Source organism: Dermochelys coriacea, chromosome 4, assembly GCF_009764565.3.
Source record: "Dermochelys coriacea isolate rDerCor1 chromosome 4, rDerCor1.pri.v4, whole genome shotgun sequence".
NCBI classification, from domain to species: Eukaryota; Metazoa; Chordata; order Testudines; family Dermochelyidae; genus Dermochelys; species Dermochelys coriacea.
Window position 1 is genome coordinate 94,822,567 of NC_050071.1, and position 439,717 is coordinate 95,262,283.

The 439,717-nt window shown below is 41.9% G+C and overlaps 2 protein-coding genes and 1 non-coding gene across 8 annotated transcripts; 2 read left to right on the plus strand and 1 right to left on the minus strand.

The window, feature by feature from the left end:
• The first annotated feature begins 5,779 nt into the window (after window positions 1-5,779).
• CORIN (corin, serine peptidase) lies at window positions 5,780-330,220 on the plus strand. The gene is made up of 22 exons (XM_038400915.2): window positions 5,780-6,009; window positions 46,903-47,044; window positions 64,494-64,949; window positions 106,492-106,702; window positions 145,319-145,500; window positions 196,672-196,785; window positions 210,843-210,950; window positions 221,168-221,278; window positions 225,998-226,120; window positions 235,146-235,253; window positions 250,401-250,632; window positions 256,332-256,477; window positions 262,567-262,674; window positions 268,694-268,807; window positions 277,456-277,566; window positions 279,332-279,461; window positions 295,570-295,692; window positions 313,368-313,417; window positions 315,704-315,878; window positions 324,562-324,833; window positions 326,795-326,928; window positions 328,132-330,220. Exons 1-22 carry the CDS (start codon window positions 5,935-5,937, stop codon window positions 328,312-328,314), a joined length of 3,408 nt encoding a protein of 1,135 aa, XP_038256843.1. The 5' UTR covers window positions 5,780-5,934; the 3' UTR covers window positions 328,315-330,220.
• LOC119855321 lies at window positions 223,424-223,587 on the plus strand. Its single transcript, XR_005292828.1, has one exon. It is a non-coding gene; the product is annotated as a U1 spliceosomal RNA (small nuclear RNA).
• A 2,756-nt stretch (window positions 330,221-332,976) lies between the features above and the next one.
• Window positions 332,977-429,413, minus strand: ATP10D (ATPase phospholipid transporting 10D (putative)). 6 transcript variants are annotated; one of them, XM_043513901.1, is made up of 24 exons: window positions 416,586-416,849; window positions 387,966-388,274; window positions 383,350-383,544; window positions 379,622-379,826; window positions 374,858-374,943; window positions 373,077-373,183; window positions 372,158-372,289; window positions 370,000-370,127; window positions 369,558-369,810; window positions 363,835-364,070; window positions 360,993-361,181; window positions 357,302-357,920; window positions 355,970-356,076; window positions 355,187-355,313; window positions 348,109-348,293; window positions 345,949-346,258; window positions 345,182-345,258; window positions 344,519-344,644; window positions 343,773-343,973; window positions 338,898-338,978; window positions 338,530-338,634; window positions 336,904-337,091; window positions 335,374-335,502; window positions 332,977-333,013 (listed from the first exon to the last, which is right to left on the minus strand). In XM_043513901.1, exons 2-24 carry the CDS (start codon window positions 388,232-388,234, stop codon window positions 332,992-332,994), a joined length of 4,077 nt encoding a protein of 1,358 aa, XP_043369836.1. In that variant the 5' UTR covers window positions 388,235-388,274; window positions 416,586-416,849; the 3' UTR covers window positions 332,977-332,991. The 6 variants fall into 6 exon arrangements, with proteins under 6 accessions (XP_043369836.1, XP_043369833.1, XP_043369832.1 ...); XM_043513898.1 differs by lacking the exons at window positions 332,977-333,013; window positions 416,586-416,849 and adding exons at window positions 425,487-425,580; window positions 428,258-429,413 and having other exon boundaries at window positions 334,399-335,502; XM_043513897.1 differs by lacking the exon at window positions 332,977-333,013 and adding an exon at window positions 409,892-409,945 and having other exon boundaries at window positions 334,399-335,502; window positions 416,586-416,751.
• Between the last annotated feature and the right edge of the window lie 10,304 nt (window positions 429,414-439,717).

The window sequence follows — 439,717 nt, forward strand, 5'->3', positions numbered from 1 at the left end:
TTGTATAGGGAAAATATTGAAGCTTATTTGCAATCATTTAAATAGTATGTTTCTACTACATTACAACATAATGAACAAACATTCAACTATTAAGAATTTTATTTCACAAAGAAAGTAAGAATGGAGAAGTCTATATCAGCCACATAAGTACTAGAAGGGAAGTGCCTGATTGGCATACGTACTTGTCCGTCTTCAAATACAGTATATTTCGCTATATATTTAAGTACAAAGCATTTTCCAAATCTGAATAACTCCTGCAAGGTGCTAAGCAACCTCATCTCCCACTAGTATTAATGGGAGTAAAAGGTGCTCCCTTACCTTTCAGGGGTCACTCAGCATTTTGGAGGATTGGGCCCTTAGATTATAAGCCCCTTGGTAGCACGAGACCTGTCATTTATCTGTAAAGTATCATGCATACCTTTGGCACTGTATACCTTGCAGCCATCTGTTAAAAACCCAGCCAGACAACAAACGTGGAATAAAATCTAGATCATGCGTTTGTTCTCAAGTAGTAATATGATAAAGGAGCGCATAGTACTTAAACAGTAAACTTTGATATGGATCAAAATGGAAAAACTGTTAATTTCCTACTTGTCATATCCCCCTTTTTGATGGCTACTTCCCTGATTTTCTCTTTGCCCCTCCTGAAGATTCATTTCAGTCACTGAGCTATAAATAGGAGGAAGGAGATTAAAATTTATTCTAGGAAAAATTAACTGAGATCTATTAAACTGTGGAATTACTCTTTCAAGTGAAGGGGTGGTAGCTCCATTGCTTGTCATTTAAAATTATATTCTCCAGGACTTTATCCAGTCTACTGTAGATGAGAGAACAATGCTGAACTACTGCAAAGTTAGAGAAGGCGACCTCATAGGTCTCTTCTGTCTCAAACCTTTATACTACCCAATTGCTGTCAATAAAGTTAATTTGATGGTTATGCTTAAACAATAACTAAAAGGATGAAAAGGGGAGAAATGGGGAGTGAGGAGAGAATGGAGATAGAGCAACAAAGGCAACTTTAATATTGCAATTATTTATTCATATTTATTCATTTTAATGCACTGGCAAAAGTGAGACCTGAAAGAGGGGGAGTCCACTCAAGTAGATCGTGTGGGAGGGAATTAATGGTCTTCAGCTCTTTGACCAACATGTTGGTCAATCAGCACTGTTATCCCTATCCATGCACTTTATTCAAATATACATCCAACTTAAATACAAACAGTTTCATGGTAACTGCACCTGTATCTGCTCCTGTAGTCCATTCCAGGAGCAACCAGTCAGGTGTGAGGACTCCAGCCATTACCTATCTCTGGGGTGGGACCTTTCTCGCACTTCCTTTTGACAAGGGGTTTTAAGGCTGCACAGCTCCCTGCCTTACATGGTGGTATCTCTAGCAAGCCAGTCTGCCTCATGGCCAGGACCTATGCATTGCTCTGTCTCCAAGGGCTATGAACAATGTATTAGAAACGTTCCAGTTGCCACTGAGCTCTAAGCAAGCATATTCATTAAAAAAGCATTACAGAAAAAAACCTAAAAGAGAAAGTTCCTATATACGTGCTAAAAGCTTATCAGTGTTATGGGGCCCTAGTAGGCCAAAATTTTCCCGACCCTTCCACAAGGATTGGGGGCTTCCCTTGGACAGAAGGTCCATATGCTGAATCAGAGAGAAGGCCCTGAGTCAGTTTAAACCCAACCTTTTTATACCAAATGCCTTTTCTGTGTCTGAAAATCCACTTTATGCAACCCTCCCTGGGAGGGTGATACTTCTGTGGTGGTGTTTGCATCATGAGTGAGTCACGTTAATCACTGACCCACTGTGTTTAGCGCCTTTCGGAGCTGTGATAACCCTCCTTCTTGGAGTTGCACACAGTTCCTGGCCCACAGTGATACATAAGCCATTCATAACCTTAATAAAATATGGTCTCAAAGATATTGCATGGGATTGCAATATCTGTCACACAGACATCCCATCATTCCTCTGCATTAAACAGTCATGGTTAAAATCTCACTATGTAGACACACCGAAACTAAAACTATTTGTACAAAGTTTGTGGGCTCAATTGAAGCTTTAAAATGCTGCTCCATATTGGATAATATACAAACATGGACTGTCCCAGTAGGGGCGCCAACAGCCATGCTTCAGCCACGATGCCTGGTGGGGTGCAGCTCATAAACCACTCTTTTAGATTTTGTGTGTGTGTGCGTGCGCTCCTCTCTGATTCCAGCTGTATCTGGCTGCTAGGGTGCGGGACGAAGACGAGGACAGAGAGCTAATTCCTACCACTTGTAGGATGGCTAATACTCTTAGCCAGAAGTAGTTCTTGTGCCATAGAGCCTAAGAACTACACTTCTTGTATGGCTGCTGTTCTGTGATGCACCGGTTGGGAGAAGGCTGCGTACCCCGGCAAAGGTCAGGCATAGTGTAGTCCCATTTTTCCTCTTAAATATTGTTTACTCCACTCTCTTCCTCTTAAATTATTTTTCATGCTCTGGCCATTTTAGACATTTCTCCCTCTAGCTGCATTGAAATGCAAGTATATATTTTAGTCTTTATCTTTTGGCTCCAACCAAACTAACCAGTTGCTTTCAATAAATATAAATTTAACAAAATTATTCTGCACTCTGCCAGGCAGTGGAAGCCAAGGCATATGGTTGAGAACAATAAAATCAAAGAGAAATTATCTACATTAGTAAATCAAATTTGTTAGGAGACAATAATATGTATTCCCTTGTTTCACTATCCTCAGTAACAGTTTTTTTAAAATGTGCACTGTACTATAAATGTATACAAATCATTCCACTGGAAAACAAGTTCTGCTTTCCGCTGATAGACTAATGTCACCAACTGTGTGTGGGTATCTAGTTAGTGTGAAGACAGACTAAATGGCAAGATATGTTCCTGATCTGGAAACCACTAATAAGCGAAGCATTTTAAAATAACAGAACACTTTGTTAATATATTAATGTCTGGAATGTAGTGGTCTCAGTAAAATAGCTGCTAGAAACAGAACTTCACTTAGGTTTGCCCTGGCTTCCATACCTTACAATAAAAATGTGGATAGTTTCCACAGAGGCTTCAGCAACTGGAGTGGCAGCATAGAATGTGGGTGGAGTGAGGTGTTCCAGGTGTTCTAATTCCAGCTGCACGCCTGACTTGTGTGGGCTTTGAGCAATACACTTCACCTCTGGGCTTTGGTTTCCCTATCTGTAAAATGGGGTTAATGCCACTATTCACCCTCTTCATAACTTAGGCGTTTGAGAGGAATATTTATCATACTTTACAAAATATTAACCAAGAAAATCACTGTGTAAAGGCTAATTCCGTGTCTGTCTACTGTTAAACAGTCAGCCGTCGCAAAGTCTTTTAAACCATTTGCTTCTCTGTTTCTTATTTTACACATTGGCTGTTATTTGTGGAGTAGCAGCAACTTGTTCTACTCTTAATTTTCTACCAGGGGATTTTGCCCAAGTGAAAAATGCAAGATTGGACCGTAGCATTTGGATTGGAAGCATTTAAGTTTGGTGTGCATGGCATTTGAGAAACAAAATGGCCAGTCCCTGCCCTAGGAGCTTGCAGGTAGATTAGGCATGGCATAAAGCAAGGGATGGTGACACAGGAGGGCTGGGGAAGAGTATGGGTTGGCAGAAGATTGTGAGATGTACTTATTTAAGTATCTTGGTGGTCAATCTTTTACACTAAAATATGGTGTAGTGTCTGGAATGAGAGCCAGGATGGAGATCAGTGATGGAAGTTGGGTTCAAGTCTAGGGGTTTTTTTAGTTGGAGCTAGATTCTCCCTTTTTTTCTTATGATTACTACAATGACATTGCACTAGCGCTAAAAAACATTCTTAAAGTACAATAGTAGAAGCTTATTTGTTTTAGTAAGTAGAGCTGAAGCATATTCTCATAATCTACTTACACAAGATGGTGTCCTTTCTAAGTGAAGGGTGACTGCAGCTCCTGGAAAAGTACTGAATCCTTTTATATTCTGGTAGCATCCACAATGTAGTAGGCATTGTCCGCAAACACAGGTACTCCCTGCCTTGATCTTTGGCTGAAGTCCTGCAAACAGATGCATGGATGTGGGCCCTGGAAACTCTGCAGAGACGCACTGATTTCAGTGAGGCTCCACCTGGCTATAAGGGTCCTTCTGTATGGATCCAGTTGCAGGATTGGGGCATGAGCCAACAAGCAATGTACAAGGAGAAGGGGAACCAATCAAAATATGTGCAAATTTTGTATGTATTGTAATCACTGTTCAGTGTGTGAGAGGGTTTCTCCCTGTGCCTAACCCACAGCGATACCAATCTGGCACAGCTCTGAGCTTGAGCGCCTGGCTCTGTGGCTCAAGCTGTGGAGACTCTCACTTTCAGCTTTTGAGGTCCCGGGGACGGTAGCTGTCACACTATTTTTAAATTTGTTTTACATATTTCTTAGGCCTTGGAGTTTAGACTATGGGCTGGGAAGGCTGTATATGAAATCATCCATCTGTGATTTGCTCTCCCCCCCCTTCCGGGATTTTGAGTCCTTCAGCAACATGCCACTTTTACCCCCTAGGAAATAAAGTGAAGAGAGGGATCTTGCTCAGGTACCTAAACGAATTGGGATTGGAGGCCCCTGGTAGGGTGAAGGGAGCTCATTGGCCCTGTTTCAAGCTCTCGGGACTCTATTCCTCCAGCTTTCTTCTCTCCCTGTCCAAGCTGGGCTCTCCTTTTATACTGGCAACGTCTAACCCATTTCTCTGTAGAATTCTAGCCTCAGTTTCACCTAGTCCATGGGCTCAGAGGACAATCATTAATTTTAAATGTGCCCAGATAACTTCCCCCACCTGCCATCTTCGGTGGGGAATGTGAATGGTGTCTTAATCAGCACTTCCCCGGGGGCTTAATTCCCATTCTTCTCTAGTCCCTCAGGAGGCTGCAGAGCGGGCAACGAGTACTTTGTCCAAGAGCCTGTAGAAATAGAGCACAGCATTCTGTCTAATCAAATATGATCATCAATTATCTCCCCACCTTTCATGTTTCCTTGCACAGAGTAAAAGCCCTTGCTGTGAGAAGAGCTTTGCAACCCCTGCTGCATCACACTGTCAGCGACAGGACCATTAAAACAAAATAAACCCAGAAGCCAAATATTCTTTGCAGCCAGTAGTGGCATCCTATTCAAGATTGCCTGAGTAAAATAAACCTGGGTTAGGGGAGGGATAGATTCCACCCTTCCCTTTACTTTGTGATCAGTCGGGGAAGGAATGGAGGCTAGCTCCTCTGGGCGAGCTGTGCACCTGGCTCACCCCGGAAAGGCTACCTGCCAGCCGGCCGAACTTGGTAGGACGATAGGATCGTTTTATTGGCAGGGAACCAAAGGGTGGCAGGGCAAGGCAGTGCTGCCACTTTTCTCCAGGAGAGCCCCTGTAGCCCGGATAAGGCGAGGACAGGTCAGAGTGACAGAAATTCATCTACACAAGTGGGGTGAGGTACGTGACCAGCCCCTGGCCCTTAGCTCTAGCGCGTTGTTAGTGGTGGCCGGGCATAGCCTAGATCCCTTTGCGCGTCATCTGCCATGGGGGTAAAAGCTGGGGCTGATCAGCCTGACTCTTAGTCTCCCTGCCTTAATTTCCTGGCCCCGGTTACCTCTCCTCCCAGTAAGATGAGTTCGGGGAGAAATTAACAAACAAGTTGTCTCCCAGCCTGTTCCCAGGGAATCGAGTCCTTGCGAACAAAGGGGGGGGGGATGGTGGCTTGCGCGTTGAGGTTTATTATTATTGGGTGGGAGAGGGTGGCGGGGGGAGCAGACAAAATGCGGAGCCCCCTCCCTCCCCCGAGCCCAGCCTGTGTGTTTGGGAGGGAGGGAGGCAGTCGTGGCACGTCCGTGTGAGATGTAGAAAGGAGAAGGGGTGGGGGGAGGAAGGTGCAGAAGACTAAGCAGCAGCCAGAGCATGTTCTCGATGCAACCGTTCCCTGCCCTGCCGCCGGAAGAAGAGCGTTACCGCCAGGTCCTCTCCACTGACCGGGTAAGGCAAGCGCAGCTCCCCGGCCACCCTACGCAGCTACCGCATGGGTCTGTTCCCTTGGCACCAGCGGTGGCCACAGGGTCCTGGCGTGCCCGGGGCTGGGTTCGTAGCCCATCGGGTACCTATGTAGTCACCTCCATCTCCCGGATGAGTAAGTAAGCCCCAGAGCGGCTGCCAGCCGGGGGTCTCGGGCTGTGGCAGCCGGGGGGGTCCCGCGGACCGCGCCCAGAGGCGCGCAAGATGCGCTGCAGATGGGGGAGGAGAACCCCGCGGTTCCAGCAGCGCTCTGCCGCGTAGCGATCTGGGCAGCGCCTAGCGCTCTCCTCGCCGAGTCGCCCGCAGACGGGGGCGAAGGGCAGCAGGGTAGGAATCCACATGGTTCCGGTTAGGGGACCCCACGGTCCCAAGGAAACCAGCTCACGCCGATTTAGCTTTGCAGAAACGATCCCATTTAAAGGGGCCATAATTCCTTGGGGGCAGAAACCGGAGGGTCTCATTCCGGTCCGACGTGTGTGCTCGAGAAACGCGCTGGGGGGGGAGGAGAAACTTCTTGAGCAGGTCCAGCCTGGTGGCCGAGGCGCTGCACCTTGCACAGCACGCGTAGCCGCCCTCTGCCTTTCCACCGCCCGCTTTATAGTGTGTAAAGGGGCAATTAACTTTAGCTTACTTAAGACACTGGAGAAAGTTCAGGTTTCAGAGCAGCAGCCGTGTTAGCCTGTATTCGCAAAAAGAAAAGGAGGACTTGGGGCCCCTTCGAGACTAACACATGTATTAGAGCATAAGCTTTCGTGAGCTACAGCTCACTTCATCGGACGCACCGGAGAAAGTTCAGCCCGTCACCGTCGAGACACCACAATGACACACCAGCTTACAGCGGCGAATCATTGGCAAGGAGAAACCGCCCTGCTGCCCTTTAATGTAACCAGGGAACGTTTCGTTTCCTTTCATTGTCAAGGGAGGACGGTGTGTAATCAACAAATGCCGCCAGTAGCTCTGTCCCCAGCCTCGCTTAGCAATCAGGGAAGTGATCGGAATGAACGTGTTCCAACAGCCATGCCCTTTAGGGCTGAAATAAAATACCGCCGCCTCTAGCTCGCCCCAGGCAGGACGGGCGCCCTGGAGACAGGCGAGGGCTGAGCCCAGGGTAAGACTTGCCATACAGATGCTAAATCCGCAGCCACCTTCCTGTGCCCAGCCCCGCCGCCTCCTGTGAGCGACACGGGCCCAAGGAGAACAGCGAAGGGGGGTTAATTGGTTTTTACCCCGGATCCGTTCGCGGCCGGCGACTGGCGGGGGGGGGGGGGTGTGAGAAAAGTTATGCAGAGCGCGGCGGGTGGCGAGCTCGCGCAGCGCCTCTGCCCCCCCCGGTGCGCGGGGCAAGTGCGCGCCCCGCGTTTGTATTGCGGTTGTCCATGCGATCATTGCCCGCCCTCGAGGACTAGGCGGGGGAGAGGCAGAACCGGGCAGCAGCAGGGCCAGGGGTAGCGCCGCGCATGTGCTTGTCCGCCCAGGGGCAGCGCGCGGAGCCCGTCTCCTGCGGGCTCGCCGAAGACGCGGCAGTGAACCGTGAGGCGCAAACGGGCCGTCAATGGCGCTCGGAGGGACAGCGCGGCTGTGGTGACTCCCGACGGGGAGATGGGCAGAGTTCGGCTGCTCCCAGGCCGCCAGGCCCATTCGCTGGGCCATGGCTGCGCTAGGAAGAAGAGAGACCAGGGGACCGCGATGCCGTGTTAACTAACACGTTGTAAACGCCTACTGTAGACGGGGCAAAATCGTAGTGTTAACCCGACGTCGCTCGCCCAGGTGCGCCGGGGAGGCCGGACTAGGGGAGCGGGCGCGTCTCGGAGCTGTGCTCTCCCGCACCAGCCCCAGACTCGGGGTACTCTGGGAAGGAAGGGTCGCCAAGTCGGGGGCTGCTGGGCAGACTAAGGGGAAAGTCGTGAATATAAACGTTTGAGCTTCCTAAAGAGCAGCCAGGGGAGATGTATAAAGGATTCCCGACTTGGCACAGAGCTAAGATGTAATAATATACCGCCGCTGGGGCAATTGCTTGAACAGTGCGCGTGTGATGGCCAGAGCCTGGCTCCCCACGGGGTGTTATAATGTCCTGCTGTAATGAGAGGACCAGAAATCCCAGCGAAGGAATGAGCCCGGGGGGGGGGGGGCAACATTTCAAAACTCACTTCTAGCTAAGTAGCTAATGGCTTCTTACACAATGTCTAGGAAGGAAGCGCAAAACACCGACTTTACATTTTGGCGCTGTACAGCAATAGCGTTTAGTACACTTTGAAAACATTTTATACGCTGCATACACTGAACAATTAACACAGCCCATTATCTGAAACGTTGGTAAATATTGTCGTATATTATGTCGTCCCCGTTCTCCACTTGATTTAAAATCCAGGTCCTTCAGTCACAGCTCAGGGCAGAGCAGCCATAGATTCCAAGGCCAGAAGAGACCACTGTGATCATCTACTCCCGTGGTTCTTAACCAGGGCCACATGTACCCCTGGGGGTAAGCAGAGGTCTTCCAGTGGGCACATCAACCCATCTAGAGAGTTGCCTAGTTTTACAACAGGCTACATAAAAAGCACTAGTGAAGTCAGTACAAACTACAATTTCATACGACCTGGTTTATACTGCTCTGTATACTATACGGGGGTGGCCAAACTGCAGCTCATGAGCAACATGTGGCTCTTTTACAGTTAAAATGCAGCTTCTGGAGCCCACCATGCCCCTCTTTCTCTGCCAATAGACTGGCAGGGAAGGGAGCTTGGGGCTTCTGGCCTCTGACAGGGCTCAGGGCTTCAGCCCGGTTGGCTGCGCCTGCTGGGGCCCTGAGCCTTGGCATGTGCCCGCTATAAAGCAGAAGCCTCAAACCATAGCACCCTGCTGCAGGGCAGAAGCCCCAGGCCCCGGCAGGTGAGCCCCACAGGACTGAAGCCCTGAGCCCCAGCAGGCATGCCCAACTCTCAAGGTTATGAAAATTATCGTATGCAGCTCAGAGGGTCAATAAGTTTGGCCACCCCTGTACCACACACTGAAATGTATAATATTTATATTCCAATTGATTTATTTTATAATTATACGGTAAAAAATGAGAAAGTAAGCAATTTTTCAGTAATAGTGTGCGGAGACACTTTTTGCATTTTTATGTCTGATGTCCTTGTAAGCAAGTAGTTTTTAAGTGAGGTGAAACTTGGGGGTATGCAAGACAAATCAGACTCCTGAAAGGGGTACAGTAGCCTGGAAAGGTTGAGAGCCACTGATCTAGTCTAATGACAGGTTTCAGAGTAGCAGCCGTGTTAGTCTGTATTTGCAAAAAGAAAAGAAGTACTTGTGGCACCTTACAGACTAACAAATTAATTTGAGCTTAAGCTTTCGTGAGCTACAGCTCACTTCATCGGATGCATTCAGTGGAAAATACAGTGGGGAGATTTATATACATAGAGAACATGAAACAATGGGTGTTACCATACACACTGTAGGAGAGTGATCACTTAAGGTGAGCTATTACCAGCAGGAGAGTGGGGGGTGGGGTGGAAACTTTTGTAGTGATAATCAAAGTGGGCCATTTCCAGCAGTTGACAAGAATGTCTGAGGAACGGTGGAGAGTGGAATAAACATGGGGAAATAATTTTACTTTGTGTAATGACCCATCCACTCCCAGTCTCTATTCAAGCCTAAGTTAATTGTATCCAGTTTGCAAATTAATTCCAATCCTGCAGGTAATATCTCACCTTAAGTGATCACTCTCGTGACAGTGTGTATGGTAACACCCATTGTTTCACGTTCTCTATTTATATAAATCTCCACTGTATTTTCCACGGCATGCATCCGATGAAGTGAGCCGTAGCTCACGAAAGCTTATGCTCAAATAAATTTGTTAGTCTCTAAGGTGCCACAAGTACTCCTTTTATTTTTGATCTAGTCTGACATTCTGTATAACACAGGCCATAGAATTTCCCAGAGCATATCTTTTAGAAAACACATCCAATCTTGATTTAAAAATTGCCAGTGAGGGTGAATCCACCAGGATCTGTGGTAAGTTATTCCAATGGTTAATTACTCTCACTGATAAACGTGTGTGCAGTTATTTCCAGTCTGATTTTGTCTAGCTTCATCTTCCGCCACTGGATTGTGTTATACCTTTCTCTGCTAGACTGAACAGCCTATTATTAAATATCTGTTTCCCATACAGGTACTTATAGACTGAAATCAAGTTATCGCTTAACCTTCTCTTTGTTAAGCTACATAAATTGAACTCCTGGGTTCTATCACTATATTGCATGTTTTCCTTTTTTTTCTTTTTAAAACTATTCATTATTTGGGAGGTTTTCACAAGTTTATAAAGCCTTACCATATAAATATCAGAATCATAACAAACATTACAACAGTTAGCTTTTGTTTAAGAGACATTATACAGGAATACATCATCAGATCTTTCTATTTAACAGGGTGTTACTATATTACAGATTGAGCATCATTACAACACCTATAATATGTAATTTCTAGTGATTTTATTAAGTGACATTTCAATATAAACATATTTAACAGATCAGGCACATCTATCAAATATTAATATTAAAAAATTGGAGAGGTGTGCTGGGGCATTTTTGCAGGTGAGTGTACTTTGTGTGAGTAATGAATAAAAGGTCTAAATATAAATATCTAAATATCAATCTGTCCTCTATTTTGGTGGGTACATAATTGGTGTCCTAATTTTTCCATAAGCAAAACCTCTCATAATATTGAACCATTCCTTTATGGTGGGACTATTTTTTTTTTTCCCCAGAGAGAGGCTACCAATAGTCAAGCAGCTACTAGTATATGAGAGATTAATTCTTCATTTCCTCTTGTGTGACCGTTTCCACTAGGAAGCCCCAGAAGGATTACCAAGGGATCATTTGGTAATACATTTCCATCAATTTGGGATATACTGTTATGAATTGCATCCCAGTACTTTCTAATGTCCAGGCATATCCACCATACATGCATAATATCTCTTATTTCACCACAATTTCTCTGACTTCAATCTATGTATGTTTTTTACCCTGACTGATGTGAGGTACCATTGAAACAATATCTTAAAGACATTTTCATTTATTATTCTACAGATTGAGGTTGCTGGTCCTCTTTTCCAGGTCAAACCCTATTTCTCTGTGGTAATTTATCTATCCACATCCTTGTTCCAGTGTGTCATATATGGAGACTTTTTTTGTTAGAAAAGCTGTCTGAAAAGACTGATATAAATTAATTAAATAATTTAATTAATACATTATTTTGTTTTCAAATTGACCAGACACTATCACTTCTACAGAAAGTTGAGAAACATAACTTTTGACCTGAAAGTACTGGTACCAGGGTAGAGTGGGCCAATTAAAGTTAGTTTTGATCTCTAAATAAATTAGAAAATTGTCTTTACTGAATACCTGGCCAACCATGTGTATTCCATAACTCTTCCAATGTTTGCAGCTTTCTGGTTCACAATTTGGGTTAAGATCTGGATTATTTGCAATGAGTGTCATTGGTGAGGGGAAAGAATTTATCTTAGCTCTAGTTCTGTCCCAAACCCATAGATCGGCCTTTGCTAAAGGATGTGTGTAAATTTCTGGAGGGCACAATATTTTATTAGTCCATGGTAGCCTAGCGATGTTTACACTGTTACAATTTTCTTGTCTAATAAAGATCCAGTATTTGACTGGGTTAGAGCACCCCAACTCCACTACCGCTTTGAGCTGGCTGGCTTGATAGCACCACAGAATATTTGGAACAGCCAGTCTACCCTGTTTAATGGGTCTGTACAAAATAGCTGCACTCACGCTTGGTCTTTTCTTGTTCCATATAAATTCTAACAACACCCTCTGTATTCTTGCTAGGGTTTTATTGGGGATAATCACAGAAGGATTTTGAAACAAAAAATATTGGCAGAATATTCCTTTTGATTTTGGCTCTTTCCCAACCAAGAAATTGCATACTTCTCCCAGCATTCAGATCTTGGTTCGTTTGCTGAAGTAATAGTTTGATATTTAAATCATAGAGATCATCTAGATTGTTTGAGATTTGAATTCCGAGGTATTGTAGTTGCTGCCTATTTGTACCCAAATGTTTTCTGGAGGAGTGACTTTTCAGAACCTGACAAATTTATAACTAGCATTTCAGGTTTAGCATAGTTTACCTTAAAACCAGATGCTTTCCCAAAGTCCTGGATTTCTTTAGCAACTAATTTTAGGGAAATATTTGGTGTAAATAGAAATAATATTATATCATCTGCATATAACATCATTTTCTGATGTATTCTGTAAGCTTTATTCCTGTGATGGATTCATTGTTCCTTATCCTCTGTGCAAAAGGATTCATGGCCAGTGGGAAAAATAAAGGGGACAATTCAAATAGGAGAGGTTTGACCCTGTTAACTCACACAGCTGCTTTTGGGCTCCCGTAAAGAGCAGTTATCCATTTCAGGAACTGGGGGTCTAAATCCATATGGAACAGGCCTTGAAATGAACAGTTCCATTCTATTCTATCAAAGGCTTTCTCTGCATCTAGTGATAATATAAGACATTGATCTTACTTTGATCTGGCATTACGGGTGATTCCAAGTACTCTCCAAATATTGTCTGACATTTGTCTATCCTTAATTAATCCACTTCGATCTGGATTTATAAAAGCTGAGAGCAAAGACTATAATCAGCTAGCTAGTATTTTTGCTAAAATGTTCATGTCATGATTTAAAAGTGTTATGGGCCTATAGAAGCTGCCTAAGGTAAGGCCTTTTTCCATCTTTAGGGAGGACAACCACAGCAGCTTCTTTCATTGGTTGTGGAAGTGCCTCCAGAACATGTTCCTAACAGAATAGTATTGAAGGTATCTCTCAAAGGAGACACACTAATACTTCCTTAAATACCTTATCAAATTTAGCTGGAAAGACAGCAAGTCCTGGAGTTTTGCCACTTTTCATACGTGCTATTGTCTCTAGAATTTCTTCTGTTATTTCTTTATCTAAAGTCTCTTTATCAATTTTGCTTATCTTTGGCAAGTCTTCTACTTCCAGATATTTTTGAATAACTTCAGAGCTTGCAGTATATGAGGTGTAGAGATTTTTATAATAAGCAGCAAAAGTTGCACGTATTGCATCAGGGTGTGTAACTATCTTTTGATGATTGGTTTTTATGAGTGGAATAATACATTGCTTTAGAATCCCTTTAAGTTTTTGAGCCAATACTCTATCACTTTTATTTTCACTTTCATAAAACTTCTGCTTTGTATATCCAAGGGCTTTTTCAGTGGCATCTCTCCTGCAACATATTCATCTTCCCTCTAATATTAGTTAATTGTTGGTATTTTTTTTAATTTATGTTTTTGTGAATATCTTATAACTTTTTATCTCCTGTTCTAATTCTATTTTTACTTGAGCACTTTCTTTTTTTTTAATTGAGAGGCATTGCTTGTCAAGTGGCCCCTAAATACTGATTTACCTAAATCCCAGAAAAGACTTTTTTTTATATTGTCTGTATTATTTATTTGAAAGTTTCGAACAACGTCATCTTTAATGGCTGGAACCCGATGATTGTTATGGAGAAGCAAGCAGTTCATTTTCCCCAAAAAATTATCTTTAGAACCCAACCAATATTACTTCCATGGGTGCATGATCTGACCATGTAATGTTGCCAATTTCCACAGATCTTTTCTGCTTCATTAAAGATTTAGATATTAATATTAGATCTATTCTAGTGTATAACTGATGAGGGTGTGAATAAAATGTGTAATCTTTTTCTCTTGGGTACAATTCTCTTCAGCAATCTGAGAGATCAAACTGTTGTCAAGAGAAGTCCATGCTTCATCTGCTTCCATATCCCCCTTTTCTTTTTTTATCAGATTTGTGCCAGTCCAACTGAAGTCTCCTCCAAATATAATTTCCCCTTCACCAAAGTGTTGCAGTGTTTTAAAGATGTCCTTAATATTTATTATTTATTTATTCTTATTTACTTAGCTTTTGGTTGGGAACATACACTGAGCCCAGTGTTGTTATTAACCTAGCAATTGTGCTCTTCAACATTATAAATCGTCTCCTCCTTAAATTGATCCTTAATTTGAAAAGGCACATGTGTAGCAAGTGTAATGCCCACTCCCCTTTTCTTTTTGCTGAAGCAAAAAAATGTGTGCTGAAACCAATTACTTTTCATGCCCATAATTTGTTCTTCCTGAAAATGGGTTTCTTGGAGTTGAATAATCTGAAAGTTTTTTAAAAATAAATTATACCTACATTCCTCCCCCCCCGTTTAATGACATTTAGCCTTTTGACAAAGATGTCACTTTAAAAGGAATAACCATTGAAAGTAACTATTTAGCTTATTGAAAAACTTGAAATTGTTGAGATTCTCTAGCTGCCTGATGACATGAACCCTTGTGTTGTCAATGTCTCTCTTGTTTTTAATTGTTGCATTCATGACTGTGTGTCTGAATATAACTTGGTTTCTATTTGTAACCCCCTCCTCATCTCCCCAGTTCCCTCCCTTCTCTTGTGTTCCTCTTACTCTAACAGCAAATCAATACTTAAAATGCTGCATTGGTGCAGCTGCACCAATGCATCTGTGCTGCTGTAGCTCTTTAATGAAGACTCTCTACATCGACGGGAGAGCTCTCTCACGCTAGCCTACCACCTCCCCAAGAGGCGGTAGATATGTCAGTGGGAGAAGCATGGGGATGAGGGAAAATTATATCAGTATAGCTGTGTTGCTCAGGGGTGTGGATTTTTCACACCTCTCAGTGGCGTAGTTATACCGATATAAGTTTGTAGTGTAGACTAGACCTAAATACAACCACAAATAAATTACCAACATAATATGTGAAATGTAACCCAAATGATTGTGTTTTGTGAACCCTAAACTCTCCCTAAGGACACTTGGCCTGCTTCTCTTGCAATCCAAATGAGGTGCAATCTCTACCTATGGGACCTTGCCCTTAGGGATGGATTACTGTCTGGTCATTTTACAGAGAAGAATTTACAGAGAATCCCTAAAGGCTCCTCGCCATTCCCTCTCTGTTTTTTCCAGTCTCCTCCATCCTCTCCGCTTCCTCTGTTATTGTCCTTTATTTCCTCTACATTTTAAAATACAGAACACAGCTATTATTGATCACTGCAATTAAAGCAAATTTTATACTATTTTCTTTATAACAGTAACATAGTTACTGTTTATCTGTTCATTCCTGGTGACTCCCAGAAAGTCACTTCTGCTTGGTCTTTAGATTACTCATTGGGTATCCAAATTCTTTCGTTCAGCTTTACTTCTGCCATTGCCAATACAGTTGCTAGAGTCTTTTGTCTGTTCCTATCTTCTTTTTCCTGTATTTCACCATTTGCCAAGAGTTTTTCAGAAACTTATCTGGAGTTCTCCCTCTGGACAGTTGTTTTGTACATCAGCGGTTTGGATTTCTGTTCCAAGCCACTGGAGTATGTTTTTTTCCTTGCTTAAAGTCTCTTAGTGTATAATACTGATTTTGGAAGCTGACTGAGAGTTTAAATGGGAATACCAATCTGTAGCAGATATCTGCCCACCTGAGTGCTGCTGTAATTTCTCCCAGCTCTCTTCTCCTTTGTAAAGTTAGGACAAAGTGTTCATGGAAAAAAATGCAGCTTGTGGCCTTTGAGTATGAGCTCAGAGTGCTCTCTGGCTTTTTCATAATTAAATTTTTCTGATGATAATTATAAAGTTTCACAATTAGATCTCTGGGTTTTTATTACTGTATTATTATGAGGCCAAGGCAAGGGGAGCAGCACCCTATGGGCTCTCTCTATTTTTAATTCTTCCAGGGAGTTCGGATGTAACAGCTCCACAATTAAAGATTTTACAAACCAGATTGGGTTTTCTCCTTCAGCATTTCCAGGCAACCGCTTAATTCTGATGATGTGTCTTCTGAATCTGTTTTCTGTATAGTTCACTTTAAGATGCAGCTCTTTCTCCCTCTCTCTGCTCCATCAGTGTCGTGCAGTACTGTGAGAAATTTGGTTGTCAGATCATCTCTCACGGCCTTAAGCATCCGATGAAGTGAGCTGTAGCTCACGAAAGCTTATGCTCAAATAAATTTGTTAGTCTCTAAGGTGCCAGAAGTACTCCTTTTCTTTTTGGCCTTAAGCTGAGCTATCATCTACAGAATGTTTGCTTTGTTAGCCATTTGATTTTCCTCAGCCCTGGCACTTCTGCCTGATTTGGTGGCCACGTGTTCACATAAAGTGTGAAAGGTCTCTCCATGCTGTGAGCCAGAAACAGTCATCTTGGTGAAGTACCTTTTTAAATGTTCAGATATTCTTGGAGAATCCATCCTCTGTAATTCTGTGCTCTTGTTTTTGGCTATTTTTTTGGGAGGAGTACTTTAATAGGTTTTGGAAGTCAATGGAGGCAGATTGCTTCAGGCACTCATGTTATTCCAGACCCTGCTAGTCTGCCATTAGGCATGTTTTCTAATCCTTTAATCACTCTTGTGGCTCTTATCTGAACCCTGTCCAGTTTATCAACATCCTTCTTGAATTGTAGACACCAGAACTGAACACAGTGTTTCAGAAGTGGTTGCACAAGTGCCAAATAGAGAGGTAAAATAATATCTCTACTCCTACTTGAGATTCCTGTTTATGCTTCCAAGGATTGCAGTAACTCTTTTGTCCACAACATCGCACATGTTCTGCTGATTATCCACCACAACTCCCAATTTTTTTTTGAGTCACTGCATCCCAGGATAGATTCGCCCATCCTGTAAGTATAGCCTTTATTCTCTGTTGCTAAATATATAACATTTACATTTAGCCATATTAAAATGCACAGTGTTTGTTTGTCCCATCTTACCAAGTGATACAGATTGCTCTGTATTGGTGACTTGTCCTCTTCATTATTTACCTCTCCCAATTTTGTGTCAGTGGTGAACTTCCCCAGGGTTCAATCTGGAACTGGGGTACTGCTGAGCCCTCTGTCTCCCCAGCCTGGGCTCCCTCTCCCACTGTGATGCTGTGACAAGCTGCAGACCCCTCCAGGTCCTGCACTCACACAGCCTTATACAAACAGGGACACACCCAGCTGCAGTTATCTGAATGCTTCTCCTAGCCACTCATGAACTAACAACAGAGAGGCTCCAGCCAACTTCCCCCAGCACCCCAGCCTAGGACTTCAGATCTGTACTGTCCTACTCTGATCAGAAGCCTGACCAGTGTAAGTTATTACCCAGTCCGCTCCTTCCTCAACGTGGAGAGGACAATACATCAGCCCCTGTTCCTGAGCAGATTTCTTTTATACTTCAAACAACACACAGTTTTTAGGTAAAAAATGTAAAATGGGTTTATTAACTATAGAAAGATATATTTTAAGCGATTATAAGTAATAGCACACAGTTCAAAGTTGATTACCATAAGAAATAAAATGTAAGTTCTATACTCTAGACAGGATTTGAATCAAGAAGTGTCTCACTCTGATGGTATAAACAGTCCATCAATCTTCCGTACACAGGCTGGGATTACTTCTTTTCCACCTGGGACTAAATCACCAGTTCAGTCTTTGTTCCTAAGGTGTTTCCAGGTGTTTAGTGGTGTGGGGAGTGAGGCCCAGTGATGATGTCACTTCCCCCTTTTATAGCTTCTTCCAGCTTGCTGGAAAGATCTTTTGCTGTGACATGATTCAAGCAGTCTCCTTTGTGTATGTTTACAAACCTCTAAGAGGTTTCCATTGTACACGGTTCTTGGGGAAATCCTTGTGAGTATGTGTATTTCCCTCAATGGGCTATCAATGCTGTTTGGCCTTTTTGTTGTTGTACCTGAAAGGCTGGTTTTGGATGTTTTTAACCTCACAACGTATTTCATAGCAAAACTTCATAACACCAGATACAACAGCAAAAACAATCCAACAGGATATGAATATACAACAGACTAAGACTTGTAAAATGATACCACACAAAAGCATACTTTATACAAAATATATATCACCATGGTACATATTGGGGTGCCAGGGTGTTGCTTTGGGGTACAGAATGTCACAATGTCATCTGCAAACTTTAACAGTGATGAATTTGTGTTTTCTTTCAGGTAATTAATAAAAATGCTAAATAGTGTAGGGCCCACAACCAATCCCCATGGGACTCCACTGGACACACACACACTCATTCAATGATGATTCCCCATTTACAACTACATTTTGAGACCTATCAGTTAGCCATCTATTAATCCATTTAATGTGTGTCATGTTAATTATATATTGTTCTGTTTTTTGTCATGCATTCCCAAGACAAATGCCTTCAAGAAGTCTATTACATCAACACTATTTACCTTTATTAACCAAATTTGTAATCTCATCTCAGTGATATAAAGTTAGTTTGGCAGTATATATTTTCCATAAACCCATGTTGATTAACATTAATTATTTTACCCTCCTTTAATTCTTTATTAATTGAGTCCTGTATCAGCCTCTCCATTATCTTGGCCAGGATTGGTGTCAGACCTACAGGCCTATAATTACCCAGGGGATCTCATTTACCCTCTTTACATATTGGCACAACATCAGCTTTTTTCCAGTCTTCTGGAACATGTCTGGTGTTGCAAGACTTATTGAAAAATCAGCATTATTGAGTGTTATACTAAGGGTTTTCTCCCCTCCAGCTCAGCTTCTCTTTCTGAAGGAAAGTGATAGAGCCCAGCCCTGCAGGCTTTGCTACATTTCTCAGATGATTAGTTCCATTGACTTCAGTGAAGCTACTCATGAAAAAGGTTGCAGGATAGGGAATGAAGTGGCCAAATTCACTTTTCCAGACTAGAAAAATCTGTGTTCATGTTACTACATTAATATCTGATAGAGCCATTTTCTGGGAATTTGCCAGTCTGTTTTTCATCCATCTGTTGGACACTGGAGGTATGACAGATTCTTGATTTATGTTATATGATCTATATACATAAAATCTCATGACACTTTTAGCAATAATATGGGTATTAAATCCAGTGTTCCAATTTGTTTTCCAGTAGGATATCGATTTTCACTCCAATGCCCTTTGTAGCTTCAGTGGAATAAAGTATTGTTCATTTCCTCTCCTAAAAACTGCATTGGCACTGAGTGGCTTGTGTATTCTACCCCACAGGTAATTCCGTATCTATGGCATATAACTATGTGTGTAGGGAATCAAAAGAATAAGGCACTTTGTAATTCTTCAGGATGTGAGGTGCTATATAAATACAAGATTTATAGTACAATTTAACAAATATCTATATTACTGTTTGATAATATCCCAACATACGAATGGAAAGTCAAGCCTATGGTGAGATTCAGCAATTTTTAAAAAAAAATGCTGCCTTATTATCAATATAGCAGGATGCATTTTACTGGTAAAAAGGATATACAACAATGGTTTTAGCCCTTAGCACTTTGTTCCTCCTCTGGATGTTACTGTTGCCCTAAATCCACATTTTGCAATGCACATAATCTGATCATTGCTTACATGGCATAAACTGAGAGATACAAATGGGCTGGTGGACCAAGGCAGAGAGAAACCTCACGATTGTAATTAACATTATAAAAGCAATCAACCAACTTCACTCTTCATTACTTTGTCTGTGGTTTAGTGAAAATATCAACAAGCTGTGGCAGCTAGCAGAATCCAGGGGTACTGAGAACTGGGTCATCCTCCAATTAGGATTAGGAGACTTAATCAATAGCAGCATAAGGATCTTGGGTAGGAGCACTTTTGGTGTTGAAGGGGATCCACTCAGGGATTTGAAAGAACGGATCAGGTCCCAGCAAAGTACAAATTCTGCATTACCAAATGAGTCCTGTATTTCCAGCACACCACTGGGTGGCCATTCACCCAATCATTGAACTTCAAGTTTTAATGTAAATTCTGCCTGGTGTTTTGAAAAAATTTAAGGTTATCGTCTTTAGGCATAAGACTATTTATGTGACTAAACTTTGGTTTCCTAGAAAACGCCTTATCACAGATTCATTATCAGCTGAGAGTAGCAGCCGTCTTAGTCTGTATCTGCAAAAAGAACAGGAGTACTTGTGGCACCTTAGAGACTAACACATTTATTTGAGCATAAACTAAGTGGGCTGTAGCCCACGAAAGCTTATGCTCAAATAAATGTGTTAGTCTCTAAGGTGCCACAAGTCCTCCTGTTCTTGTTACCAGTTCACTGCATGCTCATCCAGGAGGGCTCAGACTTTAAGGCCAGAAGGGACCATCATGATCTAGTCTGACCTCCTACACATTGCAGGCCACAGAACCTCACTCACCCACTCTTGTAATAGACTCACAACTGCTAGCTGAGTTACTGAAGTCCTCAAATCATGACTTCAAGATTTTAAGTTACAGATAATTCACCATTTACACTAGTTTAAACTTGCCAGTGATCCATGCTGCAGAGGAAGGCAAAAAAACCTCAGTGAGCAAGCCCCTCCCCCAAGACAGAAATGACTCTGGTAATGAGCAGGTATTAGGAGCACAACTATGAAACGCTGGTGACAGGCAAGTGGATGACATCACCTTGTACCATTTGGCAGTTTCCCCCCTAGGGCCATGCCTTTAAAGTTCAAATCATCTGCACCCATCTTCTTACTAGCTGTCAGCTAACCTCAAAAAGGCCATTTCAGACAAGCCCCCCCCCCCCAGCTCTTTAGGGGGTATCCAGACAGTTGTAGCCTCCTCTATAAGCGTCCCAAGGCTTGGCCCTCCCAGCCCGTGACCCTGCCACCTTCCAAGAGCTTTGTGAGGGGCTGTGCTAGTAGGGGCGCGATAGGAAGTCTCTAGGCTGCCCTGGGGTCGCCGGTCAGCATTTCGCAGAGCCTGCCAGGAGGAAGAGCGGAGAACTGGGGCGCCCTTTCCTGGAGCGGGGCAGAGGTGGAGGGGGAGCTGCCCTGTTGCACCGCGCGCCTGAAACCCCACGCTCCGGGCGCCCGTGAGCGGCTCCCGCGCTGGGGCTGCCTCTCCTCCAGCGCGTGGCGGGAACGGCAGCGCGGCGAGCCAAGGCCATGGAGCCGCGCGCGCGGCGTTCCACGGGGATTCCCCGGCCGCCGCAGCCGCTTGGCCCAGCCGCGCTGAGGGCAGGAGCCGCCGCCAAGGGCCCCCGCGGGCGGGGCGCGGTTCGCTGCCGTCTCGGGTTCCCACAGCCGGCCAGGAGCTTTGCAGAGTCCGCAGCCCCCCCGCTATAAATAGCTCCGGCCCGGCTGAGCTGTCAGAGTCCCCGGAGCCGGGCCGCCGGCGCTGGAAAGTCTGACTGCCGATGGAAAATGCCGCGGTAAAAATAAAGTAGACGGGCGGCGCCGCGGCCGGTCCTAGCGCCGGCGGGCGGGCGGGAGCCGCTGCCCTGGCGAGACCCCGGAGCGCGCCCCCAGTCCTCCCTCCAGTTTAGCGCCGAGCCGCGGCGCCAAGGGGCCGGAGTCCCAGGGGCTTGTCCGCAGGGAGCTTGTCGCAGGACCTGGTCAGATTTTCTACGTGGGCCCTCGGGCCGCTGCGGCGAGCGAGCCGGGCGGCGCGGGAGGGGGGAGGGGGGTGGGACAAGCGTGCGGCTGCCTCCCGCGTCTCTTCCCTCAGTGCCCCGCTTGGGCAGGTGCAGCGCCATTGGCTCCGCTGGCGTTACGGGGAGTCTCCTGTGCGTGCCTTGGGGGAGCGAAGTAAGTGCCCAGCGCTTGGGACGCCTGTTAGCTCCGCACAGCGGAGGGAGAGGGAGCTGGCTGCCACCCTGTGCGTTAGCACCGGGCGGCTGGGTAAGGGCCCATCGCAGAACATTTAATACTGCGGGACGGTGCAGGAGCCAGAGCTCGTTTTCGGTTCCCAGCTTGAGGGTGCAGAGCTGGAGCCGGAGCCGGAGCCGGAGCCGGAGGTTAGGAAGGAAACCTCCTTTTTACTTGTGAACTGAACGGGTTTGAGTATGGAGCCGTTGTCGGGTAAAGAAAACATATCAGAGAGACAAGGTGGGTGAGCTAATACCTTTTATTGGACCAACTTGGTGAGAGAGACGAGCTTTCCAGACACACCCAGCTCTTAGTATACTAGTGGCGAACCCATAATTCCTGTCCAAGTGTGATTGTTTTTCATTTAGATTGCTGATATACAAACATGAAAGAAACAAAAAGAAAAGGAGGACTTGTGGCACCTTAGAGACTAACAAATTTATTAGAGCATAAGCTTTCGTGAGCTACAGCTCACTTCATCGGAGCTTTGGCATCCGATGAAGTGAGCTGTAGCTCAGGAAAGCTTATGCTCTAATAAATTTGTTAGTCTCTAAGTGCCACAAGTCCTCCTTTTCTTTTTGCGAATACAGACTAACACGGCTGCTACTCTGAAACATGAAAGAAACAGACACCCAAGCTCCAGGGTTTGCTCTTCCTCCAAAAGTAGCACTCTTGTACTACTGAACCAGGAAGGGCATCTAAGCTTTTGTCCACCCAATATTCAGAGGAAAGGGGTAGGAAAGATGACCACTCTCAAGGTGATGGCACAAACACAGTCTTCTCACACTTAACAGTTGCTTGATTCTTCAAGGGTGTTTATTCATCTTTCCTTTTGTTTGGGATATTCCACCCTCTTGGGACCTCAGTGTCACGTTATCAGGTTTCATGGGGCCCCCTTTGAACTTTTAGTAGCCTGTTCTCTATACCAGTAGTTCTCAGCTGGGGTCTAGGGCCCCCTGGGAGGCCATGAGCAGGTTTCAGGTGGTCCTCCAAGCACGGCTGGTGTGAGACTTGCTAGGGCCCAGGGCAGCAAGCCAAAGCCCCCCTGTACAGGACTATAGCTGGGGCCCTGAGCTCCACCAACTCAGGCCAAAGCTGAAGCCTGAGCAACTTAGCTTCGTGGGGCTCCTGGGGTGTAAGGCCCCAGGCAATTGCCCTGCTTGCTACCCCCCCAATGCTGGCCCTGGCTTTTACATGCAGAAAACCAGTAGTTGTGGCACAGCTGGGCTGTGGAGTTTTTATAGCATGTTGGGAGGAGGGCCTCAGAAAGAAAAAGGTTGAGAACCTCTGCTCTATACCACCTATTTGAAGACTGCCTTTTAGTGGGTCTACCTCTAGTTTTATGAATAGGAGAGAGCCAAATCTTCATTGTGGGTCCACCTTATGTCGTATTCCATCTGCACAAGGTTCTGCAAACAGTATGTCTTCACTGCACAATTAACCTGGGTGACTGGCACCCAGGTCTGAGATCCTGAGCCTCACCTGGGTGTGAGTGTTCAGACAGCAAAGCCCAAGCCTGCGTTACAGTGTCCTCACAATTTCTACAATCATCTGTGTGTGTGTGTGTGTGTGTGTGTGTGTGTGTGTGTGTGTTTGGGGGCATATCTCATGGTTCTTTGTGTTGAGATGCTCTAGGAGTCTTTCCCTCGCAGTTGCAGGAGAACTAGTCTGTTCTTTGGAGGGAATTGTGGGAAAGGCATAGGAGAACTATCAGCATCAAAGTGATTTTGGCTACATCCTCACTGAAAAGTGGGTGAGTTCCAGCCCGAGTTAAATTAGAGCTCAGGTTCTAATCTGTACCCTGAGCAAGTAAGCTAGTCTGGGTTTAAACTACTTGCTAACTCCATTCTGGAAGAACTACTTACTGTAGAGTAAGGAACCATTCTTTTTCTTTGCTATTTGAGTTTCAATGATTATGTGTCACTGTAACCATGCCTCAGTGGGTCACAACTGAGGATGCCAAATTCAGGATGATCTGCTGAGAAATAGGGCAGATACACCCCAAAACTGGTGGCTAATCCCCCATAGGATATACCAAGCCAGCAACAAAAAGTAAACTTCTGTTTCACCACACTGGCTAACAAGAGAACATAAAGGCAGTTTCCTCAGCCATTCCAGTTCTTATATCACCACCAAAAATATTGGATTCGGAGATGAGTGGTTCTTTATAACCAGTCTCATCAAATAATAGGTTCTTCTGATCGCAAAGGACCAGCCACATGCCCAGGTCAATATAAAACTTGGATCTTACCCAAAAATCATGATGATGCCAATCCTTTATGTAAAATCTAAAGGTTTATTCATAAGAAAAAGAAAGGTGAGAGTTAAAATTGGTTAAAGGAATCAATTACGTACAGTAACAGCAAAGTTCTTGGTTCAGGCTTGTAGTAGTGATGGAATAAACTGCTGTCTTAAGTCAAGTCTCTGGAGTACATCCACAGCTTGGATGGGTCATTCAGTCCTTTGTTCAGAGCTTCAGTTTGCAGCAAAGTTCCTCCAGAGGTAAGAAGCAGGATTGAAGACAAAATGGAGGTGTTTCCAGGGCCTTTTATAGCTTTTGCTACGTGGAGGGCATCGCATCGTTCTTACTGTGGAAAATTACAGCAACAAGATGGTGTTTGGAGTCACATGGGCAAGTCACATGTTCATGCCCAATTTCGCTCCCTCATTGCAGGAAGCCATATTTACATGACAGTCCACTCAGTGTAGATGGGTGTCTCCCATGGTCCATTGTCAACCAAGTGTTCTTGATTAACCACTTAATTTGAATAATCCCTCCAAGACATGCTGGCTATATACTTTGTGGGTGGTACCCCAGGAGCAACACTTGAAATCCAGGTATAGCCAATACTTATAACTTCAAATACAAAAATGATACATGCATACAGATAGCATAATCATAACCAGAAAATCATAACATTTTCATAGACACCTTACTTGACAACCTTTGTACAAGATTTCCTGCAAATATATAACAGTGGTTGCAACAATGATCTAGATGGTCATATTTTAATCAGATAACGTCACGGATCCACAGGATCTGTACTATGCCCAGATGGGTTTCTTTTGCTTCCTCCTCATCATATGGTAGGGGTTTTATGTGGGCTGTTTGTAGATCCCACAGAAAGTGTGAAAGGGAAGAAAAAATATTTTCTACAGATAGTTTTTTACTTCCTGACTCAAGCCATAACAGCAGTAAGAGCTTTCTTTATTGAGAGACTGATTTGTTGAATTTTTCTGGGAACTTGTATTGATGGGCTTGTAAGCCTTGTAATGTCATTTAGGTGACTTTGGACAGATGTTTTTTTCTCCTGCGGATCCTGTACCAACATTAAGACTTCAATATAATATTAAAGTGTCAATTAAAAAAAATTACAAGAATATAAGTGCATTATTAACCCATTTAACCTTGAGCTTCGTTTAGCAGCTCATTATTACCTGACTCATGAAACAGAAAATAGATTTGCTTGCTAGTCATCTCTCTTAATTACTTCTGTCAAGGTATCCTTATAGTTTAAAAATCTTCCTTTCCTTTCTTTCTTCCCCTTCCATTGAAGCAAAATGATCAAGGTCTAAATACTTCTGAATGGAGGATCATGGAATCCTAATGAAAAGTGAATTATTCACCTATCTCAGTTTTACAGTTAATGAGTTAGCAACATATGAGTCATTGTATGCTTCCATGTTCTTCTCTGGGAAGAGGTCTAAGTATAATAGGGATTCTACTACCCTGAGCTAGTAAAATTATCACGTTGACTCTAAATAAGAGCCTTCCTTTTAGACAGCAGTGGTTGCTACTGCCCACCCTATCCCCATAGAACAATGTCTCATAATTCCCTCTAAAGAAAAATCAGTAGTGCAAAGCTAATGTATCAAGTCAGAAAAGTCATAGTTGAATCCTAAATTTTAATTTTGCATTAAGAAAATTTTATGGCAGGGGGAGTAGTACTTACATATTTTTTTCTTATTTCTTCTTCTTAAAAAAACCCACAAAGCATTAAGGGACAAATGCCCCAAAGATGATTTCTTCCTGTTAGTACAGTCTTGCACCTACCTTTCCTGACAAATGTTCAACCCATCTCTCCTTTGAGATGTTGGATTTCCCTTAAATTTAAATATGATAAATTATTGTATTCCTATAGCTAGCCGGTGTCTAATATGTTTAAAGCTGTAATCCTAAGGGCAGAAGGCAACTTGCTGTCTCTTCTTCCCCTTCAAATCGTCCTAGCTGCACAAAGTGGAGGAGGGTCTCTGCTAATCTGTCTCTTGCCTGCCTCAAGTGCGGAGTGTTAAGAAATCTCTGCTACTTTTTTTTACCTGCAGCCTCTGTTTTCTTGTGTTAATAGCTCTACCACCTGCTTCTGCTCATCAAATTCCCAAGGAGCAGAAGCAGAAAAGTGACACGAATCTTGATAGTTTCACTGCTGTCTACATAAATTTGAGCGGTACTGTATTAGTGAAGCTGACTAAAGTCTTGTTAATATTACTCTGCATCTACGAGGCAAAAGTATGGGCAACAGGCAAGGAACTGGAGCTATCTCACGAGATTCAGGAAGACATGGCACTAGTTTACAATCAGTTCTCATTTGAAAGTTTATCTTTGCAACCATAAGGCATAGGTAGTTTTTTTTTAAATGGCATAACTTCCACTTTAATTGATGGCTTAGACTCCCACATTCATCAGGGAAACCTTTACACTCTGCTAGTGATGAGGTGAGTGGATTTTTCAAGCCCTACTAATAAGAAATATTGGAAGAGGTTCAAAGAGATAAAATAATAGCTATAATTAGTGCATAAAAAATTTCTACAGGCTCCTCTTTTCTTTTTTTCCATGGAGGTCTTCCATCTATATATTTATCTAGCCAAATCTTTCTTATCCCTCAGTATTACATCATGGAGATTTTTTTTCCTTTTTAACCTTCAGAACATACAAGATCTTTAAGCATAAAAAGGGGAAAACTACTGTCTAAAATATATTCCCTTGAGTCACCAATAAATCCTGATCACAAATGGACTCCAAAGATTTGGATAGTCAGGAATTTTGTTAAACCTCTGCAGAATTCCAGCATTTTAGGTGCTCACATTCTCCTTTGACTTGTCTTAAAATTCACACAGTGCTTAAGAGCACTGTTTTCTGGAAGTCACTGATCGTGTTGTGTTGCATGCCTAATGTGTTCTTGAGCTGCTCTTTCATAGGGATGATCTTTGTTCTAGTTTTCCACAGCCATTCCACTTCATAGCAGCATTCTTCATACTTAACTATCTTTTCTTCTTGTTGCTTTTTGATGTTTCTGTCTGCTGGTATGGCAATATCAATTAACATGGTCTTGTTTGTCTTCGTTTCTACAACAACTATGTCCGGCCCATTTGCCTGCACTGTTCAGTCTGTGACAGTTAGAACCATAAAACTGGAAGGGACCTCAAGAAGTCATCTAGTCCAGTCCCCTGCACTCAAGTCAGGACTAAGAATTATCTAGACCATCCCTGACATGTGTTTGTCCAACCTGCTCTTAAAAATCTCTAATGATGAAGATTCTACCACCTCCCTAGGCAATTTATTCCAGTGCTTAACCACTCTGACAGTTAGGAATTTTTTCCTAATGTCCAACCTAAACTGCCCTTGCTGCAATTTAAGCCCATTGCTTCATGTCCTAACCTCTGAGGTTAAGAAGAACAATTTTTCTCCCTCCTCCTTGTAACAACCTTGTATGTACTTGAAAACTGTTATTCCCCTCTCAGTGTTCTCTTCTCCAGACTTAACAAACCCAGTTTTTTCAATCTTCCCTCACAGGTCATATTTTCTAGCAGGGTGGATTTGATTTAAATCACCAGTCAGGAAGACTCGATTTAATCATGGATTTCTACATAAAAGTGCATTCTTGTTGGTTGTTATAACCTTAATATATAATCTTCACAGCTCAGAGATAGATGTATGTTTGATTTTTAGAAGGTATACACAATGCATTTTTAAAGTGACTTATTTTGAAAACTTTTCAGATTAGTTTTACAGCTATATCAGAAAATGAATGATTATTTCATTTTCCAAAGGTAACTGAAGCAGATATTTATGAAATCATTGGGAGGTGAAGTATCTCCAATTCAACAGGTTAATCATAAATTCTGATTGGAGGATTTTCTTGCCATGCTGTATTAGGAGGAGAACATCAACAGACAGACATTTAAATTGTTTTATTTAACTAAAACAACAATGTTATGTATTCTGGATTTTTTTCTTCAACAGCAAACATATATATTATTTTAACAAAACAAGCATATGAATTTTTGAATTAAAAAATTCACGTTTTTTAAAATCAGGTTTGTTTTTGTTAAGGGTTTTAGTAAAATAGTTAAATGAAATATTAAAAGAATAAGACAAAAACCCAACAAAAATTAAATCGACTGTCAGCCAAGTCAACATGAGAAACTTAAAATAATGTCTTCTGCAGCTAACTCAGTTGTGTTCACCTTAATTTTCCTGTTCGTAATCTGGAAAAGAAAAACAAACTTTCCTGCCTTTTCAGGTTCCAAACAATTTTTCAGTTTGGAATGAATTAGTCCAAAGGAAGAAAATATTCTTTCTGCACTGGCAGAAGAAGCTACTGCTGTTAAAAGTGAGATTATCACTTCAACAGTCTCTGAAGCCAAGTGCTTAAGTGACTTCCACCCATTCAGTGGTGTGCCTTGCTTTAAAACATAATCAGCAAACATACGTTTCTTGAATGGTTCATCCTTAGCTCTGAAGTTTATTATAGTTGGCGTTATGGAGGGATGATTGCTGGATGTCCATGTCATAGCCAGCTCCTCTTCTTCAGCAGTTAAGAGAATATTTGCAAAACAATGAGCTGGAGATAGTGCTGGTCCCATTCATTTTTTTTAATGCTTGTAATTTAATTCTGTCATTGCATATTTCTCTTTTTAAGATCTCTCTGTTCCTTCCAAATTTCAACAGTGTCAGCAATAAAACAGCTATTTCCCTGCATTTTGTTCAAGGCTACAGAAATAGGCTTCAGGGTACTCAGCATGTGTTCAACATTTCTCTTAAGCCCAATGTTGAGAACTTTGGCTGTGACAGTGCCATCTATTTTTTTACAGTTTTGTTCACAAACTGTCATCAGATGAGGCCAGTTCTTGATCTAGTGGTCAAAACAGTCCACTACTGAGTTCCATCGCATGTCTTGTGGGAGAGTTAGGTTGGTTCCTCCCACTTTATTCAGAGCAGCTGCTGCAAAGTGGTTATTACGGAAGTATTTTGCAATTTCAACATTAGCCTTTATTTCTGGAACACTGAAGTCTTTGGCTAGGAGGTGCATCAAATGAGCATTGCAGCCGCATGTTATTAGCTTGGGACTCTCTTCTATATAATTTCTTCTCATCTTGGATAGATTTGCAGCATTGTCTGTGACCAAGCTGCGTACTAGACATTTTAATTTTTTTCACAGTTTGTTATAGCTTTTACTGCTATCTCTTGTAAGTATTCTGCTGTGTGTGCATTTCCTGATGTATCAGTTGTTTCTGTAAGGAAGATATTCCCTTCTTCTGTTGTCACACAAGCACATACAACAGGATCATTGTGGACATTGCTCCACCCATCAAGACTCAGGTTAACAATTTCACCCTCTAGACCTTTTGCACACTGCTCATTTTCTCTTTCATACACTTTATCCAGCAATTTGTCTGCGACATCTGCTCTGTTGGGTGGACTGTATCCTGGTCTTATTGACTGAACCATGTTAATGAAATGTGGATTCTCAAACAATCCAGGCAATTTTTTCATCAATTACCTCTTTTTGTAATCTGCTGGTTCTTATCACAAAGTTATCTGTGGTTGTTTCGGGATGATGGAGATTTTTTTTTTCTTTTTGCTACCGGTGATATACTGTGGGTATGTGACATACTTGATGTTACTGAAACACTATCATTGGCAGATAACTCTGAAACTATAGAAAATGATGGTGATCTTGAAGGTCGGTAGTTTTCAGAATCCTGTATGTTGAGGATGGATTCTCCTAAACAAAATAAGTCAATGTTCATTTAGTATTATTCATTGCATTCACTGACACTCAGTTCTACTTTAAAGGTGAAATTGTAAAAGGAAGATCTGCCTGTGACGTTGCACTCTATATGTTTTATGGAAATATGCTTTTGAGTGTGACTATGATGTAACTGGGAAATGCTTTATGGAAAAGGTCTCTTGTAACATAAGTTATGTAATCATAACAAAGGTTATAAACTACTGAATATATTCCTCCTATTTGTATGCACGTATCATTCTTGTATCAGAAGCTAGAAATATGAAGTATAACTCTGAGGTCCTATTGTAATTATGCAAAGTATGGGCCGTTAATGGTGGTTTAGAATCTTGATGGGTCCGGTCCCGTTGACTAGGACAATTGGTTGCAAATGGTTATTTACCTGCAAGCCTTCCTGTGTATGTGTGGGCCGACCCAGGAAGAATGGAGACTAGGTGACATGTGACCATGTCGCATGATACAGGAATCCATCTTAATCCTTGTACTTTTTCATTGATGCAGTGGGGGTGGGGACAAGCACAGACAAAAGATTCCTGCCTTTTGCCAAAGCTATAAAAAAGGGTGGAGTAGGACAAAAAGGGCTGTCAGTCATGAGAGAACCCCTCCTTACCAACTGAGATGTCTGCTAGAACTAACAAGGACTGTACCAGAGGAAGGGATTGAGCCCAGACTAGGAAGGAGTCTAGTCTGTGAAAGAAGCTTATTGGAACAACTCTGAGGGTGAGATATTACCTGTAATCAGTTTCTTAATGTATTAGGCTTAGACTTTTGTGTTTTTGCTTTATTTTGCCTGGTGACTTACTTTGTTCTGTCTGTTATTACTTGAAACCACTTAAATCCTACTTTTTGTACTTAATAAAATCACTTTTGTTTATTAATAAACCCAGAGTAAGTTATTAATGCCTGGGGGAGCAAACAGCTGTGCATATCTCTCTATCAGTGCTATAGAGGGTGGACAATTTATGAATTTACATTGTATAAGCTTTATACAGAGTAAAACAGATTTATTTGGGGTTTGGATCCCATTGATAACTGGGTGTCTGGAGACAGGTGACCTGGTGAGCTGTTTTCAGTTAAGGCTGCTGCTTTGGGGGCGTGGACCAGACCATGGGTCTATGTTGCAGCAGGCTAGCGGATCTGGCTCAACAAGACAGGGTTCTGGAAGTCCTAAGCTGGCAGGGAAAACAGGCTCAGAGGTAATTTCAGCACATCAGATGACAGTCCCAAGGGGGTCTCTGTGACTGACCCTGTCACACTGCCTATTTCAGCTATTTATTTTTTAATCACAACTGCATCTAAAATGATAGTACCATAGAGTAACAACTATATTTTTTGCTCAAACATGAGAATTCAAGAATAGTCCAGAAGGAAGACGGGCAGCTCTTAAGAAAGAAGTATGAAATAAAAAAGTTCCTTCATGTTCAGACATGTTCCTTTTATCATCTTCAACACAGCTTCCTCCTGAGAAGGAACACTTCTCATGATGTTGTTTCATTTGGGAAGCCAGGTCTTGCATTTCTTTGTTGCACTGTTTGCATTTTGCACACATGCCTGTCTTACTCATAGGTAGAGGAACTTCACTAGTATATTCCCAAACTAGGTCTCTTTTACAGCCTCCTGCCATTATAGGTTTTCCCCTCTAGTGAGAGAAAGGTAGGGTAGATCTCAAATCAATGAAGGCTACACTCAAAGACCTCAAGAGTTCTGGAATATGCTTCTCAAACAGTTTCACTTTTGTTTCTACTGCCTGTCCCTCCCTTCTTACATTCCTCTCCAGACTTCTTCTCCTTGTCCAGTTCTATTCCACCCCCAACAATCTTCTATTCATTGAACTTTTTGAAACTTTGCACTTTTAGAGAGAAATAAGGGATTGACTCTGTGTACACAGATTTGCAGAGGGACAATAGGGTTGAAGTCTGTTATTTCTCATCTCTCTTATTTAAAAACATTTTTGCTGTTAACAAGCATGTTAACTTTGAAGACACAAATCAACAGTTTGAGAACTGCAAAACTAAGAATCTCTGACGGTATCTTCTAGACTGAGCACTGAGTCCCATTGGGTAGATAGAAAGATTAATCTAAATAATCTATACAGAAGCCCCTGGAACCCCATAAAATTGGGTCCTTAATCCATGAACTATTAGAACTCATTTACAAAACTTTTCTTAAACGTTATATGAATATATTGTCTCATACTATAGAATTAGAATTTATAATCCCTATTCCATGATGAGATATCTTTGAGCTATAATGTATCTTAATTAAAAAGCCTATCTTTAGAAAGGTTTTTTCCTCAAAAAGCATTTTATCAAAAAAATCCAATTTAAAAAAAAATTTTTTTTTTTAATTTTTATCCACTCTGATTTCTAGACCTTTAATCATTTTTGTTGCTCTTCTCATGACTTTCTCCAATTTGTCCACATCTTTCCTGAAATGTGTCCTCTAGAACTGGACACAATACTCCAGTTGAGGCCTAATCAGCGAGTAGAAGAGCGGAAGAATTACTTCTCATGTCTTGCTTACAACACTCCTGCTGATACATCCCAGAATGATGTTTGCTTTTTTTGCAACAGTGTTACACTGTTGACTCATATTTAGCTTGTTATCCACTATGATCCCCAGATTCCTTTCCACAGTACTCCTTCCTAGGCAGTCATTTCCCATTTTGTATGTGTGCAACTGATTGTTCCTTCCTAGGTGTAGTACTTTGCATTTGTTCTTATTGAATTTCATCCTGTTTACTTCAGACCATTTCTCCAGTTTGTCCAGATCATTTTGAATTTTAATCCTATACTCCAAAGCGCTTGCAACCCCTCCCAGCTTGGTATCGCCTGCAAACTTTTATAAGTGTACTTTCTATGCCATTATCTAAATCATTGATGAATATATTGAACAGAACTGGACCCAGAACTGATCCCTGCGGGACCCCACTTGTTATGCCCTTCCAGTATGACTGTGAACCACTGATAACTACTCTCTGGGAATGACTTTTCTAACCATTTATGCACCCACCTGATAGTAGCTCCATCTAGGTTGTATTTCCATAGTTTGTTTATGAGAAGGTCGTGCCGTATCAAAAGCCTTACTAAAGTCAAGATAGGTTTCAGAGTAGCAGCCGTGTTAGTCTGTATTCGCAAAAAGAAAAGGAGTACTTGTGGCACCTTAGAGACTAACAAATTTATTAGAGCATAAGCTTTCGTGAGCTACAGCTCACTTCATCGGATGCATCCGATGAAGTGAGCTGTAGCTCACGAAAGCTTATGCTCTAATAAATTTGTTAGTCTCTAAGGTGCCACAAGTACTCCTTTTTTTTTTTTTTTTAAAGTCAAGATATAACACATCTACCGGTTCCCCCCCATCCACAAGGCTTGTTACCCAAAGAAAGCTATCAGGTTGGTTTGACGCAATTTGTTCTTGACAAATCCATGCTGACTATTTGTCACCTTATTATCTTCTAGGTGTTTATAAATTGTTTTCTTAATTATTTGCTCCATTATCTTTCTGGGTACAAAAGTTAAGCTGACTGGTCTGTAATCCCCCAGGTTGTCTTTATTTCCCTTTTTGGAGATGGGCACTATATTTGCCCTTTTCCAGTCTTCCATGACTTTTCAAAGATAATTGCTAATGGCTCAGATATCTCTTCAGTAAGCTCCTTCGATATTCTAGGATGGATTTCATCAGGCCCAGGTGATTTGAAGATCTCATAAAATCTTAGCCTCTTCATTCTCTATAGCACTTTCAGTTCTGAGGTCATAATACTGTATGGTTTGTTTAAATCCATACTTCCCACAGAGGCTCCGGTTCAGACTCTTGGTGCCCTCATTGTGTCTGTCTGTTCATATATTTTCTCTCAGCCAAGCTTCTGTAGGCACTCAACACATGCTCCGTCATCTCTTCCTTTTCAGAACACATTCTGCAGTTTGGGGAACGGTTCTGTTGGTCAATTGTGTTTCAAAAGTAGTTAAGCCTGAAGAACTGCTCTTATGCACTCATAATGAGGCTCTCTGTCTCTCTCTTTTTTTGAGGTATCTTTCTACAAGCCCTGAGTTTGTTACTCTTCAATCATGAATGCATTTGATCTCTCTCCACCACTGTCTGTGCACTGATTTCTGCGTAAGTCTTTCAAGTCTTTCTTTGGTGATTTGCTTTCTCCTTTCTTGGACTGGGATGTATGCTCGACCATTGCTTGTTACTGCAACCAGATGATCTTTTACTCTGGTTGACTCCTCATATATTTTGATATTATATTCTTCATTGTCAGTTGCTTCCTCCACAGATAGCAGACCTTTTCAGATTGTCAAATGCACCTCTTGTCCACGTCTTGATTAATATTCATTATTTTATAGGTAACATACAGAGAGGAGAGGTAAGTAAACTTACTTACCAGTTCTGTGCTACAGAACTCCTCTATCTGACTTAAAGTATTTTCACAGATCATGAATTCATATTTTTGTAAGAGACTGGATTTTCTATGGGAAGCCTCTAAATACTAAGTGGAAATTATAATAGGATTCACTTTCTTTCCCTTCTTATGAATCCAGTACCAGTCTTTTTATTATAAGACAGTTATGCACGCGCACACACACACACATTTAGTAGTTTCAAAATTTCTTTTTACGGAATAACTCTCCAAAGATAAAGTGTTACAGCACAGCAGTTTCAATGTACCCTAGTTAGATTAACATCACTAACTACAAATGTGTTATTTTCCTTTAAAATGAAGAATATAACCTGTGGCCTAAGCCCTAATAGATATTAATACCTTCAAAAATAAATACAAGGATTGGGACTTCTAACAATCAAAGATCTTCTGGTTTCACATAAGATCACCCTGGATATTTTGACGATTAAATAAAGCATTTAGTTGTATTACATAACCAATTGTTTCAGCATCCACACAATTGAGCACAGACACAACTTTAAGAAAAACTGTAAATTACTGTAGTTGTTAGGCTCGCACACTGTCTTTGGTTCAAAGATGTAATACACCTCATGAAGACATTTGGCCTCCAGTGTAAAAGTCTTCCTTCATGGTGTTTTCTTAGTCTCAATCTCACTGACTCCTGTAAAGAAACTGTATTGTGATCCAACCCACAGATTCAATTTGGGTTACCCTGTAAGCTCTGTCTTCTCCTTGCAGAGCTGGGCTGGATCTGACTGGTGCTCAAAATGGCTGCCAGTTTTGTACCATATGCATCACCAGGAGCTTTCTTGTTTGGATGTCAATTTTTTTCTTTCCTCTTGATCAATCCAGCAGTCTGCCGTACAACTAGTTACTGCCCACATATTAATGGCTTTGATCAAATTCTTCAAGTTGTTTTGTCCTTAGAGTGGTTTTTATTAACCTGTAATAATCTTTCTTTGACTTTATGTTGAACTCAAACAGTTCCCTGATTCCAAGGTACTTGTAGGGGCCATGCTGAGAGATCTTGGAGAGTATCTTCATTAACTTGTATGTTATCTGATTGTACAAGTTTGCCCCTCTTCTGATGCACATTTAGTCAAGCCAACTAGTAGCTTTATATCTTCACTAAACTTTTCTACATGTCATCAATCTCTGTATCTCCTTTTGTGGCTGTCCATATAGTTTCAGATCATCCACGTACAACAACTGGTTAACTGGTTATTGCTCTTTGCTGATCTGCAATTTATATCCTTGAACATCCATGTCAGCAGCAGCATTGCTATCCTGAAAAGCATTGGCGATGAGTAATCCTCTTGAAAGATTTCTTTTTTAATTTGGATCTCATCAGAGTCCATTCCAGATAGAGTCAAGTAGGAAGGTGGGAAACTACAGCATGAGTCCATCCAATTTAGGCTTAGTCCATTTTCTCCTTTATTTATACATTTTCAGACTGAATTGTTGTCACTTATATTTTCTGATTATAAACATATGACATACAATAATCCAGATAAGATGGAACAGCTAGGGGCCCAAATTACCAAGTTCTGGGGTACTGGGAAGCTCTCCATGATGGTTGTCTCAGTCTCTGGACTGGGTCCTACAACTTGGGCCTTTGTTCACTTGTCCTTTTTATACATTTAATTTATCCTTCTATATCATCTAACATTTCATGTACCCAGTTGTACATTTACTCAGTCTTTCATAATTTATGTTGTTAAGTCGTTAACGTTACATCAACTATCCTTTTACCATTTAACATACATTGTCATAAACCATTAACATTAAACTAACAAAATGTAACACTTCTTTTCTACCATTCAGCTGTTTTCTTCATATTTTAATATCTTAGTTCAGTATACATAACCTTTATTTTTCTTATTTGAATAGGAAAGTTATGCAGAACAACATGTCCTAACATCAGCATATTCTTAACTTTTTCAAGGGACTTTTTGCTCTATGTTGAGCACCATGTTTGTAAATCGCATACAAGCCTTGTTAGCAATTTTGCCTGTTGCATTTTGAGGAGCTTTATTCACTTTAGGGCCTAGATGTTTATTTTTTCCCCAACAGAATGTTCCTGTTGTTAACCATAGATCGCTGCAGAAAGGAAACGATCTTTGGATGAATCTTGTGCATTTTCAGTGTCTTGATGATCCACGAATTTCATATGCTTTTTGGTAGTTTATCCACACCATCTCTAAATTTTTCATTTTTGTTTTATATCTTCTGTGATTCTCCTGTAAAGCCTAATGTGATCTCTTGTCCCTTGAATGTTTACCTTTTTGCTCAGGAAGCAGCATTCCATTGTGAGCTAGCACTATCTGGATCTCCTTTGCCAAAATTGCTGTTAGAAGTTTACACATAGTTGGTAAACACATGATTGGCCTCTAATTCATAGGATCACTGTGTCCTTCTTTCTGTTTTTGCATGAGGATGATTCTCCCTGTCACTATCCATCCTGGGAATCTGTTCTTCAAACATTTATTAAGTTATTCAAATAAACAATCATGGAGAGTTGTTAGGTGTTTCAGCCAGAATCCATGCACCCCAGCTGTCTGGGTGCTTTCCAATTTTTCATTCCTCTCAGTACCTCATCTATTTCTTTCTTTGATATTCCTGCATCATCTTCTATTGTGTGGTTTTTTAATTTCTCACATTTTTAATCCATCTCTCTGTCTGATCATGTTGTAACTTCTCATACCAGATTTCCTTCCAGTAGTGCTAATACGCTTCCACATGACTTAATGGCTTTCTTTTTTTTCCGTTTTTCCTATTCCGCTTTTAATGCCCATCAGATCAAAGAATCTCTTAGGGTCTCTCATGAAGAGTCTGTTTTCTGTCTGATACTGAGAGCTTTGTGCTGAATATCTTTCAAGTCTATGACTAAGTGTGATCCCTTTCTGTTTACATTGTTCCTTCACAACACTCGCATCCCTTTCATTCAGCTGATATTTCATCTCCAGGGTTGTTCGCTTCTGTCTTCTCTTCAAATGATTTTTCTTAAGTTCACCCAACAGGCTGATATCTTGATGTTTAAAGCTTAATCTTATCATCAATCATCATCATCATCTTCTTACTATTAGTGTGACTGTAGTGCCTAAGACCCCCAATCATGGTCGAGGACATCATTGTGCTAGGTTTGGTGTAAATGTACAACAAGGTCACACACCTTTACCTTTCAGAGGGGTAGCCGTGTTAGTCTGTATCTGCAAAAACGACGACGAGACTTTGTGGCGCCTTAGAGACTAACAAATTTATTTGGGCATAAGCTTTTGTGGTATATAACCCACTTCATTAGATGCATAGAGTGGAAAATACAGTAAGCAGGTATAAATATACAGCACATGAAAAGATGGGAGTTGCCTTACCAAGTGGGGAGTCAGTGCTAACGAGGCCAATTCAGTTAGGGTGAATGTAGCCCATTTCCCAACAGTTGACAAGAAGGGGTGAATATCAACAGAGGGAAAATTACTTTTTGTAGCACTAACGAGGCCTCTCTAAGGTGCCACAAGGACTCCTCATTGTTTTTACACCTTTACCTGCAGCTATTACAGACAAGGAAAGAGCCTAGAATTTGAGTTAGTTTGTCACCAATTCAAGTATTTTGTAGGCCAAAATTGTGTTGAAAATTCAGCAAGATCAGGTTGTAAGACTTTTGAAGCATCCCTGGCTATCTGTCTAACTGCAGGTTACTCTGACTCCTATAATTTATTGATTCCATGACACACATGCATAGTACAGTGTTGAGGAAATAATACTTAACAAATAATTGCACTTTGTGATAAATGGTGTTCAGCAATGCTCCCCTTGAGAGGAAAACCAGTTCCCAAGTTCTCTGATAAATGTCCTCTTTCTTCCTTCTCCATTATAAATTTTGGAAAGGGCTGAGTAATTGGATTTTATGGAAATTAGGAGCTATGCCTGGCTCACAGTATAAAACGTATGGAGATCATTATAGTCACCAGTACAACCTGGCGCTATTTATCATGGAGACTGCCACACTGAGATATAAAACTAGGTATAGTGATTCTAATTCTAGCCTACACTATGGAATTATAAACCAGTTAGCCTAACCTTGATACCTGGAAAGATACTGAAACAAATTATTAAACAATCAGTTTGTAAGCACCTAGAATATAATAAGGCAATAAGTAAAAGTCAACATGGATTTGTCAAGAACAAATCATGCCAAATCAACCTAATTTGCTTCTTTGACAGGGTTACTGGCCTAGTGGATAGATGGGGGGAAGGAGGAGGGAAGAAGAGTAGTAGATGGGATATATCCTCATTTTAGTAAGGCTTTTGACACAGTCCCACATGAGATTCTGACAAGCAAACTAAAGAAATGTAGATGAACTAAGGTGAGTGCATAACTAATTGAAAGACTGTTAAATGGTTCACTGTCAAACTGGGAGGTTGTGTCTAGTGGGGTCCCACAGAGGTCTGTCTTGGGTCCAGTGCTTTTCAACATATTCATTCATGATTTGCATAATGGAGTGGAAAGTATGCTTATAAAATGTGTGGATGACACCAAGCTGGGAGGAATTGCAAGCACTTTGGAGGACAGATTAGGATTCGAAATGACATTGATAAATTGGAGAATTGGCCTGAAGTAAACAAGATGAAATTCAATAAAGACAAGTGCAAAGCTCTGCACTTAGGAAGGAAAAATCAAATGCACTATTACAAAATGGGGAAAACCTGGCTAGGCAGTAGTACTGCAGAAAAAAGATCTGGGATTAGAGTGGATAACAAATTGAATATGAGCCAAACAATTTGATGCAGTTGCAAAAAGTTAATATAATTCTGGGGTGTATTAACAGGAGTGTTGTATGTCAGACATGGGAGGTAATTGTTCTATCCAGCACTAGTGAGGCCTCAGATGTAGTATTGTATCCTCTTTTGGGCTGCACACTTTAAGAAAGATGTGGACAAATTGGAGAAAATCCAGAGGAAAGCAACAAAAATGATAAAAGGTTTAGAAAAGGTGATCTATGAGGAAAGGGTAAAAAAACTGGGTATTTTTAGTCTCTAAAAGAAGGCTGAGGAGGGGCCTGATCAAAGAGGACAGTGAGCAGTTGTTCTCTATGTCCATTGAAGTAGGACAAGAAGGAATCAGCTTAATCTGCAGCAAAGGAGATTTAGGTTAGATATCAGTAAAAACTGCCAAATTATGAGGATAGTTAACCTCCTTTGGAAGTCTATTCCAATGTTTATGGAATCCCTATCATTGGAGCTTTTGAGGAAGAAGTTGGATAAATACCTGTAAGGGATGGTCTAGGTTTACTTGGTCCTGCCTTAGCACAGGGGGCTGGATTAGTCCTCTCAAGGTCCCTTCCAGCCATACATTTCTGTGATTCTGTCTTACACTATGGCTACACTATGCCACTAACTCGTTGTTGAAAAGGAGCAGTTAAAATAGTGGAACCAGTGCAGAGATATTACTCCTGGAAAAGGGGGTTTCCCAGGGGGCAGGGAATTGGCAGAACAGTTCTATGCCATCCACCCTCACAGCTCTCAGTGTAGAGCAATGATAGGGGGAGAGGTGCTGCATTCCTCAGGAGGGCTGCTCTACTTTATAATTAACTGCAGCAGCCTTCCTGAGGAATGTAGTACCTCTCCCCTACCACCTCTCTACACTGAGAGCTGTAAGGGTGCGTGGCATAAAGCTGTTCTGGCTTTATCTACATTGGAGACCAGACTAAACCAGTGCTCTGCTGGATACCCAGAAACCAAGGAAACTAAAAAGAGGGCAAATAGCCATCTTCCTCCCAGCCCTTTGCCCTATTTCACCCTGAGCTGTGCTGAGTTTAGCTTAGCTTCAGGTCAGATTTGAGGCCAGTAGTTTGAATTTTAATAACTTTCTGATTTCTAAACCAAGCCTTGGAATACATGCAGTATATTTGGTTTTTTTTTAGATTTTTGTAAACATAAAATAGGCACTTACCTAAAGCTCTAAGAAGGCACTTACCATATATTAAACATACAGAAATACAGTAGCTTCTCCCCAAACCAGAAGCTAATGAAAAGAAACAGAGTATAGCCACAGACTCCAGCCTCAGTGAGCACTTCCCAGCTGTCAGCTCACCTCTTCCTCAATAACAACCTGGGAAAAGCGATGGACCTACACTGTTCCCTGACCAAAGTGTGGGGTGGAGTGCAGTTGGAGTTAATTCCAAAGTCTAAGGCCCCACAAAGAATAGTATACCAGCAGCTACCTCCCTTTTAAAAGGAGGGAGCTCCAGTTTGATTGCCTCTTCCCACAACAGGTGTAGCAGTATGGCATGAGGAGAGGGCCTGTCCCTTAAACAGGAAGATCCCAAGCCAGTTAGGACTTTATAGGTCAATATTAACACTCTAAGCTCAATTTGGTGATCCACTGGCTGCCTGTGCAGATCACAGAGCACTCTTGTTACATGCTGCTGGTGGGAAACTACTTAACAAGCAAGCTACTGCCTTCTGAACTATTTTAAATTTCTGAGTTGGTTAAAGGTGTAGCCCTGTGTAGTGTACATTGCAGTTATGCAGACAAAGGCATGGAAAATTGATGGCTAAGTCAAACATATGTTCTAACCCATGGAGAGGCCCCCAATCTTGCTCCCTGGCTGGAGCGCCGGAGTGGGGCAAGCCCCAGATCCCGCTCCCCAGTGGGAGCTCAAGGGCCAGATTAAAATGGCTGGTGGGTTGGATTTGGCCAGCGGGCCGTAGTTTGCCAACCCCTGCTCTAACACATAGTGAACACTGTATCACTCAAATGCCCCTCATCATAGTCCCAAAGTTACCTCTGTGACAAACACATTTGTTGAAAATTGTTAACCTTCTTTATTTCTGATGTAACGGGAAAAATATTTCAACTGAAGGAATGACTCACACAGCATTTTGATTTTTTTGATGTCCCCCATTCTGTATCTTTCTTGTGCATTGTCCCCCACATTTGGTTCATAGTGGGCTGAGACCAGAATCAGGCAAAGTAACAGAATGGGACAGAATGAGCCTTTCCCACTTGACAGAGCCAGCTGCGCTGTGGACAATGGGGATTAAAGGAGTGTTTTGGCTATCATCAAATTAGGTTTTTCTTGTAGACTGAATTAAAATTGGCTCATGCTTATTGCAAGTTTTATTTTCTTTATAGCAATCAATACAGGAAGAATGAAGCTTAGTTAAGTAGCAGTTAATAGCAGTTCAGTAGGAGAGAATGTTTTAGCCTGCAGTTTGATGTTTTAAGCATGTTGTATATTCACAGCTGACACCTGTATTAATATGGAAACTGATTATGTTAAAGAAAAATGATTTTTATAACCGCACAAAATGAAGGTTAAGTTTTCAGACTACCAGTGAGCCCATAACTTAATTGAAAGAAACCCTCATTGAATCAACTTTTTATGACTCTTTGGTATTGTCATTATGAGTCTATATCTGTCTTATTTATACAGGGAAGTTTATGTACTTTCATGCTACAGGAGGCATTTACAGTACTATTTCTTGCTACAAGACCCTGTCCACCAGGTCAGCAATAGTTAAACAACATAACTTTGATTAGGACATGCAGGAGAAATAAATGCAGACATAGTGATGAATTTTAAAGTGGAAGGCTGCAACTTTATTAGCTGTGGTGTGGGGAGAGACACCAAAACAAACACCAGGCATTTATTTGGGTCCAGCGCAGCGTTAAGTGGTCTCCCTGTCAAATAACCAATATTCAGGGTCAGCCCCCTTCATCCTCACCGCTAGGATTCAGCCCATCCCCCAGTCTTCTCACCCTTTTCTCAGAAAGGGGAATGAGGGTACACATGAAGAGTAGCTTAGTCTATGAAGAGTTAACATCTTTCTACAGGCAAGCAGGTTCCAACAATTTTCTCTTGGCTCTCTTACTAATGTTTATCTTTGAGCCTCTTGATACTCAGTGGACACTTGCCACAAATTGCAAAGAAATTACGAATGCATTTATAAATGTACAGCTTTTAAATCCCTGTCTTTACTCCTTATTAATCTAAAGCCAGGTCTCCAGGATGGTGCAAGGAAAGTGTGTGTGTGTGTGGGGGGGGGGAAACTGGATACCTTGTCAATTTTTCCCTGAAGGAAACATTCCATCTTGATTCTCAGAAACTATTGATCAGATCCACCGCAACCTAGAAACAAAGCTCAAATCATACATGCATTATAGGGCAGGAAGGGTGGGATAACAGGTAGTAATGGCAGCAGAATGGCTTCTGTATGCCCTGAAGGCGTCACATACAGAAATAAAGGGAGGATGATACGTAAGACCATCAACTCTTTCCCTCCCCCAACCTGGATCTCCACATGTATTCTGAGTGGGAAGGCCCTGAGCAGTCAAGCTTGCCCCTCCCTTGACCCCTTCTCTCAGGACTCCAGGGTTTGTCTTTCCCCTATTGGTTCTATTGAAAAATATACCCCTTGTTGTGATGGGGGTGGTATTTATTCCTGAGGGTCAAGTAGTCAAAAGTATTACTTTTAGGACAAATTTTGGTGCATGAATTGACTAGATTGCCTAGGTAGGTTGTGGAAGCTCCTTTGCTGGAGGTTTTCAAAAGGAGGCTGGATAGCTATCTGTCTTGGATGGCTCAGACACAACAAATCATGCATATTGGCAGGGGGTTAGACTAGATGACCCTTGTAGTCCCTTCTGACCTTATGATTCTAATTTCTGGCCCATCCCAAAGTTTGGGTGGTGGCAGGGAAGAGAATGGCATCAGGGATTCTATAATATAGCAAGTGGAATGCTTTTATAATTAACTCTATTGGACATAAGGACATAAAAATAGCCATACTGGGTCAGACCAATCCTCCATCTAGTCCAGTATTCTGTCTTCCGACAGTGGCCAATGCCAGGTGCTTCAGATGGAATGAAGAGAACATGCAATTATTGTGTGATCCATCCCGTCATCCACTCCCAGCTTTTGGAAGTCAGAGGTTAGGGATACCCAGAACATGGGGTTGCATCCTTGGCCATCTTGGCTAATAACCATTGATGGACCTATCCTATCCAAATTTATATCTAATAATTCCGTAATATCACATTAACATCTGTGAAAGTAGATTGTCAGTGAAATCGTTAGAATTTACTTTGGTTGCCTTTAGCAACTGAATTGTAATAAAGAAAATATCTTAAAATATGTATTGGCTATAGATAGATACAAAAACTATTAAATTAACATTTAAGATCTTTATAACCATTTTGACCATTACTGGTCATGTTTTTAAATATTTCTGATTCCTGTGATACATCTCTAGTACACAGATTCTTTCATACAATGGCTCACATAGATGTCAGTAGCACTCTGGAAATGTCTCTCACAGAGACTGAGGAACACATGGTGAAGGGCTTTTAGAAGTTCATGTCTGCACTGGCATGACAAGTATGTCATAACATGTTTTAGGTCTCGCCTTACATGACTCTTCAGGCAACTGTACTATGGTGGCTGCAACTCTATTCTCATATTTTCACTTATATGCCACACAGCACAGAATAAAGAATTAAGATCTCATGTAGGACCAATGTTAAATCTCCTTTTCCCCACATGGAAGAAAATTGAAAATTAATTAAGTAAATTGATGGTCCTACACTGCTGGCTGTTTTCTCAGTTCTGTACGTGACAACAAAACTTTATTATGATGTCTCATATTATATCTCCATTATTCTTAAGCTCAGCATTTGATACTGCCATGGGTCAGCATTTACACTGACTGCCAGTTACTTTTAGCAATTGGGCAATAGTTCCCAACATTGTCAGCTATACATGAAAGGTCCTTTATCTCCTGGAATAGCCTGCAGTGAAGGACTTTATTACTATTGGAATACTATTCCCTCTTTGCCAGGGGATGATGATGTGAAGTCCAAAACTATAACAGCATTAAAAAAAGAACTAAATACATGTTCATGGAGAATTAGGTGTCCGTCAATGGTTATTAGCCAGGATGATTTCAATAGGCTTTGCCTGGGACCTAAAAACTGAAATGATTAGTTTTTTGAAGTGCACTTGCTGAACATTAGACTGCAAGTTCTGCTCACGGACTCTCATTGGTGAAGAATCTTGTGCATACTGTGCAGTAGATACAACCTAAAGAGTGCATTGCAGTAATTTAGCTGAGAGGTCACAAAAGCCTAGATTCTGGTCTTAGTCCAGAAAAAAGATTGCAACTTCTGAATATTTTGGGGGTTAAAAAAGTACTCCTGGCAACTGATGAGACATTGGTTTCCATATTCAGTTTGTTAAAAGAACAGGAGGCCTTGTGGCACCTTAGAGACTAACAAATTCATTTGAGCATAAGCTTTCGTGAGCTACAGCTCACTTCATCGGATGTTAGTCTCTAAGGTGCCACAAGTACTCCTTTTCTTTTTGCGAATACAGACTAACACGGCTGCTACTCTGAAACATATTCAGTTTGTTGTGGCCTCTAAGTTGGGAGTCCTGTCAACTCACTCGGGAAAACCATATAAAAAGCTACCAGTACCCTGGCCCCAAAGTGACCGGCTTCAAATGCTCTCCTTGTCATGAAAGCAATATCTCTATCATCTGTAGCTTGACCTGCAACCTGAGCCAGACAATGCAACTGTGCTGAGACTGAATAACTGTGATAAGAAGAGGTAGCAATGCTTATTTGGGTATCATGAGTTACTGCTAATAGCTCAGGCTATGCTGCTGCCATATCAGTTTTCAATGTTACTTTGAACAGCAATGGTGACACAAGAAATCTGTGTGGAATTCCATACTGGAGGGTTCTCAGTGCAGATGAGTAACATTACCCAGTGATGTTCAAAAGAAATAAATGGAATCATAGTCATGAAATCCTGGTCATTTCCTCCTGTCCATACAATTGGATCAACCGCAACTCATAATAAATCATATCAAAAACAGATGATAGCTCCTATGTTATCTGGATGGAGAGTTGTCTCGCATCCATCTTGCACACCAGTATTGTTTGTGCCATTCTAGCACTGGATGGATTGGATGATGTCAAAGAATCCTATTCTAGATACTTGTCGTCTGCAATCTTCTCAGCCACCTCCATAAAAGGGAGGGCTAAGCCTAGGACATAAATAAGACCTCTGTGTTAAGAAACAGTTTCTTAAGCAGCAGTCAAACTTTGGTTTATGTCAGACAATCTGGTATCCTGTTCTCCACAAAAAGGCATTTATAACAGAAACTACCAGTGGGAGAACACTTAAGAATTGGCATTTATATGGTGGGCAAAGATCCCAGCCATAGGTTATGGATTTCAGCTTCCCAGAGTCCCTTTCTATGTGTTTGGGTAAGATACTGTCATGGTAACGGATGCATTTGTACTCTTGTGTCCTGTCACTGTCTCCCTCTATCGAGTGCAAAAGGGACAAACTTCAGTATGACAGGTTTCAGAGTAGAAGCCGTGTTCGTCTGTAGCTGCAAAAAGAACATGAGTACTTGTGGCACCTTAGAGACTAACAAATTTATTAGAGCATAAGCTTTCGTGGGCTACAGCCCACTTCATCGGCTGCATAGCATGGAACATATAGTAAGACGATGTATAGATATAGATACAGATAAGTTGGAAGTTGCCATACAAACGGTGAGAGGCTAATTAGTTAAGATGAGCTATTATCATCAGGAGAAAAAAACTTTTGTAGTGATAATCAAGATGGCCCATTTAGACAGTTGACAAGAAGTTGTGAGGATACTTAACTTAGATTTTCCTGACAAAGAACTTAGATGATTGCTCATATCACTCAATTGATGAGTCAGCTTTAGGGGAGACGCAGTCTGAAATTAATAACTTTACCATCCTATGACCTTATCAAATGCATGTTGTTCACCCTAGCAACAAAAAAAAATGTAGAATTTTAAATTTTTTTAAAACCAGGATTGTGTATGTACTTTTACAAAAATTGAATGACAACAAATCCACTCTTCCCATTAACCGTGTTAATAATTTGTTTTGTCTCGTTTAAAAGGGACAGTATTTTTCTAGTAAACTGAAGCATAGGCCTGAATACAGTTCTGGCATATAAGGGCTTTTTTCTGGGTACATCAAGCATTCTAAAACTTGATCCTTCAAAGACTTTTGCACATGTTTAACTTTATGCACATTGAGTAGTTCCACTGAATTCAGAAAATTCAACTTAAGATCCCTAGTCCTTCATGTCCCCATTTGTAAAGTGGAAATAATATTTATCAGCTTCAGAGTGTGCAGTGAGGAATAATAAGTTATAGTTTGTAAAGTGTGTTTGAAGATATAAAAGCATCATGGTGCTTAAGAGCTGAGTATTATTATTTAAAACAGGATTTATAACAGACTGACAGATTCCTTAATAATATATCCTTTGAAAAGATGGAGTCAGTTATGCAGCCATTTAATAACTGTTTTTTGTAATGGACTACTTTCTGCACATCTGGGTAAGGTGGGCAGAATTTAGCCTCTATTGTTTAAAATTTTGTATGTATTTTATGTCTCTCAAAATGCAATGACGTTCACTCAGCCTAGCCATTTAAAAAGTTCAGCAAACAAGTTTCTGAAATGCTGGTGGTGGAGCTATACTTTCTGACACATTGAAGAATGAGTTAAATATGCAACTTATATGTACTGCTTATTTGTTGACAGGGCAGTTCAAATTTTTATATTACCTTTCGTTTATGACCTAAATATATTTACGGCATATATTTCTGCAGTACTGCTGTTTATGTGTATCAGATAATACTAGTCTTAAAATATATCATTAGAGTTTCCGAGTGACATCGGAATGATAAAACTGAACTCTTCTGTGTTTCAGGTCTTAGGAACAGATGAAGATAATATGGATGGTTGCTCTCAGAAGCTGGCTTCTGCCAAATACCTTCGACTTTTGCTACTAATACTGATTCCATGCATCTGTGCTCTCATCCTCCTATTGGTGATCCTGCTCACCTTTGTAGGTGAGTACTAGTCTTAACTAAAGAGAAGGAAGCTGAAATATAGTTTGTATTTTAACAAGATGATACAAATAAGCACTGTAAACTCAGTGTAGTCTACTTGTAGAATGTAAACAAATGTCTTAGAACATCCACATAAAACTATAAGTAAATTATGCTTTTTTTCGGGTCTGCTATGCTGCTTCAGTTGCAGAGAATACCTGATTTTGACTGTTTATGTTTAAAAATCATTAAAAAGTAATTGGGGGAAACAATTTTTGAGTCTGAAAATTAATTTTTGATATACTTGCTGCCTTGGACATACATTATATTGATTGTTTTCAATAGTAACTCTTACAAGCACTTTTTGATAAGTTTTAAAATATATATATTTTATATATATATGTGTGTATGAAATAAATATATTTAAATATCTCTAAGTGGCACAACATATTGCTCCTTTATCATTACACATACCAATTTATAAACATAATTATCTATTTTCAGGAGAAAGTTAATGTACAAATTGCAATAAAACTTTCTGAACAGGCTACAAGATCTCCTCCTCTCCTTCACCAATAAAATACAAGTGTTTTGTTATTAACTTTAAATACACATGATTTCAGAACCACAATCATATTTCATTGAAGATAGATTTGCAGATGTACTTAATTTCTTAGTTACTCAATCCATTAATTAATTGGAAGTTTGATATGGAATTAACAAATTAATGATTTATTAGAGAGCAACAATTTAAAAAAAGCCAGTTCTTTGTTACCTTCACAGCAAAGTTGACGTGCCTGCAATTAAATCATACCTGTGATGACAGAGAAAGAAGGTAGCACATTATATAACTTTTTGCTTTTAGTTGTGTACAGTACCGTAGGGTTGTAGTTGCTTGTGTACTTTTGGGGGTTTTTTTGCTCGTAAAGAATTTTTTTTTTTAATTGAAATGCATTCAGTGGTTTAGCAGCATAGCTGTCTCTTATTTCAGTGCTGGATGATACTGCCTGCCTTTTTCATTTGAAGTATATATCCATGAAACAGCGTTTTACTTCTCTTGGGGAGACTAAGGAATGGGCATTTTTTGCCAGTTCCAGAAAGATGGTAAAATATACAAAATTATCAGCTCTTTCCCTATTAAAAAATCAATCAGTCTAAAGAAATACCATACAATTGAAGCAGTTAGGATGTCTGGAAATAAAACTGAATCTGTATCCAGGTAACAGCTCTGCCTCTGCCAAATTCAAGTCGCATTGAATCTCTATATTCATTTCAGTCTGTGGAGGATGATTTGCAACAAGACCCATAATGTCTGGTCTTCTCATTGTGCTTAGGATGGGTGGCCAGAATAAAAAACTAATGAATGTGGTGATTGATAACTAAGTCTTGGGATCTATCTTTAAACTGAGAACAGGCTGAAGTGGATTAAGATCATACAAGTCTGACAATTAGGAAATGTGATACCCCCCCCCCCCCACACACATCCCCAGTTCATTTCCTGGTATTTAGCATTCCATCTGAATCCTTTATATCCTTTGCCCTAGATTTTCACTATTAAATGAGAAAGTAGATGGAAAAAAGGTAGGTGTGTTTTTCTGTCATACTCAATCTCTTCCTTAGAAGAAAGTGTCTACATAATACACACTGAAATTGTACTGCAAAATGCCCAGGCAAAAGGGGCCTGATTCTGATCTTACTTAACCAGCATAAGCAACTAAAATCAATGAAATTACACTAGTGTAAAACTAGTATATGTGTGAGGAGACTCAGACCCAATGTTATTGGTTAGGTCTAATGTATGGGACACCCATAAATCAGCAAAACTGTCTCCAGCATCCTTTCAGATTATTCTGATTATTATTTATTATTCTTTTTTCCTAGAGCAATTAGAACAGCTTTAGTTTAAAGCACACTGATGACACAAGTAGACCTCTTTTCCAGGCTGTCTAGAAATAAATGGATAAAAGGGCATCCTTAAAGTGTGTGTGATGTCAGAATAATGTAATAGGCTACATCCAGGTCATTAATTCAAATTCAGATCAGATCAGTTTCCAGTGCTGTAAATCTGATATCTTTCACTAAGTCTAGATTTGTGTTTTTTAAGGAATGAAAAAAAGCCTTTTTGTAATGGAAAGGACAAAATCTTTTTAAGCTTCATTAGTCTGTGCTCACATACTACACCTTGGTGCCCTAGAAAGAATAATAGATGCTTGAAGGATGAATGGAGAATTCCAACGTGTTATTTGGAACTTTACATTCTATTGCTGAAATTAACTTTCTCTGCTTAACTTTGGTTACCACGTCCATTAGAAAATTGGGAACATTTTGGCTCCAGTTTGCAGGCAAAGTGTTTCATTTCTTATTGAAAACTTTTAGGAAAATGTTCTATTACTGCTGCTATTTTCAATTATTTTCATAAGATAAGGCAGGTACACACACATATGTCCACACATAGTATTCAGCTGATATAAAATATTTCCATTCACCCTGCTAAATATACATGTATCAACCTTCTGACTTTCTCCTTATCCTAATGCAGACTTCTGGATAGGCTGCTCTCATCTTCCTAGTTTTGATGTAAAATAAATCTGGAATCCAGTATGAGGCAACTGGGGTAGTACAGCTCTATATTCTAGTGATTTGAGGTATCCTACTTGAGACGCTTTAAAAAGCTGATTTTCAGAAAATGCTAAGCACTCATTCCCTGAAAATCAGGCCCCTCTAAGGTGTCTAAAGTAAGGTACCCCAAATCACTAGTCATCCTTGAAAAATTGGGGCATGAAATTTTATTAATCTGTATGCAGAGAAGAAAAGGCAATGTAAAATAATGAACAAGGAGGTGCAAATTAATATGACTATCTGGCAAAATTATGTTAAAGTAGATATAACAAGGGGCTTTTAAACTCCATACGCAAGTCACACTTAGTCACACTTAAAATCTCACTGCAGAAATAAGGAATATATTTCTCTGAAAGCTTTTGCATTCTTTTATATGCCTATGCTTCTTGATTCTGGTTATTCTTCTATCCTTACTTGCCAGAAAATATGGCACATTTGTGAACCTATCAGGAGGATGCTTTGTTCTTCTCATATGAAGTGGAAGTAGTGATCTCAGCTGCTGTTGAGGAAATTTGGCTTTCAGAACAAACCTGACACTCCTACTTTACTAAGTGGCTGGCTCATATCACAGAGGGGGGGGGGGAGAGAGAGAGAGAGAGTGGGGATTGGGAATCCTCCTTCTTTAAGGGCCATAGGCTGGTTTGTGGACTGCCTAAATAATTAAACTTTGAAGGAAACAAAGGGATGGATTTTACAAGGTTCTAATCTCTTACAACTCCCCTTGATATTGATGGGCATTGAGAATAATCAGCACCTGATGAGATTGGACCCTAATTTCTTGCTCTCCTGACGGAAGCATAGTTGTGAGCTAGTTGTTAGAGGAACTGTGGCAGTTCATAAAATGATCCATTAAGGCCACTTCATACAGTTTAAATTTGTCTGGAGTTACAAGCTACAGAGAAATCATATTATGGTGCATCATAACCTACATAGTGTGCTGATATGTGATTGGGGAAAAGAGGCAGAAAGGGAAGACATTCTGAAAATTTCGGATGTCATAAAAATGAGAAATGAAATGGATGGGCTCAATTGAGAACAGCTCTCTGATTTCTGTGTGGCAGAGGGCAATCTCTAAACTAACTCTTGTTTAATAGTTACAAAAGGTACATCCCCTTTTTTATTTTATTTTTTAAAATTTTTTGTTAGATATTACAGTTTTTGCTTACAAATGTGCTTACATTTTAAAATATGGTACGTGTTAAACTTACAGGGTTGTCTTCCTTTTAAAGAAAAGGAGCAGTTGATAGAAATACAATAAGTTAAAATAGATTTCATTTGGCTTATTTAAAAAAACAAACAAACAATAACTGATGCCATGGTTTGAATAGCTCCTTAGAAGAGGTTAAATATACAGCAAGAAGACCATCTTGAACATGAGCTTGCATTTATAATCTATGGGCCATGTTCTACAATCATTACTCAGATTGAGTGGTACCTTGCTTCTTGAGTAATCAAGCAAATATTACTGGCTTTAAAAATAAACCTTTTCCTACAAAGACTAGAAAACATCGGTCACTGCTGTTTTTGGCTTGAGAAGTTAATTATCCTTCATCTTTTGAATAATTTTTAAAACAATATTGAGTCACTTCTGAATTAAATAAAAAAAAAATTTTCAATGGGTCACAGCTGCTTAGCAATAGCAAACCCTTGTAGGGAAAACAAAACTATTTGATATTCATTGGAACATAATTGAAAGTCAGTCAGTTATTAAAAAAGAACAAGAAATAGGATCTGGGGAATCTTGTGTAGATACAGCATTTCACTTCTTATATAAAAAAGAAAAGGAGTACTTGTGGCACCTTAGAGACTAACAAATTTGTTAGACAGCTGCAGCAGCACAGGAGCTAGCAAACAGAGCTGTAAACAGGGGAGTTTGAGTGGGAGTTCTGTTGGAGGAGGTAGTTGTACTTGGTTTTGTATTTTTAGTATGTGTGTGTGTGTGTGTGTGTGTGTAGGGGTTTTGTGCTGGGAGAGCAGCTGAGCCTGATTAGGGGGTGGGGCTTCTGACTAGGGGCCCTATAAAGGTAGCCAGCCAGTCAGGCAGCAGCACAGACAGCTGTAGCGGCACAGGAGCTAGCAAACAGAGCTGTAAACAGGGGAGTTTGAATTGTGGTGCTTGTTTGGGGTTTGCTTTTGCTGGGGGGGGTGGTCTTTTTGGTGTGACTTCTGTTTCCCAGATTAACAGGACTTAGGTGGGAAGGCTATGACAGATACGGAGGCAGCTGTGGGAGTGACTCTTTTAGTGAAAGACACATTGAGGATGACTGGATGTGGAAGCTGTGGTATGTACATGATCCTGGAGGGGGGACCTGGTAAGAGTTTTTTCTGAATGAAATGCCGTCTGTTAGAGCTGATGGAGGAAAAGATCTGAGGTTTGGAGATGCAGGTGGAAAGTCTCGTTGAGTTTAGGAAGGGGTTTGAGCAGATGATGGAGCAAAGACATGAGGTATCTGAAGGGAAAAGCTCAGACTCACAGATGGAAGCAGGGCTGGGGAATTTTGAGGGGAGACTGGGTGAGGAAAGTGGTCAGTGGAAGCATGTGACTAAAAGACCCAGGCTGAGGAAAAGACGGGCTAGTGAAGGAGAAATAGAGCTTAGGAACAGGTTTGCAGAGTTGGAAAATGAAGAAGGGACCTAGCAGGTACTTGTTGAAGGTGAAGGGTAAGGAAGAAGAGAAGAGAGGCTAGTCCTATAGGAAAAGCAGAAGAGTCAAGGGAGACTACACCAAATATGAGCCCCAGGAGGATACAGGATGGGTTGAAGAGGATTATAAGGGAAAATAGGAATGGAAAGAACTTGCAGCCAGAGGGAACAGGGGAGAGACTGGAGAATAGCACCATCACCAGGAAAAGGCAGGTCTATGTGATCGGGGACTCTTTATTGAGAAGAATAGACAGGCCTGTAACTAGAGCTGATCCAGAGAATAGAAGGGTGTGCTGTCTTCCAGGTGCTAAGATTTGGGATGTAGACCTGAGGTAGAAAAGGATCCTAAAGGGAGCGGGAAAGAATCCCCTAATTATCCTTCATGTGGGAACAAATGATACGGCTAGATTCTCGCTGGAAAGTATTAAGGGAGACTATGCTAGGCTGGGGAAGACGCTTAAGGAAATGGAGGCTCAGGTGATCTTTAGTGGGATCCTTCCTGTTCCTAGAGAAGGGCAACAAAGGTGTGACAAGATTATGACTGTCAACAGATGGCTTAGGCAGTGGTGCTATAAGGAGGGCTTTGGGATGTATGGCCACTGGGAGACATTTACGGACAGAGGACAGTTCTCTCGGGATGGACTTCATCTGAGTAGGGAAGGAAATAGACTTCTAGGATGGAGGCTGGCACAACTGATAAAGAGAGCTTTAAACTAGGAACTGGGGGGAGATGGATGGGAGATGTCCAGAAAATCTCCACGCCAGATTTTAGCATTGAGAGGGAAGAAGATGAAGTAAGAAAGGATACAGCCGTGGGTAGGAGAATGTATATAAGGAGCGAGGGCGGTGTGGATACTAGTCTAATAGGTTATACTGGCTGTAGAATGACTGTGCCTAATAGGGTACAAAATGTGAGCGAGTCCAAACAGCAAAAATTAAGATGTTTGTACACCAATGCGAGGAGTCTAGGTAACAAAATGGAGGAACTAGAGCTACTGGTGCAGGAAGTGAAACCAGATATAGGGATAACAGAAACATGGTGGAATAGTAGTCATGACTGGACTACAGGTATTGAAGGGTATGTGCTGTTTAGGAAAGACAGAAACAAAGGTAAAGGTGGTGGAGTAGCATTGTATATCAATGATGAGGTAGAATGTAAAGAAATAAGAAGCGATGCAATGGATAAGACCGAGTCCGTCTGGGCAAAAATTACATTGGGGAAGAAAACTAGTAAAGCCTCTCCTACGATAGTGCTTGGGGTGTGCTATAGACCTCCGGGATCTAATTTGGATATGGATAGAGCCCTTTTTAATGTCTTTAATAAAGTAAATACTAATGGAAACTGCGTGATCATGGGAGACTTTAACTTCCCAGATATAGACTGGAGGACCAGTGCTAGTAATAATAATAGGGCTCAGATTTTCCTAGATGCGATAGCTGATGGATTCCTTCATCAAGTAGTTGCTGAACTGACTAGAGGGGATGCCATTTTAGATTTAATTTTGGTGAGTAGCGAGGACCTCATAGAAGAAATGGTTGTAGGGGACAATCTTGGCTCAAGTGATCATGAGCTAATTCAGTTCAAACTAAATGGAAGGATTAACAAAAATAAATCTGCAACTAGGGTTTTTGATTTCAAAAGGGCTGACTTTCAAAAATTAAGGAAATTAGTTAGGGAAGTGGATTGGACTGAAGAACTTATGGTAGAGGAGGCCTGGGATTACTTTAAATCAAAACTGCAGAAGCTATCAGAAGCCTGTATCCCAAGAAAGGGGAAAAAATTCATAGGAAGGAGCTGTAGACCAAGCTGGATGAGGAAGCATCTTAGAGAGGTGATTAAGAAGAAGCAGAAAGCATACAGGGAGTGGAAGATGGGAGGGATCAGCAAGGAAAGCTACCTAATTGAGGTCAGAACATGTAGGGATAAAGTGAGACAGGCTAAAAGTCGAGTAGAGTTGGACCTTGCAAAGGGAATTAAAACCAATAGTAAAAGGTTCTATAGCCATATAAATAAGAAGAAAACTAAGAAGGAAGAAGTGGGGCCGCTTAACTCTGTGGATGGAGTGGAGGTTAAAGATAATCTAGGCATGGCCCAATATCTAAACAAATATTTTGCCTCAGTCTTTAATAAGGCTAAAGAGGATCTTGGGGATAATGGTAGCATGACAAATGGGAAGGAGGATATAGAGGTAGATATTACCATATCGGAGGTAGAAGCAAAACTGAAACAGCTTAATGGGACTAAATCGGGGGGCCCAGATAATCTTCATCCAAGAATATTAAAGGAATTGGCACCTGAAATTGCAAGCCCATTAGCAAGAATTTTTAATGAATCTGTAAACTCAGGAGTAGTACCGAATGATTGGAGAATTGCTAATATAGTTCCTATTTTTAAGAAAGGGGAAAAAAGTGATCCGGGTAACTACAGGCCAGTTAGTTTGACATCTGTAGTATGCAAGGTCCTGGAAAAAATTTTGAAGGAGAAATTAGTTAAGGACATTGAAGTCAATGGTAAATGGGACAAAATACAACATGGTTTTACAAAAGGTAGATCGTGCCAAACCAACCTGATCTCCTTTTTTGAAAAAGTAACAGATCTTTTAGATAAAGGAAATACAGTGGATCTAATTTACCTAGATTTCAGTAAGGCATTTGATACCGTGCCACATGGGGAATTATTAGTTAAATTGGAGAAGATGGGGATCAATATGAACATCAAAAGGTGGATAAGGACTTGGTTAAAGGGGAGACTGCAACGGGTCCTACTGAAAGGCGAACTGTCAGGTTGGAGGGAGGTTACCAGTGGAGTTCCTCAGGGATCGGTTTTGGGACCAATCTTATTTAATCTTTTTATTACTGACCTTGGCACAAAAAGTGGGAGTGTGCTAATAAAGTTTGCAGATGATACAAAGCTGGGAGGTATTGCCAATTCGGAGAAGGATCGGGCTATTATACAGGAGGATCTGGATGACCTTGTAAACTGGAGTAATAGTAATAGGATGAAATTTAATAGTGAGAAGTGTAAGGTTATGCATTTAGGAATTAAAAACAAGAATTTTAGTTATAAGTTGGGGACCCATCAATTATAAGTAACGGAAGAGGAGAAGGACCTTGGAGTATTGGTTGATCATAGGATGACTATGAGCTGCCAATGTGATATGGCTGTGAAAAAAGCTAATGCGGTTTTGGGATGCATCAGGAGAGGCATTTCCAGTAGGGATAAGGAGGTTTTAGTACCGTTATACAAGGCACTGGTGAGACCTCACCTAGAATACTGTGTGCAGTTCTGGTCTCCCATGTATAAAAAGGATGAATTCAAACTGGAGCAGGTACAGAGAAGGGCTACTAGGATGATCTGAGGAATGGAAAACTTGTCTTATGAAAGGAGACTTAAGGAGCTTGGCTTGTTTAGCCTAAGTAAAAGAAGGTTGAGGGGAGATATGATTGCTCTCTATAAATATATCAGAGGGATAAATACCGGAGAGGGAGAGGAATTATTTAAGCTCAGCACCAATGTGGACATAAGAACAAATGGGTATAAACTGGCCACCAGGAAGTTTAGACTTGAAATTAGATGAAGGTTTTTAACCATCAGAGGAGTGAAGTTTTGGAATAACCTTCCAAGGGAAGCAGTGGGGGCAAAAGATCTATCTGGTTTTAAGATTCTGCTTGATAAGTTTATGGAGGAAATGGTATGATGGGATAATGGGATTTTGGTAAGTAATTGATCTTTAAATATTCAGGGTAAATAGGCCAAATCCCCTGAGATGGGATATTAGATGAATGGGATCTGAGTTACTATAGAAAATTCTTTCCTGGGTATCTGGCTGGTGAATCTTGCCCATATGCTCAGGGTTTAGCTGATTGCCATATTTAGGGTCGGGAAGGAATTTTCCTCCAGGGAAGTTTGGAGAGGCCCTGGAGGTTTTTCGCCTTCCTCTGTAGCATGGGGCATGGTTGACTTGAGGGAGGCTTCTCTGCTCCTTGAAGTTTTTGAACCATGATTTAAGGACTTCAATAGCTCAGACATGGGTGAGGTTTTTCATAGGAGTGGGTGGGTGAGATTCTGTGGCCTGCGCGGTGCAGGAGGTCGGACTAGATGATCAGAATGGTCCCTTCTGACCTTAGTATCTATGAATCTATGTACTAATTCCCTTTAAAGAACTCCCCATCACTGAATTCCCTGGAAGCTTGGAACAATACATGTAGCTCTGAGCCCAGTTCCCAATCAAATTGCCAGAACATGACACCATTGTATCTAATGCAGAATGGTTTCTCCATCTTAAAGTGACTTCTGCCACCCAAAAAATAAATGTGGCAAGCTGGAGTGCATGAACACATGGTGTGATAGCTGAGACATAGATACAGCGAAAGTGTATTTGTTGCTGGGGAGCCAATCAAGCAACATTCAGTGGCCAGTGCAAAGGATTGATTAACATTGTTACAGACTTTCGGACTGATTTCTGAGATGCAGTGTTTGCTTTAGGTCAGTGTTATATTCATTTAGGTTTATAAGAGCCCCAATAGGTACCTATGCTATGTTGTCTTGGGCAATGCAGGCAGAAAGACAAGACACCAGAAATGTGGTTTAGCAAGGCCACAGTTTTATTAAACAATACATCTGAGAACTACTGGGCAATAACTCATTCATTGCAGGTCATCCCTCCTATTGCAATCTGAATGGTTGCCATCATCCTCCCCACTCCAATAAATTGGTCCCAGCACCATTTCAGGCTCCCTGTCACTCTCCCCTTGTATAAGGGATGAGAGGGTGGAGAAGATGGGGTTGTCTCTTCATTGTATCAGACATTAGGAGCTCTGCTGCACCTTCTTTAGGGGATACCTTCTCCTAATCCAATTCCAGTTGATCAGGGAATCAGACCCCTTACTGAACAATCTGAACTGGGTACCTGCCAAGTTGTGCCAGTTGTGACAAAATGAATTTTACAAGTAAACCTACCCCACTGAGTCCCTGCACTCCTGAGAGGAAGGTAACAAACCCAACCCTCCCAGGCCAGTTTGGCAGTGAGGGCAAAATTCCTTCCTAGCCCCATAAAGGTGATTAGCATAATACCCACAGCAAGGCTGCCACACTGGATCCTACTCTAATTTCAAGAGAGGAAGGAGGGGGAAGTTTTCTTCCTAGCACAGAATGGCACCCTTGAGCAGGCAGAAGGGCTTATAACACCTCCCCACTGAGTATGTGGGAGTGAATAGGCTTATGTTGCACTCTGTCCTACCAATCAGCAACAGAGTGCCATCCTCCTCCTCTCTTCAAGCCCATGAGGAAGGGAGGGGATGCAGCAATCCTTAAAGGGGCAAAGGCTTTTTCTTTCCCAGACAAAGCCCCCCACCTCTGAGGCTGCAGAGGGGCACTCTGGGCTCTATTTACATACAGTAAAATATACAACTATCTAGGGCTTTACAGGCTTACAAGAAAACACCTTGAATTCACCCTAGAAGCCTGTTTGCAGAGAGTGCAGGTCTTGGACAATTGTAATGTGCTCCTGATAAGAAACTCCTGCGTAATAAACCAGCCACTGCATTCTGCGATTGCTTTAGTTTATAAGTGATCTCAGTGTATATCCCAAATTAAGCACTAAGCATATTACTGTTATCTACTCATTTCAAAGGGCCCAGTGCTGGGTCAGCTCCTGGTTGAGATAAGGACTAGAATGAGCTGTGATATCCAGTGGTTTGCCTATCCTGGCAGGATTGACCAACACCTACTCTCCCACCACAAATTGTCAAAACATCAAAGTCCTGTATTCAAATTGCCTTCCAATTCTATACGTTTCAGTATCTGCAATAGGACTAGCCTTGGGCTGAGCCTGCTGAGGAGGTACAGTAGATACTTGCTAACTAATTACAGAAATATTTTTAACCAATCATAAACCAATATTTTGTTCTCTCTCTAACTGTTTGATCTGTTACATACTCTTCATTAGCAATTTGCTTTGTTTGATCACATTTTTAGACTAGCCTGACCTTTCCTGCTATAGGAATGGCCTAGAAGTCACCCTCACTACACGCAGCCAAAATTGCCATTTGATCTTTGTTTGGCTTCTAGCTTAGAGTATGTGAATCTTTTTTTAGATCTCATCACTGTCTGTTGCACATATTTAAATAAAATATTAATTTTCCACTAGCGCATAACAACTGGAAAATGATCAGTAAAATTGTTGGCATGGTATTGCTCTGAACTGAATGAGTTTAGCGCATATCTCTCATATTTTTTTTTATACTGAACATACTGATTGCCAGTGTGCTGTATGCTTCCATCATCTGGTCATCTCCAAATGTAGTTTGAGACACAAATCCAAAGCAGATACGTTTATTAACTTTGATATTGGCCACAGTTGTGATTTACTATATATATCTATATATGCAGACGTGTCTGCAGAGTATTTTGATACAACACACGTATGTAAATGAATGAAATCCATAGTGTATCTTTTTTTATATAATGCATGTTGTAGTGTATTGTTTAAGACCTTGCAGAGACCCAGCTTTAAGTACCTTGGAGAGATATAAAATATTGTTTTAAAGCCCCATGGCGGAGCTCCTCAAGGAATTTCTAATCAGTGGGAGTTAGGTGCCTAAATACTTTTGAGGATCTGGGATTGTGCTCTTTTCTTATGAGCCTTGAAATTAACTGGTTCCACTAGACTTTCTGGAATGTTGTTCCCAGACAAAAAAACATTTCTGTTAAAATTAGGTTAAAGTTTGAGGGTATGTAGCTGTAATTTAGGGATTAAAATTCTTACAAGAACAGTGGAGTTATACAAAACCAAAAACAAACAACTGCTAGAAACCTATGAAATTCAAATTTAAGGTCAAATTTAGCATATGCCCAAAGGTTTGAAAGTATGGTAATATCCCAAAAGCCAGAGCTCCGCCTCCACAATGACACCAGCCTCTTAGCTTCCCTTCTTTGCCACCTTTCTACCCTCTTTGAAAGATTTATTTTAGTCTAAGGACTTTTAAAGGGCTTTAAGAAGTCTGCAGCAATTGACCGAGGACATAATAGATTTGGAAAAGCCATTGTGCTGGGGATGAATGTAGGGATATAATGTGTGCAGCCACTAGGAGGATGGGAGGCTAGAGGGTGGGAGTTACTCTCACTAGGGAAGGGAAAAACTAAAACTTTTGATGTAGGAAAGAGAAAGGATTGGCTAAATGTGCAAGTGTTAGGTGAAATCAACAAAAGATTTTAAAAATGAAGCAACCAGAGATGATAGGAAATCTGTATAATTCTGGTTTATAACCAAGAGTGAAATAAACTGTATGGGAATATAATAGGGACACTTGAGTAAGAGTTTTTAAAAAAAATCTTATCTTTTTCAAACATTGTTGCAGTATGTTGTTTAGACTAAAATCTCTTTGGGATATGGACTTGTCTGGCAATATATCTATAATGTGCCTAGCATTTTCAGTGTTATATAAATAATTAATAATGTATGCCCTAATTTTCTTGTATTCACAGCTCTTTCAAACTTTCAACTTTTGGGCTGAAATTTTGCATTCTGGGTATTCCATGTTGAGGATGGGGAACATGAGGGAAGGGGCAGGGGAGGTTGAAGCTGTGGGAGAAAGAGGAGGCAGAGTTAGAACAAAACCCTCTTACTATTGTTTGCCTTATAGGAGATTGAAAACAAAAATTACACTTTTCCAATGGAAGAAAAAAGAACCCATTTTTAAAGGGTAGAACAAAAAGTGGCATAAATTTGAAACTTGAAACATGGAAGGGTCATAGCCATTGAGAGTTGGTGCTTTTGCTTGGTTTTGGGAAACAATATTCAAATAAAGCTACAAATGCTTGAAAGTAATTTTTGAGCATGCCCAGTACCATCGCTAAGATTTTTATTAGTATTAGTATTGTTGCTGTTTGTGACATCAGTGCACATTCATTCTTCTGTCTAGCCTGACCAGAAGGCTCAAGCAAGGGGTTACTGCTGCTGAGAAGATCTACATTTGGGAGATTTTAAGTGTCCCAGTGAAACACATACAGCAAATTTCTCCAAACCACAACTCCCTTAAAATCAGGGACAGGAGAAAGTTGCAAGAAAGAATAGAACTTTGATACTGCAATTTTAGATGGCTTTTTTTACCCTTGCATTCTAAAATATTACATACATTCAGGGTAAGATTCTGTGCTGTGTCTCTGTGGTGTGCAACAGAACTCGTAGCTGAGAGAGTGGTGTGGAGAGAGTTGTATTAATTTAGATGTAATATATTGGCTAAAGGTATTAACGTAACTTTGTTGCTGTCTAAAATTAAATTGTATTAAATAAGGTCTCTGAGGTTTGGTATATGGAGATGTTAGCGTGCCTAGTACTATTTAGCAAATACACTATTAAAACCCCTTTTAACTTCTTCTTAAAGATAAAGAAAAGAAGGAAATACAGTTTAAAACATTTGAAATTTAAAGCATTAAATTAGGCTTTTATTTTAACAATATTTTTTTCCTTTTAGTTGGACAGAATTTTAGAACATATACCCCATGTTTGACAGTCTTTTTTTAGATGGCATTGAAGATGGTAATAACTGTCTTTTTGGGTAAAAGAGAAGAAATTAGTTGAGATGAGCTGGAGCTGTTCTTAAAGTCTGATCCCATGTCATCTCGGGTTGTTTGGGATTCAACTGGAGGCAGCAGAGCTGACAGTGTCAACTGGGTGCCATTTTGTGGCCTGGTCTGGTCAGGACACCTCAGGATTAGGCTGACAAAGGCCCAGAGTCCCAGGAGACAGTGGTGGTGGCAGTCATAAGGCTGACGCTTGTCTTAGTAGCCTCCATGCTGTTTTCTGTGTTTTCCCCTCAAGGTTAGGGTGACCAGATGTTCCGTTTTGGCTTGGACAGTCCCTTTCTTAAGCCTTGTCCTAGCCGTCCTGCCTTTTTTGGCAAAAATGGGCATTTGTCCCATTTTCTCTTGACAACTTGATCAGGGGTGTGTGCCCTCAGGTGAGCAGCTCAGGCCAGCTCTGCACAGGCCTGGCGGGGGGGACGGACAGCTTGGGCCAGCCCAGTGCAGTGTCCCATTTTTCCTTAGGGAAATATGGTCATCCTACCCAAGGTCTTTCTATTTAAGGACTCAGAAAGAAAGGGATGGGTGGAATAGCCCATTCCCTCATTATTTAGTTTACTAACTAGGCTTAATATTTGACACTCTAATTTTGGTTTATTATTGTTGGACTTATTTTCTTGTTTGCTAAACAAGATTTTAACAGTCTTTGAGTTATATTAGTAGGCTTTTGTGTGGCCTAATTCAGCTTTTATGGGTGAGTTGTACCCCTTTTATTAACATTTAGTATAATAGGTTATTGTGATATTTATGAACATTTATATACTTTTTACAGTTGACTCAGAGTTAGGGTCAACTTATGCCTACAGTGGTTTTAATCCATCTTTGTGCTCTCTGCAGATTGTGGGTTGTTTCTTCTTTCCATCTTAACCTGGCTGAAGCGAGCCACACTTTTGCTTTAGATGTTGATTAAGAACAGTGGTGGTGTATTTATGTTTATTCCCTAAAGGGAAAGTCATTCTTTGCATTTACTTTTCTGTTTATATAATAATGCATACCAGAAAGTGTTTAAACTCATGATGGGGTAGAATCCTGTCAAGTTCCAATAGCCTTAAACATAGCTATTACATGCTCGCTTTTCTTTATTGAGGTAGAAACATTTTGAACTTGGGAACTTCAAAGCAAGAAAGAGTGTTGTTCTGTGTTCAGAAAGGCAGTGCAATTGTAGCATACCTGGACAATAAAAGCAACTGTATTCAATTAAGACTTCAGCTTCACATTTGCTTTTGGGTGGTCTCACATTTCAGCATTTGGTGAAAAGTCGATAGGGTTGGCTATTAATAATACTAATCTCTACTCGTGGGGTATTTAAGAACAGCTGATGAAATGGTTTATGTGCTGAGGAACTCCCTTTTAATTATTTGTAATGGAATATATCTATCTGTCTAGCTGTTACAAGTAAATTTATGTCATTATATTCCCTTAAATGATTAACTAGAAGCAAAAATAATTCCTATTTACCATATAGTTCATATACTACAGTACAGAATAGTGCTTTTTATCCACTGTGTAAATAGCCCTTAAATATAATTCCTGATCAAATAACGAAGCTATTAGATAAATGTGCCCATACCCATTTTTAAATGTAATAATTTTCAGCAAGTTAATTATTCCTGTACGTAATTCATAGGTCTTCATCATGTTCTACAACAAATTAAATACCTTTATAAACAGCCTTTATAAGGTTAACAGACTACTTTATCATTTGGGTTGAATTTTCTGAAGCATATAGAACTGTCATCTTCTGAGTTATCACAAAGTTAAGCTAGAAAGCAGCTGTATATCTATTTTGATTTATGATCTAGTAATTTGTAAGTGTCAATAAGCATACAGATAAACACAAAATAATTTTGTTTTACTCTAAACCAATAAAATACAGTAAATCAATTGTCTAGAAATCTAGATATAAATATATTTAAAAAAAATCTTTTAAGCACCAGAGTAGGAAGCCAAATAATTCTTGAATCTATTTTTTAGCATTTAACTTTAAATTGCATCATGTTATACATAGAAAACAATGTCTACTTTCCATTTTAAATGTTACTATGTTTAAAATATACTTCTAGTCTTGTTAATAAAATGATGCCCTAGAACAACTATACATCACATCTGCTCCCATTCTAATCCACAGTTATATTAAAAAAAAAAAAAAAAAAAAAAAAAGTAAAAGCCCATTGACTTCATTCTGGATAAGGCCAAAATGTTTTTAGTTTGTGTTTTGTGAGGACTGCTTATTTGTGTTGGGTGATGAATTAATATGTTTATTGTGGCTTTTATTTGGCTGTGGCTTTATTTTACTTGGTGGCCCTTTTGAAAATTCTGGTTTTAGTTCTATTCTATCTGACCAATGAAACTTTTAAAAAGTGAAAATACATTTCTGACGGGTGCCACCTGGAACTGGGGTACCACTGAGCCCCCTGACCCACCAGCCTGGGCTCCCTCTCACACCATACTGCTGTGACAAGCTGCAAAGCCCTCCAACCTGCACTTTCGCCAGCATACATACAGGTAGGGACACACTCAGCTGCAGTTACATGCAGGCTCTCTGACCAGTCCCTGCATAGGAAGGCCACAGCTAAGGCAACTACCAACTTCTTAGGCACGCACCTCCTCTGGAGTATAAACCCAAAATTTTGCCGTCTTGTGCTGCACAGGGAACTGTACAGCGTAAGCTCTGTCCCTCAAGGTGGAGAGGAATATGCAACAACCTTTGCCCCTGAGTTATGATTCCCACACACTTCACTCCAATGCACTGGTTTAGATAAAGCAAAAACAAGTTTATTAACTACAAAAGATTTTAAGTGATTATAGGTGATAGATCAAAGCAGATTACTTGGCAAATAAACAAAAAATGCAAACTAAGCTTGATATACTAAATAGATTGGATATGAATATCACCTTAAGAGACGATACAAGCAGATTGCAGATTCTTAAGGGGCAAGCTGCACTTGCTTAACAGTTTGGAATCCGCAGGTGTTTCATTCACAGGCTAAAAATCCCTTTACCCTGGGTCCAGCACTTCCCCCAGTTCAGTCTTTGTTCCTCAGGTGTTTTCAGGAGTCGTCTTGTTTGAGGAGTGAAGAACACAGACCAGATGATGTCTCTCCCTGTCTTCTATAGCTTTTGCAAAGCTTTGTTTCCTGACAAGTCTGTGGAAAAATACTGGCATCCCAAGATGGAGTCCAGAGACATGTAGTCTCATCACATGTCCTTGTAGGGTCATAGCAGCCGTTACTCGGAGGCTGCCTGTAGCGTTCTCAGGAAGGCACCCAAGATGGGAGATAAGCTTCTCCTAAGGCCTATTTTTTTCCCTAATAGCCCATTGCCATGAATAGGCCCTTCCCCACCCACTATCTAATCATATTCAGCAAATCATAACTTTTCCAATGACACCTCACATGACTGATCTTGCATAAAATACATTATAATTTTGTCACAATCATATCATCATAATATTACTGTGAAGGATATGGGGTGCAGTGTCACAACATTATTTTAACAATTATTGTGTTAGAAGTAGTATTAGCCTTCAAAAACTATTGGGTCAAAATTCTGTCCTTCCTAATAATCCTGGTGAGTGTGTTTGATTATAAGTGTTGAACTTTTTTTTTTTTTTTTCTCTTCCAGGTATATTAGAAAAAACATGTTTTTATTCAAATGGAAGTGATCTTCTAGCTGCTGATGGCAACATTCGAACATCGGACATTGCTTTTCCAAATATTGTTGAAAATGGTTCGGATGTGGTTCCCACGGTGGATCTCAAAATGCTGCCATCATCCTGGACCCAAAGCCCTTTATCCCATGTTGATCAAATGCACGAAAACTTAAGTATGTTCAGGCAGGGCTTGCAGGAAGATTCCTTGGCTCCTATTATTACACCAGCCCCTCCACTTAACCCCACGACTACAGATGTTGGTATTTTGACAAGAGCCCCCGAAGACAATACATGGCCATTTTCCAGTACAGAGGAGAAAACTCTTTGGTCCACAGACACATCCATCAAGATCACAGACAGGATATCCTCTCTACCTACGTTAAGTTCTGTCCATCCAGTTGCTGTACAAGAAATGAATCTGAAAAAAAGTAAGGTATTTTATTTGACTCTATAACTAATTATGACAAAAAAAGTATAAAAAAATATACAGTTGGTATTGTGATTGGAATACTTTCCAAACCCATGAATTCTCAGGAATAGAAGTCAGTTCTAGATAGTTTTCAACATGCAGGTTCCGTATCTTAAGGAATCAATTTTTCAGAATACATAGTCAGCCCTGATGAGGAAGAGACATGAACCTCCTTTATGGTTAAGTAACTCTTACTTAGACTGCTGTTTGTTTGGTTACATATTGCATATTTCAGACTAGCAGCCGTGTTAGTCTGTATTCGCAAAAAGAAAAGGAGTACTTGTGGCACCTTAGAGACTAACAAATTTATTAGAGCATAAGCTTTCGTGAGCTACAGCTCACTTCATCGGATGCATTTGGTGGAAAAAAAAACAACACATTTTTTCATCGGATGCATTTGGTGGAAAAATGCATCCGATGAAGTGAGCTGTAGCTCACGAAAGCTTATGCTCTAATAAATTTGTTAGTCTCTAAGGTGCCACAAGTACTCCTTTTCATATTGCATATTGTGACAGCTATGCATGTTTATCTTAGCTGAAAGTAAGTTATTGCAGATTTTAACCCTGTGTTTTAGACTGAGTTCTTTCATATTTCAGTGATTTTTAAAAGTCAGTTTAGGCCCCAATTCAGTAAGATGGTTTAAACACATGTTTAACTTTAAGTACATGAGTAGTTGCACTGAAGTCAATGGGCCTACTCACATGCTTAAAATTAGGCACTGAGCAGAATGTGGGCCCTAATGTTAAGGTTACATTTTTTCGTATCTTATTGGATAGATACCTGCCCAATTTGAAGCTAATAGAATATGTATTTGTAAAGAACCTATCACATTTGTGGGGACTCTAAAGAAATAAACAACAACAAAAAATAATATTGAAGATAATGGTGGTCAGGTTTTACCATTATGACAGCAGCAGCTACTGGTGCAATACCGTAACACTATGGTAATTTTATTAGCAGAGTTTGGCGGGATAGGGGAGGGACTCCAAGGTATCGTTTCTGCATAGTTTTCTAAAACACAATGGTACAGTATTAAACTAACATTGAATGCTTCCTTTTACTTTGATACCCCTGTCTTGCTATTGATCACCTGATACCACAAAGGTATCTTCACATAACTGGAATAAATCAGCTATCATATTTCATCAGAGATGAAATGGTAACCAGAATGATGTGAGAATGGCAGTCTATTAGTAATACCATGGTATTTTTGAGAACTTCTGTAGTGGGAATAGAGAGACAGTGTCTCATAGTTGTAACTGCTTCTGAAAGATTTATACTACTGGTTATTTTGAGGAGAATGATGTGTACCATACTCTGCTGCCAGGCATTGTGGCTCGTTAACCAGTAACATCCAATACTGATTTATCTGAAATTTTTAATTGTTGTTGTATTCAAGCTGAGCTGATGTGATTTTAGAATGTCACATCAGAAAACCTTTAGTGTAAAATTTTCATGCGAGATACAATTTATATCTTCAGCACTGAGGGCTCCTTTATCTGCTTTTCTCTTCTTCAGCACAACAGAGGATAAACCCTTGCTAAATCCAAAGAGACATTTTCAAATCCTATTTCCTTTTTCCTCCTACAAAGACATAAAAACAGGGAAAGCTTCTGAAAAAGATGGTTGTAGTAACCTCTCCCATGGAAAGTGGTGGATGGCTGGGAGCCACAAAGATATTACTAAGCCCAGGCATTTAGGCACAGTCAGCTAACAGGGTTAAATAAAGGTATGAAGGAAAAGCAAGGGGGAAAAAATCTGTAGGCATCTGTCACAGGATATGGGCCTCTCTTATTGCAGAGGGCCCTGGGAGTATCACAATTCACTTCAGAGTTCAGCACAAGTATCAGTCTTTTTTCTCTTTGTTAGTTCTGTGAGGGCAGAGGCTCTACTGGCTGTTAGCCCGTTCTTCAGGGCTGGAGAAACTCAACAGCCTGTTCCCTCCCCAGGGTTGCCCCCATCAGAGTGGATTTCCCTCATTTTAACTCCTTCTACAATACTGGCATGATTTGCAGGTGCAGAGGGGCAGGGCCACTTCAGCCCAAAGCAACTCCTTAGCCCCTTCTGTGCAAGTGTGGGGTTTCTGTAACTTGTGACAGGTTGTTTCACAGGTAATCTGAAGGACACAGAGCTTCTATAACATACTGTCTGAGACCCTGATTACTTACTGGATGTAGTATGTTCTCCAATTGCTAGTCTTCTCTTCCCAGATTTGAAAACACACATGTGCATGCCCACACTTGCATCCTGTTGGCCATTTTACTGATTTACTTAATTTGCTACTATGTCTCTGCACTGATCAAAAGCATAGAAATATACTGGGCCATTACAGATTTGGAATGAGATATTTTTTACAAATGCCATTATTGCCAGTTTAGCAACAAAACAAACAAACCAAAAACAAACTTCAAACAAAGCAGCTTCTAATTTAACATAGAGCAAAATCATAGTTTAATATGCTCTTCCTCGTCCTTGAACATTACCTTTTAAAGATGTATTACAGGAGCTGATTATTTCTTTTCTGGGTCATGATGTCTTCATGATTAATTTTCATTGATTGGATAGATACAGTATATATCATATTGCACAAGACAGTGTGTAAATGTATTGAAATGCCTGGGCTCAGTAATATCTTTGTGGCCTAATCGTCAAGTTTGGGATGCCTGAATTTACTGGAAATATGGAGTCTGGCTAATCTATATAGTAAGATTCCAGGATTTGTCACTCTGTGTGTCACTCTGAAGCCTAGAATGTCTGTTGAATCAGTGTGAAGTGATGGAAACAGCTACAAGTATGGTCGAGAGCTCTTTTTAGTTAGAATATCATCAAGTTCAGTCATCACAGGGGTTTGTGATTTGTTACCATCCAATTTTTAAAGTCTCAGCCATTTTGACTTTACAAATTATACTCATGTGACAGGAAGGCATCTATCTATGCCATGGCAAGAGTCCTAGATCACTATGATATCAAAGGTAACTCAACCAATCATCAACCTTACTATACGGCTAATTTGCATTTCATTGGTTATATGAGGGAGACAGATGATGGATTACATGGCCCAACTGCTACACCTGTGTGGTGACATGGACTGTCAGTTACTACTGTAAAGTAAAGCATTTTAAATTTTTGTGGTAATGAGATGAACCTGTATATAAATGGATAAGGGTGTTTTTCTTTCAAAGTGTGGGATTTTTTTCCCCCTTCAGGGCATTAATGGCTTGTTTAGCCTAACCAAAAGAAGGCTGAGAGCAGATATGTTGCTTTCTCTAAATATATCAGAGGGATAAATACCACGGAGAGAGAAGAATTATTTAAGCTCAGTACCAGTGTGGACACAAGAACAAATGGATATAAACTGGCCATCAGGAAGTTTAGACTTGAAATTAGACAAAGGTTTCTAACAATCAGAGGAGTGAAGTTCTGTAACGGCCTTCCAAGGGAAGCAGTGGGGGCAAAAGACATATCTGGCTTCAAAACTAAGCTTGATAAATTTATGGAAGGGATTATATGATGGAATAGACTAATTTTGGCAATTTATTGATCTTGAACTATTAGCAGTAGATATGCCCAATGGCCTGTGATGGGAACTTAGATGGGGTGGGATCTGAGTAACTACAGAGAATTCTTTCCTGGGTGTCTGGCTGGTGAGTCTTGCCCACATGCTCAGGGTTTAGTTGATCGCCATATTTGGGGTCGGGAAGGAAATTTCCTCCAGGGCAGATTGGCAGAGGCCCTGGGGTTTTTTTGCCTTCCTCTGCAGCGAGGGTCATGCGTCATTTGCTGGAGGATTCTCTGCACCTTGAAGTCTTTAAACCATGATTTGAGGACTTCAATAGCTCAGACATAGGTTAGGGGTTTGTTACAGGAGTGGGTGGGTGAGATTTTGTGGCTTGCGTTGTGCAGGAGGTCAGACTAGATGGTCATAATGGTCCCTTCTGACCTTAAAATCTATGATTCTATGATTAATGCAGGAGCAGGACTAAAATTGGTTTGGGCAGTCTGAACTGTGTATTCCTATATTTTCAGATCTTTGAGTTTCTGTAATGTATAGGAATAGAATAGTACCCCTTTAAATAGTTTGTGAGCCCCCTCGTGGTGTTCAGTGTTCTATGTTTTAGAAGCTGAAATAAACCAGGTAGAGCAGCAATATGAATTTAGGTAGGCCTGGCATGTTTGTGTATATTTAGTAAACTGGTTATTTGGGATGCAACTGTGATAGTGTGGTTTCTTCATGCTTTTGTTGTGTAAAGAGAAAACAACATACACTTTTTTAAACCTTAAATCTGAATTTCCTGAGTTTCAAATGGTGGGCTTTCTGTTGATAATTGCAACTTATTTGTAAGGGTTCCCCCCACCCCGACCTTGTAAATTACTGATATGTTACCTCTCAACCTTAATTCTAGCTTACTGGCGGGGGAGGGAGTGAAAGGGAACAGAAGGAGAGTTGGTTTGGGAATTACCTTAGTTTCCCCTTTAAAATAAATGTTTGCCATATATTGGCAGGCAGGAGAGTTTGGCTGCAAGATAACTTGTGAAATCCCAATACTCTCCTGGGCACTAATAACAAGGAAGCAGAGGATCCTGGTCCTCTAAGGTGCCACAAGTACTCCTTTTCTTTTAGTCTTACATGATGGATTCCATGGATTCTTTAATGGAGCAGCAGGATATTCTCTTCATCTTTGCTCCCACTGGGATGAAAGAAGTGTCCTCACCATGGGGGAAGATGATGCATGTGTGCTTTTGAGAGTTCTGGTGAAAATTGGTTTTGATTTAAGTGACTTATGACAACTTTGTGCTGTGCATATGTAACACCGATAGACCCTCCCCCCTGGTTGTTGGCGGTCAGGATCGAACCAGGGACCTCTGGAGCTTAGTGCATGAGCCTCTACCGCATGAGCTAAAAGCCAACTGGTTATTAGCTAAGGTTGTAGAGCACTCATTTTATCTCTCTCTCTAAGTGGTCTCGGTGCCACTAGATGGGACAGAACACCACACCCCGGAGGTGTGTGGGTTATACATCCATACCACATTTTGCATGTGTTTATAGCTAAGCTTCAAAGTTTGTAGTTAAGGAAGGCTGCACTGTGCATGAATGTGTGCCGCATAGCGAAAAGTGTACTGAAGACACAGTGTGGGCTGAAGTTTGCTTTGTAATGTGCACAAGGGCTGACACAAAGGCCCTGCAACAATACTTGGCGTGGAGCCCAGGCCTTGTCTCTTATGAATCTCTAAAAGGTACAAATAGGTTAATTCAGGTTACAAAATTAACAGCAAGGTGTGCAGGCGAGAGCACTGCTACCACTAGTGGACTGCTTGATGCAAACAAGGGTATCAGATTCTGGCCATTAGATTGCATAGTCTATTCTGTGTATATCAGACAAAATCCATGAAAGTCATTTATGTGAAAAGTACTCAATAAATTGTACAAAATATTATATGTCAACTATTCAACATAGACTGATGGAGCAGTTTTGCAGGCATGAACCTAAATATGCAGCTAAATCAGCTAAAATTAAGTGCATTAGCCTGTGAAATTTGTCTAAGGAAGCCTATGCTGCTAGTTGAAAAAAAAATACATAAGTCCTAACAAAATGATTAAAATAAATAACGCAGAGAGAAGAGCAGTTATCTTTGAGCATACTTTTTATATGATATACTTGACCATTAGTAAAATGCAATTAAATAAAGAAGAATGAAAAATATACTATAGTAAGGTTCACACTGTATTACAAGAGGTTACATATCTTTGCTGGTCTCCTGCTACAGTCTTAGCTCCTTCCCATGCCATTTTGATAGCTTTCAATTCTGTGTCTATTGCGTGTTTCTTGTTATCCTTGGTCTACCTCATCACTTGTCCTGAGGGTTCCCATCTAATCCCATCTTATTATGTTGTTCTAGTCTTTCCTCTGTGTATATCCTAGCTGTCTCCATTTTCATTCTGTAATTTCCTATTCTATCAGTTTCTGTTTCACTCTCCTCCAGAGTTCTTCATTTCTGATTTTTTTTTTTTTTTTTCTGGCCATGTAATACTAAGGATTTGTCTAAAAGGCAGTTGTTTATGAAAATTTGGAATTTCAACAGTAAGGTTTTAATAAGGCTCCAAGTTTCAGCGCCATATAGTAAGACCAACTTTACAATGGTGTTAAATATTTAAAGTTTAGTTTGGAGGGCAAGCTTGTTGTTACTCCAATTCAGCTTTAGAATTACAAAGGTATGTCTGACTTTCACTATTCTGGCTTTATGTCTTTGTCTATTCCATCTGTTGTACTTACAGTGCTGCCAAGCTATGGGAAATATTGGACCTCTTCTTTGTAAGTCTCAAAATTTTATTGGTGTTTCTTGTGTTGATTCTCATGGTTTTAGTTTTCTCAATGTTGATTTTCAACCCTACTAATTGTGCATAAGCCTAGAGATAATTTTAGCTTGCATGTCTCTCTGCGTATGGGATAGTAAGTTGATGATGTCTGCAAAGTCAAGGTCCTCTTACTTTTGTGTGAAAGTCCATTGTATGCCCCTTGGTTCTGTGGTCTTTTTCATTACCGAATCGACTCTCAGTAAAAAAGATATGGGTGACAAAAGACATCTTTGCCTGATGCCAATAGTAACCTTGAATGGTTTAGTCAGTTTGCTGTTATGTGTAACATGGCATGTCATATTTTCATAAAAGCTCTTGATGTTCAAAAATTTCTGAGATATTCCATTGTGGTAAAACAACTTCCATAAAACTGTTCCATCCACTGTGTCAAAGGCTCTCTGGAAATCTATACAATTCAAATAAGGTAGTGATTGCAATTCAATCCAAGTTCTATGATGATACATAAGATTATCATTTGACCTATATGTAATTCCTCCTTCTGAACCCTTGATCGACCACTCTCTTTATTTTGTATAGAATAATGCATGTAAATACCTTACTTGGAATAGACAGCATATGAATGCCCCTCCAGCTTTTACACTGACTGAGTTCTCCTTTCTTTGGCAGTTTCACTGTATGACACGTTTCGATTTGTTTGGTGTTTTTACTTCTTCCTATATCTTTTGTAAGAGGCCTATAAAAAATGACTAGAAGACCACAGTAGACTACCTTAAGAACCACTGTCGGAATGTTGTCCAGACCCAGTGCCTTTTCCATTTTTAACCGCTTGATGGCCATTTTTACATCTACGTTGGTGATTGGCCTTCATCTGACATACAGATTGTCTCCGTCCTCTATTTCGGGGGATTGGCCACAGCCTCACTATTCAGTAGTTGACTAAATATTGCCTCCATATATTTAATGGTTCTGATGTCCTTGCTGTAACCTTTGTAACCTCAGTGTTCTCTTAACATTGCTTTTTTTGTATGGAACTTCCTAAGTTTACTCCTTAGGTTGATTCATATCACTGGCCTATGTTTGTACTAAACATTCCTTAGTTGTCGCCATAGCAATAAACCAAGTACAGTAAAATTGTTACTATTATTGTAATTCTTGTTATAACATAGTGGAAGATAGGTCACATAAAAGTATCATCAAGTTTTAACTTTTATCCCATAGGTCGGAGGTTTTGAAACAAAAGATAATTTTCACAGAGAGGTTTTGGTTTCTTCTCTGTTAAATAAGAGGTGACTGAAAATTTATTTTAAATAAAAGAAATTAAATTCCTTTAAAGCACTTTAGTAAAGGAATACTCTGAGTTACATCTGTGTTGGAAGGAAAGGGGAGAAATGTGTTTTCCAGTCAAGAAGTTTGAGTTAATGTGGCTGCATTTCTGGTTTGTTGTTTTGGAAACAGAGTGTGCTCTATAGATTTAAGTCACTGGCATAGGTCAAGCATAGTCCATGTGAGTGTTTTCTAAGAACAAAAATAGCAATAGGGAAAATTGTAAAGAATCCAGAGGTCCAATAAAGTATGTTCATTTAATTTAGAAACCTTCTGTGTGGTATTCTGTTAAACCACTAATTGACAGTAAATAGAAAAAAAAAAAAGAATACTTTTACATATGTTGGTTTATCTTAAAGGACAGGGAGTGTTTCTTCAAGATAAAAATCAAAATGATTTTTACCTCAAACTATTTTGACTTTTTGTTGAAACACATATATGTTGCAGCTGTGTTATAAGGAGGCAGAAGAGGAGAGCTCTTAAGTGCATCAGGTTTTGTGGGATGTTCTGTAGTTCAGCTGAAGCAGGCTCCCTGATCTGAAGCACTGTTGAATCAGAGAGAGAGAAAGGAAGAGTCTTCTGAATCAAAGTACCCTTTAGCGTAAGTAAAGATACACAGGGGTGGGAGCCAGGAGACTATAGGGCTTGTCTACACTGGTAATTTACAGCGCTGCAACTTTCTGGCTCTGGGGTGTGAAAAAACACATCCCTGAGCGCAGCATGTTTCAGAGCAGGAAAGCGCCAGTTAGACAGTGCACCAGTGCTGGGAGCTGTGCCCCTCATGGAGGTGATTTTTTTTTTTTTTTTTTTTTTTTTTTTTTAAGAGCACTGGGAGAGCTCTCTCCCAGCGCTGGACCGAGACCACACAAGGCACGTTAAAGCACTGCTGCAGCAGCTCTTTAGCGTTGCCAGTATAGACAAGCCCTATGAGGTCACATTTCACCTCTTCTACTCACTGATGCTTATAATATTTCTTATTGAGTAAGGTCTTGTACTTCTACTTTAGGAGGCAGTCAAGTATCAGCCCTCCATTTTACAAATAAGTTAACTTCACAGAGAGTTTTTGGAATAATAATACAACATTCTCTTTCATTTCAGTTTGTGTTTAAGAGGAAAAAGACTTACTAACCTTTCACTTTTTCCTCTCGTAGGCAATTAGAAGTATACAAAATAAATAAATATTCAACGTTCAGGGCACAAATTTTAGTAAGTTTATCAGTCCCATCATATATTGTCCCTCCAGCTAAGCTTGTGACTTTAATTCACTACAATTATTGTGCTAACTCATGGCTCCTTATTGTGCTTATTTAGTTTCTAGACGATCACCTACCTAAATACATAGTGAAACAATCCTCAGAATAATATATTTAACAGACTCAGATCTACATTGGAATGAATACTATATGTAGTATTGTGAATACATATTTTCATACACCCCCTCACAATAACATTTTTACTTGCTCATGTGTCTTGCTCTTCAGCTTTTTGGCAGTGTGCTGTGCTGCTGATTGGGAGACTTTCTAGTTAGAACAAAGCTGGTTTTGTACCTGTTGTTTTCCCTGCCTTTATATGATATCTGTGTGCATTTAGAATTATAGACGTAGCACCTTAACTCCAATTTTTATGTAAAGAACAGAAGTCCTTTTCAGCCTTGAGCCAGTCAATGTTCCTCCTTGTGCATATGTTGTACATTTTTACATTTTGTGGCTTATAGTTTAAACAGATGCTCATTAACAAAATATTAAACTATCAACTGGCCAAGAAGTAATATGCCAACGGTGGCACAATACTCCCTGGAATGGCAGGACTGAATGCTAGTGGTACTGTAAATTAATTGACTGAGAATGGTATTATTTCCTTTTCAAACTTGCCACATTCTTTCTTTCTCTCTCAAATACACAGGTAAAATGAATTGCCTGGTTATTTCAGTAAAGCGTATTTGTGGCTATTGCGCTAGAGTATCAGGTAGATTAGGGTTGTCCTGTTGTATGGTTATTTTTTTGGCCTTTATACCGGTTTACTAGATGTATGCCTTGGCTTTATTAGCTAGTGCCTGCTTCTGGCAATTGGATGTTGTGACTTACAATAAGACTTGGTCTACTTCATGCTTTTGCATGATCCATTGTAGATTATAGCACATCCAGTAAAGTAGGATGTGGACATAGACTCATCATTAATGTACCAAGCAGTGGCGGATTAAAGATTTTGCCTCCCTTAGGCCCTGAAATAATTGCTGCCCCCCCCACTCACCTCCGCTCCGCCTCCTCCCCTGAGCGCGCCACTGGGTCCTGCTTCTCTCCGCTCCTGCCAGTGCTTGTGCGTGAAACAGCTTCGTGAAGGAGGGGGAAGAGGGGGGAATGCGGCTCACACAGTAGAGGAGGTGAGGCCGGGGATTTGGGGAAGGGGACCAATAGGAGCAGGGAGGGGGTGGGGAATGGGTGGAGTTGGGGTGGGGTGGAGGGCATGAACCGGCGCCGGGGGAAGCAGCCTCTGGCTGTTGTTATAAATTTGCCACCCTAGGCCTAGGCCTTGTCGGCCTAGGCATTAATACGCCACTGGTACCAAGGTAGAATCTAGAATATCGGTCACAAAACCTGAAGTCTGACCCAGTGTGGCCATTCTTATGTATAAATTAAATAATTAAATTGTATTAATATAACCCAGTCCTCATTTTAATTTATTGGAAACATATTTGTAAGGCATTGCATTTGAGTGTCTGTGTCTCTTCTTCAGCAAACATATTTGTAATTAAAAAGTTTAATTTCTCATGCAACAGCTTTCAAAATACCTTCAACACTCAATCCAGCCTTCTGTGATGCTGGAAATAGACCCCCAGCTCCTTCAGAAGAACACAGAATGAAATGAATCTTATCATTTGTTTCTTGGAAATGTATCTCCATATATGGCACACTAAAGACTCGTAAAATCAGACTGTGGCTAGATGAAATACAAGGTATGGAACAAATTACAGCGCAAATCAGTCAATCTCAGGATTGGTTTGAGGAAAGATGAGATTTAACAGATCATCTGCTCACAACATATAAAAGAACAAAAAAAACATTAGGCATAAACCCTCAGCCCTGAACTAAAATATTAATACAAAATAATTCTAATCTTCAAGGAATATACCCATACCAAGTATCTGAAGGGCTTACTCACATATAACGATACTGCACCAACTCTGCACATAAAAACTGAGTCATCTGAATGTCTGCCTTTGTGATGTGCTCCCCAAATTTTAACAAGGTACTGCTTCGCAACTTTTCTCCAAGCAAGATATGTGACATTCCCTAATGCAAAATTCTCGTTTCCCTACGCGCTTCAAAAAAAAATTTGCCAAGTCAATTGTTACCCTCCCTGCCACAAAAGAGCCAACAATGCCTCATCCCACTCTTCTCAACCTATCATATTTCCTCCTCATCCTAACGTGGGAATTCCTGTTTTCCACAGATCTGAAGGAAGCTTATCTTCACATTCCAGTTTCCCATCCCTATAGACCAGAGGTCCCCAAGTGTGGGGCGCATGCCCCTAGGGGGCATGGAGGAATGTCCGGGAGGACATGGTGGGGCCTGGGATAGGCCCCAGGGGTGCAGGGAGGGAGTGCCACGCAGCCTTTCTCTGCCCCCATTCTGCTCCAGTCCTGGTCCCGCTCCCAGCCGCATCCCTGGCTCCCGGCCTTGTGCCTGTCCCTGTCCCCAGCCTTAGCACCTCTCCCAACCCTGCACCAGCCCCCAGTGTCAGCCACTGGACATGGCTCCGTTCCTGGCCTGGGGCCGAGGCTGGGAGGAAGGCAAGAAGCGGAGCTGCACCGGCTGTGGGCCCGACTGACAGCCTACACTGCATCCTGGCTACGGCTCCACTCCCGCACCCAGCCTTGGCCCCTGGTCCCGGCCCCGCTCCCAGCCCCCTTACCGCTGTCCACATCCCCCCTCACGAGCTGTGGCCCCACTCCTGGTTTCAGGGGTGTTGGTGGCTTGGACAGAGGTAACTGTTGCCATAGACAGTCTCTCTTTACTTTGCTTATGACTGGCAACACTTTTACAGTACCAATCTTTCCTATTTGGACTATCCAGAGAGCCAGAGTCTTTACCAGAGTTCTAGTGGTCACTGTACCCTTTTTAGACAATCAGCTGATCATGGTCCTGTTGAGGCAACATGGAAATGAACATCCTGAGGTCAATAAAGGTTTTTGGAGAATTACAGATTTATAATAATTGGAGTATAAAGTTAAATATTCACTGTGAACTCTACCTTCACCACCAGATAAATAATAGATACCATCAGGCATAAGGTATTCATCTCCATGGAACATCAGTGGAATTTGGATAGTATAAGGGACATAAGAGGGAAACAGAAGTGACAATTCAATCTCAAATTAATTTTAGGGATGCCAGTTTTGTGTGTATGTGCACGCTACAGTAGTTCTGATCACATTCAAGGCTTACCCATATCTCAACGATCAATGAGCATAGAGATCCCACAGGCTGTATCTAGCTCTCTGAAATAGTGTCCTGAAAAGAACAGATTAATAATGTGGTACTCAATCAGCAAAGCTAGACTAAATGGTCTTTGCAATATATGCCAGTCTGGGAGGATGGTGAACACAGTTGACCCTGCTCCAGTAAACATGGTCCCAAAAGAGAGATTATAATACAGCATCTACTTGTTGGAGCTCAGAGCAGTCTGATATGGCCTAAGAACACTCACTCATTCTGTGCGCAATGAGTCTTACTAGACAATGTTTCTGTCGTAGCCCATAAAAGGAAACAAGATGGAATGTGGTCTGCAGCACGTTTAAAACAAGCTCCTCTCTTATTGACTTGAGTGGCACAAAACCTTCTGTCATTTGCACCCTTCATGTCAAAGTCTCTGACGAGGAGCAGGGATACTACCATAAATCAAACTGTGATGGGGTGTGCATACCCCACACTGGACAAGAGAGAGTTCACTCCACATTATGGGTGGCAGAAGTCCCACCCCTCAGACTGGGTTGGCCATGCTTCAACTGCTGCCTCAGTTTAAAAGAGCCCAGCTCATTCTAGGCTGACCACCATGGGGAGAACATGCTTGCGGGAGGCTCCAGACCAGAAGCTGCTACAGCCACAGACTGCGGGAAACCAGAAAACCTGGGGACCAGGCTGGTGAACTGCTATCTCTGGTGGACACTGGGAGTCGGACTCTCCCAGGGATTTACCCCCGCAAGGGAATCTGGAGACCCTGATGCTGTATGGACTGCTATCTCAGGAGATGTGGTAGGAAGTGGTCCAGAAAGTTGGAGGGAGTGGTATCTATCACTCAAACAAGGTAAGTGTGTTGTGATAGGAGTCACCGCTGACTGGACGACGACCAATCCTGTTGCCAACAGGGCCCCGGGCTGGGATCTGGTGGAGAGGGAAGGCCCAGGTCCCCCTAGCCAGCCGCCACCCACTCGTAGGTGGTGGCCCACTTCCCTGACTCTGGGCACTAAGCCACGCCAGCCCTGACTCCAAGGGCAGCTGCATAGACTCTGGTCACTAGGCTGCGCAGCCCTGACCCAGAGGGCAATTGGATAGACTTTGGGCACTAGGCCATGCAGCCCTGTACTTGAAGGCTGCCATGTTGACTCCGGCCTCTGGGCTGTGCTTCTCTCAGCCTAACGACAGTTTGATAGACTGTAACCAAGGTGGCATCACTGCCCCTACCCAATCCTAAAGAGGCTGGGGTGTGTATACCATATGACACGAACAAATGTAGGATTTGCCTTACTGGATCTGACTTGTGATTCATAATCCAGTATCCTGTCTCCGACAGTGACCAACACCCAGTGATTCACAGGAAGCTGTGAGGAAGCCAGGAGCAGACGGGGTGGGATAATCTGCCTCTCCTGAAATCTCATCCTAATCTCTAATAGTTAGAGATAGGTTTAAAATCTGAAGCAATAGGTTTTATATCCTTTGCAAAAAGAATAGTGGTACTATCATAACTCTAATGCTTTTGTGGTTTAATGCAGCCTTTTGCCAATTATTTGCCAGTGGAAGATCTGTTACCTTTTTGCATCACTGAAAGCTGCAGATCTTTTGGATTCTCTAGTAAATTACTGAAGCATGACAGCAAAAGATATACTATCACAAGACTGGTATCCCTAAGCATGTTGTTTTCACTGTGAAAGGCATTAGGGCAGTGTAAATATATTGTAACTACTTCCCGTTACAGGGCTACCACCTATCTCAATTTTTCCAGGTAGTAACAGTTTTGAAAGGACAGCTCTGTGTTGCTTGCAGAACCATTAGAGTATCCCAAAAAATATTTTGGGCAACATCATCACAATTTATTCTGAGTGAGCATGAGCTGATATTTTAGGGGAGATTGAAGTGAATGCTGGAAAATCCTTATTAATGTATGAAGTATTTATACATTGCTGTAACTATACTGAGTAATTGAGAACAGTTCTAAGGTGAGATGGTTCTTGTTTTTGTTTTTCTTTGTAAATCAGGAATTCCAAAGCAATGGTACATAGACTATTAGAAGTCCACTCAGTATTTGGTGATGTTTTATGGAGAGCTGGTTGGTCACATGGCACTAACTCATTGTTGTTAGCAGTATTACTATATTACACCTAGAGGCCCCAGGCAAGATTTGACCTCTTCTCTGCTCAGTCACAAAGTCTCCTCTCAGAAAAGATTCCAATCTAAATAAACAGGCAGAAGGGGAAGAGATTTTTTCAAAGTCACATTATAGGTCCATTGCAGAGTGGAGAATAGAATCCAGGTCTCCTCTCAGTTCATCATCATACCCTTTAGACCACAGTGCCTCCCTGTTTCTAGCTGCTTAATCACATTAAGGGAAGTGAAACATACATTCAGTACTTTTCCACCATTACTTTTCCATGTAAGCAATTGCGAGTGGGAGGGGATGTGGTCTGCAGAATAACAAATGGGAGACAAGAACATCTATATGACAATCTAGTGAGATATGGTCCATACTGTGAAAATATTTGTGAGCCTCTCTTCTAAGGGAGAGTTTCCCATTAAGTATATTCTTATTTCCTTGTTGTGGTATTTGTATGCCTAAACTGCTGTAGAGCAGGAAGAGGAGAATTGTTTGAATTGATTGTGAGGATTTTGCAAAAACTCTGCCTTTTCCTGTGCCCATTTGTTGTTCAGTCATCATGCATAGGCGTTTATCTAAAGTGTTCGCAAAAAGAAAAGGAGTACTTGTGGCACCTTAGAGACTAACAAATTTATTAGAGCATAAGCTTTCGTGAGCTACAGCTCACTTCATCGGATGCATAAAGTGTTATATTTCTTTATCATCTTCCACATTATTTAGTCATTCCTACAACCTCACAGAATTTGGAACCTGCTTGGAATGCCCTCCCTTCTTCAGCTGTAGTCACCTCTTCCATGAACCTCTTTATTCTTCTAAATGTTGACTAATATTGTACGTTGGTAAACACATTAAATTTCAAGATACCTGCAAATAACATAGACCAAGATTTTCAAACTTCGCTGCCTATCATGTAAGGTGACTGTTCAGGAAAACACTTGTGCGTGGACTAAAGCGATCCCTACTCAAAACAGCACTTAAGCACATCTAAAGTGCTGTCCTGGGTAGGGATACTTTCTTGAACTGGGGCCAAGCATATCCCAGTTACAACACATATTCAATACATCATTTAAATAAGTAAAAATCCATCTGCAGTGTTTGTATTCTACATGTTCCAGCATTATGCTTGAGAACTGAAAATGAAATTAGGTAGAAACTGACCATAAATATAAGTGAAACTGTTTAGGTTATTTTCATGGTCTAAGATGAGAAGAATGCAAAAAGTAAATAAGCAGCATAAAGAGGAAATTGTACATTTGATTATTTTAAGTGATGTGTGTTTGAATAATCTAATATGTGTAAGTAAGACAATTTTTAAACTGTAATTTGAAACATTACTGTGTCCCTTTTAACTGCAGGAAACGTTGAGTGAAATCTGAATTGAATAAATTAAAAAAGGAATGTGATGGAAGTGAAAAATATTGAAATATAAATTACATGCCCATGTATTATGAGTACCAGTCACTTTATTCAAGGGGGGGGAAATGTATGAACAAGGATATGTAAACTGTAAAGGAAAATAAGAGACCTATTCAAGATACAAGAGGACTGTAAAAAATTAGAATGAAGTTGACATAAAAAAGGAAATGATAAAGAAAAGGTAGAAATGGAGAATGAAAAGAAATATATTTACATAAGAAGATAAGTTATAAAGAGAAAAATTCCCACCACTTAGAGAACAAAAAGAAGCCTGGGGAGGAGACAGCAGGGGTCTCTAACAGATGGCAAAAATAATTTAAACACCAAAGCACTTGACATTGCTGAAGAAATTAAATGTATTCTTTTTCTCATTATTTTACGATGGCAAATGCAGGACAGATGTCAGAAAGACACATTTTCTAGAGTCTGAACTGGAAATACTAGAGGAAACCCAAACAGCTAATCAAGAAATTACAGTACCCTTTCAGTGACTGACAAAACCAGACAGATGGGCTCCAGGGAGGAGTATAAAATTATTGCTCGGGCATGCAGAAGTGAAATCAGGAAGGCCAAATCACACCTGGAGGTGCAGCTAGCAAGAGATGTTAAGAGTAACAAGAAGGGTTTCTTCAGGTATGATAGCAACAAGAAGAAAGCCAAGGAAAGTGTGGGCTCCTTACTGAATGAGGGAGGCAACCTAGTGACAGAGGATGTGGAAAAAGCTAACGTACTCAATGCTTTTTTTGCCTCTGTCTTCACGAACAAGGTCAGCATCCAGACTGCTGCACTGGGCAGCACAGCATGGGGAGGAGGTGACCAGCCCTCTGTGGAGAAAGAAGTGGTTCTGGACTATTTAGAAAAGCTGGATGAGCACAAGTCCATGGGGCTGGATGCGCTGCATCCGAAAGTGCTAAAGGAGTTGGCGGATGTGATTGCAAAACCGTTGCTCATTATCTTTAAAAACTCATGGCGATCAGGGGAGGTCCCAGAAGACTGGAAAAAGACTAATGGAATGCCCGTCTTTTAAAAAGGGAAGGAGGAGGATCCTGGGGAACTACAGGCCAGCCAGCCTCATCTCAGTCCCTGGAACAATCACGGAGCAGGTCCTCAAGGAATCAATTCTGAAGCACTTGGAGGAGAGGAAAGTGATCAGGTACAGTCAGCATGGATTCACCAACAGCAAGTCATGCCTGACTAACCGATTGCCTTCTATGATGAGATAACTGGCTCTGTGGATGAGGGGAAAGCAGTAGATGTGTTATTCCTTGACTTTAGCAAAGCTTTTGTTACTGTCTCCCACAGTATTCTTGCCAGCAAGTTAAAGAAGTATGGGCTGCATGAATGGACTATAAGGTGGATAGAAAACTGGCTAGATTGTCAGGCTCAACGCGTAGTGATCAATGGCTCTATGTCTAGTTGGCAGCCGCTATCAAGCGGAGTGCCCCAAGGGTCGGTCCTGGGGCCGATTTTGTTCAATATCTTCATTAATGATCTGGAGGATGTGTGGACTGCACCCTCAGCAAATTTGCAGATGACACTAAACTGGGAGGAGTGGTAAATATGCTGGAGGGTAGGGATCGGATACAGAGAGACCTAGACAATTTAGAGGATTGGGCCAAAAGAAATCTGATGAGGTTCAACAACAACAAGTGCAGTGTCCTGCACTTAGGACGGAAGAATCCCATACATTGCTACAGACTAGGGACCGAATGGCCAGGCAGCAGTTCTGCAGAAAAGGATCTTGGGGTTACAGTGGACGATAAGCTGGATATGAGTCAACAGTGTGCCCTTGTTGCCAAGAGGGCTAATGGCATTTTGGGCTCTATAAGTAGGGGCATTGCCAGCAGATCGAGGTACGTGATCATTCCCCTCTATTGGACATTGGTGAGGCCTCATCTGGAGTACTGTGTCCAGTTTTGGGCCCCACGCTACAAGAAGGATGTGGAAAAACTGGAAAGAGTCCAGCGGAGGGCAACAAAAATGGTTAGGGGACTGGAGCACAGGAGAAAGAGGGAACTGGGATTGTTAAGTCTGCAGAAGAGAAGAATGAGGGGGGGATTTGATAGCTGCTTTCAACTACTGGAAGAGGGGGTTCCAAAAAGGATGGATCTAGACTGTTCTCAGTGGTGGCAGGTGACAGAACAAGGAGTAGTGGTCTCAAGTTGCAGTGGGGGAGGTTTAGGTTGGATATTAGGAAAAACTTTTTCACTAGGAGGGTGGTGAAGCACTGGAATGGGTTACCTAGGGAGGTGGTGGAATCTCCTTCCTTAGGGGTTTTCAAGGTCAGGCTTGACAAAGCCATGGCTGGGATGATTTAGTTGGTGATTGGTCCAACTTTGATCAGGGGGTTGGACTAGATGGCCTCCCGAGGTCCCTTCCAACCCTGATATTCTATGATTCTATCTCCAAATTATGGAGGAAGTGAAAAATTATCTTCATAGGAACATTTTGAGCAGATATAGTTAAAACTTCTTTGAGGGTTCCTCTCAGGTGTTGGACTGTCTATGGTGCTCATGTCTTCTTTATTTCTGTGCAGGGCTACTATAATGCACAGTATCTAGGATATGAGTCCAGTGGCAAAGAAAACTGATGAAAACACATCACAGTAGTACTGCTCACTCTGCACTGTCTCTTGGTCAACTTGTGGTTCAATTTAAGTGCTTGGCTGCAGTAAACACCAGAAATCACTAGGATAATTGCAATCAAATGGGACACTGATGCAGGATGGAAGTGTTGAGGCTGGAGAACAGTCATTCTTAGCAATAAGCCATTGGCTATGGTGTTCCTTACCAAATGAGGGCAGGTTTCTAACACCTTTAGTGTGCAATGTAAGATGCCAGTCTTGGTACAAGTCTTCCGTGATCATGACAACTGCTGCATAGCCCAGCAGAGTGCTTCCTGGAGACGAGTTAGAACATGTCATGAAGAAATCAGTACAAATGATGGAGAGGTGAAAATTAAACTTGCAAGGAATTGAAGATTTTCAATTTGTGACTCCTAGATATCACAGTGACAGGCACATTAAAAATACCAGGACAAACACAAAGAAAGAAAGAAAGATGTACCAGTTTATCTAGACATTAGAAAAAAGGTCCACTAGAATCTATGGATGAATTTAAATTTCGTCTGCTTTACAGAAGTATCTCATATCATTTTTTTAACTATTTTTTTGTGCATTTGAATTTGTGTGCGTGTGTTTCAGGTTTCTTAAAATCTGCTCCTCCTAAATTAAAATGTTTGTACAACAATTCCATAATTTACCTTTCAGAGAGAGTAAAAAGAATGAAAAAAGCATTATCTCTTACTTAATTATACGAACATTGGCAATTTTTCCCTAAAAGGCTGCATGTGTTTTGCCATTTCCCCCTTAACATTGTAGTGGGATTGTATGCTACTTTTTAAGATGGCTTGGTGTTTCTGCTATGGTGTTATATGCATCTTAAAAGGGAATGAGTGCACAGATTTGTTGGGATTCTGAAATAAACACAGGAAAACATCTGAAAATGTATTCAGAGTTTAATATCAATCGTACATTCTGCCCAGCAACCAACTTCTTTCTTTTGTTAAGAAAGTGAGGCTACAGTTTCTGAGAATTCTGAAATGTGAAACTCTCATCTTACTTTGAACTCAAAGCCCATATGAAAAAAATTGTACAGAGTACACTTTCATTGAATATAGTTGATCTAAACACTGCTATTTTAATTAAGGAAAAAACAGTTTGCAGATTCCCCTGATGGTAGTGTAATAAATTTTAATCTCAGACAAGTGGCATACATTTTGGCGCATCACAAGAAAATCACACGGCAGGGGCTTTTCTTGAGTTATGCAGCAGGCATCTGAAACGAGAATCTGGTCCAAAATGGACTGCACCAGGGGAAATTCCAGACTGGAAATAGGCCAGGAGGGCTGTCTGTCTTTTATTTTGACAGATATGAAAAATGTACAAGATATCACAGAGATCCAAATGAAGTACTATAATTTGGGAAGAAGAGAATGAATTTTGGAAAGTAGTTTTTTCTGTTCAAAGACCAGACCCTAGCTAATATGTCATACTCCTAGTTGATTTGGGCACCAAAGGTAAAATCCCTGCAAGCTGCATGGAAATTTTTTAAAGACACCATAATAGAGACTCCACTTAAATGTATATCCCAAATTAAAAAACATGGTAAGAGAACCAAAAAAGAGCCACCATGGCTAAACAGCAAAGTAAAAGAAGCAGTGAGAGGCAAAAAGGCATCGTTTAAAAAGTGGAAGTTGAATCCTAGTGAGGAAAATAGAAAGGAGCATAAACTCTGGTAAATGAAGTGTAAAAATATAATTCGGAAGGCCAAAAAAGAATTTGAAGAACAGCTAGCCAAAGACTCAAAAGTAATATCAAAATATTTTTAAGTACATCAGAAGCAGGAAGCCTGCTAAACAACCAGTGACGCCACTGGATGATCGAGATGCTAAAGAAGCACTCAAGGACAATAAGGCCATTGCGGAGAAACTAAATGAATTCTTTGCATTGGTCTTCATGGTTGAGGATGTGAGGGATATTCCCAAACCTGAGCCATTCTTTTTAGGTTACAAATCTGAGGAACTGTCCAAGATTGAGGTGTCATTGGAGGAGATTTTGGAACAAATTGATAAACTAAACAGGAATAAGTCATGAGGACCAGATGGTATTCACCCAAGAGTTCTGAAGGAACTCAAATGTGAAATTGCAGGACTACTAACTGTAGTCTGTAACCTATCATTTAAATCAGCTTCTGTACCAAATGAATGCAAAGTAAGCAGTCATGGGATAAGAGGGAAGGTTCTCTTGTGGATTGGTAACTGGTTAAAAGATAGGAAACAGGCTAGGAATAAATGGGCAGTTTTCACAATGGAGAGAGGGGTCTGTACTAGACCAGTTTATTTAACATATTCATAAATGATCTGGAAAAAGGGTTAAACAGTGAGGTGGTAAAATTTGCAGATGATACAAAACTACTCAAGATGGTTAAGTCCCAGGCAGACTGCGAAGAGCTACACAATGATCTCTCAAACCTGGGTGACTGGGCAACAAAATGGCAGATGAAATTCAATGTTGATAAATGCAAAGTAATGCACATTGGAAAACATAATCCCAACTATACATATAAAATGATGGGGTCTAAATTAGCTGTTACCACTCAAGAAAGAGAACTTGAAGTCATTGTGGATAGTTCTCTGAAAACATCCACTCAATGCAGCAGTCTAAAAAGCTAACAGAATGTTGGGAATCCATTAAGAAAGGAGTAGATAATAAGACAGGAAATATCATATTGCCTCTATATAAATCCATGGTACGCCCATATTTTGAATACTGCATGCAGCTGTGGTCATCCAATCTCAAAAAAGATATTAGAATTGGAAAAGTTTCAGAAAAGGGCAACAAAAATTATTAGGGGTATGGAATGGCTGCCGTATAAGGAGAGATTAATAAGACTGGGACTTTTCAGCTTGGAAAAGAGACGATTAACAGGGGATAAGATAGAGGTCTATAAAATCATGACTGGTGCGGAGAAAGTAAATAAGGAAGTGTTATTTACTCTCTCTCAAACACAGGAACTAGGGGCCACCATATGAAATTAATAGGCAGCAGGTTTAAAACAAACAAAAGCAAGTATTATTTCACCCAACGCACAGTCAACCTGTGGAATTTCTTGCCAGAGGATGTTGTGAAGGCCAAGACTGTAACGGTTCAAAAAAGAACTAGATAAATTCATGGAGGATAGGTCCAAAAATGGCTCTTAGCCAGGATGGGCAAGGATTGTGTGTTAGAGGGCTTATTCCTTCATCCGCTTCCCTGGTCCTTCTCACATGAACAGAGAGCAACAATACCTGAAGTCTAAAGGTGCAAACAATTCAATGTTTATTGGGGTGAACTTCCAGCAAGCATGATTCCAGTTTCCTTCCTTAGTGTCCCCCTTCCCAGCTCTGACACCACAGAGCCTTACCTGTGTCCCCGTTCCCATTCCCCCTGCTTAGCAAAACATGATTCCAATTCCCCCACCCCGTTCCCATTCCCCCCTTTTCTTCCTGATTGACTGCAGACTATACAGTAAAACTTGAGTTCTGCTTAGCTATACCTTAACCCAGTGGTTCCCAAACTTGTTCTGCAGCTTGTGCAGGGAAAGTCCCTGGCGGGCTGAGCCAGTTTGTTTGCCTGCCGCATCTGCAGGTTCAGCCGATCGCGGCTCCTAGTGGCTGTGGTTCGCTGCTCCAGGCCAATGAGAGCTGCTGGAAGCAGTGCGGGCCGAGGGACGTACTTGCCACTGCTTTCATCAGCTCCCATTGGCCTGGAGCAGCGAACCGCGGCCACTGGGAGCCGCGATCGGCTGAACTTGCGGACGCGGCAGGTAAACAAACTGGCCCGGCCCACCAGGGGCTTTCCCCGCACAAGCGGCAGAACAAGTTTGGGAACCACTGCCTTAACCAATCATTTTACTGAAATTTAACTAACCAATCCTAATGTATTGTAATGTGATTATTTAACCACTTATATCGCACCACCTTAATTAGTTTACACCCAGCAAAATTAATTATACTGCAGACAGAAACAATCACAGAACCAGACAGAGACTATGCAAATAAACAATAGCAAAATGGGAACTATAATGACTAAACAATACAGAAATGAGGATTTCACAACTACATCTATAAAGACATAAGGGTTTCCCAGCTGTGTCTATTAATAAGTGAGTTCTTACCGAACACAAAACTATCAAACTAAACTTCTTTTTACATCCTCTAGGCTCTTCCCTTTCTCTTGAGGTGATAGATCCGATCACCTTTCTAACAGCCCCAGATTGCCTTATTTCAATGTGATTAGTTTGGAATGTGAGGATGTGATCATACACTTCCTAGCTTATGGCTGCCTCTGCTGTTTAGCCAAAGATCTTAGCCTAAGAACAGGCTATCAGACTGTCACTGTAAGAGAAGGCCCGTAAACAGGCAGAATGTAATTTTGATTCTTTCTTTTATACCTCTATAACTAGCTAAGTGATAAGAATACACCTAAAATCTTAAAGTATAGGCCTTTGCAAACAGGCCTGAATATCTATATCCTAACATGTCCCTAGTCTCTGTTTGCCAGAAGCTGGGAATGGGCAATGGGATGGATCACTTGATGTTACCTGTTCTGTTCATTCCATCCGGAGCACCTGGCATCAGCCACTGTCAGAAGGATACAGGGCTAGATGGACCTTCGGTCTGACCCAGTATGGCCATTCTTATGTTCTTATCTTAAGCAAAAGAAACTCAGAGTCTTAGGCATGTAATTGTAACAGAACTGAAAATAATGGGTTTATATAGCTGCTTTCATATTGTAGATCCTTCAAAGCTATAAGGGCCAGATTTTTAAAATGAAAGTATGAGGGGTTTTCAAGTTACTTTAAAGATTCAGATTGAGAAACCTGTCTCCATGGTGGTGGTAGAGCTTCATTTTATGGAGCACACCCTCTTCTCTATTTGGGGTTCAGCAGATATGTTCCTCTGAGGTTCCAGAGATACTAGTGGATTTATGGGCTGCCGCTCATGAGTTACACTCAAGTGGTGAAGTCCAGTGAGGAAGTGCTGGGGCCACTACTGGAGCTGGATGTCCTTCCCATTCATTAGGGAGAGCTCTGCTCAGGCTGCAGACCCATTTCTCTTCCAAAGATTGGGGCTGAAATCTTGGCCCTATTGAAGTCAGTGGGAGTTTCTCTCTTGATTTCAATGGGGTCAGGATTTCAACCAGGGACAATTTTTTTCTTTAAGTATAGTTCTATAATGAAATGTTACTAAATAAAATAGCATTGTGCGGTTCCATGTTTGCCTCTTAATGACTCCGTGTAAAATTTGCTCAGTTTACAAATAAAAATATGATTTTTCTGACACCCCCACAAACTACACCTGTGATTTGAAAATGAAGCTAAGTCCTTTCATTTTCAAGCATCATTACAAGTAATAAAAATCCTTCATGCCAAATTATGTGTACTCTTACAACTCTCTATTCTATTACAATTGTGTACCTAAGACTGATGTGTTTGTTTGCTGCTGATCAACTTGGAGCATAATACTACAATTAGGATCTAGGCCTCTGAACACAACGGCACACACCAATAGCTTTAATGGGTTTCTACAGATGTAAATGAGGGCATAATCTGGCCTGCAGAATCTTTATTACTGATAAAGATAAATGAGGAGGAAAGAGCCGAGTTTCACTTTAAGATCTTAGATTATGTTTGCAGGATGGCAATTGGAAAACTCATAATTTTACTTGTGAATTGAGGACATTGATACACAGTCAGTCAGATGCAATAGACACAGAATCACACCAACTGTACACATTCAATTTTTAGAGTAAAATTGCTCTTTTAATGACTCATCTGAAGGACAGCAGCTCTAACAGTGCAATTCAGCTGTCCTAACCCTGCTTCACTGCAATGTGTAGTGTCTGTAATGATAGTAGGAACTTTGGAGGAGAAACCAAAGTTACCCATAATGTTGTATGGGGGAAAATCATTATGTAGTGAGTCTTATCAGCAGAAGCACATTGCATTTGCTACATGACTTGGAGCCAGGCAGGCAAGCTAGGAATACTTGTTTCTACAGTTCTCAACAATAACTTAAGTGTTTACCGTTATTTAAAGTCCCCGGTATCTTTTTTTTATGGTATAACAGCTGCGTGGCAACAGCTATTACATGGTGTCAGAACAAAGCTAAAAGTAAGAAAAGAGTAGAAAACGTCTGAAAAATGGACTGACTTAAAGCCTCCAGGAAAGTTAGTATTTGAAGGAAATGCAGCAGAAAACTGAGAAAGTGGAAGCAAGTATTTGAGCTGTTCAGCAATGTGAGTGGTGCAGACAAAAAAGATGAACAGCTGCAAACAACATTATTTCATCTTGTGGCAGGTGAAGAAGTAAGAAAGGTATTTAACACTTTTCAATTTGACAATTCAACAGATAAAGAAAAAACACAAGTCTGAAAGAATAAGGAGGCCCATGAAGAGAGGCACAAATTTTTCACTAGAAGTCAGTCAGAAGAGGAAAGCATAGATCAATATGGGACTGATTTAAAACTGGCAGCGCAATCCTGTGAATTTAGAGAACTGTGTGACTCGCTCATTAAAGACTGCATTGTGTGTGGTAATCAGACTCGGTGCAGGTTATTGATGGAGACAATTTAACCCTTGAATGTTCATGGACATATGTCATGCAGATGAAATGACTGTAAAATTGTCGAATGAGCTCGGTGAACCTGAAAAATGTGTACATGTTGCAGCGTAAGCCCACCTTTTAGTAAGCACCCAGATATGTGGTCATGGACTGGAAGGCATCCTGCTGCTAATAAAAGCCTGCAATCAAGTGACGTGAAAAAAGAGCAGTCAGAAGTAACTAAGGGTTGTTATATATACAGCTATAGCCATGCCATAAGGAACTGTCCTGTGTATTTGCAAGAATGCTGAAAATGTGGCAAACCCAATCATTTTGCCAAAATGTGCAACTCTGGAAAGGTAACGTCCCAGTGCAAACAGATGTTTCCCTTCACAGAAACAGACGAGCACTTGCAGGATCTGTTTCTCGATATGCTGAGTACTGAGCCTCCCAAGAATGAGTGAAATGTGAATTTGCTCATTAACGATCACAAAACTGTGAGTTTTAAAATCGATAATGTGGCATAGGTCAGTGTCAAGTTATACAGCACTTTAAGGACCAAACCCTTTGCAGCTCAGTGATCCAGCAGATAACCTGCTCAAGGGACAAACTACAAGTATGTGGTAAATGCAGCTTATATTGTGAGTATAGGAATAAAAAAGCTTTGCTGGAATTTCAGGTGATGGAATTGATTCACAAGTCATACTGGACTTACGGGTTGTGGCAAGTTTAAACTTCATGCAAAGAGTCAATATTGGTAAAAAAAGAGCCATAAGGTAACTGAGATACATTTAAAGACTACAAGAATGTATTTGAAAGTGTAGGAAGCTATCCAGGTATGCAAATCGTAAAGATGAACTCACTAGTACTATCGGTAATTCATGCACCTTGTAAAGTTCCAGTGGCTTTAAGAAACAAAGTAGAAAAATAATTGCACCATATAGAACAGCTGGAAGTAATAACGAAAGTGCAAGAACCTACAAAATGGTTTAATTCTAGAGTAATTGTAGACAAACCAGGTTGAGATTAAATAAGAATATGCTTGGATCCAAGAGATATGAATAAAGTGATATAAAGGGAACATTTCCAATTGCCTACAGTAGAAGAAATCACCAACAAGTTAACAGAAGCTACAGTTTTCACTCTCTTAGATGCCAGTAGTGGATTTTGTCAAATATAGCTGGATGACAAAGCTCTAGACTCTCTACGTTTTAACCCACCATTTGGCAGGTACCGATTCATCAGATTTCCTTTTGGCAGCTATTCAGCTCCTCAAGTGTACCAACTGACATTTTACTCCTGGGGGAATTCTGTGCCACTGCACAATGCAGAATTTTGCAGAAATTAACATGCATGCAGAATTTTCTTTCCCACACAGAAATGGCTGCGATGTTGCTAGCTGCCACCAGGGACCATTGGACCTGGCAGAGACCATCTTGCACATTGAAGACAAGGAAGGGGAAGGGAACTGGAAGGTTCCCAGCAGCTGCAGTTCCCAGCACATCCTGAAGGAAGGAGGCGACTGCGCCTAGGAAACCCAAGGGGCCCATGGCTGGGCTATGGGTGGGAAGGGGGTGTGGGTATCTGGGCCAGGTGGGCCTCACAGCTGGGCTCTGGGGGGGAGAGGTGTGGGTATCTAGGTAAGGGGGGGCCCTGTACCTGGCCTCTGGGGGGAGGGAGTGCAGGTATCTGGGCTGGGGGGGCCCTGCAACTCAGGGGCGGGAAGGGTTGTGGGTGTCTGGCTCCCCAGCTGGGCTTGGGGTAGGGGGTGGGGAAAGGCGCAGAGAAACAGGAACTGGGTTGTCAGAGGAGTTTCTTTAACTCTCTACTCCTGGGGGAATTTGTGTGTGTCTGTCTGTATTGTTACAGACATACTTGCTGATAAGTATTTTGAAATAAATTACCAAAATAATTGAAACTGGCGTGATTATGTAGTGTTGTTTTGACAAATAAAAGTTGCAGAATTTTAAAATATTGTGCGCATAATTTTTAATTTTTGGCGCAGAATGCCCCCAGGAGTAACATTTGAAGGTCTCAAAGGTATTGAATGAAAGGCTCAAGAGAGTTCTAGATAGGTGTCATGAAAGGAGCCTGTGACTGAACAAAACTAAATGCAAATTGGCTCTGACAGATGCAATATTTGGGGCATCACTTGACAAAAGAACATCTGACAACTCAAAAATTGCTGCTATAACTGAAATGGCTGCACCAACTTGCAAAGATGAATTGCAAAGATTTCTTGAAAAGGTTACTTCCCTTGAGAAATATATCCCAAACATGGCAACAGTAGCAACTCCCTTTAAGACAAATATTGGGAAAAGATGTTGAGTTTGCCTGGATGCCAGTACATTAAGTGGCATATAAACACTTGAAAAAATTATATATGGTACACTTGTGCTGAAGTACTTTAATGTCAAAGAATCAATTACTTTGTCAGTGGATGCAAATTCTACCAGATTAGGAGCTATGTTGATACAAAACAGGGCTCCTGTTGCTTTTGCCTCAAAAGCTCTGACCGCTGCACAACAGAACTATGTCGAAATAGAAAAAGAAATGCTGGCCATAGTATTTGGTTGTACTTGGTTTCATCAGTTTTTCTATGGGGAAAAATTAGCTGTGGAAACGGACCACAAACCTCTGGAGGCCCTTCAGAAAACCTCTTGTACAGTTCTCCACCAAAGATTCAAAGATGATTGCTAACACTCCAGATTTATCAACTGGAAGTTGGATACAGACAAGGGAAAGAGCTAGCAATTGCTGATGGTTTTTCCAGAGCATACATGTTGCATGGCGAAGGAGTACATTTGTAGGAAGATGATGATGCAGTAAATCTCATGATATCTTATTTGCCTATTTGAGAATAGAAATTGAAAGAATTTCTTGATGCTACTGCAAATGATATTGTCCTGCAAGCAGTAAGACAAACTATTTTGCAAGAATGGCCAAACAAGAGAAGTAAAATACCAGAGGATATCTGTGCTTATTGCTCATATAGAGAGGAACTAAGTGTGCAAGATGGACTTGACTTTAAAAGTGACACTCATAGTATTCAGAGTAGGAGCCGCGTTAGTCTGTATTCGCAAAAAGAAAAGGAGTACTTGTGGCACCTTAGAGACTAACAAATTTATTTGAGCATAAGCTTTCGTGAGCTACAGCTCACTTCATCGGATGCATTTGGTGGAAAATACAGAGGGGAGATTTATATACACACACAGAACATGAAACAATGGGTTTTATCATACACGCTGTAAGGAGAGTGATCACTTAAGATGAGCCATCCCGAGCAGCGGGGGGGGGGGGGGGGGGGGGGAGGAAAACCTTTCATGGTGACAAGCAAGGTAGGCTATTTCCAGCAGTTAACAAGAACATCTGAGGAACAGTGGGGGGTGGGGTGGGGTGGGGGGAGAAATAACATGGGGAAATAATTTTACTTTGTGTAATGACTCATCCATTCCCAGTCTCTATTCAAGCCTAAGTTAATTGTATCCAGTTTGCAAATTAATTCCAATTCAGCAGTCTCTCGTTGGAGTCTGTTTTTGAAGCTTTTTTGTTGAAGGATAGCCACCCTCAGGTCTGTAATCAAGTGACCGGAGAGATTGAAGTGTTCTCCGACTGGTTTTTGAATGTTATAATTCTTGACATCTGATTTGTGTCCATTTATTCTTTTATGTAGAGACTGTCCAGTTTGACCAATGTACATGGCAGAGGGGCATTGCTGGCACATGATGGCATATATCACATTGGTAGATGCTCAGGTGAATGAGCCTCTGATAGTGTGGCTGATGTGATTAGGCCCTATGATGGTATCCCCTGAATAGATATGTGGGCAGAGTTGGCAACAGGCTTTGTTGCAAGGATAGGTTCCTGGGTTATTGGTTGTAGATCCTTGATGATGCGTTGGAGAGGTTTTAGTTGGGGGCTGAAGGTGATAGCTAGTGGCGTTCTGTTATTTTCTTTGTTGGGCCTGTCCTGTAGTAGTTGACTTCTGGGTACTCTTCTGGCTCTGTCAATCTGTTTCTTCACTTCAGCAGGTGGGTATTGTAGTTGTGAGAATGCATGATAGAGATCTTGTAGGTGTTTGTCTCTGTCTGAGGGGTTGGAGCAAATGTGGTTATATCGTAGAGCTTGGCTGTAGACAATGGATCGTGTGGTATGATCTGGATGAAAGTTAGAGGCATGTAGGTAGGAATAGCGGTCAGTAGGTTTCTGATACAGGGTGGTGTTGATGTGATCATCGCGTATTAGCACCGTAGTGTCCAGGAAGTGGATCTCTTGTGTGGACTGGTCCAGGCTGAGGTTGATGGTGGGATGGAAATTGTTGAAATCCTGGTGGAATTCCTCAAGGGCTTCTTTTCCATGGGTCCAGATGATGAAGATGTCATCAATGTAACGCAAGTAGAGTAGGGCATTAGGAGACGAGAGCTGAGGAAGCGTTGTTCTAAGTCAGCCATAAAAATGTTGGCATACTGTGGGGCCATGCGGGTACCCATCGCAGTGCCGCTGATTTGAAGGTATACATTGTCCCCAAATGTGAAATAGTTATGGGTGAGGACAAAGTCACAAAGTTCAGCCACCAGGTTAGCCATGACATTATCGGGGATACTGTTCCTGACAGCTTGTAGTCCATTTTTGTATGGAATGTTGGTGTAGAGGGCTTCTATATCCATAGTGGCTAGGATGGTGTTTTTAGGAAGATCACCAATGGATTGTAGTTTCCTCAGGAAGTCAGTGGTGTCTTGAAGATAGCTGGGAGTGCTGTAACTGAGACTCATAGTATCAGCAGATCTCAGAAAAGAGATCTTGGCTGTTATCCATGAGAATCATCTGGGAGCAGAGCTATGTAAAAGAAGAGTTTTAGATGCTGTCTGTTAGTCAGGCAGATTTGTGAAATTGAGGACAATGTACAATCTTGCAACACAGTTTGAACTTCAGAAACAAAAATCAAAAGGAACCAGTGCTACCACATGAGGTCCCAAATAGACCTTGGTAGAAACTTGGCACTGACCTGAGTTTCAAGATGCAGATTATTTTATTCTAGTTGATTATTATTAGGGTTGTCGATTAATCACAATTAACTCACATGATTAACTCAAAAAATAAACTGTGATTAATAGCAGTTTTAATTGCACTGTTAAACAATAGAATACCAATTAAAATTTATTAAATATTTTTGGATGTTTTTCTATATTTTCAAATATATCTATTTTAATTACAAGACAATATACAAAGTAAACAGTGCTCACTTTATATTGTTATTTATTACAAATATTTGCACTGTAAAAATGGCAAACAAAAATAGTATTTTTCAGTTCACTTCATACAAGTACTGTAGTGCAATCTCTTTATGGTGAAAGTGCAACTTACAAATGTAGATTTTCTTTGAGTTACATAACTCCCCTCAAAAACAAAACAATGTAAAACTTTGGAGCCTACAAGTCCACTTAGTCCTACTTCTTGTTCAGCCAATCGCTAAGACAAATACATTTGTTTACATTTACAGGAGATAATGCTGACCACTTCTTGTTTACAGTGTCACCAGAAAGTGAGAATGGGCATTTGCGTGGCACTTTTGTAGCTGGCATTGCAAGGTATTTACGTGCCAGATAAGCTAAACATTTGTATTCTCCTTCATCCTTCAGCCACCATTCCAGAGGACATGCTTCCACGCTCATGATGATTGTTTTTTTTTTAAAAAAAAGTGTTAATTAAATTTGTGACTGAACTCCTTGGGGGAGATTTGTATGTCTCCTACTCTGTTTTACCCTGTTTTACCTGCATTCTGCCATATATTTCATGTTATAGTAGTCTCAGATGATGACCCACACATGTTGTTTGTTTTAAGAACAATTTCACTGCTATCAGTGCTTTCCAGAATCTGAGAGGGTGATATGGAGCATGCTTTCAGAAGTCTTAAAAGAGCAACACTACAATGCGGAAACTACAGAACTTGAACCACGAAAAAAGAAAATCAACCTTCTGCTGATGGCATCTGATTCAGATTTTGAAAATGAACATGCGTTGGTCTGTACTGCTTTGGATGGCTATTGAGCAGAAGCCATTATCAGCATGGATGCATGTCCTCTGGAATGATGGCTGAAGCATGAAGGGACATATGAATCTTCACTGCATCTGGCACATAAATATCTTGCAATGCCAGCTACCACAGAGCCATGCGAATGGCTGTTCTCACTTTCAGGTGATATTGTAAACAAGAAACAGGCAACATTATCTCCTGCAAATGTAAACTAACTTGATTGGCTGAACAAGAAGTAGGACTGAGTGGACTTGTAGGTTCTAAAGTTGTAAATTGTTTTATTTTTGAATGCAGTTATTTTTTGTAAGTTCAACTTTCACAATAAAGAGATTGCACTATAGTAGTTGTATAAGGTGAATTGAAAAATACAATTTCTTTTGTTTACGGTGCAAATATTTGTAATAAAAAATAAATATAAAGTGAGCACTTTACACTTTGTATTCTTTGTTGTAACTGAAATCAATATATTTGAAAATATAGAAAATATCCATAACTATTTAAATAAATGGTATTCTATTATTGTTTGTTAGTGTGATTAATCGTGTGATTAATCATGATTAATTTTTTTTAATCATTTGACAGCCCTAACTAGTATTCAAAATATGTAGACATCTGCTTGACTCAGGATGCTGTGTCATCAGATGCAGCAAGTCTATATTTGCAAGGTATGGCATCCTGAAAAACTTATTAGTGATAATGGACTACAGTCTTTCTCCAGAGACTTTTGCAAAGCAATGGGGTTTTAGTCACTAAACTTCAAATTCATTGTTCCCACAGTTGAACAGAATGGCTGAGAGAGCAACTCAAATGGAAAAAGAATTCTTAAAAAAATCTAGGTTGGATAATACAGATCCCTATTTTAGCTTGGTGTACTATCAGAATACACCTCTGAGAGGATGAGGATTACATACTCAACTCGTCATGGAAAGATGACTAAGGACCAGGTTACAAACTTCATCACAGTTGTTACAACCCAGGCTGATACCAGGAGTCCTACAAAGTAGCCTAAAATTGAGACAAGCAAAACAGAAATATTTCTTTGACAAAGGTGCAAAATCTTTTTCATCACTGGAAAATGGAGAAACTTTTTGTATTTGTCAAAAAGGAACATGGAAACCAACACACTGCTCCAACTGCTTATCTTGTTAAGACCGAGGAAGGAGATGTCTATAGAAGAAACAGGATTTGATAAGCATAAAAAGAATTGTGCAGGATTATGAAAATATGGAACAAACAGAAACTGCGTCAACATAGAACTCAGAAATGCAAGCAATACCAGACCAGTCTACTGAATCTACTGAGTCTCAAGTTATCAATTCAAATATGGGTGAAGGACTCTGATGCTCCTGTTACTACCTCTAAAGGGAAAGGAGTACTTGTGGCACCTTAGCGACTAACAAATTTATTTGAGCATAAGCTTTCGTGAGCTACAGCTCACTTCATTTCCACCAAATGCATCCGATGAAGTGAGCTGTAGCTCACGAAAGCTTATGCTCAAATAAATTTTAGTCTCTAAGGTGCCACAAGTACTCCTTTTCTTTTTGCGAATACAGACTAACACGGCTGCTACTCTGAAACCTACCTCTAAAGGCAGAGTGATAAGAAAGCTGGCTAGAGAAACAGACTAATTGTTCTAGATTTTTAAGGATTCAAATGAGATTTGAGTGCTGAATTAAGGTGATATGGTTAAGTAAAAAAGTTGAAATTCAGTTACACTGTATGTATTTAATTTAAGAATAAAACAGAGATGTGATGATGGTAGGAATTCTGGAGTAAAAACCAAAGTTATTACCTATGGTCTTGTATGGAGGGGATTATTATGTAGTCTTATTGGCAAAAGCACACTGCATTTGCTACAGCACTTATAGTCAGGCAGGCAAGCCTGGAATGTCTATCTGTATGGTTCTCAGTAATAAATGTACCATTTACTGTTATATAAAGTCCCCAGCATCTTTTTTTATGTTATAATAGCTAGTTGGCAACAGCTATTACAATGTCAGTACTACACATGAGCTCAAGTCCTCTAAGACTAGACCTCCTGATTATCTGGCTTAGATCATATATGTTAGAGATCGAAAAAAATCACCAGCTCAGTAAATTCATTCTCCACCAGCCAGTGAAACATACAGAGTAACACTAATTTATCTCAAAAAGAAGAATGAGCCATATTGGTACAAAACATAGAGACCTGATTATACACTTTCCCCCATTTTATCATCCTCACATCCACTGCCCAGTCTTCTATGTATAACTGAGATTATTTTATGTTTCTTGTGTTTCCTATAATTAAAGGATCTTTAGTGGAGAGAGGAAGCAACTGGGATTGCTGGAACAGCTGCCGTATGAGGGGATATTAATAAGACGACTAAAGGGAGATATGATAGAGGTCTATAAAATCATGACTGGTGTGGAGAAAGTAAATAAGGAAGTGTTATTTACTCCTTCTCATAACACATGAACTAGGGGTCACCAAATGAAATTAACAGGCAACAGGTTTAAAACAAAGAAAAGGAAGTATTTTTCATACAACGCACAGTCAATCTGTGGAACTCCTTGCCAGAGGATGTTGTGAAGGCCAAGACTATAACAGGGTTCAAAAAAGAACTAAATTTCATGGAGGATAGGTCCATAAATGGCTATTAGCCAGGATGGGCAGGGATGGTGTCACTAGCCTCTGTTTGCCAGAAGCAGGAAATGGACGATGAGATGGATCACTTGATGATCCCACAGTATTCTTGCCAGTAAGTTAAAGTAGTATGGATTGGATGAATGAACTATAAGGTAGATAGAAAGCTGTCTAGCTTGTCAGGCTCAACGGGTAGTGATCAATAGCTCAATGTCTAGTTGGCAGCCGGTATCAAGCGGAGTGTCCCAAGTGTTGTTCCTGGGGCTGGTTTTTTTCAACATCTTTATTAATTATCAGGATGATGGGATTAATTGCATCCTCAGCAAGTTTGCAGATGGTGCTAAGCTGTGTGGAGAGAGAGATATGCTGGAGAGTAGGGATAGGGTCCAGAGTGACCTAGACAAATTGGAGGAGTGGACCAAAAAAATAGGATAAGGTTCAACAAGGACAAGTGCAGAGTCCTGTACGTAGGAAGGAAGGATCCCATGCATTGCTACAGGCTGGGGACTGATTGGCAAGCAGCAGTTCTGCAGAAAAGAACCTGGGGATTACAGTGGACAAGAAGCTGGATATGCGTCAGCAGCGTGCCTTTATTGCCAAGAAGGCCAACGGCATATTGGGCTGTATTAGTAGGAGCATTGCCAGCAGATTGAGGGAAGTGATTATTCCCCTCTATTCAGCACTGGTGAGGCCACACCTGGAGTACTGCATCCAGTTTTGGTCCCCCCACTACAGAAGGGATGTGAACAAATTGGAGAGAGTCCAGCGGAGGGCAACGAAAACGATTAGGGGGCTGGGGCACATGACTTATGAGGAGAGGCTGAGGGAACTGGGGTTGTTTAGTCTGCAGAAGAGAAGGGTGAGGGGGGATTTGATAGCAGCCTTCAACTACGTGAAGGAGGTTCCAAAGAGGATGGAGCTAGGCTGTTCTCAGTGGTGGCAGATGAGGGAACAAGAAGCAATGGTCTCAAGCTGCAGTGGCAGAGGTCTAGTTTGGATATTAGGAAACACAATTTCACTAGGAGGGTGGTAAAAGCACTGGAATGGTTTACCTAGGGCCGTGGTGGAATCTGCATCCTTAAAGGTTTTTTAAGGCCTGGCTTGATAAAGCCCTGGCTGGGATGATTTAGTGCGTGTTGGTCTTGCTTTGAGCAGGGGATTGGACTAGATGATCTTCTGAGGTCTCTTCCAACCCTAATATTCTATTCTATTCTATTCTATTCTATTCAAATAAACAAAAACATAACGATTAAAGGTCTAGAAAACATGATCTACGAAGGAAGATTGGAAAAATTCGGCTTGTTTAGTCTGGAAAAATGAAGACTGAGGGGGGACATAACAGTTTTCAAGTATATAAAAGGTTGCTACAAGAAGGAGGGAGAAAAAGTTGTTGTTCTTAATCTCGGACGATAGGATAAAAAGCAATGGTCTTAAATTGGAGCAAGGGAGGTTTACGCTGGACATCAGGAAAAACTTCTTCACTGTCAGGGTGGTTGAGCGCCGAAATAAATTGCCTAGGGAGGTGGTAGAATCTCCATCATTGGAGATTTTTAAGAGCAGGTTAGAAACATTTCTGTCAGGTATGGTCTAGATAATACTTAGTCCTGCCATGAGTATGGATGACTAGACTAGATGAGCTCCTGAGGTCCCTTCCAGTCCTATGATTCCATGATTACCTGTTCTGTTCATTCCCTCTGGGGCACCTGACATTGTCCGCTGTCAGAAGACAGGATTCTGGGCTAGAGGGACCTTTGATCTGACCCAATATGGCTGTTCTTATGCTTTTATTGGATTGAGTCTTCTGCTATACCCATACCTGACTTTTTCCCATCTCTGGTTCATTCTACAGTTTATTTGTAGTGTGTTTGGTATTAGTATGTTGTAGTGTTAGTAAGATTCACCTGGTATTATGTTGAAAGTTTGAGTTTGTAAGGTGGATTTAGGCTTTATATGTGATATCATGTTTTGTCATTTGTTGTTGTGGCAACTCGGTGGATTTATTAATTTTGGGGTTTACTATGTTCTTATTTAATTTGGTGTCTATTTGTTGGCAGGAAGTTTTGATTTAATTACTTTGAATTACCCCTTTAGTTTTAAAATTATTGCCTATTACGAACGGGTTTTTCCAAACAAAAAAAATATAATGCTTTTGATTGAAGTACCAATTCCTGATAAAATAAATGTTTTCTCTTGTGAGTTTTTAAGTGGTTTTCCTGCTACTTGACATTCGTTACAAAACTGTGGTCTAAAGTAATTCCTTAGAAAAAGCACTGGAGTAGCTTCAAAGAAGAGAGCAATACACATAGACATTAGAGATAGGGAAGACTCATTGAGTCCATCCTGCTGCCAGTCCAGCATAGATTCCTATAGAACATTCTCTTGTTCTTTGAGAAGCTGAGGAACCCTATGCAATCTGATGATGCTTTTTCTGAATCAGAATCGTTACAAAATCTGTATCTGATGGAGGTGTACATTGTATTTCTTATTGGTGTTTGAAGGCAAAATTTGGATCTTAGGGGAAAAATTATTTCAAGCGGCTTCAGGACAATAGATTTACAGTGTTCTTTTTCTCTCTCCTGCCACCACCTCATTGTCTGCCTCTGTTTGAGAACAGGTTTCAGAGTAGCAGCCGTGTTAGTCTGTATTCGCAAAAAGAAAAGGAGTACTTGTGGCACCTTAGAGACTAACAAATTTATTAGAGCATAAGTTTTCGTGAGCTACAGCTCACTTCATCGGATGCATTTGGTGGAAAAAACAGAGGAGAGATTTATATACACACACACACAGAGAACATGAAACAATGGGTTTATCATACACGCTGTAAGGAGAGTGATCACTTAAGATAAGCCATCACCAACAGCAGGGGGGGAAAGGAGGAAAACCTTTCATGGTGACAAGCAGGTAGGCTAATTCCAGCAGTTAACAAGAATATCAGAGGAACAGTGAGGGGTGGGGTGGGAGGGAGAAATACCATGGGGAAATAGTTTTACTTTGTGTAATGACTCATCCATTCCCAGTCTCTATTCAAGCCTAAGTTAATTGTATCCAGTTTGCAAATTAATTCCAATTCAGCAGTCTCTCGTTGGAGTCTGTTTTTGAAGCTTTTTTGTTGAAGGATAGCCACTCTTAGGTCTGTGATCGAGTGACCAGAGAGATTGAAGTGTTCTCCAACTGGTTTTTGAATGTTATAATTCTTGACGTCTGATTTGTGTCCATTCATTCTTTTACGTAGAGACTGTCCAGTTTGGCCAATGTACATGGCAGAGGGGCATTGCTGGCACATGATGGCATATATCACATTGGTAGATGCGCAGGTGAAGGAGCCTCTGATAGTGTGGCTGATGTGATTAGGCCCTATGATGGTATCCCCTGAATAGATATGTGGACAGAGTTGGCAACGGGCTTTGTTGCAAGGATAGGTTCCTGGGTTAGTGGTTCTGTTGTGTGGTGTGTGGTTGCTGGTGAGTATTTGCTTCAGATTGGGGGGCTGTCTGTAAGCAAGGACTGGTCTGTCTCCCAAGATCTGAGAGAGCGATGGCTCGTCCTTCAGGATAGGTTGTAGATCCTTGATGATGCGTTGGAGAGGTTTTAGTTGGGGGCTGAAGGTGATGGCTAGTGGTGTTCTGTTGTTTTTTTTTTTTGTTGGGCCTGTCCTGTAGTAGGTGACTTCTGGGTACTCTTCTGGCTCTGTCAATCTGTTTCTTCACTTCAGCAGGTGGGTATTGTAGTTGTAGGAATGCATGATAGAGATCTTGTAGGTGTTTGTCTCTGTCTGAGGGGTTGGAGCAAATGCGGTTATATCGTAACGCTTGGCTGTAGACAATGGATCGAGTGGTATGAACTTTGTGACTTTGTCCTGACCCACATTTGGTGACAATGTATACCTTCAAATCAGCGGCACTGCGATGCGTACTAGCATGGCCCCACAGTATGCCAACATTTTTATGGCTGACTTAGAACAACGCTTCCTCAGCTCTCGTCCCCTAATGCCCCTACTCTACTTGCGCTACATTGATGACATCTTCATCATCTGGACCCATGGAAAAGAAGCTCTTGAGGAATTCCACCATGATTTCAACAATTTCCATCCCACCATCATCCTCAGCCTGGACCAGTCCACACAAGAGATCCACTTCCTGGACACTATGGTGCTAATAAGCGATGGTCACATAAACACCACCCTATATCGGAAACCTACTGACCGCTATTCCTACCTACATGCCTCTAGCTTTCATCCAGATCATACCACTCGATCCATTGTCTACAGCCAAGCGCTACGATATAACCGCATTTGCTCCAACCCCTCAGACAGAGACAAACACCTACAAGATCTCTATCATGCATTCCTACAACTACAATACCCACCTGCTGAAGTGAAGAAACAGATTGACAGAGCCAGAAGAGTACCCAGAAGTCACCTACTACAGGACAGGCCCAACAAAAAAAACAACAGAACGCCACTAGCCATCACCTTCAGCCCCCAACTAAAACCTCTCCAACGCATCATCAAGGATCTACAACCTATCCTGAAGGACGAGCCATCGCTCTCTCAGATCTTGGGAGACAGACCAGTCCTTGCTTACAGACAGCCCCCCAATCTGAAGCAAATACTCACCAGCAACCACACACCACACAACAGAACCACTAACCCAGGAACCTATCCTTGCAACAAAGCCCGTTGCCAACTCTGTCCACATATCTATTCAGGGGATACCATCATAGGGCCTAATCACATCAGCCACACTATCAGAGGCTCCTTCACCTGCGCATCTACCAATGTGATATATGCCATCATGTGCCAGCAATGCCCCTCTGCCATGTACATTGGCCAAACTGGACAGTCTCTACGTAAAAGAATGAATGGACACAAATCAGACATCAAGAATTATAACATTCAAAAACCAGTTGGAGAACACTTCACTTCAATCTCTCTGGTCACTCGATCACAGACCTAAGAGTGGCTATACTTCAACAAAAAAGCTTCAAAAACAGACTCCAACAAGAGACTGCTGAATTGGAATTAATTTGCAAACTGGATACAATTAACTTAGGCTTGAATAGAGACTGGGAATGGATGAGTCATTACACAAAGTAAAACTATTTCCCCATGGTATTTCTCCCTCCCACCCCACCCCCCACTGTTCCTCTGATATTCTTGTTAACTGCTGGAATTAGCCTACCTGCTTGTCACCATGTAAGGTTTTCCTCCTTTCCCCCCCCTGCTGTTGGTGATGGCTTATCTTAAGTGATCACTCTCCTTACAGTGTGTATGATAAACCCATTGTTTCATGTTCTCTGTGTGTGTGTGTGTGTGTGTGTGTGTGTGTGTGTATATAAATCTCTCCTCTGTTTTTTCCACCAAATGCATCCGATGAAGTGAGCTGTAGCTCACGAAAGCTTATGCTCTAATAAATTTGTTAGTCTCTAAGGTGCCACAAGTACTCCTTTTCTGTTTGAGAACAGAAGTCATTTTTCCTTTAAGTTCTTCGGAGCAGGGACCATGTTCTTAGGAGCAGGGACCATACTTTTCTATTGGTACAGCACCTTGAAAAATAGGTCTTCAGTCCTGATAGACACCTTTGGGCACTATTATAATATCAGTAATAATAACTCAGGGCTAGTCTACACTGGCAATGCTAAAGCGCTGCCATGGCACCGCTTTAACGTGCCTTGTGTGGTCACAGTGCAGCGCTGGGAGGGAGCTCTAAAAAACCCCACCTTCACGAGGGGTGCAGCTCCCAGCGCTGGTGCATTGTCTACACTGGCGCTTTACAGCACTGAAACTTGCTGCGTTCAGGGGGATGTTTTTTCACACCCCTGAGCGAGAAAGTTGCAGCGCTGTAAATTGCCAATGTAGACAAGCCCTTTGTCAGTAGTGGTAGCAGATGTGGAGAGACTTAACTCTGTTTGGCCAGCACTACGCAACTGTGGCATGCCACGTGAAATAATGAATCATAATGGTTGTGGGAAAGCTTATTTGAAAACCTCAACCAGTAAAAATGTGGAGATTCCAAATGTTTTGAAAATTGAAAAATATGATTCCCTGCCCACCCCAACTTGACTGCCTTAAATTCTATCAAACTAGATATGATATAAACAGAGTATGGCTATGGACACTGATTATCCAAAGTCAAATTCTTTCCAGCCATTTGGGCCTTTTGGGTGATATCACTGCTGTGCGCTGACTACCATCTGTGCAGCTGGAATATTTCATTACCAAAAGAAAAAGTAAAATCTCTTTGCCCCTTATATTTAATGGCAAGTGCTCCTCCTGGTGGCAATTTAAAGCACAACTGCTGTTTCCACTCAGAGCCTGGCCTCAGAGAACTCTGCAGTTTTCCAGAGGTAGCCAGACTTCTTTGAACTGCACATTGCTTTAAAAAACTGATTTAGGAGCAGGTTTAAGGAGCTGCTTTCCTCAGATGAGCTCAGCATCATTGAATATAGTTTAGCACCAGTCCATGGCCCGTCACCTGATTTTAATTCACTTGGCGCTGTTTACCCCATATCATTTTTTGCAATAGAAACTGAGTTGAAAGAGGCTGTTGGCCCCTACACCGCTGCTGAGAAGTGTAACTGGGCTCATTGAGAAAAGGATCTGATGAATACAGGAACTGAAGTATATACAAAAAGATAATATAAGGACAAACATATTCAAAATAATAGAGAAGACGTTTATAAGCTTTTCCCTAATATTTTCATTAGTCCTCTACTAGAAACTATTTTTCTTAGTGGAAAGATAGGCTCAATAAATTCTTCTCTAAAATAAGATTAAAAATTTTTTTTTTAAAGAAATGTAAAATTAAGGAGCCAGATTCTAATAGCAATTAGTCATGCCAAGCTAAGATTAATAGGCTATTGGGGCACTTCTCAGGATGTCCAAAATACTTTTACACATGTTCAGTAAAATACGTTAAACTGTCCGGTATGGTGGCCCTGACCACCAAGCTAGATGTTTGACTGATTACATCATATCCATATTTGAGAGACTGTTATGATGTTTTTAAAAAAATTCCATGCACTTGCAAGCATTTAACTTTTGGGCCCAAAATAGGCACCAAAATAAGTAGCCAGATTTTCAGAAGAGCTAAATATATTGAATATAGAGATGTTTTGAAAATCTGTCCATAGGAGTCTCAATGGGAGCAACTGGGTGCTGATCATCTTTGAAAATATGGATTTTATTTATGTGCTCTTCTGAAAAATTGCCTTTATTTAAGGGCACCGAGCACTTGAAAATATGACCCTAAATTCTTCTGAAGAATTTGGCTCTGTGTGCATAGACTTGGCACTCTATATGCTAAAAGGTGCTCAGCATGGGACTAACAGGAAATTGAAGATCAAGAATGGCGTGCATTCCTGTGCAGTGGTATGGGAAGGCTTGTGTAATGCTCACTTGTACTATGCCTCCCTCAAGTCAGTGTTTTACTCTTATTTTCATTAGCAGTATGCAGAGGAGAGGAAATCTTAAACACCATTGGATGAAATTGTGGCCCAAATAAGTCAATGGGAGTTTTGCCTTTGACCTCAATGGGTCCAAGATTTTATCCCTTGATTTTTACTGGGTCTTCTGTGGGCCTCTGAGAACCTTCAATATATTGCAGAAAAATTAGGGATGGAGAACCAATTTGGATAAAATAAAAAGAGGACAGGAGAAGCTTGTGGAAGGCCCAACTAGCCTTAATTGATCTCTTCTGCTTCCTTCCCTCTTTCAGCCAGAACAATTTATATAAAAATACCACAAGAGGGTATTCTCATGGTCTGTCTATCCTAACTTTAATGTAAAACTCGTGAGGTAGCCTGTTATGTATAGTTTCCAATCCAGTTTTGAAGAACCAAGAGGTTCAGATAAATGTGAAAACCAAACTTTTGGCTGCGTATCCAAACTAAACCCCAAACTTCTCCAGGTTCTTCAAGCACTAAAAAAATGCTCCTCTTTCATGGTGTGAAGTGATAGTGTTTAATGTTAACTATTCAATTAGCAGATACTTACTGTCACCATATAAGATTTTAATTGGTTCATATGTTCTAAATTTAACTGTTTTAATTTCACAGGTGCCTGCATAAATATCACCTACAGCCAGTGCCAAATGCTGCCATATAACCACACCACTCTAACATCAGTTCTTTCCATTGTCAAAAGCATTGAAATGGAAAAGTTCCTCAAGTTCTTCAGTTATCTCAACCGCCTCAGCTGCTATCAACACATCATGCTGTTCGGCTGTAGCCTTGCTCTTCCTGAGTGCATCAGTGATGGTGATGACAGGTATTTGGGAACTAAAATCAGTCTGTGATTAGAGCCAATTGTAGCATAATACTGCATATCTAATCAGAACAAAACAGTCCTGAGCTAAGCCTATGGCCTTTTCATTGCAAAAATTCTGCTCATCAAAGCTATCCCCCTAGCATTTCTGCCTTACTAAACTGTCTTCAAGCTCTTCTGTTAGAACAAGCTTAGTATTTTTGCTGGGAAGAAATTAATTAGTGTCATTATAATAGTTTGAATAATTTATGCCACAAGTTAGAACAGAACTGTAATGCAGTCAGGGGTTGCTTTCTTAGCACAATCAATGAAAAAGATATAGTAAGGGAAACCTGTCTAGTGGTCATGTGCCCAAATGGAGTGATATATGAATATATTTTAAAAACATAAGTATTACATATATGTAATTAAATGCATAAAATGTTATAAATAATCAAAGTAAAATTTAATAAACAAGTCAGGGTAAACAAAATTTACAGTTTCTAGTGCAACAGTAACTCAGCCATGTACTACGTTTGTAGTGTTTTCGATTCTACCAATTTAAGAAAAATAAGGTAAATATATTTTTGTCTTGTGTATTTTATAGTGTACATTTAGCAGCATGTATGGAAAGGGGCTGAGTTAATATTATTTTAGGAACTTCAACAATAGCATGTCCTGATTTTTATAATTAATTATGCAACTTTAATATCCCATTCATGTAATTTTGCACTGACTTTCCTTTTTTAAAGGAAAATAATGAGATCATACATGTTTAATAATGTTGAAAATTAAAAGTGACATAAAGGAGGAAATAGGCTGGTGTCTTTTTTTGTTTTTGATAAATACAGAAGGTCTGCAAAGTTGTTTTAGTTTTCCTTTTTAAACTAAAAAACAAACAAACCAAAACCATGTTTCTTACTCCTGGTTTTTTCCATTTAAAATTCAGGTCTTTGTACCAAGAGTCTGAAAGCCCAACAGTTGAGAAGGGATAGGATGTTTTGTCAGAGAGTTTAAAACTCTTTGGTTTTTGTTAACACCTATTTAACGTAATTGTCTAATGAATGCTTGAGTGAAAGGACGTCTGAGGGCTTGTCTACACTGGCAATTTACAGGGCTGCAACTTTCTTGCTCAGGGGTGTGAAAAAAAACTGTAAAGTGCCAGTGTAGACAGTGTACTAGCACTGGGAGCTATGCCCCTCATGAAGGTGTTTTTTTTTTTTAAGAGTGCTGGGAGAGCTCTCTTCCAGTGCTCTGCCGTGACCACACAAGCCACGTTAAAGCGCTGCCAGTGTAGACTAGCACTTGGTTAAAGATTCCGCATTCCTGTTCCTCCACTTAAGGAGTGGGAGTTCAGAGGATACACCTCTGACACTCCTTCCCCCACAAAAAATCATCCAGCAATACCAGGGAAGGCTATGTTTAACTTTCCTGATAACGTTTAACAAGTAGAAAAAAGATCCTTTTTATAATGTTATAAAGAAGTGAAAAAGGGCACAAACCCAACTAAAACAACATGTTTGCAGGTCACTTTTAAATGTTCCATTTAGGATTTGAAGTTCACACCCCTTTCTGAGAGTGAATGGGATGGGAGAGGGGTGCTAAGTTCGTAACTCAATGAGGTGGATGGAGTGGAGGGAGAATAAATTCACACGTTATTCTTTGTCTGAAGACAGCTTTCTGTAAGATTGGGAGCTTTTCTACATGGGTGGTTTAGCCTGCACTAACTTAAAGGCATGTCTACGATGGCAGAGTTACAGCGCTGGGAGTTACAGCGCTGCTCAGAGAGTGCTGAAGGGAAACTGCTGTTATGCGTTCACACTGTCAGCTGCCTGCACAATAGCATGTTCACACTTGCAGCAGTATTCGGAGCTTTGCACTCTGGGCAGCTATCCCACAGAGCACCTCTTTCTCTTCTGCTGCTAAGAGTTGTGGGAAGGCAGAAGGGGTCATGGGGCATCCTGGGTCCTGTTCCAGTACCCTGTGATGCATTGTTTTCCATCCCAGCAATCCCTGTGCTTCTGTCTGCGTTTGACGCCATCTTTCAATGGTTTGTGTATTGCTCACCCTGCCTCTTCGGGCTGCAGGAATGCATCCCGAACTGTTGACCAGTATGCTGCTCGCTCTGACCAACACGTCACGAATGGCAGTGGAGTTATTCCTTAAACTACAAAGGCAAGAGCAGTGTGACATTGATCTCACCACACATAGTAGCTACAACACGAGATTGTTTGTGGCATTCACGGAGGTTCTGACCAAAGTGGAACGCCGCTTTTGGGCTCAGGAAACAAGCACTGAGTGGTGAATCTTGATGCACGTCTGGGATGATGAGCAGTGGCTGTAGAACTTTTGGATGAGGAAAGTCACATTCATGAGACTGTGTGATGAGCTCGCCCCAGCCCTCTGGCGCAAGGACACTGAGAACTGCCCTGCCATTGGAGAAGCGCATGGAGATTGCAATGTGGAAGCTGGCTACTCCAGACTGCTGCCGATCACTTGCTAACCAATTTGGAGTGGGAAAATCAACCGTTGGACTCATGTTGATGGAAGTCTGCAGGGCCATCAATTGCATCCTGCTCCGAAAGACGGTGACTCTGGGCAACGTGCGTAACATTGTGGATGGCTTTGCACAAATGGGCTACTTGAACTGCGGAGGGGTGATAGATGGCACACACATTCCAATTCTGGCACCAGACCTCCTAGCCACCAAGTACATTAATCAGAAGGGGTATTTCCCAATGGTTCTCCAGGTGCTTGTGGATCACTGTGGGCATTTCATGGACATTAACGCAGGCTGGTCTGGAAAGGTGCATGATGCTGTCATAAATATAAACGGAAGGGTAACAACCTTCCTGTATCCAGTACTATAAAATCCCTCCTGGCCAGAGTCACAAAATCCTTTTACCTGTAAAGGGCTAAGAAGCTCAGGTAACCTGGCTGGCACCTGTCCAAAAGGACCAATAAGGGGACAAGATACTTTCAAATCTGCGGGGGAGAAGGCGAGAAAGGTTTTGCTCTGTCTATTCTGTGTGCTTGCTGGACACAGATCAAGGAAGCACGCAATCCAACTCCATTAGAATTAGTAAGTACGAGTAAGGGAATGCGTTAGCTTATTTTTGTTTTGGCTTGTGATTTTTTTTTTTCTGTCCTGAGAGGAAGGTGTATTCCTGGTTTTCTTTTGTAACTTTAAAGTTTGGCCCAGAGGGAAATCGTCTGTGTTTTTTAATCTGATTGCCCTGTAAGATTATCTTCCATTCTAATTTTATAGAGGTGCTTCTTTTACCTTTTTTCTTTATAATAAAGTTCTGTTTCTTTTAGAATCTGATTGGGTTTTTTTTTAGTGTCCTAAAAAAACCAAGGTTGGTCTGTGCTCATCTTGTTTATTCTCAAACCTCCCCAGGAAAGGGGGTGTGGGGGCTTGGGAGGATATTAGGGGAGAGTAGGAACTCCAAGTGGTCCTTTCCCTGAGTTTGTCTAAATCACTTGGTGGTGGCAGCAGCATTACCTAATTCAAGGTACATGGGAGAATTTGTGCCTTGGAGAATTTTTAACCTAAGCTGGTAGAAATAAGCTTAGGGGGTCTCTCATGCAGGTCCCCACATCTGTACCCTAGAATTCAGAGTAGGGAGGGAACCCTGACAGGAACACTGGCCTGTTCAGGAAGCTGCAAGCGGGGACTTTCCTCCCGGACCAGAAGATCACCATAGGGCATGTTGAAATGCCCATTGTGATCCTGGGAGACCCCGCCTACCCCCTTATGAAACTATACATGGGGCAACTTGACAGCAGCAAGGAGTGGTTCAACAACAGGCTGAGCAAGTGCAGAATGACTGTTGAGTGTGCTTTTGGCCATTTAAAAGCCCGCTGGCACTGCCTCTGTGGGAAGCTGGACCTCGCCAATGACAATATTCCTATGCTTATAGCCATGTGCTGTATGCTCTAATATTTGTGAAGGGAAGGGTGAAAGCTTCACTCAAGACTGGACAGCAGAAGCTCAGCACCTGGAGGCTGAGTTTGAACAGCCAGAAACCAGGGCTATTAGAGGGGCGCAGCGCAGGGCCATAAGGATCAGGGATGCCTTGAGGCAGCAATTTGAAGCTGAAAGCCACTAATATTTGTTGCTATGCTCCGGAGTGCAGTGCTTGTAATACTAGGAGGTGATTGGTGCAGATGATGTAATATGTGGGTTTAACATAATGGTCTGTTGCTTTGCAGGACTCTTTTTGCTTTCAATTAATAGAATAAAGCTTGCTTTCAAACCAACTCAATTCTTTTATTAAAAAACAACAACCGGAGGAGAGAATCAAACAAAAAACCCATCAGCAGTGAGGGGGATGGGGGAAGGGAAGGTCCCAGGAGGAGGAGGGGTCCCAGGACGGCTAAAGGTTTGTGTATGTCCAGGGATCATATCCAACCTTCTCCTCTGGAGTCCAGTGCAGCGGGTACTGTGCCTCAGCAGGGCCAAACTGCAGAGGGATGGTGTTGAGTGCAGAGGGTAATGGGAGTCCGCAGTGCTGGACTGTGAGGGGGGAGGAGTGGAATGCCACGGGTATAGACTGAAGCTAGGAGGTTGATAAGAACTGGCAGCGTCTGGGGGGAGCATGAGAGAGACTTTTGTGACAGCAGCTGCAGGCAAGGGCGGGCATGGAGTTGCTCGGTTTGAAGAGCTAGTATCGCCTGGAGCGTGTCTGCTTGGCGCTCCATAACCTTTAAGAGCCACTCCGTGGCTTCATTCTGGTGTGCCGCGTTCTCCTTTCGGTACCTCTTCTCGCTGTCCCGCCATTCCTTCAATTCCTGTTTCTCGGCAGCAGGGTGCATCATAACATCATGCAGAAAGTCCTCCTTAGTTCTTCTTTGCTGCTTTCTAATTCTGCGCAGCCGTTTAGCTGCTGATAACAAAGAGGGAGTCTGGGCTCCCCAGGTCATCTCTGTGAAGTTTAAACACAACATTTTACAGCAGCAGTATTGTTTGCAACACAGAGAACACTGATTCAGTGATTTAATACATAGCCAGTACTCTCACACCTGTCGCTAATTGGCTGACCCCAGGCAAGCACACATGAATAGCCGGAGGGGCAGGGTAAATCACTCTTCCCGGACTCTGCTGTACACTGGGCATGTGGCTCTTGCGGAGAGCCAGCACTGTAGAGGGGGGCCTGATAATCATTCCTGTCCCCACCCTTTCCACAGGATGTGACCATTATGAAAGATATCTTGCTGCTGAGGGTCAGCAGGGAATCAAGGGAGGGTCTTCTCCAAGACTGCGGCTTCTGCCCTGACCCCTATGCGGTTCATCTGTGTACAGCAATGGTTTCTCCCCCCCTCCCCCGGATGGTGGCACGGGAAAGTTACCATTAATGGGACAAGAAATCAAGCAGCTCCGCCAAAGAACCTGTGGCAGTGGATTGCCCAGTATCTTCATGAGAATTTCCTGGAGATCTCTGATGCAGATTCCTGTGAAGTGAGGGAGTCTATCAACAGCCTGTTCCGCTGCTCAGTCTAGGCATGCAGTGGGAGACAAGCCAGCTTTCTGCAACCCTCCTTCACCCAACAACTTGCTTCAGCGATTCCAAAAATCAAATCCACTTACCAGGGGCCTCCTCCCCTGTTTGCGCTTTGCCAACATCTGACAGCTGTGACTGGCTAGCTTCCTCCAGAGTAGAAAAGAGCTCCTGGCTGCATGCATCTCTGACCTCCGAGTAATCCTCTGCATCTGGGTCCCCCTCCACATCCTCGTCCAAGATTTTCTCCTCCTGATTCGGTCCACTTTCGACTGGCACGCGGGCCACCAAAGTATCCACAGTGGTCTTCACAGTGGAGTTGGGGTTGCTGCTGAGTATTGTGTCCAGCTCTTTGTAGAACCCACAGCTCATTTGCCTCCCGTGCCTTGTGGTAGGCGTTCCACAGCTCCTTCACTTTGACCCTGTACTGCAGTGTTTCCCGGTCGTGGCCCCTTTCTGTCATGCATTGTAAAATCTTTCTGTAGGTATTGTAATTCCTATGGCTGGAGTGCAGATGGGACTGCACAGCCTCCTTCTCCCCAAATACTGATGAGGTCCAGCAACTCAGCATTGCTCCAAGCGGGGGATTGCCTGGTGCATGGAGCAGGCATGGCCACCTGGAAAGATGCACTGAGACCACTGCACGGGGGACCTTCAACATTTGCAAAGGAATGCATGGGGTGGGGATGACGGTTGGTCACCTGAGGGCAGGGCAGTAGAGTTCAAACTGATGTCAGAGAGGTGAGAACAGGCATTGTGGGACACCTCCTGGAGGCCAATCGCAGCACTGTAATCGACCAGGGTGTTTACACTGGCACTGCGGCACTATAGCCCCGGTGCAGAAAACTGTACGCCTCTCGTTGGAGTGGTTTTTTTACAGTGCTACAACTGTGCAGTTTCTACGCATTAAGTGGCTTGGCCGTGTATACACCTTGGGAGTTACAGCACAGAAAGCTGCTTTACTGTGCAGAAACTTGCCAGTATAGACAGGGCCTAAGTTAGAGGAGGAACATGAGCAGGGCAGTGAAGAGCTCTCCCTGGAAAGCCAAGATCTCTTCAGGACTCAGGACCCCAAGGGTGGCCATGTAGGAAGCCAGCCTGATTCCCAGTCAGAAACCCAGCCTGAGACTGAGGAGGCAGATCCTGGCAAGGGAACAACAGCATGTAAGTTTCTCTCTTTACAATTTATTATTATACTATACTGCTGTGCTAGCTTCTGTTTAGCAGATGTGAGCTAGGAGCCTTTACAAATCTGCAGCCCCTGCCTTCCTCCCTCAGCCTGTTCTGTCCCCATTCATTTGTTTGGCCCCCATGTACATGTTTTCAAAATGGCGGGTGGATTGGCCAGGCAGTCTGCTTCTGTCTCCTGCTAAAAGCCCAACCATCAACTGTTTCCAAGCCTATGGCATGGAAGGCACATACCAATCTATCTAGTTTCCTTTTCTCTCCCTGCATCTGTCCTGCTCAGTGAATGTGTAAGCGGGGGAATAGTCCCACTCTTATGGGGAACTTTCCTGGCTTCTACACTATCCCGGTGAAGTGGGCTAGCGAAAGGATCTGAGTCCTCGCTCCCACTTCCTTTACCCAGTGGCCTTCCTGCCCTTGAGGACTCCCCTTCCAGTCTCTTGTCTGGCAGAGTCCTCGTAACCCCAACAAGGCTGGGCCCAGGATTCCTGGTGGGCTCGACCCCCAACCCTGCTAGGACAGGGGCTAGGGTGTCCCCACTCCGGGGTACTCTCTCTGTACTGGGCACTTCTCTGACCCACTGACCATTACATACAAGTTAAAGCAAATGCAAGTTATTTCATCAACAATTAATTTTAAAAAGAATAAGGAAAAATGGGAAAGGTTAAAGGAAACACATCAACCCACTCTGTGGCAGGGAACATCACAAACAGTGTCTCTGGAATGTCCGGACAGTTCACAGTCTGTTCCTTGGAAGTCCCAGGCCTTCTTCTCAGGCCCTGGCTGTGCTGCAGGGATGCTGTGGGTTGGACACTTGCTCTGGTGGTGGCCACATGCTCTCAGGCTCTAAGTGGTAGGACCCTTCTTCCCAGTATCATCCCCGCTCTGTCAGGGTTATGATCCAAGCCTGGCCTGCAGAGCCTCTTGGCTGAGGCATCTCCCTGTGCTGGGCCTGCTGCCCAGGGTCCCCCTCGCGCTCCCCAGCTGCTCACTGCACCCAGCTCCAGACTTCTCCAGCCCCAGCTGCACCACTCTGTCTCTGCACTGCTGCTGCTGCTCTGCCTCCAGCTCACTGGGCTGCTTCTTTGGCCCCTCTGGCTCTGGTTGCTGCAGCTCTGCTCCCAGGACAGGTCTGCTCTGCAGGCTGCTTCTGTGACTCTGCTCCCAGCACTGACCTGCTCTGTGGGCTGCTTTTCTGGCCCCTCTGGCTCTGGTTGCTGCAGCTCTGCTCCCAGGACAGGGTCTGCTCTCTCTGGATCTGGCCCAGCTCTTGCACCCCAGCTCAACTCAGGCCCCTGTTTTCTCCTTAGCTTGGCCCGCTCTGTCTGACCCAGGCAATTCCAGCTCACACGGAGGATGGGACCTCCCTGGTCTCCTGACTCCCTGATTAGCCGGCCTGCCCTGTCATTCAGGCCGACCTGGAGCATTGGCCTCTCCCCATTGTTCCTGGGGACTGTCAGTCTCAGAGTCCTGATTTCCCATAGACCCTTCCCCTTTTAGTACTGGGAGCTAGCCAACCAAAACACCCCTACTGACTGTTAGTAAGGGGACAACAGTCCCCATACAAATGCATGCCCCTCACCCCCCAACCCTCAAACAAAATAAAGCTGCCTGCTCAAAATAATAGCCAGCAGCATGGCAGAGCTGCAACCTCTGCCCCATCATTCTTTTCCTCCCCTCATGCAGCATACCCAAATAATGAAAACATTCAGTTGTGCATAAAATTCAACAGCTTATGGAGACAGTGGTTACAGGGAAAAAAAGTTTAGTTAGTGTTTTCAGTTTACATGAAGTAGACATTGGCATTGCATGCCCATAAAGGTACAAAGACTACAGCTCCCTGCTGAGGTATATATGTTCTGTAAGATGCATTCATATAGGATAAGAAGTTTACCTCAGGGATAGCATAGTCATGCAGCTCTTAATGGCTTTTCATAGGCTCACATAGAAAAAGAATGGGAGCAGTTAAGGTTCTGCACTGATTGTCTGAAGTCTTATTTGTTTCTCTGTGCACTTTCAGCATGTCTGCAGGGAAGATAAAGCAGAATCTAATACTAAGAAATAGTACAGGTTTGGTCCAAACGTTCTGTGGAATAGCTGCACTCATTGCTTCTGGCACAGCACACAGCTCCCTTCTACTCCTGAAGCACTTTTGAGGGGACCATCTTGGTGAATAACTTCACAGCATATCTCACTGGTCTGCCTTCTGCCTTTTGGAATAACACCATTCTCTGTCTCCTTGTCACCTGCCTCAGTGTAACATTATTGAGAGCCAGGGCAGCCTAAAGGGGATATAGAGGGGATTACTTTCCCGCTTTCTCCCAGATGGCCCTTATTAGTCCCTCTGATACCATAAAATCACCTCGAAGGCACCGCCTAAACTGCAAAGCCAAACTGGGAATATAATTCCTAACCCTCTGTATCTTGTAAGGCACAACTGCAAATCCACACAGCATATATGCACACCCATAAATTCCCAGTTGAGCCCGCATGCATGTACCACTGATCATCTCTGAGGTCCCTTTAAGTCTGGAAAGAATCTCAGGGAGGGGAAATGAGAAATACATGTTTAAAAATGTTATTCTAGCCTCTTTGGAATATGAACAATAACTGCTTGTTTTTTCCTCCTACTCTCCTATTCCATGGCACCTGCAGCAGCCAGACCCTTAAGGACAGGGTCTTCATCAACAGTTGAGTGGCTGGCTAACTTGAAGAGGAAGAAAAGGAGAAGTCAAGATGAAATGTTTGCAGACCACATTGCTGATGCCCCCCCCCACCCGCCCAAATTGAAAACATCAGAGAGAGCTGGAGGTTGTATTTGGGGTCGCAGAGGAAAAAAGACAGGAAGCTCTCCAGAGAGGATGTTGAAGTGGCCAGAGACAGCATTGCCATGGCAAAAAACACTGTAGAGAAAGACAGGGACATGTAAAAGCAGCCCCTGGAGGCAATACAGATGCAGAATGATTTGCTGCAGACAATGTAGTGCCCCAGACACTACAGGGTACTGGGAACACCCACATGTGTTCCCCTCGGTACCCCTGTAGCCTTGCTCCCAGATGCCAGTCCACTCCCTGGCCCAAGCTCAGGCTAGCGAGAAAAATTGCACCTGCAAGCCCAGCTCTTTCAAGACCCAACACTCTACGCCAGGAGAGAGAAGAACAAGAAGATGCAGAGGCAAGGCATAAACTCACCTATGAACTGGAGACCTCCCCCCATCCACAGTCTTTTGTTGTGCCCTCCGCTGCAGCGTTTCATTGTTTTAATTAAAGGTTTATTTGTGTTATATAAAATTGTTGTTTAATAACCAAACCATTAAATTCATTCATAAAGAATCTGCAATCATAAATAAATGAATAAATTTTGCATAAGTTATAGGATTTTACAATCACAAAATAAAATAAGGAATGCCACAATGTGCCAGTTCTGCCACCCCATAAAAGACACTGCAATGCTCTTAATCCATTTGCCAACCCTCTTCCCTGGGATAATGTGGATGTATAGCGGCATATTTTGAGGCCTGAGATTCAAAGATGGCCAAATACATGCTCCATTGTCATTCTGCAACTATTGAGGCCACTGACTTAAACAGTTCCTTTCTTCTGTTCAAGTGCCCTGTGAATTGCTTAATTAGCTAGAGAAGCAAATTATAAGATGAGTGTTTCAGGATAACTAGTGTACTCTACTCTCCACACCATTAATGTCCATAGTAATCATGGGGGTAAAGTCTCATAAGAATGGCCATACTGGGTCAGACCAAAGGTCCATCCAGCCCAGTATCCTGTGTACCGTCAGTGGCCAATGCCAGGTGCCCCAGAGGGAGTGAACCTAACAGGTAATGATCTAGTGATGTCTCTCCTGCCATCCATCTCCACCCCTGACAAATGGAGGCTAGGGACACCATTCCTTACCCATCCTGGCTAACAGGATGGGTAACAGCCATTAATGGACTTAATCTCCATGAATTTATCCAGTTCTCTTTTAAACCCTGTTATAGTCCTAGCCTTCACAACCTCCTCAGGCAAGGAATTCCCACATGTTGACTGTGCGCTGAGTGAAGAAGAACTTCCTTTTATTTGTTTGAAATCTGCTACCCATTAATTTCATTTGTTGGCCCCTAGTTCTTATATTATGGGAACAAGTAAATAACTTTTCTTTATTCACTTTCTCCACACCACTCGTGATTTTATATACCTCTTTCATATCCCCCCTTAGTCTCCTCTTTTCCAAGATGAAAAGTCCTAGCCTCTTTATTCTCTCCTGATATGGGACCCATTCCAAACTCCTAATCATTTAGTTGCCCTTTTCTGAACCTTTTCTAATGCCAGTATATCTTTTTTGAGATGGGGGGACCACATCTGTACACAATATTCAAGATGTGGGAGTACCTGGATTTATATAAGGGCAATAAGATATTCTCAGTCTTACTCTCTATCCTTTTTTAATGATTCCTGATATCCCGTTTGCTTTTTTGACGGCCGCTGCACACTGCGTGGCTGTCTTCAGAGAACTATCCATGAAGACTCCAAGATTTCTCCTGATTAGTTATAGCTAAATTAGCCCCCATCATATTGTATGTATAGTTGGGGTTATTTTTTTCCAATGTGCATTACTTTACATTTATCCACATTAAATTTAATTTGCCATTTTGTTGCCCAATCACTTAGTTTTGTGAGATCTTTTTGAAGTTCGTCACAGTCTGCTTTGGTCTTAACTATCCTGAGCAGTTAGTATCATCTGCAAACTTTGCCACCTCACTGTTTATCTCCAGATCATTTATGAATAGGTTGAATAGGATTGGTCCTAGGACTGACTCTTGGGGAACACCACTAATTACCCCTCTCCATTCTGAAAATTTACCATTTATTCCTACCCTTTGTTCCCTGTCTTTTAACCAGTTCTCAATCCATGAAAGGATCTTCCTTCTTATCCCATGACAACTAAATTATTCATTAAGGTACGCAGAGCTGAGTTCTGAAAGATGCTAGCATCATTGATTCTCCACACCACCCTGCATTTATGATTGTGAATCTATCATGGCAATCAACCAGGCCTTGGAACACCATGGAGAAAGACCCCTCTCTGTTTGTAAACTCCGAATCCTGCTGTTGGGGGCAAGCAATAGACAGATGGATCCTGTCAGTTTCCCCAATACAGTTTGGGAACCCCATGCTTACAAAGCCATCAGCAATCTCCTGAACATTAACAAGGTTTATAACCAGGTGCAACAGTACCTTATGTATGTCATCACACCCCTGTATGGCAATAGCCTCAACAATTGATGCCAAATTGTTTGGTTCTGGACTGTTAACATTCGGGGGTGGCCAGCTTCCAGATGCTAATGGCAACCCATTTGTCCTCAAATACAGAGCACCTCATGATGATACACTACCCCTGCAGCTCCAGAGCTAGTTCAGCACAGATCTCAAAAAAAGTTGCCTTCCCCGTTCTGAAATTCTCCCGCCAGTGCTGGTCGTCCCAGTTCTGCAGAATGACTCTTTCCCAGCAATTGACATTGGTTTCCTGAGCCCAGAAACATTGTTTTCCCAGACTTCCACTGGCTTCTGCTATGCATCCCACAATGCACAGCAGGAAAAATTGCAGACCACACACTGCTCAGCAGCAAAGCAGAGATCATGGGATACCCTCCCAGAATGCCATGCACATAGTATGTACCAAGACCTTCCCATGCGTACACAGTGATGAAAATTGAAAGAGGCCACAGTCATCCAGTGTGTATGCTGCTGGTACAGCTTACATATGGCACACCAATTAGTATGCATCAACTGTATGAGAACTAAACCTCCCAGGTAGATGAGGCATGGGATAACATGGCAGTAGCTAATCTATTTACACTATATCAGTTATGTCTTGGCAATTAAAATATAAAAATTAGGAAAAAACTTGAGTATTTTCAGGTTATTGCCACATTTGAATAGAGACCAAAAACTTGAAAGATAAGTAATTTTTCTGTGGCCACAATTTTCTCCTGTTCCTGCTGTCAATGTAGTGCAGCGGGTTTGATTTTCATTTTACTGATATATATTTGGAGGGATGTACTACATGTTCCCATTAGTCTGGGGAGGCAGAATGTGCATAAATCATAAAGGGCTACATAAGATTCTGCTTAAAAAAGAGAAACCTTAGCAGGTATTTACTTCTCATGGCAGCGGTGTCAACAGAAATGGATGCTGACAGATTGTGGAGTAGCAGGGAGGAATTGAAATGATGGCCTGTCAAAAAATATTGCTGGTTTGCCAAACCTAAATGTGTCACCTAAATCCAACTCCTAATTCTCAGTAATCCTTCTTTGGGGGTAATTTTTGCTTGCTTTATATGAATTAACCTTTTAAATGGGTATCAGGTAGATAATTTATCTTGCAGATCCTCTGCTTACTTGCAGGTAGAGAGATATCTTTTAGATCTGATCTATCAGAAGCCATTTAGGATGTAAAACTTTCTGAGACTATATTTCTTATAAGATTTAGTTTTTAAAATATGACTGCATTAAATTTCCCATTAATTAATAATACATCATTCAAATGGTTCATTGGATGCATAACCTGAACCCCCCCCCAAATATCTTGGTATTTATATTTGTGTTTACTTCATATATTTTAATGCCATAGGTAGCTATATGTGAGGTGAAAATAACAAGAGATTTAGTCTTCTTGCAGTATTTCAAGCATGTAAGAAATAAACCATAGTAAAATCAGATTTTAGATTATTTGAGCCCCTTAAGGACTTCCTGAGACATTAAAAAGCCTGTGAAAAATGTAAACAAATACTTGAAATAATTATACTAGACAATGTGCAACTTCCTACTACATAAAAGTGATGATATCAAATAAGTTCTAGAAGGAGTTTAAAGAGCATGGAAGAAAATGTGTTGATAAAATTTTCATTGTTTCGTGACTTGGTATCGCACGACATTTTGATTTAAAAAACGAACAATATAAAATGAGCATGGCACACATTAAATGGATTAAAAACTGGCTAACTGATAGGTCTCAAAATGCAACTGTGAATGGGAAATCATCATCGAATGGGTGTGTTTGCACTAGGGTCCCACAGGGATTGGTTCTTACCCTATGTTTTTTAACATTTTTATCAGTGACAAGGAAGAAAACATAAAATCATCACTGATTAAGTTTGCAAATGAGACAAAAATTGGGGGAGTAGTAGATAATGAAGAGGACAGGTCACTGATTCAGAGTGATCTGGATCGCTTTGTAAACTGGGCGCAAGCAAACAAAATGTCTTTTAATACGGCCAAATGTAAATGTATGCATCTAGGAACAAAGAATGTAGGCTAAATTTCCAGGAGGGGGGACTCTATTCTGGGAAGCAGTGAGTCTGAAAAACTCATAAATTCATAAATTGTCAGCCCTCTATAACACTGATAGAGAGATATGCACAGCTGTTTGCTCCCCCAGGTAGTAATCACTTACTCTGAGTTTTTCAATAAACAAAAATGATTTTATTAAGTATAAAAGGTAGGATTTAAGTGGTTTCATGTAATAACAGCCAGAACAAAGTAAGTCACCAAGCAAAATAAAGCAAAAAAACATTGGCTGGCTCAATGTTCACCAAAACTGAGAGCCATGGGATTGGTGTTGAGTTAAGAGAGTCACTAAGAATCCTGAGCATGGCACTGATTTCAGTGTCAGCAAGACTGGTGTGGGAGCTTTGTCACCAAACTGGTGCATAACACTTTGCGGTTGGCAAGACCAGGACTTGTACTGACATTCAAAACATGCATTTATCACATGTTAGCAAGCTTCTGGATTATGTTAATCCTTGTTTTTATCTTCTTTTTGGTGTTGTCAACATGTTGTTGATAGCTCAGCGTCTGATCAAGCGTAACACCAAGGTACAGTAGATTACACTCATGCAATTGTGTCATCTCCACCTTTTATCTGGAGACTTTCAAAAAAGGGGTGTATTTGCCCCTGTTACCCAGTGGTGCTACCTAGCAGGGTGTAAAACCTTGGATAAAATAATGCTTCCAAATCTGAAATACATGATTATTCATTTCCACCAATCTCAGCTACTTCTTCTGCCATTGGTCAAAGGTTAGAAAGCAATAAAAACCTATGGATTGTTCGTTATTCTTCATCCAGTAATATCTACAAACTTTTCTGGTGTCAAAGTAACATGCTTTTTTAAAAAAACTTGATTATAAGTTTAAAAGACTATTTAAATTTAGTATCATAAGAGTCCAAAAAATCAGAATGACTTAGAATAAATGGATTATATTTTTCATAAAAAGAATACAGTCTCGGCAACTGTGCAAGATAGACAGCTAAAATATATGATTAGATACTTGAAAAACAAAACTAAACACTTCTACTCAGTCAATCGGGTGAAATGTTATGCCTAAGAAATACAAAACTGAAACCTATCAGTGTTTCTGGAGTGGCAGGGAAGGGCCATTTCTAATATGTTGATATGAAAAGCTCTCCGAGCAATATGGGAACGTCATTCTGGAGGTGTTGAAAGAACAATGGGAAGAAGGTAGAGGCTGAGTTGGGAAAGGAAATTGAATAGAGGAATTTGAGGAAGGTGAGAAACACGTAAGAGGTCTGAAGAAGCAGAAGAATCACTGAGGAATTGATTTTTTTTAAATGATAGTGTTTTTAGCTAATTGTAAAGTTGCCTAGAGCTGAAAGCATGCTTTAAAAAATGCTCTTTACACAATTGAAAGAAATAAAAGAAATACATAAAACGATCACAATTACTGTTGTTTATTCTTATACGTATTTTATAGAGTTTCTGGTGACAGTTTAAACCATGACGGTAAAGTTCTGGCAGATTGTACATTTCATGAAAACCAGCCAGAATGAAATGTGCAGCCATTAATCGCTGGCATCCAATGCGTCATTATTACATACACCAGATCCTCGCTAGAACGCGCGTCTATATAGTGCGAATTTGCATATAACGCAGTCGTGGCCATGGATCCCAAATTTAATTATTTTAATTGCAATTCATTTTAACGTGGTCCCCATGTTAACGCGGTACCGTGCCTGGATCCCAAATCCCGCGTTCTATCAAGGGTCCGGTGTAGTTTTAATTTACTTTCTGCCTATGTTTACTTCCTAGTTACATGTTCTATAATTTTTTCTTGTGTTTGTAAAATAGTCTTTATTTATTAATACTTTGAGGCAGGGGTAATCTTTTAGATGTGTGTTTGTACAGCACCTGGCACAATGTGTTCCAGGTCCAGGCCTGGGACTCCTGTAGACTACCACAATACTGTTACTTCTAATAATAAATATGAACAATAAAATTGTCCTGATATATCTGTATACAGTTTAAAACATACAGCAGCAAGATCAAATGAAGTTTAAAAATTTTATTCAATTACCAGCAAGTGAGCATACAATCAACCTATACTGCTAGTGTAAAGTAGAAAGATCCATAGAATCATATCACAGTGTGACATTGGTAAGGCAAAGCCTTTTTTAATGCTTGTTTTTCTATAATGGAAAAATAGAAAAGTCTAAATTGGTGGGGAGGGGAAGGAAAGTTAGAATTCAGACAGACCTGTCAATGAAGACTGTGACTGTCATTTTAGGTGAGTTCATAAAGTATTTTTAAATTATCTCTCTTTTGTGATTCAGAGTTTGGCTGGATGTGTTTCAGTAAGATTTTTGAATCTTACTTCACAGTTTGTTTTTAAATCTAGCTATTTCAAATTGTCACAGTTGAACAACCCTGGAAAGAATGAATGTGAGAGTCAGTGGGGAAAAGTAACACCAAGGTTACAAGGCTATAACAATGTAAATATTAGTTAAAGCCAGTTTACCTGCGTAAGTTTTAATTTTATTTTAAACATTCAGAGATCAAAGATCAACATAGACCTTGGTAGCTAGCATTAGTTTGTGACATCATACTGTAAAACACAAGGCTGTAATTTATAAGATTGTATCATATACTGTACTATAGTAAGAAGGAAGAGCTGTTGGTCAGGACTGATTTGTAACTAAATCATAGGTTTTTACATCAATTCACAAGATCACAAGAAATACCAAAATAAAATGCATAATTTATGTAGATTTGTAAGCAAAAGTCTATCTTGAAATCTTAGGTGCTTAAATATAATTTAAAAGATACAAAACTAATAAGAATTAAAGTAGTCCAACATGGATCAATCCCTACCTTCATAATACAAACCAGCCAGTCAGCTGGTCAAAATAAAAACCAAAACCCTTCTCTCTGTAAAGACTCCTGCCGCTAAGGCCTCTCACCCTCACTAAAAAACAAAGTAAAGTAGAATGGTCTTGCAGCATGCCCTAAATTCACGGATTATTTCTAATTTCAGGTGCAGGGAGTGAATTGCAAAGTCAAGGACCCCATATGTAATATACGCTGTCATGGTCCTGCTCTGTTCTTCTAAGCCAGGAACTGATAGCTCAAGTGTCTCCACTGATCTCCTCTGTGGAAGTAGCTCCCAGGGAGAGAGGCAGTCTCTTACGTAGGTAGGTCCCAAATTGTTTCGGCCTTAGGAGGTCAAACTCAACAACTTCAATTCTACCTAGAAACTAATAGGTAGGCAGAGCAAATTATTAAGCATAGCCATAATGTGCTCTCAGTGTGAAATACTTAATATAGCTGTTCATCCATGTATGTAATATAGTCCACATGCTATAGCTGTTTGTATATCAACTGTATTTGCAAATAATCTTGTTAAATTACTATTATTTATATTATACGTGTGCCTAAAGGCCCCAGTTGAGACCATGGCGGTTGTGCTAGGCACTATACAAATACTTAACAATCCTAATAGACAATCCCTGCCCTAAAGAGTTTACAATCTAAATAGACAATATAGACAGAGGATGGAACAGAGGAAGTAGTAATATCCTCTTTTAGAGATGGAAAACTGAGATACAGTGCAATATGACTTGGTCATACAGGAAGTCTGTTGCAGAACTAGGAGTTAAACCTAGATCTCCTAAATTCAGAGTCTTAACTACTAGATTATCCTTCCTCTTGAATAAAACCTTCGTATTCACTTTGCTGGTGATCTGCTTTACTCACTTAGGGCCTATTCAATGCCCACTGAAGGAACAGAAACATGTATCCCCACCAAGTTTGTCTTTTTAATTCGAAAAAGATTATTTCCCCTTACGATGATAAAGAAGCTGAATTAACATGGTTTCTTTTGTTCATCAGCTACTTCCACAAAGCATTTTTGTATGCAGTGTTGTAGCTGTGTTGTTCCCAGGATATTAGTGAGATTAGGCAGGTGAGGTAATATATTTTATTGAACCAACTTCTGTTGGTGAGAGAGAGAAGCTTCTGAGCTCACCGGAGCTCTTCTTCAAGTCTGGGAAATGAACTCAGAGGGTCATAGCTAAATACATGGTGGAACAGATTGTTTACCATAAGTAGTTAACATACATTTCAAGAGACCTTTCAAGGTGAAGTGGCCTGTTAACATCTCTCCAGTCATAGAGGAGAAAGGAAAAATAACATTGGAGGGCGACTAAGTGGGTTATAGATTGTTGTAATATGCCATAAATCCAGTGTCTCTATTTAGTTCATGATTTTTAGTATCGAACAAAGTAAAATATTTATGCTCCCAAGCTCATCTTTTGAAGGTGTTGTGCTGGCTTCCTTTGAGGACAAGGACTGAGAGGTCAGAGGTAGAGTGATTGCAGTGAAAAGTGTTCACCCACAGGTAATATGGTGTTTTTGTCTTTTATCATTTTCCTGTGTGAGTTCATTTGAGAGTGTAGTGATTGTTTTGTTTTACCCATGTAGTTGTTGTTATTGGGGCATGTAGTGCACTGGATGAGGTAGACTACATGTTGTGATAGGCATCTGTAGGACCCAGTCTTGAAAGGTGTGTTGTGTGGGGTGTTAGTCAATGTAGCAGTAGAGATATGTCTGCAAGTTTTGCATTTGTTCTTCCAGGGTCTGGTGCTGCTGTGAGTTGGTGTGTCCTGGTCTGTGGGGAGCTTGCTTCTGATGATGAGATTGAAGAGGCTGGGGGGTTGTTTGAAGGCCAGAAGAGAGAGTTCAGGAAAGATTTCTTTCAGGATGTGGTCCCCATTGAGTATGAGTTATAGTTATTTGATGATATCCCATATGGGTTCCAGTTTGGGGTGGCAGGTGACAATTAGAGGTGTGTGGTCAGAGAGAGTTTTATTTCTGTGTTAAAGCAGGTGTTCTCAGGGTGTTTGGGTAGCCCATCCCATGATGCAATCTACTTCTATGATGGAGTGTCCTTGTTTGGTGAAGTTGGTTTTAAGTGTTTTAAGGTGTATATCCTGGACTTTCTCCTCAGAGAACATTCTGTGGTATCTGAGCTGCTGGCTGTAGATAACAGATTTCTTGGTGTGTTTGGAGTGATTATTGAATCTGTGATCCAGGTTTGGTGATCTGTGGGTTTCCTGTATAGAGATGTCTGTAGGGTTCCATTGTTGAAACTGACTGTGGTGTCCAGGAAGCTGATGCTAGTGTGGGAGTGTTCTAGAGAGAGTTTAATGGATGGATGATGGTTGTTGAGGTTATGGTGAAAATCTATGAGGGGTTAGGTCAGCTCTCCAAAGGATGAAAATATCATTGATACTCAGGTATGTCATTGGTTTTGTGGTGCACTTATCCAGAAATTCTTCTTTAAGGTGACCCATGAAGAAGTTGGCATATTGGGGAGTGATCCTAGTACCCATGGCTTTGACAAAGAGTTTGTTGTTGAATGTAAAATTGTTATGGATGAGGATGAAATAGATGAGTTTGGTGATGTGTTTGAAATGGATATCGGAGTGTTGTCCATTATCTTGTAAATATTTGAGGCAGGCAGGGATGCTGTCATTGTGAGGGTGAAAAGAAAAGGAGTACCGGTGGCACCTTAGAGACTAACAAATTTATTAGAGCATAAGCTTTCGTGAGCTACAGCTCACTTCATCGGATGCATTTGGTGGAAAAAACAGAGGAGAGATTTATATACACACACACAGAGAAACATGAAACAATGGGTTTATCATACACACTGTAAGGAGAGTGATCACTTAAGATAAGCCATCACCAGCAGCAGGGGGGGGGAAAGGACCCCTTTCATGGTGACAAGCAAGGTAGGCTAATTCCAGCAGTTAACAAGAATATCAGAGGAACAGTGGGGGGTGGGGTGGGAGGGAGAAATACCATGGGGAAATAGTTTTACTTTGTGTAATGACTCATCCATTCCCAGTCTCTATTCAAGCCTAAGTTAATTGTATCCAGTTTGCAAATTAATTCCAATTCAGCAGTCTCTCGTTGGAGTCTGTTTTTGAAGCTTTTTTGTTGAAGTATAGCCACTCTAAGATCTGTGATCGAGTGACCAGAGAGATTGAAGTGTTCTCCAACTGGTTTTTGAATGTTATAATTCTTGACGTCTGATGTATGTCCATTCATTCTTTTACGTAGAGACTGTCCAGTTTGGCCAATGTACATGGCAGAGGGGCATTGCTGGCACATGATGGCATATATCACATTGGTAGATGCGCAGGTGAACGAGCCTCTGATAGTGTGGCTGATGTGATTAGGCCCTATGATGGTATCCCCTGAATAGATATGTGGACAGAGTTGGCAACGGGCTTTGTTGCAAGGATAGGTTCCTGGGTTAGTGGTTCTGTTGTGTGGTGTGTGGTTGCTGGTGAGTATTTGCTTCAGATTGGGGGGCTGTCTGTAAGCAAGGACTGGTCTGTCTCCCAAGATCTGTGAGAGTGATGGCTCGTCCTTCAGGATAGGTTGTAGATCCTTGATGATGCGTTGGAGAGGTTTTAGTTGGGGGCTGAAGGTGATGGCTAGTGGCGTTCTGTTGTTTTCTTTGTTGGGCCTGTCGTGTAGTAGGTGACTTCTGGGTACTCTTCTGGCTCTGTCAATCTGTTTCTTCACTTCAGCAGGTGGGTATTGTAGTTGTAGGAATGCATGATAGAGATCTTGTAGGTGTTTATCTCTGTCTGAGGGGTTGGAGCAAATGCGGTTGTATCGTAGCGCTTGGCTGTAGACAATGGATCGAGTGGTATGATCTGGATGAAAGCTAGAGGCATGTAGGTAGGAATAGTGGTCAGTAGGTTTCCGATATAGGGTGGTGGTTATGTGACCATCGCTTATTAGCACCGTAGTGTCCAGGAAGTGGATCTCTTGTGTGGACTGGTCCAGGCTGAGGTTGATGGTGGGATGGAAATTGTTGAAATCATGGTGGAATTCCTCAAGAGCTTCTTTTCCATGGGTCCAGATGATGAAGATGTCATCAATGTAGCGCAAGTAGAGTAGGGGCATTAGGGGACGAGAGCTGAGGAAGCGTTGTTCTAAGTCAGCCATAAAAATGTTGGCATACTGTGGGGCCATGCGGGTACCCATCGCAGTGCCGCTGATTTGAAGGTATACATACTCTGAAAATTGTGAGGGTGGTGATATCCATTGTGGTAAGGATGGTGTTCTGAGGGAGGCTGTTAATGTTGCAGAGTTTCTGGAGGAAGTTGGTTGTGCTCTGGAGGAAGCCGGCCCTTTGTGTGGTTAGTTGGTTGAGGATGGTTTCTATGAGAGTCTTGATATTCCTTCAGTGAGAGTGCTGGGGCCAGATATGATGGGTCTGCCTGGGTTCCCTTGTTTTTGTATCTTGGGAAGTCTCTGGGGTGGGTTCATAGGGGATGAGGTTGTAGAGTTTCTCTTGAAGTTATTTGGGGAAGGATTTGATGATATTCTGAAATTTCTGCATAAATTGTGGTGTGGGATGTTCTTTGAGTTCTTTATAATAGGAGGTGTCAGAGAGTTGTCGGTTAATATATAATCACATGTGAGGACTACGATGGCACCCTCTTTGTCTGCTGGTTTGATCACTACGTGGTGGCTGGATTTCAGGGACTGTCCTCTCAGCTGATCTCTCAGTGGTGGAGAGATTGTGATGTTTAAGTATTTCACAATCAGTTGTGAAATCAATGTAATGATCAAGAGTGTGGTTTCGTCTGCTGTGGGGTGTTCAGTCAGATGATTTGTTTTTCATATGACTGTCTGGGGATGTGGTAAATGTCAGTGTGTCTTCACTATGAAAGAATTCTTTGAGGTGGAGTTGATAGAAGAATTCTTCTAGTTCTCCACATGTTAGTATGCTAATATGATCAGGTTCCGTGGTGAGGCAGAAGTTCAGTCTTTTGGGAGAGTACAGATACTTCAACTCTGGTTGAGGACAGTCTTGAAAAATTGATGATGTTTGGATGCTGTATAGTGTCCATGTGATCGGTCCTGGTGCCATGGTTTCTCCTGGAGGAGGTGTTCTGTGGTTTGTGGAGTTGTTGTAGTTGGTTCCACTTTTTCTTGTTGTGTTGGATGTCTGTCATCAGTCCACTTTGTATTTAGCTGTGACACTACCATGACCTTTCCTGAAGAAGTGCTCTGTGTAAACTCGAAAGCTTGTCTCTCTCACCAATAGAAGTTGGTCCAACAAAAGATATTACCTCACCCATCTTGGCTCTCTACAATTTTGTCGTGTCGAACTGTCTAAAAGCTTGTCCACGTGGAAACTTAGTGTGTGGCAAAGTGGGACATGAATTTACTGTGGACCCTGCTACTGTACAATAAATGTTCCATACCAGTGCACTATCAAACTTTTAGTATGTGGTAGCAGGGTCCACACAGAGACTTAGCACGCAGAAGACTAGTGTGCGATAGGTTTATACCCTGGATGGCCATGCAGTAAATCTCATGTGGATGAGCCTTTAATTTAAGTACTAGTATTTATGAAATAATGTGCACTGTAGAAACAGCTGTGATTAGTTAAAAACTCTTGGAAAGCTAGCAGAAGGGGATCCAAATGATGTATTTTTGGGGTGCTATGAAATTAAGGATAATTCAGTTTTACTAGAAGAGAATGGTTGTTTTAATTCTTAGTCATCTTGTATAGATCTGACATTAATTTAGCAGAATTTTTAGAGTTGCTCTATCATGACTGTGAGAAATGTACTTTTGTTTTTTTCACATTTTTCTGGTTCTTGGATTTCATCTATCTTCTGTCATTTGTAAAAGCAAAAAAAAATTAATTTCTGTTTTTGGTTTGTAAGTGTTTAAAAATGTTTTAAAATGTCCTGTGCTGGAGTAGTAGACTTCAAAAACAAACAACAACAATAACCAACCTAAAGCAGATAATAACCAAATGTAAATTAAAATCTTTTCAATGTCCCTTTTTAAAATATGAAAAACAACCCATATTGAATTAGATGGCACCATCTATTTACAGAAGGTCTTATTTTACAAGACATGCTCAAGTTCATTGACTTGGTCATTCTCTGCAAGTTAGAATTACATAGTGCTTACAACCTAGTGAATTTTGTTTGGATTTTTTAATAAGACAGTTAGTGAGAAATCCTACTTAAAACTAATCATGGCTAATAGAAACTTTAGAGAATTGCTTTCTTTGCATCACTTTCACTGTATTGCCCAGGTCAGGGTCTAAGATCATTTTTATTTTAAGACTGTTATCTACTTATGTATACAGAGCATAAATGTTCAGTATTGGTCAGCAAAGCATTTAAGCACTTGCCTAAGTCCAGCCCTATTGAGCAAATATATAAGCACATGTTTAATTTTAATCATATGCTTGAGGCCCTTTTGAGTAAATGAGACTTCAGGACTTTGCTGAATAAGGATGGTTTGCTCAATAGAGGCCAAACTGTGCTTGGTACTTTACAGACAAATAAAAGGCACAGTAATGCTTACCCTAAGGACCTTGTAATCTAAAGCACTGATCCTGCAAATACTTACACATATCCTTAGATCTACCTATGTACCAGTTCTTGCAATTTTATTGAGTTTTGTGATATTTGGTGTTTTTCTTAGAGCATCATCTCTTGGAGTCAAGTGGTTACATGAAAATCTCAGATTTTTTTTTAAAGACAAGTTTCTAGCCCTTATGGTTGCAGAGAAAATGTGACTTGAGTGAGCTCAAAAGACTCAAAACCCAGAAGGCAAATAAAAATACGTCAAAATTAAGGTGGTTTTGCTTTCATGTCCTGGCCCAAATCCTGACTGAGCCAGGTCTAGAAAGTTAGTTTCAGTTAGATGAACTTGTAATTGGTCTTTCTGCTAGCTTCTGTATGAGCTTGCTCTGAAATGGGAGGTTTGATATGGGGTAGTTGGCTAGGCCAAAATATCTAGGGTAGGTTTCTTCAGTATTGGTCATACTATTATGTGTCTGAAGGAGAAAGAGAAGATTCCTTCTCTAAAGGAGGCATTGGCTGTTTCAGTTAGGAATGGCACCTGTTGTTCATTACTTTCTTTCACAAGAAGGAAGGGACCGGGTCTGATTCCCAAGACTTGGGTCGAGACTCCTTTAGGGTATCCAGGACTTCTGATAAGTGAATATTGTGAGTTTTGGGAATGCCGGTGTGCTATCTGTACCATCCCCAAAGCTTGATGCTCCAGTTAGCTGCAAAAACATCTTGAGCAATAGTCATTCCATGGTCTGGTTCCATAGTGGGATGAAGTCTACTGCAGTGAGGGAGATTGTTAAAGTGGTTGTGAAAAGGTTTGTGGATGATTCCCTAAGCCTGATTCTGCACTCACATTGATTTATATCTCATGTAAATGTGAGCAGAACTCATCCCTCTGCCTCAAAGATTGCTAAACTTGGGGTCATCATGGGACTTGTGGCTAAGAAACTAGATAGGTAAGATGTGGTCCAACCCATCTTGTAGAAAACCTATATAGACTGCAATAATGTGTATTTGTGTAATAAACAATGTAAGGAATAACAATGTATAATATGTAAGGTACATATTAGTGTATGTTTATTGAAATGGAAGGATATAGACTTCAGGTGGCCAAAACACCCATCCATGGATCTAACAATTTCTGATCCTGTGAATATTGTGCTTGTGACATTCAGTGATGATACTTTAGAACAACATGCCGAGAACATGATAAAGCACTCAATGACCTGAAATTCTTGAAAACATACCACTTAACATTAAACAAGAACAGATTTTATATTTTAAAACAACAGCTTAAATTGTTCTGACATACATTTCCAGACAGCTGTGGCCAGACGTTAAAGAATTAATAGACGTTAAAGAATTTAGAAGATTGCTCAAGACAGCAACATTGCAGATATTTAGTAATTTATTGGCATGGTCCATTTATGGCATCTTAAATTTTGCCCTTTCTTCACTTTGAGCACTTGCAAAACATGACAGGCTGTTTATGTTGAAGAAAATATCTTAAGGCATCAAAGTCATATAATCTATCTTTGAATACATAACCATGTCATAATTCCTCTCTGAGTTTTCACACGTGCTTGTGGTTCGCGAAAGCTCATCTAGCTGATAAATAACACGTCATAGCCCTTTCAAATTGAATCCTGACAGATGCTGAAAGCAAAAATTCTGAGACAAGGGGAATCTTTAGGGTGAGGTTGTGAACACTTTCATCTATACTAGGGGTGGGCAAACTTTTTGGCATGAGAGCCACACCTGGGTATGGAAATTGTGTGGCAGCCATGAATGCTCACAAAATTGGGGGTTGGGGTGCAGGAAGGGGTGAGGGCTCTGGAGAGGGCCAGAAATGAGGAGTTCATGGTGTGGGAGGGGGCTCTGGACTGGGGCAGGGGATTTGGGTTCAGGTGGGGGTGAGGGCTCCAGCTGGGGGTGCGGCCTCTGGGGTGGGTTTATGGCTGGGGATGAGGGGTTGGGGGTGCAGGAGGGTGCTCTGGGCTGGGACCGAGGAGCTCAGAGGGCAGGAGGGGGATCAGGGCTGGGTAGGGGATTGGGGTGCAGGAGGGGGTTGGGGGGCAGGCTCTGGTTGGCGCTTTCCTCAAGCAGCTCCTGGAAGCAGCGGCATGTCCCTCCTCTGGCTCCTATGTGGAGGTGCAGCCAGGTGGCTCTGTACACTTTCCCATCTGCAGTCACCACCCTTGCAGCTCCCATTGGCTGTGGTTCCTGGCCAACGGGAGCTGCAGAGCTGGTGCTTGGGGCAGGGGCAGCATACAGAGCCCCCTGGCTGCCCCTACGCATAGGAGCTGGAGGGGGGACATGCCGTTGCTTCTGGGAGCCACGCAGAGCGGGGCAAGCTCTGGATCTTGCTTTCCAGTGGGAACTCGAGGGCCGGATTAAAACGTCTGAAGGGATGGAGTTAGCCCACCCCTGATCTATATGTATAGGTGCCCTACTCACTAGTGTTACTAATCACCAAACACTATTAGCTCGGTTTGGCTATTGTAAAGTCAAAGAGCTATCCAGAATTGAATGGTGAGGTCTACAACTTGAAGCTTACTATTTTAATATAGAGCCTAGCAGATTGCAACTTCACTCATTTCATAACCACCAAAACGACTTAATCATTAGAGGATCAGTATGTCAATCACATTTGGTATCAATGCAACTGCAAAATCTTTAATGATTAGGGAAGTTGTAGACACAGTTAAGAGACCTGTATTGACTGCTGTAAACTGCTGACAAAATAATGATGATTTTATTCAGAAACCAAAGAACAGTAATGATAATACCTAGCTCTTATATAGTGCTTTTTCTTGAGTAGATTTCAAAGCACTTTGGAAGTATCATTATCCCCTTTTTACAGTTGGGAAACTGAGAGGAGGGAGGGAGGTAAAGTCACTCAACCAAGGTCACCCAGCAAGCTAGTGGCAAGCCGAGAATACAACCCAGGCCTCCTGAGATCCAGTCTAATGATTTAGCCACTAGGCCACACTGCCTCCCAGCAGTTTATTCCCAGTAATTATAACTACATGAGGATTCTTTTGTTTTAAAAGTGAGCTCTCAGGGAGAGGGGCATTACTGATAAATACTCAAGATACTGTCTGCTAGAATAAGTAAAATCAGATGCAGACAGAGCTATACTGCCTGTGCTAGACAAAATATTCACCATCATTGCCAGTCCCAACAATGTCAAAACTGACCGTGTGCTATTTCAAGATCAGGACTTCTAGCAGGGGTGCTGTTGTGTTTCTAAAGTACCTAGCACAATGGGACCCCAATCCTAATTAGGCATTTGTATATTACCGTAATATAAATACAACACCAGCATACAACCTATGTATGGCAACAGAAAGATAGAATGGTTGAGAGGCTTAATGCACTTTTTAAACAAAGAGATTAAAAACAAGCAAAAATTTCTGACCAAGATAGCTGTTAAATAGTACTAAACCAATTATTGTGACCAGTTGTTATGGAACTACTTTACGTATTCTGACACGTGCCATACAAACTGCCAGAGTAAAATGGTGTTGTGAAAATGACATTGCCTGAATCATCAATCTAAACGAACAGAGGACAAATAAATATAAAAATTTCAGGCAAACTGAAAATGATAGAAGCAAAACTGGTGGCCCACTATAATGAACAAAGGAAAGCTATCCTATGTGATCTTGGGGAAGGAGCAGAGTATTTGTATAGTAGCCATTTACTAGCAAACTACCATGTTTGATACAGGACTTTTTATCAAGAAAGGAAATCTTGTTTCTGCTGACACTGATTATATAATCACCTAGAAAGCATGAGAGAATGCTCTTGAAAAACAAAACTAGCAAACAAAAAACACAGACTAGAGTCTATGTATATCTATATTCATAAATACAGGATTGCTTGGGAGAAAAATGGAAGAACTATTGCTGAAAATAATTTAAACTAGATTGAAGGAGCCTCTGGAATACATATTATAGGGGAAAAACATCAGTGGCTGTGGGTGCTGTTGGGGGGGCATTAAATAATCTTGTAGGTCTAGTGTGTGAGGAAACTGACATTTATTAAAGCAGTAGGCAACAAACTGTGTATCCAGTTGTCTTATTTTTCCCTTTTCAGGGAGTAGGGCACTACTCCATTATGATCTTCAAAGATTTTCTCAATCTGTTTGTTATCATCCATGAAGGCTTTTCCACATCACAGAAGCACTTCCTTCCATAGTGGAGAGTGTATGTGTATGTGTTGGGATGTCTTGTGGGAGAGGATGGAGATGTATTGTTATTGAGCAGGGGAAGAAATTTATTATACAATTTGGACATGGGAACATCCCTTTGAAAACATTTCATAACATTGCCCCCACGAGTTAGGGGAGGGAGGCATAAATGGAAATCAGAAAGACTGGTTATTTTATGAACTTGCACTTGGTTGGTTGGTTGGTTGGTTGCTTCCAGCCCCCAAATGTTGTATAATATTTACTGCTGAGTGTGCACAGTACATATACTTTATTATGTGTAGTTTCTGGTCTACAAATTGGTATGTTAACTAGGGATCATAGCCATCTGCTCCCTCTAATGCCTATGATTTTTATATAACTTAGAACAGCATCAAGCCATCTATAATAAATAACGGTAGTTCTAAGTAATTAAAACCATTATTCACATTATATCAGAAAAGGAACATAATAACCCGCTGTTAAAATTGGTCAAAAGATTTGTTTAAATATTTGAATTTGTAGTTTAGATAAACAAACCATTGTTCTTAAAACAAGGGAGGGAAATAGATTTATTTTGTGTAATGAGTTGGAACACACACTGCACCTGAGCTCTGAATACCTCCCTAGATTTTCACAGGCAGTAGGACAGAACGAGTGCAGAATTAGCACTGGATTATTTAACGTGTCAGACTTGTGCCAATCAAACTCAACAATTGAAGAGACATAGTTGGACGAATATATTTTATTATATAGCAAAACTTTAATAGTAATTGTACATATTTTCTCTTTTTGCAGGTTGTAATAAAAAAAGAATGGTTTCAAGTCATACAGTAGCTAGGTTAAAATGATTTTTGGAGAGTTCCCACACTTATTAGCTGACGTTCCAGAATGTACTTAGTTTCTTCTAACACCTTCTTTATCACTAGTAACCTTTTAAACCATGTATAGTTCCAAAGTAGTGAGCTGAGTCATTTAGTGAGATAGATATGAACATTCCATAAGCTGATCCTTTTCACACCTGCAACAGTTTGGTGACTGTTAAAACTTGGGTCCTTTCCTGTGGTGTTATATACAAAGTTTTGTATATTCTATCACTTTAGAAGAAATTAAAGAAACAAAATAATTACAATTTGTAATTACTCACTTACATCATTACTCACACACACATTCCAAAACTTTGTGGGCCATGGGATAGGTGTTCTATAGGGTTACATTAAATAGTGTATGGAAGTCTAACTAGAACAATCCATTTGATACTTTGTTTTATAGCCATAAATAATGTTTCCTGTGTTTATTTTTTTCCAGTTCTGGGGTTTATTCTCATTTAACATAAACTTAATATAATATAAAAACAATGTTTTTGGATTGTTTTAAAAATGGCCATCAAAAAGGTCATTACCAGTCAGTTTCATTAACGGTCTTGATTATTTTTAAAGAAATACTTAAATATATTAGATGATGATTTTTTAAAATGGTTTTAAAAGTCAAACATAGTGTCACACAGCTGCATAAAAATGCTAGTGTTATCATAAAAATTATACAATACCTTATTGGAGTCCTTAGGCATCCTAACTCTTTTTCTTAGATATGGACATCATAATTTCAGAAAAGGATTGCATGGTATTGGTACTTGGTACAGAAAAAGCTAAGCTTTTCTGAACATAATCTGCCATTTTTTGCCATTATTTTATCTTGCCTTTCCAGTAGCAATGAAATTGCAGTTCAATACTGTTAGGAGAAGGCTCATTACGATATTTATAGAAATCTGAGGACAACCCATTAGACACATTAAAATGATATAGGAGAAAAGTATAATATCTGAACTTTCCTTTCCGAAAGGTGTATTATAGAGATGAGCAAAGTGCCACAAGAAGACTTTGTTGACATCAAAAGAAATGGTGTATTTCTTTGCACCACTGCTTGCCATTTAAAAAGATGCCTATCAGAAGCCATTGCTTCTTCACTGGCAAGCAGACCATTGAAAGCTCACATTGCTGAATTAAACCCATGCAAACTGTCCTCAAGTTTCCTCTCTAACTGTAGTCTAGTGTTCACCCTAATAATATTAATTGGTGGAAAATCCTGGCTCCACTCAAGTCAATGGCAAAACTCTCATTGACTTCGCTGGAGGTAGGATTTCACCTTTGGTACAAAGGTCTTCTGATTATAGCTGCTTTATAATATGAACAAAAATACAGTCAAGGATTATGTTTTTAGAATACAATAAATGATGTGGGTGCTGCCCCCACTTCACAGATGAGCAAGTGCTGTGAGGGCTAGCCCTGCCCCCAGAGCCCTGATCAGCTGGGGACTGGAGAAGTTGCACTCTCCACCTGTACCCCCTCACTCCATGATCCCCAATGGCTAGACAGCTGGCTGGAAATCTGGCCCCTGGTTCCTGCTGCCAGCCCTCTTCTGATTGGAGAATGGGATTATTATGATCCAGAGGGCACAGAGATACAGGGATCACCTGCGTTCACTAAAAGAATGTCACGTAGGGTCTCCAGTGAAAGCAAGTGTCACACTGGTCAACATAATAATTGTAAGATATATACATGGAAAATAGATCCAGAGTTATGTATATGTACTAAAAATTATGTTCTCTGGGCCTGTGAGTTAAGACAGGTCACCAAAAGGTAATCCACATACACCTGGCATGCTTATCTCACTCTGGCTGATCACATGCAAATTCAGTATTGTATCATTCACAATGAATGTCCTGTCTGAGCAAAATGCTAATCAATAGATTATGGGGGATGGAAGAAAAAACAAAAACAGCAGGAGTTATCCTGCTTAGGAGTAAAACAAAATGACCTTCTGAAACTCTATCTAGGGTACAGCGGAAACACTAGATATTCCTTCAGTCTGTGAGGACGAGTTGCCTGTGGGCTTGGTTTTCTGAGAAGGGGTCTCAACCAAACTGGTTGAAAAGGCTGGGGAAAAACTTGTGGTAAACTATCTTGTCAGAGGTATGGGAATGCCTTTTTAGGTAAGTTTAGTCTCTAGAAAGCATGTTATGATTTTGTTTTGTTTATATGTGACCATTAGTTTAGAATATTCTTATCACTGTCACTTCTTTGATGATAAACTTATTCTTGTTTTCACTATATATATAAAATTAAGTGCTGTGTACTAAGCAAAGTGGTGATCCTGAATTGAATCTTACAAGCTGGTATGTACTGTTGCTTTGGGAACAGCAGATGTAAGAGTTCTGGGAGAGTTCAGTAGAACGGGCTGAATGCTCCAGAGGGACATCTGAAGGCCTCGGGGGTTGGTATGTGCTTATACAAAACTATACAGCGAAAGTGAGGCCTGTTTGTGTTGCCAGAGGCAGATGGTTTCAGGGAGCTGATCACAGACAAGGCTCTCTCACTGGGCTGGTGATTGGGCTGGGCTGGTGGTGGTGAGGTGCCTCATAACCCTTAGTACTCCTGGGAAGTGTGACATTACCGTTTAAGAAGGGACTAGGTGGCCTGCAGGAGAGGGAATATGCTGCTGCTGCAGAGACACACAGACAGAGTCTGAGCTCAGGGCAGGGGGATGGGACCATGTAGCTGCCTGAGTGTTTGGTTCCTATGAGCCAGCGCTGCACATGAGAATTGGACACAGACCAAAGGGAAGGAAGTACCTTAATCTGGGACAAAGGAGTGGAGGCTGGAGGGGCCCTGGAGACTGTTTGTGATTGATGGAGGTAGAATTCCTTTTAGGCATCTTGTATTTATGTTGTACTTCCACGAAGTGACTGTGCTTTACAATGGCACTGGGGTTCTGTACATGCTAATAAAGTGGATAGGGTAGATCAGTGTGTTGGAACAGCTCTGGAGTGAATTCTTCCCTTTCCAAAGGTCATAAGTGTTTGGAACAAACTAACAAAGAGTGGAGTCCCCACCATGTCTTTTGCTGGGTGCACATAGTACATTCATAGTACATCTGAGCTCATGTACGTACTTGGGCTTAGATTTTGACTCAGGTAAGGAAGCAAGGGCTTGTCTATCTGGTGATTTAGTGTGTGGCATGCCGGGATGTAAATCTATAGTGCTCTACCGTGACATGCACTAAATGGTCATATGAACCCTGCTGCTGTGTATTAAAAGTTCCATAGTGTGCTCTGAGGCACTTCTGAAACAGCAGTATGTCACAAAAGAATAGCACAGGCATGTAGGGACAAAATCAGAAAGGCTAAGGCACAAAATGAATTATACCTAGCAAGGGACATAAAAGGCAATAGGAAGAGGTTCTGTAAAACGCACTAGGAACAAGAGAAAGTTGAAGGAAAGTGTAGGTTCACTACTCAATGGGGAAGGAAAACTGACACGAAGAAACCTGAGGTGTTTAATACTAATTTTCCTTGTGTAACTTAAAAATGTTAATTGTGACCAGATGCTTAACACAATTAATAAGAAGTGTTAATTATGACTGTTAATTAATGTGTAAAGCTAACATTTGCCACTGTGGATACTAAAGTGATGGGTACTATAGAAACACCTTAGATAGAACACCTTAGTGCTAGGATTAACCAGAATGCACACATAGTCCTCTAATTACTACTGAATTTGTGGTGTCCTCCAAACCCCCAACCTATTTGGACAATTGTTGCCTCAACATAAAATAAAGTTACCAAAATTTGCAGCAGAAGGCTGATGGTTGCCCAAAGGTCTTGTCCCTAGTTTGTGTATCAAATAAGTCTGTTAACGTTTGGGGTGTCTGAAATAATAATTCCATTGGCTCTTCTAAAGTCCATAGGCCAGTGAGCATGCACATAGTGGTGTGACCACAATGGAGAGGAGGTATAGCACATCGAAACTCTTTTTAAAGGTCCATCCAAAAATGGAAAGGCTACCTATTACTTCAGTAAGTCCTAAGCAATCATCCTTTGGGCAGAAGGTCAAAGTATTGGCCCAAAGTGAATCAGTCAAGTATTTGATCAAGAAAAGTACTTGAAATTTCAGCATAAAATATGTAGTTGGGAAAACCTGAATTACGCCTTTCCCAGTTTGTATAAAATAAGTCCTGTTTGCACATGCCACATTATAAATCCATAGAATTCGAAAAATTTAAATAATTATAAGGAAATGCAACAGTATTCTTTTTCTTAGAAGTTATCATAACATCTCTTGCAGAAACAAAAAAAGTTAATGTGAATTTCTGTTCACCTGGATAATAAGCCCTTATCCTGCCGTTGCCACACAATTCACAATGGAGAGGCAATTACAAGGGGTTCATAAAGAAATAACTCGGATATGAATTTCAAGGTTGGGGAAGACAAACCACAAAGTTAGAACTGGCACATGATAATTTAATTACCTTCACCTATCTTCAATGGGAATTTTTTTGTAGACCAGTGGGAGCAGAATTGGGCCCTAAAACTGTGTAATCTTATTCTGTATCCTGTGTTGGTGCCAAATAAATTGTGAAAAGATTCTAACAACACTGCCTGTTTATTTTAAAAAGCCTGGTCTTCATGTAGTCATAAATAAAGAGTAATCAAGATGGGAATGCTTAATCATCCTTTCATCCTTCAGGAGGTAAAGCAAATATTTCCATGCTAAACTTGATCACTGTCCAAAAATATTTATTTTTATGGAGCACAAATGACTGAGTATTGTAACTGGGCCAAATATTACAGTAATTGTTGGATAATCCTACCATTTCCTAGTTTGTCGAGGTATCTCTAGAGACCATACATTCTGCTGGTTTATTTAATCACCATGCCATTTTCCTTTAAAAGCCTAGTAATTTTTAAATTATTATCAAGATATCTATATTACCTGTACATCCATACTGCATTGTAACATTTAGACTTAGAATTGCATGACCAAATGAAGCTGAACTTTTCCCATATGCATGGTTTAGAAGATATAAGTCCATTTATTTGTAAATGAGTTTCCTGAAAAAATTACCCAGCCATGAAACTTCTAATGTATCTTGTGTGCATAAATCCCACCATTCTTTGCACCTGTGATGAATTTGGACCAATATGTTGTAGTTATATTTGCAAAGATTAGGATAGCCGCATCACTATCTAACAGAGTTAATGTCACATTCTTCACTTCACTTAGAAGAAAAAAATGGCAGAATTGCCAGAGTGAGATGACCAAACGAAGCTGAACTTTTCCCATGTGCATGGTTTAGAAGATATAAGTCCATTTATTTGTAGATGAGTTTCCTGAAAAAATTACCCAGCCATGAAACTTCTAATGTATCTTGTGTGCATAAATCCCACCATTCTTATGCACCTGTGATGAATTTGGACCAATATGTTGTAGCTAAAAATGCAAAGATTAGGATAGCCGCATCACTATTTAACAGGGTTAATGTCACATTCTTCACATCACTTAGAAGAAAAAAATGGCAGAACTGCAAGAGTGCTGCAACATAGCAATTTGTAAATTATTTTGAGGACTGTAGATTTAGATAGTGAGTGCTAAGACCAAATAGGGACACGATGCATTTCAGTAATGCCTTTCATATCAGATTCTCAGAGTACTTTATTTTTAAAATTATTTTTAAAAATGTGTCCCTCTCATTTGTCACTGTGTGTTTGTGCAAATCTTAAAACCATACAAAATTAGTTAGCCAGTGTTAACTAAAAATAGATAGACCAAAACCACAGAAGTGTTAAACATAACAAATAACCCTGTCATTACCCCGCCAGGCAAAGGTTAAAAGAATAGATGGACTTTTAACTGTGCCTTGAGTCCAACAGAGGGGCTCTATCAGACTAATAGGAGAGGCTCATAGTTAATGAATTAGTCAATAGTCTCATTAATTATGCCCCTTACATCTTTCCAGTCAAATGTAGTTGTGCATTGTAATTTACACATTTTCTTAAATTTGAATGAACAGTTGGGACTTTAAAAGATCAGCCTATATAGATTGTGGCTAAATTCAGTAAATTAATCTCTAGTTCTGTTTTAGATATATGGCATCTCATTTATTGCTGAGATATTGGTATCGTTCAGCCTTGCTTAACTTCACCACCATTTTTAAACATCTATGAAACGATTTCTTCTAGAATTTTCTGTATACATGCACACACATTATGGACTTAATTGTTCAACCCTTACTCATGCAAGTCAATGAGACTACACATGTGAGTAACTTTGCCCAGACATGATCATGCATATATAGCCTTTTCATAAGCACAAAGTAACTTTGATCATGCATATATAGCCTTTTCATAAGCACTAAGTAACTTTGATCATGCATATATAGCCTTTCATAAGCATAAGTAACTTTGCCCAGACATATATAGCCTTTTATGATCATGCATATATAACCTTTCATAAGCACATACTTTCTGTTGGTTTATTTAATCACCCTGCAATTGTCCTTTAATAGCCTAGTAATTTCTAAATTATTATCAAGCTATTTGTATTACCCATACACGCACTTTGGGATACAAAAATTAAAGTTCCTGAAAGAAAATTGTTAATTAATGTTGTGCCATATTCCCAGAAGCGAGACAGGGACTGTGTTAGGCTTGTTCTGCAGATAAACATTGACAGGCACTGAAAGGCCCCATACACACATGCTTCCTCTCATATTTTCACTCTCTCTGTCCCTCCAAAAATAGGCTCCATAAAAAACAGGAAAAGTGTTTTTTGAATGACTTTATCTGAAGTGGTTTTACTGGTTCTGATAGCGAGTCTTTAATTGCCAGAACAGTGTGCTGGCAACATCAAGAGAATATTAATAACCAGCATCTCTTACTGTCAACAGGAGAATCCAGAAGCCATTTGTTTTTATTCCGCACACAGCCAAACCTTTTACATACTATCTGCCTTTACGAAACTATCTGCCTTCAGTATGACATAAAGTCATGGTGAAAGGTACTATTTTAGAATGTAAGTGCTTATTTCCAAGCAACAAACAAACTGCCAACAACAGATAATCACTCAGGGAGCCACAAGAGACAAGTTTAGAGATACAGATCTTTATCTCAGATATGAGATAATTCCCGCACTTCAATGTATAAAGTGCATTTAGCATTGTATGAAAGTCCTTAGCGTGACTAGGAACATATCTCTAAAGACAGTTCCATATCCAGAACATATCTCTAAACACCAATTCCAGCTCCACAGTCAATCAGGATGCCCTGTAAACATGATAAGGGTACTGGTTGTACATTCACCTCATTAGTGTTTAATGCAGAGAAATGCCATCAGACTAATTTCAGAAACACTAGTCAACACAATAGGTCAAGAGGAAAAACTGAAATCTCCTCAGGCTCCAGTGATTTTGATATAATACAAGTTTTATATTTATTATATAGAAGGCTCATTCTCATAAACATGTGAGCTGATTCATCTTTCTTCCCTTCACCACTGGTAATCTGACAGCTACTGTAGCTTTTTGATCCCCAGCATAGTATCACTTTGTTATTATTGACCAGTTCACTTTTACACTCAAACAGGAAAACACAGTGAAATCAGCAGGAGCTGCTGAGTGCTCAGCACCTCTGAAAATCAGGCCACTTATTTAGGAGCCTAAATATGGACATGAAAATCTTGGCCTATATAGACCCCAAATTGTATTCACTTAGGGCTGAACCCTTCTTGCAGTGCTCACTCTGAGTAGTCAGACTGGGTTGTGAGTAGATGAGCAAGAGGGAAGAATCCTCTCTCACAGGCCTGGAGCATATGCAGAGCCCCTTCATGGGGGCTCTGCTGAATTAGACCTCCATGCTCCTTACACATCCCTTCTGTGGGGTGGAGGACCTGCATGGTGGCAGATCCTCTGGCCTGGCCCTTTCCTTCCCCACATCCTGCACTCTGCCATGCAGATAGCTCCTAATGAGTATGGGTTCCCAAATGAGGCACCCAGCCTTGCACCGAGAAACTGCACTTCCTTCGCTTCCAGGGGACCCTCCACAGCTTTAGGGGAAAGGACAGGACTTGTCCCTTAGTGATAAATAACCACTTCCAATCACATACATTATAAATCGCTGTGAGGTTATTTCTACTAGAATGGTTGGTGTGGGGAAGTATAAGGGTTTTACTAGCATGAGTTTAGCTCACTCATGACAGATATGCAAGAGTAATGCTGGTCATCCCAAACCATTCAGATATGTCCTACTAAACCATCTCCCCAGAACTTACTCTAATATTCCAAACTCTGGAGTGGCTTTGAGCAGAAGCTGGTTTTATTTGAATCGGCCTGTCAAAGAACTTTTTCCTTGTTCCCACAAGCTTGGAATTTCTCCTGTAAAAATTACTCCCTTCCTGGGGACTGAGGATGAGCAAGACTCAGTTCTGGGCTGATACCAGCTATTGCATAAGCTTTAGTTTCTGACATCTTACGGTACTAGACTTTATAGAAATGTGAACTTTATACTGTTGAAGATTCCCAGCTGTCAACCAGGATACACAGCACTTGCTTTTAACCCTGGAAAGGTCTGAGATCCTACTCTAAAGCCAAGATATTTCATAGGTTCCTAGAAATTACCATATTGGATCAGACCAGTGGTGCAGCTAGTCCAGTTTCTTGTCTTTGACATTGGCCAGTACCAGCTGCTTCAGAGGAAGGTGCAAGAAACCTTGAAGAAATGAGTTATGGAATAACCTGCCCACAAGAAAAGTTTCTTCCTAATCTCCATTAGTTAGAAGCTGATTTATTTCCTCAAGCAAAAGAGTTGATATCCCTTCAAAACTCTGGGCTATTTTTAATCCTTACTATAATAATTTGGGATATTCTTCTAATCCATATAAATAATCCTTTTCTGAATCCTGTTAAACCATTGCCCTCAATGGTATCTTGCAATGAGTTCCACAAGCTAGTTGTGTTGTATGAAAAAGCATTTCTTTTATCAGTTTTAAAGTTGCCAACTTTTAATTTAATTGAATCTCCTTGTTCGGGAATTATAATGAAGGGTGAATAGAATTCCTGATTTACCTTCTCTTTATCATTTACTATTTTGTATATATTCATCATTTCCTTTCTTGTTTGTATCCTTTGTAAGATAAATAGTTCCAGTTTTTTCAATCATTTATCATATCAGAGTTTTTCTCATCACCTGTCTCTAAACCTAATCTATTGTTGCTGATATGCCTTTTTTGAGATAGGACAAAGTATTCCAGATGAGGGTATACCATTGGTTTATAAAATGGTGTTATCATATTTTCAGTGGTATTCTCCATCCCATTCCTCATACATTTTGTTTGTTTGACCACTGTTGCACACTGAGCAGAGTTTCATTGAGCTGGCCACAATGATAGCCACTTCTTCCTGAGCTGCTAATTTAGAATCTAGTAAGGTGTACGAACACTTCATATTATTTCTTCCCATATGTATTATTTTTGTATTTGTCAGCACTGATTTTCATTTGCCATCATGTTGCCCTTTCACGTAGCTTGGTTAGATCCCTCTGATGCTTATCACAGTTTACTCAACTCTTGACTAACCTTACAAATTTTGTGTCATCTGCAAATTTTGCTACCTCACTGATCACTTCCATTTCCAGATCATTCATGAATGTATTAATATATAGAAATAATAGAAAAAATAGAAAAATCTAATTAGGTCATTATTGGAGGTGTTTCACATTGAGTTGTAATTTTTCTCTCATTCTGATTTTATATATATGTGTGTGTGGGTGTGTATGTATATATGTATGTGTATGAATAGGGAAGACCAAAGGGAAGCAGGTGTATACATACATATATGTCAGAGTGAGAAAATAAAACAGACAAGTACAATTTCTTTAAACCTGTTGCACTGTTTTTTTCAATCAAGTTCAAATCATGTTTAATCCTCATTGCCAGTCTGGTTTGTAGGCTGTTTTGGCTGCTCAGCTTGGACGGGATTGACCTGAGTAAGAAATTGGTTTGAATTTAACTTGGATTTAAATTTATTTTAAATCACAGTGTAGATGGGACCTTTGATAAATAATGAAGACTTAGTTCCAGATCATTTTATCCACTTTCATATCACTCTGCATAGTTTTGTTGAACATGCAATTACTCAAAAACGTTGATTTTTTTAAATAAAAAAAATAGAGAAAAAAGTAGAAATAATTTCATGAGCCAATAGATTATTTCTTTTTCTTCTTTCTTTCCTCCAGTCGAGGACTCCTGCCCTGTAGATCATTTTGTGAGGCAGCAAAAGAAGGTTGTGAACCAGTTCTGGGAATGGTGAATTCTTCATGGCCTGAGTTCCTCAAATGCTCCCAGTTCCAAAACAGAACTGAAAATGACAACACCACGAGGGTCTGCTTCTCGCCATGGCAAGAGAGAGGAAAACAATGTACGTTACTTAGTTTTAATAATCAAATTATATTTATTAGGTTTTGCTTAATAACGCATCTTTGGGTAAATTTAGCCTACAAAAGCAAAGCTTCAGAGGATGAAATTGTGAGTACAAGATGAGGTTGGTAGTGTGGCCTATTATTAAGGTTGCCCAACACTTCCCATTATAAGAACCTGATATGAATTGTTGTTTTGACAAACGTTAACCATTTGGGCTGAAATTTTCCTTGCTGCGTGCATGCTGGAGGCTGATATTTTGAGGGGGAAATTTCAGCCAAAACGGTACAGTTGGTTCCAAGAACAAGGCTAGGAAAAAGTAATAAAATAATAAAATATGGTGACCTTTTCTCTGAAAAGCTCTAGCACCCCCATGCTTTGGAGCAAGATCTTGAAATTTGGCAGAGGGGTAGCCTTTGTGTCAGGAATATGCCTTTTGCTGTTCCTGTGAAAATCCTCCCAAATTTGGCCAGATTTGTAAGCCTTTTAGGAATTGCAGACTGCACATGCTCAATACAGACTCAGACTTTAGGAGCTAAAACCTCCAAAGATTCTGTGTGCACCGAGTATGCACCATTGTAGTACTGACAGGACTGTGTGTACACCATCCCTACAGAGTGACTAAATAAGTTCCATTCCCAGCGGGAGCCAGACACTGGAATTGAAGGCAGGGAGTCTGTCTCCCTTTTGTTCTTAATCATACCCCTCCCTCCCGCTTGCACCAAGGAAGCATGGAGAAGGAAGGTGCCGGACTCAGATGCAGGGAGGACAAGGACAAGGGGGATTGGGACTGGAAGCCAGTGGAGAACAGGAAATTGTGGTAGATGGGGACAGGAGGCTGGGGGATGGGGAAGAGACAGATTAGATGAGGAACTGGGAAGGGGAAACTAGCACTGGCTGGGCCAGGAGATTAGGACTAGGAGCATGAGATGGGAGATGCTTGGAAAGGGAAATACTAGGATTTGGACAGGGAACCCAGAAGGGGAGACTTGCACTAGCTGGGCAAGATGACTGGGATGAGAAGCCTGAGGATAGAAGACTGGGACTGGTTAGGCAAGGTGAATGGACCTTGGATGAGAAGCCAGGTGGGAGGAAGAGAGAAGATGGAGCTGTGCAAACTGCAGTGATCTTGGTTTATTATTTGCAGTTCTGACATGCTACCAATTAAAGCAAAAGGTAATTTAAATTGTGTTTTTGCTTGGACATGCACAAATAATGAGTGTGTGCTTATGTGTATATGAAGAAATTCCATGTAGAATGTGTGATGGAAACTACAGAATACTGAATATTTTTCATTTTTAAGAGCATTTCTATTTTCACTCTATCTTCTGACAGATGGTGTCTGACTCTTGTGTGTTTTCTACATATTTTAATACTTAGAAACTATGGTCCTCAATGTTTTGCTCTTAAGGCTCATTTGGATCTTTTGGATTCTAAGGCGGGGTTGTCCATAGACCTGAATTTATTTCCATTCGGTTTGCCAGGACCACAAACACTTATCACAATGGCCAATTACCAGGCTCCCTGATTTTCGTCTGCCAGGCAGAATGAGGGGTGCCTAGCAGACAAAAATATCCATGTAAAGAGGTATTTTATCTGTCTCCCAGCTCCATTTCCCCACTACAGGTAAGAATGGAGCTCACATCCAGAAAAGTAGGGGAAAGGGCAGAGATATCACTCTCAGTTGCCAGGAGGTAGGGAGAAAGAGAGAAGAGTGCCAGCAGCTGAGGAGATGAGGTTGAAAAAGAATGCTAAATGTATCTCTCTGTAGCATTTAGACTTCTCTGTCTTAAAGACACAGTGTCAAATATAGATGCCACTGTGACCAAAACAACACAATGCAAGGATATCACAATGCAATAATTTCATGGTTCTCTACAACTTTAGTCAAAGGACAAAATGGCTTCTCAGCTGTTAAATGCTACCGATAAAATACAGGAGGGTTTTAAATCAAAATGGTATTTTTTTAGTTGCAAGTGTCACAAGAGAACCTGGCTTTTTGAAAAATGTTAGCAACTTCTGAGGCTGGTATTCTGTAGGTCTTGTGTGGAAATGAACGCATCACTGAAGACAAGGCCACTTAGCACTCTTTCACTGCCTGGCAAACATCTCATTATGCAGCCTATTTTCTTTTCTATTTTCCATTATTATGCAGAATGTGCCCACTAAAGACTGAAAGAGAAATTGGCTGGTACAAAAATACAGAGCTCTGGGAATTCAGCTGCAGAGGTTTTAAAAAATATTTGCATTAGTTTCCACAGATGAGTTGTGAGTAAGTAAGGGAGTGAAGGTCAAGTTTTGTCAGTCTTTCCTCCCACTTGATCCCTCTAACCTATCCACCACCTTGTCTGCGTACTTGGAAAAAATAATATTTAAATAGCATTCCTGTGGGTCTGAAATGCACCTCCCTAACCAGTTAGGAAATACTTCAGTTATTTTCCTTTCTTTTAGCTCTCTCTCCACCTCCCTGGTATCTTTATTTGCTTTGAGTAGTCAAAGCTGATGATAGTGTACTTGAGAGAATAAATAGTATGTGGTAATTTAAGTAAGAAGTAAAATGAATGCAAGGAGCTGGCTTCTATAAGCTTGAAGCCTATCAGGGAGCCCTGGAATTGTGTCTTAAGTAAATAATCTAGATTGTAAAATGTTTTTAGAACCAACAGTGAATATAGATGCTACTGTACTTCATACAGTGTGTGAAACGTATACAAGATACAACCCGACTAGGCAGCAGCTGGCAAGATAGCAACCACAAACACCTGCAAATCACATAGTTGAACATGTGCCGCTGGGTTCCAACTTCCCCATGCCTGGAGGACTCCTGTAGCCCTGTGAAGATCCTAAATTCCCCAGATCCCCCTTGTACCTCTAGTTCAGAGGGCCCAAAGAGATCTTGTTCTGTGCCACTTTTTCCCTGGTCCTGGTATGTTTTACAGCCCTCCTGGCTTCTCAAAGTCATCCTCCCACTAATGCCCTGACTCCGCTGCTCTTGCAGGTTCCACACCTAGATTCCTGCTTCTCTTCCCATATTTGCCTCCCTGTGGACACGTTAAAATCTGCACTAGTTGTCGTGGCCCTCACTAGAATGCACTTCTGGTCCACTCCTCCTGCTGACTTCTGTTTGCAACTCATCCTGTGGCCTTTAGAAGGTCTGCAGGGAAGCCAACCTGAATGTGGGAGCAGGAATCAAAGTTTAGTGTCTCTAGGGCTAATAGGAGCTGACTCATGGAAGCTGAGAAGCATGCAGCATGATTGCTACAAGAGTTACCTGCTCTCTTCTTTCCCCCTCATCTCCAGTGATCTGCAGAGTCCTCTCCTGTTGTCCTTCCCAGTTCCAAAGCTCAGGAGTACCACAGGGTATCAGGCTTCCCTTTTCCCAATGCAAGTAATGAACGTTCAAAATTTTAAAAATAACCCAGACTAAAAAAGACAGTTTCCAGACAAAAATTTCATTTAGCTGGAACTCAGACTGAGAGTGCTCCACTTTCAAACGTTTAGGTTTCTTTTCTGTTAAACTTTGAGTTTCCTAGGTTGCTAATCGTTGGTGTTTTTGATAACTACATCTGCTTTTTTTAAATTTTACTCTTATGTTATTGCTATGTACTGTCAGCTTTAACCTCAGGTTAATAATGTTTTTGTCTGGGATGCTGGTTATTGTTGACATCCTGCAATTTATTTTGACTGTCAAACAATAACAATGAATTTTAGAATAATGATTGTTATTAAGCATTGAACATTATTGCAAATACAGCAATGTGGAGCACACCATGGTGGGGTGAATGCCAGATGGTCTTAGACTGTCTTTGTTTTTCCCATTTACGCAGCCTGCTTGCTCTTTGCCCCCTAGTGGCCACTCTAAACAGTCACAATTAAGACCACCGGGAGGATCCCGACCGGTCTTCTTAAAGGCCTTCTTCACCATCACTCCATTTCAAATGACAAAAGATGAATATAATGCTGTTAGTATTCCTACAATCAGTATCATTTTCAGGATGTGAGCATAAACATTTCTAGCAAGGTGCCAAACAATATATCTTGGTTTGCGAAGTGGTGCTGCCTGCTCCTTTGGTTATGGCCAGGAGAAACCTTGTTCGTTTGTTTGTTTAAATGAAAAGAAGTGAATGGATTTCCTAGTGTCTCTCCAGTACTCCAGAGCACATGGACCCATCATATTGGGTTTAACAAAGGCTAAGCGGGAAAATGTTTGTGGAAGCCCCTTGTTAAAATACTGGTTTCAGAGTAGCAGCCGTGTTAGTCTGTATTCGCAAAAAGAAAAGGAGTACTTGTGGCACCTTAGAGACTAGTCTCTAAGGTGCCACAAGTACTCCTTTTCTTTTTGTTAAAATACTGGTTACACATGTCTGCTTGGACCACTTCTGGGGGGCTTTAGTCCTATTCTGTTAACCACGTAGAAGTTGTATAGAGAAATTTTAATAATTTATTTACTTCTGCTTTACAAACTTTTGCAAGAGAGATTAACTGGGATCAAGGCCCTTGATAACTGAGACATCCATTAATGGATCTTAGCAGGTAAGCTGGCAAAACAAGACTGATTATCTACATGGAATATAGTACATTAGACATCTTTTCATTGCATAAATTTGTGTGAAGTTAATTGATTTTTAATTACCAGATATTTGAGGGGAAAAATTTCATTTGCTGTGCAGAACACAGACTGTGTAGCACATTTGCTCATTAGACATCTAAGTGACAACCCTCCCTTTATTCCAGTAGGGCCATTATTTCAATGAGGGACAACTATAGAGAACTGTCCTATTACTGGGTAGCCTACAGAGCACAAGGGCTTAAGAAGTGTAATAGTATAACCGGTCTGATTGTTACTAAATGAGTGAATGCAGCAAGAGCTAGTACAGCAGGGAAGACATTTGATACGTGATGAACTGGTCTATAGCCTTCTGTTGGTGCTGCTGTACTCTTCATGATACTGTGGTTTTCCTTTTGCATGCTTTTAGTAATGTTCTTCATTAATGCTAACAATCAGTCATAAGTTTCTCTGTCATTAATATCCTTTTGTAATGGGCTACCAAGTTTGTCTGAGGACTCACTCAGTAGCTTCAAGGTTGTGGCTGCTGCTAAGTCATCTCTTTCATGGTGTCTAGCTGACAGCTGTATTTCTGCATCATCACCATTGTACATTTTAGTTAGACTGTCATCTCTTCAGGGTAGGATTGTGTTTGCACAGTGCCTAGCACAATGGAGCCACAGGCCCAAAGGCATTACTGCAACAGAAATAAGATTACAATATGAATTATAGAGTCACAGCTTGCTTTCAAGATTATGTGTGTGTGCTGCTTTCTGTGGCCTCAAACACAATTTTTTTTTGACAGAGTGCTGACCAGACCTTGTGGTCAATGTAGACCAGGAATAATCATGTTCAGCATGGCATAGTTGTATTCAAACACTAACATTTTGTAATGTACACAAGCCCTCAGTGTATCTTGTATATCCTTCCTTGATACCAGTCTTTGATTGCTGCCTAGTAATTAGCACTTTTCTTCTTTACCTCTTACTCTTCTCCGGCTCTTTCTGCTCACAATACAACATGCTTTAGTCTCTTCCATTTTAACACACCCCACCGCCCCCACGCACTCTTCTTGCCTCTCCAACTACAGCCACATCTCCCTTTACTATTTCACCTCTAAGCTCATTGAGCAAACTGTCTACAACCACTGTCTGGAGTTCCTCTCCTCAATTCCATCCCAAACCCTCCACAGTCCTGCTGCTGTCTCTTGCACTCAACTGAAATTTCCCTTGCCAAAATCTCTAATGACCTCTTCTGAGCCAGATCTCAGAACCAGTACTCCATCCTCATTCTCCTTGACCTATCAGCACGATCAACCATACTCTTTATGAAATCTTGTCCTCCCTTAGCTTCTGTGCTGTTGACTCTCCAGGTTGTCGCCTACTTCTCTAACTATTCCTTCAGCATGTTCTTCAGAGGATCCTCCTTAATCCTTCTCTAGCTTTCTGTGGGGCCTCCACAGGGTTCTCTCTTTGGTCTCCTCCTCTTCTCCCCCTAGACTTTATCTTTGGTAATCTCATTTGAAGACACAAATTCACCTATGGTCTCTACGCAGACGACTCACAGATCTACCTCCCTATTCCATACCTGTCCTCTTCTGTCTAAACTAAAATCTCAGCATGTCTCTCTGACATATCCTCATAGATGTTTAGCCATCAGCTCAAGATCAATCTCCCTCTAAGCTCTCACTGCTACCTCCTTTCTCAAGGACTGTGGACCACCTGACCATCCTTCCACTCAGGCCCATAATCTGGGCATCATCTTTGATTCTGACCTCAGTCTAGGTCTTTACATCCCTACATTTAAGTCTTTCAAATTCTTTTAGAATGACATCTCTAAGTTGTGGCCTTTCTTATCCATCCACATGGCTAAAATTCTCATCCAAGCTCTCAACTTCTCATTTCTTGATTACTGCAACATCCTTTTCTCTGATCTTGATTGGCAAAATGCCACCTTGTCCCATTCCTCTTAAGGATCTTTTTTCTAGCTTGTCATTTTGACCATATTACTTCTCCTTTATTGCGTCAAACATACATTATTTATCTTCACGTTCAAGGCCCTTCATGGCCTATGCCCACCCTACCAATCCTCTCTCCTTTGTGTTCGAGCTGTCAACTCCTGCCTCTTTTTGCTTTCTCTCATGCTGCCCCTCATGCTTGCTTGGAGTTTCTTTTAATGTACACACTTCATTATTTTCCTTCAGATCCTTAAATCTCTTCAGAACTCCCCTGTGCTGTAATGCCTAAAAAAAATATAAAAAAAAATTGACAACAGTTAGGCTGCCTGTGTGCTAAGACTTCTGCCTGCCATGCTGACAGATATTATGTCATTGTTTCTCTGTATTCCCCTGTCTATATCCATCTGTTGTCCCTTTTCTTATACTTAGATTGTAAGTTGTTTGGAGTCTTTTTGTTCTGTGTCTATACAGTGTCTAGCACAATGGGGTGCTGCTCCATGGCTATGGCTCCTAGGTGCTACAATAATACAAATAATAAATAAAAAATAAACACAGCTTTTGAGGCTATACACCATCTGGCTGGTTGGATAACATAACTTGGGATGTGACAAGACTACTTCTGCTTCTGCTTTCCTGTCCTGTCAGCTTAGGACTTCAGTGCCCTGCCTGGTTTGAGCCAGACCCACTAGCCTGCTGGAAACCCAGACCCAGGTCTGAATCACGTCCCCTAACAGCTGTAGGCTTAACTGAAAGCAACTTAGGAAGTGGTCCTGTCCTTGACACTCAGATGCCCAACTCCCAGTGGGGTCCAAAGCCTAAATAAATCCGTTTTACCCTGTATAAAGCTTATACAGGGTAAACTTATAAATTGTTCGCCCTCTATAAAACTGATAAAAAGAAAAGGAGTACTTGTGGCACCTTAGAGACTAACAAATTTATTAGAGCATAAGCTTTCGTGAGCTACAGCTCACTTCATCGGATGCATCCGATGAAGTGAGCTGTAGCTCACGAAAGCTTATGCTCTAATAAATTTGTTAGTCTCTAAGGTGCCACAAGTACTCCTTTTCTTTTTGCGAATACAGACTAACACGGCTGCTACTCTGAAACCTATAAAACTGATAGAGAGATATGTATAGCTGTTACCCCCCCATGAGGTATTAATACATACTCTGGGTTAATTAATAAGTAAAAAGTGATTTTATTAAATACAGAAAGTAGGATTTAAGTGTTTCCAAGTAGTAACAGACAGAAAAGTGAATTACCAAGCAAAATGAAATAAAACACGCAAGTCTATGTCTAATCAAACTGAATACAGATAAAAAACCTCAGTAGTTCCAGTAAGCTTTCTTTTACAGACTAATCTCCTTCTAGTCTGGGTCCAGCACTCACTCACATCCCCTGTAGTTACTGTCCTTTGTTCCAGTTTCTTTCAGGTGTTTTTGGAGGTGGAGAGGCTCTCTCTTTAGCCAGCTGAAGACAAAATGGAGGGGTCTCTCAGAGGTTTAAATAGACTCTCTCTTGTGGGTGGAGACCTCCTCCTTTCTCCTATGCAAAATGCAGCTACAAAATGGAGTTTTGGAGTCACCTGGGCAAGTCACATGTCCATGCATGACTGAGTTCCTTACCAGCCAAGCCACATTCCTGGGAAAACCCAGATGTGGACTGGCATCTCCAAGTTCATTGTTGGTTTAAGGGCTTCTTGACTGGGCACTTACTGAGAATAGTCTTTTCTAAGGAAGCTGACTAACTGCTTCACTAAAACCTACTCAGAATCAAACAAGTATGCAGCCAATATTCATAACTTCAAATACAAAAATGAGACATTCATATAAATAGGATTAATAGATTCAGTAGATCATAACCTTTACAGAGATGTGTTACATGGCATATGTAGCATAAAACACATTCTAGTTATGTCATAGATTGTGCAAGAGGTCAGACTAGATGATCATAATGGTCCCTTCTGACCTTAATATCTATGAATCTATGAATAAGCATATTTCCATAAAGCCTTATGGGGGGCACCGTCACACACCACTCTTGCTTTTTACTCATACTTCTTGCTACGTTGAGTCTAGATGTAGAGGTATCTTCACGTAGTTGGCTCATTTCTGCATTGTCTCTTCTAAACACCATTCTCTGGAAAGGTAAATCCCAAGAATAAATTACCCTTTGGTCACACGTTCTTGCCAGTAGCTAGAAAATCATTTGTAAAATTGCATTATAATTGCACAGACAAAATTTCTAAATATAAATTGTGTGACATTAAAAGAGGCTAGCTCACATGCTTGAGGGTGGCTTTCGGGCTGATCAGTGCAACAGATGAGATGCAGATCAGAAACACTGATAGTTCTATTGCTACCCTAACACACAAAGCTTTGAATTTTTTTTTAAACTTTGAAAGCACAATAAATGCATTTTAATTCTGAGGTTATTCCAGAGCAGCGGTTGGTATTGTTGTTTTGTTTTAAGTTCTCTTCCCTAAATGCCCTACAGGAAAACAAAAATAAAGTTGACTCACCTCAAAGGGAGAGTACTGTATATTCATTTTGCTGCACAGCAGAGGCTCTATGTTTAATGTTGTTGTACTATTAAAAACTGACGCACAAGTGGCTCATATGACAGGATGTGGGCAAGATTAACATTTCAGAATTATATGCCATTTCTTGCATGAGAAAACACTTGTTCATTTTTGGACTTTTAAAATTTTACTTTGTAATTATAAAAGATTCTATATTCCATTAGAATATTATTTATTTATATTTTAGTAGTGTCTAGTGGTCTTCTGCTGAAATGGTACAGGAAGATCAGATAAATCCTGTTTATTGCTATAGTAAAATAATTTGTTTGTAATTAGCAGTAAGACTGTGTCACGTTGTTAGCAACATTTTTTCTGGACACTTCTGTAATTTTGTCTCAGGTGATTTTACTTCCCCCAGGTTGGATTTTTGTGATATTTCAAGAAGTGTAGGTTTTGGATTAAAACACTCTCTTCCTGCTCCCATGGTTTATTGCAAATCTTCTTACAATCATAATTTCACTTCTGTTAGAGTGAAAGCTGTAGGCTAAAATCATGGCTCATAACCCAGTGCAGAAACTACCCTGCTGTTTTTTTCCCCTCCGTAATTTTTCTGTTTCTCTCCATTCTCCTGACCCTGATTTCTCACCCCTACTCCTTCTAGCCCCAACCTCAGTAACCCTCATCTCATCCCCCACTTCAGTCCATCCAAAATATTACCACAAAAATGATCTCCCTAGCCCATTGCTCTGACCATGTCCAACCCTCTTAAGGTCCCTTTGCTCGCTTCCCCTCACACACCAGATACAATTAAGTTCCACGTCCTCATTTTTAAGACACTGCACAATGTGGCTATCACCTACCTTTGTTCTTATATCCTCCTTTTCCCCCTCATTGCCCCATTTACTTTCCCCAGTCTGCCTGACTCACCACCCCCTCTGTGTTACATTTTGACTTCTGCACCTGTGCCCCTTCCATTTGTACTTCCCAGGAATCCCTTCCTGATCTTGTTTGATATGCCTCCATTTTCTTCCTCCTTAGGTCTCTCCTTAAAACACACCTCTTCTTACAAGTCCTAGTCTTCTCCTCAGGTGCTCATCAGATGTTAGTGCATCAAGAATTTATGAACAAAATTACATATGCACAATTGAAGCCTGGATCTGAAAATCAGCCTGCCTGACACATCACTAGGGTGACCAGATGTCCTGATTTTATAGGGACAGCCCCGATACTTGGGGCTTTGTCTTATATAGGTGCCAATTACCCCCGACCCCCATCCCGATTTTTCACCTTTGCTATCTGGTCACCCTACACATCACTGGTTACCCTACACATATCTCATACCCAGTAGGGTGACTGACTCCTTAGCTCAGTCGATGGACAGAAGATTCTTCTTTGTTTAGACCATTCTGAGGACGCTGTCTGCTGTAACACTTTCTGGAGATTCTAATCCTTAACATTTCCAGTTAGCACCTAGCCTTCCTTGTGGTTATGCTGTTGTTCTTAGAGACAGATGACCAAACATGATACTGTCCGGCAACCTGACAGCCATCACATTGTGATGATTTCGTTGACTGAAATGCTATAGAAAGTAGAATACGTATGTTTGTAAATCTGTGCAGACTTACTTTTAATAACAGATGTTTGCAGACAGATCAGTTCGGTCCTAAGAGCAGTGGGTGATTTATGGGTAAATACCGTGAAACTTGTGTAATTAAAAGTAACTTGGAGACTTTAACCGTTCTGTAGAGGAGATTTATTTTGTGAACTTTTCACTGCATGCTTATCTGGATGCAGTATTTTAATTAGATTTTTTTCTGGTCAGGAGTGTTATAGTAGTTCTCCAGCAAGAAAACCACTGCAGATAGCCTAGATAAGCTCCCTTCTGGGAAAAACATAATATTAATTATTGTGCAAATACGGACTCTCAGCAATGTTTAGGGGACTGAAAGGGCTACAGATCTGAATAATTGGAGTGAGCTCTTCAGTTGGTTTGTAGATGACAGCACAAGAGTCCTTAATACGTGTTAATCTGGATAAGGAGTTTTTAATAGAAACTCCACATTAAGAAGTTTAGCAAAGGGTACATACATTTATACTATTCAAAAGTCCTACAAAAAACAAAAAGCTGTTACATACTTTAATGCCATTTTAAGGGTCATCAGTAGTGAAATAAGAAAAGGAGTACTTGTGGCACCTTAGAGACTAACAAATTTATTAGAGCATAAGCTTTTGTGAGCTACAGCTCACTTCATCGGATGCTCTAATAAATTTGTTAGTCTCTAAGGTGCCACAAGTACTCCTTTTCTTTATGCGAATACAGACTAACACGGCTGCTACTCTGAAAGTAGTGAAATAGGAGAGCCGCGCCTGGAGCATCCGCTTGTGGCACAACAAATGCAGCTGCCAGAGTTTCCCTCCTTCAGAGATCCCAGAAATAGTCATTAAGGCTTTCCATGTGTATGTGTTATTGTATCTATCTATCTAAAATCCATTGCAGAGTTAATTTATTACAAGAATCCCATGCACAAATCATAATAAAAGTTCCATAATCATAGTCTGGAATTCCCCAGCATAGTCCAAACAATACATATAACACACCCAGTACAGCAATAGCATCTCTCACCATTCCTTGCACCACACTGGCCTTTGCTGGCTTGCCCTCCTCAGGCTTCCTAGCCCTCTGGCCTTTCCAGCCTCTCAGTACTGGCCCAGGAAACTCAGCAGATTAGCCCTTCCACTGGTTTACTGACATTCCTCTCTCATCCAGGGCGGGGCTGCAGAGAGCTTTCTGATCTGTGCAGCTTTCCCCAAAGACACACCAATCACCTGACTGACCCCATCTCTTATCAGGGTCTCCCATCTATATGGCCCAAGATCCCTCTCTTAAAACCCAATTAGGAGGCAGCTGACAAGTCACAGGTGCACTGGACCCACTCCCTCTTAAAGATGACACTCATTCTGTGCCATAGCACTTGTTTTCCCAATACAATAAAAAACTTTGTCTTAGACTGGGGGCTGCTTTGAGCTTTCTTTTCCTGTTTGAACTATTCCATCAAGTTTCCTCTTGATAGCAGATAGCATTGTACATTATTTTGTCATGCACAAGGCATTGCACCGCAGACAATACTAAAATCACTTTTAGTCCAAAGTATTTTCAAACAGAAAAAATCCAAGATGTGCTAGATAATGTCAGTTGCATAAAGCTGTAGAAACAAGTTACTTTCCAGGTCAAATACATATTGAACTAGTTCAAGTTTTTATTGTCTCTGACATCCAATCTGTCTTCCTGCCACTGGGCCCATATAAATGTAAAATATAAGCAGTGATGAGCTGCAAAAATCTTAACAACCGGTTCCCTCCTCACCCCATGAGGGGGATCTGGGCAAGAGGGTCTCGTGGGCTACCGTAGTGGGTGCCCACCCCGCCCTGTCCCTAAGAGTCGGAGGAACCTGCTGTGGGGCGAGGTGGGGAGTCCCAGCGGTGCATACCTGGGGCGGCTCCCAGGAAGCATCCAGCAGGTCCCTCTGGCTCCTAGGGGCAGGGTAGTGTAGCTAGGGGAGGAGCAGGGAGAGCGGCTGCTCCCCCCCACTGATCACATCAAAAATGGCGCCTAAGGCGCTGACTCCGTGGGTGCTCCGGGGCTGGAGCCCCCATGGGGAGAATTTGGTGGGTGCAGAGCACCCACCGGCGGCTCCCCGCCCTGCGCCCAGCCACAGCTCATGTCCCCTCCACCTCCGCCTCCTCCCCTGAATGCATCGCCCTGTTGTGCTTCTCCGCCCTGCCCCCCGGCTTCCTGCAAATCAGCTGTTCGCGCGGGAAGCCGGGGAGGGCTGAGAAGCAAGCGGCGGCTTCGTGCTCAGGCCCAGGGAGGCGGACGTGAGCTGGGGCGGGGAGCGGTTTCCCTGCGCCCCCCCCCCCTGGTTACCTGCTACAGTGCGGGCAGCCCTTCTCGCGCTCCCCCACCCCAGCTCACCTCCGCTCCGCCTCCGCGGGCCTGAGTGTGAAGCTGCCACTTGCTTCTCAGCCCTCTTAGGCTTCCTGCACGAACAGCTGATTCATGGGAAGCCGGGGGGGGGGAGCAGAGTAGCCGAGTGGGGCGGCATGTTGAGACGGAGGTGGAGTGGAGGTGAGCTGGGGCCGGGTATGGGGTGGGGAGAAATTTTCCCTGTGGGTGTTCCAGCCCCGGAGCACCTCGGAGTCAGCGCCTAAGGTGCCACTTTTGGCCAGTTAAATTTAGAAGCCCTTATAGAACCTGTTGTCCCTCAACAACAACCAGTTCTAAAGGGGCTTCTAAATTTAACAACCGGTTCCAGCGAACCGGTGCGAACTGACTCCAGCTCACCACTGAGTATTAGTATAAATTTAGGGAATTAACTGGTTTCAGACCAAGAGTGACTGGCAGTAGTTGGCTGTGGGCAGGTATTTCTTATTCAAAATTGTGACTTTGTTTTGTATATCCAACAATAAAAACTGTCTGATAAACATTGTCTAAAATCAGGAAAACATTATCTTTCCTTTTCATCTTTGCATTAACTTTATACAGAGAGAGTCAGAGAGCGGGAGAGAGATATGGTGTGTGTATCTGTAATATTGCTGTTTTCTGGCTGGAAGAATGATATAGTAAAATGCTGCCTTGAGGGAAATAAAGTAGTTCCTGAGATTGTGGTCTGTCATGTGAAGCTGAGGGCAATATTCACAAACAAAGAATTCCCAAAGAGCAATTCTCTCCATCAATTACTCATACTTGATTATGTCCCTTGATTTCTTTCTCTCCCCATGTATGCCACCCCAGCCGTTTGTCTCTCTCCCTTCTCCTGCTTTCCTACTCCTTGTCTCTTTTTGTTTCCATTCTGTGCCTCCCTAGTCCCTCATGTCTCTTTGATTTTTAGGCCACCATCATCCTAATACTCTGCCCAAATGGAAGGGAGAGATCCACTGTGCCCCTCTCCTATAATAACTTTGTAGATTGAGGAGAGGGCAAATGGAGGAGTGCACAGCAGTTTGAGAGCCGGATTAAATTGGCTGGTGGGCTGGATGTGACCCACCGCGGGCTGTAGTTTGCCCACCCCTGCTGTAGGATCTGTAGGGGGTTTTGCCCCAGGACACTGAAAGATAGAGATAAGCGCCTGAAGATCCTAATGGAAGTGGCACTCCGGCCCCAGTCCGACCCTGGATTGGAGGATCCGGTGCCGAATACCTCTTCCTCGGTACGCAGTGCCCTGGCACCATTGGCACGGGGAATCAGTGCCGAGTAAAGACAAGGACTCTCGGCACCATCATGGCTCCACTCGTAGCTCACATGCCGCAGACAGGCACTGGTGTCAATCACCGTGCTGCATAAGAAGAGGAGGCTGGAGACAAGTCATTCCCCTCTGGCTAAACCCAAGGAGCCGGCTGTTGTGAGACCTGAGTTGGGCCACACTACTTCAGCCTCACTGCCAAAGACGGTCACGTGAACTCCTGCTCCCATGGAAGGGCGGTTGAGTCCGGACCCTTCTCGCTCACTGAGGCCGAGCCGACAACTTCACCTCGCATTGACTCCAGAGGTATTTGAGGCAGCACGGGACCTGCTCCAGCTCACGGCACCGTTCTCATCACCTACATAGGAGAGGTCCCGTCACTGGTTGTTCCCCCGGCACCTTCAAAGGAAAAGCCCGCAATGATGGCCTGGTGGTCTCTATCCCCAGTGCACTGCTCCCCGGTGCCAGAACAGGGTCAGCAGCCTTGTTGGTCCCCAAGCCCTCGGCGCAGACCCTCGGCGCCTCGAAGTGCCGCTCCTCCATGGTCCTCCTTTTCAGAGGCCTCAGAGTCGGACTCCTATCATTCTCGTAGGAGCAGAAATAGACAGTCTGGGTCATCATGAGACCAGCACACCTACCCGGCACCGTGGCCTGCGCAGTGGCAGCCCCTGGCACAGTGGCCCTTTTGGATCCCCTGGGCCTTTCACCAAGGGCCTTTCAGCCACTTTTGTACTGCCTCTGGCATCGGCAGGATTGGGGGTAGCTCCATCGCTCTCTGACGCCACCATCCCAACCCATGCAGCATCGGCGTTAACTATGCCGCTCCAGCGATATCAGTGCTGACAGCCTCAGCACTGACAGCCCCAACACCATCGGTTTCAACTTCAGCACCGGTGGCCTCAGCACCAACGTATACAGCTCCAGCACTTAGAGCTATGGTACCATTCACGTTGGCTCCCGCCCAGAATCCCCAAGTGCCGCGGGACCCCTTGGGCATGGAGGGAAGAGAGCAACCACTCCTTGAGGGGGTCTCTTCCTCCTCCCTTCCAGACAAAGCACTGGTGGGCACTTCAGCCCTGGCCCTGGAGGACAACAGGATCCTACAGCAATTGCTGAGGAGAATTGCCCAGGGCCTGGGCATTCAGGCAGAGGAGGTAGTGGAGGACACAGATCCAATGGTGAGTATCCTTGCCCCCTCTGGACTTGTATGTATTGCCCTACCCCTCATAAAGACCATTGTCAACACCACAAAAACCTTGTGGCAGACACCTGCTTTGTTGCCCCGTAGGGCCAGGTGCAATGAAAAATGCTATTTTGTGCCGTCCAGAGCCTACGAGCACTTGTATACCCATCTTCCACCAGATTCCTTGGTCATGGATGCTGCTAACCAAAGCAAGCGCCAGGGCTACCAAGGCCTCTACCCAAAGAATCAGGAAGCGAAATGACTACCTTTTTGGTAGAAAGGTCTACTTCACTGGTGGTTTGTAGCACTGCATTTCTAATCAGGAGGCCATTATCAGCTGGTACTGCTACAATACATGTGAGACAATGGCAAAGTTTACAGAGCTGCTGCTGCAGGACTCTCATGCTGAATTCTCGGCTCTGGTGGAGGAGGGCAAGCTCATTTCCTGAGCTTTGTTTCAGGCCACTCTGGATGGGGCTGATCTGGCCACTTGGGTGATGTCTACCAGGATTGCCATGAGAAGAGGCTCTTGGCCTGGTGACATTATTTGAAGTCTCAGGCAATTTCCCACCACCACAGCAAGGAATTGCCTGAAGCTTATAGGACACAGGGCCTCTTGTACCTATGTGGTGCAACATGCCAGGCTCAGACTCTCCAGTCATGGCTAGCCTCAGTGTACTGGTGGGCTCAGGACAGTTTGGACAGGGTCATGTCTCTGTCTCGCCCAGTCCTTGACTCCTTCCAGTGGTGGCTTGACCCACAGGTAATGTGTGCAGGGGTCCCCTGCACCGGTCCTCAGCCATCCCTCTTGCTAGTGATGGACATGTCAGCCTTGGGCTGGGGAGTATATCTGGGAGAACTCAGGACACAAGGCCTCTGGTCTCAGGCGGAACTTTCTCTCCACATCAGTGTCAGAGAGCTGAGAGCTGCATGTCTGGCATGCCAGACTTTCCAAGCCCGCTTGACAGTGAGGTGTGTATCAGTCCATGACAGACAACACCACAGCGATGTTCTATACCAAAAACAGGGGGGTGAACTCTCCTCTCCCCTGTGCCAGGAAGCCATCATGCTGTGGGACTTTTGTGTAGCTCATTCGATACACCTGCAAGCATTGTACCTCCTGGGAGTACAGAATGAGTTGGTGGACCATCTCAGCAGGTCCTTTCATGGCCATGGCCCAGATATCGCAAACTCCATCTTCCAACAGTGTGGCTTTCCCCAGATGGACTTATTCATCATGCAACGCAACAGGAAGTGCCAACAGTTTTGCTCCTTCCTGAACCACAGCCCGGGCTCCATCACGGACATGTTCCTCATCCCTTGAAGAGGCTGTCTTCTCTACACATTCCTGCCCCTCCCTCTCATTCACAAGGTGCTCCTCAGAATATGGAGTGAAGAGGCTTCAGTGATATTGATAGCTCCAACCTGGCCTCACCAGCATTGGTACACATCTCTCCTGGAAATGTCTGTGAAAGCCCCAGTTACCTTGCCACTCCTCCTGGACTTAATAACGCAGGATCACGGCCACCTCCAGCACCCAAAGCTTGAGTCATTGTACCTCATGGCATGGAAGCTCCATGGCTGAACCTCCTTGGAGCTTTCCTGCTCGGTCCCGGTTAGACAAGTCCTTCTTGGCAGTAGGAAACCCTCCACCAAGGCTACCTACCTTGCCAAGTGGAAGAAATTCTCATTCTGGTTGGTGCAGGATCACTCGTCCCAGAGGCTTGCCTCTATACCACTCATACCGGACTACCTTCCCCATCTCAAGCAGCAGGGACTGTCCATGTTGTCAATAAGGGTTTACTTGGCCGCCATCTCTGCCTCCCATCCTGGCTCAGAGGACTGACCAGTGTTTGCCAACCCTATGGTCAGCCGTTTCCTGAAAGGTCTCGACAGGCTATATCTGCACGTCCAGCAACCGACCCCAACCTGGGACCTCAATCTGGTCCTTTCCAAATTGATGTGTCTGCCCTTTGAACCACCACCAACGTGTTCCCTGCTCTACCTGTCAGACAAGGTGGCATTTCTGGTAGGAATAACCTCAGCAAGGAGGATGTCTGAGCTCAAGGTCCTAACGTCAGAGCCCCCTTATATCGTGTTCTAGAAGGACAAGGTTCAGCTCAGGCTACATCCAGCTTTTCTCCAAAAGGTTGTCTCCCAGTTTCACATCAACCAGGACATATTCCTCCCAGTATTCTATCCTAAGCCTCACTCAAGCAGCAGAGAGCAGAGGCTTCACTCGTTGGATGTCTGCAGAGTGCTAGCCTTTTACATTGAAAGAATGAAACTGTTTAGGAAGTCCATTCAACTGTTTGTGGCCATGGCAGACAGGATGAAGAGTCTTCCAGTCTCTTCCCAATGAATTTCCTCATGGATCATGTCTTGCATTGTGAATGCTATAACCTGGCAGAGGTGCCTGCCCCTCCACTCATAGTGCACTCCACTAGGGTACAAGCTTCTTCAGTAGTGTTCCTGGCGCAAGTCCCGACCCAGAAAATATGCAGAGCGATGACGTGGTCCTCCATACATATTTTCACTGTGCATTATGCGATTACCTAGCAGGCCAGAGATGATGAGGCCTTTGGTAGAGCAGTGCCCCAGTCAGTGGACAGCTCTGACCCTGCCTCCTGAATTGAGGCTTGGGAGTCACCTGATTGGAATTGACATGAACAAGCACCGAAAGAAGAAAAAACCATTACTCACCTTCTCGTAACTGTTCTTCAAGATGTGTTGTTCATGTCCATTCCAATGCCCACCCTCCTACCCTCCAGCAAGAAGGAACGGAGGGGGCGGCGGGTCAGTAAAGCCGTATATAGAGCGCCTTGAAGGCGCCACTCCAGGTGGTACCAAACTGACCCGACGGAAACTGCTAGGGGAAAAATCTTCTGGTTGCCATGCAGGCATGCACGCATACACCTGATTGGAATGGACATGAACAAGACATCTTGAAGAACAACAGTTACGATAAGGTGAGTAACCGTTTTTTTCTCATTCTCCACTGTAGTGGCTGGTGCATCCTCATAGGCAGTAAGAGTCTGCTATTTCTACCTGTTACTTTCTTAGCTCAAATGGTAGAGGTCTGTATTCTGGATATAAAAGTCCCAAGCCTGATGAGGACCCATATAGGGGTCAGTATGGTTCCATATAATGGAATTTATTTTTCTGTTTTATAAAAAAGTTAGGAAGTTACACAAAAACCTATTTTAAAATCATGTGAAGAGCGTAGTGATTATCTGGTTTCACCAACCCACCTGCATTTTATCCCAACAACAACTATGTGTCTGAAATCAGACAGTCACTATGTTCTCAAATGAACTCACACAGGAAAATGATAAGAGACAAAAATATTACGTCTGTGAGTGAACACTTTTCACAAAACAGTCACTCTGTATTTGACCTCTCAGTCCTGGTCCTCAAATGAAACTTGCAAACACTTCCAAAAGACATGCCTGGGAGCTTAAATTTATAACTTTGCTAGACACTAAAAATCATGGATTTATGGCTTATTACAACAATCTGTAACCCACTAACTCCTCTTTTTTTGTCCTATGATTGTGAGCATGTTAACAGGACACTTTTACTTCGAATGGTCTCTTACGATATGTGCTAACTAATGCTAAACAATCTTCTCCACCTTGTATTTAGCTGTGACACTATGAGTATCTTTCCCAGACATGAAAAAGAGCTCTGTGTAGCTTAAAAGCTTGTCTCTTTCACCAACAGAAGTTGGTCCAATAAAATATATTAGCTCACCCACCTCATCTCTTTCTGATCACATACTGTTATTTTAAAAGGATTCTTCTCTCATTCAGTGCATAGCATAGACAGTGCTCTGGGAATGAATCAGGGTTACGGAGTGAAGGAGACTGTTGTCTGAATGACCTTTGCCTTATTTGTTGCAGAAGTAGGAAGGTGTGTATGAGACGGGATAGCAGGAAGAAAGGATGGTGTCATCATTAAGGAAGTTAAACATCAGCTGGAGAATTAGAGCCTATCCCTGCCTGTGCAGAGATTTCCTCTGTGGTGTTTGGCAAGTCATTTAAATCACATTTTTCACACATGGCCATTATTGTTGTGTTTTTCACTTTCTGGGTGTCTGTAAAGGGGTGGGCCAAACTCTGCACCCGCTTCTGGCTGGGTGTGACACTGTAGGTGAGCCCCACCTTACTTTCCCCCACTGTGTGTCAATAAATCCACATGCACAGATTAGGGCAGGGGTAATTAATAGATGGATTGTGGGCCAAATCCACCAGATGCTTTTGAACAGACCCAAAAAATCTTTTTATTTACTTATTGCTATCATCAGTTTATTTTTTAATTTTCTCTGGAGTCTGGACCTTGAATATACCTTGACCAAAAAATTTGGACCTTGATAAAAATAATTGAGTACCCCTCGATTAGGAAAATGAGAAGCTAAATACATCAATGAAAAGAAGATATGTCTGCTTTAATGAAGCTCATGGAAACTCAAAGGTCCTTGTCTCAGGACCCAAGTCCAGAGATCCTAAACCTAAGGTCCAAAACAAAGACTTTGTGCCTGGACAGGCTACCCTTCTGGAGCTGGAGGGAGATCACTATTGTAATTGTAAATGGGGAATCATCACTGAACAGGTGTGTTTCTAGTGGGGTCCACCAGGGATCATTAAGGCATTACACTATTAACGACCTGGAAGAAAACATAAGATCATCACTGATTAAGTTTGCAAGTCGCACAAAGGAGTGGAGGGAGTGCAAAACAATGAAGAGGACAGTTCATTGTTACAAAGTGATCTGGAAAAATGACGAGGAGTCCTTGTGACACCTCAGAGACTAACACATTTATTTGGGCATAAGCTTTCGTGGGCTAAAACCCACTTCATCATTTTAGCCCAGGAAAACCTATGTCTTTCAGGCAACAGGCAAAGTAGAAAAAATGATGCTTAAGAACTTTTTAGTTTGATTTAAGGAATTTACTTAGTATATTTTGACATGTGATATTGACAGTGTGTTTAAATGATTATAAAATTTTAATTTTTTCAATTTCAATGTCTAGAGTAATTAAATAATTACAGCCTGATGCCCCCATTGTCTGACCTCCCTGTAATTTCCCTCAACCAAAAATTGAAAAAATGTTTAAACATCAGTATTATCTATCAAAATTATATCTATATATAAAAAAACAAATTCTGCCAAGCCTACAAATAAAAAAACCTGATTGCTCTGAAAAATAAGGGCCTTGGAGACTCATATTGGGCACCCAAAATTAGTGGGCACTTTGACCACTTGGCCATAATCTCTCTGTGCCTCAGTTCCCCATCTGTAAAATGGGGCTAATGCCAGCTAATGTTACAGGAGTACTTTGAAAATAAAAGTATGAAGCGCAGTGATGGGGGATGGTGTAAAGAGCTACCCTGCTGCTTGTAGAGGCCTTTGGAGAGTGCTGGGGGTCTTCCATCCCTTCCTACTACTTTGGGATGCATGGGGCCTAAAAAGGGCAGTGATATGGTAGAACTATAGCTCCAAACTCTTCCACATGCACCAGCTAGCAAACTTGGCTGGCCACGCAGGGAGTAAAAAGGTGTGCCTTCACAGGAGAGTATAGGAGTGCACTGACTAGTATGGATGTTCAGAGGCACATTGCTGTGTTCCCCAGTGGCACTGGCTCTTACTAATGTTTGTGTTAAAATGGCACAGTATAGTCCAAACCCCGTGTTTTAACATCTTTTGTATTCTGGTCACCTTGCTGCCACCGAGCTTGGAGCTATAGACATTCATTAAGACAGATGTCATATTATATTAAATGTCTCTTATTGTAGTATCTGTGACCCCATTACATAATTTTGATACAATGTTCTGCCCCTCAATAGGGAGTGCAGTGACTAGTGTGTAGGGTGGCGGGTATATGACTGTATGGGAAGTGCACCTGGGAATGTGTAGGAGATTTTTGAATTATTCAGATACATTTTATCATAAACACATGTTTCTATACAAGTTTGTAGGTTGATTTACTAACTCTAAGACTGATTTGTTTCTTGTGGAGGATGTAATATTCAGAATTGTGTAAGTAGGCTTTATAAGTAATTTCTTGCTGTCAACAACTAGCTCTAGACAAGTGGAAGTACTGTAGAAGATCTTTTTTGATACTGGAGTAGTGCAGTACGATGAGCAACTGTGTGCCAGGGCTGCAAGACAGTGGAAACCTAGGGCTTAATTTTCAGAGGTCTTGAGCCCTGTAATTCCAGTTGAAGTCTATGCTAACTGTAGATGGCTGGCACCTTTGAAAATCACAATCTGCCTTGTGTGGGTGGTCCAGCACTCGACAGTTTATCAGATCCATCCATTGTTTTGCCAGCTGATCAAAATAATTGTGGAGAATAGATATCATGCATTCCTATATGGCAACGCCGGTCCTTGACAGAAATCCAGTTTTTCTTTCTTAAGCAGATTAAAGGCTCCTTATCCTGTACAAGACAGGATTACCCGCTGTACTGATCTCTTAAGGCTGCCCATTGAAGTCTTTCAAAATATATTATTCATATTGGGCATATTTAATTGTTTTGTTCGATCACAAAAGTTATATTGTTTCCATTAAGATTTATCTTATAGCTTTTCTCTTTGTTTGTACAGTTGTTGTAGCCCTGTTGCTCCCAGGATTTTAGAGAGACAAGGTGGGTGAGATAATATCTATTATTGGATCAACTTCTGTTAGTGAGAGAGACGTGCTTTTAAGCTACATATTGTTCTCCTCCAGGTCACCTTGCGCACCTTGTCCCTCAGCTTTTCTCTTAACTATCATTGAATTAGGTATCTTCTATTGTGAGCTGTCCTCATGTTTCCTGATCAGACATATATTTCTCAGTTCCCAGGGGAAACCTTCAGTTTAATTTTTTTCATCAGAATGAAAATAACTTTATAGACTTTCCAATGTTGCCCACCATTGTAGTACCCCAATACACTGACAGCTTTTATCCTCAGAACACCTTTGTAAGGCAGGGAAGTATTATTATCAGGGTTTAAATTCAGCCAGAGCGGTCCAGAGCAGAGCTCTGGTAAATATTTTAAACCTGCAGGAGCCCCAGCACCTCTCATGCGGCAGAAGCCCAAGCCTCGGCACACCCGTGAGCGAGCCCCAGCACCTCCCGTGGGGCTGAAGCCGCGTGGCTTTGGGAACTATTCGGTGACTATTTAAGCCCTGAGTATTATCCTCATTGTACAGAAGGAGAACAGAGGCCCTGAAGGATTAAGTGACTCCTCCAGAGAGTTCACACAGAGAGTGCGTGCAGAGCAGAGAACCGAACTACAGTGCCTTAACCATAAAATCCTCCTGCCTCTCCTAGATTTCCCTAGTTTTTCTTATGTAGTGTTGTCTGCTGATCTCTAATGTGTAAGGTCACTTTACAGTTATTTTTTCTGAATATTCACCATCGAATCATAGAAGATTATGGTTGGAAGAGATCTCAGGAGGTCATCTAGTCCAACCCCTTGCTCAAAGCAGGACCAATCCCAACTAAATCATCCCAGTCAGGGCTTTGTCAAGCCTGACCTTAAAAACCTCTAAGGATGGAGTTTCTACCACCTCCCTAGGTAACCCATTCCAGTGCTTCACCACCCTCCTAGTGAAATAGTTTTTCCTAATATCCAACCTAGACCTCCCTCACTGCAACTTGAGACCATTGCTCCATGTTCTGTCATCTGCCACCACTTTGAAAAGTCTAGGTCCATCCTCTTTGGAACCCTCCTTCAGGTAGTTGAAGGCTGCTAACAGATCCCCCCTCACTCTTCTCTTCTGCAGAATAGTTCCCTCAGCCTCTCCTCATAAATCATGTGCTCCAGCCCCCTAATCATTTTCGTTGCCCTCCACTGGACTTTCTCCAATTTGTCCACATCCTTTCTGTGGTGGGGGGCCCAAAACTGGACACAGTACTCCAGATGTGGCCTCACCAGTGCTGAGAAAAGGGGAATAATCACTTCCCTCGATCTGCTGGCAAATGCTCCTACTAATGCAGTCCAATATGCCGTTAGCCTTCTTGCAACAAGGGCACACTGTTAATTCATATCCAGCTTCTTGTCCACTGTAATCCCAGGTCCTTTTCTGCAGAACTGCCACTTAGCCAGTCGGTCCCCAGCCTGTTGTGGTGCATGGGATTTTTCCATCCTAAGTGCAAGACTCTACACTTGTCCTTGTTGAACCTCATCAGATTTCTTTTGGCCCAATCCTCCAATTTGTCTAGGTCACTCTCGACCCTATCTCTACCCTCCGGCATATCTACCTCTCCCCACAATTTAGTGTCATCCACGAACTTGCTGAAGGTGTAATCCATCCCATCATCCAGATGATTAAAGAAGATGTTGAGCAAAATCGGCCCCAGGTCACACCCCTTGGACACTCTGCTTCATATCAGCTGCCAACTAGACATCGAGCTGTTGATCACTAGCCGTTCAGCCCGATGATCTCGGCAACTTTCTATCCGCCCAGGGGTGGCAGGTTTGTAGAAATTTTGGTGGTGCCCCGAACCCGCCCCCACCCAAACTCTGTCTCCCACCTGCCTAAGGAGATGGAGATAGGGTGTGGGGAGGAGGTCTGGGGTGCAGGCCCTGGGCTGGGGCAGGGAATTGGGGTGCAGGAGGGGTGCAGGCTCTGGGAGGGAGTTTGGGTGCAAAAGGGGTGAGAGGTTGGGCTCTGGGAGGGAGTTTGGGTGGGGGAGGGTGTCTGGGGTGCAGGCTCTGGGATGGAGTTTGGGTGCTGGGTGCAGGCTCCAGGCTGGGGCAGGGGGTGGGAGTGCAGGGGGGTGTGAGGAGTGCAGACTCTGGGACAGAGTTTGGGTGCAGACTCTTGGCTGGGGGTGTAGGAGGTGGTTAGGGGTGCAGGCTGTGGGAGGGAGTTTGGGATGGAGGGGGTGCAGGGATGAGGGGTTTTGGGTGTGGCTGGGGATGAGGGGTTTGGTGTGGGAGAGGGCTCAGGGCTAGGGCGGAGAGTTGGGGTGAGGGCTGGGGGGTTCATGATGCAGGAGGGGGCTCAGGGCTGGGGCAGAGGATTAGGGTGCGGGGGGGATGAAGGCTCTGGCTGGGGCCAGGGATGAGGGGTTTGAGGTGTGGGAGGGGTTCAGGACTAGGGCAGAGGGTATGGGTTAGAGGGGTGAGGGCTCTGTCTGGGGGTGCGGGCTCTGGGTGGGGCAGGGCTGGGGATGCATTTGGGGTGCAGGCAGGCTGTCTTGGGGCTGGGGCCAGAGAGCAGGACTCCCCCCCAGCCCTCTTCCCACCAGCAGCAGTGAGCTCTGGGGGAGGGGCGCTCCCCCACCTGGCAGCACATTCACCTCGCACCACTGTCACTACGTGTGCTCCTAGGCCCCTCTTAGGTCCAGGAAGCCTCCTCGTGGTGGGTGCTGGGGTGGAGTTTCCATCACATGTGCCCCTCCTCCCCTGCTGCTGTCCCTCATTGTAGCCTCTCTAGGGGGTGGGGGATGAGGCTGCCCCTTGCCCAGCGTGGGGCAGGAGCAGTGACTGCAGGCAGGGGGGCCTCCTGTGCTGGTGTAGGGTCCCGCTGGAAAAGGGAAGGGTCCTAGCCGGAAGGACCCTGTGGCGGCAGTTGATGCTGGGAGCCAGCAGAGCGGAGGCAGCGTGGAGCTGCAGGGGAGAGGCAGTGATGCTCCGGGATCGGGGGAGGTGCATGGGGGCAGCAAGTGGAGTCCTGGGGACACTTGGGGGGGTGGCAGGTCCCAAACATTGGTGGAGCTGGCCCCTGGACCTTGAATATTGCTTGAGTCTGGGCACCACGGGCCCGGGCACCACAGGCACCATGGGCCCACAACTCGCCATCCCTGGATCCACCTTATAGTCCATTCATCCAATCCATACTTCTTTAACTTGCTGGCAAGAATACTGTGGGAGACCATATCAAAAGCTTTGCTAAAGTCAAGATATATCATGTCCACTGCTTTCCCAATATCCTCAGAGCCATCATAAAAGGCAATCAGGTTGGTCAGGAATGTCTTGCCCTTGATGAATCCATGTTGACTGTTTTTGATCACCTTCCTCTCCTCCAAGTGCTTCGGAATGGATTCCTTGAGGACCTGCTCCATGATTTTTCCAGGGACTGAGGTGAGGCTGGCCGGTCAGTAGTTCCCTGGATTCTCCTTCCCTTTTTTAAAGATGGGCACTACATTTGCCTTTTTCCAGTTGTCCGGGACCTCCCCTGATCACCACGAGTTTTCAAAGATAATGGCCAATGGCTCTGCAATTACATCATCCAACTCCCTCAGCACCCTCAGATGCATTAGATCAGGACCCATGGACTTGTGCATGTCCAGCTTTTCTAAATAGTCCTTAACCTGTTCTTTTACCACTGAGGGCTGCTCGCCTCCTCCCCAAACTGTGCTGCCCAATGGACCTTTTTAACCTTTAAACAAAGGTTTATAGTATAAAAGGACATAAGGTGTAATTTAATGTTACCAGATAAAATACATGATTATTTTAATTGTATTTTTTCTAACTATCCCTGAACCATAACTATAAAAATAATTTAAAAAAATATTTTATAAAGAAGCAAATGTAAAAGGAAAAAATGTGCTGTTTTTCAGTCAAAATGGCAAGATGTTCATGTTTTCTTCTTTTGATATTCTAGTAATTAGTGTGTATGGTTGCCTTCATTTTAAAAGACAATACTAATTGTGATGGGTTTTTTTTTATTAGTCACTGGGTTTTTAGCAGGAATGCTAGCATTTCTTGAATAGCATGAAAGAGTTTGATTGCCATGAAATTTGATTGGGTGTTAAATATTTATTCTAAGAAGCGACTATTTTTTCTTATAGTTTTGGAGCTGTCAGCCTATCGCTTCATTACCTAACGTGCTGTGTTCCAACCCTGACCCAACTGTGATATAAATAGATGTAACATAGGTCATTATGCTAAAATATAGTTTATGAAAAACTTAGCAAGCATGGTAAGGTCATATTTGTTTGTACTATCTGTTGTATGTGTTGAATAAGACATTATTGCATTGTTTAGACTGAGTCAAATCACCAGATGTTGGAAGAGATTTGGAGCTTAGCAGCAACTCTCACTCGAAAAAGTTAGAATTTCAAGTTTTACAGTTTTTTGCAAATTTCTGGGGCATAAATCTCCCCATAGAGGAGATGAACCATTTCCACAGAAGTCAATGTGGCTCACTTGAAACCCCACGGCAAAACTCAGACTCTCTGGCATTAATCCATTGGCGTTCTCAAGACTGCAACTATAATAAAGACAATGCCTGTGGCAAAAATACTGTGCCAAAAGGAAAAAAAAATTAAACTTCCATTTGGACACTATAATAGAAGGTATTTGTGATTTCAAAAAACCAAACGCCAGATTTATTTTCATTTCCTGCCTCACCTGTCTTTCCCTATTTTGTATCACTCCTTTTCCTTTATCCATTTTGTCACTGCAAATGGAAAAAGGAAAGAGTGGGGGGAAAAAGGAAAAGTAGAGGGAAAAACGGGAGAGTCAGAAAAAAAACCATGAAAAATGAATACCCAAGGTCAACAATGTTTTTGTTTTTGTAATGGGCTGGGACTCACCACCACGATGCCTCCTGCTGGCCATCCTGGGAATTAGCTCTCGGCCCTTCCAGTCCTACTTCAGCTAGTGATGTCACACCTGCTGTCGCCACTCTTTGGACCCGCATCTCTCCCCAGACATCAGCGTCCTCTTCCGGACACAGCCCTCTGGCTGTGACTCCACTCTGTTTTCTCCCCCATTCCTGGGAGACCAACAGTCCTTAATCCCACCACTTGCCTCAGTGGCCAACTGCAGTCCAACATGCAGCCCCTCGCCTTGAGGGCAAACTGCAGTCTGGATACTGGCCACTCTCCTCATTGGCAAGTGAGGTGAAAGTGGAGGCAGGTCCGCCCGCTACTCTGGGTCCCAACCCAGGGACCCTATAACTGGCAGCCACCTATTGCTCTCCTCCACCCTGCTGCCTATTTTCCCTGGGCCACTTCCCCCATAGCCCTAGCACCCTCTCAGCCCTTGTAACAAGGGCCCAGCCTGGCAGTGGTCAGCCAGCAGCTCACCCGCACCCTCACCCTCACCCGCACCCGCACCCGCACCCGCACCCGCACCCGCACCCGCACCCTCTGCTGCCCCTGCCCAGCACTGCTCTAGTTATGGTGCTTCTTCAGGCAGCTAGTCCTCTGCCCTTGCCCTCCAGGGAGAGACTCTCCTCTGCGCTGCTGAGCAGCCCTTTATATATGGCCCTTGCTGGCCCTGATTGGTTGCTCCAGGAAGCCTTCCCCCTATTGGTGGGCTCAATAAGCCCTTTCCTCATTTGTGGGTTCTGCGCAACCTCCCTGGTGCTGCTTTTAAGCCCCTTTTTCTCCCTGTGTGGGGCAGCTGCCACACCACAGTTTTCAAAAACTAAACATATTGGGAGGGTTTTTGCCATCAAAAAGCTGAAAACTTCTTTGGAAAAATTTGAAAAAAAATGAGTTGCTGCTTTCAAAGTATTTTTGCGGAAAATGCTTATTATTTTTTGGCCAGCTCTTCTTAAAGCACATTGACATTTTATTATAAAGTGCCAGAGTATAAATTTACAGGAAGTTTTTTTCTTCAATACATTGCAGAACGAGTAGATGTGTTATTAAAAGGTTTGGTGTGATGTTTTTTCCCCAGAAACTAAAAGTGCATCAAATATTTATCACAACAATTACCAGTTATGTGGTACTTTTCAACAAATGAATAAATGGTACAAATAATTAATGATTTGCTTACGTGGATATTAATACTGAATCTATGACACTATTTAAGCAGAATGTTTAACTTTAGAGTATATTTTTTTCCAAGATTCTTACCATTTTAACTGTTTTTTGTTTTTAACTTTAATTCTGAGCAACATAATGCTTAGGCTCGGAAGGATTCAACTTTTATCAGTAAATATTGGTCAAGTCGAATTCTCTGTACACACACACACACACACACACACACAAATTGATGAAAAATATTTTCATTGATAATCAAAATTTACAGATAGGCAAAGTAGGAAAAATATTGCTTGAGAACTTAGAGTTTGATTTAAGGATATTTACTTTGTACATTTTAAATATGTGACGTTGACAGTTTGTGTTTTAACGGTTATCCTTTTGAATTTCAATGTCTGTCATTAAATAATTATTGCTTGATGCCCCCATTAATTCCCTCAAATTAAGTTTAAAAGACCTTTAAAACCCATACTTTTGTACAACTGTGAAAATGTAAATGGATAAAAATTTTAAAAGATGCTTAAAATAATCAATATTATCTGTTGAAATTATAAAAAAATGGAATTCTGCCAAGCCTATTTATGCTAGAGCACCTTCAGCACCTGATCTAGCTGTCCTGACTCAGTCATCTCTCCCATTGTAGCCAATGGCAATTTTGCCTATGGGTGAAATCATCCCATTGCAAGACATCCTTGAAGTGAAGGGGACTTGTACAAAAATGGGCACCACTTCCCATCATGGTAACTGGGTTTGTTTACCTGCAGCTCTCAGCTCTCTGTGATTAGCTATATTGTATGGGCCTTTTCAGGCCACATCCCCTTCTGACACTCTATGACAATGAAGATGAAGGGAAAGCAGTATGATGTGTAGGAAAGTACACAAGTTAAAACTCATTAACTTTTCTAGCCCTAATACAGGATTTTATTGTGTAGGACATGATTTGTTTCAGAGTAAAGAGGCCAGTATTAGGCCCTTAATATGATTTAATGTTGAGTTTGGAAGTTCTGAGGAACCATTAATTTTAATTTCTGTTTTTTAGCATGCAAGAAGCTGCTGCTTATTTTAAATTATTTCCATGTTCTCTGAATTATTCTGGGTAGCACTTATGCATGCCTACTGGTAAAAAATGATAGCTATAAATTAATTCTTGCTGATTTTTCCAATCTGTGCGTAGGGCAAAAAGTATTTAGAGTAAGTGTTTTCATTTCATAATATGTATTTTGGAGGTCTAGTGAGATTAGTGTTATGTAAGATAAAATATTGCTTTTTTGTTCATGGACATCAGTTTGTAAATCTTCACATAATGGCTTGCTTGCAAAACTTCACCTAATAGACAGCAAACTTTAAACAACTGCTTTAAATTAACAAGACATTATTCCATCAATTAAAATATGCCTGAAGAACTTTCAGAACCATTTTTCACTGGCCGAGGCATACTGTTATATAAATATGTCATAAAATACCTAGTTGTTCTTTGAAAATTGTGTTTGATATTCTAGATGTTAAACCCATCATTCATAAGCCTGTAAATGTTTAGAGACTTCTGTTATCACACATTGCAGCCAGTTATCTGGATACCAGATGGCTCAGTATAAAATTAATTTGATCTTTTGACATGTGGCTTCACCACAGTAACATCCAAAGCAGAAATTGACAATCCTGTTTCATTCATATGAATGGGAGCCCTTTGCTTTATTAAATGGGGTGATTTTTGACAAGCTTATGACAATATATGATACAGTGCAGTATTCAGTGTGTTTCATTTTAGGATAATAAAAAAACATATGAAAGCTATCCTATATTAATTTTACTGAAAATTAATATTGGGGGGAGAAGGGTTAGGAGAAAGTCTAATTGTCCTTTATATATTACCATATGTTGCTGGTAAAGATCACGATAGTGCATTATTGTCTTGTACTATTATATTTTAGAAGTTTGTTCCAGAAGGTGGTTTCTGGTTTAAGACGACTTGGATGAGCCACTTACCGCTATCGTCAGGAGCCATTTTAGAATTGAAAAGTAGTGGGGCAATGTGAATCTTGGCAAGGGGAGGATAAGTAGAGTTATGAATATGGTGATAAGAAGCAGAAATTTGTTGCACTGGTGGATTGGGAACAAGTGGAGTGACTCAGAGGGGAATGACATGATCAGATTGATAGGCAAAGTAGATGACTTTGGTAATTACATTTTGTATGGATTGAAGGAAGGCACTGTGTATGTGTTTGGAGGCCAGAGGGAAGAATGTTATGGTAGATGAGACGGCACTTCTGCTGACAAAACACTTCCAGCCCCGTGAGCAGCGTTAGCTTTGTCGTCAGGAGAGCACTCCTGCCGACAAAGCCACATTCACACTGCTGCTTGTGTTGGCAAAACTTTTGTCTTTTGCGGGGGGGATGGGGGGGCTTTTTAAAGTACCCGTGAAAGACAAAAGTTTTGTCGACAACTTTGCAGTATAGACATGACCATGATATCTGCATACTTTGGGTCAGTGTGTATACTGTAGAAAGCAACATGAAAGGCAGAAACAAAAATGCTCAGTCTGTGGCAATAGTGAAAGGGGTGGAAACAGAACCACTTTCTGTCCTGATTCCACAGCTAGCTCAGGAAGAACATAGTGGTTTTCTAGGCTGTGATGGAGAACATACAGACTTCCAGTAAAGAGGAGGAAGTCTGCAGTGTGATTTTAGTAGACACAAAGACTCTCAATGTACATGCATTGCAGGAGAAGGCTGCCAGCCATTCAGTTGCCACACTGTAACTATGCTATTAAATCTATGACTAGTTTGATTCAAAATGGATTGTGGAGCCAGCGGTAAAAAATCCCAGTGACACTGACAAGCAGCAATATAATAAGACTGGAGAAATGTGACTGAGTGCTGGTGATGTACAATAAAACCATTCTGAGGTGACTGGGCTAATGCAGACTGTTGATAAGAAGCCCATGAAACAACAGATATTATTGCTTGGCGTTCATAGTAGTTGACACACAGGAGTACAACCCATTGCTGGGCAACAGGCCATTGCAAGCCCTGGATTTCCTCACAATAAAAGACCAGAATATCCTCAACATGAAAGAAGAGGGAGAACTGTCACCATGGGCTCTGTCTAGTATTCTAACAGAATATAAGGACATTTTTCAAGGAGATGGCCACCTAGAGAGGCAGCTGAAGTTAAAAATAGACCCCTGTAAGCAGCTCATGAGACTATTGAAACACAGAGTTTCATGTGCTCTGGTGGAGCCATTGAAGAAAGAACTGGCAACCCTGTAACGAAGAGGCATCATTCTACCCACTGAAAGTAGCACAGAGTAGATCAGCTACCTAGTAGCAGTGAGAACACTTTCCGGTAAACTGAGGATCTGCACTGACCCGAAACCACTGAACAGATCATTGAAAAGAAGTCACGCCCACCCATTACCAATGACTGGGGACGTACTGCTAAATTTATCCAGGGCAGAAACGTTCATTTTTTGTGATGTCAAGAATGGGTTCTCGCATATTGAGCCATCCAGCTGCTTGACACCTTTTGCCATACCTTTTGGCAGATAGCTCTGGATACAGATGCCTAAGTGCATCAGCCTGGCCCCAGTGTAAACTGAAGTAGGCACAGGAGGTACTCCCCTGCATCAAGGTTATAGCTGATGACCTTCTTATTGGAGGAGGAGGAGATGACAAGGGAGACAATCGAGGAACATGATACCAAACTGTGACCACCCCTAAATAAGTGCTGGGAGTAGACTATTAGGCTGAATGCAGATGAGTTGGACCCCAAGAAAACTGAGCTTCCCTTCATCAGATACCTACTGACTTCTGAGGGACTCCAGATGAATCCTGAGACACAGAACCATTAAGGAAATATGAAGCCCAAAGGATGTGAAAGGAGTCCAGCGATTTATAAGGATGACCACCTGTCTTTCCGGATTCTGTGCACACAGAAACTTATGAACCCTTGAGACCGTTAACACACAATGAGCAGTCAGACTCCAAAACAGGCATTTTAAAGAAAAAATAAAATCATAAGTAAGGCACCAGTACTACAGCACTGCGTAGCAGCTAGATGCCCCAGAAGGAGGCCTAGGAGCAGCACTGATACAAAGCCAGCTGAAAGAAAAGGAGTACTTGTGGCACCTTAGAGACTAACAAAGCCAGCTGACTATAGCATTTGCTAGTTGAGCTGTGACAGACACAGAAAGGGGATATGCTCAGATAGAAAAGGGGCTACTGTCTGGGCTCTTTGGAATGGAACAATTCCATCAGTTCACCTTTGGGCACAAGGTGGACATGCAGTCAACTCACAAGCCATCAGAAAGCATCAAAAAGAAGTCACTGCTGAGTGTATCCAAGTGGCTACAATGCATGTTATTGAGACTCCAGCACTATGATTTGAGGATAAAGGTACACAGGAAGTCACTACTGGTGGCAATTACACTGAGCAGGGCAGACCTACTACAGTACAACACAGATGGCTCTTTGGAACAGGAAAAGTCTGTCAACATGCTACCATCCCTCTGATGGGAGGCTCCTGGCAATTCAACAAAGTACTGAACTGTTTGGGATACTACAAGCAAAACAACCGTTCATATTCTAGAGTTGTCCAGATTGCAAGCAGCTGTGCCCCAGAAGATTGACCATATGAGGGATGAACTTTGTATGCAAGACAGTATTTTGTTTAAAGGTGATCGAGCAGTAATCCCAATAGATTTAAGAGCTGGCATTAGACGATAGAAACATGCTTCACATCTGAAGACAGAGACATGCCTGAGATGAGCCAGGGATGGTATTTGCTGGGCAGGCATGGATGCCGAATTGACAGCATGTATGGTGTGTAAAAAGTATAGTGATGGATAACAGAAGGAGACTCTATAGCCTCATGAAATCCCAGCCTGACCCTTAGAAAAGGTCAGAACAGACTTGTTTACTTCTAATGGCAGAAACTACATGGTCACAGTAGATTACTATTCTGATTTCTAGGATGTGGACTATCTGGAGGACACCTAGGTAAGAAATGTGATCAGGAAACAGAAAGTGCATTTTGCAAGGTATGGCTTAGCTGACATGGTATGCTCAGACAATGGAACACAGTACACTGAAGCAGAATTCAAGTGATTCAACACCAAATGGAAATTTGAGTACAAGATGTCTTTTTCTGAGTATTCATAAAGCAATGGGAAGGCAGAGCTGGCAGTAAAGACAGCCAAGAAACTCATGGCAAAGGCATAATAGACAGGAAGGGATCTCTACCTGGTAATGTCAGACTATCACAATACACCCTCCCAAGAACTAGATAGTAGCCCAGCACTCCTGGGTGAGAGGATCAAACCTCTGCAGTCCACAAGGGGTACTCTGTTGCAGCGGAGGAACAACAGACAGTAAACAGAAGCAGTTAAGGGAATGCCAGGCTAAGCGGGCAGCCCACTATAACAAAGGAGCCAAGGACCTGAAGATGCTACACACAGGTGAGCTGATCTGGGTACAGTCCTCATATAGCCATACAAAGCACACAGGCTGTATGAGGTAGCTACAGATTCAAGATAGTAGTGGAGACAAAACCAAAGGCAGCTGTGGAGCAATAGAAGACAGCTGGCACACCTGGACCAATGGGGCCCAGCCAGGAGCAGGAGAACATTGAAAGAGCCTTAGCCATTTGCTGGCCTGACATAGGAGAATCAGAAGAAACAAGGTATGTGAGCAATACAGGGAGCCAACAGAATACCACTCCACAGAATGAAGGCAGCAACAGGGGTTGAAACAGGTCCCCACTAGTGGTAATAACAGACAAGAAGTGGGAGGCTGGTTTGAACAGCATGTCAACCATCTCTTGCATAAAAGACAGAACAAAAATTGTTAAAAGGAAAGATGTAGTCACCTGCATAGAAATTGGATGGAGGAACATAGATTGCAGGAGAGAATTGTGTGGAGGCTGTGCCAGGAGGTCAGTCTGTATGCCATGGTTAGAATGCTATCTGCAGTTGCAACATCTCTGCAAATAGTTCTCTTAATAAAAGACCAGTTTAGCTTTAAAAGCATGGAGTCTTTTCATATTTTTCACATGCCATATGCTTGATAATGAGTGGTGATAAAAAGAAAATTGATTAAATCCAGTTCTTTTAAGTATTTGGATGCTGTGAATGCAACTACACCTGGGATATAATTCTCATTTTTGAGCACCACAGTACCAGAAAGATTGAAAACCTGGAAAGAATTCTGAGGTGAGTGACAAAGATGATTAGGAGGCTAGAGAGAAAGACTTATAAGAAAAGTCTAATCAAGATGAAATAGTTATAGATTCATAGATACTAAGGTCAGAAGGGACCATTCTGATCATCTAGTTCGACCTCCTGCATAGTGCAGGCCACAGAATCTCACCCACCCATTCCTACGGAAAACCTCACCTATGTCTGAGCTATTGAAGTCCTTAAATCATGGTTTAAAGACTTCAAGGAGCAGAGAAGCCTCCCTCAAGTCAACCATGCCCCATGCTACAGAGGAAGGTGAAAAACCTCCAGGGCCTCTCCAATCTGCCCTGGAGGAAAATTCCTTCCCAACCCCAAATATGGCGATCAGCTAAACCCTGAGCATATGGGCAAGATTCACCAGCCAGATACTACAGAAAATTCTTTCCTGGGTAACTCAGATCCCATCCATCTAATATCCCATCTCAGGGGATTAGTCCTATTTACCCTGAATATTTAAAGATCAATTACTTACCAAAATCCCATTATCCCATCATACCATCTCCTCCATAAACTTATCGAGTGGAATCTTAAAACCAGATAGATCTTTTGCCCCCACTGCTTCCCTTGGAAGGCTATTCCAAAACTTTACTCCTCTGATGGTTAGAAACCTTTGTCTAATTTCAAGTCTAAACTTCCTGGTGGCCAGTTTATACCCATTTGTTCTTGTGTCCACATTGGTGCTGAGCTGAAATAATTCCTCTCCCTCTCCGGTATTTATCCCTCTGATATATTTATAGAGAGCAATCATATCTCCCCTCAATCTTCTTTTAGTCAGGCTAAAGAAACCAAGCTCCTTAAGTCTCCTTTCATAAGACAAGTTTTCCATTCCTCGGATCATCCTAGTAACCCTTCTCTGTACCTGCTCCAGTTTGAATTCATCCTTTTTAAACATGGGAGACCAGAACTGCAGACAGTATTCCAGGTGAGGTCTCACCAGTGCCTTGTATAATGGTACTAAAACCTCCTTATCCCTACTGGAAATGCCTCTCCTGATGCATCCCAAAACCGCATTAGCTTTTTTCACAGCCATATCACATTGACAGCTCATAGTCATCCTATGATCAACCAATACTCCAAGGTCCTTCTCCTCTTCCATTACTTCTAATTGATGCGTCCCCAACTTATAACTAAAATTCTTGTTATTAATCCCTAAATGCATAACCTTACACTTCTCACTATTAAATTTCATCCTATTACTATTACTCCAGTTTACAAGGTCATCCAGATCCTCCTGTATAATATCCCGATCCTTCTCTGAATTGGCAATACCTCCCAGCTTTGTATCATCTGCAAACTTTATTAGCACACTGCCACTTTTTGTGCCAAGGTCAGTAATAAAAAGATTAAATAAGATTGGTCCCAAAACCGATCCCTGAGGAACTCCACTGGTAACCTCCCTCCAACTTGAAAGTTTGCCTTTCAGTAGGACCCGTTGCAGTCTCCCCTTTAACCAATTCCTTATCCACCTTTTGATGTTCATATTGATCCCCATCTTCTCCAATTTAACTAATAATTCCCCATGTGGCACGGTATCAAATACCTTACTGAAATCTAGGTAAATTAGATCCACTGCATTTCCTTTATCTAAAAAATCTGTTACTTTTTCAAAAAAGGAGATTAGGTTGGTTTGGCACGATCTACCTTTTGTAAAACCATGTTGTATTTTGTCCCATTTACCATTGACTTCAATGTCCTTAACTAATTTCTCCTTCAAAATTTTTTCCAGGACCTTGCATACTACAGATGTCAAACTAACTGGCCTGTAGTTAGCCGGATCACTTTTTTTCCTTTCTTAAAAATAGGAACTGTATTAGCAATTCTCCAATCATTCGGTACTATTCCTGACTTTACAGATTCATTAAAAATTCTTGCTAATGGGCTTGCAATTTCAGGTGCCAATTCCTTTAATATTCTTGGATGAAGATTATCTGGGCCCCCCGATTTAGTCCCATTAAGCAGTTTGAGTTTCGCTTCTACCTCACATATGGTAATATCTACCTCCATATCCTCATTCCCATTTGTCATGCTACCATTATCCCTAAGATCCTCTTTAGCCTTATTAAAGACTGAGGCAAAGTATTTGTTTAGATATTGGGCCATGCCTAGATTATCTTTAACCTCCACTCCATCCTCAGTGTTTAGCGGCCCCACTTCTTCTTTCTTAGTTTTCTTCTTATTTATATGGCTATAGAACCTTTTACTATTGGTTTTAATTCCCTTTGCAAGGTCCAACTCGACTCGACTTTTAGCCTGTCTCACTTTATCCCTACATGTTCTGACCTCAATTAGGTAGCTTTCCTTGCTGATCCCTCCCATCTTCCACTCCCTGTATGCTTTCTGCTTCTTCTTAATCACCTCTCTAAGATGCTTCCTCATCCAGCTTGGTCTACAGCTCCTTCCTATGAATTTTTTCCCCTTTCTTGGGATACAGGCTTCCGATAGCTTCTGCAGCTTTGATTTAAAGTAATCCCAGGCCTTCTCTACCTTTAGATCCATAAGTTGTTCAGTCCAATCCACTTCCCTAACTAACTTCCTTAATTTTTGAAAGTCAGCCCTTTTGAAATCAAAAACTCTAGTTGCAGATTTATTTTTGTTAATCCTTCCATTTAGTTTGAACTGAATTAGCTCATGATCACTTGAGCCAAGATTGTCCCCTACAACCATTTCTTCTATGAGGTCCTCGCTACTCACCAAAATTAAATCTAAAATGGCATCCCCTCTAGTCGGTTCAGCAACTACTTGATGAAGGAATCCATCAGCTATAGCATCTAGGAAAATCTGAGCCCTATTATTATTACTAGCACTGGTCCTCCAGTCTATATCTGGGAAGTTAAAGTCTCCCATGATCACACAGTTTCCATTGGTATTTACTTTATTAAAAACATTAAAAAGGGCTATCCATATCCAAATTAGATCCTGGCGGTCTATAGCACACCCCAAGCACTATCGTAGGAGAGGCTTTACTAGTTATCTTCCCCAATGTAATTTTTGCCCAGACAGACTCTGTCTTATCCATTGCATCGCTTCTTATTTCTTTACATTCTACCTCATCATTGATATACAATGCTACTCCACCACCTTTACCTTTGTTTCTGTCTTTCCTAAACAGCACATACCCTTCAATACCTGTAGTCCAGTCATGACTACTATTCCACCATGTTTCTGTTATCTCTATAATATCTGGTTTCACTTCCTGCACCAGTAGCTCTAGTTCCTCCATTTTGTTACCTAGGCTCCTCTCATTGGTGTACAAACATCTTAATTTTTGCTGTTTGGCCTCGCTCACATTTTGTACCCTATTAGGCACAGTCATTCTACAGCCAGTATAACCTATTAGACTAGTATCCACACCGCCCTTGCTCCTTATATACATTCTCCTACCCACGGCTGTATCCTTTCTTACTTCGTCTTCTTCCCTCTCAATGCTAAAATCTGGCGTCGAGATTTCCTGGACATCTCCCAACCGTCTCCCCCTAATTCCTAGTTTAAAGCTCTCTTTATCAGTTGTGCCAGCCTCGATCCTAGAAGTCTATTTCCCCCTACTCAGATGAAGTCCATCCCGAGAGAACTGTCCTCTGTCCATGAATGCCTCCCAGTGGCCATACATCCCAAAGCCCTCCTTATAGCACCACTGCCTAAGCCATCTGTTGACAGTCATAATCTTGTCACACCTTTGTTGCCCTTCTCTAGGAACAGGAAGGATCCCACTAAAGATCACCTGAGCCTCAATTTCCTTAAGCGTCTTCCCCAGCCTAGCATAGTCTCCCTTAATACTTTCCAGCGAGAATCTAGCCGTATCATTTGTTCCCACATGAAGGATAATTAGGGGATTCTTTCCCGCTCCCTTTAGGATCCTTTTCAACCTCAGGTCTACATCCCGAATCTTAGCACCTGGAAGACAGCACGCCCTTCTATTCTCTGGATGAGCTCTAGTTACAGGCCTGTCTATTCTTCTCAATAAAGAGTCCCCGATCACATAGACCTGCCTTTTCCTGGTGATGGTGCTATTCTCCAGTCTCTCCCCTGTTCCCTCTGGCTGCAAGTTCTTGCCATTCCTATTTTCCCTTATAATCCTCTTCAACCCATCCTGTATCCTCCTGGGGCTCATATTTGGTGTAGTCTCCCTTGACTCTTCTGCTTTTCCTATAGGACTAGCCTCTCTTCTCTTCTTCCTTACCCTTCCACCTTCAACAAGTACCTGCTAGGCCCCTTCTTCATTTTCCAACTCTGCAAACCTGTTCCTAAGCTCTATTTCTCCTTCACTAGCCCGTCTTTTCCTCTGCCTGGTTCTTTTAGTCACATGCTTCCACTGACCACTTTCCTCACCCAGTCTCCCCTCAAAATTCCCCAGCCCTGCTTCCATCTGTGAGTCTGAGCTTTTCCCTTCAGATACCTCATGTCTTTGCTCCATCATCTGCTCAAACCCCTTCCTAAACTCAACGAGACTTTCCACCTGCATCTCCAAACCTCGGATCTTTTCCTCCATCAGCTCTAACAGACGGCATTTCATTCAGAAAAAACTCTTACCAGGTCCCCCCTCCAGGATCATGTACATACCACAGCTTCCACATCCAGTCATCCTCAATGTGTCTTTCACTACAGGAGTCACTCCCACAGCTGCCTCCGTATCTGTCATAGCCTTCCCACCTAAGTCCTGTTAATCTGGGAAACAGAAGTCACACCAAAAAGACCACCCCCCCAGCAAAAGCAAACCCCAAACAAGCACCACAATACAAACTCCCACTCAAACTCCCCTGTTTACAGCTCTGTTTGCTAGCTTCTGTGCCACTGCCTGACTGGCTGGCTGGCTACCTTTATAGGACCTCTAGTCAGAAGCCCCACCCCCTAATCAGGGCTCAGCTTCTCTCCCAGCACAAAGCCCCTACACACACACACACACACACACACACAAATACTAAAAATACAAAACCAAGTACAACTATCTTCTCCTCCAACAGAACTCCCACTCAAACTCCCCTGTTTACAGCTCTGCTTGCTAGCTCCTGTGCCGCTGCAGATGTCTGTTATAGCTTGACTAAGATGTAAAAAAGAGGATAAGAAACAGAAGAAAATCTATGAGGGGTCAGACCAATGGTTCATCTAACCCAGTATCCTGTCTTCCGACAGTGGCTAATGCCAGATACTTCAAAGGGAATGAACAGAACAGGCAGTCATCGAGTGATCCATCTCCAGTTGTCCTGTCCCAGTTTCTGGCAGGGAAGCATGGATCAGCATTCACATTGCACTCCCTGTCGGTACCCAGCCCGGGCCAGGGAAGCAAATGATCCAACCAGCGGACCAAATTCGATGATGAATCCTTGTCACATGCCACCTTAGGCATGTTGCACATACACTAAGATGAAGTTTCTGACAGTCAGAGGCTCGGGACACCCAGACCATGAGGTCGCATCCCTCACCATCTTGGCTAATAGCCATTGATGAACCTATCCTCCATGAACTTATCTAATTTATTTTTGAGCCTTGTTATATTTTTGGCCTTCACAACATCCCCTGGCAACAAGTTCCACAGGTTGACTGTGTGTTGTGTGAAGAAGTACTTCCTTGTGTTTGTTTTAAACCTGCTGCTTATTAATTTCATTGGGTGACTCCTGGTTCTCATGTTATGTGAAGGAGTAAATAACTCTTCCTTATTCATTTTCTCCACACCATTTCTGATTTTATAGACACCTATCATATCCTCCCACCCTGTAGTTGTCTCTTTTCTAAGCTAAAAAGTTCCAGTCTTTTTAATCTTTCCTCATATGGAAGCTGTTCCATACCCTTAAATCATTTTTGTTTCCCTTCTCTGTACCTTTTCCAGTTCTAATACATCTTTTTTGAGCTGGGATGACCAGAACTGCATGCAGTATTCAAGGTGTGGGCATACCATGGATTTATGCAGTAGCATTATGATATTTTCTGTCTTATTATCTGTCCCTTTCCTAATGGTTCCTAACAGTCTGTTAGCTTTTTGCTGTTAGCGGCACACTGAGCGGACATTTTCAGAGAATTATCCACAGTGACTTCAAGATCTCTTTCTTGAGTGATAACAGGAAATTGAGATCCCATCATTGTATATGTATATTTGGGATATGATAACAGTTTACATATATTTGAAGCATGAAGGAGTGAGAGAAATTATGTATTTAGTGTGACACATTGGGTTATAATGAAGAGTAATAGGTTGATGTTAAGAAAGAGAAAACTTAGATTAAATATCAGGGAAATCATCCTGACAGTGAGATAATGTATAAAACTATGGAATAGTATCTCAAAGTAGTGGAACCTCCATCATTTGAGACATTTAAAGTTAATCTGGATAAAACATTAGAAGTATAGTGCAAGGAACAAAAACCTCCCTCCACTCCAACTTTCATACAAGTATGTGTTTGCAGCAAGAAGAATGAGAGACTGGGGAATCCATTCTTTTTTTTTTTAAATTAGATTTTTCTCAAACAAAACCAAGGGAGGATGCAGAATTTAGCAAACATTTATAAAGTTGTACTTTCCTGAAAAAGTTTATACGTGGATCCCAAAAAATATACTGATGAGTTTATCATTAGGATAACAGTGTGTTCAGTTTATGTAATTTGAAGGGTCGGGTCTGAAGACTCCTTAAGGGTGTCTGGACTTTTCAAGGGGGTCTACGAGTATTTCCCAAGAAAAAATTAAAAAATATTTGCAGTTCTGTGCAATATGGTTTTCCAAAAGCAAAATTGTCTGCTCTTCAGAGGCATTTTCATAAGCTCTTGCAATAGATCCTATCTGACAGCAATGCTGAAGAAGGATTGAATGAGCAGGTGAACTCCATCAGAAGCAGGGAAATTGACAAAACCTTTCCTTCAGTTTGGGGGTAAAATTTTACCAAGGGACTTCCATGAACCCCCTTTACACTGCCACTGATTCCTTATGTGACCATGGGTAAGTCATTTTACCTCTTTGTGCCTTAGTTTCCCCATATGTAAAATAACACTATCCTTTTGTAAAGGCAGTTTGAGATGTTTAAGTGAAAAATGTGTAAAAAGAAAAGGAGTACTTGTGGCACCTTAGAGACTAACAAATTTATTAGAGCATAAGCTTTCATGAGCTACAGCTCACTTCATCGGTTGCTTATCGATGCTTTCATCGAAAGCTTATGCTCTAATAAATTTGTTAGTCTCTAAGGTGCCACAAGTACTCCTTTTCTTTTTGCGAATACAGACTAACACGGCTGCTACTCTGAAACCTGAAAAATGTGCGTTACCTTTATATGAGAGTTGATTTTGTTTAATTGCCAAATGTTGTTCTAAAATTTCCTTATGGTTGGGACAATAACAAATTGTTTTATAATTGTTTGTATGTGCTAAGCATCTCCAACACATGAACGTTTCTGCAGAAACCAAATTAATCCTCTGTTGGCGATTCCAAGAAATCTCTCCCTACTTTAGCAAATTCAAGTTATGTTTAGTGTCTCTGATTGCAAGATAGATATCTGCCACACAATTTTTAGATCAAGTTTATGTATGCTTAAGTTTTAAATGTGATTTTGTTGTTGTTTAACAGGAAACTGTAAATAATGAAAGCAAGAAGTGCTTTGTTCTTCAGTGAATTTAAGAACTCTTCTGACAGGAGACTAATTGGGGTATCGTAAATCATTTCCTTGGGTTTAGTGCATACGTTAGAGTCTTTCAGTTCTGGCATAAAGTTTTTGAAAACTATTTTTTCCACAACTAATTTTGAGAAGCTTATCAAGTTTCATCAAATATTCTAGATTTATGATTCCCATTAATAGCCATTTCTCCTAATAAATCATTCATTTTTATTGATTAATTACTTTCAAATGGAGTGGATGCCTTTAAAATGTAAACAAATACTCTAATGTGGTATTGACTTTACCCAAAATACTTCCTGAATGTAGACTATGACACTACTGTGAAGTATTTATACTATACCAAGATAAATGTTGACTTCTTAATAGGGTGACCGGATAGCAAGTCTGAAATAATGGGACATTTTTTTTCGGATGGAGGATGGTGGTAGTGGGAGGGCATAGTTGCATATATAAGACACAGCCCCTAATATTGGGACAGTCCCTATAATATCAGGGCATCTGGTCACCCTACTTCTTAATGACATCAAATATACAGAAGATGCCATTTAAAGAGGCATCATTTACTAAAATCAATCATATCTCAGAATCTGAGATAGCACTGTCTTTCCTTATAGATAAAAATAACTTAGAATAGGAAGTGACTAGTGTATCTCACACATCTTGGTATGGAAACAGTTGGTTAATGCTGACTTTCTAATAATGACCTCTGCAAATCCTCTTTAGTGTTTCCATGGATTTACTTATAATTTTGAAAGGCTATATTCTAAATCTTCCACGTATCACAGGTTTTGTGTGAATTGCAGGTGTTTCCTAAGTTTCAAATATAAATGTGTCAGTGAGACTCTATTGTATGAGGACAGAGCAAGTTAAAGACTAATTAATATTTCTTCAAGTTAGTTAATCAAAGTCCACTATTTTAAAGGTGCAATATGCTGTAGTTTTAACAAATTTCAGTTTATGCTTTTGATTTTTTAAAAAAAATATGGAAATGAAATCACTTTTAGAAACTATAAATCAGTATAGTTTGAGAGTTAACATGTCTGAGAATAGTTGGAAGAAAAAATTAGCAGAGACCCTAATTTTGGTTGTTATGACTCACAACCCATGGAAGTTGGCTTGGAACTATCTTTATTCATGATTTATGTTTATCTGGTATTCTTCTGTCATTCTGAAAGTGAAACTTTTCTTTTGTTTGTATGCATCTTACATATATACTCCAGCATTGTTTCTGGATAGACAACATTGCTTGCCAATCAGTATGTTACTGCAGACCAAATTTCAGTTTCAACAGTTTTCTGTTGATTTCACGGGAAGGACGCTGCATTTTAATATAGTGGGACAACATAACCTGTACTGACTTTGATATAATCAGCATTAATGGAATGCTCTGGTGTCAGCCTTCATCAGGAAACCTTTGAAGGACATAAAATCCACACCGAGTAGAGGTCAAGCATAGGAGTTTATTATGTACTGCACTACGGAGTGCCACCTCGCTTACTAGGATCAGAGACACTTTCAATCAATTGATTACAATGGAATATATGGATTTTCCATGGGCGGGAGAAAGTGACGGGGTAGGCAGTCCACACCCCCAGATAGGTCTAGCAGCAAGACATGAAAGCACAGTAGCCAATGGTCAAAGATTACATGTTTCCGCCCATAGTCTCAAGTTAACAAATTAACATTTAACATTTAATTAGTACTTTAATAAATGTATTAGTATAAAATATATGTTGAATTTTGATTTGGAGTCCATAGGAATGAAGTAGCTCCTTTGATTATCCAACAGATACATATCTAGGGGTACTTGTGGCACCTTAGAGACTAACAAATTTATTAGAGCATAAGCTTTCGTGAGCTACAGCTCACTTCATCGGATGCATTGAGCTGTAGCTCACGAAAGCTTATGCTCTAATAAATTTGTTAGTCTCTAAGGTGCCACAAGTACTCCTTTTCTTTTTGCGAATACAGACTAACACGGCTGCTACTCTGAAACATATCTAGGGGTAAAAGCAAAGAAACAGTGAAAGGATATGGCAATAAAGATTGTCTTTCAAGTTGCTTATTTGTGTTTTAAGGCAGGCATTGGTTCCTGGAAAAGGGAGGTGGGAGGAGGCCATATCTTATACTGACATGTTCCAACCTTTTCATAAACTCAAGGTTGGATGTGTGGGAAGAACATCTCCCTACAGAAGAAACTAACACAACAGAAACGGGGCTTCTTTGTTCTATTTGCAACTTTGAATAAGACACAATTATTGCCCCCAACATCTGGCGTTTTGCTGACCAGCATATCTTAACAAAAGCAAGTTTATCTTTGGTTATTCTGCTTTTTCTTAGCTAATCACTATTTGCTAGGCCTCTGACCTCTTGACCAAACTCTGGACTTTGGGCCTGTACACAAATCCATATACCAGGTTATTACATCAGCAATGGATTTTAACCCTTCACCTTCATCAGACCACCAGTCTATGGATGGGGTTCTGGGTGTAAACTTTTTTGGGATATGGTTTTCAATTACGGGATGATCAGAAATATCATATTTTGATAACCTGGAACTCCTCATATATGAGGAAAACCCTACCAAGTTTGCCAGTTTCAGAACAGCCTCAGCATAGTATGCAAGAACACGTGGCTGGCTTTGGACAACAAAATTGCCACCAAAGACAGTGCTGCAGCTCCTTCTTCTAATTATATTGCTACTACTTCTGCTTTCCAAAGAATGGTTGGTATCTTAGCATTCTTTGCTATTGATGCTACCACACAAATGGGGAAATAAATCAAGAATGCCCATTAGATCTGATTTAATCCATAATAGACACATCTGTTGCTGTAGGAGGGCATTTGATAGTGGTAGTGATTTTAGAAAATTGAACCTGAAAGGAAACCCTATTTTAAAAGAATGAGTTATGAGGGCAGAGCCAGCCATTTCCATCCGTGATCTGGAATACACTTGAGAAATAGTTATGCTCAATGTGCTGAGGCTATCACAACTTCTTGGTATTTGGAGAAGGAAACTAAGTCAATGCATGTTACGTTTGGAGTATTCAGGTCAAAAAAGGGATATATCCCCAATAAACAGTCAGTATTACTAAAACTGGGTTAGTTGTTCATCTATTAGAGCCACCTATTGTATAAGGTATAAATGTCTGTTTAAAAACATATTTAATTTAAAAATATATTTGAGATTAACATTTATGTAACAGTGATATTTGTGACTGTATACCCATTATTCTTTATTTACATTATTTTAGTTGGGATTCAAATAAGTGATTGGAGAAAAAAAGCATAAACCAAAAAAGAGATGCTCTTTCACTTGTTCTTATTTCATCAAACCCCATATGACTATATTACCCATTTGGATACCAAATCCTGAAATTACCACTTCATGGGCAGACTCCCTACATCCTTACAGAGTCCTGTTGAAGTTAATGGGGGCATTGCATAGATATAGACATCTGCTCATGCACAGGAAGTTGTAAGATCAGGGCCTTGTATTATAAATGCTTTGGACAGGGATGCTTTCCTCAGATTTGTCTGTAAAATGTATAGCACATGTTTGGCACTTCATAAACTTTTTATTACCTTAAAAGGACAGAGTGGTTTGGTTAAGAAGAGCACCCAGAACTTCAGATCTGAACTACCGAACAGCAAAAGTGGGCTGTAATTATTCATGAGGACATGGAAACAACCAGACACAGACACAATAGTAGGGTTAAATGCAGAGACTGCAATTTTATTTAAAACTATTAACGACCCCAAACTGCCTGCCAGGGTTATTCCAGTGCAGACCTTAACAGGCACCTAAGCCTGAGCCCAGGTATAAAGCATGAAACAATGGGTGTTACCATACACACTGTAACAAGAGTGATCAGGTAAGATGAGCTATTACCAGCAGGAGAGCTGCTGGTAGATATGCAGGTGAACAAGCCTCAAGCAAATATTCACCAGCAACCACATACCACAACACAAAACCACTAACCCAGGAATCTATCCTTGCAACACAGCCAGTTGCCAATAAATGATTGGTTCTTTTTATTTGCTCTCTAATTTTTGAATCTTTAAGTTACAGTATGGCCAAATTTTCAAGCAACCATAGGGCTAGAAGATTTGTTTTATTTTAAGTGAAAGTTGAGATTCTCACATAATCACTTGACTCAAACAGTTGAGGTTATAAGAAAAGCCTCAAATATTATGAGACTCATGAAAAAATTGCCAGGGTTGTTGGCACTGCTTAGGGCTTAAATCTTCTCCCATTATTTATATCATTTTAATCTGATCATCTTTTTATTTACCTTCCTCATTTTCTGTTTTTTTTTCCTGTACATAACCCTCCAGAATCCCCCCCCCATTCACATTCTCCTTCTCTCAAACTCTCACATTAAAAAAAATAGTTAAGGACGTGCACTCTTCAGTCCTCATGCTCCATTGAGAAGGCACATAAGGGCGAGATGCGCCTGCCATTATTCAGTTCCTCTCACTGCTTCCCAGTTTAGGGACAGAGTCTGACTGTCCAACAGACTGTCAGCCTTTCATCTCATAGCTAATCGTTTTTTTACAGTTCAATTTAGTTTATTGTTTTAGTAATTTATTCATCTGGTTGCCTGTTGCAACCTTTAGTTGTTAGCGGGTTTACTTGTCACGGGTATGGTGTCATCCAGTTCTCCCGAGTTCAAATGCCGCCACTCCTGCAAGGGAACTATTTCAACTTCATGCGGACAGTCAAAATGTCTCTATTACTCTGGGAGAACTGCACATTCCTAGTAAATGTGCCATTTGTAATTTCTTCAGCTCCTGGGCTAGGAAAGACAGGGAGGCCCATCTTCAGGTCTTCCTAATGACTAAATCCATGAGACTCATTTCTGAACTGGGCTCATTGAACTCCCGTTTACAGGGACCTTCACAATAAGAACATGAGCACAAGCTCACTGCTTTCAAGGGCCCCGGATCAAACGATGATGAGAGCATTGTCCTCAGACAGACCACAAGCATCTAGAAGTTACAAAGGTAGATCAACTATCAGGGCTTCCTCTAAGAGGAAAACCACCCCATAGTAGTGAACATCATGTGAGACTTCACAGCCCAGCCCAGTCTCACCACCAAATCTCAGTCCCAGACCAATTCTGACTATATGGCACCAAAACACCTGGCACTGAAATCTGGGACTTCAGGAAATAGTTTGGCATTGACCCCAGCACCGTCTGCCTCAGTGGCCCTGGCATTGACTCTCTCAGCACCTGAACCAGGTTGATTGCGGTAGTGCACCATCATCATGGCAAAGACTGTGGTACTACCCTGAGAAAACTTGGTTACAGCTCACCTGTACAACCCCACACAGCATTCTTCAGGTGATTCATACCGATGGACCCGCACAGATGGCACATCTGGAGCCACAATCCCCTTTTCTGTCAACTTCAACACTACAGTCAGCACTGACTGTATCCACTAGGATGGCATCATCAGCCCGAAGGCAACAGCACTGCCCGGATCTGGGTTATACATTCTTTTCAGCTTTATCTTCAGACTCAGGGGGGGAGGAAGATTCATACCAGCAGCATCTTTACTCACCCAGATTCTCACCACAGCCCTCAACATCTTATGAGAGTCCAGACATTTCTCACAAGAGAGATACTGGGACCCATAGAACCTGAGCTCGTGAGTCCCTACACCCTGGCCATTAGACTCTTATCCACCAGTTTCCATGTGGCCCTACTGGGGACTCTAGTTGGCTCAGAGCAGTCTTGGTGTGAGTGAACAACTGTACAACCAGAAGACTATCTGTTCCATGGCACTGCACACACAGAGATCCCAGCAGTGTCCTTCCCCTGGGTTCCAGTATAGCCATAAGCAGAAGAGGAAGAAATGGAAAAGCAGGCACCTTCCAGCACTGGTAATCCTTTTCTCTTTGTCCCCGATGAGGCTGCTGTAGTGCCATGATTGGCTTCAGAAATGCATGACTACAAGGCTATCCAAAACCTATTAAAAAGGATGGCTTAGGGCCTCTAAATCCCTGTTGAGGAAGTAAAGGAGTTGATGGATATACATGTAACTTGGTGGATATACTCTGCAGGAAAGTAAGCCCTCCCTGTCAAAGAGCACCATGCCGGAACCCTGGGGCAGATGACTGCTTTGGCACTGCCTATATCTCACAATGCGAGTGCCTCCTACAGGTGCAGAATTCTTTTACATGCACCCCTTCCTGCTGTGTGGTCACAATGGTGAATGAAAAGACAATTCTGGTTCACAGGTCCATTGACCTGTCAGTATCCCATCCCAAGACTTACCTCTGCTCCCAGACCAGCTGTCTCAGAACCAGAGACCGATCCCACATCCAAATCTACTGTCCCTGCACTTCACAGCATGATGACTAGATGGATGTCATCAATGCAGCAGTCTTGCTCTTCCCCAGTTAGGGGAGTTCCAATAAGTAGAAGACAAAACAAACTCACCTGGCAAAATGGATGTGATTCTCCCACTAGTGTCACCAAAACTCATTGATTCCACATTACTCTTCGATCCTGCAGATTCTTTACTCGTTACTTGAGCTAAAAAGAAAGAATTTGTCCCTCAGCTCTATCAAGGTTCACTTGGCAACCATCTCAGCTTATGACCTGCTGGCAGAGAATCACACAGTCTTCTCACTTGACAGTGATTAGGTTTCTAAAAGACCTAATTATAGTGTTCCTGCTTGTCGGGGACTTAAACCTAGTAGTTGCAGGTAGTAATAGCTGGCAGAGTAGCAATAGGTGGGAACATTTGCTCCACTTTTCTAAACATGTAGGAAGAGCTGCTGCTCACTATTCTCCCAATGTCCTCTGGATGCATAATGCACTGCTTCCACTTTTCCAGGCAGATCTGCATCTAGGTATGCCAAGAACATTGGCCCCTGACTGGGGCCTTTACACATTACTGCAAAGTAAATAATAATTGTCACAGTTTTGGGATAACTGCACCTGTGGCCCCCTCTTCTGTGGTATGCTTAAGGAATGCCCTTTCAGGTCTGAGGCCTCTAGCTGTCACCTCTCTTTGAGCTGGGACCTGCATCCTTCTCACCAGGAGTTAGGCTGTAGCTCCCCGGCAATTTGTGGAGTTTATCCTGGCAGGTGTGACTAATATCCAGCACCTGTGCTTTGCCTTCTCTCCAAGGGTTCTGATCAATATATGCGAGTTGTTATCAGTAACCAACCAGCTCTCTCAAAGCAGAGTATATATATTGAAGGACAGAAACCTTACAGAGAAAATATATAAAATAATAACAGGTCTAAATGCATCCTAAACATACAGCAGGGTTTGGCTCCTGCCTTGGTCAAAGGGTCATGTTTGTTCATTGGATTAAAATGAAGCCCTTTCTGTCAATTCAATCTGGCTCTTGTTCCCCCAAGTTCTTTCTTTATCTCCTGTGGCTTTTGAAACTGACCTGAACCAGTATATGCCCATCACTCCAGGGGGTTGTACTTCTCTGGAGCTGTTTTCAGTCCCAGGACAGCAATAATTTCCCCGGAGTGGTTTTTGTTCAGTAAACCATCTGTTGCTGTAGGAGGGCATTTGATACTGGTAGTGATTTTAGAAAATTGAACCTGAAAGGAAACCCTATTTTAAAAGAATGAGTTATGAGGGCAGAGCCAGCCATTTCCATCCATGATCTGGAATACATTTGAGAAATAGTTATGCTCAATGCGCTGAGGCTATCACAACTTCTTGGTATTTGGAGAAGGAAACTAAGTCAATGCATGTTACGTTTGGAGTATTCAGGTCAAAAAAGGGATATATCCCCAATAAACAGTCAGTATTACTAAAACTGGGTTAGTTGTTCATCTATTAGAGCCACCTATTGTGAGCAGTGATAACCCTCTCCCATGGAGCAGAATACAATCCCTAGCCTACAGTAACACATATGATATTCATAAAGTTAATACAATAGTCCCCAAAGACACTGCATGTGGTTGGCATACCTATGAGTAATATGATCAATTATAAACATAATTTGGCTCTAAACCTAATTTGCTTTGTACTTTGGGATACAACAGAAGTACAGCTTTTGGAAATGCTTTACCCAAGCATACAAAATGTGATTTAGTTAACTTTTTCTTCTAAAATCTCTATGGCTCCTTTACGTGACCATAAACTTTGGTCACGTGTCATATTAAGCTTCAGACTCTATTATATGGCCAGCTGCATTTCTAATACAGTGCAAAACTGACCTGGCTAAAAATGGTTAAATTCCACTATGTGAACAGAATTTTGAATTTTAATGAAGTTGCCTGATGGAAATTTCCCATTTTCACAGTTAAATTTAATGACTTTCTAGCTGCAAAGTGACAGTTTTCTGCTCCTGGAAACTCTCTCTCATTTTCATTTTTATAACTATATTTTACTGTTGCTGAGAATTGCCATTTTGCTTAAGTTTATTGAGTACAACTATAGTTTTAAAAAAGAACAAAACACACAATGCAGGTCCACCCCCTGTACCTGACAGTCTTTAGTACCCCTGTATAATACTACTTACCGACCTCACAAATTTTGTCAGTGTAGGTGTGCAAGGCCTTTGGGTAAAGCATGGATGTGGGCATGTGGATTGTATTCCTGGCTTTGTCAGGGATCTTGTACATGTCAATTAAGTTAAGATTTTTTTGAACGACTGGTGATTTTCAATGCCTCCATTTTTGAATGCCCAGCTTGAGACACCGTAAAGGGGCTGGGTTGTCAGAACATTCTGAGTACCCACCCTCTAAAAAATCAGGCCCTCTTTAAGGTATCTCAAGAGGGGCATCCAAAACCACGAGTCATGATTTGTGTGTCTCAGTTCCCAATCTGTCTAATGGGGAGAATACTTCCCTAGTACACCGGGGTATTATGAGATAAATTCATGAATGTTTGAGGGGCACCCACACTATGGTGAAGTGGGGCATATAAATTCATAGAAAGAAAATCTCACTTCGGCACTACTGAGCTGGAACCTTAACCCTTATTGTCTTGCTCCTGAGCGCCCAGTTGCTGGCCCTAAATTTGGTGTGCATTTGAACTCCATTTTCCCAGCCCATCTCTAATTAAGACTGATTAATCGTGAGTTTGTTATTTAAATACACTTATAATGGATGACACACGTTCAAAACAGATATTGCTTATGATGTTATTTTTTAAAATCTGAAAAGCTTATCCTGTGTTTTTTCCTTTCCCTTCCTCTCCCAGTGCTGTGCGGAGGAGATGAGAGCTTCTTATGTGCCAGTGGAATCTGCATCCCTGGGAAACTACAATGTAATGGCTACAATGACTGTGATGACTGGAGCGATGAGGCACATTGCAGTATGTTACTTTATATCCTTATAGTGTTTGTCTAGACGGAACACTGAGTCCAGGGGAGCCTAGAAACAAAAGTCAACTATTGTAACAGGAGAAGAGCTTTGTGTAGCTTTTGTGTATATTCACTTCTGGCCTCTCTTTCAGGTGCCTATGAATATGTTTGCCTTTGCCCAGCCTGACCACAGAATGTCTTTGTAGACCTTTTAAAGTTTATGTTTAAAAGCTTGATTTTATTGGCAGTTGAACAGCTAAGATTTCTTCAAGGACCTATGGCGGTTAAAAGTATTATTGGACAGGTCTGTGGTTTTTTTAATCAATAAGTAACTTGCCATAAAGACCATTTTTGTAAAGAGATAACCAGGTTACAAGTTTTGAGTGTATACTCTTCTGGTACTTGGCTTTGATTCTACAGCAGATGCAAAATCATCTGCTTAGAAAGTTGTTTCTTCTCCAGCCCTGAATGTGTCTTTTATAAACAAATTTTACTATGAGGTGCCATGGAAAAGGAAAATATGTATGCCCATTAGGTTTCCTCATTTATCATTTCCCTTCTCCAGTGTAGTATATATTTCAAAGCTCATACACATGATCATCTGTTTAGTCGACTAAATTCTAAAACTAACCCCTGTGTTCAGAGACTCTGAAAAAATGAACAGTAGACAAAACAGTGAAAAGGGTAAAATAGGAAGAAAGAGGGACGGTTTGTGGGATAAGTAAATGGATAGGGAAAATTATCAGAGAGTCAAATCAAAACTCTGGATCCAAATACTCCCAAACTTTGAAAAAAATCAGATCTGGATTAGGATCTGAACTATGTAACTTGGGCTCACTTCTGAAAATCACTTGCCTCTTATGGATTCCCAGAGGGAAACTATGTGTAACATGCATAAAATGCCTTAGTGAGTTAGGATTCTGAGTCGCATTGGAAGTCCATAAATTAATGGGACTTAAATTCACAAATAATTTAGCTGCTTTGGTAAATTTTTACACACAGTTTTTATCTGGGAATCTATTAGAAGCAAGTGATGGCTGCCATCTCCTGTAAGTCTCAATAGGAGTAAGGCTACAGGTTGCCACACCTGTTGTGTTTTTACCCTCAGTGTTAAGTCCAGTTTAATTTAGAATAACATTTTCAAAAGTGCCTACATGATGTAGGATCCTATATCCTATTGAAAGTCAATAGAAAGGTTGAGGGCATAGAAATAATTTAACAGTAAAGCATAACAGGGATGTTGTAATTATTAAAAAACAAGCATTACAAACTCAGAAAATTCAGAATTAAGATTAAATTGAAAAGAAATCCAAACATGTGAAGGTATGGAAATGCACAGTTAACATTGACTTGCATAACACTGTTCAATCAATATACAAATATGATTAGTGCATCAGTATTTGTAATCCTAGATTAAATTAATTTGAATTTTAAAGACACAGATTTTTTCTATTTTCTCCCCTCATAGTGGCACACAAGGGAGAGGTAAGTTATTTGGTTGCCTTAACTGTGAATTGTCCCCTATTCTGACAGGGAGTACCACCTTCCCTTGAAGGTAGCTTCGCTTTTACTCTTATTGGAATAAGTAGCTACGGGCAGGCTGTAGCCTCACTCTGATGGACAGCAATAACAGAGTGGCAGCCAGTTTGAAATGGAAGAACATTATATGTCAGCCCCTGCTGAATAAGAAACTTTCAATTATGAAGAATAATAGCAAAAATTACTATTAATTCTAAAACAAATCTTCAAATATAGCTAATGTGTGGGATTTGAATGAGTTTTAGCTATGTGGGTAGGTTGAAGAGTCTGCATTGTTCAGATGCTGATAGCAAAAATATGGTCAGACACAGGGTGCTGTGGGATAGAAAGAGGTTGGGCACCAGCTAATTTTCAAAATAAAATTACCTAAAGAAAACAAACAATTATTAGACTTGATAATTGGCAGAACCAACAATCAGTTACATAGAATTACTAATTAATTGCTTCTCATATGACAAGTTCAGGATAACCAAATCAAAAGATGTAATTTTTGATTATGATTATTAATGAGACTGCACTCAAGGATTAACCATTTACATTTTACAAAGAATTCTTTTCCCTATACACTAAAGGATGTCCCCAAATAAACAATTGAATGTGACTTTGAAACATTTATTTAAACATCAAAATAAAAAAAGAAACTAATAATTAAATCAACAGGGATAATGCAAATGGGATACACCGGATAAAAACAGGTAAATAAAAGAAGTGATACAATGTAGCAATATTTAAAGCAATATGAAATTCTAAAATATAAAGTACATTGAAACAAAGTTGGTTAACTTCAGTGAATGAACTAGTATTAAAAAATTGAGTATAAAATTTGAAAACTATGAGCATCAATCACTATGGTAAAAAGAAAAGGAGTACTTGTGGCACCCGGATGCATCCGATGAAGTGAGCAGTAGCTCACGAAAGCTTATGCTCAAATAAATTTGTTAGTCTCTAAAGTGCCACAAGTACTCCTTTTCTTTTTGCAAATACAGACTAACACAGCTGCTACTCTGAAACCAACCACTATGGTAGTCACTTAATTACTTAGAATACTAACAGTATCAATAGGTTGTTTACCCTAATTAAGACTAACTAGTAGCTAAAAAATATTAACATAATTCAACAGCTAAAGTTTAAAAAAAAGATATAAGAACATATGAATAGCCATGCTGTGTCAGACCAATGATCCATCTAGCCCAGTATCCTGTCTCCTACAGTGGCTAGTACCAGGGCTTCAGGGGAACTGTACTGAACAGGGCAGTTGCAGTGAACCGCTTTGTCTTGCATTCCCAGCTTCTGGCAGTCAGAGGTTTAGGGTTACCCTGAGCATGGAATTACGTGCCTGACCATTTTGGCAAATAGCCATTGATAGACCTATCCTCTGTGAACCTATGTAGTTCTTTTTTGAACTCAGTTATACTTTTGGCCAGCACAACATCCAATGGCAATGAGTTCCACAGGTTAATTATGTGTGTGCATTGTGGATTTATATAGTAGCATTATGACATTTTTAGTCTTATTTTCTATCCCTTTCCTAATAATTCCTAGCATTCTGTTGGCCTTTTTGACCGCTGCTGTGTATTGAGCTAAAGTGCTCTTGAGACATAATAAAGTTTTTCAATCCCTGCTTTAAGTGTAAGACAGTAACTGGAACCAAGACCAGTGCTTTCATAATAATGAAATGTGCTAGTTACCCCAAATATTTTGATGTGTTGTTGATAGTTGAATTATTACATGATTGATGATCTGTCTAAGAAGATAACGGAGAGGAAAAGAAAATGTGCTTTTCTCTAACTTTCTGTGCTTTAAACTAGTTTGCATAAACTAACAGTGCTGATGCTGATATGTGGCATTCCTGTATCTAACAGGATCCAGAACAACACCTGGGAAACTTTTTACACTGGTGTAATTTAACAAAGTCCAAACTTTATTTGATCTTAGATAAGTTTGATCTGGAGTGAAGTTTGTTTTAATGCTCCAGCTGTAAACTTGTGGAGAGAAAAAAGGGGGTTTATGGAACAGCAGATGCAAACTTAACTACAGAATCAGTGATAAGGTTTTGGCTATGTTAAGTAATTTGACCAGTTGTAAAACATCTGGCTCAACTCTGATCTCGTTTACACTGGTGTAACTTCACTTCTATGGAACTGTTCTCTGAAGATCAGTAGATGGAAGCAAAGGCTCCTAGTAATGTAGATGGAGAAACAAATTTGGATCCTGATCCTGCAAACAATTAAGCACTTGTGTAACTTTGCTGACATGAGTAATCCTGTTGAAGACAATGAGATCACTCATGTGAGCAAAGTTACTGACATGTTTAAAGGTTTGCAGTATCAGAGTCTTGGTAGTCTTTTCTAGACCTGTTCATTTATTCCTGGCCCAGGGGAGGATTGTTTGTCCAGTGTGTTTTCTCTGGAGTGAACATAATGAGGCTGTGGTGACAGTGATGAATAATTTGCTGTGGAAGTAGCTTTCTCTTGGTTGTACACTGTGTTGATGTTTAGCCGTTCAGTTAAATTGATTTGATGTATTGTAATTAAGTCAGTCCTCAGTGTGTCTAGACAGTGACATACATAACTTCATAAAACTAAAAAAAGATTTTATTTCTTTGAAATGATGTAAAAGGCTTTCTGTAAACTAATTAACCAACAAACTCTATCTGGTTTCAGAGTAGCAGCCGTGTTAGTCTGTATTCGCAAAAAGAAAAGGAGTACCCGTGGCACCTTAGAGACTAACAAATTTATTAGAGCATAAGCTTTCGTGAGCTAGTGAGCTGTAGCTCACGAAAGCTTATGCTCTAATAAATTTGTTAGTCTCTAAGGTGCCACGGGTACTCCTTTTCTTTTTGCAAACTCTATCTGGTTTCAGATCAGTAGACTTTAAAATGTAGTTAATTGTATCTTTTAAGGGACACTGGACTGAATTAGGGTACATCTATATTTGAGCTGGGATGTGTGATTCCCAGCTCGCATAAACATACCCATGCTAGCTTTGCTTGAGCTAGCTCCTAAAAATAATGTGTCTGTTGTGGCAGCTCAGGCTAGCTGCCCCAAGTACAGTCCTGCCTGGGACAATCCTACTGCCTGAGCGCACACTCAGTGTGCCGCTGTGGACACACTGCTACTTGTAGGTGCTATCCCAAACACCGCTAACATGGGTATGTCTATGCAAACTGAGAATCGCACCTCCTAGTGCAAATGTAGCTTTACCCTTAGGTTCAAAGGGCCAAATTCTGCTGTTGTAAACTGGCACAGCTGTATGGAAGTAAAAATATGGGATTATGTAAAAACACAATGGTTATTAAATTAAAGATGAAAAGAAATACTTTCATGAATATGTTTTGTGATTTAAACAAAAACATTTTTGTTAGTTTGTTTTAGATTTAAGCATAAGAGCATTATGATTTCTCCAGCACGTGACAGATGAGGAGGTCAAATTGTTGGCAGACAAGTACAGCAAAATACTTATTTTTAAACAATTATGTAATCACTTCATCTAGGGTTGCTGTTTTTTTAAAATGTTCAAAACAATCATTATTTTCTACTAATGTTTTGTTAAATTAAATAATAATTCCAAATGGCTGAAGAAATAGGGAGCTACCCATCTTGCTTGTCTGCTAACTTGTGGCTACACCTGGATTTTCTCAGGTGGACTCCTGCAACTGCATACAGCCCCATTGTTCTGCATGGGTGTAAGTGTCTGCTCAGGTGGACCCAGTTGCAGGATCTGGCCCTCTAGGGAGACAAATTCTGCTTACCTTCCTTGCATGAAAAGTGTCACTGACTTCAAGAGGACTACTCATGTGAAGAAGATGAGTGAGATTTAGCCCATAGTCTGCAACTAAGAAAGGGCTTCTCAGCATTTGAATGCATGGGGAAGGCTAGTGATTTTCACAGTTAAGGTCTATTATTTATTAGAACTCTTTATTAGTTCAAAGAATGTTTATACATTTTCCATGCAAACTTTTCTAGTACATAATAAAAGTTACCTTAAAACAACTTGGGAGCTCTTCAGCCTCTCCTGAATTAATCTACTGGTTAATACTTCTATTATTGTGGATATGTCGGAATACAGAATGTTTTTCTCGGAAATACATTAGTAGTAAAATCACACTCTCTTTGAGATATCTGTTGTTATTTGTATTGCAGTAACATCCAAAGGCCCCAATCAAGATACTTTTATTTTTGAAAATAATTTATATTGCAAGTGCAGGCTCATGAAATAGAGGTTATAAAAAGAATTACTGATACTAAAGAGATGAATCCCAGAGCGTTTTAAGTGGCCTGTATCAATAAATTATCAGTATTATATTGCACAGTGAATTATCTTCCTTTCCTCTCCTTGTCTCCTTCTGATACACACTCTTCCTATCTCACCTTTGATACACCAAATACATTTTTTAGGTAACATTTAGAGTCTAGATAATTGCAGAATCCAATGAGCTGTTTGCAATGATCATTTCATGTTTTATGTGAGATACTGTAGTTTCTTTATTTTCAGGCAGATACTATACACACACACACACACACGAGATTAACAGCAATTTTAATCATGAAATGTAAGAGATTGACTTTGAAGTTATTACGTTTACAAGAACAAGGGCAATTTCTGCACTGACTTACACACTGTGCAACTCTATTGACTTGGATGGGTGTAACTGAAGGCAGAATTTGTCATACTGCATATAAGATTCCTTATATCCAATTTTACTAAACAAATCCAGTGAAATTATGCAAACATATTTTAAAACAAATGACACAGAAGTTGCTGGAACTTAAAATTATCTTTAAGGGGTGGGATGGGGAACTGACAGAAGAAGAGTGTGTATTGCAATAGTAAAATTGAAAGGGCAAGTATGTTAATAGAGGTCAAAGGGCTGGTAAATCTGAAAGGTTGACAAGCCTTAACCAAACTGATATGAAACTTAAAAAAGATTTGGGTTTAATAGAGATTAGGAACAGGAATGAAGTTCAACTAATTTTTATTTTATGAAAACTGGCTTTGGCTCATCCCTAATGAAAATTAAATTCTACCAGTTACAAGTGATGGTTATGAAGTGGGATTTGTGTAATGATGAGAATAAGTAGCTGTCTAATATAATATTGCCAATATCTTAATGAATACGTTAAGATATTTAGACTTTCAAATTCACTTATTTCAGCCCTTGCAAAGACATCTATGTGCCTTTGTTTAAATTACACTGTGTGAGTTTCAGAGTGTTGTTGTCAAGCTGTGACATGCTCTAAATGTCATTTTTGTAGCTATGAAAGGATGAGTGTAAATATGTATTAAGGCATGAATGCAGATCAAACAGTTAACTTAGTCAGAAGAGGGACCATGGGGAAAGACAGCTTTGTTTTGTTTACAATGGGGAATAATAAGAAATAGATACAGTCAGAGTTACATACCAATGGGAAAAGATAGAGGCTTGCCAGGATAGTTCATGCTGATACAGATTCAAGACAAATAATGTTTTGAATTTTAAACCCAGCGGGGTGCTGTTCTGCTCATATGAAATATACACAGAACTTACATATTTTCATTTAGTTTTATGGTTTTGGAATTTGCCATTCTATTCCTTTTCTTTTTTTTTTATACACTGGTCTGAAAAATTCAAGACAGTGAGATTATTTTATTACATTCTCTTACACACAGTGCTTGGCTTTAAGTCATAAGTTCAGATGTGAACTTCTGAAATAATACAAAATTAGTAGAGAGAACTAATCTTTTTGTGGGTATAGGAAGTGATTAATATCCATAGTCCAAAATTAAGGTTGTTAAACCTGGGGAAGCTCTACAAATTTACCAAGCTCTCCCAAATTTGAGACCACTCCCTATTAACAGAAGTGCTAATACTAAAGCAGTCAGGCCAAGCCTGAAGACTGTCAAGCCCCATGTCTAAGGTTGGGAAGAGGAGACCTGCACCCTCTGTGTGGCTGGTTACTGCTTAAAGGTTTAGGAGCGCATGTTAATGAACTCCCTACCCTTTCTTCTCCCCCAAACAGTGCCATGAGCATTTCCAACCCCTTCTCTCCATGCAAAGAAGTGCAAAAGGGCTACAGTGATCTTCATGTGGCTCCTGTGTGCAAAGACAGAGGGTTTGAGGATGGGTATTCATCTTCTAAAAAGAGTAATAAAAGATGTTACCATGTAGCAATATGTGTGGGAGTGTAGTGGCTGCTGGACTTCTGGCCATTTTCCTTCCCTGATTACCAGGAATCATAGTTTCTTTATCTTGGTGAACTTTCTCCTCTTCCCTTGGTTGGTTGATTTACTTTGGAGCTCTCTGCCAGGAAGATCAGAAGTACATCAGAAGCAGGAAGCCTGCCAATCAGTGGGGCTACTGGATCATTAAGGTGCTAAATGAGCTAATGCTGTTTTGGAGACGCTAAATGAATTCTTTGCATCGGTCTTCACTGCAGAGGATGTGAGGCAGATCCCACACCTGAGCCATTCTTTTTTGGTGACTGAGCTGAGGAACTGTCCCAGATTGAGGTGTCCGTAGAGGAAGTTTTGGAACAAATTGATAAATTAAACAGTAATAAATCAGCAGGACCAGATGGTATTCACCCAAGAGTTCTGAAGGAACTCAAATATGAAATTGCAGAACTATTACTGTGGTATGTAACCTATCACTTAAATCAGCCTCTGAACCAGATGACTGGCGCATAGCTAATGTAATGTCAATTTTTTTAAAAGGCTCCAGGGGGAATCCTAGCAAATACAGGGCAGTAAACCTAACTTCAGTACCAGGCAAATTGGTTAAACCATAGTAAAGAACAGAAATATCAGACATATTGATGACCACAATTATGTTGGAAAAACTTCAACATGGCTTTTGTAAAGGGAAATCATGCCTCACTAATTTATTAAAATTCTTTGACGGGGTCGACAAACTTGTGGACAAGGGTGGTACAGTGGACTTTCAGAAAGCCTTTGACAAGGTCCCTCACCAAAGGCTCTTAAGCAAAGTAAGCTGTCATGGGTTAAGAGGGAAGGTTCTCTCATGGATCAGTAACTGGTTAAAAGACAGGAAACAAAGGGTAGGAATAAATGGTCAGTTTTCACAGTGGAGAAAGGTAAATAGTGGGGTCCCCCACTGATCTGTACTGGGACTAGTGCTGTTCAACATATTCATAAATGATCTGGAAAAAGGGGTAGACAGTTATGTGGCAACATTTTCTGACTATGCATAATTATTCAAGATAGTTAAGTCCAAAGCTGATTGTGAAGAGTTACAAAGGAATCTCACAAAACTGGGTGCCTGAGCAACAAAATGGTAGATGAACTTCATTGTTGATAAATGCAAAGTAATGCACACTGGAAAATATCCAATTATACATACCAAATGATGGTGTCTAAATTACTGTTACCACTCAAGAAAGAGATCTTGGAGTCATTGTGGATAGTTCTCTGAAAATAACTCCTCAATGTGCAGTGGCAGTCAAAGAAGCTAACAGAATATTAGGAACCATTAGGAAAAGGGTACATAATAAAACAGAAAATATCCTAATGACGCTATCTAAATTCAGGGTATGCCCACACCCAAATGATGGTGTCTAAATTACTGTTACCACTCAAGAAAGAGATCTTGGAGTCATTGTGGATAGTTCTCTGAAAATAACTCCTCAATGTGCAGTGGCAGTCAAAGAAGCTAACAGAATATTAGGAACCATTAGGAAAAGGGTACATAATAAAACAGAAAATATCATAATGACGCTATCTAAATTCAGGGTATGCCCACACCTTGAATACTGCATGCAGTTCTGATCCTCCCACCTCAAAAAAGTTATGTTAGAATTGGAAGAAGTACAGAGAAGGACAACAAAAATGATTTGGGGTATAGAACAGTTTCCATACCAGGAGATTTTAAAAAGGCTGGAACTGTTCAGAGTAGAAAAAAGACGACTAAGGGGGGATATGATAGAGCTCTATAAAATCATGAATGGCATAGAGAAAGTGAATAAAGAAGTATTATTTACCCCTTCACATAACACAAAAACCCGGGGTCACCCAATTAAATGAATAGGCAGTACATTTAAAACAAACATAAGGAGGTACTTCTTCACACAATGCACAGTCAATCTATGGAACTCATTGCTAGGGGATGTTCTGAAGGCCAAAAGTATAATGAGGCTCAAAAAAGAATGAGATAAATTCATGTAGGATAGGTCCATCAATTACTATTAGCCAAGATGGGGAGGGATGAACCCCCCTGCTCTGAGTATCCGTAGTTTCTGACTGCCAGTAACTGGGACTGGACGACAGAGCATGGATGACTTGATGATTGCCTGTTCTGTTCATTCCCTCTGAAGCATCTGGCATTGGCCACTGTCAGAAGACAGGATACTGGGTTAGATGGACCATTGATCTGACCCAGTATGGCCGTTCTTACATTTCTTATCTCCCTTTTTATATTGTCTCTCTCTGGCTGGCATTAAATAAGCTTAGAGAAATCCTGTCTTCTCTCTTGCTGGTATGTTGGTGCTGTCTCTCAGATTACTGGGAGCTCCTTGAATTAAAGCTCTGAGTCTCAATATGGAGGTGCACATCTCTCATGTTTACTGGACATATCTATATTGCATGAGAGTCTACGTATTATACTGACTAATCTCATTGTGTCTTAGCCCAGCATGCTTTGGGGGAAGTGTGAAAATGGAAGGATTTTATGGGGTAGGTTGAGAATTCTTGGGTTGTTCTTAAGTCTAGGTCAAGAATCAGGGAGAGATCTTTCTTGTGTGTGTAATTGTTACAGCTGCTCTGTGCTGTGGTACACCAAACCCCTAAGTAGAGCCCTACCAAATTCACGGCCATGAAAAACATGGCACGGACCATGAAATCTGGTCTCTCCTATGGAATCTGGTCTCCCCTGTGAAATCTGGCTATTGTAGCGGGGTTGTGGTATTGCCGCCCTTATTTCTGCACTGCCTTCAGAGGTGGGTGGCCAGAGAACAGCATAACCTTATCCTTTCTATCAATGAATCAATCTCTTATCTCTAAATTACAATTTGGCAGGTACTAGCATCAATTTACTATTGCAATCAGATATGACAAAACAAAACAATGTACCTGCTACGGTGTTGTTAATTATGCTACCCCAAAAAATTAATTGTGAATAATTTTCTGTACTTTAGTGTCTCACACTATAACAATGTGGAACAACACTGAATTAAGAGGATAGTCAGTGTTTTACACTGAACACAAGAGTATTTACTGGCAGCGTTCCCTTAATTTTTCCCACCTATATGCGGAATGAATTTTGTTATGTGCACTAATATGGAGGTGATGTGTGACACTTCACCTTCATATTGGTGCACATAGGAAAATTAATATGGTGGGGTTGGGGCTGAGGGGTTTGGAGTGTCAGAGGGGGCTGGGATGCAGGGGTGTGAGGGCTCCGGCTGGGGATGCGGGCTCTGGGCTCGGGCAGAGGGTTGGGTGCAGGGGGTGAGGGCTCCTGCTGAGGGTGCAGGCTCTGGGGTGAGGTCAGGGATGAGGGGTTTGGGATGCAGGAGGGTGTTCTGGAGCTATGCCAGGGAGAGAGGATTCCATCTCTCTCTCCCCACAGTAATACCTAGGCTGTGGGGAAGAGGTGCCTCTTCACAACGTGGCAGCTCTGGGGTTGGGGCCGCAGGATAGGCACCCCTCCCCTGGCAGGTCTGGGCTGGGGCTGGGTTTGGGCCAGGGGAGGGGCACTGTGGCAAGTCCGTGATGGGGCTGAGTTTGGCCCATGGGAGGGCCGCCCTGGCCACAGCTGGGTCCTGGCCAGGCGCAGCTGGGTTTGGGCCTGGCCAGGGCGCCCCAGCTGCGGCTGAGTCTGAGTCTGCGGCTGAGTCTGGTAGGGGTGCCTTGGCTGCAGGTGGGTTTGAGCCAGGGTAGGGGCACCCCAGCTGATCCAGGCACCCTGGCCGTGGCAGACTTGGGGCCAGGGGAAGGGTACCCCACACTGGTCTGGGCTGCCCCAGCTGCAGCAGGTTGGGGGCTGGGCTAGTTTGGGGCTGGGGGAGAGCCTACATTCCCCCGGCAAGTCCCTGGACGGGTTCTCTGAGTGGCGCTAGGAAGGCTGCTGCGCGGCTGCGCAGCTTACAGGGAACTTAGCGTACTGGGTCCTTTGTCCCATCTGCCACACAATTGACAGTCATGGAAAGAAAGAATAAACCCACTTGGGGATGTCTGTATTAGTAGATCATTTGGAGAGAAAATAGTGGACCAAATTCTGTGCTCACACTAGTGTAAACCAAGAGTTATGCCTTTGATGTCATTCTAGTAAGATCAGAGTTAGGCCCACAAGTTCTTACAGTAAAAGATTTTGGGTCAGATTTTCAAAACAGCTTACTCTTTGTTTAGCTGTGGCCCTTGAAAATCAAGAATGATCATGGGTGGTCTAGAAGTGAGGATGGGAGTAAGGATGAGAAGTCACAATTGATATAGTTTCTGAGCTCCAGAGAATAATTCATGAGAACAATATTGGACAGTTCCATATTTTAAAATCATTGGATACAATGAGAAATTGATTTTCATGTGCTGTTTCACAATAGGTTAAAATGATTTTCATAATGTAGCCCTAGCTCCCTCTGCTTTGGGTCTATAACACAAAGTCAGGCCAGACGGCTGCAAGAGGGTCTTGGTAGGCCGATATGTTAGCCCCAGAATATTAAAGGCTCTTTTTATTACAAACTGAGAAGTGGTTACCTCAGGTCAATTAGGGATACCTGATTCCAATTAAGGCCTGACTGAGGCCTTTAAAAAACCCTTCTCTGGGCAGAGAAGAGGGGAAGACAGACACAGACAAAGACAAGCTGTTGCCAGGCTAGTGGCAGCAGAGAAATAAGCCGCTCCAGAGTGAGAGGCTGTGCTCCTTCCTTTAAGGAAAACAGCCAAACCTGAGCGCCTGCTGGGGGAGGACTAACACCTCAAGACAATCAACAGGATGACACCCTGCACCAGTGAGGGGGCAGTGAAAGTTACCCCCATGGGGATTTTTTTGTTTATGAGACTGATTCCTTTTTGTTTGGTGGAGGATCACCTCATAGGCCGATCCTCAGGCCTACCCTGAAAATAGGACTAAGGGAGCACAGAAGGTAAAGGCAAACCCTGCCCTGAGAGGGGATGATTATGTCAGCTCCACCATCGCCAGAGGGGGAAACGCTAAGTCTGGCAAGAGAAAGGAGGTGCCTAGCCACACAAAGCACTGTATCATGCCTTGGAAAATGTTAAAATTTGCTCATCTATGTCTTGATAACATTATTACAATGACAGATGTGATGTGTAAGATTTATGAATGCTTGATCCAGCCCATCAAATCAACAAAATCTTTCCATTTGCAGATTTCCAGTGCTTATACTTATCTCTAACTTTCAGGAGAGGTGTGTTGTATCTGAAAAATGATACAACCGGCCCAGACCCTTGTCTTCAGCGAAGGAACATGCAGAACAAATCAGGCCTAATTCTGGGGTCATGGTATGAAGGGCTGGTCTCTGGGCATACAGTAGGACAGCTTGAGGCTTCCACTAATTTACTGCTGTTACCAATTTCACAAGGGGTAGAAACCATAGCCAGGTTTTGAAGCAACCGGTGAGTTTCCCAGCCATACACACTTTCCTCCAGTCACTGGCAGAGAATGTAGGGTAAGCCATCTTTATGTAGGCTTTTCATCACCAGAGAATCTCCCTATACTGGACATCCTTCTTGGGTTAGATATGCTGGCTCAATGACCAGGTTATGTGTGCAGTATAGTTCAAAGGGACTTCATTGTTTCAGAGGATTTGGCCAACGCATTTCCTGAGGATGGTAGGAAGAACTGAGAATTAACCTTATCACCATTTTCAGGGCAAAGACACATATTTTCTGAGTGCTAAATACAGTGGCTTTTGGCTTTAATAGCAATCTGTATACTAATGCCTTTCATTTAATGGCAACATTTTGCTGGGAACCGATCCTGTTCCATTGACTTTAATATTAATTGGATTCGGATATTGGCAAGAGGCATGCCGCTTACAACGTTTTTCTAGGAAGAAAGTCCCTGACCACAGGCAGGTCTGTGGGGCTGTAACCAGGGAAGTGCTGGGGCTGCACACTATCTTTCCATGTGCTTTCTGGTCTGCATCCTGCCCTGGCATGGCAGTGCTGGTTTGTGCCGAGCCCTGGCCTCAGGCAGATTTGTGGGCTGGGGAAGGCATGTCCCAACACTTCCTTCCAGGCTGCAGCCAGAAAGGTCCACAAAGTAATAAATTTGTTAGTCTCTAAGGTACCACAAGTACTCCTTATCTTTTTTGCGAATACAGACTAACATGGCTGCTACTCTGAAAAGTGTCTTTGATCCTTCTTCTTATATTCAGTATCCATATTGGATTCTAATGAACTTATGTGCTTATCAAATATAGTTGTTGGCTTATATGTGTGTTTACTACTATAATATAGCTACTGTGTGTAGCTATTAATGTAATCTAACTTGCTCTATCACTGCTGTGGTGCTATAAAAATAGAACACAATGTAGTGTTTTGCTGATGTACTTTACAAATATTTGTTTTGCAGACTGCAGTGATGATGTGTTCAGATGTACTACCGGGAAATGCCTCAATTACACCTTTGTTTGTGATGGATATGATGATTGTGGAGACCTGAGTGATGAACAAAACTGTGGTAATTGGGAGTGTTACATTTTTTGAAAAGCTTTAATATAATAGCATTGTCTAAACTGACAGAATCTTTTCCCTTAGACTTACCAGAAACAGTAATATACCCATGTGTTCCACTTTATTTAGCAAGGAAGTGAACACAGATTAAAGTTTGTGGCTCTTTGTAACTAATTTAAGAGATTTGGAGAATTTTATCATTCAATGCTTTTTCAGCAAATGGTATTTTTACACAATTTTTATGTTTTATACAAATCAGGTGCATATTTTATTGAAGAAATGTTGACTTTGTTATTTATTGTAGACTTGTTCAAGATGTGTTGTCAATTTTCCAGCTAATTCAGCAGCTCATATGAGACAAAATAGAACCTAAAAATGCTGCATATCATTGGTGCCAGCAGAGCATTATGACTAAATTCTTCCTGTATCAGCATCTGGACAGACTTGTCCTCCTTGACCATCAGCCATTCACTGCTCTTAAATCCTGTTCTCCATTGAATTTCAAGGCTCTTTCCACTAATAATTATCCTCCTACCTTTCTGATCACTTCTTCAATGTCTTGTTTGGCAGATCCTCTTCCTCTCACAATTCACATTACATGTATGGCTCGCTTGAAAATAGGAATTTTTCCCGTAGAAATTTTCATAGGGAAAAAGTCCCCATTTGGAATTTTGCCACCAGGAAATAATGGTTTCCTGAGGCAAAATTAAAAAAGTTAGTGTGGAAAAACCTTATTTTTCCAATTTTTGCCAGAGAAAAAAAGTTAAACAAAGTGAAAGTGCTACTTTCTCTTGAAAGAGCTGCCTTTAAGCATGTAAAATAATATTTTGTTAAAATAAAAAAACTGTTCCTTTTTAGCTTTTACTTTCCTCCCACTTTTCTGGGAGGTGAGAAAAAATTAGAGAAGGTGTCCATTTTTTAACAATTTCAAAACAAAAATTTTCAAAAATACTGAATAGATGTTTTTTTCTAAAAAAATTATTCTATATATTTAAATGAAAAATTTAATCAAAAATGAGATTTAATTGCAAAAAATTGTTTACAAAAGCTTTTTTTATTAAGTACCTTTTCATTGAAAAAAATTTCCATCCAGCTTTGATCACATCTTGTCTTCCTAATATTACTTTATCCTATATAAAGTCCATAAGATTCAACCTTTTCTCTCTGTATAGACTACCTATGGCTTGTTCAAGTGTTTATTGTCTTGTGCCTTGGTTATTGTAATCTCCTCCTTTCTGGCCTGGATACTTCCAGTCTTGCCCACTACAAGTCTGTTGCTCTTAGGCCGGTTTTGAGTAGTAGGCAATAATAGCTGCATTGATGGACAACAGGCATTCGTAATCTGCAATAACAAAAACTCTCCACAACTGTCCCACTCATTTTTTCTTTTAATTTTTTCCCCATTGAATCTGATCACATTTACAGTGAATAGGCCCCAATCCTGCAAGCACTTAATCTTGTGGAGAGCTTTCTTCATGTGAGTAGTCTTCATATGACTTATGAATTTACTATTTTGAAGACTTCAGTGGGATTTCTTATGTTAGCAAAGTTATGCACGAGTTTAAGGACTTGTCTACTCTAAAAAGCTGTATTGCTTCAACTATACAAGTATAGTTAACCTCCCTAGTGCAGATGCAGTTGCTTTACAAGGGTGTAGCTATTCCTGTATGGAAAGGGAAATAACTATTCAGGTAAAAGTCACCCTTCTACTGATATAACTATTTTGGGAGAAAAAAATCACACCCCTAACCAAAAGATTATTCCAAAAAATTTTAAGTATAGACCAGACCTTAGGGTGTGCCTGCACTTAAACCACTGCAGCTGCACTGCTGTAGCACTTCAGAGTAGACGCTTCCTATGCTGACAGAAGGGGTTCTCTCATTGGCATAGGTAATCCACATCCATTAGAGGCAGTAGCTAGGTTGATGGAAGAATTTTTCCTTCAACCTAGCATGGTTTACACTGTGGGTTAGGTTGGCATAGCTACATCTCTTGGGTATGGATTTTTCCTTATTCCTCAAGTACTTCCATTGGAATCTATCAAAGGGACTATTTGTGCTTTAAGGTATTACTCCTTGTGAGCTAGGTTGGCAAAATCAGGCCCTTACAGTGAACTCCTGGCCCCATTAAAGTGCTCAGTTGTGTAGCATGGTTGGTAATAATTTTTGAGAACAATGGAAACAAGTTAAACTTCCTAACTTAATAGCCTACAGAAAAGAGTGACATAAAAACAGTGTTTGACAGTGATTACTCCCAGATTTGTTGTGTCCCATTCTCTCTTCCTCATCGTTAACATACTCTCAAGTACTTTTTATACCAAGTGTATTCCATATATTCAACTTTTCCTAAGGGTTTATTGAAGAAAGTTTCATTACTTTGATGAAAGGGCAAAATAAGGCTAAGATTTCTGTCTCTTTTTGGAGCTTTCTTATGGAAAATTCTTGGCCTCTTCCAAAGATTAGCAGGCTAGTGGGATCATTATGTGTCCCATAATGCAATGCAGATCTTTCTTTTTTTTACTTCTAAACAATTTTATGGTGGGAATGACGAAAGATTTTTCCTCTACCTTAGCCAAGAAGGCTGGCAAAATAAATAGCTGTGTCTATAATAGATATGACCGCAAGAGCTTTAGCCTTATGAAGAATGCTTTGTTTATCTGGGAATCTTAGTTATTTCCATCTGGGAACCCGTGTTTGGTGTGTTCATTCCAACTCTCAACTGATGTCTCCATCTGGGTATGTAATAGGAAGAAGTAGTATTTCCACAAACACAGTATCATTGCCTCCTGCTGTGCCTTATGGCAGCCTAAAATTTTTACATCATTACTTCTGTGTCTCTGTTCATAATCCTTTATCTTATCTTTCACTAGGGACAGATCTCTTTGAAAATCTTTTACCTCACCCACTTTTTGTTGGTGCAGCTTCTTTGGCCATCAAAATTCTTTTTTCAGCATGAACTGTTTTCTGTGCAATATTGGCCACAGAGTCTTCCAAATCCTTGTTGGAGATCACTAGTGATTCCAGCAATTGGTTCACTTGTTGGAGTTTCCTCCAAGACTCTTTTAAAATAGGTGGCATCCAAGGTGGTGTCTCTTCAGTCCTCTAAGCCAGACTATAGTCTATTCCTTATATACTATTTGAGTCTTCAGTTCCATCTTTTACCTCAGAAATATTTTATTTCTTCCAGTCATATTAATTATTAGAAATTGAGTGTAATGTCAAAAACAAAACAAAATTACCAAACCAGTGGGTTTTAGTAATTCTGTGGGACCTCAGCACAGCTACTCAGTCTACTCACATCCCATGGCATTGGACACATCATTTCTCGACAGGTATTGATACGCTAAGAGAGATACAGTTCTGCAGACAATTTGAGAGTGCTCTGTGAACTTCAGTTTGGGAACAAATACTCTATCATACAGACATCCCTATGTAGGAATTGCAAATTAAATGGATGTACTTGACCTTAAATTTCATATTCAGAACTGTCTATGAAATAATATGCTAAAATATATGGATAAAGCACAAAATTACAAGTAGTAGCTGCTTAGTTTCTCTATCCAGGATATTTCCCATTTGTTAATATAAAACTAAATTACTTAAATAGGAAAAAAGATATTGGTCTATATTATGGTAGTCACCATTGGAAACTTGGCAATTGCCTTAGATAACATTGTGACAGGTCACAGCTGCTGTACCCCCACCTCTTTCACCAACACAGATCACTCTAAGACCTTCCTGCTTGTGAACACCAGTGTGTACTTTATTTACAGTGTCTCAGTACTTCCATCAGTACATATCAGTCGGGGCTAAACTGGGAGGAGTGGTAGATACGCTGGAGGGGAGGGATAGGATACAGAAGGACCTAGACAAATTGGAGGATTGGGCCAAAAGAAATCTAATGAGGTTCAATAAGGATAAATGCAGGGTCCTGCACTTAGGATGGAAGAATCCAATGCACCGCTACAGACTAGGGACCGAATGGCTCGGCAGCAGTTCTGCGGAAAAGGACCTAGGGGTGACAGTGGACGAGAAGCTGGATATGAGTCAGCAGTGTGCCCTTGTTGCCAAGAAGGCCAATGGCATTTTGGGTTGTATAAGTAGGGGCATAGCGAGCAGATCGAGGGACGTGATCGTTCCCCTCTATTCGACACTGGTGAGGCCTCATCTGGAGTACTGTGTCCAGTTTTGGGCCCCACACTACAGGAAGGATGTGGATAAATTGGAAAGAGTACAACGAAGGGCAACGAAAATGATTAGGGGTCTAGAGCACATGACTTATGAGGAGAGGCTGAGGGAGCTGGGATTGTTTAGTCTGCAGAAGAGAAGAATGAGGGGGATTTGATAGCTGCTTTCAACTACCTGAAAGGGGGTTTCAAAGAGGATGGCTCTAGACTGTTCTCAATGGTAGCAGATGACAGAACGAGGAGTAATGGTCTCAAGTTGCAATGGGGGAGGTTTAGATTGGATATTAGGAAAAACTTTTTCACTAAGAGGGTGGTGAAACACTGGAATGCGTTACCTAGGGAGGTGGTAGAATCTCCTTCCTTAGAGGTTTTTAAGGTCAGGCTTGACAAAGCCCTAGGGATGATTTAACTGGGACTTGGTCCTGCTTTGAGCAGGGGGTTGGACTAGATGACCTTCTGGGGTCCCTTCCAACCCTGATATTCTATGATTCTATGATTCTATGATTCTATGGGCCGGTACTGCATACTGGTAAAAAATGGCCGCCGGTACCGGCCCTTATGCAGCCGACATGAAAGTGCTGCTGCGACAAAGGACCCTGCTTAAAGTGCTTCCGCAGCAGTGCTTTAACATCGTTGTCCCTTTTGTGCCCCCGGGCCACCGATAGGGAGGGGAGCAAAAGGAGCAGCTGCCCCAGGGCTGGTGATTTAAAAGGGCTGGAGGGCAGCAACAGCTGGAGCCCCGGGACCTTTAAATCGCTGCCAGAGCTCCGGGCGGCATGGGCCAGGGCCAGAGCTCCAGGCAGCATGGATAAGCTGGCTGGGGGAGGCTGACCCACCCAAAGCCCCACCCCTCCGCCTGCGGTCCTGCCCCTTCCAGGGGTCCAGAGCCAGGTTCCCATACCAGTAAGTGTATAATGTTACTTTCACCCTTGATATCAGTGCAACCACACCATGGCACTGTTTTCCAACTTTCTGGCCCTTTCTTCCAGGGGTGAGTGGCTGAGACGTCTCTACTCCAAGAGCTGCCTTGTCAGGCTATCGGCTATCCCTCCCCTGCACCCTTCCTCCTCAAGCACTTCCTTCCTGTGCTCCTTTTTAACCACTTGCCTGCTAATGGGTTAATTAGCTCATTAACATTGTTAACCCCTGACTTAAGCTTATGACCTATGGTCCTCTCTCACGTCTTGTGGGTGATTTTATGCTTGCTAGAGGTAAAATGACATTATAGAAGTGACGGGGGTGTATTGCTTAGCTTCGAACTTGCGTGGGGGGCAAATAGGTGAACATAGGTAAATGGCTAGTTAAGGTTGCTAGAGTTAAGGGTCTGTTATATTAGGTGAAAGCTTTGTGCAGGAGTGTGATGGAGTGCCTGCTCCACACTGAGATCTAAGCAGTTAATAGAGCCCTTGGGAGGCTGCGCGGGAGGCCGCCAATCAGAGGGACTGTGATGAGCAGCCAATCAGGGCCTGGTTGGCCCATCTAAGAAGGGCTGCAGCACAGAGCAGCTTCAGTCACTCCCTGAAGTTTGAGGAGTGAGGTGGACTGGCTGCCTTGCAAGCTGAAGGCAGCAAGCACCCTGGACAGTGCTTTAGGCAGAGACCCAGGGAGCTAAAGGCAGCTCCTGGTGGGCTGCTGCAATCTGCAGATTGTGGCTCTGAGGCAAGGGCAAAGAGGGTGCTGGGGCTGCGGGGAAATGGCCATACACAGGGTGCCTGATCTGGGACCCATAGTAGTGGGTACACCTGAGTCCCTCTCCCCCCACTTACCACTGAGGAAGTGGCAGGACTAAGGGACTGCAACATTCCCCCAGAAGTGGGGAGCACAGAGTGCAGCACAGCCCGAGGGCTGTGTCACTGAAAAGGACACCACAATCCTGGGAGTGATGTGGGTCCCAGAGCAGAAGTGATTGTGGCAAGTCACCACCAGAAGAAGGCACACTGGTGAGAAGACCTAATTCCCATGACAACTGGCAGGAAGCCCCAGAGTGGTGAGTTGCACCACGTCACATGTGTTGGAGAATGCAGGTATTCAGTCACCTCTGAGGGAAGGGGACTAAGTGAAGGATTCAGAGATAGTTTGACCACTGCCCCTGGTACAAGGGGAGTTTGAAAGACTATTTAAGGGACACTTGGGGGTTAGGGACTATGGGGCTGCCATGTTTGGAGGCCTTTTTGGTAGAAGGCAGGTTTACCTTCCCAGGCTGGACTACAGAGTTGCTGCTTCCACTGAAGGGGGTTGAAGAGCAAACAAGAGGGATTCAGGCTCTGGTGGGGTAAATCCTGGAGAGCCAGAGGCAACAATGGGAGGCACAGAAATACCTACACAAATGCCTGAGTCAGTTAGTGGAAAAGAAGCGTTATTTGCTCAAGACTCTCCAGAGGTGATCAGGGGCCTGAGAGCAAGAAGCAAGGTCCCAGGGTCAGCCAGAAGCACAAGCAAGACAGTGTTAGGCCTGTGGGCGGAGGGGACACTTCAAGAGAGGGTGCCCCATCAGGAAGAGAAGAAGTCTAGCCCCAAGGGAATGAGAGCAGGGAAACCTCAAGGTTCCTGACCTGGGAAGAGAACAGGAAGGGGGGATTCTTGTTTTGCCTCTGGGGAACCGGGGCATGTGAAGAGGCAGTGCCCTGACAGGCAGAACAGGAGCCCAGGGAAGGGCAGCATCCTGATTGGGGATGAGAAAGGGGACCCAAGCCAGGAGAAGGGCAAGGGAGCCAGAAAGGAACAGAAAGAGGTGCCAGATACCCAGAGGGGCTGCACCAAGATGGTAGAGAAGGCCAAAGGGGCTGGACTGGAGAGACGGGAGGGAAAGAAGAGTCCCTTAGACATCCAGCTGAAGGATGTGGGCATTTATAAAGAGACCAATTGAAGGGAGCTGGGAACTCCGACCCTAGGAAAAGGGATAGTGGCAGAATCAGCAGAGCAAGGACCAAGGCTATGGGAGAGGCTGAAAGCCACCGAGCTGGCCTTGCAAATAGCACAAGATGGGACAGACAGGGGAAATAAGGAATACCAGGGAAGAGAATGATAACTTGCTCCTCCTAGAGGAGAATTTGAGGTGGGAGAGGGACACCCTGTGACCACAGCTACGGGGGAAGCAGGGGAAGTAACCTGCCCCCACCCCAGTGCAGTCGGTCTAAAGGAGGAGGGTGTGTGTGTCTGAAGGGTTAACAGAGCCTTGGGAGGCTGTGCAGGAGGCAGCCAGTCAGAGAGGGGCTGAAAGGAGCAGTCAATCAGGTCCGGGCTGGCCCATATAAGAAGGCTTCAGAACAGAGCAGCTTCAGTCGCTCCCTGGAGCTTGAGGAGTGAGGTGGACTGGCTGCCTTTCAGGCTGAAGACAGCAAGCACCCTAGACAGTAGTGCTGCAGGCAGAGACCCAGGGAGGTAAAGGCAGTTTTTGGTGGGGTGCAGGGATCTGCAGGTAGTGGCCCTGAGGCAAGGGCAAAGAGGGTGCTGGGGCTGCAGGGAAGTGGCCCAGGGAAATCTACAGAGGAGTCAGAGGGGTGCTGCAAGCAGCAGCAATCCCTGGGTTTCCCCCATCCCACTCGGCACTGAAGAAGTGGCTGGACTAAGGGATGGCAATATTCCCCCGGAAAGGGGGAGCACAGAGTGCAGCACAACCAGAGGGCTGTGTCACTGAAGAGCACGCTGCAGTTCTGGGAGTGACATGGGTCCCAGAGTAGAAGTGACAGTGGCAAGGCACCACCAGAAGAGGGTGCACTGGCAAGAAAAGCTAATTCCCATGACAGCCAGCAGGAGGCACCAGAGTGGTGAGTCGCACCCCATCACAAGGAATTATACTACAGACTGAAGTGTAGCTGAAATGTGAAAGACCTAAGACAATAACCCCAGGTCGGAAACTTTGCACACTCATTCTGGGAGACAAACAAGTAATCACAAATGGGTACAGTACACCACAGAGATCTGCAAGAAGGGTGTGTGACACTCTGTACCCTGGAACCTCCTTATTCACCACTGTCATATTATGATAAGTTTGTACAAAGTATATCTAGTGAGGTATCATTTAAAAAGTCTTGATTTGTTGAACATTAATAAAATTAGTAAAATTCCTGTTGATTTGTATGTACTATCATTATATGTGAAGTTATGAAGTATTGCTACATGTGCTATTGAAATATGTTGTAAGGTTTGGAGACACCCACAACTAGCCTTTCAGTTGCAACAAAGTAGTGCCAGATAGGTGTAGATGGCCCATCAAAAAGAATTCGCTCTCCCAGAGGCTCCTTAGAGCCTCCATGTATCCAATGGAGACTGCTTGACCAATGGGGACTGCCTGACCCCCATGTCACAGCAGGGATCTTTCTAGCAGCTGGAAGAAGGTATAAAAAGAGAGAGAGTGACAGCACTTGGTCTCTCCCCCACCTCCCATCTCAACATCCAGAAGATCATCTGAAAGACAAAGACTTGGAATTAGGGGAATTGGTCCCATGCTGGATCGGAGTCCAATCTGTGTATTGAGGAACTGTAAGCTGTGTGTAACATCTGTGGGGTGAGAAACTGTTTGATTCAAATCTTGCTTAGTCTGTTAAAGTTAGAATTTAGACAATTTCTATTTTTAGTTCTTAGGTAACCATTTTTATCTCTATGCCTATTACATAGATTTTAAGTGATTATATTTTTCTATAATTAATACATCTGTTTTATATTTTACCTAAAACAGTGTGTTTTTGGTTGAAGTGATAGGAGAATCTCAGCTTGGGTTACAAAGGCTGGTGCATGTCCACTTTCCTATGAAGAAGTGGTGAATTAAGTAATGATCTTACACTGGCCAGGCTCTGACCAGTGCAAGACAGCACAGTTCTGGAATTGGGGCGGAAGTGGCTCCCAATTGATGGTTCATGAGTGGCTGGGAGTTCATTCATGTAACTCAGTTGGGTGTGTCCCTGCCTGTGGCTGGCTGTGTAAATGCAGTGCCTGTCAGAGGCTTATAGCCTGACATTAACATGACCATGTGAAAAGCAGCCCAGGCTGGTAAGTTTGGAGGGCTCAGTGGTCCCATAGTCCAGCTTTCACCCTGGGGATCCCATCACAGGGGGCTTTGGCAATTAGGTTGCTATGGAGTATGTAAGCAGTTAGACCACATTTATATATAGGAATTATTAAGAAATAAGTATATAAATCATGAATATTAATGTCTGATGCTTAATTATGGACACCCCAAACCCATGTGGATGGGGCAGCTATTGACCTTATAATTATTAGGGTAAAGGATCAAACATGGTATATATCCATACTATTACCATAATTAATGGTATAAAATGTTACACCCAGTTCCCGTTTCTTTGGGTTTGTTGGGTCCCTGCGATGGTGTAAACTGAATCAGGACCTCCATTCTGATGGGCTCCACTTACTTTCCCTTCTATATGGTTATCAATGGTCTCCATAAATTGTGAGTATGCACCATGCAAGATTATAAGTATGAATAGTACAGGAAACCACTTTACCACACTTATCTTGTCCTTATATTTATGTATATTGATCTTTTCCTACTACGTCAGTTATACTTGTCTGTATTAAATAAAGTTTCTGTGTGTGTTTCACCAAATAACCATCTTCTCAATTAACTCTAATTTTCCATCTAGGAAAAGAACCAGTTATCTGTAACAAGTGCCTGTTGCACCCCAATACATAATCTTATAAGTGTAATAATTCTTCAGGTTACAACTTCCTAACCCCTGTCTTGTAATTAGGCCCATCTCTGACCAATTAGGCCTTCTCTAGGAACCTAAGTAGTGCTAATAGTGACGAGAGAGCTGGTGCAAGCTCCATCTCTCTCAGCATTCTGACCTCATTTTACATCAGTTTTTCCTTTGTTCAGGGCATTTACTAAAAGTATAAAATAGTTTAAGTAATACTGCAGTATGGTAACCTAGTGTACTGTAGTTAATCTAACACTAAATTGCCAAATTTGTAATGATAATGACCTTTTCAGAGCATAGAATTGTCAAGCAGAAATAGGAATTTCACAATTGGAATTAATTTTTTTCTTTCCTTTTTTTTCCCTCCTAATTTTTCATCAGATTGCAATCCACTGAAGCAACATCGATGTGGAGATGGAAGATGTATAACGGTAGACTGGGTATGTGATGGTGACCATGATTGTATAGACAAGTCAGATGAAGTCAATTGCTGTAAGTTACCTGGTTTCTTAAGTCTCCATATCAGTACTGTTTTAACAAAATGTTAAGGATGGAATATTGCTAGAAATACAAGAATGTAAGGTAATTTGATTTCATAAAGCTTAGTAAGTGGTAAATGTCCTTGCAGGTAACATACTGTGGCAAACATAGTTACCCTAAGGTTAGCTAATGTGATTCCAATTTTTAAAAATGGGCTCCAGAGGTGATCCTGGCAATTACAGGCCAGTATGCCTAACTTCAGTACCAGACAAATTGATTAAAACTATAGTAAAGAATAGAATTATCAGACACATAGATGAACTTGATTTGTTGGGGGAAGAGTCAACATAATTTTTGTAAAGGGAAATCATGCCTCACCAGTCTACTAAAATTCTTTGAGGGGGGTTTGTGGAAAAGGGTGATCCAGTGGATGTAGTGTACTTAGATTTTTCAGAAAGCCTTTGACAAGGTCCTTCACCAGAAGCTCTTAAGCAAAGTAAGCTGTCATGGGATAAGAGGGAAGGGCCTCTCTTGGATCAGTAACTGGTTAAAAGATAGGAGAAAGAGGGTAGGAATAAATGGTCAGTTTTCAGAAAGGAGAGAGGTAAATAGTGGTGTCCCCCAGGGGGTTGTACAGGGACCAGTACTGTTCAACATATTCATAAATGATCTAGACAAAGGGGTAAACAGTGAGGTGGCAAAATTTGCAGATGATACAAAATTACTCAAGATAGTGAAGTCCAAAGCAGACTGTGAAGAGTTACAAAGTGTGACAAAATGTCTCTTCTACCTTGGTGGGTCTTGCGCTTATTGGCGGATTTGCTTGCCTTGGAGATTCACGGCAGCCCTCAGTTTGGCCCGAGAGGTCTTCCACGAGACCTCTCTGGGCTGTCGGTCTTCTACCAGGTCCTCCTCTGGACCTGGAAACTGTTCATGGAGACCAGGTCCATGGTGGCCTCCATGGGGGAAGATCTCCTCGCGGAGCCCCTGCTACACAACCCCCAGCTCTGTGTGCAGGTGGTGGAGTCCCCCTCGGTGCGCCTGAGGTTGGTCCTGGCAGAAGTCACCAGAGTCGGAGACCTCCTGGACTACGACCGGGGAGACTGGCTGGATCCACTGACACTCACTCAACGCATGGGGCTCTCCAGACCTTGTACTCCCCTGCGCGTACTTCAGGAGGTGAGGGCCGCTTTGCCACCCGTTGCTCAGGTTTATCTCAACCGGGTCCTAAGGGAAGGCGTGCCCCGTCTACCCTCCACTCCAGGCCCTCCAGACCTTTTCATCGGGCCCCTGCCCCATGGACCTGACCGACCCCCCCCACCCCTTCACCCCACCCCTTCACCGTGAGCCAGCTACACAAGCTGCAACTGGTCCGTTTCCAGACCGCGCCAAGGAAACACCTATAAACGCTTGTGCTCCACGCCCTTCACATCCTCACCCTCGTGTCCTGCCACCTCTAGAGGGTGGGGAGCCCCGGTGGGCTGGCCTATATTTCATCCTGGTCCCAAGGCCCACTGGAGATATCATTTGGCGGCTCCTTTACGGGGCTGTGAGCACGGGCGTGTACTTGGCGTGGTTCACCCCAATCCCGGACACCTGTCCCTTTTGCAGCGTGTGGGAAACCCTGGCGCACGTCTACCTGGAGTGTGCCAGGCTGCAGCCCCTATTCCGGCTCCTCACGAATATTTTATTAAGATTTTGGTTGCACTTATCCCCTCACCTCCTTATCTATGCATTCCCTGTCCATGGCCCCACTAAGTCATGGGACCTCCTGGCCAACTTCCTCCTGGCCCTGGCTAAAGTGGCCATCTATAAAACCAGAGTGAGGAGGTTGGCCGCTGGAGTCTCCTGTGACTGTGGGGCCTATTTCTAATCCTCCGTCCGTTTACGCCTCCGGGCAGAGTTCCTCTGGGCGGCGTCCACTGACTCCCTTGACGCCTTCGAGGAGCAGTGGGCACTGTCCGGGCTTCTCTGCTCAGTGTCCCCGTCCAGTTCCCTTCATTTGACCCTTTGACTGCACTCCTGTCCCTGTTGTTCATTAGTTGTCCCCCGTAATTATTTGGTTTTCCAGGTCCTGTGGACCCCCCCTTAGGCTGGGGGGGGGGATCCTTTAGCAGTGGGTGGGCTTCACCCATCCACTTTCTGGATTCCAATAAGATACTTACCTGGCAGGGGAGATACCATGATCACGAGGGTGGTTTTCCCAGGGTGAGGCTCATCCATTGCACTTCGGATGTGCTGACCCCTGTGATTTCTCCAAATGTGGGAAACTCGACTGCATAATTTGTGGTAGTGGGGGACTGCGTTCGCGGTCTCCCCTGGGGAAAAAAGAAAAAAAAATCGCTCTCTTATAACCATCTGGCCCGACCCTGTCACAAAAGGGATCTCACAAAACTGGGTGACTGGACAATAAAATGGCAAATGAAATTCAATGTTGATAAGTGCAAAGTACTGCACACTGGAAAACATAATCCCAACTATACATAGAAAATGATGGGGTCTAAATTAGCTGTTACCCCTCAAGAAAGTGATCTTGGAGTCTATATGGCACTGCTGAGGCCATATCTGGAGTATTCCATCAAGTTTTGGGCCCTCCACTACAGAAAGGATGTGGCAAATTGGGGAGAGTCCAGCGGAGGGCAACGAGAATGATTAGGAGGTTGGAGCACATGACTTATGAGGAGAGGCTGTGGGAACTGGGCTTATTTAATCTGCAGAAGAGAAGAGTGAGGGGGGATTTGATAGCAGCCTTCAGCTACGTGAAGGGGGGTTCCAAAGAGGATGGAGCTAGGCTGTTCTCAGTAGTGGCAGATGACAGAACAAGAAGCAATGATCTCAAGTTGCAGTGTGGGAGGTCTAGGTTGGCTATTAGGAAAAACTATTTCACTAGGAGGGTAGTGAAGCACTGGAATGTGTTACCTAGGGAGGTGATGGAATCTCCATCCTTACAGGTTTTTAAGGCCTGGCTTGACAAAGCCCTAGCTGGGATGATTTAGCTGGTATTGGTTTTTGCTTTGAGCAAGGGGTTGGACTAGATGACCTCCTGAGATCTCTTCCAACCCTAATCTTCTATGATTCTATGATTGTGCATAGTTCTCTGAAAACCTCCACTTAGTGTGTAGTGGCAGTCAAAAAAGTTAAAACCATGTTGGGAATCATTAGAAAAGTGATAGATAATAAGACAGAAAATATCATATTGCCTCTATATGGTATCCCCACATCTTGAATACTGTGTGCAGATCTTAACACCCCATGTCAAAAAAGATACATTGGAATTGGAAAAGATACAGGGAAGGACCGCAAAAATGATTAGGGGTATAGAATAGCTTCCATATGAGGAGAGATTAATAAGACTGGGACTTTTCATCTTGGAAAAAAGACGACTAAGGGAGCATATGATAGAGGTCTATGAAATCATAACTGGTGTGGAGAAAGTAAATAAGGAAGTGTTATTTATTCCTTCTCATAATACAAGAACTAAGGATAACCACATTAAATTAATAGGCAGCATGTTTAAAACAAACAAAAGGAAGTATTTCTTCACACAACACACAATCAACCTGTGGAACTCTTTGCCAGAGGATGTGATAAAGGCCAAGACTATAACCGGGTTAAAAAAAGAACTAGATAAGTTCATGGAGGATAGGTACATCAATGCCTATTAGTCAGGATTGGCAGGGATGCAAAACCATGCTCTGAATTGTCCCTAGCCTTTGTTTGCCAAAAGCTGGGAATGGGTGTCGGGGATGAATCATTTGATGATTACGTGTTCTGTTCAATCTTTCTGAAGCACCTGGCATTGGCCACTGTTAGAAGACAGGATACTGGGCTAGGTGGACCATTGGTCTGATACAGTATGGTTGTTCTTATGTTCTTAACCTTTCCTTCTGGTTGTCAAAATGTATTGTAGTTTCCTTCTGGTTCATTATCATTTCAATTGGAATGCTGTAACTGTCCTTCTTAAATTGTAAGCATTTTGGAGTAGGGACTTCTACATAGTAATTTTTCAGCTCAGAGCCTGAGTCCTGTGAGCCCAAGTCAGCTGACCTTGGCCAGCTGTGGTTTTTTTATCCCTGTGTAGCCATATCCATTTAGAGCACAAGAGAGAGAGGCTCTCAGTTCAGCTACCCAGACTGGACCAGGCAGAGCTGTCATCATCCCCAGCTGATACTACATGGAAAGTCCTGCTCAGGAACAAACTGGAGCATGCTCAGAGCAGACAGTCTTCCAAAAATGTATCTGCAAAAATCTACTGATCATGTGTAAGCTGTTCTCTTCCCCCTCCCCCCCCAAAGTCTTATCATTTGGCAAATTTGGATGTTTTTGTGCAGAGACAGCAAAAACCAAAAAAAACCCCAAAAATCAAATTTCAAGTCCCTGCTCCAAAGAATGCAGACACTGGAGATTTTTGAAACATTTTTTAACATGGGTAAAACAACTTATTTTTCCTTACCCTCATTCTTAGAAAAAGCCAAATCATTTGGCTGAAATTTTCTAGAAGAATTTAGCCTGATGGGAGATACCTGATAAGGAAAATTTCAGCCCAAATGTTTAAAATTTGAGAAAGTTTATAAGCAGCTAAAAACAGGGTCTTTATAATGGTAACAGTTGGGCTACCTTTCTAAGTGTTGCTGCCAGCCCCTCCAATAATAATTTTTTCAAAAATTATCTTTAAAAGAAATGAGGCCTGTAGACATGTAGGATGATTGGAATGTGTTATTGTTTCCCCAGCATGTTACAGTCAGGGTCTGATGGAGTGCAGAAATGGACAGTGCATTCCCAGTGCTTTCCAGTGTGATGGGGATAATGACTGTAAAGATGGAAGTGATGAAGATAATTGCAGTGAAAATAAGGGTATGCTGTGTTTCATTCTCTTTGCAGTAAGTCAACCAATCCCCAATTACCCTCTGTACTGGAACTTCCTTGTGGGAAATAAGGACATAAGGACATAAAATGCATCCGATGAAGTGAGCTGTAGCTCACGAAAGCTTATGCTCTAATAAATTTGTTAGTCTCTAAGGTGCCACAAGTACTCCTTTTCTTTTTGCGAATACAGACTAACACGGCTGCTACTCTGAAAAAAGGACATAAGGATGTCTGTCCCCCAACTGGCACACAAGAAGTGCCCCCCACTCCTCCACATTACAGTCAGCACTTTTTCTTAACCACTCCTGAAGAATCTACTCTGAGGCTAAGCAAAGAGATGGAAATGCTATCCTAGCATTTGGTTTCATAACTAATCCGTTTTTTAAAAAATACTAGTATTCTCTGTATTTCAATAAACCCAACTGTTAAGAGTTTCCCTGCGGTTAGGATGGCTCAGTGGCATTTACATATCATTAGTGGTTATTGCCACTTGGCAAGGAACCTCCGGGGAAAGACTTTCCTGATTGAAAACAGAGAATTAGAGGAAGAAAGTGTTCTCATTGTTGAACTACTGGTTAAATGTAGGAAGCTCAGTAAGGGGAAAAACAGGTATGTTGTAAATGCTCACAACTGGCAATAATTGCAGAACACAGAACTGACACACTTTGGGGAAAAAAAGAAAATCCTTTCATACAAGTCCACTCTCCTCTGGTACCTTTTTCATCTCTGGCCCTTCCCATTGCTATTTTAGGTCATCTGGTCTAAAGAATAACTGAAGAAATAAAGCAGAGAAATTCAACTCATTCTCCTCCACCAAGATTGTTAAATCTTACAACTTGCATTGGTGAAAACTACAGCAGGATAGTTTTTACATTTCTGTCATATGAAGATATAAAACCCAGAGCCAAGTATTGCCCTCAGTTATATCTGTGCAACCCTAATCAAGGCTCAATTTCCTCTCCTCCATATTTCCCCTTCTCCAGTGTCTCTTTTTGTTATCATTCTCTGCATCCCCAGCCTTATACTGTACTTTCCAGGTCCCTCTGCTTCTTCTGTTGGAGGTTGCAAGATACAGGGGAAAGGAGGGGAGTTGAGAAAGGAGAGTGGAATATGCTAGAAACTGTACTACTGTTTCTAGAAGCCTCTGAAAGATGCCTTTCTGAAATAACCTTGTCACATCCACCTTACTTTCTGTCTCCTAAATTATTCATCGCTAATACAAGATGACTTAGCTGACACATTGGTGCATGAGACACAATAGAATCCAGGTGCATGTCTGTCTCTCTTGCTCTCTCTCACTCATTGCTTTTCTTGCCACTGTGGGACTAAGAGTAATAAAATTTTGTTTCTGTCAGTAAAGTGACCAGATATGACTCAAAGATACAAGGAGCAGATAAAGAGTGAGAAGGGGCCTTTATTATACAGTCAATGTTCTGACTATATGCTTACAGCTTAAAGTGTTCCCATCTAAACACTTTAGCTGCAATGCCTTTAAATTATACGAAAATTTCCTCTTCTGTTCATTATCCCTAAACATTTAGTAAAATGCTGTTAAACACTTTTAGCAATCTGCCAAAGAGCAGGGACCTTCATTTAGACAACCTTGTCAAGTTTTCCCACTGGGAAAGCATCTCTCTAAATTTATTTAGGACTGAAGTTCTGCCTGGTTCTTATCAGGGTGCATACTGTGGAGATTTCTACTCTGCCCGTTGCACAGTCCCCATAAGGGCCAGGCAGAATTCCAGTCCTTACATTTGGGAGTTCAGGGACCACACCTTCCCTACTGCCCTAGGGCATTCAGAACAGGTTGGGCCATGCCTCAGCTCCACCATACCCCAGGCACTGGCTGTTGTACCAAGAGAAATAAGTTGCACTTTGTAAAGAGAGAGGACCTTCCTGTGCTTTTCCTAAGGGTGCAGCTCAGACCTAGTCAGACTGTGTGCTTTACACATTCTGCTGTCTCTGCCATCCAAGCTTGTAAGTTCATTTGTTATAATGTCACTTTACATAACTTAGAAGCTTTGCTATCAAAGCCAGGAGAACTTGTAGATTCTTTGATCCCTTCTTTGAACTAGCTTCACATAGGGGAACTGTGTGTATCTGTTTTGTATGCTCAGTAAACAGTTTTCAAGGAGTCAGAGTTTTGCCAAAACAATCCCTGCAATTACTTTTGTCCTCACTTAGGACCATACCCAGCTTTTGCTTTCTAACTTCAGTCTTTTCTGCTGTAGCTCTGTCTGAAGAAATATGACTGAAATTCTAAAGCATGAGAACAGTGTTTTACATCCTCACCAGACTCAAACTGGATGAAGGGATTTTCTCAAATTTTCCTCAAGCTCAATTCCAGGCAGAGTCCAAACATGAAAACTCTCCCCACAATGCTAATTTTTTTAAATAGTGAGAAAATGGCCTTATAATTGAAATTTCTCTATAACCCGTGTAATACTGGGCACTACCAAATATGTGCTTAAGAAACTCCCAAATTGTACAGATTCTTGTGTCACACACACATGTGCAGAATCAGTTTACAGTGAAGGCAAATATTATGTTAGTGGGGGCTGGAGGCGACGCACTGAAAGTCTCTCTAAGACAATTGAAAGAGTAAATTCCTTACTTTTAATGTTAATGAGAGCATTCAATTCAGGAAGTAATCAAGCCTGCAGGAAGACATGACATGACCACGTGTTAGTTGACCATCTGATCTTTTAAAATAAAAATATAGTCTCCATGTACCCCATTTCAGAATGGTAATGGAAGAACCTCAGAGGATTTATAGACATGGGCCTATTCAGCTAAGCTTTCACACATTCAAATACTTATCTACATCTTGTTTAAATTTTTGGTACCCCCACACCAGTCTGCCTCTGGAAAGCTTTCAGTAGCTCATGCTAGTCCTATAATTTTGTCTCCCTCTACTGACCCAGACAGACCACACTGCCTCAGTCTGTACTTTGTATTTTGAAGGGTCTCTGGATCCAGCAAAGTATCTGTGGCACACCTGGTCTTACTCCCCCCAACCTCGAAGCGGGTGGAAAAACACTACTAGGTCCCACCTAAAGACTTCTAGCATTTTTATGCCCATTTGATACTGGGGTTGCTCATTATCTTTGTAGTGTAGGAGAAGACCAGATCCACCAAGGGCATCAAGTCAAGGACACCAAAGAGCTGGATATTTTTGTCCAGAAATTCTATTCTTAGGTAGCCCTTCAATTGTCAAGCACTGTTCATGCAAACAGCTTTTTGATGTGAGAAAGGATGACCCATTTCTGTCTTGAAAAAAATAAAAGACACAGTCAAGGAGGGGTAGATGGTAACCAAGTCTGTGCTACAAACGGCAATGGATGAATCCTGTACAAATGTCCGTTCCATGGCTATGACAATCACAATGTGCTGGGCATCTGGAATACCAAAGATGGTCCAGGTGACAGTTGAGGACTTTCCTTTTGATGGCATAGATTTATTTAGTGCACAAAAAGATGAGGCACTTCATTCCCTCAAGGATTCCAGAGCAACATTCAGATCCTTGGGCGTTTATACCCCAGAATTGTACTGTAAGCTCTTCCAGTACCAGCCACTTCAGGGAAGGAGACAGTCATCTTTTTCACATCGTCATCAGTCTGAGTATCCACTCAGAAAGAGACCCTGCTCTTTACTGAGGTGCCTATCGTCATCCTCTCTCACACATCAGCCTCCCTCCGAGAAGCAGCAGGTTTGGTGAGATGTTTGAGAGCCATTCCAAAACAAACCCAAAGCCCATTTCAGAAATTGCCTCACTCCCTTTCATCAGGCATGGATGGACATTACAGATGACAAATTGGTATTGGACACTGTTGCCCACAGCTACACTATTCAATTCACTTCCATGCCTCTCTTCCCTGTCTCTCTTTAGAGAATCTTTTTGACAAAAAGAAGTGCTTTTGTTACTTCATCTAGGAGCTGTAGAAGAGATTCTTCAGGATTACAGGGAAGAGGTTTGCATTCCTGATATTTCCTTATACTGAATGAAAAAGGGAGTCTTCATTCTATGCTAGACCTGAGGAGACTCAATAAATACATACTCAGATAGAGGATGATAATGCTTGCCTCCTTTATTCCATCCCTCCAAGCTCAGCAATGGTTCATGGCTCTTGATCTACAGGACATGTACTACCACATTGGCATCTTCCCAGCCCACAAGAAGTAGTATTTGAGATTTATAATGGGGCCAAGCCACTATCAGTACAACATACTGCTCATTGGAGTCTCCACAGCATTGACAGTCTTTATGAAGTGCCTACCTGTAGTGCCAATGCATGTAAAGAAGAAGGACATCCACATACATCTGTATCTGAACCACTGGCTGATCAGAGGCATATCACATCTGGAAGCTCTGACAAGTCTCAACTATACTCTCTCCCTCTTCATCCAGCCAGGCTTCGTGTGATCTATAATAAGTCATCTCTTACTCTGTCCCAGATGATGGAGTTCATAGGAGACAAAATATATTCCATCATAGCAAGGGCTTAATTAACTCAAGGCAAATTCCTTGCTCTCCAGTCATTACTGTATATGGTGATTTCACACATGGTGATGATGGTACAAATCCAGCTTACATTATTAGCCATATGTCCACAGGTACATACATGACACACTTTGCCAGCCTTCACCTGGGATCCCTACAGTTCTGGCTCAACTCAATGTATTCTCCTGCAGTGCATCAGATGAGCAAGTCATTTGTGGTTCCATTCCACATATTTATGAAATTGACCTGATGATTGCTTCCTGACACCATTCTGAAAGGGGGCGCCATTGTGACTCTTTCACCGTTCAGAGCAATAGTCATGGACCCATCTGGTAAGGGTTGGGAAGTCCACAAGGATAATCTGCAGATACAAGGGGTTTGGTTCTTGGAAGAAATGAAACTATGATAAACATCTTAGAGCTCAGAACCATCAGGCTGGCATGTCTTGCATTCCTCCTGGTCCTGTGACACTGAATAGTGCAGATACTGACAGACAATACATCCACAATATACTATCTAAACAAACAAGGGGGTGCCTGCTCCGTGTCTCCCTGCTCCCCCAGCCCCCACGAATTAGCGATCATGTTATCAAACTGGTGCTCCCCATGCAGCATAAATCCAACATAGCTGCACCTTCTGGGAGACAACAGGGACCTGGCAGACCACCTCATCAAGCAATCTGTTACCAACCATGCGTGGTCACTGCTGAATCCATCATCAGCTCAATATTCCACCAGTGGGGAAACTGGTGTTTGCCACTAAGTACCTAAACTTCTGTTCCAGAGGAGGCATGAACCAGGGATTTTTGCCGGCTGCCTTCTTCTGCAATGAAATCAAGGCCTTCTTTATACCTTCCCACTGATCACACTAATCCCCAGGGTGATTGCCAAAGCCAGATGAGACGAGGCAAGATTCACCCCATTCCCTATGGCTGAGACTGTTCTGTCTGATGAATTTGATGCAGATGTCTGCACAACCCCTAATCATATTCCTGGACTGGCCAGACTATTGTCTCAAGATCAGGGTCCAATAGTCCATCAAGACCCAAAGTTTGGCAACTGATGGCCTGGATGTTGACTGGATGAGCATCATGGAAAGGGACTACTCCTCATATGTTCAGGGGATACTGGCATGGAGTAGGACACTATGCACAAGGAAAATTTACTCCTCTAAACGGAAAAGATTCTCTGGATGGCCAACATGATTTAGACCTGGTGCAGGATCTGATACCAAAGATTCTGAACTACTTGTTGGAAATAAAACACTCTGGACTTTCATTCAGTTGAGTTAAGGTCCATTTCGCTGCAATATTAGCATATCATCCACTGATAGTCACTTTTGATCTTCTCCCATCTGATGGCATCCAAATTTCTTAATGGCCTTATGTATGCCTACCCACTGGTTAGAGACTTTGCTCCAGTGTGGGAGTTCAGTGCTGTCCTTCAAACTTATGGAGCTTCCCTTCGAGTCCCTCTCGGAGTGCTCCATCTACCATCTTCCTCTCAAAATGGTATTCCTGATTGCCAACACCTCAGCCACCTCAGCCACCTGAGTGAGCTCCAGGTGCTCATGGCAGAACCTACATGCACCTCATTTCAGAGCAATAAGGTGGTCCTGAAACCTTATACAAAATTCCTCCCCAAGATGGTTTCAGAATTCCATCAACTTACCTGTGTTTTTCCCAAAGCCACATTACATCACAGGGAAGAAGCAGCTCCACACCTTGGATGTATCCAAAGCACTCCAATACTATGCTGATAAGACCAAATCATTCAGACAATCCTTACATCAGTTTGTGGCTATGGCTGGCCGCTCCAAAGGGGTAAGCCATTTCAGCCTAAAGACTTTCAAAATGGATAACACAGTGTATCTCACTGTGCTGCCAACTGGCTGATGCCCTTCTGACAGTTAGGGCTCATTTTACCAGAGCTCAAGCGACATCCTCAGCATGTTTCTGCAACATGCCAGTATCCAGACTCTGCAAGGCTGCTCGTGAAATAAACTGCTCACATTTGTCAAGCATTATGCACTGGACTTGGCTGCTAGAGCAGATGATACGTTTGGGAGACTGTACTCCAATCTTTATTTGACTGATGCAGTTGATACTTCTCATGTTCATCTACCTGAAGAAGATACTGCTTGCCAGTCACCTACAGTGGAATCCACAATGACACATACTCAAAGAAAGAACGATTATTTACACTACAGTAACTCTGGTTCTTCAAGATGTAGTCAGTGTGGATCACATGACTTCCTGCCCATAGGCACTGACTTTTGCTTTTCTCCAGGGGTGCACTACCTCCACTCCCTGACAGACATTACTATTCAAAATATTCTGAGCTTGCACACGTGAGGTACATGTGCACTTAGAATGGGATCCATACTGACTACAGCATCTCGAAGAACCACAGTTACTGAAGGGTAAATAACCATTCTTTCATCTTTTCACAGGAGTATGGATGCATCTAAGAGAGGCAGAGAAGTTCTTAAATGATTTTAGGATGTTGGTTTGGCTTCAAAAAACAGTTGAGTAATAGTAGCACATTTGTGATATCATCAGAATAGGTATGAGAGGGAGAACAGCCAGTAACTTGCTACTTCATCCATATAATCTACAAATGAATATTGGCTTACCATATTATTGAATGAGAAAACGTACCTTCCTTACATACCTTAAGGAAATGTAATTACGACCTTAATGCTGTCTCATTCTGTGAAAATAGAAATCCAATATGGAAGTAATCAAAACTAAGTCTATGATGCTTTCTAAAGACATGGCAGACTGTGTTTATATGAATTCAATGTGGACTGTATTATGATTAGAAAGAACCTGTACTGTACCCACAGATGGTAGCATACCAAGGACTTGAGAAAGGACCTCCCTTTGGGAGATGGGTAGGAGGTAGCTGAGGTGTGATGGTGGCGAGACTTTAAAAATATGTTTTAATGCCCAGATTTATGACAATTTTGGAAGTCTGTAAAGATTTTCCTATCCTATGAGTTTCATTTTAGGATCAAGTGCTCTTGTAAAATAAAAAGACCAAAAATCTATTAGTTCCTGTATGTGCATACCATATTGTACTGTAGCAAATGTGGTAAAGATGTAAAACATACATCCTCTGCCATACCTCAGATGAAGTGAAGCCGCCGAAGGAATGAAAAGATACTCTTGATACACCTAGCTCAGGGTTAAGCTACATAAATTAGATTGTGAGCTCTTTGGGGACGGGTCTTGTCTCTTTATTGTGTGTCTGCACAGTATCTGGTGGTTGGTGCCCATGGACACTACTTCAATACAAATTACAATTGTAATAATATGATTTTAAACTTGATGGAGTGATAACATTATACACTGAGTCTCTGTGTTCAAGAGCAGTTAATTGAGGTAACTTTACAAAACAGCCAAAGCCACATAAAGGAGGTGACTTTCAATGCCAGCCCCGGCTGTACCCTTAGCAAAGATATTAGTTGGGTGGGGAGGACTCAGAGTCATACAGCACATAGATAGTAATAGAGCAATAGAGATAGTATTCTGTGAGAGGAAGTGCGGATGGGCCAAAGTTTCAAACATGGAAGCTCTCTGGTGAGGCGTAAACTTTGCTGCATTTGGCTGTTGGATATCCCTCTATAGCAGTGGTTCCCAACCTATTTACGATTGTGGACTGCATATGCAGCTCTCTGTGTGTTATATGGGCCACATCTATACAATATATATACTACCTGCCCTGAGGATGTCACAAAGGCAACAGCTGTGAGCTGATTGGGCCACAAATGTTGAGAACCATTGCTCTATAGGCTGGTGGGCAGCTTCACCAGCCAAGGAAGGAAAACAAAGCTTTAGGTATTAGTCTTTTAAGTCCCTTTGTTTTTATTGTCTACAAAACAAAAAGCAAATAAGTTGAAAAATACAGAGGAATAATTCCCACAGGCTTTCCCTGCTTTAACCAGCCAGGAGGCGAGAGGACATACCATTCCCCTTTGACCCAGCTTCTTATTCCTCTTATACTCTTCCCCAAATACCTATGTGACAGGCTGAAAGTACTCCTCATGCACAGCCCAGAATCTGGGCTATAAACTTTCTCACATTTAATTTAATTTAAACCTGGGGATAAGAAGAGCGAAAGGAGAAATCTTGTTAAATACCAATAAGTTTTTTTCCACCTTAGAAATGTTTTAAGCACTGGTGTCCCAGATGTACTAGTGGAAATGCTGGGGGCTCTATGCTCACCACAGAAAATACCTTGAAAATGACAAGTACTCTGGTGGTCTAACAGCAGTCTGTGCTTGTTAATCTGTAACTGTGTCTTCTGACCACTACACTGTCACTTTTATTCCTCTACTAAACCATTATAGTAACTAGGGTGACCAGACAGCAAGTGTGAAAAATCAGGACGGGGGGTGGGGAGTAATAGTAGCCTATATAAGAAAAAGACACAAAAATCGGGACTGTCCCTTTAAATCGGAACATCTAGTCACCCTAATAGTAACAAGCTTTTATTGTTTTTTCTTCAGGTCAGCCACCATGTCAGGAAGGGGACCAGAGATGTATTGATACTTCCTGCCCTGATTCTTGTGGCACTTCTTCTCTCTGTGATGTGTCCAATAGCCGGACAAACTGTAGTAAGTAGAGCATGTATTTCCTGACATTGTTGTCTCAAGGCACATTTCCAGAGCTTTCACTGTAATTGAATTTATGAAGATGTGCTGCAGAATACAAAAAGAAAGTCTTTTCATTTCACCTTAATTTGATGACTAATGGTTGCAAGTCTGGCATTTAAGTTGTTGAAATGGTCTTGGTTAGGCCAAACCAAAAACAAATCAATCTTGAATCATGACTAAAATACCATGCACTTTTTAACATCTTTTTGACATTAGACCCTCATTTTTTCCCTCAGCATATTTTTTGTTTTGTTCTGCTGTGTGGGTGTTCATTGTTGCAATTTGTTTAAATAAAGTTAAAGAACACTAAAATGTACACAAAGGAAACAAAGTATAGAGCATGACTCATGAATCCACATATGTCTCCCTAGACAAAATACAGTCTAGTATATAGCAAGTATGTACCTTAACAGGTGACCAAACATTAGGATATTAATGGATATTAATTACGGTATTAAGATTGACTCTCGACAGATGTTAAAATAGGCCAAGTGAGGCATGCATATAGAAGAGTTCAATTGGGTACTATGGTTTAAAGAGGAGTTTTAAAGAAAGATGAAAAGAAAGGGAGAAAAGTGTGAAGATCGTGCCCTCTAGGAATGGATTGTTCAAAGGAGGTTTTGATTTATCGTCACAAGCGATTGTTTACTGGGAGCATGCAAAATCATTTTGAGGAGTAAGTTGAAAAGGTATGAAAGAAAATTTGGAATTTAGCTCATACATTCAGGTTGGAATTATTTCAGTTGTAAATGAGCTATTGAATGGCTACCAGTTTGGCTTTGCTTGGGAACCAGTCTCATGGGGAAAGTGGTAATGATTTCCATATCATCTTGGTATCAGACCTTAGATTTAGTGCAGTTAACTGTAGTCCCTTCCACTCCCTCACCTAATCTACTTTGTGTAGTCTATGCAGTCTGATTATTCAAGATATTGAGTGCCCTTAACTTAATTGAAGACAATGAGAGTTAAGGGTGTTCAGCACTTCACGGAATTAGCCCTTAAGTGAGTATATTGACTTTGGCAGATCATGTAGGACAAAGCCTGGGGGATTTGGGAATGTCATTCCCAAGGATCTTATTAATTATTGTAGAATTGCTCGGCGCATACTGCAATGTTAGCCAGCTATGACTTTGTAGCACATGGCATGATTGATAAGTTGTCTTAGTTTTATGTTTAATGGTGTATGGGGTATCACAAGGGCTGTCTCACAGCAGCATTGTTGCAATAGCTATCCCAGCTCTCTCCATCTGCTGCTAATAGCTACAGTGCCAGTGTTCCACGACTTTGAGGGATGACTCCATCTCTCCAATCAAAGGTCCTCCTGCAAAGGGTCTGTTTACTTGGGCTGTGCTGAATTTGGCTATAGAGATATAGTTTTCCTAAGAACAGGCACATTATTAGTTTGAGCCATTGTTTCCCAGCTGTTCTTTGATCATAAGAAGTGTGTTATAGCTTTCATATGCTATCGCTGAAATAGTTTCAGGCTTTAGATTTAGACCCTGGGTTATGAGTTTATTAGTCTGACAATTTCAAATTTAATCAGATTGAAACATATTATACAGGTAGCTGGCCTCAATGAGACATTTTTGGGATATGCACATTGGTTTATTTTTAGAGGGGACAAAAATGGTTTTGATCAAGTATTTTTCTTTATTTCTAACCAGTTTTACAGTAAAAAGAAAAAGGAGTACTTATGGCACCTTAGAGACTACTTTACAGTAAAGAAATTTATTTTTAAAGAATAACCTGTTGCAGGCATCATCCCCATGTAAAACATGACTGATGTCTGGGCGGTAACTTTGGAAAACAGTAAGAGTAGGGGCTATATTTCAAAGCATTCAGGATGGACTGAATGCCCTCCGGTCATCATAATTTCCAATCCATTTAGGCTGACATCGTAATGTAGTTGTGGCATCTTTTTAATGACAGTACAGATGTCTTAGACACTTCTTTTGAGAGTGTATCGAAGGAAGCTGATGGATATGTTACTGTCATATCAGACATCCTCATATCTAATATAATTAATGCTTTTATTCAGATCTGGGCCTAATATTTTGTAAGTGGATAAGGCCCAGGCAAATTATTTTTTATTGTATATTTTAAAAATATTTTTAAAGTTATTCTGGTCCCTCCTCAGTGCTGGAGGCTGGACTAGATGACCTCTCAAGGTCCCTCCCAGCCCTGCGTTTCTGATATTTCTATAGGATTTTGGCTTAAGATGACAAATGCAAGGGATTTTATTACTTTGTCCCTTGCTCATTAGGTTGTACTTAGAAATAATACTACAAATAAGGATTTATTTCCTATTAAACTATAGAGTATATTTCAAAAGGAAGCAATATGGTTCTATTACTACCTGGGTAAATAAAAATCAATGATTTTAAAAAATCTAATTTTTTAATTTAATTTAAATTAAAACCAGGTTTATTTTTTTCAAAATAAACCTATTTAAAATTAAATTTGAAATTAACATCCTATTTTGAGGCCTAAATTTATAATCTATTAAAATCTTTTCAATAAATAAATAAATAAAACAAATAATAACAACAGTACATATTTGCTGCCAAGTTTTAAAGAAAGTCAAGCCACTGAACTGCTGGAAGTCTCTGGGTAAGCACCTCGATCCAGAGTTTACAGAAATGCTACATCAACTTTTGACAGCAGTAGCGTCTTCTGCAGGTGCAGAGAGAATATTTTCTTCAATTCAGTGTATTCAATTAGTTCAGTTCAATGTCTAGTTCATTCAAAGCTAAGAAACCAACTGGGAGTTGAAAGAACAGGAAAGTTTTCTTTTTCTAATCTATGATTAAAAGCTAGGTGTAAGAGGAAGAGATCTACTAGTTCTAAAATCCTGAAGGACATAGTTACCAGAAATATTCAGGTCAGTTCCCTAACTATATATAATACTTCCTTTGTTTAATAAACTTGTTAGTTTTAAATGCAAAACTTGTTTTGATTTTTTTTCTTGTGTATCCAGAATATTTAAGGTTGTTTTATTTAATTAATATAAAATGCTCCTTTTGAGCATTTGTCATTGAATTTAAATTTCCATCCAAAGAGCGTGACGCAAATCACAAGCAAAATTTTAATCATTTAGTAAATGAGAAATGCATTATTTATTATTTTTTCACACGGCAGTTCTCAAACTGTGGGTCGGGACCCCAAAGTAGGTTGCAACCCTATTTTAATGGGCTCACCAGGTCTAGCTTAGACTTGCAGGGGCCCAGGGCCAAAGCCCAAGGGGTGAAGCCCTAGCTTCGGCTTTTGGGCCCCTGACCTGGGGCAGTGGGGTTTTGACCTCCCACCTCCAGGGTAGCGGGGCTTGGGGGGGGCTCAGACTTTGGTCCCCTTCCTGTGGTGCTGTAGTAATTTTTGTTGTCAGAAGGGGGTCACGGTGCAATGAAGTTTGAGAACTCCTGTTCTAACATAATAAAAAAAATGTAGAAATTAAGACTCATAATAAATATAAATTAAATTATGTAATTATTGAAATAAATGTGTATAGATAGTATATTTCCTGTTTGACGAAAAGAAGTACCAAATGTAGTATAAAGGCTATATTTAGTTGCAAGTCATCATGTTTTAATGGTTACCAACCAATAAGAATCAACTGTTCTTTAGGAAAATAACTAGGGCAGTCAATCGATTAAAAAAATGAATTGCGATTAATCGCATGGTTAAACAATAATGGAATACCATTTATTTAAATATTTTTGGATGTTTTCTACATTTTCAAATATATTGATTTCAATTACAACACAGAATACAAAGTGTATAGTGTTCCCTTTATATTTATTTTTATTACAAATATTTGCACTGTAAAAAACAAAAGAAATAGTATTTTTCAATTCACCTCATACAAGTACTGTACTGCAATCTCTTTATCATGAAAGTTGAACTTACAAATGTAGAATTATGTACAAAAACATAACTCCATTGAAAAATAAAACAATGTAAAACTTTAGAGCCTACAAGTCCACTCAGTCCTACTTCAGCCAATCGCTCTTACAAACAAACTTGTTTACAATTTGCAAGGGATAACGCTGCCTGCTTCTTGTTTACCATGTCACCTGAAAGTGAGAACATGTGTGTGCATGGCACTGTTGTAGCTGGAGTTGCAAGATATTTATGTGCCAGATGCGCTAAAGATTCATATGTCCCTTCGTGTTTCAACCACCATTCCATAGGACATGCGTCCATGCTGATGATGGGTTCTGCTCCGTAACGATCTAGAGCAGAGCGGACCGATGCATGTTCATTTTCATCTTCTGAATCAGATGCCACCAGCAGAAGGTTGATTTTTTTTTTTTGGTGGTTCAGGTTCTGTAGTTTCCGCATCTGAGTGTTGCTATTTTAACAGGTTTCAGAGTAGCACACAAAAGCTTATGCTCAAATAAATTTGTTAGTCTCCAAGGTACCACAAGTACTCCTTTCCTTTTTGTTATTTTAAGACTTCTGAAAGCATGCTCCACACCTTGTCCCTCTCAGAGTTTGGAAGGCATTTCTGATTCTTAAACCTTGAGTTGAGTGCTGTAGCTATTTTGAGAAATCTCACGTTGGTATCGTCTTTGTGTTTTATCAAATCTGCAGTGAAAATGTTCTTAAAACAAACATGTGCTGGATCATCATCCGAGACTGCTATAACATGAAATATATGGCAGAATGCAGGTAAAACAGAGCTGAAGACATACAGTTCTCCCCCAAGGAGTTCAGTCACAAATTTAATTAACGCATTATTTTTTAATGAGCATCATCAGCATGGAAGCATGTCCTCTGGAATGGTGACCAAAGCTTGAAGGGGCATACAAATATTCAGCATATCTGGCACACCTTGCAACGCCGGCTATAAAAGTGCCATGCGAACGTGTGTTCTCACTTTCAGGTGACATTGTATTCTATTGTTTAACAGTGTGATTAATCGCGATTAATTTTTTTAATAGTGATTAATTTTTTGAATTAATTGTGTGAGTTAACTGCGATTCATTGACAGCCCTAAAAATAACTAAATAACTAAAAGGCACAAATGCAAAACAAAATTTAAATTTCAGGTTTCAGAGTAGCAGCCGTGTTAGTCTGTATTCGCAAAAAGAAAAGGAATACTTGTGGCACCTTAGAGACTAACAAATTTATTAGAGCATAAGCTTTCGTGAGCTACAGCTCACTTCATCGGATGCATTTGGTGGAAAAAACAGAGGAGAGATTTATATACACACACACAGAGAACATGAAACAATGGGTTTATCATACACACTGTAAGGAGAGTGATCACTTAAGATAAGCCATCACCACAGCAGGGGGGGAAGGAGGAAAACCTTTCATGGTGACAAGCAGGTAGGCTAATTCCAGCAGTTAACAAGAATATCAGAGGAACAGTGGGGGGTGGGGTGGGAGGGAGAAATACCATGGGGAAATAGTTTTACTTTGTGTAATGACTCATCCATTCCCAGTCTCTATTCAAGCCTAAGTTAATTGTATCCAGTTTGCAAATTAATTCCAATTCAGCAGTCTCTCGTTGGAGTCTGTTTTTGAAGCTTTTTTGTTGAAGTATAGCCACTCTTAGGTCTGTGATCGAGTGACCAGAGAGATTGAAGTGTTCTCCAACTGGTTTTTGAATGTTATAATTCTTGACGTCTGATTTGTGTCCATTCATTCTTTTACGTAGAGACTGTCCAGTTTGGCCAATGTACATGGCAGAGGGGCATTGCTGGCACATGATGGCATATATCACATTGGTAGATGCGCAGGTGAACGAGCCTCTGATAGTGTGGCTGATGTGATTAGGCCCTATGATGGTATCCCCTGAATAGATATGTGGACAGAGTTGGCAACGGGCTTTGTTGCAAGGATAGGTTCCTGGGTTAGTGGTTCTGTTGTGTGGTGTGTGGTTGCTGGTGAGTATTTGCTTCAGATTGGGGGGCTGTCTGTAAGCAAGGACTGGTCTGTCTCCCAAGATCTGAGAGAGCGATGGCTCGTCCTTCAGGATAGGTTGTAGATCCTTGATGATGCGTTGGAGGGGTTTTAGTTGGGGGCTGAAGGTGATGGCTAGTGGCGTTCTGTTGTTTTCTTGTTGGGCCTGTCCTGTAGTAGGTGACTTCTGGGTACTCTTCTGGCTCTGTCAATCTGTTTCTTCACTTCAGCAGGTGGGTACTGTAGTTGTAGGAATGCATGATAGAGATCTTGTAGGTGTTTGTCTCTGTCTGAGGGGTTGGAGCAAATGCGGTTATATCGTAGCGCTTGGCTGTAGACAATGGATCGAGTGGTATGATCTGGATGAAAGCTAGAGGCATGTAGGTAGGAATAGCGGTCAGTAGGTTTCCGATATAGGGTGGTGTTTATGTGACCATCGCTTATTAGCACCGTAGTGTCCAGGAAGTGGATCTCTTGTGTGGACTGGTCCAGGCTGAGGTTGATGGTGGGATGGAAATTGTTGAAATCATGGTGGAATTCCTCAAGAGCTTCTTTTCCATGGGTCCAGATGATGAAGATGTCATCAATGTAGCGCAAGTAGAGTAGGGGCATTAGGGGACGAGAGCTGAGGAAGCGTTGTTCTAAGTCAGCCATAAAAATGTTGGCATACTGTGGGGCCATGCGGGTACCCATCGCAGTGCCGCTGATTTGAAGGTATACATTGTCACCAAATGTGAAATAGTTATGGGTCAGGACAAAGTCACAAAGTTCTGCCACCAGGTTAGCCGTGACAGTATCGGGGATACTGTTCCTGACGGCTTGTAGTCCATCTTTGTGTGGAATGTTGGTGTAGAGGGCTTCTACATCCATAGTGGCTAGGATGGTGTTTTTAGGAAGATCACCAATGGACTGTAGTTTCCTCAGGAAATCGGTGGTGTCTCGAAGATAGCTGGGAGTGCTGGTAACGAAGGGCCTGAGGAGGGAGTCTACATAGCCAGACAATCCTGCTGTCAGGGTGCCAATGCCTGAGATGATGGGGCGTCCAGGATTTCCAGGTTTATGGATCTTGGGTAGTAGATAGAATACCCCAGGTCCTGGCTCCAGGGGTGTGTCTGTGCGGATTTGTTCTTGTGCTTTTTCAGGGAGTTTCTTGAGCAAATGCTGTAGTTTCTTTTGGTAACTCTCAGTGGGATCAGAGGGTAATGGCTTGTAGAAAGTGGTGTTGGAGAGCTGCCTAGTAGCCTCTTGTTCATACTCTGACCTATTCATGATGACGACAGCACCTCCTTTGTCAGCCTTTTTGATTATGATGTCAGAGTTGTTTCTGAGGCTGTGGATGGCACTGTGTTCTGCATGGCTGAGGTTATGGGGTAAGCGATGCTGCTTTTCCACAATTTCAGCTCGTGCACGTCGGCGGAAGCAGTCTATGTAGAAATCCAGGCTGCTGTTTCGACCTTCAGGAGGAGTCCACCTAGAATCCTTCTTTTTGTAGTGTTGGCAGGAAGGTCTCTGTGGGTTAATATGTTGGTCAGAGGTGTGTTGGAAATATTCCTTGAGTCTGAGACGTCGAAAATAGGATTCTAGGTCACCACAGAACTGTATCATGTTCGTGGGGGTGGAGGGGCAAAAGGAGAGGCCCCGAGTTAGGACAGATTCTTCCGCTGGGCTAAGAGTATCGCCAGGATTGAGCCAATGCCTGAGATGATGGGGCGTCCAGGATTTCCAGGTTTCACACCTCTGACCAACATATTAACCCACAGAGACCTTCCTGCCAACACTACAAAAAGAAGGATTCTAGGTGGACTCCTCCTGAAGGTCGAAACAGCAGCCTGGATTTCTACATAGACTGCTTCCGCCGACGTGCACGAGCTGAAATTGTGGAAAAGCAGCATCGCTTACCCCATAACCTCAGCCATGCAGAACACAGTGCCATCCACAGCCTCAGAAACAACTCTGACATCATAATCAAAAAGGCTGACAAAGGAGGTGCTGTCGTCATCATGAATAGGTCAGAGTATGAACAAGAGGCTACTAGGCAGCTCTCCAACACCACTTTCTACAAGCCATTACCCTCTGATCCCACTGAGAGTTACCAAAAGAAACTACAGCATTTGCTCAAGAAACTCCCTGAAAAAGCACAAGAACAAATCCGCACAGACACACCCCTGGAGCCAGGACCTGGGGTATTCTATCTGCTACCCAAGATCCATAAACCTGGAAATCCTGGACGCCCCATCATCTCAGGCATTGGCACCCTGACAGCAGGATTGTCTGGCTATGTAGACTCCCTCCTCAGGCCCTTCGTTACCAGCACTCCCAGCTATCTTCGAGACACCACCGATTTCCTGAGGAAACTACAGTCCATTGGTGATCTTCCTAAAAACACCATCCTAGCCACTATGGATGTAGAAGCCCTCTACACCAACATTCCACACAAAGATGGACTACAAGCCGTCAGGAACAGTATCCCCGATACTGTCACGGCTAACCTGGTGGCAGAACTTTGTGACTTTGTCCTGACCCATAACTATTTCACATTTGGTGACAATGTATACCTTCAAATCAGCGGCACTGCGATGGGTACCCGCATGGCCCCACAGTATGCCAACATTTTTATGGCTGACTTAGAACAACGCTTCCTCAGCTCTCGTCCCCTAATGCCCCTACTCTACTTGCGCTACATTGATGACATCTTCATCATCTGGACCCATGGAAAAGAAGCTCTTGAGGAATTCCACCATGATTTCAACAATTTCCATCCCACCATCAACCTCAGCCTGGACCAGTCCACACAAGAGATCCACTTCCTGGACACTACGGTGCTAATAAGCGATGGTCACATAAACACCACCCTATATCGGAAACCTACTGACCGCTATTCCTACCTACATGCCTCTAGCTTTCATCCAGATCATACCACTCGATCCATTGTCTACAGCCAAGCGCTACGATATAACCGCATTTGCTCCAACCCCTCAGACAGAGACAAACACCTACAAGATCTCTATCATGCATTCCTACAACTACAGTACCCACCTGCTGAAGTGAAGAAACAGATTGACAGAGCCAGAAGAGTACCCAGAAGTCACCTACTACAGGACAGGCCCAACAAAGAAAACAACAGAACGCCACTAGCCATCACCTTCAGCCCCCAACTAAAACCCCTCCAACGCATCATCAAGGATCTACAACCTATCCTGAAGGACGAGCCATCGCTCTCTCAGATCTTGGGAGACAGACCAGTCCTTGCTTACAGACAGCCCCCCAATCTGAAGCAAATACTCACCAGCAACCACACACCACACAACAGAACCACTAACCCAGGAACCTATCCTTGCAACAAAGCCCGTTGCCAACTCTGTCCACATATCTATTCAGGGGATACCATCATAGGGCCTAATCACATCAGCCACACTATCAGAGGCTCATTCACCTGCGCATCTACCAATGTGATATATGCCATCATGTGCCAGCAATGCCCCTCTGCCATGTACATTGGCCAAACTGGACAGTCTCTACGTAAAAGAATGAATGGACACAAATCAGACGTCAAGAATTATAACATTCAAAAACCAGTTGGAGAACACTTCAATCTCTCTGGTCACTCGATCACAGACCTAAGAGTGGCTATACTTCAACAAAAAAGCTTCAAAAACAGACTCCAACGAGAGACTGCTGAATTGGAATTAATTTGCAAACTGGATACAATTAACTTAGGCTTGAATAGAGACTGGGAATGGATGAGTCATTACACAAAGTAAAACTATTTCCCCATGGTATTTCTCCCTCCCACCCCACCCCCCACTGTTCCTCTGATATTCTTGTTAACTGCTGGAATTAGCCTACCTGCTTGTCACCATGAAAGGTTTTCCTCCTTCCCCCCCCTGCTGTTGGTGATGGCTTATCTTAAGTGATCACTCTCCTTACAGTGTGTATGATAAACCCATTGTTTCATGTTCTCTGTGTGTGTGTATATAAATCTCTCCTCTGTTTTTTCCACCAAATGCATCCGATGAAGTGAGCTGTAGCTCACGAAAGCTTATGCTCTAATAAATTTGTTAGTCTCTAAGGTGCCACAAGTACTCCTTTTCTTTTTGCGAAAATTTAAATTGATGATTTAAATCAAGGTTTCCAGCTCGCTGATTTAAACTTTGATTAAAATTGGTGATTTAAATTGCTGTGATTTAAATCAGTCCACCATGATTATTAGAGTCCTGTGAAACTGAACTGAAGAGCTGGGTGATGGACTGCATGGGTGATAAACTAATAGATAGATAATTCAGTGGTTCTCCAACTTTAGCAACCCAAGGACCCCCATTTTGATTTAAAATTTTTGGCAGACCCCAAGCCCTTCTTGCTCAGCCCGAGGCCCTGACCCCACTCCACACCTTCCCCCAGGCCCACCCCGTCCCATCCCCACTCCTCCCTCTCCCTACTCCTCCCCCTCCCTTCCAGCTGTTCCCCGGCATGCAGGAGGCACTGGGAGAGAGGGGGAAGAGTTGAGGGAAGGGGAGGAGTTGATCACTGGGATCCACTCAGTTTGAGAAACACTGATCTAATTGATCTTTTCCAGTTTTAATTTCTATTTCTTCCAAAAATGAATAGAAATCCTATTAATATTAATGGTAACTACACATGCATGTCAAGAAGACAATCAGTCTCTCCTTCAGCCTAGATTAAATTTATATTATATAAACCCTTAGAAAGCTTAGATGTACTTGCATTTGCAATCTATATTAGTGTATCTGACTTTCAGAATGAAGAATCACAAATTCACACCAAATCTCAATGCATAAAAGCTAGCAACTACACACCACACCACAGAAACACTAACCCAGGAACCAATCCCTGTAACAAACCCTGTTGTCTACTCTGTCCCCATATCCAGTGATGAGCTACCAAAATCTTAACAACGAGTTCGCTCCTCACCCCATGAGGGGGTTGTTGCCCACCCCCACCCCTGGGACTCCTGCCCCATCCAACCCCCCCGCGTTCCTTGACGCACCCCCCCAGAACCCCTGTCCCATCCACCCCCCTCTCCTGTCCCCTGACTGCCCCCAGAACCGGGCAGGAGGGACTCGTGGGCCCCGTAGTGGGTGCCCACCCCACCCCTCAGAGCCATAGGCACCTGCTGGGGGGCGAGTTGGGGAGTCCCAGTGGTGCTTACCTGGGGCAGCTCCCAGGAAGCATCCGGCAGGTCCTTCTGGCTCCTAGGGGCAGGGGAGCATAGCTAGGGGGGGAGCAGCTGTTCCCTCACTGATCACATCAAAAGTGGTGCCTTAGGTGCCGACTCCCTGGGTGCTCCAGGGCTGGAGCACCCGCTGGGAAAATTTGGTGGGTGCAGAGCACCCACCAGCAGCTCCCGGCCCCAGCTCACCTCTGCTCCGCCTCCGCCCCTGAACGCTCTGCCCTGCTCTGCTTCTCTGCCCCCTGCCCCGGCTTCCCGCAAATCAGTTGTTTGGTGGGAAGCTGGAGAGGGCTGAGAAGCAGGCGGCGGCTTCACACTCAGGCCAAGGGAGGCGGAGGTGAGCTGGGGTGGGGAGCAGTTCCCCTGTGCCCCCCCGGGTTACCTGCTGTGGCGCAGGTGGCCCTCCTCACGGCTCCCCCCCGCCTGAGCTCACCTCCGCTCCGCCTCCCTGGCCCTGAGCGGGAAGCCGCGGCCTGCTTCTCAACCTGCCCCAGCTTCCCACGTGAATAGCTGATTCGCAGGAAGCCTGGGGGCGGGGTGGAGAAGCAAGGCAGGGTGGCGATGGAGGCGGAGCGGAGGTGAGCTGGGGCTGGGGTGGGGTGGGGAGCTGCTCTGCACCCACCAAATTTTCCCTTTGGGTGCTCCAGGGCTGGAGCACCCATGGAGTCAGCGCCTAAGGCACCACTTTTGGCCAGTTAAATTTAGAATCCCTTTTAGAACTGGTTGTCCCTCCCACGAGGGACAACCGGTTCTAAAAGGGCTTCTAAATTTAACAACCGGTTCTAGCGAACTGGTACGAACCGGCTCCAGCTCACCACTGCACACATCTACTCTAGCAACACCATCAGAGGAGCCAACCACATGAGCACACCATTAGGGGCTTATTCGCCTGCACATCTACTAATGTGATATGTGCCAGCAATGCCCCTCTGCCACGTACATTGGCCAGACAGGATAGTCTCTACGTAAAAGAATAAATGGACACAAATCGGACATCAGGAATGGTAACATACAAAAGCCAGTAGGAGAATACTTCAATCTCCCTGGACATTCAATAACAGATTTAAAAGTAGCCATCCAATAAAAAAACTTCAAAAACAGACTTCAAAGAGAAATTGCAAAGCTACAATTCATTTGCAAATTTAATAGCATTAATTTTGGGCTTGAACAGGGACTTGGAGTGGCTTGTTCACTACAAAAGCAATTTTCCCTCTCTTGATATTGACACCTCCTCATCAACTATTGGGAGTGGACCACATCCACCTTGATTGAATTGGGCTTGTTAACACTGGTTCTCCCATCTCTTCATGTGTCAATATATTTATACCTACATCTGTAATTTTCACTCAATGTATCTGAAGAAGTGGGGGTTTTTACCCACGAAAGCTTATGCCCAAATAAATCTATTAGTCTTTAAGGTGCCACCGGACTCCTTGTTGTTTCAGTGCATAAAAATGAGGCCAATACCTAACACATTTCAACAATATGAAGAAATTCGATTGTGTATTCAGGGTATGTACGTGTGTGAGAAGAATTCACTGTAAAAAGAGAAGTGGCAGAGACAGTGACAGAAAGTGATGAATCAGGTTTCTCAGAGAGTCAGGAGATGGAGGTACCAGGAGGTGAAGACATAGATGGAGAGGGTATACAGAAGCAACAGTAAGAGAGCAAGGAAGGGAACCGGGTGGATGTTGCTGGAGACAAAGAAGAATGGCAGAGGATTGTGTGTGTGTGTGTGGTGGTGGGTGTATGTGAACTGATTATATGTGTGAATGTGAGAAATGAAAGAGGTTATGGGGATGAGAAAGGAGGTGGACAGAGCAACAGGTGAGAGGTGACTGGTCATAAGTAATTATCAGCTATTCCATGAGTCAATCAGTTATGCGGTTGATCAATAGTGCAAAGAATCAGTTAAGCTGTGTAGCAGTTATACGGTGAATGGATGATAGTAAGCAGTAAATATGCAAAGACTCCACAGTAAGATGAATGAGCTGTTCAGAGCCCAAGAAAAATACTTTTATGCAATCAAGAATTTGTTGTCTAGGTGCACAAAGCAAATCAATTTCAGTGCTTTTTATCTGTCTCTACTCCACGAAATAATTTCATCCCAGACCACTCACTATTAAGAGGATTTGGAATTGAATTTGACCTCCCCGACCCTTTCTTAGTATTCTTGCCATACATGCTATAAATATTCACATTTTCAGGCAGTATTGTCAAATTAACATCATATGACCTAATGTGGCTTGAGAGGTTTCTATGATGGTTTTATGCCCTAATTACTGTCAATTCTAAGTCTGAGCTGTGTTTTAATTTCCAAACATAAAACTTGTTTTACTTGCAGTTGAGGATGAGAAAAAAACCACTAAATCTGCTACCTGATATATACAAAATAGAGAATTCCCTGTTAAGATTCCTATGGATTCCGTGTCCACATGGGAGCCAACAACTTTTTGCCACTGATTTCCATCTAGACTCAGCTAGAAAACAACATAACTTCAAGAGCAACAAGTATGGGTTCAGTTGTATGCATTTATGAATTTAGAAATACTACTGACTTGTGTTAGTGCACAACCAAGTCAGGATATAATGGGCAACCTGGCATGCTCCAAAAGTAGATCTGCCTAGACTACATTGTATGGCACAACATACACAGTTGAATGAAGGCACTGTGTCAAGGTCCGGCAGAGACCAAAACTAGATCGCAGGAATTCCTATTGTCATCTGAGTCTTTCTTATATTAGAGAGGTGACTGCTAAAGGAGGTTGCACTAGGGACTGTCAGGCCAGGCAAGATTGTCAGATACTACTGAATCTTCTTTCAAATCTCTCATCAAGACTCACCTATATAATGATACTTGCAGTAAACTGTGAACTGATAATGGCTAGGCAGGTGGCCAGCAGAAATTACTAAAGTCATTAACATATCTTGTTTGTTTACAGAGCTGATCAAAACTTTTTTCCAATGAAATATGGGGTATTAAATTATACAAAATTCTTCCTGAAAAAATTTCATAGTAAAAAAAATCATTTAAATGAAACAAAATGTTAATTTTGATTCAATTCTAGATGAAAACTTAAATCTCACATTGAATTTAAATGAATTTTTTGTTTTAATTTTTTAAATATTTTTCCTTAATATTTTGAATAAAATGAAAATTTCTTGATTTTTTTTAAGGTCCAAATTTTGCATTTCTTTAACAGTTTTTCCTGGAAAATACTTATAATTCTCTGACCAGCCCTATTTATGTTATAAAACCCCTCAAAACCTGCTAATTAAACATAGCTAGCTGGTATAACCGTGCATACTTCTTGTTACCCTTGTTTTCCCCCTGTGTATCTTCCTGTTTTGTTAATTACATTCACTTGCCTTAAACTATAAACTCGTGGGGGCAGTGGCTGCCTCTTACTATGTGTTTGTAAAGTGCCTAGTCCAATGAGGCTCCATCCTGATCGGGGCTTTGGGGTATAGTGTAATTAAAATAATATTCTTTATTCTGTTAAACACTCTTGTTAATTTGGGAGTGGGGGGAATGTTGACAAAAGCTTTCCAATCTGCTGTATTTTGATAGTTCTGTATAAAAGCTCTTGATGTTTAAAGAGTTATTAGTTGAAAAGAATTAGCTCATGTAATAGTTTATTTGTACCTTTTTATAAATGAGCATTCAAAAGTTCTGATACAGAAAGAGTAAGTATAAATATGAAGATTGTGATTAACTGAATAGCTACATAAGGATCAGTCTCCTTCCCTTTCTGACATGACTAGTCTCATATGGACCACTGCACTCAAGGACCTGTAGTTTTTATAGTTTTATAAACTACATCTTTGTATTAAAGATTAGAGAGGCTACTGGCCACGTGGTAAAACTCCACAAGCCACCTTGGGCTATGGAAAACAAGACTTACTTTAGGAGGCCAGAGAGAGTATTATCGGTTTAAATGATCAGAATCTTGTAATTATTTATTTCGGGTTTCATCTGGTTTTACACAATGTATGTTCTTTTCTTTCAAAAGGTCAGTGTGAACCAATTACTCTGGAACTCTGCATGAACCTGCCTTACAACTATACTAACTATCCAAACTACTTGGGTCATAGGACTCAGAAGGAAGCCTCCATCAGCTGGGAGTCTTCCCTTTTTCCAGCCTTGGTTCAGACTAACTGCTACAAGTATCTTATGTTTTTTGCCTGTACAATCTTGGTGCCAAAATGTGACCCTCAAACAAATCAGCGTATCCCACCCTGCAGGTAATGTGATTGCTTCCTAACTGGATTCTTGACTAGTTTCATTCAGCACCATATGAATCTTTCTTAAAGGGTAACTCCGCTTCCATTGAAATCAGGAGAAGTTTTGCTTTTGACTTCAGTAGGATCAGGATTGGATATTTTGCAAAGTGAAAGGGGTGTACTTCTTTATATACGTGTGATTATTTTTTGAAGTTTTTGAAATATTTAATGACATAGGTAAAAGAATAGCAATTCGGTTAAGTTTTCTATTTTAAACTATGTTTATACAACCTTATAAATATTCTATTGCTCTAATCCTTTGTTAGATATTAGATAAGAATTGCACCAATAGAAGGGGTATAAAAATACACAGCAAATGAAGAGTGTAGCTAGAAATACAAGTATTCATAATAGTGCTTAGCTCATATGGAAAGCTTCATATATTCAAAGCACTGTACCAAATATTAACTAATGAAAGACGAGATTTGAATGTGATGGTCACTTTTCCAAAATTGGAGAGCAAGTACTGTAAAAATATAGTCCAGTTTTGCCCCATTGTTTTTTATGTACAAACTAAAATGCTTCTTAGTCTATCAGTGCAAGGACTTTTCTGTTTCCTTAGGGGTCAGCATTGGGATCTGTAATGTTAAGTGTTGCCATTAAAATATTGACTAAGTAGTACATTGTTATATTTGATTGATTCACAGATTATACTGATTTAGGAAGAACTTTAGACACTGTAATAGATAGAAATAGAAAAATTATTTGGAAGCTATAAAGAAATGGATTCATCCTAGTGGACTGTGATTTAACTTGGGTAAATGCAAGAGACAGAAATATAAAATATTTATTTTTAAATATTTAATTGCTGTCTGAAGCTCTTAAAAAGCAGACTATTTACTTTCCCTTGGAAAATTCTAAGACTATTTTCCTAGAAACTGCTCAAGCCTTTACAAATTAAGCACACCCTTGTTCAATTATAGCAGTGATTAATTGGTTTGAACAGTGCGTACACGTTGTATATGATCTGTCTCTTTCTGTAAACATTAAACAAAATTCAACTAATGTAATTTTCCCTGTGATAAACTTTCCAAGTCCAAGTGCAATTTACAACCCTGGATTTCAAATTCACATTGTAATCATACATCTGTTATAACATATACCCATCTGATGAATATAAGATTTATTGATATTGTGGATATTTTGTTTTCTAGGTATTTAACATATGTCCCTGCTTTATGAAGAGCACCTAATTTATCATCTTTTTATTATTATTTTGATCATTATGCTTTATTTTTAGTGTAGAAGACTTTGAAGAAGGTCATGTACAGCAAGGGGAACATGTTGAACCAGTTTTTGAAAATTAAGATGGCTATTATTGAGGCAATTTACTGATCTGTCATATATTATTTCAAATTCTGTGCAATGTGGTTCACCTTTAATAAGGCATTTGTGGTATCAGCCCTGGGCCTGTTAACTGAATAGTACATAGCACTTCTGCAGTGACAAAGAGCATGATCCTTTAAGCCCTCCACATTCAGAGCTGTCCTTCCAAAATTTTGAGATTACATTATTTTTATTTGCAAGTAGTTTCTAGAGACTTTGGTTGTTTGATCAATCAGGTCTGTGGCATAAAGAATGTGCTGGCAGCACAGATTTCTGGGGAGACTAAATTTCCTCACAACTGATGTAATTTAGGTGTTCGCATCATTTTGTGCAGTATCACCCTGTATTTGAATCAGTGGCATTTTGCAGAGATCAAGGAAATATTTTGTAGTGGCATAGCTACAGTGGTGCAAGTGGTGCAGTCAGACCAAGGTCCATGAAATTATGGAGGCCAAACCAGATGGAGCAATGCTCTGACACTTCATCTGGCAAATGGGGTCACAATGCCACTCATTCAAATTTAGCTCCTATGTCATGGGGTGAGTAGGGAGTGTTGGAGCTCAGTGGGTGAGGTGTTGGGGGTGGAATCGGGAAGGGGGTCCCTTACTTATTTTTGCAAGAGGCTCTCTGGGGCCTTGTTACACCACTTTAATTTCAGTTTACTTTTAAATAAGTTTAATATTCATGGAAGGTGCTAGATTGAAAATCCTGCAGACTAAAGTTCCTGATTTAATACAAAATAGAGAGAGCTTCCTCGCTGCTTTGCCAGTGACCATTATCCTTGTTCTCTGCTACGCATTTCTTCCTTGGACTTTCTGTTGGCTCTGCCAAACTAGTGTGGTAGTCTGTCTCCATTTTGTTGTGATTGCCTATTAACTAAGAATAAGATTCAGACCACCAGTTCATTTAACACAGACTGCCGAATAGCCAACAAATGTCAACTTTGGTCAATACAACCAAGACCAGATTTGAATGAGTGACCTAGAAGTAAAAAAGCTCCATATTTTGTTACCAAGCCCCTAATCCATTCAGTACCCCAGAAGGGAGACATTTTATTGGAACAGCAAAAGGCAACATTGTTCCTCTAAATTGTGTGCTGTTTTTTCTTGCTATATTGCAAAGACCTAACATCTGCACTGTTATTGGCTTCAGACATCTATTTGACATGTTAACTGCATTTTAATTATTTCCCCAAAATTAAAACTGAATGTCTTGCAGCAGTTATTGGAAACTGTCTCCTCTGAGAGACGGTTGGTTTTTTGAAGCGGTGATGTTGAAGGAGCAGGGACATGTTGAAGGCACAAATTACTCATATGTTTCAGTAAACTAGAACAAAACTTTTAAAATCTACTTTATTGTTTTCACTGCTCGGGCTGTGATCAGAAAATAAGCAGAGCAGAAAACTCTGGAATTCAGAAGGTTGAGGCCAAACTACAAAACAATGTAGGGCAACTGTTCAAATGTGATTTGAATCAACACAGAGTAGTAAGCTTGTTTGGAGGCAGGGCTGACTCTAGGATTTTTGCCGCTCCAAGCAAAAAAATTTTTGGCTGCTCCCACTTTTTTTTGTGCCACCCCGCCCCGGCTCCGCCCCAACTCTGCCCCTTCCCAACCCCTTCCTCAAATCCACAGCCGTGCCTCCTCCCCCAGGTGTGCTGCATTTCCTCCCTCACATTACTTCCTGCAGCTCCCCCCCCAACCCCCAGCCCTAGCTCACCTCCGTTCCACCTGCTCCCCTGAACACACCGCTGCTCCGCGTCTCCCCCTTCCCTCTCAGGCGAGGGAGAGGCAGCACATTCAGGGGAGCAGGCGGAGTGGAGGTGACTGAGGGTGTGGGCGGGGGGAAGCACAGGAAGTAACGGGGGGGTAGAGGAACCGCTCCCCACCCCAGCTCACCTCCGCTCTACCACCACCGCCTCCCCCGAGCGCGCCGCCACTCGGCTTCTCCTCCCTCCCTCTCAGGCTTGCCGCGCCAAACAGCTGTTTCGCGTGCTGCAAGCCTGGGAGGGAGAGGGGAGAAGTGGAGCAGAGGTGAGCTGGGGCGGCGGGGGCACATTTCTAGGGGTGGCATGGCCGGCACCGAAATACCTCCCCTAGAAATGTGCCGCCCCAAGCACCTGCTTGTTTTGCTGATGCCTAGAGCTGGCCCTGTTTGGAGGAGAGGCAAATCTAAAAGGAAACGGATTACTGCTGAGCTGTAACAAAGCAAGTTGATTTAAGACCATTCTTATAAAATGAATCTCTTTATAGTACACTGTGCCTCATTTCAATTGGGCAAAAAAATAGAGTTCAGTCTCTTCTCATTCTAAGTGAATCTTGTTACAGTCACAAGTAAAATAACTGAATGGTTTTATGTGGCTAACTGAAAAGAATATGCAGATACCTTTGGCAAAGGCAAAGGGCAACTGCCATTATTCACTCTAGTTTCCAGCACTTGCCACACAGGCAACTGATTTTTCAACTTTTCTCTGCAGAATGCACTGTACACACACACACCTCTAAAATACATACACACTCCATTCTTACTATTTAAATGAAGGGTTGATCATTCAGGCACAGAAACAAAAATGAACCTTATTTTTTTAACCTCCCCCCCTACAAAACCAAATCAAATTTTAGAATAATACTGAAAATATTATGATGTCATTGTATGCATTGTTGGTACAGTATGTATGACCTTGGTTTAAACAGCATGTTAAGTTTAGGTCACTCCTTTTGAAAAGTGACAGAGCAGAAGGAGAAGAGGTCCAGAGAAGGACCATGAAAATGATTAGTAGCATGGAATGACTTCCATATATGAGCCAAAATTAAAAAGATCAGCGCTGCTTAGTATCGAGAAGAGGCAAATTAAAGGTGACGTGACAGAAGCACACAAAATATCGAGAAGATAAATTGGACCCTTCTGTTCAAAACCTTTCTCATAATATAAGTACTAAGGGTACATTCACTGAAATTGCAAGGCAACATTTACAACTGATAAACAAAACGCTTTTTACACAATACACAATTAACCGGTGGAACTCACTGAAAAAAAATATAGTTGGAACAAAGACCTTTGTAAGATTCAAAAAAGAACTGGATCATTCCATGAATATAAGAATATCATCTGCAGTTACGTGGATAGAATAAAAAATTATAGGCATATCAGCCCATGATACAGGACATAAGCCAATCAATAATTGCCTGTAGTTAGGAGGAAGCTTCGCCCATAGACAAGTTATTACAAAATTTCCAATTATGGGTTTTCTTTCCATGCAATTGAAGTATTTGGTACTGGCCATTCTGAGAGACAGGATGCTAGTCTAGATGGACTATTGATCTGATCTGCTATGCAATTCCTATGTTTCTATGATGGAAAATAAATATTCAAAATCAACACAATTTTTTGCCTCTATAAGCCTGATACAAATGTTGATGGTTAAAGTGACTACACCCTCAAAACTAGGTCATGTGGTCTCAAACCATCTTAATTTTACGAAATTCACTGAAGTCTTTTGCTCTTTTGTTTTCCAGGTTTGAAATCCCTAGACTGCCTGGAATCACAGGTTCAAATACATGCAGGGTTGACTCAGCCCTGCAACCATCTGTACAATAGATAGTGTACTACACCCTGTGAGTGGGTCTCTGAGAAGAGACCTCAAAAATCCAGAACCTGCCTGTTCTCTATGAACATTAAAAGTTCCTGTGGCACTTCTTTGTTAGATAAGGCATATGATCCAGTGTCCCCGGCCAAAATTTTCTTTTCCCTGCTAGTTGTTATGCAGTGTGGTATGGCTGCTGCCCTCCACATCATAAGAGACAGTATTTCATTGGTGCAGTATGTATGCTTTTTGTGAAGTGCTTTGGCATCCTTCAGGAGGCTGGTTTTAGTGTAGCTGTGAAACATTAGTATTGTTATACTGATTTATTTAAGAATTTCTTCTAGAATAATATCTTTCCCTGATCTCTCTGCATAGAATGGAGTTTAGTATCTTTTGCTTTAAGACTGTCTCCTCTGTCATTTCCATCTGAGCAAAGGGTGTTTGTAAGAAACTTTACAATTGGTATTGTGGCTTTTATGGTATGACTCAGGCAATAGTTTGCTTACCATAATTTTCTTAACAAAAATCTCAGCAGTGATAAAACATTTTAATATATTTTTCTTTAGTCTAAGGAAAGTTAAATGCATGAAAAAAAACAACTTTCTTTCATATAAGGAAGATTAACAGCTTATTTTTTTTTCCATCTTCAAATCCTCAGCTAGGAGTGCTAGTTTACAGCAATAGTTGGTAACCTGTCATGACCTGTTTTTCCACCCTGTGTCTTTACTCACCCTCTCCAATTCATCCCTCCAGGGTGCTGTGTGAGCATTCCAAAGAACGCTGTGAATCTGTGCTCGGAATTGTGGGCCTGCAGTGGCCAGAAGACACAGACTGCACTCAGTTCCCAGAAGAAAACTCAGACAACCAAACCTGCCTAACACCTGATGAGGATGTGGAAGGTTACTAGTTAGAATATTTATAACTGGATATTGAATATAAATTTGTAGCTTGCTGTAAGTTAGTGATCCCATTTCATACTTTAATACACCCTTTTTAAATTATATTTTGCAAAGTAGGTGAATTAAACTCTCAGTATGGCTAATATACTGTACAAATGATTCAAAATCAGATTTGGGAGAATTCCTGTTTCTTCCAACTACATATTATCTATTTACATCTAGGAGAAAGTTTTGTTAAGAAATTGAAGAGCTTTCATTCTAGGGAAGGACAAAATTACCCTCATTCTGATTACCCACACATCTCAAGTGTGGGTAAACAAAACACCTCCCACTTGCCTGTATTTGCACATGAGCCCAGTTACTTCATACCTGCCAACCTGCTGCTGTGAAGCATTACTGTTTATCTAAGGGAGAGCCAAGATCTTGGCAATACTAAACAAACAAGCTGTGATCCAGTCTTTCCTTAAGAAACCAACTCTACAGATGTTAGTGTCCTTGCTAACTACTGTCTGCTCTCTTTCTCCTTTTGGGGGAAGGTCTGAAAGGAGTATCAGGCCAACTTCAACAACATCTGACAACCTCAGATTTCTTGAACCCATCCATACTATTGCTCACCAAATACTGTTGATGCAGATCAGGGGTCTGGAACTCATGAATGGAATTGCCTTTAAATGATTCTGTTTATTCCTTATAAAGAGAGGGAAGCTGGTGTTGTACAGTTGCTCCTCCTAACTAAAGGGCCTCAGCTGTGGAGTGGGACAACTCCATCCTGCCTTTCATTTTTTATCAAAGTCTTTACTCATTACTGTGATAGTGAGATGACATGAGCTAGAGTATCAGCAATATGCTTATGACCCTCAACTCTGTAATCTCCCTTTCATTTGACTAAGATGTAGATGTCTCCACAGTCTCCTGGTGTCTGACTGAGATTGGATCACAAATGAAAGCCAGTTGTTTTACAATCCAACTAGATAAGAAAGATATGATGCTGACTTGTATAGGGAAGCATCTGAGGGTTCAGCAAAGGGTATAGCTGCATCCAAGGTGTTTACCTGCAGATCACCACATTGGTTCACAATTGGGAGACCTTACAAAAGCCTTTGTTGCTTCCTGGGTTCTGAGATTGCATTAGTGAGCAAATCCATCTTTTTTTTATACCTTCACAGTGCTGACCAAACTCCATTTGTATATACCTTTGTTATCTCTAGGCTAGGCTAATGCAACATGCCCTACCTGGATTGGCCTGGTTAGTGCAGAATATGACTGTCCTGGTCCACTCAGAGGACTGTCAGTAAGAACATATTACTTCCTGTGCTCCACACTCTGCACCAATGTCTGTGTGCCCAAATCACCATGAAAGATATGCATAAATCATGTAATAACAATAAAAAATAGTTTATACTGAGAAGCTAGAAGACATAGGAGTAAATTCAGCCTTAAGCTATGCCCTGCAGCAATCTGGTGGGGGAAAATAATCACCCATTAAGAGAAGGTACTATATAGGGGAAATAAAATCAAACTTCTGGTGCAAGGGATCCTAGTGAAAATCCCAAATTGTAGGAAAAATAATATGGTGTTAATCTGCAGTGTATAAATTAACTTCCATCCCTCCTCTGTGTGGAGTAAAAACTTTGGTTTTGAGTGGTAGGATGTAATTGGATACATTTTTAAATTAATTTTTAAAAACAGTTGTGAAATGTTTACAGTTAAATTGGGTGCACACATTTTATTCAGCATCTCCTTTAAAGTCCCTTTCAGGAACATCTCAGTTAAATTAGTAAAATAGAATGTGGCTACTGTGCTGACTACCTGGGCTGTCCATTTATTATTTTGTCACTAACAGTATGAATTAGACACCTTTGTAGAACAAATGAAAAGAGAAATTTATACTGTTAGTTAATCCTTTATAAATAGCCTAATTGCTTAGTAAAGCAATGCTATCAAAGTTGTCCTTAGGCTGACTCACTGCTAGTATTTCACATTTGTTTAATGAAAGATTTGCACCAGCTGCCAGTGTTAGTTAGAAAAACAAGCCTTCTTAGAAAGTTTAAAATACTATAATAAATATTTTGGAAGGACAGTACAGCAAAAGAAGTTAGACTTTGGTCTATTTTTAGTAATTAGTCATGGACAGGTTACGGGTTACGGTAAACAAAAATTCACAGCCTGTGACCTGTCCATGACTTATACTATAAATACCCCTGACTAAATCTTGGGGAAGCCACTCGGGGGTGGGGGGGGCACCGCTTCTCTGGCCACCCCGGGGACCACTATCGAGGGCCAGCAACAACTGGTACAGCTGGCTGCAGGGCTGCATGAGCGGCTGGCTGCAGAGCTGCTCCAGCAACAGTTGGTGTGGCTGTCTCCAGGGCCATCTGAGCAGCTAGTCCCTGAGCCAGCTGCTTGGGCATCGCTGCGGTCAGCCACACTGGCCGCTGCGGAAGTCACAAAGGTCGCGGAAAGTCATGCAATCCATAACTTCTGCAACCTCCATGACAGACATAGAGCCCTGTGAGTGATTACAAAATATAGGTGATTTGTCCACTTAAATTATAGCTGTCAAAAACATTACAGTATTGAATCATTTAAGCCCCCCAAAACCTTACAGTATGTGATGAATCCAAGAATAAACTGCTCCAAGATGGTGTGCCCAGTGAACTCAAATGAATTTACTCATAACAGACTTTATCCCCACGCGGTGATAGTAAACACAATTCTTTTTGTTTAAAAGAAAGTGGAAAACATTGCTATTTTCTTAAGGTCGTGAATTTTATTTGCAACTTTTTCTCATATAGCACCTTAAAAGTTAAATATAAAAAGTACTTAAAAAACTGTATTGTATTAAATACCCCAGAGAACTTGCAGAAGAAGAAAGTAGAAAATGGAGGGATTGGATGTCATTGATAGGGAGTTGGTAGGAGTCAAATTTCCCAGCTGTTAAATGGGCATAAATGGGTGGATTTTCAAAAACACCTAAGGGTTAGGGCCCAGATCCACAAAGGGATTTCGAAATTCCTTTGAAGGTCTGGGACTTAGTCATTGCAATGTCTAACTTGTACATACCTAACCACCCAATGGAATCCACATCCCCAGGCTAGATAGTTAGGCCCCTTATACAATGCCTGGGAGAGTTAGATACCTAAGAATGCAATCCACAAAACATGGCATGCTGAGCGGGTAGCTGCATAATCTAGCCAATGGAAAATGCTGAGGACAGTGATATGGCCTAAATCCCTCCCCTCTTGAGATGTTAGGCATCTGTATCTGGGCTGGAAAGAGGCACTTACCTCTGCTTGGGATTCTCACACATTCTCTACAGAGTTATTCTCAGTCTCTCTGACCCAATGTATATTTATTTACAAACAATGGAACAACTTCCACAAAAGGCCCTGAGAGAGCCCTACACCGAAATATCCCATGGTCCAGTGGTAACAGCACTCACCAGAGAGGTAGGAAACTCAAATTCAAATCCCATGAGGCAGAGGAGGGAATGTAACTAGTCACATCCTGGGCAAGTACCTTAACCAATGGGCTAAAGGGTATAACGCAGGCCACTGGCTTTCCAGGCTTTGTATGTGTTTTGACGGGGCAAGGCCAGATGGCTATGGAAGAGTAGTCTTAATGGGATCCGGGAAGTGGGCGGGTGAAGCCCGTCCACCGCTAAAGGATCCCCCCCAGCCTAAAAGGGGGATCCACAGGACCTATATACCAAAAAATTCTGGGGGACAACTAATGAAATAACAGGGACGGGAGTGTGCTCAAAGAGTCAAACGAAGGGAACTGGACGGGGACACCGAGAAGAGAACCCCGGACAGCACCCACTGCTCCTCAAAGGCGTCAAGGGAGACAGAGGACTCTGCCCGGATACGTGAACGGACCAAGGATCGGAAATAGACCCCACAGTCACAGGAAACTCCATTGGCCAACCTCCTCACTCTGGTTTTATAGATGGCCATTTTAGCTAGGGCCAAGAGGAGGTTGACCAGGAGATCCTGTGACTTTGTGGGGCTATGGATAGGGAGTGCATAGATAAGAAGGTGAGGGGAAAAGTGCAACCAAAAGAGTAATAAAATATTGGTGAGGAGCCGGAATAGGGGCTGCAGCCTGGCACACTCCAGGTATATATGTGCCAGGGTTTCCCTCACGCTGCAAAAGGGGCAGGTGTCTGGGATTGAGGTGAACTGTGCCAAGTACACGCCTGTGCTCACGGCTCCGTGAAGGAGCTGCCAACTGACATCCCCGGCGGGTCTCGGGACTAAGGTGAAATATAGGCTGGCCCACCGGGGCTCCTCACCCTCCAAAAGTGGCAGGAGGTCCCGCCATTTTGTATCGGGGCAGGACATGAGAGTGAGGGCATGAAGGGTATGGAGCACAAGCGGGTATAGATGTTTTCTTGGCGCGGTTTGAAAGCAGACCCGCTTCATCTCATGCAGCCGGCTTACAGTGAAGGGGTGAGGGGGTCGGTTGGGTCCACGGGGCGGGGATCCAATTAAAAGGTCCGGCCTATGGAAGAGTAGTGGGAGATAGATATATTAGCTCCAGGCTAAACAAATCCTTGGTACCAGGATAAGTGAAATGGCAGCTGCTCCAGGTCAAATTAAGACACCTGGGGCCAATTAAGAACTTTCCAGAAGGCAGGGAGAAGGCTAGGTTGATTGGGACACCTGAAGCCAATCAGGGGCTGGCTGAAACTAGTTAAAAGCTTCCCAGTCAGCCAGGTGGGTGTGTATGTCAGGAGCTGTGGGAAGAAGTTGTGCTGTTGGAGAGGCTGAGTAGTACACACCATATCAGGTATAAGGAAGGAGGCCCTGAGCTAAGGGTGAAGCAGAGCTTGAGGAAGTGAGGGCTGCTGTGGGGGAAGTAGCCCAGGGAATTGTACATGTCATGTTTCTAAAAGGTCAGCTACCATAGCTGATACTATTAGGGTCCCTGCGCTGGAGCCCGGAGTAGAGGGTGGGCCCGGGCTCTTCCTCCCTCCCGCACCTTTGGTCCTGATTAATCACTGAGACTGGGAGACAACAGAGACTGTGCAAGGAAGGATAACTTCTCCTCACCTCCCTTGCTGGCTTATGATGAAAATGGCTCAGTAGACTGTGACCCTTGTCTCTAGAGAAAGAAGGGTTATGTGGAGGGTCACAGTGAGCCACTGAGGCTAGCGAAATCTGCCAGGAAAACACGGGACCCACGGAGGCAAGGACAGAGCTTTGTCACAGTGTATAAGTATGCTCTGAGAAGTTCTACTGGATTGGGTTCACAGAAAGATAGGCAGAGGGAGCCCTTGTTTGAGGATCCCACTGGGACTTAGGCAAGAGACAGGAGCCCAGCTGCCTAGACTGAGGCAATTGTGCGCATACTCACTGGTGGAAACCTAGGTGCCTTGGGAGTTAAATGATGGAAATTCAGCTGCCTAGGGACTTTAGGTGGCTCCAGGGTTAGGCAGCAGCTGAGCAGGGGTTTTAAGGATCTCAATTGCACCTAATGTTGGACTTAGTACCTAAAGTGGCAGTTAGGAACCTAAATCCTTTTGTGAATCTAGCCCTAAGTGACTTAGGAGCAAAAGTCAAAATTGACTTTCAAAGGGACTTTTTTCCCCTAAGTCACTTCTGAAAATCCTTTCTGGCCATTGTGATGTGAGGATTAGTTGGTGAATACTTATTAAGGACTCTGAATTTTTAAAAAAAGCCATGTAATTGCTAAATATTGTTATCTGTTTATAAAATCAGCACAGTGAATGGTTTATCTCTATCTGTTCAACACAACATCAGTGGACATCTAATATAATTAGAAAAGCAGAGCCTTCAACCTAAACAATATCTGCCAATAATGTTGTGAGGCTTTGAAAGTTGAGATGTGGCAGTCTGTGGGAAAGTAGTGATGTGTACTCAAACCCACTCCATCCTCTGTATATTTGTCAAGGATAGTTTCTGTTTCTGCATAGTTCCAACTTAGTATCTCATAGAGTTTGTGTTCCTGTCTTCTACCCTTTTTACTCAGTCACAGTGATTAATAATCATAATAAATAAAGAGTACTGTGTGATAATTAATGCTTTCCAGTTTGCTGAAAGAGTTATGTTTTCTGACATTGACAGAGTGCTCACCCAGTCACTTCAAGTGCCGTTCTGGGAGGTGTGTCTTGGCCTCCAGAAGATGTGATGGCCAGGCTGACTGTGAAGATGATAGTGACGAGGACAACTGTGGTAAATAAACGAAATGAGTCAGTTGATTGAATGGAAAGCTGCTGGACTATCAGAGTACATAACAGTTGTTCTCCATCATTTTGTTCAGCCCATCGTCTGAAAGTTCAAAAGATAAGCCCCTTTTCCTCAAGAAAAAGCTGTGAAATCTATTTGAAAATTGAGTTTTTAATGATTGGTTGTAAAATTAGTGCAGGCCTCATCCTGCTTGCTGAATATCAACATCATTTATGACACTGAAAGTGTGGGAGCCCTGGTAAGCCAACTTCCAGACTGTTTGAATATTAGTTTATCATTTAGGAGGAAATCTTTAATTGTGCAGGCTCAACTGATGGAGTTATACTGGGATAAAAAAGGAATGAGTGCCGAAAATCAGGCCGTGAATATTCAAATACAATTTTAGATGTTTATATGTCAACATTCTTTTTATGATGTGTTGAACACAGGCTGGAGACCTTATTGTAGTCTGGTTTCCCTTACTGCAGTGGGCTCCAACACTGGAAGTGTCAGGAATGATGTCAGTTTTCAGCTGTGAGCCTCCAGCAGTAGGCTCAAGAATATCACTTGTAAATACAAACTTTATTTGCAGTTTCATTCCAGAGTTATTTCATGGTGAAAAGCCACTCTTACCACTTAAATGTAGAGAAAGTGCTTTGGCTGAGCAACAATGAGCAAATCCCCTGGAAAACAATTCTAGTTAATAAACAATTGTTTTGGTTGCCCTTCCTTAAAAATGATTGTCATTGACACTTGCTTTTAACTCCCAAGAACACTAATAGCTAACTATCTTTTAGACTCATTTTAGACTCCTTGATTTTAAGGTCTGAAATTTTGCTTTGATACATAAAACAAATTTCTTAAGTAGATCTCTTTTCTTAGTCTAGACAAAATGTCGCTAGCAATCAACGGAATTCTTATCAGCTTCTATAAATATGGAAGGTTGCATCTGCTAGAAGATTACAGCTGTCAGAGTGACATTACATTGACCATGGGCAATGTTGTTACTGAAGAACAGCCAGTGCTTTTAGAGCTCTAGAAGTTGCTGTCTCTAGCTCATTCATATTCTTTGTGCGTAGGACAAACTCAGAGACCATTGAACTTTCCCTGTGTAAATGGCTAGCTCAGAATATATTGGATTTATTTTTTTAAGAAAAGAACACACTGATTTTTGCACCATTAGTTCACCAAGCTGTATTTAAAGAATGTATATTTTAGATGCCATAAACAATAGGCATAGCAGTGGATACTGTGTTAGGACAACTAGACTGACTATGTCCATTGATGTCCTGTAACAAGATCTGCACATCACAGGATGAAGGGGGCCATTTACAGTTCCCTCATTCTCAAGCTGCCCTGGCTCGAGTGTAAGTTAGAACAGCCCTTAGGCTATCTGCAAATTTAAAATTGGCAGAACAGAGCTGTGCTCAGTGCCAGCTGTGCCCTCTCCCTTTGTGCCCTTCCCTGCTCTGACATGCCTTCTGTGGTTGGATGGGTTGCTTAGTTGTCTTAGGATCCAGCTCTGTCAGCTTTTGCTCTAGCTCTGAGAGTTTCCTTACTCAACTAGGGGTAGCAAGTAGATAGCAGAAAGGTGGCAAACAGGAGTATCGTGGATGTGAAGGAGCATAACCTTCAAAATCAGCATTTTGTATTCTACAGTTTGCTGCAGCTCTAGTTCTCACTGTAGTATTTTAGCTGGGATCAAAAAGTCCAGGCATTTAATTTTAAGGACTCGAATAATAAGAATTGCACAATGAATGTACCAATGACAATGAGTTAACACGTAACTTTAAGGAGAACAAAGGTGAGATAGTGCATGAATTCCCTTCTCCCATCAAAAGCAGGATTTGAGATGGGAATTGTATAAATACAGACATGTTTTCCATAAACATTAAGAAATTCATGTTATAATAAAATCCTTATTCTACAGACGCTCATCAGAAATGACACATTTGGCATGCAGAATAGAACTCACAATCTTCTGCTGCAAAAATAGTTTGTATGTCCATGGCTGGAGTCATTGAAATATACACACTGAACTTCTGTTATAAGGGGTGCCTCTGTTCCATTCAAAGATAAACAATGTTAATGCATTTATGCAGTGTCCTCAGGAGTCATAGGACACTTGACAGTAAAACATTGTAAACATTTTAAAAGTAATCAAGGGCAACAATGAACAAATATTTAGTTAGTGGTAAATGCTTAGTCAGACTTATGAATAACTTTGGGCCTGTCTAACAGTAAGTGCATGAGAAGTTGGGGTGTAAACTTACAGAGCACTAGTGGGTTGTATATTAGCTGTCCATGTGGACCCTGCTACGCTGCACTAAAAGTTCCTTAATGTGCATAGACTTACTCCCATTTCAAGGTGGAGTAGATCAAAGTGCTCTATGGAATTTTTATTGTGCAGCAGCAGGGTCCCAGACAGACAGTTACCACACAGCACTCTAGTGCACGGTAGGTTTACGGCCCAGCTTGCCATGCACTAACTGTTTGTCCAAACTTGCCCTTGGCTAAAGTTCTTAGGCTAAAGTCACCTATTCTGTTCTATTCAGGTTCTTAGATCTCCCCTCACCATCATACTTTCTGAGTGCCTTCCAAAAGTACATTAAGCAATGTGATTAACATTCACCTCCCTTTTCCCCCTCAGTGGGAAAATTAGCATTCAATGTATGTCTGCTATGCTATATGTATTTATTAGGAAGGCATGGTCAAATAGCTGCACCTTGTATTTGGAATGGAAAGTGGTGATATTTGAGATGGTTATTAGAACCTGTGAGAGTTCATTTCGCAGCCTTGCACTGGCATCCAAGAAAGCTCTAGTCTCTGCACAGATGAGCTTTATCCTTGCAGTGGATAACTCTATTGTCCCAAGGAGCAGGGCAGGGACAGGAGAGATCACAGATGTGGGTGTGTGCGTTGAGTAGCCACATACCAACCATAGGCCCAATCCTGGAGTTTCAGGCAATCTTTTAGGTCTCCTGCGCCTAGACCATTAAGTGCCTTTAAAATGAAGACAAAGACTCTGAATTTGACCTTGAACATATTCCTAAGATACAAAAGCCCTGTATGGGACAGGGATGCATAAGCTATCCCTCCTCTGGTACAGGGAAGTGTAACTCACACACATGTGTCCTAACCTGGACTTCTGTAACTTAGGAGGGAATTCAACCAGAGGAAGGGCATGTAGGAATCTCACAAAATCGACTTCTGAGATATTGGCACCTTCAACCCAAATGTTAGCTCTGATTTTTGGGATAGAATCTGTAACCTAAACTGAGAAAAACACAGAGCATGATAACCTGGCTCTCACCATTGCCTCCTTGGCCCATCTGGAATCATTACAACAATTGATAACTGTCAGCACCCAGGTGTTTAAATATGAGAAAATGAAGATAAATTAATAATGCCTCATTCTTGTTGTCATGAACTGGGACATGGGTGGTCAGGTCTAGTGGTTGGAGTCTGAGTCAGAGTCAGGAACCAAGCAGGGCTGGTAAGGACTGGGCAGGACAGGAGCAAGGCTGGGAACAAGGTAGGAGCAAGGCTGGAGTGAGACTAGGAGCAGGGCAGGCACAGAAAAGATAGCAGATGTGAATGCGTGCATTGAGGAGCCAGTGATCATTTGTTGCTGTGGGACTTAAAAGTAGACTTGCTGACTTCCTCAGCCAGTCAGGCAAAGTGGCCTATCAGGTGGACCTGCTGTTGCTCACCTGTGCTCATAGGCTGCCTGGAGACTGGGCAGATACAGCTGCAAGTTCTCATTCCTGAAACTTGTTCATCGTAATATTGCTTATTCTCTCCCAGTAATGCGTGACCTCTCAAGAAGGCCAATTATTCCTCTGTGTACAACTCATAACAGTTCTAATGTGGCTTATTAAATAAGATGTAAATGAAGTGGAGTACTACGTGCATTCAATATACTACATTACAATTACTGATGGAGGAACCCAAACATTATTTCTATAGTCATGTGAGCTGACTTTTCTCACACTCACAGTCATAAATGTGTTCACCTTGGAGATAGACCCTGTGTAAGCTACATTTCTTTTTGCTAATTTAGTAACAGCTATCCTTTGCTGAACTAGTGCACTACATGAGCTCCAGCCCCAGGAAAAGTTTAATAGTACTATACTGTCCAAGCCACTCGTACCGTAGCGAACTCACAGAACAGAGGTTTGTTTATTTTTTGTTTTGATCACATGGGCCAGTCACCTGAATCTGACCTTGGATTAAGTTTGAAGTATGAAAGCCAATCTGATCAGCTATAGAATGGACTAAACAAGGCAGCCACAACTCCATCTATTTTAAATAAATATTAGTAGAGTAAAGTCAAGGGAATACTATTTATCATGTATTATTATGGCCTCCTGTGTTACTATTGTGTCAGTGATGCATGAGGACATTTCTTCATCAAAGTGAACTGTTTCCAAACTCTGATGTTACAGTGAGATGCTTTAATAATTATTTACAGAAAATTGTAAAGGTAAAATTGGAAAGCTAGATGTTTTATGAACCTACATTATGCCATTCTTAATTTCCTCCATTTGACAAACTAGGAACCTACTATCAAAATACTCTGACCCAGTTTTACAAGAGTTCATCTTGATTTTTTTATGAAGCCAGTGCAACTGATTAATGTCACTTGGAGGAGACAATGGCTGTGTTAGCTGCATAATAATGAATTTTCAGGTAGATGCATATAGTTGGCAAGGGTGAATCTGTGTAACCATTCAATGCAGTAGTAAAATATTAGATTACTGCAAACAAGGAAACATTGTACTTATGCCCAATATTGCTAGCTCCTCTCCACTCTCACTCTGTTCTCTGCCTCTTTTTACATCAATATTGCAAGAAAAAATATTCCATGGTATTTAATAGAGATTACCAAAAGAAACAAGTTCACAGTATTTCCATTTTTGAAGACGAGTATGCTAAATGTTGATATTTTGAACATAGCCCCTTTACTTTTAAATTAAGTTGTGCAGCATCCAGGATGAGAACTATTCACTTATCCTTAGTAAAGTATATCAGAAATTGTTTTGTATGGATGTTTTCCTGAATTAGGACCTAAATTGATGGATATAGTGTAAGCAAAGGATAAGGCAAGTGTAATTGGTCAGAAAGAACAATGGAATATTGTATATTTCATGCCCATTTGAATAAGTGTTTATTTTGACAATCTTGCTTCTATTCCCTCATCAGTAATTATTTTGATACTTTTTAAAATATATATTGAAAATTGAACATACCTTGAATTTTTCAGAAACATTAAGGAAAAAAACACCTTTTTGAAATCTGATATTGCAAGTAGATCTGCGGCAACATTCAAAACTTCATGAATTCATGTAGATTTCAGCAGGGGTTTTTGGTTAATGTGAAAAAAGAAAAATGTTTGGAAATGTCAAAGTGATTTGTTTTGACATCAAAATGGAACATTTAGATTTTTGGGGTCTAGATGCAGAAGGAGATTCAGGCACCATTCACAAAACAGGAGGAGGAGGTGGTCTCCTTATATCTTTTAGCTCAGTGGTTACAGCACTCATCTGGGAAACCCAAGTTTGAATTACTACTCTGGAGAAGGGACCTGAACCCTGGTCTCCTGGGAGTGCCCATACTACCAGCTAATGGTATTCTGGAGTAACTCTCTCTCTCAGTTTATCCTGTTGAGTCTGTTCTACTTTGTATAAAATCCTTGAGGAATCATTGGAGCAGGGTCCGGAACCCAAGTGTTCCCCCTCCCAGTTGAGTGCCCTAACCACTGGGTTACAGAGTCATTCTCACTTGCTTTCTCTTTTTGACCCAATGACAATTCAAGTTTCAGTTTAGTTTCACCTGAAACCATTTTTCCCAACTTTTTAATTCACCTAAAATTTCAAAAAATTTGTTTCAATTTGACCTGAACCAGTTTTTTTTCCTGTTTCTCAGAATTACAAGCTAACTGAAAAATCAGCCATTCACACAGCTCTAATTGCAAGTAAATGTTAAAATGGAATATCTCAAAGCTCTTGTTCTCTGTGTCCAGGTTGTAGAGAAAGGGGTCTTTGGGAATGTCCATCGAACAAGCTGTGTATCCAGCATGCCATGATCTGTGACGGCTTTCCGGATTGTCCTGACAAAGTGGATGAAAAGAACTGCTGTAAGTTCTTTGAGTGAATCATTCGCCTTGTTGCTCCAAGTTCTCCCTCTCCATCCTATAACCTCTCTCCTTGGTTCCACTTCTCACTGCTGTGGCTCCATATCTCCACCTCATCCTGTCTTTCCTTGCCTGTCTCTTTCCGCTTGTGTCCACTTGGCTGCTATTTTTTATTTGTAGCTCCTTGGCTCCTGTCTCTTCCTCTAAACTCCTTGACTCCCTTTCATATAACCTATGGCTGCTTGGATCTTCTTTAGAGATGGCAATGAGTGCCAGAGGAATACAAGTGTATCCCATGCAGTGCCAACAAGAGTGTAGGGATACCCCAACGATCCCCACTGGGACTTGGGTAATGGTTCTATACCTGCAACCACTAAGAAATTCCTCCTTTCTTTGGCTGATAGCAAGGAACAGACACGAGTTCCTTTTCACCGTACACAGTTTATCAGTGGGATGGAAAGAGGAGGAGGAGGAGCCACTGAGTGGCAGCTATTGTACGAGCTTCCATCTTGTTGCTTATACTTTCAATGTGTATGTGAAGTCAGAAGTGGAGGTTGGGAAATGCTTTTGGCTGCAATTTAATGTATATATTGATGATTCTCTGTTTCATCTGCTTTTAATCAAACCCAGTTCTGTGGTCTCATCTTCTGCCATCTGATCTGCCAAAGAGAGGAATGGTATCTGTTAGAGCTGATTGAAAATCTGAATGTCTGTCCCCCAGGAAATTCAGATATTTCAGCATTTGTTTTCACCCTGATCGTGAAAACCACATTTTCCGTTGAAAAAACATGTTGACGTATAATTCCTGACCAGCTCTGATGCTTGTTGGAAGGGGCAGAGGCTTAGAGAGGCAGCGTCTGCACCATCTGTGTAGAGTAAATGCATTCGTTTTTCCATACAGAATGCAGCTGCTCTTCTCTAGAAGAGCACATAGCATCAGTGCTCAAATCTCTTTTTGGCTTCCTGCATGCTTCCAGGTGCAAGTATTGTCTGATTTATTGATGGTGGATTAATTATATTGATTACTTAAGAATTCCCAATTAACAATTTAACACACTGATGTTTGATAGGCTCTTGTCCAAAGATCAGATCCAGTATTATGAGGATTATTGTTCAGTTGGGAACCCTGACATGCACGGTTGGAAAAGATCTTTTGCTCTTTTAAGATTTGTATTACTAAAGTTAGTTAACACACAAATGTTCCAGTCCAGATGACGTTATTGCATTATTCATACTAATTTGACATCCAGTATCATCTCATACACATACTCACAACTATTCTTCTGGAGACTTAGAAGTACTGAGACAGGACTCCTGTGGACCACCAGCTGTCTTCTCTCTGATTTGCATAATGATTAAGACTACGTTTTAGTCACTGATATTTTTAGTAAAAGTCATGGACAGGTCACGGGCCATAAAGAAAAATTCATGGGCCCGTGACCTGTCCAGAATTTTACTAAAAATACCTGCCCTGTCTAAAACTTGGGTGGGGGGCTGTGGGTGCTCTGTGGGGGGAGGTCTGGGGGTGCCACTGGTGCAGCTGCTGAAGAAATCACAGAGGTCATGAAAAGTCATGGAATCCGTGATTTTCGTGACCTCCGTGACAGACTCGCAGCCTTAATAATGATTGCTGGATTGAGGTTTTGTCAGCCTACTTCATGGTCAGGCCTATTGTAAGTTTGATGACTGTCATGAATATTCATAAGAGTGTTCAGTCAGTTTGCCCATAACTAACTGTTTTACCTTAATAATGTTGGGGTGTCCTTGTTCTAATCTATGGACTAGTATATTAATTATATCAAACTCATTAGCATATATGTCAAGTGGTTACTATAACAGTTCTGTGGTTAATCATCTGCTGATGTGCCTGTCACAAAATACTCCATACTGGCATCAACTGACTTTTTGCAGTTTCTCATCAGCATTCTGCAAAATTTCAACAAAATTATTTATTGCAAAATTATGTTTTATGCCATTTGATGACCTAGCGTCACTGCTAATTTATGGTAAGCTAAACAATTTACTTATGCCAAAGTTCATATCCTTATGTTAACTGCTTAAGTTACTATTTTACAGGTTTAGGCCTGTAGGCTTCTTGCATTTCTCCCTTATATCTTATCTTAACGCATATAAGCTAGTTTTGAACTCAGCGTAACCCATAAGCTAATGCACAGATTACACAAGTCAAGATGTCTCTAAAGCTCTGAATGTTTTGAGATGTGAATAACTGAGAGCAACTCACATTTACACAATAAACTGCAGCTTTTCAGATCAGCTGGGGTACTGTACTTATGCTATTTATATGGTTCCCATAACTGTAGAATGATGTCTCACAATCTTTAACGTACTTTTCCTCAAAATGCCCCTGTGAGATAGGGAGGTACTATTATCCTCATTTTACAGACAGGAACTGAGAAACAGAGAGACTAAGTGACTTGCCAAAGGTCACATAAGAAGTCTGTGACCTCAAGAAACTGAATCTGGGTCTCCTGAGTCCCAGGCTAGCACACTAACCATTGCACCATCCTTCCTCTCTACTCTTGCTGTCAGTCCTGGGGATGAATTATTCAGGAATGGCAGTAGAGCTTTTCAGCTGAGGGCTCTCTATCTCTGGAATTTGCTCCCCCTTCTCAGCTGGGGGCCCTCTACCTCTGGAAATTTTCTCCCCCTTCTCAGCTGAGGGTTCTCTACCTCTGGAATTCGTTCCCCTTGGAGGCCTTCCAGAGCCAGAGTTAGGGAGCTTCAGAGCATGATGTGAGGCATGGTTGTTTGGTTTAGCTTTTTCTTGATTTTGTACATGCATGTGTGTGCATGTGTGTGTTCTTGTTTTTCTGGGTTTACATCCTTTGTTCCTGGCCTGAAGACGCATGACTGTTAATGTCACAGCAGACAGTATCAGTTTACATCGTTTTATGGTTTTCATTGTGGATTGTTTGATGTATGATAAGATGGGTCTTTTAGTGTTGTAAATAAATGCCTGACTTGTACAGTAATACACTCTATAAACTAATAAGACATATAAAAAAATTAATGAGAACTAAGGGCCAGAGTCACTAAAGCTACTGCATGACAATGCTAATTATACTTCCTTGTGTCAGCCTGCGCTGGTGCCCCAGGGGGAAAGCCTGATAAAGTGGGGCTGGTAATGTTGCATGACTGCCCTTCCTGGGGATTTTGCGATGGCAGAGGGTAGCTATAAAATCCTGTGGGGACTGTACATGAGCACAAACTGACATCAGATGATCTTGTGGATATTGGACTGGGATGCAGGAGTACTGAGTTTAGGTCCTGGCTCTTTCACAAGCTACTTATGTGACCCTGAGCTAGCCACTCCATGCTTCAGTTTCCCGCCTCTGAAATGACGATGACAGTACTTCTGAATTTTAGGTATCTCAGGCCTTGTTTACACTTAGAAATTAGGTCGAATTTATAGCAGTCGGTTTTGTAGAAAGCGTTTTTATACAGTCGATTGTGTGTCCCCACACAAATGCTCTAAGTGCATGTAGTCGGCAGAGTGTGTCCACAATAACGAGGCAACCGTCAACTTCCGGAGCATTGCACTGTAGGTAGCTATCCCACAGTTCCTGCAGTCTCCGCCACCCATTTGAATTCTGGGTAGAAATCCCAGTGCCTGATGGGGCTAAAACATTGACGCGGATGGTTCTGGGTACATATCGTCAGGCTCCCCTTCCCTCCCTCCCTCCGTGAAAGCAAGGGCAGACAATCGTTTTGTGCCTTTTTTCTTGAATTACCTGTGCAGATGCTATACCACAGCAAGCATGGAGCCCGCTCAGCTAACCGTCACCGTATGTCTCCTGGATGCTGGCAGACGCGGTACTGCATTGCTACACAGCAACAGTTTATTACCTTTTGGCAGAAGACAGTGCAGTATGACTGGAAGCCGTCGTCGACATAGTCCTGGGTACTCTTTTAACCGACTTCGATGAGGTCAGTGGCACCTGGGCAAACGTGGGAGTGACTCAGACAGGTCATTTCCCTTTTAAGCTTCGTCTCATGGTGATTCAGTGCTACCGGCAGTGCACTGTCTTTTAATCTGCAGCCAGCAGAAGACGATGGCCAGCAGTCATACTGCACAATCTGCTGCCAGCAAGATGTATAAAGATAGATGAAGTGGATCAAAACAAGAAATAGACCAGATTTATTTTGTATTCATTTTCTCCTCCTTCCCTCCGTGAAATCAACGGCCTGTTAAACCCAGTTTTGAGTTCTATTCTTCAGGTTTTGAGTTCTGTCCTTGAGGGGGCCATTCTGTTTCTCGCAAAGCCACCCCCTTTGTTGATTTTAATTCCCTGGAAGCCAACCTTGTAAGCCATGTTGTCAGTTGCCCCTTCCTCCGCCAGAGCAACAGCAATCAATCGTTTTGCGCCCTTTTCCCTGGATTGCCCAAGCAGGAGCAGATACCATAGCACAGCAAGTATGGAGCCCTTTCAGCTCACCACAGCAGTTATGATCAATGTAAACACCTCACACATTATCATGCCGTGTATGCAGAACCAGCACCTGAAAAACCAGGTGAGGAGTCGATGGCAGCGCGGTGATGAGGACATGAACACACTTTTCTCTAAAACCGCGTTTCCCCACAATTTGGAGATCATGGTGTTAAAGGGGCAGGCTCATGCCATGGAACACCGATTCTGGGCTCGGGAAACAAGCACAGACTGGTGGGACCGCATAGTGTTGCAGTCTGGGATGATTCCCAGTGGCTGCAAAACTTTCGCATGCATAATGGCACTTTCATGGAACTTTGTGACTTGCTTTCCCCTGCCCTGAAGCGCAAGAATACCAAGATGAGAGCAGCCCTCACAGTTGAGAAGCGAGTGGCAATAGCCCTCTGGAAGCTTGCAACGCCAGACAACTACCAGTCAGTCGGGAATCAATTTGGAGTGGGCAAATCTACTGTGGGGGTTGCTGTGATGCAAGTAGCCAACGCAATCACTGAGCTGCTGCTATCAAAGGTAGTGACTCTGGGAAATGTGCAGGTCATAGTGGATGGCTTTGCAGCAATGGGATTCCCTAACTGTGGTGGGGCTATAGACGGAACGCATATCCTTATCTTGGGACCGGACCACCAGGGCACCCAGTACATAAATCACAAGAGGTAATTTTGAATGGTGCTGCAAGCATGGGTGGATCACAAGGAACGTTTCACCAACATCAACGTGGGATGGCTGGGAAAGGTTCATGACGCTCACGTCTTCAGGAACTCTGGTCTGTTTAAATGGCTGCAGGAAGGGATTTACTTCCCAGACCAGAAAATAACTGTTGGGGATGTTGAAATGCCAATAGTTATCCTTGGGGACCCAGCCTAACCCTTAATGCCCTGGCTCATGAAGCTGTACACAGGCACCCTGGACAGTAGTCAGGAGCCGTTCAACTATAGGCTGAGCAAGTGCAGAATGGTGGTAGAATGTGCATTTGGACGTTTAAAGGGTCACTGGTGCAGTTTACTGACTCGCTCAGACCTCAGCACAACCAATATTCCCATTGTTATTGCTGCTTGTTGTGTGCTCCACAATCTCTGTGAGAGTAAGGGGGAGATGTTTATGGTGGGGTGGGAGGTTGATGCAAATTGCCTGGCCGCTGAATACGCGCAGCCAGACACCAGGGTGGTTAGAAGAACACAGGAGGGTGCGGTGCGCATCAGAGAAGCTTTGAAAACCAGTTTCATGACTGGCCAGGATATTGTGGGACTCTTCTGTTTGTTTCTCCTTGATGAAAACCCACCCCCTTGCTTGCCTCTAAATTCCCTGTAAGCTCCTGCCCTCCCGCCTTCGATCACAGCTTGCTTGCAAAGGAAATAAAGTCACTATCATTTAAAAAACATGTGTTCTTTATTAATTGATTATAAAAATAGGGAGATAACTCACAAGGTAGCCCAGGTGGGATGTGGGAGGAGGATAGGAGGGAAGGAAAAAGCCACTTTAAAATTTGTTGAATGCCAGCCTTCTGTTGCTTGGGCTGTCCACTGGGGTGGACTGGTTGGGTTCCCGGAGCCTCCCACCCTGCGTTCTTGGGTGTCTGCATGAGGAGGCTATTGAACTTGGGGAGGAGGGAGGGTGGTTAAGCAGGGGCTGCAGCAGCAGTCTGTGATCCTGTTGCCATTCATGAACCTCCACCAGAGGCCGGAGCATGTCCATTTGATCCTGCAGTATCCCCAGCGTTTCCTCATGCCTCCTCTGATCTTCCTGCCATCACCTCTACTCACGTTCATCGGCCACTGTCCTGTACTCTGCTATTGTGTCTCTCTACACAGCTCTGTCAGTACCAGATGACTGCATGAGCTCAGAGAACATCTCATCACACGTGCGTTTTTTTCGCTGCCTTATGTGAGATAGCCTCTGGGATGGAGGAGGGAGGCTTGAAATATTTGCAGCTGCTGAAGGAAAAAAAGGAAGTGAAGTATTTAAAAAGATACATTTTACAGAACAATGGCTATACTCTTTCACAATGAACAACACTATTCACATTACAATAGCACATTTGATTTTGGTACAAGGTCGCATTTTGCATCTTATATTGAATGCCTGCGGCTTTGGTGTTAGAGATCACACACGCAGGGCCGGGCAACAGAATTCGGCTTGCAGGCGGCCATGGTAAGCCATAGTCTTTTGGCTTCTGCAACCTTCATAACAGCAGCCCCCAGCTTTCCCATACCAAGCAAAGCCTGTTGAGTTAGCCATTTACTGCTGCAGTTTTCCTGTTAACGTGCAGCAGCAGAAACCAAACTAACCCCCTCCCCCCATCCAGTTCTTTGGGATGATCACTTTTCCCCTCCGCCTGGCTGGTATCAGGGAAGATCCCTGCTAGCCAAATGCAAACAGCTCAGTGTCAATATCCCCCACTCCCACCGCGTGGCTAACTGCGGGGAGGATTTATTTTCAGCCACAGGCAAACAGCCCAGTAGGAACGCCACTTCTGAATGTCCCCTTAATCAAATTCCCCTATTTCAACCATTTCAGGTTACCATGAACGATATCACTCTTCTGAGGAAACACAGAATGATAAAGAACAGATGTTGCTAGAATGCCAGCAAACACCGGGACCATACGCTGCCAGGCTTTGTCATGCAATGATACCAGATTACTCGCATGGCGTGGTAAAGTGTCCTACCATGGAGGATGGAATAAGGCTGCTCTCCCCAGAAACCTTCTGCAAAGGCTTTTAGAGTACCACCAGGAGAGCTTCATGGAGATGTCCCTGGAAGATTTCTGCTCCATCCCCAGACACGTTAAGAGACTTTTCCAATAGCAGTACTGGCCACAAATGCATCCCAAGTCCTCAGGGCTACTTAATCATTAAAAAACGCTTGCTTTTATAACATGTATTATATTAAAAAAGGTACACTCACCAGAAGTCTCTTGTCTGGCTTCGTTGGATTGGGAGGGTATTTCAGTCAGGGTGATAAAAAGATCCTGGCTGTCGGGGAAAACGGTGTGCTGTGTGCTCTCCCCAAGCTCGTCCTCCTCATCTTCCCCATCTGCAAAATCCTCAGCCATGGCGGAGAGTATCCCGTCCACGGACAGGGGTGGGGTAGTGGTGGCAGCCCCCCCTACAATTGCATGCAGCTCAGTATAGAAGCGGCTTGTCGGGGGCTCTGTCCTGGAGCGTCTGTTTGATTCTTTGGTTTTCTGGTACGCTTGTCTGAGCTCCTTACGTTTCACGTGGCACTGTGTTGTGTCCCTGATGTAGCCTCTGTCCCTCATGGTCTCTGAGATTTTTTGAAATGTTTTGGCATTTCATCTTTTGGAACGTAGTTCTGATAGCACAGATTCCTCTCCCTATACAGTGATCAGATCCAGTACCTCCCGTTCGGTCCATGCTGGAGCTCTTTTTCGATTCTGGGACTGCATGGTCACCTGTGCTGTTGAGCTCGCCTGGCCAAACAGGAAATGAGATTCCAAAGTTCCCGGGGCTTTTCCTGTACACCTGGCCAGTGCATCCTTGTTCAGAGTGCTGTCCAGAGTGGTCACAATGGTGCACTGTGGGATAGCTCCCGGAGGCCAATACCTTTGAATTGTGCCCACACTAACCCTAATTCGAAATGGCGATGTCAATTTCAGCGCTAATCCCCTTATTGGGGAGGAGTACAGAAATAGGTTTTAAGAGCCCTTTATGTCGAAAAAATGGCTTTGTTGTGTGGATGTGTTCAGGGTTAATTCGGATTTAATGCTGCTAAATCCAACATAAACTCGTAGTGTAGACCAGGCCTTAGGGTAAAGGATGAATGTCTAATCAACACAGAATAACTATCTGGGTTAGGATTAGTGCAGTCCAGCAAAAAGTGAGAAACAAAAAGTTTCCATCTAAAGTCTGTGAGGGACTCCAATGCTATAGTGATAGGACCATAGTTGAAACTCGGTAGGTAGGATGTACTGAATCATGTACCCTGGCCAAGCTATTTCCAGATGCTACTTCCCACTTTTGAGATTTTGCTGGCCTCCCACGGATCCCCTCCAGCTGAGTCCTCCTCCCCACCCCGAACAGATTTTCTGCCTGCTGACTCTATCCCCCTGCTCCATAAACCTGCTCTGAATTTGTCCCTATGCCTTTACCCAGTCAGATCCTATTGTGCATTTTTATGATAGCCATTTTAAAAATCATCATCTTAATATTTGTGTTTGTCTTGGCAGCATTTTGCAAGGCAGATGAGCTTGAATGTGCCAGTCATGATTGTGTGCCACGTGAGCTGTGGTGCGATGGGCAGCTAGACTGCATGGACAACTCAGACGAATGGAACTGTGGTAAGTCTCATCTGTGCCACTGGCTGGAAGTAATGTGGTGGATGGTAAATGTCATGAAATAGTTGGGAAGAATTTGGACTAGGAGCCTGTTCCAGGAAAGCATGAAAAAAGTCAGTACAAACTGTACAGTGGGCAAAGGAGAAAGAGGGAGGGTTAGATGACAAGTATATGGATACTGCAAGGTGCAGGAGGAGATAAGATGAGAGAAGTGATGTTGACTGAATGGAAATGGAATGGAGAGCTTCTGAAGTGAGGAGTAGAGTCTTGAGACTGCTGTAAAAGAAGGCAGAGAGGCAATGAGGAAACTGAAGTATAGAAGTGACCTTGGCAGAATGACTAGGGCTCTGATCCTGTACTCATTGAACTCTGTGTCAGAATTCCCATTGACTTCAATGGTGCTGAGAGGAAAATAAGCCTGGCAGCTCCATTTTGAATGTACTGGAAGTGAGAAAGGGGACAGTCAGCAGAGAAACCTGGCTATTACCCACCTGCAGTACCAGCATCCATAAAAAGGCCTCATGCTGTTATGTATTATTAAAATAAGAGTTCTCAAAGCATGGCTGTTTGAGTAAGAATTATGTAAGTCCCACATAAGCAATAGCAATATTTGAAGGAAGCAGGAAGTGTGTGTGTGTTGTGGTGTCCTGGCCCATATACCCGAACTCCACCAGACAGCAATTGGCTGCACTGTATATGTGATGCTACTGAAGCTAATCTGTTTCTCTGTATGAAGGTAATACAGTACCAATAAGAAATCGGATGTTTTATGACAATTTTAGTGTAAAACAGAAAGATATCCTGTTGTTTAGAGAAACAAATATTCTTTATTCATACTGCTGAGAAAATACATTGTGCATAGATCCATCAAAATTACTTAGGCAGTGGAGACAAAATGTCCTATAAACACGAGTTAGAAGTATCGAGAAGGAGGAATCAAAGATTAATATATAATTTTCTTATAGAGAGGTAAAGGCCATGTAGTATGAATGAAAAATGCTTAATAACTAAGTGAGTTCGGATGAAATCCAAGAATAAGTGAGAAGTACAAAGTTTAAATAAGAACAATATGTATTTGGGGAAAAATGCACACAAAAAACCTTCTTTCAAGAATTCCTGTCACAAACTGTAGTACTATTGGGGCACGTAAATTTACCTCAATGCATTTTTGGCCATTTGGAAGCTTTCTTGTGCACGATCAAAACAAAGGCAGACATTAAGCCAATAAACAGGTCGGGGAAAGAGATGATGATAATGGCAGAGGATGGTCTTTTTTGTGGTCAATAGCTATTGATAGTTTTTCATTTCTATAAACACACCTGATATAGTCATAATAGGAGCAATATTAATTTATCAAGGGCCAGATTCTGATACTGTTCTTATATTGAATAGCACCTTATCCCACAAGTGGTCTCATAGATTTCGGTTGGACTACTCGTAGAGTAAGGTACTACTCAACATGAGTTAGGCTGTCAATCTGGCCCCATATAAACAAATGATGAATTGAAGTGGTTTGGTTTGATCTAAACTTCAGGATGTCTCTCTTGTTTGTTATCTTACGTACTGTCTTGTCTAGGACTACCTAGAGTCTGATGGCTACTGCTGCCTCCTTCTTGAATTAAATCTTCATAAAGTATAGAGGAGATAAAAAATAACTGGATCTTGCATTACTCAGAAACTTTTGAAAGTATTCTTAAATTTACAATGTAACAAACAGAATACCAACTAGCTGAAGAAATACTTAAGTTACTTTTCTTTTTCTTTGCAGTGACCCTGTCTAAAAACACAAGCTCTTTGGCATTCCTGACTATTCACAGGTCAGCTATTGACTACCATGTTTGTGCTGATGAGTGGCAAGAAAAGTTAAGCCAACTGGCCTGCAATCAAATGGGTTTAGGGTAAGGTCAGTAGTTTGTAGCACTGATGAATTTCCCAGGCTGATGGGGGCAGCAGTTAGTTGAGTCTATAGTGGCTATTGTTAGTGTGACCTGCGTGAGATTAAATTTAGTACAAAAAGGGTTAGTAAAGGAAAGGGGTAATGGAATTCTATGAACTCTTGAAAGCAAACTCTCATTAAAATTCTGACACTTTATAAACACTACACAACTGTATTTAAAGGAGGTTGTTAAAAAGATAACCTTTCAGCCATGTATTGGAAAGTAAATTGAATTTATAATTATTTTTGAAACTTATTATAGCTTTGAAATTTGATATTGTATTTGTTCCTAGCAACTAAAAAACAAAGTTTGCTTTATGAAACAGAAAGGAAAACCTGTGGTAATTTCAGTTTGTTCATTGGAGTTCTGTAATTAGAATGTATCCATGAGAATTTTAAAAAGGGTTGTATCTGACACTCACCTCCCCAGTCAGAGCCCCTGTCATTTTCATAAAAAAGAAGGATGGATCCTTAAGGCTGTGCATGGACTACTGTGCCCTAAATAAAATTACCATGCAAAAATTACTACCCTTGATCCCAGAGCTCATAGACCAAGTAAGAATGGCCTGGTTAGTCACCAAGCTGGATGTGAGGAGCGCCTGTAATCTAGTCAGGGTCTGTCCAGGGGACTAACAGAAAACTGCATTTTGAATATGATAGGTGTTAGGGCCCATAATGAGAGCTCTCTGACCTACTGGTGAGAATCAGGACTAGGGTCAGGTCATGGTCACACCAAAGGTCAAAGGGGGAGTCGGAAGTCATGCCAAAGGTCACAGCTTGAATCAGCAATGGGGAACAAGATGTGGTAATAGGAATAGGGACAAATATGTGGAAAAGGAACAAGGCAGGGAGGTGGGGACTTGGTCTCAGCAGTCTGGGCAGCAACAAGCCTAGCAACTAGTTGCTCAGACAAGGGATGGGACAGGAATAGGAAGCTTTATGATCAGTAGTGTCCAATTAGCCATCTGCTGTTAGTCATCTGACCCCACTGAATCAGCAGGTGTAGCTTCTGGAGTGTGAGTGGGGGATATTAGCAGCAGTTCCCACATCAGTTCTTGCAACATGATGGTATACAGAGTAAGGCTCCTGCTTGGCAGCTGCCCAGGCCTGGGATCAAGACCGGTGGTGCCTGATGCCACCCCATTTCCTAGGGTAATCCATGGGGTCAGACTTCTCTGCATGATTCCTGTGGAAGGTCCATGCTTTTGCAGGGGTGTGCACATGATGAGCTGGCTCCCAAGAGAATTCTTCAGGTCCATAACCTTCCCAATCAATCAGATAGTACAGGGGCCTTATATGCATTTGGGGGTCCAGGCTGTCATGGATGAGATATGTCTCATGGTCTTGAACTTGAACCAGGGGTAGAGGTGGTTCCTGCTGGGGTTTCCCATGGGTCTTCCCTTGGGATTTTCCCACTTTTACCCAACCAGGGAACCTCTTTTATACTGTTATTCTGACCAGGCTTAACACCCTGTGCATATGCATGAGAGTTTCAACCCTCTTTTCCTTATCTGTACTTCCACACCCCATGAATATTTGGGTGCCCCGTTTTTCATAGGTTATCTTAGTTCCTCTTATTCTCATTAGCATCTACATACAACATGTGTCCATGGTAACCTGCAATCAGAACAGGACATTCCATGATGTTACAATCAGGCGTCTTATGGTCTTGGACAGTACATTGCGATTTATTTTTCCATAACATCACCTGGCTCATCTTTTACAGTAATCTTCTAACCTACCTGGCATATGGTTATTTCTAGGTTACCCACTCATGTCAAAAAGAACAGAAGTACTTGTGGCACCTTAGAGACTAACAAATTTATTAGAGCATAAACTTTCATGGGCTACAAACTATTGCTGCTACTCTGAAACCACTTACGTCAAGCTTTCTTAAGCCTACGACCTAATATGGCTAAACTAAAATCTTAAAGGCCTCAGCTTGCAGGCTTTGTATTCTAGCCATACTTTACTTATATATCTAATACACAGTCATCACTCCTACCTACTTGTCAATCTATTGTTCAAACACCTGGTTGACTTTTTCTGATTGGCCATCCATATGAGGGTGATGTGTGGTTGATGCATGATCTGGACATCTTAGAGGGAAAACTCATCCTCCCAGAACCTGGATATGACTTGGAAGCCACAGTCTGTGGTAAGATGTTTTGGGAGGCCATGGAGGTGGAAGATATGTGTAACTAGAAGGCATGCAGTAGTTTCCACATGTGTATGGTACAAAATTGGCCATTTTGGTGAGTTGGTCCATGACAATTAGTATGGTGTTAGGCCTTCAGATTCGGATTGTTCCACTATAAAAATCAAGGGTAATATGTGACCAGGGCCAGGAAAGGGTCCGAAGTTGGCATCAGGAGGCCAAAAGTCCTGCTCTAGAGGAGTTTTGTGCAAGCACAGATGTTGCAGTACTTGTAGGACCAAATGTCACCCTGCATTTGTGGCCACCAGAACGAGTGGGTTACAACTCACAGAGTCTTGGATTGCCCAAAGTCACCTGCCTATGGGGTATCATGATATATGCACAGCACTTCCAGTCTTGGAAAACCCTTGGGGACGTATAGGAAGCCATTGACATAGAGGAGGTTATTGACCCAGGGATAGTGGTGTTGGATCATTAGGGAGAGCTGCTCAAAGCATGATAAGGAAGTTCGAGGCTACAGACCCACAAATTAAATGGTGTGGTTTTAATGTGTAAGGTGGCAGTTCTTTGGGTTCTCTGTAGTATTCCCCTTTTCGTCAGAGGGCATCAGCCTAGCCATTCATGTTGACTGGATTATACACAATTATGACATCGAATCTTGAAAAGAATAGGGCCCAACACAACTGATGCTGATTCAGTGCTTTGGCAGATCGTAGATATTATAGATTCTTATGGTCAGTTAAAACTAGGCCTGCCTTTGTCTGTTGCCCACCAGAGCCAGAACGAAAAACTAGGGTGGTTCACCTCTGCCAGCTCCCTAAACTGTTTGCTGGGTGCCTAACTCCTACCTGTGTTCTAGACTGTTTGTTTGGTACCCTGCCCTGGCTGAGGCCTGGCCCCCCCAAACCACTTGCAGCTACCCTGCCTAAGGGTTAAAGCCATAGACTGTGTGGTGGCCCGCCCTGGCTGAGGGTCTGGGCCCCTGAACTATTTGCGGCACTATCCTGCCTAAGGGTTGGAGCTGGAGACCACTAACTTCCCCCTTTACTTAGACTGCGGTTTCAGAGCATGTCAGCAAAGCGGCATGGCCTCCCTCAGAGACTGACAGCGAGGGAGAGTTATACCCACCTACACACTTACAGATATTAATGGGCCACTCTACCTTGAATGATCCCTTACAGTATGTGCTAACTATTTATGTTCAACAATCTGTTACACCAGGGGTCAGCAACCTTTCAGAAGCGGTGTGCCAAGTCTTCATTTATTCACGCTAATTTAAGGTTTTGCATGCCAGTAATACATTTTAATGTCTTTAGAAGGTCTCTTTCTATAAGTCTTTAATATATAACTAAACTATTGTTGTATGTAAAGTAAATAAGGTTTTTAAAATGTTTAAGAACTTCATTTAAAATTAAATTAAAACGCAGAGCCCCCCGGACTGGTGGCCAGGACCCAGGCAGTGTGAGTGCCACTGAAAATCAGCTCGCGTGCCGCCTTTGGCACATGTGCCGTAGGTTGTCTACCCCTGTGTTACACCTTGCATTTTGCTGGGAGTTCCTTTTCCCAGGCCTGAAGAAGAGCTCTGTGTTGCTCAAAAGCTTGACTCTCTCACCAATAGAAGTTGGTCCACTAAAAAATATTATCCCACCCACCTTGTCTCTCTAATATCCGGGGACTGACACGACTACAACTACACTGCACACATCAAACCACACAGGTACTCTCATTTACACATGTCTAAATGATTAAACAAACTGCTAAGCCGTGGAAATTCAGGCCTACCCTCTGTATTTTTACTCTCTTGAGAAGGTAGTTGAGGGTTTTCATATGCATTGGAATTAGGTTGTTGCTGTATACATGCTGGTCTTTTATCATTTAGTTACTCTTTGTTTTTATGTCAGTATATGCTTAGTGCGTATTTTTTCATAAACATCAACATTTTCATTGTGTGGTTCAAATCCCTTAAAGATTTATACACATGCTTAATTTACTGCAGTGTGAGTAGTCACACTGAAGTCAATGGGACTATTCAGAGTGCATAAAGTTTTTTCAAGATCAGGGTTTCCAGCTATAAGAAAATATAAAACACAAGTTGTGATATGACTAAACTTGAAATGATAAAACAAAGAAGGCATAGGAGTGGCAAGAGGAAACCAGGCACGAAAAGATAAACATGGGAAAGTTCAGAGCAGATGTACATAAATCAGAAAGTTCAAAAATAATATTAAGTATAGTAAAGCTCATAAGTAATATGTGCACTTTGTGAAAGTCCATCTTTGTTCCATTTCTTAAAGTAGCTACTTTTTCAAATTTATAAACTATCTGTGAATGAAATAAATGAAGTATTTTCCTAATTATATTAGGTGGATTAGCAGTTATCATGCAATATTTTCAGAATACTAAATTGCGTATTAATATTTGAATCACAAAGATCCGTTTAAAATTACACTAGCCTAGATTAAAGCATATGTTTTGTGAATATTTTCCCAAATCAAAATGTCAAATCTACTTTGGCTGTGTTTATGCCCCTTTTGTGTTCACTTTTTGCAAACATTATAGTGAATGAGTTTACTGTCAGATATATACACAAAATAATGAATTTGAAGAAAATATTAGAAAATATTCATGAAAGCAAATTTTGAACTCTGAGACACGGGTGTTTGTATCTGATGGGAACAGAAAGAATGTGACCTAATTATCTGAAGCCCTTTCACTGATGGAGCACCACATGTGGCAAGAATTGTTAACCTAAGTTACAGCTAAATGTTTGCAATCAGACCGCTTGCATAGGGCTCCATATATTTCTAAACTGTATCAAACTTTTGAGGAAAACTACTTTTCAGTGGTTAAAAATGCTGTGATAAATGAAGGGTGCGGGAGTAGTTCCCTTTGATGGACACCCAGCCAGCCAGTTAGCTGTAAGATCCCTCTTGGTCTGTTAAAAAAGGTAAATTTTATTAAAAACAGAGGGGCAACCAGGGGGCTCCATACACTGCCCCCGCAGCTCCCATTGGCTGGCAACCATGGCCAATGGAAGCTGCAGGGGCGGCACCCTGCAGACAGGGCAGCACGCAGAGCTGTCTGGTCGGGCCTCCGTGTAGGAACCAGAGGCGGGACATGCCGCTGCTTCCAGGAGCTGCTTGAGATAAGCACTGCCCGGATCCTGCACCTCTGACCCCCTCCCATGCCCCAACCCCCCACCCCAGTCCTGATCCCTGTCCCACCCTCCAAACCCCGCAGTCCCAGCCCAGAGCACCCTCCTGCACTCCAAAACCCACAACCCCAGCCGGAGCCTGCACCCCAACCCCCTGCCAGAGCCCTCTCCCACACCCTGAACTCCTCATTTCTGGCCCCACTCCAGAGCCTGCACCCACAGCTGGATCCCTCACCCTCTCCTGCACCCCAACCCCCAATTTCATGAGCATTCATGGTCCACCATACAATTTGCATACCCAGATGTGGCCCTTGGACCAAAACGTTTGCCAACCCCTGTTTTAACTGCTTATGGATCTTTGTTTGTTTGTTTATTTATTTTAAGTATTGAGAATTTATTAACCGCAAACAAATGAATAGAATTTAATGACAATGAAATGTGTTCTGTTAGATGAATTTAGCAAATGGTTCCAAATACACATGAATAACGTTTCTAAATGACAGATTCTAAAACATCAGTCAGTTTGAAAATGTAGATATTATAAACTTGACCTCTGGTAGCTGGAGGAACATAAAAAATAACCCAGTTTCTGCCTATTTTACTAAACTCAGGCTATTTGCCTGACTGACAGTCAATACTAATTCCATACAGATTGTATTTTTTCCACAGTTTGTTACAGTGCAACATAGTGATGAGATATGATCCCTGGCTCTGAAAAGGGCAGAGCACCCTGTTATAGTAGATCTGTATCTTGAATTTAGTAAATTCTGTTGAAGTGCAAATTCAGATAGCCTCCAGATTACTCTCTCTTAGCTGTATTGTCTCTGTATTTCTAACAAGAGTAAAGAGCCATTACAAACTTATTTTTGTTTGTAAAGTATGCAGCTATGAGACTGAATTCAAAAAAGAAGCAATTTTAAGTAATAATCTGTCACTTTTCTGACAATAATTGTACTTTAACTCCTTTTTGTTGGGTAAGTATGTAATATCATCCAAATTGCTATATCCTACATAATAGAACACGCACTTCACAGTCAGTGCTAGATTCAGAAGTATAGGGCTTGTCTACATGGAGACTTAATGCATGGCAAACCAGGATACGAATGTACAGCGAACTAGCTTTCCATGCACTAACTGGCCATGTGGACCTTACTACCATGCTCTGAAAGTTCCATAGTACTCTTTGATGTACTGCTATTTAAGTAAAAAGAAAAGGAGTACCCGTGGCACCTTAGAGACTAACAAATTTATTAGAGCATGCAGATTTCCACTCTATACGGCTAAATTCAGTGCCTTGCATAATGACAGGTTTCAGAGTAGCAGCCGTGTTAGTCTGTATTCGCAAAAAGAAAAGGAGTACCCGTGGCACCTTAGAGACTAACAAATTTATTGGTGCCACGGGTACTCCTTTTCTTTTTGCGAATACAGACTAACACGGCTGCTACTCTGAAACCTGTCATTATGCAAGGCACTGAATTTAGCCGTATAGAGTGGAAATCTGTCAACTTCATATGCTCTAATAAATTTCTTAGTCTCTAAGGTGCCACGGGTACTCCTTTTCTTTTTGCGAATACAGACTAACACGGCTGCTACTCTGAAACCTGCTATTTAAGTGTAACCTTAACATAGAATTTCTTGGCTTTCTGGTGTTATAGATGCCTAGTTTCAACTTTAACTCCAACATAATTATTTTGCTGAGAATTTTCTTAGATTTTAAAAATCAGCTCTGTTACAATACCATGTTACCTCTGATGTCCATTGTAATTTTCTAAAAGAGATGTATTGATCTAGACATCTGTGCAGTTTTGATATGGGTGAAATTTTCAAATGCATCGAAGTCCCATTTTAAAAAAGTAACTGAGGCTCAGATCTTCAAAGTATTTAGTCACCTAAATTCCATTGACATACCTTTGAGGATCTGGGTGTTAGGAGCCTAAATCCCATTTCATTTTGAAAATGGGCCTTAGGCCTCTAAGACACTTAGGTGCTTTTGAAAATCCATAGGCCTTGCCTTCACTATATAGCTAACTCAAGTAATAATTTAGTATTACCATCAGAGCACCATGGAGTCACTGAGTAAAACAGAACAGCATTATAAAACTTTATTATCTGCAGTTCTGGACATAATAAATTTTACATGCTATGGGGGTTTTGTGGGTTAAGAAACCCATAAGTTGAGGCTTCAACTAGCTGCCATGCTGACTGGTCTGGAGCTCAGAAATTCTACCATCGTTCATTCAAGCTATATGTATCTATGCAGATCTTCTAATACCCACAGGACTATTCAGGAAACTATGGAAAAATAACCTCATAATGCATTTCAGTAGTTCCATACAGGTACTATCATGGGGTATTAAAATGGCACATTGATTCTGCAGAGCTGCTCAGCTCTTCATGGACTATGTTGGAGAATCTGATCTTAGTAATCACCATATTTTAATGTTTTAATACATTTTAATGTAAATGGATACATCTAGGAACAAAGAATGTAGAGCATACTTATAGGATGGGGGACTTTATCCTGGGAAGCAGTGACTCTGAAAAAGATTTGGGGGGTCATTGTGGATAATTAACTGAACATGAGCTTCCACAATGTGATGCAATGGTCAAAGGAGCTATTGCGATCCTGGAATGCATTAACGGGAATCTTGAGTAGGAGTAGAGAGGTTATTATTTTACCTCTCTATTTGGCATTAGTGCAACCACTACGGGAATATTGTGTCCAGTTCTGGTGCCCACAATTCAAGAAGGATGTTGGTAAATTGGAGAGGATTCAGAGAAGAGACACAAGAATAATTAAGGTTTCAGAGTAGCAGCCGTGTTAGTCTGTATCTGCAAAAAGAAAAGGAGTACTTGTGGCATCTGAGAGACTAACAAATTTATTTGAGCATAAGCTTTCGTAGCTCATGAAAGCTTATGCTCAAATAAATTTATTAGTCTCTCAGGTGCCACAAGTACTCCTTTTCTTTTTAAGAATAATTAAAAGACTAGAATCTGATGCATCCGATGAAGTGAGCTGTAGCTCACGAAAGCTTATGCTCAAATAAATTTGTTAGTCTCTAAGGTGCCACAAGTACTCTTTTTCTTTAATCAGATGTTAGGAAACCTTACAAGAAGTGCAAGCTCTTCTTCTTTATGAACTGTGCATATCTCCAAAATACTTTATTATTAAACAGGTTTAGTATGGTAATGCCTAAGATCCAAGAGTGCGGTCCCATTCTGCTAGGCACTGTACAAACGACAGTAGATGGTTCCCTGCCCTGAACAGCTTACAATGTAAGTAGACAAGACATCCATAGAATGGGGAAAGGGGTAAAACATACAAGATTCTTATAAACAGAGTGAATACTGTGATGGCAAGTATAGTGTGAGTTCCACAATATTTTTTGTGGAGGGGCATGGGAGATGGAATTTATTTAGCAAGGAATCAGTCAATAGAAAGAAAAGAAAAGGGAAAGGGGTGTGGGGGAAAGGCCAGGGGAGTAGATGATGTGTAGTGATGCTTAAGTGAAGAGACTGTGAGGGAGGGGAAAGGGAAAGGTTGGTGCAAATAGCCAATCAGCACAGGGCAGAGAAAGTCCAGTCAAAACTGTAGGAAGTTCTCCAAAAGTGTGTCTTTAAAAAACAAACAAATAACAAAAAACACACTTGAAAATCACACTGTTGATCAAAATCCTTGTACCTTCTAGAGTTAAAAATAAAACCTCAGATGACTAACCCTGAGAGAAGTTAGGGAAGAAACAAATTTCTTCCTTTGTCCAGGTTGTATTCCATGGGTGAAATTCTGTGCCATATCTGTAAGAGGTGTACTATGGATTTTGCAGCCAGGAGATGGGAGTGGCTTAAGTGGCCATCTTTGCACCCTCACAAGCTTGAGGGCTCTCTTGTTAGCAAAGAGTGAAGCTGAATAGAGCAGGTTAAGCTGAAGAAGTGGAACATTATTAAATCTTGTGCACTGCTTTGTCCATGTGGTTGAGTTGCTTCCAGCCTAACTCCACTCATTCCCTGTTCCCTTGTTGTCGTGTCAATAACAGCCCCTGCAGGGAACATGGGCACTCTGACTCCATTTCCATTGATCATGATACAGGGGCCTCTGTAAGTATTATGGCTGCCTCTGGGCTGCAGAGCTGCCCAGAAACTCCACCACAGGCCCCACCTGAGTCATGCCATGCTACTCCCGCTCCAAACTGTGTCCCTGGCCCTGTCCACTATGCCTAGGTTTGTGGAATGGGGAAGAGGGGGCCTCAGGAACTAGATTTAATAGTTAGTCACTTTCAGAGCATTCAAATGGATGGTGTCCTTTTAATGGTGGTGAATGGATATATTATTATAGAATATAATCCGGAATGACTTCTTTTTTTAAATACAAAGCATAGGTTAGCTACAGTCTGTTTGTTTTACCTTATTAAGATCACACAATATTTGGGATAATACAGAGATTTACAAACTTCATTGCACTGTGACCCCCTTCTGACAACAAAAATTACTACACAACCCCAGCACGGGGGACTGAAGCCTGAGCCCACCCAAGCCCCACCGCCCTAGGGGATGGGAGAGCCAAAGCCAGTGGGCTTCAGCCCCGCCACCCAGGGCTGAAGCTGAAGCCCAAACCTTGCTGCCCAGAGTCGGGGGCTCAGGCTTAGGCTTCAACCCTGGGCCCCAGCAAGTCTAACACCAGCCCTGACGACCCCATTAAAATGGAGTCCCAACCCACAGTTTGAGAACCGCTAGGCTAATATAAGCTTGCATCCATCAACTGGCATGATGATGTTCATGGTTTAAAAATACATTTTTCTGAATTATATATTTTATAAATTACATATTTGGTGAAAGCCACACAATGGATAAAACACCATTCTACAAAATTATGAAGTAATGGAGAAGTTGCTCATGGCAGATTCTTCATACAAAGAATACAGGTCAAAAATGTTAAACAAAATGGTTTTGTGAACATTGTTGGAGGAGATGGAACGGGAAATGAGAAAATACTGGAAATTAATAGAAGGAGACAGCTGTGTCTGTTTACCATAAGCAGACACAGGAGGTAGAAGCTCTCTGCTGCAGAAGAGCCTTCATTTGATGAGATGAGAACTGCTTTAAAAGTACTTACTAGCAACCACTGCTGGCTAGTAGATCATGGAGTGATAATTGCTTAATATGCCCAGAGGAGATTAGGAGAAGGAAACCATACAATGGACAGAATCCAAGGACAGGACCTAGATTCATAGACACTAAGGTCAGAAGGGATCATTCTGATCATCTAGTCTGACCTCCTGCACAGCGCAGGCCACAGAATGTCACCCACCCACTCCTATGAAAAACCACACCCATATCTGAGCTATTGAAGTCCTTAAATCATGGTTCAAAACTTCAAGGAGCAGAGAAGCCTCCCTCCAGTCAACCATGCCCCATGCTACAGAGGAAGGCAAAAAAAAAGACCTCAGAGTCTAATTAATTCTGCCAGTCCTGCTGACAGTATTTCCATATAATAGCACTGACAACCATTGCCAAAAAATCGTGCTTAGTCGATCATCAACAACTTGTATAGTAAGCTAACCAATGGATGCTACCTGTTTTAAACCACTGTAAAAGTAATATAACTCAGATTTTAAAATAGCCTAATGCCATGTGCTGCCATATGAGAAAGGTGCAGGAGCAATCTCTCGGCCGTTTGACATTTTTCCTGATTTTTTTTTTTGTTATTCTTCCTTCCATTGGCTGGAATCCAGAATTTGAGTTATTGTTAGACTTTAGTTGATGCAGACCCTAGTAAACTAACTCACTGCTGACATAGAGCATGATGTATCATATTGTTAATTTTATGGCTAATAGATCGTTCTTTACAGGAAAACCATGAAGTGTCTGGAGCTATTTATGAGTTATGTACTCTCCTTCATATAGCAATTCAAACATATCAAAAACAGCAACTTATTTAGTGGATACACAGGCAGAGTTGTTAGCATAATAACAGATAATGGCTGGGCTCAAGAGGTGTTAGTCTGAAAATATCATTTTGTGGAACCATTCCCACCTATATTCAGTTGTCTGTTGGACTGATGTAGACTTTCAGGTTCCTGTAGCTATTTGTTTTGTTTAGCAGACTTGAAAACTTGGACTCAGACTGTTAAATTCTATAACTGAAGTCCAGTTTTATCTTTACATTTTTACAGGTTAACAAGCTTCTGATGGTCAGTATCAATTAGAAAATCCCAAATTCTCTTCTACTACTACGTGTGTGTGTGTGTGTAATATATAATTTAATGTAATTTCCCACACGTCTAATTAAAAAAGTACAAGAAGGAATTTTATTTTTTAACATTAGATAAGTGATTTATTTTAAAGTATACTAAGTGTTATCCCTCTCTTCTCCCATAAAGGATTCCTTAGCTATCAAGCTTAGGGACTCTATAATCTTCTGAGTAGGAGCGTGGTCTTGGACATAACAGATCAAATGGATGGGTCTGAAAAACAAATTAGTTTTCCAGGAAAGGCCCAAATAGTAACAGATTTCCTGGATGGGGGAGAAATCAAGCATTAGAAACTGTAAGATGCTTAAAAATACAATTAAACTATGAATCAGTTTGTTTGTGGTTCATTAATTGTGCAGTAGCCCTGAATATCTGTATTTTTCCAAACCTACTAATGACTTTTGTCTAACTTCAGTTTAAAGCAAAATGGTATTGGATTTTTTTACACTTTTTAAAAACTTTTCATGTGTAACAGCTTTTTAGAATCTTGAACAAGTCATTCCTGCAGATTTTTTCTGTTGAGGAAAGCCAGATTTTTCTTCGTCATGGCTTTAGATTGTCATTAAAAAAATCTTGATGAGGAAACAAGTCTGAGAGTTGAATGTTTCATTGAAAGCTTAAAGGCATCTTGGCAGAATCTGAGAATCCATCATGTTTTCTTCTTACAGCCATTGCTCAGGCAAGGTCAGAACTTTTTTTGAAATACAATATATTGTTTATCATTCATCTTCACTGTCCACGTGTGCTTCTTAGTGCAGATCCTGCATTTCTTATGTACACAAATCTTCCACTGACTTTAATGGGAGTTTTGGGTGTATGGGGAAGGCACAATCAGGCCTTTAATAATAAATATGTACAGAACTATTTCTCTTTAGTCATAACTTCCCCTGTGCCTGTTTATTCCCCCCTTTCCAATGTCTAACTAATCAATACATAGTGACACTTAAGTCAATGGGACTTAAGTACATGCTAAAAATTAAGCACATGCTTGAGCACTTTGCCAAAATGGGAGCATCATTCCTAAGCACATTGTCAACATTTAAATAATGATCGTAATAACAGGGGTTTTTTTTCTTTCCACTTATTTTCCCTGGACCCTGGCCACCCACCTTAGTAAAATCACAGTTGGGTGGGTTTTTGCCTCTAGTTTCACCAGCTTTGAAAAATTTTCAGTGGTAGTCCATTGCATTGGTTTAGCTTCAGCTCCAGACAGAAAGCTGCTTTAGGTACCTCTTCTGAATCTTCCAACATTTATCTGATGTCTTTAAACAGTCAAGCAAACAAAAATTTGCTTTTGCCAGATGATGTAACATCTAGTTATCAGTTTAAAGTTTGTCAATCTAAATCTAAAAGTTTGTAATGTCTGGAGATAGCCCCCCCTACACATTTTTCCTTTGTCTGTGTCTTCCATATTACTATTCAGTTTTCTGTCTGTGTGTGTGTCCCCCTAAGATTTATTTTCTTTCTTTCTTTCTTTCTTTCTTTCTTTCTTTCTTTCTTTCTTTCTTTCTTTCTAATATATACACCCTTAATTTCAGCTCTGTCCCCCTTTTTGGGAGGGGCAAAATTTTTGGCCCTGGGGTGTCTGTCATATAGATCGCTATGGAGCTGCACAGTCCCACTGCACTTTGATGTTACCTAGGCCTGAATATAGCCTTGCCTTTCTGCTACTGGAAAAGGATGCATGGGACCAGGGGTAATGGAACATGATGGAGGCTTCCGTATGCCCTGCAAGGTGCTGCCTGCTTTTCAGCTTCCTGGAGCTGATCACAGCTAGCATAAATGACTCTAGAGTCTAGAGTATCTGCTCTTACTTGTGCTTGGGAACCACTACAACATATAGAGAGCTCACGATCTAGGGAGCATAAAGGTGAACTTTAGTGCACCTGAACTGTACCCTATACAGTTTGACTGGACTTCAGGATCTGGTATTTTGTTAGTTAACTCATGCTGTAGAGCTACAAATGGAACTCATTTCAAATTCACAGCACAAGAGCAAATATTCAGAAATGTGTGTTTTTGAAGGATTTTAAGATAAAAAAATAGCCAATTTTGCCAAATGTTTTGCATAAGAGCAATCATAGAATATCAGGGTTGGAAGGGATCTCAGGAGGTTGTTACCCAGGGTTCTTTCAACCCAAAGCTCTTGGTAACTTTTACTCTGTGCGAGGTGGTGTCAGGAAATAAATCAGGGGAGACACGGACGTCCGACCAATAGATGGTACAAACAGGACAACACAAGAGTGCTTTCACTTAAAGCTAAACTTTACTTAGTCTCAAGCTCTTATACACACGTCTGCAACAGGTTAGTAAAACACCCCCAAGCCTTGATAATTACCAAAGCTGAGTGTGGCTCTCGAGTGGCACAGCAGCAGCCCATCTGCCGGTGGGGAAAACAAGATGCATCCAGAGGGAGAGTCCAGTCCTGAAGAGTCCCACCATCTCAGACTTTTTTTCCTTATTTATACATTAGTAATAGAATGACATGTCCCTTAAAGCAAACTTGTTAAGTAAGCAGTTTCAATGGTCCAGCAAGAGGTTTCTTCTGATTATCGATTAACCAGGTGTGAGTTTTTCCAGAGTTTTCAGCCTTGAGGCCCATAGACATTCCTGAGGCCCATCCTGCTCTTCTAAAGTGCATGTATTAGCAACTCAACACAATTCTTATCAGGAAGGGTGTGGGATCAAGCTGCCCTCTCTGTGGCACCCAAAAATCCCCTTCCCCTCCTGCCTTGGTTAAACTAAGACTGCTGAATGACCAATTTACAGCCTGCTGACTTGGCTGCTTTTAGCAATAAACCATAGTGGTTTCAGGCACTTTACTGGTTTGCCAAAGTCTCCCCATACAAGGTCATCTAGTCCAACCCCCTGCTCAAAGCAGGACCAATCCCCAACTAAATCATCCCAGCCAGGGCTTTGTCAAGCCTGATCTTGAAAACCTCTAAGGAAGGAGATTCCACCACCTCCCTTGGTAACCCATTCCAGTGCTTCACCACCCTCCCAGTGAAAAAGCTTTTCCTAACATCCAACCTAACCCTCCCACACTACAACTTGAGACCATTACTCCTTGTTCTGTCATCTGGTACCACTGAGAACAGTCTAGGTCCATCCTCTTTGGAACCCCCCTTCAGGTAGTTGAAAGCAGCTATCTAATCCCCCCCTCATTCTTCTATTCTGCAGACTAAACAATCCCAGTTCCCTCAGCCTCTCCTCATAAATCATGTACTCCAGCCCCCTAATCATTTTTGTTGCCCTCCGCTGGACTCTTTCCAATTTTTCCACATCCTTCTTGTAGTGTGGGGCCCAAAACTGGACACAGTACTCCAGATGAGGCCTCACCAATGTTGAATAGAGGGGAATGATCACATCCCTCGATTTGCTGACAATGCCCCTACTTATACAGCCCAAAATGCTGTTAGCCTTCTTGGCAACAAGAGCACACTGTTGACTCATATCCAGCTTCTCGTCCACTATAACCCTTTTCTAGACCCTTTTCTGCAATATTTCAAGAGTGCAAAATCGCCTGAAATGAAATGATAAAATTTAACAAATGATCACTATGTTTACACAGTTTTCATGTTAATGCACAAATGCACCATATCTTTTGAAATCCAAATCCATGAATAATCTTCCTGCTGTTTGAGAATCTGCTAATGTTTTTTTATTAAAAGGCATTTGTATTCTGGGGCAGAACGATCTGATGTTCCCTTAAATTGACCTGCTTGTCTAAAACATAAATCTTTTCATTTTTTTAAACGGCATCTTGTAGAAATTAATTCAGGAGAAAAATGTATAATTTTTTGACCAAGCAGTTGTTGAATCTAGAACCAGGTAAGTACCTGAGGGCTCGATTCTTTGTATAAGTAACCTTACAAAGAAGAGCTTCAAAGAGAGAAATGGAAGTCTTACTTACCAGAAAAAAAAGGGGGGAAAATTGATCTTACCAACCTGCCAAATCTGATTATCTGCTACTTCCATTTAAGAGACTCTATTTTGATATGTTCTGAAATTTTCCTCTCTCTGAGTGGTTCTGTTGATCAGTATGAATAAAATCAATCCATAGTGTGATCATCATTCCTGATTATATCTTGTGGAAGCAATGTGAGCTAAACAGACAAATAGTGGGTAACTGAAAATTGCTTGGAAAGGAAATTTGTGGGAAGAAAAAGCTTGGATGTGATTCTGAGCATGATGACCAGAATGTAATAGTAATGAATAAAGTAGATGTGAAATAATGCTTACATTTTCTGCCACCAGAGAACTTTTGCCATTTCCATTTCCCACTCCCACTTGTTAGAACATTTCTCATGAATAACAGTAAAATGTGAGTAGATCTGACTTTGGCCAAAACCTGTCCCGCAACCATCTGCAGATCTGGAGTATCATTCAATTGCCTGACTTTGGCATAAAAGGGAAGTACTAAAGCACCTTTCCCTCCCATCACTGTAATGTATGGATAGTCAGAGTCAAAGATATTTGAAGATCCATGGACTGTTTTTATTTGTTTCAGGGGGCCGTCTGCAACAAAAATTGTACAAGAAAATGAGCAACTACACCATCAGAAGTGGCTCAATCTGCACTCTGACTGGAAGAATAAAAATGCATCCACATTACCTGCCCTTGTAGTGAAAGGGTAAGGGACAGCTAATGTGTGCTACATATGTGCTTCAGAGAGGTGGATGGAGCTATAGCAATGAAGGATGGTATTTCCATTAGTGAATTTTGTGTTCTGAGTTGGAAAGGTATCTGTGTTTGCATTCACATAAACATATGTATGCATGACATAATGTAAATTTCACAGTAAGGCTAATGTCTCTTACAACTTCACTCTCATTATTCACTCTGATATTCTGCACTGCTTACATGAGTAGAACTGCTTAGGAATTTCCCTAAGAGTTCCATATATTTAAGGAGAACATACTTACATTACTGAGATTGGCCAAGTGTCTGTTTTGCAGGATTGATTTTTACACCAATTTTTATACAACATAAACTCCAGGCTACCACATTAATTTCAACAGAGTTGTAAATCAGCTGAAAATTTGGCCCAGATAGCACAGAGAGGAATAATGATTGTGTAAATGTATGGCCAGTCAGGGTTGAGCAATAATAATGTCTCCTCTTATTTTAAAAAAAGTGTTTGCATGTTTTCCATGGGGGATATTTATCAACAGAACTACATATGGTTCACTGTTTAGTTTTTCGTTGTAGGATTCTGAGCACAATATCCACCCTTCTTCCCCCGTCTCCCATTCTCAAGTTTGAGTTATCTGTTATATTTGATAGCTAGCTAGAAAGTGGTAACCATAATTAAGAAACCATTGAAATATTTAAATATTATGGTCCAAATTCAGTGTAAACTGGAACAACCAACCTGATTGCCTTCTATGATGAGATAACTGGCTCTGTGGATATGGGAAAAGCAGTGGACGTGATATATCTTGACTTTAGCAAAGCTTTTGATACGGTCTCCCACCGTATTCTTGCCAGCAAGTTAAAAAAGTATGGATTGGATGAATGGAGTATAAGGTGGATAGAAAGCTGGCTAGATTGTTGGGCTCAACAGGTAGTGATCAATGGCTTGATGTTTAGTTGGCAGCCGGTATAAAATGGTTGGTTCTGGGGCCAGTTTTGTTCAATATCTTCATTAATGATTTGGATGAAGGGATGGATTGAACCCTCGGCAAGTTCACAGATGACACTAAGCTGGGGGAAGAGGTTGATACACTGGAGGGTAGGGATAGGGTCCAGAGTGACTAGACAAATTGGAGGATTGGACCAAAAGAAATCTGATGAGGTTCAACAAGGACAAGTCCAGAGTCCTGCACTTAGGACGGAAGAATCCCATGTACCGCTACAGGCTGGGGACTGACTGGCTAAGCAGCAGTTCTGCAGAAAAGGACCTGGGGATTACAGTGGATGAGAAGCTGGATATGAGTCAGCAGTGTGCCCTTGTTGCCAAGAAGGCTAACGGCATATTGGGCTGCATTAGTAGGAGCATTGCCAACAGATAGAGGGAAGTGATTATTCCTCTCTATTCGGCACTGGTGAGGCCACATCTGGAGTACTGCATCCAGTTTTAGGCCCCCCACTACAGAAAGGATGTGGACAAATTGGAGAGTCCAGCGAAGGATAACAAAAATGACAAGGGGCCTGGGGCACATGACTTACGAGCAGAGGCTGAGGGAACTGTTTAGTTTGAAGAAGAGAAGAGTGAGGGGGATTTGGTAGCAGCCTTCAACTACCTGAAGGGGGGTTCCAAAGAGGATGAAGCTCGGCCGTTCTCAGTGGGGGCAGATGACAGAACAAGGAGCAATGGTCTCAAGTTGCAGTGGGGGAGGTCTAGGTTGGATATTAGGAAACACTATTTCACTAGGAAGGTGAAGCACTGGAATGGGTTACCTAGGGAGGTGGTGGAATCTCCATCCTTAGAGGTTTTTAAGGCCCGGCTTGACAAAGCCTTGGCTGGGATGATTTAGTTGGTATTGATCTTGCTTTGAGCAGGGGATTGGACTAGATGACCTCCTGAGGTCTCTTTCAACCCTAATCTTCTATGATTCTAACTCTATTCATGTCACTAGAGTTATGCCAGTTTACTTCAGAGCTGGATTTATTTGTGTATTCATCCATTATGGGTATTTATCTCTTCCATCTTTCCAGTGATATATAGAATTTAGTTCCTGACCACTGGTGGCCTGAGTAGGGCCCATGGCCTTTTTGCAACAGAAGTGTTGATTCCAGTAGCCTAGCCAAATTCCCAGTTGAATTACATTGTTTATGTAAAAAAAAATCTTAAATTTTCAAATAGATGCAAGGGTATTTATCATTTTGTCTTTCACCAAAGTGTAATATTGGTGTGCATGGTATACGGCAGTGGTTTTTAACCTTTTTTCATATGTACACCCCTAAAAAATTTCAAATGGAGGTGCAGACCCCTTTGGAAATTCCCAGGGGTCCACAGACCACAGGTTGAAAACCCCTAGTGTACAGTATTTTACTCTTTCTAGAGTATTTTGTGTATAAGTTTAAATTAGACTCGTAGACTTTAAGGCCAAAAGTGACCATCAATAATTTGGCCTTCCATTCTTAGCAAATCCATAGATATAGTAAATAAATATTGAGATCTTCATAGCAATTGGTGTCATTTGTATTTCATCTTATTCAAGATGTCTCTCTCTTATTGACTGGGTTTAATGGTTTGCAGGCACTGTCAGTCATGCACGTGAAATAACTTGACTCATAGTGTGAGTAATCCCATTGAAGTCAATGAACCTTGGACTATGTGACACAAGGAGGCAAATGAACTGTAGAATCAATACAACTGGAAGGGAAATGAGTCTCTTCCTCCAAAAACTTTTCAACAAAAATGTGAACTCTTCAGTTGCATAAACGTTTTCCTTGGAAACTTTCTGGGTTTTCATCAAAAGACCAAAATTCTTTTGGCAAAAAATTCTGTTTAATCTAAAAGCCATTTTCTATCAAATAAGTGTCAACAAAAATCTTTCACCTACCTGGAAGAACCAAGAGAGCTTCACAGAGATTTATTTGCCTTCAGATGTCTGAATTTAGGAATGATCAGATAGTACACCTCAGCTGTTGGGTTAATTAATAAAGAAAGAGGTAGTCTCTAAGCATATGTCTACACTACGAAATTTGGTCAATTTTATAGAAGTCGATTGCGTATGTCCACACTAAGCACATTAAGTCGGCGGAGTGCATCCTCACTACCGTGGCTAGCGTTGACTTTCAGAGGACTGCACTGTGGATAGCTATCTCACAGTTACCGCAGTCTCTGCCGCCCATTGGAATTCTGGGTTAAGCTCCCAGTGCCTGATGGGGCAAAACATTGTCGCGGGTGGTTTTGGGTACATGTCGTCAGTCACCCTTCTCTCCGTGAAAGCAATGGCAGACAATCGTTTTGCACCTTTTTTCCGTGCAGATGCCATACCACAGCAAGCGTGCAGCCCACTCAGCTCAGCAACACTACTGCTGTCGTGGCCTGGGTGCTGCTGGCAGCATACTGTGCAGTAGGACTGCTAACCGTTGTCATACACTGCTTCTGCTGCAACTCTGCTGCTGTTGTCTCAATATTGAATTTCTCCATGTTGTCTGGCATGGGCTCCCAGGTACATGTGTTCTTCCTCGGGAAATGTGCGCGGTGCTAACCATCGTCCTCCACCACTTCCGCTGCAACTCTGCTCTCTTGCTCTCATGAATCCACCTCGCAGGTCCTCATCATCTCTATAAATATCTATTCTCATGGCATCCGTCATCGGCCACTGCTTCCCCTGCAACTCTACTCACCTGCAGATGCCATACCATGGCAAGCATGGAGCCTGCTCAGATCACCAGGGCAGTTATAAGCATTGTAAACACCTTGCGCATTATCCTGCAGTATGTGCAGAACCAGAACCTGCAAAAGCAGGTGAGGAGGTGACGGCAGCACGGTGATGAGGACATGAACACACTTTTCTCTAAAACCGCGTTCCCCCACAATTTGGAGATCATGGTGTTAATGGGGCAGGCTCATGCCGTGGAACGCCGATTCTGGGCCTTGGAAACAAGCACAGACTGGTGGGACTGCATAGTGTTGCGGGTCTGGGATGATGATTCCCAGTGGCTGTGAAACTTTCACATGCATGGCATGGCACTTTCATGGAACTTTGTGACTTGCTTTCCCCTGCCCTAAAGTGCAAGAATACCAAGATGAGAGCACCCCTCACAGTTCACAAGTGAGTGTCGATAGCCCTGTAGAAGCTTGCAACGCCAGACAGCTACCGGTCAGTCAGGAATCAATTTGGAGTGGGAAAATCTACTTTGGGGGCAGCTGCGATCCAAGTAGCCAATGCAATCACTGAGCTGCTGCTATCAAGGGTAGTGACTCTGGGAAATATGCAGGTCATAGTGGATGGCTTTGCTGCAATGGGATTCCCTAACTGTGGTGAGGTGATAGACGGAACGCATATCCCTATCTTGGGACCGGACCACCAGGGCAGCCAGTACATAAACGGCAAGGGGTACTTTTCAATGGTGCTGCAAGCATTGGTGGATCACAAGGGACGTTTCACCGACATCAGTGTGGGATGGCCGGGAAAGGTACATGACGCTCGCATCTTCAGGAACTTTGGTCTGTTTGAACAGCTGCAGGAAGGGACTTACTTCCCAGAAAATAACTGTTGGGGATGTTGAAATGACTATAATTCTCCTTGGGGACCCAGCCTACCCCTTAATGCCATAGCTCATGAAGCCATACACAGGCACCCTCGATAGTAGTAAGGAGCTGTTCAACTATAGGCTGAGCAAGTGCGGAATGGTGGTAGAATGTGCATTTGGATGTTTAAAAGCTCGCTGGTGCAGTTTATTGACTCAGGTTTCAGAGTAGCAGCCGTGTTAGTCTGTATTCGCAAAAAGAAAAGGAGTACTTGTGGCACCTTAGAGACTAACAAATTTATTAGAGCATAAGCTTTCGTGAGCTACAGCTCACTTCATCGGATGCATTTGGTGGAAAAAACAGAGGAGAGATTTATATACACACACACAGAGAACATGAAACAATGGGTTTATCATACACACTGTAAGGAGAGTGATCACTTAAGATAAGCCATCACCAACAGCAGGGGGGGGAAGGAGGAAAACCTTTCATGGTGACAAGCAGGTAGGCTAATTCCAGCAGTTAACAAGAATATCAGAGGAACAGTGGGGGGTGGGGTGGGAGGGAGAAATACCATGGGGAAATAGTTTTACTTTGTGTAATAACTCATCCATTCCCAGTCTCTATTCAAGCCTAAGTTAATTGTATCCAGTTTGCAAATTAATTCCAATTCAGCAGTCTCTCGTTGGAGTCTGTTTTTGAAGCTTTTTTGTTGAAGTATAGCCACTCTTAGGTCTGTGATCGAGTGACCAGAGAGATTGAAGTGTTCTCCAACTGGTTTTTGAATGTTATAATTCTTGACGTCTGATTTGTGTCCATTCATTCTTTTACGTAGAGACTGTCCAGTTTGGCCAATGTACATGGCAGAGGGGCATTGCTGGCACATGATGGCATATATCACATTGGTAGATGCGCAGGTGAACGAGCCTCTGATAGTGTGGCTGATGTGATTAGGCCCTATGATGGTATCCCCTGAATAGATATGTGGACAGAGTTGGCAACGGGCTTTGTTGCAAGGATAGGTTCCTGGGTTAGTGGTTCTGTTGTGTGGTGTGTGGTTGCTGCTGAGTATTTGCTTCAGACTGGGGGGCTGTCTGTAAGCAAGGACTGGTCTGTCTCCCAAGATCTGAGAGAGCGATGGCTCGTCCTTCAGGATAGGTTGTAGATCCTTGATGATGCGTTGGAGGGGTTTTAGTTGGGGGCTGAAGGTGATGGCTAGTGGCGTTCTGTTGTTTTCTTTGTTGGGCCTGTCCTGTAGTAGGTGACTTCTGGGTACTCTTCTGGCTCTGTCAATCTGTTTCTTCACTTCAGCAGGTGGGTACTGTAGTTGTAGGAATGCATGATAGAGATCTTGTAGGTGTTTGTCTCTGTCTGAGGGGTTGGAGCAAATGCGGTTATATCGTAGCGCTTGGCTGTAGACAATGGATCGAGTGGTATGATCTGGATGAAAGCTAGAGGCATGTAGGTAGGAATAGCGGTCAGTAGGTTTCCGATATAGGGTGGTGTTTATGTGACCATCGCTTATTAGCACTGTAGTGTCCAGGAAGTGGATCTCTTGTGTGGACTGGTCCAGGCTGAGGTTGATGGTGGGATGGAAATTGTTGAAATCATGGTGGAATTCCTCAAGAGCTTCTTTTCCATGGGTCCAGATGATGAAGATGTCATCAATGTAGCGCAAGTAGAGTAGGGGCATTAGGGGACGAGAGCTGAGGAAGCGTTGTTCTAAGTCAGCCATAAAAATGTTGGCATACTGTGGGGCCATGCGGGTACCCATCGCAGTGCCGCTGATTTGAAGGTATACATTGTCACCAAATGTGAAATAGTTATGGGTCAGGACAAAGTCACAAAGTTCTGCCACCAGGTTAGCCGTGACAGTATCGGGGATACTGTTCCTGACGGCTTGTAGTCCATCTTTGTGTGGAATGTTGGTGTAGAGGGCTTCTACATCCATAGTGGCTAGGATGGTGTTTTTAGGAAGATCACCAATGGACTGTAGTTTCCTCAGGAAATCGGTGGTGTCTCGAAGATAGCTGGGAGTGCTGGTAACGAAGGGCCTGAGGAGGGAGTCTATATAGCCAGACAATCCTGCTGTCAGGGTGCCAATGCCTGAGATGATGGGGCGTCCAGGATTTCCAGGTTTATGGATCTTGGGTAGCAGATAGAATACCCCAGGTCCTGGCTCCAGGGGTGTGTCTGTGCGGATTTGTTCTTGTGCTTTTTCAGGGAGTTTCTTGAGCAAATGCTGTAGTTTCTTTTGGTAACTCTCAGTGGGATCAGAGGGTAATGGCTTGTAGAAAGTGGTGTTGGAGAGCTGCCTAGTAGCCTCTTGTTCATACTCTGACCTATTCATGATGACGACAGCACCTCCTTTGTCAGCCTTTTTGATTATGATGTCAGAGTTGTTTCTGAGGCTGTGGATGGCACTGTGTTCTGCATGGCTGAGGTAACACTTCAATCTCTCTGGTCACTCGATCACAGACCTAAGAGTGGCTATACTTCAACAAAAAAGCTTCAAAAACAGACTCCAACGAGAGACTGCTGAATTGGAATTAATTTGCAAACTGGATACAATTAACTTAAGCTTGAATAGAGACTGGGAATGGATGAGTTATTACACAAAGTAAAACTATTTCCCCATGGTATTTCTCCCTCCCACCCCACCCCCCACTGTTCCTCTGATATTCTTGTTAACTGCTGGAATTAGCCTACCTGCTTGTCACCATGAAAGGTTTTCCTCCTTCCCCCCCCTGCTGTTGGTGATGGCTTATCTTAAGTGATCACTCTCCTTACAGTGTGTATGATAAACCCATTGTTTCATGTTCTCTGTGTGTGTGTATATAAATCTCTCCTCTGTTTTTTCCACCAAATGCATCCGATGAAGTGAGCTGTAGCTCACGAAAGCTTATGCTCTAATAAATTTGTTAGTCTCTAAGGTGCCACAAGTACTCCTTTTCTTTTTGCGAATACAGACTAACACGGCTGCTACTCTGAAACCTGTGATTATGCAATGCACTGAATTTAGCCGTATAGAGTGGAAATCTGTCAACTTCATGAAAAAACTCGCACAGATACAGACAGACATCATCTTCCTCTCCAAATTCAAACAGATGGACATCATACCGAAAGGACTGAAGGTAAAAAATCCATTACAATCTACATACCACACAGACTATGCTGACAGCTTGTGCCACACACTCTCAAGGAAACTGCGGAACCACCTGATCAACATCCTCTACAGCAAACAGGGAAAGATTAAGAATGAGCTCTCAAAACTGGATACTCTCATAAAGAACCAACCTTCCACACAAACTTCCTCGTGGCTGGACTTTACAAAAACTAGACAAGCCATTTACAAAACACACTTTGATTCTCTACAAAAGAAAAAGGACACTAAGCTATCTAAACTACTATATGCCTCAAGGGGCCACAACAATGGTTCCCGTAACCCACCCAGCAATATTGTTAATCTATCCAACTATACTCTTAGCCCAGCGGAAGAATCTGTCCTATCTCGGGGCCTCTCCTTTTGCCCCTCCACCCCCACGAACATGATACAGTTCTGTGGTGACCTAGAATCCTATTTTCGACGTCTCAGACTCAAGGAATATTTCCAACACACCTCTGACCAACATATTAACCCACAGAGACCTTCCTGCCAACACTACAAAAAGAAGGATTCTAGGTGGACTCCTCCTGAAGGTCGAAACAGCAGCCTGGATTTCTACATAGACTGCTTCCGCCGACGTGCACGAGCTGAAATTGTGGAAAAGCAGCATCGCTTACCCCATAACCTCAGCCATGCAGAACACAGTGCCATCCACAGCCTCAGAAACAACTCTGACATCATAATCAAAAAGGCTGACAAGGGAGGTGCTGTCGTCATCATGAATAGGTCAGAGTATGAACAAGAGGCTACTAGGCAGCTCTCCAACACCACTTTCTACAAGCCATTACCCTCTGATCCCACTGAGAGTTACCAAAAGAAACTACAGCATTTGCTCAAGAAACTCCCTGAAAAAGCACAAGAACAAATCCGCACAGACACACCCCTGGAGCCAGGACCTGGGGTATTCTATCTGCTACCCAAGATCCATAAACCTGGAAATCCTGGACGCCCCATCATCTCAGGCATTGGCACCCTGACAGCAGGATTGTCTGGCTATGTAGACTCCCTCCTCAGGCCCTTCGTTACCAGCACTCCAAGCTATCTTCGAGACACCACCGATTTCCTGAGGAAACTACAGTCCATTGGTGATCTTCCTAAAAACACCATCCTAGCCACTATGGATGTAGAAGCCCTCTACACCAACATTCCACACAAAGATGGACTACAAGCCGTCAGGAACAGTATCCCCGATACTGTCACGGCTAACCTGGTGGCAGAACTTTGTGACTTTGTCCTGACCCATAACTATTTCACATTTGGTGACAATGTATACCTTCAAATCAGCGGCACTGCGATGGGTACCCGCATGGCCCCACAGTATGCCAACATTTTTATGGCTGACTTAGAACAACGCTTCCTCAGCTCTCGTTCCCTAATGCCCCTACTCTACTTGCGCTACATTGATGACATCTTCATCATCTGGACCCATGGAAAAGAAGCTCTTGAGGAATTCCACCATGATTTCAACAATTTCCATCCCACCATCAACCTCAGCCTGGACCAGTCCACACAAGAGATCCACTTCCTGGACACTACGGTGCTAATAAGCGATGGTCACATAAACACCACCCTATATCGGAAACCTACTGACCGCTATTCCTACCTACATGCCTCTAGCTTTCATCCAGATCATACCACTCGATCCATTGTCTACAGCCAAGCGCTACGATATAACCGCATTTGCTCCAACCCCTCAGACAGAGACAAACACCTACAAGATCTCTATCATGCATTCCTACAACTACAGTACCCACCTGCTGAAGTGAAGAAACAGATTGACAGAGCCAGAAGAGTACCCAGAAGTCACCTACTACAGGACAGGCCCAACAAAGAAAACAACAGAACGCCACTAGCCATCACCTTCAGCCCCCAACTAAAACCCCTCCAATGCATCATCAAGGATCTACAACCTATCCTGAAGGACGAGCCATCGCTCTCTCAGATCTTGGGAGACAGACCAGTCCTTGCTTACAGACAGCCCCCCAATCTGAAGCAAATACTCAGCAGCAACCACACACCACACAACAGAACCACTAACCCAGGAACCTATCCTTGCAACAAAGCCCGTTGCCAACTCTGTCCACATATCTATTCAGGGGATACCATCATAGGGCCTAATCACATCAGCCACACTATCAGAGGCTCGTTCACCTGCGCATCTACCAATGTGATATATGCCATCATGTGCCAGCAATGCCCCTCTGCCATGTACATTGGCCAAACTGGACAGTCTCTACGTAAAAGAATGAATGGACACAAATCAGACGTCAAGAATTATAACATTCAAAAACCAGTTGGAGAACACTTCAATCTCTCTGGTCACTCGATCACAGACCTAAGAGTGGCTATACTTCAACAAAAAAGCTTCAAAAACAGACTCCAACGAGAGACTGCTGAATTGGAATTAATTTGCAAACTGGATACAATTAACTTAGGCTTGAATAGAGACTGGGAATGGATGAGTTATTACACAAAGTAAAACTATTTCCCCATGGTATTTCTCCCTCCCACCCCACCCCCCACTGTTCCTCTGATATTCTTGTTAACTGCTGGAATTAGCCTACCTGCTTGTCACCATGAAAGGTTTTCCTCCTTCCCCCCCCTGCTGTTGGTGATGGCTTATCTTAAGTGATCACTCTCCTTACAGTGTGTATGATAAACCCATTGTTTCATGTTCTCTGTGTGTGTGTATATAAATCTCTCCTCTGTTTTTTCCACCAAATGCATCCGATGAAGTGAGCTGTAGCTCACGAAAGCTTATGCTCTAATAAATTTGTTAGTCTCTAAGGTGCCACAAGTACTCCTTTTCTTTTATTGACTCAGTTAGACCTCAGCGCAACCAATATTTCCATTGTTATTGCTCCTTGCTGTGTGCTTCACAATATCTGTGGGAGTAAGGGGGAGACGTTTATGGTGGGGTGGGAGGTTGAGGAAAATCTCCTGGCCACTGATTACACGCAGCCAGACACCAGGATGATTAGAAGAGCACAGCTGAGCGTGCTGCGCATCAGAGAAGCTTTGAAAACCAGTTTCATGACTGGCCAGGCTACGGTGTGACAGTTCTGTTTGTTTCTCCTTGATGAAAACCCGCCCCCTTGGTTCACTCTACTTCCCTGTAAGCCAACCACTCTTCCCCCTTTGATCACCGCTTGCAGAGGCAATAAAGTCATTGTTGTTTCAAAATCATGCATTCTTTATTAATTCATCACACAAATAGGGGGATAACTGCCAAGGTAGCCTGGGTGGGGTGGTGGATGAGGGTAGGAGGGAAGGACAAGGCCACACTGCACTTCAAAATTTTTTGAATGCTAGCTTTCTGTTGCTTGGGCAGTCCTCTGGAGTGGAGTGGGTCTGTGCCTGGAGCAGCACCCCCCCCATGTTCTGGGGTGTTTGGGTGAGAAGGCTATGGAAAAAATTTTGAAGGAGAAATTAATTAAGGACATTGAAGTCATAGAATCATAGAATCATAGAATATCAGGGTTGGAAGGGACCCCAGAAGGTCATCTAGTCCAACCCCCTGCTCAAAGCAGGACCAAGTCCCAGTTAAATCATCCCAGCCAGGGCTTTGTCAAGCCTGACCTTAAAAACCTCTAAGGAAGGAGATTCTACCACCTCCCTAGGTAACGCATTCCAGTGTTTCACCACCCTCTTAGTGAAAAAGTTTTTCCTAATATCCAATCTAAACCTCCCCCATTGCAACTTGAGACCATTACTCCTCGTTCTGTCATCTGCTACCATTGAGAACAGTCTAGAGCCATCCTCTTTGAAACCCCCTTTCAGGTAGTTGAAAGCAGCTATCAAATCCCCCCTCATTCTTCTCTTCTGCAGACTAAACAATCCCAGCTCCCTCAGCCTCTCCTCATAAGTCATGTGCTCTAGACCCCTAATCATTTTCGTTGCCCTTCGTTGTACTCTTTCCAATTTATCCACATCCTTCCTGTAGTGTGGGGCCCAAAACTGGACACAGTACTCCAGATGAGGCCTCACCAGTGTCGAATAGAGGGGAACGATCACGTCCCTCGATCTGCTCGCTATGCCCCTACTTATACATCCCAAAATGCCATTGGCCTTCTTGGCAACAAGGGCACACTGCTGACTCATATCCAGCTTCTCGTCCACTGTCACCCCTAGGTCCTTTTCCGCAGAACTGCTGCCGAGCCATTCGGTCCCTAGTCTGTAGCGGTGCATTGGATTCTTCCATCCTAAGTGCAGGACCCTGCACTTATCCTTATTGAACCTCATTAGATTTCTTTTGGCCCAATCCTCCAATTTGTCTAGGTCCTTCTGTATCCTATCCCTCCCCTCCAGCGTATCTACCACTCCTCCCAGTTTAGTATCATCCGCAAATTTGCTGAGAGTGCAATCCACACCATCCTCCGGATCATTTATGAAGATATTGAACAAAACGGGCCCCAGGACCGACCCCTGGGGCACTCCACTTGACACCGGCTGCCAACTAGACATGGAGCCATTGATCACTACCCGTTGAGCCCGACAATCTAGCCAGCTTTCTACCCACCTTATAGTGCATTCATCCAGCCCATACTTCCTTAACTTGCTGACAAGAATGCTGTGGGAGACCGTGTCAAAAGCTTTGCTAAAGTCAAGAAACAATACATCCACTGCTTTCCCTTCATCCACAGAACCAGTAATCTCATCATAAAAGGCGATTAGATTAGTCAGGCATGACCTTCCCTTGGTGAATCCATGCTGACTGTTCCTGATCACTTTCCTCTCCTCTAAGTGCTTCAGGATTGATTCTTTGAGGACCTGCTCCATGATTTTTCCAGGGACTGAGGTGAGGCTGACTGGCCTGTAGTTCCCAGGATCCTCCTTCTTCCCTTTTTTAAAGATGGGCACTACATTAGCCTTTTTCCAGTCATCCGGGACTTCCCCCGTTCGCCACGAGTTTTCAAAGATAATGGCCAAGGGCTCTGCAATCACAGCCGCCAATTCCTTCAGCACTCTCGGATGCAATTCGTCCGGCCCCATGGACTTGTGCATGTCCAGCTTTTCTAAATAGTCCCTAACCACCTCTATCTCTACAGAGGGCTGGCCATCTCTTCCCCATTTTGTGTTGCCCAGCACAGCAGTCTGGGAGCTGACCTTGTTAGTGAAAACAGAGGCAAAAAAAGCATTGAGTACATTAGCTTTTTCCACATCCTCTGTCACTAGCTTGCCTCCCTCATTCAGTAAGGGGCCCACACTTTCCTTGGCTTTCTTCTTGTTGCCAACATACCTGAAGAAACCCTTCTTGTTACTCTTGACATCTCTTGCTAGCTGCAGCTCCAGGTGCGATTTGGCCCTCCTGATATCTTTCCTACATGCCCGAGCAATATTTTTATACTCTTCCCTGGTCATATGTCCAACCTTCCACTTCTTGTAAGCTTCTTTTTTATGTTTAAGATCCGCTAGGATTTCACCATTAAGCCAAGCTGGTCGCCTGCCATATTTACTATTCTTTCGACTCATCGGGATGGTTTGTCCCTGTAACCTCAACAGGGATTCCTTGAAATACAGCCAGCTCTCCTGGACTCCCTTCCCTTTCATGTTAGTCCCCCAGGGGATCCTGGCCATCTGTTCCCTGAGGGAGTCAAAGTCTGCTTTCCTGAAGTCCAGGGTCCGTATCCTGCTGCTTACCTTTCTTCCCTGCGTCAGGATCCTGAACTCAACCAACTCATGGTCACTGCCTCCCAGATTCCTATCCACTTTTGCTTCCCCCACTAATTCTACCCGGTTTGTGAGCAGCAGGTCGAGAAAAGCGCTCCCCCTAGTTGGCTCCCCTAGCACTTGCACCAGGAAATTGTCCCCTACGCTTTCCAAAAACTTCCTGGATTGTCTATGCACCGCTGTATTGCTCTCCCAGCAGATATCAGGAAAATTAAAGTCACCCATGAGAATCAGGGCATGCGATCTAGTAGCTTCCGTGAGTTGCCGGAAGAAAGCCTCATCCACCTCATCCCCCTGGTCCGGTGGTCTATAGCAGACTCCCACCATGACATCACTCTTGTTGCACACACTTCTAAACTTAATCCAGAGACACTCAGGTTTTTCCACAGTCAATGGTAAATGGGACAAAATACAACATGGTTTTACAAAAGGTAGATCGTGCCAAACCAACCTAATCTCCTTTTTTGAAAAGGTAACAGATTTTTTAGGTAAAGGAAATGCAGTGGATCTAATTTACCTAGATTTCAGTAAGGCATTTGATACCGTGCCACATGGGGAATTATTAGTTAAATTGGAGAAGATGGGGATCAATATGAACATCAAAAGGTGGATAAGGAATTGGTTAAAGGGGAGACTGCAACGGGTCCTACTGAAAGGCGAACTGTCAGGTTGGAGGGAGGTTACCAGTGGAGTTCCTCAGGGATCGGTTTTGGGACCAATCTTATTTAATCTTTTTATTACTGACCTTGGCACAAAAAGTGGCAGTGTGCTAATAAAGTTTGCAGATGATACAAAGCTGGGAGGTATTGCCAATTCAGAGAAGGATCGGGATATTATACAGGAGGATCTGGATGACCTTGTAAACTGGAGTAATAGTAATAGGATGCAATTTAATAGTGAGAAGTGAAAGGTTATGCATTTAGGGATTAATAACAAGAATTTTAGTTATAAATTGCGGACGCATCAATTAGAAGTAATGGAAGAGGAGAAGGACCTTGGAGTATTGGTTGATCATAGGATGACTATGAGCTGCCAATGTGATATGGCTGTGAAAAAAGCTAATGCGGTTTTGGGATGCATCAGGAGAGGCATTTCCAGTAGGGATAAGGAGGTTTTAGTACCATTATAGAAGGCACTGGTGAGACCTCACCTAGAATACTGTGTGCAGTTCTGGTCTCCCATGTTTAAAAAGGATGAATTCAAGCTGGAGCAGGTACAGAGAAGGGCTACTAGGATGATCCGAGGAATGGAAAACTTGTCTTATGAAAGGAGACTTAAGGAGCTTGGCTTCTTTAGCCTAACTAAAAGAAGGTTGAGGGGAGATATGATTGCTCTCTATAAATATATCAGAGGGATAAATACAGGAGAGGGAGAGGAATTATTTCAGCTCAGCACCAATGTGGACACAAGAACAAATGGGTATAAACTGGCCACCAGGAACTTTAGACTTGAAATCAGACAAAGGTTTTTAACCATCAGAGGAGTGAAATTTTGGAATAGCCTTCCAAGGGAAGCAGTGGGGGCAAAAGATCTATCTGGTTTTAAGATTCTGCTTGATAAGTTTATGGAGGAGATGGTATGATGGGATAATGGGATTTTGGTAAGTAATTGATCTTTAAATATTCAGGGTAAATAGGCCAAATCCCCTGAGATGGGATATTAGATGGATGGGATCTGTGTTACTACAGAAAATTCTTTCCTGGGTATCTGGCTGGTGAATCTTGCCCATATGCTCAGGGTTTAGCTGATTGCCATATTTGGGGTTGGGAAGGAATTTTCCTCCAGGGCAGATTGGAGAGGCCCTGGAGGTTTTTCACCTTCCTCTGTTGCATGGGGCATGGTTGACTTGAGGGAGGCTTCTCTGCTCCTTGAAGTCTTTAAACCATGATTTAAGGACTTCAATAGCTCAGACATGGGTGAGGTTTTTCATAGGAGTGGGTGGGTGAGATTCTGTGGCCTGTGCTGTGCAGGAGGTCGGACTAGATGATCAGAATGGTCCCTTCTGACCTTAGTATCTATGAATCTATGAAACTTGGGGAGGAGGGCAGGCGGTTACACAGGGGCTGCAGCGGCAGTCTGTGCTCCTGCTGCCTTTCCTGCAGCTCCACCAGATGCTGGAGCATATCAGTTTGATCCCCCCGTAGTCTGAGCATTACATCCTGCCTCCTCTCATCGCGCTGCCACCACCTCTCATCTCGCTCGTCCCTTCTTTCCTTTTGTTCATTTTCTGCTCTCCTGGACTCTGATGTTGTTTGCCTCCACACATTCTGCTGAGCTCTTTCAGTGCAGGAGGACTGCATGAGCTCAGAGAACATTTCATCGCGAGTGCATTTTTTTCGCCTTCTTATCTGAGCTAGCCTCTGGGATGGAGATGATATGGGGAGTGTTGAAACATTTTCAGCTATGGGAGGAGAAAAAGGGAGAGTAGTATTCAAAAAGACACATTTTAGAGAACAATGGGTAGACTCTTTCATGGTGAACCAAGCTGTTAATATTACATAGCACATGTGCTTTCAGTACAAGGTCGCATTTTGCCTCTTATATTGGGGGCCTGCCATTTTGGTGCGAGAGATCACGCACGCAGGGCCAGGTAACAGAATTCGGCTTGCAGACAGCCATGGTAAGTCACAGTCTTTCGGCTTCTTCAACCTTCATAACATGTGGAAATGGTTTCAAACAGCAGCGCCCTCCTTTCCCATACCAAGCACCGATTGGGTTGGCCATTTAAAAGGAGGGGCTGTGGTTTTCGGGTTAATGTGCAGCACAAACCCAACTAAGCCCTCCAATTCTCTGGGATGATCACTTTCCTGAGGATAACACAGAGAGATAAAGAACAGATGTTGATTGAATGCCAGCAAACACAGGGACCAGACGCTGCCATGCTTTGTTGTGCAATGATTCCAGACTACGTGCTACTGGCCTGGTGTGGTAAAGTGTCCTATGGAGGACGGAATAAGGCTGCCCTCCCCAGAAACCTTTTGCAAAGGCTTTGGGAGTACCTCCAGGAGAGCTTCATGGAGATGTCCCTTGAGGATTTCTGCTCCATCCCCAGACATGTTAACAGACTTTTCCAGTAGCTGTACTGGCTGCGAATGCATCCCAAGTCTTCAGGGCAAATTAATCATTAAACAGGCTTGCTTTTAAACCAGGTATTATATTTACAAAGGTACACTCACCAGAGGTGCCTTCTCCGGCTTCATGGTCCGGGAGCCCGCCTTGGGAGGGTATTGGCTCCAGGGTGATAAACAGTTCCTGGCTGTCAGGGAGAACGGTTTATCCGCTTGCCTGCTGTGCATTATCCTCCTCCTCCTCCTCCTCACCTTCCTCATCCCCAAAATCCTCATCCCTGTTGCATGAGACTCCCCCCTTGCCGGTGTCCATGGACGGGGTGGGGTAGTGGTATGGCCTCCCCTTCCTCCCAGAATTGCATGCAGCTCATAGAAGTGGCATGTCTGGGGCTCTGACCTGGAGCGGCCGTTTGCCTTTTTGGTAGGCTTGCCTGAGCTCCTTAATTTTCACGCAGCACTGCTGTGGGTCCCTGTTATAGCCTCTGTCCATCATGCCCTCGGAGATTTTTGCAAATGTTTTGGCATTTCGTCTTTTGGAATGTTCTGATAGCACAGATTCGTCTACCCATACAGCGATCAGATCCAGTACCTCCTGTTCAGTCCTTGCTGGAGCTCTTTTGTGATTCTGGGACTGACTGGTCACCTGTGCTGATGAGCTTGCCACGCTGGCCAAAGAGGAAATGAAATTCAAAAGTTCCCAGGGCTTTTCCTGTGTACCTGGTTAGTGCAAATGAGTTGAAAGTGTTGTCCAGAGCAGTCACAATGGAGCACTCTGGGACAGCTCCCGGAGGCCAATACTGTCCAATTGCGTCCACACTACCCCAAATTTGACCCAGCAATGTCAATTTCAGCGCTAATCCCCTCGTCAGGGAGGAGTACAGAAATAGATTTTAAGAGCCCTTTAAGTTGACGACAATGGCTTCATCGTGTGGATGGGTTCAGGGTTAAATCGATCTAATGCTGCTAAATTCGACCTAAACTCGTAGTGGTAGACCAGGGCTAAAATATGCAGCACCCAATTCATGAAGTCTTTATATAGATCTAAAATAACACCTTTAACTGCCTTCAGAAACAAACTGGAATCCAGTGCAATTTCTGGTGCCCCAATATAATGCTCCCTGTGTTTCATTGTATCATGTGAATTGATTTTGCTGTGATTAAACAAAATGATCCAATTGCTCTTATATTGGGCTGATATAATATGATATGTAAATTGTTAATATGTTTTTCATTTTTATTGTTTCAACACTTAGGCAGTCATGTCAAAGCAGAAGCAAAGTGTCCCTTCTCTGTAGCAAAAAAGGTAAGAGAAAAACATAATTCCTGGAACAACATATGAAGAGCATTTTATTTGGACTTTTAAGCATGTGTCTTTGATATGTTGAAATATAATTTCTCAAAAACAAATCTTTAATGTGTAATCTGAAATCTGATATACTTTTGTTCATCTATTAGTTTCCCATTAATTTTTTTTGGCCACTACATCCAATGTTTTCAGCTTTTTTCCCCTTTTGATGATGAAATTGTCCATTGTATTGGACTAAGGCTGGCTCCTGCCTCCACTAAATTAATTGGAAGTCTTGCAATTAATGTCAAAGGGAGCAGGCTTGGTCTATAATTGGTATGATGATATAGTTACAAGTACTGCATGTTACATAGTTCTTCCTCAAGTCTTACTTAGGAAGACTCTCTCAGGCTTCTGTGGAAACTTGCCTGAATAAAGACATAAAGATTTGGTCCATAGAGTCTAATGAGAAAGGGCCAGACTGAGATATTAGTGAGTCTGGAGTAAGTTCACTGACTTTATTGGATTTACTCTGGATTGACTGAAAACAGAATCTGTCCCAGAAATTATACCACTAACTGTTTGCACTGGTATAATCATCTTTCCAATGTCTTGCAAATGGAACCAGAACCAAAGGATGAATTCTTGGTTTGCCCTAATCTTATCAATATCCATGTTTTGATTAGACTAAACTTTTGTTCCTGTTGGGAACATCTTTTGCTACCACTATAGTAAGTAAGCTCCTGATATGGTATGTGATCTATTTGTAGCTCTATCAAGGGGATAGGGAAATTTAAAGGCGAAAACTCCAGATTAAATCTAAATGCACAGTGGATTGTGCAAGTTTAAGTGGTTTGAAAATACAGCAATTCTTCAGATGGATGTTAGGTTCTACAAAATGAAAAAGCTTTCTTGAAGAACATTTTGAATAAATATAGGTTTCAGAGTAGCAGCCGTGTTAGTCTGTATTCGCAAAAAGAAAAGGAGTACTCGTGGCACCTTAGAGACTAACAAATTTATTTGAGCATAAGCTTTCGTGAAGTGAGCTGTAGCTCACGAAAGCTTATACTCAAATAAATTTGTTAGTCTCTAAGGTGCCACAAGTACTCCTTTTCTTTTTTTGAATAATTATATTAACCTGATGAGAAAAATCAATCATAAAACATGACCTAGATCCAGGAAACTACTCAAAGTTTACTATTACCAAAAAAAATCATCTTGTAGGACTCTGTAAGGTTGTTTGCCTCTTACATGTAGTACATATAGAGGACTTTAAAGCAACACAAAGGTCCTTGCCCCCTGAAGTTATTTGAGGGAACGTGCTAAGAATTTAATAGTTACAAATCAACATTGTACTAATTTATTTCTTCATCGCTAAATTCCCACATATATGCAAAAACAGGATATCCTCCCCTGGGGAAGGATTCCAGAAACTGATACTATGTAAGCCAATTCTCTAAATTGAGCAGTAATAAAACAAGAGATTTATAATAGCCTGTCACATTACAATCCCAGAATTAAAAAGGAGAACTAAAAGAAAGGGATGAACATACTTTTAAAAGGTGTGTAGCTGACCAGCAAGTTAATGGAAAACTTCTTGTCAGTCAAATTTATAACAATATGATATAATTTCCAAGGGAAGTGGTGGATATTTAAAACTAGAATGGACAAAGCACTAGAATAGGCATTGTAAAAAAATGAATCTTCACTGGCAAGCTATATATGAGCAAATAGCTATTTTTCATTTGAAATTTCCATGAGTAAAGCAAGTATTATATATCCTGCAGATAGATGCACATCCAAACTTGGGCTTCTGGGCCTGGGCAAAGGCTTTCCAATACTCCAGTGCCAGTTCTGGTGTGTAGTCCAGGGTAGCAACAGCATGCTGGTGATTGACAGGTGATGCACTGGTATAAAAATAACCCTCCTGCCCAAGGGTAGGTTGATAGCTCTACTTCTCAGAGAAAGCCAAACTCTTCCACCTTAGTCTGGCTTTTCTCCTCTCCCCCCCCCCCCCCGCGTTTGTCTTATTTGGGAACCTAAATAGGTCAAATTAATCCCTGGGCTCAGTCCACTGAAGTAAAAGGAGGGATGAATTTGGCTCATTGTATAGAAATTCAGCACAGTGTTTTGTTTTTATAAATTCTTCCCATAAGTGCGACATAATTTCATGAGTTTTATAACTTCATTCCATATAGAGAAATCCCTTTGCAATATTTTTTTCAGAGCAGATTTTGAGAACGTTCTATGCACGTTGAATTTCGTGGCAGTGAATAACACACTGTATCTTACATTTCTCACTAGATTGTGGCCGTCGCCCTGCAGCTCGCATGAGCAAGAGGATCCTTGGTGGCAGGACTAGTCGTCCAGGACGATGGCCGTGGCAGTGCTCTCTGCAGAGTGAACCAAGTGGGCACATATGTGGCTGTGTTTTGATAGCAAACAAATGGGTTTTGACGGTAGCACACTGCTTTGAGGGGTGAGCAGAGCTGAGACAGTTTTATTGTTGACGTACAAATGGCTAGTTAGACAAATAACTTCCACGTAAACATATTAAAAAAAAAATCAGCGAGGTGATCTTGTCAAAACAGCAAATCTCTTTTTAGAGACTAAAGAGACAATGAATGTTATTAAATGATTTCAGCTGAGGGTTTGACTAGTTTTAATATTCGCTTTGACTTTCAGCTAGGAAATTTATAAAAATCTATCCCTTTCATTTATATTTTACCAATGTGTCACATATAACTATAGAGTAATAAACCTTCTCACTGAGAACCAGAATAAAAATAAAACAAGAATACAGGGACAGTGGTAGCTGTTAAACCAGAAAAAATAAAATCGACACTTCGCCACAGTGGTATCTGAGACGATGGAATTATTGCCTTTTCTAACTACAGAGAAATACTAAGCTATCTCCACTGTCATTATTAAAAAGTCAGCACTTACCATGGAGTGGCAATTTTTAGTATCTGAGATTTGATACCACAAGGATTTTCTGTTTGAAGCACAGGAACCATTGATGCACCTCAGGCACCAGACATGGGTGACAGTTTAATACTAATCATGGTATCATTTTGATTAAACAGAATTTTGGGTGGAAGTTTATTACCTTACTTCCTGTTTTGCACCAAGTCCTGTTAATTAGATTTCTAAAGAGAATTAAAATGTGTTTCAATAGTTAACATGCTTTCCTCCTCATATAGTCTAAGTATATTTCTGCTGCACAGCTTCTCAGCTCATTCATCCCTAATGGGAGATGCCTACCACCTGTGGAGTTTGGAAATAATCCTGGAGTCTCCAGCAACAGCACTGAATGAAGTGCCACCCTTCAACTCAGGCCACCAGAAATTCTGCTTCTGGCAGTAGAACAAACTGGTGGCTCAGTTTCTCCTGACCCCACTTTGTTTAAACCTCTCATTTGTATTCATTTTTGTGCAGTAGTGACTTCATCTCACCTTCTAGTCCCCTTACCCTTTGCTGACGTGAGGAATCACTGGAACATCGAGGTTCCATCCCTCTGGTGCAGCACCTTTTGATCAGACTCTCCCTCCCTCCCACCCACCCCAGCAGCAGCAGAGAAGCCCTACAAGCATTGAGCCACATCCAAAGGGTGCTGTAGGCAGCTTTTCAGGAAACTCAAAGGGTGAGCTATGGCCTACTGCCACTGACCTTTGCAATGCCAGAGCATAAGGGCTTGGGAGAGCTATGGCATGCTGCCATGGGTTGCCAACTTGCATGGCTAGGCCGTGGTGTTTTGAGCCAGACAGCTGTGCCAGGGCTTCATCCACCATCCAAATCCATGACTCCATCATGGGAAGTCTCACCTGGAGCATGAACATTCGTACAGAGGAGAACCCCTCACATCTTAGTGAGACTTCAGGTTTTAAAAAAAGACAAAAGCAAGTGTCCCTTTTGTAAGGCAGCAGTTCGTATTGTTAATGAGCAAGGAGTGTAAAAATCAGGGTTTGAACCCTTTCTCCTTTGCCATCTCACCCTGAGGGAGGGTTTGTTGGGGCTTTTGTCCTCTACAGGACTTTCTCACATCTTGCTATATCAGGTTCACTGCCCCTCCCCCACTCTATGCCATAGTCTGGGTAGGCAGAGAAGCCTGGTACACCTGTAAGCCCTGCCTCAGGCTGCAGTGTGATGAGAATTTGTGCCTATCAGGTTGTCATCCTGCAGACCCTCACTCTGCCAGGGAAAGGGGCTTACAGTCTGAAAGGTGAGAAGGGGTCTCTCTCTTCCCTTCCACCTCCCTATAGACTGGCTTCATACTAAAATATAAGGAGCACCCCAGGCAGTATGTGACAGAACAGGGGCACAGGAGGACTATTTCTGATGCAGCTCAACCATCATGGGATTACAGTGAGACAAATGAAAAATCCCTTTCCATGTTCAAAATGACTCCCAATTTAGTGAGTAAAGCCTGAGAGTGACACTAGGTTGCTCCTGAAGCACTTACCAGGGTGATAGTCAGCGTGGGCAGTAGGTTGTGGAAATAGCCCACCAGCTAGCCTTCAAAAGAACACCAATCAGAATATTTGTTCCAGTACCCATCTCAATCAAGTGGTCCCTAGGCCAGGATGAATAGCATGCCACCTCCCTCCTCCCAACAACCAGAGGAAGTCTCATACGCGCACCACCAAAAACCAACAAAACCCAAAAAAACTCATGACTCTCACAGGGCAAGAAGCCAGTGGCTCACAAAGAATGCATTAATTATAAAAAATATTCTCCTTTAAGCAAAATTAGATACAGAGTTTCTAGTATGTGCCTGTTTTAAGAACATCATAAGATCTGAATGGGGATTTCTGGTTAAAATTAAATGTTAAACTATGTTATATAAAAATGGATTAAAATTCCATAAACTTTGGGAAGCTACAGTTGGTGCAGCAGTAGCTCTACCAGTGAAAGACAGTCAAAGCATAAGAAGGGGACTTCCTTCCAAAAGATCCCTTATAGACTATAAGAGTGAAATTTCAAAGCTTCAGCTGTGGCCATTCAGATCCTATCCTTAATAAGGAAAATCAACTTGATGAGCCTCTTGCTTGCTACTGCCTAGGGGTGTGATTTTTGCTTTGAATGTCAGAGGTCTCAGGTTCACATTCTGGTCAATGCTGGGAGCAGTGTGTAAAATATTATTTTTTTGGAATATTTCCTGGCTCTTGATGTGATTTGAGATGAGCATTGGCTCCTAATTCCATGGCTACACCATGAGTAGCAATCACTCGTCTTAAACAAAAAGAAAAGGAGTACTTGTGGCACCTTAGAGACTAACAAATTTATTTGAGCATAAGCTTTTGTGAGCTACAGCTCACTTCATCGGATGCTTCATCTGTAGCTCACGAAAGCTTATGCTCAAATAAATTTGTTAGTCTCTAAGGTGCCACAAGTACTCCTTTTCTTTTTGCGAATACAGACAAACACGGCTGCTACTCTGAAACTCGTCTTAAACAGATACCTTGTGCAGCCAAATTTATACATGAGAGACCATGTGGGGAAAACTTTGGAGAAATTAATATCTGAGAATGCTGAGCAGCCTCAAGTATCTCTGTGAAATTCAGCATAGCAATCTGTTGGTCACCACCAACAGGGTACTCAAGAAGGGACTATTTCTCCTAGCAGAGGAAATAATCTGGAAGAGAAGCTCCCAGGGAAGACCTAGATTCCTTTTTCTTCACAAACTAACAAACCTCAGCATGACAAAGACAAAATGGGCATTGATGTATGATGACAGCTCACAGTTTATGTACAAAACTCTGCCCGCTGATCCACCCTCTACACCCAAAGTCTTAAGTGGCTTTTAGTAGTTACCCATCTATACATATTTATGGACAGTTTCACAATCCATTTCCTGTTTAGAGAAAGAGACCCACTAATAACTTGCCAACTGCTAGAAAGGATTCAAACGCACCAGTTCAAAATCAAGAAGGGTTTTTTGAGCCCAACACAGAAAACTGTCAAAAAAGATGAGTCAAAAAACGCCTGATACAGGTCATAATTTTACCACCATGGTAAAGATTTGCAAAGATCGAAGATATCATTGCAAAAGTTGTTTCCTATCAGCAGCCAGCTATAGCTAACTGTCTCCACTGACTAGGTTTATCGGTTTATGCATCAGTATCAACCTGTGCATGGAATTTCACACAATGTGCCTCCGGAGATTTCTTCTGAGGTTGTAGAATAACACATCTGATGCAATGCAAAATTAGGTGTCACTCTTGGATCATGTTTGAATGCCCTTTTATGGGCAAGTACAAACAACCTGCTGACAGCTTACTCAGTTTTCACTTGTAGACCTTTGCATACTTGCTACAAAAGCAAGCGTTGCAAGGTGGGGTGCATACTTGGAAGAGATGATTCAGGATTTATGGTCCCTTACTTAGCAGAAGGAAAACATACAGTTCTCTGAAGCTCACACCTTGTGCTACATAATTTTGCAAAATCTCAGAGAACATATCTTTTTAGTTCACTTTGACACTTCTAACAGGCTAGCAGCAGAGTGGCTGAACAAACACATATAGGAATGCCCATATTGGGTCAGACCATAGCATCCGTACTTTGTCTCTGTTAGTGGTCATACTAGTTGCAAGAGGAAAATGCAAGAAACCCCATAGTAGGCAGTTACAGAACAACTTGCCCCCAGAGGAACCTTCCTCCTATGTAGTTAGAAGTTGGTTTATGATCTTAAAGGTGAATGTTTGTATCCCTTCCAAATCCACTAAGTAGTCAGACGTCAAAACTTCTATGAGGCATTAGAAATAATGTCCTGGTCAGACAAGAATTTGCTGTGTTTAAAGACAGTTCACATAAAGGGTACAGAAAAGAAGTCACGAGAGCTGAAGTTGTCATCCTAGCCCTCCACTGGTTTGGACTGAATAGCAGTCAAGGAACTTTCACTGCATCTGTGGAAAAGAACAGACCTCTTGAAGTAGAGACACCTCCTTCATCCTGACCTGAACCATCTAGTTAACAGCCTACATGTCAAAAGAGAAGTGTAGTTCAGCAGGAATTCTCTGAAGCCTCATTGATACATTTTGGTATCTAGGCAGAACTTAATGAGAAAATTTCAATCATTGATGTGGTCAAGTTTCATTTCTGGTATGAAGGGAAACAGTAAACTCCCTCTGTACAGTGCCCAACAGAATGCCACCTTGGCCTCTAATCAATGCAATTAATAATCCCAAAGTTCTGGTGAGCTTAGCTTCATTAGAGTTTCTACTGAATGGATGGTCAAAATCCTGCAACCAAGCACCATGAAAAGTTGGTATCAGCGCTAGTGGCATTCTTTTTACAGATATATCTGACTCCACAACTGAGTATCATTAGGCATCAAGATTGATCAGCTGGCCAGACTAGACAAACCTGTGGCTGGCCTTTCTTGTTTTGTTCCAAGCTTCCACACGTTTTTGAAAGGATGCAGCATACATGTGCAATCCTAGCGATCTAAAGACATCTCATGGATACACCAGTCATATCCTGTTCATCTCATTTACTCTAAACGCCACGGTCTGAGGGCTTCATAGTTGCTACGGGCAAGATGTTAAAATCCTGGGCCAGTTGTCATGCTGGCCATCTGGGAAACCATGCACAGAAGGCATCAAGGCTGCCCTTTAAATGGGTCCTAGTGGCATTGTGGAAAGAAAGGTTTCAGAGTAGCAGCCGTGTTAGTCTGTATTCGCAAAAAGAAAAGGAGTACCCGTGGCACCTTAGAGACTAACAAATTTATTAGAGCATAAGCTTTCATGAGCTATAGCTCACGAAAGCTTATGCTCTAATAAATTTGTTAGTCTCTAAGGTGCCACGGGTACTCCTTTTCTTTTTGTGGAAAGAAAGCATCTCATTTACACAGTAGGTTTCCATTCCTCTGTAGCAACATCTTTTATTAGAAAGTTGCTGCTGGGTTGGTTCCTAAACAAATTACGAAGTTGTGCTTTTATATAGAGGGAAGTTCTATTTCTGCCTATTATTCTATTGTAACAGTAATTAAATTCCACTTTATCCTCCTTTCCACTTCTCCCATTTCTGTGATTCACTGCTCGCTAGTCCCCATTGCAGATGAACGAGGAAAGGACTTATGCAGCACAATGAGACATTTCTTACCTGATACATTTTTTTTCTGTTAGTAGCTTCTCTTCTCATACAACCCATTCTGGAAGACCAGAATGTAACTTCTAACTTACAATAAATTGATTTTTTTTTCCTTTAAAGGAAGACTTAAACACAAATCAACCGAATTTCCTCTTAATGCTGTTTATCGGTTGCTGGACTCTTTCTATAGTTTTGGAAGAACTTCTCTGTAAGCTGAGTTGAAGGGCGGGGCTTAGTCCTAGAGCCCTCAGCAACAACATTGCAGAATGTGACAGTTGAGAGGTATTACCCATTAATGATGATTGAGGAGAGAAGTTGCTTGGGGAAGTTTTCATTCTATAGAACTTAGACTTTTTGAAGTGGTTCATTTGTCCCTGGATAGATCTATATTGCATCAGTGTGTACCTAATATGTTTCCTTTAAAAGGACACTCTGTGTCCCAGAATGGATCCCAAATGCCGGCCATTTGAAATTGCTGGGATGAAAAGATTTGTAAATTTCTATACCGATATCTTGTTTAAATCTGACACTGTGAAATTAAAAGAAATGGGTTATGCTCACTCTTCGGCCCGTATAGTGGCACCAAACTATAAGTGTGAGGTCTTATGTTGTTAAATCATTTTAAAAGAACACTTTCATAAATTGGAGGGCCCAGTCTGTTTCCTTATCTGTTTGACATTATGATGTTGTATTGTGAATTAAGATGGTCTGAGGAAAATTATTTTAAATTGTGCCAGTCAAAAAAAAAAGCAATTAAAGAGAAATTTTAAAGTGATCTTAAAAGATAATATATTTTTATCCTGAGACTTATTAGTTAGAAGCATTTTGGCAAAGACAAGTCAGCCAGCATGCAGGGACTATGTGTATACAAGTGTTGCAGCCACTCGCAGAGAATATTACAGCAAACGTGCTCTCAGATACTCATAGAGAATAGCGATGAGACTTCATAAAGCATCTAGTCCATCTTCTTGCCATTGCTAGTGTTTCCTCATTATGTACGCTAGGGTTTTGTCGAGTCTATTTTGCAATAAATCCCATGAAAATGCCTACGATCAATTTAAACTAACCAAGAGGTTTCTTTTCTGTTGGAGAATATATTCATGTTATGACTTTTCATTGCCCATGGCTCTGCATTTTCAAAATCCTTCCTTGCTTTGTTCCCACAAGACACAGTAAGACATAAATATGCCTTGTGGTTTGTCGTCATATAGAGAGCCATGACAGACAAAAAAAGATAAGGTAACATGACATTGCAGACTCTATTTTAATTGAAAATAACATTTATTATGCATTTATTAAAATGCTGAGAAAGAGCTGTACTTTTGCATTTTCAAAGCTTCTTTCTGCCGCAGTCTCTGTAAAGGCAGCCAAGCTTTACAAAACCATGTTCAATCAGCTATGTAAACAGTGAATGCTTCCTTTTTTTTAAAAAGCCACAGGGAAGTCGGAGAACCTGTGACTTCCCACTAGCTCTCATTATGTGATTTAATACTCTTAGCCTCTGATACAGCTCACATTTTAACATGGCGGTTCGCATGCAGCTCAACTGATGTTGGTTCAGTCCTCTTGACACCATTACTTCCCTTTCCTCAACTGCAAAAATCCACAAATGCCAGTAATGATGGCTACAATTTTTAAAAAATACAATCATGGAAACATAGTCTTAAGCAATCACGGCTAAACATCAAATTGAAATGTGACCTTCAAACTTAGGTTTGACACTTGACATCTTGGGGCCTAACACCTACGGCTGGACTGTTGCCGTGACTGACACAGCTTTCATAATTTCCACATAGAGCAGGGGTGGCGAACCTGAGCCGGAGAAGGAGCCAGAATTTACCAATGTAGATTGCCAAAGAGCCACAGTAATACATCAGCAACCCCCACATCAGCTCCCCCCACTCCCACTGCCTATACAAGGAGTGGCATATTAACTTCTGAAGAGCCTCATATGGCTCTGGAATCACAGGTTGGCCACCCCTAACATAGAGAAAAGTGATGTGATGATTTTTTTGATACTAGCTGGTGGCTGAATACAAGAACAGCTCTCTTGTATGAGCTGCAAAGTTAAATTCAGAGTTGCTTGAGTAGCACACAGAAATCAATTGCTTAGTGACAAAGCAGGAGAGAGGCAAAAGACCACATTAGTGGATTTCCTAGCCCTGCCCTAAAGATACTGAGCATCTTGACAGCAATAGGAATTGAGGGCACGTGTCACATTACAGGAGCCAGGAAGGACCAGCCTTTACCAAAGTTAAAATATATACAGCCTTTTCTTAAAAATAATAGCAGACCTCAGGGAAGGGGCAAGGCAATTTGATCGAAGTTATGTTCTCATGTGGTACCTCTTGTTCAAAACAGCATATGCACTGTTCTTGTGGTTTGCACTAAAAATGGAAATGTGAGTGATTATTTTGGGTATAATTTTATACTAGTGATTTGGTGACTATCCACCCAATTATGGTTCTGTAACTTTTGCTTTTACCAGTATTTTTATTCAGGAATTGTTTTTCAAAATTTGCCATGACCTAATTGCAACCTGAGATTATTGTTCTTCCTTTTGCACAAACTAACAAGAGAAGGATGGTACTACAGCTAAAATACATGGATGGGAGTCAGGAGACTTTGCTCAGTTCTTCCATCTATAACGTAACAACTATGAAACTTTCTAACCTCACAAGAGTGAGGAAAGAGTGAATTCATGAATGTTTGAGCACCGAGGCCTAGATTCACATGGGGGGACTTAGGCGTAAGTTTTTTTACTGGTGGGTATGTGCAAATCCAGCTAAGGCACAGTGGAATTCACAAAACTTGACATTCTGCTGGCTCTCTCTCTCCTGGAGTCCCCTGGTGAATCTAGCCCTGTGTTCCTTGGGTGGAAAATTTGAAAGAAAGAAAGTATGATTTTGTGTTTTTGCTGAGATCTTAATTTTTAGTGTAACCTCAAAGTAATATTTCTGTTAGTTCCATAGTACCACTTGTGTGTTCAGTGCATTGCAGAAAGGTATCCAGAAGTCCTCAATTATACAACTATAGGGGAAAATTTACAATTTTTTCTTTCTCTTACAAAGGAGAGAACACGCTGCAGTCTGGAAAGTGGTGTTTGGTATAAACAATCTGGATCATCCATCAACCTTCATGCAGACACGACTGGTGAAGACTATTATCTTGCATCCACGCTATAACAGAGCAGTAGTTGACTATGATATCAGCATTGTAGAACTAAATGAAGATATCAATGAGACAAGTTATGTAAGGCCAGTCTGCTTACCCAGCAGGGAGCAGTTGGTTGAGCCAGATACCTACTGCTACATCACAGGCTGGGGACACATGGGCAACAAAAGTAAGATGAATGCTTTCCAGACTCTTTGGAGAAATCTAACCTTCTACTAACGTGATCAACTACTTGGCTCCAATTGCAAACCACTGTGTCTACCTCTAGTTATATACTTGTGCCTTATTAGGCCACTTGCACATAATCTGTATGTATTCACAAAAGGCTATACCTGTGGCTAGAGCTTAGCTTGTCAAAGGCAGGAGCTGCTAAAGTCAGGCTGCTAAATCTATATTTCAGCAGCTACATATATGATGTGATTTTTAAGAGTACTGCCCATCCAGGAGCTTCTACTGAGGAAATAGCCTGAAAATCTTGGCTATAGTCTGTTACTTGATTAAGCTGCATTTGAAGCTATATTGAGAATGTGGCAAATGATCAGAGGGCAATAACGTTAGCGGTGTGCAAAGCTTCAGGCTCAAATCTTAGCTTGTTGCTTGACTAAACAAGATTTATTTATTTATTTACTCTCCATTGCATGCTGTGGCTTTTGGCACTATTTATCCCACCTCCCACATAACCCCTAGCTGCCTTTTTTCTGCCCAGAAAGGTTTTGCCTTGTTTTTGTTAATTGTAAGGGCCAGGGTCCCATGACACAGAGCAGAGGAAAAATGGTGTGGCTGCCCTGGCTCTTAAGTACCAGTGATGTAGAAATATTTCTCTTTTTCAGTTATTGTAATCACGAGCAGGGGAAGGAGGCAAGCCCTGAACTCTGGAGAATAGGAACATAACATTGTATGGTATTCAGGCTCTAGTGGGCATGTCAAACATGGGGTAATACTATTCATACCATTCCTTTTAAAACTGAAACATGTTCTACAGTCCAGAACAATGACTTAAATGCCATTGACTGGTGTAGTCTGTTTGCTAACAAGAAATCCATTCTGTCCGCATACCCCTACTCTAAAGGTAGCAGATCTAATGACGCAGTGATGATCTTTCATACCATTGGTAAATGGCAAAACTTTGTTTTTTTGCTCGCCAAAGCAGTCATGTTGTCAATGACATCAGTTTCAAAGTTACAGGTTACTAAGCACCATAAAACAAAGGTGTTCATCTTGATTGCATAGTGGTTAGTACTTTGTAATCTAGGTTTAACAGTTTCCCTTCACCTTTGAGTTTTGGCAGAGACAGCAGGCAACAAGCCTGCATTGGCCTCTTTGGGACAGGATGAATGGTGTGATAGGTTTTGCTCTTCTCTGATGCGCTCTCTGAGGGCTCATCTACCCAAGAATTTAGTTCATGGCAAGTCTAGCCCGCTGCACACTAAGTGGCTGTGTGGATCATGCCTCTATGCACTAAATGTTTCCTAGTGCACTTTGAGCTGCTCCTGTGTCAAAATACACTAGAGAACTTTTAGTGTGTAGGAGACAGGTGCACACAGACCATGTGTGCAGGCTAGATTCACCCCCCAGCTTGTCATGAACTAAGCCTTCACATAGAGCCCACCCCCTGAGTAAAGCAATCAGCTTTGATGGGTTTATTATACCAAGTATGAGAGTGACAGTGTTTTTGTGGGACATGGCTTTTGAGCCCCACATATATGTTCCCTAATTATGTCTTCTTCCGAACCCCCAATCTCAAAAGTCCCATAACATGTCTTTTAAAGACTCCCTTCCGAGTCTGTCACCTCTAAGCCTGGTTTAGCTGGAGGCATAACATAAAATGCTCACACCCGCTTTGGAATAGAAGGTGGACCAATCCCCACACAAATACCACAGTCCTGTGAGCTTGAGAAATGTGAATCCCTACTTGCAGAAGTATATGAAACTATCCCCCTTAGTGGTGGGGATGGGGAAAAGAAGCTTTTCTTCTTCCATTAAATACACCTTCAAAGCTAATTTTATTATCATTACTATTTTTAAGTTTAGCCTATCATAGTAGAAAAGAATGTTGCAATCTCAACTAGCAATGAATTTAAGTATTTCTATATATTACAGTGCATACTTTAATACAGATTTTTTTTCCAGTGCCTTTTAAACTTCAAGAAGGAGAAGTTCGTATTATTTCCCTAGAACAATGCCAGTCATATTTTGACATGAAGACCATCACCAGCAGGATGTTATGTGCAGGCTACGAGTCTGGAACTGTGGACTCTTGCATGGTAGGCCTTTTTCTGAGTAGAAACATGAAGCAGATTTTTTAAAATAAAAGTCTAAGAACCTATGGTATTTCAATGGGCACTAGAGGTTAGTTCTGATACAGAGGCAACATTAATTTTCATAGTACTTACTTAGAAATGGACTCAAACATTTTTGACCAATTATTTATTTCTATTAATCATAATCCATTTCAAAGTTGATTGTACTAAGTCTGCAAGTTTCACAGATTCCTTGATTTCCCATGAGCTCTGAAGTCGCTGGTGCACCTGGGCCAGGGGCAGCCCCTGCCCCAGTTGCTGCTGGGGCAGTCTCCAGCCACCGTGACACCCTCACCCCCAGCAACAGCAGAATTTAGGTATGGTGGGAGGAGGCGGCGGGCTCTGGGGAGTGCTTTACCTCTGGGGTGCTCCCCCGAAGCAGCAACATCCCCCTCACTCAGCTCCTACGCAGAGATGTGGCCAGACAGTTCTGCGTGCTGCCTCCACCTGCAGGCATCACCCCAACAGCTCGCATTGTCTGCGGTTCCTGGCCAATGGGAGCTGTGAAGCTAGCGCACTGGGCAGAGGCAACACATGGAGCTGCCTGGCCATGTCTCTGCCTAGGAGCTGAGCAAGGGGGATGTCCCAGAAAGGCACAGAGCTAGGTAGGGAGCCTGCCGGCCCTGCCATTCCCCCCCCACCCTCCAGCATCAGCAGGGGTCCTGATCTGCACAGTGGTACCTGCCTCTCCCCCCCCAGCACCCATGGCACTCCCAAGCTGCCCCTCCCCAGATTGAGTCAGGCCGATATAGTAGAAGCCATGGACATGTCACAGGCTGTGAATTTTTGTTTACTGTCTATCACCTGTCCATGACTTTTACTAAAAATATCTGTGACTAAAACGTAGCCTTACTTATGATCTACTGCTTGGAGCCTCTAACTAGTAGTGTATGTTAAGTAGTAGACTGATATTTTTTTTTCTTTCATTTGCGTGAATATTAAATAGCTAATTTTTTGGTATGAACATACCAGCCAACCAAATCTTACTGACATTGTTTCAAAATATTAGCTGTCCAGTTTGTATGCTGTTTTCTAGATTAGCTGAAATCCATTTTTACAGCTGCATTAGTCATGAAAAGCAGATTTTATAGAAACTCAGCTATAGCTTGAGCCATAATGGCATTGGCTGTAACATCCATAGGTTGTGTTTTTTCTCTCCCATTACAGGGCGACAGTGGAGGACCTCTTGTTTGTGAGCAGCCTGCAGGACGCTGGACATTGTTTGGTTTAACCTCGTGGGGCTCTGTCTGCTTTTCCAAAGTTTTAGGACCTGGAGTTTATAGCAACGTGTCACACTTCATTGAATGGATTGAAAGACAAATATACATTCACACCTTTCTACTAAACTAATGCCAGAAGGCTAGTAGTGGGCTGACATACAAGAGGCAAAGATCATTGGCCTTTGAGCATTGAAGATTGTGCAACCAAGACACTTAAGAGGAAGTTGCAAGCTCTGTGTTGTTGATGGGGAGGTATGGAAAATGCAGCATAAATGAATTGATTAAACTCTCTGCTACTAAAGATACTTTGGGGCAGGACTACTATTTTTGTAATACTTTTTGACTTTTCCTTTAGCTGAATTGTGTTACTATTCCAGGCACAACACAAGGCTTAAAGGAAGAATCAGCCAATTTGCTGTCTTTCAGACATTTAAATTAAGCTGTAGCACAGACTTTGTTTTCCCCCCAAAGTTTTATAGTTTTACTAACAGTAGCACATGCAGTTTCAGCCCCCAATTCTTGCAGAGAAGAATTAAATCAATATATTCTCAAAAATGACATTGAGGTCTATATTAAAATTAGCCCTTCTGCTACCTCGAGTTTTCTCCCATGTGAGCATAGCAGGGCCTTGTCAAAAATACAGCCAGCATAGGAGAATATATAGTTCTTTGAGACAACTGATGAGTGGATGATTTAGATACTGTCACGCTACAATTAAGTCACATAGTTCAGACTACTGTTAAGTGAAACATTTACCTCTAAAGTTCAGTACCTTCTGTATTGATTCACCTAATGTAACATGTACCAGATAGTGTCCTATAGAAATATTAACTGTACTCAAATATTAATAGTGTTATGGATTATTAAACTACTTTTAAGTCACTGGTGTATTGCAGTTTCACTATGAGAAAGAAAACCCAGTGACTTGACAGTATGTCTCATTGTAGGTTATGGGGACAACAAAATAACTCGCCCCCGACCTCTAAATAATACAGCTGTGTCCAAATTTCTCTAGTTCAGGGCTGCGTCTAACTCATGAAAATTGAGATAGATTGTCGACATCCTAATCTCAAATGCAAAAAGGTGCAGAAATTACAACTTCCAGTAGCCCAGGCTCCATCTTTCTCCACAGGACCAGGTCCTCAGCTCGCGTAACCTGATATTGTTCAGTTAAAGTCAAAGCAACCATATTGATATAAACCATCTTAAGCTCTGGCCTTTATTGTGTAAGGGCCAGTTTGACAACCTTGCACTAATAGAGTGGAACTGGATTATGAAACACAGGATTTTCAGGAAGTTTTGTTTTCAGTATTAGGAAAAAAAATGCTGTCATAAAATAAACAGCCTCTCCTGCCATCTCTGTTCACCAAAAGATGTACTTAAAGTTGGCTTTGATTTTATTGTAAAGCACTGGAACACTTACAGCCATTCTATGTATATGTAAGCACTGCCAAGAAATAATATTTAAAGGTAATTTCTTATTTCCTCATTGATTACTTGGGCCTTGGCCTACAACCAGTTTTCAAGCAGAACTTCCCAGTAAAATAAATGAGTTCTGCTTAAAAGCTGGTGGCACCATATAGCCCATTGAATATAATCACCTTTGTTAGGCAATAATGCCTCCCAAGCAGTGTCAGAAAGGAGCAGAAGTTTTTTTTCCAAATCATTTCTGCCACAACATTCCATGTAAAGATATTTGTAATTTTATAAATGTATTTTTATACTAGTTTTCCCCCTTCTATATGTGCACATGATAATATTGTATGTAGGTTTTAAAGAGTCAAATTTACTCTCTCCTTCCAATGTATTAGTTCTTTCCTGTGTATTGTCATATCTATGACCATGAGAATTATCTAACACGTGTAGCCCCATTTTAAGGTAATAAAACACATTTGTTGTTTCACTTCTGTCACAGGTACAGCTCCACATGGAATTAACAACTAGGCAGATGTGTTTATTTCTACCCATATTAAACAAATATGTATAACAATTTTCCAATAATTTCTGTAATCTAAAATAAACACGTTTTTATTCTTGCCAGAGATTCAGTTCAAATGGAAGTAGTCAGAAGCAAGACTATACCTCTACTCTCTTGTGATTGAAATCAGCTGGCATACATGTGCCAAGCTGCTTACCGTACTACCCCTAGCCGCCTCTTAGCACAGTATCAGTTTGTTCAGATTCTGTCTCTACAACTTGGGTGTAGTCCTTACCCATATTTCTCATGGATGTTACCAATACAAAATATTAATAGGAAGATCAAGAAGTGTGACTGCTTACAATTATTTTGGATTAAATTACATTCTTGTAGTGGGAAATTAAAAAACCCACTAAGCCATAGAATGGCTTCTCTGAGTATCTTTAGAGCAATATTTCTCCGATGACATTATTTCAAAACAACAGGTTTCAGAGTAGCAGCCATGTTAGTCTGTATTCGCAAAAAAGAAAAGGAGTACTTGTGGCATTTAGAGACTAACAAATTTATTTGAGCATAAGGATGAAGTGAGCTGTAGCTCACGAAAACTTATGCTCAAATAAATTTGTTAGTCTCTAAGGTGCCACAAGAACTCCTTTTCATTATTTCAAAATGATTAGCATCAGTATGGATAAACAATAGGCAGAGTTTCAGCACTGTGTAAATGTGCAGAGAGCAAAATACAGCCACTCACCAGTTGTAATGTCACTAAAACTAGACAAAGTTTAGATGAAGCCTTCCATCCCTTGTATGTTATCAGTTTATTTTCACGATGGCTTGAATCAACTTATAAGATAGCCTGCAACTGTTTTTATGGTGGTTTACTGAAAAGCTATGCTTGAGGTGAATGATTATTTTCCACTTTGTAGCGGAACACAAAGTTAAAGCTAATGCTTCAGTGTAACTAATCTTTCAACTTCACACTGTCTAAGACACATACATCATAGATGGAATGAGATCATCTGACTAGCAAACCAGCCTCATCTGACTAACAAAACCCTCTGTTTTTTCCCAGCTGTTAATGTCAAGCCCCTTGTCATGGAGTGGCCCTTCCACTTCCCAGGTGCCCTCTGGTGAGCTTATTACTGATAATAAGCACCTTTATACAGGTGTAACTGTATTCTCATTAGGGCATTGTCTTACTTTAGAGAAGTATAAAAAGTGTGTGTAAACCAGGTCTTTCATTGCCAAAACTTATTACTAGGGCTATAGCTTTATGAATAACCTTGGAAGGGAAGAACAACCTTGGATTGTAGAAGGGAGTTTTAAAAAAATTCCTAATTAGTGATACTGGTTCAACACTGGTATAAACCTGTTGTGAACTGGTTGTGCTGGTGCTGGTGCAGCACATTTTCATTAGAGTTTTGCGCCAGTGCAACTATGTCGTTTTGTAGTGTATTACACACACAAAAACACAGACACACTCAGGTGCAGGAGATGGTTCCTCAGTTTTTCTGAAATCCTGCTGAACTGCTCAGCATATTTGGATGATACGTAGTAGATTGAGGGTTAGACTTCAGAAAAACTGAGGAACCATCTCCTGCACCTCACATGTGTTCTTGCACCATTTGTTAACTCCTTATCTATTCTACCTTTGTATTTAGCTGTGACACTCTGAATACCTTTCCCAAACCTGAATAAAAGCTCTGTGTAAGCTTGGAAGTTTGTTTCTTTCACCAAAACAAGCTGGTCCAATAAAAGATATTACCTCACTCATCTTGTTTGTCTAACATCCTTGGACCAACATGGCTACAACACACCAAACAAAAATAGTTAGAGACATCCTTACTGCTTTCAGTTGCATGCTGAAAAAAGAGTTGTTTTAAAATTAACACTCAATGATAGCACGTGGTGACCTGAATTTGTATGAACTTATAATAATGCGTTTAAATATCAGTTCAACAGCAATCACCAGTCCTCATAGCATTTGTTTAAATTCTTTCAGAAGTCTTAAAAGGTGAAGAATAACGTAATGTTAAACATTGAAAAAAGAAATCTCATGCTGCAATTAAAGGCAGATGCCTTCCGGTACCCTAAAGTACCCATGTACAAAAAACCCACACACACATTCTTGGAATTGTGCAAGCAAAAAATTTCAGAAGGAAACAAAACAGAAAATGGGCTCAAATACTAATCATTTTAATAGGAGCTGCACTTTTTGAGTTGTGTTTATTTCAGTAGGTCCTAGTGGACTCTAATAATTCCCTACATTGCTCCATGAATTGGCTATGTAACATAAAATAATTAAAAAAAACAAACAGGCAATATTTTAAACAGCCTGGGCTAAAGAAACAGACTGATTCTCAAACTGTGGTTCCTACCAGTGGCTTCCAGAACAGCTGAAAGGTCATATGGTGCTGAATCTCTTCCGTGTTTCTAGTAGCTTCTATAGGCATCTAGGTTGTTAATTTAAAAAAGAGTCTGGAGGCCTGCAAAAGCAACTGACAGCAAAGAAGAGTCATTCTAGCCATTTCTACTAGGGGAGGCTGTGATATAACAGGAGGAAACAGGATGTGCTCAGGGATTGGAGTGCCAGTGGGACTGGAGCAGTCAATCACCCTTTGGAGAAGACTATCCAAAAGATAAGAAAATGAGGCAATGAGGCAGCACGTCCTGACGAATGGGCACCAAGCATCAAGTAGTAAGTGTAGATAGGGCAGAAGGAATTGGGACAGTCAACAGAGACGCACATGAAGGGGAGCCACGGAGAGAAACAGAAGAGGTGTGGGAGGAGGATGCAAATTATACGAACAAACGGAGATTCAGTGATTTGTTCTTTCAGAAACTAAAACTTCATATTAAACACAGTTAAATACACATCATGCTACTCCCCTATATTCTACCTGAACAGTCTCTGTTACTCAGCTATCAGTGTTAAAGTGCCCATGCGACAGCAAATGGGAGGAGAGATCTGTGCTATGAAAAAAACCCAAGAATCCTTGCAATAGACCAGTGTGTTGAGGGCCCTAGTACCAGTGGGGGTCCCAGACTGCACACCAGCACCCCCCCCCCAAAGTTTTAGTCAGGGGTATATAGTAAAAGTCATGGACAAGTCACAGGCTGTGAATTTTTCTTTACTGCCCATGACTTTTAAAAATACCCGTGACTAAAACGTAGCCTTCCTTACATCACACAAATAGCGTGCGAGACCAAGGCAATAGCGGAATTTTTGTTCAGCGATATAGATGAGCGAGGGTTCTACCAAGACAGTCAAGCTCACCAGGATTGGCACCCAGTGTTCCTATAACTCCACTGATCACACAAGAAACTTCTAATGTGACATCTGTATAAAGCTATAAAGTAGAAACTATTCTCAGCTTGGAGAAAAGTAGTTGGCCAAAAAGTAGTTAAGCAGTTCGACAAAAAAAAAAAAAAAAATGATACTGGTTCATCTTGGGAATATTGTGAGGCATGAGACAAAAGGATGAATCGCTCCAACCACCCAAGAAATGCACTGATTCGAATGAAATATAAATTAAATAAATGGAGGAAGCTCTGACGGTACAAAATTATTATGATGCTTATCATGCTCAGACAGACCCCGATTCAGGAAAGCAGCCATGTTCAGAAGAACAGTTCATGCTTAAAGTCAAGATAAACACATGATTAAGTCCATCCCTATTCAGGATAAGTAGATTCCTGAATCAGGACCATACTGCAACAGCAAGCATGACATCAAAAGCTTGAGACATAGGTAGATGATGGGCCTGGAGGGGAGATCTGTCAGTTGTTTGTTTCAGGACTCCATCTCTCTTATTTTGTAAACAAAGAAAATAAATTGTCCTGAGGGATGGGAAGATGGATTTCCTCTAGGAGAATCATTATTCTCTTCACCTTCCAACCCCCCAGGCTCCTGAAAGCTGCCCAAGGAGGTGACAATCTTAGCAAAGCCATGGTGCTTGGGAAGGGGGCATTATCCTAGGCTGTGTCTTCATTAATGATTTTCAGGAAGTCTCCTACTGTTTCTATCACCAGGGACAGTGTGACAGGTGGAGCTTTCCCAAACAACACTAACGAGGAGAAGGTTAGTCAAGTGGCAGGTGAAAAGGTAGGACTTATTTATCCTCACAATCCAAGTGAAAGCAAACCAAACCACAGCAAATAGGAATTACTGACATGACCTCTTACCCACAACAGACATTCAGAAACCAACTTGGCCCTGCTTGTGCCAAGCAGCTCCAGACTTAGAAATATCCAGATCCTTTTGTATTAGTGTACCAAAAAAAGTGAGAGCCCATATGATACTGAAGGTTTTATTTTTTCATAAAATGGACTTTGAAAACGGCCAGTGTGTTCTGTAAATCTTGCTGGCCTAGACCCTCCACGTTGATATGATCACAAACAGAATGATAAGGATAAAAAACATTTTGCATAGAGGTTCCTGGTGAGGAGTGCAGTGGACCTTATCAGCACTAGTTGGCATTGTAACATCGCTACAGACCACAACATTGCAACAACACTAGGTGGAGCTCAGGATGACAAAGTCAGGGTCAACTGGTAAAAGTGTCTCCACCAGAACAGTCTTTAAATTACATCACTGTCATTTTTATCAAAGTTACTATGTTATACAGTTAGCATGTATCAAAAATTATGCGTTTTTAATAAAGCTGGTACTTGCACAATACTTCATGCCCATTTAGACTCTGGATACCTCAATAAGTTACTTAAAATGTTTTTAAAAATGCAAAAGGCTTCTGAATAAATTTGTGCATCAACTGACTTGACCAAAAAAAACCCTAAAACCACCACCAACAAAAAACATGAATGTAACGTAATGCACCTATGTTCTTGTTCTTGTATTTTTTAAACAGTTAACATTCCAGCTTTGCAGGGTATGTTAAAACATCCTGTTCAGTCAAAGCACAATTCAAATCTGCCTTATTTATTAGAGAAATTTCATTGCTGCCCTTTACAAAAGTAAACTCCGGGACGCTGGCACAAGAATTATTTGTACCATATGTTTCTGAATAGGTTTCCTTTGAGGAGGAGTTCAAAAATGCAGCTCTCTCACAAGTCAGGCTGTTCACATCCCTGAACTCATCCTGTATGTCTGATATTAAAGTAGCCTTCTGCACTGGCCTGTCTGCTGGACAGGTATGAAAAGGTGTCTTAGACGCTGGGATGTATGAAGAGTGGTCAGTGCTTTCTCTTACTGATGCAGCATCTTCAACAGACCTGGAACATGCATGAGTGCCCTGGAAACCCATTCTACACTTCCCAACACGATCATTCTTCCACTTTTTAATTGCTTCCCTCTGCTTCTCAGGGGTCAGTCTGTCAAGGTGCTTGACTCTCAACACTGGAGATGGAAACAGTGCCCCTTGAAGAACTCTGAACAAATATCTAAAACATAAACAGGGTTTTCCAGTAAGCCATTCAGAAGCATATTCAAGCTCTTCTCAGCAATGGTAAAGGACCCAAACAGGAGCATGCAGGGAAAGGAGAGGAGGCATCGTTCCTATCATCCAGGCTGTAGTGACAGCCCTGTAATTGCAAAGCTGCAGTAGCCCCAGCAGCAATGACCTTTAGATTTGCACACATAAATAACTGTGCCTGCAGTTTTGCACTAGAACAGGTTATTAGGACAAACGTGTTTAAAAGTGGCCACTGATTTCAGTGCCTCTGTTTTTTGCGTGTTGGACGTGACACCCCTAGGCTCTGATTTTCAGGGACGGTGTGTACTTGCACTCTAGCTGAAGTCAGTGGAAGCCGCAGGCTCCCAGCAGCACTGAAAAACGGACCCTGCATGTCTCAAAACAAAAACCATCTGTTTTGGCAATGCTGCTGAAACTTTTCTGGCACTGGGAGATTGAAAGTGACTCAAAGAACCTTATTTATAAAGTCTAAAAACTTTGCATTCAGTCTACCATGAAAATCAGCCACTCCTAAAACCAGAACCCTTACGTTTCACTCACTGGTTTGTTTGATTTAAAATCGCCCATGTGTTGAAAGCACTCATTATTGCTACAGACTTTGCTCTTTAAATTAATTTAGGAGGGGAAGCAAGTGGTTAGTGGCACCATCTGGAGCCAGGAACATTGCAGAAGGGGGTATGTGAGCTTTTCTCATACAACTCAGCTCAGGCCTACAGTACCACCATCAGCTGGTTTAGTTGCAAGGTCTGAGCCAAGGTTGAAAACCAGAGTGATATGTTTATGCCCTAAAGCAAAATGCGTATCCTATGTATGCTGTGCCCCAACCCACAACTGGGAGGGACAAGTTGTATATCCCACAGCAGTAATCTCCTCACAACTTTTAGGAATCTAGGAGGGTTTTTTTTTTTTTTTTTTTTTTTTAAACATTTTGCCCATTTACAAAAATTCTGGGTTCAAACTTTTTCAAAAAAAGAAAAAACATTTGAAAAAATAGTTTTGGTAATAAAAACAGGCCCATAAATAGCTTCTCTATGACATGTATATGATTCACGCTGCCACCTTATACAACTTCTTTGGATATAAATTCTAACCTTTGAAAAGTGATTAAGGTAAATTATTGATTTAAACATGAGAAGCAGGATTTAGACTAAATCATTTCAGCAATTTTGTACTTGTTTAAATTTAACTGGAAAACATCCCAATTAACATTTCCTTGCATACATATGGGCTCATTTATGCTTACACTACCAGGCTATGCAATTTTATATGTTCAAAAAAAAAGAAGACCACGCTACAGAGATTGATAGCATCATAGCCACAACGAAAACCAGAGCCAGTTAATACTAGTGGTTAAAAAACAACAAAGTACCTGGGTAGAAGAGCAACACAAGTAGTAATGATGCAAACCAGATAAAACACTGGATCTGTCATGTGCTTTTCCATGATCCAATAGGGATTTGATGGTGGATTACAGGTTTTGCAGGTTGCTCCAAAAGTCAGTGCAAAGACAAAGTAAAGTAAGATGCTACCTATCATAACAGCCATGTGTATCCAAGTCTATAATGTGGAAAGGAGGGACAGGGGAAACAAGACAAGAATCAGAGATTCAGGATCAAAATTATTACAAACAGAAAAGCGTGTGCATGTGTACACACACACACACACACACACACACACACACACACAGTCTTGAACTGAAGTAAATCATAAATCAGTTCAGACAGACAACACCCTCTTGATTTTAGATAAAATATTCCCAGGGAGAAGGGTTTCTTCCCTCTATAGTTGACAGGAAACAGCCACATAATTTAAAAATTCTTCCCCCCTCAACCTTTTTTTATTTTTTGTCTATTAAATATACAGCTCATGATACCATGGTACAAGACTTTTTAATGCCAAGTACTTCAGATGACTGCATTACTCAGAAGCATCAGAGAAGGCCTTCACAAACAAGCAGAAACAAAATCTTCACATGATACCGCTACACAGTTTGATTTAAACTCAGAATAACTGTGTATTTGTCTCAGATTTCTTTTGTTTTGCAATTTAGAGTACATTAGTTACTAAGAAAATAATCTGTTGCCGGTCCGACAGCTTGCTGACATCTCTAAATGCCAAAAGAAATTCATTTATGCTATTGAGAGAATGGAGACATTAATATCATCCATAGTTTGCTAAACAAAGGTATTTTTGTGATGGTTATTGTGCCCTCCATATCCAGGATAAAAAGGGTTGGCTTATACACACAAATCTTTAAGTCAAAATACTTTAGAATGCAGCTACATTCCATCTACTGTGAAACAACTCAAGAATGAAACAGTCTTTTTTATTTATTTTTCTGCATTGAGTAAACAACCACCATCCCGCATCCTCCAATTTTGGACAGGATGATTACATTTTTCTCCAGAATTATGACAAATAGTCACTATTTTACCCTTATTTGTTTATAAAGAAATTAAATTAATCCAATAGAACTGGAATACTATCTGTTGTTGTCTTAGCTTCTGCAGACTTAATTAAACACTAAGATGACGGTTTTATGGCATAAAACAGATGTTTATTCCTGCAGGGAAGACACCTTTGAATTGTTCGTCTTGGCTACAAACTGTTTATCGGTTCCCAGCATTCAAAACTAGCATTCCACATTTGTCGTCTATGGAAATCAAGCCTTAAGAACTGATAAAGACAGGGTATCTCGATATCTGTTTTCCCCTTTGCAAAATTAAACTTACAGCACCAAAGCAACAGAAACTGTTAAGAGCAGGATTATTTTGTTATTTATTAACAATATTGGTGGCAGAGCTTTCCTTACTCATGTGAGTAATCCTGTTGGTTCCAATGGGCTAGTTATAGGAGTACCTACTGCTCACATGAGTAAAACGGTCAGCATTTCACCCTTAATATAGAGTGCTTTCCTTGTTTAGCTTCAATAAGAGTTGTATGCACACACTGGGAAGAAAATATACCCTTTAGAACGCATGAAGAACATACTTACCAAAGTTTTACTCTCAATTAGGAGGTGCAGTAATATTATGAAGAGTGCTGCTGTGTTTAACGGGTTTCCAAAAGAAAAGATGTCTATGTCAGAGCCACGATAAGTCTGCAAAGTAAGAGAGACGCTAATTGATATAGTCTATGCATATAGCCCTAATATTTTGATATATCACATTCCACTGGGATACAAACAGCTGCAATACTGGATCAATTTACATATGCAAAATTCAAAACGGGTCCAATAATTATCGTCAATTTTAACAGTGTATGAGAAAGTGCAACCAAAAACCCTTAGTTAGGTTTAAAAACTACACCAACAAATTAGAGAAAACGACAAGTGTATTAATACAATTCAAATCTAGTACTTACAAAGTAAGGCACAAAAAAGCAAACCAGACTTTGGTAAAAAGCATCTAGCAAGGTGATCCAGAAAGTTGGAGGTGAATATGCCTAAAGAGGAAACACAGCAGGTACCATAGCCTCAGTGAAATGAACAAATCCCAGCAGCCTCAGCTACAATACATTTATGACTCTGGGAAAACTAAATTCCTGTCATTATGCATAATCATCTTGTTTGCTCAAGCGCTTGGCAGATCTACTTACTGCACTTTAAAATGCTATTTTAAGACGATACAGACAGTGAGCCCCTCCAGGGCTAGCAAACCCCAAACTGCTAACCCAATATCCCACATGAAAGGTCACATTTTAACATCGCACAAAAGGAGACATTTATTGGTTGTCTACATGGGAAAAACAACTAAAAAAGCTCTTGCATAGCTTATTTTGGTCAATTTCCCCATATAGACAAACCCTTAGAGAGATGGTCATAGTAAAAATGAGAAAGCTCATTGTAGGCATGCAACTAATTATCAGAGATTATACCAAGAATGAGATGTGGACCCTGGTCTTGCAGCAGACTCTGCTAGCACTTCCCCAGGACCACGTGAAATCCCATTAATCTTGGTGAGACGTCTCTTGGAGCTGCAACAGCAGATGCTGATGCAGGACCTGGATCATAGTTTGTAAACCCCTAGGGCCAACACACTCTTCTGCATTTTGTACAGGGCTGAGCACTGAAAAGATCTGTCCTTTGAAGAATGTAAGCTATAGCAAGCACAGTATAAAAATCAACCAACTAGTGCAATATTGTAAAACAATTATCTTATAAAACATGTCCACTTGTTTTTATATTGCGACTTTCACTCAGAATGCCTGTGTCAATGCACTTCATAGCAAGAGGTAAAGGGAAATACAATTTAACAATGGCTCCAGAAGAGACAGCAAGGCAAAATGACAGGTTTCAGAGTAGCAGCTGTGTTAGTCTGTATTTGCAAAAAGAAAAGGAGTACTTGTGGCACCTTAGAGACTAATGCTCCCCGCCCCCTTGCACACCGGAGAGGGGGCTCAGGTGGCTCACGCTGGCGCTGATGCAGTGAGGAAAGCAGCGAGCTCGCTGCCTACCCCCACTGGGACAGCAAGGGCAGTGTTGAGCAAAGGGGGAGCTGAGACCCCAGCTGAGTGTGGGGAGACACAGGCAGGGCACTTTATCTGTTGGAAGTGGCAAGGTGCTTGGTAAGGAAAGTTAGGATGAGCCTAGGCAGCCTTGTGAGCTGTGGCTTTGTCTAGTCAGCAGTGTGGGAAGGTGAGGAGAGTGGAAGATGAGTGTCCCTGTACCTTACCTGTTACCTGGGTGGAGAAGTGACATAGTGAAGGAAATGTGCCTGCGTCTGTCAGAGGTATTGACTTGCCTATGGAGGGAGCTACCCCGGTCTCCAAGCAGTTGTCTGTGAACAGCCCTGTCTGCTGGGACAAGAGGAATGAGATCCCAAGCTGTGTGTCTCGTAAAGGAGAATGTGTCTCCGGCTCTTCTTTGTCTGTGGAGCAGACAGAAGGGGCCTTTCAGCCTGTGATGGTTGAGAGTAGTGCAGTTGTCTCAGAGTTGGTTCTGGATTCAGCTAAACCCCTGGAAGGTAATGGTCCTAAGTTTGTGTCTGCTAGGGAGAATGGCACTGTAACTAGGTCGCATCCACTTAGTGTCTATGCAAAATCCCAGAGACCAGACTTTTCTGGTGCTTGTATTTTGCCTGTTGTAGTGTGTTGTTGGGAAAGGGTGTAGCAACTCTGTCTAATCAGAGTGAGATCCTAGCCAGGGCACAAGGAGAGCAGAAAGGTGATTTGATTGTGTTACCTACTGATGGTGTGGAAACCTGTGGCAAGAAGGAAAATATTCCTGAACTTGTGTGTGGCAAAGGGAAGGAGAATGCTTCTAAACTTTTATCTAGGAAGTCTGTATGTTTGCCTGAAAGGGGATTGTATAGGAATCCGCCTGATGAGCCAGAGGTGATTCTGGATGCAAGTGAGAGCCAGAAAGAGTCTGTTGTTGCTCAGGAAAATGTTCCTCTAGAACAAGCCCTAGGTGAAGAGGGTAAGGGCAGAATTTCTGTGAAGGGTGAACTGTTGCATAGAAAAGCCCCTAAGGAAAGGAATCCTCATGGTAGTCTTTGCAAGCAGTTTACTGCAACTGAAGGGTGTGAAAGAGATTTAATCAAGAAAGTTTCAGTTCCTAACAACCAGAAATTTTCTGTTGTGAATGGATCCACCGACTTTCCTGTTGAAAGATCCAGTGTGGATAGCTTTGAGAAGGTCTCAGATGAAGTGAAAACTGTTAAGAAAGTTAAACAGTTCTATAACCAAGCTGTGTTTGGCCAGCCTGATGGGGAGACAAGGTTATTGAGAGAGGAATGTCTCCATGCTAGTTCTGTAAGTGAACAGTATGTGGCCCAGGTCAAGATGGGGGCTCTTAACCAAGAGAGCCCGAATTGAGCGCTGGGAGAAGACCCGATCCCAGTTTGACCCCCGGGGGTTTTGGGGTGGCAAAAGGGCACGGGCCGCATAAACCTTCCCACATGCGACGTGCGAGTGCTATCGACCACCCCTGACCTAAGGGAGGGCGTGAAACTGGAAGGGCCTGGTGTAACTCCCACCAAGGAACGGGAGAGATGCTGGGGCATCCATGGGAACGTTGGTGGCTTCGAACTTCCCCAGGTCACCGGCTAAAGTGACCCCATTCAGTTTGGTCTCAAAGGGGGGGGAAGAGATGTGAGGAAGCGGGACTGTTCCTAATGTTTCCTCTGAATAGTATGGGTGTGCCTCAGTTTCCCCTATGCAGTTCTTAAGTATCTAGGTGGGGGGATAAGGGTGTATGGTCATTGCAGAGCCCTGGAGGGCAGGTGTGTGCAGGGGTCTGGACACAGAGAACAACCAACACCCTGTTTTCTGGCAACTGATGGCCTGGGCCCTTCCCCCCTGCAAGGTGAGAGCTAAAGGGTTGGAGAACAAAGGAATCAAGTGACCTCCTGGCCCGGGAAAGGGACAAAGCCTAGAGGAGGAGGGGCTGGAGAGAGTTTCAGTTTGGGGCTGGCTGGGGAAGTGGAGTGAAGTGAAGTGGGAAGTGGAGTGAAGCAGACGTGATTGTCTGGCTCACTGCCCCCCAAAATGGACCCAGCTGAGGGGTCCTGTTCTTTGTACCTACAAGCTCTGTTTTAGACCATGTTCCTGTCACCTAATAAACCTGTTTTACTGGCTGGTTGAGAGTCACGTCTGACTGCGGAGTTGGGGTGCAGGACACTCTGGCTTCCCCAGGACCCCGCCTGAGCGGACTTGCTGTGGTAAGCGCATGGAGGGGCAGAGGATGCTGAATGCTCCGAGGTCAGACCCAGGAAGGTGGAAGTTGTGTGAGCTGTGTGTCCTGAAGACAGTCTGCTCCCAGAAAGGAGACTTCCCCAGAGTCCTGACTGGCTTCATGGGAGCAGTTCCAGAGCATCGCCCGGGGACTCCGAGACAACTGGTGGCAGCGGCTGGACAAAAATTAGACCAAAGTTTTATTAAAAAGCTATTGTGTAAAGCAGTAATCATTACCCCCATGCCAGGCTGAAGGGAAGAGGAAGGTTTGAAGGTAACTGGGAAAAGGTGGAGAGATTCAGCATCTCAGAGGGAGGAAGCCAGGATATGGGATCTTCAGGTTCTTCCAGAGATGTATTTAGTCAAATCTCTGACTTGCAGGGCACAGACCCCCAGCTACAGCCTGCATTTGGTAAGGAATATAGAGGCTTCACAAGCATCTTATTTTGATGGACCATATGGTTTTGCAAACTTTATTACTCTATAAACCAAGTGATGCAAAATACGAAAAGTGAAACTGAACAAGTTTTGGGAGGTCGATATCCCTCTCCCTACAATGCCAAATTTGTATTTACTAAACTCCCTGCCCCGCTGCTCCCTCACCTCACCACCGTTTTTCCTCTTCTAAAGAAGCACTGGGCTACAGCAAGGATCTACAGCTGATGTTAGGTCATCAGCACACTGCATGCTGGAGCATCTTTTAGACCAGGAGCCATTAATCTGGTGATGTCTGCTGTTGAGAGGCCTAAGATGGTCAGAAAATGGTGAGTTTTAGGCTAACAGTATGTTGAAGGCCCCTCTAAGCCTGCTATTGTATCACCAAAAGTCGATAGAATATGGTATTTTACTTCCCTCAAAATTCATAAGAGTAAAAACTTTGCTACAACTCATGCTGAGCAAAGCAGAAATCAGGGAAAGGCTGAATGAGCTGTCTCGTTTTTAACTTAAAAACAATCTTTATTCAGACTAACGTGATCTGCTGATTTTAAACATGTTGTTAAAGTTTTCCTGCTTCATTACAGGCAGACACAAAGTGTAGCATATACAGAAGGGAGCTGCGAAAGGAAGGAACCAGTGAAGTCCAGGACAGCAGGCATCAGGAGGAAAAGAACCCAGAATGATGGAATTTATCTGAAGATGGTCCCACAAGGTGGAGTAAATTCTACTCTGTTCAGGTTCTTACACTGTGCTCATCACTGTGGTAGCTGAGCCCTTCAACGACACTGAAGTATGGGTACCTTAGATTCTAGAGATCTTATGGACAGCTCTGTCTCAACCATTGTAAACTAGGCATTAGCCAATACAGAACATACTGGTAACAGAATATTCATCTAGCTCACAGCCTCAGCCAGAGCTCTCCTCTCTCCTCCTTCCTACCCACCCCGCAAGATAGCAAGTGGCCTAACTAAAGATCTCTGAAAAATAGCTTTTAGTTGCATGTCCCCTCCAGATGGTTTAAGACAGGAAAAGTATTTTCACTGATGAGGAGCACACAGCAAAGAAAAAACTGAAACCAATTCCGAGTGTCTCAATCTGCCTCAGGCCAACGATTCTTTAACGTACCTGAGACTTCTGACCAGTCACATAGAGCTCAGGCAGCTGCATGAGGACCTCTGCAGAGATATCTTTGTCCAGAATGCCATAAATGATGGGTGGCACCGAAGTGAAGAGGAGGTTGAAGAAAATCAAAACCCAATAATCGGTCATGGACGTTCCCGAAAACCCACAAAAGAACTGGTACCAGAAGAGGAGGTTTACAAAGGCCTGACAGTTCAAAGACAAAAGAACAAACCAAAGCCCACAGCTGTATTATGCAAGCTCAGGAAAAAGAGGACAGATCTTATCTCTGCGTTGTTACAGGAGGTCGCAGGAAATGAAATATACATTTGCTTTCCAAACAAATAGGCCCCGACACTGCACTTAAAATATAATTTTACTGGTAAATGTCTTAATATTTCAAAACCCATTGTCCAGATGCATAACTCATTTCAATATGCCCCTTCTCACTGCCTCCCAGTAAAGACTACAGATAGCTTTTTAAATAAAACAGATAAAGCTTAAGTGATTTTAAATGAATCTGGAGCAGAGAACTCAATCCAAGGCAGATGGACAGGCTCAGCCCTCTGCTGATGGAGCTTAAAAGTTAAGTCCCTTAACGCTTGCCCTTTATTTCTGACAATTATGCATTTATTCTACCATCTCCACCTTCAAAAGCCACAAGGAAAACCAAGCAAGAATAGGTAACCAAACCACACCATCTCACACTCGCAAACTAAGAACCTTTTCCCAGATACACTGTAGCTACATACCACATTCTTGTAGAAAAAATAAAGGATCATGTTGGCCAGCCTGGTGTAACACCAGTGACCATGGACAAGAAGCAGCTTCCTGAGATGTTTGAACTGCGAAATTGCAAAGTCACTCGCCATCACAGCCTGCAACACACACAAAGAAAGAGTTGTGACACCTGAACAGTTAAAATACCAGACGTGATGTGCATCAAATGCTGACAAATGAGTGGGGCATTTACATTACATGGCTTCTATTTACTGTTCATACGGACTAGAGAAGCACCTAGTGCTCCGTTCAGATCAGAGCCCCTATGTGCTATAGGCTGCACAAACACAACTGACTAAACATGTCAGGGCAGGAGGCCAATCTCTGCCTTCACGTACATCCATGCCAACTGCATGTGGGCTCCATGTGTTGGCCAGGAAGTGAACAACAGGGAGTTTGAGGAACAGGGAGTTCAGTAACGAGCAACAGGCTCTCTCGTCCAAGAGCAAGAGCCCCTGCAGTGCTCATCCACTGATTGCTCCTGGAAAAGCACTCAGGCTTGGGAGTGAGCTCAGAACACAAGCTGGTCCCTTCTGTGGCAACATACTGTGCAGCCTCTAAACCTCAAAGCTGAACCTTGATTATATTTCAATCTGAGTCCTGTTTGATTTGCAGCTGTTTTCAGTCTCCATTACCTGCATGCCTTCTTGGCCTGAGAGTCCCACTCCAGTATCAGCCACTTGGATCATACTGACATCATTGGCACCGTCACCTTCCGGGGGGGGGGGGACGGGTGAGGAGGGAGGGAGAAGAATAAGAAGATAATCTTAGTTGGAACACAACATGGAAGTAGCTCTGCTGGCTAATGTATTCTACACAGAGATGATGAGAAGAGAAATCTATGAGAACACTGCCCAGAATACCAAGAATTATTGTTCTAATCAATACTGTAAACTATGGAATACCCCATGAATAATAAGCTAGTAATGGGAAGCAGTGGATTTTACAGGAAAATAGTGCCCAATGGATGTTTGCTGTTACATTTTTCAGAAACTCGCCGATATCCTGGGACAGCAGGACTGGGATCTTTGTTAACTCTAGCCCTACGTGAAAGAGACTGGACCATTTCCTGTTTCTCCCCAGCATGGGATATTTGTGATAGAGAATGGCAGAAAAACTCCCCAAGGTACCCTTTAAAAAATGAACTGATAAAGTACCAGTATTATTGTTATTGCGAGCCTAGGAAGAAGGGCTTGCCAGTAACTAGTTTAATGGCCAAATTCACTGGCAGTATTTACTCAGTGGAGTTGCACCAGTTTATGTCAGAAGTGAATTTAGCCCTAGGTAATTCATCTCTTCCATGGGTAAAACGTATAAGAGACGGTAACAATAATATTAAAAATAGCTCCTCTTTTTCCAGGGAGCAGAGATAACTGAGTGCACAGATGGGGTGGAGACTCACCTACAGCTAGCGTCATCACTTTCAACCTGTTTCGCACCAGTTTGACCACTTCACTTTTCTGCAGCGGCATTGCTCTGCAGCAGACCACAGCCCGGCACTTCTCCGTGAGTTCCAGGAAGATACTTTGCAGGCTCTCGTGCAGGGCATATTCTAAAGTCTTTCCATCAATAACCAGGCCGGCACTGAAATCTGGAGCTTGGGAGGAGGAAGCTGGAAAGACGCTCTTAAATTTGGAGTTGTGATTTTTTTTGGCACACATACTTTTTTGGATGTCTTCTAAAATAGTGTTCATCATCAATGCACAGGCATCCTTGTGTAAGGCAAAGAGAAAGGCTGATGTAATGTCCTATCTTCTACCCTGGCTCTGTTTCCAGTATGAAAATACATATTAGGCAGAAGGCCAAACCTTGCATGAGTCATCCCACGACTTCAGTGGGACTTCACACATGAGGAAGGTGGCCTGAATTGGCTCTCCAGCTCTATTGTTTTTTAAAATTACAGTTGGACAGAGTTTGCTGTCTGCAGAAAAGACCAGTTCAACCTTGTTAAAGCACATTGGCATGGATTTTGCACTACTAACCAGGAAAATATTTACTGGACTATAATGTGAGTAATGACCATTAAGGATGCCGTAATAAAAATCAGGCTTAGTTATGAGTCTTGCTCTCTTAATTTGTTTAGTTTGGAAAGGAAACCCAGGGATACTTTTCAAATCTAGGTTAAAGGTGAACTGCAAAGCCTCCCAAAAAAATTGGCCTTGTAGTTTTTTTTGTTTTTTCTGGCTTCTTTATAATCTATAAAAAGGCCCAAAAGATTTTTAAACAAAGTTTTTGTCTGCTTCTAACTTTACCTAGAAATAATCAACAATGTCAAGTTTTGCTGGAGGACCTCAGAGCCTGCTTATTGTTACATCTAACACCCTAACCAAAAAAGCAAATTGTTGCATCACTAACAAAGGCACCATTTATCCAAACTGGTAAGCAATTGTGGAAGGCAGATAGATGGCTGTGAACAAAAATAAATATCCAACAATTTTTTATAGAATGACTTAAAAACCCCTTCCCTTTTCAATCTGTTGTTGCACTAACTATCCAGTTACCAGAGAATCTCCCAAAGAAGGCATGACCTGAGTTTCTAAGGTATAGTACAAGCAAAACACACTCAAACCTCTTTCACACATTCTTTAAAAATCATAAAGAATAAAATGTCACATGCCCAGTCCTCCCCACACACACGTATTGAGCAAGCAGCGGTACAGCGGTTTAAAAAAAAAAAAAAAAAATGGTGTGTGTAAACCAATCTAAACTAAAAACTTTAACTAAACTCCTTATTTCCCAAAGGAGAAGTAGGTAAACTCTGTGTGCCCATGTTTACCCTCAACTACAATACTATTTTTGCAGGTCACTTAATCTGGATAATGGCTAGCCATTTTTTTCTTTAGAATTCTATCTTAAATAGCTCACAAAACAGAGAATCAAAATGCAGTTAGTTATAAACATCCAGCAGATGGCACAATTATCAAGCAAGCCTGTGTTTGACTCCCACGCAGTTACATTTTTGAACACTGTTTTATTTACAAAATGTCTGAACTATTTTCAAAAGAAGAAGGAAAAAAAAGATTTTTCTCCGTTAAAAAATGTAAGTAGATTAATTCTCTGGATCTCTGTGTGTAATACCACTTTAATGAGATAATTCCTTGCGTTTTTATGCTAATCAAGCAGGGCTGAGGGAAAATATGATACAGAGCAGCAAAAAATTTAATTTAACACGATTTCCATGTCAATAATTCTTTGACCAGTGATTATATGCCTAGTATACTTCAACGTCTAGCTTTCTGCAAACATTTATAAACATGTACATTGTATCAACATCTTTTCCTAATACAAAGAGAAGTGAGACACTGCAGTCAGTTTAAATACTTAACAAGCATTTAGGGGTTGTATTTAGGAACAGATTTCTGAAAAATAAATGTAAAGTATACTTTACGCACAGAAGTGGGGGAAAAGACCCTCAGTTTTTCAGTATACAGAGGACATCTTAGAAAACATGGTGATTTTTTTTGGTTTTGTTTTTTAAATAGCGCTTCTAGTATAGTCTGACCATTTCTGGCAAAAAATTGTTTGTGGGGTGACAGGGAGGGCAATCTCATTTTCTACTCACTTTATTTAGAGATTTGAGGGTGAAGATTTTGTCATCTGGTTCCAATAACCTGCAAGCATATGCAATATTGACAGCAGTTTCTTGTTTATCTCCCGTCAGCATCCAAATTTTGATTCCAGCTTTTCGCAGTGCCTCTATAGTGTCTGGAACACCCTCCTGCAGGCGATCCTCAATCCCAGTGGCACCTGCGATAAAAAGCACGTGGATTAAAGCAAAAATTAAAAAGACAAAACAAATAAACATGGAAAATTCTAACTAGTCATTTAGTCTCAGAAATGTAGGGCTGGAAGGGACCTGAAAGTTCATTTAGTTCAGCTCCCCATGCTGAGGCAGCACCAAATATACTTAAAACATCCCTGACAGGTGTTTGCCTAACCTATCCTTAAAAAACCTCCAGTCACGGAGATTCCACAACCTTCCTTGGAAATCTATTCCAGTGTTTAACTAGCCTTATAATTAGAAATGTTTTCCTAATATCTAACCAAAACCTCCCTTGCTGCAGTCTAAGCTAATTACTTCCGGTCCTACCTTCAGTGGACAGGAAGAACAACTGATTACCATCTTCTTTCAACACCCCTTAACTGATCTAAAGATGGTTATCATGTCCCCCTTTAGTCTTCTTTTCTTAAGGCTAAAAACACCCAGCTTTTACTCTTTCCTCATAGGTCAGGTTTTCTAAACCTTTTATCATTTGTGTTGCTCTCCAATTTGTCCACATCTTTCCTAAAGTGTGGGACCCAGAACTGGACATAGTACTCCAGCTGGGGCCTCACCCAGTACCAAGTACAGCAGGACAACTACCTCCCATGTCTTACATACAACACTCCTATTAATACACCCCAGAATGATATCAGCCTTTTCACATCACACTGTTGGCTCATATTTGATTTGAGACCCACTATAACCCCTAGATCTTTTTTCTGCAGTACTACTGCCTAGCCGGTTAGTCCCCATTTTGAGGCTGTGTATTTGAATCTGCTTCCAATTTATCCAATTTACAGGTAGTTCTGTATTCTAATCCTGTCCTCCAGAGTGCTAGCAACCCCTCTCAGCTTGGTGTCATCCACAAATTTTATAAGCATACTCTCCACTCCATCATCCAAGTCATTCATGAAAATATTGAATGGTACTGGATCCAGGACAGATCTTTGGCAGGCCCCCACTAGCTACAACCTCCCAGGTTGCCACCAAACAATTGATACTTAGTCTGTGAGCTAAATTCCCTGTTAGCTGCGTGGCTGCGCCGGAGCCTATTTAGCTCTTGTCTACTGATTCCCTTCTATCCACTAGGCCAGTAACCCTGTCAAAGGAGGAAATTAGGTTTGTTTGGCATTATTTGTTTTGTGACAAATCCATGATGGTGGCTATTCCTTATCACCCTATTATCCCCTCGGGGTTTACAAATGGATAGTTTAACAATTTGTTCCAGTACCTTTCCAGATATCGAAGTTAGGCTGATTAGGCCTAATTCCCTGGGTCCTCTTCATTCCCCTTTTTAAGGACTCGGTACCATGTTTGCCTTTCTCCAGTCCTCTGGGACCTCACCCATTCTCCATGAGTTCTTGAAGATAATTGCTGATGGTTCTGCTTCAGCTACTTCCTAAAGTACCCTTTGGTGAATTTCTTCAGGTGCTGCCAACTTAAATACATCTAACTTATCTAAATATTCCTTAACCTGTTCTTTCCTTATCCTGGCTTGCACTCCTTCCCCCTTGTTGTGAATATTAACTGTGTTAAGTATGTGGACACAATTAACTTTTTAGTGAAAACTAAAGCAAAATTGGCATTAAACACCTCAGCCTTCTTGGTATCTTCTGTTATTATCTCTCCTTCCCCATTAAGTTGACCTACACGTTGCTTCTGATTGCTTTCGTTCCTAATGTATTTATAGACCCTCTTTGCTCAGTGTCTCTTATGTCCCTCTCCAATCAAAACTTATTTCATGCCTTAGCCTTTCTGACTTTGTCCCCACATGCTCATGCTATTCTTTTGTACTTATCCTTAGAAATCTGTCCACGTTTCCACTCTCCGCAGGATTTCTTTTTTAATTCAGGTAATTAAAGAGGTTCTGATGCAGCCACATTGGCCTCGTACAAGTCTTCCTAGCTATCCTTTGCATTAGGATAGTCTTCTGTTAAACTCTAAATATTAACTTTTAGAAACTGCCAGCTCTCCTAAACCACTTTTTCTCTTAGAATTTCTACCTATAGGACCTTCCTACTAGTTCTCTTAGTTTGTTAAAGCCTGATTTGTTAATTATACTGTCCCATTCTGTTGCTCTCTCAGTTGCTCTGGTTTCCTTAGAACCATGAAATCTATCATTTCATGATTCCTTTCACCCAAATTTCTCTCAACTTTTAGATTCAAATCCAATTCCTCCCTGTTAGTTAGAATCAAGTCTAAAATGTCTGCCCCCCCGGCTACTTCTTCCACCTCCTGAAACAAAAAATTGTCCCCAACACATTCTAAGAACTTATTGGACATTTTGCCTTTTTATTTTATTATTTTTCCTGCAGATGTCTGGGTAGCTAAAGTTCCCCATTAATACCAAGTCTTGTGTTTTGGTTATTTCTGTTGCTTGTTCCAGAAATAGCTCATTTCACCACTACCTCCTGATTTAGTAGACCCTTACTGTGACATCACTCCGGTTTCTTTCCCCCTTTTATCTTCACATAGAGGCTTTCAACTCTTCTGGAGCTCAGAACAAGTATATACATTCTTAATATACCATGCAACATCTTCTCCCCTTTTTCCCTTCTTGTTCTTCCTGAACAAACTATACCCCCATACCAATATTCCAAGCCTGTGTAATTCCAATTAAGTCATAATCTAGTTTAGGTACTAATACTTCCAGTTCTTCCTGTTTCTTCCCCAAATGGCTTGTATTTGTGTATAGACATCTAAGATGTTGAACAGATTCTTCCACTTTTTCCTCTTGTTGCTCCTCTGAACTTATTTTCCATTCTCTTTCCCGGCAACTTTCAGCCCTCTGTCCATTGATAAGCCTTACAAGACTGAGAACTTTCATGTGGCATTTTAGCACAATATGGCCAGAATTCAGGTTGAAAGACTGTCTGGGATTTTAGCAAAATGCTACTGTCTAACACTAAGTCTTAACAACAGACAGAACTGTGTCAGGGGACAACTCATAAGGCAGTTGTCCTTTCAATTCAACTGCAACATGGTTATGTCCTGTAGTGAAGATGATGTGCTAATGATGTATCTGAACAGCTCTGAAACACACTCATGCCCCTGCATTGGTATGGCTCAGGGACATGTTTTATGTCCTGTCCCACTACAAAATAAAACTGTTGTAACTTGCAGACATGGTTTGACTTGCAGGATATCTGGGGCATAAGAGATTCCCGCAATGGGAAGTAAGCTGTAAAACTAAGCAAAAACTCCTCCACATGCCAGAGAACAGCAGCTGGTTGGGTAGATCCATAACTTACTGGCTTTCACTCCGCAATGACAGAGCAAACCCATCTGTGACTGGATGGTTGAAAGAAACAAAGAAAAAGCATTCACTGTACGGACTTGTCTTTCCTTCCTAGTGCCCAGTTCTGATAGACAATGAGCTGCAATGCAACGGAGGACTCAGATAGGGTAATGAGGACATGGGCCCATAGGCTCCAGCTGGGTCACAGTCTTTAGTCCACCCCTTCTGGTGTCACAGTTGTTCCAAATAACAGTCCAAAAATGTCTTCACACAAAAACAGAACCTTCAGCCCTCTCTATTCCTCAGCCCCTTTCTTGTTTGATCAGGGTCTTTCCCAGGCCTCCCTGCTTGGAGAACTCTCTCTCCTTGTTGACTCAGGGCCCCGCAGGAATCTTCTTGCTCTCTGGAGTCTTTATAGATCAGAGGCTCCCAAACTGTGGGGTGCACCCCCCTAAGGGGCACAGAGGAACATTCAGGGGGCCAGCCCCCATGGGGGGCAGATAAGGAGCCCTGCCCAGCTCTGCTCCGGCCACCAGCCTCCCTGCGCCCCCAGCTATGGCCCCTTGGCCTCACTACCCCTGTCTGCATCCTCCCCCTGTATAGCCACAGGTCCAGCTCTTGGCTTCCATACCCACCTCCAGTTGTGGCACCAGCCTTGGTCCCCCTAACCCTGTCTGCATCCCTCCCAGCCCCCCATAGCCGTGGCCCTGCTTCCGTCCCTGTGTACAGGAGTGGGGGGGGGCACAACACTGAAAAGTTTAGGGACCACTGCTATAGATAATAGAGGCAGTTTCCAGAGCTTCCCCCCTTTCATGCCACTTCCTGCTCTGACCTTCCTACCTTTATAGGAACATCTCTTCATCTACTTCCCCAGCTGGCCTCTCTCACTACTTAAGCCTGGCTCCTTTTACACAGGAATCACCTCATTCCTCACAGATGGGCCCATTCTGTAATCACATTGGCTTAGCCCCTTCTCCAGCCCAGAGGGCCAGCCACCCTTTTACACTGCCGCAGCGGGACACTACACTGCTAAAAATAGCAGTGTAGCCGGGGAAACACTGCTTGGGCTGTAGAGAGCTGTCATGGGTATATATTCACAGGTTCAGCAGTGTCTTTACTCACCTCAGCAGTGCCTCACTGTCCACACTGCTCTTTATACCCATGCCGGGGGCATGTGGCGTATGCACTCTCCACACTGCCATAAAGCACGATACAGTGTAAATGTACCTTAAGGATGGAACTGCTGTTGTTTCCCAGCACTGGTTCCCTCACTCTTAATCTGAGTTACAGTTGCAGCTACACCATGTGGTATTATTTAAGAAAGCAAGGGGAAGAACAGAGAAACGGAAAAAGCACTTACCTTCCCATCTAGCACTGCAGGGCAGACTGTGTCACTGACCCTCTGGCCTAGGCTGGGGGAAGTGCTGAGCTGCCCTGCCAAGGGGAGCTCCAGAAGGGAATGTACCTCAAGGAGCACAATCCTTCTGCCAGCTCTGCAACTGCACAGAGGGAGCTCTTACATTGCTTCAAGACCGCCTACTCCCTGCTATGCAGCCAGCTTTGCAGATGAGCGCTATGTCCCTGTGTAACCATCTGTACCCCTATGCTCACCACTTTCATAGAATTATGATAAATTGTGTACAAAATATGCTTTGTGAACTACCACTTGGAAACTCATGATTTGCTGATCATCACTGTCCTGGTAAAATATGTGTAACAACATTGTATGTAAAGTTATGGGATTCTACTTTGTGATATTGCTGGGACATTTTCCAACACGTTCAGGAGGGCAGTCACAAACCAGTTTTTCAGAGACAAACGGCTAGTCAATGCCTCAGCCAGGGGTCAATTAGATCAAACGGACCATCCCCTGATTAAATGGCCATCCTTCAGCAGGAGAGAGAGTGAGCAAAAATCTACATCTTGAACAAAGAAACAGCTTGAGGTTCCTGTCCACACAGACTTTGTCTCCTGCACCTCAGCTGAAGATGATTATTGTGCAAGAGAAGAGAGCAAAAGCCCCAAATCATCTCTCCCTTGCTCTCTACACATGGCATCATCAACAACTAAGAAACAAAGGAAGCAGCACTGGGCCGAGGGGGAGAGATCTTGACTGAAAGAAGCTCAGCCAGTAAGATTGCTGGAACGTGTGGTGAGAGAGACATTTGCTTTGTCTTCACTTAGCTTCAGTTAGGTGTTAGTTGCATTTTACCTTTTATTTCCTTGTTGCCAATTCTGACTTGTATGCCTCATTACTTGTAGTCACTTAAAATCTCTCTCTGTGTAGTTAATAAATTTGTTTCATCTAAACCAGTGTGTTTGGACTGAAGTGTTTGGGAAGCGCCATTTGAGATAACAAGATTTGTGCATATAATTTTCTTTTAATAAAAAGATAGACTTTATATGAGATTGTGTTGTCCAGTATAAAATGTAAATTCTGGGACTGGGAGTTTGCCGGTGTTGCCCTGCAGTGTAATTCATGAGTGGCTACCTATAGCACTCATACAGTATAATTGGGAGTGATTTACATGCTGGAGGCTGTGTGTGAGCAGACCAGGAGTGGTTGCTCTCACAGTAAAGCAGTATAAAAGGCACCCCAGGCTGGAGAATTGAGGGGACACAGCTGTCCATTAGTCCAGTTTGTACCTTACGTAATGTCAAACCTCACTCCTCCCAACCCTTCCCTGACACCCAGGAGAGCTAGGAGGGAGCATTCCCTTTGTTTTGTCTAGAACCAAGGACTGCTATTGTGCCTGTCCCATGCAGGGGACACAAGGGATTATGGGGAGAAGGCTCCCTGCACCCTCATCACCGCTGCACAATCTGATCCTTACTTTACAAGCAGCAAAGCAACTACAACTTGGAAAAATATAAAAAGTCACACAGCATATAGGTGGACACTACTACCTTCCTTACATGGAAGCAGCATGTCATTAAAAAAAAGAAGTCAACAGAAAAAGGCCCTCTCCTGCTTCTAGCAAGGGCTGTTTTTCCCCCATGGCCACAATCTAGTCTTTGACCATTTTTCAAAGGTCACCTCATGAGCAGTGGTCCACAGCCATTACTCCAGCACACAAACCAACTGCCATACGGCAGGCATGAGGAGGCCTGTCCCACCTTCCCTGCTCAGTCTGGCTGTATCTACACTGAAGATTTTCTCCAGTTCTTTCATAGCTAAAGTGAACTAGCCCAGAAGGAGCGTTAGTGTAGACCTGTGGCTGACGTTTTACCACCAAATGATTTAGGAACACTAACTGCACTGGCCGCTACACCAGTAATGCATTAGCATGAGTCTGTCATGCTACAATCTCCTAATAGGCTTGTAATATCTCTGGCAATGCCCAGATGCTCTGGTGTACGCAAAGCTTGAGACTTCGTCTGGGCTTCATTCAAAACCCATTACAGACACTGGAAAGACTCCAGCTGTCTTCAATGGGATTTGTATCAGACCCTCTATTTGCAAACTTACAAGAGAGACTTATGGACATTTAATAACAAGCCATAAATCCTAAATCTGCAGAAAGTCACTTTAAAAACAAATTCAGTTTTGCATAGTGCCTTGCAAAATGAATCCATTTATTCAAGCAGATTTTAACTGCAATAAAGGATTTCCAGCAAGCGATAGTGTTTTCTACCTACCAAGGAGTGTTAACTTGGTCTCAAGCTTCATGGCAGATTCAAGCAGCAGCTCTTCCTTATTGTCAATACTGGTTTCTGCTAAAAAATGACTATTTAACCATTCAGCATATTCTGCATCACTCATCACCTGTGGAGGAAGAGGGGGAAAAAAACACAGAGATAAAAGCCTCAGCTCTACTCAGTGCTTGAGCTACACAACCTCTGAGGTTTTGCTTTGCAGAGAAGTTTGGGACATTTCTTTCCCCTTCATTACTGCTGACCTATTCTTTGAATTTCTGGGCAGCTCAAAATCCAAAATGAAACTCAGCTGAAATGTCAAAATGACATTTTGCATTCAAACCACATAGCACTGTCAACTGTACATGGTCTGAAAGTGAAGCCATAAAACTGGCCCAAGTTCACTGGGGTTTGTAATAAACCCCCAAACTGAGCAAGTCTCTCATATTTTGTGAGCATTTCCCTAACCCTACTCACCTCCCACATGTCTTACTCAGAAAACCGGGTTAACTATTTGTTAATCACGATTTTATGGATAAAGTAGACATTAAGCCATCTGACATCCTCCACTGTCACCAAGTATGACTGTTAAAAATTAAGTTATGCAGTAGCACAGGTCAAATTACTGATCTCTCTTCAAATCACACGAAATTAAAAATAAAAGCTTAGTGCCGATATGCAAGCATTTGTTTAGAAGTAATGATGTATGTCTCACAGCTATAGCATTCCACATTCCAGAGCAAGTATGTCATTTCATGAACTACCATAAATCTCTTCACAAGTTACCTTTTTAGCTATACACAATGTGCGCAGTCCTCTTCTGGCATAATCATCTAAGTGTTTCTGAGTTCTCTCCCTAATTTTCTTTTGTTCCATTTCCGATTTGTCATCATCTGAAATTAAAAAAAAAGGGGGGGGGAGGGAAGAGTAAAATATGCATTGTTGGCGTTTACTTATTGACAGACTTTCAAAAGAGCAGGTCTACAAATAAAAGTAAAACAAGTATTATTTTAACTGTTAAACAGATCTTTATATTTGCAAATCATATTCAGGTCACATGCTTGGTGACCATACCAGAATGTCTTGTTCTGTCCAGGGGTTAGCAGGGAGAGGATTAAAAGGACACTCTTTGGATCATATTAAACCAAAAATCAAAGGGTGGGATTTGCAAAAGTACTCTGTATTGGGCTAACTGTTCTCCCACTTAAATCAATGGTAAAACTCCCCTTGACTTCAATGGGAGAAGAGTTAGGGCAACATTGATCACTTTTAGAAAATGCCCACCCTGAGTTTTCCCAAATCTAAAAAATATCAAACATTTTTCCTTGATTAAAAATAAAAATAATGATAACAAGAATAATAAACAGATATTTACCACTGATCCATACAGTTAAGAAGACATGGTTTCTTGCCCTCAATGACCTTCAATAAAAAGCAGTTGGTGTTTTCCATTCCATGTAAATCAATCATTATAGTGCAACAGCAAACAAGAAATTGTACTACAGAAGTCAATGTTTCCTGTTGCAGAGTTCAAAAGTATTTGCCACATAAATAAACAGGCACAAGTAAAAGGTGCCACAGAACTCTACAGACACAGGCTAGAGATCATACATCGGGTGACAACATCTAATATTAGAAGTTCTTAGAACTCAAAACTGTTGACATAAATAAAGAGTGGACACTGTTTAACTCCAATATAGTGTATTTCATACTTTCATTAATAAGATGTGTTACTATCATAATGGGGGGGTCTGAATTCAGCACAATACTTGAGCAGGTGCTTTGCTTTAAGCACAGGAATAGCCCCATTGTTTTCAATGGGTATACATATGTGCTTAAAGTTAAGCAGCGTCTATGTATTTTGCTGAATTGAGGTCTTGAACCCCAAATTTTCCTAACTTTCTTGGGTGTCTATAGAACACCTGTCACAGTGGTACCTAAGGAATGAACAACTAAATATTTCTGTGGGAGCACAGGAACCAGGGAACTGTTGACTGAGGTAGGTCTGTGTAGTTATTTACCTTCTTTTACGCGTCACTCCAAAAAAAATGTTAATCAATTAATTACTCTTGAGAGATACAAAGGTGAAACCAAGAGCTGACAAAGTTCTGTATGTACCTGCAGGTCCTGTCCACAACAAATCCATAATGACCGAATCTGCACCTTTCGTGTACACCACCACTTTGTTGGAGAGCGGATGTCTAACTACTACTGACATTCTTTTTCGTACTGAGTCAAAAGGCAAAATGTGCAAAAGCTGAAATGTCAAAGATCCCAAAGCAGCCAGGTCCACAGTAACTTGATCAGGAGTCCTAGACTGTAAAGTGCATTTGTAAGCCTTGGCAGCATGAACTAGTGCAGCTTCATCAGGGCTCTCAGCCTCATAACACAGCTTAGATATAGATTGTTCAAGAGATGATCCAGCATCACAGTGCTCACTGCCTGCAGCTACGTCCACTCTATCTAGTGGTCCAAGTGGAGGTACTTTGGTGCATTGTAGGTTATCAGTAGCCTGAGGTTCATTAGCCGTTTGGGCCACCCCTTCTATAGCAGGTGAAGCCAGCTTCACTCTGAAAATAGATAGTTTGCTCACAAAAGTACTAGGGCTCTCAGATGATGACTCCTTTGCACTTGGAACTGGTGATGAACTCAGCCTTCGGACTGACAACCTCTGGAACATCTGTTTGATTTCCTCAAGGGATTTAATAGGCATTCTACCTAGCGAAGATAGTCTCATCTGCAACAGAATTAAAAAAAATCAGCAAAAACTTTTATAAAAGTGTGCTGAAACAATTTCATTTAGTGATGGAGGTATTTTATTTCAGCAAGGATATTATTCTTAATATATTGCTTATTTAAACTTCAATGTTGTTTTTTTGGACTTAAATTATATTTTATATATATTACTGTATCGTTCTATTAAATAAATTCAGCCAAACCCATAGGTAATTAGATTCCACACACATCAACTGTGAACGCACTTCAGATTTGTAAAATTACACTCATTCCATGTCTGATTAATGGACTGTGGTCCATTTCTAGAATTTGGGCCAATAATGAAACAAATAGTATGACTTACTTTCTAACTTTTTTTAATTTCACAGAAAATGGACTTAAAAAGTTTTATTCTGCTTATTCTGAATCAGTCAGATGAGTGTAAGGATTAAACCTGCCCCACAAAAAAGGTGACAATCACCTAAAAATAACTTTTAGAAATAAAATCCTTTAGAAACGCTTTTCTTATTATTTGGACTTACACAGAAAAAACTAATACAAAATGCTTGGTTTAGTATATTAGACACTGATCAGAACAGTACTACAGTTAATAGCTTACAATCTACTGCAAACAGATAATGTCTTGTGATTATAAAGCACTCTGAAGAAGAAAAAACACTAAAAGATCTATGGAATGTATTTTACTATTTAAAATTTTTATAGTGTATTTTCCATCTGTAAATTAGGTTAGGGTGATTGGAAATGAGTATTTTGTATTATTGCTTACAGGAAATAAGCTATCAACCATTTTTTGAATGCAGCAGCAAAGCCAAATTCACAAATATGACATTCTAAAGATCTGCATCCTATTGTAAGTTTGAAACCTTGCAATTTAGCAGGAGGAACAAGTTTTCAATTAAGTGTCATTTACTTACAGTAATCACATGCTTTTTGTGGGAAGTTCAACCCTAACCTTTTCTAAAATAAGGTTACTCAGGAGGATAAATTCAATTTAATTTAAAAAAAAAAAAAAGTTTCAGTTACAAACATAAAGTTATACTTTATTACTGCAAAGAGGAAGATCACTATCCACAGAATAGCTGTTGTGCCTTAGAATGCATCCAAGCTGCTAGGTATGGATTAATTATTATTATTACAGTACAAAACTGAAAAGCAGGGTCTCCCTAGCTTTGTAGTAATGCCAGGAGGCAGCTACAGTTTGCTATATACCACATTTTTCATACTGGATGGGGCATTAAAATCAGGCATTTTATTGTTGAATAGAACATAGTAAAAATGGTAAACCAATTTAATCTTAGAGTCCCTCTTGTAAAAAAGTAAGTATAAAGTAGGGCTGTCAAGCAATTTAACAAATTAATCGCACGATTAAACAATAATAGAATACCATTTATTTAAATATTTTTGGATATTTTCTACATTTTCAAATATATTGATTTCAATTCAACACAGAATACAAAGTGTACACTGCCCACTTTATATTTATTTTTATTACAAATATTTGTGCTGTAAAAAACAAAATAGTATTTTTCAATTCATCCCATACAAGTACTGTAGTGCAATCTCTTTATCATGAAAGTGCAACTTACAAATGTAGATTTTCTGTTACATAACTTCATTCAAAAACAAAACAATGTAAAACTTTAGAGCCTACAAGTCCATTCAGTCACTCAGACAAACAAGTTTGTTTACATTTGCAGGAGATAATGTTGCCTGCTTCTTGTTTACAATGTCACCTGAAAGTGAGAACAGACATTCCCATGGCACTGTTGTAGCTGGTGTCACAAGATATTTACGTGTCAGATTCCTATGTCCCTTCATGCTTCCACCTGCATTCCAGAGGGTGTATCCATGCTGATGTCTGGTTCTGCTTGACAATGATCCAAAGCAGTGCAGACCGACGCATGTTCACTTTCATCATCTGAGTCAGATGCCACCAGCAGAAGGCTGATTTTCTTTTTTAGTGGTTCGAGTTCTGTAGTTTCTGCATCAGAGTGTTGTTCTTTTAAGATTTCTGACAGCATGTTTCACACCTTGTCCCTCTCAGATTTTGGAAGGCACTTCAGATTCTTAAATCTTGGGTCAAGTGCTGTAGCTATCTTTAGAAGTCTCACATTGGTACCTTCTTTGCGATTTGTCAAATCTGTAGTGAAAGTGTTCTTAAAATGAACAACATGAGCATCATCAGCATGGAAGTATGTCCTCTGGAATGGTGGCTGAAGCATGAAGGGGCATATGAATGTTTAGCATATCTGGCACGTAAATACCTTGCAATGCCAGCTACAAAAGTGCCATGTGAATGCCTCTTCTTATTTACAATGTCACCAGAAAGTGAGAAGAGGGCAACATTACCTCCCGTAAATATAAACAAACTTGTTTGTCTTAGCAATCGACTGAACAAGTAGGGCTGAGTGGACTTGTAGGCTCTAAAGTTTTACATTGTTTTGTTTTTGAGTGAAGTTATGTAACCAAAAAAAAAAAAATCTACATTTGTAAATTGCACTTTTATGATAAAGAGATTGCACTACAGTACTTGTATGAGGTGAATTGAAAAATACTATTTCTTTTATCATTTTTACAATGCAAATATTTGTAATAAAAATATTATAAAATGAGCACTGTGCACTTTGTATTTGTGTTGTAATTTAAATCAATATATTTGAAAATGCAGAAAAACATCCAAAAACATTTAATACATTTCAATTGGTATTCTATTATTTAACGATTAAAACTGTGATTTATTGCAATTAATTTTTTTAATCATGATTAATTTTTTTGAGTGAATTAATTGACAGCCATAGTATAAAGTATTCAAGGCAAGCCTCACTTCACTGGGAAGTTTTGCTAGCTGTATATTATGCATTAACTTACTGGACTGTTCAGTTTCAACTGTACAATAATTCTTTTCCTTCAAGCAAACACAGCAAACCAATGGAGGGGGAAATGACCACTTTTAAATGGCAGTGCCTTTTTTTCCTTCCCATGCAAACAAGACTATAGGGAACACAAGAAAAGTTATAATATGCAGCAGCAGCCAGAAGTGTGACCACTTGAGTAGCAGATTTTTCTTCCTTACCTTTTGACGTGGTTGGTTAGGAGCTGAAACTACCACAGTATTACAGATTGCCAGAGCAAGAAAGAAGTCAGTGATGTATACTATCTCCAAGGATGGCTCTCTGTCAGTTTCTTCTGATTGTGCATATGAATGACAGGTAATTTGACTAAATTTCTCCATGAGCTTTGCATCTGGAACAACATCAGTTTCCTGTTGATCAAATAAAATAGATATCCTTTTACCATATAGTTCCAAAAGGCCTGATGTGGTTCCTGGCACAAGACAGTTTCAGTGCTGCAAGACTTTACAATGAATAAAGTACTCTTAGAAGTGCATATAAATAGAATAATCACTTCCCAAACTCCCTTCTGCAGGTAGGCAGCTGCTGCAGGGAAGTTAATCTAAAACTGAAAAAGTAAAACCTACTACAGTTTATAACATGGAGGGATTAGAGAAGTTTGGGCAATGTCCTCCTGCTAACAAAGGCTCCATCCTGCTAGATGCGGAGCACTTCTGGAAGAGAGGAGAGCACCTTGATATATGCAGCATGTCACAGGTGTCGTCAGCACTTTGTAGGAGCAGGTCCTTAAAACACTGGTAGTTTTTAGTGCATGATAATTCACAGGAACTGACATACTGGATCAGACACAGTCCATCTAGACCATTATCCTGTCTCCAACAATGGCTGGCACTAGATGCTTCTGAGGAAGATTTAAGAACCTATTCAACAGGCAGACCATAATGTGCTCCCCCCCCCCCCCCGAAGTCTTATCCTAATCCCTTGTGTATTCTAATATTTTGTTGTCTTTTTTTTACCACAGCAGCACATTGAGTAGAGATCTTTATTAAGCTGGCCACTGATACCTAGGTCTTTTTCCTGCATGAGCATTGTTAATTTTGAACCCTAAAGACAGATTTCCACTTCCGCACCATCCTAATTTCATGAGGGCAAACCCTTAAATTGTTCCCCCATCCCTTTGCATACCAGAATTCTTTTGCTACCAGCCCTCCTCCTGCATCTGCAGAGAAAGGGGGTAGGATATGTCGCATTCGGAACTTGGACATTTCTCACAGGGGATGATCTTCACCCCAATTCAGAGGGGCCAGCGCCAGGCAAAGTGCCACTTATGCACTCCAGGATGTAAGTGGGACTTGAATGTGCCTTGACCTTGTGCTAGCCTTCTGCACAGGGTGAATTTCATATCTACATAGACAGAGTGCAGTCTTCACAAGCATTAGCTCATGAGTAAGGATATGATTGAGTCACGGAGGTCACAGAAGTCACGGATTCTGGAACTTTATTGGACCTCCATGACTTCTTCAGCTTCAGCTGTCAGTGGGGGCCGTGTACCCCTGCCCTGTGGCTTCCAGCGGGGGCTGCAGCCAGGACTGCGTGCCCCTGCCCCGGAGCTTCCCAGGGCCATCACCGGCCATCACCACCCCTCCCCCTACGGCTGGAGCTGGGAATATGTACCGCTGCCCTGCAGCCAGCACTGGAGTTGGGTCTGTGAGCCTGCCCTGTGGCTGTGGGGCTCAGCCTGTTTGTGCTCCCCATCCCCAGGACTCCAGTTGTCATTTCTCCCCCCTACCTAGCTCTGCCTCCCCGTTATTTTTAGTAAAGTCATAGACAGGTCATGGGCTCACTGGAGATGTTGTTTGTTGCCCGTGACCTGTCCGTAACTTTTATTAAAAGTAACAGTGACAAAATCTTAGCCTTACTCATGAAATTAAATAAAACTGAGCTACCACCTATTTAATGTTACTTTAAGTCTCATTTATAAAGGACATACACAGTGCAGGCAACATTTTTGCTCCCAACAACTAGGTGAATTAGGCTGGAATACTGCTTACCCACACCTATAAGGTTTAAAAACTCTCTCAAAGCAACACGGCAAATACTGATTACATTTGATTTATTCATTTCAGCTGGTGCACTTGTGGAGTTATGCCAGCAAGATTCAATGCAGACACACTGGTGATCTGAATTATTTAGTAGCACTTGCATTATCTAATACAAACATTAAAAACACTTTTAAGTGTTTTTATGCACTGCCATGCATAACACACTGTGTGTATCAAATATATGTCATCAAACAAACAATTGCTTCATAGGCAAGCCCTTTGATTTAGCTATCTTAGGTATTTATCTGGCACCCATCACTGTAGCATCTGAGCAACTCACAATTTATCCAAGGGGTTTTCAAACTTTTTGTATAGGTGATCCCTTTTCACACAGCAAACCTTTGAGCGTGACCACCACTTACAAATTAAACACAGGAGTGGGAGTAATTTAATTTAATGGGGGTTCAGGGCTGTCAGCCCCATGGAACTGACCGCTTGCGACCCCCATGTAACCACCTTGTGATGCTGTGAAGGGTCACAACCCCTAGTTTGAGAACCCGTTTATCCTCACACCACCCCAGTGAGGTACAGAAGTGCTATTACTCCTTTTACAGGTAGGGAACCGAGGCACAGAGAAGCTACGCAACTTGTCCAAAGTCATACTGGCAGTCTGTGGAAGAATAGAAAATTGAATCTGTTACCCTAACCATTGGGCTATCCTTCTCTAGCTTTATGTGAACAGTTTAGAAAGGGATGACCATGAATGAACACCTCATGCTCCCAATTCAATTCTGGCCTCGCTTTAAAAGCTGAAAATCCACATTTTATTTTTGCCATCATTTAAAAACATATCAATTACAAATTACAGCTGTGGAGAGGCACTTTTTCAGTTCTTTTTGAAGGAAAACAGAAAGGATTTCAGATAAGACAAATGATCTATTCAATTTTAAAGAAAAAGAATCAGATGTCTTCATGAGTTACTTCAGATATTTAAAATCAAAAGACATCAAGTTATACTTACAATGGGGCTGCTGAAAGCTACATGTCTTGAGTGTGGAATGTTACTGACTCCATCTTTCTCTCCTAAGGCAGAACAGCTACCAGCCAGCTGATTCAAAGACTTGGAGTTCAAAGGCCGACTCACTATCCTGCAGCTGTGCACCTTCTGCTTTGGCATGCAGCTCAACGAGCCACACAGAGCATCTGTTAAATCTTCATCCTCTGAATCAGCCCCTTGATAGGATTCCAGCCTCTTGGCTAATGAGAGGAGGGAGAGGGAGAAATCACATTTCAGCGACTAAAAAGAATCCCTCATTTGTCCAATATTACAAGCTCAAATCATCAGGTGGAAGCCTGACATATGAACTTTAAAACACAGAATTTTGTACGTGTGTAAAAATGGATTATATATATCATGTATATCATATATATTCTTTTAATCAAAAGAAAAACAAAACAGCCAACACACTGATCACATGGACACTGGTTTGACGGAACAAGTTTCACTTTTAATAAGGGCTCTGTGAATCCTGCCTGAAGTTTATCTGTTTGAGAAAAGAACTTTTTTGATTTATTAATTTTTACAACTGAAAAGCTGGTCTCATCAGTACAATAACCAGTCAGTAAAACCTGAATCATGCGTGTCATGTGTGGGGGAGGTCTTGTTCCCACCCTCAGGCATAAATAAAATCCTCCCCTTCCCCCAGCTTAGGAGACCATAGTCCCTATTTGCCGAATTTGGCATTTTGATGATTCCAAACTCCTCCCAGGGGGCACCACTGATCATGGAGACAACCTGGAAAGGAGGGTTCAGGCTATTATCTCCTTTGCCTCAATACAAATAAAGAAAAAAAATATTTTTTTAAAATAAGAGCTCACATATCACAGAGCAGCTCTAAAGTTAAAAATTCAAACTGTGGACAACAATAGTCTCTATTAGGGAAAGAGCCAAACCAGGGAAGGAGACAGCCTATGTGACAGATGATGGTAAAATACTGGAGGAAAGGATTCAGGCTGCAGGAACCTAGGGAACCGGGGATAATGATAAAAGGTATGAGGAAGGAACTGAGTAATATTCAAAATGGCTGTCCTCATGTTGTATGTATTCCAGAAATTAATCTGAATCATGTGAAGGTGGTCTGCAGTCTACAGGAGGTCAGACTAGATGATAATGATGGTCCCTTCTGATCTTAAAGTCTATGAGACTACGAGAAACACAACTCGTTCACTTGAAAGCTGAGCCAGTTTTTTCAAGAAAATTGTCTGTGTTACATGCCCTTCCACTGACACTCTTCCTTAAGCAACTACAGTGCAAGGAAATCTCTAGTAAAAGGCATGTCTACTAGTCATAGTTTTCATCCACCAAAAATGTTTGTTTTCATAATCTGATATTTTCTGCAGCAGGAACAAATAACAGTTTTGTGACGATGTCACATGGTTTATAAAATAAAATGTGGTAATTGAAGGGAAGTATGGCTGAAATCAGTGACCTTACAAATGCGCTACTCTAATAGGGTCTTGTATTAGGACCTCATTACCTCCAGTGCAAAGTTCTGGTACCTGCTATCATGACTGCTCAAACTATGAAATACAGAAGACTTCAGGTGAAGTCCCTCACCTCCTGTACCACATATAACAGCATCAAAGCACGTGCTGGTGATATTGATACAGAGAGCAGTAGCACTGACACAGAGGACACAGACTACTTAGCACATTACAAAATCATTAGGTAAGAGCATTATAAGGCAACACAGCCACTGCGATCAACACAGTTATGTGCTTCTCGACTCTTGCATTGAGGGCAATATGAGTGTATGTAAATTAATAAGCACAAATGTATACACATAGATTAAGTGGCATATACCCAACAATTCCACTGGGTTTCTGCAATGCAACTCCTATTGTCTAAAACAGGAGGTATGTGAATAAAAATCCTGTGCAATGTTCTAAAAAGCTGCATCTACAAAATAAACCAATTTGTGGGTCCCCTCCAAATCCTTTAAACAAACAAACAAACAAATAATTAAAACAAACTGTCCCTAGGATTTTTCATGCTGTATTTACACTGTTTTTGTATTCAAATGTCATCATCGATAAATACATGATCCACCCCCGGCCACACCAGGGGACAACATGAAACAACTGGAACTATAGTGAACATTATGGCATTTTATTAAGGTGATACTAACAGACCAGCACACACATGGAAAAGGACTAGTGGATGTTCAGCACCTGCACAAGAGGGCTCTGATCCTTGACAGGCAGCCTCTAGGTGCTATTGCCGTACAAATAACTTCTGATATGTGCTATACGGTTTATTTCTTCTTAAAACTTTTTTATTATTTCATTAGCTTTTCAGTATACTTCTATTTACATTTTTTTATTGTTTTAATAAGCATTTAAAAATTGGAAGCTGATGGAAGTTTTCCTCATATTTTTAATATCAGTTACTGCCCCCACTTTCTTCTAAATTTGTGCATATGTGAAATGTGAGGGAATCACCAGTATTATTGTATCTGCTCCATACACTACTCAAAAATTTATGCAGAAATTATTTTTTAAAACTGGTTGCCAATCAAGTGCATTTCCATAACATTGAAAGAGATTGATCGGTTTCTCAATGTGACCACTAGGTGGTGTATCTAGTTTGCATATCGAACTGTTATATCAATGACAGGTTTCAGAGTAGTAGAGTGTTAGTCTGTATTCACAAAAAGAAAAGGAGTACTTGTGGCACCTTAGAGACTAACAAATTTATTTGAGCATAAGCTTTCGTGAGCTACAGCTCATTTCATTGGATGCATTCAGTGGAAAATACAGTGGGGAGATTTATATACTTAGAAAACAAGAAACAATGGGTGTTACCATACACACTGTAACCAGAGGGATCACTTAGGTGAGCTATTACCAGCAGGGGAGAGGGGGACCTTTTGTAGTGATAATCAAGGTGGGCCATTTCCAGCAGTTGGCAAGAACGTCTGAGGAACAGTGGCGGGTGGGAGGGGGGATAAACATGGGGAAATAGTTTTACTTTGTGTAATGACCCATCCACTCCCAGTCTCTATTCAAGCTTAAGTTAATTGTATCCAGTTTGCAAATTAATTCCAATTCAGCAGTCTCTCGTTGGAGTCTGTTTTTGAAGTTTTATTGTTGAAGTATTGCCACTTTTAGGTCGTAATCAAGTGACCAGAGAGACTGAAGTGTTCTCCAACTGGTTTTTGAATGTTATAATTCTTGACATCTGATTTGTGTCCATTTATTCTTTTACATAGAGACTGTCCAGTTTGACCAATGTACATGACAGAAGAGCATTGCTGGCACATATCACATTGGTAGATGTGCAGGTGAACAAGCCTCTGATATTGTGGCTGATGTGATTAGGCCCTATGATGGTGTCCCCTGAATAGATATGTGGACAGAGTTGGCAATGGGCTTTGTTGCAAGGATAGGTTCCTGGGTTAGTAGTTCTGTTGTGTGGTGTGTGGTTGCTGGTGAGTATTTGCTTCAGGTTGGGGGGCTGTCTGTAAGCAAGGACTGGCCTGTCTCCCAAGATCTGTGAGAGTGATGGGTTGTCCTTCAGGATAGGTTGTAGATCCTTGATGCTTTGGAGAAGTTTTAGTTGGGGGCTGAAGGTGATGGCTAGTGGCGTTCTGTTATTTTCTTTGTCCTGTAGTAGGTGACTTCTGGGTACTCTTCTGGCTCTGTCAATCTGTTTCTTCACTTCAGCAGGTGGGTATTGTAGTTGTAAGAATGCTTGATAGAGATCTTGTATTTGTCTCTGTCTGAGGGGTTGGAGCAAATGCGGTTGTATCGTAGAGCTTGGCTGTAGACAATGGATCATGTGGTGTGGTCTGGATGAAAGCTGGAGGCATGTAAGTAAGAATAGCAGTCAGTAGGTTTCCAGTATAGGGTGGTGTTTATGTGACCATCGCTTATTAGATTCAAAAACCAGTTGGAGATCACTTCAATCTCTCGGGTCACTTGATTACAGACCTAAAAGTGGCCATATTTCAACAAGAAAACTTCAAAAACAGACTCCAACGAGAGACTGCTGAATTGGAATTAATTTACAAACTGGATACAATTAACTTAGGCTTGAATAGAGACTAGAAGTGGATATGTCATTACATAAAGTAAAACTATTTCCCCATGTTTATTTCTCCCCCCCCCACTGTTCCTCAGACGTTCTTGCCAACTGCTGGAAATGGCCCACCTTGATTATCATTACAAAAGGTCTCCCCCCCTCCCCCCAGCTCTCCTGCTGGTAATAGCTCACCTAAGTGATCCCTCTGATTACAGTGTGTATGATAACACCCATTGTTTCATGTTCTCTATGTATATAAATCTTCCCACTGTATTTTCCACTGAATGCATCCGATGAAGTAAGCTGTAGCTCATGAAAGCTTATGCTCAAATAAGCTTGTTAGTCTCTAAGGTGCCACAAGTACTCCTTTTCTTGTTACATCAATCACAGCAATAGTAAACACTATATTGTGAATACCACTAGCTTTACTAAGCATGTATTATCATGATCTCACTTTGGTTTAATCCTCTTTGATCGAGTACAGAACATTGGCCTTGCCTACTGATTAAATGGCAGATTTCTGCAGTGACCCAGTATTATCTAATAGTACGTGCACAAAGTGATTGAAATACGTTATATTCCTGTATTTTTGATCCAACTTAGCCAGACAGCTAAATTAACCAATGATCAAATTAAGTGGAAAAGTCTATGATGCTGTATATAACTTCCTCACTGTATATGTCTACAGTTGCATCCTATAGTTTATGCATTTTTAAAAATACAGAGCCACTAATAAAAACACTTGACTCCCAGTGGGCAATTAATAGGCTACTGAGAGCTAGATACAGAATGTCACTCATATATAGGACACAGTGTTCATAACTCAGTACACGGGATTCTAAATTTAAGTTAATATTTCCACCTATTTGTGATATGCCAGTTTACAGGCATTCTAAACAAAGCATGCTAGAATAGAAGTGCAGGTCTTTGCTAGTTGAATGTCAGTTCATCAAATTACTACATATCTGCTATGCGTGCAGATGAATTTGTCTGTGCACTAACATTAGTGAAGTCACTAAGGCCTTGACTCAGCAAAACATATAAATATGTGGTTAAATTTAAGCATACAATTTCAATGGGACTATTCGTGCTTTTAAATACCCACATGCTGAATTGAGGCCTAAAACAATGCTCCATGGAGTGAGGAAGGATATTTTCATGTCTCTACCATGGTGATGAACTGGGCAGCTGCACCCTAAAATACTGTGCAGATATTATGCCTGACTCACTACTTAAAAACAAGAGGAAAGATTATTTGCAGTTTCCCAGTGACAGAGTTTCCAAAATTTCATGGAGAGAGGCAGAGTGCAATTATTGAATTCCAGTGAAGTTCAGTCAGCCAGAGTTTAAAAAAAAAAAAAAAAAAAAAAAAAAAGATTCTCTCCAGCACAGTGAATAGAAACAAAACTATCTGCATACTAGCTCACTAACCACAGTTCTCAAGACTCTTAGCAAAGAAGGCAATGTATGGATAACGCTCCACAGTTCACACATAGGGCAGAAGCACTGTTGCTAATAGGGTTAGCCTGCATTCCCGCTTCTCCATGCTACTGTGCATGGGTCTGCCAAATGGACTTGACATGCACTCTACCCTATCAAACCTTTCAACTTCTGCAAGAATAAAGAAGGTATGAATGCTGCCTTAATATTTAATTTCTTACCATTCTCCTCATGGCAATATTCCTGTCCAGCAATGCTGCATCTCCGGAAAACCATTTTGTTCTCAGTGAGGGTTCCGGTCTTGTCAGAGAAGATATACTGGATTTGACCTAAGTCTTCAGCGATATTCAGTGCTCGACACTGAATAGTGGAGTCAGTTTTCTCATGGTACAAGTCAATATCATTCTGAATTAAATAGATTTGTCCCAATTTGACAACTTCGATTGAAACATAGAGAGAAATTGGGATCAAGACCTGACAAAATAAAATAGAGTGGTTTTCATGCAGCTAGATAATCTGATGATTATGAAACCAAATTCTGATCCAGTTACACCAGTGTAAATAAAAGTAACTTCACTGAAGTCAAAGGAGTTACTCCAGATATACATGAGCGTAAATGAGAGCAGAATCTGGCCCATTATGTTTAAGGTGAATTGAAGTTACCTGTAATAAAATGATCATTGTCCAAAACATATAAAATCCTGCTAATGCTGGTGGAGTGGATTTTCCATTGGGCTCAGGGACATTAAAAAGAGGCATCTCCGAATAGCTACTTAACCAAATTCCATGACCTTAAAAAAAAAAAAAAGAAGAAAGAAAGAGTTAGTTGTACATACACTGGCCCATAGTTTAGTGTCAAGCTGAACAAAAACTGGAAGAGGTTTAAAGCCTGGTGCCTAACAACAATTAGACTTCAGCTTTTTGGTTTTTCTCAAGAAAGAGTTGATCAAAACAAACTCCTCCTCTCACTTTGCCTATTCTAATTCATGAATGAAGGTTGCATGAAGAGCAGGGGCAAGTAGCATTTTGTTTATTTATTTAACTACTCATCCACAATCCAATGGGAATGTTAGAAAGATACAGTTAATATATGCTTCAAAGGATTTTTCTTTTATTTCTGGAAAATACCAACAATGAAGTGTCTCCCAGGAGCTTGTGTGGGCAACACCTCTAGCTTGTAAACTGTGGCTTAACCAGGCTACTTAATGTGCCCAATGAGGGCAAAAAGTAGGTCCTGCCTCAGTTACAACACTGGTTGTTAGAAAATGGTTTTAAAAATCCAACCTTAAAAACTATTTTCAGCTAATATGCTTGTACCACCAATATACTCCAGGACTAAGAGCGTCTCAAGTGTTTCAGTAAATTTTTTTTATAAACTGGCTTATTTGGATAACAAAATGTACAGGCAGCTGAGTGCAAGTATTAAATTTAACCAATGTCCAAAATATAAACTCCCCCAAAACCCATGCAAACTTAGACTCTCCATCCAATACCATCCTGTCAGCCTTTTTTTCCCAGAAAAGGACTTAGGAGGAAATATGAGCTTTGCAGCATTACCAGTAAGGTCAATGGAAGACCAGCTGGGGAAGCACCCCCAAGTTGAAGGCCTTTCACTGAGAATATCCTCCCTTCAGGCCTCTCTGAACAGAACAAGAGACTGTGAACTCAAGCACTGTATGCAGCTCAGCTGATGAAGTATCACACAAGGAGAGAGGCAGCTTTTGAGGAGCTTGGGACTTAAACTATTTATAGAACCACTTTAAATTGCACCCAGAAGTGAGCTGGACACCAGTACCTCATCCATACAGGCAGTGTAACTGTGGGAGCTAAAACAGTTAAGATTTCCTGAAAAAACGGTGGCACATTTCATAGGACAGATAAGCCTCAATCTTCAACTTTCAATGCCTAGGCCAGGGGTTGGCAAATTTTTTGGCCCAAGGGCCACATCTGGGTGGGGAAATTGCATGCAGGGCTGGGACAGGGGGTTGGAGTGCGGGGGGGAATGCGAGGTGTGGAAGGGAGTGTGGTGGGCAGGAAGGGTCTCAGGGCAAGGGGCTAGGGCAGAGGAGCGGTGCGATGTGTATGAGGAGGCTCAGAGAAGGGGGTTGGGGTGCAGGAGGGGGCTCAGGGCAGGGAGCTGGGTTGCAGGAGGGGTTCAGGATTCGGCCCAGCACCGCTTACCTGGAGCGATTCCGGGGTGGCAGCAGCATGCATTGGGGCCAGGGCAGGCTCCCTGCCTGCCTGCCTTAGCCCTGGCCCCACTCCGAGCCACTCCGGGAAGTGGCTAGCACCACGTTCCTGTGGCCCCCTGGGGGAGGGAAGGCAGAGAGCTCCGCGCACTGCCCTTGTGTATGGGTACCTCCCCCGAAGCTTCCATTGGCTGCAGTTCCCCGTTCCCAGCCAATGGGAGCTTCGGGTGAGGTACCCACAGGCAAGACCAGCGTGCGGAGGGGGCCGCAGGGACGTGGTGCCAGCTGCTTCCCGGAGCCCGTGGCGCCATGAGGGTGGCGATACCACTGGCCGGATCCAAAGCCCTGAGGGGCCAGATCTGGCCCATAGTTTACCCACCCCTGGCCTAGGCCTACTAGGTATACAAGAAATTTAGCTAGTTGATATTAATATATTTCAGATCATTCTTAACTCAGTTACTCCTGGGAAAAGAGTATGCTTCCTGGAAGAGTCAGACTATTATTTATTCCTAGATCCCATCGCACTGACAACCTCAAAAATAAAGCACTAAAAAACTTGCAGAGAAAAAGGGGGTGAGTGAGACAACAAACAAACAAAAATACTACTTTGCAGATCCTTACACTTTACTTACCTAAAGCACCAATTAAACACATTAAAATCAAAAGCAGAACACACCAAAGGACATCAGTGTTCACTCTCCTTTCCAATTTACTGCGTTTGTAACGAGGGCCACTGTTATTCAGCATTGCTTTGGTTTCATGACCTGTAACACACAATAAATGTTTAATTTTCCTTCTATGGCAGATATTCAAACCAAAACTCAAATACATCCCTGAAAGACTGAGAAAATTGGATGCATGGGTTAATTAGTATTTGGACCAGGGTTCTAAACTTAAGCAAAGCAATTATCTGCCAATACAATGCATTGGTTAATTCTGCTCTAAGAAGAAAAGCTTCTGTTTTGTTTGGCCTCCTGTATCTGAAAAATCAATACTTTTCCATTCTTTCTAACAGAAGTTGCACTTTAAGGTGGGTTATTACTTTCTAAATATGAACTGTAGTGCTTGCTAAAGGGGCCAGACTGATTGCTCTGGAGACTTGTCCTTTGTCAAAGAATACACACAGGACAGGCAATAACAGCACAACCTCAATCCTGAAACAGAAGGACATGGCATCAGTCTCCATATGCCAATCACATTCTTTGGACTCTATTCTGAGGCGACTACTAATCAGTGCTAATTGTGGAGAGGGTGGAGGGGTGAGGGGGGACGTGTTCACATGGAACTGAACTGAGATCACCTATCTGTGCTCACATATTACAGCAGCATAAAGCTCTAAGACAGAAACTAATTTATTTCACATAGCCTACTGAACAGCCATTAGCAATGCTTCCAGGTACTACTCCCCAGTGCTCGACTGAAAGTGGCAATTTCCCATTTACCAGTGCCCGAACCGTACTCTTTCTCAAGTCAGGTAAATACAACTTAAAAAGGAAATCTTGAAGAACTCACGTTTGCATGAAAATCAGTGCACGCTCCCGGTCCACTAACCTGCATACACCACAATGCCCACAACGGCTTCTGTGTTTCTGATTGTGCATCCTCGTAACAGCAAGTTCTCTCTATTCAGGCCCACTCGCTCCTTGTTTGAATGTTCACTGCAAACACAGTGCATTACTTAACAGGTGTGCTGGAGACTCCCACAGAATCTATAGCAACCAAGCCTCAAAAGCACCCTGGGGCAGATTTTCGCCCAGTATCCAGCAACTCCCATTGTGACACTTACAGATTTCCAACAAAGCTCAGCACCAAACATATTGATCTCTTTTGAAAATCTGGCCACGCATGCTCTCTTGGTTTATACTGAGATTTCACGAGTTTACAAGTCAACGGTTTGTAAGCAGCATAGTTAGAAGAAAATCCTACAAAAGGGCAACATAGCGATCTCAGGACCAACACTAAGAATGGAAAGCAGACACTTCAACCCAGCACATCCCAATTCACACTACATGTGTATACTGGCGAGGATGCATCAGCCCCAGCTATGCCTCAATCAAACCTGTGCTTGGGAACCCGAGTAGAACCTTGACCCCTCTTGACATCTGTTAAAACATGATCCCCACCTTGTAGTGCAGAAGTGACCTAATAGCAGGGTCCCCAAAACATTCTACAGCCTCGCTCTATCCTAGGCTGTCAAATAGACCAAGGACGTGGCTAATACACAGTTAGGACCTATCAATACTAGAAGACAGAATGCTATATTAACTGTGTTGTAAGCAAGTTAATTATAATATAGATAGTCAGTCGATCTATGTTCACCGTAGGCCTAAATCTATAATTTTTTCCCCCTTTTCTCTCATTTATAATTTTTATTCTCCATGCTATGGGGGGCAGAGAAGGGGCACTGTAGAAACTGCAAGTTTCAAAATTAAAATGGAAATAGTTTGCATTAAAAAATATTTTGCACCATAAACAATGCTTTTCACACAGATGTCACAAACTCTTTACAAAGGAGATTTTACAGATGGGAAAACAGAATACCAGGGAAGTTAAGCAAGTTGCCTAGGGTCACACAGCAAGCGAGTGGCAGAGTCAGGCCAGGTCCACACTACAGAGTTTTGCTGGTCTAGCCATGTTGGTTAGGAGCATAAAGAATACAACAAAAAATATCACACTCCTCCTAACCAATCTAGCTAGGCTGGCAACCACTCCCCTCAGGCAGATGCCGTTTATACCCGAAACAGGAGTTCTTTTGCTAGCACAGGTTATGTCAATTGAAGAGGTGGTTTAACTATACTGACAAAAAACGCCTTTTGCTGGCATAAGATGCGCCTCCACTAGAGGGCTTTTCTGGTGTAGCTATATTGGCAAAGCCTTTGCAGAGTAAACTAACCCTGAAGAATAGAGCCCAGGCCTCTTCGTTCCCAGTTCCAGTCTTTCATCATTAGACAATACTGTCTGTCTATTCAGACTATGGTCCAGAATGAGCATTAGGGAAAGCGTTATTGCAGGCATCACAAACGATTAAAAACAGATAAGAGCCATTTTGAAAAAAGAAGGTACCAGTGTGAATTAAAGTATAAACTAGGCGCTTGAAAATTTCATTATAAAACAAAAATTAATCAAGAAGCCCCCACCATTCACAAGCTTTGATACAGAAAGCATTTTCGGAGCTCCAGGTCTTCTCAACCATGCACAGAAACTTAAGGGTGCAACTAGAATCGGACAATGTGATTTAAATATAAGGTGTTTTAAAAAGTAAACGTTACAAGCCTTCAACACATGAGGCAAATAACCATAACAAATGGCAAATTCCCCCCAAGCCTACTTACACAAAGCCACAGAATCGACTGAGGTCATTGTTAGGACTTTCACATTCTATTCTACTTGAAAACTTCTCTGGATCAATTTCAGAGACCTATATTCACAGGGAAGAACATAAAATTCAGACAAGGAGTGATGTAGCTTACAAAAATTATTAATTCACAGCAGCAGTTTCAGACTTTGCAGTAGTTCATAATAGCAAGTATTGCAACGTGGAACAAAAGCAGGTATTTTGATAAATCAGAATGCAAGATGAACGGAGAGATTGCCTAGCCAACATAAAACCCTGGATGTATCAGATGAACTGCTGATGCTTCGTGGACACAACTGGGCTGTAGACTATATCAACAGAAGGGAAGTTTTGCCAGTAAAGCTTTCTAGTGTAGATAAAGCCTAACTAGTGCTAGAGAAATGATTATCGCAAAGAACAAGAACTACAAGTGATGAATAAAATAAAATAAAAAATAAAAATAAATAAATTAAAAAAAAGTCGCCTGCCTTGAGAAAATTCCTGTCTTAAAAAAGACTGAAAGTTGGCAAGTACTATGGAAAAGTGTATGTGATTTTTCAGAAGTACTTAGAACCCACAATTCCAACTGAAATTAATGGGATACATGAAGATTCTGCAGCTTTGAAAATCTGGCCTCTGGTATCGAAATAGAATGCTTTCTCAGTAGAATGCTTTACAAGAGAATTCCTTGACATGTCAGCTATTCTTTAAAGAAAGAGTATTAGACTCAGGTTGTCAAATTCAAAGTCTACAACTCATAGGTTTCATTTGAAACCTATTTGAATTCTCACATTAGACTTCTTTCCATCGATAGAGGATGCCAACCCTGAGGCTAAGATATAAATCCAAGGCAGAGTTTGAAAGTTAGAAATCTAAGCTTGGTATTTTCTTATTTGCACATACCTTGCTGGCCTGCTGTTAATTTTGACATACTGTCAGAAATGCCTAGAGCTTCTGATAGATGCCTCGTCGTTTATAAATATAAATAATTAAATATATAGGGCCTCTTTCTCCTCTGCCCTGCTCCTTGTTTATTTACACAACATTAGGAGATATTAAAAAGACTAGAGCTGTTCAGCTTAGAAAAGAGACAACTAAGGGGGGACATGATAGAGGTCTATAAAATCATGAATGGTGTGGACAAAGTACACAGATAAGCGAGTGTTATTTACCGTTTCACACAATGCAAAAAAATAGGGGTCACCAATGAAATTAATAGGCACAGGTTTAATATGAATATGAGGAAGTACTTTTTCACATAATGCTCAATTAACCTGAGGAACTCATTTCCATGGGATGTTGTAATAGTCAAAACTATAACCGGATTTAAAAAAAAACAAAAAACAAAAGCAAACTAGGCAAGTTCCTGGAGAATAGGTCTATCAATGGCTATTAGCCAAGATGGTCAGGGATATAAAGCAACTCTAAGCTTTTGACTGTCAGAATCTGGGAGTGGAAGACTAGGGTGTATCACTCCAAAATTACCCTGTTCTGTACACTCTCCCTGGAGCTCTGGTGCAGGCCACTGTCAGACAGGATACTGGGATAGATGAACCATTGGTCTGACCCAGTATGGCAGCTGTTATGTTCTTATGAGTGCAAAGTGGCTATAAAATGCTACTATTCTGATCAGCAGTATTTTACACCCACTTTGCACAGGAGTAAGTTATTCCACAAGATACAAGGCTGTGGAAAATCAGGGCTCATCTACCCACAAACTGGAACCAAATTAACTAAATCTGTTTTAATTCATATCTTTAGTTATTTTGGTGTGAGTCTGTATATAGACAGTTATTGCAGATTAAGCGTGTCCTATTTAGAGTTAATTTAAATAGAAATCGCTACTTGTTCTACAGGAACTGTGATTTGTTAGATGTTGCAGTCAGTGTGGATCCCACTCAAGATGTGCATGTGCCTCACGCACACAAGATCGGATACTTTTGAACAACAGTGTCAGTTGGAGCCGTGCACATGCCCTATATCTCCTTGCATTCCCGTACAAGGGCGTAAAGGGTGGCATGGCCACAATCCCCACTCAGTTTCCGTGTGTGTGCGCGCGCGCATGTCTGTGTGTGTGTGTGTGTGTGTGTCTGTGTGCGTGCATGCGTGTGTCCTACTACAGGGACTGGCAAGCAGGATCCCCACTAGAGGTTCAGATCCTTCTGCCCCCATGGGGATATTTATGGGGGCAGAAGACAAACTTCGTATAGAGGGTTAGTCTTCTCTTAAAGCACTATCTGAACAAATCAATACTAAATAGGAAAAGTCATTAAATATCTGTTTGTACATATTTTTAAGATTGGTTGTAAGGGTATTGAATGCTTTCTGTCTCTAATACTGTTTTTTCTAATTTTTATGTTTACTTATAAAAAGTATCCAGAGAAATACTATTGCAAAGCCCAAGGAACTGTTTATATCCTGCTAACCTGCACAGTTAGCAAATATTCAAAACAAAAGTGTCACTTATTTGTCAGAGAGGCAGAAAAAGAACTAGATAAATTCATGGAGGATAGGTTCATCAATGGCTATTAGCCAGGATGGGCAGGGATGGAGTCCCTAGCCTCTGTTTGCCAGAAGCTGGGAATGGGCGACAGGGGATGGATCACTTGATGATTACCTGTTCTGCTCATTCCCTCTGGGGCACCTGGCATTGGCCACTGTCAGAAGACAGGATACTGGTCTAGATGGACCTTTGGTCTGACCCAGTATGGCCTTTCTTATGGTGGGAATGAACAACACATGCCATAATAGTCAAACACAGATTGAAGAAGAAGAAGAGATGATCTCCCAAACTTGGCATCAAACCTAGCAGCCATGACAAGGGTGAAATATTTTTCAGAAGTTACCACTTTGCTCACCATTCCTGATTTGCAAATCAAGGATATAATCATGATTCTGAAGCAGACTGAAGCCATTGCAGGCAATTAATTGTCATTATTGAGGAGGGGTAGAATGGCACCCCTTTCATATGTTCTCTGAGTACAGCCACCAAGTGAGTTCTGTAAAATCTTTAGCAGGACCATGACTTCTGATCACATGATGCTTAGATGAAGAATACACCGAACTCAGTCATAATTGTAAGGGCTGCAGGTGAAGCTTGGCTAACAGTATCACATATGTATACACCGATATATGGCCTAGTAGCTTCAGACATGTACGCACCATTGTTCTTGGGTTTGATCTTAAGTCCCTTGCCAATGACTGACGGGACTGGAACCTGTCCTCTGACAGGTAACCTCTTACCACCAAGAGTCAATCATAGCTCCTATGAACTCAGTTGTCTGCAAAGGAATCAGTGACAGTTTTTCAAGTTCACAAGGAGTCCAAGTTTGGAGAACAGCAAGTGGATGTACGACAGGGCTGCCAAAGTCTGCAGGAACCTGCATCTGATCAGCCAGTTGGCCAGTTATGGATAAGTGTGAATTCTCCATAAGTACACTACCACTGCTGCCAGGCATTTTGTGAATACTCTTGCTGCTATGGAGCATAACCCTGTATTGATAATAGTTGTCCCCACTGTGAATCTTAGGTACTTCCTGTGGGCTGGACGGGTAGAGACATGAAGTACATAACCATGAAACTGTCCTAAGCTTGGAGAGGTGGAATAAGGGAGGCAAGCACTACCATCCTGAACATTCATTTGTTGAATCTCCCCAGATTTAGGAAAGGACCGCCCCACCCCTTTTCCTTCCCCCATTCTTCTTCGGGATAAGGAAATACTGGGAGTACAAACCTCCTCCACTGAATTCCAGTGGTATCTCTACGATGGACCTTAGATACAACAAATAACAAGACTACTTCCACCTGTAAAAGGCTTTTGTGAGAAGGGTCCTTGAAGAGAGAGGGGAGGGTAGTGGATAGCAAATAGAGAACAGAACTGGATGGGGTAGCAATCGGCAATGATCTCTAGCGTCCATCTGTCCAATGGGATGACAGAACACACCCGGTGGAATAGGACAATGCAGCTTCCAAAGGTCAGGCTGTCTGGACTGGTTCTGATGCGACTCCTGACAGTCCCATCAAATTTTTCAATGGAATTATCCCACCACAGGATGTGCAGGGAGTGTAGCCTGCAGGTTTCAAATTTACCAATGTTGCGAAGCCATATCAAGGGATTTGTAGGTGGAAGAGTGTATGAGGGGATCTCTACAAGGGACGTGTGACATTCCAATATTCAGTCTAGATGGGCTGATATTGTTCATGGCTGTTGTATGTCAGAAAAATCAGAAGGGTTCAGAAGGTTCTATGAAGTGTTTGAAATAATTTAGCCAAATCCGAGAACCAGCAGGTCTGATGGACACTTGCCAGGTTACATCTTGCTGCCACAGGTGGTAAGAAGGAACAGAGGGAGGGTCGGGGATGCCCTTGCACGAGAGCACAAGGAGGCACAGCAAGCACGTGCAGTGCTGATGGACACTGTTATTCAAAAAACTCCAGTCTCATGCATAGAGGCACAAAGGCAAACCTATAGCGGAATCCACACTGACATTTACCTGAATAAGAATCTTTTTACTGACTTACATTGATTTGAAATAGGACACTCTTAACCTGAAATTAGTGACCACACACAGATTTGCAGTGAAATAACCAAAGGTGTGAATTAAAACTGATTTAGTTATTTTGGTTCCAACGCAGGTGTAGACAAGCCCCACCTCAACAACCAAGTAGATGAACTAGAAATTTTTTTTTTAAAATAATTTTTTAAATAAAATTCTTGAAACATCAGTTTTCTTAAAAGTGATAAGAAATGCACAATGGTCACCTGCTCTGCATATCCTCTCACCACCTGCCTCTGCTTCAGATTGGTCTCTCCATCAAGGCTGGCTGTTTCAATGTGACAGATCCCATCTGGATCAGCAGAGTATAACACCACCATATCAGCAGGAATTATCTCATTACATGAAAGTCGAATGAAGTCCCCGACGTTAACATCTTTCCAGCACTGATCTACGTATTTCTTCTCTTTCCTGAAATATATATAAAAGTCTAAATGAAAAGTTCCTCAGGGATCGGTTTTGGGACCAATCTTATTTAATCTTTTTATTACTGACCTTGGCACAAAAAGTGGGAATGTGCTAATAAAGTTTGCAGATGATACAAAGCTGGGAGGTATTGCCAATTCAGAGAAGGATCGGGATATTATACAGGAGGATCTGGATGACCTTGTAAACTGGAGTAATAGTAATAGGAGGAAATTGAATAGTGAGAAGTGTAAGGTTATGCATTTAGGGATTAATAACAAGAATTTTAGTTATAAGTTGGGGACGTATCAATTAGAAGTAACAGAAGAGGAGAAGGACCTTGGAGTATTGGTTGATCATAGGATGACTATGAGCTGCCAATGTGATATGGCTGTGAAAAAAGCTAATGCGGTTTTGGGATGCATCAGGAGAGGCATTTCCAGTAGGGATAAGGAGGTTTTAGTACTGTTATACAAGGCAGTGGTGAGACCTCACCTAGAATACTGTGTGCAGTTCTGGTCTCCCATGTTTAAAAAGGATGAATTCAAACTGGAGCAGGTACAGAGAAGGGCTACTAGGATGATCCGAGGAATGGAAAACTTGTCTTATGAAAGGAGACTTAAGGAGCTTGGTTTCTTTAGCCTGACTAAAAGAAGATTGAGGGGAGATATGATTGCTCTCTATAAATATATCAGAGGGATAAATACCGGAGAGGGAGAGGAATTATTTCAGCTCAGCACCAATGTGGACACAAGAACAAATGGGTATAAACTGGCCACCAGGAAGTTTAGACTTGAAATTAGACAAAGGTTTCTAACCATCAGAGGAGTAAAGTTTTGGAATAGCCTTCCAAGGGAAGCAGTGGGGGCAAAAGATCTGTCTGGTTTTAAGATTCTACTTGATAAGTTTATAGAGGAGATGGTATGATGGGATAATGGGATGCTGGTAAGTAATTGATCTTTAAATATTCAGGGTAAATAGGACTAATCCCCTGAGATGGGATATTAGATGGATGGGATCTGAGTTACGCTGGAAAGAATTTTCTAGCTGATCGCTATATTTGGGGTCAGGAAGGAATTTTCCTCCAGGGCAGATTGGAGAGGCCCTGGAGGTTTTTTGCCTTCCTCTGTAGCATGGGGCATGGGTGACTTGAGGAAGGCTTCTCTGCTCCTTGAAGTCTTTAAACCATGATTTGAAGACTTCAATAGCTCAGACTTAGATGAGGTTTTTCGTAGGAGTGGGTGGGTGAGATTCTATGGCCTGCACTGTGCAGGAGGTCGGACTAGATGATCAGAATGGTCCCTTCTGACCTTAGTATCTATGAATCTATTATCTGATGAATCATACATTCTGCACATTTAAGAATTGGTTCTTAATTTGTTTACCAGAGAATACTACATTAGGAACTCATGAAATCATTTTTGTTTTAGTGCTAATGCACAGACACGGGCATCTACACAGAAAATCAATGAATATTTCTTATTAAAAATGTATCTTAGAGATAATAAATTCATACATAGTAAACATTCATATGTATCACTAGCTTTAATTTTCCTGAAATACATCTTCTAAAGCTATTTATACATACAGGCACGATACGCTATTTTGCTATCTGTATCGCAGATAGTCATGCTGAAGGTGGGGAGGGGGCAGGAGAATGAATAGCTGCTAGTAAAACAATCTAGTTTATGAAGAAGACTAAGAAAAAAATTAAATCATACCAGTTAAAAACATACATCTTTTACATGCACAGCTGGAGAAATTTTACAGATTCTTACAAAAATAATAAATTTCCACATTATATTAATCATTATTAATTTTTTTAAAAAAGAAAAAAGTCACAAGGGAATATTAGTAGTTGCAAATTAAATTCCCACTGACAGGAACTACACTTATTTAGTCTGAGTTACACAAAGAGAATTTAGAAACCCAAATATTTGGATGCTCCTGCCTACTGAGACTGAATAGCATTCATGGGACCTGCAGTTTATCAGCATAACTACATAAGACCATAAAATAACAGACTTTGCCCTCAAGCCTTTTACCATTAACACATGCAGGACTTGAAAGGAGAGAAATTACTTCAGCTCTCTAAAAGTTTAATTATATTCCTGTTTCAGGCTCCAATCATAATTGGCTGAACAATTTGACTCCCAGAAAGTTGCTGTACCTAGGAGATATTTGTATTTACAGAACTGGATGCAATTTTGTGTCTTTGCAATTACATTAAGAAAGCATTCTCCAGGTTATTCATACTATTATGGAACTAGCTCTCAAAAAAAAAAAAAAAAATCAATAGGGCATGCTCCATGTCGGAGAACTAAAATTTTTCATCCTGAGAATTAATCACAAAATAATACTCATCATTTACATAGGGCTAGATTGTAATTTTGCAATCTGCCCTGAGGGAGGCCATGTCTACACTAGGGGAAGCCAAGGGTTTACTTCAATCAGCTAACACATGTTGAAACTATAACTCGTCTTATATGTACACTAGGATTTTAACGTTAGAAAACACATTTTTGAAAAAAAAAAAATTTTCAAAAGTGAAGACAAGGTGTGAGCATCAGTGTGTGGCTGCACAGACCCAATCCCTGCTTCCTCCATGGGAGAAGTAAACTGTGCCACACCCTTTCTTGGTGCAGCTTACTTCCCTCTCTGCAATGCTTCAGCTGCCCACTTGCTCTCAGGAATCACAGAATATCAGGGTTGGAAGGGACCTCAGGAGGTCATCTAGTCCAACCCCCTGCTCAAAGCAGGACCAATCTCCAATTTTTGCCCCAGATCCCTAAATTGCCCCCTCAAGGATTGAACTCACAACCCTGGGTTTAGCAGGCCAATGCTCAAACCACTGTGCTATCCCTCGTGTCCCCCTACCCCCCCCGGCATGAAATAGCTACCACAGCAAACGAATAATGGGGCTCCTTCTACCCCTGCACGATCACACAGCAAGAATAATGTGGTCCATAGTACTTTCCATTTGATAATTATTAATTAATTTAGCCTCACAATACCCTTTCATGGTAGTATGTCTGAACTATTATCCTTGTTTTACAGATGAGGAAACTAAGGTGCAAAAGGTCACCTAGAAAACTGAAGGATTTCTCCCTAACTTCGTAGCCAACGTCCAAGTGAAGAAAGGAACTGGTCAGGTCCTATTATCATCACTTATTTGGAAACTCTTTACTAGTTGATTTAAAAACATAACAGCATTAATTTAAGGAAAGCATGGTTCACAATGATGTTATGCAAACTTTTCCAACTGCCATTGTATTATAACCCTGGGTCGCAACATCCCTGATATTCTGGTTCTGCGACCGTTTACCAGACACTAACAACTGTTCCAAATTGTGCAACAATAGCAGTGCGACTGAAATAAGTCACTTTTAAACCAAAATAAGAATGTGGTCAAGTGATCAATCCAGAAACCAATTTTGTTAAGGTTCCTCAAACTTACTGTTTTGTATATTCACACTAATAATACACACTGTACATTATTCATCAATAACGAAGTCAGACAAACACTTACCTGCTATATACTTTAGTTAATAAGTTGTTTATCTGCTTATCTAATTTGTATTTTGAGTAATCCTCAAGGCCATCTTTAACTGCAATAATTGTGAGAACAACTACGAGAGGTAACATGGTAATTTCTTTCTGGAAGGCTTCCACCAGTGGAACCCAGTTCAGGACAACTAAAAATAGGAAATATAAATTGGCAGCTCTGAAACAAACAAAAAAACAGATGCAGGAGTTAAGAATGGAATGAAGTTTAAGAGCTGAGTAAAAGGCAGGTGACATGTAATGACCTGCAGTTCACTAGCAAACTGAGTTAAGCAGAAGTTTCTACGTACTTTAGAAGTAACATTTATGCAGAGTTTTATGTTGCGAAAGAGGTTGCAGGCTGGAAAGAGACATGGTATCCATGTAGCTTAAATACCAAGAAACTAAACTAAGCTCTTACCATGCAACCAGAGCTTCAAAATGATAACTCCTTTTCACAGGCAACATAATGCCAAAACATTCCTACCTCTCTGAGCTTGATTTTTGTACAAAATTAGCAGTTGTCAGCAAAGATCAACATATTAGAAGACACCATGCTTTTTATATCCAAAGTTATTAAAATGTTAGCGGAAGCCTTATGTCCACACTTTTCAGCATCATTCAGATATTCAGTGATGAGGTCACAACAACAAATTTTAATTAAATTTCTCGCAAAAGATGTATTACCCTATATAGAAACAAGCACATTGCCTTAAAAGGTCATCTCCATGCAAACTTCAAACATCTCAATTTTAGCATTTAACAACTTCAGCCATGCCCAATATCACTTAGAAATTTTCTATGGTCAATGTTGAGAAAACACAGAAGCAATAAGCATCATGAATCTCGCCCCTTGCCCACACAATCGGAATTTAACTTAAAGAAAACATGAAACACTTCTGCATCAATTGAAGAATTACATAATTATAGCTTCACCTTCCCACACACCTTTCATTAGCAGCCTTCCTTGGTACAGGTTATTCCAGTAACATATTCAATCAAGTGTGAAAACAAATACAGATCAACAGCAATTTCTGGCCTTAGATAAGTGGAAAGATGTAAACAAGCAACTACCATAAACAAAGGATACAGAAAGAGTTGAAGCACTTTCAGCATTTAACTGTTTAATCATCAAATTATGCACATTTTAACCATCAAAGCAATAACCTTCTTTGAGAGCGTTAGAGGGACTTCTATAAAGAAAATTCAAGGCACTTACACATATTTTCATGGAGTAAAACATCCTGAAGTAACAGGTCAATAGGGCATATTGTACACACCAACAGATTAGTCACAATTTGTATCTTTGATATTCCAAATGTAACCAAACACGTTTGGTACAGCTAAGGCCCTACCAAATTCACGGCCATGCAAAACGCATCACAGACCCATGAAATCTTGTCTCCCTCATGAAATCTGGTCATCTGTGTACTTTTACCCTATACTACACTCTTTTATATTGTATGTATATACAAGTACACAATTTTCTCAAACTGGAGGTTCCTAACAAAAGGGTCAAGCTGATTGTAGAGGGGTTTCAGTATTGCCACCCTTTCTTCTGTACTGCCTTCAGATCTGGGTGACCAGAGAGCAGTGCCTCTGGCCAGGTGTCCAGGTCTGAATGCAGTGTCACTGTCAGCAGCTGCACAGAAGTAGAGGTGATATAGTATGGTATTGCCACCCTTATTTCTGCACTTCTTCTGGCAGTGGCACCGCCTTCAGAGCTGGGTTCCCAGCCAGCAACCACTAATCTCTAGCCACTCAGCTCTGAGGGCTGCACTGCTCCTGGTGGTGACACTGCCTTCAGAGCTCAGCACACATCCAACAGCTGCCGCTCTCCAGCCAACAAGTTCTGAAGGCAACGCAGAAGGGTGGCAATACCATAACCCCCCCTACAATAGCCTTGCAACCCGCTTTTAGGTTTGAGAAACGCTGACTTAAGGGCTTTACAGGTTTATATTTTGCTGTTTTTAAATACATATTCATATTTTGTTACAACTCCGTGACATTTAAGATTAAATATCTGAAACCATAAAGTTCAAAATTTAAAAAATGCTATGACCATGACATTTATGAAAATGGACCGTGAATTTGGTAGGGCCCTAGGTATAGGTTTCCACATTCTCCAATCCACTAGTACAGGGGTCAGCAAACTATGGCATGTATGCCAAAGGTAGCAAGCAACCTGATTTTCAGTGGCACTCTGCTGCCGGTCTGGGGTTCCGTCCACCGGCCCGGGGTTCCATCTGCTGGCCCTTTGCCAGCGGGGTCCCAGCCACCGGCCCCGCTCAGCCCACTGCTGGCCCGGGGTCCCGGCCGCTGGCCCGCTCAGCCCACTGCCTTCCTAGGGACATTGGAAAACTCAGCAAGGAAAAGCAAGGGCAAGGATCACACTAAACTGATAAGATCTGCATTTTAAATTTAATTTTAAACGAAGCTTCTTAAACATTTTAAAAACCTTATTTACTTTACATACAACAATAGTTTAGTTATAGAATATAGACTTGTAGAGAGAGACCTTCTAAAAACGTTAAAATGTATTACTAGCACGCAAAACCTTAAATTACAGTGAATAAATTAAGACTTGGCACACCACTTCTGAAAGGTTGCCAACCCCTGCACTAGTACGTCAGATCTTCTCAGGAATTCTTACCTGTTAAAGCTGGTTCCCTATATTTTCAGTCATGAATTTGTATGTGAAGGGTGTGTGATGTTGCATTCCATAATGTTTTATGGAAATATGCTTATGAGTGCGAATATGATGTAACTGGAATATGGTTTATGCAAAAGGTCTCTTGTAAGGTATCATTACAAAGCTTATAATCTACTGAGTGTATTCATCCTATTTGTATGTATGTATCATTCTTGTATCTGAAGCTAGAAATATGAAGTATAACTCTGAGGTCCTACTGTAATTATGCAAAGTGTGGGCCATTAATGGTGGTTTAGAATCTTGATGGCTCTCATTGACTAGGACAATTGGTTGTAAATGGCTCTGTTTACTTACAAGGGTACCTGCAGGCCAGCCCTGGAAGAATGGAGGCTGGGGTCTCACAGGACATGTGAATATATTACCTGATACTGGAATCCATCTTAAACCTGGTGCTTTCCATTTAGAAGGAGGGGACCCAGAGACACAAAAGATTCCCGCCTTGTGCCAAAGCTATAAAAGGAAGTGGAACAGAACAAAGGTGGCTGCCAATCATGAAAACACCCCTAGTTTCCACCTAAGATGTCTGCTGGAACTAACAAGGACTGTACCAGAGGAAATGATTGGACCCAGACTAGGAAGGAGTCTAGCCTGTGAAAGAAGCTTATAGAAACATCTCTGAGGGTGAGATTTTACCTGTAATCAGTTTCTTAATCTATTAGGCTTAGACTTGCGTGTTTTTGCTGGTAGGGAAAATGGGCTCAGAGGTTATCTCAGCACATCAGGTGACAGTCCCAAGGGGGTCTCTATGACTGAGCCCGTCACAGGAGATTCCCTCCTCCCTCAGATGTTTATGCCACTTTCCTTGTTCTGGCTCCCTTTCTTGTGTTGAGACAGCCTCTTCCAGTCTCCCATTGTATACCACACAGAGACTGAAGCTACCAGTAACTATCCACTCCTCACAAAATTAAGAATAAAAGACACACAAACCCTGTTTCCATTCTCCAACCAATAGAGTTGCTGAGAAGATTTTTTCAAACTGATGATCAGACAATGAAGAAAACAAACTTAACAGATAAAAAAGTTCTTCATCTGCACCCTCCATTTAAACAAATTTGCCACTGATAGAACTGCAATTTCCCCATCTAGAAAGAAGAGCAGGTCAAGAAACTTTGGCTGAACTACTCAAGGCTTTGTGGTCAAAGAGTATCCACAGAGGCAAAAATTACTAGAGTACCAGCCCTTTGATAACCCCCCACCCCCCCGAGGCCACCATGTTGCTTCCCCAAGTGAGCCCTCCCACCACCCCCTTAACATCACCTTTCAAGCCAGCCGCCATGCAAATTCATATAGAGTGGCTGAAGAAAGGGAGAACCAACCCCATTCTTCTCCACCACTACACCTGCCAAACAGGATTGTGCGGGGGGGAATCTTACCATATGCTGCTCCGTGTCAGTGATCCAAGACAAGGGACCATCTAACTCAGGAGTGAGGAACTTTTTTTCTGTCATGGGCCCCAGAAGAAAATCAATCGCTGACCACTCACCCGCTGGGGTGGGTTTAGGCTCAGGGCCTCCCCCCGCAGCAGGGCAAGCTGGTGCTTGCAGCTCCAGCCCCACTGGGGGTGGGGGGGACAGACGCTGCAGGCCGGATGAAATTAACCAACACTCCAGATCCAGCCTGTGGGCCGTATGTTCCCCACCCCTGATCTAACTGATCCGAAATGGTGAAAGAAAGGACATGACACCAAATGAGGAGAGATACCTCTTTTGAGTATCAGTTTTGGGATAATGTATCTTGTTACAAAGTTATCAGAACTGATTGCTAAATTCAGGAGAGAAGAGTAGTTTATAAAAACAAATTTGTAGACTTTAGCACCTAAATTTCAAAGAAACAAACAAAAAAACCCCACATTTGAATAATTTCCGCAATTACACACAAGAATCCTTTACCTGTAAAACTGTTCAAATAAATTCCGTGGTAGAAAGTTGAATAAAGTGTATTTAGTAGTCCGTATTCTGTTGTTCATATATAATTTTGATACCTTTTCATACTCTTCTTTAAAGTGTCCCAGACATGGTATAACTATCCTATGTCTGCTAGGCACTTTGGATGATTGATAACACTTGTCACAAGAGGAGCTGCTGTTGCTTCCATCCCTGCCTTCTGAGGATACCAGACGCTGCCAGCGATATCGGGCCCATCGGATGGGGTCTGTCATATTGTCTGAAATGATCTGTGATCCAGGCCAGGTCTTCTATCTAGCAAAATTTTAAAGTCAAGAAAATTAAACAGTAAGTCTGGAGAAGCTTTAGTTCAAAATACAAACAAAAAAGCTGTTCACAATGGTTACTGCAAAGGCCTTTAAGTGAAGTTAACTTGGTTTGCTAACCTTACAATGAGAATTGAGTTACTACCCAATTTTGATTTCAAAATGAAAGGAACTATTAATAGTTTATGTGAGGTAGAACCCTCTGATTGAATAGTGCAGTAATCTATATTGAAGAGCTATTTATTTAGATTTAATTCTATCTCTCAGGAACTAGAAAGAGATATAATCACACCAGTTTTAGTTTGTTTTAATTTAACATTTGTTTAAAATAATTGTACCATAAATACAAAGCACAATCCACATCCCAATATCCATCATCTACTGATATAAAGTAGAATATATGCTGAAAATTTTGCCCATAGAATACTTATGTTTCCCTGTGTAATGCTGACTAGTAGGTTGTAGTAGTTTAGTCAAAGGAATGTTAATGGAATTGTCTTCACTTATTTATAAACATGCTGATTGCTATCACATTACATATATCCCTGTAATTAAATAACACTAGATCAAAGTGTGTGTATATTCAGACATTAGAACTTCATGAATACTAATGAATGATACTTACATTGTTTCACTTATCGATCCCGATTATAATGCAATGGCAGACAACTGCATTATGTATATCACTGTAACCAACTACTTGTGAATGCCAGGAAATAGAATGCTAACTTCAAAGCAAAGGTCATTGTTTTCAACAATGGAAATCCACAGACTCAATCTGCAATTGCTACTCATCAAAACTCAAGTAGGTGAACGTCTTCTGCAAGCAGGATCTATAAATACTAGTTTAAGGGAATGATCCTGCATCTCTGGCCTGATGGATTCTGACATAGTGGAATACTGAGCAATTGGACAGCAACCCCCAGATTTAGTTTGGGTAACCCTGAGACACTTAAGGAAAACTAGCAGATCACTACATCTCTGCTAACATACTGGATTCAAACTTTGACTCGCCTGTATTTTACCTGCTTTAATCTCTCATTTCTTTTTCTTAGCTAATAAACCTTTAGTTTACTAGACAAATTAGCTGTCAGTGTTCTCTTTGGTGTGATGTCCAGAGTATCCGTTGACCTGGGGTAAGTGACTGGGCTTTTGAGGCTGGGGGTAACCCAATATGAAGTGATTTTTGGTTTAATTACCTTTCATCACAAAGTCCAGTTTGTTGGGGTGGTAAAACGGGGCTGGCAAGCCTGTCTGTGGCTCCATGTAAAATTAATATAGTAATCCAAAAGCACACATTTGTTACTGTCTTGGTGAAATTGAATTATAGAATATACCATCAGTTTGGGGTATCTACCCTGTTTTCTGGCAGTCTGACCTGAGATTGGCACTCTCAATTGTATGCCATACCAGACAGCGTCATATGCTGCTCGACAACACTGATGGTACACAGAGGTACCATTTAAAATTATTAATCATATAAATCTCTAGATACAGGACCCAAAGATGTGCATGCAATAAACTGGTACCTGAAGTCTGATAAATCCAAGTGAGAAATTTCAGAGTAGCAGCCATGTTAGTCTGTATTCGCAAAAAGAAAAGGAATACTTGTGGCACCTTAAATTTGTTAGTCTCTAAGGTGCCACAAGTACTCCTTTTCCAAGTGAGAAAGATGTTCAGGGCTATATATTGTTCATTATAAGACAATATTGTATGCTCTTCACTCAGAAAGCTAGGCCAGAACAGGATATCTAATATACTATAATACCTTTACAGTAACATAATCTAAGGCATTTTTCAACCCCACTAAACAAGAGAAAGTCCTTGATTTAAGCAGTAACCCAACCAGCTATATTTACACCGCTCAGTATCCCATACATATACTGTTACATTAATTCTTTTGCAGATTTATGGGTCTGTAGGCCCTCTAGCATTCACAGTAAAAGTGGTAGTCCGGTAGTTCAGAGTTGCTCTAGAATTCTAGTGCCGCTTTATGTACACGGCCTATCATTTAAATTTGAATTTGATAAAACAAAACAAATCCCCTACATTTAAAAATTAAGTAGCCATGACAATGACCTGTCTTATTTAATATTTTTGTTAAGAGTCAGCTTCCAACAGGCCTTTCCTTATGAGAAGCATGAGAGAATAGTGGCATTTGTGGATGTGTGAAGACAGAGCTCCTGCACCTCATACAGAGGCCCCTCAGAATTGTGGGCCATGCAGTCTGAGTTGCATACATTACAACCAGCTATAGGTCTCAATTCTCACTTGTATTATTTCTCTGCAGCATCCCAGCTTTCTTATCATGATCCTGCTTTTCCAGCCCAGGAACAGAGGCCAAGGGGGTTATTACTTCCTAGGCCACTGACAGACACAGACGACCACCAACCACCACTTGACATGTTTGATTCCTCCTCTAGTCATTTACCAAATATTAAGGCTACGATTTAGGTATGGGTATTTTTAGTAAAAGTCATGGACAGATCATCGGCAAGAAACAAAAAAAATCACAGCCAGCATCCTGTACATAACTTATACCATAAATATCCCTGATTGAATCTTGGGGCGGGAGGAGGGACGGAAGGGGGGGCACTGCCGGTGGGGAAGCCCAAGGCACCAGCTGGGGTGGGGTGTGGAGCCCACGGCACCAACTGCCAGGGGGGGAGAAGAGCCCCGGGGGGCCAGCGGCTGCTCCGGTAGCCTCTGGGACCACTGCTCCGGCGGTCCCTGGGGCCAGCCACATCGGCCGCTGCAGAAATCATGTAGGTCGCAGCGAGAGGGATAGCTCAGTGGTTTGAGCATTGGCCTGCTAAACCCAGGGTTGTGAGTTCAATCCTTGAGGGGGCCATTTAGGGATCTGGGGCAAAAATTGGGGCTTGGTCCTGCTTTGAGCAGGATCCAAACCCCCTTGCCTCAGAGGATAATTAAGAGCTGTGGTTCTCAAACATTTGTACTGGTGACCCCTTTCACATAGCAAGCCTCTTATAAATTAAAATCACTTTTTTATATATTTAACACCATTATAAAAGCTGGAGGCAAAGCGGGGTTTGGGTTGGAGGCTGACAACTCATGACCTCCATGTAATAACCTCACAACCCACTAAGGGGTCCCAACCCCCAGTTTGAGAACCCATATTAAGAGGATATACCACAGGAGAAAAGTGTAGTTTCCAATGGTCTTTGTTCCATGTTATGATTCCCCCTCCCCCACAATCACTGGGGATGAGCGAGCCAATGGAGACATTTACTAAAATATGGATTCGGTGAATGAAAGTGTCTTGTGTTCCACAATGAAAATAAAGCTACTTGCTTGAGATTATTTATAAACCCAATACATATCTATTGACCATTTCCTTTCCTTTGACTGTAAGCTCTCTGGAGGCAGGGACTCCATTCTCCTGTGCAGCACATGGCACAACAGGGCCCTGCTCCTGCAGGTGCGACGAGAATATAAACACACTTATAATTTTGTACTGTGTCTATTCAATAAAGCTTTCATTTAAAGGGTTTTAAGAGCCTAGCTGCTCATTGAGGTTTAGTGATTACTTTAGAAGGATTCTGAGGTTTTGCAGCACTTTGATGAACATGGTGGCAGACAACTCTGATCTAAGGGCCAGGAAAACTATGCAGGTGAAAGGGTAAGGGGAGGAAAGGAAGGCTGAAACAACTAGACAGAGAGGATGTCTCCTCACAAACAAAAAAGCCATGCAAGTGTCCCAGTGCACACACTATATTTTCCATGTGTGATCTTATGAAAACTGTAGTGGGTCTTTTTTCTCTAACCTCAAGTGCATTATTTTATACTTGTACTATTTTATTCCTGCATTTACACTGTGCAATGCGGAAATGAAAGAACCCATTTCAAAGCCTGGGCAAAAAGTAGAAGAGGTCAGCTTAGCATGGGAACTTCATTGCGATCTTCATGTCACGTTTCCTGGCAAGTTGGGCACAGCTGTGAGATTAAGTGAAAAATCCTTTGGTCTCACACGCCTCTCAAATTGCAGCTCCTACTCGCCTCTCAGCTTCCCTGGAGCACCTGTCCTTTACCTGTTCCCATGCCAACTGCAGCCATTTTGCTACTGCTCTGATTTTTTCCTTAGTCCCCTGTGCCATATCTCCAACTAGCCACCACCCACATCCTCCTCCTCCAACCATCACTTGCTATAGATACATCTCAAAACTCTCAGTTTTCTCCCACCTGTAACTTTACTTATCTAGCCAGGCTCATGACTCCTGCTTCTCCCCATTGTGCCCAGGGCTACCTCTTTATCTCCTCCTTCCCCACAGGGCTGCATCTCTTCCTCCTCCTTCTCTAACCAATGGGGATGCCACAGCTCCACCCACTTTCCTGATGCTCCTCTCTGCTCTGACATGCTCTTCCTTCTCCTCACCACTGTTCAAAAGCCTCCCCTAAGGGCTCACCACCTACTTGATTTTCTTCCACCCTTTTATTCCTAAACAAATCAAATATACTTGGGAATGCAGAAATTAGATGGGGCTGTCCTAACTATTTAGTATGTAAATAGTCATTCTTCACTTCGCCTTCACAAAAATATTTCCAGGAAACAATTTCCTTAATTACAAGCTAACTAAATAAGGAGAGATGGAGAGAAAGCCTTTCCCAAGCCAATTCCTCCATTCCAATTGATAAGGAAGCTTGCTCTCCAGAATACCTCAGGAAAAATGCCCGACCCAGCCCTCCCCCAAGGTGCAAAACATTCCTGAATATGAAATAAGGCAGGGGAGGGAAGTATAAGTCCTGCAGCTGCACAAAATACACAAGTGCTTCCTGGATTGCTTTTCTCCAAGGGTATGTCTGCAATTAGACATCCACAGCTGGTCTGTGCCAGCTGACTTGGGCTAAAGAGCTGTTTAGTCACAAGGTCTTAGAGCCCAGGCTCCAGCCCAAGCCCAAATATCTACACTACAATTAAACAGTCCCTTAACCCGAGCGCCCTGAGCCCAAGTTAGCTGGCACATACCAGTCGCGGGTGTCTAATTGCAGTATCGACATACCCCAACTGTTTCATCCAAGAGCCCACCATGCCAAATCTAGGTTTGCATAAGAGATCATACCATCACACACGTTGCTATCTTCTGTTATTCCTACAAGGATGCAAACAGTTCGTAATACAGCACAGTATGTCATCTGTCCAAATATTAATCAGATAGAAACATGATTACCTTAGCAAATTTAACAATATCAAACCTAGAAAGATAACTTCTTATGACAGACCAGGTGGATGAGGCAGTATCTTTTATTGGATCACTTGTGTTGGTAACAGAGACAAGCTTTTGAGCTTACATAGAGCTCTTCTTCAGGTACACTGGAAAGCTGATCCAATAAAACATATTACCCCACCCATCTTGTCTCTCTAATATCTTGGGACAAACATGGCTACACCACTGCCAACAATTTATTATGAATCATCCAATAGCTAGCCCTTACATTGTAAAGTTATAGCTCCTATATAAATTAATTGATCCTAGGCTACACTTGAGCGTTTTATAGTGTTTACCTCTCTCTCTTTAGACAGTATAAAATTAATCAATCAATCATTCTCTCCCCTCCTCCTATAAAGTTAATAGCAGGTATAGGCTGACAAACACTTCACATTAAAATTAAAGCCGATCGAAAATTTTGAAACATTTTTTCCTAAAACCATTTTCTAAATGGAGAGTCTTTGTGAAAAAAATTGATTTTTTTTTTCATTTTCTATTTTTCAACAATACAAAAGAAAACAAACAATGTTGTCATTTTTCAGTATATTATTATTTTTCTTTTTCCTCCTCTTTCTTCCCCTCCCTTCTTTTTCCGGTGGAAAAACAGGGTGATAATGGGGTATGTGTGCAAAAACTAAACACCCCACACACAAATAATTTTCAAAAATAAATATTTTCATGAAAAATTCTGAAAGTTGTTCCTTTTCAGAACTTGCACAAAAATTTTGCAAAATAAATTCCCCGATTTTTGAACAGTGATAATTAAAATGCTAAGCCTTCTCTTAAATAAAATGAGTGAGGCATTAATTATTCTATCTTTGCTTTGAAACATTAACCATTTGTGATTTGACATTGCATCTTTCAGCTAGCAAGTCAATCATCCCTCATAAAGGGCATTTATATAAAAATGACAACTTACTGATGTTTTTACAGTTCCAGAAGATATAAAACCTTCCTGATTATTCCAGGTGGACATGTAATAAAAATGTAGATTATTTCTCTGATAATATTAACATTCCTTTACTAGGCTCTCTACTGACTTAGTCATTTCCTAAATCATGGCCTCACACAGGATCAAATATAATATTGTGCTCGAGTTTTCCAAAATCTTGTTGTGCAAATAATGTTTTTTAAATTCAACAGAAAAAGTGATCTCAGTACAATATTCAGTTAAATACTCGAAGAAATTATTAATCTCACCTCACATATCTTCAAAGTAATCTGAACTGAGATAAACACTTGAAAATAATTACCTCATTACTAATGATCAACAGCAAAATTAACAACCTCTCCCCCATACACATGGCAAGATTCTGAGGCCTCATTCTGCCCCCTCTGTGCAACTCCAACAACATAAATGGGCCAGAGAGCGGGCCTAACAAGACACATGAAGATTGTCCAAGTATGAGAGAATCCTTAACCGCCCTAGGGCCAACATAGCAGGCTCTATGCTACCCCCTCTTAGCTCCCCTTAGTGTAGAAGTTGTGCCAGTCTGGTGGTGAAAAGACAGCTTTAGGCCTCCTTTCCCTCCTCCTCACCAAGTGTAAGCCTATCGGACCTGAAAATCTGAACCATGGATTGAAAAACAGAGCTGGGATTTAAAGATATGAAGGAATCATATTATTCTCATGTGTATAGATTAAACCTTTATGGGGGCAAATAACTGAAAAAGTGCCTGATCCAAAACTGAAGTCAATGGGCAGACTCCCCATCATTTCAATGGACTCTGGATGAACAGACACATAGTGAGCAATTTTGGGGATTTGTATTTTCAACCACTGCAAAAGGATTTAATTGCAAGATTTTAGTGAAATGCAGACTATGTCTAAGACTCTACAGAACTTGCCTTTTCTTGCCATAATACAAACTAAGCACATTCTGTTTCTAAAATGGTTTTAATACCAACTCTGCAGGATATTTTTTCCATACATGAATCAAATTGATTTGGATGATTAATTTATTCACAGATTAGAAAGATCCTCTTGCTAAACACAAAGGATTTGGATTACTTCAAACAACTATTAGGCAGTAATAATAACTGAATTATAAGCAGCATGTAAGTTAGTTTGAGCAATATTTTTCACTGGGTTTTCCAACCAGCATTACCTATTTATCTTTATATTTCCTCTATTCTTAGGTCTCATTTTACCTCTTCTGTAATGTCTATAACTCATTATCCAATGTACTTCTTCTGAAAATGTAGTTAATTCTGGCATGGTTAGAATTTTGCTGCAAAAGTTTAGCACTCCTGTTCTCTGCATCTTTTCCATGGCACTGTTATGACACATGCAAAATATGATGGAAGCATTGCTTGAGAGTGGTTGGTTTTTTTTTTTTTTTGAAGGGGAGGAGCCTTAAAACACCAGCACTATAAAATGCTATTGTTAAAAGTTAGATTCTCCTATCTTGGAGTTACAAAAAAAATTCTTTTTTAAATGCTGTGTTTTCTGTAGTCCTTGTAACCAAGCACTTCTGGCTACTGTCTCAGACCCCAATCCTTCTAACACTTAAGAAAGTGAAAATACTTTACTTATGTTGATCAGTCTCACTGTGAAGTTACGTACCTGCTGTGTTTGTAGAATTGCAGCCTTCCTGTAAGCATGTTTGCAAAACCACGCACATTTCTCTGGGCTTAAAGATATTCAGTATACTATTTTTTTTTAAAATGCACGTTACACTATCTACAAGCATAACTTAATTCATATAAAACTGTTAATAGAGAACTTTGACTTCTAAACCAAGTCCATGCAAACATACCTTATGCACTAATCCTTAGTGTGGGCCAAAGCCCCCCTCCTACTACAAGATCCATGAGGTACAATCAGCCTAATTGAAGTCAATAGGGTTTCTCATGGGCACAACTGTCCAATTGAATGAAGCTCATAAATAAACCAAATCAAAAGTAATTTTCATTGGATCACCCAAAGACCCATTTTGACAGTTTACATCCCTAACAATTTTACCTGTCACCTCCAGCTAAGGTATGACAAGCTGTTAAAAAAACAGCACACATTTTTGTTAGCAGAAAAACTGCATTCCTCCCCCACCCTCTCCATGCTTAAAAATGGCTCAACTACTTTTGCTGAAATTGTAAGAAAAAAAAATTTGCTAACTGACTTCTAGCAGGCCTACCAAATTTCAGTCAAAAGTCTAACATCCTTTCATTCTGAAGTACATGGGTGTAATCTTAATATAGGTATTGCTGTACCGGGGTGGGAAAACTTTCGGGCCTCAGGGCCACATCTGGATGGAGAAATTGCATGCAGGGCCATGAATGTAGGGCTGGGGCAGGGGGCTGGGGTGCGGGAGGGGGTGCGGGAGGGAATGTATTGTGCAGGAATGGGCTCAGGGCAAGGGGCCGGGGCAGAGGAGGGGTGCAGGGTATACGAGGGGGCTCAGGGAAGGAGACTGGGGTGCAGGAGGGGGTGTGGAGTGCGGGAGGGGGTCAGGGCAGGAGATTGAGGTGCAGAAGGGGTGTAGGGTGCAGGAGGGGGTTGGGGTGCAGGTAGGGTGCAGCAGGCAGTTCAAGGCAGGGAGCTGGGCTGCGGAGTGCAGGAGGGGTTTGGGGTTCGGGCTCCGGCCCAGCGCCGCTTACCTGGAGCAGCTCCGGGGTGGCAGCAACGTACACCGGGGCCAGGGCAGGCTCCCTGCCTGCCTGCCCTGGCCCAACGCCGCTCCTGAAAGTGGCTGGCACCGCGTCCCTGCGGCCCCTGGGAGAGGGGACACAGAGGGCTTCACGAGCTGCCCTTGTTTGTGGATACCTCCCCCGAAGCTCCCATTGGCCGGGAATGGGGAACCGCGGCCAATGGGAGCTGCAGGGGTCGGTGCCTGCAGGTGAGGGCAGCGCATGGAGCTCTCTGCTCCCCATCCCTCCAGGGCTGCAGGATGTGGTGCCCGCCGCTTCTGGGAGCAGTGCGGGGCCCGCAGCGCCACGGGGAGGCAATCCCAGGGGCCGGATCCAAAGCCCTGACAGGCCGGATTTGGCCTGCAGTTTGCCCACCCCTGTGCTGTACGCTCCACCAATAGTATACAACCGTTTTTAAATACAGTAAGTTTTTAATTATACTTATATTTAAAGAGACCATGATGGTTAGTTTAGGTCCAACATTAGTGATATTAAAAAAGAGGGTGGAAAGTTAGATTGTAGCCCCTGAATTTCACATTCCTGTATATACCTGCAGTCAGCCATTTTGTACGTTCAGCCACTGCCAGCTGAAACCCAAACATCATATAGCTAGAAATAATCTTAGGCCCTGAGAGGCAAGGCTGTGCAGCTGCATGTTTGCACCTCTGTTAATCAGAATGGGAGGTTGGGACAGGGAGTTAATGTTCCATGAAAACAATGAACGCTTGGACAGCTGACTTAAGTTTTAGGTGTCTCTGACATGTAAGTTTTATTGTTATGATTAGAAATGTTTTGCTGATAATTGTTATTGGCTGTTGTTAGGGAAATTATTAGTCTATTAGGAGCTATTATGAGTTATGTGCTTTATAAAAAGTTAGAAAGTGTGCTTTGGGGCAGTCTTAGGAAGCTTTTCTTTGGGCAAGGATCTGACACTTAAGTTCCCCAGCAGTGAAACAGAAGGAGGGCCCCTGGAAGACTGGCTGCTGATTCCTCTAAACCATCTTATATTTAGTAAATATAAAAATATAGGATGTTCTGAACCTAATGCTATAGCATGTGAGTGTGCGTGTGCGTGTGCTTGAGACCTAATAAAAAGTAGTTTTAGGTAAAAGCATTCTGATATATCAGAGGAACTGTATCCCCATTGATTTATTCCTGACACCGCCTAGGGAGAAACAGTTGGGAGAGAATTGCTTGGGTTCTGAAAATCGTGGGCAACAATATGAATATAAATAAATATTTTCATGAGGGGCAAGGTTTACCATGAGACAGAGCAGAGATGTGTGTCCCTGTCTCCTACCTTAGATTTTAAATATCAGCTTTTTGACTCATGGAAAAGAATTAGGGGCAATAAAATTAAAAGTGGGCATGGTTAGTGACCGTTGCGATAGTGCCAAATTGGTGTGGCCATACTGAATGAATGAGAACATGGCTTGACATAACTGAACTGTGAAAGAGGATTCTGGGAGCAGAATCCTTCTCTTAGGATCAGGCAGAGGTGAAACTGATTGGCTCCATGGTGCATGAATGATCAATACTGATCTTTGGGTCACCAAATATGTTTACTTGAAAGCAAACAACATGGGTAGAACATCCTGAGTGGAGCATGGGCTGACCAGGGCATCTCAACCCTGTTAAAGGACATCACTCAGGGGGCTGAAGTGAATGATTAATAAGGGAGTGAATGTGTGGTAATTTTCAGTTGGCACCACTCTGCAGTCTCCTCCTAAAGTATTAATTAGGTAAAAATTAGTAGCCACACGCCCATGGGGCATGCTTTTAAGACATGTGACTCCTTCAAGGAAAAAGAGTACAAAAATCAAGCAGATTAAATTACTGTTGGGGGGATTCCTTAAAGAAAAGCTTAAAGAAGCAACACAGCTGGACAGAGTAGCCAAAACTCCGCTCCGTGGGCTCGAGTAGGACTGTGAGCCAGAGGGGTTTCCAGGCAATCAAGGAGACAGACCTGGAGAGGAGAAGTTGTCCATAGAATTTGGTAACCACCTTCTCTGTTTGCCAAGCAGGAACTATGTGAGGCTAGCACAGGGCCTGTTTGTGTACGTTTGTGAAAGAGAGGCTCACTAAGAGGAATGTATAGCTCTTAATGTATAGTTCTTTAATGTCTAATGTAGGAGTTATGTGCTTAATGTAACCCTTTACTGCTTTTCAAATAAACTGCAGTGTATACAAATTAATTACTGTGGACCTTTTCATTGATATGACAGTAATCTGCTCCGCTGGGAGCCATTAAAGATCCATTCAGGGGTAGTAGCCCCCTGGTGCCAACAGCGACCCCAAGATTTTAATTGGTCTGAGTGACAGGTAGGAGAGTGGTGTTGTCCACAGTGATTAAAAAGGGAGATATTGGGTAGAGCATGGACACAGGAGGAGATTAAGCTAAAGAAATGTCACTAAAAGCTTGTCTATACTAAAAAGTTTTGCTGCTTTAGCTATACCAGTATTAAAGCATCCTCAAGCTCAAACATATGACTATTCAAAGGACAAATCAAAAAAATAAATCAGAGGCTTTTGTCTCACCTCATGCCATTTTTCTTATGGTTGACCCCTCCCTCAACCTTTCCACACCTTCTACTCTTCAGAATGCCAAGAGCTCTGAAATTAAAACAGCTTCAGAAACATTACTTGCCAAAAGAAACACTGTTCCCAGTCCAGAGGCAAAAACAGAAGTGATACGAAAGGAAAAGTATTAATCTCTCATCAGCTAGTAGGTGCCTCCCACTGGAAAAAGAAAAAAAGGTTATCTCTAGAGGAATGGTTTAAATAATATGGGAGGTGGCTGTTATAGAAAAATTAATGCACCAATTACATACCCACAAAACAGATATAGGACAAATAGATACTTGGATATTTGATTATCATTTATTCAACAGTCAAAATATATTCACCTGCAAAAAGCAAAACAAAAAAACCCCAGCATATCTGTCCCATTTTTGACTACTTTTTTGGATATGGCTGGATTGTTAAATATGTATAATCAGAGATTTCAGTCTATTTAATAAAATCACTAGAAACAACTAGTGTAAAGATGTTCACTCGGTAACATGGAACACTTAAATAGAGAGATCCAATGTTTATATTACGGTATAATGTTTCTCTAAAGAAAAACTAAACTGTTGTAACAATTATTGTACTGTCTCTGATTTTTACATGGCTAAGATTTGTAAACCTGTTAAAACTTCCTTAATAAAGTGAGAGCAGTGAAGCTTTCTGAACTCAAAGACTGACTGTTATAGAATAAATTCTACAAGTGCCGAGAAGGTGGAAGAGAGAGTGCAGATGAAGAAAAGGAGCATTAAAAGCACTCTGGATATACCAATAAACATCCACAACAGGCAGCAATTGCTACAAGGAACCATCTCGACAGAATTAGATCAAATAGTAAAATATGCATGTTCTAGGTACTGACAATAATGGAACTCCTAATATTGCACCGAATGAGTCTTTCATTCCTAAACTCTTCATAATGTAGGATTCGATTTGTTGAGTGCTCATTTGCTGTCAACCCACACACTTACTGAATTCAGTGAGATATGGTCTTGCATAAGGAATTCAGGATCAGGCTCTGAAAGATGTCCTGTTCTACACCAAACAAGTCTTCTGAATTCCGATGAAACAGACTGACAAAAAGCAGCACGGGAGGCACAATCCAGATTTCCTTATCTGGATCCCAGACCAGGAATTCTCCCGAGAATAGCAAATTCTACTAACAACATCCATACAGAGAACAGTGTTTCCCCTACCTATCTGAAGGACATCCTCATGAAAGATAACGGGCAATAAGAGAGCCTCGTTGTAAAGGATATGAAAAAAACAGGAGCATCAGTTGTTTCTCAGCCAAGTTCCAAGTAGCAAAAAAGAGGAAGTTTGCATTTGGTGGGATAGTGTTCCAATTAATTATGGGCCCAATAACACAAGTACTGAATGCCTCTTACACCATTAATGCCCAATGACATCAACAGAAATTTAGGGCATTCATCACCTTGCAGGAGCAGGTCCAAACTGCTGGAAAAAGATAAAGGAAAAATGCTGACCCCCCCCAAAAAAAAAAAAAAAATCTTTCCAGCGAAGGAGTACAGTGAATAACTAGCTAGAGGGCAAGCTACTTAAGTTTTATGATGCATGAAACTATTACCAAGTGTTCTGTTAAAACTTGTGAAAACATCACCTGGATTTTTGCAGTTCTTTCCTACTAACTAGATTAATCTCCTCTTCCTCACATGCACACACACCCCAAGCCCTCCCTGTTATCTCCTCTCAATCACTGCGGGCAACACCATCAACCTGCCGGCATGCAGGCCTCTAAATAGGACATGATCTTCAACTCAGAGTTCTCTATAAATCCTCACATCCAGGCTAAATCTTGCTGACTCTTTCCACACAACATCTCTTACATATAGCCTTTCCAATCCATCCACACAGCTAAATCTCTCATCCCAGTTCTCATCATCTTGCACCTCGATTATTACTACAGCTTTTCCTCTGGCCTTGTCAAATGCAATCTTGCTCGGCTCTTATCCATTCAGAATGCAGCTGATCACCTTTCTAAGCCAATGGTTCTCAACCAGGGTACACATACTCCCAGGTGGAAGCAGAAGTTTTCCAAGGGATACATCAACTCATCTAGATATTTGCCCACTTTTACAACAGACTAGTAAAAAGCACTAGCAAAGTCAGTACAAACTAAATTTCATACAATGACTTGTTTATATTGCTCTATATACTGTACACTGAAATGCAATTATTTTATAATTATATGGTAAAAATGAGAAAGTAAGGAATTTTTCAGCAATAGTGTGCTGTGACATTATTGTACTTCTGTCTGATTTTGTAAACAAGTAGTTTTTAAGTAAGGTGTAACTTGGGGGGTACACATGACTCCTGAAAGAGGTACAATAGTCTGGAAAGCTTGAGAGCCACTATCCTACGCCATCACTTTGACCATGTCACCTCTCTCTTTGCATCCCTCCATTGGCTCTCACTTCTCTATCACATCAAACTTGTCTTCACTTTCAAAGCCCTTCACAGCCTATCCACACCATATCTATCATTTGTCATTCCACTCTTGCCCTTGATGTCAGCCTCCATTGTCAATTTAGTAAATTTTCAATTAGCATCTTTGTGCATTTCCTCATACCACCCCTCACACTTGGGAAGCGCTCCCTGAAAACAGCCATAAAGCTATGAAATGATCCTCCTTCAAACTCTCCTTTGCTGTGATGAGAACAGCGACTCAACAATGGTTAGGCTGCTGGTGTGCTGAGACCACCGCCTATGATGAGATCAACACTATCTCTGTTTTCTCACACTCCCCCACCTATCTGTCTATAGCCATGTGTTATCTCTTATCTTAGATTGTAAAGTCTTTGAGGCAGGCACCATCTTTTTATTCTACGGTTTGTACAGGATGTAGAACAGGGGCGGGCAAACTGTTTAGTCTGAGGGCCCCATTGGGTTTTGGAAATTGTATGGAGGGCTGGTTAGGGGAGGTTATGCCTCCCCAAAACAGCCAGGCATGGCCTGGCCACCCCCATCCCCCTCTACTTCTTGCCCCCCTAACAACCCCCCCCGGGGACTCCTGCCCCATCCCCCCCGCTCCATATCCCCTGACTGCCCCAGAACCCCTGCCCTTGACTGCCCCCCACCACCCCATCCTCTCATTCTTGATTGCCCCCCCCAGAACCCCTGCCCCCATTCAACCCCCCTGTTCCCTGTCCTCTGACCACCCCGACCCCTATCCACACCACTGCCCTCTGACCACCACCCCGAACTCCCCTGCCCTCTAGTCAACCCCCTCCTGCTCCCTGCCCCTTTACCGCGCTCCCTGGAGCGCCAGTGGCTGGCGACGCAACAGTTGTGCCGCCCGGCTGGAGCCAGCCACAGCACCGCGCAGCACAGAGCACCGGGTCAGGCCCACCCAGAGCTTTGTGCTGCAGGGGGCTACCCCTCTGGGCCAAGAGCTCAGGGGCCGGGCAGGAGGGTCCGCGGCCGTAGTTTGCCCACCTCTGACCGAGAACAATAACATCTAGCCAGTAGGGTAATAGAAAACAAATCACAATTAGCTAACTTGATTTTTAGAAAGCACCTTTTTGTTTTGCGGTCAAATTAGATACATTGCACTGACAATACTGTGATATCTACTTCCCAGTATGCATGTTTGTCTAAAACTTATATTGCAACTTCTCAATCCTGCTATGGTATCTAATGAAGACCTGGGGCTTGTTTGCACATGGAATAGATATTCATGATTAACTCACTGTGCGGGATACTGTTTTTGTGGAATAAGAGTGACTTAATTCGCTTAATCCAAGTGGGGCTGGGATTTCATCCAGTGTTTATATTTTAGAAGCAATTGGCATGAAATTATTTTCCCCCCACACCTTAATGTATACTCCTTAGTAAGTAATGCTATGGATGTGTAATTGCACTTGTTAAATAAGCAACTAAAAGAGAAAATATAAATACTATGAGATACAAAGTTCAATGTCCTTCTGCAAGTGCCTAAAGCAATGTATTTCAAATAATATTTGAACTTTTCTATTAGGCATGCAACAATTTTAAAGCATTGCATGATGCTCTTTGAGATAAGTTCTGAAACAGTACAACGCACTGCTCTTCTTCCTTGTCTTATTGTTTTTCTTATATTTGAGGTCAACTTGTTTATAACTTTTATTAAATATGTTTCCTGAAGGAAGACCAGATGTAACCAGAATCCTGTGTGAAGGGAGAAGTGAAACAGAAGTTTAATTTTCCAGCAACTTTTAATTAAGCATGACCAACTGCAATAATTAATGTGGTAACAAGGTATCTGAAAAATATTTGTTGCTATCTCTCTCCAAATTCCTAATTTTCACTAACATTTTTGAACACAAATACTTTGGAAGTTGGACAGGCACTTCCACATGCGACAGTAGTATGTTAACCTCACAGTGATTTCCCCATCTAAAAAAGAAGCACGTATACGTCCCTTTAGAATCAGGGGTTCCCAAACTTGGTTCGCGGCTTGTTCGGGAAAAGTCCCTGGCAGGCCACGAAACACTTTGTTTACCAGAGCATCTGCAGGTACGGCCACTTGCAGCGGTGCAGGCCAGGCCACCGCTTCCCGCAGCTCCTATTGGCCAGGAACAGCGAACCGCAACAACTGGGAACTGCAAGCGACCGTATCTGCGGACCCTCAGGTAAACAGAGTCTTGCGGCTTGCCAGGGGCTTATCCTGAATAAGCCGCGAACCAAGTTTGGGAACACCTGCTTTAGATATTTATCCTATAGGGCATGTAGAAACAGAGAGAAACGAAAAAGCAATATATATATCATTGTTAATTTGAATACAAAAGGAAGATAAGTAAAATATATATAATAGTTACATCATCTTAATCCATGAATGTCAATGCTCAGTACTCCCAGGAAATAACAAACAAAAACAAAACTTTCTTGTAGAAAAATCTACAAAACAGTAACACTACGGCATAGCAACTTCACAAAGTTCATCATCCCTAACCTGAAGGGATCACCCTGAGGATGAAACAGTCAATTTCCATATCCATTCAATCCTAAACTTATCTATGAAGGCTGCCAGTAAGGGTGTGAATTAGTGCCAACTGGGGTAGTTTTTTTTTTTTTTTTTGTTATGTGGACACCTCCCCACTTAAAACTTTAACTAGACAATCAGCTCATTTCCTTTCACGTATATCTAGCCGCTTCAAGTCCTGATAGATCTGGATTAAATCACATTGAAGTCCAGTTCTCAAAAGGAATCCTGCAACAACAAGCCATTGCATGCATACAATAAAGGGAGAAATACTAACTGTAAGCATCTAAGGGGGATAGTTTTTAATAATGAAAAAAAAATCAGTATCTTGGCAGTGTCCTTGAAAATACTTTGGTAACTAGTATCCCATTCTTAAACAACAACTGTTTTAAGATTTTTTTATTTTATTTATTTTTGGGGGAGGTCCTGGGTCTACAGTGGAGAATGAGCTAATAAGGCTAATGATGCCCCTTCTCACCTCAACTTTAGTTTTCTAAAAAGCATTTAGTGTATTAAAACCCCCAACATGTTAGCATTAATGAATGCATATAAAAATGATCCTTGTCGCTCCCCAGGATCACAAAATTCACAGCTTTGCCTCCTCTAATCTTCACTATTCCAAGACTACTGATCAACCAGAATTTATCAATTAAACCATAAAGCAGGTTCTCCCAACTGTTGGGCCAGGCCCCATCAGTGGAGCCGAGACTCTGAGTGTGGCATGAAATTCACCTGGCTTTAATTATATTGTTGAAAAGAAAATGCAAATCCCTACATGGGATTTTCTCTCAGATTCCCTGTGGGACTATTCCCACTGCAACCGTCTCTCATGCATTCAGCAATGACCAAGGAAGGTTTACTCCCCCCAACACCATGAGGGGCTGCTATGGCAGAGGACAGAGAGACTCACTCTCCCCTCCACTCTGAGTCTCAATGCTGCCCCTGCTGGTCCCCAACCAGTGTGGAACCAACAGAGAGGAAAGAATGGGGAGGAGGAGACAGCAGGTAGTTGCATCAGGGCCTTCCCAGCAGGGAGACAAGACTGGCAGAATGATGCATTCATCAGGGAAAATGATATCACCTTGAGCTTCTGTCTCTAATCTGTTCCTTCTGGAGCACAGTCTTCCCATTCAGTCCCCCCTTTAACAACTGTCCCCCCATGTTCTTTGGAGCTCCTGTTCCCCAAGAGATTGGGGAGGGGCTCACAAGCCACTCTCCTGTTTCAGTTTCGGTCAATCTTCCCATCAGGGGATAAGCACTGCACACAGAAACAAGCTCCCCCATCTGATTGGGATATTTCAATTGTATTATAGACCACGCTCTATGTCTACTGGGTGGGAAAATAAGCAGGTACAGGCTGGTACGGTGTACTGGTAAAAAGTGGCCACCGGTACCGGCTTGTACCTATCCGACGTTAAAGCACTGCCGTGACAGCGATTTAAGCAGGGTCCTTTGCCACGACACCACTTTAACATCGCTGCCCCTTTACCCCATTTGCCCCACCTCAGGGCCGCCAACGGGGTGGGTGGAGGAACGACCAAAAGGGGCAGTGATGTTAAAGCGCTGCCACGGCAAGCAGCAGTTTAATGTCATTGCCCCTTGCCAATGGGGGGAGGAGCAGCTGCCCTGGGGATGGCTGACCCCCAACCCTGCCCCTTCCGTTGGAGCCCCACCCCTTCCGGGAGCCAAAGCCAGCCTCCATACCGGTAAGTGTTGAGTGTTACTTTCATGTATATATGAATATTGTCTCTAGCATATGTAAAGAAGAGGGCCTGAGCTCATTTGCTCTGATGAGTTTAAGAAACACGGCCACAAAGAATGAGTAGGGAGTCATTATAACTGGACTATGTCCTTGGGGCTTCGCAAGTCTTGAGAAACAGCAAACCCCTCTCAACCTTCTTTACTGTGATAAATTGGCAGGATTTTCATAAACTGCGTTGCCTTAATATTATGAAATGAATATAAATGTTACTTCTTAAACTTGCCTTTAAACATCAATTTATGCAGGGAGATGTTTTTTACCTATGATTTCTCTATCCCACTGGCTTTAACATGGCTTGTGTGATTGCAGCAGAGCACTGGGAGAGTTTTCTCCCAGCGCTCTAAAAAACAAACAAACAAACAAACAAAAAAAACCACACACACCTCCACAAGGGGCGCGGCTCCCAGCCCTAGCGCACTGTCTACACAGGCGCTTTACAACACTGAAAATTGCCAGTGTAGACAAGCCATTCGTCTCTGTCAAGCTACCACTCTTATGTAGCCATCTTTAGCATGAGTCACACAGAGTTATTACTGCACCTCTGTATGAAGCAATAGTTCTTTCACAGCTTTGCTGAAGATTAGAGGAGCTGCAGGAAAATGACAAATCTGTAGCAATGAGCTCTTGCAATGTATAATGCTCTTGCGAAGGACTAATCAGTAACTTTGACGTGTTCTCCAGCTCTGAGCACAATTAGAGTTGGGTATCGCCCAACACTCTTTAGACTTTGACTTAAAATTATGAGAAATTCATTTTTGTTATGGGCAACAGCATTTATTTTCCAATAAACATCAAACATATCTGATGGGGATGTTTTGGCAGGGGGAGGCCAGAGGGAAAAGCACAAGGAGAGACTTCTTTCATGAGATGCTTGCAGCTTGCAAAACTTCCACAGCTCATTGAATGCATTACAAAATTCAGATCACACTTATAGGACTAGATAATTTGCATGTAGTGTGAGATTAAAATCAGGTGTCTCTAAAAGTTGAAGAGTTGTGTCTTTGGTAATAAGCAATAGAAACAGGTATTTTCAGAGTGGTTGTTGAGAAAGGGGAAATAGAAGAGAAAATATTCCTCAAACTTGAAGGCCCCAAACTCCAACAGCTACCTATTCACTGTCTCTTGTGGCTTGCTTACTGTGCTCTTGAAACTTAAGATACATAGTGTTTCTTTGCTAAAAAAGGGCATGTATTGAGCATTTTAAAGTTACAGGGTATGCATCACTGTTACGCCAGTGTTATTTATCCAGAGGGTAATGCTAGAATTTTGTTGTAGCAACTTTTAGGGAAAGTCATGAGGAAATTATATTGACAAAAACAATTTTAAGGAATCAAGTCACAGGAATTCACACACAAAATACCCTAAAGGCAGAGTGGGAACAACAGATACGACCAAGCCTGAGTCACAATGCACCCTGACAGCACAAAAGGGAGAACTATGTCAGTGAGCCCACTTCTCTTGAAAACTATCTAAACAGGCCACATATGGTATGTCTACACTGCAATTAAATCCATGGGGCTGGCCCACATCAGCTGACCCAGGTTTGTGGGGCTCAGGCTATGGGCCTGTTTAATTGTGGTATAAATATTCAGGCTGCAGCACAGAGTCCCAGAGCCCAGGTTCCAGCCCAAATATCTATACTGCAGTTAAACAGCCCCATAGCCCAAGCCCCATGAGCATGAGTCAGTTCACATGGGCCAGCCACAGGAGTTTAATTGGAGTGCAGACATACCCACATAAGCTTACTACCTTTGGCTTGCTTTTTCTTGATTCATTTAAAGATTTTTTTTTTAATTGGGATTGTGCTGCTCCTTTAAAAGCCTAAAAGGTTAGAAACAAACAAGCAAACAAAACCTAATTTAGAAACAAACATTTTTTCCTGCTTGTGTTTTAACCTTATAAAAATCAGGAATGTAAAGTCTGGGCTTCCCTGCATACTGGAAAGTGTAAGGGACATTTACCGTTAACTCTTAACATAGTATTTGAAGAGGTGAAGATGCTGAAGATTCAACAAAAAACAAAACTTTAAAAACCCTTTTTGCTTTTAAAATGGTTCTACTTTAACTCTTTAACCTGTCATATCATTTTTCATACAAGCTCTCTGGCCTACACGGGACAGGAAATTGCAATGTAAAAAACAAGCGAGTTATTTTTAAAGCTACTTTTCACACCTTTTTTGATCATCATAAAGAAGCCAAAACTGGTACAAGCCCCATTTCCCCCACTTTGTTTCACAGGTATTCAAAAATGACCTGCAGTAGAAACCTTACTCAGACATGGACACTTGCACCATTTTTAAAAGTCACATTTTTTAAAATAAAGAAAAAAATATAGATATGGACTTTGCAAACAGAAAAGAAAAGAATCTAAAAAGGTCAAATGTTAGGTTTGACAGCTGAAACAATATCCTGTGGAGCAGATTCTGGTCTCTGTGATACATTTGGAGTCATTAAATAACTGGATTCACAGAATCACTGAGGCTCTCTATTTACTGCCAAGAAAAGATGTATTTTTGCAACAGGATAACTAATGTGCATTAGCTGTCCTGTTGTAAAACCATAGTGGAGACAAGCACTGAAGTTTTTACGTCATGGTACTGTCAAAATAACGTAACTTTTCTTCTCCCATCACTTGCATTCCTTGCTCTTTTGCAAACTCCTTCAACCTCTAAGTTTTGAGCTTCTCATCCTCACTCGCAAGGCTTTGCTATTACTCTTCCCTCATCCCCCTAGCGTCAACAGAGACTAGCAGACTGAACATAGGACTGGAAGTCTGGAACTACTGAGTTCTAATTACCACCTTGTTATTGACTTGCTGTGTAGCCTTGGGCAAGTCACTTAACTTTCTGCATCAGCTTTTCCTCTGTAAAATTACCTGTCTTACAGTGATATGGTATGGATTAATTAGTTAATATTTATAGTGCTTTGAAGCTGTACATCACTATATATTGTGCTACTACACTCACACATCATTTAAATTTCCCTGTATACCATCCTCACTTTTTTCTTGACCACTCCCTTTGACTCCTTCCATCCTCTCCAGACAACATGCCTTCTTTCAGGTCATTTTCACTTGCAATGATCTCCAAATTATTGTTAGCTATGTGAGCTCACACACACACACACACACACACACACACACACACTCCTGTTCCATAAAGCTTTCCAACTGTAATGTCTCTAACTCACTGTGTGCATGTGTTCTGATTTGGTATCATTTTATACTGTACCTCCACATGTCTGGACTCTGACCTACAAGTATCAATGAAAGGCCCTCTTCTTCTGCACCAGGTCTTTATTCCCAGTAGCCAGCTCCTGACAGTGGGTCTCCAATGGAGCCACTCTGCCAGGGCTCCCTTTTAAAGGATACTGAAGGGCTACATTAACTTTCCTGGAAAAATCTCTGCAGGGGCCAATCAAGAGAAAGATAGACAGTGCATATTCTCACCAGGCCCACTTTCCATCGCCTTCTATTCATGGGTTTTCAGCCTCTTAGGGAGCTCTGTAAGCAAAGAGGTACAAGCTGTGACAGATGTTGGTTCTGAAGCAGCTGACTGCACCTTCCACAAGAGGGATTTGATCCACACACAGAGGTTGCAGCTGCATGTGAATCATAAGGGCCTCTGTTAGTTGGCCAGTTTTACCTACTGCACAGGCCCACAAATACCTGTGGCAGTACATAAATAATGACCGTTTGATTCCAGTGTCAAAACTACACAGACTAAATGTACACAAGGCTTTATGTTTTAGCCTCCTAATCTGTTTTTGACAATGAAGAGTTATTAAACATGCAGAGGTTTAGAGACGTAATGAGCACCCACAGGCCTAAGGATCAATTTATATTGTGGAAAGCAAACAATAATAATCCTCTCTTGGGAAGGCATTTGTTATTGTTTTCTCTGTAACAAGAAACTGCAAAAGGTACTAACAAAAGTCTTTGCAAATCCAAATCAAATCTGCACGGAGTCATCTTTAATGGAGTTGCCTTTAGTAAATCAGAATTTGAATTCTCACATATAAAATAGGATCAACATTTTTTCTGGGACGCTTGTGTTACAAACAACAGAAGCCACCTGTGCAGTTAAATGGCCTGCAGACATCTGAACTCCACCAATTAAGAGAAAGGTTTGGCTGCTTTCAATTCTCAGGCCCTACTCCTCCATTGCCTTGTAATAATTTATACCGATGTAAAGGGGATGTAAAACACTACCAGATCAGAATAGCACGCAAGTGAAAATAACTATGGAAGGTGAACATCCATGCCAGTATTTGACCCTACAATGCTACCTACAAGCCTGATTTAGTACAGGGAACAAGTGGAAAGCTTGACAGTGGGTTAGAGTACAATAAAATCAGAGTTTACTGTACATTCAGAGTCACAAGGGCACAGAAGTGGGATCTGAACAAATAAAGTGACAAGAATCCACGCTCAGCTCACTCCAACCCCATGCAAAATGACACCTCGAAGCAATAGGAGCCAGCAGAAGCAGAGTTTTCCCCATGGAACATGGAGACATTTTAACTGTAGCTTCTCTCCGCACACCCTTCCTCAGCAGCACTGCTGTCTTCATGTTGGCTCTATCCCATCAATAGCTCCCCAACATTGAGAGTGAATGGGCTTAAAGAAGCCTCTACAGCCTACAAGTTCCCCCTGTCATAGAAAGATGCTTTGCTCCATCCCACAAGATGCCTTCCCTGGAAATCCCTCTCTCATATTTCCCATCCTCTTCTGGAACCCTTAACACACCTTAACCTGCATAAGACCTCCTCTGGTTTCTAAGTCATTCAAATACAGTTAGAAGCCCCTGCCCAACACAGCAACCAGCAAGGTGCCTTCTGCAGCTGTTAGGAATTAGGAAGTGCCGGGGAGCTGGCACAAGGACAATTACAAGGTAATTTAAACTGTAAATAAAATCCCACATGGTTGGATAATGTTGATAATGTCTCAGGGAGTGGGAGTAATATCTCTAAGTAAAACTAGATATGGCCCCAAAATTGAATGAGGATATTTAGGATCCAAATCACAATTTTGCATCTAATCCCTGTATTTATAATAGGCCAAATCTAAATGCTGAAATCTAAAATTCAGGTCTGAATATTGCAGTTCAGTCTCAGGCTCATCATGTTCAGAATGGGGATATGTTAATGCCATGGAGTTTCAGGTTCCACACCCTTTTCCGAAATCCTTGACCACAGGACTCCCTTTTTTAATCCTGCCCTCTTTCTCTGTTCCTCTTCAAAGCCTCTCATAAATGAAATGCAAATCTTGCTTATGTTCACATGGCCAACATACAATGTTCTATTCTATGCTCCCAAGTGTTTCTATTTAAGGCTATGTCTACACTAGTAATGTTTTACTGGTATAGAAATACCAGTATACTACACCAGCAAAGTGCTCCTAGTGTGGACGCAACTGTACTGGCAGAACTACACTTAGTACAACGATAGTAAAATTGCCACCCACAAGCAAAACAAGCTATACAGGCAAGATCTGAAATTTTAATGTGAAAAACAAGCTGGGGAAATACCCTTCAGGTCTTCTTAGAGAAAAAAGGCACAATCCACATTCGGAAAAAAAAAAATCCTCTGTGGGTCATCCTCAAAGAAAACAAACTTTTTAGACCTTCTTTTGAATATAGCTTTCTAAATGTGAACCAGTATAGTGTTATTTTCCCTAACATGAGAGGGATGAAGTACCCACTCATTTCAATGGGATGTTAACTCCCAAGCTAATGGCAATTTAACTGTCAACACTAGTTATATCACTGCTTTCAGTTTAGCAGAAACAGCCACCTACTCCCCTGGGCCATTATTCTTAGAAGTCTGAGGCTATATCTACACCAGGGATCAGCAACGTTTGGCATGTGGCCCGCCAGGTAAGCCCTCTGGTGGGCCAGGCCGGTTTGTTGACCTGCTGCGTCCACAGCTTTGGCCGATGGCGGCTCCCACTGGCCGCGGTTCGCCACTCCAGGCCAATGGGGGCTGCGGGAAGTGGCGCGGGCCAAGGGATGTGCTGGCCACGGCTTCCCACAGCCCACATTGGCCTGGAGCGTCGAACCGTGGGAGCTGCAATCGGCTGAACCTGTGGACGCAGAAGGTAAACAAACCGACCCGGCCCGCCAGGGGGCTTAACCTGGCGGGCCGCAGGCCAAACATTGCCGATCCCTGAACTACACTATGGGGTCTATAGAAGCACACCTGCAGAACCGTAGCTATGCTGGCATAACCCCATAACGTAGATACAGTCTATAGCGACAAAAGTTTTTTTCTGTCACTGTAGGAATAGTACCTCCCTGAGAGACCATAGCTAGGTTGATAGAAGCATTATTCCATCAACCTAGCTGTGTCTACACAGGGGGCTAGGCTGGCATAGCTACAGTGCTCTGGGGTGCGGATTTTTCACATCTCAGAGCACCATAGCTCTGTCAGCCTACATTTAGTTTGTAAGCCCCTACAGGCACGAACCATCTCTTCTTCTTATACTGTGAGGCACCTACTATTTTTTGGGCTTTCCTTAAGTTATAATGCAAGAGAAGAATTTGGCCCATATATATAATGCGTGTGTGTGTGTTACTGCATAGCAACATCCAGAGAAGTCGTGTTGTTATTGTAAGGGAATTTTTGCTGCCATGACACAGATGGTCCCCAAAACAATATACTGTACAATGGAATTAAAGATAAAAGTGAAATTTAACTGTCCAATTCTGCAATGAATCAATGACAAAGCTGAAATGCCTACCAGATGAGAGACAATCAGTACATTTGTCTGTAATAATACACACTTGTCCACTGTTCGAAGATATTCTTGACAGGAATAACCTGTGAATCCACTTTAACCACTAAAAAAGGTGCTGCAACACTGTAAAGCGTGCCTGTTGAGCGAGAACAGTTTCAGACCTCTGAAACAAGTTCAGTAGGCTCACTACTGACAATATCTCACAGTTCAACCACAAATAATTTTTAATTTTAGTTTCTCATATTGCTAAAAAATGAAACTGTATGATGTAGAGGCCTGAACACAAGACAGAGCCCAAAAACCTCCCAGGTTCTAACTGTGGTCCTTCCACTGACTTATGCTGTGACCTTGAGTTAGTCACTAAGGTCAAGGTTTTTGGTGCCTCCCTAGAGATTTTGGCCTTGTCTTCGCTAGGAAAAGATGTCTTAGAGTGGACATACCCTTTCAGAGATGCTGGGCACCCAAAGCTCTCAACTGCAGCATCCACAATCAGTGACCATTTTTGAAAATTTCAGCTTTCATCTCTCTAGCTCAGATTTTCCTCCTGTAAATACCTTCCTCATAGGTCAGTTGTGAGGATCCATTATTAGATAATGACAGTACAATAGTTTGAAGGATGACCCAATGGTTAGGATAGCCTAGGATTTGGGAGACCTGGATTCAAATCCCTGCTCTGCTACAGACTTCCCGTGACACCTTGGGCAAGTCACTTAGGTCTAGTCTGCACCTAAAACTTAGGTCAACCTAGCTACATCACTCAGAGGTGTGAAAAAGCCATTCCATCGCTGTAGCAAGTCTCTACACTATAGATACTATATTGGAATGGCTAAATGCCATAGCTGTGGCACTGTAGTGTGGGCATACCCTGAGTATCTCCATGCCTCAGTTCCCTATCAGCAAGTGCGGAAAATAGCCCTTCCCTACTTCACAGGGGTGATCCAATACATTAAATATTCTGAGGTGCTCAGATACTATATGGAAGTATTAAAATAGCATTAAAATAAATCCTACTATTCAATATCCACAACTTCAGCACAACAGTTTCCCCTTTAGGAACTATTACTTCTGTGTAATTTTAAGCAACTTTTTGTGCTCAATTTTAGATGAAGGGCCCAATTCTGCAACTTATTTTATGAAGGTACATCTCTGTGACCACATGGAGACCCACGGATTTCAATAATACCCCGTGTGAGCTCACGTCTGCCTACTTGCTACAAGTTGCAGGGACTAAATTCTTAATTACTACAAAATGTGAAAAAATCAGTCCCTCTCCCTAATGTCTGTGATAAATAATAATAAAAAAAAAATCCAATTTAAGCTTTCACTTTCTAGATTAAGGTTTCTGCCTTTCTGCAAAGCTCAATGGACTACATTTACATAAAAAGGAAAGGTCTGATGGGAAGCGGCCCCTAAAATAATATAAGCAAGTTTCACTTCAAGTTCTCCATTGTCTGACATTTTCACATAAACCCTTGTATTATCAGTCAAAAGAGTAACTGGAGACGATAATGCTAAACAGCAACACTACAGAGTTTTCCATAATACTAGCATGTATCTAGACTAGATCACATGCTTTCAAAGCAAAAGAAAGCTACTGAATTAGTAAAAACAGGACTTCTCTTATGCTACAATCAATGCATCTAAGAACTAAGAACGGCCATACTGTGTCAGACCAAAGGTCCATCAAGCCCAGTATCTTGTCCTCTGACAGTGGCCAATGGCAGGTGCCCCAAAGGGAATGAGCAAACAGGTTAAAATCTTTGAGTTTAATACTGAAATTCAAAGGTCAAATATACTGCATTGTAGCATCTCTCCTAACAGAATGATTAACACTCCACTGAGACCCATGGGCATGACCCTGCACTATTTATGCAGTGGTTTTGTAGCCAGGATATTGGAGAGGCAATGGGTGGGGTAATATCTTTAATTGAGCCAACTTCTGTTAGTGAGAAACAAGCATTCGATCTACACAGAGCTCTTCTACAGGTCTGGAAAAAGTACAATAGTCTTGTATTTAGCTGTGACACTCTTAGTACCTTTCCCAGACATGAAGAAGAGCTCTGCATAATTTGAAAGCTTGCCTCTCTCACCAGCAGAAGTTGGCCCAATAAAAGATATTACCTCATCCACCTTTACCTTCTACTCAGTTAAAACTTTATCTGACTAAAGAGTTCAGATTTCATTGAAAGAACTGCACATGCTGTATTCCCATTTGCAGAAGATTTCCAGGACTGTACCTATTTCTATACTGGCAAACTTTTCTAGTTTGTTCATAATCAAGTTCTGACTTAAACTTGACTAGAAAATATTTGTTTTTCTGATCATCAATTTTTCCATGGAACTGTTGAGGCAGTTTGAGTCTGATCCTTCAAAGGTCTCACACTAACAACGAGGAGTCCTTGTGGCACCTTAGAGACTAACAAATTTATTTGGACATAAGCTTTCGCGCACTAAAACCCACTTCATCAGATGCATGGAGTGAAAAATACAGTAAGCAGTATATATATTACAGCACATGAAAAGATGGTAGTTGCCGTAGCTTAAGCTACGGCAGCAGAGACTGAAGGTTTCCTAGTCTGAAGGTACACAATATTTTATTAATTGTGTACAGACTGAAATCAACAATAACCACATACTTTCCTAGCTATTATTTTCTCTGCTTCCTTCCCCACATTTAGGGGCATAGAGAGAGATAGGAAAAGGGCCAGTGCAGCTACTAAGTTCTTTGTGATTAGACCATAACAACACAGACTAGGATCTTCACTCAGACTGTGCCCTCAGTTCTGGCAAGTTTAATAATGTATTAGTAGCTGGCCAAGCCCAACACAAAAGAGGTCTGGTATGAAACGTGTATACTGTATAGGGCCTAGTGCAAGACCTCACCACAACCACAGGCAAACCAGCAATTGCCTCTCTGAATTAATATACAGGCTCTCCTTTATCTTCAAAATTAAAAGCAGTTCCACCAAACACCAAATCTAGGTTTTGCTTTTCCATACCTTATCATTGGCACTTTTGTAACCCCCCCCCCCCCCCCCACGGCAATGAGGAAAAAAAATCAACTACAAAATATACCCAGAGTCTGACTGTATTTCATGCGTCTCTTCCACACCGCCCCGGGCCTAGAGTAACCTTCCTACAGAAGATGTAGGGCTGTCTGGATTCAGAAAATAGAGGTAATGCATTCACTCCCATGGGGCACAAATAAACATGATCCGGGGTCGTTAAAAGAAAAAAATGCAGGACGAATGGCCTCAATTACCCTATGGGGCTCTCCTGGGGGATTATCACGCTGCTCCTCGGACAAACCACCCCAAGCGTGAGCAGGAACCTGAGCGACCCAGCCCAAAGGCAGGCGGCGGGGGGGTGGAAGGAAAGGGTTAGCAGAAGGGGTTTCCACGCTTACCCGTCCCGCTATGCGCATCCCAGCCACGAGCCCGGCCCCGGCGGGAACGCGGCCGGGCCAGCTCACGCGGCTGGCGCTTCTGCCCCAGCCATTTCCGCGGCCGAATCCGCCGCACCCGCTCCCTTCCTCCGCGAGGCTGGGCCGGGCCGGGCCGTCCGCCTTCCTTCGCGGCTGCAAGGGAGCAGCGAATCACCGCCCGGCCTCGCCCCCTCTGACGTCTCCCCCTGGCACCTCTTGAGGGACTCTCCCGCCCTCCCTCTGTGGGGAGCGCCGCGGCCCTCGCCTGCTCCATTGCGTCCGCTCGGCTCCCCCTGGTTTCCCCCTTTCCTCTCTTCTGCCCTTTATTGTTCTGTCCTCTCCCCTCTTCCTTCCTTCTCCTCCGCTGCTCCACTCTGCCCTTTTCCCCGTTGCCTGTGCGGCGGGGCGGGGCGGGGGGGAAGAAGTGGCGCGGGTGCCCATTCGCGGCACAACATTGCTTGGAGGTAAAGGAGGCTCGCAGCTTGTTTTAACAAAGCTGCAGACCTGCCAACTTGCGCCGATTTGGAGGAGGAGGCGGATTTCTTACTTCGGGAATTCATTTAGGGCAGTGTTTAATTTGCTCTTGCAAGGCGTGTGTCTGAATGAGTGATTCAAAACTTCACTGACGAGTATTTGAATTTCCCCGGAGGTAAAAATTTCACCCATTTTTAAACCAGCAACCCCTAGAAACTGGGAGCAAATAGTGAACGTAGAAAAGAAGTTACTGAGTAGCTGTAGGGTTGGCGAAAGCAGTGCTGGTTGCCTTTTGGTTGTTTTGGAAGGGTGAGGGGTAAAATAGAAAAAGAAAAGGAGGACTTGTGGCACCTTAGAGACTAACAAATTTATTAGAGCATAAGCTTTCGTGAGCTACAGCTCACTTCATCGGATGCATAAAATACAAGCACACACACTGATGGGGATATGAGAGACCACAGAGTCATAGGTTTCCGAATAGCAGCCATGTTAGTCTGTATTCGCAAAAAGAAAAGGGGTAGTTGTGTGATGGGTCATTACACAAAGTAAAGCTATTTCCCCATGTTTATTCCCCCCCCCCCCACACACACACACTGTTTCTCACCCGTTCTTGTCAACTGCTGGAAATGGCCCACCTTGATCATCACTACAAAAGGTTTCTTCCCTCCCTAACCCCCCCTCCCCCCCCGCTGGTAGTAGCTCACCTTTCCTGATCACTCTCATTACAGTCTGTATGGTAACACCCATTGTTTCATGTTCTCTGTGTATATAAATCTCCCCACTGTATTTTCCACTGAATGCATCCGATGAAGTGAGCTGTAGCTCACGAAAGCTTATGCTCAAATAAATTTGTTAGTCTCTAAGGTGCCACAAGTACTTCTTTTATTTTTACAGAATCATAGAATATTAGGGTTGGAAGGGACCCCAGGAGGTCATCTAGTCCAACCCCCTGCTCAAAGCAGGACCAATCCCCAACTAAATCATCCCAGCCAGGACTTTGTCAAGCCTGACTTTGAAAACCTCTAAGGAAGGAGATTCCACCACCTCCCTAGGTAACCCATTCCAGTGCTTCACCACCGTCCTAGTGAAAAGTTTTTCCTAACATCCAACCTAAACCTCCCCCACTGCAACGTGAGACCATTACTCCTTGTTCTGTCATCTGGTACCACTGAGAACAGTCTAGATCCAACCTCTTTGGAACCGCCTTTCAGGTAGCAGTTATTAAATCCCCCCCCCTCATTCTTCTCTTCTGCAGTCTAAACAAACCCAGTTCCCTCAGCCTCTCCTCATAAGTCATGTGTTCCAGCCCCCTAATCATTTTTGTTGCCCTACGCTGGACTCTTCAAATTTTTCCACATCCTTCTTGTAATGTGGGGCCCAAAACTGGACACAGTACTCCAGATGAGGCCTCACCAATGTTGAATACAGGAGCATGATCACGTCCCTTCATCGGCTGGCAATGCCCCTATTTATATAGCCTAAAATGCCGTTAGCCTTCTTGGCAACAAGGGCACACTGTTGACTCATATCCAGCTGATTGTCCACTGTAACCCCAAGGTCCTTTTCTGCAGAACTGCTGCCTAGCCATTTGGTCCCTAGTCTGTAGCAATGTATGGGATTTTTCCGTCCTAAGTGCAGGATACTGCACTTGTCCTTGTTGAACCTCATCAGATTTCTTTTGGCCCAATCCTCTAATTTGTCTAGGTCCCTCTGTATCTTATCCCTACCCTCCAGCATATCTACCACTCCATCCAGTTTAGAGTCATCTGCAAACTTGCTGAGGGTGCAATCCACACCATCCTCCAGATCATTAATGAAGATATTGAACAAAACTGGCCCCAGAACCGACCCTTGGGGCACTCCACTTGATACCGGCTGCCAACTAAACATGGAGTCATTGATCACTACCCGTTGAGCCTGATGATCTAGCCAGTTTTCTATCCACCTTATAGTCCATTCATCCAGCCCATACTTCTTTAACTTGCTGGCAAGATACCGTGGGAGACAGTATCAAAAGCTTTGCTTAAGTCAAGGAATAACACATCCACTGCTTTCCCCTCATCCACAGAGCCAGCTATCTCATCATAGAAGGCAATTAGGTTAGTCAGGCATGACTTGCCCTTTGTGAATTCATGCTGACTGTTCCTGATCACTTTCCTCTCCTCCAAGTGCTTCAGAATTGATTCCTTGAGGACCTGCTCCATGATTTTTCCGGGACTGAGGTGAGGCTGACTGGCCTGTAGTTCCCCAGATCCTCCTTCTTCCCTTTTTTAAAGATGGGCACTACATTAGCCTTTTTCCAGTCCTCCGGGACCTGCCCCGATCACCATGAGTTTTCGAAGATAATGGCCAATGGCTCTGCAATCACATCCGCCAACTCCTTTACCACCCTCGGATGCAGTGCATCCAGTCCCATGGACTTGTGCTTGTCCAGCTTTTCTAAATAGTCCTGAACCACTTCTTTCTCTACAGAGGGCTGGTCACCTCCTCCCCCCTTGATGCCCGGTGCAGCAGTCTGGGAGCTGACCTTGTTCGTGAAGACAGAGGCAAAAAAAGCATTCAGTACATTAGCTTTTTCCTCATCCTCTGTCACTAGGTTGTCTCCCTCATTCAGTAAGGGGCCCACACTTTCCTTGACTTTCTTCTTGTTGCTAACATACCTGAAGAAACCCTTCTTTTTACTCTTAACATCTCTTGCTATCTGCAACTCCAAGTGTGATTTGGCCTTCCTGATTTCACTCCTGCATGCCTGAGCAATATTTTTATACTCCTCCCTGGTAATTTGTCCAATCTTCCACTTCTTGTAAGCTTCTTTTTTGTGTTTAAGATCAGCAAGGATTTCATTGTTAAGCCAAGCTGGTCACCTACCATATTTACTATTCTTTCTACCCATTGGGATGGTGTGTTCCTGCAACCTCAATAAGGATTCTTTAAAATACAGCCAGCTCTCCTGGACTCCTTTCCCCCTCATGTTATTCTCCCAGGGGATCCTGCCCATCAGTTTCCTGAGGGAGTCAAAGTCTGCTTTTCTGAAGTCCAGAGTCCATATTCTGCTGAAAGAAAAGGAGTACTTGTGGCACCTTAGAGACTAACAAATTTATTAGAGCATAAGCTTTCGTGAGCTACAGCTCACTTCATCGGATGAAGTGAGCTGTAGCTCACGAAAGAATCATAGAATCATAGAATATCAGGGTTGGAAGGGACCCCAGAAGGTCATCTAGTCCAACCCCCTGCTCAAAGCAGGACCAAGTCCCAGTTAAATCATCCCAGCCAGGGCTTTGTCAAGCCTGACCTTAAAAACCTCTAAGGAAGGAGATTCTACCACCTCCCTAGGTAACGCATTCCAGTGTTTCACCACCCTCTTAGTGAAAAAGTTTTTCCTAATATCCAATCTAAACCTCCCCCATTGCAACTTGAGACCATTACTCCTCGTTCTGTCATCTGCTACCATTGAGAACAGTCTAGAGCCATCCTCTTTGAAACCCCCTTTCAGGTAGTTGAAAGCAGCTATCAAATCCCCCCTCATTCTTCTCTTCTGCAGACTAAACAATCCCAGCTCCCTCAGCCTCTCCTCATAAGTCATGTGCTCTAGACCCCTAATCATTTTTGTTGCCCTTCGTTGTACTCTTTCCAATTTATCCACATCCTTCCTGTAGTGTGGGGCCCAAAACTGGACACAGTACTCCAGATGAGGCCTCACCAGTGTCGAATAGAGGGGAACGATCACGTCCCTCGATCTGCTCGCTATGCCCCTACTTATACATCCCAAAATGCCATTGGCCTTCTTGGCAACAAGGGCACACTGCTGACTCATATCCAGCTTCTCGTCCACTGTCACCCCTAGGTCCTTTTCCGCAGAACTGCTGCCGAGCCATTCGGTCCCTAGTCTGTAGCGGTGCATTGGATTCTTCCATCCTAAGTGCAGGACCCTGCATTTATCCTTATTGAACCTCATTAGATTTCTTTTGGCCCAATCCTCCAATTTGTCTAGGTCCTTCTGTATCCTATCCCTCCCCTCCAGCGTATCTACCACTCCTCCCAGTTTAGTATCATCCGCAAATTTGCTGAGAGTGCAATCCACACCATCCTCCAGATCATTTATGAAGATATTGAACAAAACGGGCCCCAGGACCGACCCCTGGGGCACTCCACTTGACACCGGCTGCCAACTAGACATGGAGCCATTGATCACTACCCGTTGAGCCCGACAATCTAGCCAGCTTTCTACCCACCTTATAGTGCATTCATCCAGCCCATACTTCCTTAACTTGCTGACAAGAATGCTGTGGGAGACCGTGTCAAAAGCTTTGCTAAAGTCAAGGAACAATACATCCACTGCTTTCCCTTCATCCACAGAACCAGTAATCTCATCATAAAAGGCGATTAGATTAGTCAGACATGACCTTCCCTTGGTGAATCCATGCTGACTGTTCCTGATCACTTTCCTCTCCTCTAAGTGCTTCAGGATTGATTCTTTGAGGACCTGCTCCATGATTTTTCCAGGGACTGAGGTGAGGCTGACCGGCCTGTAGTTCCCAGGATCCTCCTTCTTCCCTTTTTTAAAGATGGGCACTACATTAGCCTTTTTCCAGTCATCCGGGACTTCCCCCGTTCGCCACGAGTTTTCAAAGATAATGGCCAAGGGCTCTGCAATCACAGCCGCCAATTCCTTCAGCACTCTCGGATGCAATTCGTCCGGCCCCATGGACTTGTGCACGTCCAGCTTTTCTAAATAGTCCCTAACCACCTCTATCTCTACAGAGGGCTGGCCATCTCTTCCCCATTTTGTGTTGCCCAGCACAGCAGTCTGGGAGCTGACCTTGTTAGTGAAAACAGAGGCAAAAAAAGCATTGAGTACATTAGCTTTTTCCACATCCTCTGTCACTAGCTTGCCTCCCTCATTCAGTAAGGGGCCCACACTTTCCTTGGCTTTCTTCTTGTTGCCAACATACCTGAAGAAACCCTTCTTGTTACTCTTGACATCTCTTGCTAGCTGCAGCTCCAGGTGCGATTTGGCCCTCCTGATATCTTTCCTACATGCCCGAGCAATATTTTTATACTCTTCCCTGGTCATATGTCCAACCTTCCACTTCTTGTAAGCTTCTTTTTTATGTTTAAGATCCGCTAGGATTTCACCATTAAGCCAAGCTGGTCGCCTGCCATATTTACTATTCTTTCGACTCAAAAGCTTATGCTCTAATAAATTTGTTAGTCTCTAAGGTGCCACAAGTACTCCTTTTCTTTTTGCGAATACAGACTAACACGGCTGCTACTCTGAAACCTGTCATATTCTGCTGCTCTCCTTTCTTTCTTGACCAGACACATATTGTTTGTTCCACCAGCAGTCTATGAGCAAACTCTTGGTTACAAAACACTCAGCAGTCTGGATTTTGGCAAACAGTGCAATTAGCGAGAAAGTAATTGCTGACTGGCATTTTAAGCACCTTGTCATTTAACCCAGAGCGTGGCTAATCTGAGGCGGAGTTTAGAGTGCCAACTTCAGCTGGTAGTTAATATGCAGATTAGACTGTCCAATACCATTAACACCCTTGGAGCTAAAATGGGGCTAGTAATAAAGAGAAACTTTGCAAAATGTCTGCATAGAAAAGTGCTTGTATTGTGAGCTCTTCACATCTTAGTTAAAGGGAGAGAGGCAGTTGCTCTTTAATAAAGGCCTCCTTTCTTCCAAGTGCTCATTATGTATAAAAGCTTTTTCCACCAAATGCATCCGATGAAGTGAGCTGTAGCTCACGAAAGCTTATGCTCTAATAAATTTGTTAGTCTCTAAGGTGCCACAAGTACTCCTTTTCTTTTTGCGAATACAGACTAACACGGCTGCTACTCTGAAACCTGTCATTATGTATAAGTGTTACAGAAATCTTTCTTTCTTAATTAATATGCAAACTAGATACCATTAATTTGAGTTTGAATAGAGACTGGGAGTGGCTGGGTCATTACACATATTGAATCTATTTCCCCATGTTAAGTATCCTCACACCTTCTTGTCAACAGTCTAAATTGGCCATCTTGATTATCATTACAAAAGTTTTTTTCTCCTGCTGATAATATAGCATCTTAATTAATTAGCCTCTTACACTTGGTATGGCTACTTCCACCTTTTCATGTTCTCTGTATGTGTGTATATATATATATATATATATATATCTTCTTACTCTATGTTCCATTCTATGCATCCGATGAAGTGGACTGTAGCCCATGAAAGCTTATTCTCAAATAAATTTGTTAGTCTCTAAGGTGCCACAAGTACTATTCTTTTTGCGGATATAGACTAACATGGCTTCTACTCTGAAATAAATCTTTCAGGCCTTCTCTCTATATTGCTGTATACATAAAGCACAGATCACTTTTTAAGGGTTTTTCTTAGCAGATGGAAGCAATGTTGGGGGTACTGCTATCCTGTCCTCCAAAGTGCTTACAAACCCTCCCATCTTGGTATTACCCACAAATTTTATAAGCATACTCTCTATTCCCTTATCCATCTCCTGTCATCCACTTCCAGCTTCTGGCAGGCAGCGGCTAGAGACACCCAGAGAATGGGGTTGCCTCCTGATCATCTTGGCTAATAGCCATTGATGGACTTTTTGTTTACACTGGCACTTTCGTCATTAAAATTTTTGTCGCTCAATCGTGTGAAAAAACACCCCCCCCCGAACGACAAAAGTTTTAACAATGAAAAAGGCCAGTGAGGACAGCGCTTCATTGGCAGGAGCCACTCTGCCGACGATGAGGCTACTGCCCCTCATTGGGGTCTCTCCCAGCGACAAAGAGCAGCTACATTGTGCACGTTACAAGAGCGCGGCTGCAGCGGCACAATCACGCCATTGTAAGGTGTTCAGTGTAGACATAGCCTTATTCTTTTTTGAACTGACTTATAGTTTTTGCCTTCACAATATCCCCTGGCAATGAGTTCCACAGGTTGACTGTGTATTGTGTGAAGAAGTACCTCCTTATGTTTGTTTTAAACCTGCTGCCTATTAAATATATCGGATGACCCCTGGTTCTTGTGTTATGTGATGGAGTAAATAACACTTCCCTATTCACTTTCTCTACACCATTTGTGATTTTATAGACCTCTATCATATCCCCCCTTAGTCATCTCTTTTCCAAGCTGAACAGTCCCAGTCTTTTTAACCTCTCCTCACATGGAAGTTGTTCCGTACCCTTACTCATTTTTATTGCCTTTCTCTGTACCTTTTCCAATTCTATATCTTTTTTGAGATGGCGTTCCTGCAATGCCTATTATATCAGTATCCTCACTTAAAACCATGTACTCTAGTTCACCCATCTTAGTATTTAGACTTATAGCATTTGTATATACTTATAAAATTTTCACATTTTAGCTGTCCACTGTTAGGGGATGTAATTGAATGGGATTCTCTTTCATTTGACTAAAAAGAAAAGGAGTACTTGTGGCACCTTAGAGACTAACAAATTTATTAGAGCATAAGCTTTCGTGAGCTACAGCTCACTTCATCGGATGCATTGAAGTGAGCTGTAGCTCACGAAAGCTTATGCTCTAATAAATTTGTTAGTCTCTAAGGTGCCACAAGTACTGCTTTTCTTTTTGCGAATACAGACTAACACGGCTGCTACTCTGAAACCTTTCATTTGACTGTTTTTCTTCAGTTCCTACCTGTACTTTATCAACTTCTATCCTCTCCTCTTTTCTAGAATATAGAGAATCTCCATTAATAGACATCCTTGGGATGTCTCTGACCGTGTGCTTCTCTGTACTTGTGGGCTTTCTCCCGGCCCTTAGTTAAAAACTCTTCTTAATCTTTACCTTTTTAATTTTACATACCAGCAACCTGGTTCCATTTTGGTTTAGGTGGAGCCCCTTATTGTATGGCTCCTCCTTTCCCAAAAGGTTCCTCAGTTCCTAATAAACCTAAACCCCTCCTCCTTACACTATTGTCTCATCCGACATACATATTGAAACCCTGCAGTTCTCCCTGCCTAACTGGCCCTGCATGTGGAACTGGAAGCTCCAGAGAATGCTACCAAGGAGCCCTGGACTTTAATCTCTTACTCAGCAGTTTAATGCCCTACATTAAGACCAAGTAATTAGGCTTTAATAGGGAAGCCTGAATTTCACTCTTACAACTTATATTTCATATATTATCTTGCATTCCTGATTCTACGGATGCCTTAAAAATTCATCTGCTAAGTAATGTTACAGTTTTTATGCAAATTTATATTTAATTGCACCAAGCGACGTTAATGCAGACTTAAGGATGCTTGGCGGTATGTCATCCTCTTGCAGAATGCTGACTTGAGCAAAACTCAAACTTCTGAAAACTGGGGAAAATGCACAGTTAAGGTTGCCCATGAAACCTGATCTCTGCCCTCTTTCAGGAGTGCCCTAATACACTGTGTTAACACACATACCTTTATGCTGTCAACTCCACAGCTGCTGAAATGTACAAGCTCGTCATTTTCTTTTACAACCCATTCACTCTCTTCCACAGGATCCCGTGTAACACTATTAAAGGACAAAAAGAAAAAAAGAAGGGGAAAAAATTCTGGTCTAAGTGAATTTTTTTGTATCACATAGGCTGTCTGCAACAAAGCCAGGGATTGAACTGACTTCTATTCCCACCTCTGGCAGAGGACCTATGCCTCATTCTCCACTCATCTTTCAACAGCTACATATCACATGGAACCATATTGACCCCCTGTATTAGTAATCAGCATTGTTGGAACACTATAACTTGAGCTAAAGGAGTAAATGGTTGCCATAGTCGGTTATTATCCTCTATAATATCCTCACACTTTGTCAGTGGTTTACACATCTATTTTTGACACAGCTGAGGAATGCTGAGAACCCTAGATTTTATTCTGTGCTTAGCCCTAGAGAGGAATGTGGTGTAGTGTAGTGGTTACAGGCAGCACAGCCAAGCATGTAGGTTTGGCACTTTCATCCTGAAAGGCAGTCCCACTCATTGGAGAGACTTCGGTTCTATTGCCAGCTCTGTCAGAAAGTGATCTTTCAGTTACTTTATTTGTAAAACTGGTGAATAATACCTGCTTCTCTCCTAAGTTAGAAGAGGCATTGCTCAATAACAAGAGCTCCCACTCAGAATTAACACCAGGAAGTAGAAGAGCTTAGACAAGAACTCATGATTAGGGCTGCAGGGTTTTCACAGAGGTAAAAATGTCACAGATACTGAGATGTTTCTCAAAAAGAAAAGGAGTACTTGTGGCACCTTAGAGACTAAAAATTTGTTAGTCTCTAAGGTGCCACAAGTACTCCTTTTCTTTTTGCGAATACAGACTAACACGGCTGCTACTCTGAAACCTGAGATGTTTCTGTTTATCTGTGACTTGTCTTTGTGTATGCAATTGTAATAAACTCACCCAGCAGTGATGGCTCTTGTGACTTCTGTTCCACAGTGCTGGGTTTGGCTTCCCACTGCAAGCATTGCAACCTGACTCACAGAGTTGCAGCACCTCTCATTCAAATTTGTCTCAGCCACCCCGCACCCCATCATGATGGAGGGGCAGCTGGGCCAAACCTGAGTGGCCCTTTGACTCCATTCACCACGATATAATGCCTGCAGTAGCAAGCTGGGCCCAGCCCCACAGGACCGGAGCCTCCACACACACACACTTTAAATGGCATTCCCATGACCTGACACACGATTTCCCCCTAAACCTGTGATTTTTAACTAACTTTACCATGATTGCTCTGTGATTTTTTATTATAAACCCTGGGACAAATCTGCAGCCCTACTCATGATATATTCCTGACTCCTAGTCCAGCACACCAAAGGTCCATGAAAGATAGGTGTTTCTGTGTCCCCCTTGTCTGGAGCTCTATCCCTGTAACTTTAACTATAATATTGGGAGCCCCGATTAGTATCCCATCAGCATAGTCCAATTTAGATATTGAATGTATTCTAGGCCAAGTTGAGCTATCATGATGGGATAATGTATGCCCTACATAGTAGACACAGAGCAATAGCTCTGGGTGAGGGGGACACAGCAGCAATAGCCACTCCCTTTCAGCCCATGAAAGAGTGTACAGGGTGGGAGCCGAGAGAAGATGATGATTTCTAGTCTCAGCTCAGTAGAATAACACCAGGGATGGGCTTGTCTCACTGTATGTTGACTTGTCCCATTTTATTACAATGTAGTGATAATTCCCCATAGCTAATCTTCAGCCTTATCTTATCTTTAGCTATAAACATGTTATTAGCTTCTTTACATTGCTACAATTTATAAGAATTTTATTGTGCATCAAAATGGCTTTGATGTGCAAATTTAGAACACCTGTGTATCCACAGTATCATTGTATACATCATCTATGTAATTCTGCAAGTTTCTTTATCAGCCAATTATATCTGGCCCATAAAATAACCTTAACTCTGCATCTTCATTTTATGAATCCATTTTACTGGATAGTAAAGAAAGCTGAGCCAGTCATTCACATCAAATAATCTATTCAACAAATGTAGACTTTCTTTCCGCTTGTTGAAGATCTACAAACAGATTGTGATTATTCTCAGATTTTTTTTTAATTTCATTTTACTCAATTAATTTTTCAGCAACTTTTCTTACCCTCTCTATATTGATTGTGAACAGATCACTGATATTCTATATCCAAAATTCAAGGTGAGTTGGCTAGTTGTTCTTGTGAGTTCAATCCTTGAGGGGGCCATTTAGGGATCTGGGGCAAAAATTGGGGATTGGTCCTGCTTTGAGAAGGGGTTGGACTAGATGACCTCCTGAGGTCCCTTCCAACAGGGATATTCTATGATTCTATGACTTGAGATGCCAGGGAGGATTTGACTCTTTCAGGATTTGTCCATACTAGGAAGAAGGGGGTTTTCTTACCATGTATTAGGTAAAAAAATAGTAAAATCTTAGTGAAGACAGACTGTAGTTTTTACAAGTTTTAGCAGGTCAAGGTGAACATTAGGAGGAAGCCAAGAGCTTACCTTTATATTAATAATACATGTGAAAACTACAAACTGTGTTAGCTAATGTGGTATACCAGTGAAGGCAAAGCCTCACAGGGAGGAGATTAATGGCATTAGGGCATTTTAGAAGATTTTAAACCTTTCTCTTCTGGGGCACGCAAGATTTGCCTAAGGCATTCCACAAGGAGTGAAGACAGACATTTCCCTGCACGTGCCACTTGCCTCCCTGGTCCCTACTGGAGCTTATGAAATGAAGAATAGGCCTCTCCTTCCTCACCATCTTAGATCCAGAGATTGGATAGAATTCCCACTTGTGCTGTGCATCTGGGAGACACCCCCAGACAGATTGGCATCAGCACTGCCTACCTGTTCGAAGAACCCAGGGAAAGGATCCAGGGAATACACCTTATGAGTCAGCAAGGCATGTGGTATGCCTGTGGACAGAGAGCTCTAAGGCTTCTCCATGCCATAGGCTGGGAAACTTGCATTTGGGACAAAGTATTTGGCTGCCTGGCCAAATACTATAAAAGGCAGCTGCACTATCTCCATTTTGTCTTCATTCCTAATTCTTACCTCTGGGGTAACTTTTCTATAAATGAAGCTTTGAATAAAGGACTGAATGACCCACCCAAGCTGTAGATGTGTTCCAGTGGGACTTTCAAGCCAGCAAACAACCAATACTGCTAATGCTGATATGTGGAGTTTGAAGTTTCTGTATGTATCTGACTGCTTTACCATTTAACAACTCCCTTCTTGTTCTTTCTTTTTTCTTTATAATAAACCTTTAATTTTAGACACTAAATGATTGGCTGGCAGCATGGTATATTGGGTAAGATCCAACCTAATAATGACCTGGCAATGTGACTGGGACTTTGGGGTTCAGAATAACATTTTGTACAGTGAGCAGAGGTTTTTAAATAACTTCTCATTGTACTGGACCTAGGTGCTGATTGGAAGCCAGAGAACTGGAATGCAGTAAGGGGGCTGTGTGATTTCTTTTTTTAACTTCTTGATAACCAGTGTGGGGGATCGGAAGTACAGTCTGTGACTGGTTGGTTAGTTTAACTTCAGTGTTAACCACTGGTTTTGAGAGTATCTGCTCTCCTTTTTTCAGCTTGCACTGACCTTAGCATTTTCAGTAAGGGCTACCACAGGCACACTGGATCACAGTCACCTTGTATCAATCTATTTGTGCAGGTGTCTAAACTCAAATTTGTCTCTGACTGACATAAGCGCTCTGTTATGATGAGGCGGTAAAACCACTTCCCTGAATGGTGTTGAGCCACGATCACCCCACTGAGGTCGACGTGAGTGTAGACACTGCAAGATCTATGTTAACCCTAGCAGTCCTACAGCAGCATTGTCCCACAATGCCTGACAGTGACTGCTCTTGTCATAATTGTGAACTCCACTGCCCAGAGGTCATGGAAACTGGAAGCCACACACTCCTTTAAAAACCCTGCATTTTTTTAAATGCCTTTTCCTGATTGTCCACCTTGATGAGCACAGCTAGCAGCTCTCCCTTGTTGCATGCAATTGCCTGATGAAAAGTGCTGGCTCCATGCACTAGAGGTGCACTGCACTCCTGCCTAGAGTAGACAGGAGATATTGGACCTCCCATGGGGAGTAGAGGCCAGGCAGGCACAGCTATGAACCAACTGTAGAAAAGTGGACATCTATGAAAGGTTGAATAGGGGATACAGGTAAAGGGGTAGGATAGGGATCAACAGCAATGCTGCTTGAAACCAAAGGAACTGCAGCAAGCATACCGCAAAGTCAGCTGCAAACCTGCCACTTTCACAACGAGCTGCATGCTATGCTTGGTGTGACCCCATCAGCACCCTGCAGACCACCATGGATACCTCCAAGAATCCCAAGACAGAGACCCCTGCTGTAAACAGTGAGAGTGAGGAGGAGGAAGGGTTACACGAGGCAGGGACATCCAGCTATGCCATGAGTCAGTACCTGTTTCAGAATCCACTGCAGTCTAATTGGTCACACCAGCCAAGCAAGGACAAGCCTGATAAAGGGGAAGGAACCTTGGGTAAGTCTGTGCATGCATTTTTCTTTACAATATTTAAACAAGAAGATGGCGCATGGCCCAGCCCCAAGTCAGCAGGACACAGGTTTCATTGTTTGACTCATAAGAGAAGAATAGTGGAACGACAAACAGAGGTAGAGTTGATATCTGCTTTTCATTCCCCCATAGGAATGGCTTCATGAGGTAGGTTGGAGCATAGAATCATAGAATCATAGAATCATAGAATATCAGGGTTGGAAGGGACCCCAGAAGGTCATCTAGTCCAACCCCCTGCTCAAAGCAGGACCAAGTCCCAGTTAAATCATCCCAGCCAGGGCTTTGTCAAGCCTGACCTTAAAAACCTCTAAGGAAGGAGATTCTACCACCTCCCTAGGTAACGCATTCCAGTGTTTCACCACCCTCTTAGTGAAAAAGTTTTTCCTAATATCCAATCTAAACCTCCCCCATTGCAACTTGAGACCATTACTCCTCGTTCTGTCATCTGCTACCATTGAGAACAGTCTAGAGCCATCCTCTTTGAAACCCCCTTTCAGGTAGTTGAAAGCAGCTATCAAATCCCCCCTCATTCTTCTCTTCTGCAGACTAAACAATCCCAGCTCCCTCAGCCTCTCCTCATAAGTCATGTGCTCTAGACCCCTAATCATTTTTGTTGCCCTTCGTTGTACTCTTTCCAATTTATCCACATCCTTCCTGTAGTGTGGGGCCCAAAACTGGACACAGTACTCCAGATGAGGCCTCACCAGTGTCGAATAGAGGGGAACGATCACGTCCCTCGATCTGCTCGCTATGCCCCTACTTATACATCCCAAAATGCCATTGGCCTTCTTGGCAACAAGGGCACACTGCTGACTCATATCCAGCTTCTCGTCCACTGTCACCCCTAGGTCCTTTTCCGCAGAACTGCTGCCGAGCCATTCGGTCCCTAGTCTGTAGCGGTGCATTGGATTCTTCCATCCTAAGTGCAGGACCCTGCATTTATCCTTATTGAACCTCATTAGATTTCTTTTGGCCCAATCCTCCAATTTGTCTAGGTCCTTCTGTATCCTATCCCTCCCCTCCAGCGTATCTACCACTCCTCCCAGTTTAGTATCATCCGCAAATTTGCTGAGAGTGCAATCCACACCATCCTCCAGATCATTTATGAAGATATTGAACAAAACGGGCCCCAGGACCGACCCCTGGGGCACTCCACTTGACACCGGCTGCCAACTAGACATGGAGCCATTGATCACTACCCGTTGAGCCCGACAATCTAGCCAGCTTTCTACCCACCTTATAGTGCATTCATCCAGCCCATACTTCCTTAACTTGCTGACAAGAATGCTGTGGGAGACCGTGTCAAAAGCTTTGCTAAAGTCAAGGAACAATACATCCACTGCTTTCCCTTCATCCACAGAACCAGTAATCTCATCATAAAAGGCGATTAGATTAGTCAGGCATGACCTTCCCTTGGTGAATCCATGCTGACTGTTCCTGATCACTTTCCTCTCCTCTAAGTGCTTCAGGATTGATTCTTTGAGGACCTGCTCCATGATTTTTCCAGGGACTGAGGTGAGGCTGACCGGCCTGTAGTTCCCAGGATCCTCCTTCTTCCCTTTTTTAAAGATGGGCACTACATTAGCCTTTTTCCAGTCATCCGGGACTTCCCCCGTTCGCCACGAGTTTTCAAAGATAATGGCCAAGGGCTCTGCAATCACAGCCGCCAATTCCTTCAGCACTCTCGGATGCAATTCGTCCGGCCCCATGGACTTGTGCACGTCCAGCTTTTCTAAATAGTCCCTAACCACCTCTATCTCTACAGAGGGCTGGCCATCTCTTCCCCATTTTGTGTTGCCCAGCACAGCAGTCTGGGAGCTGACCTTGTTAGTGAAAACAGAGGCAAAAAAAGCATTGAGTACATTAGCTTTTTCCACATCCTCTGTCACTAGCTTGCCTCCCTCATTCAGTAAGGGGCCCACACTTTCCTTGGCTTTCTTCTTGTTGCCAACATACCTGAAGAAACCCTTCTTGTTACTCTTGACATCTCTTGCTAGCTGCAGCTCCAGGTGCGATTTGGCCCTCCTGATATCTTTCCTACATGCCCGAGCAATATTTTTATACTCTTCCCTGGTCATATGTCCAACCTTCCACTTCTTGTAAGCTTCTTTTTTATGTTTAAGATCCGCTAGGATTTCACCATTAAGCCAAGCTGGTCGCCTGCCATATTTACTATTCTTTCGACTCATCGGGATGGTTTGTCCCTGTAACCTCAACAGGGATTCCTTGAAATACAGCCAGCTCTCCTGGACTCCCTTCCCTTTCATGTTAGTCCCCCAGGGGATCCTGGCCATCTGTTCCCTGAGGGAGTCAAAGTCTGCTTTCCTGAAGTCCAGGGTCCGTATCCTGCTGCTTACCTTTCTTCCCTGCGTCAGGATCCTGAACTCAACCAACTCATGGTCACTGCCTCCCAGATTCCCATCCACTTTTGCTTCCCCCACTAATTCTACCCGGTTTGTGAGCAGCAGGTCAAGAAAAGCGCTCCCCCTAGTTGGCTCCCCTAGCACTTGCACCAGGAAATTGTCCCCTACGCTTTCCAAAAACTTCCTGGATTGTCTATGCACCGCTGTATTGCTCTCCCAGCAGATATCAGGAAAATTAAAGTCACCCATGAGAATCAGGGCATGCGATCTAGTAGCTTCCGTGAGTTGCCGGAAGAAAGCCTCATCCACCTCATCCCCCTGGTCCGGTGGTCTATAGCAGACTCCCACCATGACATCACTCTTGTTGCACACACTTCTAAACTTAATCCAGAGACACTCAGGTTTTTCCACAGTTTCGTACCGGAGCTCTGAGCAGTCATACTGCTCCCTTACATACAGTGCTACTCCCCCACCTTTTCTGCCCTGCCTGTCCTTCCTGAACAGTTTATAACCATCCATGACTGTACTCCAGTCATGTGAGTTATCCCACCAAGTCTCTGTTATTCCAATCACGTCATAATTCCTTGACATCACCAGGACCTCCAGTTCTCCCTGCTTGTTTCCAAGGCTTTGTGCATTTGTATATAAGCACTTGAGATAACCTGTTGATCGCCCCTCATTCCCAGTATGAGGCAGGAGCCCTCCCCTCACAGACCTTCCTGCCTGTGCTTCCTCCCGGTATCCCGCTTTCCCACTTACCTCAGGGCTTTGGTCTCCTTCCCCCGGTGAACCTAGTTTAAAGCCCTCCTCACTAGGTTAGCCAGCCTGCTGGCAAAGATGTTCTTCCCTCTCTTCGTAAGATGGAGCCCGTCTCTGCCCAGCACTCCTCCTTCATGGAACACCATCCCATGGTCAAAGAATCCAAAGCCTTCTCTCCGACACCACCTGCGTAGCCATTCGTTGACCTCCACGATTCGACGGTCCCTACCCAGGCCTTTTCCTTCCACGGGGAGGATGGACGAGAACACCACTTGCGCCTCCAACTCCTTTATCCTTCTTCCCAGAGCCACGTAGTCCGCAGTGATCCGCTCAAGGTCATTCTTGGCAGTATCATTGGTGCCCACGTGGAGAAGCAGGAAGGGGTAGCGATCCGAGGGCTTGATGAGTCTCGGCAGTCTCTCCGTCACATCACGAATCTTAGCCCCTGGCAAGCAGCAGACTTCTCGGTTTTCCCGGTCAGGGCGGCAGATAGATGACTCAGTCCCCCGGAGGAGAGAGTCCCCGACCACCACCACCCGCCTTCTCCTCTTGGGAGTGGTGGTCGTGGAACCCCCAACCTCAGGACATCGCATCTCATGCCTCCCAACCAGCGGAGTCTCCTTCCGCTTTCTCCCCCCAGACATATCATCTGGTCCACTCTCCGCATTGGTACCTGTGGAGAGAACATGAAAGCGGTTAGTTACCTGTGTCTGTGTTATTGGAACCCGGACATTCCGCTTACCTCTTCTGGAGGTCACACGTTGCCAAGCTTCTTCACTGGCCTCTTGGCTCCTCTGTGCAACCTGCTCTACATCTTTAGAGCTTTGTGCCCCTAGAAGGCTATCCTGAGTTTGGTCCAGAAAATCCTCAGTCTCTCATATACAACGCAGGGTCGTTACCTGTTGCTCCAGACCTTCAATCTTCTCTTCCAATATGGAGACCAGCTTGCACTTTGTACAGACAAAGTCGCTTCTGTCCTGTGGAAGAAAGACAAACATGGCACATCCAGTGCAGGTCACAACAGCTGAATCCCCCCCTTCCATATCACCTACCTACTACGGAGCTTCCTCAGAGACGTTGGCAAGATGTAAGCCTCACTGGGCTCACTCCAGGCGAACTCCCAGGCAAACTCCTGCTGTGAGCTGCTCTGCTGTCCCCGCTGCTCAGCTGGTTCGCGAGGCTCTGGCTATTTTTAAACAGCCAGGCTTCCCTGACGCAAACACACAGACACCCTAATGCCCGCCCCCTGCAGGCTAGCAGCCAATCAGACACTCACTCAGGCTCCCTCCCAGCAAACACACGCTCGGATACTTCCTCAGCAAGCAAACACACACACTCGGAGGTGTGTGGTCAAGAAAGAAAGGAGAGCAGCAGAATATGACAGGTTTCAGAGTAGCAGCCGTGTTAGTCTGTATTCGCAAAAAGAAAAGGAGTACTTGTGGCACCTTAGAGACTAACAAATTTATTAGAGCATAAGCTTTTGAGTCGAAAGAATAGTAAATATGGCAGGCGACCAGCTTGGCTTAATGGTGAAATCCTAGCGGATCTTAAACATAAAAAAGAAGCTTACAAGAAGTGGAAGGTTGGACATATGACCAGGGAAGAGTATAAAAATATTGCTCGGGCATGTAGGAAAGATATCAGGAGGGCCAAATCGCACCTGGAGCTGCAGCTAGCAAGAGATGTCAAGAGTAACAAGAAGGGTTTCTTCAGGTATGTTGGCAACAAGAAGAAAGCCAAGGAAAGTGTGGGCCCCTTACTGAATGAGGGAGGCAAGCTAGTGACAGAGGATGTGGAAAAAGCTAATGTACTCAATGCTTTTTTTGCCTCTGTTTTCACTAACAAGGTCAGCTCCCAGACTGCTGTGCTGGGCATCACAAAATGGGGAAGAGATGGCCAGCCCTCTGTAGAGATAGAGGTGGTTAGGGACTATTTAGAAAAGCTGGACGTGCACAAGTCCATGGGGCCGGACGAATTGCATCCGAGAGTGCTGAAGGAATTGGCGGCTGTGATTGCAGAGCCCTTGGCCATTATCTTTGAAAACTCGTGGCGAACGGGGGAAGTCCCGGATGACTGGAAAAAGGCTAATGTAGTGCCCATCTTTAAAAAAGGGAAGAAGGAGGATCCTGGGAACTACAGGCCGGTCAGCCTCACCTCAGTCCCTGGAAAAATCATGGAGCAGGTCCTCAAAGAATCAATCCTGAAGCACTTAGAGGAGAGGAAAGTGATCAGGAACAGTCAGCATGGATTCACCAAGGGAAGGTCATGCCTGACTAATCTAATCGCCTTTTATGATGAGATTACTGGTTCTGTGGATGAAGGGAAAGCAGTGGATGTATTGTTTCTTGACTTTAGCAAAGCTTTTGACACGGTCTCCCACAGCATTCTTGTCAGCAAGTTAAGGAAGTATGGGCTGGATGAATGCACTATAAGGTGGGTAGAAAGCTGGCTAGATTGTCGGGCTCAACGGGTAGTGATCAATGGCTCCATGTCTAGTTGGCAGCCGGTGTCAAGTGGAGTGCCCCAGGGGTCGGTCCTGGGGCCCGTTTTGTTCAATATCTTCATAAATGATCTGGAGGATGGTGTGGATTGCACTCTCAGCAAATTTGCGGATGATACTAAACTGGGAGGAGTGGTAGATACGCTGGAGGGGAGGGATAGGATACAGAAGGACCTAGACAAATTGGAGGATTGGGCCAAAAGAAATCTAATGAGGTTCAATAAGGATAAGTGCAGGGTCCTGCACTTAGGATGGAAGAATCCAATGCACCGCTACAGACTAGGCTCGGCAGCAGTTCTGCGGAAAAGGACCTAGGGGTGACAGTGGACGAGAAGCTGGATATGAGTCAGCAGTGTGCCCTTGTTGCCAAGAAGGCCAATGGCATTTTGGGATGTATAAGTAGGGGCATAGCGAGCAGATCGAGGGACGTGATCGTTCCCCTCTATTCGACACTGGTGAGGCCTCATCTGGAGTACTGTGTCCAGTTTTGGGCCCCACACTACAGGAAGGATGTGGATAAATTGGAAAGAGTACAACGAAGGGCAACAAAAATGATTAGGGGTCTAGAGCACATGACTTATGAGGAGAGGCTGAGGGAGCTGGGATTGTTTAGTCTGCAGAAGAGAAGAATGAGGGGGGATTTGATAGCTGCTTTCAACTACCTGAAAGGGGGTTTCAAAGAGGATGGCTCTAGACTGTTCTCAATGGTAGCAGATGACAGAACGAGGAGTAATGGTCTCAAGTTGCAATGGGGGAGGTTTAGATTGGATATTAGGAAAAACTTTTTCACTAAGAGGGTGGTGAAACACTGGAATGCGTTACCTAGGGAGGTGGTAGAATCTCCTTCCTTAGAGGTTTTTAAGGTCAGGCTTGACAAAGCCCTGGCTGGGATGATTTAACTGGGACTTGGTCCTGCTTTGAGCAGGGGGTTGGACTAGATGACCTTCTGGGGTCCCTTCCAACCCTGATATTCTATGATTCTATGATTCTATGTCAGTGGTGTTAAACCATTGCAAAGCCCATGTAAGTTAGAAGAGAACCAAGGCCATTGTCTCCTGTATAAAGTGATCCATCTCTTTACTATAACAGACATTATCATTCCATGTAAATACCACCTCTTGTACTTCAAAGGACCTTGTACATGCAAATAAATCAAAAGTAGTCCTGTGATTAACTTCACACTCCTTTAGTTGGGTACATAATGGCTTCAAGTAAGCTGACAAGGTTTTCTTGGAGCTACAAATACAAGATTCATAGGCTACAATGTGGCATGATGTGACAGAATACATAATGGTTTTATTGGCATGAGTCTGAAATGACCACATTACTCATGAGTTATCAAGTTACAAGTGAGTTATTTGTGTCATTACAAACAAGTACAGTTTTTCTCTTTTAATGTTTATGTATCTGATGCTATTCAACAGTAGAAAATAGCCAAATTCTGCTCTCACTTATACTGGTGAAATCAATGGAGTTGCACTGGTGTAACTAAAAGCAGAATTTGCCCTAGGAGTCAGGGAGCTATAGTTCATTATTGAAAATGTCAGTTCTAGTGTACTCTATCATGTCTAATCACACTAGTGAAGCGCCAATCAAGTCAACACTTTTAAGTTGGGTGCTAGCAGAAAGCGAGCTGGAACCTTTTAACACAGGTCTCCTTAAAACTGCTTCCCTAAAATCAATGCTCTGCTCAAAACATGAATACAGTATTTTGAACTGCTTAGTAGGTACATATTGCTAGATTTTTTTTTTTTGAATTACATTTTTCTGGAGTGGATCAGGCCTCCTTTTCACCCTGAAATATATTCCTTGTGTATGGTTATTATTCATTAACTGTCTGCTTTGTTCTGGTTATTTTATTGGTTAGAGTGCTGAGTAATTAAATATTTTGTCCTGCCACTAATATTGTATTTAGTAATCTTGAAGTCTAACTCATTACCCTGCTGAAGCATCATTGCCACAGAGCCCAAGAGCATCAATTTAGAGGCTTCTTCACCATAGCTAGTGCTCAGATGAGAGATGGTGAGGATTTGAGAATGCATGTAAGAACTAAGATATTGTGAACAGGAAAGAAAGGAAATAGAGCACTTCTGTGATGAGACTCTATTATGAAGTAGTTAACAATTGTAGGTGAACAGAAACCAGGTCAGCAAGAGTTGGCAAGTAATAATGGAAAAAATTAATCTCTGGATAGACAGGAAGATCAGCAGCTGGTCAGAGCAATGCTGAAGGTAGTGGAGGGGAAATGATTTCCAGTGAGTGAAAGCTGAGGGGAAAAGACACATTAAAACACTGTTGTATTTAGTTGCTGATGGAATATCTGGATTCTGCAGTTTTGTTATGGATGTTGTCTTGATACTGTGATTAAGCATTTGGTGTCTCTGGCAAATTTTTTGGAAAGTGTGTAAGTCAGCATGGACAATTATTAAGGTTACCTACCCTTTTTAGTTGCTAGTTGTAGTAATATGAAACCCAAAGCTTGTCACAGTGGCAATATCAGTAGAGATGTCCAGATGAAGAAATACACCAATGCATCATTCAGATTTTATTTTAAATTGTGTTGTTAATTACTGTAATTAATTAATTACTGTGTAATTACTGTAATCTTTCAACGATTTTAAGTCTCTTAGGCCATGTCTACACTAGAACTTACGTCGGCAAAACTTTTGTCGCTCAGGAGTTTGAACCCCGTCATCTCCCGAGTGACATGAGTTTTGCTGGCGTAAGTGCTCCTGAGCATAGCACTATGTGGGCGGGAGATGCTCTCCTGCTGACATAGCTACCACTGCTCATTGAACTGGTTTTATTATGTCAACAGAAGAGCTCTCTCCTATTGGCATAACGTGGCTACACAAGTGCTCTTACAGCGGCACAGCTGTACAGCTTTGCCACTGTAAGCTTGTTAAGTGTAGACATGACCTTAGTTTCTTTTTACTCTCGTTATCCTTTACATTTTGCAGTTACCTCTTTAATAGACATTTTATAAGACAATATAGGAGTTCACATAGTCAAAACTGTTGCAAGTAACAACAAAGACAAAATGACACTGGTTACTTTAGTACAGTTCTTTTATAAACATCCACGATATACTCTCTATATGTGGCAGCCAGAATTAGAACAAAGTCTATTTACTACCCTTTAACAAGGTTTGGCAGAATTCAATTTTTATTTTTAATTTTATAATTTTGACAGATATCACTGTTTATTTCTAAGCATGTTTTCAATTTTTATAAATTTAAATTTTCATAGTTGTGGGATATTATGGGGGATCAGTCATGGGGGGGTCAGACAATAATTATTTAATGACAGACACTAAGATTTAAAAAGTTAAGGATTTAAAACTGTTAAAACACAAATTATCAACATCAGATGTCAAAATATACAAAATAAAATTAAGCTCTAGGGTCTCAAGAAGCATTTTTCTTACTCTGCCTATCTGTAAATTTCTATTATTATCAATGGAAATTTTTTTTGTTGATTTGTGTGTTTAAAATGGACATTTACCAATAAAAATCTAGTCCTTCCAAGCCTACTTTTAACTGATATCCATGGACTTTAAATATAGCATAACAATAACTACACAAAGATCTCTCATAAAGTAATTATTAGTGCTCGAGGCTTGAAGATTTATTGATGATAATGGCAGTGGGCTATAAACTGGCCTGATGTTAAGAAAGATAGTTTGATTTGTGTGTGTGTGTGTGTGTGTGTGTGTGTGTGTAAATCTGTAGGATAGTGGAGATGTGCTGACTGTATGAACCCACTGTCCATGGCACAATGCCTCTAGGACCAGCAGACGAGTGGCCCAGCTGACCCTGAAGGAAGTGCAATGTGCACATGTACATTCAGCTGTGCTGGTCAACCATGCTGGACAGAGCAGCAAAGGGGGTATGGCTCTACCTTCACCCCACCCTGGAACCTAGTTTTGATCAGTCCTGGTGCTTGATGAATGCAAGGACTGTGACTGTGATCGGCCCCTACACTGGGACACAGGTGGG

Coding starts and splice junctions, on each gene's coding strand:
- ATP10D (XM_043513898.1), bottom strand. CDS start 388,234: ATGACAGACCCCATCCGATGGGCCCGATATCGCTGGCAGCGTCTGGTA. Junction 379,827..383,349: donor TTAACTAAAGTATATAGCAG/GTAAGTGTTTGT, acceptor TATATATTTCAG/GAAAGAGAAGAAATACGTAG. Junction 356,077..357,301: donor GTTGTGGACAGGACCTGCAG/GTACATACAGAA, acceptor TTTTAATTTCAG/ATGATGACAAATCGGAAATG.
- CORIN (XM_038400915.2), top strand. CDS start 5,935: ATGTTCTCGATGCAACCGTTCCCTGCCCTGCCGCCGGAAGAAGAGCGT. Junction 106,703..145,318: donor ATCAGTGATGGTGATGACAG/GTATTTGGGAAC, acceptor TCTTTCCTCCAG/TCGAGGACTCCTGCCCTGTA. Junction 221,279..225,997: donor GTCAGATGAAGTCAATTGCT/GTAAGTTACCTG, acceptor TTGTTTCCCCAG/CATGTTACAGTCAGGGTCTG.